Genomic DNA, 576,716 nt, shown 5'->3' on the forward strand with positions numbered 1-576,716 from the left:
ACCCACCCACCCACACACACACACACACAGTCAAAAATCCATATAGAAAACTTGACTTCCCAAAAGTATAACTACTAATAGCCTCCTGTTGACAAAAAAACACTGATAGCACAAACAGTAGTGAATTAACACGTTTTTGTATGTTATATGTATTACCTATTGTGTTATTATACTAAACTAAAGAAAAAATGTGATTAAGAAAATTATAAGAAAGAAAAAATACATTTACAGTATTTATTGGAAAAAGTTTTACATATAAGCGGACCCACATATAGTGTGGTTTCCTTGGGCCAGGCATCTTCTGGCTGTGTTCATGTTGGTTGACAGTGGTTCATTCAAGACAAGCTTTAGATATGTTTATTACCTTGATTGTGGTGATAGTTTCACAATGCAAGCATATGTCCAGACTCATCAAATTGTCTACATTAAATATGTATAGTTTTCTGGTATATAAATTATACCTCAATAAACCTGTTAAACAGAATAAAAAATACTTTTTATGCAAAGAAAAATGGAATATGGTGCACTGGAGAAAGGGTTGGTACAATATAATTTAATCAATCAATTAGCAGGACTAGATACCAACTCCTGTACCTTGTTGGCTTTACTATCACACATTTCCTTTTGCCTACCGAAGTCCTTGGTAAAGTTGTTTACAACATCACAGAATATCAAAGAATCATTATAAGCCTGGCTGGTCCTTTCTAGGCCTCAACAGAAGAAGTCATAGGATTTGAAGAACACACTGGAGTATGTTATGAGGTTTACCAGGAGGTCTCCTGCAGTCTTGTTCTGATGAATGCGGTTCTTAAAGGTTAACATGGATCTTCAAGTGGCAATCATGCCTTTGCACATCTGGAGACACAGGGGACTTTGAGACAATGCAAAGAAAAATGGCATCAAATTATTTCCTAATGGGTAAGATTTTTTAAAAGTTCTCACATGCAATTGAATGAAGCAAACTATTTACATAAACATACATAAAAACATCGTAATGCAATTTATAATGTGCATAATTAAAATTCTTTTATTTTTGCCCAGAAAAATATTGGCCGATAGAGATGGCAGAGGGGTTGCTAAAGGAAGACTGTTGTACTTTTAGCAGTACTTAGGATCATTCTTTTTTTATTTTAAATGATGAATTTGTTTGGGGTATAGACATTGGCAATTTACCAAGGCAATGAGTGAGCACATACTTATTTCTGTAATAATAGCTCATCTGATCTTATAAACATGTTGTTTTCCTCAGAGTTGAGGCTGGGAGCAGGTGTGGACTGGTTTCTGCTGATTGGTTGGGAGCCTCCCATCTGCCCCTTCTCTGAACTCCCACAAGTGATCCGGTGCAACAGGCAATGAGCTCCTGCCTGGGCTGCCACCACTCCTCCGTTAAACTGATTTTTACAAACAATGTGGCTGTCAAATGTCATTAAACAACCTTCTTAGATATAGACCTGGACAGTTCTCAAGGGAACACTTAAGACCAAGAAATGAAGTTGAAAATTTTTATTGCTCATGTCTAACAACAAGATTTCAAATGGCTGTAATAATTAAGATTGTAAGTACTGAGAAGCTGAATGTTGTGCCCAATGATCTAGCAATACACAAGCATCCCAACAGGAAAACCTAAACTCCATTCTCTCATTCAGGTGAAGATGGAAAGATGATGCTAGATGCCATTTCATTCTATAAAAGCTCCATTGTAATTAATATGGCATTTTTTTAAAGGTAATTTTTGAGAGGCATGAGGTCAGTAACCTCCTGTACTTCTACCAAGGTTTGAAGTTGATTTTTGGGAATGTTCAATGATAAAATAAAACAATTCTAAATAGCTTTATTTTTTATCACAAAACAGGCAACAGGATTTAACACCAAATTAGGTATTTATTGTTTCATAGTGTCTTCAGAAGTTACATCCAATGCTGTAACAGTTACTGTCACATAAAAGAATCCTATAGTGGACCAAGTTTATGCATTGTCTCTGCAGATTATGTAGTTTTCAGTGGTGAATCTAGATGCTTGGGAGAATGGTTTATACTGTACTTTCCTTTCAAGGGCTTTAAGTTCAAGTTCAATGTTGGCCAAGAGTTATGGTACAGGGAAAAAGCAATCAACTTCAGCAGGAAAAACATTAATTTTAGTCAAAGCTAAGAATGACAGCTTTTGTAAACTTGTGAAGCAGTTTGAAATTGACTTTGGAAAAAAATCACTTGATGTCTAGGTGGTCCTCAGTGAGCCAGTTACTACTATATTTGTGGCAGCTGCCACCAGCATGTGCCTGATTTTCCTATAAATGGGTTTACATGCAGAGGAACAGGAACACATCTTGTTTCTCCAGGCATTGCATTGACATTCCTACTGTAGGACAACACTACAGTGGTATGGGCAACTGTTTGTTTCTATTTCTGTTTGGTTTTGGAAGATGCAAAAATCAGAGGAATGTCAGATTCTGGAAGTCTGAGACTGGCCTAAATTCCCACTTCCTTTGGAGCCACAGATCCAGTGGAGCAGCATGACAATGGGTGGTGGTGGCCCTTTTCCTATTCCTGAGATGAAAAAGAGGTATAAGAGCAATTTTATTGAAAGTGTATCCTACCAATCCTCTACTTAGAATTGGAACCAATAACATCCAAGAGAAATGACAAATCATCGTCTTAAACAAGGTACTAGCAAATTTTTATAGGCCATTAAACTATACACTTATAGAGTAGGAAGCTAATTTACCAGATTCCGTCTCTCCCTCCCAGTGTTTGAGCCATTTTTAGTTCTCCAGGTAGCTGAAGAAGAGAGGGAGCACATTTACCTTCTGGCCCCTGATGACTGATTAAATTAGAAGACCTGGGATACAGCTTCTGACCTGATCTACATTTTTGTTTAAGAATTACTGTAGACTGATTTCCTGCCACTAGCAATGTATAATGGATTTTATACCACATTTCTCCTTCCTGATCTGAAAATGTTCTTGACTGGCTAACTTATTCTTGTCAACACAGTAAAATATGTTTATCTGAATTAGATCTGATATCAACTTTTATCATGGGTAATAAGCTTGATTTTCTCAATGGCAGAGCTAATATGATCTTTAGAAAAGACTGTATGAGGTCATTTTTTGCTAAAAACAGTACAATTGGTGTCAGGCTCTGAATTAGGCTTTTATGATGCTCTAAGTCACTTTGCTCTGGGAATTATATTTGCAGTAGAGAACAGGTCTTCATTCCTGATGCTTCTGCTACCGAATTTCTGATAATAACCTATATTAAAATTAAATAAAACCTTGCTCCATCTGCTAAAAGAAATGTATAATTCATCTTTACTATAAGTCCATCTTTAAAGGAGTGTGAAATACTGTCATTTTAAAAATCACTGCCAACACTGCAGCCTTGCAGATAGGCAATCAGACAGGAACAATATATCTCATTCATTGTTTTCCAAAATCAAAAAAGAAAAGAAGCAAAGGTTAAAGCAATCTATTGTCTCTAGTTTCGTAGCTTTGAAACAAAAACTGAATGCCTTGGATCAGTATTAATTGAGTTACAAAACATAATTAAATCAATTACAAATCAATTATTATTAGTGCTTTCAATAGGGGAGGACAACAGAAATAAATTCCAAAACAATTCTTGGTCTACAAATATTTTACGTGGTACCGCACTGTGTGATATTTGGTATTACCTTTTGTGCATTTCTCAGGTCAAAGTATTATTATAGCTTCTCTCATTTTACAACCACTGATCAGAGAAAAAGGGAGTCAGAATGTCTTAGATAATCCACTGTACAGAAATCACCAAGTATACCAGGAATGAATGGATGTACTGCACATGACCAATGCCGTTTCCTTAAAAGAGTAGCAGAGAGTCTGCATATGAAAGATTTATGGGTGTCATTTGAATACTCTACTTACTGAAGAATTTATTACTGGCGCCTTGAGATGAGCGTGAGGGAAGAAAGACTGCTCTGAGGTAGGCTCGGTTCATTGTTATTCGTTATGTACCCAGAGCCCTGTAATGAGACAGAAATGCTGAGTGTGGGTATAGGCGGTGGAGATACTTCAAAAATGCAAACAAAAATAAAACAAAATAGTAACAACAAAAACTCCAATGGAGCATGAACGCCACCCTGCAGCTAAAGATAGTTGACAGCCTTGTTGCAAAATTAATAAGAAAATGGTTTGACAGTGCTGGGAAATGCTCATAATTAGTTCTGAAAATAGGGAAATTTTGTAAAAAAGCATCAGGACATTTGTAAATTCCAACACTATCAAGGCTGTACCTTCAATGAGTATTAAGGAAGTGTTTACACAAATTGATTAGCTGAGTGCAGTCAGTATATTGTTAAAATAATATGTCCTTTGATGGTCGGTTACCCTCTAATGCACCCCCACCCCCCAGGGAGCCCCTGGGGACATGGAATTCCTCAGCAGAGACTTTGTCCATAACTTTGTAGGCACCCTGACCCACTAATTACCAAAGGTTCCTGTGGAAACACTCATCCATGTAGGCTTTCATTACCATAATTTTCACTCTTCTGCAGATAAAGAAGAAAATCAGGACAACCTTCTTGAACTCTGAGCAGTTGATCCTGGTAGAGTCCAAGGTTCAGACACATACAGATCATGGGTCTCCACAGGGACCCTCCATGACACTTAGCTTGGGCATGTCCAGGTCTCCATCTTTTTACAATCACCTACTTGTCTGACCTTTTTCTACATTTGCTTCTTTTTTCTTGGGTATTACTCCATGAAACAATGGGTACAGACCCCTGGATTGCCCTGGACCATGTTTACTAACCTTGCTAAGGACCAAGGCTTCCCAATGCCAGGGACACCCCATGCCTGCTCACTATCAATTCCTTTTCAGTTTCTTTAGAATTCCCTGCCCATAAACACACACACACACACACACACACACACACACACACACACACACATGGAATCCTCTTTATTTCCCCAGTATGAATGCCAATTCTAGTCAGAATCTACCTAAGTGAGCTAAGTGAAACGTTCTTGAAAGACAAGGGAAGTTCAGATGCCCCAAGCAAGTTTCCAGAAGTTGTAGAATAGAAATATGCCTAAAGTGAGATGGGCAAATGAGTAAGGAAACGCTTGAGTCTTGTGACTTCATGTGGCTGAGCCTGACCCAGCACCCCAGAGCTTCTCAGAGTCACTAAGCCTGTTACATTCAGAGGTGACAAAGTCCTCAGTGTCATCAAAGCCACTCACCTGCAGAGTTATGTTGGGAAGGCCACATGTGCAATGTGTGGCAATGCCATGTTTCTCTTCTTCCTGTAAAATGTTGGGGCACTGTAGGGCTAATAGATGGTGACTAGTCTAGCCTAGAGAAAGGACCCTGAACAGCACTCGGTATCATTTTCAAAGAGTTTAAATGTGAGTCTGAAGCCAATTTCTTAATGAAAACCAGCCAAACTTCAGCCATATCCAGAAATAACCCTAGAAATCAAACTGTGGTTAATGTTTTTTGACATCAAGTTCCTGTAGCAGAATTAAATTGCTTGGTGCATCTTAAAAGTGTTAATATCTAATTGTGCTTCTTGTAGTAGAAGAAAAATAGAAAGGACAATGAAACGTGTCACACAGAAATGAAAAATGTGACAAGCTGTCCCCAGAAGGTTTTAGCAGAAATCTCAACTGTCTCAGGAGTTGTTTCGTGAAAGAGGTTCCCTGGAAGTGGCAGGTGCCCCTGTGAAAGCCCACACGTGAGGGCCTGTGTGATGGTGAGGGTGTGGAAGTGAAGAATTGGCACATGCGCAACAGCTGTATACAGTAATAGAAAAACAAAGTTATTCCACAGCTGGGGGAAGTATTTAGATTATCGCTAAAATTATTCTAAACCTATTGTCCTCTGTTAAATAATAATTTAAAAAGATAACAACAATGATATACTCATGAGGATAGCTAAACTCCAAAAAATCGACAATGCCAATTACTAGCAATAATGTGAAGCTACAGGAACTCTCCTTCATTGCTGGTGGGACTTTAAAGTCATTCAGCCACTTTGGAAGACAATTTAACATATTTTTACAAAGCTACACAAAGCTTTATCATATTATCAAGCAATCATGCTTATACGTTTTTCTCAGTTGATTTTAAAATTTCTCACCCCATAAAAATCGACACACCAAGGTTTTTTTTCATAATCGCTAAAAACTGGAAGCAATCAAGATGGCCATCAGTAGGTGAATGGATAAACAAACCGCTACATCCAGACAATGGAATGTTATTCAGCAATAAAAACAAAGGTGCTATCAAGCCACACAAAGATGTAAATGAAGCGTTAATGCCAATTGCATTAGATTTCTGATTCTCTCCAAAGGCTCCTATACCGCAAGAGAGAGCACTGAGGACCAGGTCAAGGAAGCCCAGGTGCCTAAAGTAACAGTGACCGTGAAGCCCTCGTGCTGGAATCACTGTTTCATGAGCCTCATTTTGATCGCTCCGGAAATTCATGTGGAGTGCTCTCAAGAATTCTACAGTGTACCTTAGGTGGGGGAATGTGAGCACTCCATGTGAAGTGAATTTATTTCCTCCTCACACCACGAGAGCTTAGTTCTCAGGGACCCTGAAAGGCATGTTAATGACTCACAATGATGCTTCGCTCCCTGACTCTGTCTGCCTCATGTGAGGGGCTGGTAGGATCAGAGGCCCCAGGAGTAAAAGCAAACTGGTTAGAACAAACTTCAATTATGCAGGGTAATGACATGGGAAGAGGGGGGCAGGGCAACAATGAACACTACCCAACACATTATAATCTCCAGGTTATAGATGGAGAAATGGAGGCTCAGAGCGCATGAGCAACTTTCCCAACGTGAGGCAGATCAGTCCGGTCCGAAGTTAAGTCTCCCACCCCTTCTTTTTGGAGACTGGAAGGAGGCTGGCTATCCATCCACACAAAACATCCCGTTTAAAAATTAGTGGTCTAACTTCCCATGGTGGGGGGGGGGGGGGGATAAAAAAGCACCACCTCACACCAAAAAATGGGCCAAGAACCTTAACTATATTTGAAAAAGATTCCCAAGTTTATTTGAAACTATTGCAAACGTTGTCTCAGCGCGCCATCTAGAGGACATCTCTGGAAGTGTCACGCTTTTCCTCCGCCTTGCAGCCTGCTGCATACAGGCCCGCCCGCGCGCTCTTGCTCAGATCTGCGCCAGAATAACACCCCTGCCACGCAGGAGCCTTCCAGTCTGGGGCCGAGACAGAGCTGGGTACTGGACAACCGCCCGACACCCGGCAGGTCTTCATTTCTTGTATTCCTGCTCCTTTAGAATCTATTACCCAAGGCCACATGCCATGGTTTGCCAAGCAAAGCAAAGCTCAAAAGGCAGTTTATGTTGAGGGACCAGGGGGTTCTTTACCGTGTCCCCATGTTGTCACCAGCGCCACCACCACTGGCTTTGCCAAGAGCTCGAGGGCCCCCCTGCCTGTTTGCACTTCTTGCTACAGCGGTAGCTGCCCTCCTCACCTCGATGGCCTCCACCAAGTCATCAGTTTTCTGATGTGTTTGGTTGTGCAGGTGTTGAGAAGGGCACGCGCTGAGGTGACCTGATGGGATTGCTGGTGGTCCCACAAGCAGCAGGTGTAGACCGAGGATGGAGCTACTCAACTCCACGGAGATCACGCAAATGAAAACGTCAGTTCCACTTTCCTCTCCTCTTTCTCTTCGGGGCTTTTCGTCTTTTCCCCTCGGTGCCCCCTTTCCCTTCCCGAACGATTCAGTACTCGGGTTCGTGAGGAGGGTTAGCGTGTGTTTGCTGCGGTGGCATTCAGCGGAGAGGCGGTCTGCAGAGAGGCGCGGCTCAGCGGGGGAGGTGGGCGCTGCTGGGCACCCCGCGGACGCTGGGCAAGGCTCCTGGGCTCCCTGGGAGAGGAGACAGGTCTGTCCCTGCACCCAGGTCCTGGCGTGTTTGCACCTTAACCACCGGACTCCTTCCTGAGGAAGCTGCCTTCCCCTCACCTGTGATCCACAGCAGAGCTCAGTGCCCTTCATCTGCCCCTAAGCCCTGACTTCTCCCTCTAAGCTGTGGCCCCTGACACCGCGTTCTGGGGACCCGGGCCCTGAGAGGTGGCGCCTCTTTCCGAGGTGGAGGGACACAGTGCTGAGGCTGCCTCCTTGGTTCGCTGTGAGCACAACCACCGCGCTCCTTACCTGCACCGGACTCCAAACGACAGGACATTCCCACGGCAGGCGTCCAGTGTGTTCAGCACCCGTGGCTGGATGTTCCAGGTGGGTGTTACTGGAACATTCCACAGGTGTCACCCACTCCCGCCATACACTTCAGTTTTTTCACTTCTTGATTATTTGACCAACGGTTTAACAAAGTGAAAGGACTTCATAAATCTTTGGCTTTTCTTGATTCTATCTGAAGCCTCTAGGGCTTGGACGGCTCCCAAACTGGACAGTTGGATGAAGCACCTGGGGACGTTCCAGCAGCGACCACTGCAGGTTTTGTTGTAACACCAAAGCTGTGCTCCAGGTACCCTAGCACAGATTTCACGGTGCTGTCATTTATTGATACTTTAGGGTTCGGACTCCCTGGAGTCATTGCCAAGTATGAATATAACTACTTTCTACTGCACTGATAACGTATTTTATTATAACACATGAAAGATGTATGGCTCTATCCATATGCAGATACTTTGTCATTAGTCAAATGAATCATTCCCGCAGGTGCCCAGGAGAGGCTAGGGCCACTGACATCTTTATGAGGATTATATAGTCCTGTTTCTCATGCAACTAAAAATAGTTCTTCCTGTTGAAAAATTTTAACAGATATTTTTTTCTGCATAAGGGAAAAAGTAGTGCCTATTAAATCACTTGAATTTGCTTAATGTGACTCTTTGCTTTGAATATGCCTTTTCTCCAGTTATTGGTCAGTAAGCTGGCATGAAAATCCCCCAGTTGGTTAGGCAGCTGATTTTCTGTGCAAGGTCTAACTGATGTCTCAACACACCAAAGAAAAAAGACTATATTGTCTTGTTAAGCATCCTGTAGCATTGCTGTTAGATAGTTGCTTTTTTTTAACCTATCAATCCTAAAAGAAGATCTGTCCAATCTCTCACCTGCCTCTGTTGATGTTTTAACATGAGCAACCTAAAGAATTAGTTTCTATATGTTTAATCAATATCACCATGAGGCACGCTTCTAGGTTGTGCAGTCATTGGGCACAGCTGGCTCGGCCACACAGAATCAGCATTTTAGGATAAGAGTGGACTTTGAACCATGTCCTCCTGGGAGCTCAAAGTCCTTGAAGGACTCCTATCTCCTAGCCCAGAGAGAGCCAGCCAAGAGAATACCCATTGCTCACAGTCAGCCCGTCCTATCCAGGCATGTTTATGACATAGACAGGTCCTTTTCATGGCATATGAATGGCATGGACTAAAAAGTCCAAACTGATAGTGGACTTGAACCTGAGAATGTGTTTTCTTTTTGTCATTGAGCATTATAGAAAGTTTAAAGACTGTCTCTCAGATATAGGCAAAACCTCATGGCTCATTGTAATTGAGTCACGCAGAGTGCTGGAGACTTACATTGATTGACAAGGATCTGTGATATAAATGTGCACAAATGCTTCAATCCCACTTCATTCCTTGGAAATTTAGACCGAAGTGTTAACTAGATGTAAATTATTTAGTACTGGCGTATGTATAATTAACACAAAAGGTGTTCGAGGTCCATGGAGTATCTTCAGTCTGTCAGCCCTGGCCATCAGAAGGAAAAACAATTTATAAAAGAGGGGTTGGGAAGTTATCAGAAAACATCAGAAAGTAAGTAGACAATTGAGAGAAAACACTTATCTTTTCTCTTCTATGGACTGGCTCTTGTCACAGATACTTCTGGAAGAACAGTCTATGAAAGGATGCTGACATTAATCCTTTAAAATATCTCAATATTTTTATTTTTATTTGACAAAGTTCTAGAAGCTTGTTTTATGATAAAAGATATAGTCTCTAGGTGCTGATGTTTTCACTTCATGTTTTGTTTGTCTGTTTGTTTATATGGTTGTTTTGGGTCAGGAGTTCCTTGAGAGGAGGGGAAGGAAGCTGCCCAGTGCTGTCTCTCAGGCTGAAACCACAGTACCAGCTCCAGCCAAAGCCTCCAGCTTGTGCCACATTTCTAGTAAAACGCTCACTTCCAGCTGTGGGACCCTGGACAATGCTTGCCTATGGTGCTCCACGTTCCCGCCTCAGCGCCATCATTTCATCAAAGCCGCTGCTATCCCATCCTCTGCAGAGGAAAACCAGTCCTGGAGATCTCAAAAGAAGTTGCCAGAACTAAGAAAGTTTCTCTTTGGGATCTCATTCACACTCTTCGCCACGGCACATGTGGAAGCCACAGTCAAGATGCCAATGAGAAGGTGGGTCTCCTCTTTTAGCACCCAAGGATGAAACACCATTTCAGGAATCCAGAAATATGTTCTCTCCTGTACTTACTTAGAAAATAAGAATTAAAGTAGAAAATGTTTACTCAAAAAAGAAACACCTTACAGTTCTGACCTCATGTCTTATTGAGCTGTTGCTAAAGTAAAGCTAATTATTCTCTCTAGAATACAGTAGTATCATTTTCACTACAGATAAAAGGATAAAGGTAACAGTGAAAAATCAAGTTCAAACTTGTATTTTTCACAGACTGGCCTTTGCTTTGTTTCACACCAGGGCCCTGTGCCCACCACAGGTGTCTGTGGAATGACAGAGGGCACTGTGCTTCCACGTGGCACACAGTAGGTGCCATGAGTTTTTTGTGAAAAGCCCAAGGCATGAGGACTGTCCTCTTTTCTAAAATAAGTCATGAAAGTTTCCATTTTTCTAACTCTATCAGAATCTCTTGGAGAAAAGTGATTCTCTTTTTCTGTATAAATCACTTAAGCAAAAAAACTTAACCCAATATTGTTAAAATGGTTAAAAGGAAAGACTTTCATTCTTAAGAGCAAATAAATACAGTCAATAAACTTAAAAAAAAAGTCTTAGTGCATATCAGCACAGGCATTTACTTAGAACTTCATAATTTCAAAAACGGTATCTTGCATCTTTTTTGTCTCAATAGGACATTTACTGGTATTTTTTTCCTTCTGTTTAAAGTAATGGTTCAAGCTTGCATAACCCACCCACACCCTGAGGAGCAGAAATATCATAGCTTGTATTAGAGGAGGGAAACAATCTACTGAAGAGAGCTGGGGACTTGCAGAGAGATTTAACGACTTGCCGAGATGGTAGGACAGCCCCCTTGCAAGCAGCCCTGCAATTTGAGGTTTTATGTCCATGATGTCTCTCCAAATAACAGCCTGAAGGTGCACGTTCACAATCTTTCTAGTCATGCAACACTAGGAAGCCAAGGCACACAATCGCCCCTGTGTTATTTCAAACAATATTTATCCCAATCTGTCTCACAGTGATACTTACACACTGATTTGTAAGTGAGCTCACCTAAAGTTGTCTGCCTTGGATCTGTGCACCCACGTTCAGTACCGACTCCCCATGCAAAGGCTTTTGGGGGTTGTGGAGAGAATACAGCTGTTGGAACTCTGAGGTTTACATGGGAATTTGCAATAGAATCCAGTCCTAGGTCATTACCATATGTGAGGTTCAAAGTCAACATTACCGGATCCGGATCCTGCTGTCATCTCCAATTGCGTTGCCCTCAGGGCTATACTCTAAAAGCTGAGGAAAAAGCCGTTTTCAGTATTAAGGTAAAGGGGAGAATTCCAATTGCCTCGTCAGTTTCAGCTTGTTCCCTTTGCAAACTGCCCTGCCTTGCATTCCTATTCACTCGTTTCTGCCTCCATCTCTTAACAATTATTCCTGTTTGCCTGGGGCGTGGGCTTTCAGTCCCTGGAGATTCCAGATACCTGAGGGGTCATGTAACCAGTGACAAGAGCCTCTGTCTTCCTGGACAGGGTGCTGCCAGCCGACACAGTCCCACGGGCTCATCTGTGGTGTCCGCATTCCTCCTGCCACAGCTCTGGGTGGGACCGTGTCACCTTCCTCACTTCCTTCCACCGGGCCTTCCACGGAGGCTCTTCCACCTGGTGCCTCAGGCCACTGAGGTTGCTGGTCTGCAGCTGCACACGCTGCCCCTGATGCGGGTCCGAGCGAAAGCTCCAGGAGGGCAGGGCCTGCGGTGAGGGTGTCACTCTCTCCCTGCAGCGCCCCGACTCCCAGCACTGCCGGGCACACACTGTGAGCACCTACCAGTAACTGCCAGACGAGGGGAAAGCAGGCAGTCCGTGCCTTGTCTGTCTTCTTTCATTCAGTTTACCAGCAAACATTTGGGGGCAGCCTATGCACAGGGTAAGGAATGATGCAGGGACATGGTGGAGGTCAGAAGGAACCTGCAATTCCGTGACGAGGCATCCTGTGAGTGACGCCGACCCAGTATGGTCCTCAGCTATTGGGGCGGTGAGAAGATACAGAGGCCACATTAGCCCAGGACCCACTGGGCTGGAATCAGCTACCGCGAGCAGGCTGCCCCTGACCTGAGTCTTGAGAGGCAGAGGGGAGTTGGACAAACAGACAAGCAGAGATGGGGAATTGGGGGACGGGGGGGTTCATTCCAAACACCAGGTACAGTATTTTTAAAGGCAAAGAAGCTTGAGAGTGTAGAATCTTTTTCAGTAAGTATAAACAATTTTGCATTGCTGGAGTAAAAACTGAGACTTGGGTATGGTGGTAGAAGTGACTGAAGAGATATACGGGGGTATAGATTGTCAATACTTTTAACAATTAGTAGCAGACTGCATTGTGATTTACGTGATTAGTTATTTACCAATTTGTTTTTTAATTATTTATCAATTTATATATTATCTTTCACAAAAAGATTATGGGAAGTCTAGGTATTTAGTGGTGGCAATGTAGCTCAGTCCCAGACTTGGAAAACCACTGGGAGCGTGGCGGCACATAGGACTCACTCCACACACCGGTTTTCCCGTGGGGAACCAGGCCTGTGTTTCTATAATAGCTTAAAAGCTTGCTTTCTGCTAAAGGACCCCCTCCTCCTGGGCTGAAAGAAACAAATGTTCAGCGTGTAACCTTGAAGCAGTTTCTTAGGATCTATTCTGGGCTGATTTTCAAGGACAGGATGTGGCTAGATCATTTATCTTTATTAGCCATGCATGTGTAACATCCTTTTCTCTGTTATATAAAAGTAATAATGATATAAGGCAATAATTGGCACAATGATTCATAACTTTCTTGGATGTAATTGATCTAAAGAGTTAATAAAAGCCTGTTCAGGCGGGGGCAAACTGCGCTTTCTCCTTTAGAGAGTGACCGGTTTTGTCCCCTCTTTTCCACAGGATTCTTACAGTCTGTGTGCATTTATTCATTTCATCCACAACACCATGGACCCTGCTGGTCAGAGGTCCACCACACAAGATTGTGCATTTCTCCAAGGAGCAGGTTTGTAGCGGTTACTCAATGAGCATTTGTTGGGTGGATAGATGATACCTGGATGGTGGATGGATGGATAAATAGGTGACAGATGGATGAATGGATGATGGATGATGGATTGATGGCTGGGCAAATGATAGATGGTGAGTGGGTGGATGATGAATGGATGGGTGTATAAATATGTACATTAAACTGAAAACACACAATTCCCAGCTTTGCAGCTGAGGCTCTCAGTAATGTTCCTGCTCATGCAGCTGCTCTGCTTTTTCTAGTGTGACCCTGCCAGGATTTCTCCAGCCTCAAGCGACTCTTCCCTCTGACCATCCAGCTTTCTCAGCCAAGTGGTGCTGAGGGGCTGGGAAAGGTCACAGAGCCGGAATTTTCCCACAGCCCCAGCAGTGAGGGTGGAGGATTCCTCCCCCAGGGCTGGGCGGGTGCCGTGGGGCAGCATCATTAGATTAGGGTCTGTGCTGTAAACTGAGCAGGGGGGGAGACATGGGAATGCCAGGATCCCTCCATGGACTCTCGCCTTCCCAGGTCCAGACACGAGTCCTGGCCACCGTCAGTAGAATGTACAGGTTCCTCCAGATGCCAGAGACCACCCTATCCTTGAGTACAGGCTCAGTGCCCACCTCAGAGACATCCATTAGCATGATCTGGGGGCTGATTCTATTTTTATTAGCCTTTATATCTCAGCCGCACTGCTGTTTCTTCCCATCCCTTCCTGCCAAACCTAAATTGCCCAAACAAAGGCTGATAAACTCCAGGAAAATTCCTTTCTTCTGAGAACCATTTTTGACCAGCTATTCAGAAATGAGCTAAACCTAGGCTGCCCACTTGCTAAGGCTCTATAAAAACTTACCTGTTCTCCCTCAAGGCAGAGCACTCGAAGGCTCCGGCCTTCTGACTAAAGGATTATACTTCACTACTCATCTTTTTCCACCAAAGGATGCATCTCCCCAAACAGTGCCAGTTAGTGACCACATAAGGAAAATGGAGAGGTGTAGGGCTTTAGTACTCTCTGAACTGACTTGGGAATTCAGCTCAGGTCAGCTTTGGCCCATTGGAAGGGGACATTGAGCCTCATTCAAGCACTGTTTGGAATTTTGGAAGAGAGTCAGAGCATTTATTTCTCACTGGGGCACTATTTTGAGTTTTGGTTACTATTACTTCACTTAACCGACAAGTACAACTACACATCTGATATTCTAGGGAGAAAGTGGGCAAGAAGTATCTCCCTTCATTTTTCCTTTGATCTTTTAGATTCAATATTCAACAACTTTGCTCCATAGAATTGTAATAAGTGCTGGCACTAGGTCTAAAATTATTATAGCACACCAGTGATTTGCTAAGGGACCCCCCAATGGCTGCCTAACTAGCAGTGTGTTTCCAAATCTTATTGCATCAACAAGTCACATCCATTCTCTAGATTTTTCTGGTCCAGCTTTAAATGAGACCCTGCCCAGTCAAATCTTTTCTGATCATTAATAAGGCAAAAATGCAGGTGAACAATAACCAGTCACAACTCCAGCTTATCTATCTGCTGTTGCTATTAAATAAGGGTGTAAATGAGAAAATAGGGTGTATATATGGCCAAGTGTCCCTAGTCTTGTCATGAAAGCTCACATATTTTACTGAAAAACTTCTTTCAAAGAAAGTACAACGGTCTCACTTCCCCTTGAAAAATAGTGAAGGAAAAAAAAAAAAAATCAGCCTACAGCTATGTTCTGAAATAGGGGCAGAATTTAAAGGCTCTTATACACAATGAAGTCACGCTCTTTTGTTGGGAGTCATCCATCTGGAAAAATAGAAACATGATTTAGACCTTTTCTGAACCTCTCCCTTTACCTGTTAACCTCTGGAAAGTGAATTAAAGCTGGTGAAAGGTGCTGAGTTAACTGCTATTGAATCAAGGACCGTGGAGATAGAGGTGTGTCCTGGAACCATGCAGTGATGGGGGTTTGCCAGGGGAACTGAAAACATATCAAAATGACCTTGCCATATGCCAAGCTCTCCTCTGAAATTCAGAGCACACCCACTCACAAATGGTGTTTTTCTGGAAACAATTGTTGAAGTGATAGGAATAGTAGCAAGAATAGTATTCGTAATAAAAACTAACACATTTTAGATCCCTATTTTGTATCAGGCATAGCTCTCATCGCTTCACTTGTGTTAACCATCGTCAAAATTCCTATGTTTAGATTAAAACTCCTATCCAGTTTCTAATCTTGATAAAGATTTAATAATTTCCCCAAAAGATAGACGACGTGATAAAGGCTTTCACAAAGTCTGCCTGAGTTCTTGTTGGGCAAGCAAACAGACTCGGAGGTGTGTGTATCCTGAAATTTCACTCCTGCTGTGTTAATTAGAGTCTCTAAGTCCAAACGCTGTAGGATTTCTTTTCGGATAAAAAAGAATTAGAAGCGCACCCTGTATACATCATTAACTTTGTGATTAATCTCAAAAGAAACACTATGCATTTAAGTCTCCTCTTGCACTGTTGAAGTGGCATGTGTGTGGCCTTTTCGGGGAAACTCGGACCAAAGTGTAGCTGTGTTGTGAGAAGATTTTGAAGCCATCAAGACCCATGAGGTGTCCAGGCGTTTTAAAGCCAGGTTCCTCATATGTGGTGGAAGGGAATAAAAGGTGCCTTTTGTGAATGAGTTTTGCACTTGTCCTTGGCAATAGTGTCAACAAAGATCAGTTGTGATTATATAGATTTGAAAATTGTAATTAAAAAGGGTGACTGCTCAGAAATTAGTATGTAATTTGTGCACACATTAAGCATTTTCTCTTCGATTTAACGTGCTTTTAAAGGTATTGGGCTATCTGCTTTGCAATAAATTCCCTGATGTTGACACTGTCTGCCTTGGAGCTCAGTAGCTAACAGTCCCCCAAATGGGTGCTAGTTCACTCCGCCCACGGGAGGACTCGGGGGTGTGCATGAGCGACGTGAGCTCCCGCTGCCCACGGGAGGACTCGGGGAGTTGCCGGTGCCACGCGAGCGATCCCGTTGTCCCTTGATTTCCCTGGCGGGCGGACTGCTCCATCAGGGATGGTGTGACCCACATGGCCAAGCTACAAGTTAAAGGAAACAAGACCTTCCTGACCAAATTCCTCTTCAATTTTTTTTCAAATGTATTTTATTGATTATATTGTTACAATAGTTCCAATTTTCTCCCCTTTACTCCCCTTCACCCAGCATCTCCCTCCCCCAGCAATACCCTCCCAAGTCCATACCCCTGGTTTGTAAAAAATAACTATCCCTCCCTCTCAGATATTAATTTTTGATGGCAAACTGAAAAATACTCCTTCAGCAACCTCCACACACCCTCAGTCATTCTGAGGCACTGTGCCAAACTAAACAATGAAGAAAGCTGCTTTTTTTTTTTTTTTAAATGACAGAAGCAGTGAAAACAAAGGAATGACAGTCATATGCTAGACATTCTGTATTCCAATTTCTGTATTTTAACACAGTGGAAAAGATATAACATCTTAAGGAAATGGTAAAATTTAAACATGTTGTTCTTTGTCTTTCATTCTGATTTTTAATAATATTCATTCCGCATGACAGAAAGCTCTTCCCTCCTACGCTGTGATCTGCTATCCTGGGCCAGGCTGCTTCCTCTCTCTGAGGCCACACTATGGGGAAGGGGTTTAACACCACCTCTCTATGTGACACAATTACTTTCAGTAGTAATTACATAATGAAACAGATAATCGTGGCAGGAAAAGAACAGTGAAAATTTTCCTCTTATTGAACTTGATATGTGGATACATAATCACACCAGTTAAAAATATAAAGTAAAATAAATATTAAGGTAAAACAGATACTGTTTTTAAATAGGAGTGTAAAAAATGTAAAATGATAGCATACAGATGAGATGATAAGTACAAAGAAATAAAACTTGAGGTACTTCAGTTCTATTATTCTGTGTGACTACCTGAAATTTTTGTTGCTGGTGACTTTTTCAACATTTGGAAAACAATTACCATTTCCTTTCAGTCTCCCTTCATAGGTGAATAGTGCTTTAGAAGACAGATGTCATGAGGAAAAGACACTCCCTGGTGATATGACACACTCATGACGAAGTCTGAGTGAGCAAAGGGCCCGCGCTGATATATCAGCCTCAGCCTAGGACGTGTCCACGTCACTGCAACCTGAAAGTTAACGTGGGCACAGCAGGTGCGTCTCAGATTTTGTTCTCAGTTGTATGTGATTTATTTTTTCCTGAACCATCTTTTTTTCTGGTGTAAAATTTTAAATCAAGCCAATCAGATAATAAAATACTTACAAATAGCGAGAATCAACCCTAAAAATCACATAGTGAAATTCAAGCTTTAAAATTGTCCCTTGAAGACTAGTGCACAGAAATTGTGGGGAAGCCATTTGGGAAGATAGTTTGGAAGCTTCTTAAAAATTAAAACAATAAAATAAAGTAAGGGAAAAGGAAAAACTTAGCATTTGACCCAGAAATCCTACTCCTGGGCAAGTGAATTGTAAGTTTATGTTCAGGTTGCCACCTCTACACAAATTTTTATAGCAGGTTAATTGTAATTGCCCCAAACTAGAAGAAATCAAGATTACCTTCAACAGTTGAGAGAAAGAAGTTGTTATATCCATATGACAGCATATTACTTAGCAATGAAATGGAACCAGCTAACAGTTCACACAACCACATGGACAGATCTTAAACACATTTTGCTAGTGAAAGAAGACCCGCCCCAGAAGCTACCTCTGGTTGTATCATCCTGGTCATATCATGGTCTAGAAGAGGTGAAATCATAGGTATGAAAAAGAGATGAGTGATTGATTGTCTGGGGTTCTCATATAAAAGAAGTTAGGGCTCTTTGGAGACATGGTTGATTGTAATACTGGGGCAGGGAAAATACAAAAATTGGAGCAACTTGGGGTGACGGAAAACAAGGAAGCGCTCATACACAAGAGGCATGTCAGCAGTACACAGCAGTCACACATAAAGGCCTCAACAGTAGCCAAAGGTGAACTATTTGAGTGACAAGAATGCATAGTTGTATTATAACCCAAAATATTAAATAAATACCTGAGTCCATACTGATAAAAAATACATAAACTGGAAAGGACCAGTTTTTCTTACAAAAAACTACCACAGATACTCCTCCAGGTCTCAACTACAACAGCCAGATAAAGCACTTGAGGATGTAGTCAATGTTCCTCCTCTGATCAAATGGCTTTCTACTCACTCAGAGGCAAAAAACAAAATCTACTCGGCCTCAAGGCCATGCATCTTCAACTTGCCTAATTCTTTTTTGTTCCCTCAAACTTACCAGACACTTCCCTACCTCAAGGTCTTTGTACTATCCCCTCTGCCTGAAGACACCCACCACTGCCTGTTCCTTTGTCTCAGATCTTTCCTTTCTTGGAGAGGTATTCCCTATCTTGCCCTGGCTGGTTTAGCTCAGTGGATTGAGCGTCGGCCTGCGAGCTAAGTGTCGCTGGTTCGATCTTCCAGTCAGGGTACATCAGAGAAGGAAAACCCTGACTCCAAAAAACCTCCGCTGCCTTGCGGCATACCTCTTCAGGGGAAAGGCTAAGGGAGTAAACCCCGACAGAAAATCTGGAGCCGGAGTCCCTAAGGCGGTTTGACGTTGTAGTCAACACCGGCAACTCCTGCGGCGCACCTGAACCCAAGCTGTATCGACTCCGTCTTTCCCTTGGACCCTTCAGCTGCGAAGAGAGGTGGGGTCTGCTGCATGGGCAACAGCAGACCCTCCATATTACCCTGCCCAGGCTCTGTAGCTTCAGCGTCATCGCATGATGTCGATTCAACACGGGAGGAGACAGATACCATGTCACTCCCGAGTCGGACTGCACAGCCATTCTCGGCGGTGCAGATAGACTCTTAAGAAGCTACACCATCGTCTCTCGAGACGGATGGCTGCCGACGATTCCCTATCTAAAATTGCCTGGGCCCTCCAACACTGCATAGCAAGTCCCCTTCGGCCTTTCTCCTCAGCGGTCATCATCTTCTCAGACTTCACATCATTTAATTACTTAATTCATTGTCTCCCCTAAACATAATGTAAGCTCCCCCAAAACAAGGTGTTTTGCTTTGTGCATTGCTGTATCCATAGCATTGTGAGCATTTCCAGGCAAAGTTACCACTCAAAATTCTGTGGAACGAATGAGATTTTGCTCTGGGTCTTGTGTTGGCTGCACCCCAAGTGTACATTTAATACTTTAAATCAGTGCTAAATATTCTGTAATTCATTTTCATTTCCTCCTTATGCCATGAATCATTTGCATGTAAAATCCTTCATTGTGGTCTTTGTGGGTTGCTTTTTATGGTTGTTTTTTGTTCTATTAGGGCCAGGGAACAATGCCATATTTTAGACCATTTGTTGAGATTGTATGGTCAATTAAAGAAAATGTTTCAAGTATATTTAAAACCAATGTGGGTGCCCAGTTCAGTGCATGCAACACATACATCATCCAGTTTGCTGTGAAGTTCAAATTCTATTTTTTTAATCGATAGTTTATGACCAAGTAGATTAGTGTCCCAGTATTATGGTGTAATTCAGTTTAGAATACTTCAGCACAGATATGTAGGTGTGTTACAGAGTGAAGAACCCTCTGGCTGCAGTTAGCATTCTGATGAGAAAAGCTGTATTGACTGTGACCACAGCTCTAAGTTTTACCACTGACGAGCATGATGTTACTGAAAATAATGGGTCCAACAGCGGCTTGTTACTTTAGAATAACTGAGGTTAGAAAAGGTCCCTTAGTGTTAAAACTAGTGGTATTCAAGATAAAATCAAGTTTGGATAGAATAATTCAGAGGCACTCCACACCCCTCCATAAGCAAGGTCAATCTAGCAAGGCCCTGGGGTGGTGCCGGCGGCTTAATCCAAAAGCACCATGCCACCCCGGGGTCGGTGGGCAGCTAACAGTGATGAGCAACAAAATCCTGTTCCTGAAACTCTCACAACCACTTTGAATAAACTTTTCATGCCAGATGCAGCTGGACTACCTTAAGCAAGTAAGCAGGAGTGCCTGAGTTTCATTCAACTTACAGAATAGGTTGTGAATGTTTTTTTTTTGGGGGGGGGGGGATGGCGCGGGGGGCAGGGGGTTGTTTGGTGCCTAATAATTTTTGTTCAATAAATACCTCGTAGCCCAGGCCAGGTAAGTGCAGTTGGTTAGAATGTTGTCCCAATACGCCAAGGTCACAGGTTGGATCTCCAGTCAGGGCACATACAAGAATCAACCAATGAATGCATGAATAAGTGAAACAACAAATTGGTGTTTCTCTCTATAAAGACAGCTCAGGTCTGGTTGCAGTGCCAACCATTACTTGGCAGTTTCTCTTTATGGACTGATCAGTTTTTAGGTCACATATTTACAGAGAATTGGTAGGTGGGCACAAGTTCCTGATTGTTACATCTTCTTGTTATAGTTATCAATAAAAAATATTGTTCTTTTGTCACCTTAGGTCTATTTTGGCTGATATATACAACATATGCATTTAATTATGCATGTAACATAGTATTTGTATGTTTTCTTATGCCTTTTAAATTTGTTGTAAAAACATACAAACATGAGATTAAAGAATAATGTAATAAACAGCCATAAAGCTTTATCAAACCTTAAGTTTCCTTCAGATCTTAATTTTTCAAAAGACCAGAAGCCTTTGACACACAGGGGTTTGTTTTTTTAAATGCCAATCTCAAATACAAATGCAATATACACTAAAGTCTAGAAGAAAATATACCAACCCCCCCTTATACTTTGTTTAGACACATTTTAAGAGAATTTGTCACTGGAAACTGTCTGAGTTCATTCGGGATCCTGTAACAAAACCAGACACTGGGTAGCTTATAACAAGAGAAACTTTATTTCGCCTAGTTCTGGAAGCTGGAAGTTCAAGACTAGCATGCCAGCCTGGTCTGGCTGTGGTGAAGGTCTCTTGCGGATTGCAGACTGCAACCTCTGAGTCCTCACAGGGGCTAGGAGCTGTGTGAGGCCTCTTTCCTAAGGACACTGGTGCCATGCAGGAGGGCTCCACACTCAGACCCAAGCACCTCCCAAAGGCCCTAACCTCCTGAAACCATTACACTGGAGGTCAGGATTTAAACATATGTATTTTGGGAAACATAAGTATTCAAACTGTAGTAGGAGTTTAAAAACACAAAGATATTAATTTAAGTAGACATTTTAAGCCTCAAATACAGTTTGATTGATACTATGGGGATAAGTTAATTAAGTGGAAAACTAAAAACTATGCTAAAACTAAAAATTATGCTAAATGGAGCAGAAATGAAAAGATTTGGGGGCAGGCAGACGCAGGCGAAAAAGGTTATATATAGCTTTTCAAAAGTATGTGATTATTCACATCTGTAAACTGAATGCAAATTTCCCTAATTTCTGAAATTGTGATGTAAACAATTGTGATAAATAAATCATATGCCAGAATAGAATTTCAAAATATATTTCATATTTCTAGGATCATTAAAAAATAAACCTCTATAAGCATTACCTTAAAATATTTTTTATCAGAAATATAGTTTTGGTAATTAAAATAAATATTTGATAAATACCAACATATGCTCAGATATGCTATAGTGTAATTTTAACAATTTTTATGATATATTTCATATAAGAATGATAAATTAATTCTTTTTACATTATTTAAAAAACTGACATGAGTTCACAGATTTAACTATCTGCCTGGTGGACTCCAGCGTCCACATCCCATACTGGGAAGCCTCCACATGTACAGACACAAACGCCCTGTGACCCGGTCAAGTTCCCCAGGAGCTGCTGGTGGAGAAGTGAGGGCTGCCCTTCAGCTCAGGGGGCGTACAAGCCACAGTACGGTTTGGGGGGTGGAGGGGATATGGACCAAACCAAAGTTTGCTATACTATTAAGTGATCCACTCCCCATCCTACTTCCTCTAAGAAAAGTTAAGAGTTTTTTTTTAATTTAAAAAATAGTAAGTCTGAAGCTTTCAAAGTTCTCTTTTAGTATTTCCAGCATGCCCCCCCCCCAAAAAAAACAACCAACCAAAAACAAAAATCCCTTAATTATGTTCATTTTCTGGCTTTATGACCAAATATCCTGAAGATAGCGTTTTTCTTCCTTTAAGGTAGCCAAAGTTTTCATTGCTTCCAGTTTATCAACTCCAATCTCTTTGCTTATTATTTCCACAAGGGTATCATTTAGATCCTTGGCCATATTCTTAGCATCTCTAGAAAAAAGAAATAATACCAACAATATTAGAGAAACAGAAATTTTTACCAATGCCCCCCCCCCCCCCCCCAATTCATGACTAATTCCCACTGACGCCCTACCACTATACTTGAGTCCCCCTGCCAGTTCTCGGGAACGGTGTCCCAGCCCCAGTCACCTGTCACTCCCCTGACACCCAGGCCTTCGCACCCTGACCACTGTAACGTGCACAGCCGACTACACTGGTCACAGCTTAAAACCCTTCAGTGCCCATGTCCCGGGAGCAGTCCAAATCTTAAGTGTCTAAAGACCTTCCCATCTGGCTCCTGCTCACCTCTCATTCTCTCTACCATTCTCAAGGCACATAGTGGGACTTGCATTCCAAGAGCAACAGGCTCTCTCTTACGAGTATGTCTAAGGCTTCATATGCGCATGCACACACACACACTAACAGACCCACTTGCTGAGAACTTACAAGTGCTCTGACGCACCCATGCTCTGTTCATGTACAGGAAGGGTGAGGCGCCCTCCTGGGCACCCTGTAGTCCCCTGAATAGCACTTGCTATACCTCAGGCATCTGGTCATGTGCTCCCGCCCAGGGAGTGCACTGTCTGGCAGTGGGAAGCATGTCTCATTTACCTTCATACTGCTCAGCATCTGAACAGAGCCAAAGCACTCACAAGGCACTTGAGTGTTTGCTGAGTGAAAAGAAGGGTTAAATAGGACCCTAGCATGTCAGGAACTGAACCTGACCTGCCCCTTACGGTGAAATGTTAACGTCATTTTAGAACCTGTATTTCTCTTCCTGTACTTAAGAACCTCTCCTCTCCTCTCTACATGTCTGGATTATTATTAACTGACTGGTCCCTTGATCCTTTAATAAATATCACTGCCTGCCTCTGCTACTTGGCACCTGAGCATGACGGTCACTTACCCACACACATAAATATAACCATTCTCATGAATAAGGAGCCTTGCCACCTGCTTGCTGTGAAGCTGGATGTTGTCTTGCACATACTTCACAGGGGCTTCCTCCTCCCCGACAGGAACATCTCTTGAGAAGGAAACCTTCAGGTGAGTTAGGATTCCATGCTTCTGGAAACGGCTGAGCTCTTCTCTGAAATACAGTATCTGATGGGTCACTGGAAGGTTTGTAATTTAAAGTTGAAAAAGTCTGCAATGAGAACTGTACACCCGTGGCTGAGTCGCGCAACACTAGAATTGTAGCGTACCTGAATAAATAATCCCTATTCCGATGTCTGCAGCCAAAAAACAACCATGTCGCCCCAAAGGGTTCATCTGGATGCTGTTCTTGGAGTTTCTCTCTAAGTAAAAAAGCAAGTTGAGATGTTTAACATAAGGACTATACATAACCAGTCTCTCTCTTTGACGGAAATATTGTACCACCAACAAACCCAGAACGGTCTGTAAAATCTACCTTTGCAGCCCCTGAAAGTTCACTCGCTGAATTAACATCCTGCCCTCCACAGGGTGCCTCCACCCCTCCCGCAGACAGTACAGTAAGTGTCTCTATGAGCTGTAGACACCTATGAGCTTTACATGACATCTTTATAACAGGAACAATTCAAAATAGCACACTGTTAAACTTGGGCTAACTTCTACATTCAATATTCCTAGCAATTTTATGATTACAAATTTTTTAAAAATTTATTTTACTGTGGTAAGAATACTTAACAAGAGATCTATCCACTTAGTGAATTTTTAAGTATTGTTGACAGTAGGTACAATTGTATAGCAAATCTCAAGAGCTTATTCATCTTTGTTTAACTGAAACTTTATGTTTGTTAGTAAATCCCCATTTCGCAGTCTTTCCAGCCCCTGGCAAACCACCATTCTACGATTTAATTCTATGACTTTAACTATTTTAGATATTATATACAGTATTCCCTCACTTATTGCGGGTATTACATTCTAGACACTCCCGCAATGTGAAAATCGCAAAATAGGAACTTTACGTTTATTTTAGTGTTTATATATATATTAAGGCTTTATAAACCCTTCCCACACACTTATAAACTGTTCCCAGTCCCTTATTAACCTTATAGCGAAAAATCCGTGTAAATAATTAAATATAATATTTTTAAAAATCCCGTGATACAGCAAGGCCACAATAAGTGAACCATGATCTAGAGAAAGACTACTGTATTTATTTTTAGAGAGAAAAGAAGGGAGAGAGAAAGAGAGGGAGAGAAACATCACTGTGTGGTTGCCTCTCATGCGCCCCCAACTGGAGACCTGGCCTGCAACCCAGGCATGTGCCCTGACTGGGAATCGAACTGACAACACTTCGGTTCGCAGGCCAGTGCTCAAATTTTATGAATAAAACTTAACTCTCAATTAACACAATGGAAAGTGGCACAGGGCTCTGCAAGGCACAATGAGCGGTGCAGACACAGAGATGAGACACACTGAGTGTGCCTGTCACTACACTTTTGCTTTCTTAAAGAAAAAAAAAAATAAAACAAAAACTGTTCATTATTTCACAAATAGGGAGGGAAGCACAACTGCATTTATTTTATATGAAATAGTTTTGTCCTGATACAAAGGTACATCCATTAATATCATTCTGTTGAGAATTATTGATGTTTGGGGCTTAATTTTGAAACTTATGGTGTAACTGGATCTGTTACCACCAATTTTATCTACTTAAGGAATAGATTGAATAGCCTGCACATCATCACAGCACAAAACTCTCCTGCAAATCTGCCCCGAGCTACGCATGCTCCAAACTGCAGTGCAGCAGGGGAAAGGGCTACAGTAAAAGGGGAGCACCAGCACCCAGCTAAACCTCTAGAAGAGAGCATATTTATTTTTCCTGTGGTGATAAATTATGTTATGCTATCACACATTTAATAACTTTTTAAAATAAAAATGTTACAACTAAATTACAATATCCCCAAAACCAGTGAAGAAACGAAAAGGCTCTGCTCTATTCTAGCTCTCTGTTTTATTCCCACCCAGGATCACAAGGGATCCACGGGCTCAGAAGCCAAAGACAGCACATACCTGTGCTGCAGGAAACCAATGAAGGGCGCTATGCCAGTTCCGGGACCCACCATGATGATGGGGACCGAGGGGTCACTTGGTAAGTGAAAAGAATTTGTTGTCCGAGGAGAGATGGATATCTGGAATATTAAAACAATGGTTATAATATGAAATAAAATCTAGACAAAAGCATATAACCAAGATGATCTTTGCTAAAGAAATCAGAAAGCACAAACGGCCCTCAAAGAAACATCTTAAAACTAAATAGCAGCATTACATTTTATTGAAACCGTGAACACAGTTGTCACTACAGAGAAACAAACCAGTATGTTTTACAAATTTTTATTTACCACTCACAGAGAAGGAAAACTCTGACTCCAAAAAACCTTCGCTGCCTTGCGGCATACCTCTTCAGGGGAAAGGCTAAGGGAGTAAACCCCGACAGAAAATCCGGAGCCGGAGTCCCTAAGGCGGTTTGACGTTGTAGTCAACACCGGCAACTCCTGCGGCGCACCTGAAGCCAAGCTGTATTGACTCCGTCTTTCCCTTGGACCCTTCAGCTGCGAAGAGAGGGGGGGTCTGCTGCATGGGCAACAGCAGACCCTCCATATCACCCTGCCCAGGCTCTGTAGCTTCATCGCAAGATGTCGATTCAACACGGGAGGAGACAGATACCGTGTCACTCCCGAGTCGGACTGCACAGCCATTCTCAGCGGTGCAGATAGACTCTTAAGAAGCTACACCATCGTCTCTCGAGACGGACGGCTGCCGCCGCCGACGATTTCCCACTCAAATCAATGTTTTAAAAATGACAGGCACAATTTTTCTGAGGTAAAACACTGACTAGATATAATCACTTTTTCTAGTTCCATGAGTAAGATCTGCTTCTCAGAATGCAACCCATAACACGTATTTTGGAGAAATGCAGACAAAAATGAAGATGTGACTCTTCATTTTTGCACATACAGGAGCAATAAAGATTAACATCAAGATGGGATGAAAAGTTTTAAGTGAAAATTAGGCAACTGAACGGGAAATTAAGGTCTCACTCCCAAGATGCCAGAGGGTCGTGCTATGGGATTCTGGGTGCAAATTACTCGTCTTTGTGCTAAACTAAAAGAATAAGCGATAGAGATAGATAAAATTTTTTCACTAAAGTTTCAAAAGATTTTTTTTCTAAACCATGTGCCAGGGTTCCTTGTAAGGAATCAATTTGTAAATACATTGATACTTCTTTCCATTTCCCTTTGCCACATGCATACGTTACACTGGGTGGCACTGAGAGTTAGGAGAGATAGGAATCTGCTCTATAGTCCACGCTGGTAACTGTATAGATTTCAATCTTCAATTCAAGGAAAAATCAGATGAAGTTCATCAATAGGACTTACTCTTTAAGTGAAGAATTGGCAGAGCTGTGTCAAATCATTGTTCTCATTATGGAATGAGACTGTCATCAGTATCACATTAGCCTATTCACTTGATTCATTCATTTAACAATTTTATTGAAGGTACTCAGCATGACAAGCACTAGGAAGAGAGAATGGGGAAAAACCAAATCCATCTTCAAGGGACTTATGTTCTAGTGGGTGGAAAAGACAAACACATATCCCTGGAATGACGGGTAATTAAGCCTCACGAGCAAAGTTAAGACAGGACACGGTGGGTACGGCAATGACCCACTAACAAAAGCCTGATCTCTATGTTTAGGGACTGCAAGGAGACAGTAGCAGCTGGCTCTTGCTGCAGTAAATTTCAGATGGCTTACAGGACCACACACTGACTTCTGACTCTTCTAAAGGCTGTAACGAGGTTCAGCTCCCTGGTCTCCTTCACTTAGGGTCCAAGCCCAAGGAGCAGGCCTGGCCTGGATGCTCCTGTCCTTATGTCAGGGGGAACGACTGAGGGAGGCAAGCGCACCATGCCATCAGGCCCAGGGCTCCTGCTCTGATGTGGTGTGTACTCTGTCTGCTGAGGATTCACTGGTGAAGGCTAAATGCCAAGGGGAGGGGACGTCTATTGCATTTGGGGGTATGTGGGTAGGAACATGGGGAGATGTGAACAGTTGTACTACCTACCAGTTTGGGGCAGGGCCTGTGGTGGATCATGCCCTTAACATTCTCTACACTTCCTAATAAAATATGTTACTACTAAACACCATGGAACTTAGATAGTTTTAAATTGTATTCTTTTTATCTGCACCTGTGACTTCTGCATATTGGGTTGTCAATAAAAATCTGTTCAAGTGGGGAAGGAAAGGGGGAGAAAAAGGCAAGAGGAAAGAAAGAATATGGGAAAGACATCCCTGCTTAGTGTTTGTGATACATTATGGATATACTTCTTTTTTTTTATTAACTTCCTGGATCATCTGGTATTATATGATCATGTAGTGACATGATACTTTTATGTCAATACCATAATAAAAGGAATTTCCTCAGGTTCTCAATATTTTGTAGCGACGTAATAAATCTAGGAGTATGGAGTGGGGAGGAGAGAAGTGGATGGGGACACACACACACACAGAGACACGCACATACGCAGACACACACACACACACACACACACATACACACAGTAAACCACCTCTCTTTCAGGCAGTAGACTGAAAAAAATGCCAAGTTAAAGGGCGATTTCAAGCAGCAGTCTTCCTGTCAGCCCTCTCAAGTCTCACTATCAGTCTCAATTTCCTCTAAGCACTATGACATTTTCAACTCCAATATCTTATAGCAACCAAACCAGTCATAAGATAACCCTATAAACGACACAGTCATTTCTTCAATACCATGGAGAAAGACGACTTCACAATAAAGCCTTGTTGTTTTACTTGTTTTTTGTTTTTTGCTTTGTTTTAAATCTCAGTCATCCTTATGGGTGGGGAGGAACAACTTTAAATTGCTGCCTATGCATGTGGTCTCAAACGAGATTTTGCTGACTGCTGCATTAAAATGTAAAAGATGTCCCTAAGTCTAGGTATAAATATGTCCACAGTTTGTTTAAAAAAAACCAAATAACATTTTTCTTCTATGTGTTTTAAAAGTGCTCTCCCACAATATCGTCTCACTAAATTAACAGAATATCACTAATTCAGAATCTACACACCAGAGCTCTGAAAAAAGGGGAGAATCAGGGGCAGGTGAAAATCCTGCTACCCAATTGAGGGACATAAAGTCAGTCTTTGGTTGTCAACCAACTGTCATTCCAAAATGACTTACTTGGGGCACAGGATACGGCCTAAACATAAAATGAGGCTGTTTTCAATATTCACTTGACTCTTTCTGTGCCAGTCTACCAGAAATATTAACAAAAAAAGTCTTCGTTCTATGAATATGGCAAGCAAAAGAGAAAAGACTGTATTATATAAAAATCAAGCTTCACACGTTTACACAATGCATGGAGCACTTAATAGAGAGTGAAAGTAATGTTTTCCTGACTTTCCAATAGGGATTTAAAAATTCAGGTACGACATAATAATCCTTTGAATAATCAGATGGTAATGGACAGTGCAGGGAGACTACATGTTTTTTCTCATCAGGCAAAGAACATAATTTCAATGATGCCAAACGGCACACGGTTAGTACCTCTGGAGCCATGGCCTTCCTGCCGTCTGCATGGGACGCATGTGTATTCGGCTGAAGAACGGATTCAACCAAGGTGGCCAGCCAGCCTGTGCACACGCCTCTCCGCGGGACCACCGACGTGGTGTTGGACAAAAACTCCACAACGTTAAAAACAAAGTGAAGCTTCCCTGGGTGAGCTAGACTTGAGCTGCAAGGACACACACATTTTTAAACTCTGTTAGGACTAACACATTCAGGCCAAACCAACTCTTTTTTATTGCAGTGAAAATCCAGGGTGGAGCAAAAGTAGGTTTACAGTTGTGAGTAATGAAACAGAATTTATTCTTGTGTTTTTACTTACTAATTACTGTATTATTTTCTGTAGGAACAACTGTAAACCTACTCTCGCTCCCCCCTGTTTTTCCTTATGGGCTCTAATGTACCTTCCACCTCCTAGAGAGAAGAGCTCTGTTGCTACTTAAAAGCCCCCTCGCCCCTGCCATAATTTCATAATATCACTCAGGGAAGTCTGTAATGACCTGTTTGCCTTCAAGACTAGGCACAGTAGGACTGATGCACTCTCCCCGCCCCCCTCCACCGGGCACACCAATGACGGCCGCAGGAGGAGAGCCTGGAGTCACCGCCCAAAGTGGGAACAGGGCCTGGAGCACGGGAGCCACTGGATGTTCCCCACTCTGTGAACTCCTAACCCAGGTCTGCTTCATTCCTTACTGTGCCTGATAATTCTCCACAAATTGGGTAAGTGTCCACTAAATGAATGTGTAGCTACTAAAGATATGGATGGTGGACTTCCATAACTTTTTGGAAGGAATATGCTACATATCATGTTAATAAATATCAGTACCTTGCACATGAATATGGTCTGGGCTGAAGCTTAGGAAGATGTTCTAGAAAAATAAAATAAAAATAAGCCATTATTAACTTAGCTACTGAAAATAAATGATATTATAAGGGGTAAAACAAACCTCAAGGTATATTTGATTCTTATTTTGAGTATTCAAAATAATTTATGTTTTAGTTTTAAATCATATTTTGAAGCACATGTAAATTCACCATACCTAAGTAAAATACTACTGAATATTTTCCAAATTTTTAAAGTAAAACATACTGCATTACCTTAATGTGAAATCAGTTTCTTCCTCAAGGCTGGTTTCTGAAACTAAATGATGCTACAGAATAAGGCCCATGAGTGGGTCTTAGGGTCTTCTTCCATTAAATTTTGTGTGTGTGTGTGTGTGTGTGTGTGTGTGTGTGTGTGTATGTATATGTGTGTGTGTATGTGTGCAGTTTTCTGGGTGGAGTGTTCAGTTTTCCGATTTTAAATAAGATCATGACCCCCAAAAGATTAAAGGCCGCTATTTTTAAAATTATGGGTACGGAGGTTTGAAATATTTTTCCTCCTTATATTTATATGATAGTAACAAAAAAATGGGAGGCTAGTGATGGGCATTTTTAAATCAAGTTATTCAGTAACCCAGTGATTTCATAATATATAGGTGTTTCAAAATGGGTTAAGAAATCATTACTTGAATACCTAATTGTTTACCAAAAGGCTTTGGATTTTTTCAATATCATGTTTGTAATAATTTTCAATACTATATTTGTAAGAGTAAAGATTTTCAATGTCATATTTGCAAGTTATTTAGCAAAAAATTGTAAAGATCTTTCTAAAATGGCTTGGTTTTAATAAATATAAAAAAAGGTTTCACACATGACAATACTAAGCTTTAGCTATATTAAGTTTTCTTGAAGAAATTGAAAAACAATTCAAATTTTAATGTCTCAATGTCTTGATTAAATTTTTTACATAACTATGTAATAAAAGATACATAAAAGTCTTAAAAGGTAATAGAAAATCCATGAAAAGCAGCATCCTCTTCTATGACTGAGAGCTTCGCAGGACGTTATATAGTGCCCTGCACATGTTCTGAACGTGATCCCAAGCCCTCTATTAGCCTAGAGGACTCAGGAGTGTTCGTATGAATATAGGAAAGCGGAGAAAAACAGCCTTACCTGGTAACACTTTTTACTCTTTTGAGGGGAGGGAAAGAGAAAAGAGAACAAAATACTAAGAAATAAAAAGAAAAAGAAAGCAGGGTCTGGTGTGGAAAGGTAACTGTATACTGTGGGCATCAGTTACTTGCTGGCCTAATAGTAAAAAAGTACAGTACACATTTTCCTGTCACCAGAGACAAATGCAAATTTTAGGGATTTTACTACTTTTCCTTACAGGTAAACAGAGTGGAGATGACAAAATTGCAAGCACAGGGAAGTAATACAAATGTAAAAATCATTACAATTCTTACAGCCACTAAGACTCCACTGAAAGCCCAGCCCCTCTCCTCCCCTGAACCAGTTCCTCAAGAGGTATCTTAAAACCTCCTCTGTTGGAGTCTGAGAACCCCAAGAGACAGTATGAACAAAAACAGTATCAACATACATCAGAATAATTTGTGACGGGTCTCCCCCACCTAATGCCTAGAAGAACCCTAAGTAAGGCCCCTTGTACTGATAAAACAGGAGAGTCCCCCTTTGCTCTTGAAGAATGTTAAATCTGGACTACCATGAAATCTGTTACCTGTACACAAAGCGCACACCTCCATCAATTAAATGTGATGCGCATTATCTTCGGGAAAAAAAAAATTTTTAGTAGAAGGAAAAATAAAGGGAACAAGAAAGCTTGGAAGGGGGAATTCTTTCTGACTTCAGATGTCGAGGCACCCGGAAGACAGACTGTTAAGATGCCGGCCTACTGCTCACAGCTCACTTCGATGTGCTCCTGAATGCCCGCACAGAATTCCCAGGCCAGGCGCTACGCCAGCAGCCCCTGGAGCTCAGGCACCATGACCGTGCCCACTCACCGAGCAGCAGACTGAGCGGAGGCTGGCAGGACGGGAAAGCGAGCAGGAGGTCTAACACGCTGGCACAGGTGTCCCTTACAAAACGGTTGTAATCGGCGGCCCCCTGTCTGCTGCACAGCTCCTGCAGCCTTCGCTGTTCAGCACCGTCGCTGGTGTAGTCCACCAGGGCTCGCAGAAATGCCTGCGGCCAAAGTAAGGGAAGCAGACTTCATTAATCACGGGCTCTGTGGTTACGGCTATTAGACTATTTGTTAGTATCTCCCTGGGGATCATCCCGAGAGTCCGAGAAAAAGCGAGAGAGCCACTGAAAGTGTGGTCAGGAAAAGAGAATTAACTTTGCTATTTGCTTTAATGTCAGCCTGTTAGGAAAACCCACTCCTATGTTGTATTGTTCACCTTTCCTATAGCCTAAACTGACCTTTTTAGTCACAAGTATGATTTCAAATTACATGTCAGGTGTATCTGAGTAAAAGTGATCAAAAAGTCTCAACATTTTGTCTCAGTACGCAATACTGTTCTTGCCTTAGTTGATGATTACAACCTAGACTTCTACATTTACTTGGCAACTGTTAAGTCCTCTTTATGTGATAAGCACTGGGTGGGTGAAACCCTGGGGACAAAATGACACCTACCATGCCCATAAGGATTCTGAGAGCAACAAAGTCAAGGAGTAATTAGTGTGCAAGAAGCTAGTGCCCTCAACAGGGGCACACGCAGGGTGTTAGGGGCTTCCCAGAATGCAAGGCTGAGCTAAAGGCTGGCCACAGGAACAAGGGGAATGAAGAATGGCTGAACAGGTGGCACAGCTCCGTGAGGGCATGCAGACTACGTGCAGTTCAATATGGTGCAGGGAAGTGTGGACATGGGACTGAAGGCTGAAGGCACAGCAAGGGCCAGAACAGCAAACACCCTGCGGTAAGTGGACACCTAAGTCACTCAGATGCATTGAAGAAAGAGGAGAATATGAACAAACAAAGCGAAACAAAGTCCTGAATCACAGATCTCAAAGACTGACCCAGGTCCAAACTCTTGAACAAAGGACCAAACATGTTCATGATTTGGGTTTTCAATGCAATTCCAAGCTTATCTATTCTATACCAAATACAGCTCTTATTACTCAAGGTTATTTAGGATGAAAGCACTTGAGCAAGTTACTTCCATGAAATGCTGCCTGAAATACTAATGGATGCTGCTCCGTTATTCCATGGCTCAGACAGCGTGTGTCCTGGATTCCCTCAACAGGGCAGACCAGATTGTTGCTCTTGTGGGGGTCACGGGCTTCCACTGGCTTAGTTATGAACCCTGCCTCAACGATCCAGAGACTGACACACTACATGGCTTTCTCCAAGTGCCCGACACAGTGCCCAGCACACAGCAAGCACCTGGGAAAGGCTGTAGAATGAATAAACATCCAAGTCTCTGCAGGGATCTACGGTAAGATAAAAAGGTTTACCAGTAACACTTTATATCAATTTCTCGGGTCAACAAAATTTCCTAAATTACAGTAAAAGAGGGCAATTGTAAATCTTTAAATTATTTCTCACTTTAGAATTACAGAAGCTTTATGGTACCTTAGTACTAAGAGAGGGTATACTGCACTGTTTGTAGAGAACAAGCTAGCAAATGTACTCCAAGGAATTTGTTTAAAGAAATACTTCAAACAGGTGTGCAAAGATGAATATAGTATAAGATTGTTCCCCTCAGTTTTTTTTTAATAGTGAAAAATTGGAAGGAACCAAATGTCCATGATTAAATCAACAATTTAATTATGGTGTGGCCATGGCATCTGTTATTTTATCTTCAATATCTTTCCATGTTGGGGTATACAAACTACTGATTTCTTCTTAAGTAAAAAAACACATGTTACAGAATGGAACCCATACTATAGGACCTCATTTATTTTTAATGCAAAACAGAATTCATGCATTAACTCTGAGGGTTTGATTATAAAGGACTTTTGTTTCTTCAATTAGCTATTTTTGAGTCTGTAATTTTTACAATGAGCATATTACTTCTGTAGTAAGAAAACATATATATATATATATATATATATATATATATAAAACGAATCTTTTAAAAATGGAAGAATTAAACCAAAATTTTTAATTTAATTTAATTAAGAAGCTTTCATCACAGTTAATTCTAAATTTGCTCATATTATCCTCTCTCTGAAGTAGCTTGCTTCCCAAAGGTGACAAATGCAATGAACACATTAATGAAACAGAAAAGAAACTGCATCGTGAGAGTGGCCTAATAGTAGCATTGTTTATGCTCACTGGCCATATAAGTTTGGCAAAGCACAGGGTGGGAAGATTTACTCCTTAGCATCCATTTGAGGAACATGGTTAGAATAAATCAGTTACAACTTTTTTAAATTTTAAATATAGCTTCTGTCTGAATACTGACATCTAGTGGATAGTTCAAGCTCCAAATTCACCTACACATCAGTACAGCCTACCAAAATCTTTCAATATTTCCTGATAAATTCTGACTTAACAATAAATAAATCTGTAGTTTTACATAAAAAGGAGCTTAACAACATTAAACAGGTGACAAGTGGGGAGGACCTACACTCATTTCTTGTCAACTGTTAGAGATAAGATGCCAATGTATAGTTGGATAGTACAAGGTCATCTAGTGTCACTTTCATCACTTACTAATGTGCTACATCAAGTTAATGTCCAGCAAAAGGCTAACAAAAAGCCCTATTGAAGAAATCTCACTTCAACAGAAAATATAAAGTTTCAATGTAAATACAGCATAAAAATATCTGTCTATGATAGTTATAAAGATGCCACACACCCTTGGGAACTAATTGAAAACATGCTGTGAAGATAATATTTAAGACTTTAAAGGGCAGATACCAGATCTATTCAATAAATCCAACACAGAGCTAAGTACATATGTAAATAGATTCCCAAAGAAGAAAGAAAAATACCTTTTTAGGAACTGCTCGTATTTCGAGGCACCAGGTAAGAATGAACTGGAGAGGACATCTCTCAGGTATATGCTGGGGCAAGGCTGCTCCTTTTCAAGTAGACAAGAAGGCATTCATGACACAGAAAATAAAGAGTAAATGTTTTGCACTCCTAAAAACACAAGTAACAGTAATACTTTATATCATAGTGTTTTCAAATTGCAGTATGATTAGTGACAGTTTATTCTGTCAAAATATTTTCCTCGAAATAAATACAGCAGAAAAACCCACCTTACAAAAAATAAAAAATAATTATAAATTCAATAGCTATAACAGCCAAATCTATGTATGCCAAATAAAAGGAAGGAAAATTAATGGACTAATGTGGCAGCGGTCTGTAAACATCCTATAGAACTCTCAAAAAGAATTTTAGGCCCTGGCTGGGCAGTTCAGTTGGTTGGAGCACCATCCTAATAAGCCAAGATTGTGGGTTCAATCCCCAGTGATGGCACATACAAGAATCAGCCAATAAATGCATTAAATAAGTTGAACAACAAACCAACATCTCTCTCTGTTCCTCTCACTCTCTCTCTTTCCCCTGCCCCTCTAAAATCAATAAATTAAAAAAAAAAAAATTTTTTTTAAAGTTTCAAGAAAAGAAAAAAATTTTAGAACTACCTGAGCTAAAGTTCAAGACTCTAAGCAAATAAATAAAAAATAACTCCCTTTAATTATAAAAAGCAATTACTTATATTAAATAAGCAATAACTTGCTATAATAAACACAAAAAGGAAAACAATTTTTTAAAAAGGTTGATATAATTAAAGTTTTTCTGGTATGACATTTTAATATGTGAACTTAGAAACAAAATACTGCTAACTTCAGAAAGCAAATAAATCAGCCCCACTAACCAACCTGTTGCTCCAAGACCAGCTAAGTTCCCTTTTAATGTCAGTAAGTGTTCAATAAGCATAAAATCCATCATCATCTCAGTGTAACTGATATAAAGGTTGAGAGTCCAGCAACACCAGCCAGCGCCTATGTTCCTCGGCTGACAAGTGGCCAATCCTCTGGTGCTCAATGGGAGCCCAGGGGGGAAGGCGCATTCACACTTGTCACTTCTGATTTGCTGGCCCAATGACATCTAAAGAAAAAGATCAGAGCCATACCTTTCTTCTTCGTGTCTGTTTTAATTTTCAGGAGGACATGATGTTCCCTTTGGTCTGTGAGCTGCAGTCTTTGGAGAAGGCTTTGCACCTCAGAGTCACTGTTGGGACAGATCACATTGAAGGCGTCTCCAGGCTGATAGGAAAAATCTGTTTTCTAGAGGAAAATCCAAGAAAGAGAAAAATCCCATATGAATTGAAGATTTTAGCTGTAAGCAACAAAATCATAGTTCTAGTACAATCACCATTTTAATATAAATTAGAAACAAAATGATTTTAATTGCAAAAAAGCTAACAAGCCCAATGAACTGAATGAACACTTTATTAGGAGTTATTTTAAAAATGAAATTCCGTAATTATCCGCTGTTTTGCTTTATATCACTGAGTATTTACAGAATGAAAGTTAAGACCTTCTTCACTTTTTATAGAGTAAGGGACCTCGGTAAGAGTGTTTTAGTAATCCACATTAAAAAAAGAAAAACCTTCTTTTGAAAACACACACATACACACAGGCACACATACATTACAAGCAAAAGAAACTAAGGCCGTCTGTATTGGTTTCCAATTTCCTTTCATTACTTCTTTTCTTTGGGGAAGAGCAAGGTGGGAGAGGACACTTTTTTCTTCATGAGTAGAAAATGTTATACCATCTGGCTTGGTACTGGTTGTGAACAAACAGTGTCTAGTTAAAGAGTGTGGTAGACACAGACCAGGAGAGAGCCTGACCACACCCCCCCCCAGTCCTAGCCTGTGAGGGAGACAGATTGGACCCACCAACTGGTCAGCTCTTGCTTCTTTCTGACCAAAGTATAGAACAGAATAAAATGTTTTGATGTACATAGAATATGTAATAATATGGAATATCAAAATGTTCAAAACAAGTATGGAACTATTCAATAGCATATAAGCAAAACCTAGTTTTGATGCCTATCATGTTTTTTTTTCTATTAGGAAATTCAATTAAATCTACATAAACAGCTCTGATGCACCCTGATATTTTCTGAAATTGCAACCCACTGAACTTCTCAGGAGCTTCATCAAAATAAAGGGTTGAACTACACGACTCAGAAGTACTCAAACAGTGAGGTTTCAGGATTATCTATCAGTTTCTTAACCTGAGGTCAATGGATTATTTGGGGAGGGTGCTGAGGATGGACTAGTCGATAAAGTTCACAGATAAGTACAGTGACCCCTGAAACTGTAGGAAATGTTTATATATAGTCATTTCTCTGGAAAGAGGGTCAGTGATTTTTTTCAGATTCTCAAAGGAAAGAACCAGTGCTCTGAAAAATGAACTATTTTATGATTGTCGAGTCTGAGTTCTATTTCCAACGAGTTGGTTGATCTCAGGTAAACAGCTTCTGTCCAGGACTCTTTTCACATGGGAAAGCAGTTCTGATGCCATTACTCTTTCTTGGCTTAATGTGTAAGGCGACACTATTCTCTCAAGCTGCTCATCTTAGGCCCTCCCTGAAGTGAGAATAAAACAGGTGTGAGGTGGGGAGAAGTATGATGGATTAAGAATAAAAGGCCAGATGTCCTGTCAGAGGTATGAATTAGAACACTACTTCTTGACAATGTAACTGTGCTGATAAATAACTTACTGAAATGTCCAATTCTACCAGAAGAGTGGTTTTTATGGCATCATTTGTAGTCAGCTGAACTGCCTTTGAAATTGGAACTTGAAAAATTGGACCCACTGAAGTCACAGATGCTTGGCTTTCCTCCTTGAGAAACAAATGTGACAAAATATTACTAAAGCAATTTTCAATACTTACCATTGCTTTACTGAGTGACTACGTAAGATCTATAGGATCTTATAAAACATCCTGGCTATTTAAGTATTTTTTTTCTAAGGTAAGTGACTACATATGCTTCTTTATCTTTTGAAAAGCTCATCATACTTTAAACTCCTTATCTGTTAAGACATTAGAATTTCTGAGATACTAATACCAGATATGAGCATTTTCAATTAAGTTTCTAAGTCTTCCTAATACGCTATGCAAAATGAAATACCAGGAATGCATATTCTAGGAAGGCACTTCTAAAGGAAATGACAGATGTTTCAGACTGCAAGGTGTCTGTACAGATGATCACAAGAACCCTCAGTCGTGGGCAGTGATGTTCAACAGGGCCTTCTCAATGATGAGAATGTTCCATATCTGCACTAGCCAATAAAGGAGCTGTTAGCCACATGTGCCTACTGAGCACTTGAAATATGGCTAGTGTGAATAAGGTACTGGATTCATTCTTAACAGGAATTTAACTTTAAGTATCCACACATGCTAGTGGTGCCTGTAATAGCACAGGTCCGGGAAACTAAAGAAACCTGATTCTGTACTGTCCCCAGACCTTTTCCAAATGGATGTTCCTAAGTCTCATTAAAAGTAGAAACTGCCCTGGGTGGCGTGGCTCAGTGAATTGAGCACCAGCCTGTGAACCAAAGGATTATTGGTTTGATTCCCAATCAGGGCACATGCCTGGGTTGCGGGCCAGGTCCCCAGTTGGGGGAGTGTGAGAAGCAACCATATATCAATGTTTCTCTCCCTTTCTTTCCGTCTCTCTAAAAAACTAAATTAAATATTTTTTTTAAAAAAAGGAGAAAGTTACTTTTAACAAAATGCTAGTCAATTCACTTTGGGTAAGCGGCTGCACAGGAAGCTGGAAGAAGGTCGGTGCTGAGAGCCTGAATCATAGGTGATATGTAGGGTACTGGGACTTCCTTCCCACCCCCATACATCAGTTTCCCAAGGCCATGATCCCCAAAAGATGCCCTAATAAGAGAAACTTTTCCAATCACTTTCCCTCTAAGTGTGTCCTTTGAACTGATTTATACAAGTTTTCCTTAAATAGTTGAGCTTTTAAAAATCTTCTAACCACATTACTAACAACTCAAGCCTATTTAATGAGATCCACCATAAAAGAAACTCTTAGCAGACCCTCAAGTGACTTGTCAGATTAATCAGGGCTCACTGTGCCACTGTCACTCATTTCCATCCTGTGGTGTGGAGATGCAGGCTTGGCACTAGGTGGTCTGCGCACTCTGCACCCTCCAGTCGAGGCAGATTTACTAGTCACTTGTCCCGACATCTCTTCCTGCCTATGAGTAAACTGCCCGTGCAGCCCACCTTTTCATGCAGAGCCAAGCCCTCTCTTTAGTTCCCACACCTGACTAACATGTATTTCATTGTAATTACCTTACTTAATTCACAAACTAATGCAGTTACAAGTCCAAAAACAGTAACCCAGACTTGTTTATCTGCAAGCTTTAGAAAGACAGTATGGAAAAAAAAAAAAAAATGATGCTAAAAAAATTACTATCACATCAGATGTACTAGAAACAATTCTAATATATTGGAAAGTTGTACTTAAATTGTTTCTCTGTCTAGGTCTTTCTTTATTAAAAAGACAATTTAAAAAAACTACAAAACATGATCAGTGCTCTGAGGGTGTGATTTATGTAAAGAATGCCCATATGAACTCCAATCAGCCACATTATAAGATTGGCTGCACTGAAAATTTACCCTAAGCATGCCATAGGAAATCTCAGCGTACTGTATATTGGCAGCCATGAGGAGAAGTTAGCTATTATTCCACTTAAGCTCAAAAATTTTCAGACAACTTTAACGTCATTTATTTGGTAGGGAAAATGTTTAGGCAAAGGAAAAGACTTATGGATAAAACAGGTCTGTAAGATATTATCAAGAAAAAGAATAATCCCTGAAGTGGAGCATCCAGGATACCAGAAATCCACACTGGAAAAGAGATGTTACTAATATCCTGGTTGCCCACAACTGACTCACAAGAATTTAATTCTCCAAAATAATGGAAAAACTGAGCTCTTAACTATTTACTTCTTCAAAGATAGAAGTAATATAATACAACTGCCTCTACAGTGCGTGGAGGGCAGGCCTCTGTGTTAACTACCCAGCTCTGCCACTGGAGAGCAGAAGCAGCCAGAGGACCTGTAAATAAATGGGCATGGCTGTGTTCCTGTGAATGGATGAGCACTGCTATTTATAACAGAGAGGTGGAAGACCACATTTGGCCAGCGGGCCATAGACTGCTGACCTCTGCTGTAATGTAATTAAAAAAACAAACAAAAAACACACCCATGGTAAGATAATACATAGCATGAAGCAAGGCTGCTTACCTGGCCAAGAGACTCATACAAATGCACCTGCAAATATTCTGGTGGTGAAGCAGGAATATTCAGAGAGGTCTGGGAAAGTGGGGGTATTGAGTGGGTAAACGAGGACTCAAAGTCTGCAATCAAAGCCCTTGATTGACCTCTGTTCATTGCATTTTGTTCTGAAACCTCAAAATCCTTTCTTTCTGAGTTATCTAATCTAAGAAGTTCAACTTGTGATTCAATGTGTGTTAATTCCATCCTCCGGGAACCATTGAGAGTCTCAGTCATCTCTTCTTTTCTTCTGCTTGACATAAAATGCTTGGTGAGGGCAGCCCAGAGCCCGTCAACCCACGGCTCAACCACAAGTTCTAAACTGGATGGTTGTAAAAAAAAAAAAAAAAAAGGGAAGAAAACAAATACCTGAGTTCTTCATTTAAATATATAAATATAGGTAATGGCAGTGTCTGTCCATTATGCAGAATGCTAAGCAGCTGTCAAAAGCACTATTCACAATACAAAAATTACTGACGAATGACTAAGTTAAAAAGCAGAACATTACTATGAGTTCATTAGCACTGAGCTGTAAAATATGAGCATGTATAAAAGTTAAAGAACAGAAATGAAGACATTTTTAAGATTTTATTTAGTTTTAGAGAGGGAAAGGGAGAGAGAAAGAGGGAGAGACATCAGTGTGGCAGAGAAACATGGATCACTTGCCTCTCGCACATCCCCAACAGGGACGTGGCCCACAACCCAGGCATGTGCTCTGACCGGGAATGGAACCTGCAACCTTTTGCTTTGTAGGACGATACCCAACCCACTGAGCCATGCCAGGCAGGGCAGAAATGAAGATATTGCATTGGCCTAAAAGTCTGTTTGGTTTTTTCCCCAAAAGGTGTCTCTAGTAGTGCTTAGCTGTCTTTAACTCATCTGAAACAATTTTGTTAGATGGTATTGTGACAGCTGTCATATCAGCATGCATTTAAAAAATTATCAAAATTGCTGAATTTTTGTGTCACCATTTTAATATTGAAGATGGAAGAAAATGCACAACGTTTTTGGTACATTATGCTTTATTATTTCAAGAAAAGGAAAACTGCAACTGCAACACAGAAGATTTGTGCAGTGTATGGAGAAGGTGCTGCGACTGAGCGCATGTATCAACAGTGGCTTGTGAGGTTCTGTGCTGGAGATTTCTCACTGGAGAATGAGCCACAGTTGGATTCACCAGCTGAAGTTGATAGTGACCAAATCAAGGCATTAACTGAGAACAATCAAGAGATACCACATGGGCGATAGCTGACATAATCAAAATATCCAAACCAATAAGTTATTGGTGAAAATGAAAAATGTGTCTTTTACTTTATGGAAAAAACTAAACAAACACTTCGGCCAATCCAATATTTTGGTAGTAGGTAACAGGAATGTTATTCCTCTTAATTAATTTCCTAAAATTGAGTTGGTAATCATTTAAAAAAGTTTTAATTTTAAACAAGCATGCTAAATTCTGATTAGGCTAAAAGAACTTACCCAAAATCCAAGTGTCCTCTAATATTACAAATGATAATTACATGAATAGAATCAGTATTTCACTTTGCCTAGACAACTTATTGATTTTTTTTTCCCCTACATATTCAGGTATCACCAAGAAATTAGTGAAATAAATGCAAACTCTTTTCACTACGTAATTGTTCAAACCTTCTATCAGTTCTGAACAAGTTTTCTGGTAAAATTTCCAGGGAGGGAAAAACCTATGATCTTTTAGATAAGTTGAATTAATCCTAAGTACATTTGAAATGTGTTGGCCTACTTCCTCCTAACAAAGTGTAATTACTCCACAGTAACATTCCCCACATTCCCTGAATAGAGAGATTGTGAGTGAACAGATAAGATTGTGTCAGCTTTGGAAATAACATCTTTGTCATCTTTAATCACAACTGAAAGGAGGTACCAATTAAATTCCAATTCATAAAACTAAATGACTATTACGAAAAGGCACATTTTAGACTCTATTATTATGACTCTGGCTGTAATTTCATTGTATCCATTAGGCTCTCAGTTTGGTACATCTAACTCTCAGGAGCCTTTGGAAAAGTAAGTATATAAAATTATGGGTTCAGTAATGACAGTTACATTGAAAAAAACTAGTCTCACAACTCAGAAATATGAAGATAATAATCACTGAGAGAGAACTAATGTTCACTGAGTGCTTACTATATGGAAAGCAATGTTCTAAGAGGACACCCTGTATTAATTCCTTTGATCCTCCCAAGAACCTTACATAAATATTATTATCATCGATTTCACAAAGGGAGACACAGAAGCACAAAAAGTTTAAGTATTTTGACCAAAGTTTCAGTCAGTAAGTAAGGGATCAAAGATTTAAATCCAGGTATTTGAACTCCAGTCTGCATTCTTAACATCTTTAATATGGTGGTACATTAAATCAGGATGTCTTCTTGAATATATTTCACTTTTAGAAAAGAGAAAATTCAAATAAGGTAGCTAAGTTGAAAATTTAGGACATGCAGCTAAAATATACATTCAAAAATTTGAACACATGATCCAATAAGTGAACAGGGAATCCGAAAGCCTTTGAAGAGAAGTAAAATATGGGCAGAGTGATCGACCGAATGGACTACATAAGGAGTTGGCAATTAAATAGCTCATACAAGACAATAAACATTCAACATCAATGAGGTTTTGGAAGAAAAGAGAAAAAGTCCAATATAAAGGGACAAAACTAAAAGGTGACATGCAAGAAAATGTGGTGAAGCTTTGTCACCATCAAGAAGGGCACGTGCACTGAAGATGTGGAGGACCACAGCGTGACAGCTGCAGGCAATGACGGACACAAAGGGGGGTTAAGAGGAATAAAATAGCTGGGTTGGCCAAAAAGTCCATGTTTTTTCTGTAAGATGATTCTAGTAGTGCTTAGTTGTCTTTAACTTCATTCTAAACAACTTTGACAGACTGTCATATTAACACGAATTTAAAAAAACTTACCAAATCGGTTAATTTTTGTGCAACCATTTTAATCCTGAAGATGGATGATGCACTACAGTGTCAGTGTATTTGCTTTATTATTTCAAGAAAGGTAAAAAGGCACCTGAAGCACACACACAAAAATTCTGTGCAGTGAACAGAGAAGGTGCTACGACTGAAAGTGTCAAAAGTAGTTTCAGTTTTTGGACACTATTGACATTTTTGCCAAATAATTCTTTGCTGTGGGGCTGTCTTATGCATTGGAAGATGTTTAGCAACACCCCTGGCCTCTACCCACTAGAAGCCAATAGCGGGAGATAGCTGACATACTCAAAATATCCAAATCAATAGTTATTGGTGAAAATGAAAAATGTGTGTTTTATTTTATGGAAAAAAATGTGACAGACAGTTTGGCCAACCCAATACATCCAACACTCATGCAAGGTGGTAATATGTAGAAAAGCAAGATACTAGCTGAATTTGTCTTTATTTAAAAACACAGATCCAGTGAGAACTCATTTAATGCATGCACCTCATAGAAAAAAACAAGTTTGTGTCCCGTTTGGCTAAAATAATTAAAGGTTAAATGGCAGAATAAGTTGTAGGAAAACCACCATCTATAAGATCCTTTAACAATGACTAAGAAGATGTGAAGGGCGGCAATAGGGTGGAATACTGAACTGTAAAGGAAAGAATAAATAAAAGTAAAGAATATAAAAGTTGCACTTCTGGTGGGAATTACAATGTAAGGAAGAGCATGCCAAGGAATTCAGCCTGCTCTGAAGGCCCGAATCTGTGTTCCCTCTTAGTGACACATGGCCTGCTGGGCGCCCTCCCTGTGAGAGGACCCCGCCCCATCATGGCCCTGTGTGCACCACAGAGAAAGGGACACATACAGGACATCAAAGCTCCTAATGAAAATGAGGATTTTTACAAATTCCTACACATTTTCGATAAAGGTAACTGTGCTGGAACACCTTTTATAATTTCTTCTGTTAGCAGACACTGAGAAGGATGAGGCATTTAAAAAACTCCCTACCTTTCATCACATATAAACAGGCTTCCTGGAAATGACAGAGAAGTGCATCGCTCTTACCCCACACAGTCATCTGCATGGCCAGTGTCATAGAAGTGCCCGGCACCAAGCTCCTGAAGTCGTTTATCAATTATCTTCCCCCCATTACAGAAGTATGTGTATTCTGAATCACCCAGACCTAAAAAGCCCAAATAGGTTATCAGTGCACAATAAGCTTTAATTTAAAGAAGACATATGCAGGCAAATAAAATATTTAAAACAATACCATTTGTGCTCTTTTTGATGGAGCAAGAAATAATGTATAGAATTGCATTTTATTTTTTGAGTAATACTAAGCATGAAATAATTTTTTCTGTTTTATAATGTGTACGTACCAGACACATTGAAGCAACAAATATTTTTTGGCTACTGTTAACAGAAAAAATTATCACATTCTTATTTCCATGAATCTACAATTTCTAATCAGTTACTTATCAGTATAATCCAAACTGGCTGGGTACCCTCCCACCAGAATCTCTCTCAAAGATAAACAATACAGATCGCAAGCCAGGAAAATGGGCCCTGAAATTCCTGTCTGGTGTCATATCTTTTGCTGAGCTGGTCTATCTGATCTTTTATCTTAATATTTTATTCTACACTTCACAGAAGCCTAGACCAGTGTTTCTTAACCTGGGAGCTTTTAAAAATGCTGATGCTAGGGCCCTATCTCAGAACAATTAAGTCAGAATCACTAAAGGTAGTAATGGAATTCAAAAGCTTCTCCAGTTGATCCCAACGTGAGGCCAGGCTTGAAAGCCACCACCCATACGAAGTCACTGTGCAGAATGCATGGTCGACATCAGAGAGGGAACCCAGGGCAGTACCTCCTCTTCCTAGCGGCTCTTCTCCTGGTGCTTTTTTGTTTTTCCTTTTTAACGGGAACAGATCCATTTCTTGATAATCAAAGCACATTTGTTTGGGCTTCTCCTAGTCCTTCGTGTTTAATTTCTAAGCATTCCTACATATGCCTTCAATGAATGCCAGTGAGTACCTGTGGGCCCTACTTGAATTTCTCTGAGGCAACTGTTGTTTACCCTGCAGATAAGTGTTGGGAGGTACACAGGGTGACTGGACATGAGCACGCACAAGGACACCGTCCAGGCAATGGTGAGTTCCTATTACATGTACCTGTGTCAAATCTGCACTTGACTTAATAGAGCAGCGGTTCTCAACCTATGGGTCGCAACCCCTTTGGGGGTCGGACGACCCTTTCACAGGGGTCACGTAAGACCATTGGAAAACACATATATAATTACATATTGTTTTTGTGATTAATCACTATGCTTTAATCATGTTCAATTTGTAACAATGAAAATACATACTGCATATCAGATATTTACATTACGATTCATAACAGTAGCAAAATTACAGTTATGAAGTAGCAACAAAAATAATTTTATGGTTGGGGGTCACAATAACATGAGGAACTATATTAAAGGGTCGTGGCTTTAGGAAGGTTGAGAACCACTGTAATAGAGCAATTCACTCTCAATGTATGCAACTGCACATTGTAATTATATTAACAGAGAAAACTAATAAGTCATTTGTATAAATTATATATGTTTGGTCTTGGGTATAGTTTCTATACCCTCCCCTGGGAAACATCTTCCTTCCTGATGTGGGGTTGTACATTCCAACATGGTCAGTGACCTTGGCAATCCCATCAACATGCACAGTGAGTACAGAGTGAGAGGACAAGGCTACTTCCATGTTCCCAGATTAATGCATACAGTTGATTGGAATGAGGGTGTAGGGATGTTTATTTGAAAACCACTATCCTAGAAGAATGGGTCTTAGGGAAGATATCAGATCCACCTGGGGCCTTTTTTAAAAAACAGTAAAACGCAGGGTTGCTCCTTCAGGAATTCTGCGTTAGTAGGTTTGTGGTGGTGCTAGCCACTAATGGTCTGAAAATGTTTCATGGTTGAATCTGATGTGCACTTGTGGTTAAGAATGCTACTCAAGGTGCTCTGCAGAGGCGGTGCTGTGGGTGAAGCCTTCATAGAACAAAGCACATAATTTACAATTAAATATCACACATATATTTATCTAAAAAAACAACAACAAGGACAAAACCCACACAATTATGTACAGGATGGGGCAAAAGTAGGTTTATAGTTGTAAATATGCAAAACAGAGTTTATTCTTGAATTTAATTATTGCATTATTTTCCATAGGAGCAACTGTAAACCTACTTTTGCACCCCCCCACCCTGTATTATGGTTTTAAAAGATACATTCGGCTATCACAATTAAAGCTAGTAATAACAGTACAGGAAGAGAAGAAAATATAGTACATACCTAACAATCCATACCGTAGGTGAGCGAAGAAATCAGCTGGCAGAGTCTGGTCCTGTATTTCTTTCACAAACTTGCGGGCTGTGTCAGGTGGGTCTCCATTGCCAGTGGTAGAAACTACCACAACCAGAGGAGCTGTTTCAGTTTTTAGGTCATACTACAAAACAAAAATGTCATGTCAGGGATCTACTGCTATGCGTAGTTCTGACTTAACATAATCAGTTTAGTTTCCTGTCTTGAACCAGTCATCACACTGCACATGGCATCAAGGCAGAGAGGTACGCAGAACATTTCCACCTGGGAAGGTAAATTGTTACTCTTCTGCTATCAGGGAACTTGGCTACCATTCCCTTAGGGTTCCAGAGAGCTGAGAACATCAGGAGTGGTAAATTGAGATCATCAGTGTTTCCAAATCTTAAAATCAAGCTTCTTTATTCTTATTTTCACCCAAATGGAAATAGTTCAAATAGAGCACTTCGTTATTTCTACTTATGATTCCATGAGCTCCATTGCTCATGAATATCATCTAGTTTGGCTCATGCTGATGTGATAGATAAGGATTTGAGCTAACACTTTACCAGGAGATACCATGCTTACAGGGTACTTCTCAAGTTTTGTATTAAACTCTATGCAGTGTGTTAAAGTAACTTCACCTTGAAAATGACTTCCATGATCTAGGAAGTCGAGAGCTCTGTTTAAACTTGGATCAAGAACTGGAGAAACCACTGAGTGCGGAGAGGAAACAGTGTTACTAACACGGTATTGAAAAACTACAAACTATTCACCTAACTTTGAAAGAGCTGCTGACCTTTGAAATGGCGAGGTCACCCAAGGGGCCAAGTCAGTTATATAATGACCCTCTTTTTGTAACAGATTCAGACTGTATTCCAACATGTGGCACCCACAATGTAAATTTACTTTGAAGTTACTATAGAATTACAGAACCTGCCACCTGGTGGTGTCCTCCAGGACTCCCCTTTTTGGGTGACTCCATGAGGAGTCCCCTTGGCCCTGGGGTACAGAACAAGTTAGTTCTCCTTATATGAGCCAAGTTTCTAATTCAGCTGTGCTGCTCACAGTTCAGTCTTTTGAACTAAAGATGTGGGAAAAGCCCAGAGGAGGTTGTGAACTTGAGTGGGAGTGTACTAGCAGGGTAGATTTTGAAGTACTGAACTGAATGTGACTGCTTAGTGGCTTAGACATCAGCTTATGCTTGAGTGAAAGCCCCTGCTAGTTCCTAAAACCTGATTTACAAAGAACAGTAAAATATGGAGGTCTCAACAGAACTGTAAGAAGCACATAGATCTGTTAAGATCTTAGGGATCCTAAGGGACAGACTTCTGCAGAGACTGAATGAATGCATAAGCAAGTAGTCCTGGACCCAAAAAAACTGTGTCTTCTCCAGGTCCTTATGTAACAGAACCCCTGGGCTCTCTGATTTGAACAGAACCCACAGGCTGTTTTGTTAGGGGCCCGATTGCCCACCGCCAGAATCATAATTCTCAATACCAGAGTTTAGTGAAAAGAAAAAGAATTGTTTATTTAATAGTTATATAGATTTAAATTATTTGCAGATTTCTTCCGTTAAGTGTTATGTTCTTTAAAAAACACCCACAAACACATAATTCAGCCTCCCCTTACCAAACCAGGCTAGTTTTAGAAAAGTTAGAGATACCGTTTCCCTACTTCCTAGACACAGTTCAGCTTTACCGGTAGCTGCCAATCATTCAATTCTGATTGGGGAGGCCTTGTCTGTGTTATGGTGTCCTTCAGCTTTTAATCCAGAACTGTGTGGATTTCCCAGCCTCCTTATAAACTGCATGGAGTTCTCCCTTCTCAAAGCCGCATGGTGTACCCAGTTAAAATGCCCGCCACTTATTTTTAAATCCCTGACTGCGTCCTGTGACGCAGTGGGCATGGTACCCAGTTCTGACCATTCACAGAACCTCACGCAGGCTCTGTGTGCTCTTTCTATACCATCCACGGTCCAAGACCTCTCCCATCTTCTTGAGGCCTTGGATGCATCAAAGCTATTTGCATAACAAAGACACTAGCCACTAGCCACAGGCATGTGAAGGCATCCTGAAAGCTGCTTTCTTTTCCCCATCCCCCAGCCTGCAGGCTCTGGGAACCCCCAGACACCCCCGTTCTGTAACACTTACACTTCTACTTTAAATCCTATTTCACAAAAGAATTAAGTGCCCCTTCACTTGGAGGAACTTTGACACAAATGGCAAGGTTTTCGGGGGCCCTGGGGTTCATGAAGCAGAAAGCACACATATGCACACAAACACATACATCTCATTTGTTCTCACAGCCACTCAGTGAGATCAACAAGGCAAAGACTGCTACCTTCCTGCTGCTGGAATAATTATGTGTTTCAGTTTTTGCGACAGTTCGGTCTAATTCAAATGGATACATAAATGTAAAAAAAAGAAAAACTGGCAGGACTCTTAAAACAATGAATAAATTTCTGAGTATTAAAAAAAAGATTATGGTGACATTTAAAGTCCCATTTTGCTGTTTAACATCATTCCCAAACAAAACATTTTCAAAGCATAAAACGGTAAAAACCACAGGAATAACAGCTTTTACCTTATCTGACTCACTAATACAGTGAAGATCTGCAGAAAATCCATGTGCAACTGCCTTTCCAAATATTTCTTCTGCTATGGCCTTTGCCTGTCCTTGCTGTGTAGCATAGAGTAGCAAAAACCTTCTCATCACCTCCCAGGATATGCCTGTTACAGCTGCAACACTGACTCTGAAAAATGAAAAAGGGGGAAAGGAGTTTCCTTCTAATGAAGTAGTAACAACCTGCAGGTATTGACTCTCCCTCATATTCTTCAAAAAACAAAAAGCAAAAAATAAAAAAATAAAAAATGACTCCAACAATATCCACACAAAACATGAAATACCCTTCTCTGAATTTGTTTGTTAGCATTAATTCCCAAGAAGTCATAAAAAGAGAATTTATCAAATCAGGAGGAATAGAGAAATGAAGCTCTAGTTCCACGATTCAGAAACCATTCTGGGGTCCGACTACCTGGGCTTCAGTCCAGGCTGGCTCTCCCACAACCACATAAGTGTAGGCAAATCTCCCAAGGATCTGTGCCTCAGCACTCTCACCCTTAAAGTGGGGAGGCTCAGACATGCCTCTGACAAGAGACTGTCAGAAACAAAGCATCTGAGCAATGGCTGAGACACGGCAGTGCTCAATAAATCTAAGATAATGTTTTTGCTCGCTCTTTTACAAAAAGTAAAAATGCCATTAAAATTGTAGGAGTCTTCCCTGACTGCTGTGGCTCAGTGGATAGAGCGTCGTCGGCCTGCGAGCCAAGTGTCGCTGGTTTGATTCCCAGTCAGGGCACAGTACTAGGTTGCACGTCAGGTCCCCAGTTGGGGGCGCAGGTGAGAGGCAACCACACAGTGATGTTTCTCTCCCTCTTTCTCCTTTCCCCTCTCTCTGAAAATAAATAAATAAACAAACAAAATAAAATTCTTTAAAAAAAATTGTAGGAGTCTTGGGGAGTACTTGATTCTAATGCTAAATACACTAGAAATAAACTTTCATTATTTAATTCAATATCAAGTATATATGTAAGGGCAGTGTATATATACTTTAATATTTATAGATGGTGAAAGAAACAAGGAAATAGTGACTCCCAAACCAGTAGAAAGATAGTCATCACCAGACAAAGGGAAAATGGGAGAAGGGAGTTGACAAATTAACATATTTACAAATCACAAAGGGGGCATCCTGAAGGGGGAAAGATAGTCATCACAAGACAAAGGGAAAATGGGAAAAAGTAGTTGACAGTAGTAGCATATTTACAAATCACAATAGGGGCATTTAGATAATCGCATTAGACTGTAACTCCGGAGTAGCCAGTAATGGAGAAACGGGGGAGGAGAGGGTAGGGGGAGCTAACCGCATTACTATAAAACCAGTTTTGTATACTTGGTGCGCACATTCTCCTGGCTGAGGTTGCGCCAGACTCTGTAGACTCCTGAATAAACACCTCGTTTTGCTGCTCAAGTCCTGTGTCCTGGTTTTTATAGTGAGCATTTCTCACAATGGAGAGTAAATATTTATAATCCACTCAATCGCCTTACTAGCACACACATTTTTCCTGAAGAGAAACCAGTAATAAAATAAAGGACACTCAGACTTCTCTTCATACTCATTCAGTGTCTACAACTGAGGGACTATCAATATGTATGGAAAAACTTAAACTGAAACCCAAATCAAAATCTTGGCTTTTGGTATGTGAGCCACCAACAGTTTTATGATCCTCTGGCCAGTTACATCTTAGAACAAATTAAGCAACAAAGAAATTAAAAAGTAAAAGAATCTGTTAGGGAACATATTAATAATCGTGGGATATGCTTAGGGAACAGAACAGCGCCTGGCATACAGTGGGTGGTCAGTAAGTAAACTAACAGAATAAAGGAACGTGCAAATATGTAAAGACACTACACATTTGGGGCCCACTGAAAACTCTGAAAGTGCAGGGACAGAAACGCCACCAATAGCTAACCATCCGGAACACGTTAAGAGCCCCGCACATGTGTAGGCGCTTCAGAGAACGAACCGAACCCCTTCGCCCTGTAACCACCTTATAAAGCAGGTACTGAACCCCACGTTTCTCCGAATCGGTTCCCCTGGCACCTGCAGAAAATTCACAGGCAGAGAAGCGGTGGGGCAGGACAACCCAGACGGCCAGGTCCGCGCTCCGAACACACCTGAGTCTCCAGCGCCAGTTCCAAACATCCCCCACCCATCCCGGGTCCTCACGCCCCACTGTGCCCTTTACCTCCGACTAGAAAAGAGTTCAGAACAAAGATACCGGCGGAACCAGCTCCGCTCGCACAAACGCCGGACCCGCGCTCGCAGGAGGCGGCGGGGAGACCGTCGGGCCCCCAACGCAGCCTGTCTTTGGCCCGCAGCTCAGCGGGAACGGGCTCCAGATCCACTAGCGCGCGCACACCCGGGTCAGGATATGTACAGGTCGCGGCGATCTGTGCCCTCGCCCCGCTCCGGAGCCACCTCCCCCTCGGCTCGTGCTGGGCGTGCGGGCCAAACAAAGGTGCAACAGACACAGAACACTCACCCGCGGGGACCCAGTAGGGGACACCCGGGTAGAACGTGGTACCAGGGTCTTTGCTTCAGCGCCTGCGCACACTGTCAAGACACGCGTGCTAGGCGCCCAAGATCATTGCCAATAGAAACTTCGCAGGGGAGCTGGACCAATCACAGCGCGCCGGACGAAGGCGCGGCCTCCTGTCCGCGCGCGTGCGCCGTGTTGCTCGGCCCGGCGGCGGCGGCGAGCACGGGGGTCCACGAGGCTGCGGTGCCTCCAGATGCTGCTTGGAACTTCGGACGGCTGAGCCCGGTAGGTATCCGCTCTAGCTCAGACAGAGCTCGGGTTTTGGGGCCCGTAGCGTCGCTAAAGCAGCAGTGCTGCCCTGGCCTGCTCACCTCTCCTCAGGCCGCCGCGCCCGGCCAGTGCTTGAGCGCAAGTCTCCGGCCCCGGGTTTTGGGGCGCCTGGCCCCTGGGGTGGTTTCATTCCAAGAAGGACGCGATATCCGGGGCGCCGCATCCCTTTTGTCCTGCACATTTATTTTGCTAACTCTCACAGCGGGGTATTTGGGTCTGCGCGGGCTGCGCACCTTACCCCCTCTTTGACCTGCGTTTTACTTTTTTTAAAAAAAATATTCATTTATTTTTTAGCCTTTTGCGTAGCTTGACTCTTATCTTCCTCAGTCATAGTTACGAGGGGAAACCAAAACCTTTGGGCCTTTTAAGCACTTTTTAAAATATCTTTGCTTTACGTTGACCTATAGAAATTTTGGCTACTTGACCTGTTTCCTTTTTGAGTACAGTTGATCTTTGAACAACGCGAGCGTTAGGGGCATTGACACTTCCTCCCCTCCAACGCCCCGTGGAAAATGTGGTATAACTTTTGACTCCCCCGAAACTTAACTGTAGTGGACCCTCTGCAACCGGAGATTCCCATCCTCCAATGGAAAAACAGATGTAACTAAATGCAGTTCCATCAACTAACTTACAGGACTCGGGTTTGTGTCTACACTGCCTGAATCCCAGTTCTGCCACTCAGCTGTGTAAACTGGATAAAATCACTTCTTTGTGCTTCAGTGTCCTCACCTGTGAAATGATGATAAAAGTGCTTTGTTTATTGATTTTGTATAGTATATGTAAAGCACAATAGTGCAAATGATAGCGATTATTACTGTTAGGGGCCAGGCACTTCTCTGAGCTTTAAAATACAGTGGTTCTGCTTTTCTTGGTACTTATGTTTGTGTGGGAGATGTTTATTAACCACTTATTTTGGGTACTCAACCTTAGTTTCATAAGTATTGATGTTGTTGAATGAGTCATATTCCCAATATATTTGACCATGTTTTTTATTCTTATATTTAGTTATAAATGAAGAGTTGAGAATCTGATGGCATGGCTTTAATTACCTTGCGGAGGAATCTTTGTCATTTATCTGATTTTCGGATACATGGAGCTCTGGTTGCTCTGAAAAATCAACCTGTAAATCATGTTCACGGGCCAGTCAAGGAACGGTGCCCATGGTTCTGTTCACTACAAACTGGGCCTTTCAAGGTCAGGTTCCATCATGCTTGTTGTAAAAAGTTCCATTCAGAAAATGGAAATGACCTTCATCCAGTTGGTGAGCCAGTGTTCTCTCAAGCACATGACTGGGACAATTTTGAACAAAATCTCAAAAAGATGGACGAACAGATATTTTACAGGAGACTGAACAACTTCACTTCGTCAGAGGAAGTGCTAAGTTTTATAAGCACACTGCAAACTCTGCCTGATACTATGGCAGCAGGAGCCTTACAACGGATTTGTGAAGTGGGAAAAAAAGATGATGATCAAAGGCTGCCAAAGGAAATACTAGAGAATCCTGTCTTTCAAGCTTTATGTGTTCAGTTTGAACAGGAACCCTCCAATCTGTCAAACACTGGTTTGGTGACTGCTTTGCAAGCTCTAACTCTGTTGTCTGTGGATCCCCAAAGTAGCTTGTTATTGAACTTGGTAGCAGAATGCCAGCATCGTCTCAAAAGGGGTAGCCTGGAAGTCCACAGTCTTTGTGTTCTTGCAGAAAGTCTGCTGAAACTACAAGGTCCAGATTGTGAGACACTAGACCTGATTATATATCAACTGCAAGGTGAAAAGTTGGAAGAATTTACCCCGGAGGATATCGTGGCCCTTTATAGAATACTGCAGACATGTACTGAAAAAGTGAACCAATACCAGACATTTCTAAATAAGATAAACAGCTTTTCTCTGTCAGTAGTTTCCAGCCTGAGTCCTAAATTGATAAGCCAAATGCTCACTGCCCTGATGGTTCTCGATCAAACTCAGGCACTTCCTCTGGTTATAAAATTGGGTAAATATGTTGTGAGGCATATCCCTCGTTTCACTAATGAAGAGCTTGGGAAAGTCTTAGATGCTTTTGTATACTTTGGGCACCATGATAGATTTGTTATAAAAGCCCTGGAGCAGCATGTAGCGTTACTCCGTCTCACTTTGGACCCTGAGATTGTCAGCAAAGTCATGGGGTACTGCAGTAGAAAACAGATCCTTTCAAAACCCATCCTAAATGCAGTGGCAGAAGCTTTTGTTTGCCATTCAGAAAAATTTTCACCTAGTCAGATTTCTGAGTTGATTGAACCATTCGGAAAACTCAATTATTTGCCACCAAATGCCTCTGCTTTATTTAGAAAGCTAGAAGATATAGTATTCAATCATTTCAGTTCTTTTCCTCCCAAAACACTATTGAAACTTCTCCATTCGTGTTCACTTATTGAATGTCATCCAGTCAACTTTATGGCACAAATATTCAGCCCTTATTTTCTTCAGCAGCTGCAAGGTGAGTTGGTTATAACTTCTGAGGGTGGAAAAACCTTTGAACTTGTGATGTTTTCAAGTCACACAGGTTCCTTTTACATTGAGCAATGTTTTTTCTTCCATAATAAACTAAAGAAGACACCTGAAGCTGCAGATGGTAGTGTAAATGCAGAGTTAAACAATGCTAGAACAAGGAAAATGGGTTCATTTGGAGGATCGCTTGTTTGTAATGAATGAATAAATAGATGAAATCTAGAATATTTACCCTGTTCCCAGTGGCCAGCACTCAGGAGACATTCAACCATTGTTCAAAAAAATCAGTGTCCCTTCTCTGTTGGGCAGCATTAAAACAAAAAAAAGAAGCTAGAACATTGCATTGAGTGAGAAAACAGTTTCAGGTAAACAGACTGCTGCCCCAGCTGAGAAAGTATTCTTGGGGGGGCTGTGGTGACAGCAAAGTTAACAGTCCAAAACATGTTAGAATCTTTGTGAGAGCAACTGTAGAACTTTTGTTGTTGAGAGGATAGTATGCATCTTAATTAAAGGCCACCAAGTGTATCAAAAATCTTAATGTCCAAGAAGCTTCTACTAATTCAACTAACATATGTTGTCCCCCTTAATTATATATTTTCTAATTAGGAGCTTCAGTTCTTGGAGGTTAAAATGAGGTTACGTTGATGGCAAGCAGGAAGGCATAATTCCTTCTAATGTGTTCTTTTCATAGTGTCATTTAAGAGTACCTTATTGGAGTGAGTAAATGAATGCCACATAACCTTGATACTCTTTTATTGCGTATATAAAAATTTAAATTTTAACTATGACCGGGATGCTTTTTATTTCAGGTGAGGAATCGTATTTGGACAGACTGAGCCTGGCACGACTGACCCAGCTTTTGTTAACCTCCATCCTAGAATGCCCTTTCTATAAGGTAGAGAAGCCTGAGCTGTGTTGCTTTATTTCTCTGCGGGGGGCAGTTTTCTTTTATTCTGTGCCCCCAACACCCTGACATTTTTTTCAGTTCCTTCTCCTTTGATCTGCCTCAACCTCTTTAAAAAGCAGAACTTCCATTTACTTGGTGTTGGTGGCTACCAGATAGCCATGTCTTTGATAAATTGACCCTACTCCTGTTTTCATACCCTTGAAGGACCCATTTCCTGCTGTGTAAGATTTCTGGGAAGGTTTTATCAAGTGCTGTGGGATTTGACTCCAATAACGTGGAGAGCCACACTGAGGGCTTTAGCCCCTTAGTTGTTGGGATTTTAGTGTAATCTGGACTGAGCACTTACTAAATCATTCCGAGTACCTTGTTAAGCCAGAGCTCTCATCTGATGGAATTCAGTGGAGGTTGAGTTTGTGTGTCCCATCAAGTACTCTGAAGATTCATTTGCATAATGTTAATTTGCACTTGGTTTAAAATCATAAGCAGCATTTTCAGGTGTACTCATCTCCGCCTGGCCCTTTGTACCTGGGTGAACCACATTTAAGAGTAGCTCATTTGGGAATAAGGTAAAGGAATGGAAAGATACCATTATTAGTACCAAGCATAAAAATAATAGTTACCCCCAACCTCCTTCTACCCCTGAAGGAGAACAGTGTTAACAGCAGTTTTTATGTCCAAATGTACACAAATACATAAACACTATGTACTCTGTCTCTTTTATGAAATGGGACAAAGTACGATTTGCTTTTATGTCCAGTACATCATGGACAGTTCTCAGGGCGCTACATAAAGATAAAACACATTCTTTTTAAGAATGGCATCATAGTTCCTGGTGTTTATCCTACCTCTCCACTGTTGCTGGACTTTCACGTTTTTTCAAATGTTCATCACTATCAGCAGTGCTGTCATAAACATCCTTGTATAGCCTTTCATACTGAAGCCTTTGTGCTTTTAATCTAGAGACCAAACTCCTAAAAGTGGAATTACTGGACTGATTTTCAATAAACCCTGACAGACTTCTCCCTGATAGTTGCGGACATCACATTTCCCCCCGCAATGAATGGCGATGGCCACGCCTCCCCCACTTCTATTGCAGTGTATCTTTACCCCTTTAATTTTTCATTCGACTCTGAGAAGGAGTACCAGGTCACATTTTTAAATTGTATTTTAATGAGCAATAATGTAGTAGAGCATATTTTCAAATGCTTATTGGTCAGTTACAGTTGCTGTCAACTGTCTTTTTACCTCCTAACTCATATTTCTGTTGGGTTGTTTATCTTTTTCCCCTAGAACTCATTGGAAAGCAAATTTTAGCTGTCATGCATATTCCTTTTGGTTTTCAGTTTTCAATTTTTTTTTTTTTTGGTTTAGTGTTTATGATGCCTCTTTGCTCTACAGAAATTTTAAATTTCTCTGTAGTCGAATATGGCTGTCATGACATTGTTCCCTCCTTCCTTTCATCCCTCCCTCTCTCTCTCTCTGTGAGGTGATCAGTGACTACTTTTAAAACACATTTAGGGCAGGGCAGTGGAGAGCAATGAGGGGGAAATTGGAACAACTGTAATAGAACAACAATAAAAAAATAAAAGCATATTTAAAAGATATTTTGAACTATTAACAAGAATATTTTACATTGTGATTTTGAAAAAAAATATTTGCCCTAAATCCTGGAAAAGTATCATTCATGTCTATAAAGTAATTTGATCAGATTTATACTAATGTAGCCTTCATTTTATTAACTGGTTGGTTTTGTTATCTTTTTTTTTCTTATTTGCATATATAATTTTTAGGGTCCAAAACTTCTTCCTAAATATCGAGTGAAATCATTTCTTACTCCATGCTGTTCCCTGGAGACACCTGTGGATTTTCGGCTCTATAAATCTGTGATGATGGGGCTAATTGACCTTTTAGGAGCAAGAGTGTACTTTGCTTCAAAAGTGTTAACACCCTATTATTACACAATAGGTGAGTAATAGGGAGTTTTGTTGTTGTTTACTAAACCTCAGCCTGTATTCTTATTTGGAATATTTGGGACTTAGTAGCCGTAGCAGGTCTGGAAATACAAAATGGACCCGACCCTTCCCTAAAGGTGTATTGGAACAAGGGTGTGAGTAGGGCTTAGAGTCCAGGTTGTCTGGGGTTGAGTTCCCATGTGTTAGCCATGTAGTAGCAGAATGACTTTGGGCAGAATTTCTAACCTTTTCTGCCTTCTTCTTTCTATAAAATGAGAGAATCGTGACCTCAAAGACTTAAGGACTATATGAAATAATGTGGACTAATACCTGGAGCACAGTAAGCGCTTAGTAGTTGTTAGCTGCTGCTGTACTCTAGGCCAGTGCCTAGTACTCCAGTACACATGGCTATTTACATTTAAAATAATTAAAATGTAAAAAAAAAAAATCTAAGTTCAGTTCCTAAGTCGCATTATCCACATTTCCAAGTGTTCAGTAGCCACAGGTGGCTCATGGCTGCCGTATTGGACAACATAGGTATAAACCCATCCATCATCATGAAAGTTCTCCTGGACAGCACTGATGAGAGAGTCGAAGTCCTCCTGCCCTTACAATTTTTAAAATTGATGAGTGAAAGAAAATCAGCTCAAAGAGGATGATGTTTTCTACCTTCCAAGTGGTCATATCCCACTCCCTTCCTTTATGGGTCCTTTTGCAAAAGGAATGGCTGACATCAGAGGATAGGAAGGAGTCTGTCCGTGCTCTGGGACCACATGTCAGGATGCAGGATGCTTTACCTGCCCTGGTGGCTCTCGGAGCTCCAGTGATGGAAGGTTCAGTGTGTGTAGGTGTCTAACGAGGCTTAACATAGAGGATTTTCTTCACCCTCTGGATTGAAGGATTCAGTTATGTGCACTGTTCTTGTTATACCCCATATAACTCCTTGTTTTTGCGTAGTTGAGCCTTCTTAGTTTCAGGCTGACTTGGTTGATCATAGACCCGGTTAAATTGGAATTCTCACCATTGTCTGGTGTGGTCATTACTTTGCAGCCTTCAGCCAGTTGGTAAATGCAATGTGGAAGAATTCAAAAGAGAACGAGGAGGAAAGGAAGATAGTGTTTGTGAGGGTATCACACGAAGAATTTTTCCTTTCTTCTCTCACCAGATGTTGAAATTAAATTAGATGAAGAAGGATTTGTATTACCATTTACATTTGATGAAGATGTACATAAAAGGTAAAGAAAACTGTTGTGGTTAATGTTACAAGACTTGTTGAGACTAATAAACAATGATTGTTTTCTTAAGAAAATGAAAAAAATGAACACTGTGGAAATTAAAACACTACTTTGCAGCATACCAGTTTTAAAAATTACTTGTAACAGTTTATGAACCTCAATATTAATAAAAGTGAATGCTTTCTCAATAGATTAAAGGATAACACATTCATTATTCATCTGAAAATAGCACTGGCAAAAAGGAGTAAGCAAACCCCTAATAAACTCTGGCAATTAAAAATATATAAATATTTTGGGTTGTCTTAAAAATTGACTTTCGTTCTCTTTGATTTTTTTTCAGAGTAGCACTATGTATCGATGGTCCAAAAAGATTTTGTTTGAATAGCAAACACTTACTGGGAAAGGAAGCTATTAAACAAAGACACCTGCACTTACTTGGTTATCAAGTTATTCAGGTATGCTTTCATCTTATTTTTTTCTCAAAAGCAACTTCTGGTTCAGATTTGCTTTTTCCAGGTTACTAAGTGGTGTGCCAGCCCAAAGGACTAAGAATCTTACATCTAATTTAAATGCCAACGTTGTTATTAAGCTTAACTCTCTTTTATTTTATTTATTATTATTTTAAGGTCACGGGCATTTTTAAAATTTCTATTTAATGTATTGGGGTGACATTGGTTAATAAAATTTAGATTTCAAATGTATGATTCTAATACATCATCTGTATATTTTATTGGTGTTCAATTACAATATTGGAATATTTGTTTTAAGATCCCCCCTGATTTAATGAAAAATGGACAGGATAGCCCATTAAAACCAGTATCTTCATCACCACTTAATGTTTAGGGCCTGACTTGTTTTTATGTCATAAATCACATAAGAAGGTCTTACGTGAGGAGCCACAGAAAGTAGTCATGGAGCTTCCCCCAGTTCTGTAAGCTATCCACCACTCTGCCCTCTGCTTCCCTGCCTGGTTACTTTTTTCCACTCCATATGTACTTGGCCAGATTAATTTTCCTAAAACTAACTGTGCCAGTGTGTATTCAGAAGCCCTTATTGTTTATTGCTTATAGGATAAAGTCAAAGATCCTGGACGTCTCAATGTTCCAGGCCCTCCGTAGTCTGCTGCCAGCCAGTCGCTCTGCTCTGAGCTCACTGATTGCTTCCCTTTCCTCCGCCCCCTTGGATTCCCTCTGGCCCTTCTCACTTTGTCCAGCTGCTTCCACCACCTCATTAGTCTCTACCACTCTGAGTATCTGATTGTGGTCATTCATCAGCTCCCAGGTCAAGATCACCTTTAACCCTAATCTGATAATCCCAGGGCTCCAATTTTCTTTGCATGCTCTGCTTTGTATTTACTGAGCCCCCACTCTGCACCGGGTGCTGTTGTAGGCACTGCATTTACAGGATGAATAAGCTAGTGTGATCTTTACCCTCAAGGAGTTTACATTCTGCCATGGCGGAGGACAGGAGAGAGAGGTAACCAAAAAAAAACAAGGGAATTTCAGATTGTGAAGGAGTATGATGAATTTTATCTTCCTCCCTTTACAGATACCCTATTATGAGATTGAAATGCTAAAATCAAGGCTTGACTTGGTGGAATATTTACAAAGGAAACTATTTTCTCAAAATGCTGCTGTTCGTTGGTAACAAGAAGGAATATGGTCTTCAGAACTCATACCATGAAAGAACTTACATTTTCACGGGACTCAGTATAAGAAAAAGAATATAATTTGTGAAGTAGCTCTTTCTTTATGGACTGGTGATCTGGAAAGGGTCTGTAGTTTTCCTTATACCATGTATACAATTATGGGTGATAAATTTAAAAATAATTTAAATTTTTATTTAATAATAGTATCATAAATACTTTTATACAATAAACAGAATCAAGTATAATAAAAGTATGTAATGAGTAAGTTGTTACTTTAAAATATTTTTTCTTATAAGAGTTATCTGCTAACTGAAAATAGTCTCTTCAGAGACCTTTGTTTCCTCTTCTAACAAATATAAGGAAGAAAATTTACCATGTCTTTTTATATTTTTCTAGAGAAAGTAATATATGGTAAGGAGGAGGGGTGAGAAAAACAGACTAGAGTCCTTTGGGTATAAATATAGGATTATGTAGAAATAACCCTTTAGTTAATAAGAAAATATATTAGTATGGGAACTTTATTATTTTTTTAGTAACAGTATAAAGATATGAAAAAAACATTTAGGGTTAGGTGGGGTTTTTGGGGAAGAGGCCCTTTGAGAGCTCTGAAGTTGGAGACTGGGATTCTTCCAGCAGCTAGTTCTGCAACCTTGAGCAAGGAAGCAGCAGCTATCTATCCCTCACTCACTGTGCTGAGCGCAGGCCATGTATTGAGCCTCACAGTGGCGAGTCTTGGGCTTCTGATTAAATTGTTGCTTCAACCAGCGCAGAGAGGATGAATGTCCTCCCTAGCATTTCATGCCTCACAAGTGCTGAATGAGATTTAAAGCTGGTCTGGAGAAGCAACAGACTTGAGTGGCAAGAATCTAGTCTGCTTTGAGTTCCAGCTTCACCAGTTGGGCCTGTTTCCTCAGGGTACTCTTAAATAATAATGGAGCTGTAAATAGTTTCCAGGGACAACCACGAACAAAGTGCCACAAACTGGGTGGCTTAAAACAACATATTTATTTTATCCAAGTTATGGTGACTAGAAGTCCATAATCAAGGTGTCTCCAGAGCCATCTGCCTCTGAAGCCTTTAGAGGACAGTCCTTCCTTGCCTCTTCCAGGTTTGGTGGCCCCAGGTGTTCCTTGGTTTGTGGCAGCATCACTCCAATTGCCTCCATGTTCACGTGGCCATCTCCCCTTTGTGCGTTTGTGTGTACCCGTGTCTTAACCAGCCATATGGGATTAGAACCCGCCCTAATGACCTCATCTTACGTTAATTAAACCTGCAAAGACCCTATGTCCAGAGAAGATCACAGGTACTGGAGGTTAGGACTTTTAATATAGCTTTTTGAGGAGGGGTGGGTGTACATAATTCAACCTGTAACAGGTTGAAATGAAAATTATTTAGTAAATATAAAACCATTAGAAAACTGCCTAACACAGAGTAAGCACAGACTATGTTAGCTAGTACTAATTGGTCTGAATTTTCACCCATCATGCTATATACTTCGCCTAACCTTTTTGAGTCAGTTTATCTTTAGTAAACGGAGACTAGGTGAGCTCTGAGATCATTCTTTAAAGTTTATGCCTCTGGTAACAGAGAAAGGAGACATGGAAGCAAATGGAGATTTAATAGGACAGAGGTGCCGTGGATTCTGATGTGTCCCGGTGCCCAGGTGACCTGGCCATTCTCTCCCCATACTCTAGACCAGCCTCAATGCACTGTGCCTCTCCCCAGGGCTCAGCTCATCCTTGAGTGTGACACAGCCCTGAACTGTGAAGTAGACATCTTGCAGTTTAAAGAGAGGAGAGAGCCTTGACTAAATAGCCACACAGAGGTAATGGCCATCTTAAAATTCTACAAATGATAAAGAAAAGCACAGTCTAATGCTCTTCCTCCACCTTTTCAATTTCTCTAACTCCCTCTCATCCATCACAACCTTTTTTCCTATTGCTGTAATTGGAATCAGACACTCCTCCCTCCACACTTCTGGTTACATCCTCTTTTGAGCCTTTGCCCCACCTGGCTCTCCCCTACCCACTTTCTTCATCCAACAAGCATTCACAAAAGAGCTCTGACAATGCTTGGCACCCAATAAATGCTAGAGATCCAGAGGGAAGCAGACAGGAGCCCTTGCCTTGAGGGGTTGTGGGTCAAGGGAGATAGATAAATCAGCAGATGATGACAGTGATGACCAGCTCCTGAAGCATGAGTGAGGCTAGGAATGCAGAAGACCAGGCCTGCAAGGGGAGTATGGAAGGCTTCTTGACGTGACTTGTGAGCTGAATTTTAGGAAGAGAGAAGGAGTGTCTGGGTGATAGGAGAGCATTTCAGGAATCAATGGCCAGAGCACCCAGCATAAAGGACACAGGGTAGTCACAGAAAAGGAAGCGAGACCTAAATGGCACTAATCCTGAAAATGTTCATGTATATATTATAAGAAGTAACTTAGGCTAATAAATAAGATTGCTGATTTCTCACATTAGAGTGGGCTTGCCAAGGTCTGTCACATTATAAAGCCATGTCCTTATAAACTGAATTCTCAGGTTGTTAAATTTTAATGTCTGCTTATACAAGCAAAAGTGATGTGTTTGTACTTGTTCAAATTACACATACAGTCTGATAGCTCACGATAACATATATTAATGTTTTCAAATAAGGTTTAATCTTGGTGTATTTTTTTCCCAAAAGTGAAAGCAAAGGAACGTAAAGCAGAGAAAGAAATATTGGTGAAAAAAATTGTTTTACTTGGAAGCATAACCCCTGAAGAATAGTGATATATATTCTTCAGGCCTGCCACTAAGGGGCAGCAAAGGCTAGAAAGTGAATGGCGGGGGTGGGGAGTGTGTGTGTGGGGAGTGTGTGTGTGTGTGTGTGTGTGTGTGTGTGTGTGTGAGAGAGAGAGACAGAGACAGACAGACAGACAGACAGACATGGGGAGCAGGAGTTGAACCAGGCCTAGACAGAAGAGATCAATGGTGAGATGAAGAGTTGCTTGCTGGAGTGGGAGTTCCTTGACCAGGATCCTACCTTCCGAATCTATGTACGCCTGGGTGTATACGGAGACTTGGTAAACATCTGTTAGATGAAAGAAAGAATAGGAAGGGACAGAATTCAGCATATTTGATAGACTTCTGGGAAAATAAGAGTCATAGGGAGGGGGTATTGGTTCTGTGGTGGCGAAGGGAGTGAATTAGCCTCCAAAGGCTGAGATTTGCTGGATACATACCCAGACCCATTCGGAGTCTAAACACTTAGTGTAAGAGTGAATGACACGCACCTTGCACACTGTTGGCCAGTACCTGGGAAACAATAAATGCTCAGTAAGCCTTGTGGGCTATTATTATTGTTACATGTGTTGCATTCTCAACTAAACATCATTACAGCTCGTGGTGAGTGCATGTCGGGAATGCCCTATAAGGAGGAACACACCTGACTCATGGGTATGACTCCCGGGGGTTCCACATGAACCTGTGGCAACTGCTTTGTTAATAAGCCTCAAGGACATGAGGCCGAGAGACCTTGAAATCATAGAGCCAAACTTCTCAGTCTGTTTGTCAAATACCTTTATGGTTACAGTAGCATAGACTCATTACACCTGAGGGCAATTGAACGACCACATGTAAATATTTAAAATAATAAGTGTAGTAGATTGAAAGGCAGGAAATCCTGTCAATAAGAATGGGCCATCCCTCTAATGCCTACAGAATCGGAGCCCCATGGGCCATTTTGACACAGAAGTAGCCTCCATATTTCCAACTCCATGCAGAGCTTCATAGGAGGGGGTTTTGGATACACCATCGTCCGGGACCAGAGCTGGCTCCTCAGGCCAGGCCTAACATTAACCCCTTTACACACAAATTTCCTCTGCTGTGAGTCTCTCCAACCCAGTTCATCCAATTAGGCTCCAGTCTACCCTTCCCCCTCTCTGGTTGGCTGTCTCTGGGTTCCTCTGCTGAGCCCTCTCCCTTGCTGCAACAGTCAATATGCCTACCTGTTTGTTCTCCTGTTGAGCTCCATCATAAGAAACCTTGCCTGAATATACTAGGAATTCCACCTCAGAACAAACAACCACCTACCAGCCCCTCCCACCGTTTCTGCCAGATAGTGCACACTATTTGTGGCTTGAACTGATATTTTGGGTTCTGTTGCTTGCAAGAAACGATACCTCTTAATCATGTTACTGTCACTTTAATTATGGAACGCTCTGAATACACATAAGAGGAGAAACAATAGTATAATGAATTCATGTGAGTCCTTTATTCGGCATGAAAAGTTACTGAAATTTTCCAGTCATGTTTCATTAATTATTTTCCTTTTTCTTTTTGTTTCCTTTTTTATTGGACTGTTCATAAAAACATCTAAACTATCATACACTTTTATCCTAAATACTTCAGTATGCATCCATAGCCAATACATTTTTTCTTTTTAACTATTCTATCATTATTTCAATTAACACAATTAATAGTTATTCCCTATAATCATTTCCTGAGTTCCCTATGCTGTCTGAAAAATAATTTGGGAGGGATTGGAACCCAGAATTTTATTGATGATTTGGCAGTAGGTGTAGGAAGATAAGTGAACAAAGTTCCCAGTTCAAGAAAATTATAACAGAGTTGGTAGTAAGGAAGCTTAGTGGATGATTAAAATAAATCAAAAATAATTTTTAGCTGTCCATAAATGCAACCCTCCCTCATGTAGTTTTTCTTTCTGTTCCTTTTGGAGAAATTAGATCAATTGCCCTGTAAAATGTCTCACATTATTGATTTGGTGTCAGCTAACTTCTACTTTCATTATCTTCTGTTAAACTGAAAGATCCAAAGGCTTGCTTAGATTCAGCTTAAAAAAATTGACAAAGATGCTTTGGAAGGTGGTACTGTGTATTTGCTTTCATACCATAATGTCTGGTTGTCCCCTCTTAGTGATATTTATTACATTTGATCAGTGGGTTCCATATTACCAGCATGATCCATCTACTGTATAATCTCCATCAGCCTTTCACCTAATGGTTTTAGCACCTGCTGATGATTGTTGCCTAGATCCATTGTTCTATTGTGTTAAAAAAGTATTTCCTAATTCTACCATTTCTTATATTTTAATTACCTTGTATTTGGCTATAAAGAAGAAATTTCTCCTATCGACTACGTGTATATTCTAAATAATGTTTCCACAGAAGGAAACACGATGTTTCTTTTCTTGTATTAATTTTAAGAATAGAGTTGGTTGGTGCTCTGGTCAATTTTTTTTTTCCTTAGGATATTTGTGAACTCATGAAATTTTATATACTTGATGTGCTTCAGTCCTCTACTGGTGTCTTTTTGATGCTTAAATGTGATACCCTTCAGATGGGCCCCTTTGTCCTTTAGACCTCATCAGATAAGTTTTTAAACACTTCTTGGCAGAACAGGATGTTCCAGACTCATTTTATCATTTCCTCCTGTCCCAGACCTGGGTCAGACTCCTCTAAGGAATCCCCGTGCCTGCGGGGCGGTGGTGCTCATTGCTAAAGTTGTCGGAATTGGGGAATTTTTATTTTCGGTGTCATTTAGAATGGCGTTCATTCTTATTCCAAAATCAACAAGGTGAACAAAACCAAAATTTAATTACATGTGTATGTCTTGATTTATAAATTTGAAGCTTAAAGGGTTTAACCATAAGGACTCCATCAATTGAAAGAGACAGCCTACAGGAAAAACCTGATGACCAGCAAGATTTCTAAATCAGCTGACATCCATGCCTTCCTTTTTGCCAGGAAGGAGGCCTACGATAAGGTAAAGGCTTGTCTAATCTTACCATGGACCACTGCCCATGCCCACGATCTGATTAAACAGGTTTGGAGGACAGGCAGCAGTTCCCTTCTTCCAGGAGCCAGGGTCATACTATTATTCTCACTGACAATCAGCACCAATAGAAGATTCAGAAACCAGTTGCAGGCAGATTATCTGGGCTTGCAGGAGCATCATTGATAACTCTGAGTTATTGATGCCCTTTAGATTTGTTGGATTCACAAAACAGGCTGTTTTCCTTCTACTTATAAATATGTTTGTTTATACATCCATTCTTCTTAACCATCAGCTCAGTGAATTTTGGGCGAGGGAACAGAGCTACTGAACCAGCATTCACATGGAGAGACAGCAATAACTAGGTTCACAGAGGGTCGCTAGAACTCAAACCCTTAGCAGCTGAGTTTTGCCATATTTTTAAAAATCATGCTCATTTAATTCATGGAAGCTTTACACTTGCCCTGGCCAAAGCCACACGTGACCACCTAGCACCTGAAATGTGGCTAGTGCCACATATCGAGATGATGTTTTGAAGCTACTGAGTTAAATAAATATATTATTACAATTCATATACCTGTGTCTTACCTTCTTAGTGAGGTTAACAGAAAGTTCTCAATTACCTGTGTGGCTCTCACTACGTTCCTGTTGGGTGGCACTGCTCTCTAGACTTAAAATTGCTCTTTAAGTTATTCGTCTTGTTCCACATTTATTCCCTGTCTTATACCAGCCTGTAAGCTCAACATGGACACAGGCAGCATGGTTCAAGGCTGCGTCTCCAGCGCTGGCACTTAGTAAGTGCGCGCTCATCAGCTGCCCAACGAATGGTCTCTGAGTGAACGGACTCCCCAGGCGTGGGATCAGGCAAGCAGGTTGGAAAGTACTGATCGCATGGGCGTCTCTCATCTAGGACCCGAAGCAGCCACTTTAGCATCTGGGGCTCTGCACGCGGACTCACAACCAAGTAAGGACTGAGGGTGAGGCCAATGGGCGATGGGCGAGGAGCGACCCCGCCCCCGGATCGCCCCGCCCCTTCACCCAACCTGACAGCCTAGGGCTGCGGTTGCCAGGCGACAGCCAAACTCCGGCGCTGCGCGGGGCAGTCTGCGGTGGGCAGCCTGGGACAGGGCTCCCAGCTGGCGGGCCCCAGCAGGACCGCTTCAGGGGCTCTGGACTCGGGCGGCATGGAGGACGACGACGAGGAGGAGATCACCGCCGCCACGCTGCGGGGCAGGCGCAGGCCGCCGCCTGTTTCGGCGCAGTCGGCCTTCAGCTACGTGCCGCCGCGGCGCCAGGATCCCAAGGAGCACAGCTACTACTACCGCCAGGGCCAGGTGCGCCGCGGGGGGGCCTCAAGGCGGGGTGCGGCGGTGAGGGACCCGGGAGGGGGCAGGAGAGGGGAGGTCAGGACCGGATGGGAGGGAACGGGCCCTGCGGGGGAAGAGGCCTGGGGGCGGTGCTGCAGTTCAGGGGTAGGACTTTGGGGGCGGGTCTGCACAGGAGGGGCGGGGCCATGCTGGTGGTTCGGGAGTACAGCCGCCAGAGCCAGCGGAGTAAGGTAGACCACCCCCTCCCCAGAGAGGGTGGGCAGGGGTGGAGCACGGGGTGGGTTCTGTTCAGCTGGGACCGGGCTTGGGGAATGGCGTGCAGAGTAGGATTAGGGAGTTGTTCAGCAGGGGGTTCTTCAGAGAAGAACGGGCGGGCCGCTCAGCTTCCAATACTATTACCAACGCCGCCACCGCCACCACCACCGGGAACAGCCAGGAGACTCTCCGCGCCCAGGATCTGGAGGAGGGTCCCCGGTCGCCGGGGCTGCGCCGCCGGGCAGGAGCATGACCCTCTCTGGGGGCTGTCTGCCGCTGGCCCGGGGTAGTCAGGGAACAGCCACTGCCTGAAAGTCCTCCCGCAGCGACTGCCCTGCCGGTTCAGGGCATGGAAACCCTCCTGCAAACCGAAGACAAGGAGGCAGAGCTGAACAGACGCCCACCTGCAGAGAGAGCGAGTCTGGGAGCACTCTTCAGATTCAGCCCTGGTACCACCCGGCCCATATGTGCCAGGGGAAGAACCTGCGAGTCTGCGAAGACCACTGTACAGCTAATGGAGGAAGAGAAGTCAAAGAAAATGAAACAAATTAGAACTTGTTGGGAGTCCTCTATTCCTTTCTTTTGGCTGTTTTTCCTAAATGTCTCCAGTATCTTGCAGCTCAAGGTGCAGGGACATCATTATTAAAAAGGCACATTGATTGAGGACACTCATCCTGCAGCGATAATGAGTGGCCCAGAGACGGCTAATCAATGCCTTCCCTCAGAATGTACAATGCATTCCCACAAAATATTCCTCTTTTGGCTCCTTCCTACCCACAATCCATGGAGCGCAAAAGAATCACCATTCAGATCAGCACACATTTGAGTACCTGCCACTTGTGAAATTTTAAGCGAACTCACATTGTCGGGACCTTAGCCTTACAAAGAGAACCAACAGTTTCTAGTTTAGACTATTGTTATGGTTGAATTGCGTCCCTCTAAAATTCTTGTTAGAGTCCTAATCCCCAGCTCCTCAGAATGTGACCTTATTTGGAGACAGGCAATCAAAGTAATTGAGGTCATTAGGATGGACCTAATTCAGTATGACTTGTGTCCCTATAAAAAGGGGGAAATCTGGACAGAGAGGGGCATAGAAGGAGGATGATGTGGATAGATGCGGAGAAGACGGCCTTCAACAGGGAAAGAGGCATGGAACAGATGTACCCTCACAGCCTCAGAAGGAACCAACCCTGCCACACCTTCATGTCAGAGTTCTGGCCACCAGAACTGTGACAATAAATTTCTATTGTTAAGCCACCCCAGTCTAGGTACTTTGTTTTGGCAGCCTGAGCAAATTAACACATAAATTTCAGCCAGGAGGATCTCTTACATCTGTTAGCACCTCTCTGCTTGGCTTTGAGCAATGTGAAAGGACAAAAGGACAAGACAAGAAAGAGGACATGTGCAGTGTATCTGTCTTTGCAACCCTGTTTACTGACTCTCCTAGGTTCGACTGTCCACCAGGTAATGAGACAGGAGAACAATAATTCTTAACCTCACTGTCACCATGGACCCCATATTTTTTCCTCCTATGAGTAATATGTCTTGAAAGAATTCCTACCTGCAAAGATTTCATTTGTTAAATCAATTTTACATTTTAAGTATGTAAAACCTACATCATTGCTCATTAATTCATGAATCATGCATAGCATTAATGTACAGCATGAAATAAGTAGCCTAAAAGCAAGGAGTCTTGATGTTTTAAGTTGGTCTACATTGTTTTGTTGAGAGACTATAAATTGTCTTATTGAAAGACATTTATAATACATCATTTTATGTGTATCTCTGAGAGGTCTTATTAATTACCCCCTTGAGGCTATTGGGAAATAAGATGAAAGACTAAATAGATGGGGTCCAAGATACATATTTATCAAGAATAAAAACCATATTGCAGGAAACTACGACCCCCTTTGTGCAAATGGGCTGGGGGACATGAAGCTCAGAATTGGGCAGATTTACCCACCCACCCACCACAGCTATGGGCCTCAGAAAAGGCCAAGCCAAAACCCCACACCCTTGTGGGCTGGGCACTACAAGGAAAAGGGGCAGAGTTGAGTCTGGTAGGCCCAGTTTATTTTCCCTAACTTCACCAATCTGATATGTGGCTCCGCCTTTCTGGGAAAGAATCAACTAATGAGCAGAAAGACACCTGAGGTTTTAGGTGACCAGGGCTCTGTACTTTGAAGGACATTAGGAGTGGTCAAGAAGTGTGCCCTTTAATGCAGGCGTCAGCCTCTGGGCCACATACTGCCTGCTGCCTATTTCAATAAAGTTTTATTAGAACAGAGCCACAGGTGCATTGGTTTAGTACTGTCTATAGCTACCACACAGGATTGAGTAGTATTGGCAGAGACCTGAAAGCCTAAAATAGTGACTATCTGTCCCTTTCCAGAAAATGTTTGCCAACCCCTGCTTTGATGTGGGTGGGTCTTAGGACAAAGTAGTGCAAAGTAGATTTTAAGAAAAAAAAATCAGTGCAGCTTTGATAGCAGGGTCACAGGCAAATTCAAGTCCTGAGGCCCTTAGTGTCACATGAAGAAAATGATGCAACAGAAATATTAACACCTAAGTAAAATCCTCTTGGGGATTATCTGAACTGGCACTTAATCAGCTGCAGGACTCCAGAAACCGATTCTGTGGCCTTGAGGTCATTTGGTTGAAAGAGGGTGAACAGTATCACAGGTTTGTGGAGTGCTCAGCTGCCCCTAAATTGGTGGCAAATAATTCCAGGAGGCCCCACTCAAAGCTGAGGAAAAACATTGCAGAATGAGCTCTTAAGCCAATTAGCATGCAACACACTTAGTGATAAGTTAGTAGCACGAAGGAATCTGGGTAGAATTATTGGCTTCATGTTACTAACTGTGTGGAATGCCCGGGTCACAAACACTTAGTCTCTGCCCATCTACGGAACAGAGATCAGAGTACTGAGTGCATGGAGTTCTTATGAGAACAAATTTAATTAATGGAATAGTGTGGCATAAAGTAAGCCCAGTGTAAGTACAGAACTATTGTAATTATTGTTTGTTTTTGTTAGTGATGATTAGAGCTTTCTTTCACTGAGGTTGGTTCTAGGGGCCAGTGTCTTATCCCCCAACTTCTTCCACTGTCTGAAATTAACACAAGTGAGGCAAATAATCGGAGTGTCAATCAGGTGGCTTCTAACCCCCTCAGGCATAGAGAGCCCAAAGGTAAAGCTCTGTCAATGCACTGCACGTATTTAAAGCCCCAGTAATGCCCCAGTCTTAAGGCAGATTTGTGATCTCAAGCTACCAACTACAATGCCATCAACCCCTGTCCTGCTCCCTAGGGGGCGCTAGCTGCATGGGCTTTTCCTATAAAATGTTCCAGGGGCAGCAAAGCAAATTCAGTCCAATGGTGTTTTTAAATCGCTTTTTTCCCCTGCCTCTTGCAACATTTCTGCTCCTGAAATGGAAAAGCTTAAGTCAAAGGAGAGTGGCCTTTTATGAGAGGTTCGATTAAATTTCTCAATCTAAAGCTATATTAAAAAAAAAAAAAAAAAAAAAAGTCCTGGAGTGGTTTTAGAATATGCTTTCCTTCATGCTAAGGTGAATTGTGGATAACTGTTTTGAGTGAAGCTTTACTTAGAAAGCCCCAATTCAGCTTCAGTGGGATTAGCTGACTTTCCTTCTAGGAGTGTGGTGGGGACACAGAGGCCAGGGGCTGACACTTTCTTTCCCCTCCTGATGACCGAATTTCCCTTTCCAAATGCAGCCAAGCGCTTTGTAAATATAACAATGCATGTTGACTGCTCAGAGGTGCAAAGGGAATCTCTGGAGGGCCTGTGCCGGTATCCAGTATACAGGAGGTGTGCGATAAGAGCTCCCCAGCCGCTTCTGTGTGGAGCCTCTTCTCCCTTGGGCACCAAGCACATCTGCCACACACACTTGGCCACCCCTAGGGGCTGTGGAGGACAGGTAAGCTCCAGTTCTGTTTTTGCTTTACCTGTTAAAATGTAGGAAAGTTTTTCTCTGGTTCCTCCAGACTCTTGAACCCACATGGCTTCCATTCAAAATGTGTTAGCAAATAAAATCATGACTGCCCCCAACATACACTTTCTCCCCTTATTTCCTGCCCCCCCCTTTGCACCTATTAGTACCTATTCTGTTAAGTATTTTACTTAGTTATCTTGTTGTTTTTTCCCCACTAAAATATAAGCTCACGAGGCAGGAGTTATTTTTATCCTCAGCAAACCTAACAGTGCCTGTCTCACGGCTGGTGCTTTATGAATACCAGCTGCACTAATGAATAAGGAATGAGTAAATGATATGCAAAAATTTTAAAGCAAAGAGACAAGTCTGACTTACAGGATTACTCTTTTAGACTAAATAAAGATTTCTTTGTGAATTATCTGCTGTGTGGTTACCCTTGGCCTTGCTCTCCTCAGGGATCAAAGTTAGGAGTTGACTGAGGTATTTCTCTCATGTCTGGGTTAGCTGTATTTTCTGTTTAGTGACCAATTTAAGACAGGGGCAGCAGGGTTGAATGTCTTCCTCCTGGGCAGGTAGACCCTAGGAAGGGAGAGGAAGGAGTGAGGAAAGAGGCCATGTGGATTTTTTTGATGGAAGTCCTTCCTCATGCAGGAAACACCCAGAGTGGGGAATAAATGTCCCTACCAGTCATAACCACACATGTGAGCATGTGGTGCACATCTTTCCACTGTATGTATATAAATGTGGTGGTATGTGTCTAATTTTGTTTTATGAGAACATGTTCACACATGGAAGATCACACAACCATGCACAATATATATGAAGGGACTCCAAAAAAAACCCAGAATTATCTTCTGGAGGGCAGGTCCCTTGTAGTACAGGCTTCCCCCACTTAGATGAGTGTTCTAGGAACCCACCTGTATCAGTGTACCAGCTGGTGTTGTTGAGAGAAGCTGCATTCTGCTTCAGTGAATTATTTTTAAGACTCTTTCAATGCATTTGCCCATTTCATGATGGTTGATTTACGAGTGCGCCTGCCCATACTACACTGAGTGTTCAGCAGTTTTTGACCAAAAAACGGCATGATCCTTGTGCCCCACCCTCCTTATTCACCTTATCTCACCCCAAGTGACTTTTTGTTTGTTTCCTCGGATGAGAAGTGTCCTCAAAGGGAAATTTTTGCTGATGTGGAAGAGGTGAAACATGATACAGCAGAAGCACTAAACGGCATCAAAATCGATGAGTTCAAAAACTGTTTTGAGCAATGGGGAAAAAAAAATTTCAATAGTATTGCATCAAATGGAGAATACTTTGAAGGTGACTGAATTTTAAGCATGTAAGAATAAATACACAAATTTAGATAAATAAATAAATTGTTATTTTGGTCCCCCTCATAAATATTTACAGTTTGCTCTTCTCCTTTAATAATATATCTTAGACATTTTTTCAAATTATCCCCTTTTAAAAAGGAGTATACAAGAAAAGAAACAGTATTTCTCCCAGTATAGTTGACCAAGAGGAAAATGTAAGATTAGATTCGAGTGTCAGCTCCCTCGGGTGGCCCTTTCTTCCTGTGATGTGAATTGCAGGGGACAGAGGTCATGTGGGAGGGGCGCTGTTATTAACAGAGGAGGAAAGAAAACTGGCTCCAGCATCATGGAGTTTCCTCTTGGCAACAATTGGGGTAGCCAGACTGATGCAGAACTCTGACTCAGAGCACGCCCCCAATAAGAAGCAGACACAAGATGCGAGGGAGGAGTTTGTTGACTCCAACTCAAAGGTAAAGTCAACACATCCCAGTGCTCTGCTTTGGGCAGCCACTGCCAACAACAGATGGATTTAAAGTAGTAAAAATGAGGCCTTACCAAGACTGCTGACAATGTGGTTCTCATGAAATTGATAAAATATTCAGATGATTGGAACAGTTATAAAAATTTCCAAAACTTGTGATTTTAATGCAGCAGAGAGGAAACATGATCTTTGCCACAGACTAACCAAAGGGAATGGTCTTTTTTAAAAAATTGAACTTTATATCCTTGACAAACTACACTCCTTCTCAGATATAGAATTTTGAATGATTTTAAAATTAATGAAAATATCCTCATCAAACTTCATATACTGCTAGACTGCCAAGAAGTGCTGGGTTTATCAGAAGTATAATGAGGCCCTTAAGAATCAGAGAAAATGCTTTGAATCACATTGGCAACTTTCAGGTTTAAAAGTAGGTCATGTAGCTCTAGAGAGGCAGTCGGTAACTGGGATCCTCAAGATGAAAAAGAGGGAACAGTGCTGTGGCCCGTGAAGAGAGTGAATGAGCAGAGCCCAGTCATAGGCTAATTACTGTCTCGGGCAAGGTGGGCTATTAGGCCATGGAAACAAACAGACCGGAACCCTGAGTCCTAACCAGTGGTGTGTGGGAGCCTGTTCATAGTGACGACAAATAGCCAATTTTTAACATCTCTTCTGAACTCTGCATTTGGTAAGAAGCCTAAATCTGGCCATGATGGGAGTATTTACACCACAGAAATCAGAAAAGACTTACAGGTCTTTTTACTTCAGCGTTCAGGTAGTTAACACAAGCCCACCGCTGTATGTAAGCATATAAGCACAACATAGCACAAGTGTGTTTCTCCCGTGTAGCCCAACACTCTGTTTCTCTTCCTGGCAGTGCTCCTTCCTGCAGTAACTGGGGAAACCTGGTTTCTCCCTTTTAGTAGCTCCACTATTGCCAAACCTGGGGATCTTTGGGACTTCGCCATCTTTCACAGGATCCTCTGAATTTGCTACCCAACTAGCAACAGGAGAGAGCATGGAGGACTGCAGGAGGCATTTTGAGAGAAGGTGGTGTTCATCGGTTTCCCCCACATCCCCTGGCCAGAGCTGGTCACCTGGCCGCAGATGAATGGTGATGTCCTGTTTATTCTGGAGGAGGAAATGTATTTGGTTAGCAGATATCATTGCCCCTGCCCAATGACCATGGAACAACATATTGATTTTCTTTCTCTTGTTTCCTTCTTCCTCACAGAATTTAACTGGTTAAATGTACAGTGGGAGTTCATTTATGTTTAAAATAATCTGAAAGGGAGGAGAAAATAAAAGACTTGGGTCTCAGTGTGTTCAAAATCTTACCCCAGTTATTTGGGAGGAGCAGAGGCTCCAAGGTTGGGAGAACAAACTGGGCGTAATAAAAGCCCATGACCCCAGACATATCACCTGTGCTCCCAGGTGCCAGTGAGAAGATGCATCTGGCTTTGCAGCTGGAGGATTTGAGGCAGCTGGCACTTGGTTGGAGGAACATAAATGACTTACAAGGTGAAGATTTAAGATCAGATAATACATGGATTTTTTCCCTTTTATTAAGTACCAAATAAGGCAGATTTGATGTCTGTATGGAGGAAAAGTTGGGATGAAAAACTGGAGATATTACAGATAATAGTTCTGTAGATCATTTTCTAGTACATCAGAGCTGTGTGTATGTTGGATGTGTATATGTATATTGTACCTATGGACATATAATATATAGCAAATATATATGTGTGTGTGTGTGTAGGTGTATATATATAGATATGAGTTACAATTGCTTTAGCTACTACATATGATTGAAGAAAATATTTCCTTCTCTCTAGGAGGGATTTGCATGTAGACAGACTAGCCATAGCAACTTAAAGAATAACCTCTGGTTATATTGCCCTAGTATCCAGGTAGTATTAATTTTTCAAAGCAGTGCCAGGTAATTGTAGAAAATTTGAGATATACAAGAAGAGTAGAAATTATTTTTATTATGTGTTATTATGATTTTAAGGTTTGATGAAGTCAGAGTGAGAGGAGCATGCCTGTGAAGGAGGGATCAATAAAACATGGAGGGCAAAGGCCCATAGAAACGTCCTTGCCCCACTGCCTCCCAGCAGCCTGCTGTGGCTGGTGGGGGCCTGGCCTCCCTGCTCTGGCCACTGGTTTTGCTTATGGGGTGACCTCAGTGCAATGGGAACACTATATGTCTCCATCGGGGAGAGGTGGCTTCCGAGCTCCATGATGCATCAGTGGCTCGGCCCGCAAATAAACCCACAGCCTTTTTTCTCTTGTTATTCCAAGACAGGGATCATTTCCCTCTATGACTGTGTTTTTAAGAAGAACCCAGGATATAATCAGAAACTGCACCGAGATGACAGAGAACATGCAAAAAGCCTGGGACTTCATGTTAATGAGGAGGTAATACCAAAGATATTAATAGGCATTGATAGATTAACTCTGTGTGCATTTATTTATTATTGGATCTAGTTTGTGTCTGTGCCTCTCCTTTGTGCTGCTCATCTCTGTTATTTTTTAAGGCGTTTACTTTTATTATGTATTTATCTTTAGAGAGAGAGGAAGGGAGGGAGAAAGAGAGGGAAATGGGTGGTTGCCTCTCCCATGCCCCCAACTGGGGACCTGTCCTGCAACCCAGGCATGTGCCCTGACTGGGAATTGAACTGGCGACCCTTTAGTTCGCAGGCCAGCGCTCAGTCCACTGAGCTACAGGAGCCAGGGCTGCTCTCCTTTGTTTTCTTGTGACAAAAAGCTAAGACTACGCTCTGTTCTGACATGTTACTGTGTTTTGATGACTGTTGTTTTGTTCTATAGAATTTTAACAATTTAATGGAAGCAAAATGAAGAAGTCGTTTAACAGATAAAATACGATTTTGTTTAACCTCTGAGTCCAGGCTGTCACAATTCTTCTAGGGACACTGGGCTTCAGGGATGATAGCACACAGGCAAGGGGCTGGGAGACGAGGATGGGTTTGGGGAGGCAGTGTTGCTGGGGAAGACGAGGGCGTCACTAGGGGGGGTGTGCCCCTGGGAAAGAAAGAAGTTGGGAAAAGAGAAAAGAAAGGCAGGCAGGAGCAGGGCAGAGAGAAAGAAGGGGAAGGAGGAAGATCATGAACCTGAAGTCACGGGAAACCTGGAGCCCGGTGCAAAAACTTTGCCTTTCCTCTGAAGGACTTGAGGACTCCAGAGGGCTGTGAACAGAGGGGCAGGGGCAGACATAATTAAGCGGTCCCCCTGGCATCAGTGTGGAGTAGCCTCCAAGAAGCCCAGGTGGAGAGACAACGCAGGTGCGCAGGTGCTCAGGCAGAATCCACTTCCAGAGCCCAGGCTGAGGGAGTGGTGAGCTGCGCTGATGAAGTGGGCGTGCACCTGCCTGAGTGTTCTGACTCCCTGGACAGGAATGGGAGAGGCCCGTCGGGGTGCTGACATCGTCTGTCTACGGCAGGCGCATCCACCAGCCAGTGGAGCCTCTGAACCCGGACCACCGCCGCGCCAACCATGTGAAGGCCGACTTCTACAGGAAGAATGACAGCCCTAGCATCAAGGAGCTTGGCTTTGGGCACATTTCTCCAGCCTGACGCTCTCCCTGTGGCCGGAAGGGTGTGCTGGCAAGGGAAGTTCACTGAGGGGTGGCACACAGGCCTTATTTCCCTTTCATGGACTCTAGGAGTCGGCCTTGATGTGGACTCTTAGGCCTTGACATTGGGAAGGAGGGCACAGTGGCCTCCTTACCTCAGGCTGCCTGGGTGAAGAATCTGGCCAAACACCTGTAAATACTTAGGATGATCATCTAGTGTGACCATTTCCATGTGAAATTATTTCAGAGGAAATGATGCTGGAGACGGATCCACTGTGAGCACCTGAATAAAATGAAAACTTTGTTCTCACTTGATAGTGGTTGGGTCAATGTTTGCCCATGGTGTTCATGAGTATTCCTGGGGGAGGCACTCATGGGGGCAGTGGGCAGTTACTTTCCTTAATGGTTGCGGAAACCACTACCTACTGCTTCTTACATTTCCCTTTCTCCAAAAGGAGATATAATGAAATTGCCTTTTGGCACAACTGAATTCTTGATACCACAACAATTTTCCCCCAAGAGGTCTGAGACAGCAAGAACAGAATTTTGCACACTTCAGGTCAAAAGTTCTAGAAGGGTTGGGGGGCCTTGGTGGCCAGCAATGCCCATGTCACTCTTCAGGGGAGAAGCAGTCACAGGTCACGGGGGGAGAATGGACGTTAGTATTCAACAGACGTGGGTACAATTCTAGCTTCACATTCTCTAGCGGTGTGGTGTAGGGGAAATGATTTCACCTACCTGCACCCACATGAGCTCATTGTCAGGGCAGGGCTTCCAAAGCTTGAACTGCTGTGGGAATCTTAAGCCACTGCAGTCGGTCAGAATAGGAATCACCAGGGCTGTAATTGTCACTCTGAACTCCTTTCTTTTTGGAAGCAGCTGCTTTTAACCTAAGTTGGAAATGGTTGTTTTTCAGATAATTTGGAACATATTCAAGTATTAAGATATTGGCTGTATTGTTAAATGAATGGGTCCTTTGGAAAAAATCATCCCTCACCTATTGTGATTAAATTCTCCATGGCTTAGCCGTTAATGGGCAGGTGATCTAATTAACTTCAATGTTGATTCCTCAATTGCTGATTTTATTATTTCGATTCCCTAAAGACACATGACATTAAATTGCGGTAATTTGAAGTCTGAGTGACTCCTAAATATTTCTTTATTCTTTTGAAAAAAAATTTATTTCACTGTAGGTCCTTTTATTTATTTTTCCCAAACAAATAGCAGAAGTCTGTTTGAAATGCCTTTGGGTGCATTAAACCATATTTATAATAACATAATAGAAAATATATAAAGTTAGGATTATGGAAATTTTTAAAAATTACTTTCTTCAGTTTTAATTACCATGAAAGACAAGGCATCTCCAAGAAATGACTTCATCTGAAAGTAACTGCCATAAATGAATGGCCAACTAAATTATTTTCAGTTAAATTAAGTCAGATACTGCCCCCTTAACTTTCTACTACTTTTAAAAAGCAAGAATTGAATGGGACAAGGTTTCAAAAGATCTGTTTTCTTTAAAAAAAAATTAATTAATTTTGTTTTTTAAGCATATTTTATTGATTATGTTGTTGCAGTAGTTCCAATTTTTCCCCCTTTGCTCCCCTCTACCCAGTACCCCCCTTCCCTCCAGCAATCCCACCCCCCCTTAGTTCATGTCAATGGGTTGTACATATAAGTTCTTCGGCTTCACCCTTTCCTATATTATTATTAACATCCCCCTGTCTATTTTGTACCAACCGATTATGCTTCTTAGTCCCTGCACCATTTCTCCATTTCTCCCCCTCCCCCATCCCAGCTGACAATCCTCCAAATGATCCCCATACCTATGATTCTGTTCCTATTCTGGTTTGCTTAATTGGATTTTATTTTTTAGATTCAGTTGTTGATAGTTGTGAGTTTGTTGCCATTTTAATGTTCATAGTTTTGATCTTCTTTTTCTTAAGGAAGTCCCTTTGACATTTCATATAATAATGGCTTGGTGATGATGAACTCCTTTAGCTTCATCTTGTCTGGGAAGCACTTCATCTGCCCTTCCATTCCAAATGACAGCTTTGCTGGATAGAGTAATCCTGGTTGCAGGCTGCCTTTCATCATATTGAATACTGCTTGCCAGTGTCTTCTGCCTGCAAAGTGTCCTCTGAGAAATCAGCTGATAGTCCTATAGGCAACCCCCTGTGGGCAATTCTCCGTCTCTCTCTTGCTACCCCAGGACTTTGTCTTTATCTTTCACCTTTGGCATCTCAGTCATGATGCATTCTGGTGTGGTCCCCTCTGGGTCCATCTCACCCGGAACCCTCCATGCTTCCTGGACCTGTATGTACATCTCCTTTGCAAAATTTGGGAAGTTTTCCTCATTTTTTTCAATTCTTGCTTCCTTGGTCTGTACTGGTTGACCATTTTTTTCTTCCTTACATTGAAAATCATTGATTTGAACCCCAGTTTCTTTCCCTTCACCATTGGTTTTGTGTGGATTTTCCTTCGTTTCACTTAGCATAGCCTTCACTTCTTCTCTTATGCATTTGCCATACTCAAGCATATCCGTCAAGCCTGTGAGCATCTTTATCACCAGTATTTTGAATTCTGTGTCTGTTAGGTTGTCTATCTCCTCATCTGTTAAGTTGGCTATCTCCTCATCGCTTAGTTCTCCCACTGGAACCTTGATCCGTGTCCCCATTTGGGCCATACCTCTCTGTCTCCTCATTCTGACAGGCTCCTGTGTTTGTTTGCCTCTGCATCCCAGGTAGAGCTGTCACTCCTGTTACGTTGTAAGGGGCAGAGCCTTAGGGATTCGTCAGTACAGGGCAACTTGTTTCACCACGTTGTGGCACTGTATGTGGGGGAGGGGTCTGAGAGGAAACAATGCAGCTTCCCCAGCACTTGCCCCTTTTCCAGGCACCTCTCCCACTTCCACACTGGACTGGGACCCCTCTACCTGGTGCCCTGGCCATCGTGCCCAGAATGGGTGGGTCTGCAGACGTTCTAGGACTGTTGGGGCCCTTTAAACAAGCAGACTGCTGAGGCTGGCAGTTTCTGCCTCTGCCCCAAACCCCCACTGGTCTGCACAGTCAGAAGCAATGAGGCTTGATTTTCCCTGGTGCTGGGACAGTGAGCTGCGAGGTTGGGTGAGGAGCTTGGAATGCTCCCCAGGTGTCCCTCCTGACTTTTTAAAACATGTGACTGCACTTTCTGCTGGCCTGCCACTGCTGCCGCCACCACACTGAGTCTGCTTCGCCCTGGCTCTGTCCCTCCTACCTGTCTGGATGAGTATTTCTTCTTTATATCTTTTTTCTTCTTTATATCTTTGTTTGTTGGACTTCCATGCAGTTTGGCTTTCTGGAACTTCTGGTTGTTTCTAGTTTTGAGGTAGTTGTATTCCTTCTTAGTTGTGGAGGGAGATGCAGCGTGTCTGTCTAGGCCTCCATCTTGTCCAGAAGTCAAAAAGATCTCAGTTTTCATAGACATAAATGTCTGTTTCTCCCCATCTTGACTTTTACAACTTAAAGCCAATCCATGAATTGAATGACCATTAGTCATCTTATCAAAGAGAAACATTAAAATTTTTTGTTTTAGTTATCACATCTTCACCTTTAGTCAGTGTTTCTTGGAAAGCAATGTTCATTATCTTTAGTAAAGAGAATAATGTGCACACTTTGCAACAATGCAGACATTTCTAAACAGATGTATTAAAACCGCTGCAGTTTTAAGGGCACTGGACTCAGGCATTTTTAGGAAAGAGGGCTTCCTAATAGGTTAGAGGAGGGCTTTGAGGAGACTCTTACCTTCTACTGATGGCGCAAGGCCAATGGGCTGATGGGAGTGAAATGCAAGTCCTCTTGCTTGCATGATTTGCTCACAGGAAGGTTTGTGGTTGCCAGAGATGAAGGTACTCTGACCCGGAGCCACTTTCAGATTTCAGAGAATTGGCAGATTTTCACTTTAGTCTGCTCTTAGTCACCAATCACCTGGGAAACTTGGAACAAATGCCTGGACCTCTCTGCACCTGTTCATAAAATGCAGGGCATCTCAGGCTGGGCTGGGGATCAGAATCACCTGGAGACCTTGGTACCTGAAACACCACGGGCAGTGTGCAGGGGCACTGTCAGGATTTCTGACCTGGCAAGCCTGGGTTGGAACCTGAGATTCTGCATTTATAACATGTTCCCAGGTGATGCAGATGCTGCTAGTGGGAGACCACAGTTTGAGGGACCCATGTGTACACAGACCTTTGCAAGGTAGACTCTGATAATCACTTTGATTCTTTTAAAGTCTATTGTTTGTTAAGACTGCTGATACAGGTTTAGGGAAAAGCAATTCTCCTTAGAGTCCTTTTCACCAAATTCAGCACATGGTGGGGAGCACATTTAAGAGCACTTTGTGAATCACCCAGCTGTGAGTATCCACTAAGGGCAGGTGACATAAATTGCCCTGGGAGGGTGCTGTAGGTTCTAAGGGAGGAAGACCCAAAAGGTGAAGCTGCCAGTCATTGTCATAGTGATTCACAAAACCAGATGGAAATCACTGAAACCCTAGGGCATCCTAGTCCACATTTGGATTAGTGACAAGACATGCCCTTATACTCTTTCTTTCAATCACCGTTTTGGAGAATGAGGCGTATCAAGGTCAAGGCTGAATTGCAGATACAGAATCAACAAATTCCTGGTTGAGGCAGACAACTGAGTAAGTTATGCTGCATTCCCATTTCCTCTGGTGACAAAGGCCAGTTATTAGTTTCCATACACGCTCAGCTTGTATTAGAATAACTGTGTGAGTCCAGGTCCCCGCATGGCTGCCCTGTCTGTGCTGCGAATGCGCTGGCAGGTTGAGCCCCATTTCTGCCAGATGGGTTCAGTCATTAGCTCATTTAACCAGACCTGGTCCCATGAACTACCCACAAGGAAAATACTCCTCAGAGAATCTGAGAGGTGTGTCCAAAGTCACACACAGCTAGTAACGCATCAGAGTCAGCAATCAAACCGAGGTCTCAGGCTTCAAGTCCCAGTTCCCAGGAATGGGCTGCTTCCTAATAGATCGTGGGGTTACCTGACCAGGCTGGCAAGGGGCGGTTTGCTTTTAAATGTTACACTACATACAATTGCACAGAGGTTGACTTCTTTATGTGAAGAAAAAAGCCAAACCTTTAGAGCTGAATTTACTCCAAATGAATTTGCCAAGTCTTCTATCTTCAAGGCTCCGTGTGTTCTTATGCCACCTTAGCCATCAAAGGCAGCTTGTGGGACTTGGCAAAGTCTTGTGGTTTGTTCAGCTGTTGTGATTGCTAACTTACATAGTCAGCTCCAAGGCACTCTTATGCAGCCTGTGTCTGATAGCTAATGAAAGGGTTATGGTGGCAGAGATGAGTGTTTGGACAGAGGGGTGGTGTTGTTAGTAGAGAATCCTTTTACTATGAAAATATTTTCCCTGAAAATGCTCTCTAGAAGTGCCAAAATGAAAAGCAGATCCCATGACACAAGGAGCGGCAAGTTTCCTTTCTTCCCAGGGAGCTGCACAATCAGGTATCTGCATTACAGCATCTGACCTGATCCGAATGACTCAAGGGCACCTCAGTCTTGGCTTCTGGAGAGTGCTTTCCGAAGCAGGGAGAATAAATGGAAAACAAACCTCCATTCTGAAGCAAACCAGAGAAAGAAGAAGGGTATGTGTGTGGTGGGGTGGTAGCGGGAGGGGGAGAGAAGATAAGACACTATAAACCAAAGTACATAAAACTTTTAATGAATTAACCTTACAAAAGACAATGGCATCAAAACATCAGATGTGTCTGGTACAAAACTGGTCCTAGGTTGTGAGAACTAATTCTGGTGATGGATGACCATGTGCAGCTGGCACGACATAACAGAGCAAGGTAACAGAGTCATGGATCCCAACCGGGGCCCGTGGGCAGCCACTGGCAATGGGAGACATGGGCGAACACAGCCAAATTCCAGGTGGGGTGACAGAATCAACTTAGTCACAAATACTGTGTGTTTTAATATCAGACTAGCAGATGCAGTTGGCGAGCTACCATATTTTCCAGAAAAGAACATGCACCAGAAGATAATATACACCCCCTAGTTTTATTGCCTTAAGAATTTTTGTTTGTTTCACCTCCCTCATCCATGTCAGTTCTTTGAATCCTTTTCTCTTCTACATCACACACTCCTTCTCTTCCTTCAAAGTAAGCACAGTGCGAGTGGCAGAGCGATCTTGGCACACCAGATGGTATGCCACCAGGTCACAGGAACGAGTCTGCAGAGGCTCCAGAGGACAGAACAGTTCACGCACATTAAAAACAAGGGACAAAAGTTGCAGTCAGAAAGTGCATTGTACCTTCCTAAAAACACAGTCTTCTTGCCAAAATGAAGATGGCTCTTCAGGAAGCCAAGTTGCTCTGGGAAAGGGACCTTGACATTTCTGTGTTCACAAAGTATGTCTTCAGGTCCCCCTTTCCCTTCACATTGATGATTCCTCGACATGTGCATGTGTACCCCAGGGTCTGCAGAATGAGGCTTGTCTCCTCTGTGACCTAGAAGCACATTGACACATGAAAAAGTGTTTAGCGAGGATATTACCATAATCCTTTTGAAAGTTCATTTGCCTACAAGCATAAAGAGCCAATAAATGTTTGTGTTCTTTGATCCATTAGTTCTACTCCTGAGAAATTAGTAGAAGAGAGGCTAATCCATGAGAAGAAAAACATTTAAGGACAATGTTTAATTCAGTGGTGTGATAGTGAAGAACTGGAAATACCTACAATTTAAGCAATCTTCAGGGTTAAGTAAACTTTGATGCAATCATGATCAATATAATAGATGAGATGATGGAATAATGTGAAATCATTTCACCCCCTCAAAAATATTAAGCCTGGTACCGGCTCTGATTTCCACCATGGGAAGATTAAGAATGCACATATAAGAGACCTGAAAACAAAAGCAAATCAAAATATGCTGGACTGGTGGGATTTTAGATGATGTTCATAAGTTGTCATGAAAGTCATTTCAGGAAATAATAAGTGTTAAAAATAGACTTTAATAAAAATGAGAGAAGACACCCTGAGAAGATGCAGTCAGCTCCTGAAAATGACCACAAGTGTCTGGTTTAATGCAGAAAAATAAAATAACCTAAAACTAAAGACACTGGAAATTTGCACTGGCCTCAGCATGGGCACGAAGCTGTCAGGTCTTGAAATGCTAAAAGGAGTGAGCCCCTCTCTCACAGCCTGTAAAAGTGACAAGACTAGCCACTTGTCATGTTCAGTTCCTGCTGGGTCAGAGGGCAGTGACACCTGCTGGGAAGAACAACTTCTCTCTCCAAGGGGCCATGCATGTGGGAGCCCACATCTGGGGAAGGAGACCTAGGCCTGCCTGGTTTGGGCTGCTTGAGGGCTGTCCTGCAAGAGACCTTTGCTTGAGCAGAGAATGGCAGACATGCACAGGCTTGACTAAGTATGAGGTCTCAGCTTCTGAGGTAAGGGAAGACCCACCTGTGGGAAACGTGGCTCCCCAAGCAGGTCCGCCAGGACATACCTGGGTTTTGAGCACAGATAGAGGGAATTGTTTTCTCAGAACCCCCTGGTAATGCTGTGGTGGGTTTGGAACCATGTACAAAAGCAGAGGAGGAGAGATTTCCTTCCACCTTATCAGAGGAAATGGACATGACACCTGTGGGGCCCCAGCCACCTCGGTATGTGGGTGACACACTCATGTGCTAGCAGGCTTGTGGACAACACAGCAATGCCACTGCACCATTTTGCCTGTAGCAGGGGCACTGTCAGGGATGGTACAGTGGTGGGGACAATGGTGGCAGCAATGAGCCAGCCTCCTTGGGCTTGGTGGCTGGAGAGGCCTCGGGGGCAGATTGTCCTGGGGCAGAGGCAGAAGTACATCAGAACTATAGGAGAGCTGTGTTTACAAGACCACGGGACACACGGGACCTCCCAGGCTGAAGTGATCTCTAAGGCAGGCTGTGGGAAAGAGCGAGAAGCACCACTCTGTCTTCCTGCAACATGACTCAGTGGCAGCCTCTGGCTCCGGGGCAATGTGTGCATCCTTGGGGCCCTACAACAGAGCAAGAAGGAAAAGGGGAAACAGATGTTTATGCCAAGTCCCCGGGGAACACAGGTATAGCTTGGGGATGAAGCCAGAAGCACAGAAGAGACTTCAGACCCTGGATAAGAACCAAAAGAACATGTACATGCTCAAGAAACTGAGATGACAATACGTTCTCATGACCAGAGTTCTCAGGGGCAATTAGAATCAGAGAATCCCACAGGCATTTGACTTCTGACCTTCCACACAGAGGACAAACCCATATTCTGGAGCCCGAGAGGTTAATTTTGGAGTTGACATATTTACTGGTTCTGTGTATCACCACCAGCATTCTCAAGCTACCCCGTTGATACTTGTAGCACCAACCACACAATTTTCATAATGCGGGAGGAGGGAACCTTCTACCTGATGAACAGCAGCTATGCTTTCCCTGTGTCTAGGGGAAGTCTGGCTGGGTGCCAGTGGGCTTTCTATGCTGTTTGGGCTTCCAGCGTAGGAAGCACGGTGGGAGCCCATGCTCTTTAGTAAAAACAATCTGTTCTTGAGGCCCAGGAGAAGCTTTTAATGGTCTCTGCATCAATTGTTATTTTTCCTGGCATCTCACTTTTTTTTTCCCCTCCACAGACGTGGAAATAAGAAGCTACTGGAGCTAGAGTAAGCCACATCCTCAGGAGTAGGAAACCCACTCGAGGCAAACCTGCCAACTGCTGGCTGGAATGAATGCACACAGGCCTGCAGAAGCCTGTCCTCTTTCCTTCCTGGGGCTCGGAGTTGCTGCTCTGCACTAAATCACATGCACTATGATGACACCTGATATCCTCTTAGAGACACACAGGAGCCCAAACTCAATTAAACATTGACCTGCAGGGGATTTATGACCTTCAGGAGGGAGTGCTCTCCCTGACCAGCTTCTTTTAAATGGCTTTTGATACTTATCCCAAGTGCTTGAAGAGTGCTTGGAGAGTTGTGAAATATATTAAAACAACCATCCATCTTCTGAATGTTTCAGGTGTGTGGTGAGGACATAGGTTAGTCTACAGGTGGGAAACTGTATCCTTGGTAAGAGCATGCCTCTCTCCCCAAACAGAAGTTCTTGGTGGTGCAGGGTGCTGGAGTCTCCCTGGGCATTGGGAGTGGCTAGTCCTGAGCATGCAGAAAGCCCTAGAGGCTTTGGTGCTATCAGGGCAGGTGAGATTAGGCTGCCAAGGAGGCAGGCCATTCCTTTTGAGGGTGGGCAGCTGGGATGTCTTCACTGCCAGTGACCCCCACTCCAGCCAGCTGTCAGAGGAGCCCCATTTGGCCAATTCATCCGGGAAGGCTGGGGTATTTCCTCCCGCCATGACTGTCTTTCTTCTTTCTCCCTTCTCTTTGTTGGATGTTGCTTACTTTTCAACACCTATTGGCCAATAATCTGACTGGAAGAAGGTGGACACTTAGAAGTAATCTTTGTGCCATTCCATAGAGAAATTAAAGACATACTTTAGAAAGGCCATGGCAATAGAATCGTCCTGGGTGGATGAGGGGGCGCAGCATGACAGGCACCTGGGTGGGCAGAGGCTTAGTGACGGGATCATTGTTGGTGACCCTGGAGCTGGTGGTCTTCTATAGGGTATATAAAGTCTCTACATCTCTGTTACAATTTTAAGAAGCAAGGTTATTTGAGGGCCTTGGCCAAGCTGAGGTACACAGAACCAAGCACACGCAAGTCTCTGAAGAGGGCTATGAACTGATAAAGCCTCTTATTTGTGTCAGGTATTTTCACACAAATTTGTCATTTGGCAGGAGTTTATCTAGCTGAATACAACATAGCTGGGGTGAAATATGGATTCATTGCTTTTTGAGGGCAGGGCAGATACAAAGTTCAGCACAGACGCACACACACAGACACACACACACACACACACACACACACACACACATATCCTTCTCATTGGACGAAGTTAGTCCCTCGATTGTTCTAAGCATCTGGCCAGGTGCCCAAATACTGTAGCGCATGCACTCACCACTGCTTTTCAATTGTCAGGTCTTCCCTTTCTCTCCCTTGGGTGGCTTACAGACCTTTCCAGTCGTTTCTAGATCACCAAATTCCATTCTAGTCCAATTCAGCAACAGCATGTTCTATCACCCTCAATTCCTTCTCTCTCTTCTGCAGACCCCTGCCTTCCTCCTCCCAATTCAGCCCCCAGGGAAGAGAAGGCTGGGCTCAGGTGTGGTTTTGCTTACAGAATCCTCCTCCCTGGCCAAGCCCTTTTCACTGTGTGGGGCCGGGGAGAGGAAGGGGCGAGAAGGCGTCCCTCTTCGCCTTGTTGTTGTGATTACTTACTTTCCCAACTGCTCTGACCTTTCAATTTTTATTGTTAACAGTTAATGCAGAAACAAAGAAACATTTCCCTGATAAAAAGACTTAAGTGAATTGTAAGTTTTTACAAGGTTTTTTTTTTCAACTTTGAAATAAATTTCAAGGTTCTTTCCTTTAATATTTATTATTGTATATATAGTATAATAATTATTATATTATTCCTGGTTCCCTAGGGAACAGACATGGCCCATAATGATGGTGCAGGTTGAGCTACCTGTATTTTATCCAGGACTCCAGTGCTGTCCATCCTGCTGGCCACGTTTACAGTGTTGCCCCAAATATCATATTGAGGCTTCTGAGCTCCAATCACACCAGCTATCACAGGTCCATGGTTCATACCTGGGACACATGAGAACTGGGTTAAGAATCACATTATAGTAACTGTCTTAAACACAAAAAATTTTATAGGACCATCTCGAATCATCTTTATTAAACAAACATTACTCCACATAACTCTAATGCAAAGAAAAATAATGCCTCTGATTTTATAATCTAAAAATATTAAAATATTTATGTTTGTATGAACCCCCTCTGGACCTTGATTTATGCCTATATGTCCATTTTTTGTTATTCCAAAATATCACAAAATTGGTTATGCTTTAAAAAACTAAGCATTAAAACTTTTTTCTATGTTGCTATATAGTCTTAGGCAAGAGATAATTATAGTTTTTCAATAGTTTTGCACTTAATTTTGAAATATACATACTTTTATTTTAAAGAGCAGCTCTTTATCGGCCACGCTGCTGCTGTTGGACTTTTGGGTTTGCTCCAATGTTTTGCTAAAACCGCCACCACTCTATTGCATTTTCTCCTTGCGATGCACTGTTCTATGTGCTTTTCATGTGTAAACTTCAAATTCTCACTACAGCCTGTGGGGTGGGTACTGTTATCACCACGTCCAATTTTCAGGCGAGGAGGCAGAGGGAGGTGCCATCAGATGCACAGTAGGTAGCAGAGGCAGAACACAAACGCAGGCAGTTGGCTTCACAGCCTTTGCACATAAAACTCTGCTTTTCTATCTCTGCCACAAGCTTTCTGTGCATATGGCTTCTGCCCACCTTTAGAGTTGTTGTTCTTTGGTGACAGCCCCCCCTGGTGAGTTTTATCAGATTACAGAGGAACCTGTTGTGCTTTTGATTCTCAAACCACCTGCCCAGAAGACAAGATGGTAGGAGTGACGGGACTGAGGGGGCTCCCCAGGAGCCTCATGCCTGGAGGGGATTCCAGGGCACATGCTCACCTGTAGTGAGCAAAAGTGACACTCAGACAGTGTCTGGAAAAGCTCTGGAAGCTCCATCAGGTTTTGCTGCTTGGGATTTTGGGTCTCATGAAGCTGGGTTTTACAGCTCTGGACCCACCAGAGAGAGGACAATCCAACCTCTGGGGCCCAAGCCTCCCCACAAACTGAGGTTCCCCAACAGTCACTGGGGAAATTCATGAGTCACTTCCCCTTTAGTCCCACTGGCCAAACTCTTGCCAAGGCATGATGATGGATTTCTTGGATTCCCGGGGTTCACAGGCATTATGCTTTATGTCTATACACACATACACACATATAAGTATACATTACTTCCCCAGATAATTAGGCACCCCAGGCCATCATGAAGGTGATGGTTGCTCTAAGTGCTCCCTCTAAGTTAGTAATTGCAATGATAAAACCATGCTTATTGTATGCATACACCTGTGGTCAGAGTGTGCTTTGACTCCAGATGAAATATGGAGATGGCATCTGCCATTAGGAGCTAAAGCTTCAAAAGTCTGATTAACTCTATAGTTAGGGAGAGGCCAGGCTCTTCACCACCCCCAGTGCATCAGTTCGGATGAATCCTTGTCCCAAGAATTCAAACACACAGACACATAGTTGTTACGGGGAGAGGTGGGAGGAGTGACATAGACATACAAATAGAGACACTGAGTTGACTGACCATTTCCCCTACATTTCCTCCTGGATCTAGGACCTTCGCCCTATGGCAGGTGCCAAATGTATTAATAATGAGGGTGTTTCTGAGAGATCTCATTTCCCGCTGCTGACTGCTTAGTTATATATAATAGCTTGTTACATATCTGAAGCTTCCTCTTTGCAATGGAAAGGTAGGCAGGAAACATGCTACAAACAGGATTCCACCCAGTCTTTGAAGGTTCACAGCAGGTGAGAAAGAAAGTCTCCTTTGCTTTTGTGGAGTACTCAATAAAACTCACACCTCTACCTCAGACATCACAAAAATTCCTTCCAGCTCTGTTGCAAGGGTCAGAGTGCCCAGGCATCAGCTGCTGGCTGCTGACTGGTGATCTCAGCCTCCTCTGCCATCAGCTTTTCTTTCGGCTGTTCTGAGTCCTGCTGGGTCAGTGCCTTGGGGTGGGGCTAGAGAGCCTGGGTGGACTGTTGCTGGCAAAGGGATGATCTACTTATCTGCAAGTGTGTGCTCAACTTGTGGTTTCCATTAACTGACTGATTCTGCCCCTTACAGAAAAGAGCCCTGGGAGCAAATTTGGCTCTTACTATCTGTATCATCACTTTTGGGTGTGTGGGGTGGGGTGCAATATTACTCTTCCAATTTCCTACCGTGAACTGCCACTGGATGGTGCCATGCACGGAGGTAGAGCAAGGAAGCTGTCCCTGGGAGAGGCCAAGGGTTTGGAAAAAGGCAAACTCAAAGGCCAAGAGAAAACTGAGAGTAGGCTTCTTTAGAAATCTGAAAGAGCTGGCATGTGGAGGGGAGGAGTGTGTGGTGTGTGTGCAATGTATTATTACTTACTCAATAGTCAGTGTGAAGGAAGCACTCAGTAAATACCTATCAAAGGCGGTCCATTCTATTGCTCATGGGAATTCGGGAAACATTGCTCTAAGGTTCAGACCAAATATGCTGTTTTGATATAGCACATATGACTAGCAAATAATTGTCCCTGTTCCCCCTCTCAGTGAAGGGAAATGTGATTTTGGTCCATATGTGTTTGACAATAGAGGGGGTCATTCTGCAATGTGATGCATTTTTTCTTTCTTTTCTCTTTTCATTTCATTTAATTTTTTGCAAGGAGGGTAGTATGAAAGTTTGAGGAGCCCATTTTCCAAGCTGTCAAAACAATACAGAATCTCCAGGGTCACAGAGACACCTTCCTTGAGTTGGATGGTTCAGCAGGGTGATGAGGCAGTCCATTTCACCTCTGCATGCGGCAGAGCCCGGATAAAGGTCCACCATGCATGGAGCTGAGAAATGTGTCCAGACATTGAGAGTTAAGAGGACATACAGAGAAGAAAGTCCCATTTTCTCAAGAAATGTAAAACATTTCTGGGTTGAAAAAATGAGAATATATGCAGAGCAAAGGAAGAAATAGCTATAAATATCAGGATTTTTTAAATAGTTGAAATCTTTGGAAGAGAAATGAATAGCCATTCACATGAACTGTGTTAAAAGATCTACTCTTATGTGGACTTGCTTTCAGAAGAAGCAAAATGCGTTGCCAAGAAAAACATACAATGGTCAAAGAAGCTCTTACAAATCCTGGATGGCTGGAAGTAACTGCAAACCTCACAAGGCAGCTGTGTGCTAACCTCAGTTCTGAAAACACACATTGTTTTGGGGCAAACATTTGTAAAAGGCAAATAATCATAGGATAGACTAAAGAATCAACTTAAAGTAACAAAAGAACTTACTAGAAACTTATTTTTTATTTTAAAGAAAGGTGGATTTTCTCTTAAATTTGAACATCCCATCTGAAAAGCTATTGCTATTTCAGAACCAAGGACACACATTTGGTGTTCTTGTAGGTTGTGACTGCGGGAGTGCGTGACTATTCTAACAATTATAAGATGCACTTAACATTTTTAGAAAATGCTTGTACTACTCTGAAGTCTGGATGCATCTTCTAGCTTAAGGCGGGTCCTAGTTTTATAGGCAGCAGTCTATGAAATCATTAAGTGGCTCACAGTTGCTGGGTTACATCTGGTGGCTTCCATGAGCTCCTCAGGGTGGCTAAGGCTGTGCATGGCATGGCTTGTCCCTGGCTGGAGGGGAGGGGACAGTGGGACTGAAATCCAGTTCATGGTACAATTGCTAAACCTGGGTCCAACCAAAGTGGGTATTTTTGTTGTTGTTGTTCTAATTTGTGCCAAAGCCCTGAGAAATTCACAACTTCCCTGAGCACCTAGCACCTGCAATCCTGTCCTGCTGCTCTAAGGACACATTTGTTATTGCCCTATTTCAACACAGAGATTCATCAACATTTTCTGAGAATTTGTTCCTGATTCCACGCCTTTTCCCCTGCTGAAAGCCAGGTCTCTGCACAACGTACCCACTCGCAACTTGAAGTCATTGAAGGAGTGCTTATTGATGGCGTCCAGTTTCGCCACCAGCGCAAAGGCAAACTCCACCATGGTGCCGATGTGCATGTACTGCCTCTCAGGCTCCTGAGGAAAAAGGAACAGAGGAAGATGGGGTTAGGGCTTCACAAGCTGGGGAGTATTCCCTCCAGTCACAGACCTGGGCTCCACTCACAAAGGCTCCACCACACTGCAGACACTATTTGTGAGACTTAAATTTCACCTTCGAATTCATTTTTGTAGCCATGAGGAGACATGAAACACTAGAAGACACTACATTGTTTTAACCCAGACATCGCCAACAGAAGGTGCCTTTGGGGAGGGGTTGGCTCCTGGTTCTCCATTTGCCCCTCACACCGAGTCATTCCCCTTCTGCTGGGCTCTAGCACAGGGAAGCTGACTTGTAGGAACTGCCTCTTCCATGTCCCCTGGTTTTCTGTTGGACTGACCCATGGGAGGGCCAGGGCAGAATAGAAGGTGGGCAGAGAGAGAGGTCTAGGGACTCAGTCCTCCTCTTCCTCACTTCATACCTGCTACAGTTTTCCCTGGGTCTGAAAACACCACTCCCTTCTTTTGTCCTTTTAAGGGACTGGGTATTAGGGGCTGAAATGTGTCCCTCCACCAAACTCATATGTTGAAGTCATAAACCCTTAGTTCCCCAGAATGTGACCATATTTAGAGACAGGGTCTTTAGAGGTAATTATGAGTAATTCAGTCATTTATTTGACAAATCTAGTATGACAGGTGTCCTTATAAGAAGAGAAAATTAGGACACAAACACAGAGAAAAGACCATGTGAGGACACATGGAGAAGGCGGCCATCTACAAGCCAAGGAGAGAGGCCTCAGAATAAACAGACCCTGCTGACACCCTCACCTTAGACTTCTGGTCACCAGAATGGTGAGAAAAGAAATTTCTGTTGTTTAAGTCACCAGTCTGTGTTCATTATGGTAGCCCAAGCAAACAAACACAAGGGGTAACAATTTTTCCTCTACTTGTCCCTGGGTGGTTTATTATTTTTTGAGGAATAGAGTTATCATAGGTATAAAGCTGAAAAAGAAGGAAAGTCCTAGGTTTCCAATGGAGGTAGGTAGAGATTTCAATTTCTGTTTACTCTTAATTAATTTGTTTATTATTCTTAATACTAGTTTATAGTTGCCATTAATTTGTAACTCCTATATTTATATTTAATTTTGAAGTTCATCTTTTTAAAATGTCTATTTTGGGTTATATTTTAGAAATAGATTATTAATGTATTTATATAATTCATAAAGTGTTTTAATTTACATATCCTTTAGGTGCCTGCTCCCCCAGTAGTTAATGGTTGGGTGCCTGGTAAAATGTAGTTCCAGTGCTGTGGCAGGCTTATGGGACAGACATCCATCTTAGCCCTGAAATCAAAGCGGCCTTTCTCTTAAGTCTGTCTCCTTCACTCATTTGTGAATTCCACAAGGAAAGAGATGATCTTCTCTAGTATGTGTCTGCACAACATGACACAGTGTTCGTACACAAGCGCTTGGTACATACTTATGGAATGGCTACTTGTAGGTGGACCATCAGGTAGCAGAGGAAATGACTAGGAGGATCAGAGAGAATCGTCAAGCTTTGGAGGGAGAACAAACTCAACAGATGCTGATCTGGGGAGCATATGCCCAGGAGGGTCATTCCTGAGCCCACTGAATTGGGTGAGGACTCCAAGAGAAGAAAAGAAAATGAAACATTATTGGGGTAGACTGGGAAGCGCCCTCAGTTGGGACAGGCATCAGTAAGGGACACTGGAAATGCTTGAGAGAAGAGGATCAGAAATGGAACACCTGGCGTCGAGGGTGGCATGTCATGACTTCTGGAATGAGTGTTTCATCTCACAGCATCCAAAGAGGAGGCACCTGGTGACCTTGGGGGAGCATTCTACGGGAAGGAAGACACAACCAACTCTAAGGATGCCAACAGTGATGACTGAGAAGAAAAACAGGGACCATAAACAGAACCTGCTTATTCAAGATGAGAGGGAGATGATGAAAACCAAGGTAAAAGCTAAGGGGAAAAGGAAAAATGACTAGAGGATTATTCATCACATCCACACAGTATTTTAATAACATGAGCAAAAAGGGAGAACATTAATGCAGGGTTTCCTAGCCTTGGCACTGGTGACATTCAGAAGGCAGAATTCTTTGTTCTGGGGATTCTTCTGTGTCTTCTAGGATGTTGAGCAGCATCCCTGGCCTCCACCCTCTAGACACCAGTAGCATCCACCTTTCCAGTTGTGACCACTACAAATGTCTCCAGACACTGCCAACAGTTTCCTCGGGGGGGGGGGGGGCAGGGGGGACAAAACTGCCCCCTGCTGAGACCATAGCACTAAATAAAATAATTATAAACAGAGAAGATGAATTAACTTTCTGGTTCAGAAAGATTTCTTCCTTTCCTTTGGTGAATGATGTACATCTACAAAAAGACAAATGAAGTCCTACTGTTGCCATAAATCCATAACTTAAAATTGTGGAAGAAAAACCAAACAATTAAAACAATTGGAACTATAAAACAGACTGCCAGCTAACTTTGGTAGAAACACAAAATCATTTCTTAAGAACTATTTTCCATCAGGGCCTGCTAATATTTCTTGTCTCATGACTTACAAGAAGATGATTTGAAGGTTTATGCAGTCATCTGGAAAACATCTTGCTCCTTTAATGATGGACAAACTGTTAAATCAACAGGCAAAATCCTATGCAATAGAAATCACTGCCATCCTAGCAAGGAGAACCCATTGGCCTCTGGAGAGATGGATTGCTTCGTCTAGGACCGAGGCCTAGCAGAACAGTCTCACTCCATGATAAATTATCACCCGATCTGTTTTCCTGCAGTGGGACTTAAAATGGAGGTTTGACGTGACCTCAGTAATAAATGAAGAGATTGAGTTCTAGGAGTGAGGTTTAAATCCAATGTCAATAACTCATTTGGGCTTAGTAAACCCTAGAAAAAAATTATACTCAGACTCTGGAAGAGCTCAGTTTATTTCAAAAAGTCCCTACAATTGAGCTTTTGATAAATACTTAATGGCAGTATAAAGCAGCGCTTTCTCCCATGACCCAAATAATTTGATAGATATCTTCAAAAGTTTTAATGATTTCCAGGCACACAGTGAGACAACAAATTTGTTTTCGTGGAACACATTTTGTGGAGCTGTGTGTCTTGGAAGTTGCACCAGCAAGGAAAACTGCTTAAAGTAAAGGCCTGTGTACTGAGGTTATCTTCTGATTCAAGGGACTGCTGGTAAAAACCGAGGTAATGTATTAGGCTAAAATTAACATGTGCCTCCTCTCCTGTCCTCTCTTCTCTTTCCTTCTTTCCTTCTTCCATCCATTAACTATTCACAGAGCACCCACTATGCAGGCGTTCATCTGACTGAAGATTCAGAACTTCTGTCTAAGGAGCACCCTGTTCTCTGCCTGGGCTCCAGGGGGCGATCTGATCAGACCTCACAGTTCTTCCAGGGGTGCTGATGACCACAGCACAGCACCAACATCAGCCCCACGTGGTGGCCCTGAGCACCTGGGATTCAGGCACCTGTCAGAGAACAGGACCAGACTCACCACTTCCTGGTGTCTATTGAAACTCAGAGGCACAGGATAACATTTGTGGAAAACAGCCTGATCCCTACACCATCATGGATCCCTCTATATTTACTCAACTTGAATTAAGTTGGACTCTTACTGTGCTCCACCAGATCTCACTCTACAGAGAACATATTTTATTAAAATATCCATTATTGGATGTACTAGCAAACATCCCCACCCCAACACTGTAAACAATTTTCCACAAGGAAGTTACCGTGCACATGGCTTACTACAGACTCGTTGTCATTGTTATTACTTGGGTCAGGACCCAGTGGAGCAACCAACTCCAACTTGACCTAGCCTGGTTTTCAATATACTAATGAATGAGTGGTTTGATCTCACCTTATGAACACTGAAACACTGTACTGGTGTTGCCTGCAGGACATTTCAGAACACTTAATAGCAACAGTGGATGCATACGTGTACGTTGCATATATGTAGGCAGATATGCGTGCATGTATGCAGGCATGTATTTAATCCTCATCATGATGCCCCTGCAGGAATTTCTATCTTTCTCCTGCTGTACAGATGGGAAAGGAAAATCTAGCGAGGCCAATAATTTGTGTAAGGGGCACGACCAGGCTTTGCAGCCAGATCATGTGACTCCAGGGTCCTTAGTCAGAACAACGTTCCCTCCCTCCCCGGGGAGGCATATAGAACACGGTCAGGACCTTTCTGTTTGCATTTTATGTAGCATTCTCATCTTTCTTCCCATCTTATCTTTCCTTTCACTTTATTCATTTAAAAATATCTCTGCATTGCATTCCTTTTGGTAAACTTTGTGAGGGAGATATTTAAATGAAATATGCACAAACATATAGACAAATTGATAAGCAGTTTTTCTTGATATTCTTGCTGTTAAATGGTGATAGGTGGGTTGGATGATGGGTCTAATGGGTCGTCAGCTGATGGAGAACTATAATTAAGACTTGTTGACTGATGATTCTGGAGCTAGCCACCACCTATGTGTATGGCTGAAATTCTGCTTGATGTCTTAGTGCAAACTCAAAGTTGTATATCTAAAACTACAGTATTTAATCTCTCACAAGGAAGCTCTTATCCTTGACTCTTGTACTTATACTAATGGAGTCATTAATTTCAAATCCCTAAATTGGAACCCTGAAATTCAGATGGCCTGGCCTTCCCTTTTGCCCCCTCCATCCCAGTCTCCCAGTATCTAGATCCATCTCCCTTAGACACGTATCTCCCATGCACCTTTCCTTTATTTTCCTGGGAGCATCCTTTACATTCAGACCACTACTTGCCTGAAAGTTAGAAGTTGACTAAATAATTGCCAGCACTTTGAGTCATACAAAGTTGGGTTCAGCTTCAGGTTGTACAGTCATTAGCTGTGTGGTCTTGGCTGAGTCACTGAACTTCTCTGGGCCTCAGTTTCCTTTTATGTGAAATGGGACAGGAACTATCTATATCATAGTGTTGTGGTTAAAATGAAGTGAATTATTATAAGCAACACATTCAGTCTGTGTCCCTGGGGCTCAGGATTTATTTAGTTTCCTTCGTGATAGTTTAGAGAAGTACATCACTCTGTCTGATGTGAAAAGCATCTGTCAGCATTAAATTGTCTTATGTGCTAGGTTAATACTTTTCCCCCTTTTCCACACACTGGGCATCCTACACAGATGTATGGCTTTGATCTAAGTGTCTGACATTTTAAGTGTCTTTGAGATTCTCAGTAGTGAAGAGTAAGTGGTTCATTCTCTTTCCATTTTCAGTTTCTTATTAGTAGCCTGAAAGTAAGAGGAAATTTCTCTCTACTTATGACACATCGTAATAGCTTTGTGTTTGTACAAAAATATGCAGCACTGGGATACTGCTTTTCATTTCAGCAGAGACCAAAACTATTTTCTACTTGTCCAGTAAAGGGGACTGTGATTATTGGTTTTAATGTATTAGCTACTATGAAACTGGAAGCAGAATAGATTGGAATGGCTCCTCACTTCTTCCATGGTCAACTTGGCAGAGTGTCTCTCTGATATGGTTTGAATATTTGTGTCCCTCCATATTCATATGTGGAAGCATAATCCCTAGTGTGATGATGGTATTAGGAGGTGGGGCCTTTGGAAGGTGATTAGTCGTGGGGGTGGAGCCCTCACCAGTGGGGATTAGGGTCCTTATAAGAAGAGATTGGAGGGCACTTACTTCTTCTCTCTGCTTTCCACTATGTGAAGACACAGCAAAAAGATGGCTGTCTGCAAACCAGAAAGTGAATCCTCACTGGACACCAGATCTGCTGGTGCCTAGATCTTGGTCTTCTTAGCCTCCATAACCATGAGAAATAATTGTTTTTCACTTGTGACTGAGTCTAAGGTATCTTTGTTATAGCGCCTGAGCAGACTAAGGCAACTCTAATGTTCCCAGACACTCTCCATGTTCACCCAGCACTGAAATTACTATTTGCACATGTGGCCTTCACAGATACAGTGCAGCTACAGAGGGGCATTCATCGGCAATACCTGGAGTTTGCCACAGCGGGGAAAGAAAATGCCTGCTAGGTGACCTGCTAGCTAAATAAAGTCCCAGGCAGCTAGCTGGGCCAGATGGCTAACTTGGGTAGAGATGGAGTTGTTAACCTGAGCCAGTGAACGTAAATGGTAAATGGAAAATGTCTACTGTTTATTGCTTTGCAGTGGCTCAGTTTTGTTGATACACTGGGTAAGGGAGTATAGGAGTGCCATGGGAGGGCCACATGGAGCCTGGGATCTGATTTGGGAGGTGAAGGGAACAGAATAAAAAGCTAGCACCCTAGTCATGGTGTTGTCCTTCTGGGGAGAACACAGCAGAACAAGGTGAAGTAGGAGGTGGTGCTTCATAACTCCCTGAGCTGGCTGTCAAACGTGTTTGGATATAGTCAATAAAAACATAAACTAATAAATTCATTTACAAATAACTTTAAAATAATTCCTAAAATAAAAAAATTAAATGACAGAATTATAAAGGGAGCAGTAATACAAATGCTTTAAAATTTTAACAAGCTGTAAGGCTCCTACCTTGACAAGGAATAAAAACTCCCTGCTGCTACCTTATGCTTCTTTGCCTCTTCCCTCCTTTATTTTTCTGGCACCACAAGTTACCTCCTTCCAAAGTGTCACTGGCAATGGGCATCACTCTATTTGCAATTATGAATAAAAGCTAGAGGTATGGCTTATTATATAGCAATAACACAATCAAAGCAAGGGTTTGAATGAAAATTTTCATCTCTATACAGTACTTTGATTTTGACTTAAGTTCTTAGTAAAATTTGTTTGGGAAAGCTCACAACCTCTTACATAATTCCTGATACCAGGGAGAATCCAAATATTTGATTAGGACATGAAGAATGGACTTTCTCTGCAATGGAGCCGGCAGAGAAGATGAGGTTCCAGAGTGCAACAGAGGGAAGAGGCAATATGGAGAGGTGAAGAGTGTGGTAAAATGGGGAGAACATGCCAAGCCCATGGAGCAGCTGTTTCTGTGCTCCACTAGAGACTATTGTCATCAGAAATGAAGATCTGGCTGATAATCTATCAATATTCAGAAGCTGGAAATGATAGTTTTTAAATAGAATGTCCTTTTTCTAAAAAACACTCTTGAAGTCAAGAAAAACATACTTGTAAGCACAAGTGTGCTATCATGGCCTGAAGTTTAAAGGCCATAGCAAAGATCAAGCAGGGGCTGCATGCGCGGGGCTTGGAAGAGAGTGACATCTTGACCGTAAACCAAAGAGCCAGTGAGGGGCAAGTTCCCCATTTCTCCCCACCGCTGACCTCATCATAGAACATCTACTGACCAGGTGTACGTCCATGGAATTATGAGAGTGGGCTTAGAATGCAAGACCATTTTCAATTTAATATTTCATTTCCTGACAAATGAAATAGCAATCAGTCATTCCACATAATGCAACCAACATTAATCATGTTGTCTTTAAGCTTAAAATTAAAACACACTGTTTCATTTAAAAAACACAAATGACACAAAACAGATGCAGGCATAGATGCCCTGCTCCGAGTAGGCGCCACCAGGCTACTGCACGTTTATTCTCCCAGTGGACGTGTACGCTGCTACCACAAGGAAAAATGTGGAGACATTACAAATACAGGAGACATTTCAAAAGGCTTTTATCCAGATAACTTTGCCTCTTTGGGGATTTAAGGAAAACAAATTGATCCTTGAGAAACCCAATGTATTTTGCAAATTAAATGTCATCTTTTGCCAAATCTGGCTAAACAATAAATAGAAAATTTTTCATTTTAAAAATTAAGTAGAATACTTTTATAACTAGAGAAGCAAGTGGGTGTGATATAAAATGCAAAAGCGACTTGTTTCTTGTAAAAATAACTAATATCCACATTTATATTTATCAAGCATGTCATTTCCTCCTTTTAGAAGACTTTCACTGAATTTCAAATTATTCTAGGATGACCTTACCAAGATTCTAATTAAATGTTCTAGATAAAAATAGCGCATTTGAATAAAACTCTATGCATGGACATGATGACATACCATATTTCATCAATGCCCCAAAACCCTATTGGAAGTGACAATGGTATCAACACAAGAAATAGTGTATAAACCATAACTGTATTATTATTGCTATTAGCATTTTTATTACCACTCTGTCCATGGAGTTTACTGAGTGTTTTGCATGTTAATGGAGTCTTCCTAACAGCCTTATGAAGTGGATATGATCCTTACTTTATATATAAGAACACTGAGGTGCAGAAAGCTTAGGTATTATAGTGAGTAATGAACAGTCTCACTTGAAAGTTAGACTCTTTCCACTCTACCATGAATGTAACTAGTTATAGTCACTGATGAGAAGTCAGGAATCCACGCAAGGGTAGCTAAGAAGGCAAGTGTTGATGAGGGCAGAAGGGATGGGGTACCCGTGAAAGAACAGCTTTGCTAAGGCAAAGGGGCAGCAGTGAGTGAACGATGTAGATACAAACTCGTGGGTGCAGATGTGAACTTGATGGGGCAGGGCTGGTGAAGGAGAGGAGGAGCTGAAGCAGCCTGAGCTCCAGACTCTCAGAGGGGAGTCCTGCACCTAGAGTGCCCAGGTCTGTACACCCTCTTTGTCACTGCTTGTTCTCTCTATGACCTTGGGCAAGTTACTGCATTGTTGTGCCTCAGTTTCTCCATCTGTAAAATGGACTGGGGAGGGGTCTCCTAGGCTTGTTAAATGTCAAGCTTCAGGAAGCATTTAGTAAGCATTCAAAATGTCAGGGGTTAAAAAAAGAGAGAGGGAGGGTCTGAATTGGTAGTAACAGGGCTGTAAAGCAGAGTGAAGGAAGTGAAACATTGTCTTGAAGTGGGACGGGGGGCGGGCACACAATCATGCAGTAAATGAACAGGTGTAGTCTCTAAACCCAAGGCCCCCTGCTGGGAATTTTGGGGAACACCATATAAAATGTGGCACTCGCTGTAATCTGGATGGTGGATGAAAAACACATTTACACAAAAGCTGAAAATGATCTATGCAGCACCTGGGAGAAGGCAATAGGATCTAGAAACTAAGCTCCTTAGGTTAGGGTGTAGGAAAGGTTTCTGGGAAATTCAGAGCCATGGCACTGCTGACGGGTGAGATCTTAAAGTAGGATATGTTCAGTGCATAACAGAGTCACCCAGGGAGACTAGTGGAAAGGGGATGTCCAGCCTCACCCTCAAGAGACACATCAGGTTTGGCGGTTTCTTTCCTGGAGCCCAACACAGGTGCTCCCCACTTGGAAAGGGTACCAGGTAGAATGTGGTGTGGGTATGCACAAAAGCACAGTGCATGTCTGAGGGCTGGTGTAGGGAGAGAGAGGGTGGGACTGGACAGAGGGTTGGGGGCCGCAGCCAGATGGCAGGCCCTGTTTCAGGAGTGGGGAGGATAAGAAGAAAATGAGGGTGGTGTTAGAAAGATGGATGTGCATGTAAAGGTAATGTGACAGCCAAGCTTGGCTCAGTGGTCAGGATGGCAGATGATGATTTTGGCAGCGGTCAAATACACAGAGGGGATAGGTTGAGTCTTAGGTGACATCCCTGATAGCAAGGAGGGGATTGGGAAAGAACAGGGACTGTTTCCCACAGAGTGGGACCACAGGCAAGAGTCAGCCAAGTGAAAAACCTGGGAGCTGAGAAGTGGACTTCTGGGCAAAGGAAACTGCCAGCTCTGTCACAGCTACAGACAGGATGAAGAGACTGGATGCTCAGAGGCAGAGTAAGCACCGGGAAGACAGGAGAACACATTAGTGTGTTAAGGGCAGTGGAGGATGGGCCAGCCCCACAAGCTGAATGCTGAGTGGCTCTTCATGTGGTGGTGTCCCTGAGGATCTGTGCTCAGAGGCCCTGCCTAGGGACGGGTAAGTGGCTTTCAGAGAGCTAAGATCTGGAGTGGATGTGATCAGGTTAAGAGCCCTAAATGGTCCACAACAGGATATCAGCTAAAAGGACCTCAGAATTAGGGCTGGAAGTAGGGTGAAGAGAGTGAGGCATCCACTTTGGACATAAAACTTAAGGTAGCACCAAGAAGCTCATCAGTCATGAGAAATAATCCCAAAATGTAATTATTTAAAAATCAAAATTAATGCACAAAAATCCAGAATGAACTAAAATATTGAAATTTGAAATGAAGATGGACAAGGATGTGGACTCACTTCCCCCAAAATCATATCCTGAAGCCCTAACACTCTCCCCCCAGGATCTCTTTCTCTCTCTCTGCCATGTGAGGACAGAGGAAGAAGGAGACCATATGCAAGCCAAGAAGAGAGCACTTACCATTAACTGTGCCCTGCAGGACCTTGATCTGGTTTATTTTATTGCTTGTTTCTTTTCCTTTTTCTTATTAATCAAGTAATGCATACCCATTAAAAATAATAATCTAGCATACTTGCCAATGATACATTGGAAAAGGGCTTAAGCTCCAAAATATATAAAGAACTCATATGACTCAACACCAGGAAGGCAAACAATCCAATTAAATATGGGCAAAGGACCTGAATAGACATTTCTCCAAGGAGGACATACAGATGGCCTGCAGATATATGAAAAATTATTCAATATTACTAGCCATCAGAGAGATGCAACTTAAAACCACAATGAGATACCACCTCACACCTGCCAGAATAGCTGTCAATTAAAAAATCAACTAACAAGTGCTGGTGAGGATGTGGAGAAAAGGAAACCCTAGTGCACTGTTGGTGGGAATGAAGACGTGCAACCACTGTGAAAACAGTATGGAGTTTATTACAAAAGTAAAAATGGAACTGCCTTTTCACACAGTGATTCCACTTCTGGGAATATATCCAATGAATCTTGAAACACCAATTCAAAAGAATATATACACTGCTATGTTCATAGCAGTGTTATTTACAATAGCCAAGATTTGGAAACAGCCTAAGTGTCCATCAGTAGATGAGGGGATAAAAAAGCTATGGTACATTTATACAATGGAATACTACACAGCAGTAAAAAAGAAGGAATTCTTACCTTTTGCGACAGCATGGATGGAACTGGAGACTATTATGCTAAATGAAATGAGCCAGGCAATGAAAGACAAATACCATATGATCTCACTTAAAACTGGGATCTAAGGAACAAAATAAACTAACAAGCAAAATAGAAGTAGAGCACTGAAACAAGGAGCAGACTGATAGCTGTAAGAGGGCAGGAGGGAGGTTGGGACTGATTGAAAGAAGGACAAAGCATATATATACATCATCCATGGATATGAATAACGGTATGGGGACTGAGTGGGGGGAGGGGGACAAAGGAGGAAAACTGAAACAACTGTAATAGCATAAACAAAAAGTTTTAAAAAAGCAATAATCTGAAAGCAAGCACCCGAGGAGAAGACCAAACAGAGTACATATCACCTAATTCACCTGGAAAAAATGCTAGTGTAAATCTTGAGTTGTGCATTTCACATTCTGTTCTCTGCCCATGAATAAGAAGAGGGAAAAGAGGACCCTGTGCTGATGTTCCTGGAGGAGGGAGCTCTGTTTTAGCACACTGCTATCCTTCTGTCCTTCTCTCACTCCATCTGTGGGAGGTGGGTGTGGGAGAGGAAGCTGAGCTTTGGGGGGCTCCACCTGCCTTCAGCAAGCTGTGCTCTGGTAATGCCTAGTCCTCTGTGCTGCACCCGTGACCTCTGTCCCACAGCAACCCTGTGCTGGGGCCCGCCAGGGAGCCCACTGCCCTATGGGGAAAGGGGTTCTTGTTTATGGTCCCACAAGTTATATAAAGGTATCTACACAGAGAGAGAGAAAAATAAAACACAACATAATGGAAAACCCCCTCAAAAATCCTAGGTGATTGAAGACACTCAGTTTTGTCCAAGTCACCTTTTCAACCACATTTCTATTTGATCAGCTTGTTTTTTGACAGCATGTTTTTAACCAAAAGATCAAGAGTCATCCTGTAGTGTGTCACCTTTACATAAACAGCTCTACTATTCTACATTTTGCATACCTCTCTGGTTTCAAGCAGCTAGTAAACTGGTTGGATTTTTTTTTTCCCCTGTCCACCAGAGAAAGTTCAGTGAAGTCTCCTGAATTCTCATTTTTTCTCGTAAGACCTTAACCACTGAGATTTAGGCGTGTACACAGCATAGTCTATGGTCATTGCATGACCGTTTTGGCTCCATGGATGACTTGTGGGTGGAGCTGAGGCTCATGTGTGCCCTTGTGTGGCCCACACACCTGTACCTGGGCATGCTCCTGGCTGGGCACGGCACTCAGACCCGTCGCTGCCATGTATGTGCTGCCAATGGTCTTGATTTTTTCAACTCCACTGAATTTTGGCTTGGATAGCAGCTACGAGGCAACGACAACCATTAATTATTCCAGCAATTTTCACAAGAATTTTTAAAATGTGCAATTCCTGACTATTTAGGCTGGGGCACCGATCTCTCTTCCCTCAGACTGTCAAATTAAAAATGTCAACATCCAATACAACAAAAGTTATCTGGCGTGACTGAATGAAAATTATACCTATTTTTGTCAGATCAGCAAAAAATACATTTTTTGGTATGCTGCAGAATTTTAGTGATTAGTTTATGTGTGTCATGAGATGAAAAACATTGACAACCACTCAGTTACTCAGTTGAGTGCTGAACCAAGGTCAAGCACTTTCTAGAGACATCTTCAAATTCTCATTCATAGTAATAGTAACATGAGATTTTTCAATCACTGCTTACTTATCCTTTGACCTTGGGCTTTGTTGGGAAAGAACGCTCTATGAATTTTACAAAGACTTGGAAGGAAATGCAGTATAATGATTTACTTCCAATTAACATGAATTACCTTTCAAATTTTGCTAGTGAAGGAACCAGGATACATTAATATGCATGTGACAGAGACTCTACCTAAGGGAACAAAAGAAGGAAATTCTGGAAGGCTGTGTATCTGCTCAGGAGAACAATGGGATCAACCAAAGATTGGGACATCTTCCTGACCCTTCCTTCATACTCCTGCTTTCAAAGGAGTTTCCTTCAAGATTACATGTCATAGAATTTAAGACAGGTGCGCAAATCCTCATACCACATATCCAAGAGTCAACCCAATCTGAAAGAGTGCTGTCACTCACCTACTGGGATTAGGGAACATTTATTTTACTGAGGAGCAGCTGGAGGAAATATGCCACCATTTTTTCACTATGAACTCAGCATAACAGTGGAAATCTCTAGTTATCATTAGTTTACCACTGAGTCTTGAGTTCTTGAGTCAACCTTATGATGATGAAGATGGTAATGAGAAATATATAGGTTCGTCAAGACATTTAGAAGTTGGCCTGAAACCATCCTATTACATAACTTCACCACTGTATTTCAAAGTTCCATGAATCATGATAAACTTATGTTCATGTTTTTCTATATTTTGCTTCATGTTTGCAAGAATGATGTCGCAGCAACATTCTTAAAACCAGAGGTGTGTTTGTTCTTAGCAGAAAACAAAACACATTATTCTTTATGTAGGCAGAATACTGAAAAATGACATCCATTTCAAGTTCTAAAATATATACTTTGCCTCTTCTAAAATATATTATCCCAGGTACATATTGCTCTTTCAATAATAAAGCATGTCATCCATGCACTGTTCAAGTTGATATTTGACAGAGATTTTGGATTATGTCAGATAGGCCAATAATCTACTATGATAAATAGATTCATCACATTTTTTATAGAAAATAGATAAGTATTTTCCTTGGAGCTCAAGTCTTTCAAAAAATTAATGAGCACACTGGGTAGGTATTTTATTGAAGAGATTTTTGGTAGTTGTTCCTAGCAATCATAGCATCTCACAAATAAAATACATTAGTCTCTCCAAACTTTTCAGGGACCTAAATAGAGCAAAAGGCTTTAACTCCAGCCATGAGATATTACGCCAAAGGACAAGTTTTAAGATACACAATAATGAACAACTTTATATGCACTGGCCATGGAAATGCCCAGCTGTGGGACTGGGGTTGTTACCCTTGCCCTTCAAGGATTACTGTCAACTACTTACATCATCAAAGTCAGCGATGATCTCATTCAGGAGCCGCAGGCACTCCAAGCCCTCCTTGTTGACATCTGATTCTGTGTAGAATTCTTTGAAATCCGGAATGGAGGCAAACATAACACAGACACAGTCATAGGACTGATGGTATAACTCCTGCCCAGGAGAAAAGGAAGAGCTTAGCACCATGTTCCTAATGCAAGCGTTTCTTTTCACTAGAATTGGTAAAGAAGCCACGCAGTGCCCCACATCATCTGTCCCTCCCATTGCCAGGCCCATTCCAGACACTGGCCATTGATCACAGGTGAAGGCTTCTAATGAGCCGATGCAGGCTCAGAATCCTCAACCTGTTGCTGCAAACAACTAATATGAAGCACCCTTCCAGTTAAAGCTCTCTGACACCTCTACCTTAGGTCTCTCTTACAAGAGACCACAGACTTCTGCCTTAGGAAAAGTGTTCTTTAAGCAACTAAAGGGAAACAAAATGATTTCTCAAACCATTACATTGTCCTAAAATGACTCCTCGTGGCTCCATTCTTTGGATTGAGGTCTTTATGCACTTCCTTTTTTAGTGTCTCCTGAAAGGAGCAGATGACTCATCAAGTTACTTCTTAGTTACACCAGAAGAAACCAGCAACAACTCAGGCTACATATGATATTGCATTAGACACCAACAATATTTAATGCAGATATGTTTGTTTTTAAATAGAGGTTCATAGTTCTTTGTCCATGGACATGAATAAAATGCAAAGTCTTGTACACACAATTCCAAGGTGTTTCCATAATTTCCCCAACATACAGTTAAACCTACAAGCTCAGTAAAAGTTTCAGAAAGGAAGGGTTGTTATGTGGGCATGGAACTAATCCTATAAATGAGGATTTGCCCTCTCCATGGTGCTGGTTCATCAGGGCATTCAGCTGGCCCAACAAAGACAGGATGGCCAGGTGCCATGGGTGGTGCAGTGCATCATGGGAAATTCTCCCTTCCTCCTCCAGGCAATGTGAGGACAGTTCTGGAAAACAAGATGAGCACCCTCTGAATGAGGAAAGAATGCCAGCAGCTGGTGCTTCCTTGGTGCTTGGCAGGGTGAGGAAATCTACTCTGCATGAGTGCTATCCGTGAGCTCTGTCCTCCGGGGTACCCAGGTGAATCCCTTGGCAGAGAGTGAGCACTTCAACAGCACCATAACTCCAAGGTGGCCTCTCAGAAGAACCTTTCTTCTCCCACTGAGGTTTTGTAACAAACACATCAGGGCCATGGCGACCCATAGAAAGTCACAACTACTTCCTGGAAAAGCTAGACTCATGTCATCTTCCTGTTCTCAGGGCCAACAACCTCATAATGCCATCTGCTGCTGCCTCATGATTCTGTACAAAGTACATGAATAACAGAATCAATGTTTCCCTTTTCTGAGCTGCTCTCAACATGGCTAACCTGGCTCATTGTGCAGACCTGTACTTTCTCTCTCTGCAAAGTTGTTTTTGTGAACATTCATATGTGGGAAAGACAACCCGTGGATATGTGATCACCAAGCTTAGCTTCCAGTAATGCTGATTAAACCTGGGAGTCAGAGTAACAGGGGGAGATAACTCTCTGGGAGCCTGTTCTAGTTAAAAATACCAGTTTTATAAAAATGGTACCACTTCTACTCACTTTCCTGCTCTTAAGGAAAAGGGATACATCTAGAAAGGCAGAAGATTGGGCCTCCCCACTGACCAAGTGAAACTCATCCATTCCCTGGGGTGGGCTCCAAGCATGTGCATCTTTTCAAAAGTTACATGGGTGATCCAGCTGTGCAGCTTTGAGTACGAAAATGGAAGGTCAGGGTTGTTGGATGATACACCAAGGTTCCCGGCTGGCTCCACTAGTCTCTGGAGTCCTGGGCTGACACTCTGCAGACTGTGCGTGCTGGGAGGTTGGGCTGCAAACTGCTCACCCACTCTCCCACAGATTGGTCACTTGGTACCTTTGGTGAAACACCAAGGGTGAGCATGAATTACCGGCCCGTTGTCCCCGATTCAGGATTTTCCTAAGACTGTACTTGGGAATCAGGGAAACTTCACAAATGTGAAGGTTCACAAAATCTTTAGAGTCAGTGAAACTCACAGAGCTAAGAACCATACCCTAAATTCACAAGAGGTTCCCTCTGTCTTTGGACTGAGCTTGGGGGCAGAGAGGATCACAAGCTGACTGGTCAATAAGTTGAGCCTGTCTTGTATTTCCAGAGTATTTGGAGGAGGGATTAGGGCAGATGGGCAGACGTTAAGGAAATTTTGGATTTCAGGGTCTAGAATGGATAACCCCTGTCCAACACATAGCTGCCCAAAAGTGTCACTGAGCTTTAGACTTGGAAGTGAGCTTAGATGTCATTTTAACATTCACTCACATGTAATTATTCTGCTCAAGTAATGGAAAAATAAACACAAAGTCAGTTATATTTCTGTGCCTACTACTCCTGTCAGTTTATCGAGTGGAATTAATTCTTCCTGAACCCTGGACAAAAAGTTGGATAATACGAGTCCTCTTGTTAATAATTAAAGTGCCCAGTCCAGTGAGTAGTCCAAACTCAGAACCTGGCTGGATGGCAGCTTTTCCTTTGCCTGGGGTGAGACTGTTGTTGTGGGCTGTCTGCAGGTAGGGGAGGTGGCATGGTTGGCTTCTATCCCTCTCGCTCCACTTCTCATGCTTCTACTCCGAGCCTCCAGCTCCCTAGTCAGGCTTTCCATACCATCCAGGGGAGGAGAATGTGAATGAAATTTCTGTTGGAGGAAAGTACTCCCTGGGTACTAGAGCCCGGTGGACATTTTCACGGGTTATTTGAAGGCTTCTGATCACCTGTCCCATCACCGAACATCCTTCCCGAGGTGTCCTGACGTGAGTGATACACGTCCTTTCAACCTGTTACTACTTTCTCTGCCCCAGGCTCTCTGGCTGTTTTTCTAGCTTCTCTGCTGGGGCACCTTCACCCCTCCAGGCAGCTTTTTCAAACAGCATCTAAAATGACCCCACGCCAATTGGCTCTCTCTTGCTTGTTCCCTGGCAACATGCAGCACCCTTTGCCCTTCAAAGCCCTGACAGTCCCCTTACATCCATGCCCGCAGCTCCCACCTCTGCCAGCCCCACACTTCAGTGAGCTTCTGCCCTCTGCACGTCCCACCTGTCATGAGCCCGTCTGTCATCTGTGTCCCTCAGATGGAGGTGCTTCTATAGGACAACTCAGGAATTCAAGTCATAGGGGACACATCCCAAGCTGAGCAGTTCCAGTCAGTTCACAAGGCTAGAGGAGAAGGGGGGATGTCCCTCAAGACAAATGCACTTCTCACTGCATCTGCCTCAAATCTCTCCTCCAACATCCATGCTCCCTGCTGATTCCTATGAAAGGTGAAGAGTCGTCTGACTCTCACATGTGTAAATTCTACACACTATTCAGGATTCACTTTGCAATATGGGAGCTGCTGTCTGATGTGTCACAGACTGAAGTTCACTTTAGCATCCTGTTACACACACGTGCACACACACACACACACCCTCTGAGGGCCTTCTGTGGCTTCATACCAGGTGTTAGGGACAGGGAGAGGGACAGCTCAGGGTCCAGTTGGTGAAAGCAAATGAACATAAAAACCAGGTGTGATGTGCTGGGAGCTTCTCACCTAAGCTGCAGGGAGCTTGGTATGTCCTAGAAAATGTTCAGAACTGCCACTTTGGTCCCCTAACTCTCAGACCAGGGCTCCCTTGCTGAGTCAGGCTATCGCCAAGAGCTGTTCCCATTTTTCACATTTCTCCCCAGCTGGCCCATGAGCTAACCGGTTGGCACCAGTTGTCAGCTAACGACTGATTTATCCAGGGGAGTGAAGGATTAGGAAGCACAAAAACAACCTGGTGAGATGCTGGCCTGGCTCTATCAGGGACACGGTGGTTGGAAGGGCTCACAGTTAGCCGAGAAGGGAGGTACTGTTCTGTGTGCCAGGTGCATCCCCCGTAGTATCCTCAGTAGCATCTGTGTCTTGTTTTGATCAAGTGTCAGTTCTCCTAGAATGAGGATGCCTGGCTCAAAATCACACATAGTCCTTTCCACCAGGGGACTTGGCAAAAGATCCATTGGGTGACAAAATGAGCTCCATTCAACTAGCGATGAAAGCCAGCTTTGACCGCTGTTCAAGAGCCTCTCAGAAACATTCTTGTGACAACACCGCAGTCTGAAGAGCAGGCTTTGTAAACCAGTGCGCTCCATCTGCGAGCACACTGCTCTGTGCTCGAGCCCGAGCGGCCTGCGGGCTGGGATCCGGCCAGGGCAGTCCACAGCTGATAAACAAGCTTGCACAAGTTTTAGGTAAGATACAGGCCGCCCCTCACCCTCCACGTCCTGCAAACCTTGGTTTAGATGCAAGCGGCAGCTCTCTGCCCACATGCTGGAGCACAGGCATGGGGTATAGTTTCTCTCTGAAATAAAAGCTTTTCAGAACTGTCATCGATATTAAATCATTCTTTACTCCCTATTTCAAGAGGGAAAATAATTTCCCCTGCACATCCCTATAGGAGGTAGGAGAATCAAAGTGACACTCAAGAAGGCTCTCTGTTAGTGTGGGTGCCGGCCTAGGTTGCATGTTTCCAAGGATTGTTCCAGAAAGCCACGGGGCAGTCACCTTTGCCACAGGGCTGAACACTGGGCTCCTGTCCACGCTCTAAAATCACCAGGGTCTCTGCATGAAGAAGTGGAGAGTACTCGTCCCACCTTACCAAGAAGTAGCTGAGAACAGGATGCTGCAGGATGAGGGGCAGAGTGATGGCATTCGGTTCCCTTCTCTACTCTTCTCAGGCCCAGAAAACTGGGGAAAAAAGACTTCCTTGAAAGCTGTTGATAAATTCCAGGCACTGGGAGTGGGGCCGGGGAAGGGGAGGAGGGCAGTGATTCTGAAGTTCTGCATGAAGTTTGGGCTGTTTGCTGAAAAGGTAACCAAAACTGAGTGTTTACTGCATTGCATGCCAGACCCTGCTCCAAGAGCACTGATGAATTACTGCTTTAAAAATTATTCATAGCCTCTAAGAGAATGGACCCTGAGGTCCCCACAACTAGAAGTGCCACGCCTGGGACAAGAGCTTTGCTGTCAAACACCAAACAGGCACAGGTAGAAGAAAGCTGGCCTGGGGCCCAGGAAGGGCATGTCTAGCTGGTGCTGCAGGCTTCGTTCACCTTCAGAAGCCCTGCTCTCGGGTGCAGGGACCTCTCTTGGTCCCCAGCATTGGCCATGCTCTGCCATCCCTGGTTTGGGTCTGGAATTAGGTGGAAATAATCCTGCTCAAAGAATAACAAGAACTTTCTCCAGGGAGCCTTAGGGAGAGAGAGAGAGAGAGCATGCACAGGAAGCACCTATTTGACCCTGACACTGTGGAGGGGCACTAGCAACCTTGACCCTATGTCTACACTGTTCAATAGCACAGACACCATGACCACCTAGCTGTGGAAGACCAAACACTGTCAGCCTGCCTGGCCTGGCATTGTGAGGTTAGGATGACACATCACTGGGTCAGGGGATGGAGTGGTCTGTCCGGGATCAATTCAGGACAGGAGAAGTTAAGCACTGAGCCTGTTGGGACATTAAAAGGATGGAGCAAGTGTTTGCTATGCACTCAAAAGAGTCTCTTAATGATAACCTTGTTGTGAGTTCTGGGAAAAACAAACAAATAGGTAAAAACCCCAAGCCTTCCCTTCCTGAGACTCACAGTGGGAGATCTGAGAACCTTCAGGTAACACTTAGTGATTCTGTTTCTTGTCCCAAACCTTTATCTAATCATCAGCTAGCAGAATCACCTGCACTAGCTGCAACTAGGGAGCAAAACCTACCCCAGCGAGGTGCAGAATTTTTGAGTCTGCAGCGTGGGCTGCCCCGATGGTAGACGCCCTCTGGGCCTCCCTGTAAGTTCCCGAGTCTTACAGTAGCTACTTGAGTAGCCTCCCCTACTGAAAAATAAAATTTAATCTAATTCCAAAGAAGTGACAGTAAAATATAAAAAGTCAGACCCAAGGGGAGTTCTGTGTTGTCTGAACAAATACAGAGGGCCTTGCAGCCCACACCCATGCAGGAGGAAGTGCTCATTTCAAGGATTGTCCCATCGGTCTGATGCCCACAATTCAGATTCAACAGGTATTGCTCTACCCTCACTAGCAATGTCAGGTCCATAGCTGGAGAGTGCAAATCTAATGGTGCACGGGGGTCATGGGACCCTGAGCAAAAGCCCATGCCCCCTGATATGGCTGTTACGGAACTTGTAGCCTTTGTGGAGTAAAAGTTTGGGAAACTCTGAGACTGAGCTCCCATTCATTTCCCTGCAGGGCTGCAGGCTGCCTGATCAGGGGGATGTTTCCTGAATGAAGAAATAAACCATCGTCACCTTTATCTGACAAACAAGGAAATAAGGCACAGAGCTGGTTTCATCTAAGTGTGCTGATTCCAACTTTATGAAAAGTTTCCAAACAACCCACACAGGGGTTAGTGCCAGAGCCAGGATTCAAACCCACTTCATCTTTCCGCAGGAAGCCTACCTGGGTGGTGATGGTCGTATGTGTGTTTTTAATTCTTAAAATAGCAGCACTAATGAGGGGACTTGGAGGGCAATGTTACCCCAGTCTCAGGAGCATCTAATGGTTGCCCTGGTGGCATGAGGGTCGTAAATGATGGGTCTATGTCAGCTACAAGCACTCAAGCTTAGGCACTGCCCTCCCTGTCAGGTATGTGCTACCTGCATGATGTGGGACTCTATGTCCTGATCTGATCTGTTCAATGTCCACCTCACCTGGAGGGGTGTTCAGTGTGACTCACTGTGTAAGTATTCCCTACTCTTCCTAATGCAGCTGCAAAGTAAGGCACCATTCTTCTTTGGAAAATGAGGAGACCAGGGCTCTGCCCTGGGAAGCAACCGGTTCAGGTTCACCTGATAGAAAGTGTTGGCCTAAGATTTGAGCCCACACTCTTCAGCTCTAGGTTTTATCTCCTTCTCCCTGCTTTCCTTATATTTCTGAAGGGGCCACAGAGATCAGGTACTTGCTTAGAATAAGTCAGCAAATAGGAAAGAAGAGAGAGAACCCACAGATTCTGCAGGTCTGGTCCAGGGAGAGTCGGGAGGGGTGAAGGGAATGTGTAAGGTCTGTAAGGCTAAACCCTGGGGACTTCCAAGTCTTGAAGTAGGACCTGTTCTGGCATCTGGTTGCATAGACATGGCCCTGTGGAGCCTGGAATGTTCTCTCCCTCAGCATCCCCAGACTCCATCTCCCTGCTGGTTTCTAGCACTTTCTTTTCGGGTTCAGAAGTCACTTCCTCACAAAGGTGGCCTTTCTGGACTGCCACGTTTACTGTACACTGCCAGTGCCCTTAAAGACAACAGGATCCTGCCCCTTCCTGTGGACTGGGAGCTTCAAGAGGAACAAGGCCACCTCTGTCCCAGTCATTTCTGTATCCAGGCCCAATAACAGCCTGACCAGAGGGCAGGGGCAACATTACATACGTGATACATTTATAAACTGAACTGGTGCCTAGACATACAGACAGAAGGGTGCTCTTACATTGCTAATGAAAACTGTTGGTTCCTTCTTAACAGAGGTAGTGATTTCATCATCTATAACCAATAGATAAATTGGTTGCTTAATAACCTACTGAATGTAGAAAACACCAGGAGAAATAGGAAAGTGAATGGTCTGTGGTCAGTTGTACCTACTGCAGGACTCTGGACTGACTCACATGCCCAGCACGCTTCCAGGAAGAACAGTGTCCAGTGTCTCACCCACCACTTGCCACTTCTTAATGTCAAATTTACATATGCTTCAGAAAAACACTGTGCAAGCCTCTCCTGGGGCTGCTGTGTACTCTAGCATCATCACGATTGAGTTCATCCGTCTATAGCTTTTCTGATCCCTCCTCTACTCCCAATCTCATTAAACATCTCCTAAGAGCAGGACTGCACCTCACACACCTTTGAAACTCCACTGTACTCAACACAGGCCTTTGCACATCGTGGGTGCTCAAACAGCTCTTTCTTTAATTAATACAGTTCCACCGGAGATATAGCTATTGCCTCTTGTAATTCAGAAATATTAAAGAAATTTCATGAAATTTCATTTCATAAGTCATTTCAACACTGAAACAACACCCTAGCATTTCCAATGCTAGTTAAATATCCATTCCTTTAGATTTTCCATAAAATTGCCATTTCCATTTATTTAAATGGATGAACTCAAGACTTTGATTTGCTACTGTGTGGATAACTTCCAAATTCTATCTCATATCTTTCAAGTTCTAAGACCCTCAAAAGGTTCTCAGGAGAGTCATGAGAAATGAAAGAGTGCATGTGTGAAAAGTTTGGTTTAATTTTGCCTCCAGATTTGGGTCTCTAGTGCATGCTGGTACTAAAAGCATCCTCCTACACTAGGGACAGGGTGGTGGCCACTTTTGTGATATACCTACTTCGAACCCCAGTGCCTCATGTTGCACCTCCTGAACTTGACATTATTGGGGAAAATGAGAAATAATGACTCGGCTCCATGCTAAGATGCTCAGTGGTGATTCTAGCTCAACTGACACCTATACAGCTCATCAATATCCTCTCAAAAGTGGATTTGAAAACTTAGGTGTTTGAAGTACCACAGGTTATCTAGTGACTTCCTGGAGCATCCAGGCCTCACCCAGACTACAGTTCAGTCACCAGCCATCAGCCCTGCCTCATCTCACCTCATTCTTCAGGCTCCTGGCCAGGAAGTGCTCGGCCACATGAGCAGGAAGCACATTCTCCAACAGCACGCGGTTCAGGTTCTCCATGGTTTCTATCTCCTCCCGCTCTTTATTGAATTTGTTCTTCCATAAGAAGTCTAACCTACAGTAATATTCATTCTGTTACAAGAGGACACAGAGGTAAAGAAACAATAGGCATCTTGTCCTGCCAGAGAGTGGAGGTTTTAAAGAGAAAATAAAAAGAATGAAACAAAACCAAATAAAGAACCCCCAAACAGAACTGTCACCTTCCCTGCAAAGCCTGCTGTTCCCTGAAAATGCCTCTCACTCAACTGCTAACACAGATTTGCAAAAACCAAGTGCAGGAATGAACCAGCCTCAGGAACAGAGAAAGCAGTTATGTTGGAGGCTTGCAAGAAAAAAAGACACAAAAGCTTCTTGTTTAGTTACGTTAATGACAGATGGCTTGAATTATATTTTGAAAAGAAGCATAATAGAATATAAATAATGAATAAATGAAAAATGGAAAACATATTAGTAGAGAGAATGCATTATTTGATGATTTGCATTTAAAAAATAATGGTGTTCTTTTGTGGAAGTTTGCCTTTAATATTAAAAAATCAGTTTCCCCCACCACAAATTATATAATTAAGTATTCATTGAAAAATATGCATTCTTATTTGGTATTTCATTGTACTGAGAGAATGACATTATACTTAGACAAAAGTTCATTTTGCTATCATTTAATTAAGATGGTGCCTGGTAATAAAAACATGTGCAAATGCTTTATAATGTATTAAAACAACATTTTTAGAAAATCAGTTATTAACATTGTAGAAATAGAGAGACCTGTTTACAGTCAATGGGTCTCTCATTTTGGCATCATTTTGTGACAGCTATGAATGTAAATAATTTAATATAATGAAATAGATTTGAGTGGATTCTTCTATAACAAGAGGGCCTAATAGAGAGGGTTAGTTCAGCACAGATAGTAATTTATTGACAAATAAATGCAAAGAACTAGATGCAGGTGTCTGTTTGTTTTATGGTTTGGTTAATTATACCAGTGACAGTAAAAAACCAAACCAAACCAAACCAAAATCAAAACAACACATACACATACACACAAACAGCCTCTCAGGAACAAATGACAATTTTAAATCCACATTATGATTCCAAAGAGCAATGATCATTCATCTATTAGGCTTGATCAAACTATGTTTGAGGCACTAAAAATCTGCTACTCCTTCTCCGGTGTGGCATTTATTTTTGCCTCACATAGCCATAATTTTTTTTTTTAAAGATTGCAAGCAATATTTTTAAGTTTGTTTATATGAACTATTTACATTAATACCAAATTTCCCACATTCTATATTTATGGCAATCATGCTGGGCACTTACTAGAAATGGCCTTTTGCTTAGAGAATAGGTTATTTATTTGGGTCTTTTTGGGGATAAACCAGTGATGTAGCTGGTTTTAAACTAAAATGACAGTGCAATCTATGGTGGCGGTGTTGAGAAGGCATGGCTATATATATGCTCAAGGTCAGACAGAAAAGGAACGTGCAGGGAATGCAGCGAAACCAAGGAGCTAGCAGGGCAGGCAGCAAGCTCAATTCCTGCAGGATTACAAGGTTTCCAGAAACCATACAAAGAGGCTGCTCAGGTTTTCCAAGTCATCGCTCTTGCATCAAAGGCAAGCATTTTACAAGTCTTTTAATAAAAGGCACCGGAACACTTGGGGACCAGCTACATTGGACTGAAAGTGACATTTTGCCAAAGCTTCACATATCACCTCCCCAGCAATGCTCTCTGCTGTAGAATCCTTTCCCTGAGGTGTAGATACATTAGAAATTCAAGTGGAGGCCCCCCCAAAGGAAGACAAATGTTTCAATCCCAAACCCGTTGTCATGGATTTAATGGTGACCCCCAAAAGACAGTTCAATTTCTAATCTCCAGTATCTGTGACTATGACCTGCACTGGAAATGGTGTCTGCAGATGTAATTAACATCAGGATCTCAGGATGAGGTCATCCTGGATTTAGGGTGGGCTGTGAATCCAGTGCCTGGTGTCCTTATAAGAGAAGGGAGAGGGAGACACAGACAAGGGGCATGGCCATGTGAAGAGACCCAGCAGAGAACAAGGGGTAAGCCACTGCCTCCTTGACTCTGTATGTCACTTCAAATAAAACAGCAGCTCTGCTGTGAACCTCTATTCTTCACATCACCACCCACCTCTCATATTCTGTCTGAGGCTACTCTCAAGTTCTCAGGGCCCCAGATCCAACTCATAGACATGAAATTTTGCTCTTCATTCACTTGGGCATTGGTGGGAGAAAACAGGGAGCCTAGAAGAGGCATCCAAGTCCTATGGGGACCCCACCGACCCTCACTGCTGTGTTTCACATTGCAGCACAGCCTCCGGGCAGTTTTGTGCTTTGGCTAGTTCTGAAAGCAAGTTGAGAAACTAGAGGGCTTCATATCTTTCTATTGTACATGGACAGGGAAGTGGTCCCTGGCTGGGCTGCAGGAAGCATGTGATCAGCCTTTGCTTGGATTCTGAACTCTCACATACAGTGACATCAACCTCACTCTCAGGCAACTAGATTGCTACCATGTGGTTCCCTATCTTAAATGAGCCCACCTAGAATGCAGACCCTGATGGCAGTGTGCTGTTTAAACCTGGGAGAAATACAGGGAATCTTCCCTTTCAAAAAAGGCCCTTGGATTGGCCAGCCTTTCCATCACAAACTGGATTTCAGTACAGAGAGCAATACTGTACCTCTTGTCCAGGCTATGTGTTATGTTTCCATCAAGGTTTCTTAGAAACCTATAGCAATATTTATTACACTAATTTGCTCAGAAAGCAAACACATCACCATCATTTAAAAAAACATGGTCATGGGACAGAGGAGCTATTAGGACAAATGACAACAAAAAATAAGTTGCAAAATGGCTGTACTGTGGTTTACAAAATAATTCAGGAAATAAATAACTCTGTGGACATGAATACATAAGAAACTTAATAACCTTATTTCAAATATTGGATGTTTGTTTATATATACTTGTCTTTCTGGAAGAGTGTGCAGAAACACTACATCTTAGATTTCACAATTCTTGTTAGCCCAGAAGACTTGGGACCTTAGCAAATCATTCTCTTAATGATCTTGGATTGATTGAAGGTCAGTCTCCTCCTGGCTCACCTTGGTGTATCCTTGGTGCCAGTTGTTAAAGGTTGACTGTGAACATGATTACTTTTGTGGGGAATAATGACTTTCTGGGCCTCTAGATGTATGTGTTACTTTTACATTAGTGACCAAAAAGGAATGACTTCCTATGAGGTAGGCATCAATGCGACTGTGTTAAATTAATGCTCAATCATAATACTAATACCTTTAATTATGTTAAATCAATTAGAAAGTAACAGATCAATGGCTAGTCACTGAATTCAACCACATTTATGTAGTGAGATGGAATGTTTATCACCTCTATGATCAATAAAAATGTGGGACAATTCAATTTGATTCTAGGTTCTTAAAATGTAGCAATCTGAGTGACCATTCTAACAGGACAAAGTACAGGACAAAACTCCCTCCATATAAAATAGAGAAAAAACCCAACAACAGGCAACTTCACAGAGGGGATGGACCAACTGTTTCCTGAGGGATGCTTGTCTAGGTCATATTCTGCAAGGAAGCCCAGTTCTCTCACATCTAAATTACAGGCTTTCCTGAGGGAGGACATGCCTTTTCTCTATGATTGAGAGCAGACAGCCAGTCGATAGTGAAGAAAACCAGGTAGGAGAAGAAGCACATGAAACCAAAAAGAAAGAGCAACAGTGTAACAGGCTTATAGAAGCATGCAAGTTGTCAAAAATGCAAGCCAAAAAATGAGCAGAACCATGCAGATGCCAGAGACAGAGGCCAGGGAGGGCTGAAGGAAGAGAGGGATCTCCAAAGCCCTGCAGCAGGACAATAGCTCAGCTCCAGGGAAAGTGCTGAGGACTGCGCTGTGAGCTCCTCAGGCAGGCTGCCGCTAGCACTGCTGGGGAGACAGAAGATGGCAGTGTTCCCAGGCTGCCGGGCTGGCGGTCACAGGCCTGGTTTCTGCCCCAGCTATTAGCAGCTTCCTACTGTTTAGTAGTTGAGAGATGTACATATAATTCCAATGGATTTGCATCATAGTTAGTTATTTCCAAATTAATCACTACTTGGCTTCCTATTATCCACCACATAACTCAAGGCAAACTTTGGTTGAGGCAGAGTCACCAGGCATGAGATGAGTCTAGTCATTGGGTGAGTGTCTCATGCTCAGGCAGAGGAAGAGGAGTGTTTTTAAAAATTCTGCACCCACAGGCTCTGCTGGGAGACCAGTAGGGAGTGAGGGGGCCAAAGGGAGGAAGAGTAGTATCATTTGCATCATAAAGTAAAATTTTTGAACAAAGGACTGCATTTCTAGGAATGATTACAAGTGACAGCAAAGGTATTCATACCCACTTCAAAGAAAAAGAAGCATGTTATACATTCTGAAAAGCAAATGACCCCAGGCAAGGGCAAGTTTTTTTCAAATAGTGTCAGCTATTGAGAAAACACTTTTTTAGGCTTATGAAACCTGCAGAATGCATTTTGAGATTTAATAGGAAATCAATTGAGTCACATCTTTACCATTCACAAAGTTTGCCACAAGCAGAAAAAAATGAGATCTCTCACTTTTATATGTATCTAAGCCCACACACCCTGTGTTACCCACTTTATCCTACATGCTAAAAAGATTCTGATGTTTCAGCATTTGTTTGCATGAAAATAACTATGATGCACATCCTTAAAGTATTATTAATATGACACTTAGAGAAGTTACATAAAAAACCAGACTCCTTACCTGTCTACCCAGAACAAGCAGTGTGATGAAGAATATAAAGAGAGACACTGATCCCATGGTCTTCAGGTCTTTCCAGATGCCTGGTCTATTAAAAAAACAAACAGATGAAAACAATACAAAACAACATACACACAGAATGTGGAATTTGAATTTGTGTGTGTATCAGCCACCTTCAGAAACTCTAGTGCATGTCTACATTCTACTCCAGCCAAACACACATACACACACACCACTTTAAATATTATCTTAAAACCCAGATTACATCAAAACAAAACAAACTTATTTTGAGAGCTCAATAAAAAAGTTCTTCCAAATTGATATAAATTTCTTACTTTATACCAAGTTCTAACAAACATAAGAGGAAGAAATCTTAATCATATTTTTATAGTTCTGGGATTAATGTGGATAATTTGATATATAACATCTTTAAATTTCCAGTTATTATTCTCAGAAACAGTAAGCTGTAAATTAATAATCATGTGCAGTATAAAAATGAAGTAGAGAACTTCATTTCTACAAGCTACTCCAACCTATGACTAATACACTCTCATATAACTTTCTCAATGGCACCCACTCTTATTCCCCCTTTCATATGATTTCATATCACAAAAGCATAACAAAGATGGAAGCCCTTAATCCACTGGCCCACTTCCCCCAGGTCCAGGTAGACATAAGTAAATTATCCCTGCCTACGTTTCTTACCATGCTGGCTGGGCCCTCTGTCCTCACCACTACATTCCAGGCAGTGACCATCCACATATCCAAGTTGGCATGTGTGGTTGTCAATTACATGTGTCAACTTGAGTGGGCCACAGGGTACCCAGCTATTTAATCAAATGGTACTCTGGGTGTTTCTGTGAGGAAATCTTTTGGTTAAGTTCAACATTTAAGTTGGTAGGCTGAGTAAAGCGATTGTCTTCCATAATGTAGGTGGGCCTCATCCAGTCAGCTGAAGGCTTAAACAGTAGAAAAGGCTGACCTCCTTTTGAGTAAGAAAGAATGCTCTCTTGCCTGACCTCCTGCCTTTGAACTGGAACGTGATTCCTCCTGATCCTACAGCAGCTCCTGGCCTTCAGACTCAAACCAGGACACTGGCTTTGCAGATTTGGGACTTGCCAACCCCCATAATCACATGAGCTTATTACTTGTGATAATCATATCTGTGTCTCCTATTGGTTTTGTTTTTCCTAAAAACTGTGACAAATACAGCATGCAAGGATCAATCTACTGCCACCCCGAGGAGAGTCCTGCATAAGCTGACAAATAATGATTTCCCACATATTTCTGTAAGACAAAAAAAAAAAAGTTGATTTTGTATGAAGACGGTGTCACATAAGCATCCTAAGTTGTATTTAATCAAGTATAAGTATCATGTAATTACTTTCTGCTTGTGAATTGAAGTTGCTTTGAGATTTTCCTGATTCTTCAAGGAAGGTTCAAGTGCTGATGAGAGAGGAATTGATCCACAGTGCTTAAGAGCTCAGGTGGGCTTTGAAGTAAGATGATCCAGGTTGGAATCTTGGCTCCACCCTTGATAGTGAGCTGTGGGACCTGGGATTGGTTAATCCCACTTTCCTCATCAGTCAAAGGGGGTACCAACACCTACTTGATGCACTGTTTTCATCACTAAATCACATACTATTTATACACCTGGCACAGAGCCTGACCCATAGGAAGCCCTTCATAAATGGCACTCATGACTTTTAGTATTAACTACAGAGTGATGAGAGAGGGAAATGGAGCTAGGAAGGCAGAGATAAAGATACACAAATTCTGATTGGTAAATATCATCAACAGAAGAAAGATCCATGTGCAAAGGAAAAGTGGATTCCTGCAGAAATGAGGACACAGTTGCCCAGTCCCTAAGGTTTCAGAGCTTAGGACTGCAGAGAACTCTCCAAAACATGGTTATACTTGCATTCAGGGCCCTTTCCTTCCTTCCATGACAGCTGTGGCTGGAAGAATCTGAGCTCATCAGCCATAAGGAGGTCTCCAGTTTCTCTCTGAGAATGAAGCAAGCTCAAAAGTGCCCTTTTCCTGTCTCACTAGTATTGATTTTAAGAAATGAAGTTCCTTTCTGAGCCTGTGGCAGCCGTGTCTAAGCACCGTTGAAGTGACTCAGGGAGCAGATGTTTATAAACAATGTTGACTTCAATGAATGTTCAACTCATTTTTTCTGAATTGATATATTGACATGATCTTGACTGGTTAGTAAAAGTGGTACAACACAGCCAACAGCCTAAGAAGCAGGTGCAGGCTGAGTTTTTAATTTTCATGTTGCTTCATGGACATGATTACTTTATAATGCCATGGGGCTGAGAAAGCAGCGATACCATCCCCCTCTTCCACCCACCACCCCTATAAGCCCCAAACTAAAGTGAAATGTTGACTCCCTGATCAGAATCATGCAGTAGCATCATCAGCACAACCAATGAGAACTCAGGTCCCTTTGGCATTCCCAGGAAAGGGATCAGATGTCTCAAACATGCAGAGCCACTCAGGTTACTCTTCCTGCTGGAGACTGCTGAGGAGGATTCCCTTAATGCAGTTCACGACCTGACTGGGTTTGCAGTTAATCACACAGAAAAGGTATGGAAGAACCTATGGGAACAATCCTTTTCCAGAACTCACATTAATGCATTTGAACACTGGTTTAGGGGTGGAAGTGTCCTGCTCTACCCATCTCCCACATCTTTTGCCTTAGTGGGGAATAGTGGTGGCTGGAGGTGGAGACTTGGAGGAAGCAAGACAAGGGAGGGCTCTCATGCTGGACTGGGCAGTGGGTTTGAAAGTATAGGCCCAAATGGACCTCAGATATAAGAAGGCACAACCCAGCCCCTAGAACAGACCCATGTACCAACACATGGATGCCTTTTTCACTTCTGAAATTCTCTGTACTAGGACGGACTGCATCTTGCTTTCATGGGTTTCATTTAGATGTCTTTAAAGCTTCTTCTATTCATCTAGCCAAAAAGAGTTGCCTACTCCTACTGGAGCCCTTCTCTCCCATGAAGGCCCCTTATGGACACATGCGCTCAGGGCTTCTGCAGTTTGAATGATGACTTTCTCCACCTACAGACCCATTCCTGGGTCGCCTTTCTCTTTGTGTGCATGTGGGAGAGGTGGAGGAGCACTGGAACAGATGGAATAAAAGTGCAGGATGTCCCCCTGGCAGGTGTAGTCAGTTATGTGGGTCATCGTATTAGCTTCCCAGGGCTACCAAAACAAGATCCCACACACAGGGTGGCTTAAAACAATAGGAATTTATTGTCTCACAGTCTAGAGGCCAGAAGTCTGAAACCAAGGTGTTGGCGGGGAGATGTTCCCCCATGAAACTTACAGAAAAATTCATCCTTGCCTCACTCCAATCTCTGTCTTCATCATTCCATGACCTCTTCCCAGTGAGTCACTGTCTTCACATGGCCATCTTCTTATAAGGACACCTCATCTTAACTAATGACACCTACAATAACCCTGTTTCCAAATAAAGTCACGTTCTGAGGTATGGGGGTTAGGACTTCAACACATGTTCAACCCATAAAAGTAGTGTTCGCCATTTATATAAAAAATGACAGCTAGTTAGGTATGAGGTCTCTCTCTCTCTTTCTCCCCTTTAAGTTTTAAGAGCAAAATCCACTTTGGAATTGCACCTGTGAGGGTTGTACTGTCACTGAGTTATAAGGTAGGGGAGACCGAGCTGATATAACTGAGAAAGCTTCTAACTCTGATTCTTGGTGACAGGCCCAGCCAAATATGACCAAATACGCTTTTTATAATGCTTTAAATTGGACTCTGGAGATGTAGATATCCAAATGTGCCTGTAGCCACACACTAATTTAGAGATGGCCCTCACCCTCATGCTGCTAATGGGGCTTCATTCTGGCCTTCACGTTTTGAGAGTCCAAAAGAACAGAGGAACCTGACAAATTGGGTGACAGATAATGAGGGATTACTTGGCGAACCAGTTTCTAACCTAAAGGCAAATAGTTCTGGTGAAGTAAAAGTGACATTTTCATTCTCTAAGGAGAGACAGCAGTTCAGTCACATGGACACAAATATAATCTTTTAATATCTTTATTTTTTCTAGGTGATATGAGCCAATATTTTTAAAGAAGAAAGTACCTCAAGAAATCAAGTTATCTGTTGTTTTGGTAACAGTAGATAAACTGAGGTAAATGTGTGATATATATTTCTATATGTCACATATTCTTTATCTGTTCATACATTGACAGAATCTTTGGTTGTTTCCATGTCATGGATGTTGTGACTAATGTGAAATGAACATGGGAGTGCAGATAGCTCTTTGAGATCCTTATTCCAAATTTCTATAGAAATATACCAGTAGTGGGTTTACTGGATCATATGGTAGTTCTGTGTTTAATTTTTTTGAGGGACTTCCATATTGTTTTTCGCAATGGCTAAAGCATTTTACACCCTCATCAACAGTGCACAAGGATTCCCTTTTATCCATATCCTTGTCAACACTGCTTATCTCAGGTCTTTTTGATGATAGCCATTCTAAAAGGTATGAGGTGGTATCTCACTGTGGTTTGATTTGCATCTCTCTGATTGGTTACATTGAGCATATTTCCATGTACATGTGGACCATTTTGTATGTCTTCTTTGAAAAAATGCTCCACACTTCTTTCTCCCTCTAGTGGTAGAATTCTTAAGCTTGTACACCTCCTCTTCTTAACAATGCACCAGATCAAATGTTGACAGCCTCCTTTTTGTTCTCCCAAACAAAACCTGTTATTGTTCCAGTCCCCATATTTGGGCCAGCTTTCTGTGCCTGCTCACTAGCTGTCTGCCAAAGCTCACCTTCCCCATGGCCTCTGGGAGTGCACACTGGGGGCTGGTCACAGAGCAGGGGTGGAGGGACCCATGGGTGAGCAGTTCCCAGTGGCTTGTGGGCCGGCTGCTTGACCGAGGCCTCAGTGTAGTTAGTGGAATCCCTTTAAGTGCCCTAGGACAGTCCTGTCTGCCACTCTTCCAGCCTCTTCCTGACCCCCAGCCATGAAGCTCCCCATTCATGTATCCTACATGGGTCAAGAGAGACATGAGCCTCTTTGATAGTGTCCTGCATAGTTGGGGAAGCTTTGTGCTCACTTGCACACTCTTGTTTTCCCCTTCAGGAGACACCATGGGTGAGGAGATTTCTCTTGACCCTAAGCTGTGCTGTCATGGGGGAGGAGTGATGTGGGTAGAGTCAAACTCTTCCTATTACCTATTCCAATGCATTCAAACTCATATTTTTTTCTTTCCGTAGTGTGCTAGAACTTTTCCTCTAGGAATCTCCTCCCAGAATAGGGGCTGGACCCCACAGCACCAACAAAGGTACTTCTGTCTGTGGATGGGCATGAAATTATTATATTGAGGCAGGGCGCAGAGCAAACATGAGAGATGTCTTATTTTTCCATGAAGCTGTGCTTTCTCCTGTACTTTTGAATCTCCATAGTTCTTCGAAATCTTTCCAATATTGGAGTCAACTCTGGGCTAGGTAATGTAGCTACCAGCCAGCATGTCCCCTCATTTTCTGGGTATGCTGTACACACTTAACTAAGATTCCCTCCCAATCTCCTTAGGCTTTCAGGTGAACTACTGTTTTTTTGTAGAACATTTTTGTGACCTTCTTGACAACAGAGGCTATATTTTATTCATTTCTGTGTACTCAGACTCTGGCAATCAGGCCAGGCACATAGAGAATGTTCAGTACAAGTGTGTTGGAAAAACCAGTCAATGAGTGGACAAATAATCATGCTGATTTGAAACCTAAGGGGTTTAATTTCCAGATACTCTTTTCTCCCCGTGGCTGGACACAGATTCACTGGGATTCTACGTAATCTGCTAGAGAAGGTGGCCCAACATCATCCAAAGGTAAATGGCTCAAAACCTCATGCCTTTTCAGAGTGGTATTCATAAATGCCAAGAAGAACATTCTGGGGCTGCACGCAGACTAACATAATAAGGGACATCCACAGCTTTAGCAACACAGATTTAAAAGCTGGTGATAAGAAGTTTGTATTCTGTACAGTCTATGGGCACAGGCTCTGGGAAATTTACCTCCTTCCTCCCTTCATTCTAAAGTTAAACAAAACAGCCTAAAAACTGAGTTTCTTCCTGCAGGTGGGTCCAAATGACAGGACATTTTCTTTTTTAGGTTAGATAACAAAATAGCTCACTAATGGTTGCTTTTTATAGAAGAAAAGAAAGCTTTAGTAGTCCTTGGATGACTTGCATTTTTTGTTAAATTTGGCGTCTCAGATTACCTGCCTCCAGCCCCACTGCTAGAGCATCAGCCACAGAGAAACATGTGTGTCCCTTCCTTTCTGAAGATGGCACGGGGTGGGGGAATTCAGAAGGGGAAGACAAACTGACATAGGAAATTTGAAAATAATAAATTTTCAGTATTAACTTGGATATGTTACGGGTTTGGTTTGCAAAACGGCTCTTAGTCCACTGAACCACACCAGTCATGGCTTGTTATGGGTTTGAATGCAACTTGGAAATCCATTTTTAATTTAGAAGAGGAGACTACAAAGAAATTTCACCTGGCTGGTCCGGCTCAGTGGATTGAACATGGGCCTGTGAATCAAAGGGTCACTGGTTCATATCCCAGTCAGGGCACAGGGCTGGGTCCCAACTGGGTACGTGCAAGAGGCAACTACCCATTGATGTTTCTCTCTCTTTCTCCCCCCTTTCCTCTCTCTCTAAAAATAAATAAATAAAATCTTTTAAAAAAAAGAAATAAATTTCAGGTGCTCTGGAATACTTCTGACTGTTCACTCCAGAGATAGACGGTACTGCCCCCCTGCCTTTCTCCTGAATAATTAATTCTGCAGTTCTTCCTCAGGACTTTCAGTGAGCTCATCATCAATTGATCCCAAGTTGAGGCATTATTAAAATATTCACAATATCTTGAATTCTAGCTGCTGGTTTTCCATGAGACACCAGAAAAACAACAAAAGCAGAACAATTCCACATTAAAGGTGTTAAAGTGATAGCTCTCTGTGGTCTGTGTTTGCTTGAGCATCTCTGTCACTGCCCTTTATACCAAGCTGCTGCTGACCCAGAAGTTAAAAATGTGTAGACGTTTCTACCAGCAATAATCCAGTGCTTCTGAATGATGCTGGGCACAAGGATGATCGCTGTCCACAAAGTGTCTATTTTATGAGGCTCAAGTGCTTAAACAGAGCTGGTTAGTCTACTGGGCTCCTGGTTATCCCCTCTTCTATTCAAGTTCTCCATTCCTAACACATCTTTAAATTAAAGGCATATTTCTGGGACCACATGAAATGATAACAACTCATCCCTTGAGACTTTTCAGTTCTGCAAGAAAAAACCTGCCTGGAATAATCTGACAATGTCTTGCAGACTCTGAAACAAGCATTTGTCTTTGAAACAAAAACAGCTTCCAGTAGTATTAATGGTTATTGACATCACCATCACCACAAAGAACACTCAGTGTCCTCAAAGTCACTGGCTGAGGGCTTCCGGAGACAGTGTCATGGACAGGAACCAGAACCCTTATTCACTGATACAGTAAAATATCTTGTCCTTACAGACAAGATGAAGGGCTATTATAAATGCTGAAGAATTGAGAAACATCTTATTCCAGACCTTCTAAATACCAGAAACTTCTCAGCTTCCGTCACCATGAGATAACTTAGCAGAATCACATAACAGCAGGTAATGTTAAGTATTGGGATGTTGCTGGCCTCCATTTCAACAGATTTATTTTTCAAATTTTTATATGACTTATAATCAATAACTGAAATGTAAATCAAAATGATTAAAACATCTTTTATAGATGTATATTCCTTTGCAAAGAAAAAGAAACTGCAATTACAATTTCATTGTCAAGTCATTAAGACAAAATTAGAGTTGAAACTATTGAATTCAACTAAACTACTACACTAGAGTTGAAATAAATATTTGTCATGTTTATTTCACACTTTGTATTTTATTTTTTGCATTTCACTTATTTATGTATTTATTTACTTATTTATTTCTTATTTATTTATTTAATCATTTTACCCATCAATTCCACCCCCACTCCTTCAGCAAACAACGGCTTGCTCTCTGTATCTATGGGTCTGTCTCTATTTGGTTTTGCTTATTCATTTGTTTTGTTTTTTACATACTACATATGTGTAAAGTCATATGATATTTGTCTTTATCTGACTTGTTTCACTTAGCATAATATGCTGTAGGTCTATTTGTGTTATCATGAATGCCAAGACCTCAAATTTTTAATGGCATACACTCTCAAAGTAGTCTTCTGTTTCCCTCCTGAAAAGTTGGCTTTCCACATTTGTGAATCTGCAAGAATGCATTTGATGTCATTTTCTGAATTATTCATTGATATGGAGGTTTTAGTGCATACTTCTGTTTTCTTTGCAAACCCTATTGGTAAAATATGCCCCGTTGGCTTGTGCCATCTTGTTGGCTTGTCCATTATCAACATCAAATTTGGTCTGAAAAAGTCCCCTGAAACATGGTCATGGTGAACTCACATACAGGACAACAACATTGTCCTAACTGTGTATGCAGAAGATGGCTAGGCAATGCCTTACAAACAGAGATGCCCTCTCCAAACTTTCTCTTGACATTTAAGGATAGTAACAAAATTGATACCAATCCTGAAAAGACAGACCTCCAAGGAGCCCCTTTCTTCAGAAAAGCAGGTGAGGTGAACATTTTATTACAGTTAGTACTTAGGTTCTTCTGATTATCAGGAGCACAGCCTGCTTTTAATTCATTCATTCAAGATGTTTACTGAGCACCCACCTACAAGTTGCCAGGTGCAGTTTAGGTACTGTGGACACCACAGTGGTACTTGGTTCAGATCTGTTTACTCCTCGATTCTAGAGTGTCTGTTAAAGTCCTCAGTGCATGCACCATAGAAAAGGGGTGGGCAGACATCAGAAGCAACAGATTTATCCATGGGGGGTATTCTTTGCCTTTCCAGGGTGGAAGGGCTTCTCAGTCCTCAGGCATACCCAGGGGTGAAAGCCAGAAGCTTGTGGTAGGTCTACTGAGAATATTCAGTGCTGATGAAGCAGCAGTCCAGAGGCCGAGGTGGGCAGCAAGGACGCTGGCTGCCACACAGGCAAGCATGTGTCTCAGAAAGAGAACCAGGGTAAAGATGAGGACACCAGGAATGAAAGGGAGGGGGGCAAAGGTACAGTGACCAGAAATGGGTCAGAAAAGGAAAAGGACCAAGCATGTGACTTCAATGACACAGACTCAATTGATCAGAAAAGGAGGTGCTGCCTGGCACCCCTTAAGCCAGTTCCCTCCCTGAAGGGCATCTCTGGTTTGGGACTCAGGGATGGCTACTCTCAAGGCGCCATCTTGGATCAGTGTTTTTTTTTTTTTTTAAGGATCCTAGTCCTAGTTTCATATCTGAAAGAACTGTGTCAGCATCAACAAACCAGACAAAGGATGAGGAAATCTTTATCTGTCATTTGATGGGGGAATCTCTTGAATCTCATCAGAGAAAGAAAACATTGAAATGGATGGGTTTTGTCTCTGGCATGAGTTGCAGGGTTTTATCAAACACACACAGAGGCTGAGAGATCAGGATTGAATTCTAAACTTCCACTCTTACGAGTTCATCATATGAGGTTAGTTTTAAATTAACAGAGAATATCTGATATTATGTCAGCAATATTTAATATTTTGGTGGAGGAACGGTCTGGGAGAATTGTGGCAGCTCATGCAGGAATCGGGGCCAGAAGTGCCAGACACGGAAGGTCAAGATTAGGAACAGGGAAATAGGTGCCTCTCCCCGAATCCCCCACCCCCGCCATACTGGCTTACTGTCGGAAGTGGAGACAAGTCCCCAGGGCTTCTAATGTCAGCCCCCCAGCCCAACCCCCAGCTTCAAGGCTGTTATAAAGACCAAAGCAAGAGAACAAACACAAAAGAGCTTGAATAAAACCAAAGGGCTCTGAAAGTAAAAGTGCCTTTTCTTCAGCCAAATCTCTGCTCTACTGCTGCTGGGGTTCTAATCACGGGTGGTCTCTCTCAGATCCCCAGAAGTAAATCTCTCCCATCGGAAACTTGCTAATCTAATTCCTTCTTTTGCAGCTGCTGTGTATCACATTCAGGGGCTTTAAATTTAATAAAGGGAAATTTAGTAGTGTTGGGAGCTGCGCATAAAAATCAGTGATGCTGCATTTACTTAGGGATTTGATACAGGCTTTCTGGATACAGTACAGAAATATTAAAGCATGTTTGGTGGGCGATTTTGAGAATTTATTGGAAAATTAACTTCTGATTTCATTCTCATCTTGACTAAGGAATCATAAAATTTCCTTAATAAAATTATATATTTTTGCAACTCCACTACCCTAGGCTTGATTGCAGATTATTAGAATTTCATGGTGTGGAGGATGATGAAAATTAAATTAGGTGAAGAGAATGCCTTGCAGTTGCGTTTCTGAAAGTATTCTTATTGGTAAGAAATGTTTACACAGTGTTGCCGGCACAGGGCCTCCAAAGGAGAAGTACATGGCCTTGCGCTGTCCACACACACCATCTTTCCGGGGTAACACATCTATGCAAATATTTGAGGCATTTATTTTACATTAAAAGAAATATAGAGATATTATGGAGGATTATGCAACGTACCCTTACAAGAAATGTGAAGGAGACTGGTGGCTCCAGAAATAAACCTAACCCTTGATATAAAACGTGGTGCAATTAAAATGTGAGACAGAGGATATCATAATGATTAAAACATTGTTTTCAAGCAGAGAATAAATATTCATTATAAGCTCATGAAGTAATTTGATCACAGAAACCCCTTTATAAAAACGAGTGAGTGGCCCTGAGAGGACCATTTTCTCAGCATCTAGTCCTCAGGCTGAGAGAGTAAACACAGTCATATCTTTTCTTGGAAGTCAGTTTCTTCATAGAACAGAAAATTGCCACCGTGATAGCAGTACTCCCTCCATACAAGGGTATTTTTAGGAACATTCCCATAAGAAATTTAGCACTATAACTTGTGACTATATCTACATAGTTTCCAGTAGTTTTATGTATATTGATACAGTTGCTCTGGACTTGGGAGGGGCATTTAGCAATATCTGGGAGAATTTTTGGTTTCATGACTTTGGTTTCATGCCATTGAGTCTGGCATTGAGTAGGTAAAGGCCAAGAATGCTGCAAAATACCCTACAATGTGCAGGAGAGCCCCCATAACAGAAAATTATTCAGCTACTCCCAACAGAAAATTATTGATATTTAGGAAAATATCAATAATGCTAAGGGTGAGAAACCCTACCTTATTCCTATCAGTATAGTACAGATTATAACCAAATCATCTCTCTAAATCACTTCATATCTTTTAAGTATTTATGATAATACATATTCTGTATAATCTATATGCCAAGGTTGCAGGTTCAATCCCCGGTCAGGGCATGTAGAAGAATCAACCAATGAATGCATAAATAAGTGGAACAATAAATTGATGTTTCTCTCCCTTCCTCCCCCCCCCCCCCTCTCTCTCAAATCAATAAATACAAATTTATAAAAACACATCATTTTTCTGAAGCATTGCTTCAAAGAAACTCTCACAAAGTAATTTTCAATCACAATGTTATGGTTAATTTGCATTTACTCAACACACTCATGTTATCAACAGTCCATGAAGGAACTAAAGTACGGAGAAAAAAAGAGGAAGCAGGTTACCTGTCAAATAAGACCTGGCTGTAGTTATCCAGAACATGAGCGTGGGTGTGGAGAAAGATGATATTGTAGCCCACCAACGCTGCCATCATGATCAACATTTTCAACTCGTAATTCACCCGCAGGAAAACAGAGCAGGATATCAATCCCAGAATGCAGCTGTATATAAAGTACTGGAAGAGGAAAATATGTCAGATCAATACTTAGGATCTCTTCTGAGAAATGCTGAAATGAGAATTAAGATTGGGGACCACCACCGAGCTCAATGGTCAACTCACAAACGCTATGAAAGCAAATGCCCTTTTCTCCTCTTCGAAGCAGTGGTAAATGCCTGCACGCATTTGATTCAGAAAATAATTACTTATTACATGGCTTGCTGACCCAGCTTAGAATGTTTAATAAAAATAATCATGCTTATTACCAAGTAGAAGTAATTCTTTAAAAAATCTATATTGAAGACATGTAATTATAAGCCACTGTCATTTACTTTTTAAAAATGAAAACACGTTTATGTATGTAAAATAATTATAACACGTAGACTCCTTTTTGGCTTTTCAATTCTTCAATTCATTAAGAGAGTAGGAATCATTACAGGTAATTCTATTAAAAATAAGAGAGGGTAGGCATTTTATTAAAAGAGGCACTGTGTCTCAGAGAGACTATCTAAAACATAAAGGATTTTTAAAACTAAAATCTTTGACCAGGGTGAGTCACAGATACCCTGGAAGTGGACAGCCACCGGAAGAACTGGGAGGAACCAAGTGTGAGGGACAAGGAGGCACCCTGCCGTCTGTTTACTCCGTAGGAAGCAGCTCAGATGAGCTTGCATTAGCACTGTCCTCACTGTTGACCATACTGGACATCACTGAGTCAGGATGCCCCTGGGGTCCAACTTGTTTCTTTCATTAGCTGACTTACGTTTGACCGGAGACCTAGCTTGCCTGTGTCACAGTGTCTTTATCTGTAAAATGGGGGTAACCATGTAGGTCACTAGAAGAACAAGTAGAGCTTGAAACCCAGAGCCATGGAAACAGCTGCCATTCTCACGAAGACTTTTTTTTTTGCTAATGTGATGTTTTTATGGACAAGAAGTTATGTTACTATATTAGCATTCCTGGAACAGAAACAGCACTAAAATGTTAACAATTTTAATAAAACATGGGTCTGATTGATATATGATAAACCCTGTTTTTAAAAATAGCCCACTTTATAAGCTACTCCATTTCAGTTTCGTTGTATGAACTAAAACATCTGGCTCTTATTTTTGTTTCCCCAGCTCAGGTCATCCACAGTAAGCTACCTGGAGGGCTACTGATATTAGCTCATCAGTCCTGCTCTTGTGGAAGAAAGAAAAGTTGAGAAATGAGCTTCAGCGGTCATCCAGCACGTTTCCATCTCTGTATAGATTCTGCTGTTATGATTATAAATTAGGCTCTTTGTAAGGTTTGGCTTTAAAAGGATTCTGCTGCTAAAATTATGTAGAAAACCATTATTAAAATGGAAGTTATTGACCAGTTTAGCCTAATCGGATGAAAAGCAGAATAAGGAGCCACTTATATGAACGTGTGTATGAATGTGTGCATGTGTATTATTTTTGCAGGGGAGGGGGACAGATGGGATTGTAAAGGTTTTCTGTAATACCCCTAAGTTTGAAATACATGACAGTCAATATCTATACAAACCTGCCTATGGTTTCACATTTTAAAATTCATTCTTCGACTTTTAAAAAGCTTTTATATTTCAGGAATAGCTATAAAAATACACATGTTAATAGGAAGTAGGCTTTGATTCCACTTTCTATTAAAAACACCTTGTTAGAACTTTTGAAGGCCATGCACAGATATTCTGGGAATTAATTAAAGGCAGGTTAGGACCTGAAGATAGTGACAGAGAGATGTGGGAATGAGGGGGAATAACTCTGGAAGGCCAGCAGGGAGCTCTGAAGATCAGCCTTCACTAGTGTGTAAGGTAGCCCACAGGGAGAGAGCGGGCTGGTCAGGAGTTCTGGCTGCAGGATCCTGAGCTGACTTCTATTAGTGTATAATTCCTAGTAACCCTATTTATATATAGTTTAGATAAGTTAATATAACTATTAGTTAATAGTTGTATTATTATTTATTACTATTTAAATTATTAATTATTAATATTTTATTACTAAATATAATTTAGTAATACTAGTTAATATCTAACCTCCTTTGCTTTTTACTATCTCCCTACCCCCTTCCTTCTGGTAACCATCAGACTGTCATCTGTGTCTATGAGTTTATGTTTATTAAATAAATAAATATTAGTTAATATTAAGTTTTAACTTTAATATTAATATTAAGTGAATATTAGTTAATATAGTTATGAGCACTTTTGCTATAGTTCATCAATAAAATTAACTTGCATTTTAATAACAAGGGAATAGCCACTGGCATCTTGGATAATTTACTTAATTCTCCTTTGACCTCAGTTTCTTCATCTAGAAAATGGAAATTCCAATAATACCTATCCCACAGGGCATTTTATGCTATAAATGTCTGGTAGTATACAGAGTGCCTACATGGCAAAGATTCTCTACAATTGATTTGTTGGGTGTTTTAAAGTTACTTTTTTTTTTCTGCTACAGAAATTACACATCTGATGTTAAAAATTAGGAAATATACAAAGTACACATATAATAATAAGGGTCTTCTATTATTCCCAACATCCAACTTGAGCCTATTAATTATTTTGTCTATATTTTTCCAGCCCCCTTTGTTATTGGTATTGGTATGATTATTTCAGAAAATTGAGATTATACTATTCTGGTTGTTTTTAAATGACACTTTTCAATTAATAACTTACCATACATATATATTTCTGGGTCATTAAAATTTTCTACAACACCTTTTGTAATGATGGAGAGAACTAAATAGCAGACTTTATTTAAACAAATTTATTTTGACTTTTAGGTTGCTTGTTCTCTTTTACTTTCTCATTTATTGTTGATGTTATGTGAACACTCATTTTCAAAATAAGTATGGCAGGATAAAAAGTATGTCTGTGTTTATAACGTTTGATGACTATTATAAGTTACCATTAAGAAGTCATATCACTCTGTGCCACCCACAGCAGTGGAGGTGGCACTCCCCGCTCCCTTGTTAGCCTCAGACATGAGGGCCTAAGATGGGGCTCGAGAGGAATGAGGTATACTTTGAGCACATCTACAGAGTGGCTTTCCTAATGTTCCTAAAAATATATTAAGGGGGAAGCTGGGGTGTTACGAGTTCCTTTGGGGCTCATAAACTTGTGAGTTAATAAAGCAGTTTCTGTACAGACAGTACACGAGCAGGCGGGGTTTCCTTGGCAAAGCTCACCATAATACTCTTCCTGAGGACTTATTATTAGAACTGTAGTGGCCTGCTGACTAAGTGTGGCCTAGATTTTAAAGAGTCTAATGCGTGTTTTTTCCAGGATCTTTTAAGGGTGAGTAAATATTACCTTTCCCCATCTTGAGATTCTAATGCATTGCTTCTTTTGAAGATAAGATATCATACAGAGTTACCTAAATAAAATTCAGAATGACTACTTTCTTGCCTTTAGTGGTGCCAAGCATGGTGAGTTGTTCTACCCAAATATATTGGATAGAGAGATCTGAAAAAAATAAATAAATGCTTTGCTAGCTGCTTTTCTTTCCTATGAAAATGTATCTTTAAATTGTTAAAGTGCCCTATGAGTTCACACAAGGATAGCTTGGAGGCCCTCTCCCTCTACTGTCCTAGGGAATGCCATCCATTCAAGGAGGAGGAGCCAAGTCACACAGTGAAAATCTTTCTCCAAAGGCGGCGGCTCCACATTGCGCAGTGATATCACAGCCAATACATCATCATGAGACCCATCTCTCATCATTCACATAACTAATATAGAAAAGACGGTGTCTAATACTCATGGAGGTTTATTGCCTAAAATGAAGGCCAGGACCCCTTGCATAAGGGACAAAGCTTATGTCACCCTCTCTTCGTGAGCCCACAGGGACATTCCTGTGGATGCTGGATGATTTGCCTCTGCAAAAGCCCTGGCCTTCCAAGAACACCAGACTCCCCTCCTCTCTGTAAGCAGAGCTGTGAACTTCCCAGCAAACTAAAATGGCAAAATGGGAAAGAAATATCAAAGCCAAGTATCAAAAGCACAAGGCAGCAAAAGAAGAATGAGGAAAGGAAATCTTTATTGCCATTGCTAATGCAGTTTAAAAATCAGGTAGGACTTTTTAAAAGTACACATATTAAATTACCTGTTTCAGTCCCCATAATATTCATTTCACACCCTCAAAACAGACAGAAGCTAAATATTAATAATTTATGCTACTTTTAGATGATTATTCATAAAATAAAAAGGAGAGCATCGAAATACTTTTTTTTCCCACAAACAATTCATGGAAGAAAAAGTTATTAAGCAGTAAATAATGGATTTACCTCTTTTCTCTTAAGACACTGATGTGTTAGTCAATTTTGAAATGTCCCTCTAGGCCCTTTGGACATTGGTTAAAATGAGTCAATTAGTAAGGATTATTTAAGGATATAATCACGGGACAGTATTTATAGCACACGGAGGTACATTCCTGTCATCACAGTGTCAGGGAGCCAACACTAATTCACTAGAACAACTTGCAAAATGTATAAGAAATGAACTCAGAAATTCAGTGACACGGAACTGAATGTCAAATGCTGGAATACATGCTATAAAACGCAGCAGTTAAGAAAATAAAGGCAAGTCACCTGTGAGCGCATCAAAACAACATTGTGACTTTGTACATGAGCCTCCTGGGTGCCAGTCAGCCGAAAATTCTCTTTATGAAAGGCTGTAAGTTTTTAAGTGGCTGCGACCTACCCAAGTATTGGCCCCAAAGAAGAAAAGTGAAGTCTCGGACAGGTGTGAAAGTGGAGGCCGTAACATTAAATAAGAGAAAAATAATAAAAGCCCCTCGGGAAAACAGTTAAAGCCACGATGATGAGTGAAATGGTCTTACCGGGAGGAAAAACAAGTTTTGCGCACGCAGAATCTCTGCCTGATTATTTGAGACAGAAAGACTTGTATTTGATGTATTGGTAGATGGAAGGATTGTTTCCTCTGAGTCACTCAGGAAAAACTGCAAAGAAAATGTTTATTTGGTCAATGAGTTAGTACAAAGGAGAATGAGAAGTGCCTGTGTTCCTTTGGCACAGTGCGCAGGACTATGTGGGCAACCCAGCAACTCTGCTTCAGGAGCTAGTAGCTTCATCTGCTTTTGAAACTTTGAGAACTTCTACTGAAGAAGTATTTATTGTTGTGCTATACACTTAAGAATGAATTACAGAACCACAAGACTGATGTTAAAGAACACACAAGCACCTCTGTTAAATATTAAATTAAAAGTGTACAAAGCCCAGGGTAGAGGGCTGGGTCAGAATTACATTTGAGGATGACATCACCACACACACACACACACACACACACACACACACTGAATTCTCTGCCCTGACATCAGAGCCTTCAGAATGTATTTGCAGTATCTTCACCATCTTGGTTCACCACACACACATACACACACACACACACACACACACACACACACACACACTCAATTCTCTGCCCTGACATCAGAGCCTTCAGAATGTATTTGCAGTATCTTCACCATCTTGGTTCAAACATTAAATGAGTCAATGGAGGTTTATGAGTCTTTGATTTTAAGAAAAAAAAATTTTATGGGCAAAATGCAATAACTGGTATCAATATCTCATCTATTATTTGTGGGTCCTTGGCAGCTCTGGATCACAGGACATTAAAATTCAGAAGCTATATGCTCTAAGCACTGTTGGAAAAAGGGTTCTAATGTTCTTTTTTATAAAAGGTAATCCTAAGAAAATAAAAATAATTAGTACTTTGGCAATGGTCACTAATATCAACACCCAGGAAGACAATGTCAACTTGTGAGCGAGGTAGGATAAATCTGGTTACTCTCTGTGTGTCTTTCTCTGTCTCCCTGTCTCTATATGTCTGCCTCTTCCTGTTTCTCTCTGTTTGTCTCTGTCTCTCTCTTTTCAGTGAATCTGTAGTACAGCCTGTTTAAGTGACAAAGGATTAGTCACTTTCTTTACCATGGCTGAGGGACAGAGGAATGCTTGGAAAAGCAGACCAGAGAATTAATTGGACCAGTTTTCCTTAACAGGAAGAAATTCATCTCAACCATAAAACTAGGTGGTGTTTTCTGCATAGGGCTAGTCATATGTAATATATTCAAGGTTTAAAAAGTAAAACTTAACTGTACAGTTTTTCTGGGTGCTTGTGTTTGCTTTCCTCCTTTTGTTTATTTCCTTTGATGGCAGAGCTCTTCCCAAATATGTCTAATTTACTTAGGTAGATAGAAGCAAACGATTTACTCTCTTTTTATTTTCTCTTCAGATTCCAAAAATGACATTGGTACAGTGTTTATACCCATTATCTCATGTGATAAATTCAAAACACTGATTTGAAAAATCAAAGAAATCAAAGAAATGTAGTAGATTTATTTATTCTCTACTAAAGAATATGTCAGAAATGTCATACCCATTGTTGAACTATAAGTGTGCTAATTCTTTGAAAAACAAAAGTTATATCAGAAAAAAATTGAACTGCATAATAGCTTGATAAACATTGGGTTCCAAAATGATACAAATTTAGATTTAATAGATCCCAAATAAAATGGATTTAAATACTAAAGAATCAAGAACTGACAAATAGAAGGAGACATTTTAGCTTGTACATTACTAGTCTTAAGCACCTGGCATTTTAAAATTATTAACAAAAACATCTTGGTTATGTCACCTTATAGAGAAGAAAATAAATTCTTTCTATATGATGAGTAGAAGCATGTCCTGTGAAAATTTTGTCTTGCAATGAGGCTGTACAATAAATTTGAAAAACAAGGGATTACTTCAATCACTACACCCAACAATGCTTCCTTAACCCCCTTCTGCTAACTCTCTCTAGTATTTATTAACTACCTCCCAAATCAGGAAACTCTTCATTCCTTCTATATGGCATCATACTATAATTTTAAATCTATTTCCCCCATGCTGTCTTCTTAGTCACTTTAAAATAACAAACTCATGTCATCCCTTACATAGCAAGGCAAATATCTGAGTTATTTAATCTCTCATTTCCCTTCCTTCCAAGCTAAATTGCCACAAGTTTCTCCACAAAATGAATTTATAATAATCATAATTATTTGGGGAATTCCTCCCTAGACCAATTTAACTTTCTACAAACTTTGCCACAGTTGGGAAAATTATATATGGACAAGATATCGTAATAAAGTGCTAATGAACACTGCATAGTTCTACCTTTACTTCCATATTTTACATTTATCAGGAAATCTAAAACATCTCAGAATTATGTTATTCAAGTAAGATTATATTATGAGCGTGCAACTTAGTGCTGCTTTATGCTTGATGACATCACTGTATTCGTCATTTGGTTGAAATTAGGAAATTATGGCCAACTCCTTTTCTGTATGGTTCATAAAGCTGTGTCAGTGATTATATTTTCTGGGAAGTTTCTCACAAGAGATTGTAAAATGATGTGGGAAGTCACATGATGACACAGTCAAAATGTCAGAAAAAAAATGGTGGAGGATTTGATTTTCTCGCACATGATTCTAAACAGTCAACTGGAAATGAAAATGGAACAAAACACGCAGGTCATTGGCAGTTTGATAAAACTCCATATTTGATAAAAAGCTGGATAACCATTTACCTCCACGTTTTATTGGGACGTTTGATGTCACATGGGTGCACATCAGGTGTTTAAAATGTCTGGTTAAAGCCTCGCAATTCATTTTAGATAAAACTGATCTGATGTTTTGGCATTTTTATATATCACTGTGTATTGAGATTTTAAAAGCCAGTCCATCTGACACACTGTTCCTGTTATACCGTAGATGTCATATCCCTGACTATGAATGAGTCACCTGGGAGCCCACGTCCCTTGTATGACACCACCATGATGTTCAGTTCTGATTAGCCAGTGTCCGAATCTACATCAGCACCCATGGTGACGTGGATGGCCCAGGGGTAGTCACAGCACCTTACAGTGTGGCTGAGGGCACAGGACCCTGTGTCTGCCTCATGTAGTCATAACTCGAGGATGTGGATCCGAGTAGCTGGAGACATTCTCTGTAAATGCTCAGATGTGATCAAAGCTGGCACCCTCATGAACAAACCCTCCCCCTTCGGTGATTAGAAAGACATTGTAAGGAAGCTCAATAGTTCTTCCCTAGTAAGGGAAAATTATTTCCTCTCTGCACCAACTGTTGGCTTTCATACAGTTTTACGATGATTCTTTGAAATAAATATAAGAGGAGCAACCAGTGGAAGAGAACCGCTAGTTTCAGGGCACCAGGTATCAAGGAAAATGCCATTTCTCCTGCACTGGTGGGGCAGACACCTGCTTCAGTGTTTCCAATTTCCTCTCCCTCTCCACCGCAGGCCGAGGAAAGGTAGCCTCGCTTACCCTTCACCTCACAGCCTGGACTGCCACAGAAGGGCACTCAGGATGTGGAGCAAAGCCTTTTATCTTCTTTCTTTCTCAAAGATCATCCATCACAGTTTTAGCATGCTTTGCATAGAGTTCTCTACCTTACTTGGCAATAAATTTCTTTCTTTTTGAAGAAAAAAAGCAGCCCTGGAAGACGTCCTGCTGGTACTGAAGAGGTATTTCTTTTCTCCAAAGGGATCATAATTACTGTAAAAAAAGTCTCTTAAATGCTCAGCTCATAAGACATTTAGACAGTGACAGGACTGTCCGTCAATTATTACTAAATACTCTATGTGAAATAAAATTAGCTTCCAAGTCAGATTTGTTTCCCACTTGGATTCTTTCATTTAAAAAGTAGGTGATAAATCCTGGTCTCATAAGGACAAACCAGATATTACAAACATAAACAGTTTCTTTCTCAAAGGGTTATATGTTTACCTGTTCATTCATTCATTCTATCAAGTAGCCACCCCTTATATGAAAGGCACTTTCCTGGGACCCAAGGAAAAAATGGAGAAAAAAGGACCTTACTCTTAAGTGTGTGACGTCGTGTTAAATGTCTTGTTCTTGTAACTTATACATGCTGCCAATAGAGAAGGTCACCTTTCGGGAAGTGTGTTTTTTTGGCTCTGTGCCTGCACAGGTGAGGGAACACACTCTTGAGAGATAAGAATACTTAATTATAAGGGGATTGTGTGGGCAACAGAACACAGTGTGTCTGTCAGAATCACTCAGAGCTTGAGGTAGCACACCCTGTGGTCCTTATGTGTTTCTGTCCCAGCCCCTTCACTGTGGAGTTTACCTCTGACCCAGTTGCCTCCTGCAGCTTTAATTTCCCAAACACCTCTTTGAGCTTGTTGGTTGCTCTGCTGGATCCGGGAGCAGCGGGACTAATGTACACATGCATGTCACCAAACGGGACATAAAAAATGCATTTTAGGAAACAATCAGGTTTCTACAGGCTCTCACCCCTTCCTGCCCTTTGCCTCTCTGTCCTTCTTCCTCCTCGGTGATGTTTTCATACCCTTGCAATAACCATAACATTGCCTACGCAGAAAGGTTAAGTATCCTAATGGCAACTAATACACCTGCAGTTCAGCCCAGCAGGCCTCGCTGTCCCTTCCCCTTGCCTCCTCTCTGCACACTTCTACTGTGGCCCTCAGACCCTTAATAACTGGCTTACCTGCTGCCCACCTCCTAGACTCCACTGTGAATGCCTGGAAGGCAGAGAACTGTCTTTGAGTTCTGAGCTTCTGGTGATGTCCTAGACACATATCTGTACCCAATAAATATGCTTTTGGTTGAGTGAATGCTGTCTCATTTATGAAAATTATGTGTTATCACTTAACATATAAAATTTATCTTCTTAACTTGATGTTTTGCTTCTGGAGGGTAGGGGCTGTACCTCGTGATACCTTGTAGTTCCAATACCTAGTAAAGCAGCCAACATTTCAAATATCATTATGCTTTATGATTGATGATGGTGATGTCAGAATAATGATAAGGATGTGTCTCAATGTGCACTGATTACCTACCTGCCTATTTTTAAGAATATACCAGTAATGATAATAAAATATCAATATAGTAAGAGAGACCATTGGTTAAATATTTAAAAAATGCCTAATGTCATCCTCAGTGTGATAGAAGCATCAGATCATTTACCCTAAAAACCACCTTGGCAGAGAAGTGTCAGTTCTCATTTTTGAGAACTAAAAATTCAACCTGCGGAAGTTTAACAAAAACTCTCCAAAATCACATAGCTGCTAAGGTGGGAGCTGATGTTTGTATCAGGACTTTTATACTCTAGGGCAGGACGCCTCAGCCAGTGCACTGTCCTTAATTTGGTGGTTCTGTTACCCCTCAGAGATCATCCCGCTAATAATCAGTGACATTTCTGTAGCCAAGAGCCACAAAGAGCAAGACGGTGGGAAACCACTGGGAGAAGCCGCCTCTCTCAGGCGGCTCCCACAGAAAGGATCCTTTTTCTTAGAGAGGCTGCTATCGCAGCAATGCATGTTGAATTTAATAGACAGTGAGGCCGCGAAAGGAGCTACAGGCAAGGTTTCAAAATTCCACTAAGACAAGCATTAGGACAAAGAAGTCCCTGCCTGGTGGGAGCCGTGACTCACCATGTTGAACACGGCCATGGTTAAAATGATAGCCGTGGTGATGACTGTGAGGGAGATTCGTGGCCAGGGCCGGTTCGCAATGATGCCCGAGGACTTCAAAAGCCACAGGAGAGAGACAGAGGCCTTTTTGCTGCATTGCTAGGAAGAGAAGAAAAAATATGCATTGTTATTTTGTATATTCTCTCAAGCTTCTTAATGATACTTAAAACTATAAGATGTACCAATATTATTAAGAGATTAAACAAGGAGGCTCTGTCCTTTGTGTAGGGGGCAGGGGCAGTTCTCATACCAGGTTACTAACTTTGTTGAATTATGTTGGCATCATTGTTACAAAGTAAAGACAAATTAATTAAATTTTTATGATAAATGTAATTTGTGCTTGTATGTCCTTTAAAATAGACCTGGAAATTATGTTTTTTAAAAAAATCTGGTAAAGAAAAATGATGTCAGTTAATTAAACCATTCTGAGGGATGTGTTGGGTCTGCTTTATTCTTAAAAATATAAGCATTGCAATATGTTAAATGCCAATATAATAATTAAATGAGATTCTATAATACAAAATGAGAGGTGGATACGTGAGTTTAAAGATCCAGCCCAGTGGTCCAGCATCCAACCCCCACAGCCGTGAGACTCTCTACAAGTTAGTTACCTTCCCTTATTCTCTCAGGTCCTTCTGATTTCTCCTAAAACCTGTCTGGGAGCACGAACTGCCCTGGACTCCAGGGGCTGCCAGGAGCTGACTCGCTGGCCGGTGGCAGGAGGTGCACATGGTGGGGCTCTGGGGGGCATTTTTCCCACCAACAACATCGGAGAAGCCAGATTTGTGCCTGGGCTTCTAGGCTTTCCCACAAGAGCAGGGTTTGGGTGGGGGTTGGTGGTGGCATTAAATATATCACCCAATGAGATGCCCTTTAATGCTCTGAGTATGCAGTACCTGAGAGGGGGTCACAGAGCTGGAGGACACCCACCTGAGGGTGCTTATATCATTATCATTTAATGCTTGCTACTTCTAATAATATTAATACCACAGATCCCTATCAGATTTATACTCTGGAGGAGAAGCTAAAATAAAGTGTAAAAAGCAGAGATTCAAATAAAACATTGTAGTCATCTGTTAGAAGATGATAGTATTTGGGTTGATTTTGGTAAATTAAGATATGTATTTGCATCCTAATTGACTAGGATTAGTGTTTTCGTTTAAGAGAAAGTTGTTAAAATTGATGATTTTGGGTCTGTACACAGAAGTTGTCAATAGATATAATAATGAATATGTTAAGGGCAGAAAATACAAAACTTTACTACTTTAGAAGAAATTTAAAGCTAGTTCGGCTTCCATATCACAGTCAATTAGGTAAAATATTCTCTAGTTATTGCACAGACTTATTAAAATTATGAAATTTAAAAATTACTTGGTGTAAAATTTTAGAATAACATGTGTCGATAATCTTGCCAAATAAGCTATCTAATAGGAATATGTTATACTCTGAGCAGAGATTAGTCACTTCCTGAAACAGACGTGGGCAGACACATGTAAATTTTTTCCTGCTCCTGCAATGTGCTGGACAAAATTACAAATCGGTGGCCCAGGCAACTACTCTCTGTGCCTCCTGAACATGTGGAAGGGCGTCTGGAAAAACTTACATGTTCCTGTTTTCCCCCAGAAAGAAAACACTTGGAGGACCTCACTAAAGACGCGTGGGTTTGGCATGCACTAGGTTCAGTTTAATGAATTCAGGATGTAATAGCTGCAATTCCTTCTCCTCTTTGGTCCTCATGTTTGCCTTCAAGTAACTTATGCAAATGTTTTTAAACTTATGAGGACTATTCATTGCTCTCAAGGCCAGGGAGACGGCAGCTTCCCCAGTCTTCTCATTCCTGTCACTAAGTTCAGGCAAAGTGACAGATGTGCTGAAATATGAAGGTTGGTAAACATTGCTGGTGGCAAAGAAAAAGAAAGAGAAGATAAGAGATGAATACCCTGAACTATGGTGACATTTGGGGAAGAAGACGAGGGAGACAAAGGTGTTAGGGGAGGAGAAGAAACCAATCATGGGGGAAAGAGGAGAAAAAAGACTAAGATCTTAAAATAGAAGGGATGGAAGGAAAATGGAAACACTGATTCGATTAGAAGCTATCAACAAAAATTACAACTTGGACCTTGACATGGTAATTTACTTCAGTCTATTCTGTTTGGGGTCCAATATTCAAATTCATTCCTAGATGAAAAAATAAGTTTAAAAAAATTTACATTATCCTAATGAAACATAAATAACAATACATCCAAGAACATTTTAGCATTTATTTAGAATATGCTATTTTCATGGAAATGACCCCAGGTTTGTCACTCCAGCTGATCTTGAGTTTAGTTACTGGCATATTTTTACCCGGATCTTTTCATCCCTTTCCTGATCTTCAGTGGGCCTCATGTCCTGTGATTGCCTCTTCCTTACAGTGAGCTCACCATGGACCTTCTAGAAATGGTCCTGGGTGTTAATGTCACATCCACCCACTGACAAATACAAGATTGGTACCAAGTGTAGTGGGAAATGTAAAAAGAGAGAGAATATAAATTTGTATGAAAACCTTATCATGGAGATTGCACTGGGGAAATTGAGCAGTGTGGTTTGCTAGGAAGGCTGTGGGATGAATGTCAATGTTCCTCATTTGGTACAGGAAAAAATTCTCCACATAAAATATAATAAAATGCTGATGCACTATATATGGATTTAAAAAAAAAAAAGAAAAAAATACCTCCACCAAAAATATTTCCTTCCTTTATTTTATTTTAGTCTTATTTTTTTTAACACTTCGCATTGAAAACAACTGGTAGTCTCTCATTTTAAAATTCCTTATAATTTAATGCAATAATTATAAAAGAGATAGCTTTTGCAATTTTATTAGTGTCCATTTTAGAAATAAAATGAAATACCTTAAAATAAGTAGATGCTTATAGTAAGTGAAGTTTTAATAAAATAAAAACATTCAGAAAACCTATAAATGTCATAGTGACCAAGCAACAAGCTTTTATTACTGGAAAAACAAAGCTCATCTTAAAATATTGCCTGAAAAATATGGTGAAGTTTATCACGTAAACATGCACTTTGGTGTATTTGCCTAAAGAAACACCATTCTTGGCATTTTAGTTGGCCAAGGGTTGTATTTTTGAATGGCAGCATTAACCACTTGTTACATTTAATATCACAGAGACTTCCATGTGTGCTTAGATTATTTAACTGTACTTGAATTTCCTACAGAATGACTTCTTTATTTCAGTCAATTATATTTTACAAAATTGACCTGTTGCTTTCATATCCCCTGGGTGAGCCACATTCCCCTATCATTCATCCATCACGTGGCATTCACATCACAGCCTGTCCACATCACATTATCTTTGCTGAAATGCTTGTCTCTGGCCACAGGAAGAGCTGGTTAAGAACTGCAACCATATCATACAGGTACTGTATTCCCACAGGTAGCACAGTGTTTGGGAGATAGTAGAAACTCAGTAGATGCTTACTCATTACATTCACTGTCTTAAGATTAACCCTAAAAGGAATTACCAAGGGTCAGAAACAAAGAATAAGCTTGGTGCTAGAGGAACTGAAGCTGTGTGTTTGACCAGACGTGTCCTGGGATATAGGCTACACAACTGGGGTTGGGATTCTGATGCCCACAGGGGAAGAAGATGTTGCCTTGGGTCTACAAGAGGTGGGTAGCTGGGACCAAGATCCCTGAATAAAACCAGAAGCCTCAAAAGGCTGCTCCCTCCATGTAAAGGATTCTAAAAGAACTGCATGCACTAGCTCAGGGAAGTAATAATAAACTTCAAATGATAAATTCAGACTCTAAATATGGGTGTTGGGTTTGAATTTACATGATCTGCTTCATAATGAGAATTTCAAGTTGAAGGGTTATTAATCAATTAAAAAACCATAACAAGTCCTTGGGGCTTTGGCAGAAGGAAAAACAACACTGCTTATAAAATGATACTCTATATCACAGGGGGCAGGGCATGTCCCAGCTATGGGGACATAATCCTCACTGAACATGACCTCAATCAAAAGAACTACAAACTACCTAAGACAATGGACCTTACAAGGAAGACTCAACAGACATAACAGATAGTAGAAATAGCACAAGATCTGTAGATATTATATTAATTTGAAATACCCTATAAAATAAGATCAAAGTAATAAAGATGAGTTAGTATCCATAATAAATGGGCAGTTAAAAGAAAATAAGAGATGTATTTTAAAAATGAGTCACGGAGACTCTCTGGAGATTAAAATGTGGATATTGAAATTAAAAAATCAAGAGTTATTCTCAAGAGGATAAGACAGCTGTGAGACAATAACCCATAAAACAGCACAGAAAGATAAAGAAATAAAAAACATAAAAGAGACATTGAGACACAGAAAGTACAATAAAAAGATTCAACACACTTGTAATGAAAGTCTGAGAAAAATAGGACAGAAAGACCAGGAAAGAAGCAAAGTACAAGGAGATTTAGGCAAACATTTTGTGGACTTGGAGCAGAACATGAGCTCTATGGTCAAGGCGACAAACTGAGTCACCAACAGGAAACATGAAAGAAAACCTACACCTTAACACAAGGAATCTATTACCAACAAATCCTATAAAAACAACCAGAAAGAAAAGACAACTTAATTATCTACCAAGGAACAACAATTAGACTGTAGATTTCTCCTGCACATATTAATGTCCAGGGAAATATAGACTCATGTTAAAAAAGTTATCATAAGCTATTATTTAGTGTGGAAAAACAGATAATTTTCTTTTTAAAAAATTTTTAAAAAGATTTTAGTTATTTATTTTTAGAGATTGGAAAAGGGAGGGAGAAAAAGATGGAGAGAAACATTAATGTGAGAGAAAAACATCAATCAGTTGTCTCTCACATGCCCCCAACCTGGGACCTAGCCTGCAACCCAGGCCTGTGCCCGGACTGGGAATTGAACCAGTGACCTTTACGTTTGCGATGACATCCAACCCATTGAGCTAAACCAACCAGACTATTTTCTTATACAAAAGGTGAGTGGGTATTCTGTGCACAGGCTCTCAGTGAAAGGGTTACAAAATAAATAATCCTTTGTGAATATGGATACTGAGTAGTCCTGGAGGAAGAAATGCAATTCTTAAAAAAAAAAAAAAGGTGAGAAATTGATAAACAACAGGAATAAATAAAAATGAGTAATAAAAGGAGTTTAAATTTAGAAAAATTTAAACAACATTCTTTATCTTTCTGTTTTGTTTTATGGGTCATTTTCTGAGCTCTTACCACTCCTTCAGTGTTACTACTGAGTTTTTAATTTTAAGGTGAATGATGGAAAAGAACGATGAGATTTAGAGTTTGGTCCCTGTATTCTTCAACAAGAAGATGGAGACTTTGTCATGTGCACATATACATGTCTTAAATTAATCACTAAAAGAAAATAGGATACATAATTTCCAAGTCACTAGAGGGAATAAAGGAGAATAAATAAACCACATTGCTCCAAGAGAAGGCAGGAAAAGAGAAAAAATAAGTAGAAACAAAGAAGAAACACGATAGATTAAAACAATATGCAAGATAAGGTTGTAGCGGTAATTATAATACACACAAATGTATGACACTTGTCAAGTTAAAGAGAGGTTTTTGGATCAGAGAAAATAGCATAAAGCTGAATGTTGTTTATCAGAGACACACCTAAAACCTACATAAGGACAATGAAAAGCTGAATAAAAAGACAGAAAAGGGGACACAGGGAAAACACTAACCAAGAGAAAGCTGGTAGTTAATTGACGTTAGAGAAAATAGACTTCAAGGAGAAACATTTGCACGGGGCAGAAAGCTCTCCTCCCAGCCGGTGTGTGACCGACTTTCCTTCCCCAGGACATGACTCCTTGTTTGAGCGCTCACCTCCGCCTGTGACAAGGCTGGTGAGCTGGCCTCAGGTAATCTCCACCACACAAAGCAGGAGGCTATCACAGCGAGAGAAAAATGACTTCTGACATTTTCTAGCATTTTCATTGGATTTATCTGGAATAGTTGTTTTAAAAGATGCTCTTTGAGTTTCTTTTGGGAGTATTTTTGGTTAGGGTCACTGTATTGTATTTGTTAGAGATGTAAGTCTGCTTCAGGTAGTTTAGAGAGTTAAATCTTGCAGTAAACATACATTTATTATTATTATTACTACCATAACAATTATTTTTACATCTTATTGCTGATTATAATGAACATGTGACTTGAATCTCTTATTCCACATCTTAGTTTCTTAGATAAAGTGGATTGTTTTGATTATCAAATAAAATAATATATATGAAAACACTTCAAAGGGCTCTTATGTATGTGAAAACATTTTGCAAAGTTAATAATATTAGTGTTACCAGAATATTTTAGAGTCTAAATCCACTTACAAGTTAACTTTTTTTTCATCTTACCAAATGTATTTTAAGATGGGGTTACACTTGCCCCAGAATCAGTTTTAAATCAAATGGGCTAATAGCTGAAAAATGTATATTAGGAAATTAGACCAGAGGAGAACACAAATGAGGTTCCATGTGAAGTGACCTTGACTTACCAATGTGATTTTCACCAATGAATGCTCATCAGCCACCACAAGGCACCCTCAGTGCCATGCTGGGCAGTGGCCGTGAATGTGGACACATCCCTGCCTATTCCTGGGCATTCATCTACTGGTGACTCTTTCCACACACAGCCTGGCATCGTGGAACCTGTCTCCAGTTAATTATAAGAATTCTCAGGATTAATTTCAATTCTGGCTCCAATACCTGCTTGCTCTACACTACAGGGCAAGTTTGTAGCACTGCAAGCTTCTGTTTCATTAGCTCTAAAATGCACATTCCCTCCAAGGATTCATGTGAGGACAAATGAGCAAGGGCATATAAAATGCCTAGCAGAGTAAGTCATAATTTTTTTAAGGGATTTTAAAAAAATAACTTATTTATTTATTTGTTTGTTTACTTATTTTATTTTTAGAGAGAGGGGAAAGGAAAAAGAGAGGGAGAGAAACATCTCTGTGTGGTTGCCTCTCACTCGCACCCCCAACTGGGGACCTGACATGCAACCTAGTCATGTGCCCTGACTGGGAATCGAACCAGTGACACTTGGCTCACAGGCTGACACTGTAAGTCATAATTTTTAATATAATATAATATAATATGATATGATATAATATAATATAATATGATACATAACTTGTTATTTGTAAACTGCAGTGTGGTAGGATACAGAGCTATTAATGGGGATCTTGCCCATCATAAGCAGGTTAGACTGATTTTAAAGGATCTTAACCAAGGGCAGGAAACCTTTGCAGGCCTTATAGTTATCACACTCATCAGTCTGCTCCAAAGTCTCCATTCGCATCCTCAAGAGATCTGCTTACGTCCCCTTTTGCATTAATTTTCATGGGCAGAAACTTCTTCTAAATGACTGGAAATAGAAACTCACTGAAGCACATGGCACTTCTGAGTCCTGGGTTCCTAGTCCACAAGACGTGTGACTGGACAAGGTGAAGTTATCTCTGTTCCCGCTCTTGGGTTTACAGTTCTGAACTGCTAACCAGCCTCTTCTGTAGAAAGTAAGTACCTCATGAAGGCACCAATGCCAAGGTGCCTAATGAAATATTACAAGAGAGGACAGACACCAGGATGATAGGCCAGGATGTCCTCTGGCCATGGACTTGCCAGAGCTCAGAGCAGGGATGCGGTGACTGTGAGCTGAATTCAGAGTGGCCAACACAAAAGAAGTTAAGGGTGTGAGAGGACAGCAGAGGAATGTTTTCTGAGCACTGGTGCCAGGAGGTTTTGCATTTGGGTGCAACCCAACATTCCTTCAAACTAACTGATAATAAACATTTATTTTGTGTTTCGAGTGCCTGATGTACTACAAAGAGCAAAGCAGGACTGAAGCAAACTCACTAAGGATCTTTCTACCTAAAAAAAAAAAAAAATACAGATAAGAATATAAAATGGGAAGGTCAATCCTCAGTCACTAGGAAAGCTGGTGGTGGGAAAGGTGGGCTCTAACAGAGTTGGTTAAGGAAGGTCAGAAGTTTATTTTCAACTGAGGAGTCAGCCAGAAGCATGTTGGAGTCAAGGAATCATGGCGCACGTAAGAAGGAATTTCAAGGCAGCAAGATGGGGGCCACTGACTCACCACTGCTCACTCTTTCACACATTCCTTTACACACAGAAGCAGGAATTAACACGGGCTCCCAGGGTATGCCAACTCTGCCTGAGAACAATGGCATTGGCAGACAAGGGAGGTGCTCTACGGAACCTGCTGAGGGGAGGAAGGAACACAGACCTCACAAAAACGCTATGGAGTCCAGCACCAGTGACTTAGTATGTGCCTATTGGACATATTTCTGTGGCCAGCTTTCTGCTGGGTTCACTGGGAGAGAGGAAGCAATGTAGGAAGCAATTCCTATTATATATAAAGGGAGAAAACAGTCACACACACAAAAGTGACTTGTCAAATGAGCTGGCATGTCATCAAGTGCCAAGTTATGTGGCACAGACCATAAATCCCATGGAGCTCAAAGAAGGACCCATCACAAGGGCTGGGGCAGTTTCTGAAAAGGTTTCCCGGAAGGCAAGTGAGCTCACCCATGTGGGCAAGAACTGAGAAGAGGGCAACGTGGGGCCAGGGCAGGAGTAGCAATGCTGTGTCAGCCCACAGGGGAGTGGGTGGGGTGGGTTAGGGGCAGCATGGGCTTCTCATAGGAATAATGACAATAATATATAAATCCATGACAGTTTTCCCCCAGAATATGCCACTGAACAAATACCTCTGTGATTTTTTATCAACAGGAAAACATTGCATTTCATTAGTACTCTCGTTTTTGCTCGTTTTGTTGTTTCTACACCTTTAAAAAAAAATCAAACCCAACTGTACAATGACGTAGAAATTTTATTTACTTGTGTGGCATGTTTTATGTAACAAAGGTAAGGCTCTTGGCAGAATAATATCAGCCAGGCTTACCTTTTCTCAACCTCCTTTCTATAACAGCATTTTACCTTAATTCTTCATTTACATTGATACTTAATATCAATATTAGTATCAATACTGCTCTTGGCACTTGAGTTTTCAGGAGGTTAACATATGTTACTAGAAAGTGAGTCTGGGGTATTAAGTACTTTTTCAGAAAGTATTTAATCCATAATTAAATGCAAAGCTTAATAAAACCTCATACAAGTTGGCAGGTTTTCAGGAGGGGAAGAAATGAGCAGTTCCATGACCACCATGGAGTATTTGTGATATACATAGTTTTTGACTGAATGTGGAGGGTAGAATAAAAAACATACTTAAGCATACTTAAAGCCTTAGATTGGATGTGTATTAATATGTTTGATGTTGACAGTTTTAAAAAATCCTTACAGAATTGCTTAAAAAGAAACAAAACAAAACATCTCTTATTGGAATGAGAATTTCTTCTTGAATTTTAACAGAATTACATCTGGATCAAAGATCCCAGCTGGCCACTGGGGGGAGACTCATTCATGGAACCTACTGATTCAAGTTTAGAAAGAGCTTCAAGCTGTCTTTAAGTTTAGTCTTCCTGACCATTTTGCCAAAATACGAGCTTCTGGTGTGTGGGTGTCAGAATCTTGAAGTGCCCCCGGGAAGAAGCAAGCACCGTGCATGTGGGACCTCAGTCACCCTGAAAGACGCAGAGCCCTGAAAAATTCTACAGTAAGGCTGGATTATACTGAGGCTGAGAGGGGACACATTGCACAAGGGCAGAGCATTCCCACACAGGCAGTAAAGTTGCCCTGGAGATTTGTTTTCCAGCGTCCGCTCTGTGTTCCTTTTCTACAGAAACTTAGTGGAAAGAAAAAAGTCAACTTGAAACCCTAAATAGGTACCATGATCCCCCACCCCACAACTGGGTTGCTTGGACTAGAAAATGAGAAATATAACCACTTAGGCACAATGATAAGCTGCTTTAGAAGGAACTTTGGATTTCCAACAGGACCACAGATGATAATTTCTGTTCTAAAACCCTGAGAAATGGGCTTCAAAATCCTTTTGGAGGCCAAAGACAGAGGGTGGAGCCCGAGTACTTTCCACCCAAGGAAAAGCTGAGCATGGGAAATCAGGCTTCTTTGCATACTAAGCATTTTAAAAGTTGACAAGGATTCCCATGGGTCAATATTTACCCAATCCTCTCTTATCTATAGTCTACAGTGTCTTCAGGGGTGTTTTAAGAAATGCCGTGTGCATTCCAGGAAATTAGAAACCACAATCCCACTTGGGGAAGAGTTTCCAATCCAATTTAAATAATCTACGATACAGCAAACAAAACCCACTACTGTTTGCAAAGGTATAAGGCAGAGAAGGCTGGCGGTGGAGGCAGAGACATGCTTTGGGATCTTAGCATTTAGGGGGCAGCAGATTTCAACACGGACTAGAATGCAGTGGACCCCTGGGGCTCTGGTGCTCTTGCTCTCAGAGCCCTAAGAGGCCATTCTGCGCTGCACTGATTTGCTGGTAGTAACAGTATGTCTTTTAAAAAGCAAAATGGCATTATGATGAAGAAACAGATGAAAAGTGTGCAGAATGAGAAAGGTGCTCTCATGGAAGCCTCGGTGCATCCTTATTGATGCAGCACAGCTGTGAGAAGTGACCAGGAGGCCCTCGAACTCTGGGTCTGCCTCCTGGCATGCGTCAGCCACGCGGGCTTGTCAAAGTCTCATTGGAAGAAGCAATCATGGTTTATGAAATATAAAATTTCCTTAACCTCAGACATCACATAAAATGCATTCAATGACAGATATTTTAAAAACTGTTCCTATTTATCTTGTATAACAAATTATTTGTGACATTAAAATTTTGGTTAACAAAAATCATGAATGTGTTCCCAGAGGCTGCCCATGAACTCTTCTCAAAACCTGGCTCATGTGCAATAAACAAAATGAAACATCGACTCTCTTTTGTGACTTCTATCCCATTGCTGGCCTCTTCGGAATGTTCTTAATGCTTTAGACTCAAGAACACCCACAGATTTACTTCTTATATCCAGAGCTAGTATTAAACCACAAGAGCTTACAATGATTGGCTTAAATTTAAACACTAAAACAAATATTTGTACATTTGCTATTTTGATGTTCTAAGATTTTATATCTGGAAAATGGATATAAAAGACCTATTTATTTTGAAATAATTCTCCTGTACAATAAAACCCTCCTATTTATACTTGTAGTTGCAGTTATTAAATACTCTGAAAATATAGAGGAAATGGTAAAAAATGTTGACAGAAACAAATAGACATAATTACAATTTTATGATGTGACATCCAACATCTCAATTAATCTTCATATTAGTGTCTGGTTGTGCATGAGCTGCCTCAGTTTGTATCCTGGGCAAGTGACACGAGAGACACATGTTTCCTTACTGGGATCTGTACCTCTCGAAATGGTAAGTCAACAAGCTTGTTTTAAGAAATCAGTTTTCATTTAATGAGCGCAGTTTTGAAAGAGGTCCCATATTTGAAATACCTACCAAAAGCTGTCCAGCAAAACAGAGGAAAAGGATAAAGGCAAGCAGGAGAAACGCAGCTCCAAAGGAGATCCCGAGAACGGATGTTCTACCAAGAAACAAACAAATAAAAATAGGTTAGTGTGGGGAAAGCCTCTGTTATCCTGGAAAGCCAACAGTAATATTTTCAGCTTAACTAGAACTTAATTAAATAAGAACGTCAATCCTCACTAATTTTTTGAGAGACAAGGTGAAGAAAAAACAAAACAAAAAATATGTCCATTGAAAAGTGTGTTCACAGTTGTTGTGTCTGATTGACTTGTTATGATGACTCATTAAAACTGCCCTATAAACAGCAGTTTTTTATTTTAAAAAATTACCCTTTCAGGACTTACCTATGCCACCAGCGCGTCCCCTCTCAGTGCCCTCTTTCCTGCTGCTGATGTTTTGACAGTTGTTGCCTCCAGAGCAGCCTCACCTGATGTCCTTAAAGACCTCAAGCCCCACACTTACTCCTGTTCACTTAGGGAGCACAGAGTCTTCACCCTCCCCACTACAGTCCAACCAGATTCAACTCTCTTCAGCATAAATGCATCTACAGGTTTCCTGAGATTCCCCCAAGATTTCACGGGCCATGGCCTTTACATGAGTTGATGAACACACAAGCTTTCTATGATCATGAGAAAAACGTGCCCACTAAGTTACAGATTGTGCTACCGATGGGTTACAAGTATTTATAAGAACTATATGCATTTCTGAGAGATCCTTTAAATAATTAAAAAATTAAAGCCTCTTAAGACTTCATTTAATCCAAGGATAAAAGGGTTTCGGGGGTATCAGAAGAGCTGAATAATGAATAATCTAAAATGAAATTCAAATGAAACATTGAGGGAAGGTCAGGTGTGTCTGAGGCTAAAGTGGATGAACCTCGTGCAGATGACATTGGCTAGAGATATTGAAGCTACAGTGAGAAGAGTAGCAACACCCTGCCTGAATGTCAAAAGATAGAATGGAAGATCCAGCAACAAACTGAAATTACCAGCAAGTGCACAGCTGTGATCCTCGTGAGGGGGAAACAAAGCAAGAAATCAGTGAACTGAGTAACACCACCCTCCTTCAATGCCATCATGGTGGGAAGGTCCCATGCAGCCCACACACTCGGATTCCTACTCTAAGAGAGGATTACACACCAGGCAAAATCTACAAAAACTTGACTTCAAATCAATACTTGTTGTGACTCAGTGATGTGCTGGGCACTGAATTACCTCCTAGACTGATTCACAGTGCTTTCAAATGCCTGGCCGGCTAATGTCATTTGTTCTCATATATGAGTAATAATAAGTCGCTGCTCACGGATGAACACCTCACGCGCAGAGGCTGCGCGCAACAAGGAGGCGGTCCAGAAAAGATCGAGGCGGAAGCAGCGTCAACAGCAGCAACAACAGCCATCTGCCTTCACCTGTAACAAGTGCGGCAGGGATTGTCACTCCCGAGCCGGACTGCACAGCCATTCTCGGCGGTGCAGATAGACTCTCAAGAAGCTACGCCATCGTCTCTTGAGACGGACGGCTGCCGATGAATAAGTCGCTGCTAGGAGGGTGGTTATACACCAGATACACCTAGATTGTCAACTTGTCTCATGCACCAGGCCTATGTTAGGCTGTAATAATACAAAGATGAGTAAGATGTCACCCATATTTTGGCTGCTTATAGTCTAATAGAGATAAGCACTGTATGTTTCCTTACCTTCTAGAATATTCTTCCTTAAGATATCAATACAGTCCTTAGACCCTGGTCAGAGGCCAAAAAGGCCCCGCTACCAGCACTTGCCCCAGCCTCATCATCTCCCCAACACACACACTCGGAGCCTCCTGCTTAGCCAGACAGTGTGGAGGGAGGGGAGAGTGAGGTGGTCCACACCTCAGAGGTATGGAGGGCTCTTGCTATCCTGTCACTGAAGAGGGACACAGTAAGTCATCTTCTAAGTTTTTGTTTGCCATCTTCTCATCTATTTTATTCTTCTTTTAAAAAATATATTTTCTACTCTTAGCTTTTATTTATTTATTATTATTATTATTTAGATTGTATTTATTTATTTTCAGAGTGGGGTTAAGGGAGGGAGAAAGAGAGGGAAACATCAATGTGTGGTTGCCTCTCACATGCCCCCAGCTGGGGACCTGGTGTGCAACCCAGGCATGTGCCCTGCCTGGGAATTGAACCAGTGATACTTGGTTCGTAGGCCAACGCTCAGTCCACTGAGCCACAGCAGCCAGGCTCATTTTATTCTTACAAAATAATCTCTGATGGGTTTTGTTTGACCCTGTGTTCACCTGCTTCCTCTTGAATGTCAAGGTAAGGTCAACCTTATAAGGCTGAGTTCAGAAACATTATTTCTTTTCCTTAGGTCTGAAACTCTTTAATAACAAATGAGTAATCTCTTATTGAAAGTTTGGAAAATCTCAACTGTAAAGCCATGGGATGAGGTAATGGCAATGACATGATGATACAATGACACAAGCTAACACAGAGCATTCACTACATGCCAAGCACTGGTCTGAAGCCTTTGTATGTATAGTTCATCTACTCCTCATGAAAATCTTGGAGAGTAGTTCATATTTTCACCTCATTTTACCAAAGAGAAATGGAAAGCCAGAGAAACTGAGAGACTTGCCCAAAGCTACATCTCTGTTAAGTGGTGTGGTTGACATTTACATCCAGAAATGTATTCCTTACTTAGGGTTAGAAGTGGATATGCCACATTTCTGCCATGTTTGCTAGTTCTATTTCTTAACTCAACCTTATAATTTTCCTAGAATGTTATCCATTTTATTTAATGTTCAAATGTAAAATATTCTATAATATTCTCTTAAAATTTTAAAAGTCTCCATATTTTAAGTAATTCCTTCTTGTACTTAATGTTATTTTTATAATTTTTATCTTTAAATCAGGCTTTTGAAACTTTGCATGGTTTTGATTTTCTCAAAGGTTTTGGGTTATTACTAAAGTCTGTGCTTTCTGATAGTTTTCTGTATTATTAGTTTCTGATAACTTAAAAAATTTCTTCCTTCTTTACTCATATTGTTTTTTTAAAAAATATGCATTATTAATTGTGCTTACAGTTGTCCCAATTTCTTTTCCCTTTGTTCCCCTCCACCCAGCGACACCCCTCCTTCCAGTTGTCCCCCCCACCTTAGTCCATGCCCATTGTTTGTGCATATAGTTCTTCTCAACATCTTCCTGTCTACTCCACTCCCTCCTACTATGCTTCTTAATTCCTGTATCATCTCCCTCCCTTTTCCCCCTTCCCCCTCCCTGCCGACCTTCCCCCATAAGATTCCCCATCTCTATCATTCTTTTCCCACTCTCATTGCCTACTTAGTTTGCCTTTGTTTCGGTTCCCTAGCTTCTTTTGTTGGTTGTTGTGAAACAGTTTTCATTTTAATGTTCATAGTTTTCATCCTCTTTCTCCTAAACAAGTCCCTTTAACATTTCATATAACAGTGGTTTGGATCTGATGAACTCCTTCAGTTTTAGTTTGTCCTGGAAGCACGTTCTCTGCCCTTATATTCTGAATGACAGCTTTGCTAGATAGAGTAATTGTGGTTGTAGGTGTTTTCTTTTCATTACTTTGAATATTTCTTGCCAGTCCCTTCTTGCACAGAGTTTCTTTTGAGATATCAGCTGATAGTCTTATTGGGACCCCTTTGTACATAATTCTCTTCTTCTCTCTTGCTGCTTTTAAGATTCTCTCTTGAGCCTTAATTTTTGACATTTTGATTCTAATGTGTCTTGGTGTGGTTCTCCTTGGGTCCAGATTTTTTGAAACTCTCTGTGCATCCGGGACCTGTAAGTCTATTTCCTTCCCAAAGTTAGGGAAGTTCTGCTTCATTATTTTTTCACATAATTTTTCCATTTCTAGTTTGTCTTCATCTTCTGGCATACCTGTGATTCGGATGTTGGCCCACTTATGGCTATCCGATAAGTTTCTGAGCCTCTTCTCATTTTTATCACTTTTCGTTTCCTCTTTCTGCACTGGTTGACTGTTTTTTCCCTCCCTATGTTCTGATTGCTTGATTTGATCCCTGGTTTTCTTTCCCTCATCACTAGTTTCATATGTGTTTTTGTTCATTTCAGCAGGACTAGCCTTCATTCCTTCCCCATCTTGTTTAAGATCTGCTGTTATGTCTCTAAGCATTTTTATAACCAAAGCTCTGATCTAAGCCTTACAAAGATTATCTATCTGCTGGTTCATTAGATTAGATATTTGCTGTCTTGTCAGCTGCATCACTGGGATCTCTATCATGATCTGTGCCATCCTGACAGTTTTGTATTTACCTTTGCTTCCTGGGTAGGACTGTCACACCTCCTATGCTATAGGGGGTGGAGGCTTGTGCACTCGTCACAACTGGGTGATCCTTCTCACCATGCTGTGGCATTTTCTATGGGGGTGGGGATCCAAGTTGGGTTCCTGTCATTCACTCTCTGCTGAGAGACCGGGAGCCTTCTCTTCCATCCTCACCCACTCTGGGCCTCACAGTCCAAGGTAATGGAGGTCTGCTTTCCCCAGCTTTGGAATAGCAAGCTGACAGTCCTGGTCTGCAGCTGAGGGTGTTCCCCAGGCACTTCTTGCCTCCCCTTAAATATGGGTGTCTGTGCTTACTGCTGTCCTGCTGCCATCACCACTGCTGCTGCTGACAGGACAGCTTGATCTTTCTGCCCCGGCTTTGCCCCTCCTACCTGTCTGGATAAGCACCACTTCTTTATAACTTCATACATTGGACTTCCATTTATTTTCTGGAACTTCTGGTTATTTCTGGTGTTGCAGTAGTTGTATTCCTTCTTAGTTGTGGAGGGAGATGCAACATGTCTGTCTATGCTTCCATCTTGGCTGGAAGTCTCCTGTTCTTTTTCTTGATTGTTACTTATTGCCAATATTTTATATTGCCCAATAAATGCATTTAAGCACATAAATATTCCAACAATTACTGCTTTAGCCAAATCCCACACCTTTGATTTGTAGCTACTCACTGTCATTCTTTTCTAAAAGGCCTATAATTGCAATTTTCATTTCCTTTTAATATAAGGGTAATTCAGAAGTCTAATTTATAAATCTACAAAGAGATTATTTTTGGTCTGCTCTTGTTATTTCTAATTTCAACAGATTTGATCAGAGATTGTGGTTATTATTTATATTTTGACATTTCATTTTTCTTCTAAACTGTGATAAATATGTTCTACTTGTATGATGGTTTGTGGTTTTCTGAAAATCACATGTATTTTTTTTTCTGGGAACAAAGCATGTTCTCCAAATATCTGTTTACAGAGCCTGAAGAGTTAGTCAGATTCCACAATGGGCTGACTTATTAACTCAATTTTAGAATGTATTTAGATTTCCAAATAGGATAGTGAATTTGTCAATATATCTGAACATTTTAATAGTTCCTCTTTATTTTCCTCAAAATGATGCTAGTGTGCACAAAGATGTAGGGCTGTTAAAACTTTCTTAGTGATTATACCAGAATAGGTCTTTTTGCATTGAATGCCTTGCATTTGAATTCTGTATTGTCAGAAATTTATTTTACTGAAATTTTTTTCTATAAATTATTTCCCAGAATAGATATCTTCCATCTTTATTTCCAAACTTTCTCTTTTCATTTTAGCTTGCTCTCCTATACATACAACAGAGGTGGCCTTTGGTTTGTGGCCTCAATCTTCGAGCTTCTTTCCATGAACAGAAAATTTTTATTCATTAACAATTATGAAATTTATTAATATTTGACCCATTCCTTCCACCTTATTTTCTTAAAATGTTTGGTAGAGTTCACACAGAAATCATCTGGATGTGAAACTTTTTGTATGTGTGTGTGTGTAGATTTAAAAAATCAAATTTGATATAATCACACCCATTTAAATTTTGTATTCTATTATGTATCAGGTTTGATAGGCTGTCTTTTCAATAATTTTTTCCATTTCATCTGACTTTTACATCTCCTTGGCTTGAGTAAGTTATAATACTCCATATTTATCCTGTTAATTTTTGTAGACTATGTAGTAGATCCCCGTTTATTCCTTATATTATTAGATTGGGTGCTTTGTGATTATCTATTTTTCTCTCTTGATCAGTTTTGCTAATGTTTTAGAAATATTTACACTTTTTCAAAAAGTCAACTTTTGTCTTTACTATTTTCTGTATTGGTTGATTTCTACTTTACTGATTTTTTCCCCTTCTTTAGTAAGACTTCCCTTCTACTTTCTTGATTTGCTCATCTTTTCCTGGCTTCCTAAGTTGGAAACAGGTTTTTTTGTTTTGACCATTTCATTTTCTAATATGAGCATTTGAAATATACAAATTCTTCTCTGAATGGCTGCTTTAAGTTACAGCCCACATATTATGATGTTATATTTTGATATAAAAACACTTTCTAATTTCTCTTGTGATTTCTTATTTGACTAGGTTATCCAAAACTATATAATTTTACCATGAAAAGATTAAAGTAAATATTGAAAAGATAAAAATATCTTCCAATTTGTTGAGCTACTTTTATGGCCTAGTATATGTGATAGTTTGGCCAATGTTCCAAAAATACATGTGTGCTGTGGTTACTTCTATTGAACACTACACTAGAGGAGCTAGCCAGGGAAAGTAGGCAGGAAAATGAAATAAAGGCATCAGATTAGAAAGGAATAAGTTAAAGTATCTCTATTTGTAGATGATATGATCTTGCATTTAGGGCATGTTGTCACAATCTGAGATTCAGACCTAGACTGGCTCAAACTCTCGCTGATGTGCTCAACCTGAGCCTGTCTGGTGTTGCAGTCCACAGAGCATGGATCCTCTTGTTCAGAGGGATATAATCTTCATCTCAAGGAACAAGAACTACTATGAAGCAAAGAAATGGTTGGTCAAAAGCTCTTAATTATAACCATTTATCCTGCCTGTTCTATCAAAAGCATGTTCAAGCCCATTAAGTGTACCATGATGTTTATGTAACATAATCAATTTTAATCAATGTTCTGGTTGCAAAGCTGTTTCTTTTTAACACAAAGCATAATTGATTTATGTACTTACTGAAAAGCAAACTTGACTCATCCCTGTCATGAAGCAAAAAAAAAAAAAAATACAACTTTTTAGTGAGGAGTTTTGACTTAGGTACTTTAATGAAGTGTATTGGTACAGTAAATGGAAAAGGCTGATTCAGGACTAGGTCCTCTCTCCTTTCTGGTTTTTCACAGTGAGTTTATTGCTTAAAGATGGTCCTGACAAGGATTAAGAAACATGTTTACTGAGAAAGAAACAAGCAGAAATACACCCCCACCCTCCCCCCCCAAAAGTTTAAATGTTACATTAGGTATAAACCATTTCAATCGGTAAATAATGAGGTCTTTCTCTGGAGTTCTATTTAGTGTGATGATGGTCATGGCCCTTTTCCCTCTGTGCCCTCATGTCTCCTCCCCCAGGTAGTGATGCGGATCCCTCATCATGCTCTGTGCACACCAGTTATGTGGCATTTAGCAAGGAAGATGGGAACTGAGAGAAGAAAACTTTTAAGTGTAAGTATGAAATAATAAAAAATCCCTCCCTTTATCTCTCTCTTTTTGAAGCGATAGGGGACATAACTTCAAACTAAGGGGAATTTGGTTAAAAAAAAACAAAAAAATAAAAAGAAATACTACAAAAAACAAAAAGCAGACTAGCAGGTGTAAAGGAGAAAAGGCATTTAAATATGCTTTGCCACTACAGATTAGAGTAGCCTTTTTCTATAATAGACTTAATAGTTGTGAGGTTTTCTGGCCACTTGAAGGTCCTGTGATATCGGAAAGAGAAAAGGAATTATGAGCACACACATGTCTTTGATGTCCAGACCTGAGTCCTTGATTCCACCCCCTCTCCAGCCTTTTCCTACTACAGGAGTCTCCCTCTCAGTAAACAGCAAACCCATTTTCCCAGTTGTCCAGGGCAGCCCCTGCTGCCCTGCAAGACAAACGCCACAGAACTTAACTTTCTCTTACTGTTCATATCTCATCCAGGAGCAAGACCTGTGTACATCACTCATCATAATATATCCAGAATTTGACCACTTTTTATTGCCTGTACTGCTAACTCTAGGGCAGGCCATCATCTCACCTGGCCTTCTTATTTCCACCCCCACCCTCCTCCAGAGCAGCAAGAATAACACTTTTAAGTTTAACCAGATCACGTCTTCAGCTAAGAATCTTCCAGGACTTCCCATCACGCTCAGCATGAAATCCATGTTCTTCTAGTAGCCCCTGAGGGACAACATGACCTGTCCCTCACACTGCTCTGATCCCATCTTCCAGCACTCTCTCCTGGCTTGCTCTGCTTCCTGCCACCCTGACCCCTTGCTGGTCCCTGAACATAGCCATGACTTCTACCATCAAGAATGTTCTTCTGCCAGATGTCCACATAATTTTCACTTCAATTCATTCAGGCTTCTGCTTCAGTGCCACATAATCAGTGTTGCCTTTCCCATACCGCCCTCATCTCAAATACCATCTTCCATCACTCTGCAGTGTCTTAATCTGTTTTATTTTTCTTAAAGCTTAGCACCACTGGATTATCAAATATATATGCATTTTTTTACAACATGATTGTTGTGTTTCCTAACAGAATGTGTTATATGACAATGGGGCTTTTGGGGTTACTTTTCTTTTCCCAGCATCTCTAACTAGGCTTGGTATAATGTAGTTTATTAAATAATGGTTGAATGATCCCAGAAATGATTGATTAAATACATGTATAAACTTCTATTTCTATTACCAATGCTCAGAATATAACCCTAGATACAAAGTAAAGATATGCTGGCCTGTTTCATTGAGAAAAATGCTCAGCTCCCTTTAACAGCTATTCCGTCGTCGGCAGCCGTCCGTCTCGAGAGACGATGGCGTAGCTTCCCGAGAGTCTATCTGCACCACCGAGAATGGCTGTGCAGTCCGACTCGGGAGTGACAATCCCTGCCGCACTTGTTACAGGTGAAGGCAGATGGCTGTTGTTGCTGCTGTTGACGCTGCTTCCGCCTCGATCTTTTCTGGACCGCCTCCTCGTTGCGTGCAGCCTCCGCGCGTGACGTACCTTGCCTGACCGCGAGCCTCCAGGCTAGGCGGTCGTCTGCTTGAACTTCCCATGTGTTGAGATTGATGGAGCATTGTGTCATGTCCTTTTTGCAGATGTCTTTGAACCGCAGTTTTGGGCGCCCTGTCATCCTCTTGCCTTCTGCTAGCCCGCCGTAGAGGAGGTCTTTGGGGATACGGCCTGCATCCATTCTTTTGACATGGCCGAGCCACCTGAGGCGTCTCTCGCTAAGAACTGCATGCAAACTGCTCATATTGGCTCGCTTCAGCACCTCGGTGTTGGGGACCTTATCCTGCCAGGTGACATGCAGGACGCGTCGCAGGCACCTCATGTGGAAGCTGTTGAGTTTCCTTTCGTGCCTTGCGTAGGTGGTCCACGTCTCGCTGCCATAGAGGAGAGTGCTGAGTACGCAGGCTTGGTAGATGTGCAGTATGGTTTTCTCAGTGAGGCTGGAATTGTTCCACGCTCGCCGGTTCAGTCTGGCCATAACTGTGGCTGCCCTGGCGATTCTCCGGTTGACCTCCAAGTCGACTGACAGAGAGCTCGAGATGGTGGACCCGAGGTAAGTGAAGTCGTTGACAACCTCCAGGGTGTATCCGTCGATGGTGATGCATGGGGGAGTCCCCGTGCCTTGAGCCATAACATTCGTCTTCGTCAGGCTGATGGCTAGTCCGAACTCTTTGCATGCGTGGGAAAGACAAGTGACTAGCTGCTGGAGTCCCTCTTCGGAGTGTGATGTCAAAGCTGCGTCGTCGGTGAAGAGCATCTCACGGATGAGCACCTCTTTGACTTTGGTCTTGGCTCGTAGACGGGCCAGGTTGTAGAGCTTGCCATCGGATCTGGTGTGAATGAAGACACCCTCGCTGCAGTCCTTAAAGGCGTATTGGAGGAGCATGGAGAAGAAGATTCCGAACAGCGTAGGCGCGAGGACGCAGCCCTGCTTTACTCCGCTGCTGACTGGGAAGGCCTCAGAGGTTGCGCCGTTGTAGGACACCGTGCTGTGCATGTTGTCGTGAAAGGACATGACCACAGCAAGCAGATGTGGTGGACAGCCAATCTTCCGTAGCAAGCTGAAGAGTCCGCTTCGACTGACCAGATCAAACGCCTTCGTGAGGTCAATAAAGGCGAGGTAGAGTGGTTTATGCTGCTCGTGACACTTCTCCTGCAGCTGGCGTAGGGAGAAGATCATGTCCACTGTTGAGCGGCCAGCTCTGAAGCCACACTGGGACTCTGGGTAGACGCGGGAAGCAAGGGTCTGCAGGCGGGCAAGAGCGACCCGGGCGAATACTTTGCCGACGACGCTGAGGAGAGAGATGCCCCGGTAGTTGTTGCAGTCGCTGCGGTCTCCTTTGTTCTTGTACATGGTGATAATGTTGGCGTCTCTCATATCCTGGGGGATGTAACCCTCCTTCCAGCAGAGACAGAGTAGATGGTGGAGCGGCTGTAGCAGGACTGGTTTCCCGCTCTTTAGGATTTCTGGAGGGATTCCGTCGCTTCCTGGTGCTTTCCCGCAAGCAAGGCGGTCGATGGCTTTGCCGAGCTCTGCCGCAGTAGGTGGGGTGTCTAGCTCCTCCATGACTGGTATGTCTGGGATGGCTTTAAGAGCAGTGTCTGTTACGGTGTTCTTCGTTGCGTACAGCTCGAGGTAGTGCTCGGTCCACCGCCGCATTTGCTGTTCCTGGTCAGTGATGACCTCACCTGTCTTGGACTTAAGGGGGGCGATCTTGGAGGGGATTGGGCCTGTTGCCTTCTTGATACCCTCATACATTCCTCGTGCGTTGCCTATATCGGTGGCTTCCTGAATGCTTCTGCACAGGTTTAGCCAATAGGTGTTGGCACAGTGGCGGGCGGTCTTCTGGACTTTGTTCCTGGCAGCCCGTAGAGCTTGAAGTGTACTGGGAGTGGGCGTGACCTTGTAAGCCAGTAGGGCTTTCCTCTTAGCCTCGATCACGGGTTCCATTTCTTCCCAGTGAGCCTCGTACCAGTCAGCGTTCTTCCGCTCTTTCTTCCCGTAAGCAATAATGGCGGAGTTGTATATGGCGTCGCGGAGACGTGGCCAATTGGATTCGATAATGTCATCTGCCGCCACTCCCTCGCCGAGTGCATCTTCCATCTTGTTGATGAATTGCTGGGTCTTAACTGGGTTGCTGGCACAACTGGTGTTGATGCGTGGGCGACCCTTTATCTTGGAGTGGTGCAACCTCTTCGGCATTATGCGCACCTTGCTTACCACGAGGGCATGGTCCGTGTCGCAGTCTGCACTGTGGTAGCTGCGGGTGAGGAGGGTGCTGCCAATATCCGTTCTTCTGGTGATGACGAGGTCAAGCTGGTGCCAATGACGGGAGCGGGGGTGCCTCCATGACACCTGGTGGATCTCTTTGCACTTGAAGAATGTGTTTGTCACGCACAGGCCGTGGTGACACGAAAGCTCAAGCAGTCGCTGACCATTCTCATTGATCTTTCCTCTCCCAAAGTTTCCAAGGCAGGTGGGCCAGGCCATGTGGTCGGCTCCTACTCTTGCGTTGAAGTCTCCAAGGAGATAGAGAGCGTTATTTCTGGGGATCTTGGATAACGCTTCGTCCAGTGCATGATAGAACTGTTCTTTCTCTTCGATGGTGGCGCAGAGGGTTGGGGCGTACGCGCTAAGAATGCTGACTGGGCCGAAAGTTGTTGACAATCGGAGGGTAAGTAATCTCTCTGTGCCTCCTGTGGGTGGCTCTGTGGAGTTAACAAGCGTGTTCTTCACAGCGAACCCAACACCGTGCTGTCTTGGTTGGTCCGGAGACTTCCCTTGCCAGTAGAAGGTGTAGTTGGTTTCTCTGATAGTTCCGTTGTTGGCCAACCGGTCTCCTGTAGAGCCGCAATGTCGATGTTTAGTCGTGCCAGTTCCCTATCGATGACAGCGGTTTTCCTGGCACCCTTGATCCACGGAGGGTCTGCAGTAAGTCCGGGGCATATGGTCCTGATGTTCCAGCTAGCGAGGCGAAGAGCCGGAGGCTTCTTTCTTGTTGTTTGCTTGGAATTAACTGGTGCGGGTGTTTTGTGGCCCACTTTTCGAGAGGCGCCTCTCTGATCCCCACGCACCCAGTGGGGCAGGCGAGCCATGGCGAGACGGTAGCTGTCCAGTGAGGTGCGATGACCTCTCCCACCGTCAGAGGAGACCCCTGGCACTCGTTTCCTTCGCCAATCGGATGATCTTATAACCGGTATCTGTCTCCTCCCGTGTTGAGTCGACATCTTGCGATGACGCTGGAGTGTCCTCTCAAGTGAAACTGAAGCTACAGAGCCTGGGCAGGGTGATATGGAGGGTCTGCTGTTGCCCATGCAGCAGACCCCCCCTCTCTTCGCAGCTGAAGGGTCCAAGGGAAAGACAAAGTCAATACAGCTTGGCTTCAGGTGCGCCGCAGGAGTTGCCGGTGTTGACTACAACGTCAAACCGCCTTAGGGACTCCGACTCCGGATTTTCTGTCGGGGTTTACTCCCTTAGCCTTTCCCCTGAAGAGGTATGCCGCAAGGCAGCGGAGGTTTTTTGGAGTCAGAGTTTTCCTTCTCTGATTTTAGAGATGTCCTTCCTCTTTCCTCCTTTACAGTCTTGAGGGCAGCATTTACAGGCTAAAATAGAAAACTGGCAGTGTAACCTTCTAAGCAGATACTACCAATAGATACAGCTATTACTCTTCACATATTACTGTGCCAGTGACATACGACTAACTGTAACAAAAATCAGATTTAATTTCTGGAAAGAAAACATGAATTCCACTTTTCCACTTTATTCCATGATAGAATTTTTAGATACAAACCCTGTTATACAGATTAAAAACTACATATTCCAGCCTCTTATGCAGCTAGGTTCCAGCATGTGACTAAGATCTCAGATATGGGTCATAAACTACACAGTCATGAGGTAGCTTCTGGGAGGTTTCCCCAACAGATGGAAGTTATGAATGCTTTTTGCCCTCTGCTTCTGGGTCTGTTCCTTTATCTTGTTGCTCAGAAAGTGAATGCAGACATCTTAGAGAATGAAGATAAGGAGCACAGTCAAGGGAAAGAAGAGTGGTGTGCTGGAGGAAGCTAAGGAATCTGAGGGACAGAGTGCCCCATCCTGCACCTTTGGTCTTTGACTATGAAGAAGGAACTGTCTTCTAACTTACATTCAAGCTAATCATTGTGAGGCATTTCCTTACTTTCAGATGACCTGAACCCAAAGCTGAATGTTGTTCATGTCAGTAAAATCTATATGGTCCATGTAAACCTTGGACAGTGAGAATTATCTTACTTCTTTCTTTTTCTCTTTTCTTTTTCCTTCCTCCCTTCCTTCCTCCTTCCCTTCCTTCCTTCCTTCCTTCCTTCCTTCCTTCCTTCCTTCCTTCCTTCCTTCCTTCCTTCCCCTTTCTGTTTTTCCCTAAGATTCTCATCTACTGCATCAAGGTACACAGGGAGGAACTCATATACTTTCATGGTAGCCAATGTTTGGGCCCACCAGTTTGCTTGCCTGTCAAAGCAAACTACCTCCACAATAGTTATTCTCCACAATTTGTATTTAGGAAACCAAGTCTGTTTTCAATAAGCATGCATGATTCTATCATGAAACTTTCTCCTATTTGTTTTTCCTTTTCAGAGATAAAAACAAAATAAAAGTATCTCTTTTGAAATGGATATTATAGAATTAATAAGTATTGAGTATTAAAATGAGCAATGAAATGAGTATTAAAGAATCTAAGCAGAAATAAAAGTTCTAAGATATTTAGGATAATTTGGCTATTAATTTTCCTTAAGTAAAATATCGTTATTCTTAATTTAACTTGAACTAATTAAAACACATATTTAACTAAACTTTATTGGAAAAAATAATCTTTATTTTAACAAATGTGCATGCCTGGTGTACCATTATTTAGTTTGGCAGACAATATGAATGAAACTATTAAAAAGTGCAAAAATAATTTATGCTTGATCATGTTTGGTCTTTGAAGGTAGTTTCTGATAAAGCTATAGCATAAGGCACACAGAAGTGAGAGAACAACTCCAAAAAGAGGATCCAAGTAATAAGAGCAGCTATTAAAGTTCTGAGACTACAGCCTGATTTAAAAACCATGAGTCAAATAGGGATGATGTAAGACCCTCTTTCAAGAAAACACTTCCCCGTACTGGTCCTTTCAAGGTCACAAGTTCCTCTACAACTAGTTAGTCATTCATTGATTCATTTACTCACTCATGTATTCATTTCTCTCATGTTTAAAAAATATAATGAGGCAGTTTACCAAAAAGAAAACAAACAGAATGAAACAAAACTATAATTCAACACATTTTTAAAAAGTCAGTGTATGTCAGCAGAAGTGAGAAGTACCTTTATTCTAATGAAAATGTTTCATAGAATATAACAAAATTATTATTTAAAATAGCTGAGTTCATAAGCTAGGAAGAGAAGGCACTAGGTACACAGAGAGAACTGACAAGCAAAACAGTGATATGCATTGAAGCTAAATGGAACCAGAGGCTGAGAAATGGCATGAGTATAAGATTTAATGTTTACACAAGGTACGCTATACTCCCAGGCATATTATCACTGGGAAATTGGAATTGAGTTTTTGAATAAAATCAAGAGCCATAAAATGCTGTCCATCAGAAAACAGAAAATATCAAAACTCTACCAGCCTGGTAATTTTCAGGGAAGCTGACTCTCTGTGTAGGGCTACGAGTAGAAAGAGTGATCTTTGAAAACCAAGATACGTACATCCTGCTGCCTGCTAAGGGGTTAATCAAATTTACACGACCTATTTAGTTCATACCTTGACCTAAGAATTTAACAAAACTAGTGAACCCCAGAAGTACCTGGCAGAGAAACGCTGAAAACGATATCATAGTGATGCCTTCACAACTCAGAACACATGAGCTTGCCATGGACTAAAACCCTTGGTGTTGATGAACTCACTGTTAAAATCACATAAAACACAAGGAGACATACCACCACGAGAGAGTCAACAGATAGACTAAATGGCAGAACTCACATATTTAAAATGCATAAATAACAGAATGAAGCAAGTTTTATTTTTATACAATACATATAGAATCTGCTAATAATGGAAAAGAAAAAATGACATCCATAAGCAAAATGTAGAATTTTAAAATTTCAGATTTTAAAAAGGACCAAATAAACTTTTTATATATAAAAAAGTAATCACTGAAGTTACAAACTCAGTGTAGGTGAGGAATACACCAGAATGAAGCATAAAGAAATAGATAAATGGGACGTTTGAGAAAAAACTACAAGATCTGGAGCATAAACAGAACAGCACTGTATACAACTAATAAAAGTTCCAGGAGGAAAGATCAGATTAAGGCTAGGAGAAGAAATAGGTAAGGCGATGAGGCAGATAATTGTTAAGAATGAACTAAAAATATGAATTCTCAGATGGAAAAAAATCACAACTAGTCACTTAGGTTGTTGGCAGCCGTCCGTCTCGAGAGACGATGGTGTAGCTTCTTAAGAGTCTATCTGCACCACCGAGAATGGTTGTGCAGTCCGACTCGGGAGTGACACGGTATCTGTCTCCTCCCGTGTTAAATCGACATCTTGCGATGACGCTGGAGTGTCCTCTCCAGTGAAGCTGAAGCTACAGAGCCTGGGCAGGATGATATGGAGGGTCTGCTGTTGCCCATGCAGCAGACCCCCCCTCTCTTCACAGCTGAAGGATCCAAGGGAAAGACGGAGTCAATACAGCTTGGCTTCAGGTGCGCTGCAGGAGTTGCCGGTGTTGACTACAACGTCAAACCGCCTTAGGGACTCCGGCTCCGGATTTTCTGTCGGGGTTTACTCCCTTAGCCTTTCCCCTGAAGAGGTATGCCGCAAGGCAGTGGAGGTTTTTTGGAATCAGAGTTTTCCTTCTCTGATGTGCCCTGACTGGAAGATCGAACCAGCGACACTTAGCTCGCAGGCCGATGCTCAATCCACTGAGCCAAACCAGCCAGGGTGAGTCACTTAGGTAAAGAAGAACAAATATATATCTAGAAATCTAGCAAAAAAAAAAAGAAAAAAGAAAAGCACCTGGGGAAGACAGATAAGACAGATAACCTAGCAAGAATTATAAAAAGATTGACAGAAAATTTTTCATTAAGAACACTAGAAGCTTAACTGCAAAGTAATAATATCATCATAATATTAAGAGAAAATAAGAGCTAATTTGGTATTTTATAACCAGTTAAACTATTATTCAAGTACAAATGTTAAATAAAACAGATAAAGATATTTTAATACAAATAAAAAGTAGGAGATGTTGCTATTCACAGACCCTCAATAAAGGAACTAATAAATAATATACATCAGTAACAAGGAAAATAAAGAAAGAAATTATTTGAAAAAGCATTGATGAACAAAACGTTGGTAAAAATATGGGTAAATCTAAATAAAAATTGAATAGAATTACCATCTGAAATTAAAATGCTGAGAAATAATTATACATAATGATTAACTTTAGAATTTATTAAATTAAAAATATCTGTTAAAATTTTACTGGCAGTCATTAAAAGAAGAATATGTGGAATGTAGAAACATAAGAGGTAAAGTGGGTCTATATACATCAATAAAAAAATCAAAATACAAATAAAATAAACCACATTAATATAGAGAAAGATATCAGGTTGAATAAATTAAAAAATAAATAAAAATAGATGCTATTTATAGGAAGCATACCCAAACAATAATGGCCCCAAGAGCATAGAAACACATCTACAGTAAATATAACATTAGATTAACATTTGTGAAATATGGATTTTATGCACATCCATGTTTATCATTTTTATGCTCTGTACTTTTCTGTATGTTTTAAAGTATTTCATAGCAAGAATATTTTTAAAAAGAAAAGTGAGGATGTCAACATCAAAGATAAGTGAAGAAAAAAGACTAATATAATATAACATAACATAATATAAAGCTGGTACAGGAAGTGCGGTTCTCAACCTCTGAAGAAACTGAAGACTAAAGACATCAGCCCAACATTAGGAGGAGGCTGGAGACCAACAGTCAACCACATGGGCAGTACATGATTGAGCTTCGATAAAAATTCTGGACACTAAAGGCTTGGGCAGGCTTCCCTGGTTGACAATACTTGGTGGGCACTGCCACACATAGTGGGTGGGAGAAAGTCACCTCCCCAATGCTCCCCTGAGAGAGAACAGCCAGAAGCTCTGCATTTGGACCCCTATGTGTATCTTCCTTTGGCTAATTTTAATGTGCCCCTTCCCTGTGATAAATCATTCAACAAGTTCTTTCACACACACACAAATGCAGATCTCAACTCTCTTAGAAGAGCCCGCAGGCCTTCCTCTGAACTTTCTAACTACCAACGCCAAGAGGGAAATGCGGCCAGCACAGATTTCACAATGTTCATGCTCGAAATCTAACTTACTGCTCAAGAAAAACACAAAAACTGGTGATGATGCCTGAGAGAATGAACTGTCATAAATAAACAACATATTTATGGGTCCTCATAAATTAACAATGCAACAGAAGGGACAAGAAACAAAAAGGAAAGACAGAACAGAGATCTCCTTGATGTTCTTTTCAAAATATAATGCCATTAAGTGTTCTTCTTGTTCCCTGGAAGCTGGTCTCTTTTGATATTACTTTCCTCTCTCCCAACTCTTCCCGGTGGGTGATAAACTGTCTTAATTATGATCTAGAAAATATAAAAATACTCACCCAATAGGAAGATAGAGAAAAATGAAGAAATTTATCTACTTAAGAGTAATACCAAGGATCCCTTTACCCTGTACAATTCATATAACTTTCTAATGCCCAGTCTATAAGCCTTGTGCATGCCAGGATGATTGTTTCTCTCCTGTATCATGTGGCACCGGCCTGGCACTTAGAGCTTAATTTGTTAACCTTCTTAAAAATAAAAAAAAACTGGTAAGTTAACATTGGTAAATTTCATTGAAGTCTTAGAAGAGCTCAAATTTGCATATACAATTTAATGCAAATTTATGGGATAACAGGAACTCTAGTGAGAACCCCTTCCTAAAAGGGGTCAAATAGCTTTGGATTATACATATATGAATAATAATTTGATTTGTTCTAGTTATATAAAGCCTTTGAATTGGCTTAGTGCCCAGAAGAATATCGTTTGGAGTATGGGGGAAGGACAGACCATTTATTTCTAGTTTGCTCTGCATTTCATGAGACAAAAATGTAACCCAGCCTTAGAAATTCAAGTTTCCCACAAATGCTGGCTGTGCCCCTGAAGTTAAATGCAAATGCTCCAAATTATGCTACATTAAAAATGGTTGCTTTGGCCTCTACAAAGTAGATGATAAGAGGAGAGAAAATTTATCTTAAAATTCACTTCTGTATCCCTAATTAGCAAGAGACAGTTTTGTTTTCCTTTTCTTTTAGACTGTAGAATGAGAAAAATCTGTTTAAAGAAAGTCAATTGGCTTACACTGCACTCATTAAAAAGGTGAGAGAAAGACAAGCCAGGAATCACCAGGTGACTAGATTTTCTCCAATAGTTGGAACCAGGAGGCGTCCACCCCAAAGTGTGGATGTGTGAAATTCAGTTCACCCAGTTTCTCCTATCTGTACCAGGTTTGTCCTGGGAAAGACAAGTTGGACAGTGAACTGTAACAGTCAGAAATAGGGGCAGAGAGTGGACTTTATGAAGAAGAATGTAAAATCAGAATGCATGGGTGGGCAAAGTGTGGCCAGAGCAGGTTTTGTCCTTTCGATATACAATGATGTTATTTGTATATTAGAAACAACATCTGGCAATTTTGCCCTTTTTGGTAAAGTTTACTGGGCTACATTTTTCAGACAGGACATCGAAGTAATATGGAAATCAAAGGTAGGTTATGTTTATTTTTCTAAAACTCTGTAAGGTGAATCCACATGTCCACTTTGAAAAGCCAATGTTTCTCTAACTGAACATGACACACAGGGGCCATTTAACTTCACAGATCCTGAGGTACCACCCCTTCCACCCTCACTGCGACATGTTGCACAACCCTTCTTTTAGAAATGACCATCTTCTCACACCCTCAAGTATACCTGGGCCAGCGGGAAGGTGCCCCAGGTGAGAACCCCAGAGGAGAACACATGCACTTACTTCGGCGATACGAGGATCTGCACGATAAAGATGCAGAAGAATATGAGGCACGCACAGGTCACGTAGTACTTGAAGGCCGGCAGGGCAGTGGCTCGGTACTAAGTGGAGAAGGGGGAAACCGTGAATGGCAGTCCAGAGAGAGAAGGGCTGAAGCAGCCATCTGGGAGCCTAATTCTACCCGGCTCATGCATCACACTCGTAAATTGTGGACTGTGGCACAAACGAGCTGAGGCCAACGGCCGTTCATCTCCGGCAATGAGTGCTTCCTCCCTCCAAATGAGCTGTAACTTCCAAGGACTGCTTCCCTTATACGTTGAACTGTTCAGAAACCCATTTAAAGGTAATTGCATCATTCCAGCAAGGAGAGAGAGCACCAGACCACAAAGACAAGAGAGTGAATGATGGGACCAGTGAATGCTGTGGGTGCCCTGGATTCCCTGTGGGCCTGTTGTCTACAGTTATTTGGGGAGAGCAATTAATTTTTCACATAATATTTTACTTTTGAATTTTACTGATAAGATGCAATTTTCTCATTCCATTTACTTGTTCTGGTCTTTTATTTTATTATTTATCTTAATGTTACTTAGAGGTAGTGAATACATTCACAAGATAAAGACCAGCAGGCTTTGTCTAGGTCTGCATTCACGTCTGAGCCTGGCTGATGGGCATTCTTTTCACTTGTCCAGTTCAATCAGAAGTGGCCACACAGCTTTCCATCGCACCCAGGACCATAAACTGACCAGTGTAGCTGCCCACCTGGGACTGTCCCTGCCTGAGTTATGCAGGAAGAAAGACAGTCACTGCTGCAGCTGCTTCTCAAAGGGGAGTTTTATAACAAAATTAAAGGAAATAAAGTTTCTGTAGCAATGCTATTGCAACCTTCTGACAGTATTGGCAGGCTGCATTAGCTATATCTGCACAGATTGTTCCCCAAGTTATGGGAAGTTATAGTACGTATTGCTTGGGTTTTAGCCACTGGGGTTTTGGTGTGGGATGCTGGATCTCTGGGTGGTGAATTGATGCTTCTCTCCTTCAATGCCTTGCTGCTGTGTATCCTTCCTGCAGGGCTGAAGAGCAGGAGATAGATGAACAAAAAGCGAGCTTAAATCACAGTGTTCTCTAAAACTCAACTCAAACTGGCCTCTGCAAATATGTACACATGGACAGTGTAAGCAAAAGCTATGTTTTCAAATGACAATCACCTTCTATTTACTAGAATATATTTCTGGTGAATTTTGTGACTTAAAAGCCGGATAACTTACATGTTGATGAAGAAGCTATATTAGCAAAATTGCAGAAATGTGATTACATTCTATGCATTCAATTACACCCTTATCTTCTACCTTCTTCTGGGCTTTGTGCAGAGCTGTGACTTGGAGAATTAATAAAAGAAATGCACTTCTATCAGGAAGGGCATACTTTACCATTTACACAATAAGTATGTGTTAAAGTTATTCAAGGATAAAATGGTCAGAATAATAGTAATAAGTTACATGAAATATCAATTTGGTAAACCATCTATAGTCAATATGTTGACTTAAAAGCAGACAGTTGGTCTTCTTGACCATAGTAGAAAAGAAAGTTTTGGTATAACTGCATAATCCAACCCTAATAAATTTTGGAAGAAATTTTATATTTGATTTTTCCGTTCAATATCCATAAAAAATAAACTGAATTTTCTTAACAGAATTTTAATATGATACCTTTGTTCAAACTAAGGCTGTAATTATATGGTTGTATAATAAAAATTACCTTTAACTTATTCCTTTTCTAGATCGACACAAAAAGCAAATAAAATAAAGCTAACCTAGAACAGTTGTCCTTTCTGTAATAATTACTTAATTCATTTTAGCAAATCCATGTTAAACTTGACATGTAAAAATTAAATGTCTGCTTAATATATGTGCCTGAAGTAGCTCTTACTTTATGAGTCATAATGTGTAATTATTTAGATGCAACAAAACTTAAAGGTTTGGAGTTTCTAATTTTTCCAAATAGGGAGGTCTCATATTTTTGTCAGAAAGTTGAAATAATTTGTCCAAAGTCAGTGTAAATTTATCAGGAAGAATTTTTTTTGGATTTTGCTCTTTTCTTTGCACTTCCAGTTTCATAATGTTCCAGATATTATTTAGCACCAGCACTATTGAGAGTGATGACTAGCCAGGGACAGAAGCTTAGTTGCAAGAATTATGGCAAAACAATATATGCATGAAAGAATCATAGAAAAAGGTAAAAAGAGTTAGAGCCATTTTAAATGTCACAAGAAAAAAAAAAAAGAACACAAGTATAATTTCATGAAGGAATTGGAAAAACTAAAATTTTAGAAAAAATGATTGATCCTAAATAAAAACATAGCTTACCTCCTTTTCTAGAATTTTATTGTAGAAAAGCAATGAGATTCTCTGAATGTCTTCAGACTTGAGCCATTGCCTAGAATTAAAAAGGGCAGACATCATAAAACCAAACCTCCAACCAAACATCTGGAACTACTTTTTAAAAATGACTTGCATTCTTCTTTCTTTATTGTTAATCATCCAAAATTGAATATTTTTTAAAAAATGTATAATGCCAAATCACTGGATATGGAATCTGCAAATGTAATATTCCTATTCACACAATGCCCTCCTTGGAAAATATGATATTACAAACCAACTGTCATACCAAGTTGAAACTCAGCTAATTTCAATTAAGTAACTAGGGAGCCAAGTACATCTGTTCCCTGATGTTTTACTGGAATCACACGGTAGCGTCACGTTCCGAAGGATCTGGTTCATAGAGAAGCACCATTTTATGATCTTATAGCAAGCAACACATCACAGAACATCAAACCCATTTAGAGTCCATTCTAGTTCTAGGCGAGGAGATTTTGATTCTTTAACACTTACTGAAAATATTTTCGTTGTCATGTTTTTTAACCTTTCTAAATAATTTTTAAAATTACAATTAATGTACAACATTTTATTTGTTTCAGGTGTGCAACCCAGTGATTAGATGCTTATATAACTAAGAAGTGGTCTCCCTGATAATTCTAGTACCAAGTTGACACCTTGCATAGTTACTACAATGTCATCAACTATGGTCCCTCTGCTGTGCTTTCCATCCCTGTGACTGGTCTGTAACTGCCTCTTTGTGCTTTTCTGAACCCTTTCACCTTTCTCACCCGGTCCCCAAGCCCCCTCCCCTCTGGCAACCATCACAATGTACCCTCTGTGAGCCTTTTTCTGTTCTGCTTGCTCATTTATTCTGTTTTTTAGATTACACATACAAATGAAATCTTTGTCATGTTTTTTTTTTTAAATTTCTATAAAGTAAAAATAGTCTTTGAATACAGTTTTCAAAAAATCAGTTGGAAATAATAAGGAGCAAGCAGGTCATATCACTAACACTGTATTAACATACATACACAAATAAGTACATGCATATCTCTCAGATGGTAAAAAATATGGGATTGACTTATAAAACCTGTTTTAAGGAAGTCATTGAAATAGAGAAAGAGGAGTTAGAAGATGGCCGCGGAGTAGGAGCAGCGTTCTCAGCTCACTCCTGTTAAGGAGACAATCCAGGAGGAACAAACTCGGGGAGGAATGACTGACACCTTCACAAAAGAACTCAAGACAAGGTGGGCAGAGTGACTCTCAATCAACTAACCAGAGAAAAAGATCCACCAAAAAGTAGCTGAAATACGACCAGACAGATTAAAGAAATATCATCAAGGACAACACAGACGGAAATCCAGGAGGGCGGAGGAGTAAGTGGAAGCTACACTAACCCCCTCCCAGGACGAGCCAGTGCTGACTTAGCCCCAGTACAGCAGACAGACCATCCCCCTCCAAGTGGTGTCATACTAAGGGGAAATAAAAGCCCTGCCTACAGGAATTAAGTTGCCACACCCACGGTCATTAAGCCTGACGGCTGATCACAGATTGAGTATAGTAACAACTAAAGAAGAGAGACAAAGGGAGTAGATCCCTGGAAGTCTCCAACAGGCTGCCTAGGGCCAGTCTGGTACATGATCTGACGCTACCAGAGGCAGACCCAGGAAGAACTGATCATTCTAAGAAGCACCAACAAACAAAAGGAATCACAAAAATGGGGAGACAGAGAAACAACCCCCCATCAAAAGGAAAGGTAGAATCCCCAGAAAGAGTGCTAAATGAAATAGAGGGGAGCAACATATCAGATACAGAATTTAAAACATGGATTATGGAGAAGCTAAATGAGCTCAGCGGAAACTACAAAGAACTCCAGAAAAACTACAGTGAACTCCAGAAGAACTATAAGGAACTTACTGAGAATTATACCAGCATCAAAAAGGACATGGAAGCTATCAATAAGAGCCAGGAGGAAATGAAGAATACAATCTCTGAATTGAAGAACACAGTAGAAGGAATTAAAAGCAGGCTAGAGGAAGCAGAAGATCGGATCAGCGAGCTGGAGGACAACGTACACAAAAACTCCCAGACAATGCAACAAAATGAAAAAAGACTGAACAAGACTGAAGAGGTTCTAAGACAGCTGCAGGACAACATGAAACGTAACAATATCCGTATCATTGGAATTCCAGAAGGAGAAGAAGAAGAGCAAGGGATAGAAAACCTCTTTGAAAAACTAATGACAGAAAACTTCCCTCACATGAGGAGAGAAAGAGTCATGCAAATCCAGGAGGCACAGAGGGTCCCAATGAAGATGAACCCCAACAGGCCCACCTCAAGACACATCATAATTAAAATGGCAACATCCAAAGACAAAGAGAGAATCCTAAAAGCAGCAAGAGGGAAACAACTAATAACATACAAGGGAGCTCCAATAAGGCTATCCTCAGATTTCTCAGCAGAAACACTACAAGCAAGAAGGGAATGGCAAAAAATATTCCAAGCAATGAAAAACAAAGGCCTACAACCAAGAATACTCTACCCAGCAAGGCTCTCATTCAAAATGGAAGGCGAAATAAGGAGTTTCTCAGACAAAGGAAGACTAAAAGAATACATCTCCACCAAACCAGCAATGCAAGAGATGCTAAAGGGTCTGCTCTAAAAAGATAAAGAAACAGAGAGAAACAGAGAAGAACACGAGTACAAAGGGGGAAAATGACAATGAATAAGTACTTATCAGTAATAACCTTAAACGTAAATGGATTAAACGCTCCAATTAAAAGACATAGGGTAGCTGAATGGATTAGAAAGAATGACCCACATATATGCTGTCTACAAGAGACCCACCTTAGAACAAAAGATCTACACAGACTGAAAGTAAAGGGATGGAAAAATGTATTCCAAGCAAATGGACATGAAAAAAAAGCCGGGGTAGCAATACTTATATCAGACAAAACAGATTTCACAGCAAAGTCCATAAAAAGAGACAAAGAAGGGCATTTCATAATACTTAAGGGAAAAATCCATCAAGAAGATATAACCCTTATAAATATATATGCACCCAACTTAGGAGCACCCAAATATGTAAGGAAAATTTTGAAAGACTCCAAGAAAGATATAGGCAGCAACACACTCATTGTAGGGGACTTTAACACCCCATTGTCAACAATGGACAGATCTTCAAAGCAAAGAAACACCAAAGATATTGAGGCACTGAACAACACTTTAGATCAAATGGACTTAGTCGATATATATAGAAGTTTACACCCCAAAGAAGCAAAATATACATATTTCTCAAGTGCACATGGAACATTTTCAAAGATAGACCACATGATAGGTCACAAAACAAGCCTCAATAAATTCAAGAAAATTGAAATTATATCAAGCATCTTCTCAGATCACAATGCCTTAAAATTGGAAATCAACCTCAAGGAAAAAACTCAAAAACATTCAAACTCATGGAGAATGAATAACATGCTATTAAATAATGAATGGGTTAACAATGACATCAAGGAAGAAATCAAAAAGTTCCTGGAAACCAATGATAATGAACACACAACAACCCAAAACCTATGGGATACAGCGAAAGCAGTCTTAAGAGGAAAGTTCATAGCAATACAAGCCTACCTAAAAAAGCTAGAAGAATCTCTAGTTAAAAATTTAACCCTACAGCTACAAGAACTAGAGGAAGAACAACAAGCAAAACCCAGATCAAGTAGAAGGAAGGAAATCATCAAGATCAGAGCAGAATTAAATGACATAGAGTCTAAAGAAACAATTCAAAAGATCAACAAGAGTAGGAGCTGGTTCTTTGAAAAGATAAACAAAATTGACAAGCCTTTAGCCAGGCTCATCAAGAAAAAAAGAGAGAGGACCCAAATAAATAAAATCAGAAATGAAAGAGGAGAAATCACAACTGATACCACAGAAATACAAAGAATTATAAGAAATTATTATGAACAACTGTATGGCAAGAAATTTGACAACCTAGAAGAAATGGACAGATTCCTGGAAAACTATAGTCTGCCCAAACTGAACCAAGAAGAAGCAGAAAGTCTGAATAGACCAATAACAGCTAGCGAAATTGAAGCAGTAATCAAAAAACTCCCAGCACACAAAAGCCCAGGACCAGATGGCTTCACAAGTGAATTCTACAAAACATTTAGGAAAGAACTAACTCCTATCCTCCTCAGACTATTCCAAAAGATACAAGAAGAGGGAAGACTCCCAAACTCGTTCTATGAAGCCAGTATAACCCTAATTCCAAAACCAGGTCAAGACACAACAAAGAAAGAAAACTACAGACCAATATCGCTGATGAACATAGATGCTAAAATCCTCAACAAAATATTGGCAAACCGGATCCAGCAACACATTAGAAAGATCATACACCACGATCAAGTGGGATTCATCCCAGGGATGCAAGGATGGTTTAATATTCGCAAATCAATAAACGTGATACACCACATAAACAAAATGAAAGACAAAAACCACATGATCATATCAATAGATGCGGAAAAAGCATTTGATAAAGTACAACACCCATTTATGATAAAAACTCTCAGCAAAATGGGAATAGAGGGAGCATACCTCAACATAATAAAGGCCATATATGAGAAACCTGAAGCCAACATCATACTCAATGGGCAAAAACTGAGAGCATTCCCCCTGAGATCAGGAACAAGACAAGGATGTCCGCTCTCTCCACTGCTATTCAACATAGTCTTGGAAGTTCTAGCCACAGCAATCAGACAAGAAAGAGAAATAAAAGGCATCCAAATTGGAAAAGAGGAAGTAAAACTGTCATTATTTGCAGATGACATGATAGTGTACATAGAAAATCCATTAGACTCCACAAAAAAACTACTCAATCTAATAAGTGAATTTGGCAAAATAGCAGGATACAAAGTCAATATTAAGAAATCGAAGGCATTTTTATACACCAACAATAAAAACTCAGAGATAGAAACTGAAAGAAAAATCCCATTTACCATAGCAACAAGAAAAATAAAATACCTAGGAATAAACTTAACCAAAGAGGTAAAAGACCTGTACACAGAAAACTACATAACACTGAAGAAAGAAATTAAAGAAGATACAAATAAATGGAAGCGTATACCATGCTCATGGATGGGAAGAATCAACATCATTAAAATGTCCATACTACCCAAAGCAATTTATAGATTCAATGCAATCCCTATTAAAATACCAGCAACATATCTCACAGACCTAGAACAAATACTTCAAAAATTTATATGGAACCAAAAAAGAGCCCGAATAGCCACAGCAATTTTGAGGCAGAACACAGTAGGAGGAATCACAATACCCGATATCAAACTATACTACAAGGCCACGGTAATCAAAACAGTCTGGTACTGGCATAAAAACAGACATATAGATCAATGGAACAGAATAGAGAGCCCAGAAATAAGCCCAGGTTCATATGGTCAACTAATATTTGACAAAGGGGGAAAGAACATCAAATGGAGTGAAAAGAGCCTCTTCAACAAATGGTGTTGGGAGAACTGGACAGGGACATGCAAAAAAATGAAACTAGACCACCAGCTCACACCATACACCAGAATAAACTCAAAATGGATCAAAGACTTAAATGTAAGCCGTGACACCATAAAAGTCCTAGAGGAAAAAATAGGCAGAAAAATTTCAGATATCCCACGTAGCAACATTTTCACTGATATAACTCCAAAGGCAAGGGAAATAAAGGAAAGAATAAACAAATGGGACTACATCAAACTAAAAAGTTTCTGCTCAGCTAAAGAAAACATCAGCAAGATGCAAAGGAAACCAACCATATGGGAAAATATATTCGCCAATGACATCTCAGACAAGGGATTGATCTCCAAAATATACAAAGAACTCATACGACTCAACACCAAGAAGACAGACAACCCAATTAAAAAATGGGCAAAGGACCTGAACAAACACTTCTCCAAAGAAGACATACAGAGGGTCCATAGACATATGAAAGTATGCTCAACATCACTAGCCATCAGAGAGATGCAAATTAAAACCACAATGAGATACCACCTCACACCAGTCAAAATGGCAATCATCAACAAATCAACAAACAACTTGTGCTGGAGAGGATGCGGAGAAACGGGAACCCTGGTGCATTGCTGGTGGGAATGCAGATTGGTGCAGCCACTGTGGAAAACAGTTTGGAATTTCCTTAAAAAACTAAAAATGGAACTGCCTTTTGAACCAGCAATTCCATTGCTAGGATTATATCCAAAAAATCCCGAAACACCAATTCAAAAGAACCTATGCACTCCAATGTTCATAGCAGCACTATTTACAATAGCCAAGTGCTGGAAACAACCTAAATGCCCATCTGTAGATGAGTGGATCAAAAAACTGTGATACATCTACACAATGGAATTCTATGTAGCAGAAAGAAAGAAGGAACTTCTACCATTTGCAACAACATGGATGGAACTAGAGAAAATTATGCTTAGTGAAATAAGCCAGGCAACAAAAGAAAAATACCTTATGCTGTCACCTATTACAGGAAACTAATGAACAACACAAACAAATGAGCAAAATTGAACCAGAGGTATGTAAACAAGAAGTAGACTAACAGTAAAAAGGGGGGCGGGGGGGAGGAAAAGAAAGGTGTAAGGGGATGGGTCAAGTTAAAAAATATATATATATATGAATGACCCACAGACAGGTGCAACTGAGTGGGGACTAAATGTGGGGGAGGGGAGGGACAGGGTGCAGGGAAACAAGAGGGCTAAAAAAGTGAGACAACTGTAATGGAAAAACAAACCAAAATCTCTTAGTGGGGGAAAAATGAAAATATGAAGAATGGAAATGCCAGTTCAGTGAATATTAGGACAAAGATTTTCCTTCACGTTGTATATTTTTCTCCCTATTTGATCCCTCCAGAGTTTGGCATTCTAAACAAGTAAGTAATGACATAAGTTCCTTTGCATAGAACTAATAAGACCAGTTGTCAACAGAGGTTCTTTTTTTTTTTTTTTTTTTTTTGACCAAGTCTTTGACTGGAATGTCAAGCCCAAAGGAAACATACTTGGGCTCAGATTGTTGCCAGAAAGCCCTGAGGAACTGGGAATGACTTTCAAAGGTAATAAAAGCCCGTGAGATAAAAGGCCTGGTACCATGGTTGGTTGTGCGGTCCACAGCAATCTTTCCAGGGAAGGAACGAAGGTTGTTTTCCTGAAAGATGGCTAGAAGGGACCTTAAGGCACAAGGAAAGACCAGAAAGACTTGGAAAAAACAGGTGTGTACGGGCAAGGATGAATGCCAGATATGTGGCACAGCTTCTGTGCCCTGAAGAACAGACTGAAGGTCACCCCAAATATTCCTTGGGTAAGTTCCAGCAAAGCAGAACTAAAGATCATAAGTGATCATTTGCTGCTCTTGTTATGTCTATGCAAACGAACAGGATAAATTAAAAATGGACTTAATGTAGTCCCTTTAAAGACAAGGAGGGTAACCTTAGGGAGAAGAATTATTATTCAAGGAAAATCACAATGATCAGTAGTATAGTATAAAACAGGGCAACTAACCGTCTTAAAAGTTTCTTCTCCAGATTTAGAGACTTGTTTGCGGGTTATGTTACATAAATTAACACGTGTTTTTTGTTTTCAAAGGACATAAGCCTATGATCGCATTACCTGAGTGATTATCTGTACGCATAAGCCTCACTTAATCCTCTCTGCAGCGCTGCCTCCTGAGACTCAACGGTTTGGCTGAACTAAATGGCTGGGTTGGGGAAGAATGGGGTGGTCTGTGGACTTCACTTTAAAACGGGTTTCTCTTTTCTATCCTAATGGCTTGGACAGAAAAGGCCCAGAGGTCTGAGAGGGGGAAATACCTAAACTATTTACCTCAGCCCAAACTAAGTATAATGGGCAAAAGGGTTTTGGACAGGCGAGTTGTGCCTAGCACACCTTCTTACAAAGAAGCCTTTTTTTTTTTTTTTTTTTTTTCTTTCCCTAATATGGAACATTGAAAAATTAATCCCTGCCTTCTGTCATCTAGTAGTTATGGATTGAATGATGTCTTTTAACCCTTTTCGCCAAATCTGTTGCCCCCAGAACACAACAAGGACACCAGCCTGTTAAACCAAGCACGCCGATGACCGGAGACAGCCAACTGACCTGGAGTCTGCACGATCCTTCCCCATGTGGGAAGGCCACCCTCCCCTCCACACCCCCACTCTTATTAGGGTTTTCTGGACCCAAGGGTAGGTAGGACGACGACCATGTCCAGCTTGAAGCAGCTAGAGGAGCTTGAGACCTTCGCCCATTGTCCTTTACAAGATTACAAAGGGTCCTAATATTTGAGAGGGGGGGGATAGTGAATTTCTATGAACCAGGGGTATGGACTTGGGGGGGATTGCTGGGGGAGGGGGGTGGTGGGTGGAGGGGAGCAAGGGGGAGAAAATTGGAACTGTTGTAACAATATAATCAATAAAAAACATTATAAAAAAAAATAAAAAAATAAAAAGAAAAAAAAAAAAAAAAAAAGAAATAGAGAAAGAGCTTAAGGGCAAGACTTTTCACTGGAATGCTGTATACAATCAGAAGCTAAACAGCAGCACCAGACATATAACTAAGCAAGCTGGGTGCACAGTGCCTGACAGAATCATGCTTTTGGCAATAAAATTAACAGCATTTTCTGAAATAAAGTTAAGTAAGAAAAAAATTGAAACCTGTGCATCAAAAAAAAAAATCTAAAAATAAATATCAATGGTGACCAACTGGTTTAGGTCATTAACTGATGAATTTATATTTCTATTTTCCTAACTTTTCTTAAATATTTTTATAATTAAAAAATACATTAACCTGAATTATAATGTATATGTATGTATATAGGTATATTTCTACAAGTGTATATAATCTTATGTTTACATCTATATATAGGGGAGAGAACATATGTATATTAAGACATTAGGGATAAAATAATATTTTACATAAAATTCCAAAAAATGTTGTATCTATTCAAACAAAAATCAATTCACATGAATTTATTAATATAGTACTTTCTAATCCATTGATCATCTCTCTATGTATTTGGACTCTTTGAGATATATTCAGGAAGTAAAGGGTGAAGGCCTTTGAGGACCCAGGAGATAAGGCCAAGTGAACTGTTACATTTTACCTGGTAATCAACCACTTACTGATTTCAGATTTGGGACCCTAAGTGTACACAATGTCTCACATTAGGACTAACAACAAGTTAACCCAGGAAACCAGCACGTCTGAGGAGGGCCATCTCCATGTCCTCCCAGACAGCCCTGTGCACAGAACATCTGAGAGCTGGGAAGGCTCTCACAGCACATGGGCCAGGAGAAGCTTGAATGTCCCAGAAGGCTCAACTACACACAGTGCACTTTCAACAGAGGCACATAAGTCAGGGTAATGTGTTCTAGAATAACCACCATTAAAGGAGAGCTATAACAATACTTTTTGATTCAAAGGTATGTTCTTTAGATTCAGGGGAATAAATATTTTTGGTATTTCTTATTGTACTACCTGCAGAAATGTGTAATTTTTCTATTTTATGAGACCAGTTAGAGGGATAAAATATTGGTTAATATACAAAAAAGGACACAAAATAAAATTTAAGATAAATTTTAACTATACTCAGTTTCAGAACTGTGTATTTATCAAACTATGATTCCTGTATACAGGTAGCTCATTAAAGTGAGGTTTTTTTTCTTTATTGAGAAAGAAAAATCTAATTTAAAAATGTTCCTGGGGTAATATAAGCTTGAAAATAAAATAAAAGTGAAATTTATAGAGTAGAAATAAAACTGGCTCTTCATTAAGTTGCAGGGACCCATACTTCCAGTTTAGGTTTTACTTATCTGTCTGTCTGTGTCCTGCAGGTAGACAGGAAGTGATCAAGACCAGGTTTCTCTTTCCTTGTGACCCTAACACCTAACATTGAGTTTTTAAAGCCACAAATACAGGATTGGTGCTTGGGGGAAATGACTTAATTCAAACCACATGTTGCCTTTAGAGCATACAAGGGGCTTTAGGCAGGTGTTAATTTAATGTAGCAGTATATCTGAACTGCAACTGTAGCCTGACTAAGACACTTTATTGTGTATATATGCAATTACACATACATACACACCCCACAGACACACATATACACTCATGTAATTCTTTCATAAGCCCTATATGTATTCTAAAATAAACACATAAAATGAACAATCTAGAAGGGGCACACGTTTTGCAAAGATGTGCAATTTAAGTTTGGAGGCAGAGTCCTATGTAAAAATCACTTACATTTTTTAAGAGTAAACTTCCATGATAAAAATTAAATAGTCAGGTTTCTATAAGGGTGGAAACCTTTCCATTGAGGCTTTTCATTTGGCCCTACTGATGTTTACACTATAATTTAATTCAACAAAAATTTATTGAGTGAACAAGCACCTAACATAGTTTCAAAGGCTGATGAATGTAATCATTCTGTCCAGGCCATGAATGCCACTACTTTCTTTATTTTTTTTCTCTGCATTTCAGGGGCCATTTGAAACTGTAACAGCAATTCATAGACTAAATAGACATTCATAAAATGCATAGACTTCATAGAGTGAATAATATTTTGCCCTGCCCCCCCCCAAAAAAACTGGTCTTCTTCCCATTACTCCCATGAATTCAGATTCTAATGCACAAGACTCCTCCTGAAATTTATAACACAGATATCTCCACATTCTCTGATTTTGCATTCTGTAATAAATGCATTCTGAATGGACAGTATTACATGACACAACTTGAAGGTTTTCCCATAATGCAGTTCCTACTGATCTTTAATACTGTCTCGTGGACACATTTTGCTATGATTTTTCTTTCCATGTTTACATCTTTGGCTGCTTATTAGTAATTTACTTGGAGAGTATTTATTAGGTAGGAAATAACAATCTTTTCAAATAACAGTTTGAAATAAGAGATGAAGGATAATTTAAGATAAAAAAGTACTCACTTTTGTGCATTAATTCCATCAATTGCTTGAATCATCCTTTCGTTCAACTCTTCTTCAAATCTTTTCTTTTGTGACTTGGTTCTACATAAAAAAAAAAAAAGAAAAGAAAATGTAGTGGATAAGAATCTTATTACTAAAATAAATATTAAGCCCATTTTTCTATGATGCCAACACTTCTATTTAATTTGGTTAATCAGGTAAAAAGAAAAAAAAGAAAAGAAAGAAACAAGTCTATGAACAGCCTTTTCTTTCTTAACAGCAGCCACTCTGTGGATCAAGAGAATTGACTAGAGTTTTTGGTGCAGTAAAATACGCTTTACCATTCACTTAGAGTGAAATTTTTCTAGGTAATCAAAAGCAATACTGAAGGATAGTTACTTACTGTTTGAGATAAAAGACCTTTTTGTCTTAAGAGACACATTAGCCCTTCACTGGTTACCTTCATAAACTTTATTTTATGACAGAACACACTGGCTCTGGAAATTCCTCTGCAAAAATTTGGTGTGGTTGACAAAATAGTTATTCCTTGTTCATGTTTTCACTGGCTTGTTTTCAAGAATTTGAAGAACTACAGTCTTTTTGTAGGCATATCAAAGCTTAATTGTATGTATTCAAATGTTCCTCAATGGTTGAAAGCACTATTCACAGGAAGCCCCACTGATATTTGCAGACTACTCAGTAAGAGAAGCAAAAAATCTTCAGCTATAATATGCCCTGTAAATAAATTATGACAAAAACACAGTAAGTTCCACAAGGTTAATTTGATGATTAGCCTTAACATGTAAAGGAGAAAACCGAAATAATAACTGTTTCTAAAAGTTAGACACCTGCAAAGAATGAAAGCACAGGCTGGCTTTCGCCAAACTGGCCCCAACTAGCCTGTACCCAAGGCTAGGTGTCGGCAGGTCACTTAGTCCAACGTGCAGTGAGCATGCGGCTTCTCTGTGTTCTGGTTATTTAAATTACCAATGGATTGGACTTTCTATTCTGGAATAAAAAATCCGTTTCCTGAGTTTAAAACTGCCTCTAGATAGAGACAAGAAGATCATTGCATATGCAATGCCATAGTTTTGTATACTTAATCTCATGGAATAATCACTAATGAGATGATGTGCATTGAAATTTCATCAGCTTCTCTGAATTTGTGACTTCAAATCCTATCTTCTGTAAACAGGCCAAAGGCAGTCTTGGTTCAAAAATAGAATGATATTAAGTGATTGAGATATAGATATAGAGCCAACTGAATTAAGAGGTGATAACATGCCAAATTCCAAGCTGCTTATAGAAGGAAATTTTTTTTTTTTATTCTTCTTTAAAAATAAAAAGGTCAGGAACTTTAGCAATCATCTAGTCTGGGTCATCCTCATTCACAGGTGAGAAGCTACCTACATGTTAGATCCTATTTTGTTTTTATTAGCTCTTGACTGGACTTGAGTTTCTTGCCTTCAGTTTGCTGGCTTTCTTTATCTCGAAGTCTCTCCAAGTCTAAGCAGGAACAGTTGTAAATACCTTGAGCTCACAGAAAAAAAAAAAAAAATCCTTCAGTGTTGTGCCTGGGCTAACGTTGGCATCGCCTTTGTGAATCTGTTTTGGGGATTAGCTTGGACAGTGCTTGGACAGCGGTCAATGCAGTAAATACGGCATGGGAAGTAGCCAATGAATGCATATGATTTTGCAGCTTTGTATTCACTTAATTATCTGAACAACAATGATTAACCTATAGACAGTAGTGTTCTCTCTAATTTTGTGACTTCTGCTATGGAAACAATAGATACCCTTGGGTTTGATAACCTACCCACTAGGAGTCTTAACTTGCCAACCAGGGCTTTGCTCCTCAGACTTGCAGAGTTTCTGACCTTCCTGTCCTTATTTCTGCCTCTTGGCCCCACCACTGGCCTCCCCATTACTTACTGTCCCCAACACCTCTTTCTTTCCAATTTCTCTCCGTTGTTTCTCCTGAGCTCCTTCCCTAACCTGTCCCACTTCCATACCTGGGCTTTTATAGCTAAGGGGACAGGGAAGAGGTTGTGCATTAGCTCAGATGATGCTTCAGCAGTCTAGGACACAGACTTGGCCAGGCTGGAAGCTCAGAAAGGTTTTATGACGTAGGCCATGTGACAAAGCCAGGGCACGTAAGGGAAGCCCAGGTGAGGCCCTCCATGAGGCCTTGGGACCATTAAAGATCACCCACCCTAGAGGAGAGTGGAATAGACAAATAGACATGGAGGAGGCTCTTAGGAAGGCAGGCAGGACAGGAGAACAGTCAGGGCACAAATCCTGGCCTTGCCTCTGCCAGCTGTGTTACTCTGGGTACCTCAGTTTTCTTCCCTTCTAAAAGGATAACGGCCATCATGTCTACCTTGGAGGAATACTAAAGATGAAACTGGATTTTCCATATGCCTACTACAGATACAAAAGACAGCTTATGATTACTGTCTTCCAAACAGCAGCCATCCCGGGGGACACTGCCCACATAATACTGGTGCTCCACTGGGCATTCCCAGCTGTTATTTCAGAAAACAGATTCCTGAAGCACAATTTCAGAGAGGGGAAGACAGATAATAGAAGAGATATTAAGAATAAAGTGAAAGGATATTCACGAAATTTCTGTGCACTGTTGCTCGCAGACGTGCTAATGTCTAATTGGCTGGAAAAGCCACACCTTCTCAAGTTATGTTACGGGGTCCATGATATTCCTAAAATTAGCTGCAGTTTTCTTTAATATGGTATTTGTCACTTCGAACATAATGCCTCAAAAGCTCTAGAACCCAGTTATTCTTATAACAGAAGGCTAGGAGAGTTACATCTCAATGTTAAAATTTCAAATTGTGTAGAAAATATAAATTATGGCTCATTACAACAAAGTCCCCTAGAGGGATTGATGTGCATTCTTTGCCATGTTTTGCAGGTAATGATCTACCTAATTGTGTTTACTTTTTACTTGAATATCATGTATTTTCTACAAGAATAATTCCACCTCTCTGTGGGGAAAGAATGGCGGGCTTGAGTTTTGGGCCTTCCATTAATTATCTTAATTACTTCAATAAGAAATACTTAATTCCCAAACCAATACTATTCCAACCTGACTCCCAAAACTAGAGGAACATGGGAAGAAAAGGCGTTAGTGCCTGGGATTCCTCTGTGGATGGTGATAGGGGACCTGAAGACATTTGTGGGGAGTTCTTTTCTTTTTTGAGAGGTTGAGCAGCCCTTCTTTTTACTACAGAAAGCCTAGACTTATCTTCCTTTTATCTCTAAGATAAACAGAAAAAAATGTAATTTTTAAGGAACCTACTCATTTTAAGAAAATTCAAATTTTTACTACATATTAATATTAAGAAGAGTCATTTTAAGAAAACGATGCCAACTTTTACAGTGATTACCAGGTGGTGTTTTCTTTTTCCCTGTCTTAATTCTAATAACACAACACTAATAATCCTATTTTTAGAAGCTTGAAAGCAATTTAATAGGGCTTTTCACAAGTAGCCTTCAAAATTACTGTAATTGACAATAATTACTTTCAGAAATAAATAAATAATAAGCCTTTAAAAATTAGAAAGTGGAACATATTCCATACCTTAAGGTGCGATTTTGAAAATTATGCTGACCCATTGGTACATCCTATTAAAAAAGAAAAGGCTATTAGTTGCCAAAAACATACTTTAAAAATAATGTTGCAATGATAACTATGTAAAACATATATATATATATATATATATATATATTTTATCACAGAAAGTATCTGTTAGGTAACATATAATTACCCAGGTGGAGAAAAAGAGCTTAAGTATAATGTAAAACAAGATTTAAAACTCAGTTTATATTTAGAATCTTGGTGTCATCTATAAACTCTGGATGTTGGAAGTACCAGAATGGTTGTCTGGATTTTTAAAATTTACAGCCTCCTGATATTTGAAGATACGATTTCAAAGAACTGCTAACAGAAAATTGTTATTACAGTTACTGTAGAAAGCTTACAATCATGTGAAATTGTAGTTCAGTATCAGACAAATATTTAAAAAGTGCTTTAAAACACAAACATAACCACAAAATCTATAGTTAATCCTTATCAATAAACTGGGTTGTTAAAAAATGGTACCATTGGTTAAGAATGCATATCAGGGGAACCACTTTGTAAAGTATATGATTGTCTAACCACTATGCTGTATACCTCAAACTAATACTGAATAAGATTGAATGTAAACTGTAATTGAAAATTAAAGATAACTCTTTTGCCATGACCTGAAATAATATATATAAAAAAAAAGAGAATGTGAAATTGTGAATTATTGATCAAAAAGAAAAAAATCAACATATGAGTGCTGGTAGTTCCTGAAAACAGAAGGAGAGGAAAATACTGGTCAGGGTTCATCAGTGGGGGCCCCAGTGTCAAATGTTCAATAGTAGATTAAAAAAAAAACTCACACACAAGATTCACTTTTATACATTTATAGTGGAAATTAAAATAAAAGTTGCAACAAAACTGTTCTAAAGAAACTTTTCTTTGTTGCTCTAACCCCAAGGTTAGGTTAAGAAGTGAATTAAGGAAATGCATTTACCTAGGAAAAGGTAAAGCATTTTAACAAATAACTGAGCTCCAAGTTTTAGTACATAAAGTAAAATTATTTATTATTCACCAGCTCTATCAGTCTTGAATCAAAAGTCAACAGAGCTTTCCCTGACTGGTGTAGTTAAGTTGGCTGGGTGTCATCTTGCAAACTGAAAGGTCATTAGTTTGATTCCCAGTCAGGGTACATGCCTGGGTTGTGGGCCAGGTTCCTGTTTGGGGGCATGTGAGAAGCAACTGATCAATGTTTATTTCTCACACAGTCTTTAAAAAAAAAGGACTCTGGAGCTCTGCATAAGGGGATTGGATAAAAGAAATAACTTCTGGCACTGACAACTGTTCAAACCTGGAATATATTAATAAGAATGACGATGGGATCATTCTGAAAGTGAGTGACAGACATTACTAAGTAACGGTCACATGGGCTTCATGTGTTACACAAACACTTTGACTTTTCTTAAGATGTTTTATCTTGCTCCTAAGGCAGTCCCTAGGTTCTTTATCTGTGAATGGTGAAACCAGCCAGTTAAGAAAACTGCGTTTGTTCAAGACGTCCTCTGATTTCATAAACAATATCCTGAAGGTCAAGCAACCACTGGAACTTGTAACGCTCCCTGGAAGGAGGCATCTTTACCAACCTAACAGATTAAAGTCAGGCTAAAATACTTCCTGTGGTCCCACGCTGAGACAATAAGGAAGACAGGCACTGTTACGTCCTGGGGCAACATGGACTGATGAGATATAGACAACTACAAAAATGTCAGCATCTCACCTGGAAAATACCTTTTCACAGGTGTACATAAGAAATAGCATAGAAACAGCAAAATAGAACCAGAGGTTTGTAAACAAGGAACAGACTGACAGTGACCAGGCAGGAGGGGGGAAGGGGAAAAAGGGGGAAAGAGAGGAAGGGTCTAGTCAAGGAACCAGTATAAATGACCTACGGACATAGACGATGGGGTGGGGATTGACTGCGGGAGGGGGGAGGGATGCGCAGGGTAGGGGAGAGCAATGGGGGAGAAAACGGGACAACTGTAATAGAAAAACAATTAAAAAAAACACAAAAACCCACAATGGAAGTCACAAACGTGAGCCACACATATAGTTTAAAATTTTCTACTAGCAACATTTAAAAACTAAGAATATTATATCTCAATTGTACTTAATAAAAATGTAGAACAAAGAAACAAAACGAAACAAAAAAGGAAACAGCACGGAAAATAATGTTCTAATTTTATATATATAATTCTTATTTCCTGAAAACCAACTAACCAACTACTGGTGAACAACAAATCTCAATGAGAAATATGATTAGTAGCCACTAGCATTAACAATAAATATAGCAAAATTATCCAAATTATTATTATTACTTCATAAGAGTGATAACAGCATCGACCTTCATTGACCACTCAATACTAGCATTCTAGGATGTTTTGTTCTCAACAGTTCTAAATGCTAAACAGCCCCAGATGCCCCAGGCCCTCCTCCTTTGATATCTTCTCTTCGTGATAACTTCATCCAGCTTCACGGCTTTAGATATCATCTAAAACCTGACGCATCTCCAGTTTGGGCCTCTTCCCTGGGGTCTAGATTTGCACATCCAACAGCCAACTTCCTAGCTGCACTTAGCTGCCTAAAAGGCATATTGATTTAAAGATTTCCATTAGCAAAGTCTTGATTTTTCCATCTTAAGCCACCTGATTTCTCCCTAGTATTTCTCACCGCAGCTAATGGCATTATCATGCTTCCAGCTGTGCAGCTAACAGCAGTGTGAATTAATCCTTGATCCTCATTTTCACACATATCTGCTGCATCATGGAGTCTGACTTGCTCTATATTCAAATCAGACCCTGAATTTGCTTCTCACTGTTTGCACTACTAAAATCTTAACGTAGGGAATATAGTCAACTAGTAACTACTTATGTTGTCAGGTGGGTATGAGATATATCAGGATGATCATTTATTAAGTTATGTAATGCCTAATTCCTGGGGTGTACACCTGAAACTAATATAATAATGTATGTCAACTGTAATTAAAAATAAAAGTGATTTAAAAATTAATTTTAAAAAACCAGTAAAAATAAAATAAAATATTAGCATAAGTGAGCATCACTCTCATTTGGACACGTGCACTCTTGCTCCATCATTGCAAAGCTCATTATACCATGCCCTTCCCTCACTTAAAACCCTCTAGTGACTTCCCATTATATTTAGAGTGACTTAAGCTCAACTCCTTAGTGCATATCAATCAGCCGGATGACTTTCTTTGCTCATTGTTGATAACACTACAGTCACACCAGCATCCTCTCTGACCCCCGAAGATACCACATTCATTTCCCTCTTAGAACCACTGAATTTGTTGTTATGCCATCTCCTTTCCCAATTTCCTCCTCTCCATTGAAACTTCCCCCGCTCTTCTACACAGAGTGATCACACTAGTCACTCCAACAAACATCACTCCGTTCCATCTTCATCGTAACCTTCAGTAGCACCTAAAATAATTGTGTTCCTTTGTCTCTACTTATGTTCTCTCTCTTCCCAATAGAAGGCAAAGTCCTCTAACATTTGTTTTGGTGGTCTCTCTTGGTGATGGTCTGATGAATCATGGTCTTCTGTCAAGTCACATTTATTTTTTAGTTAAAAAAAGAACAAGGGAAGTTGAGAGGAGAATTATAACTAAGTCAAACAAGAACGCTGAGCCTACCTGTTGGGCTTGGGTATGTCATTGTGACATGCTGGGAGAGGTGGGACACAGGAAGACTAGAAATGCTCACTTTTACCTGACAAACTGGTATGTTTCTTCTCAGTAGCTAATGAGAATCATGTAACAGTCCATTTTCTTTCTTTTTTTTTTTTTTTACCTCAACTACATCCCTAATACAGTTAATTTTACTCAGAGGTTGTTTTAAAATCGAACGATAGCATTGGGATTATTCTAAGTGCTTAATTATACTTATTTTTCTTTCCTCCTGTGGGTCTTTCTTTTTCTATCTGCATTGCAGCCATCTTGTTGAAAATGGCCCTGCTGAAAGGAGCTTTGAGACTTTATTATCTGATGGAAGTTCGATGGATATAAACAAGTAACCACAAAAAGAGGTTGCACATTGCTCCTGACACAGCCGAACACTTGGGTGAAGAAGAAGTCTTAATAATTTTATTCAGACTGCAAGGACGTTATGCCTTCACCGTTCTTTTATTAGATGCTCAGGCTTTCTATTTAATGAGAGCAAAAACAAAACACAAAAAACAAACCTGGATTTTTAAAAAAAGTTCAATTGTTTTCAGTTGCCACTGTCAGTTGTAAATAACAGTCTTGTGCTGAAAAGTTATTATGCAAAGTCAGCCTGGGTGAAAACCCCTAGCAATTCAAGGTTGGCACTCATTCACACCCTAATAGCTGTTTGTAAGGAGCCTCTCCGAGAAGTCGGAGATGGTAAGTTTGCTTCATTACAGACAGAAGTTATTTTTGCAGGCGATGCCTTTTGGTTTGGGGAACAAGCCCTTCATTTGGTGCTAAGATGCTTTGGAACAGGGGGAGGACATACCATAGTGCTGATCTTGCCGTTCTCCGTGGTCATGCTGTCCCTGTGGTGCAGGTGTGCAAAGGGCTTGGCTGCACCCCAGGACTCCAGGTACCGGGTCATGCGCACAGAGGCCCTCATCTTGGGCCCATCAAGGGTGTGGCGAGGTCTGAAGAGGTGCTGGGGACTCCGTCGTTCTCCCTTGGGGTAAGAAGAAAAGCCTTACACCTGGCGTGCCAAAGGTGGACACCTTCCCCTTCTGGCGCCACCCTTCAAGAAGTTTCCCTTGAATAAGCACATTCCTTTAGCATCCCCCCTTCACCTTTATGGCTTCTTGCCCTCATTCCTTCAGTGCTAATGGTATGCAGTGTTACAAGCTGCTTGAGCTGAGTGATTTTTTCCAGACAGCAACACTTAGTTGTGATTTAAAATTAGGAAAAAATAGCTAATTTAATCACCATTTTTATAAAGTAAATTTTTACTGATCTGTTTCAACTTTTCTTGATGGTTGAGTTTCCCTAACGTGACTGGAATAGAGACTGAAGTTGTTCTTTTTGTTTTTTGTTTTAATGCTAATGGTCTTACTTATCCATGATTTGGTGTTCTTTGCGTGAATACAGTGTTTTTTGTACTCACTCTTTGCCTTTTCCCCATGGTACCCCATCACCCCATAGTTTTTCCTGCTGTCACACATCTGTCTGTAGATCCACTGTCAAGTGAACTAAAGCCTGCCTCCCATGGAGAACCTGGGGTTTGAGGGAGGCTGCCATGAGTAGACATCACACATTTGACTCTCTTGATTTTGTGGTATGGGTTTTGACAGTTTGGTAGTGTTTCTTGCTCACATTTGCACCATTTAACAGCTGTGTGATTTCACGAAAGTTACATAACCCCTTCTAGTTTTGCATTCTTAATCTTTAAATAGCAACAATACTCCTCTGGCAGGAATTTGAGAAAGGTTAAAGGAGATGGGAGCCCTAAGGCCCTCATTCTGGTGGATCTGTGGTGTCAACAGAGGACTCAGGTCCTAACCTTCTGTCTGGGTGGGATGGTCGTCCAGGTAACAGAGGGTATTATTGCATGGAAGTTAAATATGTCTGCACACACATGTCCTCACACAAATGTGTAGGTGACATTTAGTTGTTAATCTTTTAGAAATGCCTTCTTTTCCTTTTTCTTATACGTTCATCTTATTTCATCGCATTAAGTTTTTATCATCTGAAGGTCTCAGCAAAATATTTCTCTTTAATTTTCCAACTGCCCGGTTGGGGCCCAGAAGCATCATGGATTACCACATACATTGACTAACATATGCAACCTTGTCATAGAGGGCAAGTATTTCAATTATTTAATAAATAAATTTAAATTCATTATTTAAAACACATTTCATGATTAAAATGCCATATGCATTTAAAGTAACTTTAGAGGCCAAGACTTACACTGATTTTCTACTGAAAAAAATGTACCTATACAGTAATTTGCCCCTTTGCCTTTTTATCACAAAAGCCATAGGCTAATTAAAGACTCTTTACAATACTGACCTTAGGATTGATTACAAAGTAGGTTTTCACCAGATGCTGCTTTAAATATGGGTCCCTGATGTCACCGTCTCCTTCCTCCACTTTATAAGCTCCATTCAAGTGTTCCAGAGTGACAGAAGAGATGTGAACACGCCTGAAATTCCATTTTAAAACCATAATCAAGATACATAAGGGCATCCACGAAGGAAGATTTTCTGCTTTACTTGTTATTTCAGAAGTCATTTCTTCTCCTCCCCCCAGTGAAGGGAAGGCTGTATGCTCTTGGTAAAATGGACTGTGATCTTTAGAAAGATACTTCTAACGTCAGGAGCTACTGCTGTTTGGAGCATCTCAGCAATCACAGAAACCCGCTTCGTGAGTGTGGTGAATAACTGTTTGATCATAAAATATTTTTGTGTATGAGTATATTTGTTGAAATGCATGCCAGAGGCATTTTAGAAAGTGTGCTGATCGGTATAAAAGTATGGGTTTTCTCTCTCAATGTTTGCTCTCATGTTTCTCCAAATTATAGCACTTACATTGAAATTCTCTTATCTGAAATGACTAACCAAAGATGGATGCCACAGTTTTCTTATTTTAATAGTACTGGTTTCAGGGGTCACCAATAATAGAGAAATGCCATAACTGCACTGCAGGATAAAACATCTTCAACTTGTGTCTCTATTCATAAATTGGAAAATAAGTAACAGTTTGTAATTTAGGATCTGATATCAATAGTCTTTGACCATAGGTCATGGGGGTGGTGGAATTGGAACTTGACAGGTCATGTTTATCTGATTAATGAAAGAGGCTGTAGGGCATAAATAACATAGAAATCATCCAACACTGAGCTGTAAGTTATTAACCTGCTGACTAACCATGTAGCCAACTTAAAGAGAGAAATTCAATGTGCAGCCTTACCCTGGGACGCCTCCAGCTTCCATGTGATTGGCCAAGGTAACATCATGTGACCACACATCATACTGCCACTTCTGCAGACCAATCACACCACAGAGGACATTCCCGGAGTGCACTCCCACACGCATGTTGATATCAACTCCAGTAGCATCCCTCACTTTCCTAAAGAGAAGGAAACTTACATCATCATCCAGAAACAGCCTCTCCTTCCTTTAACTCTTGGCCAATTTTCAAGGCATTTTATTATTCAGAATTTCTCGGACTATTAGAAATATTATCACAACTTCCCCTATAGCAGAAGCTTACCGCTGTGAGTCAAGATAAAAGGTTTTTCTTTCTGGTTACTCCCAGACTAGACATAAGCTCCAATGTTTGGGCTAGAAAAGCCCATCAGGCTGCATTTCAACTATAGCTTTACTTTTTCAATTGATGAGCATCAAGCTCCTTTCATGTGCTGACACCTCCTCTGAATTTTCATACTAGAATCATAGCACATTGCCTAATATTGTTGGGAAGAATTTCAGATGCCATTTGCAATTCTAGTGCTTAGCCTAATGTATGTCCCCAATGTAGAGAAAATACAGCTTATTTGTGAGCTTAATACTGACTTTTGCCTGAATAGCAATTTAAAAAAATAACCATGAGATTAAATATTTTTAATTGTGTACAACCTTTAACAACAAAAAAACTTTATAAAAAGCATAATAATGCATACAGTGTCATAAAAAAGAAATTAATTTAAAAATAATTTATTATTTTTACTCATTTCTTAATTGGGGTGACTGGTTAATAAAAGTATATAGGTTCCAGGTATATAATTCTGTAATACATCATCTCTATATTGTATTATGTGCTCAAAGTCAAATCTCCTCCCATCACCATTATACTCCCTTTACCCTCGTCTCCCTCCTCCTACCCCACTTTCCCGCTGCTAATCACCATACTGTTGTCTGGGTCTATGAGATGGGTTTTTTTTTTCCCCTTAATTTCTTCATCTTTTTCATCCAGCCCCCCAACCCCCCTTCCCTTTAACGGCTGTTAAAAAATACCTTAGGATCCTATCTCCCAACTCAATAACAGAGACAAATGAAGAACTTTCTTTAAGGGAAAATGACAATGCTTGGCAATGCTTATTTATTTCTGCCAGCTAAGTGCACTTATCAATTAAAATATTATTGTAGAAGAAGTATGCAGGAAGTGTCTCCAGTTACCTGGGGAGAATCAGCCCCAGAGGCTATGCGAAGGGAAACAATGACCCTGATTGCGACACAGCCCGGAGGAAGGGTTACCATGTGTGGGCTCCAGTAAATGAAACTTAAATGGCTCACAACGACATAGGTATAGGTGTCATGCTTAGATGAGAAAATGACATCATTTAAGCATGCTAAACATGATCAAAAGAAACAGAACTACAATGTAAAAATAAAAGGCCTCCTGAAAAAGGAATATAGAAAGTTATTACCTTCTCTTCCTTTCCTTTCTCTTCCCTTCCTTGCCCTTCCCCTGTCTCTATCTTCCTTTCATGGTTTTTTCCCCCCAAAAGACAACAAACATTATGCACGTCATCCAAACCCTTCATCCCTGCAGGCAGGATGGGCCACAACCTCTACTCACACCTCTGCCCTCGACACTGCCCTCCAGCGGCAGTGAGTGCTATGGCAGCCCAGGCCCTGTATGGTGCTCACCTTGGGACCTTTGCTCATAATGGTTCCTCTCTCTGCTCCCCACTCCCCTGAGTCCCTTTTCCCTGACAGGGCGTGGGTGTCACATGGCCAGTTTGCCTTGCTCTTCCATCTATGGATTAGGCATGACCTTGTCCTCATCCAGAAAGGCTTTCTGGTCTCTCTTTCTAGGTTGATGAGGAACCCCTTCTTCATGCTCCAACCTCCCGGAGTGCAGGTAGCACTCCCATTTGTGTCCATATCTGCCCTTAGTGTCGTCCCCATGAAGACACAGACCTTGTCCCAGCGGTCTGTGTTCCCATCAGTGGGCTCTGGGCCTGGGGCAACGCAGACACTCGATACAAGTTTATTAATTGACCCAAGTCATTTCAGAAGGGTTTACTTTGTTTCTGTCTTTGGGAGATGAATAATTTGTCAAAAAACTTGTAATTGTTCTTAAAATTTTATATTGTTGAGAGAGAACAGTTCCAACCATGTGGTATTTCTGTACCAAAATATGGTCAGCAGAGAGCCGAGGGAGGATAGAAAGGGGACACAAGGCACTCTGCAGTGGCCGTTCTGACAGAACTGACTGGTTAATAATTTGACCCTTTAAAACTATCTCCATGTCCTGTGTGTCTTTTGTAGGAAAATGAATTGATCCAGGGTTCAAATGAATTCACTGACAAAGTGTTTTAATGCATGTGAATGCAATCTATGTGACCTATAGAAAAATGTTGAAATAATTGTTTAAAGCTTACAACCATAATAGACAAACTTTGTAGTTGAAGAGGAACTTTAATGACTTACAATATCAGGGTCCTGCATCATATCACTTTGTTAATTAAGAATAGTTTACAATCTCATGACAGGAAAAATAAAATCTCTCTAAGCATTGGGAGCTTCCCAAAACTGCAGCTGAAGTCCTTCTGTAGTGGTGCGTTAGTGAATAGGGAACTAGGCACAGAGGGGAAAACACAGGCAAACATTCGTAAACCCATGTTACTTGTTCCTATGAAGAAAAACCTGAGATAATCTGGCAAAATTCTGAGTGCCAAGTGTGCGCTTTCTCTTCACCATCCTAAAAAGTTAAAATTATTTTATTCATTCCCACCTTACTGTTTAATGAATGGGAATGAAATACTTGCCCTTGCATGTGAGAAAGAACAAAGAATTTTTGAAATTTGCTGAGATGCCCTTGCTTTCTCTGCCCTTTATTGGGGCATGCAACAAAACAACTTATTAACGGTCACTTTGTCAGCTGTATATGAGCCAAATAGGTTATTTATAACAGAGGAGGAATGTGGAGGCCATGATCAATGAGTAGAAGATAATGGGACACATGCTCAGTAAGATTTGAAGCTAAGTTAAGTTAGAAGCAAGAGTTCTGAAAAGTTTCCCCAAATCTGCTAACATTAATGAGATTCTGGACACGTAAGATATTACTGATGTATCTGTGATGAATGGATAAATTGAATTGATATATACCATGCAATGAAAAATGATTTCACCATAAAATAAAATGAATTACTGACACATGCCCCAGAGTGCATGAATCTTGAAAATGTACTATGTGAAATAAGCTGTACACGAAAGGACAAATGTAATGTATGATTCTGCTTCTAGGAAAGAACTAGAATAGGCAAGGTCATAGAGACAAAAAGTAGAATTGAAGTTACCAAAGGCTGGGAAGAGAAGGGTATGGAGAGTTATTGCTTAATGGAGTTTTTCTTTGGGATGATAACAAGCTTTGGAAGTAGAGAGTAGTGATGATTGCACATTTTGAGAGTACTTAACACTATTGAATTTTACACAGAAAAATGAAAGGGCAATATTTATGTTATGTATATTTTACCGTAATGAAAACAATGTAACAGAAAAAAATGATATTACTGATGAACTGGTGACCTGCCAGTGGATCAGAATCAAGGATTCTTTCTCCTAAAAGCTCTTCAACTTGCTAGAATAATGTAAATATAACAGAACTGGAAAACGGTTGATTCAGAAACAAATCAATCTTTAGTAAAAGGATGAATTGTTTAATCCAAAATGTAAGTGATGCACATAAGTAAATCTATCCTTCATAAAATCTCCCCCATATTTACGTATAAGAGAAATCCAGAGAGACTGCTTTCCTCCAACAGAACCCATTACACCTCGTGTTTGAAAGCAACACTGAGGTTGCCCCAGGCATGGGTTATAAACTTGAGAAAACCTATTAGTCCCACTGATTAGATTCACTTTCATCTAGATCCATACTGTTAGGAAGAGTTAATGACTTTTGAAATAAATACAAAATATTTTTCATGTATCAAAGAAGATACATGATTTATTTATGGGAAAAAGCAAGGACAGTTATTTCCCACACACTTCTGTGTGGTAGCTGAGGCCACACTGACTAACTCCTACCCCATCACAATTCTTTGTTTGATTTCACATGATTCATTTGCCACCCATTCCTGGATCTGCCCAGTGGTCTATAGCAGTTGCTACTGAGCTAGTGGATCTGGAACACTTAGGCCTCTGGGACTCAGTTGAGGCTGTGGATGCTCCATTATTTTTCCCTGGATGACATCTTTTAGTTCATTTGAGCTCATGGCCAACATACATGAGGAGCTCAACCCAGTGACAGCCTGACTTGCTGCTTCCTTGTGTAAAACCACACCTACTCTAACCCTGAGACAAGGGAACAGAACATTGGCCACTGAATTCTTATCCTGTTTAGAGTAAAACTATGTGGAAGACAAGGTAAAAATCACTTGATTAAAACATCCAGTAAACTAAAACCTTTCAATCATATAATAAACAAAGACCTTTTATCATTTACAAGATTATTCTGGCTTTTACAAAGGGCATTGCTAAAGATAGATGCATTATGGTGCTGGAATTAAAATTAACTTTGTACCTGATATTTTTACCCTGTAATTTGTCAACTCTAATGAAAACATTTTTTCTACATAAGCAAATATTTCCCAGAATTACAATGAAAGAAACTACAGATACAATACAGAAAACATATACTATGACTATAAACTGAAACTAACTTCTCAGAGCTGAGGATTTTTTACTAGATGAAGTAATTTTCAGTTGTGTTTTATATTAATTGCTTCCTGTTGATAAAACTACTTTCCTTCTTACAGTTTGTATGTAGCCATCCTGTCTGTCAGAAATCACAAGAGATCCTAAAAGTGCAGACATTTTAAGATTAAAAAAGATATCTAAAGTTGTTTAAAAATCACTTTAAAAAAACTAAAACTGTCCTTTTCTGTAGATTTATAACTCAGTTTTGCAAAAATCTAGAGCCAGTAATAATAACACAAAACACTTAGAAAAGTCTTGCTTTGGATCAAGCTACTCACATGCCAACAAATGGGTCTCTGCACATTAATAGTTAAATGTATAATAATATATTTAATGCCAGTGACAGATAAATAGAAATAGTGGCAAGTGAGAACTGCAACTAAAACTTACTAAACTGTTAAAGAAGATCTTATTAAGCATTACACCTACTTTATGGCTTCACACATATCCAGTCCCATTTTCACACAATTCTTGGCATGGTTAGGGAGCGATATCGGCAGTCCAGACACACAGTAGTAGCAATCTCCTAAAATTTTTATTCTCATACATTCATTCTCCTAAAAGAAGAAAAAAGTCACACAGTTTCAGTTGTATTACGCAGTTATATGATCATTTAAATTTAAAGAATATCATCAAGAGCTAGTTCTACAGACACAATGAGTAGGGTGCATGGGGAGAGAAATGACAAGTTGGGTCTCCCTTGACCACCCACCAAGAAGGAGCCACCCTCACCCACATGTTCATTTGACAAAGTAGGAGAGTAAGAGGAAGGGGATGAAAAGGAAAGTCGAGAATGTTCTGGAATGATTTCTACTTGATACTAGCAGAGGATTATACAGACAGAATCACTCTCCTTAGTCTGAACATCCCCAAACATTGACAGTGAAATGAAACATTCTATGCAGAGAAGAATCTTCTAGGGCAAAAAACGATGACCAGGACTCCACAGGAATTAGAAACTATGTCATCCCCTACTGTGCTCACTGTCCTCTACATTTATTTTAAAGATTCTTTCCTGCAGATGTGTAGCTTCTGATAAACATCTACACCATATAATAAGGTACCATTTGTCATTGTCAAGTTATTTAAAACAATTCTGACCTTAGGTTAAATGAGTTAACTATAAAATTAGACTAACTCATTATTTTTCTTGGCTAGGTTATATTTATAATATTGAGACTGACTTTATTCAAATGCATCAATCCTGAATCCACTTCTAACCTTTTCAATTGGTTTATAGACTCTTCCATTAAAATAAAAAATCCAAAATCAAAATCAAAACCAAAGATATACCAAACACAGATTTTTCCTTCTGAATACTAACACAGCCTTATGCATTAACTGAACAAATTTGAAATAATAAAATTAATATAAATTTTTTTTTGTTCTTAATCATGTCGTAGGTTTACAGAAGATTTTGTGTATTTCTGTCTTTGTCTGGAGAGGGTGTGTACCCTCACGTTTATTTACAGCACTCTAGATGATGTGCCAGATGTGCCAGTAATTCCTGATAATAGTGTCATAAGTAATAAAAAGGCAAACAAGTACTTTTTGATAAGGCTTCCCTCTCATATTTCCTAAATAGATTCTCTGTATTTTGAATGTAGAATCTAGAAAACTGCAATATTAATATCAGTGAATTCTTGGATTGGCACTATTACTGAAGATGAGTTCACTGTATATGCATGGGTTTATTTCTGGGCCCTCTATTCTGTTCCAGTGGTCTATATGCCTGTTTTTATGTTAGTGTCATACTGTGTTGATTGCTTTAGCTTTGTAATATATTTAAAAATCAACAAAATAGAAACAGAGGCATGGATATATGGAACAGACTGACAGCTGTCAGATGGGAGGGGCCTTGGGGGCTGGATGAAAGAAGGGAAAGACAGACAACAGTGTAAACAGTGTGGTGATAGCCAGAGGGAAAGGGGGGTGCAGGTGTGCAAGGTGGGGCAAAGGGGCAATAGGGATGGAAAGAGACTTTGCTTGGGGTGTAGGTACACTGTGCAATATGCAGGTGATGTTTTATTGAGTTGTACACTTGGAACCTATATGATTTCATGAATCAATGCCACCCCAATAAATTCAATTTAAAAAGTATGCTGCCTTCAGCTCTGTTTTTCTTGCTCAAAATTACTTTGGCTATATGTGGTCTTTTGTGGTTCTTTATCAATGTTAGGATTGTCTTTCTATTTCTGTAAAATATACCATTTGGATTTTGATAAGGATTGCATAGAATTTGTAAATGGCTTTGGGTGGTATGGACATTTTAACAATATTACTTTTCCAACCCATTACCATGGGATGTCTTTTCAGATTTCTCTCCTCAGTGTTTTATGGTTTTCAGTGCAGAAGTTATTCACCTACTTTGTTAAATTTGTCTCTAAGCATTTTATTCTTTTTGATGCTAATGTAAATGAGATTGTTTCTTGATTTCTTCTTCATATACTTCATTGTTAGTGTATACAAATACAACTGACTTTTGTAGGTAGATTTTGTAACCTGCAATGTTACTGGATCCATTTATTTGTTCTAATGAATTTTTGTGGATTCTTTAGGGTTTTCTACATATATGGTAATGTCATTTCCAAACAGAGATAATTTTATTTCTACCTTTCTAATTTTGATATTTTCTATTTTCTTGCCTAATTGTTTTGTCTAGGACTTCTAGTACTATGCAGTACCCTATTGAACAGAATTGGTGAGAGAAGGTCTTCCTGTCTTGTTCCTAGTCTTAGAGGAACAAATTTTGGTTTTTCACCATAGAGTATGATATTAGCTGTGGATTTTTCATATATAACTTTATTGCATTGAGGTAAGTTCCCTCTATAGCTTATTATTTGAGAGTTTTGATCATGAAAAGGTGATTAATTTTGTCAAATGTCTTTTCTGAATATATTGAGAAAATCTCATAATGTTTATCTTTCATTTGGTTAATGTGGCATATCACATTGATTTGCAGATGTTGAGCCATCCTTGTATTACAGGAGTAAATCCCACTTGGTTGTGCTGTATGATTCTTTTAATGATCTGTTGAATTTGGTACACTAAGTGAAATAAGCCCTACATAGGAGGAAAAAAACTATATGATACTACTTAAATGATTAATCTAAAATAGTAAAATTCATAGGAGCAGAGAGTACATTATTAGTGGTTGTCAGCTCTGAGGGGAGGGATAAATAGTCAGGCATTAGTCCAAAAGGACCAAGTTTCAATTATACAAGATGAATTAAGTCCTAGAGATCTACTGCACAGCATAGTGTCTAGTTAACAGCACTGTGTCATATACCAAAAAATGTACTAAAAAAGTAAATCTTATGTTAAGTGTTTTAATAACAAAATAATAATAACCATAAAGAGGGTAAAAGGAAACTTTTGAAGGTGATGTATATGTTTATGTCATAGATTGTAGCGATGATTTCACCAGGGAATGCTTACCTCTAAGCTCGTTAAGTTGCACATATTAAATATATACAGTTTTTTGTATAGCAATTATGCCTCAATAAAACTGGTTTAAAAAATAATGGCAAATGAACAATGATTTCACATTCCTCAGCCTAAAGTTATGTGCTTTGCACAGTATTCACTCAATGGACTGAGCTATCTGTTCGCTTACAACATTCTCTAACTCCACGTTATTAAATATGAGGCATGAACTGAGGCCCAAAGCATGCTGCCTCTGTGATTAACAAATTTGGGCTGGACTCTGATATTGCCTGCACATTCATTTGTTATGATCAGAGAGGAACAGGAAGTCACACTGGACGACCTTTGTTATAGGTAATAAATTGTGTCCTCCCAAATTCATATGTTGAAGCCCTAAGCCCTGGTACCCATGAAGGCAAACTGAGGTGGCAACAAAATCCTTGCAGATGTAATTAGTTAAGATGAGGTCATGTAAGAGTAGGGTGGGGCCCTAATTTAGTATGACTGGTGTTCTTATTAAAAGGGGAGATTTGGACACTCAGACATGAGCACAGGAGAATGCCATGTGAACACTGGAACTCTGTTGCCACCTGCCAAGTTGGGATATTTCTTTATAATGTGACCAGGGTGTCCCAAAAAATGACTTTATATTAATTCAAATATTCAAGACATTATGTTTCAACCATTCTTTTTCTAAAAAGTGAGCACCCAGAAAACTCAACCTGTTCTCGTAGTTTGTTATAGGAAAGAATCACAGCTATCCTTTCACTGATTTTTGAAATCCCCCATGGGAGCTCTCATGGTCAGATGGGCAGCAGATGCAATTCATGGGGAGCTTGATCTGAGAGTGTCTGAAAACATCTGCAAGCCAGAGTTATTCCTAAGAGTTGAGTTGGAATGTTTTATGTTGTTTAACAGTGAAACGAATCTTTCAGTAACTAAATTTAGTACCAGCACTTCCGTATTTAAATAACATATTTTAATAAGCATAATGAAGTACTTGTTATTGGGAACAATTCAAAAGAGAGAATTAGGCTAACTGGAAATGTTTTATAAGAAGCAAAAGACTTCTGTGGGAGAAGAGGTGGGCAGGGTGGGGGGTGAGCAATGGGGGAAAAAGTGGGATAACTGTTACAGAAAAAAACAACAAGTAAATTTAAAAAAAAGAAGCAAAGGGCTAACAAGTAAAAAAAAAAAAATTCTAATCAATATTCCCACCAGAAACCCTAACAGTTCCAATAAAAAAGTAAGGTCTTGTGTGGTACAGATCACTTGTCATCATTTTGTTTTTGTGAAATTTTCTATAAATGAACATATAAATGGCAAATACTGAACTTAATTTGTTCTTAAGTGACACAAGGGTCAATGGATAAAAATGAAACAGTAGTAAATAAAGGGTTTAGGGAGAAGGCATGCATCCTACTTTAGGGGTCCTTCTAGGATGCTTACTAACAATATTAATACATGATAGTTATAACTGGATGAAAGGATTCCATGTTTTCAAATCCTTGACATCAAAATGCCTAAATAAGGGCCTTAGAAGAGCACAGCGCACAGAGATGTGCAAACTAAATCTCATCATTTAAAATGTATTTATATATGTGTGCTTAATTATATATAAGCAGCTGTTTAAAAGCTGATGAAAACATGCTAATTCGATGCTATGGCATTTCTCTGACTTCGGTTTGAGACTTACCAGAGCTCAATGGCAAAAAAATTCAACAAATTTACAAACACCATTCCTAAAGGATGCTTTTTATAAAAAAGTAAAAAGTTAATAACGGGTAAGAAAAAAGTAAGCCGAAAATTTATATATCTTCAGAATAAAAGGGAATCACTAATACTCACCTTTGCAATTTGATCAAACTTTCCAAAAAGTTCGTTTAGCATGTGGACCAGTTCTCCTGGGGAGCAGTCGCTGGCCAGCCGGGTGAATCCGACAATGTCGGCGTATAGGATACTGTGGGAATGAACAAAGGGAGGCAGGGTTTGCAAGTGTACATCCTTTCAGAAGGTAACGGTAGTGTTTTCTATTAAAAAGATATATATTTTTTACATTTTATATTTTCATAAGACAAGTGTCATTTCTCTGGAAAGGGAATACATAAAGATTTTGCTAAATGTTCCCATTAAATATTTTTATGTTAAATTTTTATAATTAAAGTGAGAGAAAAAAAGTCTCATGATATGATTTTGTCATTCTAGTCTATTCTTACTGAGCACCTTTCTCTCTCAAGGCCAGCCCCCTTCTCTTTCTCTGGTTGATGTGGTATTGATCCTGACATTTCATTATACTGCCATAATCCTGGTATCAAATGAGTATGTTTCTGTTTGTTACTTGAATTTGTATTGTAAGATTTTCTAAAGTAGAAGCAGCAAAATAATAAAAGCTAAATCCTGTTTTTATTGATTCAAAAAAAAAAAAAAAAAGAAACTGGGATAATAATCTTCTTCAAAGAAAGTCTACTTAACAAAAGATTCTGGATTACTTACTACCTGCCAGGATGAAGCAGACAGGGTACATCTTCTTAAAGCTCAGAATTTAGGTGGGTAATGAAATAAACAAATAAAGACAGCAAAAATGTCCAATTACAATGATTGTAAGTTCTATAACAGAAAACAACAGACTGCTATAAGAAAGAACAGTGTGGGGTTGGGGTAGGGGCAGGGATGAAGAAGGGGTGGTGATTAGATGATTAGGATTCCAGGAAAGTCACTCTTAGGAAATGACAGTGCAGCCTCCCTTCATGGGATGTCCTTGCTAGCAGGACAAATCAAAACAAGCCTGTAGGGGAAGGAGGCTGATTCAGCTCTGATCGTGCTGACTTTGATGGTGGTGTCTGTGCAACACCGAAGAAAAAGACACCCATTAGGTAGATAATATGGACACTAGGGCTGAGTTCTGTGTCTTAGCACCATGTGAAGGGTAATTAAATCCTGGGAGAGAACTGGAGAGAGCAGAAAAGAGAGGAGAGAGCCCTGAACACACCCTAATATTATAGGAGAGGCTAGATTTAGGGAAGAATAAACAAGCAAGGAGACTGTAGAAAGAAAACAAAAGGGATAGGAGGTCAGAGACTGAGGGATGGGGCAATTCTGTTAAGTGCAAGGCCAAGGCCAAGGGGCCAAGCGACCTGAGCTGTCACTGAGATAAGGCTGTAAAAGTATGTCAAACACAGATTTGGGAATGAGACAGTTGGTGAGTAGCAAGAATGAGTTCTGTGACATGGGAGAGGTTAAAGCCAGAGAGTGGCAATTTGAGGGGACAGAGAAAAAAAAAAGATAAGTAAGAGGGTGTGAAAAAAAATCTCTAGAATCTGAGCTATGAAAGGCAGGAAGGTCATTTTAGAGTTAGATGGTGGCGTTGGATGAAGAGGCGTGTCTATTTTCAGAAATGTGATGGGTCTGTGAATGTTTCGGCACTAGTGGGAGGGATTCAGAGGAAGGCCATGAAGATTCAGGAGGCAACTGGTGGTTGTTATCTTTACAGCTATAAATTCTTGTTTCCTCTGCCTCCTCTCCCTTCACTCATTATTATTATTGTTGTTATTACCATTCAGTGATAAAGAGAATAAACATTTTGTTGAATGAATGGCCAAAGCTAAACTAAAAATTAGCAACTGATCTTTTTGGTACTATCTATGAGTTCTCATTTAAGAAAAGAAAAACAACCAAATCTTCAGGTATTGACTAGACTATCTGTGCTACCTGTGACTTGCCTGCTTCTTTGCTTGTACCTGTCCTGTTGGAGGAATAAAAAGCCACATGTCTTCATATTTTTTTTAATATAACTGCTACTCCATGTCATTTAAGGTTTTACATTTTTAGGTTTTAAGTATTTAAGTTACTTTAGAATTTCAAGTATATTTTATGAACTTACATTTAATTCAATACTGCAAACATATTCTAGACAATATGTGAGGAAAATTAAGGCCATTGAAGCTGCTTCACCAATCCTTTGCCTTAGACAGTGTGACAGTCAGCTTCCAAGAGGGCCCCAGGGATCCTCACCCCTTGCCACTCACACCCTGCACTGTCCCCTCCCACACTGAAGGGGACTGACCTGTGTAAACAATAGGATACCCCAGAAATTACCAACTAATGAACACCAGGCTAAGCTGCTCCTAAATTCCCATCCACAGAAACTGGGAGACAATATTTAATGTTGTAAGTCAAGTCATTACACAGAAACGGATAACTAATAGCATGAGAAGCCTGAAGTTGATGGTGTCTTTAGTCATTTTTATAGGTCTTTTGTTCCTGCGTTGTGCCATAGCTACTTACAGATATTCTGTGATCCTGGTTAGATAGAGGTGCATGTATCTCCACATGTTCTGAATACCAGATATGACTTAAAAGTATTCCCTGAAACGGGAGGGGCATCGCTGAGTCTCAGAAAGTTAAGGTTGGGAAAGGCTTTTTCTAGTATAATATACCTTGTCAGACATTGTGAGGTTTTTTTTTCTCTTTAGTTATGTAGGTAAAATACTTAAAAACCCGAAGAGAGGCCATTGTTTTAAATAATTTTACTCCTTAACACATGTAAATGTTCTTTAATTTTTCTCTATCCTCTCCTCCCAAACAGCCAAACTTTTATTTTAAAAAATTACCCTTGATTCTTCATTTAACCACTTGTGCTCTTGCAGTTCTTACTTAATTTATAACCATTTTTCTACCACCTTCTTCTCAGCAGGCATTTCTTAGTGAATATTAGCTCTGTGCATGATTGGGCCATGAATATCATTACATCTATGCACCGTTTCTAAAATCTGGTGTCAAAATGAGATTTGTTTTAGAAATGTATTTATTTTGCAATTAAATTTGTTTCTTAGAAATAAACTTCAAAAACCTTGACCTGAAGCAACCAGACTGGAAGGCAGCATCATTTATTGAAGAGTCAGGACTTGGGGGAGAACAGGTTGATCCCAATTCCAGTCAAGGCTCAACAAATTTTAGTTGTTTTCAATTATTATTATAAAACTACTGAACAGGAACATGGGTACTCTTACAGCTAAAGTATTAACATCAAAACATAATGAATGAGGCGAGATACACACATGAGAACAAGATGCCCCACACCTTTCTCCTTCCTGACCACAATTTCATGCTGATACCATGTTAGTTTTCCAGGTACTGTGGTCCCAGGAATGTCTCCGTGAGAAGGAGATATGACAGTGCCAGACTTTGAAAAGCAATACACTTGACTATAAATTAATTAAGGTGCACATCAGTCCTTTGTGATATCGGTCACTGATTGGCCATCTCCCAGAAACCCTTCAATCTTGATGAACAGCAGATCACCCAGATTCCCTAGAAAGTGCTGGCTTCTCTGAAGCCTGCCTGCAAGCCCATCTTGAGAAATCGTCATTGTCCTGAGAGCCCACTGACCTTCCCTCCTATCTTACTACAAGGCTGTGTCCTGGGCTCAAGGGACCATGAGATCACACCATGCAGTTCCCAGAATAAGGACCCCCCACCCCCCGCCCACCTCTCCCCCTTTCCATGGTTAGCCACAGAAATCAGTGCTATGAGGAAACACTCAGCAGAGGATCCTATTTTCCTAACAGGAAGGCCCTGAGAGGCAGCACACCAGTGGGTGAAGTGGTGGCTACTCAACGTGCAAAGGTTTAACAAGTGCAAAGGACACATGCCATTGCAAGATGGGGGCTTCCAGTTAGAAGTGTCCTCCCTTCACGAACAGGCTCCCGGACTTGCTGAGGAAGAAGAACAGAGCAGTGTACCTGACATTGGTGTGTCGCTTGACATACAGGTTGTGGAAGTTGTTGGTGTTTTCCATTTGGCCGGCTTTGGGGCCCTGCAGCCGCTGGATGATCTCAGCTTTCATTTCCATGGCTATGTGAGCTGGCAGCAGGGACAGCAGCAACCGCTCCTGAAATAGGTGTGGAAGAAAGGCCAAGATTTCTAATAAGGAAGGGGACATCCAAGGAATATTTGAAATCATCACAGAGTTGTAGCATGGCCAATTTGAGGACTATCTCCAACTAGTTAAAAATATAGATTCTAGAACTACATAGTGAAAAAAATATTAAATTTTCTAAGGTCGGAATGTGTTCTTTAGTGTGGGGAAAAAAAAGAAGGCAAAGTTATTTCCCCAAAGATATTACTTATCCATTTGGATTTTAAAGTAGTAAAGCATTTAGAATGCCAGAAGCCAGTGGTTAGCTTAAAATAAAACACCCTCATTTTTGCTTGCTCACTCATATGAGAGATAAGGTACGAGCTTTATTGTCCTTTAGAAAGCCAACCAACATTCCATATTTCTTAAATAAAAGAAATATTTTCAACTGTTTCATTTTCTCTGTGATGAACATTCAATCCCCTTTAGTGATTCTAAACTATTATAAAGACAGAGTCAGGAATATTAGCTTCTGTAAAACATCATCTATAAAATAAACTATAGGTGGAAGGCAAAAAACTGATATGAGCTTTATTCATATTTTTGGTTTCTAAATTCAGTAAATTCAGTACATAATAGCATTCAATATTACATTTATTTTAATATGTACTTATTTTAGTTGAGTGTTACTTTTCCATTCTCTTCAAGGAAAATATGCAATATTTATTTGAGAAAAAGTATTGCAGAAGAACAATCTTTAAAAGTTTGTATTCATTCTAGAGTATTTTAAATGTTAATCTACTGTAGAAAATATCATGTTCTTCAGGTATTGTGGATTTAACATGTATTGTGGCATTCAGTGTTGATACATAAGCATTTTAAAAATGAAACATTTTCTCCATCTTTCATATGTTTTTTGAAAGTAGGGGCAGAGGGGAAGCTGGGCTTTGCTCCCAAGTTCATAGGGCAAGGGGCCCACCTTCTGGGCCCACCTCAGCCACTTTGGTGGCTGTTGGGAACTCCTCCTGAGGAAACAGAAGGTGGTCAGGACTGCATCTTGATGAAGATGGTATGACTCTCACCACAGCCCACCCCAGCCTGCTCAAGGGAAAGGTAGGTGCAAAGTCAACAGAAGCCCAAGTATGGGCCTACAGGGGACCTCAATTCTCCATAAACTAGCATAACTGAGTATTGATCATTCATTCACTCATTCATTCATTCATCCATTCATTCATTCACTATGCTATTCTGAAAACATCCATCATTGCCCATTAAACACCTTGATAAGTACTAAGGGTAAATGTAAAGCAAGATGAGACAAAATGTCCCTGGTTCCATGCTGTTCACAGTCCAGAAAAAAGCTGACCTGTAGTGCATGGACTGTCAGATGAGCCTAGAAGGACAGGCCAGTATTTGGAGAAAGCCACATGCCTAGGACTCTGGGAAAACACAAGGGCAAATATAGTTCAAGAGCATCTGCTATGTGCCATGTGCTCCCAGGAGCTCTACTCATGTCAGTTGAATCAAAACGACAACCCTATCTGGTTAGTCTTATTACCAACCTCGCTGCAATAGAGGCAAATGAGGTACTTAGGTAGTGGGCAGGGTGATAGCACTTGTCATAAGTGCTGGTACTGACATGCCAAAGGGAATTTTATTGGTAATTATGAAGTTAAGAAAAACACTTTTTACTTAATAATAACCTTTTTAATTTTTGTTACATTATTGGTATTTCCATTTAAATTAAGAAATAAAATGGAGAATTCAAAAGCATTTAGTAAGTTAAATGTCCACATAGACATCTGGGAAAATGTAAAATCATATTAATTGTATAAAATTATGAGGGCCACATCTTTCATAGTCTAAAATATAACAGAAATGAAATGTACAACAACATTTACACAAAAGATAAAATGGTAATAAAACAGGTTAGAATGTTTTGAGGTCCAAGTATTCAGTGGGAAATGGCAAAATATATCAATTTATATTAGATTGTAATAAGTCCAGAATTTCCATATTTGCAGCAGAAGGAGTGAATGTATGATTAACAAGACAGCAGTGAAAATGGGAAGGAGATCCTTGGTTAATCCAGAACGAATCAATAAACAAGACTCAGAGAAAAACACAAAACAGGTGGGACAAATAGAAAATAAATCATAAAATGACAGCTATTAGTCAACCGTATCAGAAATTATAATAAATGATGTTCAAAACTGCTTCAAACAAATAGAGGAAAACCAGTGAGGGAAGAGTGAAATTGCCATCAACCACAGTCAGGGGACCTCCTGGGTCACATGCTCAGATAGGAACACGGCAGCCCCAGACGCAAAGGGCGGTATATTACTTTGAGAAGCCATCAAATCTCTGTCATTAGCAAAGCAAATAGACACTGAATATAAATGTTAACTTTAAAACAGTGACAAGGAATGTTAGCACGTAGAATATAGCAGATTATAAATCTGGACCTAGGTTATCTATTTATATATTACAGTGGACTCTGTGTGTCTACAGAGATGCCTGATGATCAGTTAAACTAGATTAAAACCAATTTTGTCCTTGTCTGATGGGTGACAGACAGTCCAGGGCTAAGGAAAAATGAAATGCTCAGCTGACGTAGTTCTACATTGCTGTCTTATGACAATAACCAGTGTGTGCATGAAGATTCAGTGCAGTCCTCTGTTGAATTTAAAGAAACCCATAGACTCTCCCAATGTTTACATTCATTTCTAGTCATGCTTCTTGTAGCCAACGTTGGCAGTGTCCGATCCACATTCCCTTTGTCTCCTTGAAGGTCGCCTGCATCCTGTTTCTTTATAAATCTAGTTTCCGGTGTCCTGACCAATAATGAAGTAATGGATGAGAATATCCCCAACTTCTGCACCCATTACCACTGATGGACAGATCTGAGCATGTTCCACACTTTTCTCAGAGGGCCTCCAGCAAGAGTGAGCTCCTGCTGCCATAACTGACCCTTTCAGTAGCTGACCTCCCTCCCTCACTCTCCTGTCTGAAACCACTTCCCAACTAAGTGACTACACTCAGAGCCTTCTCTTAAGGTCTTCTCGTGGAAAATCTAAGAAATTTCTTCTCTCCTCCTCCTAGGTTCTGTATTAAGAATATGCTAAATCCTAAAGCACATAGGGCCTGACTTCCTTGAAAGACAGATTTTATGAACAAAAAAGAAGTATCAAATATAGTAATTCTTTTCCCTGGCTGTAGCTTTATTTAATGACCAAATGTAAATTATGATATTTTAGATCAAAATATAGATGGATGACTGGCTTATTTTAGGTAGCTTGAAAAATATATGTAGAATAAACTAAAATGAGCGAACATTTTCTTTTTTAGAAGTGTTAATGAACCCATGTGGATTTAGACTGGAATAAAGATTTAGGTAATAGCCCACCAGCAAAATAAAAGGACTCAAAGTTCCCCACTATCATGTGCTCCTGGTACCACCAGTGGATGCCAAAACCTTTTTATTAGAGCACACAAACAGAATCTGTGCTTTGGGGTCTGTACATGACCTCTTAGCGATCACAGCATTGGACAAGGAGATAAGCCTCAAATGTGGTGAATCAAAGCACTTTTAAATTTGCCTTTCTTCCCTTACAAAATGCTATATGTTGAAAGAAAAGCCCAATATTATGACACATGATAAATTTCAACTCCATTCATAATCTGACAAGGTTAATATTTCCATGAATATTTCAGCTTTTGTTAAGTTAGCTGCATGCCTTGCCAAATTATCTGAAAGCAACATACAAACCCAAGTGCTTTATATACCAGATATAACCTAACTATATTATCTCTCTGAATACATTGGAGGCTTCCCTTAAGGGGACTTTTGGAAAATCAACTTGTCATTAGACTGATTGATACATACCATTACTTCTTTCTCTTGTTAGGAAAAATTGTAAAACTACAGAGAATTTGGCTGTTCTGGCATATTCAAAGGTTACCTGATAAATAATTTACCCTTGGTCTGAAGGTCCCGTTTCAACAAATCCCTTTATTAAACCACTAATTATTATTCATTAGCAATAAAATTTTCTTAGGATTTGTTCTTTTAAATTTTGCCTTGTGAAAGAGCTACAGAGTTAGTACATTTCAATGTACTATTGATCAAAATTGAGGACATGCTGGGCACAGAAGTGTTTCTAATATAATAAAACAGAGTGGATATTATAACTATATCTTTATGCTATTTTTGTGATTTTTCAGTTGACAGGAAAATCTAATTTAAGCAAAGAAAAACGTCTATTTAAATTTTGAACTAAGTTTAGTAATGCATATCATACCCCATCCCTTCAATAAACCATGCCTGCAATAAATATTTAAATCTGATTTACTTTACAAATGGCAGGATGACAGCAGCATGCTCCTTCCCTAAGAATTTAAACTTTTTTCTTCCTTCAAAATTTCTATTTAGTTCTTATTTTAAATGCAATTCAATTACATTAGAACACCAAACCAACACAATGAACAGAAGGTATACTGTTATAAATGTTTCTCCTCCGAGAAGAAAGTAGCTTCCAGATCCCTGAGCAGCCACTGGGTTACACGTGGTGAGACGGATGATACCCTTCAACAGCATCCTACAGTATAAAAGAACCCGGTGTCCATTCAAAATCAACCCCTGAGAAACACTGCACTTAGAAAACATTTGCCAGGGACATGAAGATATGTATCTCAACACCTTCTCATACCTTCTCCTGCAGCCAGCTTCACGTCTGCAGGTCTCATAGAACGAGCATCTCCCATGGCAACAACCTCCATTACCAGCACATCCCCAAAGTAAAGTTCTAGTAACAGCTGCTATTGTTGCTGTTTCCCATTACAACATTTAGTTTGTTTCTCTCAGGTGCCTCGGAAATCTTGCCTCTCATCACTCAGTCAGAATGCTCTAAGTACTCTTATTATCAGAAAGGTCTTGCTTTATCTTTCTTTGACTTTTATAAAAAAAATTAAGTCATCATATTTATGTACAAGGGAGAGTAGCAGCACCTTGTAGTAGAAACAGCACTGAAATGGGAGAAGATGCAGGTTCCTGCCCATTCTCTGCCCCTATCTAGCAAACCGCTACCAAATCACTCCAGCCTTTGCGTCCCAGTTTGGTTGTCTAAAAACTACTCCTATTGAACGGGGTGAGCTGAAGGTCTCGATGTCTGTATGAGTTCCTATCATTTTACAGAACCACAAGATGCCATTTTTAGATTTTACTTCTTACTCTTTTGGAGTCCAACAATTAGGGACACACAGAGGAAAGAACCCAAATGCTCAGATCTGAACATGGTGCCAAGACTGTAAGAAGGGCTCTGAAAAAGGAGGGACCATTGGGAATTGACAAAGAAGTCAGGGAGGAGACTCAGTTTGTCCCATTCTATGAGAGTGACTCCCATGAGTGGGAGGAGGCTGAAGAAGGAATGGCCAAGCACTGTGGGGCCCTGTAGTCATGGCCAGTGTTGGCATGTGGAGGGTAAGCCAGCTTCTATATTTTGTAGTCTAGGAGAACTGGAATTCTTTGTGCATATTAAAACCAATATGCACTTCAACCAATCACTATTCCCTTTGACAAATGACTGCCCTTTCACAAACCCTGGTCACCTACAATTTTATTTAAATTCATACACTTTTTGCCAAAAAATAAGTGGCTCAGAGAAGGTAAAGTGAAATGGTAGTCACCAGGGAGTCAAGACCAGATGAAACTGTGTCTTTGGACTTGACAGCCACTGATAGCTCTTCCCACACACTCTGATTTATAATGTCAATGAGATGACAGGAATGCTTTTAGAGAGCAAATCATTAATGGAAGGTGAAAGAATGAAATTATCATTCACCTCCAATGACTGCAGTTAAGAGAAGTTAGAGAACCAAGAGCTCATCAAGCCCAATTGTAAGTTATGTCCACAGTCACAGATGTTGTTAAAGTAATATTTCTAAACGTTTTAGGTGGAGCGACTGGCCCTTTTTCTCAACTATGCTTAACTTGGAGATGTGAACCCTAGAGCAAAATTGCTGCTGGGGTGGGTCTCACAGCTCTGTTGTCGGCAGCCGTCAGCCTCTTCCCACCCACCCAGTCCAGGCCCCTGACAAAGGTGCCCCCTAGGTACCACTGGGGCACAATACAAATCACAGCTAATGTCACAAAGCTTTCTCTGAGGAGGGTGTGAACCGAGGAGATTTCTAAAAGAAACTGAATGACATTTCTCTCGTGAACACATGACTGAGTCCTGAAGTGAACATTTACATCTGTTGTGAATGTGACACTGAATAGCTGGCTTGCGGGGAGGGCGTTGATCCAAGGACACTCCAATGCAGAGGTGAAGTTCAAATCTCTGCTTATCTGTCCTGACAAATGAAGTTGCCCCGATGCCATCTTCTGGAGAAGAGCCTTCAAAGACATAACCTCATAGATAATACCTGCTAAATACTGTGCCTGCCCTCAAACACAAATTGTCCCCTTAGGCACTGAGGTAGTTGATAGGGAGAGAGTGACCCATCATTTCTGCATAACATCAACTTTCCAGGGAAAGAATAATAAATGAGAAAAGAGAATCGGCAGAACTGCAGTCATTCTCATTCTGCTAATCAGGCAATGTCTCAAACTATCTCAGACACAGAGTAGAGAGGGGAGCAGCCAATTGCGCAGAAAAATCATCAGGGCACAAAGCTCAAGGGCTGTCACATTCCTAGAATTTTATTAAAAGTAACTCAAATGAGATGACCGTGGTTCTCATGAGAGGATAAAGGTGCCTTTCTGCCATAGTTTGCCAGACTGTTAACTTGTTACACACCTGATCTCTGCTAATATTGTTGACATGCAGTATTTCTAAAGCTTTATCTTAGTCTTCAAAAAATGCTTTCTTAATAATCAGACTGCAGATTTTCTTCCAGGGATTCAGCCATCTAAGTTTCACTAACACATCTGCTTGTGAGAGAATCATGTCAGATATTAGCTAAAAACGTAATTCTTGTTCAGTATCTCATATGGCACCTCTACCTACAAAAACAATTAAATTATGGCTTGGAGCTCCCATAATAGATTCTACTGCAAGTTATATATAATGATGACTCAAGTTTAATCATACACATTATGTAGCAGGAAGCCTTAATTTGGGGTATTTCCTAACTCACTTATTTACTCTCAGCATATAAATTCTTATGACTTGTCAAAATTTTAAGTCCAGAGGAAGCAGACTGGCAGACTGTGGGCTGAGCTCTGATTGGCTTTCAGAGAGCACACAGCCATATGTGTGTGTGCAGGCTGAATGAATCACCTTTAGGTGGCTCATGCACTGAACAGTCTGCAACACTGCTCACCACTCTCTACCATACTGCACTGTACACATATATCTTGTCTGCCTTTCCTCTAAATGATGACTTCTAACCCTTATCACTATTGGCATATGGGGCCAGATCATTCTTTGTTGTTAGAGGCTGTCCTGTGCATTGCTGAATGTTTACCTGCATCTGTTTAAGAGACTTAGACTAGATTTTTGTAACTTCTACCCACTAGATGCCAGTAGAATCTCTATCCCCAGCTGTGACAACCCAAACCACCTCTAGGCATTACCAAATGCTCCCTTGGGGAAGGGTCTCAGCTTTTTGAGAATTACTGCTCTAAATGTGAGAGTCCTCTCTTGGACCTCTAACCTGACTACTTTTTTTCCTGTTACCCCTCCCATTCCCTTATTTCCATCCCTTTCTACCCTGGACTCCATGGCCCATCATTTTAATCACTTTCTTGCCCCCATCCTTCCAGCCTAGAAAAGCATAACTTTCTAGTCCATCCCTTGGAAGAGTATCATGACTTCTGCTCGTATGCCATTGGCTAGAGGTAACAAGGCTATATTCTCCTCTAAGGGATAATGTAGCATGTGTCCAGCTAAAAAGACCCTCTTACTATAGAAGAAAAAGAGAGTAAATATTAGAAAAACAAACAAGCAAACAAACAAGTAAACACACACTGCTCTCTGTCACATGCAGAGAACGCAATGCAGCATTTCCGAAAAGGAAGCCATCACCCTGCTTCCCAGAGCTTCCTGTTCCCTCCTAATCTAAATTCAGTTGAAAGCTGAACATCCTGCAGCTGCCCCAGCAGAAACTTGCTCTCATCCTTGACTGCTCTTTCCCTCTTACTATCCCATGTCCAGTGAAGCAGCAGTTCCTGTCCTTCCCGTTAGGAACTTGCCCCCCCCCCCCCCCCCCCCCGCCTACTGCTATTACCAGGGTCTTGGCTACCTCTGCCAACAATCTGATGATGGATAGCTTCTTAACTGGACTTTCACCTCCTGTCCCCCACCCATCCTTTCTATTCTTCAGCAGAAGTCTTTCTGAAGTAGCCAAATCAAGTCAGTTCCAGCTCCAACTGCTTCTGACAAATCCCAAGCCCACAAGTAGGTTAGAAAATATGCTTTAGCCTCGTGCACTCCATTCACCTCTTTTACTTTGTTCTCTTCCTGCTCCTGAGCCTGTGGCCCAGCTCTTCTGAATCACACCCAGCCCCAGCCCGGCACTGTGCTCACCTCACTGGAAAGCATGGTGCCTGGGGACCTGGACTGTGGGCTACATTATACCGTTCCCGCCATGCCCACCTTCCTTCCCTAAGGCTGCCTCACCAGTTCTTCAAGCAAACTTCTAATGACATACTGCCTCCTCTGTCACTCCCTCCTGACAGCTGCCCTGTATGGCCTTCCCACTCCAGGCCAGATGCTGAGTGCTGTTTTGGCCCCCACTGTTTACCCTCAAATGCTACCCACAACATCTGTTCACTTTTCTGCCCAAGGCTGTAGGTGTCAGTGTGCCCAGGCTATGACTTTTCTATATTATATTATGGATACAAAACACAGAGTCTGGCACAGAGAAGATACCCAATAAACATTTGTCCAATGGTACAGGAAGAAATACATGAATGTGTGACCAATGCCTCATTACACTTTGAATAAGGTTTCCACTGAGCAGCTCATTAAACAGTTTGATTTTTCAATAGAAAATCCTGGCCTTGCTCTGTCACTCATTAAGTGGACAGTAGGTAAATTATGTAACTTCTTTGGCTGCCAGCATCCTCCTTGTAGCCTGAGAGGTATCTGAGTATATTCCCACGTCCAGGTTTCTTTCACACTGTTAGATGCCAGGAGGAAATGGGAAGATATCCTTCAGTGTGGCAACAGAAATGAAATACCTTAAAAAATGGGGGGGGGTAATATTTTAAAATGTGTGATTTTCTCCATTAAGAGAAATGATGGAAGAATACATATAATAAAATATATACATATTATATACATGTGGAATATATATGTCTATTTACATGTATCTATGTACATAGATATAGATATCATTGAATTTTGTCACAGTATGTATTAAGTAGGCATGCATGCATGGATTTCTAGCGCATCTCTGGAGAATGAGGGCCTTTACATTCTTTCATATATTTTTCTTAAAGGTATTCTGATATCTGATCATTATAGAGCTGATGAACTGAGACTTTCTTCTTCATTATTCTACAGGTACAAATCCAAGTGTTCATGTAAATCACACTGGCAAAGGCTTCTCCTGTCTCTGACTTGAGGACCCGGTGTGATGGAAGGCGCACAGCCCAGAATGTGGTGTGGAGGAGGGAAGAAGGAATTAATGAATAAGTTATGAACTGCAGCCCTGCCAAAGTGAAAAGAGGGCAAGTATTCTGCCAGGAGATCAGCATGGGAGTGTATGTCATGGCCATATTGCATTAAAAAATACTTATTGATTAATATAAATAACTACATTAGCATATATAAACTTGGGAATTCTCAACTTTGTCATATCAATAAAAATATCTGTCAAATAGTATGCAGATTTTAAGAGCAATAAATTGATATGTGAAAGGCTGATATTGATAAAATATTGAATTTTATGTAATGACTTTTAAAGAGAATAGCATTTTATTCTCACCAGTGTCTAGGCTCATGCTGACTTGAGCTCAGGCCTGGTTTGAATTAGCAATGTGCTTCAGTTCTTTACTGCTCCAAAACGCATTAATCCCAAAACGAGCAGTTTGGAACACTAATGCATTTTTTTCCCTCCAGATTCTGTGGATTGACTGGGTGGTTCCTTTGCTGGTTTTGCTGTGGGTCAGTCACAAGGATGTGTTCATCTGGAGGGGTGGCCTGGCTGGAAGGCCCAACATGACCCTGGTTACATGTCTGTCTGGCGATTGTTGCTGGCAGGTGACTGTGCCCTGGGTCTCCTCCATGTGGACACTCATCCTCCCTTAGGCTCATCTCAAGGCAGCAGTCCCAAAGGTAAGAGAGGATCTTCAGGGCCTCATGAGGCCTGAGCTCCAGAATTCACAGCACCACTTCCCCATATTCTATTAGTCAAAGTGAGAAACAAGCCCACCCAGACTCAAAGGATGGGAGCAAAATGACTGTTTTCCACTGAATGCAAACAGGATGACAGCAGCTTCCAACATTCAGGGTTCCAAAAGCTTGGTGAATCCAGGGGTCAAAAAACTTCTACAGGACCTCAGGGCCTCTCCGTGAGGGGCCCCGGAGTCCAAGTTCAAGTCAAGTTGCCCCTGTCTTAGATTTCAACTTGACTTTCTATGAACTCACCTGTGTCCAACTCCATGCACAACTTATCTCTCCTCTCATTCTTGTCCAAACACTTGCTCCAGTCTGGACTTACATGGAATAAGACACAGGAGGATAGGCTCTCAGTGAAAAAATGAAGTGAATGCTACTTTGTTTTCTACACTCACATTTTGGCTTCTACCTCAAATCAACACTTGGCAAATAATTCTTAGAAATGCCTTAAAACAAACTAGATAAGCAATAAAAATGAAACAGCTATCTACAAATGAAATTAATCTCTCTCAGATTAAGATTGTTTTACAGATAAATTCATATGAAATTTCTTCAGAAAAGGTGAGGTTTTTAAAACACTTAGCTTTTTTTTTTTTAAACACAACAAAGTAAACAGAAAATGAACAGTATTACAATATATTTTAATAAATAATTTTGAAAAGAAAGAAGAAAATTGACAAAATGGAATTAAAATGTGTTTCATAAGTCACTTAAGTGATCCACTGATATACCTGAGAAGGTTCTGTTGTCCATGTAGTGATTTTACTAAAAATACTTTTCTGGTAGCTGATAAAAACATATATTACTATACTACCCAAACCAAAGTGTTCTTTGCAATGATATACGTAATTATGGTGGAGATGAAGATTTTTAAAAGAAGCACCCAAAGTTTCAATTCAGGTAATAGACCTTAGCCTCTTATGCATCTTGTATTCAAAATTGTGAAATTCACATAAAATAAGATGCCCAAAACTCAGTACTGCAAAATTACAGAATACAAAATCATGTTTTCAAGGACTTTACATTTAAAAAGTGAAAAAGAATTATCCTATTAATTTTCAAAATAATTATTTGAAAAAACAATGATACATACTTGTATTTACAAACATTCTACTGCAGCTGCAGGATAATGAATATATCTTCATAGTGGACATAGTGGGGTGTACTAGATATTTCAGAGGGCACTCCTTGCGAGATCCCAATAAATTATGGAAAAAACCCACCACTACCACAACTGATAGTGGGGGGAAGAGCAGGAGGGTCAACCCAATACCTCGATCACAGTCAATTGGCGACAAATGCACTGAGCCACAGAAACTAACTTTTGGACCCCCTACAAGTAGGAGAGGGAACTAGGGGAGCAATCCTTCCTCCTACCTAATCCTGTATGGGACAAATGAGGAGTTAAGAACCAGGAGTGTCCCCATCCCTGGAGGATGTAAGTTATAAAGGAAGAACACAAAGTTAGGAAGCCCAGAACACAGTCCCCACGGGTCCACAAACATGTTTCAGTGAACAATGAAACATCTTCCAGGATACAGTGTCTGCCCTGGTGTCTGTCCTTCATGATTTCACATATGAGTCTCTCTCTGAGGCCTCTAGCTACTGTCAGGGTCACTGCTTCTTCTATTTCTCCACTTCTTACTTCTTGCCTTTGCTATGGGAACTCGGTCCACACAGTGGGCAGAGGACAGGGGTGCTAAACCTCCACAGTGCACAGGCCAATCCCCACAACAAAGAAGGACCTGGCTCCCAGTGTTAGTACTGCGGAGATTGAGAACGTCTGTCCCACGCATCCTATTTCATTGCCTGTCAGGTACATTGTATGTGGTTGCAATTTGCTTTTTCTTTAAAAACGTGATAGAACAACTGGTTAATAAAATCACATACTTCTTGGCCTGGGAAGCAATCAGAACTCACAAACTTTGGAGAATCATCCCATGTTATAGATATATGCCTACGTGGACTATTTTGTGCTGAACAAAACAAGGTAACTGCCCAAATCTGAGTTATGTGTGCCTGCACAGACCCTCAGGTTGACAGTAGAAATGGAGACAAGCAGGCAGCAGAGGTGGGCTTGCTGAGGCGGGTGTATAACATTGTATTCCTTTACGAGGGCTGCAGTAACAAAACACCACGGACTGGGTGGCTTGAACAACAGAAATGCATTTCCTCCAGCTTCTGGAGGCTGGAAGTCTGAGATCAAAGTGTTAGCAGGGCTGGTTTTTTTCAGAGGTCTCTCTCTCCTTGGCATGGAGATTACTCCTTTCCCCCTGTGCCTTTACATTGCCTTTCCTCTGTGTGCCCTAGTCTCCTTTTATAAGGACACCAGTCAGATTGGATTAGAGCCCACCCTACTGATCTCACTTTAACTTAAATCCCTTTTTTGAAGGCTGTATCTCTAAATATAGTCACATTCTTAAGTACTATCTGTTAGAGCTTCAGCATATGAATTTGGTAGGATACAATTCAGAATCCTTCATGCACAGGGCAGAGAAGAAGAAGGCAGTTGATACACAGGCTTCTGCAGATTTATGAGCTGACATTTTCCTGCTCCGCCTTGCACAGACTTCTCCCCTCTGCCTCTTCATCTCCAAAGCCTCACTTGTTCAAATATCTTCAAGGCTCCTTAAATATTCTCCTAGCTCTTCTCTAACTGCCATGTCCCCACATTGTTGCCTTCTCTGGGGCCCTGTCACCCAGCTGCACCTAAATTATGCAACAGGAGAGGCAGTTGGACAGCTCCAAGGCTCACGTTTGCAAGGAGCCATTTCCTCTGCGGAGCTGTGGGGTTCTGGTGTCTCGTAGCTTCACAGTAAATTAGTGGAGTTACACCATTGGGAGGAACCAGTACATGACTCAGAGCCTCAAGCAGGGCTGGGCGAACTCTTTCTGTGAAGAGCCAGGAAATGAATAGCTCAGGCTTTTTGCACCGTACCATCTCTGTCACAACTACTCACTTCTGCCATCCGAGCCGGAAAGCATCCACAGACAAGGCGTAAATGAATGAGCGTGGCTGTGTGCCAAGACTTTATTGGTGGGAACTGAAACTTTAATTTCACGTAATTTTCATGTGTCATGAAATATTATTTTTCTTTTGATTTTTAAAAGATCATTTAACAATGAAAAAAATTCTTAGCTCTAGAGTCTGTAAAGAACAGAATGGTGGACTAGACTTGACCCTTGGGCTGTAGTTTGATGACTCCTGACGTAGAGAACGTTCTCTGGAAAATCACACTTAAAGGCGTTGTAGATATATTAGAACTGTCATTGAGAACTGACGTAAGAACAATAAAGGATATATCCTGGCACCGTTATTATTATTTCCAAAATCTGTTTCTCATCTGTTATTTAATATGCTAGACTTTACGGTAAAAGCCATCAAATGGGTCTTCTCGGAAAATAATAATTTCCAAGTTATTACTGAGTAGTCAGCTGAGGAGGAGAGTGCAGCAGCAACTCAGAGCACCAGCTGGGATCGTCACAAGTCTGGGAGAAAATCCCAGCTCCTTCACCTCCTCTTGTCTGGTATTGACTTGAGCAAGGGTCTAGCCACATCCTGGGTTTCCATGGCTGGTTGTCATGGAGGTGGCTGTGTGGCATCGTGATTCAGGATGATGGTGGGGCAGCAACATCACTGCACACAAACCAGAAGGTCAACATTCAAGCCTGAATGGGTCACTACTTGGAATAAGACTTCAGGCCACTCCCTAACCTCTCTGGGCCTCATTATACTTGCCCTAGAGTGGAGGGCCTGGACTAAAGCATCCCAGTCTCCTTGTTACTATAGAAGCTGGTGAAGCAATAGTTCTATATCATTCATTTTTAAATAAAGCAAGAAAAAAAAAAAACATCAACTTGAGTTTAGCTGCAAACAAAGTATCTCATTTCCCCACTCAATAACTAATACTCCAGCAGTCAGAATTCAGAACACATGTTGCTTGATTTACAGTGGCAACCGGTAATTTGTATGAAAAAGACTTAATTTAGAAGAATGCACATGTCATCTTTTTTTCATAACCGAATAGGACTTATAATTAGCTTGATTCATATGCTGTCACGGATGTCTCCACTGCACACACTATGAACAATACCAAGTTTCGAAGGTAGCTCTTTGATGGAGAGAACTAGTCCTCAGTTGTGTAATTAATACTAAACATAAATCCTCCTTCACCTTCGTCTTCAATACCCCATGCTCACTCAAGTGGATCATTAAGGAGGAAAACCACTGAATACATACATTTTTACTGAGTTTTGCTCTGCAACATTCTACCTTTGGGAAATTGTCACAATAAATAGTAGTGAAACATGCAAAATAATAAAATGCCTTGACTTTTTCCCCCCATTTTTACTAATACTTCTTAATATATAGAAAATATTAAAATAATACCATTCTATTGGTGTCTTTCAATGTTTGACTTAGAAATCAAGGAGCAATAGGACTAGGTTTAAAATAAGAATGGATATGCCATTAATAGTTGAAAAGTTAAAGTGTTAATTGTTACCTGATTTCTAGTTGCTAAGTTCCTTCCTTGCTTTTCATCTCTCTGACTTATTGACTACTTGATAGTTAAATACTTAAAATCACATAAGGGCCAATTTCATCAGGAAGCAATAAAAAACTAGATCTAATCTTAGAGAAGTTACTATGTGGGATATGAGATAGTAGATATGGGATGAGGGGAGTTCGTTTCAGAATATGTGAGGGTGTGTGCACACACTTCATATACCTTTGAAAAATACACTCTTGGTATATAAAGCAGGTTTTTGTTTTCTATTATAAAGTTAAGTGACAGTAAAATAGTGCAGGTTTTCAATAAAGCCATTCGGTCTATGATGTCTCCTTACCCTGCCTCCAAGTCCTGGGTGCATTTAGATTCAGATGTATTCCTATATGTTTTAGAAAACTAGTAGAGCTGTGATGAATTCTGGGCTACTCCAGAATGAGTAAAGACTGAACAAGTCATACGCATACCACATCTCTCATCACAGGTCACATCTGGAGTCAGTGTGTTAGACACTTGGCTTCTTCCAGGGGAATAAAATAAGAAAGGCTCTGATTGATGAAATTCTCAGTTGTAACACAATGGCATATTTTTAACATTCTACAATTTAAAATTACCTTTGTTTGTTAGCTCATTATTTTCAAATGTGTGTATTAGTCAAGTTTTTCCAGAGAAAACAGAACCAATAGTGTGTGTGTATATCTATCTATCTATCTATCTATCTATCTATCTATCTATCTATCTACCATTATCTATATTTTGAAGAATTGGATCCAATGAATGTGGGGGCTGTCAAGTCTTAATTCTGGAGGACAGACCGGCAAGCTGAAGACCCAGAGAAGAAATTATGTTGCAACTCGAGTGTGAAGGCAATCTTCTGGCAGAACTCCCTTTTGCTTGGGGGCAGCCATCTTTTTTCTTAAGGTCTTCAATTGGCTGCATGAAGCTCACCCACATTATTAATAGTAACCTGCTTTACTAAAAGTCAACTGACTTTTATCTCCACAGCAATATCAAGATTGTGTTTGACCAGACATCTGGGTACCATGTTCTTGCCAAGCTAACACAAAATTAACTAACGCACTATGGTTTTAGACAGCTTAAATATAAAACAAACATATGCAATAAAAAGCATTCAATCTTAGTTCTATGAACTTTTCATTAAAATTGTTTCTGTAAAAATCTAGGTAGATATTGTATATTTAATTTTGCTGTCTTTTGCTCCAGAGAGGTTGCACAATCATTGCAAAATGTCACAGGTGGGTGGCCACAAGCAAAGAGGGAGGTATCAATCTAGAGAACATTTTTTTTATTTATTTATCCTGGCCTTAGTCTTTTCCTCCTTCTTCCATACATCCCTTGACATATACTTTATCGTCCCATCAAACACCATACCTACTTGCCTCAGGAGCTTGGTCTGCGTAGAGGAGTTTGGGTATGAACCAGGTCCTAGTAATGGACTCTGCTGGCTGTGTTACTAGGATTCTGTCCCATGGTATATATAAGTGAGGCACCAGAGGCAAGACAAGTCCAGGAAATGGAATCAGCAAACATGACCCACAGTGGGAGAGGATGGGGCAGGAAGCCAGGCGGGGCAGGGTGAGCCAGGGAGACAGCCGGGTGAGTAAATGCAGACAGCCAGGCTAAAATCCCAATCCCTATACACTATTATGTGACCTTGGACTTCACATATCAGAATCTTAGTTTTATCATCAACAGTATAAAATTTCCACCCATCCTACATGTTTTCACTGAAGTCAGTGATAAAAACGTGAAATGTTTCTGGCACGATGTGGTTACTACAAAAACACATCCTCTCAGGCAGCCTTTAATGTGCAGGCAGCACATTGGTACATGGGGTGGTGGTTCCTTTCTTTCCTGGGACCTGAAAAAAGTGATACAATGCTTTTCTCTAAAAATTATACCACAAATGAAATATAAATAATCCCAAACAGTCATCTAAAAGAGTAATATGCTATAAAATGGCTTGTCAGAACCTGGTGGAGAGCAAAATGGATGTAGAAGGAAAAGAATAGGTGATGGTCTCTGTCTGTCCAGGGACAGGCCAGGTGAGCTCAGGACCACAGTGTGGCCTCTACAGAGGAGATGCAGACAGCCAGGGAGCATGGGTGAGCCAGTCACTACGACTGCCCATCTTATTTGCTCATTTTGGTGTTTGCTCCTGAGGCATAATTAATATACTATTATAACTGGACCTCCAATCCATGGAGCATGAGTTGATCTGCTAATATGAGTATCTTATTTAGTGACAGTGGGATTCCTCAGTGCACATGCGTCTGTTCTCTGCTTCTGATGCTTGGTGCACGTGAGAATCCTCACAGGAGGAACTATATGTTTGGGGTGCTGACAAGTCAGATCCCCAAGCTTCCAAAGTGAGAGGCCAGCCCTGGCAAGGGAGGAGGTTACGACCCCTGCATGGGAAAGTGGTTTGGAGGACATTCACATAGACACCTAGGACATACAGGGGACACCCGAAATCACGTGGTGCATTTCCATACAGCAAAGGAAGGGGAAGAACAAATGGTAGGGCAGTCAGTATGCCTGGGCTCAGAGTGTTTCATTTCAATTGCTTAAAAAGAGAGCCTTTTTTATTTTTATCATCCCTCTTTGAAAGTAAAAGTCTTACTGTAGAGCAGAAATTATTCTTTACAATTGAAGTTGAATTTTGAAAATGAGTTTTCAATTCGGCTGTGAGAAGGGAAAAAACTTGTCTGTTTTTCAGATTGAACAATTTGTGGCTATGTTCTTCAGGCTATTTTTCCCCATTCTTTTGCCATTAAATGTTTTTATTAGAAGCTTTATGAAAAGATTCTTTTCAAATGGTCATCTAACCTCAGTTTTGATGGTTTCCATAAACAGAAACTGCTAGTGTTACCTTGAAAAACCATTTCTATTTCATAGGGCTGTGGCACTTCGGGGTTGGGAGCTTTCAGCTGCAGCTCAGTGGAAAAGACTGGCTATTTCAGACCTCGGAGAGCCATACGTGGCCTCGATAAAGAGTCATCCTTTAGTAACCACCTTCTCGCCCAACTTGCTGAGCTCCTGCAGATGCCTCCCTGACCCCTGCAATTTCCAGTTTAGACTAAAGAGTTCCCAGATCACACAGAATAGAAATCTCCTCCCAAGAGAGATCTGGGATATGCAGAACCACATACAGGGTGTGGTGGGCTCCCTCTTGCCAGAATCCTGACTCAGAGCATTTGGGTCTGCCCTCACCGTGTTCCTTCCACCAGCCTCAGGTAGGGCTTTGTCTTCTGGGAGGTTCCCACTGGACTTCCAGAAGAAACAATTTTTAAGAATCAAGAATAGTAAAGTGATTGGACATAAAGGAGCCCCATCCCAGGCCCTTCCTAAGAACCCTGAAGTCCAACCCTTAATTTGTTCGGCCAACATGGGATTTCGTTGGCCCACCAATGCAGAAACCATGGATGTCTTTGGAGGCTCTCAGTTAAAAGTCACAGTCCTGTGGTCTCCTGGTGGGTACTGTGGCCTCAGACACTAGCCTAGAAGCTCCAAAATGAGGTATTGTGCTGGCAGGATGCTAACGACAGGGAGCGCACCCAGGGACTTGAGCCAACTGTCACATATGAGTGACTGGTGACAGCACCTTTCTGGGGAAAGTGCTTTTCATAGGCCCACAATGCTTCTTGCCATGTGAACAACCCGGGCAATGGGTTGGTGCTGGTGTACAAATCTTCTTTCTTTCCTGCTTGTTGGCTAAAATCTGTATCAGTCTAGAAGTTATGTCCATATCTCTGTCTCCTGTAGTCATTTACTCAATGCCTATTAGTAGTGGCATTAATAACTCTGCTAATGAATGAAGAGATTAACAGATTGACATATTCATAGACTCTAACTCTTATGGATTACTAATTAGGTCTCTAATAACTACTTAGCCCAGTGTGATATATTAATACATTAAAACACTGTTTGGTTATATTTTGCTAATTCAAACTGAATATGCTAATGCGTTGTCTTGTTGCCCTAAATTTCACTGTGGAACTAAAGTAGCAAAGTCCATGTGGAGACCACTGGTCAAACAGAAGAAGGTACGAACAATCTATGATCACTCTCCTGAGTTCTTTCCTTTGCGAAGTTTCTGAAGATGGCAGAGTACTCAGAACATATTTATACTCTGGGCTCCCTTCTAAGAAGCCCTTAACCAACAATCTTCTTTCCAAGGAGATTCCTTTCTCAGACCTGATGGCCAGGAAATGCCTTCTGTTAGGGTGATCTGTGATCCAGGCCATCCATGTAAGTGGGGGCTTGGGGAATACAAGTCCTAACAGAGTGGCTTTTGGAGATAAGGCAACAGCATTCTGGGCAAAGCTTTTCTGGATCTAATGTAAAATGTGTTCCAAATCATGTGAAATGCTACTAAAACAACTATGGTCCCAGGATGAAAAATTAAAAATAGAGCAGAAAGCACTACAGCTGTGGTTCAGGGCTGCCAGCTATCTGGCTGGGCACCAGAAGGCAATAAGGTGTCTGTCTGCTGGTAGGGCTGAGAAGGGAGGGACCTGGCTTCTTGGAGGCTGGCAGCAGCTACGCCATGGGGCAGGGGAGAGGGTGGCAGCAGCTGTTCTCTGCACTTGCAGCAGCTGGAGGAAGGAGTCTCAGCTGCGTTTCTGCCTGTGCCCTTGAAATGGAAGAGATATATTTGTCAACGGCCCCCCCCTTTTTTTTTTTTCCAGAATACTGATTATGGCTAAATTTTGAACATTTGCTTTATTTGGGAACAATTTTATTTCCTAACCCAATGAATTCTATTATCCTTCTAACTCCATCATTGTCTCCCTAAAATCTGCAAAATTTTTCTTTTATTTTTGGTATGTGTGTACTGGACCAACAACTCTTATATTGTCACTTGATTGGTTGTTACTCATGAAAGTGATGAGGTTATGTATGGCAGACTGAATAACGGCCTCCCTAAGGTGTCCACGTCCTAATCCCCAGAACCTTTGAACAGGGTAACTTACTTAGAGAAAGGAACTTTGCAGATGTGATGAAGAAGATAAGGGTGTTAGGATGAGGATACTATCCTTGAATATCCAGTTGGGCCCAGTATTATCATAGGACTCAAACAATGGAGACAAGGTCAAAGAGAGAGAAAAGGAGATGTGATGGTGGAAGCAGAGAGAGGGACTGGAAGATGGTATACTAATGGCTTTGAAGGTCGAGGGGGGCGGTCATGAGCCAAGGTTTGTAGGAAGCCTGTAAAAGTTAGTTTTGAAGTAACTCTTGGCTCCAGATGGAGTCACTCCTGCCCGAGGTGCCATGTCAGCAAGCCAAAACTTAGACTAACTTTCATGTTCCTGTAAATGCTCTGCTTTACCAGAAACACAGTCTATCTAGTTAGCAGTTCCTCAAATGCCAAGCCAGCTCTAGGCTTTGTACTAATGTCCTTGCCCCTTCTTGCCCCAAACAAGATTGACTATGTTGTTCCAGCCAATTAGATATTCCTTATTTTTCTCTCCCTTGTTCTCTATCCTATAACATCTTCCTGACTTCCGCCCTGTTTTGCAGTTCCCTGAATGGAGACTGTCTGCTTTATGGAGTGCTAAAGTTGGTTGGTATCACCCAAATTGTCTTCTTTGGTTATTATTTTTTAACACTAGGAAAGGAAAGGAAACAGATTTGCCTCTACAGACTCAAGAAGGCATGCGAACTGCCAACCCATTTTAGGCTTCTGATCATCAAAACGGTAAGATGATAAATTTGTATTGCTTTGAGCCATAAAGTTTGCAATGATTTCTTATAGCAGCAATAGGAAACTAGTTCCTATGTTTAAAGACATGGACACCGAATCAGTGGACCAGGACTTCTTGGAAAGGAAACTGATGGGGGCAGATAGGAACTTTGTACCAGTGGTGGGGTTGGGCTGTGAAAGGGCCAGCAAACACAAGTGGGATGCAGCTTATGTTGTGGCCGTGAGCACACGAGCATGTGAGCAGGTTTTCTCTGCCAGCAGCATGGTTCTTCAGCCTCCATCCTAGAGCTACATCAGTAAGACGCAGGCTTGGGATACAGAACATGAACTTCAGACCCAGCATAAGTTTCCAGGGGACGTTCTTAGCTTAACATCTACTCATCTTGCCTCTGCTAACACATATTTAAGGTGATTAATTAATCAATTTTACCAAAATAGATAAGAGGACCACACTAGGCTCCCTATGAGGGTACTGTGGTGATTTCTAAGTTGGGCTGGCAATAAAGGCTTTCTCTAGAACAGTGTGTAAAGAAAACATTAAAAATTCTGTTTATGTTTATGTTCTAAAAGTAATAGTTAGAAAGACATCCAGTTCTTTAATCTCTTGGTTGACAGTGGCACCCTCTCCAGGTGACTTCTGACACACTAGTATCCGCTGTTGATAGAGGCACACCAGCTGAAGAGCGGGCTTCCTGAGCAGAGTGCTGGAGCCGGCGCCCTCTCTGGTGTGTTAACTCATAGCCTATCACAACAAGTGATGCCCATGCTCTGGGATGTTCTCTGTGTGCTTAATTCTATAGAGAGGCAGTCTGTATAAAACTTTAGAATGTGATGAACTTCCACATCACACAGTAGTTTTCTGGTTATCCTGGGCACAGTACCAAAAGTCATTAAACTTAAAGATGAGTTTTGTTTCTTTGTTTTGTTTCAGCCAAAATAAATGGAGTCCAAATTTGTTAATCTCTTCTATCATGACAAAGAACTTCTAACATCACACTAGCTAAGAGATTTAAAAATATATATATTTTCTATTGTTAGCTTTTATTATTAAATATTATATTTATTTATTTACAGGGTGAGGAGAAGGGAGGGAGAAAGAGAAGGAAACATCAAAGTGGGGTTGCCTCTCACACGCCCCCAACTGGGGACCTGGCATGCAACACAGGCCCTGACTGGGAATTGAACCAGCGACACTTGGTTTATAGGCCAATGCTCAATCCACTGACCCACAGCAGCCAGGGCCTTAAGAGATATTTTTGAACACACACACACACACACACACACACACACACACACACACACACACACATCTATTTTTTCAAAGTATGATTGTCATTTTCACCATAAGGGAGAAATAATTTTTTATAAGAACACATGCTATGGAGAAACCATTTGAAAAACAGGTATTTAGAAATCTCTCTTGTGATTTTCTTGCCAAAACAATATAAAAACTCTCATAGATGTATACTTATATTCCTTGGAAATTGACTTTTAAAATTCAGTTAAAAGTCTCCCAAATGAAGATTCAATACATCTTGAACCCATGTGCTAAAAAATAAAAATGCAGTACCTTTTATTTGATTTACAAGAACAGATTAACATCATGAAAAAGATAGTTTATAGCTGAATTTCATCAAAAAACCTCTGCCTAAGTCTAGACAGGACTGAAAAATGAGAATTGTGATTTAGAGACCCAATCATATAACATTTTCTCATTCGAATCATTTGGCTACTAAAGCAAGTGTCAGACAAAACTGAACTTAAATGAAGAACTTAAAAGCATTTGACTACAAAGTTTTAACAACAAGTTTCTTAAGCAAAGAAGCATATTCCATCATATTTCTTACCAAAAATACTAAATAAAAGTCTAACGTATTTTTGAACTAATGAAAAGTAAGTGATTTAAAAGATTATTTTCATTGTTGTCTTACCTTAATTCTAATTTGTGTTTTATAACACACATAGATATTAACATATATTTTAAGAATAAAAAATATATGTATCAAGGTACATGGTTGATTTTTTTACCCTTAAGTATGTACAATTAAAACTGCTTTAATGTCCTCTGCCTTACTGCTAACCTCCCTGCCCAAATCACCGTTCATTGGCTCCTAAGTAGCAGGAAAAAAAGTGCGGCTTTGGGATTGGGGACAGTTGTCCCTGCTGGGAATGTTAATGAGGATCTACAGTGCTGAATTCTGTTTAAGAACATGTGGAAGGGTGCCTCCTCACCTTCTCCTGCGGCTGTCCCCTCTTGTGTCCGTGCTGTGGTAGTTAGTTGTACGTGTTGACTTGGCAAGAGTATGGTGACCAGTTGTTTCCCCCGAAACTGCTGGTCTAGCTGTTGCTATAATGGTATTTTTAAAGATGTTGTTAAAATTTACATTTAGCTCTTTCTAAGTAAAGCAGAGTGACCATAATGCAGGTGGGTCTAATCCAATCAGTTGAAGGTCCTGAGAGTAAACATTGAGGATTCCCCCCAAAAGAAAGAATTCTGCCTCCGAATTGCCTCATAGAAATTCTGCTTGAACTTTTAGCCTAAAGATTCAAGACTGAAACATCAACTCTTACCTGAATCTCTAGACTGCTGGCTTGCCCTACAAAGTTTGGAATTTCCAGCCCCTACAATTGCATGAGCCAATTCCTTTAAATAAATCTCTCTTTGTATATATGCATATACCCTATTGGTTGTGTGTTTCCCTGAGGTACCCTGACTAATCCACATGGGAAGGGAGTCAAGCTAGGTTAAAAACCTTTTCTTGGCCATGCTTCTTACTCTTCAGAGAAGGATCTGAGTATGCTCAGCACAGCCCCTCCTTCCCTTTTCCTTGCAGGTACCACACTTCTTTTTTATATGCTTCCCATTGCCCTAAGGTTTCCCAGCAGGGGCGCCTGTAAACTGTTTAGCTCCACCAGGGACTGGAGCTAACGGACCCATAACATATGGGGCCAGATCCAAGCCAAGCATCATCAATAACAAAGGTGGGATTCTGATCTCCATCTGTCTAACTTCTATCTATATAGCAGTTCATTCTGATCTCAGGCAGGTCAATGAGAGGGCTATGTACTGGGTCCCTCATGTCACACAGAGGACATGGGTCACTGGGCGTAGCTAACTATCATAAGGTTGACATAAGCGTTAAATAAACATCAGCGTGGGGTTTCACAGACAATGCTGGGAGAGACCAGTACAGGTTGCTATAATACTTCTGCAGGGTGACTGACTGCTGTTGTTCTTGGGGTGGCTTCCCCGGCAGTGACACCTCAGTTGAGGCTAAGAGTGTCAGCCAGGTTGATGAGGGGTTGGTACAGGGAAACAGAAAGAGAGATGACAGACACAGGCGAGAGAGACAGCTCTGTGCATTTGGGAGCGGCATGTCAGTGGGCTCTGTAGGCAGCAGTGGTGGCCTAATGCTCGAGGGTCACCTACTGAAGTAGGTCTTACCCTACCCCCATTCTCCCTGTAGCTGGTTGTTGCATTGCCACAGCTACCATAGTCTCAGTTGAAAAGTCTAGAGTTGGAGACACAAAAGCAAATTGTAGTTGAAGACAAGAGGCCTGAAAATTAAGTGTTCATACTTATATTAGTAGTTCCACATTTGATGACTGTGCTTAGGCTTATCAGACCCAATGAATTCCATACACCAGTTTGGAAAGCTAGGAGAATGTCAGTGAAGGCTCTCTATGAGTATCTGAAGAGTGTGCATAACCAGGCCACAATTCTAAATATAAAGGTGATTTTCCCAAGTACTCGTAGAAAGTTCTCCTTTTGTGGATGTTGATTAGATGAATGAAACTGCTTCCTGAAAGCTGTATCCCTCCGGGAGAGCTGGCTCATAGCAGAGGCGTTATGTGTCCTTAGAACGCAATGTCCCGCTCCCACAAGTGTCCTCTTACAAGCCATGGATACTTGGGGACTAACTGGCAAGTGTAACTCTTGGAAACCACACAGCCTCAGGTTTCAACATCAACTGCTAGAGGTTTCCAGCACACTAACAAAGAAACGACAATGATTTTGGTATCAATTTTACCAGACTTCTTTCATTGTCATTCCCATGCTGGTGACAAGTGATGACATACCCAACACAGCACGGTAATTTGGGTTTTATAAAATTCTTGAATAGAACACACACATACACTCACACACAAAGAAGATACTTTTGTTTATGTCAAACCTCATCTTAAATTACACTGCGTTGGAGAGAGCTAAATAATTACACATTATTTATCTGGGACTGACTGAATTGAAGAGCGTGAACAGCTACAGAATAAAGAAAACTGCACCTATTCTGACAAGCAAAGTTAATGCCAATGGCACTTTCTGTTTCTTTCATCTCAGAATCTGAGTGATTAGTATGTTTAAATATCTAACTTCCCGAAGATTCTTTGCATGAAATGCATCTTAGTATTTTAAACTGAAGCACCAAGAAAACTCAGTATGATAGTAAATTTTATGTGTCAACTTGGCTAGACCCACAGAGGTCCAACATTATTCTGGATATTTCTGTGAGGGTGTTTATGGATGAGATTTACACTGAAGTAGGTAGATTTTGAGTAAAGCAGAGTACCTTCTATAGTGTGGGTGGGCCTCATCCAATTAGTTGATGGCCTCCATAGAACAAAGGCCAACCTCCCCAAGCAGGAAGAATTCTGCAGCAGCAGCCTTTGGACCCTGAACCGCAACGCTGACTCTCCGCTGGGTCTCCAGCCTGCCAGCCAACCTTGCAGATTTGGAATTCACCAGCCTCCATAATAACCACATGGACCACTCCCTTGAAATAAATCTTTCTAGATGTACACACATTCTATCGGTTCTGTTTCTCTGGAGAACCCTGACTCATATGCTGTGATTAACAAAAACTAATGGTTATGGTTCTGTTCCTTAGCTTTGTGTTCTCAGCAGAAGTGTTTCAGTAAATACAGTTTTCTTCCCTGGTAAAAAGGCAAATGAAATTTGTCCTAGAAAGAATTATGTGAACACAGCAAAGAACAGCACAACCCAAGAATGGAAAAATCTCAAGACGGTTACAGGATCTGCTCATGAGGAAAATCTGGAGACAGAGAGGGAGCAGGTATGCAAATGAGAAGTTTGGGTGAGGAAAGGAAAGATAATGCTGCTACTCTCTGCTTTGCTTCCAGAGGTGCCGAGCAATTCTGGGGTCAGTGCATTTGCTGGGTCCAAATGACAATCACCATGCTGAGAAAAGTTCTTGGCTGACGGGCTTTGGAGTCTGCCTCTGTAAACCTGGAAGAGAGCTTATGTCTAAGATGAAAGGCCCCCACATTCCCCACCAGAAACCCTAGGAAGGTGGGGGTGTTGCTGCCCCTGGAGATTGAACCCTGGAGATCGAACCCTGAACATCACAGGCACTCATTTCCAGTTCATGGTTCCTCCTGTCAGCCTTGAGGGCTGCTGGGCAGCTGCATCACACCACAGTCACAGCTGCCCCCTTTGCAGGGTCTTATGACCTTGCAGGGAAAGCAGTTGTCAGGAATTCTGGCATCTGATTTTCCATAGAGAGAAAAGCAAAGGTCTGGATGAAGCACATCTGAATGGACACTCTGAGCCCTGCCTTGCTGCTTCGTGCTGAGGGGTCATTACAGAGACACGGGCCATGGGCTGGGCCTCTGCTTTGGTCCTTGAGTTAAGAATGTATGACATTAACCTTCTGTGTGAATTAACCCTGAGGAGGAAAAGAATAAGAATAAAAGAGCGTAGTTCAATTGAACATTTTGCTTATTGGTTTAAAGAAAGTACAGTATGTGCATATGTGTGTACACGGCGGGGGCGGGGGGAGATAAAGGGAGCACAGACAGAGAGCAAAGGCACATGAGGTATTCAGAACCACTGCTCAGCATGCTGGGCCTTACTGCTCAATCCTCCAGTTACTTAGTATTCAAAGCAGTCTCCTAGCACACATATCCTCCTTTTATTTTCCCTGGAGGCAAAGCCCCATGATGAGGGAGGGAAGAGTTCAATTAGCCTTACTGATATTCAACTCTCCACCACCCATTCCCATCCAGTCCTACTGTGGGATCCTGGCTTCTCTGCAAGTTCATTGGGTACTGTGTGCCATCACTACATGTTTGAGGTTTGACAGATCCACGAGAGAAGATTGCAGACCCTACAACCACTATATGTGGCCCCAGTGAACTCTGTTATTCCTCCTTCTGAAGGATGTCTATTGCACATCCCTGAGTCACAAGGAACTGCATCACATCTTGTACCATATTGCTTTTGTCATGGGGTGACAAAATACTGCCTTCTGGAGGTCGACATGCTGGTCCTCCAGGTGCTGTGAGGTGGGAAGGGATGCTCAACTGCCTGGCTACTTAGAGCCCAGGTTCACGCTGACACGAGAGACTAAAAATATTGGCAACCATATATAGTCCTTCTGTTCAATATTCTTATTTATTGAATTACTGATATTCCCCAATTGATCCTCTCTGTGTGCTTTATTACTCTGAGTCAATTGCTTGTTTGAAACATGCCTGGATATTTAAAGAGCTTAGAATTGGTATCTAATCAATGCAAAACATTTAAGAAAGTATTCCATAATACAGTAGCTCACATTTGTGGAGTGCTTTCTCTGGGCCAGGTGCTGTTCTAAGTGCCTTCCATATTAATATCACAAATATCCTTAGTGTACAAGACACAGCTCATGGGTGGTGTGGGAAGCCTTTGGCCCCAGCCTGCCCAGCTCCCAAGTAAGAATCAGACACAGGGGGGTGGGGGTTTGCTTCGCTTTTCTACAATTCCTAACCCCTGATAAACATCATCATAAATAGCATGTAGTTACTTCTGGGAAGTGTGCTTTCTTATAGTTCTGTTAACTGGTACTAAAAGCTTTAAAAAATAACAATGTAAGTAACAAAGAAACCAAATCGAATAAGCCAGCATCACTGTAGACTCTCCCCTGGACACCATCCATTTGCAGTTCCTATTGGATTCCTAGGATCCAGCCCTGAGACACAGGTGACATCACTGGGACTCCCACTGAGACAACAGCCAGGGGGCTTTCTGTGGATCTGTTGATCCCCAAAACCAGGGATGTGTCTGTACATAGCTCAGTCTCTGAAGCCTAAGAGGGACCTAGAAGTACTCTTAAAACTTGATGGGAACATGCATGCTTCAGCCATTACTATCTCCCAGCACGTATTTCAGAAATGTACAACTGTCAATAAGCAGTTGAGTGATGAAAACCAAGAGTCATCAACCTCTGGTCCATGGGTTAAATCCTCCTTCCCATCAATTTTTGGATGGCCCATAAACTGAGAACAGTTTTTACATTTGAAAATGCAAAGTGTGTGTGTGTGTGTGTGTGTGTGTGTGTGTGTGTGTGTGTGTGTGTGACAATATGCCTTTTGATGAGGACAGTGGCCTGATTTTGCCTCATGGCCCACAAAGCCTAATTGTTCATGGTCTGGTCCTTTATAAAAAACCTTTCAACTTAGGATAGAGACAAAAAAGCAAGTAAAAAGAAAAAAATAAAAGGAAATTCAAAAAGGAAAGTGGTATAAGGCATTGGCAAGTACTATGAAGCAACAGTTCAGGTCAGGAAATGAAGAATCATGGTAGTGCTGTCACAGAATCATTACCAGGCACTGGCATTGGAGTAGAGACTTAATGGTAGGAAGGCAAAGAGCAAAGGGAATGGTGAATATCAAAGCCCTTTTGTAAAATGCACTCAACCTGAGGAAAAACATAGAATCCTATGTCCTTAGTGTAAGGAAAAGACGTAGTAGAATATAAGAGCGGAGACACAGTGCCAGATCATTCTGGGCCTTATAGACCAAGAATAGATTTCTATTCTACCCCCTGGAGTTAAGGTGAGAAGTAACACCCTCTGATGGACTTTTTAAAGGCTTAATGTGGTTGGTTGCTGTGTGGTGAATAAAATGTAGGAGACAAGAATTTGAGCAAGGGCAGTTTAGCTAATGTTGAATTTCAGGGAAAAGAAAGGGGGGTATGAATGAGGGTGGTTAGTGGGAAGGTGAGTTTGGGTTTGGGTTTAGTGGAAGGCAGAGCTAACACCATCTACTAATGGTCTGGATATGAGCAGTAAGAGAAAAAGCGGAGTCCATTATGATTCCTCCTATGGTTCTGGCTTGAGCAATTGTGTGGATGAGGTATCATTTACTGAGAGGAAAGCTCAACAAAACTCAGTTTGAGAGAAATCAGAGGTTCCCTTTTGGTCATGTTATGTTTCAGATGCTTATTAAAAATTCCAGTGAAAACACGGACTTGGTTGTTGAACTTTGTATTTCAGAGAACAGATCAGAGCTGTACGTGGATGGTTTTAAAGACATGAGAAACGATGAGAACTCCAAGGAAGTGAGTGATAAGAAACAACTTAGAGACCTAAACCCTGGCACATGCCAGCAAGCAGAGGTAACAAGCCAGCAAGGCTTCCTGTAATTCCCCCTCACTCGGAGTACTGCACATTCTAGTTCTTCAGCTCATATTCCTCTACAGATATAAAGTGAATAGCCGAAAAAATACATAGGTCCATTCCCCTCTCTCTCACAGTGTACACACACACACACACACACACACACACACACACACACACACACATTCACACACAGACGCATGAAGGTCTGCCCTAGAAAAGTCCAGCCATTGTTAATATAACGAAAACAGTTTGCATGACATCAATGTAACCTGGAAGCCAAGGAGAGTGGACTGGAATGCAGATGGATGAACAGTGACAACTTCACTCTCCTAGTCAGTGAGGTTGGTAGATGCTTTGCGTGAGCATGTGTACTGTGGCCATCACGTTCAAGATGACTGAGTGAGCAGAGCAATGAATCTACACCAAATATTATGTTAAGCTAGAAAAGTCCTCCACAGAAACTATTTGGATGATTCAGAAGGCCGCAACTACGGGCGACTGGTGACTGGCAGCTTCATCATAACAATGTACCCACTTATGCATCATGTCTCATGCAGAGTTTTTTGGTGAAACATCAAATCACGCAGGTGACTCAGTCCCACTACAGCCCAGATTTGGCACTCTGTGACTTGAGGCTTTTCCCCAAACTAAAATCACTTGAAAAGGAAGAGATTTCAGACTACCCATGAGATACCGTAAAATATGACTGGGCAGCTGATGGCAATCGGGAGAACTATGTTAGGTCCCAAGGTGCCTGCTTTGAAGGGAATTGAGGCATCATTGTCCTATGTACAATGTTTCTTGTATCTTGAAACAAATGTCTATTTTTCATAGTACATGGCTGGATACTTTACGGACAGACTGTATTGTGTGTGTGTGTGTGTGTGTGTGTGTGTGTGTGTAATAGTATATATAATAGCAGTAGTTTAGTAAAGGCTACACTTAAATCCTCCAAACTCAGAAGTTGTTACGCTGACCATGTTTGATGAAGAACACTGAGATTTTGGCTATGCTTGCTCTAAACTGACAGTGTATCTGGAAAAAAATAAAGTATCCACAGAACTCAAATTCCCATGCTTAATTCTACATGAGGTCATAGTACTAACAATTGAAATGATTTTTTATCAATGTTCTATTACACAATATATGTAATTCTAAGAGATCAAAGAGAACATTTTACTCAGTTGCTATCCAAATCAGGATTGAAACAGGAAAATAAGGTTACCTCTGAATTTTATACTTCATAGTTATCATATGTTTGAGAAAAGGACAGAGCAGTTCCTTTAGTGAAGATATATATCTCTAAATTTAAGTGGATCCCACTTGTGTAATTCTGAAGACATAAAAATGATAGCATTTTCTTAGAGAAGTGATTTATAACAGATCACTCAAATTTATTAGACTAATTTTATGTTTAGTAACTTCTAGTAGCTTATCTTCTGAGCCATCATCGTTTGCTTCAGCCATAGTTGTGAGAAAAAGACCTTTATCCAATCCCATTAATTTTCAGTACTTGGCATGAAATCTATTTTGCTTACAATGGTAGAAATAGTTCACTTTGCAAATTGAAAATAATATCGATTTGCTCATCAAAATTCTATTAAATGACACAAGCTGTTCTTAATTTTATCTATAATTAAAATTTTCTAGGTTTTATGACTTGAGACTAGTTTATTGTATGCATTTTATATATTTCAATTCTCACAATAAGTCAGTTTTTCTGAAATTAGGTATATTACTTGAGCAAGATTTTCTTAAATTGTTAGACAACGCTGCCCTTTTCTGGTGCCATAAAACATACCTTGGTGGGGGCTCCTTATCTGAAACCACTGGAATGAAGAATATCGATATTCTTGGGTCACCAGCTGATGATATTCATGGAAAATATATTTCTAGGCTAAATAGTATTTTTTAAATATATCATAGTAGTACTCTTTCTTATAAAAGCAAAAAATTGTTCATTTAAGAAACAGTTTTATACTTATGTTTTGCTCTGAAGAGTTTCTTATAACCAGCATGCATGAATATTTATAACTCACAAAAATAATTAGCTAAAATAGGAGTAATATGCCATGAGAAATGAACACCATGCCCACAGAATACAAATGAAGGTCCACAGAGAGCAAGGAATGAAAAGCATAATGGAAACACCTCAAAAGCAATGCCAGAATTTGAGATGAGGTAAAAAATAAAGAAAACCATCAACAAGTTTTCTTTTGAAGATTTTTGAGAGACTGAAAATATTAGAAAATATAATTAATGTAAATCTATCAGGGTTGAGGGCTCTCATTTTTTATTAAATTTATTGGGGTAATAGTTAATAACACTATAAATTTCAGGGTACAGCTTTGTCATACAACATCTGTACTGTATTGTGTGCTCACCATCCAAAGTCTAGTCTCCTTTCATCACCATGTATTTGCACCATTTTACCCTAGGCATTCTCCCCACCAGCCTTCCCCTCTGCTAACCACCATTCTGTGTTCTGTACCTATGAGTCTGTTATTTTGTTTGTATTTTTTGTTTGTTTGCTCCTCGCTTTTTGTTTTATGTACCACATATGAGTGAAATCAGAGTGTTTTATGTCCTTTTTGTACATATAATGGAATACTACTCAGACATTAAAAAAGGTAAAATATTGCCATCTGCAAAATGGATGGATGGATGGATGCTAAGTAAGCCAGGCAGAGCCTTTATTTTACACACGAGGAAACTGAAGCCCAGTGATCACTGACATCGCTCTTAGCACTATACCCTTGCCCTTGGAAAGGGTCCTCCAAGGGAGAAGGAAGGCAGAGAATCCAATTAACCCTTTGCTTTGTATTTCGAGTCTGACATACTTCAATGCAGAGAGAAAGAGAGAACATCAGGGAACAGCAAAAGGACAGAGTGACCTGCAGCAATTGGGATTGATGTTTCTTGTAGATCTTTAAGGATTTCTAAAATTTTGCCAAACTATGGTGGAGAGGGAAAAGAAGCCACAAATACGAGACCAAATGTCAAGCAACATACAAACTGATCCTAGTGCCTTTATTCTCAATACTTCTTTACCTTCATAGAGTTTTATTGCTTTAATTTTCAAGATGTGTCAGAAGCATTGCGAATTTCCAAAAGTGTGTGTTTGTGGCTAATTTTTCCTGTAACATTTAGGGTAATCCTGAGTGTTTATACAATAGATGGATCTCTTGCAAAGCCATCAATTTACAACTCATGGAAACTAGGAGCCTGGAAGGTTCAGTCCACACAACTTCCACCTAGTGGCTAAGGGCCCCCATGTACTGCACGCTCTGTATCAGGTTGCTCCAGACTCTCATAACACTTTGTCCCCACAACAACCCGCTGGGTAGGTATTGCCACCACTTACATGTAACAAACCACAAAACTGAGGCACAGAGAAGTTAAAACAGCAACCAACCAACTAAAACAGAACACAACACCTTTCTGGGATCAGTCATATTACCTAGCAGAGCTCCTTGTGTTCCAGGTTGTGAGGCACAGCCACCCGTTCCAAAGAGGGCCAGAGCTCTCTGTGCAGTGAGAGAATTCTGGTTAACGTGAAGGTCCTCACCCTTCCTGAAGGCACCACACTTTCCCATAGCAACTTTTTCCAGGAGAGAAGGTTCAGATTAAATGCATCAGGAGTATGAGGTGAGGACAAATGGTCCCAAGAGCAAACAATTCCCAAAAAACTTATGCTTGAGTCTTGCCTGTAGGAAATTGAGTGAAATTCCCCATCAGCATAAGCTTTTGCTAAAACCTCAGTAATTCCCTGCCCTAGATATCTATGGCAATAGCACCCCTGCATAAGACATTTCTATGCAATGTGGTATTTACAATATTTATAAAGAACTCAGTTCCCTTAGATAAAAAATGTTACGTAAATGCAAATACCAATAATGCTGAAATGTAGAATGTGCTTCAGAGGATTCTGACTCTCATAGCTAAAGTGTAATAAGCACTATTTCCCAGGTCCTTAAGCTAAGATTTTATTGCATGAGATAGAAGAAAAATATTAAAGACTCAGTGTACCAAACCGCATAATTCAAGATAGCTTGTCTTTATATAAGCAATGTCTTTTTCTCTCTGCACTGAATTTTGAATTACCACTAAAAGACAGTTTTTCAAACTTAAAACATGATCCATTTGATAAATACAAAACAAACAAATCTCATACACTCTTTAAATGTTTGAAATTGATGTAGTCACCATGACTAAAAGCAATGGGTAAACCATTCCTTTGGTTGCTGTTGCTCTAGAAGTAATCTGTTCTTTTAGTCAAGAGAGCCATCAACTCAATAGCTCCCAAGCTGAACTGACTTGATTTTCAAAATATTAGACTTTTGTTCTTTTTGTTTTAATGAATATTGCTATTTTTATATTAGGCAACAATTATTTAGTCTTAAATCTCAAGCTTTACCAGTTTCATGGCTCATTTTCTCTTTTTGTTTGCATGCATTTTTGTGTATTTTACTGGAAAAAAATCTTCAAATCTTCAAAACTCAAACATGGGTGTGGGCTTCACTTGGAGTCCATGTATGCCTGAAAGTCTTCACTTGGGCCTCATTTATGAATAATAGTTGGACTTGGTGCACAAATCAAGGTGCTAAATAATTTTTAAGACACTTTTAAGATTTTGCTCTACTGTTTTTTAACATCTGGCGTTGTTTATGAGAAATGGAAATCTGACTTTTGCCCCACGGCAGTTAAGGTAGGTTTTTTTTTCTCTTTCTAGAAGCTTTTGAGATTGCTCCCTTTACCCTTAATACTGAAATGTTAACAGCATAAGAAAAAGTCCAATATGGATATTTGGAGTGCCTATAGAATAAATGAAGATACAGGCCACAACTTTTTTTCTTCAGTATTAAGAAATGTCTCTAAAGAATGGCTTAAAAGAAAATGGGGATAAAGATATTACTAAAAGGAAGGTAAAAGTGTGTAGTTAGGAATTTGTTGACTGGTAACATGAAGATTCAGAAGAGGCTTCTTCCTTCCCAAAGCTCTTATACAAACTGGATACTCTCTTACTGGGATGTTCTTGAATCCTCCCAGTTTTCAACATTTCCTTCTACATAATCTTTTAGCTGAAAAAGACCTCCTAGCTTTCAGGGTTGTGTTGGCTCTTCCTTTCTTGGGACATTAAAGATGCAGATGCTGACTTTGCTTTTATTATCACTTAAAAACTTCTAGGTGAAGCCAGTACCTCATCAGAAGAGTCTCAGCTGTCCTGCCCCAATATAAAGTGTCAGCTACTTTCTGTGGACTCTCTTTAGGTTACTTGGAATTCAGAATGTATATTTTATATATGTGTGTGTGTGTTATATGTAATATATATACATACACACATGCATATATAATGTATACAATATAATATATAAAACATACCTATTAAATATATATTTATAAATATATAAACAAATATAGAAATATATTTTTAGTGAGCACATGTTTATATAGTGAGCACACACATATATCTTTAGCAAGTACATATACAGGAATAATAAAAATATGTGGATATATGTGCATACACACACACACACACACACATATATATTAGTGAGCACATGCTTCTGGAGTGATAATAAAAATGTGTAAGATACCCACAGCTCTATTGAGGTAGGTAATGTGTGTCATTACTCCATTGCTATGGAGTGAATGTTTGTGCTCCCCCCAAAAAATTCATATGTTGAAATTCTACCCCTCAATGTGAAAGTAGGAGAAAGTGAGATTTTTTTGAGAAGTGATCAGGTCATGAGGGCTGAACCTTCATGAATGGGGCCAGCGTTCTTGGAGAAGAGACCCCACAGAGCTCCCTTATCCCTTCTTCCATGTAAAGATACAGGGAGAAGTCAGCCATCTGCAACCTGGAAGAGGGTTCTCACAAGAACTTGATCATGCTGGCATCCTGATCTTGAATTTCCAGCCTCCAGAACTCTGAGCAATAAACATCTCCTATTTACAAACCACTCAGTTCATGGCATTTTGTTATACCAGCCCAAATGAATAACACTTTCATTTTACAGATGAAGAAACTGAGGACCCAAAAGGATTCAAAACCAAGCAATGAGGAACCAGAGTCACGCTCATAACAACTGCACAATACTGTTTCTCAACAAACAATTCAAAGAACAGCTGTTAAGGGCACTGCATTATTAATCAAGCCAGGGTGTTACAAGCTTAGTTTTGCTCTGATACTAATCTCGGGAAGATTAATATGACACTATTGTATGACATGAATTTGGAGAGGGCAAGCTGCAGTGAAATCCAAGGTGGTGGTAGTAAGAATGACAAATAAAAACTACACCACAGAACAACTGATTTTATGGGGGACACAAGGGAGAAAGCACAGACAAAGAGGGGAGACTCAGAGCTGAGATGTGGAAGAGAAGGTGGAGTCACTAACAGAAAGGATCACAGATGACTGTAGTCTGAGGAGTAATGGAACTTGAACATTCTGAATTGGTGATGTTAATGAAAATGGGTCTGGAACTCCTGAAATGGTGGAGGGCAGAATCAATGCATTGAGAGCAATTAATCCAGACAGGACAATTGAAAATGTGTGAAAATGTGTGACGTGCTGAAAGCTGACCAACACAAAAATGGAGAAAAGGTGCCTCTCTGTAGAGTCCTGAGAAGCATGTGCGTGTTTTTGTGGATAGAAATATAAGTGTCTATGAAGAATGTGGAGAGAAAAAATATGCCAGAGACCCAGAATCGTTCCAGGCAATGGGAACTGGGAGAGAAGGTTTGGTTTTTCCTTCCCAGAATATTATTTCCCCAAGTAGACAAAAATGTGGGCAGAAACATCAATACTGCAGAAATCTAGGATGAAACATACGTCTAAATTTGAATGGTGAATTTTGATGGCACTTGAATAGTGCAGTCAGAAGTGGGTAAGAAGGAAAAAGAAACAGTTGTAGCTACTTTTTCAAAAAATTTAGTGGTGAGTGAAAAGAAGCAAAAATGAAGACACTCATTATGAGATATCTAAGGTGAGATAACTTTTTTCTTAGTTCATTAATTTTAAAATAAAATAAATTGGAATACTTATTAGCAAGGATGGACATAGATATGCATTATTGCAACCATTTGAATAAATAATAATTATAATATTAAAATGCTGGTGGATATTCTAAAGTGCTTAAAGAAATAGAACAGAGGCTGTATAAATTATATTTAAAAGAGAAAGGAAACATAAAGTATAATGGCATTGCTATAAAAATTTAAGGAACAGCACTATGAGTCAGGAAACAGAATGAGAGACACTAACCATGGAATAATGATTATGACAACAATGCAAATGGTTTAAATGTATCTCTCTAAAAACAAAATGACTATAGGTTTAAAAGAAAAATCAAAATGACAGGGCTAGAAAAAAATCATCAAAATATTTTTTAAAAGATGTGTGTATTTAATGTGCATTTAAACAAAACAATGGACATTTCTGCAAGCACGGACGTCAACAAACATGCCCAGCAGAAAAATGTCACTCAGTGCAGCTTTCGAGCCTTTTGATACCAGACAGTATGAAAAATTAAAGGTAAGAAAAAACATAAAATGTAGTGGGCATGTGATTATTGTACATGGTTTCCGAAAGAAATCATGGTTAGAGTGAACAAAAAATTTCCTGAGTGTCTGGAAATAAGATCAGTATATATCCCAAAAATATCCCTGCATTTATAATACTACTTACAATCAGGTAAAAATCATGTTGAAAAGGCTCTTGGTAAGAACACAAAAACCTATCACAATTTCAGAATAAACATGTTAAAACTGTGTGAGAACTTTGCAGAAAAAATTCTAAAAGCTTTGTTGATTGATTTAATGGTATATTCTCAGAAATAAAGAAATCCAACATTTTTAAATGTGAAGGCTAAAGGGATATATTCAGGAACCTAAAAAAATAATCCCATGGTTTATGTAAAAAGCATAAACAGACCAAAATGTTTAAATCTAATTCTAATTAAATATAAATAAAAAGAAGAGTGGAAGTAACCTTGTAAGATATAAGAACTACTTGCAAAATACAGCAATTACAATCATACCGGAACAAGGACATACAGACAAATGCATGGATAAAATAGAGTTGGCCTAAAACATTATAAAATATATAACAGAGGAAACACCATAGTGTAATAAAACACAGGATAACTCATCAACAACAAAAAAACACATTTGCATCTTAAAATATGATCTTGTCAGCAAGGAAAAAAAACAGCTTGTATCTTACACTGTTTTTTTCTTTAAGTTGGGATACTGGGAAATGTCTGTGTTTTTGAGCTGCATTTTTTTTTTCAAATCTAATCTGAGAATCATGGGGCAGATGTTATGGACAGTTTGGCTCCCTCATAACATGCAAACTCTTTCACCACATCCCTGACAAATGCTGAACCTCCCACTTGAGCACTTGTAGGCTCCTTTCCTTCCAGAAGCCTAAGCACTCCCCTGGGAGAGGGGTTGTGGCAGGAACACCACACCTTGGCCCTGTCATGCAGGGTGTAAGTGATACCGGAGACAGGCATGGCAGCATCTGATTTTCAAATTCCTCATCTCTCTACTCAAAGGGTGTCCCCATGACGAAAGGCTAAAACAGGAGCAAGTAAAGAACTTTCTCTGAAGCTACAGAGAAGGAAGTTCTCTAAATCCATTCTCAGCTGGCGGACTATATTAGCTATTATTTCTTTAGATTTAGAAGGCAACCCAAGTCATTGCTCTGTTTCACCAGTAATGAAAGATATTAATAGAACAGATGAAATGATTAAACTCATCATTCTTTAGAGAAAATACCCACAAATGCCATAAAATTGGTATCTTTTTATTTTTTGCATAATAATATTCTTTTTATCACAATAACATTCTTGATTTGGCCTCTCTAGTCTTTATGCTCATATTATTCGTTTCCCAGTGAAATAAAATAAAATCATGATGTCACTAAAGGCAGAAGACAGTAGCTATAAATGCTAATTTAGAGTGGAAATGATAGGAACATTTTTCATGAAAGCACATGAAAAGCAAACTTTATTTAAAGGCAAGTTTTTAATAATTTACGTTTTAAATTATTCATCAGCAAGCAACTTTGAGAGATCCATCAATTCTCTCTTCCTATGAACGTTGTCACATTTTTTGTTCATTTATATCAACTGATGAAGCACACTGGTCTCTAATAAAAGGATTTCCATGTTTTTCAATAAAACATTCAAAATCCCACTCGTAACTTTTCAGAAAATTCATTTGAAAGTTTTATGTCTGCAGAGCTCAAGTTTTGAGTGTTTCTGGATCTGTCTGCCCCCTTTTAAAAAGTAGAATCTGTTCTTGACATACATCTCTGTACTGACTTACCTTTTGGGACATCCACTCCTAAATATTCCCTTTGAACATTTCTTCCCTCAACTTGTTAACAAAATCCACCAGCAAAGATCTGAATGAGTAATTATGTTAAGTGTTATACTCATCAATGTCAAAATCTAGCACTGCTTTAAAGATCCATTAGCCTGCAAACTGTCATCACAACTGTATCCATGAGCCAAGCATTTTAATAAAGGCTCATTAAAATGTATGTTCTCAGCACATCTGGATCAATTTAACAGGCTGGGTGATTTCAAGTTTGTATTTTATCTTTGACATAAAAATTGTGTCATTCATAACACACACAACAAAATTGTCTGCACACACCCTACTGGAAGGATATTGATCACTTCCATGATAAGGAACCTAAAATAACCCAATTTTGTAAAAATGCTTCAGCCAAAATTATGTTAGAAACTTTTGGAGAGAGGAATATAGGCCTGGGAGGATATGGAGGTGCATGTGCATTTTTGCTCTTTATCTTTGTTTTAGTCTTTGAAGATTTAACATGACCGGTGTTACTTTAGTGAATGACTATATAAAAGAGCCTCATAGTGGGAAGACACATCTGATAGTGTGTAAGTTCATTCAGATCAATCACAGGTATGGAGTATTTAGTGATTAGCTTTAACCCACAGAGAAGTCAGAAGAGACAGGAGAAGACATTTATGAATAGTGCATCATGAAGGTTTGAGTATACTCGGGAGTCCAGGCATCGCCACGAACCATCAGGAGTGCAAAGTGTCAAAGGATAGAGTTGTAGGGTGATTGATAAGTACATATCTAATTAATAGTTGCATTGTGAAGGTTGAACAAAGGGACAGAGAAGGAGAAAGCCAGTACAGGATATATTTATGTATTTTGTCAGTTGATGTTTAAGAGCATGTCTCCTTGCCTACTGCATGCAAGGAAGTGTACTAGGTTCCACAAATATAAAGAAAAATAATAAATTAATAGCTGGCCCTTGTTACCAAAGAATTTACAGCCTAGTTTCAGGGTGGCAGGAAAGGGGCATTGGCTGGCCTGCTAGAGGCATGATGTTCCTGGGAAATGGACCCCAGAGTCACTTAGTGTGGCAGTGAGCTCTAGGGCAGCTACCAGGATGGCTGCTATATTTTGACTCCTGGTTACCTGTGGACAGGAAAGGGCACTGGGAGGAGCCTGGGCTATGACAACAGCAAGGCACCTTCACATGTGGCACCCATGCTAAGTGTGTTTGTGTTTCACTCGAATGCACTTTTCTTTCTCTAATCATTGGATCTTCATAATATTAAAATGGATGGCATTAATTTTATCCAAGTTGGGACTGAAATAAGCTGTTTTGTACCTGTGAGTGAAGCATTTTTAAGGGCACTGCTATTTTGCCATAATGTCTATAGATGCAAAGATGGCCTGTGGAGAAGGGCTGGCAGGAAGTAACAGGAGGAACCCGTGGGCATTTATGTGGCTTGTGTGATGTTTAATTTTGTCTGTGGAGGCACCGTCCTCATGGTCTCAGGGACTGCTCCTTTGTATGAAGGGCATGTAGGTTGCCATTGGCCAATTTTTGTCTCTTTGTATGTGTCAGATCACAGCTTATGGATTTTATTAACTAAGAGAATGTTTCATTCCAGTTTATTTAGTGTTGGTCTGAAAAAAAGTAAAAGTGTTCATTCTAATTCTAGGAACATATTTTCTGAAGCTCTAATGAGAAAAGTACTACATTCTGGGCACTAGACCCAAGGAATTGACTCCCAATATTGATTATAAAATACATTTGTGGTGTAAATATTAATGTAAGGTCTCACTTTTCTTCAAAGTGTCCTTTCCTTCTTTATTTTAAGAAGGATCATTGGCTCCTTTTCAGAAAACTAGTAAAAGTCCTTACAATACCTTCCCTGATGGTTCTGTAAAGTCTCTAGCACAAAAGATGCCACACTGTCCAATTCTCAAGCTATGGAAGGTCGAAGTGTCTCCTGTCTGTCCACTTGGATGCCACAGATTAATGTGACAAGGGGTGACACCTGGTCCTGGATACTCAAAGTCTCTTCACAGAGGTGTGCAGTGTAGAGGAGATCAGTTGCTTGACTTACTGCTTTTGTCAAAGTTGGTACTATAAATGTTAGGTTACATAACTGTCTACTTAGAATTTCAGGTTGCCCTAACTTTGGTGTTATTTTGGAGTAGATTCTGGAGGTGATGGAAAAGAAAGTTAAATATATCTGTCAGAACCAACCTGATCCAGTTACTACTATTGGAGAAAGAAAACTATAAGATATATTCCTATGTCTCTTAATGTGGAATACAGGGTTTGATAATACATAAAGACTAAAGAATTAAATATTAACTAATGAATACTTTTGCTATACATGTTGCAACACAAAAAGCTTTCTAGAAAACAAATGATGAGATTTTCTAAAAATACAAGTGAGAAAACAATGTTTTTGGCCACATCCCAGTGCCTAGAATCATACAAAACACAAACTATGTGCTCAATCAATACTTGTTGATTGAATGGACTGAATTTTCTACCTTCAAAAATTTTTTGATTATTATTCATCAGTCCATACACCAATAAAATCTAGCATCAAAATTTAAAGAATATTTTTGTTCATCATAATACATTTTGATGAAATCTTTTTAAAAGGAATAACAAAATACAGTTTGGCAAATAATAATGAAATATCTTCCACCTGCAAATTCAGGTAACAGCATAGGCATGGTGATGGATGCTCTCAGAAGGGTGAGCGGGGTGTTCACACAGAGACATCCTAACTGTTACTTTTCTAGGGGAAACTGGTTCCTGGTGACCAATACATAACCCCTCAAAAACAAAACTATTCACATGGATATGCTACCATCACCTGAAGTCAAGCATGTCAAATACAGGTCCCCTTGTATTTGGATGGTTTCCCCTCCAGGCATGTCTGTTTCACCTGTTCTCCACAACCCTAGATAACACCATATGGCTCTGCCTCCTACATGTCCTGACATGTCTCTGTTTCTTATTTTTCAATACTTTATCATAACCTGTGTATTTCCCTCATGAATGTTTCCAGGTAGCACCCCCAGCAACCAATGTAGGACAGCCTCTGACACTACAGCAACTGGTGCCCTACTGGCCCTCCCTCCCAACTCCAAGCACCTTCCTCAGACAGGAATCAGATCATCTTATCCCATGGCACAGAGAGAGGGAAGCTCGGATTTCAGAGGAAGCACACTCTTGCCACACACACTACCACAGAGGCGTGGGCTTTCACCAAAAGTCAGTGTCTTAATAAAGCATTATTATTATTATTATTATTATTATTTCAAGTTCCCCAGCCATGTGTTAATGGTCATAGATGTGACTGCTTGTCTGCATGTGGGGGATCCTGGGATCCCTGGGCCATCTCCGCTTTTTGTTTTACAACCATGTCCAGAGCACAGCCCAGGCTGGGCACAGACTGCTCCAGGTTCTGTCTGTGAATGAATGAGCTGCATACTTGATATTAACAGTACTAATATCATTTTAATAGTGCTTAAAAATGTACAAGTAAGATTGAAATGCATTTTACCTGCTGACGTTTTTCAAACTCCAACTTGATCCGTGACTTGATGCAATTGCACGTGTCCTGATATGTTTGTTGTAGAGCAAGTTCCATGAGGTGTTTGTGGTATGCTCCTGCCAGGTTCCCACAGATGAAGATGATCACGTTGGCCAAAATCTAAAGGCATACAAAGAATGAATCAATATGGTGATTGTGTCTAACTCTTGGATGCAGCAATAATAAAACACACAGTAGCAACAATCTTCCAAGAGATGCCTCTGTGGGAAGTTAATTTCATTTGTGTCCAAATGAACATTTTTATTTACTTAATAGAAACAGCTACTTCCTTTAAGGATGCTATTCCCTTCTTGGATTTATGCCCTTTGATAGGTGACTTGGCAATCCCTCCTGGTCTGTAGGCTCAGCCATGTGATTTGCTAATGCTTATGTAATGTGGGTCTGAGTAACCATGTACCAGAGCCAGCCCAAACTAGAAGGCCTGGCATGTTTTGAGTTGTTCTTTTGTGCTTTATCATGAAAAGAACATGATCTGGTTTCCTTATTGGTCCCAGGAAGTTAAGAGATTCATGAAGCAAAGCCACCCCAGACAACCCACAGTGTACTATTGTGTGCCACTGAGATTTTATGGTTGTTACACAGCATTATTGTGATACTAGGTGACTTACACAGGTGGCCCTCACACCAAAATTGTATTTGCTGAATAAGTAATATTTCCCCATTATTTTTTGTTTATGTATGAGTACAGTAGCCTTTGAAAACATGAGACTTGTTACTTTTTTCATGTGGGAAAAAATTCACGTTCGTGTAAAAATGATGACTGCTGACTTCTGCTCTTATGTATTCAAGGCTACACCTAGAGATCTGGCAATAGATGCATGGTCACAGCTGGATAAAAACCTCACTGCCTGTCCTCCACACAACCCTACTTCTCACCAAATAGGTAAGCAAGTAGTGGCTTCAACAAGAAAGGCAGGGCATTGGATTCCAAAAGTTCTGTGCTTTTCTCTAAGGGCCTTCCCCTAACACAGGTCAGTTATCCCACCAGACCCTTGGCATGATGAGTATGAGCAGCTATGACTCAAACTCCAGAGTGGGGGGATTTTTATTCCTAAGCCTTCAAGGGTCCCTATAATGGGACTTCCTGGAGAACCGTACTGTCTGTCCTCTGCACAGCGTAGTCACTTATCTTAGTGAGAGTGGGTTGGATTTCTCTCATTGAGGATGTGGAAGAAGAATCTGGGCACCATGCAGCTTAGCCTCTCCTTGGCCCCTTTCAGTGGGGTCTTCCCGCTTAGGAAGATGGTCATACTCCTCTCCTCTGCACTTGGCTAAGTCATGAACCCTGTGGACAAGGTGACCTTGTGCTGGGGGCCAAAGGAGATGGTGAATTCAGGGGGATAGTGGCAAGTCCATTTGGCCCAGATCCAAGCAACATTTTCTAAATACTTGTAATGGTAATAAAGATAATTTTCTGTTCTCCACCTGCATGATGCTCTTGTCTGCCTTTCCATAGGTCTGAACGCAGGTGGAAAGCAGAGATATTGATTATTAGCCTTCTAAAACCCATTCTGGGGATGGAAGGGTAAAGCAGCACAGAGTTAGAAGTGGAAAGAATGATGGCATGAGCATCTCTCTGAGTAAACACAGATGTCCACAGAAGTGGGGGAAGAGTTGTTCAGACTAGAAGGGGCCTCCACATGATCCCGTCTAACTCCCTTATTCACAGGTGTTGGAGGTGGAGAGTTCCTAGAGCTCACCCACATTCTCACAGCAACCCCCGAAAATATCCTTGTATGCACCCGTATTTCATCTCCCCTCCAGTACTATGGATAATTAAACTATTAAGTGGAGTTATTGCTCTGTGTGTATATGTGTGATATGTGTGTGATATAAGTGTGTGGCATGTGCACATGGGATGTGGATATGTGCATGTGATCAGTGTGTGATATATGCACGATGTGTGTGTATGTGATAGATGGGTAAGACTTGTGTGGTGTGTGGCATAATTAGTACATATGATATATGCATGTGGCACATATATGTGTGATAGGTCTCTGTGTGATGTGAACATGTACATGGTTTGTGTGGTATGTGTGCATATTTGCATGGTTTACACATATTATATGTGTTTTACCTGTCCATATTACACATGTCTCTGTGTGATGTGTTCATGTATGGCAGATGCATGTAATCTGTGTGGGAGACGTGCATGCTTATGATCTGCGTGTGCCCCTGCTCAGAGGGTGGGAGCAATCTTCAGAGTTACCTCCAGACATTCCTTCCCACAGCCACACTGTCTCACATCACCTTTGTGAATGTCAATTATGTAAGCACATGGGAAATCCTGGCCAACATTTTGGCTTTCAACCTGAGGATGGATTCTCCTCTAGCTGACAGCAGAGAATGTGAGTCTCTTGTCCAGTGGCACACTGTTAATTAAGCCCTGCCATTCTTGACTTCTGCAAAATGTCCACCTACTTTGCTAAAAAGTCTTCAAACCTTGTCATGGCTGAATTTGATTTTAAGAACAGTGCACAAAAGATGCAGGCAATGAGAAACATCAGCGCAAACCAGACAGCTCAGAATTAGACAATACTATCTCTTTCTTTATTAAGTGCAGCTGAACCAATAATAAAATAACTGATTATCTATGAAAGCTATTTGTTTTTCTCCTTAAAAAATGTATTCAAAGCAAAAATGTAAACATTTCAGGAAGTCAATTCCTCCAAAATAAGAACCAAACGCAAGCAGCAGAACTGAAGGAGGCCAGCACCTGCCCCGGGCCTTGAGTTGGAATGGGGCACTTCCAGAACAACACTGTTTCTGCCTGACCCAACTTTGCATTGTCACAGAACTTAAGGAAAAGCCTTCTTTTGGTTTATTCTAGACTCTGCATAACTTCAAACAGTATGCAGTTCAAACAGTTCCTGGCTATAGATAATTGGAAAGAATGCATTTACCGATTTCTATTTGTATATACAAACCCATAAGAAATAAACAACTAGAGTTTTAATGCCAAATAAAATATTGTATTTCTCTTCTGATGAAAAAAGTTATCAGTTTAGATAGGTAGCTTTACCTTCAAATACTGTACTCTAAAGTTAACAGAATTAGCCCTGGTGTATTGAAGACCACACAAGTTTACAAATATGACTGATGTCCTAAAGCATTTTTCTTTCCAAAGGTGTATTCATATAATGATTTTCCTTAAAATCTAGGACACCGAGGAAGAAATGTGGTTAAGGTTTTCTTTTCAAATAAAATATCAAAACATTTTACTTTCTAGAATATTGTTAAGAAGAACACACAATAAAAAATATATTTTCACAATGTTGGATTTGTTTTATAACATCATACTGTCTTGATGTCTTCTTTTAACTTCTTGCTTCATTTAGCTCCTCTCACATCTGTCAGAAAACAGGAGAGGCATCTTGGCCTCCCACGGGATGTCTTAAAAGAAAACAAGTTTACCCTGAAGATTCCAACCATGGCTTGAAACCAATCATGGTGCATCAACGGGAATCTGTGCAAGCCGGCCTGCACCACGAAGTCATCACCGGAACCTGGTCACCCCGCCACTCTCCACTTCCCTGTCCCCACTGTATGTAAGTGTGGGGCTATTTGTCAGTGTGTGTTAGTGAGTCTCATGATTCATGCATCCTAAACTGGAGGGTGAGGAGGCCACACCTACCAGCAACATATGATTCTGCTTTTTTCCCAAAGACCACCGCAGCTCTTCCAATCATACCTTGTATTTTTTCATACTTGCAGGAGTCCGGAAGGTAAAACAACCAGGAAGATAAACATATTTTATTGTTTCACTTTATAGGCAAAGAAACAAAAAAGGTCTAAAAATTAAGACGCTCTCCTTCTTGGGAGCATGCCCACACCTTTCCCCTCCCCCGCCTCTTCCCCATCTTTGCCTTTCTCTCTCCTAAGCTGCAAGGGCCATCTTCTACCTCTCAAACTTGTTTCCTGAGCCTATGCTGCCCAGCCGGCTCACTTCTACTATCTCCCTACTTTCTAAATAAATGTTCTCTTATAATTTGAAATAAAATAAAGTAAAAAGTTAAGAGATTTGAGGGCAAGTCCTCAGCCAGTCTGGCTCTCAGGATCATCCCTGTTCTGTCCCACACTGCTCGCATTCACATGGGTCTGGCCAGGTTCCTTCAGTGTGATCAGACTCCCTAATAGGGTGTGGGGAAGGGATTTCTGAAGGATTTCTAAAGAGATGTATGTCACCTTGTAAGAAGCTAACATTATTTTTCTTTATGAAACATCTGTATCTCATGCTATAAAGTGATTCCATCGTTTAAGGTTATTTTAAGTGGCTGTATCTTGGAAACTGCCTGTCCATTGAGCACTTAACAGGTGATGCTCATGACTATGTACGTTCAGAGGAAAGTAAGTCAAGGTCAGGCTGCTCCCAACCAGGTCATGTGGCCAAGGGTAAATGATCTAAGAATTATTTGCCCTGGGAAAAAAACATTAAAGAGTGTGAGTTCAATGACTATGAACATCAGAGCAATTATCGACTGGGTTCATTAGCCACTCTGATCCCCTGTGATTCTGAGATAGTAAGGAATTCCATACTCCTATTTTTAATTTTATGTTACGCTGTGAACTATAATGTCCACAGAACAGGCAGGCAGCACACAGGCAAGCTGAGATCAGGGTGGCTCCTGGAAATGATGAGAACAGCATCACTCAAGGACCTGTTTTCTCTATGAACTAACCGCACCGGCGTGAGCAGGGAGAGAGGACATGGCATTTGAAACAGGTCATTCATTTAAAACAAAGCAGATTATAAATATGCAAAATCACCAATTATAAGTCAAAGGAAAATAAAAGTGAATATGAGAGCTTGATGAAGAGAACTGCAAATGAATATTCAACGAGCTTACTGCATCTCATAAGCATCAAATTTGGCTTAAATAAAACAATGCTTGTGCTTGGGGGTAGAAAATGATGAAGTAGAAGTTCCTTAACTGAGCTCTCAAACATGGCTGCAGAGAAACCCAGTCCAATATCCTTAGCATTTCTCTCAATCCCCTAAGAATTAAATTTGCTAAGTACCCTGGCCTCATGATTTCTAATTATTAGTCATTTATTGATAATACAGACCAGAAACACTGAGCTGTGGCTAATAGCACCCAGGGATCTTCAGGTCATTTGTTAGAATCTTCTCCTAATTGAAAACCTCTCCAAATGAGGAGATGCAAAAGCACAAAGAAAGTGTTATAAACTGAATGTTTATGTCCTCACAAATTTCAAATTTTGAAGCTCAAACTCACAATGTAATGATGTTAAGAGGTGAGGACTTTGGCAGATAATTAGATTTAGATGATGAGATTAGTGTCCCTGTACGGAGAGGAGGAGACCAGAGCTTTCTCTTTCTCTCTTTGAGCCATGTGAGGACACGAGAAGAAGCCACCTACAAGCCAGGAAGAGAGCCCTCATAGAGATTTATAGCTCACTCTATAGTTTCTGCAGAGAATAGTACCTTCACACTGTTGATTCTCTCATCCATTCCACCTTTGACCTCAGGCACAGGGAACAATTTTAGTTTTCAGTGTTTAGCTTCTCTCCACCATGGGCAGAGAGAAGACCTAATAAATGAGCTGTGTGAAAAGTTACAAAGATGAAAAAATATACTCTAGCCAAGTTCTATGATGAAAGAACCATATTAAACCTTAAAATTCTCAACAGGAGACCTCTTAGGTCTTTAAGATAAGTTTAAAAAAAAAAAACAGTTATACCCATAAATCAATGGGGCCAGTTATTTCCTTTTTACTGTTGACATATTCTATAGCCAACAATCCAAAACAATGCCATTAACTTTTCTCTTCCCACTCCCGTCTATTTCAACAGAGCTCTAAGCCCAACTCCTAGTGCACCTGTGATTACAAAGTACTTTTGTTAGACTTAGTCTCTGTCTGGACCCAACACTATCCCAACACTTGCTGACACAGTGCTGTTTGGTTGGGTTAAACAAACCAAACACAGTGTACTGTGCTGCCCATGACTGAGTAAGAGGATACCTATGAAGGTAAACGAACCTAAATGTAGGTAACAAATATAACATGACAACAGAAAGACAAATTTGCTGAGGAGTAGAGAAATAATAACATGAGGACAGCATGGCCAGTCTTGGGCATGAACTTAAACATGATATTAGTAAGTGCTTCACAGAGAAGCAGGAGATTGCACAGTCACGGGAAAACAGTTGTGGACTCTACCTACAGGAGGAAATCAGTGAGTGCTGTGATTCACAAGCTCTACTTTGAATTGGAATGCCCTTCTTAGGGAGGGCAAACATGTTCCATAACATCACATGTGATGAAAAAAGAGAAATAAGCTCTTAAATGCATAAGTAAAACCTTTTGTGAATAGGAAAACAAAAAAAAAGTTTATTATAAACTAAATGTATATCTTTCATTAATGATACTAATTATGGGAGGGGATGCCTGGCAGCAGCTTTCATTTTCATAGAATACAAGGCTGAAATGTACTTAAAAGTACAATCTCCCCAGAGTGTTCTCTTGGGGTACTTCCACGACCTCTTTTCCTTCCCTACCATATAAGATGTGGTTTAATAAATGTCTTATCTTGGTTCACGTTAAACCATCATAAGCAGTATGTGGCATTTCTGCAAAAGAATTATCAATGCCCAATTTTTAAGAAATTAAAGATTTAACCTTTATTTTTAAATAATTTGTTTTTAAAACTCAGTATCATATTGGTGTAGACTAAATTGTGCACCCTTGCCCCAACCTCCACAATTCCATTCCAACCTGCAGACTGTTCTGTAAGAATGCAAAGACAAGTTTTTAAGCCCATAGTCATAAGACTCTGACTTCTGGTCAGTTTCAACAACAGACTATCTATTAGTTTGGCCCACATCACCAAGAAGCATCTTTTGTTCTCCCAAAGGCTATGACTGCAGCATCTTTGCTCTGCAGCATTCAACCATAATCAAAAGGAATGGGTTTTAAAGCCCTGGCTGCTGTGGCTCAGTGGATTGAGCATCGGCCTGTGAGCCAAGTGTCGCCAGTTCGATTCTCGTCAGGGCACATAACTAGGTTGCACGTCAGGTCCCCAGTTGGGGGCGCGAGTGAGAGGCAACCACACAGTGATATTTCTCTCCCTCTCTTTCTCCTTTCCCCTCTCTCTAAAAATGAAAACAAACAAATAAATAAAAATAAAGAAAGCCTATATAATTACTATTCCTATAAAAAAAAAAAAAAAAAGGAATGGGTTTTAGTAAATATGTGTGTTAATCAGCTTAGCCTGCCACACAAAGTGCTGTAGACTGGGCAACTTAAACAATTAACATTTATATGCTCATGGTTCTGGAGGCTGGAAGTCCATGATCAAGGTGGCAGCAGAGGTGGTTTCTCCCAAGGCCTCTTTCCTTGGCTTATGTATGGTAATCTTCTTGTTGTGTCTTCACATGGTGTTTTCTCTATGTGAACTTGTGTGCTCCTGGTGTCTCTCTGTGTGTTCTAATCTCTTTTTCTTGTAGGGACACCAATCAACTCACATTAGAGCTCATCCTAATGGCCTCATTTTAACTTAATCACCTTTTCAAGTGCCCTGTCTTCAATACAGTTGACACTCTGAGGTACCAGAGGTTGGGTATTCAACATATAAATTATTTGGCGGTGGGGTAGCACAATTCAGCCCATAACAACATGATATTGAGTTTTAAAGAAAGATTATAAGTTACCAGAGAATCCACTTAAGGGTTAAAACCTACATTCCTTAGAAATTTAGAGCTGGCAATTCTTTTGCAGAAGTGCCACATACCAATGATGATGGTTTAATATGAACAAAGATGAGACATCATTAAATCACTTCACTCAACAAACCTTAACTGAGCACTCATTTATGACAACTACATTTTATACCCTTGCCTCATGCCATTGAAAGGAATGCAATAAAATAAGCCAACAAGAAAAGTCACAAGGTAAGTGAACAAATGTAGGTGATATGATGCAGGCTTCTCAGGAGCTGGAAAGGTGAGATTTTAGTTTTAGCTGCTGGGCTCTCAGGATGATCACCAAGAACATTCTGTCATTAGGAATCCTCGTCAGGTAGCTGTCTTTATGAGAGTGAAGATGCTTGTGGTCGGAGGAAGACAGCTGATAAACTGAGCATACTTCATCCAACATTACTATAAAGTTCTACTTGCAAAAATGAATCCACTCATGCAGAGGTTCCCAAATTTTCTTGGCTCAAAATGGCCTTATTGTCGCATTAATTTTTTCATAGCACTATTAGGCCAAAAGGAATACCTAAGAGTCCTGATTAATAAATGGTAAGGTCCAAACAACTTAAATATTCTGCCCTAAAAGCTTAGTAGTTTTTTGGGGGGGAAGCTAACGCATATATTGAAATAAAATATAATATTTTAATTCATTCTTTAATGACCAGTGACTAACTATGGGCCTTCAGTACCTATGTGCTTGTTGAGCATTGCATAATGTCACAAATCTTAGATTCCAGTTTGACACTACCATTCACATTTCTCATTCTTGTCTTGATTTCTGCATATACTGGCTTTTATCACAACTACCAAAAACCCATCTTGGCAATGAAAGAAATTCTGTGTCATCTGATGTTAAAATCATGAACAACCCTTGAGTTTGTGGTTTGCATGTTCTCTGGCAGATGTTAAGTGCCACTGCGTTTCCCTTGAGAATTTATAATATCCTGAGGGATGCTGGGTGCCCTGGCACACAGTTTGGAAACCAAGCCACTAATGAAGCACAGTTTCAACAAAATTTATGTATTAATTAATTAAACAGAATAGAAAGTTACTAAAATTATAATGGGCACTTTACCTATTTTCATGTTTGTAAACTCTGAGAACGTATATTTAATTGGATCAAAAATATATGAGACTTGCTTGCAGCTTACACAAAGGTGTTTGTTTCTGCTAAATAAACCCGATCTGAAAGTATTACTGTACGGAGTTTTAGAAAACATATCTCACAGTAGCTATGGGTTTAGCCTTCTGGATTTGTCTTCTATGTGTCATTATCAATCGCAGGAAATTCCTCTCCAAGTCCACTTGTCTTCCTGAGAGGCAAGAAGTAGCAATCTAACATATCCCATGAGTCCAGTTGCAGTCGAGGTCTCACCGCCCCAAAAAGGCATACACAAAAGGGGTAAAAAGTCTCCTAAAATGACAATTTACAAAGGCTTCCAGATGGTGGACATCACACACACTTTTTCAGCTTATAAAGAAAATAAGAGATAAAGCTCCAGCTCTCATTTGGGACCATCATAATCATATTTAAAAACTCTGGTGATTCCAAGTCTAAATGCCATTTCTGTGATAAATTAACATGTTTCCTGATGGTATAAAGCAGTATTTCACTCCAGGAATGAAATAAATCCATCCAAGGCTACTAGAATTCTAGAGAACATATATAAGAAGTTAGAAATATTTACTTCCATTTTCTAATGGACATATTATATAATAAATCTGCCCACTTAAAAAAATCAGGAGTAAAATTATTAGAAGAGCAATCCAGAAGTACGAATTTTTCAGGACTGTAATAAAGAGTAGAAATCCTAGTTGACAATTAATGAAGTTTTTTATTTTGTATCATATGTAAATCTGGCATTAACTAATAAGAGCAATATTTGCTATCATAATGTATTTTAACTATTTGAGAATCATTCTTTTAGAAAATTTTATCTATTCATTTTTTAGGGAGAGGAGAAGAGAGGAAGAAAAAAAGGGAGAGAAACACCAATGTGAGACAGAAACATTGATTGGTTGGCTCGCCCTCATCCCAACCTGGGACTGAACCCATAACCCAGGCATGTGCCCTGACAGGGAATCGAACCAGCGACCCTTTGCCTTGCAGGATGATGCCCAACCAAATGAGTCACACCAGTCAGGACTATCTGAGGAACATTTTCATGTCTTTATGATTTAACAAGACCATTTGGGATATGAAATTAAATATAAGCACCAGAAAAGTTGATTGAATGTTTAAAAGAGAGAGTAGTCTGAGAAATGATCTTTACACTAGAAAGAGGCAAGCAGGATGCAGAGCTTCCCATGGTCCAGGGCCCTGATAGTTGTGTTTCTCTAATCAGAACAATTGAAATGCTGGGCTTGCTACATGGAATACTTTCACACCTCAAGAATTTCTATAGGCAATCACTTCATTGAAAGATGATGATGGGAAAAAGACGTGCCAGGCCGCAGAACCACATGGGAGAATTGGAATGGAGGAAACAGTTATATTTTAGAATATGCACTTAGAAACTGCTTTTTATAGTTGAAATTTGACAAGCAAGTTCTACCATTTGCAAGAAGAACACTTGCTAACTTCCATGCATAACTAAACCACACAGACCTGGACCATGACCTTCGTTAATTAATCATCACCAGGCCATAGGGATTCCAGGCTTTAGTTCATTCCCAACAACTTCTATGTCATCAATCTCTCCCTCATTCTATCAGCCCCAGCAGCAAGTAAGCCTGCTCCTAACCAAGCAGTACTCTCCTGTAACACATACAACCCTTCCTTCTCCATGTCTCATTTTCCCTTCATAAGCAAACCTCAGTCTTGTCTACTTAAGCTCTTTCTACTTTTTTGACCCATGACTACCCATAACCCACTTCAAAGTATATAGTAGTCTCAAGATGCCACTACAACTACTCTTGTCAAGGTTGGTGGTCATTTTTAATTTTGCCAAAACTATCAACTTATTTGTGCACTCACTACCATGACACCTGAGCAACACTTTCTCTGGCTGAGAATCTTGACCTCTCCTGGCAACCTGGGCACCACTCTCCCTGGGGTATGCCTAGATGACTCCACCTTCTGTGACTCAAAAGTTTTACTCTCTAAGCTTCTGTGTATGCCCCACTCCCTTTAAATCCCCCTGATTTCTCCCAAAAAGTGTCATCTGTACTCCTGGCTTTTCAATACCATGTAAATAATATCAATTCCTAAACGTGGACCTTTAACCCAGATTTTCTTTATGAGGTCTGGACTCACAGGAGCTAGAATCCCCACTTCAATGTCTCACAGATGTACCCTATATTGAACCCTTTATATGTTCTACCCCTATTTGAATATTCAACTTCACTTCATGCCCTACCTCCAGCTCAACTCTTTCCCTTCTGTGGCCCCATCTTTCCAGGCTCAAGGCCATTGCCCACCTGGACCACCTGGCTGGTGTATCCATCTAATGCAGGTGTATAATTTTGGCTTTTGAAAACTGATGCCTTAAGCAATTCATCCTCGGGGGCGGGGTGCATCTCACACCCAAGAAGGCAAATACTGGTTCCCAAGGAAAGCAAAAGAAAGAAAGAAGTGGAAAGAAGGAAGGAAGGAAGGAAGGGAGTAAATGTGTTAAATGCATAAAAATCAGATATGCATGTATCAAATAAATAACTATGCCTGTGCAATAAAATTTGGGGGGGTCAGTTAGAGAAAAATACCTAAAAAGGCCCCTTAGGGGAGTAGTAATAATGATAGGGTAAAGAAACATTGCCTTAAGCATTTTACCCCCACGTCACCTGTACTGTCTCCATACTCATGGGTCACCTTCAAATATGGTGGCTTTTTGCTTCAGAGAGAGGTGAGAAGTAGTTTCATACAGCTATTTGGTCCACTCATAATAAATTAAGCTGTTAGCATTCTGCATTTAAATATCATTCTTTTTCACTTTTGTTACAGGAAGTCAGCCTTTCAAGACTGGTAAAGTTTGAATTACTAACAATATCATACTTCAGAGCTTTCCTGACTGAGAGCCACACCCTGCAGAGTGAACACTCCCAGGTGGTCAGACACTGCCTGCGTGGACAGGCTTCCCCAGGAGACAGGTCTTCTGTTTGATTAGATCATTCTTCAAATTAAGATCAATGTATTTATAACCCCACCAGTCACAGATTTAAATATACCCTTCATAACCTGTTTAATCTTTCCCATTTAGTAATTACATAAATTACACCCAATTCTGCAAATGACTTTTGCCATCTTTCACAACTATAATGAATCTAATCAAAACATCGCCATCATATACAAATGTAAATTTCATGCACAAACTGTGCTTTATTTAGGGAACCAAAGACTCATCTTTTTAAAGCATGCTGTCAGCTGTAAGTGCCATACAAACACATCTTCTGATTTGTTTTTAGCAGTTCAAAAGATAAAGCTTGGTCAATGACTTTTCCTCATGAGAGTTCACTGTACCAAGGTTCTGAAACAGGCTGTGCATTAGAATCACTAGCAATTTAAAAAGCTATGTGCCCAGAGCCTATTCTCGGAGAGCCAATAGGTTATTATTTTTTAACATAAATCCCCCAAAGTGAATATGTTGTGCACTACTATTGAAGAAACTAACTCAGATAAAAAGTAGATGACTAAATTTCAATACTGCCAGAACAAATAAACAGTTCAGGTAGAGAAAAGAGCTGAGAATTTAATAATGGATTGTACAATGGCTGATGCTAAGGAGGATGAGCGTCTCCCCATGGAGGTGGGCTTTGCTATTCAAACTAATAATGTGAGGTTATGATGTAATTCTTTAAACCGAATGAAAGAAATCCTTCCACTCATTTAGGAGAGCTGTCACACTTATTGGAAGGAGGTGAAGAGTATAGAAATATGGGTAGAAAATTAACTTGGATAAAGCTAAGGCTTAGTGGTAGGGTATGATGAGGGGAAAGATGGAATGAAATTAGTAAGAGATGAGTTAAGGCCAAACTCAGATACATCTAAACAGTCAAATGAAATTTCAGACAACCCACAATAACAAATGAACTAAGACCAGAGGTAGGGATTGAAGACAACAGGTACCTAGGGTGACATCAATTCTAGGAAGGACAGAGTCCCCTGTACCTTCTAAAGGAATATTTTTAAATGCACTTTCTGAGTGATGGGGCTCTTACCTACTATGTAAGCATGCATTTACTTTCGAAAGCAAATAGCAAACATTCAGTTGTTTCTAAGACAAATGGAAAACAGAAATCAGCAAATTAAAACTAGGTAATAAATTTGACCATTCTGAAGTTATAACTCATTCTCCTCTTCCTTTGTTAGAGCAAGTCACCATCCTAACTCTGACAGTATTTGAATTAACAAATCTGATTATGTTTGGATTAATATTAAGGGATCACACTTCAGAGCCTACAAGTGGAGACTTTACTAATAAAAAAAAAAAAAAGTTGCATTTAAATGACCATTGATCAAATTTAGATTTAAATGCAGAACTATGTATTTTATAAATAATAATATAATTAAATATTAACTTTTATTAAATTAACCAATGCACAGAAAATATAATGTGGATAAATTTTTTCAACTTTCTCCTTCGTTTCCACCCCCACATCACCACTGGACGCAAGAGCACAGAACATTGTAGCAGGGACTGTAGCAGAGTCCATGATAACAAAACATCTGAGGGTACCCTCCTCAAATGGCATCATTCCTATCTAAGCAATTTTACTCAGGTTTACAGGAGCTTTAAAATGACTGCACTGGAGCTTCCTGGCAGTGGAGGTTGCCATAGCACCACATTCAAAAGAGCACTCACCTGTATATTTAAAGGGAAAAACTTCAGTGGTCTGGCAATTTATGCACTTTAGAATTTGTTATTGCCCACAAAATTAATAGCTGCTCTTATTAACCCTGGCATATGATGAGGTGACTGTATTAGACAGTGTGGTGGGGACTTGTAGGATCCAGGACAGGTTAGGTTACATAAGTACTTTAAAGGAGAGACATGTGCTAGTCAAGACCCTTCCCACCCTTTCCCCCTGACACCTCCCACTACAAAGGGTGGAAATTCACAGGTTGGCTTTTCCAAGTTTTTATGTAACTAGGAGTGAAAGCAGATGCCATTGAAATTGGCTTCAGAGGAGGATGATTCCCTGTGCCAGCTTTAATTTCCTAATAAAAAGTAGCAGATACAATTCATGGGAAACTTCCACTTCCCTACTTATTCCACTTGCTCTCAATATAGAGAAAATAGCTGGCTCTTCAGCAGCCTCCTTGTGACTGTGAGCGAAAAGCCAATGGACTCCTGGAAGCATCAGTCCTTATTTCATTCATCTACGGGACCTATGTAAATAGCCTTCTACCTTTGAATTTATTTTTACTTGAGGCAAATAAACTTGCATTTGTTTAATCCCCTGTACTCTGGTTTTCTGCTCCTTACAGCCAAATGTAAGGCTGACTCATATGACTGGGGTATCCCAACTGAGTCAGCAGAGTCTTCCCTGTGTTATGGCATAAGCTTCTGTTACATGTAGCTTTCTGAGTGTATTTGGTATTCAGTAAATGAATTAATTAAGATTACACATAAAAGATATATATGGAATGTATCTTAACTGGCTGGCAAGCCAGTAAAAGAAGAAGTTCAGACCAATCTGAAAACAATTAACCTCCTTATGGAGACAATAATGTCAAAAGAGGTATGAGTTGGAGAGGTGGATTGGGTAAGTATGGGAGCAACTATAAGGGACTTCTAGAAGGTGGCCTTGAGCTAAGCATTAAAAGGTAGGGGTGCGGTTGCGCCATGCGTGAAGGTCTGTAAATTGAGAGGAGGCAAATCCAGCCAAACTGAGAAGACAACCTGGAGTGTAGCAGCTGGAGGAATTAAGACAGAATGTTAAAAACAGGAGACATTTTATTTTTCTCAAGGAATTGACTGTATGGTTATGAGGGTATAGTAAACTCACAAAAGGAAAATGTCAAAGCAGATTTTGCTCAGGTACTATTTTTTCATGGTAATGGGTTGAAGGGTACTCCCCTCTTAAAAAATCCTGGATTAGTGTAAGCACTAAATCCAATGACAAGCATCCTTACGAGAAGAGAAGATGATGAAAGTCATGTGAAGACAAAGGCAGACACTGGTGTCATACAGCCACAGCCAAGGGACACCTGGGGCCACCAGCAGCTAGGAGAGGAAAAAGAAAAAGGACACCTCTCCACCCATAGTTTTCAAAGGGAGCGCTGAGGACACCTCAATTTGAGGGCTCTGGACTTCTGAGTTGGAAGAGAATAAGTCAAGTTTGTTTTAAGTCATCGAGTTTGTAGAGATGTGTTACAGTAGCCCTGAGAAACTGACACACTGGTGCACAATATCATTGCTTCTGAGGAAAGAGGAGGGGACTGTAGCAAGTCAGGAAGCCAGGATGAGAAAGGGAAAAAGAGAGGATGAGCCTGGAACGGAGTAGAGGGAGAAATGAGTGGTCTGGAAGAAATGATGACCATGATGGCTGCTGTGACGTTTCTCTGTTGGGTTATGGTGCTGATTATTTGCTAGTTAAATGGATGCTTTCCCCTCAGCAGAAGGCTGTGCTATTGAGAATGTTCCTTATTCTCAAGCTCATAGCTGAGCCTGTCCTATGGGGCTTTGTTTTGAACAGTAATGTGCCTGAAGGTAAGAGTTTGGGACAGGTAAACTTCCATAGTCCATGCATATATTACCTTCCTACATAAAGCTGAGAACCAGACATTTCCATTGTCCCTTTAACTGAGTTTTGCTCATAACAGAGGCCTAAGGTATACATAAAAGTGAGTCAACTTCTCTCAATTTCCTCCACAGTTATTATTTTACATCTTAATTCATCATGGTATTAGTTTAAAATGAACAATTAATAACAACATTAAATTGGCTTATAAAAACCACTGTCAAAAATAAGCTAGATCAGGAGCTGAGGGGACAGTGGGGATTGGGTTCTATGCAAAGGCTTTGACCATATGGCTCCATCCTTCACCTTGGGAAAGGTGGGGTGGGGCCAGCTGTCCCAGATTTCAATTCCCTCATCATCGGCTAAAGGTTTTGGGACCTGGCTTAGAGGCTTGCATGGTTATCTGTGACTCTAAGATAATTTCAGTACTCATGGACATGACCCAAACAATGATTCTTGGACATCTGACCTTGGACCAGTGGCCTTCACCTCAATCACCATGGTCATAACCTTGAGCTTTCTAATCATACGAACCCACCCACATCAGAAATCTCAAACTTATTGTCTATCTTCCCTTCTAGCACAGCCTTACCTTGACACATCACAGCAGCCTCACTTCTGACTCTGCCTTTTCTACTAATCTATCTCTTGGCTATCTCTGTTCTAGATAGCCAAGAACTTATACAGATGATCGAAACTTCTTCCTTGCCAATCTCCTCATAGCTGCATCTTCTGTGTCCACCCAGTCACAAATCACCTACCAACACTGTCTATCAAGGAGCCCTTAGGCCAATCACACAATTCCTCATGGGTATAAGATTGAATCACTGCAAACTCAGGGTCTCCAATCTCAGCATGCCTTTGACTCTACCAGCAAGTTGTCTAAATAACGCTTAGCTCCCAATTCCATCTCCCTCCAAGACTTTCTAAAATCTGTGCCACTTTCTTCTTCAAATTCCCACTTTGCCTTTGCCTTCATGCTCCCCAACACAATTCTGCTTTTTACTTCAAGGAGAAAACAGAAGCCCTCTTCCATTCCCACAACATATGAACCCCACCCCCACCCCCGGTCTCCAATTATATCCACACCCATGTCTACATGGATTTCTCCAGTCCAAGCTATGCTTCCAATACAAGAGCAACTCTCCACCTTAATCTATAACCCTCTTCTGGGACGCCCTCTAGGGTGACACTGCAGCCACCATCCCTTCAGCTTCTTCCTGTTGATTCTGTCACTCAGGAGGATGCTGGCATTTCTCTAGCTTCTTTCCATTACTCCCCTCTTCATCTCTACCAAGTTTCTTAAAGATACAAGTGAGTTTGAAACTTGGGCATGCAAAGAAGTTTCCTGGAGAAGCTTTTATGGGTCCCTTGATTCCATTCTGCACAGACTAGCAAATCCACATCTCCAGGACCATGACAAAGGAACCTGCTTTTTAACCAACCATCCCGGCACTCCTTGTGATGCCCACTCATTGACAATATGGTTTTCATGCTAACCATCCTCTCATTCATAACAAACCAAGGTTCCTTTATGCACACAATGACTTCAATGATGACCCTCCTCCCAGACTGCCAAGTATCAGAAGCATTCTTAAGTCTTTATATAATTTGATTTTTTGAAGCTTTTGACACTTTTGGTTCCTCTGTCCTATTGGGAAATATCTTTCCATACAGTCCATTATTGATCATTCTCTCCTCCCCAGACCATTCCTAAAGACTCCTCTGCTCCCCTAGCTCCTTACATCTTGATACTCTCCAGGGTCTCCCCTTCAATCTCACAAGATTCACTAAGTGTCCACAGTGGCTCCTGTCGTTCACATAATGCCCTTCTCAATGGATCTGTCTCTCCATTCAGGGTCCAGGAAATTAATCATAGGCAACTGCCCTTCCCCAACCCCCTTTCAGAGTCCAGGAAATCAATCATAGGCAACTATCCAGCATACATCTCTCTACTTGGCAGACCCTCAGGCACACTTGAGAATACAACAAAGGAATTTCCCATCTTCCTTCCCTGAAGTTATCCTCCCCCCATCTTCTCTATGCATTTGGTGTCATCTCCCAATCACCCAAACTAGCAACAGAATACAGCGCCTTGAAGTGTCTTTTTTCCTGCATATTTGATATTCACTAAGCTCTGACAATTACATTTGTTAAATATCTGTTGAATCCTCTCCATTCCCACTTCTTTTGCTCTCTTTTCCAATCACCTCTGGACCCTTTCCACAAACTCCAACTGGCTTCCCTGTCCCTGGTTGTCCCTATTCCAGTGCATCTCGCATAAGCCACTGAAGTGATGCACATGAACACAAGATGCCTGCACCAGCCAGCACAGGTGAGCAACGCTGTGGCAACTGGCACCTCCCAGATCTCAGTGGCTCACATGCTAAATATCCATTTCTCCCTGAAGCTTGAAGTCTACCATTGCTCAGCAGAGGGGAGGGGTTCCAGGCTTACACAGGCTCCCTCTCAATGTGGATGTCCACCATTACTGTGGCAAAGAGAAGACATGGCAGAGAGGCTCCTCCAGGAGATGTCACACAGCTCTGCAAATCACTTGAGCAAGTCACCTGAGCTCAAGGGAGAATAAAAAACAAGCCCACCATATGCCATGGGCACAGACTCAAGTCCCCATTACCTACACCCAGGTGGCCTCTGCTTAACCCTTTTGTAGGCAGCTCTCCACTGCCTACAGCTCTTTCTGTAAGACTTCACTATGCATGAAGAAGGCCAAGGATGCACATCTCAAATTCAAAATTCCAGAAAATTATGATCATTTAGGGATGTGGCCCAGGAATCTGCACTTTAACAGACTTCCAAAGTGGTTATATGTTCTGGTTGTCTATGACCCACAATTTAAGAAACACTAGCTTACAAATTCAAGTGCATGCTTCTCAGAATAGCATAGGATGTCCCCAGTGCTGGAACTCAGCCCCTCTCTGGAATCCCATTTACACTCATGCTCCACCTTGGAGCCACACTGACACTTGAGGTGCAGTCACCCCCCGACTCTGGCCCCAGCTTTTGCACTATGTTTCTGCTCCACACTCTCCTTCACTTCGCTCCTGCTCCCTCCCTTCCTCTTTCTAGTATTTGACCTGTCAAAGCCTAAGTGGCCCCAGGACTCAGCCTAGGTGACACTGAAAGAAAAAGGCTTTTCAGCTCCCATTCCAGTCCTCACTTGGTTAGATGGCCTCTCCCTTCCTCTCTACCACCCTAGCATAGTACATGCCTTCTGCTGAACCTGTTCTGGGACTTGTCCTGGGCAGAATTGTTTCCTCTGAGGATGTTGTTCCTTCGACTTTGCAAATAAAAGCAGGGACTTTTCCACCATCAAGCATAATGCAAGGCACACAGATGTTCCACACATGGTCCTTGAATGAATCAATGAGAAAAAAATGATCCCAGTTCAATGATTCTATTGCACATCTCACCCCATCCTGTTTCACTGCTCTTGAAAGAAAAAAAGACTCGACTTGGGAGGGTTGAGTTCAAGGGACTGCAGGGAGCAGTACTGGGACACCTGATGGGCTACACAGCAGCTCTGAAGTCTCCCAATTACAAAAGAGCCTCAGAGGCCGCAGCCTGGGGGCACCGACTTCTCAAAGAGGGCTCTGTGCAGGTTCTACAGGAAACAGCCTGAACATTTGCTTTGAATCCAGCCCAAACCACTGCCCCAGCCTCACCCTGGCCCCTCTCGCTTTCTCCCTTGCCTTTAGGCAGACACCAGAAATAACAATTGGCAGAGAAAGGGAGAAACAGCAAGTCTAATTTTGTTTCCTTGCCCTTCAGAAAGTTAAAAAAAATGATTAAGATAGAGATTTCTGGATTTTGCTCCCAGTACAACTCCAACCTGAAACAAGTCTTTTGAGCTTGGCTCTTAAGGGAGCTCAAAAAATTGCTCATGGAGCAACTTTTCCTCATTCCCTTGGTTTCATTCCACTCTTCTGGCCTAACTTGGCTGTATAATTTTTTAAGTAGCCCGTCTTAATTCCTGTTTGAAATAGAGGACTGATTTTAAAATATTAATGACTCTAATTCACTAAGTTGAGACCATAACCTCAGGGATACATCATCTATGATACTTAATTCTGTGAATACTAGATAATAATAATAACAGTAATAATAATAATAATAATAATAATAATAATAATAATAAACAACAACAGCAGTTGAAAAACCAGCTGAGGTATATACAGTACTTATATTGGGCCAAGCATTATTTCAAGTACAAGCTATTTATTAATTCATTTAATCATTTTAATGCCTCATTTTACAGAAGGAAATATAGGATAAGAGAGGGGAGGAGACTTAGCCCCAGCTACCCTGGGAACCCAGGTGGTCTAACTGCAGAACTAACCAGCTTACCTACTCTACTCATCTGCCATAGGTGAGAAAATCACAGACAAACTTTTAGGAAGACATTTTAGGTTTTTTCTTGTTCACATGTTCTCAAGGAACTATTAGTTCAGTAAACTAATCATTCAGGTTATTGGATCACTGTTATAAATACCAATTGTGTCATTAATGAGGGAACAAGGAAGCTACACATTAGCATGACCTTGGAGTTTTGAGTTGACTTGGGTTCCAACATCCCATCCATGGGCTAAATCAAATTACTGGGGAACAATTTTTCACATAATTCCTGTTGAGTTCGATTTTTCAGCTGTTACATTTGACTGTTACATTTGTATAGTGAAAACGTCAGGATAGAACAAGAAAAATAAATGTAAAATAGAGTATCCTAGTCTACCATCAGCTGTATGCCCAGTGCCTCATCCAGCTGAAATCCCAGTGCCAGTTTTCATTGAACTATCCTCTTTTCAAAAACAGGAGTATTGTGAAGAACTAAGTGATAGCAACGATGAAGATTTTGAAATTAAAGATGACTCAGTTTGTAAAGGATTTGGTCAGCATAAGTTGAATGATTTGGCATGAGATTTGGGACTATCCAAAAGGCTTCAGAACTCCTAGCATCAAGACTGCACAAGAAAAACTTCCCTGAATAAGGATCGAAGGTATCCTACTTTTGATCAAGAGAAAGTGCTTTTCTGCAGTACTTTCAAAGTGATGGTGGCTTTGTGTATTGCCCTAACTTACATGGTTTAATGAAGGAATTGGGAATTCAAATCTATAATACAACTGAATGGCAACTGTTCATCAATAGCTCAAAGCAGAGCTTGAAGTATGTCCTCCTCCACAATGGCGATTTACTTGGTGCAGTCCCAATTGGCCATTCAGTTTGTTTTTGTGAAGAATATGAAGACATAAAGAGAGTTATTGATCTGTTGAAATATCACAAGCACAATTGGATCATCTGTGTTGGCCTTCAAATGGTCTGTTTCCTTCTTGGTCAGCAATGCGGATACACCAAGTATCCCTGTTTTCTGTGTATGTGGGACAGCAGAGCTCATGAGAAGAATTGGGTGGAGTCAAATTGGCCTCCAAGATCTGACCTCAAACCTGGTGATCCAAACATTCTACATGAGCCACTTGTTGACAGAAAGAACATTATATTCCCACCCCTGCACATAAAACTGGGTCTCGTGAAGCAGTTTGTTAAAGCTTTGCCAACTGAAGAAGACTGTTTCAAGTATCTCATTTTGGCATTTCCTAGCCTGTCATTTGAAAAGATAAAGGCCGGTGTGTTTGACAGTCCACAGATTTGGCAGCTCATTAAAGATGAACATTTCATCGGGACAATGTCAGAACTCCAAAAGAATGCTTGGTTGTCATTCAAAAACTTTGCCAAGGACTTTCTTGGAAATACACGAGCACAGAATTACACCAAAATTGTCCAGAAACTCTTGGAGAGCTTCAAAATGCTTGGTTGTAACATGAGCATCAAGGTGCATTTTCTGCATAGCTATCTTGCTGACTTCCTGAAAAACCTTGGTGCAGTCAGTGATGAGCAAGGTGAACGATTCCTCCAAGATTTGAATGTCATGGAGGCACAGTATCAGGTTAGATGGAATGTACATATGATGGCTGACTATTGTTGGAGCATCAGGCGAGATTGTCCACAGATTGAACACTCCAGGAAAAGCTATAAACATAAATTTTACCTTAATATGTATGTTTGGTAGCAGAACTTTACTACTTGTACACAATTTGACTTACAGTAACAATATGTAGCCTTTATATGAATAAAATAACTAAATAAACAGTATATTCAGGTAATTTTTTCTTTATTTTCCTTTGTATGTACATTTTGTGTAATTTTTGGGACAAAATCATGTATCTTAAAAAGTTGACGTGATAGAGAAAATCTCAGGTCATTTTTGGATTCAGATGCCAGAAGTTAGTCAAAAACAAGTGTTGTCAGATCTAATTCAATAAAAATTGTGTTTCCCAGTGTAGGACTTGTGATTACTATGGAAATATATCTCCTGGCAAGGCTGTTAGTTTGTGTCTCAGTTTATTCATCTGAGAAATAGACATTTAAACAATTACTTTCTACTCTCTTGCAAAAGCAACTAGGACATATAAGTAGCTTGCCAACCAGGAAAGGCTGGAAAGAAGAAAAAATATATTAATTCCTCAGTATGTGAAGGAATATATGATGATAGAATGACACCAACTGAGAATTTTCTGGAGATGTATCCCTCTCTCTCTCAAACACTGAAGGGCAGGAGAGGGGACTTTCCAAGCAGGGCAGAGACCTCCTGCTGGGGAGATCTCTGGAGAAAATGTGCCCACTAGACTCTGAGAACAGTGACAAAGCATTGCTTTTAAAACATCACTCTATAAAATATCTGGCATGCTTACATAATTTGCTAGTATTTAAGTCACTTGTAACTTATGGACACCCAGAACTCAAGAGATGTCAAACACTTATACTTTTGTTGTTGAACATCAGAAAGAAATTTTTATCTCCGACCAGAAAATATGTGAGAGAAAAAAATAACAGATTGCTCTTTCCTTGACAGTTCACACCATTTTCACAAAGCCAAACACTAAAAATACTTCACATAGGTTTGGAAAACACCAACTGAAATGCTTCTAAATAATTCTGAGGCTTAAGAGATTAACACAAACAACATAAATAAAATTTATGGGAAATGGTTCCTTAAAATATAGCCCACTGAAATGCTTCTAAATAATTCTGAGGCTTAGGAGATTAACATAAGCAACATAAAGATTTATGGAAAACAGTTCCTTAAAATATTGACATATAAATATTGAAATAATAAATTATTGAAAAGTAGCAATGACAATGGTAAGGAATGTGCTATTCAACACAAAAAAAATAACACTGATGTTGACCACTTTTTAATATCAGTACTGTTGTTTATTAATTTATTCTTCTGTTCTCTCTATGAGCTGGCACTGGGTGTGGGCAGGTGTTTGGGTGCCGGCTGCCAGTGTGCTCACTGTAAGAGGACAACTATAATTAGATGATGAACAAAACCACTATCCCCTTGTAAACCACTTCGTCTTAAAGGACAAAGAAAACATTAGAAGGGATGGGTAAAAAAGGCAAACCAATTTAGAATGATATACCAATGTCTCAAATAATTGGCTTAGAGAAGAGGTTAGGGCAGGAAAAGATAGCATTTAGCAGGCTCTGTATTCTGTCCTTAGAAACCGGCCTTGAGGCTTTACTCTTCCTTAGACGTCATCTTTCCTCCTGCTATGAAACACGGTTCATGGTGTTGATCAAAGAGGGTACAGGGGCCAGGTTCTTTTTATAAGAGATTTGGTTGTTTCCTTTAATAAATTTTAATAGTTTTTTTAGGTGATATTTCCTGAATATAGAAAATCCCATCCTCCTGGTGAGCTTTTGTTTATTGGGTCATTTATGCATCAAATATTTTATTGAGGACAAGATGGAAAAACATCCTTGTGCAGATTAAGTTGTGTCTGGGGACAAGGACAATGGATGTGTAAACTCATTAATTAAGTCAGTAATTAATTATAGACTACAGAGTGCAAACAAGGGAAGTACTCTAAGAGAGGCCCACACATAAGAGTTCTTATGCTAAGTGAAATAAGCCAGTCAGAGAAAGTCAAGTACCATATGATTTCACTTATACATGGAATCTAATGAGCAATATAAAATAACAAGCAAAATAGAAACACACTCATACATACAGAGAAAAGACTGACAGCTGTCAGAGGGGAGGGGGGATCAGAGGGCTGGCTGGAAAAGGTGAAGGAATAAAGAAAAAAAAACCACATAGACAGCAGCAGTTTGGGGCGAAGCGCGTGGGGGAATGTGGGAGGAGGTAAAAGGAGGATTAATGGTGATGAAAGGAGACTTGACTTGGAGTGGTAAACACACAATACAATATACAGATGATGTATTGTAGAACTGTACACCTGAAAGCTATATAATTTTACTAATCAATGTCACCCCAATAAAGTCATTAATTTTTTAATGGGTATAACAAGAATACCCCCCCCACACACACACACAGAGTTCCTGGCTGCTTATAGGCAAAAGTCAGGACATTGAAGCTAAATATTACCATTATAGAAACTAGAAAGGCCAGGGCTCTTCCCTCATGAGGGCTCTTCCCTCATGTCACTTGAGTTCCTCCACTTACTTGACTTCCAAATGTCCCCCAAACCTTGGAATCCTACATGCTGCCCCTGGCTCTCTCAAGACAAGTTCACATTCTAAAGTCACAGTTCCTGCTCATGAACCAGTTTCACATGTTATACTGAAATAATTTTCATTGAGCTCATGAGATAAAAAAGCTTCTTTTGGCTGACTACTAAAGTGCTCAATATTAGAAAATTTTATATATGAAAAGTAATTTTTGATAACATTCTATACATGTTTGAGAGAGATTGCTGATGGGAAGAGAATTACCTGTAAAATATTTGTTACAGTACTTTATTGGGGAAACAACTTTTATATTGTCACTTTTATATCAGATACTCTCAGTGAATGTTTTGGACATGCAAGCACAAATTTCACTGATGCACATCATAGTTTTTCATGCAAATTTTGCACCTTCTTCAGAGTAATATAAATCAGGAAGTTCTCCACTAATCCTGATAGCAGCACCACAGACTTCCAGCAGCCAGGATGCTCAAAGCATCTCTCTGCCTTGAGATCTCAGTGCCCCACTGCCTTCATCAGGTCCATAGTCCACACAATTCAGGCCAACCCTGCCCCTCCCGGAACCCTGGTCAGCTGTGCAGCTGGATCCCTACGTGTTATGATAAGAGAGGCTTGACTCTAAGTCTAGGCAGACATGGCTGGTCCAATCAAATCTCCTTTGTGTATAAATAACGAGTCTTTGATTTTATCAGTAACAGGCAGGGTCAAGAAGAATGCTGCCCTGGGATGGAATAAATGAATGTTAATCCCCATGAAGGCATTGGGCAGCTGTTTCCACAGATCTGCCTGCCACTCAGAGCCATGCCTGGTGCCCAAACCTACCCAGAACCATCCAGAACAACCTGTACTTTTCACATTCAGATAAAAAAAAAAAAATTGGTGCCAATAACATCTGACTACAGAATGTATGTAATGTAAAATCTTAAGCTATGCATTCTACTTACACAACATAGCAAACCATAAATTACCAGGAGGAATTCTCATTTCCTTAAGCACATCTTTGTAAAGGAAATAAGTTATATATTGTAAAGATAGCTTTGTGTAGGGGGATGTATTTTATTCTACTTTAATTCAAATAAGATTTTCTTTCTTTATTTTTTAGTTTTTTTGTTTTTTTGTTTTTTTTTGCTTAAAACCTTTACCTTTTTCACCCAGCCTCCCAACCCTCTGACAGCTGTCAGTCTTTTCTCTGTATCTATGATGAGTCTGTTACTATTTTATTTGCTTGTTTATTTTTGTTCATTAGATTCCACCTGTAAGTGAAATCATTTGGTATTTGTCTTTCTCTCACTGGCTTAGTTCACTTAGAATAATGCTCTTTAGGTTCATCCATGCTGTCGCAAAAAGTAGGATTTCCTCTTTTAAGGCCACATAGTACTCTACTGTGTAAATGTAGCACAGCTTTTTTATCCACTCATTTACTGAGAGACACTAGGCTGCTTCCAAATCTTGGCTGTTGTAAATAATGATGCACATAATGGTGCATATATTCTTTTGAATTAGTGTTTTGAGTGTCTTCGGATATATTCCAAAAAGTATAATTGCTGGGTCATAAGGCAGTTCCATTGTTAATTTTTTGACAAAACTTCATACTGTTTTCCACAGTGGCTGCACCAATCTGCATTCCCACCAGCAGTGTGGAAGTGTTTCTTTTTCTCTACATCCTCACCAACACTTGTTATTTGTATTCATTGCTGATAGCCATTCTGGCAGGTATGAAGTGATATCTCATTGTAGTTTTAATTATCATGTCTCTGACAATTAGTGACCTTGAACATCTTTTCATATGTCTATTGGCCACCTTTAAATCCTCTTTGAAGAAGTGTCTATTCAGGTCTTTTGCCCATTTTTTAATTGGATTGTTTGTTTCTGGTGTTGAGTTGTATAAGTTTTTTATAAATTTTGGATATTAACCCCTTATTTGATATATCATTGGCAAATATGTTTTCCCATCTAGTGGGCTGTCTTTTCACTTTGTTGATGGTTTCCTTTGCTGTGAAAAATCTTAGTTTGATGCATTCCCATTTGTTTACTTATTTTTTTGTTTCCTTTGCTCAAAGAGATATATCGCTAGAAGAAATGCCTAAGATTTTACTGGCTATGTTTTCTCCTAGGATTTTTATGGTTTCAAGTCTTACATTTAAGTCTTTAATCCACTTTGAATTTATTCTTGTGCATGGTGTAAAATGGTGATTTGCTGTGGTTTTTTGTTTTTTTAAGTACCTCTCCAATTTTCCCAACACCACTTATTGAATAGACTGTCTTTACTCCATTGTATGTTATTGCCTCCTTTGTCAAATATCAATTGACCACGAAGGTGCAGATTTATTTCTGAGCTCTCTAGTCTGTTCCAGTCATCTATATGTCTGTTTTTATTTCAGTACCATGCTGTTTTGATTACTATGACCTTGTAGCATAGTTTGATATCAGGTAGCATGATTCCTCCCACTTTCTTCTTCTTTCTCAAGACTGATGTTTCTATTTGGGGTCTTTTGTGGTTCCACATTAAATTTTTGGAATATTTGTTCTAGTTCTGTGAAATATGTGATTGGTATCTTGATAAAGATTGTGTGCTGTTAATTCTTCCAACTCATGAACATGGCATACTGTATATATTTTCATTTATATGTATGTTCTTCTATTTCTTTCTTTAGTGTCATAATTTTCTGAGTACAGGTCTTTTACATTCTTGGTTAAGTTCATTCCTAGCTATTTTTTGATGCAATTGTAAATGGGATTGTTTTCTTTGTTTCCCTTTCTAATAGCTGATTATTGGTGTATAAAAATGCAACTGATTTTTGGATATTAATTTTGTATCCTGCTAATTTATTGAATTCATATATCAGTTCTAGTAATATTTTGGAGGAATCTTTAGAGTTCTCTACATACAGTATCATGCCATCTTCAAGTAAGATCTTCTTGAAATTGCCTGGTCTCAGATGAAACCTAGAATTTTTGTTCAAATTTATCTCATTCCCAAACCTTCCTGATTCAGGTTGTTTTTCTGTTTTGTATCTATGGTGTAAATCTCTGTTCAGTTTGCTGGTATGAAAGAATTTCATTCCAAATGGAACTAGAGGATATAACATGGCAAGTCTGATACAAGTACTCTCAGGAAAACAAAATGTAGAGACTTGAGAGACTGATTTTATATAAATGCCTGATTTATAGACAACTGATAATATTGGAATTTTTTTTTTTTTTTTTTTTTTTTTTTTTTTTTTTTTTTTTATGACAAGGAGTTGGCCAGGGGTTGCCTCACATCAACCTTGGGAAGTTTTGTTTATGGTTTCCAGAGGCACAAACAAAAAATAACCCAGGTTAGGTTGGTCACACAAAGTAAGCTGAATAGAGCTTTGTATGACTGGGCTGGTTTTGTCTGTTTGGGGAATGTTCAAAGCTGGTCTCTGTTTGTTTTCTTATTTGTTTTTTTAACATTCAACTGTCTACTCTTTGCAATCCATGCCCGTAAGTACAGCCTACCCCACACCCTCAACGGATGCAGCTTGCTACAGTTTCTATGTCCAGAATTGCCAGTCCTCTACTATTCCTGAATAAACTCATCTTTTTGGCAATTTTGAGCTTGCCTCACTTTATCTCTTTATTTAGATCAACACTGACCTGTTGGTTTCTGTGTAATTCCAACTCTGACTTCACAGGATATTATAAAAACAGGCAAGCAAGCTCTTCCTTACTATTTTACTTACTGTAAATTTACTTCTTGTAAATTTTACCATCACTTTTTCCAGTTCCAGGAAGAGGTGAACAAAGTTGGGAACTGCATGCTGTCTGCATGGTAAGTGGGCAAAGGGTGGACACTGCTGGAATGCCGAAATCTTCCCATTGGAAGCCCAGGCTTCTGCACAGATTTGTAATGGGGAATGCATAAACTACACTTATATAAAGCTACCCATATTAATCATAGTGAATGTTCAACACAGCTTGTTACTCTGACCTGGTTTTTCTCTCAAAGCTAGAGTTTACATGTTAAAATTTTCTTTTCTAGGTATACTTTACTAGAAGCAATAGGTTCAGTTCCTGCGCAGACCTAAGAAACAGCCCGGCCTTGCAGTTCTGCTGAATCATGAACACTGACCATAGGGAGTCATACCAGGACCAGCAAGGGCACTGCCTGCATGTCCATAACCCCTTCCCAGATCTCTTTGTTCTGCTTTCTCTCTTCTCCTTCCTCATAAAAATACCTGCCTGCACTAAGATATTAAGTTGTAACCATAATTTAGTATCTCCAAGCTAGCATGTATTCTGTAACAAATTAAAGTATATAATCACACCTGTGTTTCAGTTCTCACCCTATTCAGCTGAATAGGGTGGTCCTGGTTGCAGGTTATATCTTTGTTTGCTGGACTTCCATGCACTTTGATTTTCTGGAACTTATGGTTGTTTCTAGTTTTGAGGTAATTGTATTCCTTCTTAGTTGTGGAGGGAGACGCCGCATGTCTGTCTATGCCTCCATCTTGGCCAGAAGTCCTCCTAGTGAATATTTTAATTGAATTATTATATTCTTCAATTCCTGAAGTTCTGTTTTTTAAGATATTTTCATTTTGTTCATGCATCATTTTCCTGATTTTCCTTAGTTGTCTGTTTTCTCTCGAAGTTCATTGAACTTATTTAAGATGGTCGTTTTTATTTTTGTCTCATAATTATTAGGTCTTCATTTCTTTAAGGTTGTTTCTGTGCTGGCTTAGGGGAGGGGCTCTCATGGGTGAAATAATTTTTTTAACCATTTTAATGTAGCTGGTTTTGGCTTTGCACTTTCCTGGGATATTATGACTTTTTAACTGGTTTCTGGAGTTCTCTTAAAGCGTTTTTAGACAGTATATTGTTAAGTTCGTGTCTCTGTGGAAGAACAAAGTGTGGGGCTTCCTATTTTTCTAAAGGATTGGGCTGGCCTGGCAGAGGGTCCCTGGTTTATTCTTTGGGTGTTCTAGAGGGAACAGGCTATGAGGCAGAAGCCTGTCATTCTTCCAAAGTTGTGTAGTTTTTGTATTTTATGCTGTTTTAGTTTGTAACTAGCCCTATAGAAATAAGGTGATTAAAACAGGGGGAAATGATAGCAGGGCCCAGGTGTTAGAGTTTAGCCTTAATTGATAGGCTTAAGTAATTGAAGCTGTGACTGGATAGACTTTCTTTATCACCAAACCTTTGCTTCTGGAATTTTGCCTAGAGGGTGGCGGCAGGCAGCAGGACCCCAAATTGCTTTTCGGTAGCATAACTACTATTGAATCAAGATTAAAGCATTTCCATCTCCCTAAAAATTATCCTGTGTCTTGTTGTATCATCCTTTCCTCTAGCCCCATAGCCCAAGGCAACCAGTGATCTACTTTCTGTCTCTATAATTTTGCATTTTCTAGAACTTCATGTAGACTTTTATGCTTTGCTTCTTTCACTTAGCGTAATGCTTTTTGAGATTCATTTGTGTTGTTTTGTGTATCAGTATTTTGATCTTTTTTATTGCTGTGGATGTCTGTGACGCGATATTCTAGCGTCTGCATCGTTTAGAGCTGCGACTCAGAACATGGCGCGTTCCTAGAAGCCGCTTTCGGCATCAGTGGGCGGCGGCGCGTGGACTTGCAAGCGTGGGGCGCGGGACCAACCGACGCCACTTCGTGTTGGACAGTGGAAGCTGGAGAGCCGGGATATTCGGACTGAGCCAATTGGTTTCCATGGATCTCAATAGTGCCAGCACTGTTGTTCTTCAAGTCTTAACTCAGGCCACCAGTCAGGATACTGCTGTGTTAAAGCCAGCTGAGGAGCAGTTGAAACAGTGGGAAACACAGCCAGGTTTTTATTCAGTGTTGCTGGTAAGTTGCTTAAAAATAGTTATTATTTTTAATAAAATGAGACACTATTCTATTGTTTTAAAAACCTACTTGTGTTGGTGGTTTACTTAGTGAAACTGATCCAAATGTTTGGCTGCCATTGCACTGCCATTTACTAATTCGAGGCATGGCACTTGGAGGACATTTAAGAGATGTTTATTGTCGGGTGAGTATACCCAAGCAGGGTATTGGTAGTATCTGCTTAGAAGGTTACACTGCCAGTTTTCTATTTTAGCCTGTAAATGCTGCCCTCAAGACTGTAAAGGAGGAAAGAGGAAGGACATCTCTAAAATCAGAGAAGGAAAACTCTGACCCCAAAAAACATCCGCTGCCTTGCGGCATACCTCTTCAGGGGAAAGGCTAAGGGAGTAAACCCCGACAGAAAATCCGGAGCCGGAGTCCCTAAGGCGGTTTGACATTGTAGTCAACACCGGCAACTCCTGCGGCGCACCTGAAGCCAAGCTGTATTGACTTTGTCTTTCCCTTGGACCCTTCAGCTGCGAAGAGAGGGGGGGTCTGCTGCATGGGCAACAGCAGACCCTCCATATCACCCTGCCCAGGCTCTGTAGCTTCAGTTTCACTTGAGAGGACACTCCAGCGTCATCGCAAGATGTCGACTCAACACGGGAGGAGACAGATACCGGTTATAAGCTCATCCGATTGGCGAAGGAAACGAGCGCCAGGGGTCTCCTCTGACGGTGGGAGAGGTCATCGCACCTCACTGGACAGCTACCGTCTCGCCATGGCTCGCCTGCCCCACTGGGTGCGTGGGGATCAGAGAGGCACCTCTCGAAAAGTGGGCCACAAAACACCCGCACCAGTTAATTCCAAGCAAACAACAAGAAAGAAGCCTCCGGCTCTTCGCCTCGCTAGCTGGAACATCAGGACCATGTGCCCCGGACTTACTGCAGACCTTCCGTGGATCAAGGGTGCCAGGAAAACCGCTGTCATCGATAGGGAACTGGCACGACTAAACATCGACATTGCGGCTCTACAGGAGACCCGGTTGGCCGACAACGGAACTATCAGAGAAACCAACTACACCTTCTACTGGCAAGGGAAGTCTCCGGACCAACCAAGACAGCACGGTGTTGGGTTCGCTGTGAAGAACACGCTTGTTAACTCTATAGAGCCACCCACAGGAGGCACAGAGAGATTACTTACCCTCCGATTGTCAACAACTTTCGGCCCAGTCAGCATTCTTAGCGCGTATGCCCCAACCCTCTGCGCCACCACCGAAGAGAAAGAACAGTTCTACCATGCACTGGACGAAGCGTTATCCAAGATTCCCAGAAGTAACGCTCTCTATCTCCTTGGAGACTTCAACGCAAGAGTAGGAGCCGACCACATGGCCTGGCCCACCTGCCTCGGAAACTTTGGGAGAGGAAAGATCAATGAGAATGGTCAGCGACTGCTTGAGCTTTTGTGTCACCACGGCCTGTGCGTGACAAACACATTCTTCAAGTGCAAAGAGATCCACCAGGTGTCATGGAGGCACCCCGCTCCCGTCATTGGCACCAGCTTGACCTCGTCATCACCAGAAGAACGGATATTGGCAGCACCCTCCTCACCCGCAGCTACCACAGTGCAGACTGCGACACGGACCATGCCCTCGTGGTAAGCAAGGTGCGCATAATGCCGAAGAGGTTGCACCACTCCAAGATGAAGGGTCGCCCACGCATCAACACCAGTTGTGCCAGCAACCCAGTTAAGACCCAGCAATTCATCAACAAGATGGAAGATGCACTCGGCGAGGGAGTGGCGGCAGATGACATTATCGAATCCAATTGGCCACGTCTCCGCGACGCCATATACAACTCCGCCATTATTGCTTACGGGAAGAAAGAGCGGAAGAACGCTGACTGGTACGAGGCTCACTGGGAAGAAATGGAACCCGTGATCGAGGCTAAGAGGAAGGCCCTACTGGCTTACAAGGTCACGCCCACTCCCAGTACACTTCAAGCTCTACGGGCTGCCAGGAACAAAGTCCAGAAGACCGCCCGCCACTGTGCCAACACCTATTGGCTAAACCTGTGCAGAAGCATCCAGGAAGCCGCCGATATAGGCAACGCACGAGGAATGTATGAGGGTATCAAGAAGGCAACAGGCCCAATCCCCTCCAAGATCGCCCCCCTTAAGTCCAAGACAGGTGAGGTCATCACTGACCAGGAACAGCAAATGCGGCGGTGGACCGAGCACTACCTCGAGCTGTACGCAACGAAGAACACCGTAACAGACACTGCTCTTAAAGCCATCCCAGACCTACCAGTCATGGAGGAGCTAGACACCCCACCTACTGCGGCAGAGCTCGGCAAAGCCATCGACCGCCTCGCTTGCGGGAAAGCACCAGGAAGCGACGGAATCCCTCCAGAAATCCTAAAGAGCGGGAAACCAGTCCTGCTACAGCCGCTCCACCATCTACTCTGTCTCTGCTGGAAGGAGGGTTACATGCCCCAGGATATGAGAGACGCCAACATTATCACCATGTACAAGAACAAAGGAGACCGCAGCGACTGCAACAACTACCGGGGCATCTCTCTCCTCAGCGTCGTCGGCAAAGTATTCGCCCGGGTCGCTCTTGCCCGCCTGCAGACCCTTGCTTCCCGCGTCTACCCAGAGTCCCAGTGTGGCTTCAGAGCTGGCCGCTCAACAGTGGACATGATCTTTTCCCTACGCCAGCTGCAGGAGAAGTGTCACGAGCAGCATAAACCACTCTACCTCGCCTTTATTGACCTCACGAATGCGTTTGATCTGGTCAGTCGAAGCGGACTCTTCAGCTTGCTACGGAAGATTGGCTGTCCACCACATCTGCTTGCTGTGGTCATGTCCTTTCACGACAACATGCACAGCACGGTGTCCTACAATGGCGCAACCTGTGAGGCCTTCCCAGTCAGCAGCGGAGTAAAGCAGGGCTGCGTCCTCGCGCCTACGCTGTTCGGAATCTTCTTCTCCATGCTCCTCCAATACGCCTTTAAGGACTGCAGCGAGGGTGTCTTCATTCACACCAGATCCGATGGCAAGCTCTACAACCTGGCCCGTCTACGAGCCAAGACCAAAGGCAAAGAGGTGCTCATCCGTGAGATGCTCTTCGCCGACGACGCAGCTTTGACATCACACTCCGAAGAGGGACTCCAGCAGCTAGTCACTTGCCTTTCCCACGCATGCAAGGAGTTCGGACTAGCCATCAGCCTGACGAAGACGAATGTTATGGCTCAAGGCACGGGGACTCCCCCATGCATCACCATCGACGGATACACCCTGGAGGTTGTCAACGACTTCACTTACCTCGGGTCCACCATCTCGAGCTCTCTGTCAGTCGACTTGGAGGTCAACCGGAGAATCGCCAGGGCAGCCACAGTTATGGCCAGACTGAACCGGCGAGCGTGGAACAATTCCAGCCTCACTGAGAAAACCAGACTGCGCATCTACCAAGCCTGCGTACTCAGCACTCTCCTCTATGGCAGCGAGACGTGGACCACCTACGCAAGGCACGAAAGGAAACTCAACAGCTTCCACATGAGGTGCCTGCGACGCGTCCTGCATGTCGCCTGGCAGGATAAGGTCCCCAACACCGAGGTGCTGAAGCGAGCCAATATGAGCAGTTTGCATGCAGTTCTTAGCGAGAGACGCCTCAGGTGGCTCAGCCATGTCAAAAGAATGGATGCAGGCCGTATCCCCAAAGACCTCCTCTACGGCGAGCTAGCAGAAGGCAAGAGGATGACAGGGCGCCCAAAACTGCGGTTCAAAGACATCTGCAAAAAGGACATGACACAATGCTCCATCAATCTCAACACATGGGAAGTTCAAGCAGACGACCGCCTAGCCTGGAGGCTCGCGGTCAGGCAAGGTACGTCACGCGCGGAGGCTGCGCGCAACGAGGAGGCGGTCCAGAAAAGATCGAGGCGGAAGCAGCGTCAGCAGCAGCAACAACAGCCATCTGCCTTCACCTGTACCAAGTGCGGCAGGGATTGTCACTCCCGAATCGGACTGCACAGCCATTCTCGGCGGTGCAGATAGACTCTCAAGAAGCTACGCCATCGTCTCTCGAGACGGACGGCTGCCGACGACGACGACGTTTCAGTTCTCATTGCAGTTGTGAGATAAGCAGGCACCAGCCATAAACCATAGGTGCCCAGGGAAGGGAGAAATGCTAATGCAAATGGAGAGAGAACACCAGAACCAAGGGAGTGAGCTTGGAAAGAAGCTGGGTGATTTCCCTTTCAGTCTCCCTTTCTTTTACTCTCAAGACAAATGGCACATCCATGCGTCCCCTAGGAAATTTCCCCCTCCCAAATTCCCACTAGCTCTGTATAAGAATTGCTGACTTGACCAGAGGTGTTAGGATGGGTTTTTGAGGACAGGAGTCCACCCATCTTCTCATGATGCCAGCACTCAAATAAAACACTTTCCTACTCACCAACACCTGTCTCATGAGCTTGGTTTTCCTTGAGACATGTAGCTGAACCTGGGTTAGGTTACAGTTTCAATAAAATTATGCTTTATTTCCTATAGCTGCTGAAACATTCAATTTGACCCTATTCTTCAATTACTTTACTATTTACTAACAACAAATAGTTTTTAGTATAGAATCTGATATTTTTATTTATCCAAAGATATCAACTTCCATTTGGAAGAAAACACTGCCAGATATTTTTTTTTATAATGTTTAAAAATGAAAGACAAATACCATATGCTCTCACCTATAAACAGCACCTAATGAACAAAAACAAACAAATGAGCAAAATAGAACCAGCAACATGAAAATAAGGAACCAATTTACAGTGACCAGAGGGGAGGGGGGAGGGGAATAACGGGGGAAAGAAGGGAAAGAGGCTAATCAAGGAACAAGTATTAAGGACCCTTGGACATGAACAACAGGGCGGCGATGAACTGTGGGAGCACGGGGTTGGGCAGGGCAGTGGAGAGCAATGGGGGAAAAATTGGGACAACTGTAATTGAACAACAATAAAATTAAAAATGAGAAAAAAATAAAAGTGATTTCCAGATAGATATTTGAATTAAAAGACAAAAATACATTAATAAATATTTACGTGACCCTGTATAAAATACTGAGAATAAGAAGAGCCTTTCTAAACAAGACTAAAATCTAGTGGCAATAAAGGAAAAGAGTCATGTTTGAGTATCTGAAATTTGAAATTAGAAGGTAAAAGCCACTATTAGCAAAGACAAATAGTAGGCTTGGGTAAATGTACTTGCAACGAAAAGAAAAATAATAAAACAGTTTAATAGTCCTCTTATAAATATAACTCTTACAAATTGAAAAGAAAAAAGACAAATAATCCCTTAGAGAAAGATTTTAAAAGCTACTTCAAAGGCAAGGAAACCCAAATGTTAAGTGAACAAGAGCCTCTTCAAAATCTAAAACTTTTTTTTCAAAATGTATCTCCTATTATAATTTTGAAGATGGCAATAAAACAATGAAACTGAATTTCCTTTAAAACTAAAAGAGACCAGACTTAATAACAATTATTTTTCAGTTTAAGTGAATTTGTGTTAAAATACAGAAAAAAAATCAAAATAAAATTATGAAAGCGAACCTAATAAGAAAAGAATACTGCATATACAGATAATTTGGATAAACCAGAAGTACTTAATTAAAACTAACTTTTTAAAGGCCCAGGAGCAAAAACACAATGTACTCTTTTCCGTATATATTAAATGTAACCACATTTATGCTGCGAGGCTCTTGTGGACTAACTCTATGATGTTCACACTATATTGTTCATTCCCTTTGATAGATGAGTGAACTTTACAATCGCAGCCCTGTACAATAATTTTGTAAAATATTTCATCTTTTCTGATGAAAGGCAGGAGGAACTTTGTTAAACTATTAAACTCTCTTCAGAGAGAAAAATCTTGCTTCCTTTATGTAGCCTCAAACGAACAAATTACAGTATTTTTATTCCCAAATTCAAACACAAAATTCCCAATCTTTTAAATATGTCCTTGGAAAGAGAGAATATAAAGATTCTAGAATGAATGACAAGACTATGCAACTATGTCTAAAAACAGAATAAAAAAAAATAGCCCAAGTTTAAAAACAATCTAATTTTGCAGCAGTATGTCTTCAATTTAAACTTCTATCATTTTCTGAGTAAAGGAAATGAAATGGCAGAACTAAATTATTTCTAATATCAATTAATAATCTCTACTATTCTGTCATTTTTTGCAAGTACCCTAAATTTAGCTTTCTTATACCTCTTTTTGCATCATTACTCTTTTGTCCTTTGTACTTAGTTGAAATACAGTGACTCCCAAAATGACTCATTTCCTTTTATCTCATTTTCAATAGCTCCCATCAGCCTTGGTTTTGATTTCAGCAGATCAAGTCTAAATATTCATTTGGACATGAGATGTTAGTGCCTGGCACAGCCAGGCCTATCACTGTCAGCCACACAATCGCTGAGCTACCTCTGTCTGCCACCCATAGTGCAGGGAAGAAGGGAAGAGTCATATGACCAAGGGGACTTTGGAATCCATTATGAAAGGACACACTTTACCTTGGTTGGCATTGTTCTACGTCATTCCATGGTTTCAACATATTTGGGGGCAGAAGGGCCTCCATGGTACTTCCTCCAGGTGAGTGATAAGAAGTGCTGGCAGCCTTAGGTGGTGCTGCATCATATGCCACCCCAAGAAAGCTCATGACAATCCCATGGATGAGCAAGGCTGCAATCTTTATCAGATGCTCAAGCTTCCAGAAGACGACTGAGAAGGAACACCAAGTAAAGTGAGGCAGAATTTAGGGCCCAGAGGAAGTTCATTTTAGGTATAGAAAGTATTTCCTCAATACAAAACTAGATATTCACTTATATTTTGCTTAATTTTGTTGATTTTATTATATTAAACTTGTAATTTCTTTGGCTATTGTTGGATGTTAAAGCTCTGACATAAATTTTCCATTCATTATGTAGCCAATTTCTCACACTATTTACTGAATAACGTTTATTTTCCTCACTGGTTGGTGATGCATCCTTTGTAACATATTAACTTTGTATGTGCCTTAGTGTTTGTTTCCTTGTTCTTGTTTTCTATTCAAGTGGTCGGCAAACTGAAACTCTGGCCCACACATCAAATCAAGTCCACAGCTTGTTTTTTTATAGGTCTTGAGATAAGAGTAATTTTTACATTTCTAAATGACTAGAAAAAACAGACAAGCAGCTGTAGCATTTCATGGCATGGAGAAATCATGTAAGCATCAAATTTAAATAAAGTTTTATTGGAACACAGCATGTTCATTTGTTTATATATTATCTATGGCCACTTTTGTTCTACAACAAACATGAATACTTTGGCTCTCAAAGTCACAAATAAGTATTGTTTGGACCTTTATAGAAAGAGTTTACCAACAACCATAGTAATAGTCCATTCATCTGTCTACCTAGTCAAAACTCATAATTGAAAGAAAAATTTTACAAGGTATTACTTCTTGTTCATTGTTCCTATTAAAACACAAAATTATTTAATCAAATTACTATTATGGGGTGGGAATTCATCTTCTTCCTCTATTCATATGGTGATTCCCTAACTCCCAATGTGCTGTTATTTGGAGATGGAGCCTTTGGAAGATGATAGGATTAAAGGTCAAGAAGGCTGAGTCCTGGTTTAATGGGATTAGTGCCCTTTTAAGAAGAGTTGCTAGAGAGCTCATCTCTCTGCCACCACTCATGAAAAAGCCACATGATGACATAGTCTCCGCAACTGCGAGAAAATAAATTTCTATCAGTTAAACCACCCAGTTAGTGGTATTTTGTTATGGTAGCTGAGTAGACTAATACAATCTCAAAAGAAAAAAAGCCCATTGGAATGTTAATTCAATGTGCTAACATAAATAAATTTGGTAAGGATTAACCTTATTTGTTTTTACCCAATAACATAGTCTGCCAGAAACCCCCATTTATTTGTTGTTTTTTTTTTTGTTGTTGTTGTTTTTGTCTCACAGGAAAGAATTTTAGTTTTCTTCTCCATGTCTCACTTTCTTATTAATTTATTCAGAAAAAAAGTAATTTTATTTTTTTCAAATATTTTAAAGTTTCAAACACCAAATCATATATGCTAATATTTGATCATTGGAAAACGCAGCATTTCCCCTTTATATACAGTGTATATATATATATATTTGGCTTATAAAAATAATAATCACTTAAAATGAAATCTTTTAGGCACTTGAGTGCAGAAAGTGCTAGAGAATAAAATACAAATTTACTGCTATTTATAAGAGACAGAAAAAAAAATGTACATTTAAAAATACTACCAGTAGAATCCTTTCTTCTATTACGTTTTTCTAACGGAATATTCCTGAAATAGGAAAAGGTACATTGGCTTCTTGTATTGCTTCTACTCACTGTTCTTGGTTCTCTTGGGTGTTTCTGATAACAATATAATATTTGAAATAACAATATCGAGACTATAATAATATTTCCCCTTCTCTACCACTTCTAACTTATTTTCTTTCCCAGGACCAGTTTCACTGACAGTATTGTCACAATAATTTAATGAAATGGCTGTCCTGTCACGGCCATTTTAGTGGGAGGGAGAAGGAGCAATCTCAGTCCTAGACACCTCAGAGCTCCAATCCTAACTGATCCTTCCTCTAAATGCTTTTATCTCCTGCTCTATGGGTCTTTCTTGTTCACAGCATATAATGGAACCATATATTTAAATTGATTGTTTTCATTACGAATATTGATTCTACTTCTGTTCTTATTTTAAGAGGAGAGGCCTCATACAGGAAGTCATACAGGCAGGGTTTTGTCAGCAACCATTTTTCAGGCACTTGACCCTGTGTGAGACTCTGGGAATTCTCAGGTGAACCTCATGCCCTCCCCGGAAGGTACAGGCAGCCCCGTAGCAGTGGAACTGTGGGGAGGGTGACTGGGCTGGGGGAAGAGAGACTTCCCTTCTTCCTGTGCTTTACCTATTTTATTTTATTTTTTACTGTCTCCATGTATCACATTTATAATAAATGTCAATGATTTCAACATAAAGTTAAGTAAAAATAAAAGTACAACTAAAATTCTTAAATTAAAAATAAAAACAGTGTTTGTCATTTAAGTACCTCACAATATAACAGAGAAGAAGCCAAACGGAGAGCTCCAACTCTGACATACTGCCAGCCCTACCAAAGACGAGTTACACGCAATTTACTAAATGATCACCGGGAGGAAGGACAACGGCCTGGCAGGAAGCAGGGGGAGCTGAGACTTTCTGAAGCAGGTGAGCTGAGTCCCAAGAGCTGAGATGACATTAGTCACGTGAATGGTGCCACACTGCAGCTGGAAAGGAGGGTTCTATGCCTCAGCAGACAGGCTTTGGCTTCTGACTCCACCTGCCATTATGTCATTCTGGTAAGTTCCTTCACTTCTGAAGCCTTAAATCTTCACCTGTAAACCTGGGGACTAATTGCTCTATTATCATCTCTATCTCCATATCTGTATCTGTCTGTCTATCTACCTATCATCTAGGTAGTGAGGGCAATTTAAAGACAGCCAGTTAGCTGCATGAACACATCCCTTGGGAAAGAGCAACACTCAAGGTCCCTATCAGCTGCTTATGAGGTTAGTTTACTTCCTGTGTGGAAATCAAGCCCTGTAGCAAATGTGACAAAATTTAATTAACTGTGTCTTTTTTCCTGTCAGATTTGTCAGAATTCAGGGATTGACATAGAATTGCCTGACACACATATGCCTGCGTTGAGGAGATGCTGGGAAAAAAAAAAAACAAAAAAAAAACAGTGAGGATCAGGATGTATGAGTGTGAGAAAAGTTGACAAAACGAGCAGGCTTGTCACCTTAAAACTGACTACTTTTCAAAATTATAATTCTGATATAAATTTCCCCATCAATAATTTAACAGCATTGTTTTCCTCATCTCTGAAACTTCATCTATTAAGTTGTTATGGATTAGTCCAAACTTAGAATGTTGCTTTGCCACAAAAAGTAAAATTTCCTTCAAAAAAATCCTATCAGTCTTGAGACTGGAAAAAAATATAAAGGTGGATGCCTTGGGGTGCAAACTTATTCTTGTTCTTTTAAATGAAGCCACTTTGATATGTGCTCGGTGTTACATCAGTTTGGCTTTAATTTGCATTTCCCTGTCAATTAATAACTCTGAGACCCTTTTCTTGTGCTTATGCCATTCTTTGTGAAATGTCTGTTCATATTTTTGTCCTATTTTTAATTAGGTTGTTTTCCCTCATACTATTGAATTACAGAAGTTCTTTATATATTATGAGAAAAAGTCTTTTTGTCAGACCTGTGTTTGTTTCCCTATCTTTGGTTTTCTTATTCATGTTCTAAACAATGTTTTTGATGAGAACATTCTGTTTTTTCAAAGTTATTATTTTCTGTGACTTGCATTAAAAAAAAAAAAAGAACTCATCTACTTTAGTCCCCAACAAAGATGTTCTTTTACATTTCCAACGAGAAACTTTAGAGTTTTAGTTTTTGCATTTAGCTACAATTAGATGATTCATCCGATTTAATTTCTTTATATGGTGAGAGATAGGGCTTTTTAGTTTTTTTCACGTGTATATCCAGGTCTGTTTAGGAACTCCATATGCTCTTATGCTGATTGATTGGTTGGTTTTTACACAATACCACTCTCTTGAACACTAACGCTAACCAAAGGAAGTACTTTAATTTTGACTATCCTAAGTCCTTCACATTAATATAAATTTTATAATACATTTCTACAAAGAGCCTGCTCAATTTACACTTGGGATTAAATGACTTGTTTACATTATAATCATTCTGAGGTTCCCAAGCCATGAACCTAGTATATTGCTTCATTTACTTTAGTCTTTTAAAAATGGTCTTCGTAAACTGCGCAATTTTAAATTTAGAGCTCTCACCTGTCTTTTCTGAAATTTATTGTTAAATATTTTGGTTTTTGACTTAGCTGAAAAAGGAATTAATTTTTACTTATTTACTTTTTTCCCTGCCAGTTATATAAAAATACAACTAATTTTTATATAGTGCTTTGTACTTTTTAACTCTAGTATATTTGCATATTAGTTCTCCTAGAATTCTCAGTGTAAATAATTAGTTCTCTGTGAAGAGACAGTTTTACTTGCTACTTCCTATGTTTTTTGCCTTTTATTTCTTTTTCTTGCCCAATTTCACATATACTACCTGCAGTAAAATATTGAACAGAGGTGCCTTGTTCCAGATCTGAAAAGTCAAGTCTTTAATATTTGACTGTTTAGCAAAATGTTGGCTGTATATTTTTCATCTATGTCCATTAGTGGTTTAAAAGTATTCCTTCTCTTTTAAATTGCTGAGCATTTGTGTCATAGACCGGTAATGAATTTTGCCAAGTGCTTTTTCCATTCATTGCAATGGGTGTTTTCCTTTATTCTGTAAATGTGGTTGAATAAACTGATGAATTTTCAAATGTTAAACAAACCCTACATTCTTGGAATAAACCCAAGGTTGTCAAGATATATTATTCTTTGTATATATTCATGGCTTTGATCACTAAAAGTTTAGTAAAGATTTTTCATGTAAATTCATTAGGAATACAGGTTAGTCATTTTCTTTCTTTCAAATATCTTTATCAGGTTTTGGTATCTGGGTAATGTGGGTCTCAAAATGAGTTGAGAAGTGTTCTTTCCATTTCCATTTTTCAATGGTTTGTGTAAGATTGATGTTATTATTCCCCTAATTATTATCACTTCATCCTAATAGGATTTGTTTCCTATTCTTTAATTCTATCAGTTCTGTTTTCAACTCTTTGAAGCACATACATGTTGGTGACTGTATGTCTTCCTAATGAAGGCACCATCATGTGATTGTGCAATGTTTGGGTCTTGAATATTATATTAATATGACTACTCCAGCCTTATAGTGCTGATTCATATGATGTACCTCCTATATCCTTTTATCTTTAGCCTGTATGTCTTTATATTTAAACTACATCTCTTATAAGTAGCATATAACAGGATCTTGAGTTTTTCTCTATTCTGATAACATTTACCTTTTACATAGTGTATTTACTCCATTCATTTTAATAATTATTAACAATGAGTGGACTTAAGTCTACTGTTTTACTAGTTGTTTTATGTTTGTCCCATCTGTTTTATGTTCTTCTCTTCCTCCTTCCCTCTTTCCTTAGTGTCAACTGACTTTCTGTGTGTGTGCATTCCATTTCAGTGAAACTATTGGCTTCTTAGCTATAACTCTTCGCATTACTATTTGAATGACTGATGTAGTGATGACAACATGCATTCCTAACTTTTCTTCCTAATGTAACATGAGCACCAAGTACCCCTGCATGGGCCTGAGGTCTGTGTATTTATATTCAGTATCGGGCACTCTCTCTCTCTCTCTCTGTGGCTCTCTGTTTCTAATATTTCCCCTCTTCTTATTCCACTGGCTAGAGTTTCACTAAACTCCTTTATTGGTATTGTAATCCAGGAAAACTGCAGAATTCTTCTGAATTTTATCCATCCTTCCTGGAGCCAACTGCGGTTATCCCTAAGGCCAAAGACCCATAAAAACAGAAAATTCATGCAGGTGCTATTCCTTTCTTCTAAGTGCCAATGGCTATTTTGTTTTTCTTTTTGGTGACTCCTCAGTACCTTTAGGTATTTTTTAAAAATATATTTTATGCAGAATTTGTAGTGTTATCTTGGGAATAATGTCTGATAGAAGTTACTCTACCATCAACAAAAGTGTGACTTACCCCATTGTAAAGATTAGAAAACTGAGGCACAGAGGTTAAGTAACTTTCTTAAGGTATACCATTCCAAGGGGATATTGTTATAGCAAAAGACAATGCATTCATCATTTTTATAGGAAATATGTCTGGCTACTTCTAGTTGCCACCGCCTTTATTCCCAACACTCCTACCAGACTACTAGGTCAGAGTACAGGTAGATACACAGTGGCTGTGTACCCTGCCACCTTCCACCATTAGTTTCCAAGGAGCTCTACCCTGCTGAGAGCCTGGAGGAGTAGAAGAAATGGGGAAGAGTGGAGAAGGGCAGGTGCCAAGACTGGCACACTGTCCAAATATGAAACCTGGACAGGAAGGGGAGTCCCCAGAATTGAGATTGTTCACACTGCAGAGTTACGTAAAAGCAGGCTCTGAAAATAACATACCCACATTTCAAAAATAGTGGCTTCAGAAAAATTAGATAAATGAACAACAGGTTTATTGCAGAAATACTCGAACAATGATACAAAACAAAAGACTTGTGGAGGGGAACAATTTCTTTCTAAAATAGTATATGCAGGCATAAAGTAGGAACGTGAAAATACCTCAGTGTAGGAAAACGGTGAAAATAAAGAGCTAAGTGTTATGCTGAGGAGACCTCAATGCTGTATTTATAGAACTTTCTAAATAACAAAGTGCTGGGAGCTGATTCCAGACTTCTCTTTCATTGTGACCGCTGGCACCATACTGCACAAGTTCACACTTCAGAAAGCCACCTCCTGCGGGAATTTCTCAAAGCATGCTCGATACATTAAGTGCCAGGACTTAAATACCAAGTGACCCACATTAGAAGCATTCTCATTTCATATGTTTTTAATCCGTGCATACTATGTATATATAAACTGTCGAGGACGGCAGGAAGTACACAGCAAGGAGCCCATCAGCTCCTTGGATTTTTTTGCGGTAGCTGAGAGAGCGCTGCTGAAAGCACTCAGTCTTTCCAAGAACTGAGGCAGGCCCCTTCAAGAGACACTTGCAAGTGTGTTTGAGTCTGCCCCTGTGCCCTAGTCCTAACAGCTACTTACTTGCGTCCTGCCCTCTTCCTCTTCAGAGGGCCCTGGGGATTAACTTTCCCCTTACTCTGGTCAACCACCAAAATTTAAGTGCTTCTAACTCATCCTTTCTCTGGTGTATTGGAGTCAAAGCTTCCCTTTTCCTCCTGTTTTGGAGGCAAACTATGTCCCTTAATTTTTCTAAGTTTTGTTTTCATGTATTTATTATTTTTATTTTATTGCCTTAATACTGTTATAAGAAAATATAAGCCAAGGAGCATAGCTAGAGGGTACTTAAAACTCAACAAGTCAGTCTTCTGAGAAGTTTCTCCAAGTGTTCTTTGAGACCTGGTGGAGGCAGGAGCCAACACTTTACACGTGTTGGCTCCACCCACAATGTGTCAAATTCATCGTCTTTATCCCTTGAGTGGAAATCAAGGACACCCTCTTCTTTTAGGAAAAGCCTCTATACCAGCTGCATGCTTATGAAAACATATACAAGTGTGTTAATACCAAAATTAATGAAAGGTAAAATTGCCTTGAAATATTCCAAATACAGGATTAATCTAGTTTAATGTGCTCTACAGAACACAGAGTAGGTTCACACACATTCTAAAGACTGTCTTGGGTTTTTGACCATAGATATAATATTAAATTAAAACAGAAAATGCTTATTTACTTTAATATAACATAATAATTCTAATCCCACAGGTCTGCCCCAAACTGTGACCTATTCAGATTTGTTTTCCATGGCCATGCTGAACACGTCAATAATTCCATTTCTCTGGCTAGAAGAGACTGAATAGTGTTGGGAATATGAGACAGTCTACACAAAAAAGAGAGAATAACAACATCCCTATCATGAACTGAAAAAGAGAACAATTTTCTATAAAAATGAATGAGGAAGGATTTCGGTATCCTGAGAGGTGGGAACTTCTTAATGAAGACATACACTGATAAATGCCATGGAATTAAAAAGTTGCATTTTCAGTAAAGATGAAGCTATTCAGGTAAACCACACCTGCATATAAAATCTCCTAAATATAGACTGTCAATTTTAAATAGGTTTGCTAGTTCTATGTGTTAAATGAAATCTGTTTAGTATTTGGGGATGTGTTTAAAATAAATCCCCTATGTAAGAAAGGCCTTAACGATGATGTTGATGATATGTATGTGAATAAAATAGTTCTTTTATGTTTTTACTTAAACTGTATAACCTTTAGCAAGTCATTTAAACTGAGCTTCAGTTTCATGTACTGTAAAACAGAAATGCTGCAGTTGTGTGCATTTAAAATAAAATAGCATGCTAAATAATATTGCTTTGTACAGCGTCTGGCACACAGCAAACTCTCCAAAATGGTACCTATTTTTTTTTTTTTTTTTTACCCAAGAACTTGTGGAATTCTTGGATTCTATTATAAGCTTTTATGCAAAGTATCATGAGAAAATTCCTTATTTTTGGTAAGCCCGTTTCACCTAAACTGTCTAGCATGTCACTGTCCTGTTGATTCCAGATGCAAGCCTAGAAATGCAGATGTAACATGAGCCTTTGTCAGCTGTAATTCATGGGCCTCTCTCTGCTCACTGACCCACAAGGAGAGTCTCTGAAGTGACAAGAACAGAGTTTCCAGCCCCTCCCCCTCCCACAAGGAGGCATCCAGCGAGGCTGCAGATTTAGCACAGAACCATCTGTGGCAGCCCTGTGACAGCTCTGTTACCACCACCCTCCTCCTGGGAGAGTCTGTGTGCAGTACTGTGAGCCAGAAAAAAAAATTGGCTTCATTTCCCTGAGCACTGGAGAAGGGCAGGCAGAGGATGCTCAGCCTGGTAGGCTTCTGGTGGTTTCTAACCCCAGAGTACTGCACCCAGAGGATCAATTCCAGTGTACTGCAGTCTAAATAATACTTCCTTGTTGCTTTAGTAAATAGAAAGAGAATAAAGCCATGTACCAAAAATAGCCAGGCACATACACACAGACACATGCACACAACCTCATGAATGGATCAATATTTCTTAATTGTTAAAAAACAACAATGTTATGTAATTCATTTAAAAGTACTAGTTTTGTTTTCCAATAGAGCGGATTATTGATAGTACATTAGAATTTATTTTTAGCATTGGTTTAAAATAGGGCATTTTGGTAAAGAGGGCCCATAGTTCATATTTTATTGTAAAAATAAAGCTGAAATTTAGTTGGGTATATAGAAGTTAGTCTCATTCCAAAAGAGTAAATATAAAATAAATGGCTGTATGCATAACAACAGAATATCTATTAGTCTGACTCTAGAAATCCTAAAATTTTAGAAATAGTTGAAATAAACAATAACCATCAATTAAATTAATAACAGCAAGACATTAACTGCTAAAAAAATGAATACAAAAGCACTCAACTCTTCTGAAATTCTGCATCATCACATTTGTGAACCAAAGCCATCACATCACTACTGTTTTGAAGCATCTTTCTTATATTTAAATAAATTATACTGATATTTTAAAAACAGTATTGTATGTTTATTTTAAAGCATGAAAAATAAATAATCCAAAAACATGTTTAAAATCACCTATAATCTAAATACTTATTCAAAATAATCGATTTCAGTATTTTGATGTGCATCTTTCTGAAGATTTGTATGCCTTTGTACACAGTTTTCTTTACAAAAGTGGAATTTAGTATTCCTATAATTTTGAAACATGTTTACATAATGTAAATAAATATTTTCCCATATTGTTAACATTCAAAGTTTTTATATTATTTCATTTGAATGTAACCAAATTTATTTAACCCACCCCCATGGTTAGATATTTCCTTCTCTCTGCTTTTTTGCCATTATAAAATATACTGAGATGAACATTCTTGGAAACTAAGTTTTTGTACACATCCATTTTTACTTTTTTAGGATCCATAATAACAAGTGTCATTGCTGGGTCAAAGGGCATTCTATGAGTGAAGATTATTGCTGTATGTTACCAGGTTGTCCTCCAAATGTTGGATCAGATTTAAAGGTCATGGGTCGGGTAGGAGAGTGTCCATTGGCACAGGTTCTTGCAAACCCAGGGTGTTACATGTATTTGAAAGCTTTGCTACTTTGTTGGCAGATGCTTTAAACATTGTGAATATGATATTCCATCTGTTGGCTATTTGTGTGCTTGTATGAGAGAACTACTGCATATCCATAGCCTCTGTGTCCATTTCCTTCAGCCTACCATGTTTTTCTGCATTCATTTGAAAACATGCCTTTATCCATTAAGGAAATCAACTCAGATGCTCAAATGCTTTCCCAGTCTTTTATATGATTCATGCTATTGCTTAAGATAACTTTCATGTGAAGATGAAGACATTTAAAAATCATGTAGTCAAATAAATGTTTTTTCCTTCATGTCTCTCTTTTTAGAACCAATCATCAATTTCCTCTAAAATATGGAAAAGTGGTGATTATCTGTCACTACTGTAAGTACAATCCTCATGACCTCCCTCCAGTTCCCTTCCCCAGAAAGTACATTCAATATTTTTTTGTATCTTAAGTGAACATGTCTGCATGTTTACTACATATTTATAATGTCATGTCACTAATTTAATAAGGAGGATTTTAAAGAGAACAAGGCTCATTTCATTAAATAATGGTCAACATAACATCAAGCCTAAATGTATTCATTTTCTAGGGCTCCCTTAATAACTACTACAGACTGGCTGGTTTAAACAACAGACATTTATTTTGTCACAGTCTTGGAGGCCAGATGTCTGAGATAAAGGTATCAGCAGGGTTGGTTTCCTCTGTGGTCTCTCTCCTTAGCCTGTAGATAACCTTCTCCTTCTGGGCCATCACGTGAATTTTCCTCTGTTTGTGTCTCTTCCCTCATATCATCTTCTTATATAAAGACATGAGTCATATTGGATTAGGGACCACCCACATGACCTCATTTAACTTTAGTTACCTCTTTGAAGACTTAATCTCCAAATACAGTCATATTGTGAGGCACTAGGTGTTAGAATTTCAACATATGAATTCTAGGGGGACATGATTCAGCCCATAACAGTGATTATTAATACAACCCTTAATACTGGAGAACAACCTAAATAAAACTCTAAAGACCTGCAGTCTATAATTAACATGTTTACTTGCTTGCTAAAAAAAGCAAACCATCAACATTCTCCTTAGAATTTAAACAAACTTAGGATCCCATTACATAATACTCAAAATGTCCAAGGGCCGATCAAAAATTCCTCAGCATACTAAGGCCTAGGAGAATCTCAACTAACAAGTAAAAGTAAAATCAGCAGATACTAATCCAGTTATGTCACAGATGTTAGAATCATCAAAGACTTTAGAGTGACTATTATAATCAAGCTCTAACAAATAAGGGCAAATAATTTTTAAATAAATATAACAATAGAATGTCTTAGGAAAGAAATTGATGACACGGCAGAAATTAAAATGGGGACTTTAAAAAACTGAATAACAATAACTTTTTAATTTGAAGTTAAAACTACTATTAATATTTTTTACTTCAGAACTGTATTTATGATTTTAGTTTAATGCTAGTTTTCTAATTGCTGATGTACTTGTATATTTCAAAAACATTTTGTCAAAAATGCTCCAAATCCTGCTTTCTTTTCCATCCAAATCATTTCAGTTTCCTCATTTTCTTATTTAAGAGAGTCATACTCAATTTTCCTCTGAAGAGATATCTCCTCTAAACTTCCTCCTCAGGCTCACCTCTCCTCTCAAAGTCTCTGTTCCTGACACTGACGTCACGGAGACTGGCAGTGGGCCTCAGTGCCCAGAGAAGCTCTGGGATGACTTTTGTGGACAGGCTTCTAAAGAGGAAGTCTGGCAGTGACATAGAGCTAAATAGGTAGTTTATAATGCTTACCTTTACTAATTATGAGAAATGTACATACTTTCTTCTCATCATGTGCTCTTGAGTGAGCTGGGAACTGGCAGTCTATAAGTCAAATGGCCGACTCTCACAGCCCCCACAGCACAGAGTTCTCCAGAAAATTTAGAGATCAATTATAAAATGGAATTTTTTCTCTTTTGGTTAAAAAAAGGCAACAATAAAAAATAGTCATTCTTCTAATTACAGTAAAGAAAATGCTGAACACAAATTACTTTCCATAGATGGAATCTAAGCTTAAGATTCCATAAAAGAAAATGATTCATACAGTATATATCTTCTAAAGTACACATTATTGCATCTTAATTTTTGTAATAAAGCTCTAATGAAATTATCAGCTAAGAATATTTCTGATAGAATCAATAATCAATGCATGAACGCAGAGGGTGTTTCTGGGATCCTGTAAGGCTGAAGGCTGAGGGCATAATGATGAAAGAACATTTACAACAGTCAAGGACAGATATCTGCTGCCCTCCCATGTCACAATTTCTAAGCATAAAATAAATAGCATCAGAGTATTATTCCCACGAAACTGAGTTGACATAATATAATATTTGAATTATGACCAACATATTAAGATTTAAAAGAAAGTTTCCAGAAGCCACATTCTAGAAGAGAGGGTGAAATTCTATAGTGTGAGGGCTAAAAATATTATATATCCCTTTGTGGTCTAATTTTTTTGCTTCCAGTCACAAGAACTTTTTAATGCCTCAGCTTACACAGCTATTTGTTGACTCTCTATTTTCTTTTTCTTCTGCATTTCTCTTTCAGCTCATCCTCATTCTAGCCCACCTCCAATTGCTTCTAAACCTTACAAAGTACTGCTTTACCTGCCTAGCATACTGAATTAGGAGGGAGCCTCCATTCTGTGCTTCCTACTCCTACCGAAGTCTAAGTTGCAGTGGTTACAGCATTAAAAAAATGTTATGTTAAACTATATTTATTAAACACAACCACAGACTATTAAAATATGTTAGCAGGTTATTAAAGTTTCTTATGATGATATTTAACCCACAGTTCAGTTGTTCTGGTAAAAAAGTCAAGGAAACTAGCCAATTTTGATGTACATTTCTCTGTGTTTTCATTGTGCCCCTGAAAAATGCATGGCTGCCAGACATTGTGGTCACAGCCTCTCAATGAATTACCATTTTGATCTGGTTTGGAATTCAACCTTTAGGGAAAAGCTCGAATGAAATATTCAAGCAAAAGCCAGATGGTTATATTTACAGAGATAAAAAGGCTGTATGACCTTAAGCAAGTCACTAAATTCATTTCCCCTTTTATAAAATCAATAATATTGCTTTAGAAAATATCCAAGGCCCTTTACAGTGCCAAAATTATTAATGGTTCTATTAATCTTGGCCTATTGAAAATTCTTCATCTTCAAACCAGAATGAACTTTCCTATGTTTCTATGAATGCAGAGAGAACTAAAACAGCATAGCTAAATTCAACGGAGATTTAATTTTCAATAACCTATCTTGGGTCATTAGCACCAATCTTCTTTGCTTTTCCCAAGGCAGGAAATCAATCTTTATTTTCTCCTTAAATCTGAGAAGTTCACCATTTCAACTATGGGCTCAGTGCCTGGGAAACCAAAGCCACCACTGAGACAGCAGTTCAGGGAAACAATTAAATGAGAATTTAGATTTAAAAAATGGGATCTGAAAAACTAAGCTTCCAATGTTGTCTATTCCAAGAGGCTTGGTGACTAAGGAAAACAGAGCTATTAGGGAGATAGCTAAGTGAAGTAGCCTGAAAACCGAAGAAGCCCCACAGTACACGGGGGCAGGAGTTATAGTGGGTTTGGATGACAGATGTTTGGGAATGTTTCCCAAGTTTTCTCATTGTTTAAAAGTACTTGTCTCTTTAGTACCTATATAATGAAGGCCTAATTATTTGTCATAGACTATATATGTTTTTAATGATATGGTCTAAGTCCTTCTTAAGCATCATCCCCAGAGACAGGTCAAACCATTTGTGGTAGGTGTAGGATTTTTGAGCATGCCTGTACTCATGTGTGTAGTTGTCTTAACCTTCCAGGTGCAGTTCTCTGGTGTTCTCTTTAAGGAAGTCTTCCTTGCCCACCGTAAGCAATCAGAAGCTCTCACTTTATGGCTACATGGCACTCACCATGCTGCATGGGGGTTACTTGTTCCCATGCTTACACATCCACAAGTCCACATGGCCTGCATGATGCACTCTTATTTATAACCTCTTAGTGTAAAATAGCTTATGTCTTAGTAGCACATTACAGTCAAAACCCATCATAATCATTAGTCCATTTGACAACAGCACATGAAAAGATATGGCAGGATTTATTACCCCAATTCAACTTGAAAACATGGGAAGTCCACAGATGCTAACTTAGTCTCATGCCTGGTCCACTGAATCATGGCAGAGAACAATCAGAAAAATATATTCTTCATGGATGCAAAAGGAAGCTATGCAACTAGAAGAAATAAGACCTTTTCTATAACAGGCATCAGTTCAATAGGATTAAGTAAAAGTTCACCTAGATCATGAACTATGCTGTAAACAGAGATGGCGGATGTTCTCTGATTTAATTAGAAAGTCCCCTATTTGGTCTCCAAGAAGGGGAAAATCCCAGCTCTGGCAGAGGCATCAAACACGGGACGGGCCTTTTTGGTAAGGAATCTCACCCTTAGTTGCAAAAACCATGGTCACACATCAACACACGGATCTTGGAATCTGTTTTCAATCCTAATGAAAAGTTCCACCATAAAGCTATCAAACACCTCTGGAAGTGAGACCAGGCACCCAGATGACAATAATTTCCATAGCCTGAGAGAAACAACTAAAAAACAAGAAAGGGCTCTCAATATACTAATTATTGTACCAGCCATAAGGATAACACCATTCACAATCCTTTAACTTTCTTTTAGCTTTATCTGACTTAATAAAGAGTTATGCCTGTGACTAAACTGTATCGAAACCAAGAGTCCAGAGATTCAAAGATCAGCACCTGACTTACATAAAACAGTGAATAAAGTTAACTCTTCTGTGACAAGGCAGAGATGAACTGGTTATAAAATAAATGGTGCTGGGATAAATGCATGTTTAAAAAAAGGAAAACTTTGATATTGAGCTTTCATCACATACTGAATTACGTGCCAAATGGACAAGAAATGAAATACTTTAGAAAATTGGATCACAAAATATTAAAAAGAAAACCCAAACGTTGTTCTTGCTTTAAGTAATAGAATCAACATTTAAGAAAAAAGGTGGCTGAAAGGAGAAAAGGCAGCTCTTCCTTTGGTAAAGATTTACACATCCAAGGTTTTTTAGAGGCAGGTCCCATTCAGACTTTCCTTTGTAGTTCAGTGGTCTGACAGAGTGAATGAAGTCTGAGAGGTACTAACCAATAAGAAAATGAGTATTGACTAAATTTAGAAATGAAACAATTATATAAACATTACATACTTCTGTACAAAGACACCCAACAACACTCAGATTAAAAGAGGAATTAGGAAACATCACAGATAAACATGGCTGGTGAGGCAGAATATATAAACTGCATAAAGAACTCAATTCATCAACAAAGCCATGGCCCTAAAAGGCATGATGTTCCGGGTTTACACAATATGAACCACAAAGAAGTGAACAGTCCTTGAAAACTGTCAGTTGCATTGATAAAGTAAAAAGGACACGAATTCCTGAGGTTTCAGTTTCCTATCCCTTTAGAAAAATAAAAAAAGGAAATGACAAAAATCTATTGCAGACAAATTTGCCATGATTGAAATAACAGAAACCAGGGAAGAGTTTTATGAGACGATCCATTGTTCTTAGGGAATAATTCAGAGGAACATAAGCAGCAACACTAACTACCCTGTAAGTCCAAAGACGGGACAGTAGCAAAACTTTTAAAAATCAAAGTCTTCTTCAATAAAAATGACAAACAATCCCTTCAAACAGTACAAAACTTATTTAAATTGTTACCCAAAAGTAGATAAAACTTATCCATATACCACAGTGACCTCTAGTAAGTTCTATAGCAACAGATGGATGCAGATTGAAAAGAACCTCACAAATTTAAATAATGACTAAGAGATCAAATTGTTCATGTAATCTATTCAAAATTATTTAAAGGTGAAGTATACCAAAAAACTACTGAGATGAATCAACATGTTCTTGAAATTCTAAACCATAATATAAAGTTACTGCAGACTTAAACATTATATTACTTTCTAAGACTCATAACATGATAATACTTGGAAATTCCAAATATTGATACTAAGCAACTTCACTGCCCAAATTCTAGAATATTAGACCAAGTCATGCAGTGAGCATTCCCCTCATTGTACCACTGAGAAATCCGAGGTTCACAAAGTGAAACATTTCTCTCCAGGGAGAGACCAGGGAGAGCGTCCCTCAACCCAGCACCCTTCCTGATACAGCAAGCCTCTGGATTCTGCAAGTTTCACATCTGCAAAGTGAGGTTCATTTCTGAGAAGTCACTGTGAGAAGAAAATGGAGTTTGGGGTGTTCACTGAGTCATAAGAACAGCAGCCCTTTCTCACTACTGGTTGCGGACAGCATCATAAGTGGCTATTTACAACTGCCTTCAGAAGTGCTGAACCAGTGGGGCTCACTCCTTGCTGAACCTCAATCAATTCTCCTTCACTCAAATACACATGTGGCAATGCTTCCCTTCTTCTGGGAGAAAATCCCTTTGTGTTCATTAGAAATATAAGAAATTTCTAGACTCCTTTTTTTCTCTCATTTGAAGAAAGTATAGCTAGGTTTCCCAAAGCATGTTTCCACAAACTGAGGGTATTCACAGGTGTTATATAGAAAGGTTTCAATGGTCAAGTACATTTGGGAAAAGTTAGGATGCTCAGGACTCAGTGAGGCAGGCATTCCCAGAGCTGTTAGTCCTCATTGGTAATGGGATTTTGTATGTAATCATGCATTTGCACACGGGACCTTTTTGCTTGGAAGAGGTGGGTGTGTAAAGACATTTGGAGACTGGTCCATGTTGTTATATATTCAGGTGACCCCTGTACTCATGCTAAGGTAGACCATTGGCCTGAAACTTTTTTATTTTTTTGGTAGCTCAAACAACTATGTGAGAATGACTTTTATATTCTGGAAGAGAAGAAGCTGCTCTTTTAAAAACCTGTGAAACAAACTGAGGTTGGAGAAAATAAATGACTTAGAATAGTTTTAACCAAAGCATTGCTTATTTTTCCTTTAATGTAAAGTAAAGGGGGTGTCATAAAGAATTGAACATAGCCAAAAGAGTCCACAAGTTCTGAGGTTATTTTAGCATATAAGAAAGATAAGCCTGATTTAAAAATTCCTCAATTCTGCATTTATTTCTCTAGCTTTGAAAAGAAACGGAAAGCACTTTTGATAAAAGTCTTAATGAGTTGCCCAGCATTTCATTTACATATGCTTTGAAAGGCTCTTGAATAATATCAAGTAAATTCACAGTTAACTCCCGAATGTCAACAGACCAGCCATCAAGGAACCAGGCAAGAGGAGAGGCAGGACTTCTTATCCAGCACTGGAGTCAGCCCATCTGCTGGCGTGTGGGTTAGTACAGCCCTTCTGTGTTTATTCCAGGATCAGAGTGTCTGGCCTTATTAGGAGCAAGTTCACTCCCTCTGCTTCAGCAATTCCCTCTGTTCACTGGAACAAGGTAAATAAAGTGGTGATTTTCACATATGAATGCCCACTAGGAAATTCACCCTCTCTAAAAGCGGTAGAGACCCTTATTGGATATTGCACTTTTTTGAATTCACCATCATTTGTGGTTTCAGTTCATGCTTACTGAATGTCTCTTGATAATAATCTTACAGGCCCTGGCTGCTGTGGCTCAGTGGATTAAGCGTTGGCCTGCGAGACAAGTGTCACTGGTTCGATTCCCAGTCAGGGCATATGACTAGGTTGCACATCAGGTCCCCAGTTGGGGGTGCGAGTGAGAGGCAACCACTCAGTGATGTTTCTCTCCCTCTCTTTCTCCTTTCCCCTCTCTAAAAATAAATAAATAAATAAACAAACAAACAAATAAATAATTTTAAAAAAGTCTTACATGCTTTTGTGTTTTGTTTTTATACATTATCAAAAACAAAATGAACTTCCCATTTTCTTCAAAGTGATCTATACTGTGGTTTATTTGAGCTTTGTTGAGTGGCAGCCATACATGGAATTCCATGAAATGACTTACAATGTATCTGCCCTCCAAGCCAGAGCCTTCTGCAGGCACTGGGTCAGTGACCATTTCAGGGGCAGGAAAGCAGCTCATCAGAGCAAAGAAACAATGACAGTGATCTGAGAATGACTCATCTTCAGAGGCCACATGATGCCACCATGAAGATGACATTCAGACCTCCCAACATAGAGTAGACCTCCAGCTCTACTACCTGCTAGCTATGTGCTTAGGCATACAGTCACCCTCTCTGTGCCTCCTAAGCAATGAGGAGTAAATGGATTAATGTACACAGACGAATTAAAATAGTGCCAGGTATGCTGGAAAACTCGTGGGTGTGCTATCCTTCTGTTCCCACTTAAATTACAATGAATTCTGAATTCCTTGACTTTCCCTATATGTATGTTACACATATTCTAATACCAGCGCCGCTGCAATGAGAAATGAATCTTAAATTTGTTATTTCCTTAATCTAGACTGTAAATGTGTCCTTATATTGCTATCTAGGTTGGTTCTTGGCTCAGGAAGAAAAATTACCAGATCAACAGATAACCTTATTAAACTGCTTTTAGAAAAAAGTGTTAAATAACTAAAGCTATGGTATTCAGGTGGAAAAAGAACATCTTCTGTAGAATTCATCTTTAAAAAATCTATTTAACTAAATTCATTTTCAAATCAAATAGAAATATGGCCATAAACATCACATATGATCAGAATTAGTCCAAATGTGCAATTTGAAAACAAATAAAAACACGAACAAAACATCTTTTACAAAACACTTTTTCTTTGCTTGTGCTTGGGATAGTATTTAAGATAACAGCAAAGAAGGCTTTGCTTAAATCAATTATAACCCCACACTGTTTGATTATTCACTCAACCAACCAACATTTGTTGGCCATAAAAAATGGGTAAGGGCCTGTGCAGACACAAAGTTGAAAATACAAGGGTCCTCACTCCCCACAGCCTAAGAACATGGAGAGAGTCCGGTGCACTAAGTTGAGAGACACAGAGTACAAGCAAAGTTTAGGTGCTCCCGCAGGCAGCCCTGGATGATGCCCGAAGAAGCTATAAATCTCCCCGTTCTCGTTTACAATGCCCTTGAGCTGTACTTTTCACGCTGACCCAGGAAGCGTGTGCACACGGGATGTGTTGCTTTTTGTCTGGATTATATAAATTCATATAAAAGCTATTCTATTTCATATTTATGGTTTTTAAAAAGCCTCTGTATATTAAGACAGATAGTATAGAAATATTGTCAAGAAGACCACTACGCGGAATCTTCACATTTTGATTTTAAGAATCAAACAAGAGATTTCAAAAAATGTGTGACTTTGAAGCAGGGCCAATAGAAAGGAGTCCTGAGTGCAAAGGGCACACAGGCGGCCGCTCCCTGGACTCAGGATGCTGGAGGTAAAAGCAGGCTCTTTTCTGGGGGTCATCTCTATGTCTCGCCTGCTTATTCTATTTTTATTTACCTTACCTGAGTTCTGTGTCACTGCACTCTGGAGAAGTGTGGGGGATGGAAGATTTCTGTCAATCATAAACGCGGAGAACATTTACAAAATGGCATTCATAAATATTTAGCTAGTGCATATTGGTTCCTATTTAAGCAGCATGGCTTGCTAATTCCTCCTTAACTTTACTGTTTTAAAAAATAAATATCACAGATCACACTTTTCATGAATAGCTTCTCAATATGGTAAGATCAAAGGTTAAATCTGTCCCCAAAATGTCAGGAAAGAGAACAGGAACAATACAATGCATTTAAAACAATCTGCAGGATAGCAATACAAGACTATTAAATATGAGAGATCCAGAATTTCAAAAGATAAAATAAAAATAAGAGGAGATGTAATGAATAAGAATGCCTCATCATTTTTCTTAGTTGAACTATTTGATAATGTCCTATAAGCTAGTTCTGTCAAAAGAAAGAAAAAAAAAAAACCTAATTACTTATTAATGGATTCCTAGAGTGACTAGAGAAAATAGTTTATAAATATGCTGAGAATGTAAGAAAAAGGAACCATTTTATAAAAATTTAAAGCCTTGGGGTTCTTAGATTTCCAGCTAACAGGCTTTGCTATTTGAAACATGTTTTATCAATGTCATCAGTGTGTTTATCCACTATTATTTAAAGTGTACTTTCTCCATCTGTGTGTTTGTGTGTGTGTTCTGGATAGAGATAATCCTAAGAAATTACTTTAAAAAACTTATTAAGTGGAATAGGAAAGACTAACAAATTCTCTGTTCAGTACTGAGCACAAATAATAACACTAAACACTGAATTATCACAGTAAATAAAATGCCACAAGGATCGTGCTGAAGGTGAGCAAGGCAGGCTTGTCCATTATAATCAGATGTCCACACTCCCCAGTTTTTAGTGTTTTTCCAGAGTTAACTTCATTGAATAACAAATAAATAAGGTAAAAGACATACATACTGAAATTATTATAAATCACAATGTAATTGTAAGTTATCATTATTCACTGACATGATCATCCATATGAAAAAATAGAGCAAAAAATAGAATTAAGAGTGTTTACTTAGTTGGCCTGGTAGAAGCTGTGAATATTAAAACCAGGAGTTTTAGAAATTATAATTTTTAAATATTAAAAACCTAGTCACAGAGTTAAGAATATACAAAATATTCAGAAATTAACAAGAAATGTACAAACCCTATATTAAAAAACTATAGGATTTTACTGATTGATGTATAAGGAAAATGGCATATGAATGTGTTGCTAAATGTGCATAATAACATTCCTGGGCATAAAGGCTTAGACTGCACAGAATCAAAATTTGCATCCACCTAATCAAAATTGGCACTTTGGAGAAACTGAGTAACTCAGTAGGGTTGGAGGTAAAAGAGCAAGACATAAAGGTTGATATCTTGGAATCATGGCAACAATATGTACAGTTTGTTCCTGAAACAGAATGAATGCCCAGCACAGTGCCAGGTAGCAGCCAAATACATAACACATGGACTGCCTAAAACCTGTGGCTATTTCCCAAGACATTACAATAGCCATGTATAAAGGCTAAGTAAATCCAGTCATTAAATTATTTATTCATCTTAATAGTTCTACAAAAATAGATATTTACTATTTGCCTACACAACTTTAAAAGTCACATTTCATCTTATATTTGAAAATGCTGTGACAAGTCATTGAGAAAGCAAATAAATAAGTAAATAAATATTAAATAGCACCTAGCTTCAGACGGAGGCCACGTATCTGTTTTTAGGCCGTACTTAATCATAATCTGAACTTCCCTTATGCACTGTTGAAATTCAAAGGGAATAGAAACATCAGTAATGGGAACAAAATGCTCATATATTTTTCAAAACAAAGAATAAAACAAATGAGTTAAATATTAGAAAAAACATTAGTGAATTCAGACAGACCTTTTCCCTCATCATTGTTCTGCATAAGAAACATACTTGAATACCTTTAAATTAGGCCCACTCAGAAGTCTCAAGGCCATAAATCTCAAAAGATAATCTTCAAAATGGCATCCGAATGTGGCATGTGTGTGTAAAGAATGAACACCATGGAAAGAAATGCACACAGTTACTTTGGGATGAAAAAGAAGTAAAGACTTTTTAAGGTAGCATTTTATATACTACAAAGTTTACATCTCTTTACACTAGAAAAGTTTTACCACTCCTTTTAACTGCTTTTAAAAATAAAAACATTTAAAAAGGTAGGAAAAATACTATAATAACACTTGCAAACCTGCCATCCACATCTACAGAAAAAAAGTCAATTGCTAAAAAACACCTCTTATTCTCTTCACAGAGGCAACTGCAATCCAGTCTTCTACACCTTTACCACATCTGAATATTACCATAAACAAAATTCAGCATTGCTCGTATGTTTTAATTGCACAAAATGGCATCCTACCATACACAAAGCATTCAGCAATTTACTATTTTTTACTCAGTTTGATGTTTGGGATGTCCATCTATGCTAGAACATACAGATTCAGTTCATTTTAGTAATCTCTGGTAAGTATTGTCTCTGAATATAGCATAAACTAATTATTCACTTTCCTACCCATAGACAGATATAAACTACTTTCAATTGCTTACTGTAATAAATTATGCTGAAATAAGTATTCTGGACCCTGTCTCCTTGGGGATACTCACTGAAGTCTCACCATGTAGAATAAGCAAGTGACATTTCTGCTTCAAAGGTATGTGTAATTATATCTTCCTACAGTATTTAATTTTTCACTCCCAACAGCAGTGCACCAATTCTCATTCTTTTATATGCAATCTAGTTTCAGCTATATTAGATCCTCAAATGTCCAACTGTGGTGCGATGGAGACTGAGCATATAATGTGTATTCTTCCAATCACTAGGGAGCTTGAGCATCAATTCCTGTTTTCATATCCTTTCCACGTATATATGAATAGAATAGATAAGTTTTATCAGCTGTATTCATTACAAACATCTTTTCTTGGACCTGAGTGTTTCTCCATTTTATTAATGGTGTCTTTGTACAACTGAAAGTTTAAATTTCAATGTTCTAAAATTATCAGTCTTACCCTTTTTAGTTAGTGCCTTTTGAATCTCAGATTCTCTCAAAAGTAGGAGTCATAAGGAAAAAGATTTAAAAATTAAAGCACAAATGTTGGTGAGAATGTAAATTGGTGCAAACACTATGGAAAATGGTATGAAGATTCCTCAAAAAATAAAAAATAGAACTACCACATGATCCAGCAATTCCACTTTTGAAAATATTTCTAAAGGAAACCAAAACACTATGTTGAAGAGATGGCTGCACCTCCATGTTCACTGCAGTATTAATGGCGAAGACGTACAAACAAGTGTCCATTGATGGATGAATAAATTAAAAAGTGACACACACCATACACACATACACTAATATATTATTCATCCATAAAAAAGAAGAAAATCCTGTCATTTGTGACAATGTGTATGGTGTTTGAAAGCATTATGCTAAGTGAAATAAGTCAGACACAGAAAGACAAATACTGTATGATCCCACTCTTATGTAGAATATTGAAAGCCAAATTTATAGAAAATTATATAAGATTTGTGGTTACCAGAGGCAGAGGGTTGGAGAGGGGAAATTGAAAGAGGGTCAGCAAAAGGTACACACTTCCAGTTATAAGTAAGTACTGGAATGATGACTACAGTTAACACTGCTGTGTGGTATACATGAGGGTCACTAGAGAGTACATCCTAAGAGCTCTCATCACAAGATAAAACTTTATTTCTTTCCTTTTTCTTTTTTCTCCATATTTATTTAAGATGATGGATGTTAATTAGCCTTATTATAGTAATGTAGTAATCATTTCACGATGTTTGTAAGTCAAATCATGACTCCATACACCTTAAACATACAAGTACTATATGTCAATATCTTAAAACTTGAAAAAACCTCAAGCACAGAATGTTAGAACCTTCCATGTGACAAAAGTTATCATGGATTAAAGTTAAGGCTTGATATTGGAGCACATGTTTATGACCACAATAATGACTCAAATAATACACACTTATTAAAAATTAGTTTGATGCAAATGTATTCACGTGTTTAGTATTCATGAGTTCATTTTCATTTTTATGTTGTTAACTGTTTATTTTCTAGAACATAATTTCTGCGATGATAGGGGATTTTAACTATTTTATTTTTCTGTTTAACAGTCCCAGGTACACAACAGCTTGTCTATAAGCATGCATTGAATGATGAATGAATTACTACACTTTAAGGAGATACAATAGATGTGTGCAAAAATGTATATATAAAGTTGTTTATTACAGCATCATTTATAATATTAAAATATTGTAAATTATCTAAATGCACAGCTTTAGGAAACTGGTTAAATAAATTGTGTTCTTCATCTGACCTGTCTAGTATAGTAGCACTGGTCACACAGATGATTGTTAAAAGCACATAAAATGTGACTCTTGTGGCCAAGAAATTAAATTTTTATCATATTTAACTTAAATTTAATTTTTAATTACCATGTGTGGCTTGGGCTACCTTTTCGGACAACACAGTTCTAAACTGTGAGACTAATGCAACCCCAAACCTGACTGATTCATTTGAATTTCATCGCTAATTTTATCAGCTAAGAACTGTATGTGTGTGCATGTGTGTGTAAAAACCTGGGAGACCATGAATATCCTGAACTGAATTAGAATTTAAAACTAAGTCCCAATGTGAAAAGATATATGAAAATTGTACAGCTGCGTATACTTACAAGATACAAATGCTGGCTAAACTGATAGGAATGAAATATTTCTGAAATAAATTATACATGCTTGGAAAGTATCTAACACTCCTATTTGAAAAACACCTTTTAAATTAACTTCCTACATATTTAAATTAAAAATGATTTTTGTCAATGCACATATAAAACTATGATTAAATAAATAGCCACAGCATACAAACAGGTATATGAAGTGTATCTTCTCTATTTGAATTTAGGAAAGGAAACAACCTCTACCAATTTAAAAGCAGAGACTTTGCTTGGGGTTATGGGCACACAATGCAATGTGCAGATGATGTTTTATTCAGCTGTACACTTGAAACCTGTATGGTTTTGCAAGCCAATGCCACCCTAATAAATTCAATAAATAGAAAATAAAAGTAGTCTTAACAATTTGCCAAAAATGCACTCTTCTCCTCAAAATGCAAACAAGCTGAATATCAAGTGCTCCTTAAATTTTCATAACTTGTAATAGAAAAAGTACTTGAAAGCAACCATTTAAATATGTAGTAGGCATTCAACAAATATCTGTTGATTGACAAAAGACTGTAACCAAGTGTAAGGCACATCTTCCTCCCCACACAACACGCTTTCAAGGAACAGATCCCTATAGGCAGCAGGATGATCCCACAAAGCCATCACATAACAATGAGTTAGACACAACTTGAAAGATATATTTTTTAGAACAGTTCAAGAACAGAAAGACACAGGGAGTACAGTGCATACCCCTATGTACCTACAAAGAAACCTGGTTTGAAATTTTGGGATGAACTGATCATAAAAGCCCCACTTCCTTCCATCACAGAATCTTGTGGAAGACCAGGTCAGAAAGAAACAGACGGATGGTTTTCAGCCACGGATCCAGTTTCTTCACATTTTGGGGATAGTCACAAACCTCTATGAGATTCTAATAAAAACTGTTGAAACTTCTGAATATAAACAACAATATTTCTGAGAAGATTGCTGAGACCCCATGACATCTATGATGAACCTCTGCTCTAGGTTTTAATAGTCAGCAAGAGTCTGATGCCGGATGGAAGCCTTAAGTAGCTAAACAAGGGTGCATTTGAATCAAGACCCTCTTTTCTGGGATTTTCAAAAACTGAGGATTAAAGTTGGTCAGACTACCCAGCTGACATACTTTCCAGCCTTAAGGGATCAATCTGAAGTCTCTGTGGGCTTATTAGAGACTTGTACATATACTCTTCTGAAAGAACCACAGTATGGAAATGCACATGTGTTAACCAACCCTCACTCAGATCCTTATTTACAGCAAGTAAACATTTGGTGATTGTAATTATATTCAAATATGTATTTCCGTCCCTAAAGAACAACTCCTTCATTAAGAATGGCACGTTGTCTTCATTATAGTTAAATGGAAAAGTACGTTCATGCTTCAGAATATCATTGGAACAGTTTCTTTCATGTAGGGCAAAAGTGTTCAGGTTAATTAATGCTTTTATGTGAAATGTAAGGCAAATCCATTTATTTATTTATTCATTTATAATTTGAAAAAAAAATGTAGATTAAGCATATTTGGAATTTGACTAACCATTTTCTTTTCTATAAATATACTTGCCATAACTCATTTCAGCAATTTTATATTTATTTGTTTGTTGATTTAAGCCTGACCTTTTCAATCGGATGCCTTTCTTCTTTCCAGACACATAATGTTTGAATGCCAACTTCTAAACCCTCCATGTTTCTTAAATAGCTTATGCCATGGCAGGATTTTCGTAACAACACTAGCAAAGACTCATCATTTGTCACACTTCGTCATGTTTTGAGAAAGAAATGGAGGGTCATTCTCATGCTTCTATGTCTAGGCACCACAGTGAATACCTTTGGTAACAGTGCTCTGACCCACTCCAGGGGGCTCCTGGGGCTCCCATGCTCTGGCCAGGAAAGCACAGACATCAGCCCAACAGTGGTGTCTGCGTGCGGTGGAGGGCCTGCCTCGCGAAGCCCTGGTCCACCCCTCAGCTAATGACTGCTCTGCACTCTCTGGCTCTGATTTCATGCTCATCATGCTCCCCTCAGCTATCTGAAGGGATGAGCTGCTTTTCTGAAGGGCCTTCACAACGCCTCTTGTAATGATGTATCCAGGCCCAAATGAGTTCAGTTTTATTTTAGGCCAGATGGAGGTGAGAGGTCAGATAAGCAACTAGCTCCTGCTTTGTATCTTGATCACTTTTCCTTCCCTGTCTTTTCTTTTCCCTTCCTGAAAAGCCCAATAATAAGACCTACGACATTCCTAACCCAGGTTGAGAATTCTGGACAGACACTTACACAATGAGAACATGCCATTAAAAGAAGATGATGAGAGAACTCTATTGCATTTCAATCATAATCCATGATCTTCAAAACTCACTAGAGGGAAAACACTCTGTCTTAAATGTTCTGATGTCTACATAGGATGAATTATTTTGTCAAAACTCATGGACATGAATACTTGCAATGGTGCATACATTGTGCATATGTTTACTTCAATAAAGTTCACCTGAAGTCTTAGAGGAGCACAGGTTAGGGAGCTGCTCAACTCATTGGAAGTGCCCTTCATGATGTGCTTCCCTGACCTTCAAACTAAATCTCAAAGAAGGACTACCCCCAGGAGTGGCCAGATGGCTGGTTAATGGCCTGAGGCTTGACCGGCACTGCACTGGCCATTTTCTTTAGGAGCAGAATGAAGGTGGGCCTTAGAATTTCTTCCCATTAAAAAAGAAGAAGAAATAATCTATGCTAATTAAAGTATTTTAAAACATTATATACTGGTTTTAAATCTTTAATACAAGTGGCTTATTAAAAGAAAAACTACATAAATTTCTTTTAAATTTTTTTAACTTCTGAGAGCTCCTAAAAAATAAGAAGACCAATCTGTTGTGTCCATTTACGGTTCAAAAAAAAAAAAAAAAAAAAAAAACGATAAAATATTATGGAAGAGAACCTATATAGAAACACATCTTTCTACCATCTGATTTAAGTGACCAGATCAAAAAGGGATTTCTAGGGATGGAATAAAGCTAAACTAGAACATTTATAAAATGTTTTATGTTCAAAAAATATTTCTTAGTAAACTAAGGAATATTCCAAGACTTCCAAGCATGTGAGACATAGCACGTCCAACTTCTGTTAAAATTCCTAAAAAATAATATTTGGATAAGTTTATTCCCTTTGAAAGAAAAATGCAAAGGTTTGAAACAAATAGAGACTCACACTCGCTAGTTCTGGCACACGCAAAGACGTTGGAAGGAAGTCTGTCAACCATCAAAATACTGCTTTTCCCTGATGAAAGACTCTGAATCCAGACTTTCCTTACTAGAGGGATTTTTCAAAACAATGTAATTTAAATGTGGGTTAAAGAGAAAAGCTTGTTTTTCTCTGTCTTAAGTCAATTTATTTGAAGTGGTTTACGCCAGTACTTCAGCTGGTTTCATGAGAAATAGCCTTCTGGAAGTCTAATAGGACACTGCATTCATGGGAGCAATTATGACAAATTTATTGCTTCTTCCCACCAATTGCACTACTAAAATCTATTAAAATATCTTTATTAAAATTATAGGATTCTTTTTAAGCCATTGATAGCAACATTTTAATTAAATGGTACAAATTTGTACTAATTTCATTATTTCAGCTAACATGCTGTTCAGGTAATAAAATTAAATCCATACAGCAAACAAAAATAATACATCCCTCACAGACTTAAACTAGAAAAATAGTAGAAGGTAACAGGCATAATTTTAGATATAGAGTACTCATGACTGACTCTCAAAGATACCCGACCTCTATAGGACTCTCCAACTCTTTTTCTATCAGTTATATACTGGACATTTAAAGGTATATACATACTGGACACTGAAAAGTATATACATCATAGTTTTCAAGGGAAGTTTTCTGTTCCCCTGACATTCCTTGAAATAAGCTTCCTCCAAAAATACACTTTTCCAGAGTTAACAAGAACACTGACACTGCTTGTGTTCTGGGACCAGTGTGGGTGACTCTCAGGGATCACTGAACTTCTGGGATATTACTAGTGTCTGGCACATGGTAGACTTTCTTAAACATTTTAAATATTAAAAGATCACATGAATAAGTATGCTCAAAAGAACAAGTATAAAGGACCCACAGACATGGACAACAGGGTGCGGACTGACTACAGGAGTGGGGTGGGGAAGCAGGGCAGGGGAGAGCAACAGGGGAAAAATTGGGACAACTGTAATTGAACAATAAAATAAAAATTAAGATAAATCAAGAAGTTAAACATAAAATAAGAAAATCATAGACATTATTACCTCCAAACACTTTCTGGATCTTTAGATGGAAGCCTGGTCCTACAGAAAGAGAGTGCAATGCAAAATGAGAACTCAGACTTGGATACTTCCTGTCAGTAGAACTTGGTAAAGTCCTTTCAACTCTCTGGACCTCAGTTTTCCAATATTCAAAACTAGGTAATAATATTTATTGTGTACAACCATCAGGAGGATTAAAAGAAGTGTGAAGGTATATCATGGAATCCCTGCAGCCCAACTGTCAGAAATTCAGAGGAGTCTCCCTTCCTTGCTTCCACCTTTGCCAAATGGTATTCTTAGAGGCAGTGACAGAGTGAAATGTGGTATGAGGAAGACTGATCTTTGAGAACAAGCTTTGCAGGTTTGAATTTGATGGTATCTTTAGATAAAAGACAATAAAGACTTACTTCTAGCTGTGATGGGTCAAGAAATAATTCTTGAAGCGGGTGACTCTTGAGATGACTTAGAAAAGATGAACAAAAATTTTGTGGGCAGAGAAAAAACAGAGGGACAGAGAACAAAAAGAATGCCATGGATTATCAACCATAAAGCTCCAGGAGCCCCAGCAAGCATTCTTAAGCACATGTATGTGGCTGAGTTGTGGAGTATGAGCAGAATGGTAGGTGATGATGGTGGCCGGTGACAGCGCAATGGAACATGTGCTGGCTCCTGTAAACAATAGGAGTCACCAGTGTGTGATGTGGGGGAAGGGACTGAGGCTGGGTGTAGAGAGATGAGACACAGAGGTGAGAGTTACAGGGCAACAACACTCCTCCAGGATCACGGAGGGTCAAAAATGGGGTGCATGGCTGACAGGGATGTAGACATGTCAAGGGGATTTATCAATAGGCTTAGTTATCACCTAGTTGACAGAGGCTATATAAGGAAGAAAGGTTAGTTCCAAGTAGCTCATAGTTATGCAAATTTCACTTCAGTGTCACAAATGTGAGCTGGAATCATTGCCATTGAGACCTTCCATGGAACAAGGGTCAAAATCTCGTTTTTCACAGCCATGCTCATCCTGGCACCATGTTTCTTACTAAATGATACTTCTGGGGACAGGGATTTTTGGATCCAGTATAAACTTAGTGGTTAACTTTTTCATTAATAAGTATAAGAATATTTTATAACAAAATTGGACATGTTATTTCTGAAATTAAAAAAAACACTTATTGGTCAATTTCACAGAAACAAAGGTTTGGGTTATAGTTTTAATTGTCAGAAAGTTCATAGTTGTTATTCAAGGGGAAAGTTGGAGAGAGAATTTTAGTGAGAGACATCCACTGCAGGTAGGGATTTTTAATCTGCAGTCTCAGTTTTGGAACTCTAGAACATCAAGGTTGTACCTCAAGTGCTCTATTTCCAAAAAGTTTCTAGACTCCCAAGAAACCAAGTAGAAAGACACAACAGCCAATCATCTGGCCACCAGATGAGGTCATTTCTACACTGAAAGAGGAAAGGTATGAAGGGAAAGAAAATGGAGGTGTTCCGGGTGGAGTTTTGTGAAGCAGGAGCTGACTGAAAATTTGGGTCTGTTCAGGATTCTGTGGATATTAGCCTGAGAGGGGTGTGTCTGTGCATGTCATAAGCTAGACACATGCTCCCCAGCTTCCTTTATGGGACATATACCTCACTGCCTTGCACAATGAGAAATTTGAAGGCAAGACAACCAGGCTACTTTGTAAGGCCCTAAAAATAAGACATAAATGTTGATCACTTAAAAAATCAGAAAATCATAATTTAGTCAAAAGAGTCATAAGCACATGGAAAGCACTCTTCAGATTTCAGAAGCAATAAAGACCCAGCAGCAGGTGAGCATTTGCTTATGAATAAAACCTGTCTTCAGAAAGCAAAGAGGGTCAAATATATGATTACAGAAGAAGACTAGACTGGTGGTGAGCACACAATGGACTATACAGATGTCATATAATTAAGGTGTACACCTCAAATTTGTATACTGTTCTTAAGTGTTACCTCAATAAATTTAATAAAAAATAAAAAGAGAAAGCAAAGAAAATTCCAGAAACCTATGACTGTAAGAGACTTGGGTATAGTAAATTATACTGTTTTCTCAAGATATTGACTGCACCATCCTATGGCAAAATTCCTTTCCGTTTTGTTCCACTGTCTCCAAATGTGGTCAGGTGACCTGTGATGTTCCTTATCAACTCACATAGTTTGGCTTAAGACTTATCAGGGAAAGTGGTATGAGCTATGTCTGAACAAAAGCTCCAAGTGCCCATACGTGACTCTGCCATGTCTCACTTTGCTTTTGCTGTGACCCAGCAATGCTCTAGATGGGAGTGCTCCATCAGTCTGGGATCTAGAGGAAAGAGGATGTACAGAGAATTGTAGCTAACTACCCACAATGGAAATGTATTGTGAGCAAGAAATACAACTCTGCTGAAAGTCACCTAGATTTCAGGCTCATCTGTTATGGCAGCAAAACCTCGCCTGATTCGCAGACATTTGGTCCTGTCCAAAATGTCCATGGAGACATCTGGTCCATGCTGGGCGGTCCTTGAAATGCGGTCCTGTCAAACATGTCCTTGGGTTCAGACAGTCCATAACATTTATTTATTCTTCTGGTTTATAACACTGATACATAAAACATACTATCACATTTTATTGGTTCAGTCACTGTGCTGGGACTGCACTGGCAATAATAAAAAACCCTTCTTGCCTGGGTAGCCTACTTAGTTATGGCACATGGAGTTAGGCAGATGGGTGGGCATGAAACGAATGTCTTCATGGATGTTTTAGACAGGGGCAAATGCTGAATGAGGGCTTATAGCATGGACCAAATGTCTTCAGGGATGTTTCGGACAAACCAAGCATCCCGTAGGGCCTTGCCTATCCTGATTAATATGCCAGGTTCAACGTGTCTGTTGTCCTCTTTAGAAGTTATAAAATGATTCCAACAGGCCAGGGCCCATCACTGTTATGTAATACTGTTGGCTTTATGAGTGCCTTTCTGCCTTTTTTTTTTTTTCAGTATCGTTATCCTCGCCTACAAAATCACCACTTGTAACTGTGCGCCGCTGACTGCAGAGGCAGTGAGAGCTGCTCCTGCCCAGGCTTTCAGTGCACATGAATGCGATCAGCCGCCTCTCTCCCTGGGCAAGCAACAAAGGCAGACAAGGAAACGTGATGGCCGCCTGTTTATTTTTAATTTCACAAAGTTTATTTATATGACAAACAAAGAGGGTTTTAAGCAAGTTTCCAAGAAGATTCTTCAGGGCCTAACATCTGGGCATACAGTCTTGACTGTACTTTCAATATATTCCAATGATTAAAGTGCTTAAGCCTGAAGAAAGATTTCCGATCCACAGCTATTAAGAGGTATTAAAATTACTGGCAAAAGCTAAGACTCTAATAGCTTGTTCTTGAAGGGACAGAATAATTAGGAGCCACTGACGTGAGGCTGAAGCAGAAGCAGTTTATGCAAACAGACATCCAGCCCCAGCGGCACATAGGTTCCTGCTATAGATGCTCTGCCTGCTGAGCAAAACCAAATCCACGGCAAAGCTTCTTTCTGCCACAATTATCTCTATGCAGGGCTTTATTTTCTCACCCCATTTTTAATAATTGGCATATATATGTTTATAAAATATTATATAAATATATTTTACAAAGTAGATTCACTATAAACTAGATGATAGAGATCAATTTATGAAGAAATCATTGATTTAGAAAAACTTCAATTGCTAATATTGAACTTTCGGGGCAAAATTGTCTTTCTAATTTGGAAATACTACTTTGATGCATGCCAGAGGTGATATGTTTATTTAATTTGGTCCTAGAAAAAAATAAATACAGTTTCACAAATGCTGCTCTTTGCTTCCAGGTTCAGCCACAGGGTGGGCATGCTTCAATCAAACCAGTGCACGGATCTTAGAGGGAGAATCTGGGACTTTAAGAAACTCCCTTCTGTGAAATCTATGGCTATGGAGCAATGTGGTGGGGCCATTCCCATAATAAAGAGCATGCATTCCAGAGCATAAGGAAATGGTGGAACCTTGTCCATGAGCTTCCCCAGTGACAGCAGTGAGCAGGTGGGCAAGAGGGCTTTCACCAAGAACCACTGCCTCCAGCAGGAGGTTGGATGTGGGGAGGGCAGGGGAGAAGAGACTATATTCAAAAACTAAAGCAACTTAAAGTAAAAGCAGGCCAACATCAGCTGACACATTTGCTCAGTGCAAAATGCTATGTGTCAGCTATACGGGGAGGACAACTTAAGATCAACCTGGTCAGGATGGGGAGTGCCAGGTGTGTCATTGGTAGTAAGAGGAACAAGAAGGCAAACAAGATCAGAAGCTGTCTAGTTTAGGAGGTTTGTTAGAAACTCCTAGAAAGCACCCCTGCCTGCTTAAGCTGCAGAACCATGGGCAGCTTGCTAACTCTGCTTCTCTCCGGGCACATACTCCTGCCAGCAGGTGCTCTCACACAAGAGAGACACAGATGCAAGGCCCAGACCAGGATCTGACCCAGGAAACCTTCTGGAACTGCCTCAACTGAGTTAGGGCCGCCCCACGCATTCCCCCCCCCAGCCTCCGTGCTCAATTTCAGTAGCACAGACATCACACTGCCATAATTATCTGAGTGTCTGACTTGTTCACTAGATTTGAGTTCAATGGGGACACAGAACAGTTCCTGACCAAATCTGTATTAAAGAGACATTTGATGAGATAATGAATACAATAAGGAAGCCAGTGGCCTCACTTCCAGGTGTGATGAAGCAGCCCTTCCCTGGGGGAGACATCCTTCTACAATGCAGCTTGTCCACGAGTAGCAGCAGTGTGGGACTTTGGCGTTTGAGAGTGTGCAAAAATAGTAAGTGCTGAAAGCAGAGCCCAATCTCATAAGCCCGTGGAGCTTAAGGTTCAGTAGGTAATAGACACTGAACAAATAAGAAAGTAAATGTTTACTTGGAATTATGTAAAGCCCTTCATAGCAAATACACAAAGAGGGTGGGAGAAGAAATAATGGGGGCCTACTTGGGTTGCAGAGGAATCTGATTTCTCTAAGGAGATGACAGTTTGAGCTGGGGACCCGAAGGACAAGGAAGAGCCAGGGACACTCCAGGTGGACAAGGCATGGTGTCTTCTGTGAACTGAAGGGGAAGGTGGCTGAAGCATAGGCATGCAGGGAGAACACCACAGACAACTGAGGGCTTTGCAAAGGAGTTTTTAATTTAGTCCAGTGAGCATGCATGATGCAGTCTGGTCTTACAAGATCACTCCTACCTGGAGAAGAAATTGAGAGAAGGAAAAAAAAACATAGAGCTTCTAGATATGTTCTAACATGACCTGGACTTGGAGCCTAATTGGCTGTGGGCACAGGATGGGAGTCAGCGTGCCTAGACTGGAATCCAGGCCGCGCCACATACATGCCGTCAGACTGTGGGCAAGTCACTCCCTCTCTCCAAGGTTTAGTTTTCACACCAGGAAAAATGAGGGAGGAATATTATTACCAGGATTAAGTAAAATGAAACATGTTAAACATAGTAAGCCCCAAATAAATATGCTTATGTCAATCATTCTATTACTGTCATCATATTTATTCATGCATTATCAAGCCTTCAAGGCCTACTCGGGGTGTGGCACTGTGAAAATGAAGATCTATAAGAAAACGTTAGATGAACTGGATTTCTGCTCTGTCTTGTGTAGGAAAGACCCCAAGGACCAATCAGTACAGGGAAATAACTTACTTAGCATATGTTTAAGACATTTCACACATACTACTGGGGCAGGGCTCTATGGTACTATTATAGATGAAAGATAACAGGGAGAAAGAGGAAGCTTATCTTTAATGGAGGGCTTCCTAAAATAGAAAAAGTGCATTTCTGCCAATGGTCCTTGAAACTGATAATTTGGAAGTGGAAACATCCTCAAGCTTTTGCAATGATCCCCTCTGAAGCAACCAAGGGCACAGACCTCACTTGAGACAGCTGTGGTAGCTCCGATAACACAGCCAGTTTTCAGGCCTTCAGCTACTGTGGCTGAACTATGTGGAGGGTGGGGTTTCTGGGAAAAGCAATTGAACAAAACAGCGAATGTGCGAGGTCGCTTATCAGCTGGGGCAGATTCCACAGGCTGTGGGCTGAGGATTATGATGCCATGCCACCATCAATATGACCTTCAGGGAGAGACAACTGTCCTTCTAAAGGACAGACCAAGCTTCAAGCAAAGAACCCTGGATAACTCAAGGTAAATATAGCATAAAGCACCACTTTCCTAAGCTTTGATTTCTGTGACTGCTGGGGTTGGGTAGAATGATCTAGACACACCCCCAGAACTTCTGCGAGCCTCCAGAATGGAATGAGTACTTACCCCTCTGCTTCACAGGCATACACAGCCTCCCACAACCAGCTCTTTCATTGCCAGGGAGGTGAAACTTGCCCTGATTTTTAAGTAGCCAGCGTACCAATCCACCTGCAGGGAATAGACTCTCTCATAAGCTACTTTTCTTTTCCATGTAGAGATGGGACAGGCAGATAGGCATCACACTAAGTGGACACTGAACTCAGTAGCTGTGGTTCAGAGAAACACTCGACAGTGGTATATGGAAGGGCACCTGAGCTGAGGCATGCATCTGCAGTGGCCAGCTGCTTAGGCAGCCCCCAACCTTCCCCTCCTCCTAGTGCTCACACTCACATGTTACCCTCTCCCCCTGGGTATGGACTTAACCTGAAGACCTGCTTCATGAACCAGAATGTGCCAAAGTGATAAGTCAGATGAAGTTACAAAGAGCTGAGAGTTTGTCTTGCTCTTAATTTCCCTCTTGCTAATAATACTTTCTTGTTTGCCCCTTGCTTGCCCTGCTAGTGGCCATATTGTGAACTGTCCTATGGAGAGGGCGAAGTAGCAAGAAACTGAGTGAGGCCACTGGCCAATAGCTCATGAGAATTGAAGATCATCAGACCAACAGTCCATGAGGAACTGAATCCTGCCAACAACCAGGTGAGTAAGTTTGGCTCCATCCCTAGCGGAGCCTGAGGGTGCCTTCGTCCTACTCAACAACTCAACCACAGCCTTGAAGCAGACCCAGAGTAACAGGGCCCAGCTAAACTGTCCCTGGATCCCTGGCCCATGGAAACTATGACATAGAGAATAAATGTTATTTGGAGTCACTAAGTCAGGGGGTTTGTTCATACAGCTCTAGTTAATTACTACTACAAACACAGAGCCTAGTTCCCCAGAGATGGAAGAATTGAGAGGCAAAGTTAGGAAAGCAAGTGTAAGGTACCTCAGAGACTGGAGACAAAGGAAACCCACCACCCCTTGCCCCTGACCCCAGGGTGGAAGGAAAGGGATTCAGGTGATGTTACCAGAGCCTAGAGGTTTCTGGGCACTACCACACTGGACTGTCCATCAGGAGCTGGCACCACAAAGGAGAAGAAACTTTGAAGTTAAAAAGAAAAGAAGACTCTCCATTCCCACGTTTCTCAAACTCCTGCCAGTGCCAGGTGGCCAGAACCCAGCTGGAAGCCAGCAGACCCCTGAGTCAGTCCCTGTGACAGAGAAAAAGGAGAAGTACAAGGGATGGGCTGCAACAAACAAGCCGTGGCTAGCCCCAGGTGCACACCCATCAGAGACTTGTGTGTTATGTGTGTTACTTGTGTTTCCCCTGGGGTATCTGCCTCAGGCTAGGACATCCATGTTTAACCTAGTTTTCATTTATGTTTCATTACTGCATGGTTCTCCATTCTCACGTCTCCATGTGGAGGGAATTGGAAATACTCTCTATCTCTCTTCCCTTGTCTTACTCACCTCTCTTTGCAGAAGATAATGTGGTAGGTGAGACTGGAGAAGGGACAGGTCTATGTGGCAGGCTGCACACCACCCTTCCCCAAGACATCCACATCTCAATCCTTGTGTGGGGCTCAGCCACGTCCCAGAGAGGTCTGTGTCGCAATCCTCAGAACTGGCAAGTGCAATCTTCCATGGCAAGAGCAATTTTGCTGATGTGATTAAGTTAAGGATCTTGAGATGGGGAGATCATCCTGAATTGTTCAGGAGAGCTGAATTAAACAGGGGTTTTTATAAGAGGGGGACAAGGGATCAGAGAGGACACAAGGAGATGTGATGGTAGAAGCAAGAGGTTGGAATGAGGCAGCAACTGGGCAGCTTCTGGAAGCTGGAAAAGAAAAGGAATTCTTCTCTAGAACCCACAGAAGGAACTGCCCTGCCAACACCTTGACTTCACCCCAGTGAAACTCATTTCATACTTTTGGGCTCCAACACTGTAAAAAAAATTAATCTGTGCTGTCGTAAGCCATCAAATTTGTGGTGAATTTTTATAGCAGCCACAAGAAACCAACACTGCCTCCTCACTTAGCCGGCCTGTGCTGGCTCTGTGAGATCTTCCTCCTATGGGGAACATGGATTTTGGTGGGCTGGCCCTTTGTCATGGGGAAGGGGCCAAACATGGGTGGGGCATGTAAAAGGATGAGGTAAAATACCAGCAAGTTCACTTCCTCAGGTCCAATGGAGATATTTTTATCCCTGTCTCTCCAAGTCATGATTATATCTCTCAGCTAGTTTTGAAAAAGAGGAATCTAATATGATATGTTCTATTGAAACCTTGATTAGTTTCATGTGTGTGAGGGGAACTGATAATGGTGTATGGGTATAAACATTATATATTTCTTCTATTGATGATCTTTTTTATGGAGAGCACTGATGGAAACACCTGTTGAGCAAGAAAGCTGTCATAGCTATACTAATTTCAATAAGGCAGAATTCAGAACAAGAAAAATTATCAAGGATAAAGAGTGATATTATATAATCAAACAGGATCCATTCTGCAAGAATACATATGAATCATAAATGTGTATACACCTTACAACCATGAATCAAAACACATGAGACAAAAACTGACAGACTAAAAGAACAGACAAATCCATTATTATAGTTGGTGACTTCATATCCCTCTTTCAGTAACTGGGAGATCAAGCAGAGAGAAAACCCATAATGGTATAAAGGACCTGAACAGCAGAATCAACCAACCTGACCTGGCTGACATTTATAAAACACTCCATTTCACAATAGAAGAATATAGATTCTTCTCAAAAATACAAGTAAAATTCACCAAAATAGACAACATCTTGAGCCATAAAATCAATCTTCACAAATTTGGAAGTATAGAAATCATATAAAGTATGTTTTCAGGCCATAAAAGAATTACATTAAAAAATAAGTAGCAGGAAAGTAGTAGAAAGATCCCCCAAATATTTTGAAATTAAACAATATGCTTCTAGATAATCCATCAGTTAAAGGAGATGTCTCAAGGGAAATTTTAAAATATTTCAAAATTTCTGAGATGCAGCAAAAGTGGTACGTAGAGGGAAAGTGACAACATTAATTTCATGTTTTAAAAGAATAAAGATCTAGTATCTATAACATAAGCTTTCATTCCAGGACAGTAGAGAAAGAAGGACAAATTAAACATAAAGCCAGCATAAGGAGGGTAATAATAAAATTAGAGCAGGAATCCATAAAATTAAAATCAAGAAAATGATAGAGAAAATGAAGAATATAAAATCTGGTTCTTTGAAAAGATCAGTAAAACTGATAAACTTCTCTCAGTGCTATCTAACAATCAATGGAGGGATTTATAACATTTTTGTTTTATAGGGTTCAGTATCTCAGAATTTAAAAGAATTATGCCTCTCCTGCTTCCCAGTTTGATTACTGAATCCTGATTGAAGCAACACAGTGTAACAAGTAAATGGCTGAATGACATGTAGTCACCAAGCCTACAGATTTGTCCACTGCCCCTGGATGAAGAAGAGCTGAGGACAGCTCCATGGTGGATCCAGAAAGTGGTCCTTAAGATCAGGGGCCTGTGCAGCATCAGTCTGATTCTTGCACATCAGGCCCTTTCTTGCATAACAGTCCTTTGCTTTATCTAGTCACACTCATTTCACATAAAGGTTTTCTGATTTTCCAAGGATTGTTCAAGAACTGATAGTAGTTCTTGAGGTTTTCTTTGCTTCTTTTTCATTAAGAAACAAGTACAGGAGTCAAGAAAAAAGAGAACTCCGAGTGATTTTTGCCTGGGTCTGAGAAAAGAGTGTGTGCTGATGTCTTTCGATTTGGGGCCATACCAGCAATATGTCTCTAAATGAATTTTCTCAGCGCGGTTGCACAACCATTGCTTAACCACACCACCACCGGGAACCTGCTATTATTGTACTTCTCAGTGAGCCATGATCTCTTCCCCTCCCATTATTTTACCGAACTGTTTTTACAGAGATGCCCTGCACTTTGTTTACATAAACATGCATGGGCAGAGCTGGAAGAGGCCTCAGGATCATTTTCTCCAAACCTCCTATTTTACAGATTAGGACATCTGCACAGGGAGGGCAGTGAAGGGCTAGAGTCACAGGTCCACACCCAGATTCCCAGGTCAGCACTCTCCCCTGTGTCCTCTCACTGTCACTGTCAGCAAAGGTGAGCAAATACACATATTTCTGCTTCACACACATAATCGACCACCAAAAATGGCAATGGTCCCCCCTTAGGCTTCTAAAAGAGCCATTATTTCTGCAATACTTTCACTGTCTTTCCTTTAAATTATAATCCAACACATCTAGCTAAGGGACCAGTGTCAAAAACGTAATTCCTTCTCAGTCTGCCATTTAAGAAAGTCATGTAAGATTCTGCTTTCATTATGTGACTTCTGGGAAAACTACGTCTTGTATTTAATGCTTTACAACAGCAGGGGTGGGGGAGGTTGCTTAAAGAATTTCACAGTGGTTAGGGGGGTGGTTGGGGTCTGAAGTCAGACCGCATGGGTTGGATTCCTACACCTGCCACTTGCAAACTAGGTATCTCTGAGCCACCTGCTGCCACCCTCCATGTCATGTCCCTCTCTACAGTAAGACAGCTGTGGGATGATTAAGTGAGACATGTAAAGTGCTTGGAAAAGCAAATGTTAGCTAATTCAATGCCAATTAATTAATAAATGCTCGTCTATTAGTTATTTTCAACCTATTTCCTGAAAATGTATTTCTAAATAAAACACATAACAATAGAGATGTTTCTGTTGATATCAGTTTGCTTTGTTTCATGTGGACACACACCACGTGGTTTTGTTGGGCAGAACTGATCATTCTGTTTTAGTCTAAATGAATCACATACAACTTATGACAAATTAAAATTTTTTAAATTCAGTTCCATAAGCAATTTTATTACATCGTGCTTCTCCCTTCTTGTGCTATGGAACTCACCTTTTGACTTCCATCTATTCAAAATTAACCTTAAGTGATCTGTCACATGTTTTAATTGGACAACATCATTCTCGGTTCTTTATTCTATTTCCATACTGTTCAGTATCTCATGAAAATTGCCCTAGGGCTGCTCTCAGCATCCCTTCTGTCACCAAACTAGCCTTTGTTTAAAATGTAGGACAGGCAGAGGTAGGAATGACTCTGCAAGGTCTATGGGAAGACTTCCTTTCACCTAGACATTCGATTCACTGGGCACACTGGATCTGCCTGCTTTGTCTGAGAGGGATCCTCCAGGTGACATTGCTTTCCCCGGCCACACTGCTCTGTCTTGTCCTCAAGCCCTCATGGAGGATCCATCAAGTACACGAGAATACAGACACCCTCTGTCTCCAGTATCCCCAAGTCTAATGGTCCACTGTGTCTGCCAAGATCACTTTCAATAGGAAAGGGTCTTGTGTTTTCCTGAATATATTTTCATTTTATAAGTCTTGCACTGCATACCATCTGCTAATCTGGGTACTTCTTATGCTGCCAGTCAGCTTAAATTTTATTTTTAGATGCCAGCTTTGGGAAAACCATGAAAATTCTGCAGCAAATTTTTTAGATATTCTACACAAAATAGCTCAATGGTCTTTTCAGACCCCAAGAGAGTGCATTGTGTCAGAAGCTGAAATTGCTGAGAATCACTTGGTGGTTATTTCATGAGAAGAGAAACAAAACAGCTGCCAATGGAAAAGGATCAAATAACTGATGTTTATGTAACTGTGCCATGCACACTGGTCGGGAGGGTTGACTATAAACAGGCAATCATATGTGAAACACCACCCCGGGGGAAATTTTCAGCAAAGACGACAAAACCTGACAGCTGAAAAGCAGATTGCCGAGAAGACCCGAAAGGACAGAATGAAAGTCCTTAAGTGCCTTTTCTCCTAAGAAGATTCTAACCTTTCCTTGATCCTTCTCTCAATTTGGACTAAATGAAAGAGTGAGAAACAGGGGCAGGAGCACAACAGGAGACTCACGAATGGACAATCGTTTAGTAAAATTGCGGTCTTACTTCACCCCTAGCTGTCTGACTTTTTAAAGCAAACCCAACCAGGATGTGCGGCTTGGAGAAGTGCTGACCAGTAGACTCTGGAATCTGCCCATTCTGCCCTCTAGAGACTCTGGGGGGAAAGGTTTAACAGTAGCACCCAAGCTGAAAAACAAATGGTGTGTGTGCCTCGTGTGCCAGTAGCATGGTACCAGAGAATGTAGCTCTTATGTGAAAGTCAAAGCTCCTGCTTGAAATCCAGAAGATGATGGTCAGACACACGAGGGCACCATAGAAATCAGAAATGGAAAAACGATAAAAATCTGGAGTCTTACAGTGAGAACAAGAGCTACTGAGACCAGTTAAGTAAAATTAACCTCATGTCCACTAGTGCTGCGACATCAGTGAGGTGTCTTCTGAGGCCCACAGAACAAGGCAATGGAGACATTTTTCTAAGAGGAAGGGTTGCTTTGGAAGGGGCAAATTAGAAGTTTCTGAAAAAGAGCGAACTCTGTTTAGTTAACAGAACTTTAACATCTGGTACTTAAGGATTTTGTCGGATGATAAATTATTACAGTTAGGGTGAAAATAAGATCTCTCTAGCTTTTATTCTAGAACAGGCCCACAAACCAAATCTGGCCACTGCTTGATGTTGAAATAAAGACTTATTGGAATGGGAATTCATTTGCTAGCATGTTGTTCACAGGAGTTCATGTCCTACAGTGAGCACAGGTGAGTAGCTGCCATTGAGACCAGGTGGCCCCCAAATCTGAAAACTTTTACTCTGTGGTCCTTCCCCCCCAAAAAAGACTGTGAATCCCTGTTTTCGATCAGATACAAGCCCTTCTTTGGGGCTCATGGTCTTACTGATAAGCCTTACTGTCAATCCTACAGTGACTGGAGAGACATGGTATCACTTTAAAGCAACCCGTACATTCTGAATGCAGAATCTGGTAGTAGAGATGGCTTGACTATGGTAAATTATTTAGTGAAGAGTCCTATTATAGGATAACAATCACCACACTTACTAACCTGTTACTAACCCACATTTCTGGATCTCAGTGTCACTTATAGTTCTCCTAGAAGATGCTAAGGTACTTGAGGCTTTTTTATTGTTGTCATTGTTTGAAATCATTCATTTTGGTAGCCCTCAGAAAAGTATTGTAATGTAGCAGTTACTCAAAATATGTCTTCTGGATACATTAATGAATTTTCAAGTGACATTAATTTAATGTTATCTAAATTTACAAAAATAGATTTATTCCAATTATAACCTGATTTGTACAGCTCATAAAATTTAACTTAGGTTATTATTTTAAAAATTTGTCTTGAAAACTACATTTTTACACTCACCTCCCATACCACATAATGGTTTTCTACAGTTTTTCATACTTAACTGTTGATCTCAGGGATACAGTGTTACACTGATTCCCTAAAGGTTTATATGATTCATCCATTAACTGTTATAAAATATCACTATGGGATATTTCATTGGATATAGAGTGGCTCAGGAATAAGCTCTCTGCTAACTTTAAAAGTTGATTATGTGTGTCCCTGGAAAATAACAAAAAATAAGATGGAGAGATATTACACACAGAAAGCCACAAGCTAATGAATGACTGTCATTTATTGAACAGTTAACATGGGCCAAACAGTTGGGAATTATATGCGTCTGATCCCAAATCTAATTCTGTCACTGGTCCTCTTTAACAGATAAGTAAACAGATGGTCAGAGGACCTAATTCACTTGCTAAAATTCTTACAACCAATTCATGCACAACTGGTATTTGAGCTCGAGATTTTCTGATTCCAAATTAAAATTCTTTTCATTACACATCATTCTACCTTTGAAAAGCAGAAACATGTCTTTTAGTTCTAAGGAATTCAGCAAAAAAAAAAATATTTTTACATAAAATCTTAACTCATAGTTTTGCTCAGACAGCATGCAAGTAGGCTTTCTTAGTCCTATGGCTTGAGATTCACAAGATTAGACAAGCACACAGAGACATTCTATGTACACATAAACATCCTCAGGTTCACCTTGAACCAAGGAGCAAAAACAAAGGCCCTTCTACAGGAGCGTCCAGATAGGGCAGAGTCAGGATGGAGAGCCAGGGCCCTAGAGGCGAGAGGGGCATGATACCTGTGCTCCCAGAGCCCAAACACAAGCTCCTGTAACAGAAGCCAGTTCAATTTTTATCTCATTTTTCTGCCCCTGACAAGTAACCCCAGAGTCTTAAATTTATCTCTATATATCCTGTCTTCTTCTATCATCTTTGTGTTTTTCCTCTGATTCCTCGGTAAAGAATTAAAAATCCATGTGAGGATCTGATTTACCTTGAAAATAAGAGAATAATGTAAAGATTCAAGGACACTGGCGTTGCTGTCACTCTTCTGAATTATTTTTAAAGGACACCATAACCTCACCTACTTTACAGTCAGCTGTCATGCTTGGAGACAGTGCAAGAGAGGGAACTGTTCATTATTTCCCTTGTCTGGTGACATCAAAGGCACGATGCCCCCATGTTTGGCCATGAACTTGTGTGCTATTCACTCGGTCCCTCATGGGCTTATTCATGCATGCATCTATTTAACATCATGTACCCTCAGAGCTGGGACAAATACAAATATTTAAAAGCTCTGGACCCTGTCACAGATTCAAGGCCCAGGGACTGTGTGGCAGGAGGACATCCAGACAAGTAGGCATGCTGATATATAATGTGAAATTCCTGTAGAAATTAATAATAATAACAAAGAGCAGGTGCTCTGGTAGCACAGGGAGTGAGGAGAGGGTTCCCACCACCTCAACCCTCATCTCCAGATCAGTGATTACCCACTGGTTCCTGTGGGCCAAGGATACTGACCCCTTCCTTCACTACCTTAGCTCTGCTCCTGGTCTACTCATGTCTGTCTCCTGGCAGAACAAATTAAAAAGAAGAAAGGAGAGTGGGAATACACCAGAATCCAACATAAGACTTTGTAGCATGAGTCCTTCAAACAACACTGAGACTCAGACCTGCCTGCGAAACTCTGAGGAAACTAGACAAACCAACTGCCATGGACTGAACTGTCAAAGCCTTAACATGTGACTATGTGACTGTACCTGGAGTAAGAGAGTAATTAAGGTTAAATGAGGTCACAAGGGTAGAGCTCTGATCCGAGAGGATTAGTGACCTTATAAGAAAGGACTTCACAGTGTGCTCATGTGCACTGTCTCTCCCCAGCCCCCCACGTGAGGACACAAGGAGAAGGCAGCTGTCTCCAACACAGCACAAGACCTCTCACCTGCACCTGGCCATGGTAGCACCCCAGTTTCAGCTTTCCAGTCTCCAAAACTGCAAGAAAATCCATTTCTGTTGTTAAAAACACCCTCTCTATGGAATTTTGTTATGGCAACCTCCGCTTCTAACATATCAACCCATATAATAAAATGCTGTTTCATCTCTTTATCTGTTCTTTCCTTCTCTTCCCATTCTTGGTCAATATCTTGGCCTAGAGTTGGAAGCTCAGACATGGCATAGAAGGTGAAATTTTAAGAAACCAAAGAAATGATAAGACTAAATATTTCCAGATTGACACACAAAGGTAACATTTTTTCTTATTTACCTAGGAATTATCAAGACCACAAAAGAGACTGAAATATCCACATGTAATTTAGATTTTCAACAAAATTAGAAGATCAATAGAACCTCCAGACTCCAAAGAGAGTATGGGAGCTACCAAATGCAAGCAGTGCCCAATGGTAAGAAACCTAGAAAAGACACTGTTGGTGGAGGCTGCAGATATCATAAAGGAAGTGGAGGGGGACCTCTCCAAGCTGACGGTCCACCAGTAGGAGTGGAAGCCAAGTCCCTGGTTTTCAATTGAGGGAATGTTAGCAGGAGGCCTCCTGAGTCCAGTCTGTGCAGGAGGCTGGGCTCCAGAAGGAGTGACTTCACCAGGCATTCTGCAGGCAGCAGTCCCACGTTGAGGCATGGGGGTTTCCCTAGCATCTGCCCTGGCTATGGGGAGACATGATGACTTGAGTGTCATTTTAGTACAGAAATTCACTGCTTCTCACAGGTGCTCAATGAATTCTAATGCAAATAATAAGATAATTGACTAGTAGTAGTAGTAGTAGTAGTAGTAGTAGTATGTACATCATATTGAAAGGGCACTCCAGAAAATAAAAATAAGACTAAAGTATTTATAGGGCATTACATTCCAATAAAGTTGCTGGACTTCAAAAATAAAAGACTCCATTGGGCAGCTGACAGAAAGGTCAATTCTTTTGTCAGGGAGAGAAAAAAGAGGGCTGGCCTTAGGTTACCAAACAATAACCTAAATAATTCCAAAAAGCAGAAAGAGTATAAATAATTTTCTAATCTTAATACAAAAAACTAAGTAACAAAAACAGAAAAGAAAAATCTTATTGCATTTAAATAAAGTAACAGCAAAAGTTTCTCTTGTGTCAAAAAAGAAATTCAAACCAAGGCACCAAAATACCTAGAAAACAGTAACAGTGAGAACATCTGAGAACAGAGAGGTAAAGCAGGTTTCAGAGGAAAATGTATATAGCCTTCAGGATTTATATAAAGAAACAAGAAAGGAAAAAATTAGCAGATTAAACATCTAACCCAATAAAATGGGAATAAAAACAGTAAAAAGAAAAAAACAAAACAGACCCAAGAAAAAACTAATGTAAAATAAAGAAAATAGGCGAAATAAAAAAAACAAAACAAAACAGAAAATCAATAAAAATAACAAATATATCCAAAATTCATTCTTTGGAGAAAGTAAGATAAACAAAACATTAACTAGATGAATTGGGAACTAACAGAGAAGGAACAATCCCAAGAATAAGAAAGCAAGCAGGGACAGAGGTAACTAAAACCATGAAATGACATTACTCAACACCAGGAAATACAACTGAAACATTGGATGAAAGAGACCATATTTATATGAAAATATCTTTGACAAAAAACAAACTCCAGAAGAGAAAGTAAATCTAAACAGACATTTTTTCACAGGAAGAAAAAACGGGGGGTAGAATGGCACCTAATTGAATCGAATTTCTATGCACATTTGAGGTGGAGGGGGCTCATCCCTGAGTGAAGCACTCAGAACCATCCCTGGCCCATGGCCACCGCTGGGCTGCCTGTTTGCTCCTATTATCATCAAAACAGATACAAAATCCTTCTTAATTATTGGTTAAAGGAATCATGCAGCAATTAGATAAAAATACAACATGACCTACTGAGTTAATTCCAGAAATTCAAGAACTGTTCAATATTATAAAATAGGAGAAATCATGCAATCTTGTCCATGGGTGATAAAGCAAAGTCTTTTGATACAGTTCAAGATCCATTCTTAAAAAAAAAAAAAAAGACATAAATAGAAATAGATGATTACTTCCTTCAAATTATACAATTTATTTAATTCAACCTAAAAGCCAGCATATTGCCTAAAGCAGCGGTCCCCAACCTCCCTCCTCCTCATCCCTGGATACCTATTTGCATTACTACCTGAGCTCCACCTCTTGCCTCCACCCTCTTCCCAGGCCTGAGCTCTGCCTCTTGTCTTCCCTGGGCCCCACCCCAGTCCATGGAAAAAAATTGTCTTTAAGGAAACCAGTCAATGGTGCCAAAAGGGTTGGGGACTGCTAGCAAGGACAAACATCCATCCTACTAAATAAGAACCAGACGAGTGTGTCTACTACCAGCACCTGACTGTTAATTTTTTTTTGGAAGTACTCGGCCAAGTAACTGGAAAGAAAAAGTGGTTTTAAAAACCAGAAACTGGAAATTAACTTGAAAATGAGTGATTATATGGTTGGAAATCCTAAGAGGATCAAATGAAATACCACTACAAAAAATTAGAGACTTCACGGAGGGTGGAAGAAGTGCATTCACTGAAACCCTTTTTAAGTCTTTCTCTCAACTTTTCAAAAATATGTGACCATATAACCTATTTAAAAAATAGAGCAAAGAGCCAATTACAGGTAGTTAGTTGTCCTTCTTACCTACAAATGTTCCTTAGGACTCCTTGTTGCTTGGAGTACAAATTATAGTTTTATTTAAAAAGTGGAATTCCTGTGTGTTTCCTCACTTTAAAGTCTTATAGGTTTGCTGATTTTCCTGTGTATGATCACAAATATCTTCCATGGAGGTATCTTCCTAGGCTGTAGACCATAGAGCTCTGTAAGACTTGAGCAGGCATGCAAAAGGGAGCCCCGCTGACTCTCTGGCCTTGGAGAATAGATAGAGCATCTGCATGGAGGAAGAACACTGGAACTGCAGTCCAGCTGTGGGTGCTTATATTTGCAGTGAGGTGAACAGAAGTCCTTAAAAGTTATGTCCACTTGGAACCTGAGAATATGACTTCTTTTTTTTTTTTTTTTTTTTTTTGAATAAGGGTCTTTGCAGGTGTAGTTAAGTTAAGGATGTCATTATGAGATCATCCTGGGTTCAGAGTGGGTTGTAAGGACTATGACCAGTGTCCCTATGAGAGACAGTGCAGAGAAGAAGCAGAGACACAGAGAGAAGCAGGCCACATGGACATGGAGGCACAGACTGGAGTTCTGAAGCCCCAAGCCAGGGAATGCCAAGGTTTGCTGGCAACAACTGAGAGAGACAGGAAAGCATTCTCCTCCAGAGCCTCCAGAGGGGACCAGCTCTGCCAAGACCTTGGTTTTGATTTCTAGGAGGGAATAAATTTCACAACTTAGAAACTGCTGTTGATTTAAGAACCCAGTTTTCATTCATTACAGCAGCCCTAGGAGACCAACACAGTATTTCGGCTGGGGCTGGGGTAGACGTGATGCAAAGACATGGAGCAGTATCAGTGCACATCTCCAAGGCCAGAAAGCCAAGACAGAGGACAGTCAGATCCATCCTGTGACGGTGCCCTGTGGCTGGTGCAAGTGAGGCAAGAAGTGCAACCCCCAAAGTTGGTGAGGGAACAGCACCTCGCTTCTCCAGGGAACAAGATGCCTCAGAGAAAGGGTGGCACAGGAGCCCAAGATGCCCCACTGACAAGTGGCTCTGTTAATGCCTCCTTTTTTATTTCTTCCACTCACTCCTGAGAGAGATGAACTGTGCCTCAAGGGTTTCCAACACTAGGCATTCCATTAGCTTACAGGAGCTCAGATTTTTGAGTATTAGTAAAACTTCCAGAGCCCATTCATTGATGGAATGTGGGCCACACCAGGACAAAGCTCACTGCCTTGAGATTGGGTCAGGTACAGTGCAGGATGGTCAACTACAGTAGTCCCTCCTTATATAGCGGTTCACTTATCATGTCCTCATTGTATCGCGGGATTTTTAAAAATACCATATTTAATTATTTATCACAAATTTTTTGCTATATCATGGGATTTTGTGGTACTGTATACATATGTTGTTAAGGTTACATAGGTTTAAGAGTGAAGAATATGTTTAAGAATATAAGTAGTGTTTATAAAAGTGTGGAAAAGGTTAATAAGGGAGTGGGAAAGGTTAATAAGGGACTAGGAATGGTTTATAAGTGGGTGAGAAGGGTTTATAAAGCCTTAAAATATATATAAATACTAAAATAAATGTAAGATTCCTACTTTGCAGATTTTCACCTATCATGGGGGGTTCTAGAACATAATACCCGCGAAAAGTGAGGGAATACTGAACACCAGACCAGGGCCCGGAGGGACTTACATATCCAATTCTCGCCCTACTCAACTCCATAAGCTGTTTGGAATTCAATTCTGAACATATTCCCCAAAGTACTTTTAATGTTCCACTTCCCTGAGCTTCTGTAAAAGCCATTTACATTTAGAAAATAGTTAATTACCAACATAAAAGTTCTCTGTCTCAAACATTCTCATAGTTTCATTCTAAAAATTGCCAGAACATTTTTGAAGTGATTTGATGTCTTGCAGGAAAACACTAACGATTATTGTTGTTCACTTGCCCAACCAGCTGAACTTTCCTTGGTAGGAGGATGGTGCAAAGTTCCTGCTATTTTGAGAAGAAGGGGTTTACCTGTTGGGCTTGGGGAAGGATAAGGAAGGAAGGAGAGCAGGACTATTAGGTGCATTTAGATTTGCTTTAGGATTTAGCCACATTACAAACTTTCCTGTTTTTACCCCTTCTCCATGCTTATCCCAACTCCTTCCAAATCATAATATTTAGAACAGATAAAGAAGTCTTCAAACAGATAAACAATAACTTGTAAAATAGAAGATGGATTATAATCAATAGCTGGATGCTACACAAAATAAACAGTGGTATAGTCTCTTTTTTCCCTCCTGTGGAAAACATTAATATCTTGCGCTTCTCTAAAGACAAAACAATAGGAACAGAGGTCTAAATTCTTAACAATTAGTCTCTCCCACAGCCAGAAACTGGGCAGCTGGAGACCTGCTGTTTTTCCTTTGAGCTTCTCAGATTAGATCCTAAATGAAATTTAATTCCAGACTCCAATATACAGTTCCTGAATTATACTGGAAAAGAACCAGTTATGTAAGATATCTGTATTACTACTGATTACATGTTTGTCAGAGATGACAGGCTGTATTTTCTATTTTACGTCCAATCTAAAAACTTTCAAATTACATCACAACGGAACGATATGAAAGTATCCACTGTGTAAAAGAATCCTATAAAATTTCTTAAAAGTATGAGTAGTCCTGTAAGAAAATCAATAAGCACTCCTTAGCTTACTTCTCTAATAAACATGGATTCTCATTTAACTGGTGTGCTTCAGTTAATCTATATTCAAATTCCTCCTCTCTCATGGAAAAATAAGGTATATAAAATGACAATTCAGAATGTGCTATAAATACTAAGGAAATAAAAATTAAAAAGAGTCCGTTACAAATACAAAATGCAACTATAATATATAAACAGGAACATCTGAAAATTCCTTGTGAATGGTTCAGTATCCTGCTAACAGCAATGTTGATCTACAGAAGTTGAGCGGATGGAGAATACACAAAATATATATTTAAAATGAAACGAATGCTACACATGCACAGGCTGCCGGCTTGACCAAAGCTAGTGATCAATGGACTCACTGCCTCTGTCCGGGAGGCAACACTCCTGGCCAGGTTCCTAATCTTCTCTAAGGGCTGCATACCGGCCACCCCCAAGAGCTCAAGCAGGAGGCAGCCACCAGCACATCGGGTGGGAGGTTCCACTGTGTTTTCCTAGCCTCTATTTCCCGTTGTCTTACATAATCATAAGCAAAAGTGACTCCTCACTGCTCCTACAGACTTTTACTCAAATGCACGGTATGTGAGTGATAAAAGCACACTTATTGTCTGGTTAATTACAAATTGGTAAGGGCTTTTTGTTCTTATGCTAAATTTATAATAGATAAAGAAAATATTCTTACACAATATAAAAATGCTTTCATTTAAGTTTTCTGGTACTTAAATATTTTCTACACTTTGCTATTAAGGGATTCCAGATTCCCTTAATAATCTCAGATTCCAGAAATCTTTTCTTTGTAAACCAGTTAGAAAAATAAAACAAAACAAAGACAGAAAAGAATAAGAAGCTGTTGAGACTTTACAAAGGAAATCACAGAGAGTAACTGAAAAATATCTTTTTTTCTTCCACAAATAAATTGTTTAAAATGTGTTCCTTCACTTCTTCTTCCTTGCCCCATCCTTCCTCCCTGCCCTTCTCTTTTTTCTTCCCTCCCAAAGAACTCAGTGCTCAGCCATGAGCATAACAAGGAAGCATTTGCATCCACAGGAGATAGGGGAAGCCAGATTTTCTCAACATGACAAAGTGTCTACAGGGGGAAAGTCAAGGGGATAGAGCCCAAACTGGGGAAGTGGGATATGGCTGGGGAAAGGGAACCCTGGACCAAGTGACAAAGCACCAGTGCAGATGGAGGGGGTGGAAAATGAGGTAAGAGACTGGTTACATACAGAGATTAATCAAGTAGGTCAATATATAAGGATCAAGGGAGCTAAGTTTTTTCACTATTAGTCAAGGGAGTCATAATAAAAAGAAAAAAAATGGCATGAAACTTATGGTGGGTTGAAAATGTAAATATCAGTGTGAAGTCTGGTGTTGAATATATATTATATATGTATATAGACACTTTTTATATGGGGACAGCTATGGATATATCATTAACAGCTATGAATATATCGTCCAAACAGAAAATCAATGAGGAAATATTGGACTTAAATGACACATTATACCAAATGGAATATATATATATATATGCAGATGTAAATGTATTGGCCTTGCCTTGTAGTACAAATAAGCCAATGACAAGACACAATGCCCAGATCTTGCCTCCAAATGTTATTCTTCACTAAAAAGAACCAGGGCTCCTTGGAGAGAAGCTGGTCTTAGGGCTGCACAAAGAAAGCACAAGATGAACCTGAAATATCGTGTTGTGCCAGAAAGCAAGGATAGGGACACATCAAAAGGACATGCAAGCCAGCTTGAAGGGATGCCCAGAGAATAAATCTAAAACTATATGGACAATGAAATCAACAGTTGTGGCCCATTGAATAAACTAGGGAAACACAAGACAGTGTTTTCTAAATACCTCTCCACAAATACATATTAATTACAAAGAGGAAAAGAGTAATTTCAAAGTGGAACTGCTTGGTGAACAGCACCATAATTCCAGTGACCACCATAAGTAATGGAACTAAATGGAATCATGCACCCCTGATGCAACGTGACACGGACATACTGTCATGTCTGTGATTCCTGCCAATGATGCATGGCCTCCCTCTCTTCAGGACGAAACATCAGACACCCTAGACTGAAGGACATTTTACAAAAGAACTGATTTGTAACCTTCAAGAGTGATAAGATCATGAAAGCCATAGAAAGATGAAGGAATTGTTCCAGACTGAAAGAGATCAAAGAGATATGAGATCACAGTGCACTGTATAATTCTGATCTGCATATTTTGCTACAAAGGACATTAATCTCAAAACTGAAGGAACCTGAATGGCAGTAATACAACAATGTGAATTTCCAGGTTTTGATAGTCATGTTATGGTTATGCAGGAGACTGGCATTGTAGGAAATACACACTAAGCGTTTGGGTGATGGGACAGCAAACCGGCAGCTTATGTTGAAATGGTTTAAAAAACAAAAACAATCTCTGTACTGGATTGGCAGCTTTATTGGCTGATCTATGATTGTGTCAATGTAAAAGTTAAAAAAAAAAATGTATTAGAGATTATACCAGAAAAACAAAAGATAAAATGGCTATAAGAAATCCTCATACATCAATAATCACCCAAAAAGTAAATAGACTGAATTAACCAATAAAAAGGCACAGAGGAGCCAAATGGATCAAAAAACAAAACCCAACTATATGCTGCCTTTAGGAGACACATTTCAGCTGCAAGGACAAACATCGACTCGAAGTGAAAGAGTGTAAAGTAATTCTAAGAAAATAGTGTCCAGAGAAAAGTGGGTATAGCCTGCTTTTGTCAGTTACTTTTATCTGATGAAATAGACTTCAAGATAAAAAGGGTAACAAGAGACAAAGATGGTCATTTTATAATGATAAAGGGGACAATACATCAAGAAAACATAATACTTCTCAATATATATGCATCCAACTAGGGAGCAAAAAAATATATAAAGCAACTACTAACAGAACAAATGGGAGAAACTGCCCAAGCACAATAACAGTAGGGGACCTAAATAACCCATTGAGAGCTATGGATAGATCATCCAAACAGAAAATCAATAAGGAAATATCAGTCTTCAATGCCATATTGTACCAGATGGACCTAATTGACACTTAAAGACCCTTTCATCCCAGCACTCCAGATTATATATTCTCCAGAGCACATGGAACACTCTAAAGAATATACCATATGTTGGGCCACAAAACTAAAGATTAAACTTTCACATTTAAACATGTTAGAAAATATCACCCATAATTTTCCATTATTAACGAAATTTCCCCGATTAGGTGATACGGAATGAATTCTACTTCAGGACAAATGCTGGTATGAAAAATGTCCTGAGAACAATGAACTGTGTTACTCAAAATGAAAGGGGACTAAGATTTCCTATTAAATCAGTACTTTGGTTAATAAGTACTACATTCTGCCAATGGGCTGCCAATGTTCAAAAAATAAAATGAAACAAAAAATATTTAATATGGATCCACGCTAAATAAAAGACACTCTGTCTTTGATGGTTTAGAAAGCAGGGTGATACTGATCATCACTGATGGGCAACATCTTTCCATCAGACCAACATCCTCTGAACCTTTATACCCCAGCAGTGTAAGTACCTAATCTGTAGCATTCTGACATATATATTTTTATTAAAATAATTCAATAAAGTGTTTTTCTTGCAACACAAATCATGTTATTTTTTGGTTATAGTTCCAGTTTTTCTCTCTATTACTTTGATGCTTACCTAGGAACCTTCCATTTTAAGTCTGGGGGCATATTTTGCCTTTCCCAGTGAAATTATTTCACACAGGATGGAAAACTGACCTTGTGTTCTTTTGTTCCTTTCAATGTTATTCTTATATAAAATACTTTGGAATGAAGAATTTTTATTCTTTTTGCTATTTCAGAGTTATCTTATCTCTGGCTGTCTACTGATAAGTATCTTTCATTGTTAGTTTTAAAAATTGAGTAAATAAAAATTTAAGATTACATTCTTTCTCCATTATTTTTAACCAATGAAAGAAAGTAAAAGTGCACTAAAAAATAACTCAATATAGTTCTTTATGACCTAGGATATGCCAGGTTCTTTGCAAAGAACTTTTTTTTTTTTTTTAATCCCAGTTGATCCTTACTGGCAGATATTATAATCCTCATCTCCCTGATAATTTCCTATAATAGCTGCTCCAGCAGACATTTATTCATGAAGGGGCAGAAGAAACAAATATGAAATATTCAAGGAATGTGTTCTGGGTAATACAATCAGGGAAGCTTCCAGGGGCCATGAGGCATGTTTGAGTGCATGTTGCAATGTGAGGAGGACTTTCCTGCAGTTATTTTCATAATGTCAACTGGCACCCAACTGCCCTGCCCTGCATGGGACCACCTCAGGCTGAGCTTAATGGCCACCCTAAGGGGTGGGTGGAAGAGTGGAATTTATGGAAGAAAGAAAAATGTCCCATAAATATCCTCAAGGGAGGCTCTGACATTCAGAAAAGGGAGGCAAAAGCTGGGGTAGAACTCATGAAACAAAGGAACATTTCTCCCACCTCTTCCCAGTCACAGCAGGGTTGTTTCTTGTTTCAGTAATACACCCACCTCCATTCTTTCATTTGATTAGTTACTAACTGGCATCCATCTGTGTCAAGCCTGCAGATTACAGGCATGTGCCTACTCTGCTCCATCACAGGTAATGCGCGGGAAGAAAAACATGCCTTTTCTCTGCTTCCTGGGAGTGGACGCTTCTTAGTAAGATCTGAACAAGTAAACGTGAAATGAGCCAACTGTGCAAAATCAGGGGCTGTCACCTCCATGGAGGCTCAGTGCCCAGAGGATGTTTGCAAACAGGCTTGTAGGGCTGCTCTTTATGAACATTGTGTTATAAGTGCTAGGATAGGAATCTTGAGAAAAGAGATCAATCCCTAGAAAGCTGTCCAACTAAGATTACTACAGACCCAAGGGTCAACCTCCAGAGTCATCTCATGTATTCAAATAAAAAAATTCCTTCAAGCATGGGACAGACTAGTTTCTCAGACCCCATAGGGCTCAGGTGACCCACGCCTAAAATCCCCTTTTCAGTGACAGTGCTGTTCATCACGACGGCTCAGCCCCAATGCATTTGCACCTGGCTGCATTTCTTGCATTTGACTCCAATAGAGCAAAACAAAACACTTCTTACGGCTAAAAAAGAGATGGTTAGAAATTATTCTAAACCCCTGACCCCTGTGTTTACAGATGCACATAACAGAAGATTAAATCACTTTTCAAATGCTTTTAACTAATTAAATGGTGGCTTCTTTGAAACATCATTTATTAGTAAAGGTAAATTTGTTGTCATCACTTTTTAAATAACATTTTTTAATGTCCATGGTCCTTCCAGAAGATTAAAAATGGAGAAATCTTTTGTCCTCTGTAAAAAGAGGATTTTGGATATCAAGGTAGAGAGAGGGGGAGAGAATTATGAATTTAATTGTAGAAGTTCACTCTAAAAATTAGAGCACTACATTATAATGTATAATGAGGACAGCTTTTAACCATCAAAATCACACCACAATTCAGCAATCAGCAAAATGGAATTGCCGTTTCCAATCTTCACTCTTACTAATTATTAAGCGAATGTTGGTTCCACTGATGGAAGGGGATGTGTATCTAGCTACCCATTAGCAATATTCAGAGTCAAGGTCAGAGAGCAGAACTTGAGCACCTGCCAGGTATGAGTAGTCACACGCTGAGCAGGCACGTGGCACCTCAGGCACCCCCACCAGGATGAGGAAGATCACCCACCTGCCAAACCAGGTGCTCCTTGGCTCCGGGCGTCGCAGACAGGCAGACGCTCAGCACAATGGTGTGGGAGGAGGAGGTGAGCACACTGGCGATGATGGCATCTCTCATGTTGAAGGGAAGCATGGTGTAGACCACGAAGATGATAAAGAGGAAGAATGACACCTGCAGGTGGATAAGAACCATGAGTCACAGAGAATTCCGATTCTCAAGTGCTTCTGCTCTTGTTCCCATTAAAGGCTACATAAAACAACATGAATAGCACTAATTTAAGAATACTGGATCACAAAATCAAACAGCGTTACTGAATTACAATACTGGATTACAATAAAGGACTAACTACTCTATGAGTGAAAAATCATTCTTTTGCAAAAATTGGGAATTTCCAGCTTTGGCATCCAAACTATGGCAAGCCTTAGTTTAGTCTGAGTACTTTATGGGTATGGATGCAAAACTGGTCATCAATGTTCAGGTTTGGTATGTGAGCTTTGGAATGCACATCTGGATCTGTTAAGTTATCTATGACATGGATTCAGGAGACCAGGGAGGATGGATAGGTGCCTTCTGGGAGAGTTAGTGAAAGTATATGGATGCAAAGAGTATAAACATGTATAAAACTGTTTAAAGAAGGCTTAGCTGTTGTGAAAAGTTAAACATAGAATTATCATGTGACCCAGCAATTCCATTCCTAAGTATATACCCTAAAAAACTAAATATAGGTCCTCAAACAAATGCATGTACACACATATTCATAACAGCACTAATCAGAATAGTCAAAGGTGGGAACAACACAAGTATCCAACAACAGATGAATGGGTAAACTGCATGTAGTATATCCACACAATAGGCTACTATTCAGACATAAAAAGAATGTACTGATACATGCTACAATGTGGATGAACTGCAAAAATATTCTGCTATATGATCAAAGCTAGGACAATAGATCCCATATTATAATTCCATTTATATTAAATATCCAAAAATAATAATCTTATAGAGACAGACTGCAGATCGGTGGTTTCCAGGGGCTAGAAAAGGGGATATGGAAAGTGCTTAATAGGTACAGGGAGTCTTTTGGGGGTGATGACAAACATTTTGGAACTACACAGAGGTGATGGCTGCACAGCATTTTGAATGCACTAAATGCCACTAAATTCTTCCCTTTAAAATGACTAATTTATGTTATGTGAATGTCATCTAAAAAAAATCAATATGGAACAATTTAAAGAAAGGTTTGGAATGGAACAGAAAATGGATTAGTAGGCAATGAAACAGGCCATTTTCATTATAAATGAAGCATAAAGAAAAGAACATAGAATGGATAAAAAGGTAATAAATAAAGTAGAAAAAGGACTGTAGTCAGGGACCTCTGGAAGGTGGCATTTGGTGAGCTTCGTGACATAGCTCTTCGCTCAAAAACCAAGAGAGGCTAAGGGAAGAGCTTGCCCACATTCAGAGCGTGATCCGTGTTACTTTAAGGGATTGAACACTAGCACAGCAGAAAAAACATGTGCAACATTGCCCCAGCTGCTCTGAGGGCCAGGGTATGTGTTCATGAGAAGGAGAGGCCAAAAGCTCTGCTTCTAGCGGATGTAGAGAGGGTTATGTAGGTAGATATTAGGCTTGTCTTCCCTCCTGCATACTCACGGGACTCTGTACCACATATTACAATCAAAAAGTAACCAACTAGACAGATTCTGTCAAGAAGGGTTCCTCAGGCTCAGTACTACTGACACTTGTGGCTGCGGAATTCTTGTTGGGCACCTTTCCGTGCAATGTAAGATGTGTAGCAGCATTCCTGGCTTCTGCCCATTAGATACGAGGGAGCCCCCACTCCCTTTAAAGTTGTGACAATTGGAAATCCCTAATATCCAACAACTATAAAGAAAATATTTTTAATTAAGATACTGTTACATCTATCTACACATAGCATTTATGCAAAATCCTTATATCCAAAAGAGGTATTAAATGAATACTTTCAGGGTATCAGAATTCGTAATCAATTACAAAAGGAAACCTCTATTTTATAACTATATTATTTTTTCTAATGTAAAAAGCTTGAACACTTCTTTGAACTTATCAGAAGTTTGAACAGCCTAATTTTGGACAGCCAGAAACCTCTAACATTACTTCAAATAGTATACAATTGTGCGAACATTGTGAGTATGCAGAAGGCTTATCTACCATAACCAAATGGAGAACAGACATTTGGTTTTCCAGATACCATTGCTCCTGCTAAGTGTTCCTTTTTGATGACAAAATGAATTTTTAAAGGCCAATTAAACAAGTCACATTAAATTAAGTTTTAGATTTCAGCGGCAACATTTTGGAAGCTCAGCGGAGTACTATTCCACAGGATGGATGGAGAGGAAGAAAGTCAAGTGCAGTTTCAAGTCCCACAGGGGAATGTTCTTCACTTCTCATTAATCCCAGAGGGTTCTATTTATTTTCCAGCCTGCTTTCCAAAGCAACTTCAAATAGGGCCATATGTAAAACCAAAATGGATTTGGCACATCTAACGAATGTGTGGGTAAAAAGCTCCAAAAAGTTGAATGCAGTCACTTGGGTTTCCACGTTACCATGGGGATATTTCTGTGACTGAGATTCCCTGTGATGAATCTCTGTCCAGAGGATGGAGAGAGAGGAGCCACTGCTCCGATTACTGGGACCCTGCACAGAAACTCAGATTAGCACAATAACTGAAGACGTAGCACTAATCCCAATAAGACAGTTTTAAGTATTTCTCTTTACTCTAGTCCAGTCAGCATTTGTGTTTTGCAAGGCGTATTTATCTTCCCACAGATCTACTCCACAAGTTTTAAATCAACTAAAAGCCTCTCCTTTATGACCTTAAACCCGTTCTTCTTGCAGCATAACTCAATTCTGCCCATGATATATCTCCAATGGCAAACAACCCAGGTGCAAATTTTTGAAATCTCCTGTGACAATTTTTCTTTGCATCCACACTCAAAAATAATGTCTTCTTACTTTCGGATTCCATCCTACTTCCACCAGGCTGGCTCATTACCTTTCCATTTGTTATGATATGCTTCCAACATGAGTTGCATTACCTTACTGCTCCCACCATTCTTCCAGGACAAAAAGAAAAAGCATGCTTCCACATTTTCTCTCACTCCTTGTCCCCGTCCCCCAATAGGGACACCACAGTGTGCATCTTTCCTTGTTTTTGTTTTTGCTCATTCCACTCCATTCTTTATGCTTCTGCTAATCATTAGGACTCTTAAGGAAATATTTCTAGCTTTCTTCCTTCCAGTACATGGCACAGTTGCACTTCAGCTTTTTTTTTTTTTTCATTTAAGTCAAGCCAGATGACTTGCTTTGACAAATGAAACATGAGCTGAGTTGAAGTATGTGTCCATTTTGGAGGGAAATTTTCAAAGCTAGTGTACAACTTGACAATTCCTGTTCCCTCTCTGGCAGTCATGGAAGCATGACATTGGAGCATCTCTGAGCCTTGGTATCAAGTGAGGAGCAGAGTTCCTTGGCTGACCTGCATACACCTGTGGTCATGAGTGAGCCATAGCTCTTTGGGGCAATAAGCCCCTGGGTCCAAAAGCACAGCTCAGATAACACACACACACACACACACACAAAGTTTTGTTGATAAAATAAATAGGATGCTTTCATGCGCATGACCATAGCTTACTTTTACCACTGAACTATATACCATGGGTATCTTTCCAAGTCTATAGATGTGAATATACTATTTATTTTTATCAGCTGCAAAGTATTGCATAGTAATGGGTGAGCCAATTACTCCAGCATTTTCTTACTGATGACCATTCATGGCATGATAGGAACCCCATATCCAGCTGCTGCAGTCATACTCTCACTAATTCCCCTTTCTCCAGCATTCTCCTTTCTCTAAACCAGCAACAAACAACTGCCAGATTTGTGATTCTGAATGCACAGGTCTAGTCAGTTCCTTCCTCAGATGAACATTTCCTCTGGCTTACCCCTGTGCTCTGAAGACTTCCATCAGAGGGTTCTTACAATCACAGAGTCAAGTGGAAATCACATGGCCCAGAGGTAAAGACTCTCTCCAAACTGACTTCTTTTTCCTTCTCTGTCAGTTCTGGAAGAATCCTCTGCTCTAGTCAACCCAGGTCAGTCCCTTGTCTTGAGCATGGGGGTGCTCACCTGTAGGTCTGAAATTTCCTACTATCAGAACATCCTCTATCATTCATCTAGTCCTTGTCACCTGCCTTACTTATTCACAGAAATTATAGCTCTTTATTTGTTAATTTTCTTTCTCCATATGGTAAAGGCCAACGACCTCTTGAGGGCAGACTTGATTCACTTATAGCAAAGACCCCAATGCCTAGGACAGTGCCTGGTGCATAGTAGGTGCTTCATATTTGATGTCTTCATGAAAAACTATTACACATTCCAATATGACTCAAGTCATATCAAGTCTACTAACATCTACTCACTAAGTCACTAAATACATCAATAAAAGCATTTTACCATTCTCCTTGGTCCAATTCACCTTGCCATTAACTATAGCCATGTTGAGTTTCAAATGATCATTTAACTTCTTCACAGAAAGTAGTCACTGCTCTGTGGTTAGCAGAGAATAAGAGTGTTTCTCTGGGATGAAAAGTCTCATCATAATAATGAGGTTCTGAGCTGAACTTTTAGAAGGAGGATCAGAATTGTGCAACTGAACAGAATGCACTGAAGGGATACTCTGATCCGTCCGTTCAGAGGAAGACTGGAAAGAGCAGAGGAAAGGGAGCACCAGATGCTTCAATGACTTCCTGACTTCTTCAGAGTCTGATGTCAAGTGTATGAGCTTCTTATAGCTGCTGTAACAAAGTACCACAAACTAAATGACTTAAGACAACACAAATTTATTCTCTCACAATTCTAGAGGCTAAAAATTTGAAATGTAGGTGTCAGGAGGGTTGGCTCCTTCTGGTGGCTCTGAGAGAGGGTCTGTTACATGCTTCTCTTCTAGTGTATTCTGGTAGCTTCCAGCAATCATGGGCATCCTTTGACCTTTAGCTGCCTCACTCCTTTCTCTGCCTCCATCTTCACATGGCCTTGTTCCCTGTGTATCTGTGCCTTTCCATGACCTCCTGTCTGTGTCTCTCTGTCCAAATGCCCTTCTTAAAAAAGCACGGGTCATTGGATTTAGGACCCATCCTAATTCAGTATGACCTCATCTTCACTAGTTACATCTACAAAGGCCTATTTCCAAATAAGGTCACATTCACAAGGACTGAGGTTAGGAGTTCAACATATTTGGGGGACAATTAATTTAACCCATATTATCAAGTGTATGCTGTAGCTCAAACTAGACCTCAAGTACTTTCTATCTACTTCACACCCCATGTTCCATTCCCCCATCAGAGATGAAGAGTGTGACCACAATATCCAGGTTATTTAGGTTATGAATCCAACAGAATTGAATAAAAGTAATTTTTAAACAGAAAATCATATTGAACAAGGAGAGATGAGGTACAGCTTAAGCAAGGGAAACAGACACAGGCATGAGTGCTAACTTGTCACATATCTGGTCTATTACAATCCCACTCCTGTCTCAGGCCTCTCTCCAAGGTTCACATTTCTTTCAGACTTCGATGACAAATGAAAAAGTTCCCAGACATGCCAACAGTAGTTTTAAAGACAGAGCTTTTGGTTTCTTCTTTCAACTGTCCTAATGAGGCTTTACTCTCTAGTCCACCCTCCTACAATGACGAAACAAGCATAAGCAGCAAGACAATCAGGATAAATTATGTAAATTGCCAGGGTGCTCTTGAGAAATGCACACGTACATCAGAGAAACATCTTCTATTTTTATGCTAATAATGTTAAGGGAAATAACACCCCAGTGAACACATGAGCTTATTTTATAGCCAAAAGCAGAGAGCTACTCAATATTTTTCTCTCCAACAAACCACTGAAAAATCAGAAACATAGTAATTAAAGTAGTGGCTTAATCTTCAAAGATGTAACTTTACTAAAAACTGTAGAAAGTATACCTTTCTAGTATAAAGAGCAGTTCTTTTAACATTATATCTCATTGTTGTTTTAGAATATAACTAGAAATACCAAAATTTAGTAAAATTATTAGAAAAATTTTAGTAAACATATTTGGAAGAAAATAGAATTTTTTACTATATTTAACTGAGCATTCTGAAAGGTAAGTTCTAAATTCAAAATGAAAATGTTTTCTTTGGATGCTATTTCCATCTCAAAGGATTGATGACCAAGAATATGTATAGCATTTACTAATTAGGATAATTTAAGTAACTTTAGCCAAAAATGTGCTTTAACTTTTCAAAAAACAAAATATACAAAATGATATTTACCTCCTCACATAGAGTAGTTATTTTCTTGTCTTGTTCCTTGATCATGCTTCACATAAGAATTACTCTGAGCCACTATTACATTTTTGAGTACAAATATCACAACTGTGTAAAACAGTCTTTCTTTTATTTAATCAGGAACCTTCAGTCATACCAATGTTTAGTGCTAAACATTGGTAAGGCTTTTTTGAGTGTTTCTTTATGATTACCCTCTTTTTCAAGTTTAACTTCTTTCCCTTTCTCCTCTTTCTTTCCTCAGGTAGTCCCAATAGGGAGGTGTATTTATCTCTATATTATCTATATGTCTTTATCTGTACCTATATATGTATTTATATACTCTATCTGCATCTATATCCTTATCCATATCTATCTATACATACATATAAATACAAACATCATATATACATGTAAAATGTATGCACGCACATGTGTGTACAGACTTTGGTGAATCCACTGGAATTTCATCCAACACCAGCTGTGGAATTTGGTTGAGAAGCCACCTCTTCCCAGGTCAAAGGCAGGGGCTTAACCACCAGAACAAATTAAGGGAAAGGATGGACTGTGTCTCTGGATCTATGACTCAGGTAGAATTCAGCAGTTAAGGTCATGGATGCTTCCAGACATTTCTGGAACTTACTCAGGTTCCATTTTCTTTTCAATCACTCTGGCTGCCGTAGGCTTCACAGGAGTTCACATGGGGCTGCAGGCTGAGTCTATCAGCTCAGTTCTAACATCTAATTCCTAATTTCATGCTCATGGACCATAGTGGATTACATGGGCACTGGAGCCAAACTGTTGTTAATATTATTTACCGGAAAGGATTAACAGAGACCTGGTGGCCAAACAGGCATGGAATATGTGGGTGCAATTCTCATCATGGATATTTTATCTCCCCAACCTCCATCCCCTGTCCCTCTAGTAATCTTTCCCATCTCCCTTAATAAAACATCTAGTCCCCACACCTAGGAACTATTCTTAATCCTTTTCTCTTCCTCATTCTCTCCATCCCTAAAGAACATCCTTAATCCATCTAATGCCAGCCCAACTCATATAGTCATCCCTGGATTCCTGCAACAGCATCCTAAGCAGCCTCTCTGCTGACACTAGTGTCCCCTGGCATGAATTTTCCATGCATAAGTCAAAGTGCTCTTTGTTCTAAATTGAGACACAGCTGACATATAACATTGTGTGAGTTTAAGGTGTCCAACATATTGATTTGAAGCATTTATATATTGTTATATGATTATCACTTCTGGGTAAGGGAATGAAAACAGGATATCTAAAGACATGTGCACCTCTGTGTTCATGCAGTATTATTCCCAATAGTTGAGATATGGAAACAACACACACACACACACACACACACACACACACACACACGAATATTGTTTGGCCAAAAGAAAGAAGGAAATCCTGCCATCGTAACAACATGGGTGAATAAAAGCATTATGCTAAGTGAGATAAGTCAGACAGAAAAAGACAAATATTATATGGCATCACTCGTATGTGGAATCTAAAAAAACCAAACTCATTGAAAGAGAGTAGATGGTGGTTACCAGGGGCTAGGGGTGTGGGGTAAGTGGAGAGATGTTGGTCAAAGGGTACAAACTTCCCATTATAAGACGATTAAGTCCTGGGGATCTAATGTACAGCAAGGGGACTACAGTTAACAATATTTTACTATATAACTCAAAGCTGCTTAGGAACAGATCTTAAATGTTCTCACCACAAAAAATTAAATGATAATCATGGGACATGATGGAGGTATTAGCTAATGCTAAGGTGATAACAAAGTAATATTTTAAAACATTAAATTGGATCATGTCATTCATGTTTGTATCCCATTATTGGCTTCCTATAACATTGAGAAAAAAATTCAAAGTCTTTATCATGCTGATTACAGTCCCTCATGATCTGGTCCTGGCTGACATTGTCTCTAATCTCATATCTCACCAATTCACATAACCCTATTCATATTCCTTTCATACTGACCTTCTTGCTATCCCTTGAGTGACCTCAGGACATTGGCACTGGTTATTCTTCTGCCCTAAATATTATTTCTCTCACCTTTCTGTGGCTGGCTTCTTATCATTAAGGGCCCATAACTCAAGCACTACTTCCACAGAGAAGTGAGTCCCACTGATCTCCCATTCATTCTAGCTAGTCACCCTGCTTTAAATTTTTCATAGCATTATTGGAATTAGATGGTTTATTTTTATATTTTTCTAATTTTTTATTTTCTATCTTTCCCCATGTAGGCTCCATGTTGACAAGGACTATGTATGGACCTGAGAATAATATGGCACATAAAAGTTTCACACACTGTTTTCCATGTGATCATTACCCTATTCTTATTATTTCCATTTTACAGATCAGGAACATTTGCTTCAGAGGAGGGAACTAAATTGTCATCAAATACTCTCTTATTCAATATCTGAATAGCTCAAGTAGAACCCTACCTTTCTTACTATGAAAAACATACTTAGAAATTCTTGGAAGTTTACTCTATACTATTTCAAAACATCCTTTATGACCATAATTCAGGATATAAACTCAAGGACACCTTGATGATTCAGTAATTGAAAAGATTTTATTTTTCTTCCCCAGTTATCTTTAGTCAACATATCAACTCCTTCTGTATCAAAGTTAAAAACATTTCTTTAAATATTATATTATTAAGCAAAAGAATACGTATTATGTTCTTTAATGGAAAGCCAGGGCTCCAAAAGACTAATGATGAAACATGAATCACTGGGTACCTTTCATTCTACCTCTGAAAATGTTATTCAGAGTTAGAGAGATTAATGATGAAAATGTTATGCAGAGCTAAAAGTAAAACAATAACTTTCACTGTGCCTTTTTTTAATCTTAAATAAGTAGGAGGTATGTCTTCAATTTTGAAAAGCTTTAGAAAGAGAATAGTAGGATAATGGAGAATAACAGGCAGCTTTCTCTCTTCCGCAGCCCTCTGTCTACTCCAAGTTCTCAGCCCTGCTCTGAGCCATGGGACGGCGGATGTGGTTTCCTTGCTTCCTTTCCATGGTTCTTTCTCTTCCTCCTTATTCTTTATTTATGTGTCACCTTCCTTTCTTCAGTCACTACTCATGTACCCATTTATCCACCAGTGTTTATTTTAACTCTATACCACATATATAAGGCATTTTATTAGCTATTATGGATAATACAACATTCCTGTTCTTAAGACACATGAAATCACTTGGAGTAAAGGTCAATTTCAAACCTTTCCATTTATTTCCCTTACCTCCTTTTTTCCCATCATACTTACATAATGACTGTAGGATCTGTCAACAAGTCTGATTTGTTTAAAGTTAAAAATCTGTAAACTTTCCGCAACAGTTGCCTGAATGTGGGCTACTGTCCTCATTGTGAAAGCATTTAAATTGTGTTCCTTGGGCCTGGAAAAATAACACAGTGTTCCCACATTATCATCCTGTTTCCCAGAGTATCTGTTCAGATTTCTAAAGACTTGTATTTGATGGTTGTCAAATGGACAAAATGAGACCATAAGAAAATTCTTTACATTTTCCTCAGTTTCCTATTGTAGAAAGAAGATACAGTGGAATACAGTATCTAGCCACAATTCTTTCTTGTTTCCTTGCCATTGACAAGAAAATCAGCAGATGGCATTATGTGTCCTTACCCCACTGATTTTGAACTTGGCCATGAAACTGACTTTGAGCCATGCAATGTAGGCTGAAGTGACAAGCATGCTAGTTCAGAGCTGAGGCTATAAGAGGCCTAATTTATTATTCCATCTGCCCTTTTATATATTTGGTATTTCATATTAAGAAAACTATGATCTAGAAAGATATATCTCTTTTTATTGGGTCTGTATTTAAGCAAACTTGAACCCAACCCCAAATCGGGAATCTAGAAAGATATATCTCTTTTTATTGGGTCTGTATTTAAGCAAACTTGAACCCAACCCCAAATTGGGAATCTGCCCTACTCTCTGAGCCCAGGTAGGGTTAACAGAGAAATTCATCCAACCTGTAAATTAGCATGAAATATGAAATGTGTTATTCTTTCTATAAGCCACTTGGATTTGGGGGTTGTTTGCTAGTCAACATTATCAGAGCAGAAACCAGACTAATATAGTAGTTGGTATCAGAAGTGATGTGCTTCTGTAATGAAAACCTAAATTAAGCCATTGCCTTTGGGACTGGCAAGGACTTGTTATAAGGCTCCAGTAAAATGTTATCCCATTGACAAAATGATCAATAAGCATGGCTTCTAAGAGAGCCATTTTCCAAAATGTCCAGACTTCACAAGATATTTGAATTGCATAATAAAGTCTTTAGAAACAACAGTAGAACTGAGAAAAAGTAAATTGTTTCCAGAAATATTTCTCAGTATATAGGAAGAATGTCGCCAGCCTAAAGTGGATACTTTATCACAAAATACATTTCAAATCAGATTCATTGATAAGTATTTTCTTATTTTACAATTGGGAAAAGCCAGGTGATGAAGGTTTTTTAAAGTCATAAAGCAGTATAAAAATAAACTATGATCTTTTGCTAAAGCTAACACATCAATTCACCATAATCCCTGAAGGTTAATGGACCTCCACGAGGTGAACATCTCTCAGTGCATGAGGTCCGAATTATTTAAAATAAAAAGAGCCTTGAGAATCCATCTGCCCTTTTAAAACAGATCGTTCCAACACCAGGGAGTCCTTTCTCTTAAAAATTATTTTTCTCATCAAATGAAAAAAAAGAAAAGTCCACTTAAATGGAAGCAATCAGGCAAAATAATGTTTATTAGAAAATGTCTACTTATGTTTTCTAGTTATATGATGAGGAGAAAATAACATGCACTGTGATAATTTTTTAATCATGTTTTTCAGAAGGTGGTAAATAGCTTTCCACTTTTTGACCTTAGATTTTTACAGAAGTAACGCCATGAACCTTTTCACCTCTCAACGGCCCCCTTGCTGTGTGTCTCCGAATGGCACAAGCCCACCCTTCATGTAAAGAACCTCCATCCCTCCAGCGTGACAAGTGAATATTGAACAGACAATAACACATGACCCATTTAACCTTTCCTACTTCAATTATCTTAAGTTCACTTCCATGAATGTTCAGAGATATATTATACAATACATTACCATTAAACCAGCATTTATTATGAAGTCATGTGTTCCAAAATAAACTGGCACAGCCTTGGGTAGCTAGTTTTATATAACAGACAACAATGTTCTCCTACTGTCAATAAGCTCAGAGATTAGTTATAATAAGGATTTCCTGACAACTCCATTCACAGAATTAATTAAACATCACAGTATACTGATTTCTTTTAAACCAACTGTTCAAATGTTAATTGTTTCATTCTACTCTTAGTTCCACCAGCCCTTAGAGAGCTGGGATAGGGAGACTCTCACTGTTTGTATTCTTGGTATCTAATAACACACATTTGGTATGTCTATGTTTTTAACCTCTAAATTATTGGTTTATATAGAGAAACACCTAAAAATACTCTGCCATATGTTGTGTATGAATGAGCTGCATTTTCAGGGTACATGATCGTATTTTATTTTGTTTGTTTGTTTTGTGTTCCTCCAATTATTTAGGCAAATCCTTTACTGAGGGCCTGACACCATGCTAGGCTGAATCTAAGACTAATGGGCTATGTCAGAAGCAAATACCACCTTATATCTATTTATGTAAGGAAAATATTGTTATATGAAACTATTTGGAAAAGAAGTATCACTACCTCAATAACAGGTAGGCTACATAGAAGAAATCATGTCCTGAAAAATCACTTTGAAGAACATCAGTTGAGAAGTGTAAAAAAAAAAAAAAAAAAAAAAGAAAAGTCCTCAAAAAAATAAAATAAAATGTTATGTAAAAGGGTTCTTATTTATACTCACTGTTTTGGTCTTTATGAATATTCATATCCATATTCTTTTGAAACATTATATTTATTTAATTTGAAAGGCCAGTGCTTCAGATGAGAAAAACGTATGCAGGGAAAATGAGTGAATTATTAATCTAAAAACAAATATTGTTTTGGGACTCCAGTTTACACTTGTGTATTCAACATCTACATAAATCAGTCCCCAGTGGGGCACTATGTTGCTACAATGGCTCTTAACACCAAATACCACAACTTCCAAATGCTTTTGTTTGCTTCTTTTTTTTCTCATTCCAAAAGAGAAAAATCTCAAAAGGGAGAATGCATATACTTGAGCTGTAAAAACGAATGACTTTGGCATCTGCATTGGCTCAGTGAGGCTTTCAATACTTCACTTACACAACTTCTGCCACAGTACTCAACTCCTACCCATCGGCAAGATGGCCACCCAAATTCCTCATGTTTTCATTTATGTGTTAGCAAAAACTGGACAGTCTTAAAAACAGGTCTGTTCCATAAAAATAATTTCATTCTACAACACCAGAGCTACTTTATTGGGCTCATTTTATGATTATATTTTTAACAGAAGTGTCCAAACCACTATCGCCTATTGTAGTAAGAGCTCCCTCATTTACATGGACACCATGGTTTGCACAGGACATGGTCTTTCTAGGTATTATTTTATAGTCTCAGTGTTATTAAGTTTTGAGCTCACATCACCCCTTTATGGCATGTACCATGCCATTTTATTAAATGTGATTCCATCACTGGTATCACAAAAACCAGTAGAAAACTTCACATTTGAACAGGCTTTGCATTACTTTTATGTCATTTCAAAAACAAGAGAGCATTGTACTTATTTCTGGCTGCACAATGTCTATTTTTGAAGTGATAATTCCCATATTATTACCTAAAGATTAATAACTGCATGTAAATTCCTGTTTACATGGGCAATATGTTCCAGAGAGCAAGGCTGACTAAACAAAAATGGGAAAAAAATCAGTCCCTGGATATTTTCACAATTCTATCACATTAAAAATCCATATGGTGAAATAGACTCAATACGTTTTATTTAAAGAAATATTCGATTCTAGAGTCTGTAAAATGTGATATTTGGGTTTAGGTTTGGGTCCATTTTCTTTCTGACTCATAAATATCATTTAATAAATGGGTTCCTTGATCTAAGAGGTACTCAAAGACACATATTTAACACACCTGGAACACCATGAAGATGGAGTTAGGTAAAGGGCATTGAGTCAGCATATCCTAAATGGATATTGTTTCCAGAAGCCTGCCAGGTGTTTCTCTCAATCCCAGAGCCCAAGGCAACTGAGATAGAGGTTCCCATAAAAGCACATTTACATCAGGGTCCAGGCAAAACTTTGGCTAGGCTTGTCTTTCATTACTTTTTCATGACTTGTAAACTCCCATGAAAGGCAAATACAGGGAAAGTAGATGTGAGTTCATGATACTTAAAAAAAAAAAAAACATATTTTTCTTCATGCCGTTTTCTCTCCTTGAATTATCACCTTTTAATAAAATTGATTAGATTACATTTGTTCTTCAAGATGCCTTTATTCCGATGCTGGGAGGCTGCACACACTCCTGTGGCAGTGCCCACATGCACACTGGCACCCATCCCTATACTGAAACACTCTCCATTCCACCATATTCCTCAGGGCACAAGGGGACCATGCCCCCTTTCTCTTCACGTTAATAATCATCAAACAGCCAAGATAACTGAAGTGAGTCATCTGATGGGTAAGGAAACCAAGTCACAGAGATAGGAAGCGCCTTGCCCAGATCCACCCTAACAACAGGTGGCAACATGTGGGTCGAAACTCAGGGGCCCTAGTGCCAGAGTCTGTACCCTAACACTCCTCTTGCCTGACTGTGAGTTCAGCCCCACACCAACATGCAGTTATTGAATTGGCATGATTGAAGGATGAATCCTGCCTTACTTTAAAGTCCACATATATTAATAACCATCACAAAAAGTAATGAGGTACAAGAACACAAATGGTTTCTCGCTGTCTCCTACACCTATTTGCTTTTATGTGTGCATTTGTTGTGATGCACTTTAATTACTAAGTTTTTAAAAAATTTTCAACAAAGACTCTTAACATGAAAAGAGTTGATAATAAAATAGTCATAAGCTTAAAAGTGGTGATAGCACAACCATATACAGTCATGACAAAAAGTATTCCTGATTTTACCACCTCAGAAGACCAGGGGTGAGCATGAAGGCTGCCCCCCACTACCACAAATTATGCCGTTGACTTTCCCACGTTTGGGGAAATGACAAGGGTCAGCACAACCAGAGTGCAATGGATAGATAAGCTTTGCCCTGGGAAAACCACCTTTGTGATCACAGTACCTCCCCTGCCAGGGAAAAACACTAAGCATTTCATTACGTAATTAATTGCACACTTCTCAGACATCTTTAAGATCTCAGAAGAGTTTTAAGAATGGGGAAAAGCACCTATGACAACATCATGAATCTAGGGGAAATCAAGACAAAATACTCTGGGTGAAGATGGGGTTTATTGAGATTTCTGGTTTTTAAGAAATGTGGACTTAAACTCCGTTTTGTAATTACACAGACACATCAGAACCAGGGAGGAGGTTTTTATTTATCTGCCATCAAGGCCCTGTCTCCAGGGTGCTACGTGGCTGTGCCTGTGTACCTCCTCCAGGTGCACCTACCATCTATTGAGCGGTAACCCCCCACTGCCAGCACAGAAAGGGACCCCCTGCTGTGTCTGGGTAAGTTCATCATTTGGTGTGAAACCCACATGTTGCAATGCTGTCACTGGCATGGCCCTGGTCTCTACCCTGCTCTGTGGCTCTTCCTCCCAGTGCAACAATCCAGAGAGCTAGGAGTGCAACCCAAGAGGCTACGGGTCCCAAAGGCCATGGGGACTTCCAGGCCAAGCAAGATTGAAAGTGGACTCAAGGCAGAGTGGATCCCATCTCTCCAATAGTCTGTGCCTCCTGCTCCCAGCACAATTTTTTCTTTTAAAAGAGAATTTCAAGTTGTTTTGTTATTGGAAAAAAGGAAAACATATCTTATTCTCTTTGGTCAAGAGGAGTATAAACACCTGCTCTTACATCACTATTATTCTTCACAGTCTCTTCCTAGCTACTCTGCTTCATAAATAGTATTTTTGAGTTTTTATCCTACTTTGAAACGACTTAATTTCTTCTTACATACAGTCATATTATTAGAAAACATATAATTTTAATTGACATTTATAAAGAACCGTAGGACTTCTGACTGCTGATGATAACCTTGGTCACCTCGCCAAGGTTGTATTTGTTAGGTTTCTCCACCCTAAAAATCACTCTCCCCCCTACTCTGTCCACACTGTCCTCTGACAGGAAGTCATGACATATAGCCCACACTTGAGGGGTGAGAAGTTATGCTACCCTTCCTTAAAGTCAGACTATCTACAGAAATTATATAGAGTCATCTGCATGAGAAATTTCACTATTCTCCCCATGTATTTACACATTAACTTATTTATTTACATAAATGTGGATTTGTGAGTGTTGGTTTATACTGTATTATAAACCAATACCACTTTTATTTTGGTGTTCAAATTATTCCAGCTTTCATTTTTCTTGGAGAAACAACTGTGTATAGAACTGGATCAGGAAATACACATGATAAACTCTGCACCTCCGTGAGTGCTAATTCATGCATAATAATAAACAGAAGCCCCTCAGTGATGGGGTACATCCAACACCAAATAGGCAGGAGACAGTGAAAGGGCTCCCATTTTATATCCTTTCTGAATCTCTGAGAGTGAGTCTTTTGTGAAAAACCACAGAGTTGGGTATTATTTTGTGAACCAATATAAAGATTTTTCTTTTTAAAAGTAGGTTAAACCCATTTGTATTCACTGATATGACTGCAAAGTTACAACTTGGCCAAACAGTTTATATTAATTTTACTGTGTGTATAACATTATATTTTCTGGAGTCATTTGTCTATATAAACATTTTCTTTTGTTTTTGTTTTGTTTTTTCATCATATTCGTTTGTATTTAGAAAAGCTTGTGTTTTTGCTTTAGTGGTAACCACTACATACACACATACACACACACTAAGGCCTTTAGTCCTTATTTTCCTTAGTGTGTGCTATTTGCTTTGTCAGCTTTAAATTACACCCTTTGACTCTTATTTATTCCCTAAGCAACAATCAGGGAGCTCATTTCACTTTTCCTCCCCTCTCTTTCCTCCCAGTTGTGAACCTTTCATTAAATTGTGACATCCACACAAAAATGCACAGTTCCTAACTGAACAGCACAATGGGTTTCAAAAAGCAACTGCAGTTCTGTAATCAGAACCCAGAACAAGAAATAAAACATTTCAAGTATCCCAGAACCCCGTGCTTTTGTGCCACCCCAAACAACTACAAGCACAAAAGTAACCACCATCCTGACTTCAACTGCAAGACACTAGTATTTGCTCTTTTTAAAAACTTGAGGTAAATGAAATCCTACCACATATATACCTTTATATTTGAATTTCTCTGATCAACACTCTATCTGTAGGATTTGTCCATATTGTTGAGGACAATCATTGATGTGTCTCCTTCATTCTCCTTGTTGTCTAACACTCCATTGTCTAAGTATAGCACACTCCATTTAATCATTTTGCTGTTAATGGACATGTAAATTGTTTCCCAATTTAAGCTATTGTCACTTCTATGATCATTCATATACATATCTTTTGATGAATATGTTAATATACTTATGTTAATTACAAACAGAATGAAATTGCTGACTAGTAGAGTATGCATGTGTTGTGTAATAGATACTAAGTTTAAAAAATTGAAGGTAGTTGACAAATTTTCACTACCAACATCAGTGTGTAAGAGTTTTATCTGCTCAATAACCTCGTCAATACTTCCTTATTTAAAAATTGTATCACCTCTATCTTTTCAGAAAATATAACATGTACATATACTGTTTTCCCATATTTGCCTCCACAGTCATTTTACTCTTAAATCTATGGTGTCCATAAAGTTTGGAAACAGATAATATTGTCTTCATTATTATTATTTTACAGAAGAAAGACATCCAAGAAAAAAACTGAATATTCACCTGTGTTTCCAGACTTAATGGGTGCCCTGCAAAATTCAATATATTCAGTGTACATCATCAGTGTTACTGCCTAAGCTTCCCAGCCATCTCTTCTCGGATAAATCTTGTCCTTTTGTATGGTGGCACTCAAAGGTTAACCTGTAGGCTGGTAATCAGTACCATAGAAGATAAGAACCTTACACCAGAATTAAATAAATTATTTCACTAAAAATACTTCAATTGAATCAACTTTTTTTGTTTGTTTATAAGCATTTGTTTTTCCCCCACAAAAGCACATGGTGCACTGAGTTACTTTCTGAAACAAGCTCCTTATCTCCTCATTATGAAACAAGTCTTTAAAGAGCACTACCTCAGTAGATTTCTCAGAAAGGATTCATGAATACTGTATTACTTGAGTTTTTGATTCTTGAAAAACAGTTTTGATGGACAGAATATTTCAAGCCCATATAAAACACATCCTTAAGTTTTTTCAATTGTTGTTTCATTGGTGTCTGCTTTATATGTCAATATAGACAATTCTAATGTCAACCCGTTTTCCTTTCCCATAAATGATGAGTCTTTTTGTATGGAAAACCTGAAGATTTGTTCTTATCTTTAAAATCTAGTAGGCATCTCAGAAACACTGTGGCATTGACCATTCTAGGTCAGTTTTCTCAGTTACTTTGTGGACCCTTCAAAGTACAGAATCAAGTCTTCGTTAATTTCCCCCCAATTCTTGTATTTTAGTTTTTAAACATCAGGTCTGTTTTATTACATTGATTTTGTGGATAGGAACTCTATTTATAAAAATATTGAAGTTCTTTGCCTGTCTTTCATAACTGTTCCTTTCCTAATTCTTTTCACTTCTTTATTTCATCTTGATGCTCTTGCCTGCTATCATCAATATCCTTCATTATATTTTCATGAAATCCCTTCTGCTCTATGCATCTTTGTCTTTTTCTTCAATATTTTTCCTCCTAGATTAACCAGTTCTCATTTTATATCTCCCCATTTTTAATCCATTTTTGTTCTTAATTTTTTAATTTCTAATTTGAAGTTTTAAATATTTCTGAAAATGCTTTAAGAACATAAATTAGCCTGAAATGGTGTATTACATTTGGGGTGGCTATGGTTTGTTTTGAGTAGTTTTATAGTCTCATTTTTAATTTCTTCTTATAGAGCTTTCTACAGATGCTGTGTACCATGTTCTTTTATTTTTCTGAACAAACAATACCATATGTATGTAGACAAGAATGAAAGTATCTTCCTATTCTGATATAATGAAATATGCTTTTTTAAATAAATGGTACCTAGGATGAGAGCAGATTAGGTGCCAACTTTTTAATTCATAATTTATTGTTTCCAGTTTTATTGAGATATAGTTGACACATAACATTATATGTGTAAGGTGTACAACATGCTTATTTTACACACTTTTATGTTGCAAAGTGATTACCACCATAGCGTTAACTAACATCTTCCAACCCTTGTGTACTTTTGTTGGGAATATAAATTGGTGCAGCCCTAAAGAAGACAGTATGGAGGTTCCTCAGACAATTAAAACCAGAACTACTATGTGATCCAGCAATCCCACCTTTGTATATATCTCCAAAGGAAATGAAATCAGGGTCTCTGATATCTGCACTCCCGTGTTCATCGAGCACTACCCACAATGGCCAAGATATGGAAACAATGTAGGTGTTCATCAAAAGATGGATGGTTGAAAGTGATGTGGTATATATAAACAATGAAATACTATTCAGCCATGGGAAAGTAGAAAATCTTGTCTTTTGTGACAACATGAATGAATCTTGAGGACATTATGCTAAGTGAAATAAGTCAGACAGAGAAAAACAAATAGTATATAATTTCGCTTATATGTGGCATCTAAAAATGCTCAACTCAGAGAGTAGAGTGGTGGCTGCTTGGGGAGGGAGGCAGCTGGAAAGATGCTGGTCAAAAGGTACAAACTTCCAGTTGCAAGATGAATAGGTTCTGAGGATCTAATGTAGGGCATGGTGTTTATAGTTATAATATGTACTACATACTTGAAAGCTGCTAAGATAGATCTTAAATATTCTCAAAACAAACAAAAAGGTTCTTATTTTTTATTCTTTTTTCTGTAGAACTTTAATTTCCACTTTTATTCTTCTTTCCTTCCATCATTATGCATCCAGGAAACACACACTCTCTCTCTCCACTCCAAAAACTAGTGTCTTTTCAAGACTGCCACACCTGCTCCTGTGACTTTCAAATTGTTTGCTTTAAATTCTTCTTTAGTCAAGTTAGTCAGTGTTCTGATCCATCAAGGTTCAGACCAAGTGTGAGGGTAAGTGGAATTTTCTCTATCTAGGTGCATATAATTTAAATCTTCTTTTTTTCTCTTTTTTTAGCTATTCCTGGACTTCTTGCCTCTGTTCTCTCCTATCTTCTGTGCAATTTCTTCCTGACTCTTCTCAGGCATGATTTCCACCTCTGGCTGTGCTGGGAGCTGGTATATGAAAGTTTATTTCTTATCGTACAAATTGCATAGGTGTTTGTTAACTTTTGCATTCTAGTTCTGCTTTGGGAATAAACTATAAATGGTCTCTCTACTGATGTGAATGATTTTGGAGGGATGTGTGCAGAAATTTAGATTGTGTGGCCATCTAAATAGGAAGACTGACACCAGAAATTGTCATTTTCTGTTTTTATCCCCAAATGTGGCACATCTTTTGAAGGCTTAATTCATTTCCCAATGATTTGAAATGACACATATATACTTGTGACTATTTTTGTTCTATCCATCTGTCTATTTTTATTCCGGAAACCTAATCTTTTAATTATAATAACTTTCACACACTCTAATACCACAAAAATTCAAGCAACTGTCTCTGGATCTTCTTTATATAACTCCCCTGGTTATTCTTGTTTGTTTATTATCCTTCCATAGTAAGTAAGTGAAGTGACATGCCATTAATTTCCCCATACTTCATGAGATTAAAGATTGCAAGAATTTGACATATATATTTTTTAAGCTACTGAAGTTTCATACATGAGTATATACTACCTCTCAATTCATTAATATCTTTTCCTATGACACTCCTTAAAGTTTTAAGGTTTTCTTCAATTAGATTTTGAACATTTCTTCTCATGTTTATCATAGATATTTTATTGTTAATATGTTAACATAATAACATAGTCCTAGATATACTAGTGTTAATGTGACTAGGGTTATCATCCCATTATGTTCACTAACTTTTTTAACTTGTATATTACAAAGCATTTAAGCACCATATATTAACTTATAACACATTGACATATGTAATTTCTCCATTAGTCCTAATGGTTTTCAATTGTGTCTCTTTGGTTTCTCAGAAGGTTATAATAAAAATAAATAACATTTACTGAGTGCTCACTATTTGCTAACTGCTGTAAAAGAGACACCTCACATGCGTTATCCAATTTATTTTAATAGCAAAGTTGTGAGGTATGTGATATTAATAGTATCAATTGAGAGATTAATAATGAAGTTTAGAGAGGTTGAATAACCTATGTTCACTTAGCTATTATATATATCAAGATCAATGGATAATAGCACAATTAATGGTAATTTTTCTTTATCCTTTCCTTATATGTATACTTTGATTTTCTGCCCGTTCAACTAAAGTTTGGTTAAGCACAACAAAATTAAGAGCATACATCCTTTTTTGTCTTCATCTTAGTGGAAATCTCTCTGATGTTACACCTGTAAGAATTTTCAGTCTGCATTTGAGTTTTTTCTTTTTAAATAAAACTTCAAGAAAATTTTCTTTTAATTTTTATTTTACTGAGTTTCCCCCACCCCTAAGAATTGGAATTGAATTATCTAAACTGTTTTTGATCATATATCAAAATGACCTTGTAATTTTTCCCTATGATCGTCGGCAGCCGTCCGTCTCGAGAGACGATGGCGTAGCTTCTTGAGAGTCTATCTGCACCACCGAGAATGGCTGTGCAGTCCGATTCGGGAGTGACAATCCCTGCCGCACTTGGTACAGGTGAAGGCAGATGGCTGTTGTTGCTGCTGCTGACGCTGCTTCCGCCTCGATCTTTTCTGGACCGCCTCCTCGGTGCGCGCAGCCTCCGCGCGTGACGTACCTTGCCTGACCGCGAGCCTCCAGGCTAGGCGGTCGTCTGCTTGAACTTCCCATGTGTTGAGATTGATGGAGCATTGTGTCATGTCCTTTTTGCAGATGTCTTTGAACCGCAGTTTTGGGCGCCCTGTCATCCTCTTGCCTTCTGCTAGCTCGCCGTAGAGGAGGTCTTTGGGGATACGGCCTGCATCCATTCTTTTGACATGGCCGAGCCACCTGAGGCGTCTCTCGCTAAGAACTGCATGCAAACTGCTCATGTTGGCTCGCTTCAGCACCTCGGTGTTGGGAACCTTATCCTGCCAGGCGACATGCAGGACGCGTCGCAGGCACCTCATGTGGAAGCTGTTGAGTTTCCTTTCGTGCCTTGCGTAGGTGGTCCACGTCTCGCTGCCATAGAGGAGAGTGCTGAGTACGCAGGCTTGGTAGATGCGCAGTCTGGTTTTCTCAGTGAGGCTGGAATTGTTCCACGCTCGCCGGTTCAGTCTGGCCATAACTGTGGCTGCCCTGGCGATTCTCCGGTTGACCTCCAGGTCGACTGACAGAGAGCTCGAGATGGTGGACCCGAGGTAAGTGAAGTCGTTGACAACCTCCAGGGTGTATCCGTCGATGGTGATGCGTGGGGGAGTCCCCGTGCCTTGAGCCATAACATTCGTCTTCGTCAGGCTGATGGCTAGTCCGAACTCCTTGCATGCGTGGGAAAGGCAAGTGACTAGCTGCTGGAGTCCCTCTTCGGAGTGTGATGTCAAAGCTGCGTCGTCGGCGAAGAGCATCTCACGGATGAGCACCTCTTTGACTTTGGTCTTGGCTCGTAGACGGGCCAGGTTGTAGAGCTTGCCATCGGATCTGGTGTGAATGAAGACACCCTCGCTGCAGTCCTTAAAGGCGTATTGGAGGAGCATGGAGAAGAAGATTCCGAACAGCGTAGGCGCGAGGACGCAGCCCTGCTTTACTCCGCTGCTGACTGGGAAGGCCTCAGAGGTTGCGCCGTTGTAGGACACCGTGCTGTGCATGTTGTCGTGAAAGGACATGACCACAGCAAGCAGATGTGGTGGACAGCCAATCTTCCGTAGCAAGCTGAAGAGTCCGCTTCGACTGACCAGATCAAACGCCTTCGTGAGGTCAATAAAGGCGAGGTAGAGTGGTTTATGCTGCTCGTGACACTTCTCCTGCAGCTGGCGTAGGGAGAAGATCATGTCCACTGTTGATCGGCCAGCTCTGAAGCCACACTGGGACTCTGGGTAGACGCGGGAAGCAAGGGTCTGCAGGCGGGCAAGAGCGACCCGGGCGAATACTTTGCCGACGACGCTGAGGAGAGAGATGCCCCGGTAGTTGTTGCAGTCGCTGCGGTCTCCTTTGTTCTTGTACATGGTGATAATGTTGGCGTCTCTCATATCCTGGGGGATGTAACCCTCCTTCCAGCAGAGACAGAGTAGATGGTGGAGCGGCTGTAGCAGGACTGGTTTCCCGCTCTTTAAGATTTCTGGAGGGATTCCGTCGCTTCCTGGTGCTTTCCCGCAAGCGAGGCGGTCGATGGCTTTGCCGAGCTCTGCCGCAGTAGGTGGGGTGTCTAGCTCCTCCATGACTGGTAGGTCTGGGATGGCGTTAAGAGCAGTGTCTGTTACGGTGTTCTTCGTTGCGTACAGCTCGAGGTAGTGCTCGGTCCACCGCCGCATTTGCTGTTCCTGGTCAGTGATGACCTCACCTGTCTTGGACTTAAGGGGGGCGATCTTGGAGGGGATTGGGCCTGTTGCCTTCTTGATACCCTCATACATTCCTCGTGCGTTGCCTATACCGGCGGCTTCCTGAATGCTTCTGCACAGGTTTAGCCAATAGGTGTTGGCACAGTGGCGGGCTGTCTTCTGGACTTTGTTCCTGGCAGCCCGTAGAGCTTGAAGTGTACTGGGAGTGGGCGTGACCTTGTAAGCCAGTAGGGCCTTCCTCTTAGCCTCGATCACGGGTTCCATTTCTTCCCAGTGAGCCTCGTACCAGTCAGCGTTCTTCCGCTCTTTCTTCCCGTAAGCAATAATGGCGGAGTTGTATATGGCGTCGCGGAGACGTGGCCAATTGGATTCGATAATGTCATCTGCCGCCACTCCCTCGCCGAGTGCATCTTCCATCTTGTTGATGAATTGCTGGGTCTTAACTGGGTTGCTGGCACAACTGGTGTTGATGCGTGGGCGACCCTTCATCTTGGAGTGGTGCAACCTCTTCGGCATTATGCGCACCTTGCTTACCACGAGGGCATGGTCCGTGTCGCAGTCTGCACTGTGGTAGCTGCGGGTGAGGAGGGTGCTGCCAATATCCGTTCTTCTGGTGATGACGAGGTCAAGCTGGTGCCAATGACGGGAGCGGGGGTGCCTCCATGACACCTGGTGGATCTCTTTGCACTTGAAGAATGTGTTTGTCACGCACAGGCCGTGGTGACACAAAAGCTCAAGCAGTCGCTGACCATTCTCATTGATCTTTCCTCTCCCAAAGTTTCCAAGGCAGGTGGGCCAGGCCATGTGGTCGGCTCCTACTCTTGCGTTGAAGTCTCCAAGGAGATAGAGAGCGTTACTTCTGGGAATCTTGGATAACGCTTCGTCCAGTGCATGGTAGAACTGTTCTTTCTCTTCGGTGGTGGCGCAGAGGGTTGGGGCATACGCGCTAAGAATGCTGACTGGGCCGAAAGTTGTTGACAATCGGAGGGTAAGTAATCTCTCTGTGCCTCCTGTGGGTGGCTCTATGGAGTTAACAAGCGTGTTCTTCACAGCGAACCCAACACCGTGCTGTCTTGGTTGGTCCGGAGACTTCCCTTGCCAGTAGAAGGTGTAGTTGGTTTCTCTGATAGTTCCGTTGTCGGCCAACCGGGTCTCCTGTAGAGCCGCAATGTCGATGTTTAGTCGTGCCAGTTCCCTATCGATGACAGCGGTTTTCCTGGCACCCTTGATCCACGGAAGGTCTGCAGTAAGTCCGGGGCACATGGTCCTGATGTTCCAGCTAGCGAGGCGAAGAGCCGGAGGCTTCTTTCTTGTTGTTTGCTTGGAATTAACTGGTGCGGGTGTTTTGTGGCCCACTTTTCGAGAGGCGCCTCTCTGATCCCCACGCACCCAGTGGGGCAGGCGAGCCATGGCGAGACAGTAGCTGTCCAGTGAGGTGCGATGACCTCTCCCACCGTCAGAGGAGACCCCTGGCGCTCGTTTCCTTCGCCAATCGGATGAGCTTATAACCGGTATCTGTCTCCTCCCGTGTTGAGTCGACATCTTGCGATGACGCTGGAGTGTCCTCTCAAGTGAAACTGAAGCTACAGAGCCTGGGCAGGGTGATATGGAGGGTCTGCTGTTGCCCATGCAGCAGACCCCCCCTCTCTTCGCAGCTGAAGGGTCCAAGGGAAAGACAAAGTCAATACAGCTTGGCTTCAGGTGCGCCGCAGGAGTTGCCGGTGTTGACTACAATGTCAAACCGCCTTAGGGACTCCGGCTCCGGATTTTCTGTCGGGGTTTACTCCCTTAGCCTTTCCCCTGAAGAGGTATGCCGCAAGGCAGCGGAGGTTTTTTGGGGTCAGAGTTTTCCTTCTCTGATTTTAGAGATGTCCTTCCTCTTTCCTCCTTTACAGTCTTGAGGGCAGCATTTACAGGCTAAAATAGAAAACTGGCAGTGTAACCTTCTAAGCAGATACTACCAATACCCTGCTTGGGTATACTCACCCAACAATAAACATCTCTTAAATGTCCTCCAAGTGCCATGCCTCGAATTAGTAAATGGCAGTGCAATGGCAGCCAAACATTTGGATCAGTTTCACTAAGTAAACCACCAACACAAGTAGGTTTTTAAAACAATAGAATAGTGTCTCATTTTATTAAAAATAATAACTATTTATAAGCAACTTACCAGCAACACTGAATAAAAACCTGGCTGTGTTTCCCACTGTTTCAACTGCTCCTCAGCTGGCTTTAACACAGCAGTATCCTGACTGGTGGCCTGAGTTAAGACTTGAAGAACAACAGTGCTGGCACTATTGAGATCCATGGAAACCAATTGGCTCAGTCCGAATAGCCCGGCTCTCCAGCTTCCACTGTCCAACACGAAGTGGCGTCGGTTGGTCCCGCGCCCCACGCTTGCAAGTCCACGCGCCGCCGCCCACTGATGCCGAAAGCGGCTTCTAGGAACGCGCCATGTTCTGAGTCGCAGCTCTAAACGATGCGGACGCTAGAATATCGCGTCACAGACATCCACAGCAATAAAAAAGATCAAAATACTGATACACAAAACAACACAAATGAATCTCAAAAAGCATTATGCTAAGTGAAAGAAGCAAAGCATAAAAGTCTACATGAAGTTCTAGAAAATGCAAAATTATAGAGACAGAAAGTAGATCACTGGTTGCCTTGGGCTATGGGGCTAGAGGAAAGGATGATACAACAAGACACAGGATAATTTTTAGGGAGATGGAAATGCTTTAATCTTGATTCAATAGTAGTTATGCTACCGAAAAGCAATTTGGGGTCCTGCTGCCTGCCGCCACCCTCTAGGCAAAATTCCAGAAGCAAAGGTTTGGTGATAAAGAAAGTCTATCCAGTCACAGCTTCAATTACTTAAGCCTATCAATTAAGGCTAAACTCTAACACCTGGGCCCTGCTATCATTTCCCCCTGTTTTAATCACCTTATTTCTATAGGGCTAGTTACAAACTAAAACAGCATAAAATACAAAAACTACACAACTTTGGAAGAATGACAGGCTTCTGCCTCATAGCCTGTTCCCTCTAGAACACCCAAAGAATAAACCAGGGACCCTCTGCCAGGCCAGCCCAATCCTTTAGAAAAATAGGAAGCCCCACACTTTGTTCTTCCACAGAGACACGAACTTAACAATATACTGTCTAAAAACGCTTTAAGAGAACTCCAGAAACCAGTTAAAAAGTCATAATATCCCAGGAAAGTGCAAAGCCAAAACCAGCTACATTAAAATGGTTAAAAAATTATTTCACCCATGAGAGCCCCTCCCCTAAGCCAGCACAGAAACAACCTTAAAGAAATGAAGACCTAATAATTATGAGACAAAAATAAAAACGACCATCTTAAATAAGTTCAATGAACTTCGAGAGAAAACAGACAACTAAGGAAAATCAGGAAAATGATGCATGAACAAAATGAAAATATCTTAAAAAACAGAACTTCAGGAATTGAAGAATATAATAATTCAATTAAAATATTCACTAGGAGGACTTCTGGCCAAGATGGAGGCATAGACAGACATGCGGCATCTCCCCCCACAACTAAGAAGGAATACAATTACCTCAAAACTAGAAACAACCATAAGTTCCAGAAAATCAAAGTGCATGGAAGTCCAGCAAACAAAGATATAACCTGCAACCAGGACCACCCTATTCAGCTGCACGTTTACATACTACATACTACATAAAACACTTTTACTTTGAAATAACTGTAGGCTGAGAAAAGGGAATCAAAGTTGCAAAGACACGACCTGAGTTCTGCACGTCCCCTCACAGCGTCCTTACGTGTTCTTGCGCCGACGAGTCGCAAGATTAAGATATTAAACAATATTATTAGATTCCTATCATCAAACCTTCCTTGCACTCCCAGGATAAACCCTACATAGTTGTTTATGCATGATATGTGTGACTTTGGGCAAATGTTTTCACGTCCTTGAGCCTGTTACACTCTTTCATAAAATGGGAATATAAACAGTACCAACTTCATATTGTTGCTGTGAAAATTGAATCATTTATTCAAGAAACTTATTGAGTTTCTGTTTTGTGCCAGGCACAACTCCAGGTTCTGTTATTATAACAATCAACAATACAGAAAAAAAGACTTTATGGCTTACATTTTAGTTAATACTATAACATCTGAATTTAGAATAGTACATGGACCATAGCACCATTTATGCAAGTGCTAGTACCATTAATACCATAGATTTTGTGTACTTTTGGACTAAATTTGCCAATAGTTTTCATAATATTTTGCATCCACTGTCATGAGATTTGTCAGTGGTAGTAGTTTCTGTCATCTTTACCAGGTTAGAATATTAGGCTGATTCAAAAAAATAAATTGGAAAGCATTTTTTTTCCTATTTGCAATAGGTGAAACATTACAGAAACCATTCAGTCCTAGAATACACTTTTCTGATACTAGAGCCCTTTTAAAAATAAGTTCTCTCTTTTTAAATTTCTCAAATTGTTATTATACTCTTTCAGTTGCCTTAATTATGTTTAGATAACATATTTAATTACAAATCCATCAATTTCATTTGGATTTTTATGTTTATCAGCATATATTGGCATTTAGGCTGCTCTGCAATTTCCCACTCTTTGTGTATTGTCAGGCAGTGAAAGAAGATAAAGGGCTGTAGAGAAGGCATAGAGAGAAAAGAAGGTGCTTTTCTATCCTCCTCCATCACCTCTGATGGGAGTTTTGAAACCAATAAAATATAAATAAATCATTAGGAGTATGCATCTATTACTCATCATTTTAAACAGACTGTCTCTTAAGTTCAAGTCAAATGATATCGCTCAACTACCAACATGGAAATAAAACCAGCAAAGCAAAAATGGTGTGACTCTGGTCTGCCCTTGGTCCTCTGCTGTGCTCTGATAATCTGGGCAGAAACAGTATTCCTGTGCTGCCTGCAGAGCTGTAACAGGAACCCACTGAATGACACTCACCTATCTATGTACCTACCTATATCTACCTATCTGTCTCACCTACTTACCTGCCTACCTAATTGCCTACCTACCTACGTCATCTATCTATCTATCCATCTATCTACCTACCTACTTATCTATCATCTATCTATTATCTATCTACCACTATCTACAATATCTCTATTTTTCAGTGCCTCAATGTATAAATGCACTGAAAAAAATAACTTTTAAGTTGTCATCTATATCTTAGTGATTTTATTTCTTCTCTTTTAAAAGCACATTCATTTGTATTTTTTGTACTCAAGTCATAAACTTTATGAAAAATCATAAAAGTCTATGAGACAACCCCTGATAGCTCTACTCTTTCATTTCTAAATTTTAAACATCTCATCTTATTTTAACCTTGGAGTCTGTATTGCATTAACAATAACAACAGTCCTTCATTTTTTCACAGGACTCCCAGAGTCTACCATAGATTACCATTTTGGTAGAAGTGAGAGAAAACTTTTTGATAAATTCAGTCATCTTTTGTGTGATTAGTTCTTTTTCTGCAATGAGTGAAAACTTCCCACTGACTAGCTAAATAACTCATTGAAACTGCCTCTAAATCTATTCTTAAACTGAAGAAATAATAACTATTTCGTGAACTATTTTTATATAAGGAAGTCAAAATCTTCAGATTTATCACACTTAGGAGAACCTGTTACAGAGAAATTTAAAAGGTAAGGTATGATGTTCCAGGTGTACTTAGCATGGGTCTAACTGCACTGGAAATAAAATATTGTGCTATTTAAGATGAATCTTTTTATACCCACAGATGAAGTACATTGTCCTTCACAAGATTTTTAAAAAATCATACATATATTCAGTTTAGGTCATTTCAGTTAAAAGCAACTATCCTTCTTTTCAATGCATTTAGTTAAATTCCTGGGAGCAAAACAGAATTCCAGGTATTAAGGGTTGGTATGGTATTAATTTCTGAAAGCAATTAATTTACTCATCTTCAGAGTGTATGGAGTACACCAGATTCTTCTAAACAAATGAATTTGACACTCCTGACATGGAGATATATGAGCTTCCGGCACATAATGGAAGAGTGGCCCGAGTTCCCACAGAGCAGATGTAATAACACCTTTTATTCTGAGTGCATTCATTTAACATTATGCAGGAGGGATGCCAGGGGCAACTGAGACTAACATATGTGTACGTGTGCCTAAATCTGGCTCACAGACTAGACCAAACTAAAAATGGCTGCCGGGACACAAAATGTGGGTTTACCTGAGTTTTGTTTTATCATGAGGGTAGAGAAGATTGAGAAAGAAAAAGTGAAAAGGAAGTGACAGCAGAGATGAAGCATCTGGACACTTCCCCTAAGGGAGTGTGGGGGCTTCAGCTGGGCCAGCGGGCCAGCACAGGTGCCTTGTCATTGACAGCAGTGTGGGTCTCCCATTCTGGCTCCTGCACATGAACAGTGTCTCCTTGGGCCCTGTGTCTCTCAGAAAAGCACGGTTTACAAGGATGGAGTCAACATTTCCATCCTTTACTTTTTCTCACTGTCTGAAGTTTAGTCAAAGCTACTAGTACAACTATTCAAAATGGAGTCTGTTTCTTTCTTTTTCTCATTCTTAACACTCTCTGCTGAGTTCTGTCACTTGACACCTTGGTAGCTCTCCAGGTAATTCACACTTCACTGGAAACCTATGAGAATGCTTCTCAAGTGCTCACTATGACTTGAAAATGAAGCCTCCGTGCTCAGGTAATTGCCTAAACGTTGTCCTCACCCCCGCTCCCCCCCCCCCCGCCCCCCGCCTCCTGCACCATCTGCCAGGCCTAGAGGAGTCCTTGGACACGGGATCCAGGCCTTGCTCACTGGGATGGGATATGGTGGGGAAATTTGAGCACATGTGAGAGTCTCCCATCTCAGTTTTGAAAAGCAGCGACAATTATAAGAAGAGCAAACTCACAGAGGTGTGTATGGAGGGCTAGAGGCATGGAGTTACGGCAGAGAGATGAGGCGAGGCCAAAGCACCTAGGGACTCACAAAGGGTTGGCAAGAAGCTCAGACTGGATGAGGGCATGGGGAGCGGGAGACAGGCTCCAAGCAAAAGGGTGATTTAATCACACCTGGACTTTAGAAAGATCACCCTGCCCTGGTGAGACTAGGCTGCAGAGGCCTGGTCGGAAGGCAGCCGGAATTCTGTGTGGTATTTCAGTTTGAGAAAGCAGAGGATTCATCTAAGGCAGCCACAGGAAAAACAGAGACAAGGATGCAGATTTATCTGGCATATGGTTTGGGTAAATGGGCAGAATCTTAGAAACAGTTGTGATTTATTACGAGTACAGAGCAGATTCTCAGCTGTGCTGGTTGCTATCTGCACTATACAAACCCCAACTTCGTGACCAAGGATTCAGTGCCTGTCTTGAAACGACATCCCGTGACCAGAACCACTTGTCCAGGGTTGTCTGTTCTGGTGCCACTGAGCAGATCACTGACTGGCTGTTACTGGGGGATAAGGCCCAGTCCTCTCACCCCAGCTTGGAAGGGTGACTCCAGTTCCCAAGTCTTGTGTGGGAACCTCAGGACAGTTGGCCCTCTCTCTCAACCCAGCAGCCTTGGGCCCTTCCCCTGAAGAGTCCATCTAGGAGCCACCCACTAAACTTCCAGCACATTAACCTTGATGCCTGGAGCCCAATCTGCACAGAAAGGGGAACACTGAGCACTGGAGAAGCACAGAGCAGAACACAGGATCAATAGCATGGCCTGGAGATCAGTAACAGTTCTCAACAGGAACTCACAAACAAATCACACACTCCTTAAAAATTAATGTAGTTTTGAGTTCTATTAATAGATTCTTAACTACAGAGAATATAATTAATACACTATAACTTGAGAAAGCAAGTTGAAAATACATATCAAGAGACTAAAAGTGGCCTTCCATAATTAAGGCATAATTCCACAGATATGTACAAAAATACACAGAAAATACACAGGACTTTATGAGAAAAACTAAGGAAACATGCACAAAATAGAATCAAAGGAAAAGGTTAATCACTCAGGAAGGAGTAATTACGAAGTGCAGTACAGCCCTTTGGTTGGGTGGGATCCACCTATCCACGTAACAGAATATTCCGTGTTCAGGAAAGATATGGAAACATATCTTGCTAGGGTCTGGAAGAAACAGCTGGGGAAACCCATTCTGTTCTTTCAGCCTCCACAGTGATGGCCTCCAAGGCTGCCCTTCATAGTTAGTGTCATCTTTTTCAGTAAAAATAGATTCTATTTATGGAGCATGAGCTAAGCTCAGCCCCTCAGCAAATGGGAAATGTGCTTTGATCACCATACAGATAAGACAGAGGACCAACACACAGCACTAACCTTTTGGTTCTTGAATTTGCAGAATCTGACATCAGAGGAATTGGCCTGGAGGGTAACTGACCAAGACCTTAAGTAAGTTTCCACACAAGCAGACTGGGGCCCCTGGAGAGCAAGTTCATCTTAAGAGAACCAGGAGAAACTGCCATGTGCCTGGTGGAGAAACCAGATCCTGTGCCTAGAAGTCCTCTCTGCAGAAGGTGCACTCCTGCTGAAATTGAGCCCAGGGTTGTCTGCTGTGTGACATGGGACATCACACTCAGGTGGCCACTAAGAGTTAATAAGTTCCTCTGGCATTGCATCCTTTCTCTTTTCTTAGGGATTTCTGCGTCCTGTGTGTCTGTATCTACACACCCTGAGTTACTGGCCTCTCCTGATAGTTTTAATGTACTGTCAGGTTCTGTGGTCAGTCATGCTGGTCTCACAAAAAGTGATGTTCCACCTTCCTCTATGTTCTAAAAAGGTTTGAATAAGATTGGCATTTGTCTTTGCAAAAAATGTTTGGTAGAATGCACATAACACAGCTGCCCTCAATTTTCCTCACTTCCATGCTTGGCACCATCCCTATGGGCCCCACACCCTTTCACCCTGGTCAGAGATTTACAACTGACTCTCAAAACCCAGTGCTGCAGAAGGGAAGACAGCTCCTGGTATATGGGACGTCCACATTTCTCCACCTTCCCCTCCACAGCACCTGCCACACTATGTAATGCGTCATCTCCCCCATAACACCTGTACGCCTTCAAGGCAGAGCCCACTTCATACTCAGCAAAATGGACCCTCAACAAGCTCCATTAGTTGTTTATTTGTTTTTTTTAATTTCCTAAATAACCACAATGAGGAACATGGGGAAGAAGTGTGCTACACAGAAAGATGAAGAAAACAGAATGCATTCTTTAGTTATTTTTGTGCTTATAAAAAAAGCACATTCTAAATAACCCCAAGTGGAAATTACTAATCATTAAAGAAAGATAAGAATGACTAATATATAAAGTTAATTTTAATTAAAAGTATAATGTCAGTAACCTAGTAAGTGGCTACAATGTCTTTGGTATATGAAGTAGTGATTTTAGTATCTACTTTAGATCAAAATATCAATTGCCTAGTTTTTAAACTACTATATACCAAAATTATTGAAACATTTTTCTGTATATAACGCATACAATAAAAAAAGAACTAAAAAACAGTAACCCAAAGTAAAAGTAATATTGAGCTAAGTTGCTCCCTTATGAGATTCACCAAAAATCAGTCTTATGTAATTATTTTTATTATTGTCTAGGTCTTCTTACAAACACAAGGATAAATGAGAGAAAATAAGTAATGTGGTATAAAATATCATTTCAAATTGGATTATTTTCATAACCAAGCATGGATATGTGAGATTACACCTTGAATATTGTAGAGTTCTAGTTATTAAAGAGATAAAATTATTGTCGGCAGCCGTCCGTCTCGAGAGACGATGGTGTAGCTTCTTCAGAGTCTATCTGCACCGCCAAGAATGGCTGTGCAGTCCGACTCGGGAGTGACATGGTATCTATCTCCTCCCGTGTTGAATCGACATCTTGCGATGACGCTGAAGCTACAGAGCCTGGGCAGGGTAATATGGAGGGTCTGCTGTTGCCCATGCAGCAGACCCCCCCTCTCTTCGCAGCTGAAGGGTCCAAGGGAAAGACGGAGTCGATACAGCTTGGGTTCAGGTGCGCCGCAGGAGTTGCCGGTGTTGACTACAACGTCAAACCGCCTTAGGGACTCCGGCTCCGGATTTTCTGTCGGGGTTTACTCCCTTAGCCTTTCCCCTGAAGAGGTATGCCGCAAGGCAGCGGAGGTTTTTTGGAGTCAGAGTTTTCCTTCTCTGATGTACCCTGACTGGAAGATCGAACCAGCGACACTTAGCTCGCAGGCCGACGCTCAATCCACTGAGCTAAACCAGCCAGGGCAAGATAAAATTATAGTTTGTTGATAAACCAAGAAAATCCTTCAGTTGCCCTTTGTCAATCCATATGAAGGCATTTCCCTGCACAAGTTTGTACTTCTTGAGCTCCTGCTTAACATAATCTCATTTTACGATTATCTTACCAGCCTTTCAATTGTAGAGGGCTTTTTTTTAATGCAATAGTATCACCCCTTCTTTCAAGATCATGTTCCCAATTATGCCTTTTCTAAACTCGTGTTGCTGAGGTGACATATCTGTTCAGAACCACATAGATTTAAGACACTCAGCCATTTCTCATGCAATCCATCCCCACAGTGTTGCTAAATATATATATGTTATTTATATATCTATATGTGGTAAATATAGATAAATAAATATGTGTACCTCTTTTTTTCTTTTTTTGCTGGATAGAACTTTCAAGGGTGCGTGATAATTTCCTACAAGATACGGTTTTATTCTTTCCATTTGTTTTTTGGTTTTATGTGGTTTTGTTTCAGATGGAGGCAACAAAGTTGACAGAGAATTTTATTGTGTGTATATATATATATATATATATACCTCATTCCTGTCATCTAATCTTAAATTCACGTAATCACACCCACCTACCTCTAAGCAACAGTCCTAGCCCTGTCTGTCCATGCACTGTTTCTTGTTCATCCTACAGGTGGATGTGAATGGAGATAGACAGGAGTCAGCTGGAAGTGAATTGTGAACAGTTAAATATCCCCACCTGAAAATTATTTTATTTAATAACTGATAAAAGAACTTCTGAAAGATATAAACGGTAGCATTAACTGAATGACAGCTTCTTCCAGAAGCTTTTCATATTATACAACTCCTACAAGTTGTAAGGGAAAAAAAAGCTAACATCAATTACGTATATTTTAGTCTATGAAAATGCCTACTTACTCCACAGCAACAATGAACCTCCAATTGCATATCACATTTCCTTTTTCCAAAAGTAAAACTCCTTTCAACTAAAAATGATAAATTTTACCAACTCCGGTATTTAAAATCTTTACTTTGGCATTAAATAAAATGTTAAACTTGTCTTCAAATTTCAGTTAAAAACCCAGAAATCAAGAATAACAGAAAAGCAATCTCCTAGTCCTGCTATACCAGTTACTCTCCACACCTGTCATCTGCCAATCTTAAGTCACCAGGCAGTAGTTCAAGTCTGCTAAACCTGGACCTCAAACAGTGAACACCTCCCACCAAACACACACACACACACACACACTTGGAAAGAGAGAAAGATAAAAGGCAATTCAAGAGTGCATCACATTTAGGATAGTTTAAGTTTTCTATCCTGGGAGAATCCTGGGTATTTGCCATCCAATTGGGAGAATCCTGGGTATTTGCCATCCAATTGTCCTCCTCACTGTTGGGACTGGGGATTCAGGAGGTTTCATCACACAGAGCTGTATATATTCATATTGTGTATGTAAATATAATATTTACATACACATATTATATTTACATACATATTATATATGAAATAGGCTGTGATAATTTAAATTGATAAAAGCATCACTAAAAAGTGATAAATCTGATGGTACACAGTTTGAGTGCTCACCTGTCCCTGGAGATAATGTGTCCCTAGCAACTCTAGATTTTTTATGTGTTCTTAATGAATAAAATCAGATAGTTTCACCTTGAATTTAAACTTAGAACTTTAATTATATAATCCCCTTAATAAATAAAATGTTTTTTTCAATTTTATTATTTTATATTTATAGTAATAAATACATATTTTTAAAAAATGAAAATTCCAATAAGAGGGTAAATAGATGTAAATATCTCTAATACCCACACGTCATTCCTGTTATTATCTGGATATTTAACCTCTCATCTTTTTCTCTAAAACAAAATAAGGAACAAAACTGGGATTGAACTATATATATTATTTTGTAGTAACATCACATTTAAGACATTAATAAACATATTAAAATTTTTATTAATGTACCAATAGATCATTTTAAATCTAGCATTCCTCTAGGTTTCTATAAAGTTTCAGTTACATAGTTTGCATATTTGTGTAATTATATTCTTAAAGTAATTTACTAGATGTGGAACTGATGTGTCAAAGGACATGCACATTTTAAGAATTAAGAAAAATTTCTTCCATAGATATGTAGCACCCTACACTCCACTGGAAGGATATAAACATGCCTGTTTTGTTTTGCATTATTATTATTATTATTTCTGTTTTGAAAATGTCAAGTTGCTGACATGTTGGTTTGAATTTATTATTGATGAGACTGAACTTAAATTTATATATATATTTTATCTGTGATTTTGATATTCATGTCTTTGTCTATTCTCCTTTTGAGGTTTCAATCTTTCCTATTAACCTGAAAAGGCTCTCTATATTTCAAGAAAATTCATCTTTTGTCTTTTAAGTATGTTTCAAGTATTTTCCCCACACTAGAATTGCTTATTGTATGTCTATGGATTCTTCTTAGACTTATAAATGTGTATGTGTGGCCACATCTATCCAAGTTTCAGAGGGAGAAAGGGATGCACTGCCTAGACCTGATAAAAGGTGGACTAAGAACTGACCACTAGATTTAACAATATGGATATTAACAATGACCTTGATGAAGTGACTTTAACAAGAGCAGTTCCTGCCTAATGGGCTGACTCTGTGACCTCTGCTCTCCTCTGGCTGCTCTCCTGCATTACTGACCTCATGCACTTGCAGTGCTGTGGCCTGGGTCCAGGAATATTATGATCAGAGAGCACAGACAACTCTTTCAAGGAGTTTCTTATAAATGGAGAAAGAGGCGCAGAATGATAGTTCATGGGAAATGGGGTCAAGAGTGTTGTTTTGTAATTTGGAAGAAATGGCGTGTCAGTGGCTGAGAAAGGAGATAATTTTTAGGATGCAGGAGAGAAAGTGGGAAAGCATACTCTTGGATAGTTGAAAATATCTGAAAACTGGCCAAGAGGAAGAATCAGCTCACAACAGGAAATCCATCAGCAGTTCAAAGACCATGATGGACAGGGAGGCTCAGGACAGAAGTATGGGGAGGTCAGTATGGTGGGGGGTGGTCTCTTCAAGTTGCTTAACAATTTCCAGTAGAATAGGAGAGAATGCAAGTTTGCCAGCTGAGAGTAGGGTGGGGAGGGAGAGGGAGAAGGCTTGGGACAGTCATCTGAAAGCAGTTTGTTTCCAGGAAGTTATAGGAAAAAGGGTAAGGCTGAAGTCCCCCCACATCACCCTAGCAGGATGCCACAGCCCCTCATTAACTCGAGGTACTTCCTGTATATCACTTCTTCAGGTCAATCAGTACACTGAAACAATTTCACTATTTTCTTGATAAAGGCTTTGCACATTAGTTACTGGAATAAACTCCTAAAAACTTTGTAATTGTGTAGATCTTGTTTATTGGATTATGTCTCCCTAATTCATTTTTGAATTGAGTATTATTAGACTATAAATAAAGCTCAAAAACTGTGCACTTATTTTTAATTGGTCACTTAGAAGATTTCTCGAGCATTAACTGTCACATTTTTAGTTCAGTAGCATATATATAAAATAAAAGTTTGGGAAATTATAATTCATTTAAAATTATATTTTGTCAAGGAGAAGAATAGTTCATACATTAAGAGGGGTGAAAAGTGGATGTTGATGCTTTACAGGAATATCATTCAAGTTCGTAGAACCTGGGCTTCCTCACCTAGAAAAGATACAATCTGCTCTATCAACATTTTAATGATGTCAATACTATGAGTTTTGAATGATAATATTTATAAATTGCCCAGTTATTTGCAAATGGCATAGTTATTATGAAAGTAAAATAACACTGCATGCAGGTTAGTAAGGCCTCTAGAGTAAAAGACAGCTGAACTGCACCTCATAGAATTGCCCTAATGTAAAGAAATTTTCACACCCCCTGACCTTAAGAGAGGGAAGACCCTATTACATTTTTGCATGACAGTCATAAAATGAAATGTTTTCAGTGTTCTGGTTAATAATAACTTAGAACAAAAAGCAAACTGGCCTTTCTAAGATGGAATGCATTCCTTCTTGAAATGTACTGAAGTCTTTATTCATGGAAAAGCTGGAGGGTTCTCTGAAGGATTGCATAAGTAGTGCATTCTCCAATCACAGCCTTCCAGTATATCAGTGCTTTTAGAAAAGTCAAGTCTTACATCATTTCTGAATCAACAGGGAAATACACATACCAACAGGGAAATACACATATCGTTTCTGAATTAACAGGGAAATACACATATCAATGAACCATAACAATTCACTTTAAGTCATGACTCTTAGAACTTAGAATTTCATTAAAGGTAGCCTCCTACAGTGACTGCACCATCTTAGAAATAAACAAGGTGAGTCTTATTGATGGAACAGATTCACCAAGCTGTGAGACAGTAGCTAAAATTAGACATGTGTCGAGGTTGCTGTCTGACCTCATTTTTATACGTGGGCAAATGACCTTCTGATTCCAGCATGTGAACCATAAAGTTTGAGCCAGTCCAGCACACCTGAGAAATCAGGATTTATTTATAGCTCTTGTCACTCTTTCAAATGTAGATCCTCATGCTGAAACTGAAACTATATTTATGAACCAAGTGTATAATATAATAAACTCTTTTAGATTTCAAGGGTGTCACCAATAATATATCATAAATCTAATCAGGGTTTCTGCTAAGTTTTAGTTATCCAAACCCTGATAATTATATAGTATGTTTTTTAAAATGTGAATTTACAAAATAAGAGAAATACTAAATTCTATAAGATCCTATTAATTAAAATAAGGCAGCATTTTTCTCATATAAATGACATTCTTAAACATCAAGTTAAAATTAAAAACACTCTTGGAAGTAAATGGCAGACTGTTCCCAACTGTCCTGTATGCAGCTGTGAACATATAGGAAGCTCAGTCTTTTCTGTAATGCCCCCTCATACATAATAAAAAACCTATCATCCTTTGGTTTATTCTAATGTGTCATCAGTGGAAAATAAACACAGTTTTAGAACAAAATTTATTTCAGGCCAGAAAATCTCCCTTAAAAAAAATCATTATTAGAGTGTGTTATGTCTAATAATCCTATACAAATAGAGGTGTCTTTGTTTGCCTTCAAAGATTAGCCTTACTGCAAAATATTAGATGTTGAAACAATAGTAGCTTATCAAAGATTGACATTTTCTTTCAAATAGTTCAATAAATATTTATTGAGCAACAAAGATACACCATTCAACAAATATTTGAGTGTCTAATATGTTCAAATATATTCTATGTTTATTAATATTACATATACACATTCATAGGTATAAATACATATACATATAAGTACCAGAGAAGGAAAACTCTGACTCCAAAAAACCTCCGCTGCCTTGCGGCATACCTCTTATGGGGAAAGGCTAAGGGAGTAAACCCCGACAGAAAATCCGGAGCCGGAGTCCCTAAGGCGGTTTGATGTTGCAGTCAACACCGGCAACTCCTGCGGCGCACCTGAAGCCAAGCTGTATTGACTCCGTCTTTCCCTTGGACCCTTCAGCTGCGAAGAGAGGGGGGGTCTGCTGCATGGGCAACAGCAGACCCTCCATATCAACCTGCCCAGGCTCTGTAGCTTCAGCTCCACTGGAGAGGACACTCCAGCGTCATCGCAAGATGTCGATTCAACACGGGAGGAGACAGATACCGTGTCACTCCCGAGTCGGACTGCACAGCCATTCTCGGCGGTGCAGATAGACACTTAAAAAGCTACACCATCGTCTCTCGAGATGGACGGCTGCCGACGACATATAAGTACATATGTAAAAAACTAATGGAAAGAGTAGCAATATTTTTTACATGGATGCATATTTCATAATATGCCACTCAAATTGTTTATGCTGGTTAATGACCTCATTAATATCAGTTTATATGTTTGGTTGGTGTTCACTATTTTGGTAGAAACAAGATCATTGTTAATTATTTTAGTATTAGTCACATAGGCCTGTAGTGAGCCTAACTGTCCAAAGAGTGAACCCATCATCAAGACAACCCTACTCACCTGGAGGTGACAGGTTATAACTGCTTATAGGTTATTAATGAAGTAAGTTATGACCACCCCAGGAAGAGATGAACTGGTCCTGGACTTGTGATATTGATAAAGCGAACACCTAGAGTTACAGAAACACCACACCACCATCACTTATATCAGCCAAAGTTTTATATTCATTCATTCAATCAGTCAGTCAGTTAAGAAATTCTTTCCCATTATGTTTAATCTCCCAGGTGTCATATAGGGTAAAAGAGTAAATAAAGCAAACTAAACACCCTTAACTTAACATCTGGGTATATTCAAAAAAAGTAATCACTATCTGACAGGAAATACACATATAATTACCATAACTAAATATTTTGGTGCATTATTTAAATCTCTGGGTGTTAAGATGAAGGTCTCAGTCCCCATACAGGTCATTTAGTTTCACCCAGAGGCTGGTTTCAGTTCTGCAGAATGTGCCTTTAGTACTAAGTAGGCCTCAAACAATGCTTTACAGAAAGGTATTTTATCTGAAAACACAGAAATTCAAGAAAACTGAAGATGAGATAAGATTAAGTCTTTAAAAGCTCTTTAAGATCTGTTCAGAAAGCATCCAGCCATGCAATATGAAAAATAGAGACATTTTTGAAGAATATATATGAAACATTGTATATAGGGCAATGATGCCTCAGTCCTATTCAATGTGCACACCTTGGTACTTCACACAGTTCTTCCAAATACCATCAGCTACCTCCCCATCATATTCTCCTAAATCTCATCTAGAATTTGAAATCTCTTCCCTTTCAAAAGTAATTTTAGCTTTGGGAAAAGCCAGAAGTCACGGGGCACTAAATATGGGCTGTAGGAGGGCTGAGTCACATGGATGATTTGGTGTTTTGCCAAAAAACTCTGCATGAGACATGAAGCATGAGGGGGTGCATTCTCATGATGAAGCTGCCAGTCACCAGTTGCCCATAGCTGTGGCCTTCTGAATCATCTGAATAGTTTCCATGGAAGAATATTAAAGCTTAATGCAAAATCTGATGTAAATTCATTGCTGTACCAGCTCAGTCATTTTGAATATGACAGCCACACAGTACACATGCTAACACAATGGCGTCTACTGCCCCCACTGACTAGTACAGTGAAGTCATCATTGTTCACACATGCCCAACCCAGTCCACTCTCCTTGGCTGCCAGGTTGCATTGATGCTGCGCAAACCATTCTCATTGTATTAACAATGGCTGGGCTTTTTCCGGACAGACCTTGTATACCACTGCCTTCAAAAACAGCTAATGTTGTCTCTGGCACGAGGTTGACACACTATGAGAGCAAGACAGATCTATAGTCAGGAGCTGGACTTTCTGGCACTTATATTGGGTAGCTGGCAGCACACAGGACAGAGAACCTTTGATCAGAGCCTCTGTTTCTAGATTACCCACAATTCAACATCAAAATCTCAGTAAGTAGGATACAACCAAATGTACAGTTGCATATATTTATTTCTTTAAAGTTAAAAGTTCCAGCCCTGGCTGGTGAGGCTCAGTGGATTGAACACCAGCCTGTGAGCCAAAGGGTTTCCAGTTTGATTCCCAGTCAGGGCACATGCCTGAGTTGCAGGCCAGGTCCCCAGCTTGGGGACATGAGAGGCAAGCACACACTGATGTTTCTTTCTCCCTCCTTTCCCCTCTCTCTAAAAATAACTAAATAAAATTTTAAAATAAATAAATGAATAAAGTTAACAGTTCCAGAATCACACAGATGATAAATACTCTAATGCATAGAGTGAGCACATACGAGAAATCAGGCTGGGATTAAGAAAGACAAGTTATGAACTTCTATGTTCAAAAGCTGTGTGATAAAGGAAATTCCTGATATTTTGGAAATGATGAGATTTCTGGAGACAGTCCATTTGATGTCCATCTAGTACATTCCTTATCTAGACATGACCATCGAGAGAACCAGTGCTGAGAACCACTGCTGGGAGTTTGGAACCTGCTGCGGAAGTCTGTGCCATCTGTAGGTTACTGAGTAACTGAACCCATGGGCAGGGGCCCTAGAAGAAGCCTGCCCCAGTGGTAGTGAACAAAACAGGACTACAGTTAATCTGTTCTTCCTGGATCCCTGAGAAGCCTCTCACCCTGTGGGCCTCCTTGTATCCTGACACTGTCTATTCTTCCCTGGCAACTGTCCCTGTTCCCCACTGACCTCACTGCCTACCCCTTCTCCTCTCCCCACCACGTCTAAGTGTGGACTTGGCTATGGGTCAGTTCTTCTGGCTAAACATGTATACATTTCTATCCCCAACCAGATTTCCTCTTTCCTCTGTTAAATATGGAATAGGTTTTACCAGATAAACTGAATCTGGATAAATTTGTTGCAAAGCTAAAATGTTATGATTTTCAAGAATTCTTTCTTGATTTCCTAGCCTCACAGTGTTACTATAAGTGTCAGAGAAAAAGAAAATGTGGTATGTATTTCTCTCCCCAGCTTTATAGAAATATACTTGACACATTGTATAAGTTTAAGGTGCACACATGATGATTTCATACCCTGATATATTGTGAAGTGATTACCACAGTAGTATTAGTTAACACCTCCAACACCTCCTGTAATTACCATTTCATTTTTGTGGTGAGAACATTTAAGATTTACTTTTTTAAGCAACTTTTTAGTATATACTACTATAATCAGCATGTTGTACATTAGATCTCCAGAACTTATTCATCTTATAACTGCAAGTTTGTGCCCTTTGTGGACCCCAAGAATGAATGTACCTGTTGAGAAGGGCTCCTAGTGGCTAAATGGACTCAAATTTATAGGTTTAGTAGCCATTGCTTAAGAAGGGCCTCCCATACAAACCATGCTTCAGGGAGAATGCCTGCCTCCTGCACTGGTCTGCCTGCATGCATTGTGTATTTCTGCCTTCTAAGCCAATCCTCCTAAAAGAATTCCTGGAATCCTATTTCATCCAGAGGAATGAGACTTTCCTTGTCCAATCAGAGCTGCACAGCTATAGTCCCACTGGCATTTTCACCAACCAAGCAGAGCAACCCCATTACGACCAATCAGGATAGTGCTTTTTGGATGAATCAAACCACAAGAATTTGGAATCCTCATTAACATGAGGACAGGCCAATTAGCAACCAGAGGCAGGGACTTCTCTCTCTGTAAGTTAGCTTTCCTCTGGCTCTGGGAGCACACTTTTCCTTTCCACTGAAAACTAAACACTGTATCTCCATGGCTGGAGCTGAAATGCTGAAAATGAATCACCAAAGATGTTTCCCAGGAACAGAGTGGAGAAGAGCAGGTGGAGAGAGCAGGGCTCAGCAGAGCAGAACAAAGCAGAGCTGTCTAGCCTGAGAGGAGCCTCGCCTCAGGACCTCCTCATAGCCAAGCTGCTTCATAATTGAGCTGTAACACTATTGAGCTGTCCCACAACCATATCAAAACTGAGCTATTTGCACTGAATAAAGTTTCCCTCTACACTGTACCCCAAATTGAGAATTCCTGTTAGTGTTGAAATGGTGCTAATGACTGACCACCAGTTGACACCTTTAACCATCTCCCCATTTCCCCTATCTACAGCCCTTGGCAACCACCAATGTACTATGTTTCTATGAGTTCAGCCTTTTTTTTAAAGGTTCCATATATAAGTGACATCGTACAGTATTTATCTTTCTTTGTCTGACTTATTTCACTTAGCCTAATGCCATCAAGGTCCATCCATGTTGTCACAAATGTCAGGATTTCCTTGTTTCATATTGCTGAATACTATTCTATTATTCTATATATGCCACACATAATGTTCCGTATATACCACATCTTCTTTATCCATTCATCCACTGACAGACACTTAGGTTGTTTCCATGTCTTGACTATTGTATATAATGCTGCAATGAACATGGGAGTGCAGATATCTCTTTGAGATAACAATTTCATTTTCTTTGGATAAATAGCCAGAAGTGGGATTGTTGGATTATATAGTAGTTATATTTTTAATTTTTTGAAGAAACTCCATACTGTTTTCCATAATAGTTGTGCCAATTTACAGTCCCACCAACAGCACACAAAACTTCCTTTTCTCCACATCCTCGACAGCACTTGTCTCTTGTCTTTTTGATGACAACCATTCTAACAGATGTGAGATGATATGTCATTGTGATTTTAGTTTGCATTTCCCTGATGCTTCGTCACTTGAGCCTCAGTAACTGTTGGCCACTTCAATGTATTCTTTAAAAAAATTTCTATCCAGGTCCTTTTCCCATTTTTAATGAGACTGTTTTTGGTTTTTGCTATTATGTGAGTTCCTTATATATTTTGGGTATTAATCTTTCATTGGATACAGGATTTGCAGGTGTTTCTGCCCATTCTCTTCATACCAGGCCACAGTTTGTCTACCCCTGTCTAATATTACCACTGGGTTGTGAAAAGTAAAGATCGTGAACTTCAAAAACATGTTCTCACTATTTATGTAATAGAAGGCTTTACTTTAGAAAAATGTATAAATTAGAAGATATATGACTTTCTGCTTGACATCTCCCCTTGGCTGTCTCAAAGTTGCCTCAGACTTAAGATCTTTGAAACATCACTCTTGATTCTTCCCTCAATCTTGGTTGCCACAGTCTTTCCCACTTTGGAAAACAGTGCTGGCTTTCACCATTACAAAAGCCTGTGACTTTGCCTCACCCTTCAACTCTTGCCCAACAACACTTGCTTGTTCTACCTTAAAAATACATCTCAAATCCATCATTCTTCTCCATCGCCACTGTCCAGCCACACGATACTCTCCTCTAGAGTGCTGGGAGGAGCCTCTCATTTTTCAAGGCACTTATCATCACATTCGCCCCTACCCTCCACTCTCCATACCACAGGTGGAGTGACCTGGTAAAAAGGCAATTCAGGTCCTGTTCCTCTCAGTGCTGCATACTCTTTTCTCTTCCCCACCAACTCTATGTTTTTTCTACCCTCTCTGGTGCCTGAGAGGCTGATATCTGTGGATTGCATTAATGGGCTTCTTTTCCATTTAGGTTTCCAGTAAAACTTAACAGTTGTAGGCACAGGCAAGTAAGTGGCAGGGCTCCTCTTGCTGAGTCACCAAAGGCCAGAATCCCTCAAGAAAAAGTCATGGCTCCTTAGAAGACTCTCCTGGAATCCATATGCCCCAGGCCCAGGGCCATTGAATCCTTCTTTCCACTTCAGGCTCAGGTGGTAACAGCTTCCCTGGTGTGCTGGCCTTGGCAGTCTGCCACCCCAGGTTGGAGTCTTTTAAACTTGTCCAGATCCTGTGAACACCACCCTCATTAACTGCTGCTCATTCACCTAGCTTGAGTATGCCATCTATTTCTTGTTGGGCCTTGGTTAACACATTCAACCCTTTACATTCACCAGTCACTTCCCAATGTACTTAGAGTACAATTAAGTTTCTTTCCATGACAACCTGCAGCATCTGACCCTGCCTGTGTCCCCCACCTCATTCAGAAGACCCCAACTCCAGGCTCAAGGTCCTTTCTGTGACAGTCCCCACCCACTTTTATTATCTTCTTTACCTGGAAAGTTTTTCTCCCAACTCCATGACCCAAAATGCCACAACCACAACTCTTAACAAGTCTGGCTTCTTTTCAACCTTTGGGTTTCAGCTTCCATTTCACCTTGTCAAGGAGACCACCTCCCACTATCTACCCTCCATAGTAGATGCTTCCTTCTCTGTGATCCCTCTTATAGCTCCCCTGTTAATCTCCTTCAAAGCAAGCACTACCAATTTTCTCCTTCATTTCATTATTTCTTTATTTTCCTATATGTATGGTCTACCTTCTCACTAAACTGTAAGCACATGAGAGCAGTTAAGTCTATCCTGTTTGTCTGTAGTATCCACACCACAAAGCCCTGTGCCTGTAGTGGTACATACTCAATAAAGCTTTGTTCAATGAGTAAATAAATTAATTAACAGAGTATACAGATAAGTAAACAAGAGCTTCCAGTTTCTGCCTGGAATGCAGTAACCTGTCAAACATAGCTCCCAGCTTATCACTAAGTAAAAGCACGATAACCTACAAACTCATAACTTCCCCTGCACTCATCAGAGAGCTACACATGCTTTTCAATTATCCATGGAATATCATTAAAATATAACATGCTCTAGGATATAAAATAAACCTCAAAAATTGTGAGACACCAAAAAATGGAAGGGAAAAATAAATCAATAAAAGATAAAGCAAGTTATAAATCCATTCATACATATGACCCAAAATGAAAATTAAAATATCTATAACTACTACATTGAATACTCGAATGGAGAAGGTAGACAACATTCATGAACATAGAGAGGATTTCAGCAGCAAGAGAGAAGTCCTAAGAAAGAGAAAAATGGAAACGCTAGAAATAAAAATATAAAAGCAGAGATAGAGGAAGCCTTTGACAGATTCATCAAGGAACTCAACAGAGGTTAGGTAGAAATCAGTGACATTTGAGATAGAGAGAAATTAAATAAACATGAACACAGTGGGGAGAAAAGAGGGAAAAATAAGAGTGCACCCCAGAGGTATGAAACAAGAGCAAACCTCCTCCAGCATGCATGTGATCTGTCTCACAAGTAGAAGAGAGAATGGGACAGAGGAAATCATAGCTGAGAAGTATTCCACAAACAATGAAATATAACAAACAATTGCTCCAAAAACCTCAGAATAAAGGCAAAAAAAAAAAAAAAAAACCTAGACACATTATTTTCCAACTGCTGAAATTCAAAAACAGAAAAACACTTGAAGGCTGCCAGAGAAAGTTTAAACACATTACACAGGGAGAAATCAAGAGAAAAATTGCAGTCAACTCTTCACTAAATAATATGTAAAATTGAACACAATGGATTGACATTTTCAAAATGTTAAAACACAAAACTGTCAAACTAGAATCTATACCCAGAGAAAATGTCTCTCAAAGTGAAAGAGAAATAAAGACTATTTTGAACAAATAAAAACAGAGTGTTAAGTACCAGGAGAGCTACACTATAGAAACTTGGATCTACACAAAGGAGTCTCCTGAAATGACTAAAATAAAGGTAAATGTAAAATATATTTTCCTTCATTAAAAAATCACTCTAAAATATCATTTAGTAAGGGAAATAATAGAAATAAACTGTGGTTTTGTAGCATATGTAAAAAGTAAAATAATTGAAAGTAGTAGCACAAAAAAAATGGGAAGGAAGAATTGGGAGAATACTGCCATACGTGCCCTCAATACATGTGAAGTGGAATAACATTATTTGAAGGCAGTCTGTAATTAAGGGTAACCACTAAAAAAAAATTAAGAGTTACATATAATAAGCTAATGGGGTAGATAAAAATGAATCATAAGAAACAAGCAACTCAAATAAAAAGTAGGCACATAAAGATTTTTTAAATGATGAAAGAAGGAACAAATAGAAAACAGCTAGCAAAATAGTAGTTGGATTGATAGTCCAACCATATCAATAACTATGTCAAAGGCAAATGGTTAAACATACCAATTAAAAGAGACAGGGATAGTCATATTGGACAAAAAGTAATACTAAACATTGTGCTGTTTAGCAGTGCATGCAGCAAAAACTGTTTATCTTTATCAAGTAGATAAATCCAAACTGTAGTTGAAAACTTCAACCCCTCTCTCTTAATAATTTATAAATAAGTAGACAAAAATTAGTAATGATAAAAATACCTAAAATATACTACCAACCAAATTGTCCTAATTTATCTTCAGAGGACATTCCATCTAACAAAGATAGACTACACATGCTTTTCAATTATCCATGGAATATCATTAAAATATAACATGCTCTAGGATATAAAATAAACCTCAAAAATTTTAATGAATTGAAATCATATGAAGTATGTTTTCTGACCATAAAATAAAGTAGAAGTTAATAACAAAGCTACAGAAGATATATATATATATATATATATATATATATATATATATAATTGTGAAACTTGTGAAAATCATTCAGAATAGTATACAAAGAGAGAGAAATGTGACAATAAAAATAGAAAAGATTACTGTTGAAAAAATAATATATATGTAAAACCATATTTACTTTGTGCTTTCAGTATAATTCATAAAAAATGCAGTTTATAAAATAATGGATAAAAATGATTTTAAAAAAACGCAAAACAAAATATAAAAGGAAGCTGAGAAGCATGCAGAAATAAAAAGCGAGTCACAAGAAAAAAAATAAAACATTAAAAGAATCTCTACATTAAATTACAATCAACAACCACTATCTCAAGTCACTTTCAAAGAAATTCTAGAGCAACACCCACTAAAGACTATAACAACACTACCAGGTCTTAACACAGAGACATTAAAACCATTAACTGTAGTGTCACTTATATTGTTTTCCAAGGTCTAGACAAAGCAACAAGATGAAAAGTTATTTAAAAAGTGGATAAAAATTACCCCTGTTTATAGAAGGCCAGTCAAAATAAGTGGACAAAATTAGAATATTGTTAAGTTGGCCAATAAACTATGCACAAAATCAATACCTGTCATATATATAATGACATAAAAACCTGATTAAAATTTCCTCATGCAAATTTCAAGAACAAGATGTGTCTAGAAACAGAATACAAATATATATACAGGGAGTATGTGAACTCAAAGCTTTACTATGGATCAGAAAAAGAAATGAACTTAATAAATAGAAAGTTACACTGTGTTCCTATACAGAAAAGATTATTATTGTGAATCTGTAATTTCCAAATTAATTTGTAACTGTTATGCAATGCCATGAACACTTATAAAAGAATTTAAGAAAATATTTTTCAAGTGATCCAGGAATAATAAACTAAATAAAAAGGCAAAAATAAAGTAAAAATAGGATAATGAGAAATTATTTGAATTGTCAAAAATCCAAACAGGAAAAATAGAACTAAACTAAAGCCAGTACTTAAAATACATACAAGCTCTTTCTTGTAGAAATACCACTTAGGAAATTTTATTCTATGAAGTAATCAGTAAAACAATAAGAGGCTGGAAACCAGATTTAGAGGATCCAAGATGGTGGAGGAGTAAGTGGAAGCTACACTAACGTCCTCCCAGGACCAATCTGGACTTACAACTTAATTGTGGAGAAATCATCTAGAATAACCAACTGAACACTAGCTGGAGAGAAGTCTTATATCTACGGAGAGACAGAAAAGGCCGCTTCATCACAAAGTGACCGGCAAGAAGAATGTCAAATGCCTTGCAACTGGATGTCTTTCCAATAAGAGAGTCTTGCAGATATAAAGACTTGTTTTGGGGTTATGTTGCGTAAATTAACATGTGTTTTCTGTTTTCATAGGGCACAAGCCTACGATCTCATTACCTAAGCAATTATCCATATGTATAGGCCTCACTTAATCCTGTCTGCATTGCTGCCTCCTGAGACTCAACGGTTTGGCTGAACTAAGTGGCCGGGTTAGTGAAGCATGGAGTGGTCTGTGGACTTCACTTTAAAACTGGTTTCTCTTTTCCATCCTAAAGGCTTGGACAGAAAGGGCCCAGAGGTCTGAGAGGGGGAAACCTAAGATATTCCCCTCAGCCCAAACTAAGTATAGTAGGCAAAAGGTTTTGGATAGGTGTGACATGCCCTTTTTTTCCCTAATGTGGGACATTAAAAAATTAATCCCTGCCTTTTGTCATCTAGTGGTTATGGACTGAGTGATGCCTTTTAACCCTGTCACCAAATCTGTTGCCCCCAGGTTACAACAAGGATGCCAGCCTGTTAAACCGAGCATGCCATTGCCTGGGGATAGCCAACTGATATGTAGTTTGCAAGATCCTTCCCCATGTGGGAAGGCCACCCTCCCCTCCACACCCCTACTCTTATTAGGGATTTCTGGACCCAAGGGTAGGTAAGATGACGACCATGTCCAGCTTGAAGCAGCTAGTGGAGCGTGACACCTTTGACCATTGTCCTCTATAAGATTATAAAGGGTCTTAAGTCTGAGAGGAGGAAATTGTTATTTTTTATTTTTATAAAAAATTAATTATTTTTTTTAAAAAGAAGAATATAGGAAAGGGTAAAGCCAAAGAACTTGTATGCATGACCCATGGACATGAACTAAGGTGGGTGGGATTGCTGGGGAAAGGGGGGTACTGGGTGGAGGGGAACAAAGGGGGGAAAGTTGGAACTATTGTAACAACATAATCAATAAAATATACAAGAAAAAGAAAAGAGACTGGAAACCATTCAGATGATCCACAATAAGGGAATATATAGTTATGACATATGACAGAACAATATTTATAATAGAATTGTTATCGACAAACAGCATCAGACCTCAGCCCTTGAGTTTGACTAAAAATTCAGAGCCAAGAACTCAAACACAAGCAAACATTTATGACAATCACAGAGGTAGAAGAAGTGAGCCGGTTGTGCTGTGTGGGCTCAGGAAACAAGTTACAGAGGTCCTTGGAGCTTAGGAGAAGGAAAGCAAGGGTACACACCTTGAGGAAAGAAGGGAGTAAGGAAAGGTGCAGGTATGCTGGAGGCAGAGGGAAAGGAGAGGAAGAAAAAATGGAGAGGAGAGAGACAGGAGAGAGAGTATGAAGCTGGGTCTGTTGTCTTAATGGGTTTTATCTGTTATCCAAAGGCAGGGAATTTATTTAAGGGAGGTTTCAGGGGAGGATCTCAATAGGCTATCCCAGGAATGTCCTTTCAGGTTCATGGTCTCTACTGATTGGTGGTGCTAGGGTAGGGGGCCATTAGTCATCTCAGCTGGTCCTGATGTCACCCATGGCATTGTTGCATCTGGTTTTGCTGTCTTTCTGGGCCTGAAGCTGAAACACAACTGAGGCCTAGATGTTATCTCTACTTTGACTCAAACTCTGTGCTTGTGGAAAACAGCCTTTGTTCCTAAGCTTATTTGATACTAATCAGAACCTCATTGTCCTGAGGGCTTAGTGCTTGAAAGAGCTGAAGTGCAAGGGCTTGTATGGGAGTCCTTTGAGGCTATTCTCCAGACCCCTCGTTCCTCCTTTAAGGAGGTCTACTGTATGACTATTGACATGCCAGGGAGGGGCCAAACTAAATGACCAGCATTTGAAAGGTCAGAGATCTAAATCACATGACCAGGGATATGCTAGGGAAGTAGAGGTCACCTTGAGGGTGAGTCCCCACCCTACAGTACTTGTTTTCCCAGTTTTGCGTATTGCTGGGAACCTGGGCTTTCTGCCCTGGCGATATCCTATACCTAGCCCATCATTCCTACTCTCCTAAGTGACTGCTATGTCAGAACTAAGGATATATGAATTTTATAATTACATTTTTGTAAATATATAAAAACGTGTGTGTGTGAAACACATAGTTTATTCTTGTATTATATATTAATTATTGCATTATTTTCATATGACCCCTGGCTGGTTTGGCTCAGTGGATTGAGCGTCGGCCTGCGAGCTACGTGTCGCTGGTTCGATCTTCCAGTCAGGGCACATCAGAGAAGGAAAACTCTGACTCCAAAAAACCTCCGCTGCCTTGCGGCATACCTCTTCAGGGGAAAGGCTAAGGGAGTAAACCCCGACAGAAAATCCGGAGCCGGAGTCCCTAAGGTGGTTTGACGTTGAAGTCAACACCGGCAACTCCTGCGGCGCACCTGAAGCCAAGCTGTATTGACTCCGTCTTTCCCTTGGACCCTTCAGCTGAGAAGAGAGGGGGCGTCTGCTGCATGGGCAACAGCAGACCCTCCATATCACCCCGCCCAGGCTTTGTAGCTTCAGCTTCACTGGAGAGGACACTCCAGTGTCATCACAAGATGTCGATTCAATACGGGAGGAGACAGATACCGTGTCACTCCCGAGTCGGACTGCACAGCCATTCTCGGCGGTGCAGATAGACTCTTAAGAAGCTACACCATCGTCTCTCAAGACGGACAGCTGCCGACGATGATTTTCATATGAGCAACTGTAAACATACTTTTACTGCACCCTGTATGTATTATGTATAAAGGAGATAAGTAGATCTTATGTACAAAAATTGATATGTTACAAATGGATGGTGGGCTAATTGGTCCTTTTTTTAAATCTCTTTTGGCTGGGTTCCAATTTCTCTGCATAAAAAAGCATAGACTACTTTTTTAATTGGGACATAAATTAATACTATTTGTTAAAATTACCAGAAAATGCAAATTTAGTTCTGAAATTGGCCACTCATTTTGTGGAGACAACAGAAGATAGTCAAGTACTGTGGACTGATTCAGCTCTGGTACTTATTACAAGGCTGTTTAAAATTTAGGTAACCTTTTCTGGACATGAAATATCCAGACATTTTTTTGAAGGTGTTATTTATTTAAGCAGTGGTTTTAGCATTTGGATTACAATGAATTTGTTTAAAACATGAAGAGTTTAAATGGCCTGCAGTCACAAAGTAATTGGGTTCCTGTAATAGAGCCTGAATTCATGGCCCCTGGGTCCTTGATTTTTTGTTTTTGTTTTTGTTTTTTCTAACAGCTAGACCTGGAAGATAAATAGGAGATTTTTAAAAGAGTAACAAGATACAAATCTAAAGCAATAACTTTCTGCCTCCTTTTCTGTTAACCTTTTCAGTTTCAATTAACAATCTTTTGTTACTGATGACATAATATTGTTTTCCAAAAGATGTGAATATTAGAACAACAAAAAAGAAAAATAATAATATGGCGTAAAACTTTTTAAATTAATCCCAAAATCATACTTGCAAATGAATATATACAAATATATACAAATGAATATATTTGATCTGTCAAATTAATATGAAATATGGAAAAATTCTTTAAGAATGCTTTTCCTTCTCTTCTACTGAGCATCTTTTCTCTAGGTATGCCCTGGTCTAGCCAGGCTCCACAACCTCTCTGTCCTCAGACAGAAAGCCTCATAAGGAGTCATTCAGATTTTCATATACCGTTTCCTGTAAGTCTTTCATGCCCTATCCCTATTTAGTTCCGGTATCGTCCTATCCCATCAAAAGTCGATCCTTCCCCAGTATATTCTTCAAAAAGCTGTTGATAGATTTGTTTCTATTTAAGTTCAGGTTTATTTCTGATCAAACTGGGACCATACAAATAGGTATATATTTTATATAGAGCTGACTGATATATTTTACTTTTTTCCTAAAGAACAATCATTATCCTCACCATAATCACCATCACACACAAATCACTCAGGGATAGTTTTATAATATTTAAAGAAAATAGGAAATTAATTCAACTGTTGTTTTTATAGAATTGTGGTTTACAAAACAGTTTTTCTTTTCTTCTTTATTTTCATTAACTGACAATATTTGAGTTAATGCATGTTCATTCTTATTTGGACTTCTCTGTTAGTATAGTTAGAATAGCAGCCAAAATGGAGAACTCAGGACCCCTCCCCTAGCTTCACCAACATTATTTTTCTTTGTAGCATGGATGTTGCTGCTATTTCCTCTGCCATTTTCCCTTCCTTCTTGTAATCCTGTCCTGCCTCTGCAAGCACTGTCTCCAGGAAACAGTCTTAGTGCTTCAACTTAATACAACCCCTTGGCTCCACTGAATCCCCATGGATTTCTGGGAAAGAGAGACTAAAGAATCTTCCTTTATCAAGAAATAGAGATGTATACATACTTAGTCAATCTCTTTTCTAGGCTGCATCTCTCATTCTTCTTGTATCAGGCTCCCAGCATAAGGCCATCCATGTGATGGATGTCGTGTGGCAGTATGGCTTCAAGTTGACATGTGGAGCTCTGGAACTGGACCCAGATGCATCTCCGAGTTTAGATTTGGGCCCCACCGACAAAGAGCTTTGGTCACTGGGAATGGTAACAAACGCTTTGGGCCTCAGTCCTCACAAATGTAAAGTGGGGGATGAGGGCATGGTAATCAATATTTCATAAGGGCAAGTGTGGACCCTGAGAAAAAAGAAACTGTTAAGAAGGGCTCCTGATGCCTAACTGACTTGAAATTTTAAAAATAAGTAAATAATAAAATAAAATAAATCAGAGCCTAGAAGCCATTTCTATACAGAGGCTTGTCATACAAACTGCACTTCACAGAGAAGCATGCATTGAACTACCTGCCTCTGCACTATGTTTCTGCCATCAGATCCATCTCTTATAAAGCAGTTCCTGGAATCCTATTTCACCAAATAGGACTGAGGCTTTCCCCATCCAATTGGAGCTGCACAGCTATATCTCTGTCAGCTTCTTCACCAACCAATCAGAGTACCTCCATTCTGACCAATCAAGACAGTGCCTTTTGGACCAAGCAAACTGCGAGGATTTGGAGTCTTCGCTTGCATGAGGAAAAACCAACCAGGGACCAGGGCCGGGGACTTCTGTCTATATTAGCCAGCTCCCCTCTGGCTCTGGGGGGTGCACTGTCCCCTTCCACCAAAGACTGAAAACTGCATTTCCCTGGCTGAGCTGAAACACTGAAGATATCTCACCAGAGCAGAGAAGAGCAGAGCTGACCAGTGCAGGCCAGACCAGACTGGCACAGAACAGAGCAGACCAGCACAGAGCAGAACAGAACAGACCAGCAAGAAGCAAAGCAGAGAGGAACAGAGCAGTTTAGTTGGAGAGGGGCCTTGTCCCAGGGCTGGCTCACAGGGTGCTGTTTTAATAGCCATGCTGTCATGAGCTCTTCCAAAGCTGTTCTGGATCCTAATTGAGCAGTTTCACATTGAATAGTTTCCTTCTTCACTGCACCCCAAATTGGGGATTCCTGTTGGCATGGAATCGGTGCCAATGACCACCAGTTGACACAAAGCACACAGAACGGGGCTCACCACAGCACACCACCAGGAAATGAATGCTCTCTCCTATGTCTTCATTACAATGCAGTGAACACTGAACAGATCCTCATGCAATTGATAGCCAGCATTAATAGGGATGTGATGACAGCATTAAGATTTAAAAGAATTTTAACAGTCCATATGATGGGTAGGAACCAAAGCATGGCAGAGTATGGAATAGGTATAAATATAAGCACTGTACTTATAGCTAAGTCCAACTATGTAAGCATGATTATTAATTATTTTTAAAATCTCAAATTTATTGACAGCCCAACCCCATCGAGATGTCACAAAGCCCTCTGCTTATTTCCCCTATGACATGCCTCTGGAATCCATCCCTCCTCTCTCAGATTTATTGCACACTGCAGGGCAGGTCCCCATCAGCTCACTGTCCCCTTTGTTACTTGGACCACTGCAGCAGCCTTTCGGCTGTCATCCACTTCACCAGTGAACACAGCCACAGGAACAAAACAAAATGTATTTAATATTTATTTTCTAATCTGACCCATATGTGGGATCAAATAGAGAATTCCACTTAAGAGAATATTACCATTTATACCACAAATGCCCACCTGATAATAAAGAGAATTAAAATAAACTATTAAACTATACCAAGTATAATTTTATCAATTTGTTTCTTTAAAAGGCACTTTAGAATTTTTAGGTACCCTTCTTAAGAACTGCCATCAGTTATTCTTACAGTTCTATAGTGTCATTAATGTCAAACAATTTGATTGTTGTAGTTACCTTTGATAATCTGCATTTTTTTAATAATGAGCAAATTTTTTTCCTATGAGAGATATGAAGTGTCAAATATATTAGCAATTAACTTTGGTAAGTGTGCGTAAAATGGCTATATTGGGAATGCCACTTAATCAAGAAATTAAAACTTGGCGACTGACCTAGTATTATCAATCAGCTGAGAAAAATAATTTGGAGACTGACATGTTTATCACTTTCGTCTGCCAGTATTTTTAAAACATTTCCATTAATTAGTCTAAGAGATTTATGACTCTTTTCCAAGTGTTACCCACTGCTACGTGAAAATAATAAGGTTAGACTTATTAAGATGCAGTGTTTGGGTCCTTATGTTGTTGATTAAAACAGATTAGACATAATCAAATACTCAACAGCATTTTGTAGACAATCCTATCTACTAGTCAACTTGTTCTATTTAAAGGAGAAATAGTGAATGTAGATAAACTGCCATTAAAATGTGCAGATGCCATAAACCAATCAACAGGAAAAGAATCTTTACCAAACTATCCATCCTTATTTTTTTTTTTCAGATTTAATGTGTTTTATTGATTAAATTATTACATTTGTGCCAATTTCCCTTCCCTCTGTTCCCCTCCACCCGGTGGCCCCCCTCCCTCCAGTTGTCCCTCCCTTTTAGATTATGTCCATTAGTTGTGCATACAGTTCCTCCCAACCTCTCTCCATCTATTCCATTCCCTCCTACCTTGATCCCCAATTCCTATATCATCTCCCTCCCTTTCCCCATTCCCCCTCCCTGTTGACCTCCTCCCAATATGCTTCCCGTACCCACAGTTCCTCTTCCACTCTCGTTGCCTATTTAGTTTGCCTTTGTTTCATCTCCCTAGCTTCTGTTTTTTTTTTTTAAACCAGTCCCTTTAACATCTCATATAACAGTGGTTTGGATCTAATGAACTCTTTCAGTTTTATTTTGTCCTGGAAACACTTTCTCTGTCCTTCTATTCTGAATGACAATTTCGCTGGATAGAGTATTCGTGGTTGTAGGTTTTGGATTTTCATTACTTTGAATATTTCTTGCCAGTCTCTTCTTGCCTGTAGGGTTTCCCTTGAGAAGTCAGCTGATAGTCTAATTGGGACCCCTTTGTACATAATTCTTTTCTTCTCTCTTGCTGCTTTTAATATTCTCTCTTTATCTTTAATTTTTGACATTTTGATTATAATGTGTCTTGGAGTGGTTCTCCCTGGGTCCAGTCTCTTGGGAACTCTCCTTGCTTCCTGGACCTGCAGGTCTATTCCCTTCCCCAAGTCTGGGAAGTTCTCCTTTATTATATTTTCACTCAGTTTTTCAAGTTCTAGTTCATCTTCCTCATTCTCTGGCAAACCAATGATTCTTATGTTGGGCCTTTTATAGCTGTCCCAGAGGTTTCTGATCCTTTCATTGTTGCTTCCCATTTCCTCTCGCTGCATTGGTTGACTGCTTGTTCCTTCTCCATATTCCAGTTTGTTGAAATGAACTCTGGATTTTAATTCCTTTCCTTCTGTCTCGTATGCTGTTTTGTTCCTTTCGTTATGAAAGTTTTTCGCTTCTTTCATATCTTTTTCCTGCTCTTTTGTGAATTCTGTAAGCCACCTGATAACAATGGCCCAGAACTGAGCCTCTGACAGGTTTCTTATCTGTTCATCTGTCAGGTTCTCTATCTGCTGCCTGGTGAGTTGTGTTACCGGTATTTCTAAAGTTGCCTGCCTCATTTTGACAGATGCTTTTTGTTTTCTTGGGCTGGCTGTCGGGGGCAGTGCCTGTGTACGCGTCACAAATTAGCGACCGGCGCCTGCTTGTCCGCGACCTATTTCGCAGCCCTGTGGTGCTTTCTTTGGGGGCGGGGGTCCAAGATGGATTCACACAGTTATTCAGCTAGGAGACCGGGATCCGTCCTCCCGCCCCCCTGGGCCTCACTGTTCAAGGCGATGCGGCGGCTGCTCTCCCCAGCTCCGGAGTCGCGCACCGCCAGGGGTTTGGCCACAGCTGGGACTCCTCGCCGGGGTCGCGCACCGCCAGGGGCTTGCGCAGCCGGGACTCCTCGCTGGGGTCGCGCACCGCCAGGGGCTTGCGCAGCCCGGATTCCTCGCTGCCCGCCGCTCCGGGTGTGACCGCAAACAGCACTGCCCACTTTAACTCTTACCTGCCCAAATGGCACCGCTGGTTTATAACTTCATATGTTGGACTTCCGTGTAGTTTTATTTTCTGGAATTTCTAGTTATCCTTTGTTTTGAAGTAGTTGTATTCCTCTATAGTTGTAGAGGGAGACCTAGCGTGTCTGTCTAAGCCTCCATCTTGGCCGGAAGTTCCATCCTTCTTGTTAACAGTTCAAATCATATGTAATAAAATGACCTCACCCCTCACAGCATTTCTTTCTCTGGGACATTTTGACAATGTTCCAAATATTCAAAAATTATTTTTTTAAAGATTTTATTTATTTATTTTTAGAGAGGAGAAGGGAGAGAGAAAGAGAAGGAGAGTAACATCAATGTGTAGTTGTCTCTCACGCACCCCCAACTGAGGACTTGGCTCACAACGCAGGCAAATGCCCTAAGAATTGAATTGGAGATCCTTCGGTTCACAGTCCAGTGCTCAATCCACTGAGCCACACCAGCCAGGGCTATTCAAGAATGATTATTTTCATTTAAAGTGTTTTTATATCATAGATGCTAAAATGTAAGATCTTAATATAAATTATTTTTTAAATTAGCAAGCAACATTTTAAATGTGAATTTACATATAACACCAAAACATTTTTAAGTTGCTTGAAAACTAGCATTCATTACTTAAATAAATTCACAAGGAAGATAAACTCAAAGATTTAAATCCCCACTCCAAAATGATGAGGAATTTTTTTAACCCAAATTTAATTTTTCCAAAAAAAGTCACACACAAAGGAATAATCCAACTAAATTCCCAGCTCTTTTAAAAAAGATGGTTTGATTAACTTAGAAGCTACATCTAATTCTAAGATTTGCCAAAGGCACATATGTGAAAACATAATCATAGCTTCATGGCAGCTTATAAAGCTATGGGAAGGCAAAATATTAAATTGAATTATTGTGCTACTATGAATGCAGCTAAAAAGGTTGCTATTTGATATACAACACAATGCATATTCATAACTGCATATTCAGAACACCCCCTCAAAAACTCGGGCAATGTACATTGAGGCTAAGCTTGCTAGTTGCCCCCAATATCAATTCTTTCCTTCTAATAAAAGCAAAAGAACCTCAATTCCTTGTTGACCTAGCCAAAAGACTACATTATCCACACCTCCCTTCCAGGTAGCTGTGGTCATTTGGCCAAAGAGAGGCAGGCAGCAATGCTGTAAGTTTTCTCCCAGTAAGTAACATTGTTTGTTTGTTTGTTCTTTGAGATTTACTCAGTTATAATTGCCATATTGAATTGTGAGATATGTAAAATGTGTGTCATAGTGATTTGGTGTATATATGAAAGGATTCCCCTCTCTAGTAAATTAACATATCTATTACCTCACAAAATTTATCTTATTTTTGATGAGAAAATTTAAGTTCCATTCTCTTAGTAAATTTCAACTATATAATACAGTGTTATCAACTATAGTCACCATGTTATACATAAGATCCCAGACCTTATCCATCTTATAGATGAAAGTTTGTAACCTTGGCCAACATCTTCCTATACTCCCTCAGCCTCATTCCCTGGCAACCACTGTTTCTTGGAATTTGAGTCCCTCCCTTTCTCCCTTCTTTCCTACTCTCTTTCCTTCCTTTGATCCTTCCTTCCTTCCTTCCTTCCTTCCTTCCTTCCTTTCCACACATAAGTGATACTGTGCATTATTTGTTTTCCTCTATCTGGCTTATCTCACTTAGTATATCCTTAAGGTCCATCCGCATTGTCACAATAGCCAAATGACAAAATGGATTTCCTTCTTTCTCATGGCCGATAATATTCCATTGTGTGTGTATGTATGTCTCTTCTTCATCTATTCATTTTTGTTATCCATCTTCATTATGCATTCATCCATAAATTGACTCTTAGGCTGTTTCCATATCTTGACTACTATGAATAAAACTGATTTCATCTCCTTTGCATATATACTCAGAAATGGGATTGCTGGATCATGGGCTACTTCTATTGTTAACTGTTTTAGGAGCCTCCATACTATTTTCCATAGTGGCTGCACCACCTACATTCCCACCAACAGGGCACAAGGATTCTCTCTTCTCCACATTCTCACCATCACTTCTCTCTTATCCTTTTAATGACAGCCATTCTAACAAATGTTTGGTGATATTTTTGTTGTAATTTTGATCGGCATTTCCCTGATGATTAACTATATTGAGCAGCTTTTCATGTGCCTATTGGCCATATTTATGTCTTCTTTGAAAATTGTCTATTCAAATCCTTTTCCCATTTTTCAATGAGACTTTGAGTTGTATGAGTCCTTTATATATTTTGGATATTAATGACTTTTCTTGCAGTAAGTCTCTCTGCAAAGAAGTAAGAGCATCTCCTTCCTCCTGACCTGAAATGCATGGCCTGAGAAAGTGTGGGAATGGAGGAGCAATGGTCTGCAGGAGCCAGGTCTCTGCCAACATCATGAAGCATCCTTACCAGCTCTGCATTCCTAACTCTCTATGTCTACAAGATATGACAGAGGTAAACCTCCCTCCTATGTAAAAACTGTGTTTGGTATCCTTTTTCCCTCTTAAATGGAGTGGAACTTAATTTCAAATAATAAAGGCGATACTTGAAGAAAGTATCCATCACCTTCCTAGACTTCTCCCATTACCATGTCCAACTCCTTTCAAGCTGGTGTCTCCTCCCCGCCTCCTTCTAAAGAAAAAGAGACAAGGAATATTCTAATACTTACTATGTTATCCATAAGAAATACACACTCATGTTTAGGATGCCATGTCTACATTGGGAAAATGAAATTTTAATCTGAATAAAACATTTAATGTGTAAAAAGAAAAAATAGATCCCAGGTGACCCTATATTTAAGATGTTGTCCCTCTTGATATCTTTATTTTGCTCTTAGAAAATCTGTTAATCATTATTACTTAATTAATATCACACTTCAGGAACATTGTTAAATATAAATTTCTGAAGATTGTAGCTCAAGAGTTCTAAGTTTGATAGTGCTGAATAATTATATTTTAATCTCCAAAAGAGAACTGTATAGATTTATACATGACATGACTTATGTTTATAGTAAAAGAGCCAAGTAAATGTTTCCAGGATTCTCAGCACTGTGTATAGAGTCACTGCTTATTGATTGTGCTAGTTACCATTTTAGAAGACACAAAAAGTCCTGCAGGTGAAATGGAATTACACCTTCATTTTTGTGAAGAAAAAACGACCTCTGAAATTACTGTGGATAGTGCATTCAACTTATTTAACTTGTTAATGTTACATGTTGTTAATGTTACATGCCATATCTAGCATTTTCAATTTATTTTTAATTTACATTCACAAAGAAACACAATAACTACAGCTCATTTTGTTTTGAGGTTAAATCAAGAACATATGCTGATCTCAACTAGGAAGTTGTCAATACTATTCTTAGAAAAAATGTAGCCATTTCAAAATTGCTGCTACTAAAAAACCACATGCTTGGAGGCTAACTATGTCCCAAAAAATAAATCAAAGTCTCTCTAAAATATGAGTTAGGCTTTAAGGTGAGCAACTGGAATAAAAAAATGACAATATATTTTGCATTAGCATATGTGCATCTATGAATATAAACATCAGCTTGACAAACTCTCTGACTCTTCCTGCCCTACTTGGAACAGTTTGGACTGTGGTTCAGCAAATATTCATTCTATTCCTTCTCCCTGTGAAAAGGTGACACTTTCAGCCTCACTGGTGTTGAACTTGGCCATGTGGCTTGCTTTGGCCAATGCACTATTAGTCGGAAATGCCAGGAGCAGTAGGCTTAAGGGTGCTGGCAAATTTGGCTTGGGTCCTTGTGCTGGGATGATCCACCAAGCAAAATGCCCTGAGTAGCTCTTGATTCTTGGGTAATGTGGATGCCTATGTGGGACAGGTCTGAATCCACCTATATAGCCTGGAATTAGGGCCAGCCAATATCAGCCAAACCACAGCCAACCAAAAGACCTGAGTGAGAAAGAGATTCTTCATGATGTCAGTCATTGAGCTTGGGATGATTTGTTTCTCAGTCTCATTGTGGAAATGGCTAATACACTACTCAGAGCGATTAGGCCCACCGCCGTAGTGGCTGTCCTACTTTAGCCACATCAGCATCATAGTGACCCTGCCCTCTACCAGTCACTCTGGCATTAAGTCTAATTCCTTCAATCTGAACACTTCTTTTCAGGCTACCTCAAAATAAATCCACCTAACTCTTGCTCCAATGACCTACACAGTCTTTGCTTTGTGTACCAGTAAATCTTAGGTAAAAGTCTTTGTCATAATATCTAGCCTTCTATGACCATTTTATACTTACTTGATATGGAATTATCCATGTAGTATCACATAAAGCTCCCTGAGAGCAGAGATTATTTATTTTATTAATTTTAGGGAGCAAAAATTGTAGACAGAAAAGTCATTTAACATATGCTGGCTAGAAGATTAGAACTTGTGAAGAAGATATTGCTCTAAGATTGAGAATATCACAGAAGATGTGTCTTATTTTTCCTAAACATATATGGGAGTAAAAAACACAAGAGGATGTCTCCAAAAATATAAATTATGTTTTAGTTGGGTGTATCTGATCATACTTTGTTAATCAATGCTTAATTCCACATTAGTAAATAATCTGAAAATGCAAGTATTTCTTACTCATTATATCATATAACTGTACAAAGTAGTTTATTACTGCCATTAATAATTTAAAGTATAATATGAACTATTCAAAACCACTATAGTTATTGTAAATAAGATGAAGGACCATATTATTTTCTGGTCCAAAACTCATTAATCAAGAACATATTTCATTTTTCTACTGTTTTTCTACCTTTTTACTTATCATAACATAGGCAGCAGCAGCACAACCTCAGAATATTATATGTTATTAAAGTTTGTCCATTACTGTTACTACTGTTACCCTGGAGTTCCTGAGGATGTAATCAGCTGTGTTTGAAACCAGTGGGAACTTAGCATGCAGGTCATCATTCAAAGGAGTACATTCTAGAAGTCATATAGAAAATCCAGAGCTGACATCAAGAAACCTCCTCTTGAAATAAAATGCATATTTTTACTTATTTTTACTTAGTTTGTTTTATATGTTTTTATGAGTCAAATTTTGAGTTTCATTGGCTTTTGAAAACATGGTATTCCTACTGATCACAGGGATGACTTGGTGACTGTGAACATATTGGGTCTTCTTTAATTAGTTGTGCCATATTTCTCAACTTCAGGGCACATCAGAGAAGGAAAACTCTGACTCCAAAAAACCTCCGCTGCCTTGCGGCATACCTCTTCAGGGGAAAGGCTAAGGGAGTAAACCCCGACAGAAAATCCGGAGCCGGAGTCCCTAAGGCGGTTTGACGTTGTAGTCAACACCGGCAACTCCTGCGGCGCACCTGAAGCCAAGCTGTATTGACTCCGTCTTTCCCTTGGACCCTTCAGCTGCGAAGAGAGGGGGGGTCTGCTGCATGGGCAACAGCAGACCCTCCATATCACCCTGCCCAGGCTCTGTAGCTTCAGCTTCACTGGAGAGGACACTCCAGCGTCATTGCAAGATGTCGATTCAACACGGGAGGAGACAGATACCATGTCACTCCCAAGTCGGACTGCACAGCCATTCTCAGCGGTGCAGATAGACTCTTAAGAAGCTACACCATCGTCTCTCGAGACAGACGGCTGCCGACGACGATGACGACGACGACGATTTCTCAACTTCAGGGACAACATCAGCAAGCTTTTGATGTGAATGGACCACAGAAGAACCAGCATTTTTTAGCCAATAAATATTCAGTATTAATCCTGATCTTGGAGGTTGGGGATGGACTGTTGGCACGTTGTTATCCCCTCCCTGTGTCCTGTCTCCTTTATGATATGACTTTGCACCTCTTCCCATGAAAATGTAGGGTCCTTCTCCCACCCATTGAAGTTGGGCTGGCCTTATGTCTTGCGGTGGTCAAGATAAATGGCAGCAGGGATGCTGGGCAAGCTCTGAGGTGATGATCCTGCCCATGCTCTAGGAATTCTATGACTAAGCCTGGAGCAACCTGCTAAAGAAGGACCATCACAAAGAGGAAAGACAAGGCACCACAGCTGAGGGCATCCCAAATCATGCATGCCCCAGCCAACCAGCAGCTGAACAAAGGTGCATGAGGAAGCCAGCCAATAACCAAAAAACTGCGCACTTGAGCCCACAGGGTTGTCTGATGCCACTAAATTCTGGGGTGGTTTGTCACCACTTCCAAAGCAAACTGATATTCCAAGCCTTTGTCCAAAACCTCAAATATAATCTATTTCCTAACATTACAAAGCATCAAAGCAGATTAGTAAGGTGAATTTAAAGTAGAAATATTCATCACCTAATACAGGAAACTAAAGAACAACACAAACAAAGGAACTAAATAGAACAAAGAGCAGAATAGCAGTCAATAGGGGGGAGGGGGGAGGGAGAGAAGGGGGATAAGTAAGGGAGGGGTTTAGTCAAAGAACATGTATAAAAGACTCATGGACATGGACAACGGGGAGGGATATGATTGCGGGAGAGGGGGTGGGTTGGGTGGGGGAGAGAAATTGGGGGAAAAGTGGACAACTGTAATTGAAAAACCAAAAATTTAAAAATAAATAAATAAATAAATAAAATATAAAAAATAAAGTAGAAATATTCTACAAAAATCATTCAACAGTCGTGGCTGTCCAGTTATAGAGAATGTCAGTAAACCCTGGAGCCAGACAAATATAGATTGCTGGGGCCATCCCTAGAGTTTCTAATTCAACTGTTCTGGGGTGAGGCCTGGGAATATGCTTTTCCAACAATTTTTCAGGTTTTCCTAATGTTATTGGTATGGATACCACACACTGAGATCCTTCTTCTACAAGCCGAGTATATTTTAAATAAAAGATTCCCTTAGAGAACACTCATCTTACTAAACTGAAAGAATAAACATATTTCTTTTAAAAACCCAATTTGAGTAGGGAGTCCTATCAGACTTCAACATAAAGAGAAAAGAAATTATATTTATTATTCAGACATGCCAGGCAATATGAACATTTGAATCAAAAACAATAGATTATTCCACCTAGCCCCCCCCCCACTTCTTGAATTATCTACCACCAATGCAACAGCTCATGATTGTATTATATGTAAAACTAAGACTTTTTTCCTACAATGTAAAGAATGTGAGTCACATTTTTTAAAAAAATCAGGAATAAACGGTCTTTCAATATACTATTAATATTTAAATCTTGAAAATCACAGCAAGCTGCGTATTTATTTATTTGAGCCTTATCACAATAAATTGCAGATATTATTCATGTTGCTGATGCCACAATGGCTTATGGAGAGTATTCACTTTCATTTGAATGTCTTCCTCCAGTAAATGAAATATATTTGCATTCTCTGAAGCTCTAAGTTTTATTGGCAGAAATTCCTGAGTTCTCAGGCAAACATAAAAACTATTTTCATCCAGTTTCTTTAAATCTATGCATTTAAGAGCTCATCAGTGTACACTGAACCCTAAAGACATACAGCTCCTCTAGAAAATTTCATTTTGTTCAAATAAATATTATCATTTGCAATTTAGAAAACTGACACTAAAAACATACATTTTTGTGTCCTGTTTTCAGTGCTCTGCACTGAAAATACGTCTAGAGAATAAGTCCAAAGGAAATGCTGTGTTCATGTAATGGGATTCCTCTCCTTTGTACAGAAACCATAAAATATGTTATCCCAAGCTCCTATGTGTTCAAGATGGGGGTACCAGAGAAAATTTTTATTCATCTTAAATTTTATTTCTACTAAAATTTCCTTTTTTGAAGATTTTATTTATTTATTTTTAGAGAGAAGAGAAGGGAGGGAGAGAGAGAGAAAGAGGAACATTGGTGTGAGAGGTAAACATGGATCAGTTGCCTCTCCTATGCACCCTGACAGGGGACTGAACTGCAGCCCAGGAATGTGTCCCGACTGGGAATCAAAATGGCGATCCTTTGCCTTGCAGGACAACACACAACACAGGTCATGGCATCTACTAAAAGTTTCTAAATCTCTTAGATAGCTTATATAGTATAAAATACAATATTCATATATTATTCTTACATTATATAATTATAATAGTATATAATTATACAGCAATAATATTTAAAATATATAACATGTTAATCATTACAGATTGTTGCTTAAAATACATAATTTACAAAACCTATATTTCATATGACATATATTAGATATGACATACTATAATTTATAAAACTTTTATATTATATAAATTTGTGATATGTTTTTTAATTGAATATGTATTTTATAATATCAATCCCATGTAATGAGTGGAGTGATAGATATCACATTTACTGGAGACCTTTCCCTTCCATATCCATAGTTTGAGGACCCTTTTATTGTAGCGTTACATATTACAGTGGAACAACATATAATCATGCATCTCTCCTCTCAGACAAACTTTTAAATATCAATGTCTCTCTTACACACGGCAGGTAAGTTCAGCCTCTCTTCACTGACAGAACATCAAAAGTGATAGCAATGTAAGCAATGTAATAACTCAGTTAACTTTATTCTCTGTATTACTCTCAAATAAAAGTTCATTGTATAATATACCACATGGGAAAGATGGCAGGTATGCTTAAAGTTTTTGTGGCCAAAACAAGAATGAACCCTATTTCAGAGATGGGAATGTAAAATGTTAAAAGTTCCTTGCAATACTTTTGAATGTATACTGTAGAGCATTATAAATACTCTTTTAAACCTGTAATTTCACTTTTTGCAATCTGTCCTAAGAAATGACTATAAAAAGCACAAAAAATACTCAGTGCATAAGGGGGATTTATCACAGCATGATTATAATAATGAGAAAATTTGGAATAATCTAAACAGCTAACAGTCAGGAAAGAGTTTGGTAAATTGTGCAGGAAATTAATTAATGCTTACAAAGAATTTATAATACATGTGAAAAGGCTACTAAACTGAAGATAGAAAATGTTAGTGCTGGGGAAACGTCTGTCAGGACAGGTGCAGAGTCAGCTCTGCAGATTGCAATTATCTGTGAATTTTCTCATTGCATGTGAGTGTGCTATTATAGGTTTATAACAAAATATTTTACAACATAGCATGAACGAAAGCATCTCCTATATAAATCTTCTGCCAGATTCTGTGAAAACAGAGAGGCTGAGCAAAGTTTGGAAGTGATGGATGGAAACCTACAGGGACAAGGCAGCAAAGTAAGAATTGAGCAAAAATTTATACCTAAAATTTCCAAATAACTGAAAACTGTTTCCTTCATCAGGAAATGAAAACTAAATACAGCCAATTGGCTATCTTCAGAGTAGATAGCTATTAGCTTTTCCTCCCTGTTTCTACAGTCAGTTTTTATGCATCTCAACCAGGAAATAAAGAATTTTTTATTTTTTTGTTAGCATAGCTTGAGAGGAGAGCTGAGCTGGCACCTGTTTCTTCTTCTTGTTCAGCTGGTTCATGCCACACTGATGGAAACTGAATACAAAAAACTAAGGCAGAGGAACACTTTTGGTCACCCAAGTATTAAAACAGGTATCAAATACACTAAAAACCCATTTGAAGTGCTCATTTTTAAAAATAGATTTTATTCATTTATTTTTAGAGGGAGGGGGAAGGAGGAAGAAAGAAAGGGAGAGAAGCATCAATGTGTGGTTTCCTCTCTCAAGCCCCCAACTAGGGGCTTGGCTCACAACCCAGGTATGTGCCCTGACTGAAAATCAAACCAGCGACCATTTGGTTCTCAGAACAGTGCTCAATCCATTGAGTCACACCAGCCAGGTATGGAGTGCTCATTTTTAAGAAGAAAAACACATTTCATTTTTAGCCTATTGAGATGGAGGCAGCATTTTAAGATGAAAGACAGCTTGGCTGTCTTTGGATAGAAAGTGTGAATGAGTGGATTTGTTCCAGAAGTTTCTGAACTTCAGAAGATGACAATCCATAATGAATAAATCTGCCCAACACCAGACCTAAGATTGTGGGGCCTTAGAGAAAACCAAGACAGAGACATTGGTGAATGAGGAGAAATCCAGGCTGCAGGGAATGGGGGAAGAAATTCCCTGCACTAGGACCCTGAACAGGGATGGAGGACAGACACTGTGGACTAAATAGAGCTTCGTGTGCAATGTTCTTCTGCATCTTTAATTTTCTCTCACAGAAACACCTTTGAGGCAGGTAGGACATGATTTTTAAACTCCCACTTAAAAGAAATAAATCAAAAGCTATAGCTCTGGGAAACAATGACCAGGAAAACTCCATTCCTATCTCAAGGCCTCAGTGGAAACCAAAGTTCCAGCTGTTTCCAGAAAGGATGCAGAATTTGAGCAAGAGACTGGAGTTGATGTTAGCAGGCAGCTTCAGAAGGGCAACTGTGTCCCCTGACAGAATGAGATGCCTCCTAAAGCTTTACTCTCTGATCTCCAGTCTGTGGGGTTCAGTAAAGTTCTCCACCTCCCCTCTCCCTTCTGTGGGAAATCCCAGGCCCTCCTGGAAAAGCTTCTGAAGCCCCAGCAGGTTCTGCTACTGGTACATCTCCCTCCCCATGCTCTTTAGCTCTTTTCACACCTTCTGAGGCACTTTACTCTGAATTTGCCCTCAAACTACCCCTTTAAGCCAAGTGTAAGTGCAGGAGATTTTTCACAGTCTGATACAAAACAGCACCTTGCACCTTGGCCACAGGAAGCCCCTTGTCTTTATGCTGTGGACTGCCCTCCAGTAAGGCATTCCTCCTGTTCTCAGCCCTGCCCACAGGTCCTCTGGCTGCCCCATTCTGCATTATGTTTAAGAATTAAGACCCACCCCTCATCTCCCAGCTGCAGGTATGCAGGAGTTAATGTTTCTACTAGAAGAAAAACACATCAGAGGAGACTAGACTTTGGGTAGTGAGCACACAATGGTATATACAGATTGTGTATTATAAAGTTGTACACCTGAAATTTACATAATGACATTGTTACTGCAATAGCCAGTGTTACCCCCAATAAATTTAATTAAAAAATAAAAACAAAGAAAAAGCCAAAAAATAAAAATAAAATGAGAGACTGGGATTGGGTCTGGAGGTGATAGACCCTGGAACACACCCTGCACCAGAACAAAATTGGGGAAGGCTTGAAAGTCCATCTCTCATTCCTCCCCCAACTAGTCCAAAGAAATGAAGGAGACTATGAGGAATTATGTGACAAGCGCCTTCACTGTAGGAAGCAGAAATGGTCATGGTCAGTCTAGGGTATAGATAAACCTCCATATGCAGGACAATCCAGGCCAGAGACATCAAGAGCTTGAATTCAGGCAGAAGTAACAATAGCAGACATGGACAGGACAGGAGAGAGACGAGAGTCACTGAAGAACTCAGGAGACTTTTTTTTGCAGCAGTGAAGCTCCTGAAACAAGTGGTAAGGACTGGAGAAGCCTCTAAGGTCTAGGGGAGGACACTGAATACATATGTTCAAATTGATCAAAAAACTGTGGTACATTTACACAATGGAGTACTATGTAGCAGAAAGAAAGAAGGAACTTCCACCATTTGCAACAACATGGATGGAACTTGAGAGAATTATGCTTAGCGAAATAAGCCAGGCAACAAAAGAAAAATACCTTATGCTATCATCTATTACAGGAAACTAATGAACAACATAAACAAATGAGCAAAATTGAACCAGAGGTATGTAAACAAGGAGCAGACTAATAGTAACAAGGGGGGGAGGCAGGAGGGGGAGAAGTGGGTAAGAAGGGGAAGGGTCTCATCAAAGAACATGTATAAATGACCCACGGTCATGGACAACTGAGTGGGGACTGAATGTGAGAGAAGCGGGGGACAGGGTGCAGAGAAGCAAGAAGGGGAAAAAAGTGGGACAACTGTAATGGAAAAACAACCAAAAAATGGGGGAAAAATGAAAATATGAAGAATGGAAATGCCAGTTCAGTGAATATTAGAAAGACAAGGATTTTTCTTCACACTGTATATTTTTCTCCCTATCTGATCCCTCCAGAGTTTGGCATTCTAAACAAGTAATGACATAAGTTTCTTTGCATAAAACTAATAAGACCAGTTGTTAATAGAATTTTTTTTTTTTTTTTTTGACCAAGACGTTGACTGGAATGTCATGCCAAAAAGAGACATGCTTGGGTTCTGGTTGTTACCAAAAAGCCCTGAGGAATTGCGAATGACTTTCGAAGGTAATAAAAGCCCACGAGATAAAAGGCCTGGTACTGTGGTTGGTTGTGCGGTCCACAGCAATCTTTCCAGGGAAGAAATGAAGGTTGTTTTCCTGAAAGATGGCTAGAAGGGACCTTAAGGCACAATGGAAAACCAGAAGGACTTGGAAAAGACAGGTGTGTACAGGCAAGGCTGAATGCCAGGTATGTGGCTCAGCTTCTGTGCCCTGAAGGGCAGACTGAAGGTCACCCTAAATGTTCCTTGCGTAAGTTCCAGCAAAGCAGAACTAAAGATCATAAGTGATCATTTGCTGCTCTTGTTGTGTTTATGCAAATGAACAGGATAAATTAAAAATGAACTTAATGCAGTCCCTTTATTGACAAGGAGGGTAATCTTAGGGAGAAAAATCGTTATTCAAGGAAAATCACAACGGTCAGTCGTAGACTATAAAGTAGTGCAGCTAACCATCTTTAAAGTTTCTTTCATTAAAATATGTTTTCATTTGAAAGTTAAACTATGTCTGTGGTATCATCAAAGATGTTGAATTTACAGGCAAGAAGAATGTCAAATGCCTTGCAACTGGATGTCTTTCTAATAAGACAGTCTTACAGATTTAGAGACTTGTTTGTGAGTTATGTTACATAAATTAACATGTGTTTTCTGTTTTCAAAGGGCATAAGCCTATGATCTCATTACCTGAGTGACTGTCTGTATGTATAGGCCTCACTTAATCCTGTCTGCATCGCTGCCTCCTGAGACTCAATGGTTTGGCTGAACTAAGTGGCTGGGTTCGTGAAGTATGGGGTAGTCTGTGGGCTTCACTTTAAAACTCGTTTCTCTTTTCTATCCTAATGGCTTGGACAGAAAGAGCCCAGTGGTCTGAAGGGGGAAGCTAAAATATTCCCCTTAGCCCAAACTAAGTATAGTGGGCAAAAGGGTTTTGGACAGGTGAAGTGTGCCTGGCACACCTTCCTCCAAAGAAGCCCTTTTTTTCCCTAATGTGGGACATTAAAAAATTAATCCCTGCCTTTTGTCATCTAGTGGTTATGGATTGAATGATGTCTTTTAACCATGTTGCCAAATCTGTTGCCCCCAGATTACAACAAGGATTGAAGCCTGTTAAACCAAGCACACTGTTGTCCAAGGACAGTCAACTGACCTGGAGTCTGCATGATCCTTCTCCATGTGGGAAGGCCACCCTCCCCTCCACACCTCCACTCTTATTAGGGATTTCTGGACCCAAGGGTAGGTAGGACAATGACCATGTCCAGCTTGAAGCAGCTAGAGGAGCTCCAGACCTTCGCCCATTGTCCTTTATAAGATTATAAAGGGTCTTAAGTCTGAGAGGGAGGAATTGTTATTTTTTATTGTTAAAATAATTAATTATTTATTTATTTAAAAAAGAAGAAGAAGAAGAAGAATATATGAAAGGGTGAAGCGGGAGAGCTTGTATGTATGACCTATGGGCATGGACTTGGTGGGGATTGCTGGGGGAGGGGGGTGCTGGGTGGAGGGGAGTAAAGGGGAAAAAATTAGAACTATTGTAACAATATAATCAATAAAATACACTTAAAAAAAAACTAGAAGACGCCATGGCAGGGTAAAGATAGTGTATGTAAACACAACATGCTCTAAAGTGAAAAAACTATATCTACATCTACCTATCTCCTGCCACTAAAAAATCAAGTGAGTAAAAATAAAAGGATGTGAAAAGACATACAAAAAGATGAGCAAAAGCAATAAAGTTTCATCTGGGGTTACAATTTTGGTGTCAGGCATGGTGGAATTCAGGACAAAAATCATTTAAAAGCAGATAAACAGTCACTTTATAATGCTGATGACTACAATGAGCATTCAAAAATCCTTAAATACAAGTGATTCTATTAAAAGATCTATAGAAATCATTTCTAAAGATGTCAATGAGGCATTTAACAAAATCCAACATCATTTCTTTATAAAAATATCCAGTATAAAAGAAATTGATAGATGCTTACTTAACATTAAATGTAATTATGTAAATAAAAATCTGAGCCCAAATGCCAGGATCACACTTAATGAGGAAACACTGTGGAGATACTCCTACTAAAGTGAGAAAAATGACAGATGCCAACTGTTGCCACTACTATTAAGTATGATAATGGATGTATTAGACAATGCAATGAAAAAAGAGAAAGCAATAAGAGGCATAAGAATTGGGGGGCGGGGGACACAAAACATCTTTGTGTGCATATAAAACTAACTGAAAATCTGAAAGTGAATTACAGACTTCTATAAAAAGAGAATTTATTTAAAAGGATGTAAATTTAATCAAGAAAAATCAATAAACCTCATTTATAACTCAAATATAAAAAATAAAAACAGAAGACATGATGGAAAAAAATACTTCATTTATAATGCAAAGGAACTGAATGAATGATGGAGAAAAGCGCAACACCTAGGCAAATACATGCGATATGTACTACACCTTATGAGAAAGTGAAAACACTTCTGAAAGAAAAAAATGGACACATGAATAAAAGGAAAATATATCATCTTCTTGGATCAAAAAACCATCAGTTCTCCATTGGGTTAGTTATAAATTCAATTTAATTACAATAAAAAGAGAAACATTTTTCCCTCCAAGGAGCTGGAAAAATTTATTATAAAGTGAATAATACCACAAAAGATTTGACAGATAGCAAGAAATATTATAAAACCTTCAAAATTAAAACAAAGTGGTCTGGCATACAAAGAGACTGATGGAAGGGAATAGAGTAGAAAAACAGGCCCAAGTAAAAGGGAGATTTAGCAAAAGGAAAGCAGAGACATCTTGTCAATTATTGGCATTGGGTCAAGTGCATAGCCACTTAGAAAAAGCTAAAGCATGTCATACTTTCTGTCAAGACAGATGCCACATAGTCAGTGATCCACATAAAAATGAACTCATAAAGGTGTTTTTATAACCTAGAAGGGGAAACTTCCTAAATAGGCCTCCAAATCTAAAAGAAATAAACTAAAAGACTGATTATTTCAACTACATAAAAAAATAAATAAAAGTAAGCTTTTGCATGTAAAGCACTACAAGAAAAACTTTAAAAAGTACAAAGGACAAAGTGGGAGAAATATTTGCAACTTCTTTCAAAGGCAAATTACTAATAAGCAAAGAACTCCTTAAAAAGAGAATAATCTAATGCAAAATGGGAAAAACGATGAAGAAATAGTTCAGAGAAGAGGAAATTAAAATGTCCTTTGAACACAGATGCACACTCATGACAAAAGGAATGCAAGTTGAAACTGCCCTGTGATATCATTTTTCCATGTGTGGAACAGCACAGTGTGTTGGTTAGCAGGTGACTTATACATGAATGGAGAAACAACATGGTCCAAGCCCACAGCAGAAAGATGTCACATTGCTAGCCAAACTGTGCTTATCCTTTGCACTAAGAGTCCTATTTCTATGCAGCTACCCAAACAATATACTGGCAAAAATGCACAATATCATTCATTATGGCATTATTTCTAATATAAAAAGACTGACAATAACTCCAAGGGCAATCAATATTGGAATAGTTTATAAAGTAAAGTAAATACATGATATGGAATATGAAGAGAGTTCTATATACTGATATAAAGTATTAATTGTATACTATAATTTAAGGGGGAAAAGAGTAATTGCAAAGATTAAAAAACTCAGAAAAAGTGGTTACCAAAAGAGGCTGGAAGGAAACATGGCAAAATCCAAAATCAACAGGGTTCAGGAAGACTTCTGAAATTCCTTTGAGATGGATGGATAGATAGATCAATTGATTTATTTTTATAGTTATAACTTTGGAATTATATATTCAAAAAATCCAATTAAATTTAACAAAACAAGAATCCCTGAAAGTTAAAAAGAAACTTAATTCAGCTATACATCAGCTAGAACATTCCAAGAGACTCAAGAACACAGTATTTCACTTTATGTATTTATTCCTAGAATAAAGAGAATGATAAAGCAAGCTTTAAAACTCATTCAGTGGTCTTACTATTCACTGATTTTTCAAAACCTATAATATATATAAAATATGGATGTGTATGTAACTGAATATTTTTTTTCTGGTTGTTAGGGACACAGATATTAAGTGTAAGAGTAGGAGAGTATATACAGGCAAAAATCAAAGTAAAAATGTTATAATTTTATTTTTTATTTTTATTTTTTATAATTTTAAATTTAAATAAGAAATATCACTGTAAACTCATGGATTCTTTCTTTTCAAAAACACATAGTTTCTAGTTCTGTCCCCTGAAAATACCTGGACGTAACAACAAGAACAATGAGCATTCCTTCATTCCCACTTGGGGGTGCGGGTATAGAAAGCAAAGGAGCTGTAAAAGAATAATGGGTTTATATCAAAGATATAGAAGTATCATGGGGCTATAACTGGCTAAACTACATTTGGGCATCAAAAATAATAATGACTACAACTGATTGAAACACATAAAATACATAACATTGTTTATAATAATATTCAAGAGTATAAATCCAAGAATTCAAGTCATATCCCCAAAAGAGGAAGCAACCCCCAAGTTGGTCACCTCTGTAATAGTGCATAAATTCCTTACTCTGAACATTATCAGTTACAGAGAAAAATGTTAATTTATTCTTCCATTTCTGTTACAATTTCATCTCAGATTAAATAAAAAGCCCTGGTTCATAAGTGAAATTTCTTTACAGGATAACTTCAAGAGAGTTAGAATTAGGAAAACACAAAATAATGACTCCAGCCAGTGTCATCAACAGAAAGGAAAGGACCCAGTAGAGGGATCAGTCTGTCATCCTCTGAATCCACCAATATCAATCTTAGCACCACCAAGACTGGGACAGACAATCACTATGTGTCCTTGATGTGATGTCATAGGAAACAAACGCCACCAGCAACATAGGATTTTTGCCTTCTCTGCCCAAAACCAAAAGTTGAACATAAATCTAATCAAGCTTTACAGATAACTTTCAATTTATAAACAATATTCAGTACAAATACCAAGCCACATCAACAATTTAAAGGTATCAGAAAAAAGAGAAGGAGACCAGTCTACATGAAAAGACATCTACAAAACTCAATAGCCAACTGTAATTTATGTATCTTGTGTGGCCCCTGGTTACAGCAAACCAAATGCAAAAAGAGAAACATGTCTTAGAGAACTGGAGCAACCTGAATACCACTGGTATTATGTGACAACAAACATTGTTAATTTTGTTATGTGTAATTATGGTATATTAGTCAGGGTTCTACCAGGGACAAAGAACCAGTAGGAAGGAAAGAAGGAAGGAAGGAAGGAAGGAAGGAAGGAAGGAAGGAAGGAAGGAAGGAAGGAAGGAAGGAAGGAAGGAAGGAAGGAAGGAAGGATGGAATGAAGGAAGGAAGGAAGGAAAGAGAAAGGGAAGAAAGGAAGGAAGGTTGGATATAAATAAACAGGTAATAGATAGATGATAGAGATAGGTTGATACCACATATATCTGTATATAAGACAGAAGGATTTCAAGAAATTGCTTATGCATTTATGAGGGCTGGCAAGTCTGAAATTCATAGGGCAGGTCGGGAAGATGGGAATGGTCAGGCAGGAGTTAGAGCTGCAGCCTGGACACAGAATTCCTTTTTCTTCCGGCAAGCCTCACTTTTGCTCTTAAGGGCTTCAGCTAATTGGATGAGGCCCACCCAAATTATCAAGGACAATCTCCTTGAAGTCAGTTGGTTGTAGATGTTAAACAACATCCACAAAAAACCTTCAGAGCAACACCTGTGTTAACATTTAAGTGAATTGCTATGTACTGACTTAGCCAAGTCGACCCATAAAACTAACGATCACAAATGTCAGAGTGGTTTTTTTCAGGTTGTCAGATACATTGATTTTAAGTGTTAGAGTATAAGTGTATACAGATGTGTAGGTGGTGAACTGATGGTGTCTTAAATATATTTTATTAAAGATAAAGGGGAATACAAGAAGCAAAAAGAAAAAAATTGGGGTAACTGATATATGAGGGTTTATCATACTATTCTCTTCATTTCTAAGTATATTTAAATTTTTTCAAAATGCAGATTTTTAAGACAAATGCTGAGATGGAATGGATAGCCCATTGCAACATGAGAAAACATCATCAATAAAAACCATCTAAATCAGCAGAAGCTTAGTGAAAACTTTATTTTGTATTACTTGTACCATAAAGATTGGGATAAACAGATGCTATAAGCCTTTTATATCTTTTTATTTTTCTCAGTGGGTTCTTCTGATGTCTACTGGTTACATACATTCGGTGGTGTCGTGAGCCAGATCCCACAAGCTATAAAAATATTCAGGAATTTTGCATGCTGGTGGCAGCTTGAAATCAACCATGAATGACTATTTACATCATGGATTTAAGGATGGGAAACTGAGGACTCGGCATGTTATTTCCCATGATCAAGTTCTCACAACTTGTATCCAGTGACATTACAAGTGACCCCATTATGTGACTTGCAAGCCTATGATCTTACCTGTGACTCCACACTCCTCCCTGTAGTGTGCATTAATGCCGTTGGTCCGTGGAGCCCCACCTGTCCTCCTTGGAGTGCCTGGGGCAGCTGGGGGACAAGTCTTGAAGCCTGGTTTCATAGCAACCACACCCCTTTTCCTTAGCTCTGTGGTGGCCTGAGAGGGTTGAGGGAGATCATGGGAGAGGCTGAGCACCCCAAGCCAAGCCTCAGGACATGATGTGGGCTCCTATGGAACATGGGCATTTTATAAAAGCCCTGTCCTGGTATATCATTATGACACTCCTGGCCTGAGTTCTTGCAGCCCTCTGCTTGTTGGAGGTCAGCATGCATCCAGAGCTGGTACCTGCAAAGTGAACTGTGCCTGACCCCAATGGCCACTATAGAAGGTCAATCTCCTGCCTAAATGCCATTCAAGGGATAGAAACAGCGCCTTGTGAAGGCGGAGCAGCTCTGAAATGACTAAGAGGCCAGAGCCAATGGGTTTCCCAGGATACACCCTGAGGAAGTGGCAGTTGCTTTATCTGAATTTGGAGCCCCTCCCCATCACAGAAGCATCCCCCACTAACTGCCCACACCTGGTGTGTTGTCCTTGTGCTCTTCGTTACAGGGTTGTTTTCAGGGGCCTACAAGAGAACACAGGGACAGCATCAGCCAGTCGGCACTTGCAGTCAATCCGTTGCCAAAGGCACCAGCTGCTGAAAAGCAGGGACATTCTGAGTTAAGGACTTTTGTTTTGGAATGTTAATCCTGGAATTCCTTAATCCTTCTCATGGACCTGTTTTTCTAGTTCTCTAATATCACAGGTTGTTGATATTTAAAAGATGGGCTGAAACTGAGTGGGACTAAAATACAACTCACAGAAATATCAAGGCCAAGGCACAGATTATTTCAATAACCAAATATGAAAATGGAAAAGGCAACGGAAAAGTCATAAACTTGAAACCAGCAGTTGCAATGTCATCTCCATAGGTTATTCCATTAATGTTGTTACTACTTCTCCCAAAGTAAGATACAGTCCCTCCCTCTTAGGGGAGTTCTATATACTGAATCAGCCAATACTGAACCATTAAATGTAGGGCTAGGTTCAACTGACCCAGCATATAACCTTGTTTTGTTGTGCTTCTGTTAGAGACACTTCATTCACTATATATTGTTAATTCATTAACACTGAACTTCAAGCCAGCAGTACTGGAACGCATGCCTGAAGAATGCTTACCTACCTAATACACTGCCTCCTTGCTCTTAGAACACTAGACAGTGCTTCAGCATGATGCTTGGGAGCAATTTTAAGCAGTGAAATCAACAAAAATTTAAAAATCATGGCAGGAAACAGACCATGAAAGGGACACCTGTTTACAGCGTGGGAGCTGAAAAACGTCACCTTGCTTCCCCTCAGCTGGGAAGGTGCATTCTAGGCAACTCAGATTGGATGCCGCTCTGCTCATGTCCACAAATGACCTTGAATATTGATTTTTGGATTACAAGTTAATATTAACACGCAGGTAACATTGCAAACATGTAATCGACAAATCATGGGGATCAACTGTATAGGCATCCCATGCTGACTCTACTAAAAAAACAGTAAGAACGCTGAGCTTCCCAAGGACATCTAAAGCCTTTTTTCTGCAGAAATTCATCATTACTGATCACTTTATTACCTGTTGGGGGAAAAAACAACTTGCCAATCTGAGGATATTGTTCATATCTGACAGTCGCCAGTGCTGAAGTCTGTGCTATTTAATTATGTTGGGCATACATATCTCAGTGTTACCAGTGAAGCTGGAGCTACGACTGGCTACCAAGACTGGGTGGCAAAGGCCCCATCACTGACCACACATGCGCAATATTCTCTACTCAAAATGAGAAAGAAATCTTAGCTGTGCTTTCAAGTCAACATCTTCTCCAGCTATTCCTAGGGCCCTTTTTATTCAATTGGAACTAATTAGAAATCTTTTGGACCCTTACAGAAATGTGTATTTATTTAATTAAGTAGCAGCTTATAGGCAACGAGAATATTTCCAATGCTTAGAAATGAGGTGTCTGATGCCCTGTACTATCTCTGCTGACCATGTCCTGATGACCAGAAACCCCAGATCTGATGAAGATCCTGACTGTGTTATATGATAAAAGAACAGGGTCTTATATTGGGAGTTCAATAATGAGCAAAGGGGAATCCAGAGAGACAGTGTCAAAGAAAAGCAAGCTTATGTTTTCCTCCAACTGAAGGAAAAATTGTTCTTATTCCAAAAATACTCTTCCCTTGGCCACACTCTATACAGGAGACCTTAAAAAGGTTCACTTGAGAGTATGGGAAAGACATTGATTCTGATCTTCCAGTATCTCCAAGCAACGTAGCCCAATACTTTTACCTAACATAACCAGCCAAAAACAAAATCCTGTTTGTGCATCCGTGATATTCCTCAAACTCTGTTGAAGCCTGAATAAAATAGCAAGGAGAGCTCATCACCCTCTTTGTTCTGATCTGACCTTTAACACACACACAACTGAATAATTTTTCCAGGTAACCTAACACCAGAAAGAAGGTATTTTGGTGAGCAGACAGGAGTGCTCTCTGAACAGCAATGAAATCATAAACCGGCATTCAGGGTGAAAGTGAATTGATTCCCCATAATCAGATCATCCTGCAAAATCAGATTCTGGACCCTCAGAACCCTACTACAAGACAGGCACCCACTGGCTGAAACCAGTGGCTCTTCAAAAACACAATACGTGGGACACACCTTTGCAGGACCCCACTTACAGCCTGTGGTCTCTGTGCCCTCCCCCACATGCCATATTAAGCTTATAGAGGCCACACCAGAGACCAGCAGACCAATGCCCTCCAAATTATAAAGACGTGTTTCTACTTTGAGTTCACAAGACAGTTTATAAGCTTGTGCTCACATCCTTAAGAGTGTGCAGCATCCATATTATCTCCTACTTAGCCTTGATAGCTTTGCATTTAAAATAATGAAAGCAGTAAGTATTAACTGTCATGTCTAGATTCTGAGTTTCATCTTCTTCAAAGATGTATGCAGCATGAAGCTGACACAGAATACAAAGCAGTAAGTGCTGACCACATCCCTTTGGGCACCACACTAGAGTTTCTGCAGGCCTTACAAGAAGATACGCAAAAGACAACAGAAGGAAGAGAGTGGCAGGATTTTAATCAATCTACAATTATTTTTTTAAATTCTTCTATGCTAATGTTATAGTGGTTAATTGTAACAAAATATGTCAAAAATGCAATCATGTTATACTCAGCATTCCTACTACATAAAGTGTGAAGGATCAGATGCCTTCATTTCAATCCTTCATTTCTCTAACAACATTTTGTTGATATGTTTTGGGTTTTGGGGGAGAATAGTTGGGAATCAAGGAAAGCAATTGATAGTCAATTATAATTACAATTAACTTTATAGAATGTAAGGAATATGGCCATTAATTAATCCTTCAAGTATTCCAAGTAAATGTACTGATATCACCTTTTAGCTTTTAAATTATTATATTATTTTAACATCTGGATTGGGGTTCATTCATTGTTAAATACAGATCCCAATGACTGAATCTTACCATCATTCAGGATTACATTCCCTGACATTTATAGAATACTATACAATTTTTTTAAGTTTTAAAAATAGAATATTTCTTATTAAAACTACTGATGATAACACGCATGAGGTCAAAGAAGAGGTTATTATTTCACTATAGTGAACAACAATCACAACAACCAGTAGGGAGGGAGCAGATGGAGAAATGCCTGAGAGGCGGGGTAAGGTCAGGTTGTGAAAGCTGGGCTGGGGACCCACAGCACAGAAAGGCAAATCCAGGTCAAAGGCAAAGTGATATTTAGCAGAGTTGATGTTCTTCTTAATTTTTTAGTTTTACTGTAAAATGAAAAACACTAAAACCTGAATTTTTAAAAGTACAACATCCCATGAACACATCTCACACACTGACCATTATGCAATACTAGCTTTTGATACTATATTTCACACACACATGTAGACACACACACACACACACACACACACACACACACACACACACACACACACTGAGGAAGTTATAGGTAAATTCTCCACTTTCTCTCTCTCTTTCCCAGAAATAACCAGGAGACTAAAATCAGTACTTTAATCTTCTCATCCATATTTTCATTCTCTTAATATTTGTATCTATAAGTATTCAAAAACATTGATACACATAGTAACAATATACTTTTGCAATTGACTTTTTCATACAAAACTATGCTTTAAAGATTTATCAGTGTTGATATATGTAGATCTATTTTATTCATTTGACTCATTTAGTATTGTACTGAATGAAAATACTGTAATTTATCTAGTCTCCAACTTACTCATCTGCATGCCTCCTTGTGTACATGTGTAAGACTTGTTTTTTGATTATCTGAAGATAAATAAAAATAGAGGTAAATCTTTCTTTTCACATGTCTTTATTACTTCTGTTTCATAATCTTTTTGTTTATTGTTCATGCCGTAAAGAAAACCTCCCCTATACTGATGTTACAAAGACATTTCCCTCTACATTTTTATGAAAATCTTAATGGTTTGCTTTCCTCATTTAGATTTTAATCCACCAACAATTTATATTTTTATATGAAATAAAGTAGAAATTTGATATTTTCATAAAATAGTTGATATTTATTTTGTTCATTTATTTTTTCACTTGCTGAATAGTCCACCCTGCCCCACTATGTTTTAATCCCACCTCTGCCATACAAGATAGGTGACCTCTTGAGTTCTCCCTCTTTCCATCTGTTTATCTATATCTGTGCCCATATGATAAAGTTAGATTTGATTATTTTTCTATTTTATTATAATAAACCCTCATTTATTTCCCTTCTATAGGAAATTCAGTTCATCTGTCTACAAAAATATTTTTTATTTCATTGCTTCACAATTTTTGCATCTGTGTTTTAATGTTTCTAAAAATATTTGGTTTTTAGTTATATCTCCCATTAGGAAATAAAAATAGCAATAAAAATAATTTTTGCACATCAAGAGCACTAAAGAAAATATAGGGTGGCGACCTAGGCATTTTGCATGTGTCTATGTTTTTCATGTTCAAAGAAAAAAAAATATGTATATTTATATATATTCTTTTAAAAAACAGGCTGAACAGAAATTGAATTTCAAACAACTCAGCAATCCATTTGTCAATGTTCTTATAAAGCTTAGTAAGTAATAAAACTATGCTGAAGGAATCATCTTTTTAGACTTGATAAAAACAGAAATATTGCCATTCTTTTATAACAGCTCCATAATTTTATTCTCCTTAAAGACCCCCCTTTCTTTTAGCCATTATAAAGGCAAGGCGGGGTCAGGGCCAAGAGCTGATGACACAGCACATCTGAATGGAAGGAAGGAAGAAGCAGTGTCAGTGAGTTCCAGCTGGAGACCTGCTACATGTTTCTGGCAAGTCACAAAATCTCTTTTTGCATCTCACGTTCTTTTTGTTTGTTTGCTTGTTTTCCCATGTTTAAAATGGGAATCATACCTCCAATGAGGATACTGTATCAATAATTTGAAATGGAGTATGTGAAAATTATTTGCATGCTATAAAACCTCATACACTATTTTTACACCTTTTTTGAAATACGATTGAGTTGTAAGAATCTGTTATTGTTATTCTAAGTATAGACTTCTGTCAGGTATGTGTTTTGTAACTATTTTTCCCAGTCTGTGGTTTGCATTTTCACTCTCATAACAGTGTCTTTGAACTGTAAAAAATTTTAATTTGATCAAATTGATCAGGTTGTTTCCTTAGTAGTTCATATTTTTGGTGTGTTCTCCTCCATTAATAGCTTTCTAACTCAAGAATGCCAAAATATTTTCTCATATTTTCTTCAGTAAGTTTAATAATTTTGGAATTATTTTTAAGTCTTTGATCCACTTGGAGTTAATTTTTGTATATTGCATGAGCTAAGGGTGCAAGTTTATTTTCTGCACACAGCTATGTAATATTTTCATCAGCTATTTTTGAAAAGCTTATACTTTCCCACTGAATTGACTTGGAACATAGTTGAAAATTAATTCACCATATACATGTGGGACTGTTTCTAGACAGTCTATTGTATTGAATTGGTTTAAATGTCTATTTTTATTCAAATTCCATACTATGTTGATTATTGTAGTTTTATCATAAATCCTGAAATCCAGTAAAATAATATCTCCATGTTTTGCTTTCTCGGATTATTTTGGCTGTTCTAGGTATTTTACAAGTCCATACACATTTTAGAGTCTGCTTGTTACTCTATAAAAAAGCTGGAATTTTTATTGCAATTGAGTTGCATCTACAGAGGATGAACCTGGGGAAAACTGACAACCATACTAAGTCTTTGGGTCCATGAACAAAGTCTACCTCTCCAGTTACTTAATCCTTAATTTCTCTCAGGAATGTTTTCTATTTTTCTGTGTAGAAGAGTTACACACATTTATTCAAATTTACTCAAGTATTTTATGTTTTGATGTAATAGTAAATGGCACTTTTTCCATTACTGATTGGAAGATTCTAATATATAGGAATACAGCTTTTTTCTGTATCCCAACCTTCTAAACTGAAAACTCAGTAAACCCACTAGTTGTAGTAGCATGTTTTAGGTTTCATGGGATTTTCAACATAGACCACAACTATTCAATACAAAAACAATACAAGCCTCATGTATAATATTAAAGTTTCTAGCAGCCACATTAAAAGTAGGTAAAATTGATTTTAGTAATATGTCATATGTAGTATTGCCCATCTTTCCAAAATATAATTTTATCATGTAATGAGTTAAAAATTATGAATGAAATTGTTACTTTTTTCATACTTTGTCTTTAAAAGTCCATGTTTACACTTGGAGCACATCTCCATTAAAAATAGCCACATTTTAAGTGTTCAGTACCTCATACGGCTAGTGGTTACTATAATGGACAGTCTACACACAGATTAAGTCAGCTTAAATTCTTATTTTCTAGTCTGTGTGTCTTTGTTTCTTCTTCTTGCCTTTTGTACTTGCTAGGAAATTCAGTACAATCTAGAAAAGAAGTGATAGTGATCATCCTTACCCTACTCCCGATCACAGGTCTTTCACTATTAAGTATGATGCTGTACTTTTTTTCTGCAATTGAACTTTATCAGTTTGAGGTAGTTTCTTCTTATTTCTAGATTGCTGAGAGATTCTATCATGAATAAGCATTTATTTTGTCAAATGCCTCTTCTGCATCTACTAATATGATGACAGGCAGTGCATTTATTGACATAATCTGCTAATGTGATGAATCACATTTGTTGATTTTTGAATGTTAAACCAGCTTGGCATTCTTGAGATAAACTCCATTTGGTCACCATATATATACTGGTCTGTAGTTTCTTTCCTTGTAATGCCTTTGGCTTTGATGTCATATTAATGGTAGCCTCATAGCAAAAATTAGGAAATGTTTTCTATTTTATGAGAGAATTTGTGTAGTATTGGGATTATTTTACCCTTAAGTTTTGGTAGAACTTACCAGGGAAGACATTTGGGCCTGGAGATGTTTTTTGTGGGAAGATACTTCACAACATAGTCAAATTATTTCACACATATAGAGCTTTTCAGTTTCTATATTTCTTCTTTTTCTGGTTTTATTTATTTATTTTTCCATTCGCTAATGACATTCAATATTATATTTCTTCTTGGATGAGTTTTGCTAGTTTGCTTTTCAAGAAATTCATTGGCATAAAGCCATTCATAATATTGGGTTGGCCAAAGAGTTTGTTCAGTTCTTAAGTAAAAATAAAAGACATTTTTCATTTTCACCAATAACTTTATCAAACAATCTATTAACCATTTTGTTCCACTACCTTCTACCATCTTTCAGGCAACTTCATAACTCTATCTTCCCAAAAGTTTTTATCTTTTTGAGCAAAGAACTATTCTAGGTGCCTTTTGCAGTCTTTCAGGGAATTGAACACTTTTTCATTAAGACAATTTCGTAAAGACCAAAATAAATGGAAATCCGAAGATTCAATGTCTGGTGAATATGGCAGAAGAGTCAGAACTTCCCAGCTAAGCTGTAATAGTTTTTGCCTGGTCATCAGAGAAACATGCAGTCTTGTGTTATCCTAATGGAAGATTATGCATTTTCTGTTAACTAATTCTGGACGCTTTTCATCAAGTGCTGCTTTCAGTTGGTATAATTGGAAGCAGTACTTGTTGAGAATAATTGAGTGGTTGTCCAGAAGGAGCTCATAATAAAGGACTCCCTTCCAGTCCCACCATATACACAATATAACCCTCTTTGGATGAAGCCCAGCCTTTAGTGTGGTTGGTGGTAGTTCATTTCACTTGCCTCATGATCATCTCTTCCATTCCACATTGCTGTAAAATATCCACTTTTCATGGCTTGTCACAAGTTTTTTTCAAACTGGAACGGGAACATTTTCATTACATTTAAGAAGGGGATTGCATGCAGAAATATGGTCAAGAAGGTTTATTTTTTATTTAACTTATGTGGAACTCAAACACTGAAGCAATTAACATAACCAAGCTGGTGGAAATGATTTTCAATGCTAGATTTGAATATTTTGAGAATGTTGGCTATCTCCCGCTTGGTATAATGTTAATTGTTCTCAACCAATGTCTCGATTTGGTCGCTATCAACTTCAACAGCTCTACCCAACCATGGAGCATTGTCCAGTAAGGAATTACCAGCACGAAACTTCACAAACCACTGTTGATACATTCAGTCAGTCACGGCACCTTCTCCATACACTGCACAAATTGTTTTCTGTGTTTCAGTTGCAGTTTTATCTTTCTTGAAGTAATAAAGCATAATATGCCAAAAATATTGTTTTTGTCTATCATATTAAAAGGGCTACACAAAAATTCACCAATTTTGATAAGTTATTTTAATGCACACTGATATGACAGCTGTCACCATACAATCTAACAAAATTGTTTCAAATGAGGTTAGACAACTAAATGCTACTAGAGCCACCTTACAAGACACCAAATGAACTTTCTGGCCACCAAATATTTTCTTATCCTTTTAAAGTCTGGAGGATCTATAGTGTCAACCCCTCTCACAATTGTAATATTGATCATTTTATTTTCTACCTTTATTTCTGATCAGGCTGGCTAGAATTATATCAATTTTGTTGATCTCAAAGACAGTTTGTATTTCATTGATTATCTTCAGTTTTCTGTTTATAATTTCACTGTTTTTTTCCTTTTAATTTCCTTCTAATTTGCACTCATTTTTCTGGTTTCTTAAGGCATATGTTGATTTGAGCCCTTACCTCATTTTAGTACATTTAATGCTGTAAACTTCTCTCTAAGCACCATTTTTAGGTGCACCCCACAAATAGTGATCCAGCATGCTTTCATTTCATTAGTTCAATGCATTTTCTAATGCCTCTTATAATTTCTTTTGGACTCCTGGATTATTTAGAAATGGGTGATTTAGTTTCCAGTTATTGATTGATTTATCAAATTACTTTGTTATTAATTTCTAATTTAAGTCCATTATGATCAAAGACCATATTCTATACAACAGTAATCCTTTTAAATTTCGTGATATTTTTATAGTCAAGAATATGGTCTATCTTGGTAAATATTCCATGCGCATTTGAAAGAACACATATTCTGTGTTGTTGGGTGAAGTCCCCAATTAGATCAACCTGTTTAACAGTATTTCTTAAATCTCCTATAGCCTAACTAATTTTCTTTCTTATTGTCCCATCTGTTATTGAGACCAGGGTGTTGAATCTCATATTTGGAACTATTAGATCTCCATAATGAACCAATTCCCTTTGCATTGGAAAATGTCCCTCTTTGTCACTGCAGGCCCTGCACAAGGAATTATTCCATCAGCTATTTCCTGGAGGCTCTTCCTTGACTGTGGTAAGTTTCTCTCGGGGTAGAGACTGGATGGAATCATTACAAATCCCTGAGCTTGTGTCTCTCTCTCTTTCTGTGGTTTTCTCCACTCTCCTTACACCTTTGCCTTTCCAAACTCTGAACTCTGTTTTTTCAACTCTGTGAAATTGCTGGGTGAGGATGATATTAGTGGCTGCTGAGAAAAGGAAATCTGAAATACTGAATAATAGAGACGCTCTGTGAAGTGTTGCTTAGCAACTCGTAATAGGAAATAATTTAAACTCTGGATTTATTTTTTTCCTCCAAACTTGCTGCTCCAGCCTGGAATATAGAATCCACTCCCCTTCATGGCAGAAGCTCGTGTGCACACTTGCATGGATACACACACAGTCCCAACCTGACAGCAACAGGCTGTGTTATTTACCAGTTCTCAGTAAGTATGTTTCTTTGGATATGAAAACAGCACTCAAGATGCAAGGCCGAAGTTGCTGAAATTCTATTACAAACACAACTTTCATAAAATCATCTGGCAAGCACCAGGGACACCAAATGCAGGAAGCCCTAAAACAACCACCATTAAAAATGGCTCCGTTTAAACTGTGTCAATAACAGATGTTTTGGAAGCCCACAGAGCATTTTTCTCTCTTGCAAAATAAAATTTTAACTTTTTCAGGAAAACACCATAAATTTCAGATCATAGTCATGGCTTCTTCTTTCAGTTTCAGGTTGACCTCTTCAGAGGTGCATCCAGATGCCCTGAGAGCGGCACACACAGGACCAGCATCCCCCCGATGGCGGCTGGTGCCAGAACACAGGCGCGCTACTGCACAGACATCAAGCAAGGTATTGGACAAAGCCAGAGAGAAGCTGGTGCTGGGCTGGGCTGCACCCTGAATGGGCATCCTGGTGAATGGCTTAGAGTTTGATGGGGTTTTCCTAGGAGGAGGAAATGGCTGATTACAGGTATGCAGGAGCTGAGACAGAATCAGATGACAACACCAGCAGAAAGAAAGGAAATTATAAGGAATCTGTTTATAAGCAATTTATGTTAATTTCAATACAAAAGCAATCATTGGTTCCTAATAATATTGCCTGATATAATATCGGCAGCCGTCCGTCTCAAGAGACGATGGTGTAGCTTCTTAAGAGTCTATCTGCACCGCCGAGAATGGCTGTGCAGTCCGACTCGGGAGTGACACGGTATCTGTCTCCTCCCGTGTTGAATCGACATCTTGCGATGATGCTGGAGCGTCCTCTCCAGTGAAGCTGAAGCTACAGAGCCTGGGCAGGGTGATATGGAGGGTCTGCTGTTGCCCATGCAGCAGACCCCCCTCTCTTCGCAGCTGAAGGGTCCAAGGGAAAGACGGAGTCAATACAGCTTGGCTTCAGGTGCGCCGCAGGAGTTGCCGGTGTTGACTACAATGTCAAACCGCCTTAGGGACTCCGGCTCCGGATTTTCTGTCGGGTTTACTCCCTTAGCCTTTCCCCTGAAGAGGTATGCCGCAAGGCAGCGGAGGTTTTTTGGAATCAGAGTTTTCCTTCTCTGATGTGCCCTGACTGGAAGATCGAACCAGCGACACTTAGCTCGCAGGCCGACGCTCAATCCAGTTAGCCAAACCAGCCAGGGATGCCTGATATAATATATACACATATATTTATTCCTCAGATCAAATATGTCCCCTTTCTCTTAGTGAATCATCTGAGGAATGAAAATACCTCCAACTCAGAGTATGTGCTGCTGACAATTAAAACCAACAACATGATTGATTTTTGTCATCTCTGAAGTAACAGCTACCTCTCCATGAAGTATTTCCGAATAACAACTAAACCAAAGTCAGTTCAGACTGAACAATCTAGAATTCCTAAATATCTCCCTTCCTCAACACACAATAATCTGCCAAGTCAAAACAGGAAACACAGGAAACATCACACAGCTGTCAACTACCATACAATGGGCATAGAGAGATGATGAGTAATGATCATGGTGCCAAAATGCCATATTCAAATTCTGGCTCCCTTCTGAGCTGTTGTGACTTTGGAGAACTTGCTTTACCTCTCTGGGCTTCAGTTTTCTCACCTGAGAAATCGCAAGTACTGTAGTACTTACTTCATGGGGTAGTACAGAACAAACAAGTTATGTATGTAAAGTAATTGAATAATGCCTGGTGCAGAATGGTGGAAGTGTTTTCTGTCATTATTATGGTGGAAAAGGCAAGCAGACAAATACACTACGTGTACAGTCTTGCAGTGTTTCCACAAGTATCTGTGGTGCGATCCCTATGTATGCGACACTGTGCTGTACACTGGGAAAAGAGCAGCAAATAAAAATGCCCCCAGGGCCACCCCATCTTTCAAATGCACCATGATGTGGAGGTGAGTTTGGGGAGGACGTCCAAAGTGCAGAGGTGAGAATAGCTGTGCCTATTCCAGGAGCAGATGACAGTTTAATTACAATGTCCATCTCAGTACCAGGACCTATGCTTCTCTAAAGAAAAGCACAGGAGGAGAGAAGGAAGAAGCAGAGAGATTGTTCCAGAAACACCAACAGAACTATCTGTTCTAGCAAGGTCAGGACTGGAAGGCCCAGTGAGGGTCGTGGTAAATTTCCAGTTCACTGCACAGCCAGTATAACTTTCACACACTCTGGCTGGGAGTTCAGAGGAGGGGGAACACAGAAACATCACCTCCACTCTGAACAGCAGAAATGTGTGGGGGGGTCTCAAAATAACGACACTTCAGGCCGGTCTGTGCTGTTGTACTTCCTTAAAATTTACATTTTGTCAGTGTGTTCCTTGCCCTTAAATGCAACAAGATTAAAAAACCCTCACATTTGTTGGAATAATTTTTTATATTGCTTTTTTTTTCTGAGTTGTGTGTGCTTCTTCGTATTAACTCTAAAATGCCCTCTGAGAAATCACCCTGAATGCAGACAGAGATGCATTCTTTCTTTTCTTTTTCCTTTTCTTCAGAGATGGTTTCTTAGATATTCAGGGACAGGCTGGATTTTTCTCCTTTCAGCCACGCGCTACTAGGTTCCTCACATATACATTCTTGAACTGCATTCCAGGTGACTGCACTAAAGGAAAAGCAAACTAATTCTGTACCATTTCAAAGCCTGTGAGAGCCTTTATTTTCTTACATTTCACCCACTTTCAATAAGAAACTGATGTTTGCACACTTGTGTCCTATTTTGGTAAGAACACACACACAGGCACAGGCTGAATGTCTGGCATACTTTTAGGAAATAGGACAAAGAAAGTCTCTTCTTCCTGGAACAAAATGTTAGCCTTTCAAGTAGGTAATTTGACAAATCTATACAATAACTTAGCATGGTCTCCCCATCAAGAGTAAAATGTGGTTGTCAGTAATGAAAGTGTTTATTTAACTCTACTCACTGAGCTCTTAGTATGAGGGACGCAGAAAACTGGAGTCAAACGCAGATACGACTGAGCCCTCTTGTCCTCATCTGGCCTACCCAGCAGCTCTTGGTATATAAACACCAGCCCATCTAGGCAATTGCCCTCCTGCCCTGCCACCTTCTAAAGAGTATTCCCATCTCAGAGTGCGGGTCATAAGTCAGTAGTTAACAACTGAGATTAAATGAATTTGTCTTGTTAAAAATTAATTAAATAAAACAGCATCTAAAAGCACAGGCTTCACCAGGTGAACCAAAGACATTACAAAGATGTACAGTATCAGGCAAGAAAGACTTATTTGATGTCCTTAGTATAGGGACCCAAAGAAGCATTTCCATTATTCAGACAGCAGAGATAAATGAAATTCTCTAATGCACAAACATTCATTCATGCTGCTCTGTTTGTTTACATGGCAATGCAATTCTTGGGTTATTTTGTCTATATATTCATGATGGTGGGTTTATTTCAACAGGAGAATTGCACACAAGAACATCCCTAATGCCTGATGGACACTAGTTTATAAAAGTGTGAACACTTCCGTGGCATACAATTAAATCCAAGGTGGATATGCAGTGTAGGTGAAGACTGACATCAAGAGCAGTTATCAAAATCTAACAAGGGGGAGTGAATATCAGAGCTACAAGCCACAAGGTGCAACCGGCTTACTGCAGGACAGCATCCACTTAGGAAACAGTGTGTCTTCCTTCCTGTGAAATGATATCTGTCATGAGTTGAATTGTGTTCCTCAAAAGAAACACTTAAGTCCTAACCCCCAGCACCTGTGAACATGACCTTATTTGGAAATAAGGTCTTTGCAGGAGTAATCTATTTAAGATGAGAACATTGGTACTCCCTAAATCCAGTATGATGGATGTCCTTATAAGAAGACAAGAGACGCACTAACAGGAATGGCATGTGATGATGGCGACAGAGATCGGAGTGACATGTCTACAAGCCAAGGACTGCAGGAAACCACAAGAAGCTGGAAGAGGCAAGGAAGAATCCTCCCTACAGACTTCAGAGGGAGTGTGGTTCTGCCCACACCTTGATTTCAGAGTTATGGCCCAAGCATGAGGCACTATTTGTCAAACTTAGTTAATCCTCTTCTAATAGGACTTACTTATGAGGAAAGCCCCACAGTCTAGAGCTCCAGGCAGGGATCGTTGCTATGTTGTGTAACTACACTGGGCGTGTGTAGAAGAGAGAAGGCTGCACCCCATACACATTGGCACTGATTCCTTTTAAAAAATTAAAATTATGTCATTTACTTGATCTAGCAGTACAGAGAAAGCAAATACCTCATATACCCCTGTACCAGTTCTGAGCTCAAAATAGACCAAGTATTTTCAAACCATTCAGAAAAATAAGAAAAAATACAGTGACAGCACCACCCTCTTTGCCTCTCTATCATTTCATCAATGGGAAAGGTATAGCACAAACTAAGGGTGTGTTGGCAAATCAGTTCAAGCAAGAAGCAAGCAGACAGGGCTTCATCCCAAGTACCGATGCCACCACTAAACAGCTGGAGGCAAAAACTCTGCAATTTACCACCCGACTTCACTCAGAAAGTTCTTGGAATCATCAACAAATTTTTTTTTTTAATTTCCATCCAAGAGGCAGCTGTGCAGAACAAATGTCAGCTGGGTTGGGGAGCTGGCAGCACAGGGTAAAAGGGACTTCAGGACGGGTTGATCTGTGCCGAATTAAAGTGCCACTGATGGGAAGGCTCCACATGCAGTGAAGGCTGTGAGGGCAAATCCCCTGAAGTCTTCCTTTTCGTTTTCCTTATTTCCCAGTGATTCTTTCTACACAGGGTGGCACATAAACCTCCAAGCCTGCCACCCTTCTACCTGCCTGTACTGCTCATGGCTATACATTGTTGCAAAATGACTCTTTTTTTGCCTGATCAAAACTGACGCAAACGCTCTTAAATTATGCCTTGGTAACTCCATACAATTTCACTTACTGAGGTTTTAGGAACTGGTTCTTTAAAAGGCGTCACTGAGGGGGCCATGTTGTATTACATGGGGTTCTCAGACTTGACACCCTGGCATTGAGGCTGGCTAGTCCTCTGTGGTGGGTACTACACCACGCAACACCTCTGGGCTCTACCTACTAGATGATAGTGGCATCCCCCCAATCCAGGATGTGACAACCAAAAACATTCCCAGAACTGAACAAATGTCCCATGGGTGTGAAGTCACTCCCAGCAGAGAACAACCTGTATCATGAACAGGAGCCTAGGAGCCGACCTCTGGAGTCAGACCCTCTGGGTTCACATCGCTTTTTCCACTCACCAGCAGCTTGGCCATGAGCAATGTACTTCACTGCCCTGTGTCTTTAGTTCTGCAGTTATAGTATGAGTGTGATGGTTCCCACCTCATGGAGTTATATGGAGATAAATGAGGTTATATAAGGAAAGCACTCAGAACAGTGCCGGGCACAGCCCAGATGATACACATGCTGGTTGCTTATAGTCTTTGTTCTGCACTAGAGACATAAACAGTAGGATCTACACTCAAACAACCTGCACAGTGGAGAATTAACCTTACCCAAAGAGGGTTCTAGGCTTTGCCTTGGGCTCCTGGGAAGTCATCCCTAGACCCCTAGAATGCTCTGCCTGACAAAGGTGCCTCTGTTTGCCTAGGAGTTTTTGCCAGAGACAGTCTAAATATGATTTACAATGGAGACTTAGGGCCATGCTGTATCAGTTCTGCCTCCAGAGGGGCTGGAGACTACAGGTATCAGACCAGCTTCCATAAGGCTGGAGACTAAAGTCAGCCATGCAGACAGTACGTGACTGAGCCCCAGTAAAACCTCTGGGCAGAGAAGGGTCAACTGAACTTCCTGGGTAGGCAATACTCATGCACCATGCCACATAACACTGTCCATGAGTGCACAGACAGAGAACAATGAGAGCTCTACATCTGCTAGTTTTCCTGGACTACAAAACTTATAGAAAGTTAGTGCTCACTGAGGTGCTTATCTTTACCAAACTTCTGGCTAATGTGACAGAATGGTTTCATTTTAAATCTGCATACCTGTTTGAATGGGGCAGCTGTGGCCAAGAGGGTGGGGCAGGATTTCAAGCACCAGTGGAATAAGAGGGCCCAAAGTGGCCCTTTTCTGGAAAGATGTGTAAGCAGGCCCACAATGTGAGGTAGACACCACGCCCAAGCCCCCCGTGAAGAAAGAGTGACCTAAAATAGCTGCAACCTGCATGGCTATGGCCTTTGCTGAGCATCAAGCAGACATAGCTGTGTTCCAGAAACTTGCCCAAGCCACAAGCAGGGCTGGCTACCCAACTGCAATGTCAACTAGACTGAGGGTCCACATACAATCTAGTTCTGCTGGGGCCCTGGCAGCATAGTGAAGGCAACCTCAGAGGTGGAATTATGTCTAAGGGCACAGGTAGAATATCCCACTCAACCTGAGCTTGAAAACAGCAATGTCAAAGCGCACAGGAATAACTAATGCTGAGACATTTCACCAACACACTCAATGCCTGAGAGCAATCAATCTTGAGAATATGGAAATAAGAAATAACTATGAAATAAGTATGCTTACTATGCTTAAAGAGATTTTTTAAAGCCAGTGGACAGCATCAATATAACCAAAATGTATGTCATAAAACCAAAAGACAGGCAAAAACAGAACAAGTAGATACAAAAAAAAAAAAAAAAATCCAACAACAACAAATCTGGAGATGACAAAATAAAGTCATCTATTAATAGAGACACTGAGTGAGTAGCCATGAGTGCTTTTCACCGGTGGGCCACTCTTGCAGATACAAAGACATGACAGTAGAAAGACAGTCACTGCCTAGGAGTTTATATTCTTGCAGGGGATGCAGTCAGTAGAAAAAGAGAGAGAGAAAGAAATGTAATACGATATGGGGTGCTGTATGTAAGTCATCACTGGTGCTATGGGAAACAAACAGGCTAAGGGTGTCACCCAGTGGGGTGGCATCTGGAAATCAAAGACTGCTGCTCTGAGACAGAAACCCATGAGGCCAATGAAGGTAACACAGGAGCCACACAACATGTGGAATAGCATTCTAGACAGACGGGAAGTCCTTATCCTGATTAACTGGTTCTCTTAATATAATAATAATCATACAATGAACATTGGACTTCTGGTGAAATTATTGATGATCCAATTATGTTGAAAACAGGTCTGATGTCACTCACACTCTGTTAATCACTTCTGCAGTAGAAGTCCTGGCTAATACACTTAGACAATATAATGTGTAAAAATAGAGTACATTTGGAATTTGAAAGAGCAAAAATGTTAATTACCTGGAGATGATTAATTACCATCTATATAAATAAACTGAAACCCTCAGATAAACTAACAGAGCTAATAAGAGTTCACCATACCAGAGTAATATAAAAAAGAGCAATATCTTTATGCATAGACAGAAAAGGGAATAAGAAAAAAATCCAGCTGGGAGCGGGGAGCAATGGGGGAAAAATGGGACAACTGTAATTGAATAACCAAAAAATAAAATTAAAAAAAAAAAAAGAAAAGAAAAAAATCCATTTTATAAAACTACCAAAAAATTATAGCTACTGAAGAACAAGTCTAGGGAACATTATTACTGATTTCATGAAGAGAAGAAGTCTTTGAAGGACATAAAATAAAACCAAAATTATTGGAGAGACACGCTATGTCATTCTATGGAAAGACTCAATACAAAGGAAAAGAAACACATCTCTGGATGTTTTATATAGTGTTCTTTTATTATTTCCTAATTGTTAAATATCCTTCAAAGCAAGAAATAGAAAATGCCATATAATTTAAAAACTGATCCCAGCTAGAGCTTGAAGTGAACATGATCACTTGATTCTGTAATTAATATAGAAACTAGGCTAAAGAAATTCTAAACAACAGGAAAACAGAAGAACACAGAGGGGATACTTGCTCTTCCAGAAATTAAGGCTTCTTATAAAGCTATATCTTTAAACAAAATTAGCATCAGTGCAAGGAGAGACCAGTGGGGCCATGCCACAGGCCAGCAAACCAATGCTCTTAAGCCATCTGCTTCATCTGTTCTATGTGCACCAGTGTGAAGGTGGGAGGGATTGTGGACCACATGCACCATTTAAGGCAGTCAGGTGAGGCCAGAGGACAGGGCATGTGAAGAAGAGAGGCAGAGCTGAGGCAGGGAAGGAAATGGCCTGAGCATGGAAGTGTGTGCCTGTGCTCCAAGGAGCTTGAAGGTGAGAGTGATAATGAGACTGGGACAGGGGCCTCACTGACACCTGGAGCCTCTTCAGGAAATGGGGGGAGAGGAAAAATGGCACCATGGATTCTGCTGTCCACTAGAGAAGCCTTTTAGAGCCAGAGAGACCAACCTGAGTTCATTAAATTCAGTCCTCTCCCTTTACAGAAGAAACTGAGGTCCAAACATGATAATGTCTTGGCTGAGGTCAAGTGACAACAAAACCCACTGGTAACTTCATCCAGGGATATCCCCACCTAAGGCATGCCATAATGCTCTGTCCCTTGCCCTGACACTTGAACCCTGTTGTCTGTTCCTATCTTGAATCTCTCTTCTCCCTTGGTCTTTACAGCAATTCTCCCTCACTGGTCCTCTGCTCCCACAAATGTCACCTCCTTTATCCATTCCTGGCTCCTGTTCCTCTCCTATCCTGGCTCTTGAGTCCTCACCAAGTCTGTGATGACCCTCTTGGTGCTCCATTCATACTCTCCCTGGATGGCTACAGAACTTCACAGCTTTGATTGCAAGCTCGACGCTAGTAACTTGTACATCCATATCTGCAGCTCAGACTTGTCTGTGCCCTGGACCACACACTGTTTAATCTAGTAGTCAGTGGGACACATCCAGGTGGCAGCGGCCCATTCATCACTCTCCTAAAGACCTAACAGCCTTCAGGTGGAGCCATATTGTGAGCTGAGAGGCTCATCAGGTTCAACACAAAGAACCATGAGTCTCCCAACAGGTACGGAAGCAATCTTACTGACATCATGTTGATACACAATTCAGTATCATAGAAGTCTGTTTGTAAGGAGAAAGGCTCAATGACTGAGAAAGAGATCAATGGCAACTACCAGTCTTGAGAATTATAAGCACAAGCTAAGGCTCCCAACCCAGAACTCTGGATGTTGGAATAGGAAACTCAGGGTACCAGGAGAAGATGGAACTACTGAAATGTGGTGTGAGGTATAAACCTAGACTTATTAATCTAAGACCAGTGACAAGTGAAACCCAGGCCCTCACCCTGGCTGCCAGCAGGCCTGGTGAGTTAAAATGGGCTCTGAATGACTTCACACATGAGGTCACCACAAAGATGACTATTTCAAAAGATTTTCTCCTAAAGGTCTCTTGTTTACAGTTTAGGGCCAAGTTTACAGAATTACATATGTCACAAATCAGAGCACAGAAAGAAAATATAAAAATCATTTGAATACCTTACCTGGTCCCAGGGAGAGACAGTGCCTCCAAAACACATGAACAGGTAGGCCATGGCCACGAGACAGATCCATATCACCACAGAGAAAAGGCGGAGCAGCTTCTTAAACACAGACTCAATGCAGACGAGGATGAATATCGCAAAGAAAATCGCCAGGGCAGTGGGAACCGTTATTAAAAATGCCACATGGTCTTCAGCTTCCTAACAGAAAAAAAAAAAATTGCAAGGTACAATTTAGAAAAACCATGGTAGCAATGATTTATGTTATCAAAATGTTATCAACATTCATCAATGTCAAAATATATTGGGTTTTAAAAACTATTTCAGAAGTAGAAAGTTTAAACTTTTGAAAATATAATTTTCCTGTTAAATAGCCATGCTTTGCTATATAAATATCCTAGTATTCACTATTTAAAGTATGTGAAAAAAGCTATGCTATTGAATTTAAATTTTCCCTGAAAAATGGAGAAATGAATTTTATTAAAAAGTGAATGCAAGAACACATAATATATGGATAAAATAAGACAACCAACTTCACTGCCTTCATCACAGGATTTAAGAAATGGCCTGACCACAGAAAAATGAAGATGTCCAAATAACTCGAAATGTTTTAAGAAAACCTAAAATCTATCTCAGTCTCTAAAGTGATGAGCTTTTATTTTTAATGCATGGCAATTAATATTTCAATGGGATCATAGGTTAAAAGAAAAGGGACAGAAAGTACTAAACATAGAATATGAGAGAGAAGGAAACACTTAGAAGAGTGTGCCATTTTGCTAGTTTCCTTATCCATCTCTCTTGGGCTCAGGTAGCAAAAAGGAAATGGGCATCTATTAATAGTCTCCTATTAATGCATGATCTTAAAATCCACATTTGCTCACTAATCCTCATTTTCCACATATCTTTTTCTAGCCTCTCCCCAAAGGCACACTATTTCAATTCTACCCAATTCAACACAATATAAGAGACATCATGTTTCCTTTGATTATACAAGCACGGGTTTGGGCTTTAGCTTCTGCAAAACTCTATGCTGGAGACTTACTAAGAAAAGCATGCACTATGGAGAGAACTCAGTTCAAGGTCTTTAATCCTCATCCAAAATGTGTAGTTACCAAAACACCCAAAGGAGTTTCTTAAAAAAAAAAAAAGCCATATAGCTGGGACCCTAAGAACTTGGTTTTCGAACATTAAAAGCTACAGTCAAAGCTGAGAGGTATAGAGCAGCTCCTTGCGCCTAGTGAGGCCCTCCTCTTTTCTGGTTGCTCCCAGGTTCATCATCCCATTAGCATTAGGACTTCACAATGGAGATGTTCCCATCCAGATATCAAGCCACCAACCACAGGGAAATGCAGAAGCAGAGCAGATCAGCCAACTAACCACACCAAGTCCAGGAAAACATGGAGGGGGAGGAAAGGAACCCAGGTCTACCCTTGATGACTCCATTTCCCTTTCTTTTACAATTATATGTATATCATGTGATACCTGGGAACATGGCAACAGCAACAACAACCATAGCAAATACTACTAGATATACTTCTTGTCCTAAGCACTCTTACCTATATTAACCTCTTTAATACTTGCAACAATGCCATGATGTGGCACTGTTGTTAGCAATACGCTGCAGGGGAGAAAACCGAGGCACCAAGAATGAAAGTGAGTTGCCATGGGTTGACCAAACTGGTGAGGGAGAAAGAACTAGAGCTCAGCCCAGGGATCTGGCTGGGGGTCTGTTCCAGCCACCACAGCAATACTCTGCCCTCTGGTTGTGCAGAGGATGGTGAGCTATACCAAATGGGCCAGCCCTGGAGTGGCCAAAACAATGTATGTTTCCCAAACCAGCAGGAGGCAAGAGGATTAAATGTTATGTTCTTATTCTCTCCCTCACTGCTATTTCTGTCCATGGTTAAGCACCTAAGTTGTACTCTTACCCACAGACACATGTTACAATCATTACAAAAGGGTGTCAGATATCCACCAGGCTGCCAATGCTCCCCTGAACTCAGACACTGCAAATCAGTGTAATCAGGGACCTTCCGGGTATATCAAATTTGAGATTATGAACGCTACACACATGGAGTCCTGCAAGCGCATTTTCCCTTAAACTTCCCATAATGAACTGAACTGAACTATGGGCAGAAAGCTAACCAGGGAATAACCAGGACAGCTGTTTTCCCAGTATGGCTTTTTCCTTGTTCCATTAACCCAGCAGGGGAGAAACCATAATGGGTTGTATTGGTTCTTATTTCTCCAGAAAGGCTGAAAGTGGTACAAGAATATGCATAACGGTAAAAGGAAAATTAGTAGGTAAAGGAACTGAAAGAGTGTGAGAGACTCCTTCTAGGAAGTGGAGGACACACTGAATTACCTGGAGGCGCTTTTCCTCTTTTAAAAGATCTAGCTGCTGTGAACATGACAAAGACCCACTGACCTACCACCCACCCTGGGTACAGACAGTATAGGATAAGCCTAGATATTGTGCTGGGCTTGCAATATTGTGGCCTTTGCCTCACTTTTTTCTTTGAATGTCAGGGTCTTCATCACTGAGAAGTGACTTGTCTGGGCTGCAGGGTGACCTCTGCATTAGACACAGTGTACACGGTGCCTAGGTCCCATCATATTTTTAGAAACTGCAAAGAAGTGCTTCAATTTCTTAAGAAATTAAAAAAACCAAGCTTATAGGGTCAAAGGTTACATACATCTTCATGCTAACAAACTCGTAAACTATAACAGTGGATGTATTTTTAGGGAGGAAAGAGCATAGGAAAGTGTCTCAGTGTAACGTGATCCTAGGAGGCTGGTGACATACCCCTGCTCACCAGAGGTCTCACATTACCAAGTCAATTCCAAGGACGACCTTCCTTCAGCTTCAAACAGGGTCTGCCACCTCTGTGGGTGAGAGGATTCGCAGACGGCCAAGGCTGCAGATAGTCAGCAGCTGCTCACGAGGCTGGGGCCCTAACCACTGTCAAACCTCAGTCCACGGAGAGACAGGGGCTCTTCTAGAAAGAGAATAACTATCAATGCCATCTTCATTTGCCTCTGAACTCTAACTTAGAGCAAGTTTTGATACAGACTTCTCCACAAAATAGAATCTTTGATAAGGGTGTCAAGGAAAAAACAGTAGGGTATTCATTTAAAAATGTATAAGGTTCTAAGCTACATTTTTTTCCCTAGTCTCACTGTTGTCATCATGCATTTTTCTTAAGGCTATGTAAATTGAATAAAGGAATGCCCTCAGACCTTGAATGACACAGTCCTCCTCCTCCCTCTCCTGTTCCATTCCCAGGAGACTGAAAGATGGATGAAGCCACAAGGCATACCCTATGGCTGTTTGCTTCTGGAGCTAGCTGAGTTTTCAAAATTCAGAGTATAAAACAAACAGAGTTACTTAAGATAAAGTGAGCTAAAACATTCAAAACATTGTCAATCTAAGTAAGTATGTTTATGTACCCCAAAGCCTTCTCTCTTCATGCAAAAAAAAAAAAAAAAAAATTATATATGCTATAATACAAACTAAATGAAATGTACTAAATTGCCTTTATTAGTACCAAAAATGTACTAAAATGCCTTTAAAATATGACTTTAAAATGATAAAAAATTTTCCATAAAACACAAACTAAATGAAATGTACTAAAATGCCTCTAAAAGGGAGATGTCAAGCATGGTATCATCTACTGTAATGATAATGGGTTCCTATCACTCTCTTTGAACATTTTATCCTTTCTTTTTCAATGCATTTTCTGGTAATTTTGGATGGCTTCTAATTGCAAGGCCTATTAAATACCCATCACTTTTATTTATTATATGACAGCTCCTTTATTTCTTAGAGGCTTTTTCATGGAGAAACAGATTATCTGTATTTTCATTCTTCTCCACGTGCACTTTTCTTTTTTTTTGTAAACAGAATTATTTTTCATTTAGATAGTCAAGGCCAGTCTAATGTAAAACAGTGCTTTTCTATAAAAAGATATTTTACAGAAGTCCTTTGAAGTCCCAAGACTGCAGGTAGAAACCAGTTTCCATTATTGCTGTGTCTCGGGGTGAGCTCTGAACCTCTGGTCTCTGCCTTCACGTGAACAGCAATACAGACACTGCATAGGCACTGGGTGATTGTGCCTCATGGCCCCACCATGAATAACAGAGACTATTATTGTGACGACCAGCACTGCCTTTTTTCTTCTTATCTCAGAACTTCCTCACCAATACTAGTCTGACTTTTCATTAATAGATTAATGCCCATTTTCCATTCCAAATAATAATTTACTTTATTACCACAAATTATTTTGAATAATTGTCATTGGGCAAAAGGAGATCAGCCTTTAGCTATGATATATATCAGACTTCAGGTTTGTGCATACATTTATATATGTGTGTGTGTGTGTGTGTGATATAATAGAAAATATATTTTTCACTTTTTTCTACATATGTAGTCATTCTCTAAATATCATGAGGTGTGAGAGGAATAAAAATACTAATTAATAAGTTCTACATAACCATGATGAAATAAATTTTTAAAAAGATCTCAATGAATGGAGAAATAGTCCATGCACACAGATGGGAAAAACATATTGTCAAGGTGTCAGTTATTTCCAAATTAAACTATACTTTCAATGTAATCCCAATAAAAATCCCAGGAAGTTATTTTAAAGCTTATATCAAGAGTCAAAAAGACCCAAAATAACCAACCCAATGTGAAAGACAAAACACTACCTGAGTTTAAGACTTACTAAAAAGCTACAGTAATCAGAATGGGGTTGTGATGGCAGAAGAAGAGACAGATAAATAAATGGAACAGAACAGACTCACACAAATGTAGTCAACAGATATTTGACAAAAGAACAAAGACAATTCAAAGGAGAAAGGACAGTCTTTTCAGCAAAAGATCTTGAAACAACTAAATAGATATTCACATGCCAAAAAAAAGTGAATCCAAGACACATACTTTACACCTTCCCCACAAATTCACTCAAACTGGATCATAGATCTAAATGTAAAATGCAGAAATAATTCCAAAAAATTCTGAAAGCCTTCTTATATGCAAACCTTTGTCAGTTTGTCACGACATTGAAATATTTTTGAAATAAATATATAAATTATATGAGTGTCAAAAATGAACTAGTTTCCACCTGCTTATGGTACAAATGACTTGTTTATGTACACACAAATATATGGCCCATGGTCTGGCCGTATTTACTTATTCTCAGCTCCTATGACACAGGCCAGAATTCTCACTCACATTTTAAGAATATGGATAAAAACATTTAAGTCAGTGCATTTTAAATGGGCAACTATTTTAAATCAGGCATCATACCTTACAGAACCTTCCCTTATATATGAACCAGACTCCAAGTATAAGGTATTCCTGAGGGTGTTGCTACTCTCACAAAAAGGAAGGCAAGGTTTCCAACTCCTTCCCCTCTCATCCGCCAAAACCTCCACTGCTCACCACCTCCCAAAAGTCACAAACAAAGGAGTGTACTAAGGTATGGAGCCTGGGGCACCTGGGAGGAGCAAGGACCATCCTTGTACTGATCACATAAGGGGGTGCCACAGATGCTGAAGGCTAGGAAGCCTAGCAGCATAGAGATCCACAAAATAGCAGGTGGGGCAAAGAGAACCAAAGTGGAGCTCAATTGAGGTACATTCCAGCTATCTTGGAAAACAAAAATAAAGTATTCTTTGGGAAAAGCTTCCCCCCTTGGAACTTCAATATTTCTATCAAATACAATCAAGCATCTTACATCAAAAACCACCAAAAAAAAAAAGGGAAATGAGCAGTCACTAAGAATGATGGCACATTTTTTTGCACGTCCCTGTCCAGCTCTCCTAAAAATCCTAAAACCCTAATTTAAAATAACTTATGCACCCCTATATTCATAGCAGCACTGTTTATAATAGCCAAGTGCTGGAAACAGTCCAAGTGCCCATCTGCAGATGAGTGGATCAAAAAACTATGGTACATTTATACAATGGAATACTATGCAGCAGAGAGAAAGAAGGAACTCCTGCCATTTGTGACAACGTGGGTGGAACTAGAGAGAATTATGCTCAGTGAAATAAGCCAGGCAAAGAAAGAAAAATACCATATGATATCACCTAATACAGGAAACTAAAGAACAACATAAACAAATGAACTAAATAGGGCAAGGAGCAGAATAACAGTCAATGGAGGGGAGGGGGGAGGGAGAGAAGGGGGATAAGTAAGGGAAGGGTTTAGTCAAGGAATGTGTATAAATGACTCATGGACATGGACAATGGGGAGGGATAAGATTGTGGGAGAAGGGGTGGGCTGGGTGCAGGGGGAGCAATGGGGAAAAAATGGGACAATTGTAATTGAAAAACCAAAAAATAAAAAGTAATAAAAAAAGAATGATGGTGCAATGGAAGTAACAAATGGTTTTGATTTCCAAGGAAAGCACATGTCAAAATTGAGAGCCAGAGAACACAGAACAGCTGTACATGACATCTTTAAAGGAATATAAAGAATGATAGCACAACAGGAATCAATCAAGTACAAAAAAAAAATGAATCATGTAAAAATTAAAAGCATAATCATCTAAATAAAAGCTCAACAATTAGGTTAAAGGGAAAAAAACAGTTAAAATATTAGTGAACTGGACAATAAACCAAGAGCTTAAAAACAATGCAAAAATAGATAAGGAAATAAAAATTATAAGAAACCCTAAGATATAAAGGATAAAATTAAAAGGTATAACATATGTCTGATTGGAGTCTCTGAATTAAAAAATGAAGACACTTGACATAAAATATCTGAGGATTGTGCAGCACTAATGAAAATCAATAATCTCCAACTCCAGAATTTCAGTTAGACAAAAAGAAATACAAATATGTTTACATGATGAAAATACAAAATATTAGAGATGAAGTGAAGATCCTAAGAGTATCCAACCAAAAAGTAAGGATCATCCACAGAGGATAATAAAGCATGAGAGAAGAAATCTCAACAGTACAAGAGATAATAGTGAATTAATGAGTAAAAAAATAAGTCAACCTTGTATAAACAACAAACCAGTTATTTTAAAGAGAGAAAAATATTAACACTTATAGACAGTGATAATTATTTAAAGCTGACATTTACCATTTAAAAAAATCTTCTCTACTTGGGCCACAAAGAGGTATCAATAAATTTAAGAAGATCAAAATCATATCACAATATGATTTTGATCTTCTGATCACAGTAAAACGAAATTAGAAATCAATTACAAGAAAAAACTGAATACATGCAAACACGTGGAGGCTAAATAATATGTTACTAAACAATGAATGGGTTAACAATAAATCCAGAAAGAAATCAAAAGATACCTTGAGACAAATGAATATAAAAACACAACCCAAATTCTATGGAACTCAGTGAAAGCATTCTTAAGAGGGAAATTCATAGCAATACAGGACTACCTCAAGAAAAAAGAAAAATCTCAAATAAACAATCTAATCTTACATCTAAAGGAACTAGAAAAAATACAACAAACAAAGCACCAAGTAAGCAAAAGGAATAAAATCATAAAAATCAGAGTGGAAGTAAATGAAATAACCTTTAAAACAATGCAAAAGATTAATAAAACCAAGAGCTGGCTCCTTAAAAAGATAAACAAGATTGATAAATGTTCAGTCAGCCTTATCAAGAAAAACTGAGAGAGGGCCCAAATTTAAAAAGTGAGAAACAAAAGAGAAAAACTGACAACTGCACCACAGAAATATAAAGGATTATAAGAAACTACTATGAACAACAATATGCCAACAAGTTGAACAATCTGGAACTAATGGATAAATTCCCAGAAACATACAATCTTCTGAGATTAATGAAAAAGAAACAGAAAATCTAAACAGACCAATTACAACCAACAAACTTGATTCAGCAATCAAAAAAATTCTCCCAACAAACAAAAGCCCTGAACTGGATGGCTTCACATATAACTTTTATCAAACATTCAAAGGAGAATTAACACCTATCCTTCTTAAACTTTGTCATAAAATTTTAAAAGATGGAAGTCTCCCAAGCTCATTTCATGAGGCCAGAATTATTCTGCTTCCAAAATGTGACAAAAACATTTTTTTTAAAATTATAGACCAATATCCGGGATACAAAAACTCTCAACAAAATATTAGCAACCCAAATTCATCAATACTTTAAGAAGATCATGTACCATGATCTAATGGGATTTATTCCTGGGATGCAAGTTTGGTTCAATATCCACAAATCAATTAACATGATAAAACCACATAAATCAAATGCAGGATAAAAAAATCATATGATCATATCAATAAATGCAAAAAACACATTTGACAAAATCTAGCTCTGATTTATAATAAAAATTATCAGCAATATGGAAATAGAGGGAATGTACTTCAATATAATAAACCCACAGCTAACATTAAACTCATTAGGGAAAAGCTAAAAGTGTTTCCCTTAAGATCAGAATTAAGACAGGGATGTCCACTTTCACCACCCTATTCAACATAGTGCTGGAAGTCCTAGCTACAGCAATCAGACAAGAAGAAGAAATAAAAGGCATTCAACTAGAAAAGGAAGAAGTAAAACTCATTATTTGTAGATGACATGATTCTATATAGAGAGAACCCTAAAGATTTCGCCAAAAACTACTAGAACTGATAAATAAATTTAGCCAAATAGCAGGATGCAAAATAAGTATTTAGAAATTGATTTCATTTTTATACAACAATAATGAACTATCAGAAAGAGAACTGAAGAAAACAATCCCATTTACAGCTACATCAAAGTGAATACATTACCTAAAAAAAAATTTAACCAAGGAGATAAAAAACCTGTACCTGGAAAATTAAAAGACAATTAAAGAAAGAAATTGAAGAAGATAATAACAAAGGGAAATATGTACTGTTCTCATGGATAGAAATAATTAATATCATTAAAATGTCCATACTACCCAAAGCAATCTATATATTCAATGCAATCCATTTCAAAATACTAATGGATATATTTCACAAAACTAGACATAATCCAAAAATTGGTATGAAACCATAAGACCCAGAATAGCCACAGCGATCTTGAGAAAGAAGAACAAAGACAGTATTAATCAAAACAGCCTGATACTGGCATAAAAACAGACACATAGATCAATGGAACAAAATAGCCCAAAAATAAACCCATCCCTATGTGGACAATTAATATATGAAAAAGTGGCAAGAATATACAATGGAGGAAAGATAAGTCTATTCAATAAATCACATTGGGAAAACTGAACAGAAAAATGCAAATAAATAAATAAATAACAAAACACTAAACTAAACCACCTTCTTACACCATATACAAACATAAACTCAAAAGTGATTAAAGACTTAAGTGTAAGAATCAAAGTCATACGACTCTTAGAAGAAATCCTAGGCAGTAAACTATGACACTTTGCTTAGCAATACTTTTTCTGATATATCTCCTCAGGCAAGGAAACAAAAGAAAAAATAAACAAGTGGGATTACATCAAACCAAAATGCTTTGGCACAGCAAAGGAAATCATCAACAAAATGAAAAGACAACCCACTGAATGGGAGAATACATTTGCCAATGATACATCTGATAAGAGGTTAATATCCAAAATTTATAAAGAATGCATACAACTTAACACCAAAACAACAACAACAAAAAAAACCCCACAATCCACTTAAAAAAACAGGCAGAGAAACTAAATAGACACTTCTCCAAAGAGGACATATAGATGGCCAAAAGGCATATAAAAGATGCTCAACAGCATTAATCATCAGAAAAATGCAAATTAAAACCACAATGAGATATCACCTCACACTTGTCAGAATGATTATCATCAATAAATCCACAAATCACAAGTGTTGACAAAGATGTGGGAAAAAGGGAACCCTCTTGCTCTGTTGGTGGGATGACAAATTGGAATAGCCACTATGGTTAAGAGTAGGAGGTTCATCAAAAAATTAAAAATAGAACTACCTTTAATCCAACAACTCCACTTCTGGGTATATATCTGAAAAAACCCAAAATAAAAATTCAAAATGATATATGCACCCCATGTTCATCACGGCATTATTTAGAATAATTAAGCTATGGAAGCAACCCAAGTGTCCATCAACAGGCAAGGGGATAAGAAAGCTGTGGTACATATATATATAATGGAATATTACTTGGCCATAAAAAAGAACAAAATCTTACCATTAGCAACCACATGGATGCACCTACAAGGTATTATGCTATGTGAAGTAAGTCATACAAAGACAAATATCATATGATTTGATTTATGTGTGGAATCTAAAAAACAAAATGAACAAAGAAACAAAATTGAAGCAAACTCATAGATACAGAGAACATATTGATGGTTCCCAGAAGGGGGCAGAATTTGGGGGGTGCCACGTGAAAAAGATGAAGGGATTAAGAAATACAAATTGGTAGTTACAGGATAGTCACAGGGATGTAAAGTACAGCATAGGGAATATAGTCAATAATATTATAATAACTGTGTACAGTGCCAGGTGGGTACTAGAAATATTGGGTGGAATCACTTTGTAAATTATATAATTGTCTAACCACCATGCTGTACACCTGAAACCAATATAAAATAATATTTAATGTCAACTCTAATTTAAAAATAAAAAATTTTAAAGAAATCTTCTCTAAAAAAACTTTAAAGAAATAATTCTGAAATGACTATGTGATATGAAAAAAGGTGAACAAATATAACGGTAAACACCTTGGTACACTCAAATACACACTGTCTACTTGAAAGAATGATAATAAGTGTCTAATTTCTAGGCTTAAAAAGACAAAATTGAAATATTTAATAATAACACTAATAGAGACAGGAAAAGAAAAACTAGAAATAAAGTATTTCAAAGTTATTTAATGAACTAGGTGTCAAGAGTGGCCAATTTTAAATTTTTATTACGAAAAATGTTCAAGGGTGACCACTGAAAGAATACAAATAAAATACATAAATTCCAAATGATCGAGGGGTGGGGGGTGGGGACGGGAATGAGAGAAAGAGAAGAAAAAATTCAAGCAAAAAAAGAAAAAGAAAAAGAAACAATAAAAGAGTAAGAAGAAGGAATTGGCACAAATAGATATCAAAAAAGTAAAACTGTACAAACAAGTGCTAATATATCAATTATCACAATGAAATAAGTGGTTTTAACTTGCCAATTAAAATGTAGATTCCCAGACTGGATGATAAAACCAAGCCCAACTATGTGCGACTTAGAAGAGGCAGAATTAAGCAAAAAGACACAGAAAGGTTGAAAATAAAAAGATAAAAACGTGTTATTTTCATATCTTTCAAAATATTCATTAAAAATAACTTTAAGAATAAAAATAATAAAATGCTCCATTCCTAGGCAATTATAATAATTTTAAACATCTATAAACCCAATAAAGTAGCCTCAAAGTGTTTAAAACTAAAATGTACAAAACAAGAGGTAAAAGTAAGTCAATGTACCAAGAGTAGAAGAGTTCGACACCTCCATCCAGCTATTTACAGACCAAGCAAACAAAACAAAAACAAAACAAATAATGCAAAAGATTTGAATGTCATAATTTAGTAAGTCTGACCTAATTGACAAATGCTGAATTCTACAGACAACCTTAGGAAGAACAATATCCTTCCCAAGTGCACATGGAATAATTTTGTTTAATTATGTACCAGGCAATTTGACAAAACACATTTCTAAAAAGAAATATCATAGAGACCCATGTTCTTGGTTCACAATCATTTTAAATTAGAAGTTTATCACATAAGTATAAATTAAAATTAACACACATTTGTTGGATAAAAAGCACAACTCTAACTTTTGGATTGAAAAACAAATCATAACATAAATTTGAAAAGGATAATGAAAACAGTACATATTAATACTGTGCTTAGAGTAAAAATGGATCTCAGAGGGAGACTGGTCATTTTTAAAGTTGTGCTGAATAACCTATGGTCAGTTTGGTTTTGCTGGGAGTTACATTTTTCAGAGGTCCTTTCTCTATATGGCTCTTAGAGTTGAACAGATGAGGAATCTGTGCTAGTTCTTACCTAAGTAGAGCTAGTTCTTACCTAAGATCTCCACAGTCAGATAAGATCATGAGCACAGAGGTCCAAGCAGGCTTCAGCTGGTCCTCATTCTCCCTTGTCCCATATCCTGCTCTTCTGCCCAAATTCTGGCCACTGGTAAACAGTGGCCAAGCAGACTCTTGGCTGCAGAAGCTCAGTAGTTAACAGCTACACAGAAACACAGATCCTCAAAGCCCTTTCCGTTGAGGTCCTCCACCATGGTCACCCTTTGGGTGCCTAGCCATGTTTGTCTTTGCAGATTGCCCTGAAAGCTCCTACTTTTTCATCCAAACCAGTGCTTTATGAAGACTTCTTAGTAATTCTGCAGATAATCATTCTCTATTTGAGAAACAGTGGCTAGCTTATTACCAAACCCCAGAAGGCACTGAACATCAACCATGGAGCACCAAGTCCTTAAGCCATCTGAGATGTCCATAATTAACAGAATGTTATGTAATCCACCACGCTATTAAGTTGGGTGTGCACAGAGGCATCCCATCCACAAGTGGAGGTGGAATGCAAAAATTAAGGGTCAGACAGGTCTGAAGGCACAAGTAAGTTACATAAACCAATGGTACAGAAACTCATAGCTTCTACTCCTGCTACATTTCTTTCTCTCTCTCTCTCTCTCTCTCTCTCTCTCTCTCTCTCTCTCTCTCTCTCTCTCTCTCCTCCCAGCATCCATGTCCTCATACAAAATTCCCTATGCCTGAGAAAATAAAATCCAGATCTGGATTATAGCTGGTTCTGCAAAATACACTAGGACCACGTAAAGAAACAATTAAAGCACCATAACTCTGAGCCCCTTACACGCGTCATCCTCTGGAGAACCAGCAGCTATTTGTGGCAGGCTGATTACAGTTCACCTCTTCCATGCTGGAAGGTGCAGCATTTTGCTCTCACTTGAACTGAACTTACTCTGGATGTGGGTTTTGGTTTCCTTTACACAATGCTTCTGCCCAAACCACCATTGAGATTCACTGGTCTTAGCCTTTTCTTCACCACCCTAAAGCAGCTTCCTTGATCAAAGGTGGAAATGACCTTGTGAAGACTCAGTTATAGGGTATGCCTGTCGACAACACCCCATGGAGCTGGGAGAATGACCTCCAGGATGCAGTAGAGGTTCAGAAACAGCCCACCTTCATGGATAAAAAAACTTACTATAAACTATCAATTCTCAGCAATGAATCAATAGATTCAATATAGATACCAACAAAATCCCAATAGAGTTGTCTCATATGCAGATTGACATAGGTGATTATAAAGTGTAAATGAAAGAACAAAAAAATAACCAAGAAACCTTTAAAGGAGTTGCATGTTTCTTGCCCTGATTAATGTAGTTATTGTAAAGCTTTAGTAATTATACTGTGTGTGCAAGTGTGCAGTGTTGAGGAATAAAAGCAAAACAAAATGTAAGCAATGGCACAGAAGAGACAGCCCATAACAAACCTCTCATACATGGGATTTTGATGTGGGAAATTAATTATTAAAATGGCTCAGCAAAAATTCATTCTCCATGAAGAAAAAAATATGTAACTGGATCTTGATCACTATTTCACACTACATATATATCATACCTATGTGATATATGTATGCATGATAGATGTGTATGATAAAATGAACAAAAAAAGAGAATGATGAACACAAAGCACAATATGAAGTTGACTTCTGCTGTTACATAGGGGGATGGGGATAGCTGCAGAAGACAGACAGAAATACATTATTGGAGATAGACTTATTCTGGACTGTGTTCATGGGTGTTTATTTCAGCATAAATAGGTAAGTGAACCTGATAGAAATTAATAGGCATTGTGCTTGAGAATCAAAAATTAATCAAATTAATCATATGACAGATCCCATTTTGTGTACCTAAAGTCAATTCTGAAGAACATATGTTATGTGTATTTAAATTAATTGGAAGTCAATGATAGGAAAAAATTAGACATTAGATCTCCCATATGTTTGCACTATGTTAATATTTCTTCATTATATCTTTCATTTGCAGTTATCTGATTGATCTCTTTTAGTCTCTGAATTTTAAACATCAATACCTTTATATTGGTTCTAGTAATGAACTAGCCTAAAATTTTGTCTAATTCAGACCACTAGTAGCTTTAAATCTTAATTATTTTATCCTCTATTTGTATAGCTTTAAAAATAATACAGGACATTTAAAACACAATAATTCAGTCTTGGCTGGGGTGGGGGATAAGCACATAGGAATGGAAGCCAGCACCTTGATCTCTGACTAATCCTAGCTTTAATAAACCAACTTAATTGTGTCTGGTGAATACTAGAAAATGTTGGTGAAACATTTGGTGGAGGTTCTAATAATAAGATTGTGTAGTCAGGAGTTCCATTACAATAGTGTTGATCCACTATTTTCTGTAGGGCAGTGACCCTAGAGACTTGACTTATTCATGGGACTCTTTCAGACAATAATAACCATCTTTAGAAATCTCAGGAATTTCAATGATCTAAAAACAAGTTATTACACTTTAATTCTATATGTTTCCAATGCAATAAATTGTTCCTATAACATATTTAATTGTGCTAATAACTGAAAAATGCCACTCAGGAACCAAGTTCTTTAAGTAACTTGGTTCGACTTGGAGATACGACTGTCCATATGCATCCTTAATAGTCATGTCCCAGGTCTGTATTCTCTTTCCCTCTTGTATCGGCATCTTCGCTCATTCTAGGACCCTGGGCAATTTCATAAAACTTGTTGGCAAAGCTGTTCCCAATGGTTTTTCAGGTTGAGGCTTGCATTACTGTGTTCATCACTCTGTCACCTGAGTCTGGCTCCTGGGGATGGAAGTGTTAACCCAAGTAAAAAAAAGTAATAAAGAGAATTATTTATAACATTGCCAGCAACAATTGGACTAATGAAGTCTTTATCTGAACATCTCCTCAGCCCCTTTCCTTGTGATTTTTATTATATCCTGGTACAAAAGGGGCATTAAAACAACATTAGTGGAGTTTTAATTTGGTCAAATGGACCAAACACATGAGCTTACTCAACTCTTTCACTCCTTTCAAGTGCACCTGGTGGTTGCAAACCAGAATTGCCAGGGTGTGTCACTTCCTCATTTGATCCTGAGGAATCACATGGGAAATGTCTTATGTAACATTATCAACACTAACAAAATTGAAAAATATGAATGTCCATATGAGTGTCAAGTAGGCAGAAATTTTACTGCCGGAGCATGTTAAATTATGTCAAAATGTGACTTTTAATTCAACAGTCTCTGCTTCTGTTCCCTTTTCAATAGCTCAAAGTTATGTGTTCAACATATATCATATAAATAGGAACACATTCCCTGTTCTTCTATACCCAGGTTTAAAAATCCTAGTACTCAATTAGTTTTCAATGAGAAATACAGCTACAGGAGACGTTGATGAAGAATCACCCCTAGGATACAAATATAACAGTAACCTATATTTATGGGGTACAGTAGGTGTCCATCACTAATCTAAATGCTCTTATGACCTGTCTCAATTTCCAACAGGGCTCCCTGATCCTGGTGCTTTTATTAAATTTATTTTACAGGTGAAGTAACTGAGGCTACAGCAAATACATTACTATGTCATAAACACACACTAAGTGGTAAAATTGAGACTTGAATCCAGGTCTATCAACAAAGTTTTGTGCTCTTAACCAGTAGACTACATAATGGAAAAGACAGCTGCTATGGAAAACAAACCTACACCATAAATTATAAATGTTAATTAAGCACCTGCAAACTAGTTAGTGCTATGTTAAATATGGGGAGTGCTACACTTCTTCCCTGAAAGAACTAACAATTAGTAAAGGAGACGAGACAGATTCACAAAGTTATCCTGCACGTCAGATGACAGTAATGTAGCGGTTAAATGATTCTGTAGAGTTCATGAGCTTTGCAGATGTCAGAGGCAGAAACCAATGCAGACAGGGCACTCAGCCAAGGCTGGACTGTGTGAGCTCTAGAACTCAACATTGTGCCCATGCCAATAATAAGTTCTAGAAAGGACGAGTGTACCAGTGAATTATATGCAAACACCTGGCTTTGACACTCCTATCACTAACAGTAACCGATCAAACATACCAGTTAATACAACCATAAACCCCTTTAACTTAGCAATCTATCAGCTCTAGCAGTGTTCTCATCTCTTAAATAGAAACCTTGATTTAAAAACATCAGTAAGTTTAACAAACAGTTCAATTGGAATAGATTTTACATGCCACAGTGTTTATGCGAGGGACTGCTCAGATAACAGAAGCAAAGTCACATAGGGATCCCGTGTTTAATGGGGAATACAGTGGAAATATTCAGCAAAATGAGAATAAATGATGCCCCCTCTCAGTGAGTTCATTGTGAGGAGGCATCTCTACCTAGATTCTTTTAACATTAAAGAGAAGCAAATGTAAATATAACTCCATTACATAGAATGAAGGTTGAGGATGCTCACATCAGCATGAAACTTCAACAAGAAAATTGCTTTTGTTCCAGGGCCAGAAAGGGACATTCTAGACCTGTAGCGAGCTCTAGAAAACTTCACCCAGGAAAAGTCAAATGTGCTGTACCTGGCACCATCACAGCAATGGCATGATCTTGAAAAAATAAGCTAACCCCCTTTGGTCTCATTTTCTTCATCTGTAGAATGAGCGCCCTTCCAGCTCTAATGCTGTGTGGCTATGTGTTCTTTCCCAGCAACAGTGGAAATGCAGCTACAGAAGACCCACTAATTACAGTAGTTACTGAGGGCATATGCTGGGTCAGGCATTATTCTAAGTGCTTCACATGTTTTAATTTGGACCATCACCTTAGCAGGCAGGTACCATTCCATTCACAAACATAAAACTGGGGCACAGAGAGGTTAAACCATTTGTCCAAGATCACAGAGATGGAAAGGGACAGAGCCAAAATGCCATGCAGATAGATGCTCTTAACCACTACAGTCTCTGTCTTTGTTAAATAAAGAAAAAAAGGTACTGTGCATATATTTAATTACGCACTTCAATATCCATAGGATGCTTCCAAAGTCCTTTCTTGTTAGCCCTCTAAATTGCAACCACCTTTCCTGCAGAAAATTACAGTTTTCCTTGTCTTTTGTTTATACCACAGTTAAATTACAAATGAAATGACTTAGTGAATTACTGGCTGTAAATTACAAATATCTTTCAACTAATATTTTCCTGCAGGTATAGAAATGCTCAAAAAGATGTTACAGGACTAGAGACAGTATGCATAGAATTCCTGATTTTTAGGAGATGACAGGCACATTTACCTGCCTTCTTCAGCCTTCCACCTCCCAAGAAGGGTTGAAGGATTGATTTCTTCCCATTGACACCTTTCTACCCACAGAGGGTACTGAAATGTTGTCTGCAATAATTAAGTCAAGTTCATCCTACAATGATTGGGTTTGTTGGTTGACTGGTTGGTTTTGGAAGAATTATGATTCTTTCTCTATATATAGACAAAAGAAACACTCTGATATATCAGCCCATAGAAAAATACCTGATACTGGAAATTTGATTTGTAATAAAAAGTACTTATGCTTATTGTTTTAAAGATTTTGCAAGCTAAATCATGGTAAAGGGAAGAAGGTAGATTATATTCTGATTCAAAATCATATTTATACTTAATAAAAGTATATACTCTTATATGGCTTTCCATATCATACCAAAAAAAACACAAAAACAATTTATTCTAGTGTACCATCTGACCACTTAAAACTTATAGGAACAAAATTTTTCCATTCTAATTGAAATGTTGACTATTTCTAATTATAAAATTTAGCCAAAACAAATCTGACTAAAGCCAGCTGCTATTTTGACAAATACGTGTGTGTGTGTGTGTGTGTATCTATATATTTATATGTATCTATACAGATATATATATACACCTTTCCTAACAATGACAGGCAAATTTTGAGAAAAGCCATCTGCATTTGAGACATAATAAAGGAGAAAGAATTTAATTCTGAGAAAGAATATTCTTGCATTCAGTAATGAAAAGCAGTCCTAGAAAATGAAGTGACATCATAAGACTTAAACTACTTAAAATTGGTCTCATTAAGTCCCTGTTTTCCAAGGCAAGGGGCAAAGTTTATTTTGCTCATCACACCTAGTACTATCATTTAAAATGTCCATGAGAAGCAATGGAAAATATTTTCATATTATTAAAGAGAATATTATAATTCTAGCCATACTATCATGAGTTCTATTAACTTTTTTATGTTTAGATAATTCTTAACAAATATGGGTTAACCCTATTTAATAGCTTTTTATATAGCATGTTACGCAAGATGGTGGAATTTCAATTTAGAATTTATTTTTACAGTACAATAAAAATACTTTGAGGTTTACTTTAATGTCAAAATCAGTGATGCAGAATCATGGATTGACCCTGTATTGAAATTAAGGGAAACTAGTTTCTGAATAATATCACTTAGGGAAAAACAAAATCAAGACAAAGCTTACTTTTTTGTAAAAGATATTTTCAATCACTTCATACAAAGGCAATTACATATAGCAAAAAAATCAGTTTACTGAAATGATACTGAAATGGTTTTGCAATCCAAATGTTCTCAGATCTATGGGTATACATCAAGAAAACTGCCAGACTTTTTCTACTACAAAAACTGATGGAAATCAAATGAAAATCAAAATCCAGCAGATTCATGGGAAAGAAGGAATCTGTCCAAGATTTCAGGCAGCAAACATAGATCTGCTGAGCTCCTGAATTACATCAGAGCCTAGCTATGCTAGTGAAGTGCTGGAAGGTGAACACCTGGGCCAGCCCCAAGCAGCTGTTTCCATCTCCTGAGGAAGAGCTCCAAGAAGCCAGGCCCTAGTCAGCCTGAGAAATGAACTTGCCCCTCTCGTTGAGAGCCCTGCTCTATATTAACACTGCCCCACCTTCCAATGCCCCTACTGCAACCGCTTTGACCATCTGGATGGGGAACATATTTTGGAAAGAGGGACTGCTGTTTATGATATCACTAAAAGCAAAAGATAAATGAATCATCAGGAGCTCAGAATTGTCCCAGCCCCTCCTAAGTTTCCCTTTTGGAAGATGTGCCTATTTGTCCCAGAGTTTCCCACTTCCCACTTGGCTGCAGCCCCAGTTCCCACCTTTCCACCACCCTCCCTGATTCCAGAATGTTTCTGCACAGCCTGTCACCTCGAAGGATTTACATAGTAGTCAGACGATGGACCAGGTATAGCAAAAAGAATAGGATTCATCTGGACAGCAGCCTGGCTACAGCCGCGCCATGGGAAGTACCCATTTTGTGCTTAAAACAATGTAGCTGAATGGCGGCAAAGTGTGAAAATAATTGATCAAAAAAAAGTAGAAATGCCTGTGTAAACTTTGTAAAAAGGAAACTACTCCAGTATTTGCATTAAGTGAAATGGAACATAAAGGAACTGTGTAAAGGAAACACAAATACAAAGATCAAGACAAGTCAGAGGTTTCAGCTCGACTCCACTGAATCTCTGACTGACCCTTTCAGGAACATCTATACGAAGGCAGACAAAAAAAATGAGAAATCCGTGTCATAGCAAACAAAGTGGTGTGTGCAGAAGAGGTACGAACTTCCCACTTGCCTTTAAATATATTAATGGCACTATAAATAGGCCATCACCTGCTCCTCCTTTTCCACTTCGAAGAGAACAAGCCAGAACAGGTTCGCATTACAGATTCAACAGAATCACCAGCAGCTATGTCCTGGCAAAACAGATTTCCAGAGGAAAACTGACATGTCTTCTTCCCTGAAAGTACTGGAACAAAAAGGAGATGCTTTTAGAGAGGCTTCTTGCCAGTGAGACTGAGCAGAAAGAAGTCTCTCTCCAAGTCCTTTTTGGTCCTAAAAGTGAAGAGAAATAAAGAGGCCCTCCAGGGAGCACTGGAGGCTGGGCTGGTTATAAGGGTGTGAGGACTGCCTTAAACTCACACCCAAAACACAGGATCTCTGCCTTAAGTATGATCTCCTACACTCTGTTTTTAATTCTGACCTCACTGTGTTCAGCAGAAGACAGCACCCTTTCAGTACTGTGGAGGAAAGGAAAATTCTACTTTTTAAAAAGACCCCATGATGATAAGTTTTCCAATGCATAACATTTGAGCACCATCTGGCTCAGTATATCAGAAACAAACTGTCAAATAGCAAAGACAGCTATTTTGCACACTGAGTGAAACATGAGCAAACATCCACTTCTTTACTCAGTGGACACAAATGTAGCTTCATATTTTTAGTCTAAGCTAAAAACGTGTGTTTTTATGCTGGAGACATCCACAGATTAACCACTACCCAGAAACATCTCACTGGGTAATCAATGCCTGGCCCAAAATCTGCACAAACATATAGGCGGTGCAAAAGTTTGACCAAACAGAAGGATCAGTGATAGGAAGTTTACCGCCATCTACAGATTTTCTCTCATTGCTCAATGGAGCAAGCCAAGGGTTTCTGCCTGAAAAATACAAATTGACAAAATTGGCATCAGCTGTTAGGTGCATGGTACTTCTGCTGATGAAATCCACTTTAACAACCTACACAAAACAGTACACACAGTTAACTACGGCTCTAGAAACTGGAAAGCATTGACGCTTGTTACTTACACTCGGAAGATGCAGATTCACAACAGGTCAACACCTCATCCCTTTCTGTCTATGGGACTAAATACATACAGACTGTAAAGCAAAGATGTACAATAATGTACTTTTTAAAAACATTTTCCTCTTTATTAACCACTTTCCCAAGGCAGGATTTTTAGAATTAAATAACTTTCATTTTAAACTGAAATACCAGTTCAGGGGCCACGCAGTGGCTTCGCGAAGCCGGGGCTGATTTGGATGGAGACCTATTGGAGCGGATGTGGCAGGCAGCGGAGTGGGTACAGAGCTCAGCGGAGTTTGCCTGCGGGTGCGCAGAGATGGAAAAACGCACGCCCCGCGGTCCACCTGGTGAAAACCAAGGCAACTTTATTTGGGGCAGAACCGTCCAAGGAAACTTTTCTCGTGCCTGCTGCCCTTGCCTGAGCCAGGCCAGGGGGAAGGGCCGCCCCGGGTGGGACGCTGCTCTGCGAGGCGGGCCGGGTCCCTCTCTGCTCCGAGACCTAGAATGAGCCGGAAAGGTCCCGGAGGGAGACCACTTACCAGCTGAAGAGCGAAGAAGACAGCGAGCAGGGCGAGACAGGAGCCCATGACGATGAGCAGCAGGAAGATGATAAGCGGGTGCTGCTGGCTCATGCAGTAGTAGGACTCATACAGCCAGTCCCGGGACCGCTGCAGCCCGTCGCCGCCACCGCCCGCCGCCGCTGCCGCCGCCGCCTCGGCACGGTCCCGCAGGTAGCGGCGGCGCCGCATTGCCTCCTGCCACATCGGGGCGGCTCGCGGGGCGCCGGCTGAGCGAGCCGGACTCGGGCTGCGCCGCCAGCTCACCCGCCGCCGCCCGCGTCCCACCCCCGCGCCGCCTTGGCCGCCGGGCTTCACGCGCCCTGAGCTGAGCGCAGGGGCCTCGGAGCGGGCGGAGCTCGTCGCCCCGGGCTGGGCGCTGACGCACCGGCGAGGGCTAAGCGGCGGCCTCGGGGGGCAGCTCCCGGCGCTGCCGCTGCCGCCACCACGCGGGAGGGGGCGGGTGCGACAGGGGGCCCTCGGCCCGCCTCTCCCCACCCCTCGTGGCGCAGCCGGGCCTCCACCCACCGCCGCCCCCCGACGGCCGAGCTAGAGGAGGCTGGGGCTGGCGAATGGAGAGAAATGCAGGAAGCAGGGCGGCGAGGCGTTGGGGGGCGGGGGGAGCACCGACCGCGCCTCACCCGGGTGTCCCCTCCTTCCGCCCTCCCACCCTCATCCACAGCGCGGTCCACCTCCTCTCCACTACCTTAGAGCACAGATTAGGGGTTCCCACTCCCTGCCCCCCCCCTCCACTTGCCACTGCTCCCAGCGGGCTGCGGGGGCGCCAGGCCTCCTCTCCACTAGCTTCCAGCGCAACAGGGAGGGGTACTCCCATCCTCCAGTGCCCCCAACCTCATGGTGGGATGCGAGAGTGGAGCAGTGCTCCCATACTCTCCTCCACTATCTCTGAGCAGGACAGGAGGAGATCTTCCATCCCTGAGTACCCTCTACTCAGAGAACAGCGGGCACTTCCTCCTTTTCACTATCTGGAGGCACGGAACTGGGGTTCCACTACTCTCGCCCCCCCCCCCACACTTAGTGGGTAGGGGTTTCCCACCCACCTCTTCATCTCCGCGCAGCGGGTGTGGGCTTCCCACACTCCTGTCCGCTCTCACAGAGGGCAGGGGCACATCACTCAGGGACGGAAAGGACTGGGACGCTAGGAGTCCTCTTAGCAGAGAACAGCCCCCGATGAGCAATGAAGCAGTGAGATCGGTGCGACTAAATGCTGTTTCCCTGCCACGTCCACGGGAGGCAGCCTCACTTGCGTCCTGCACTTTTCAGCTTAAGTCACACTTCGGAGGTGCCCAGTGGGCTAAGGTTTTCCGTATTGGAGGTTTAGGGGGCACCCTCTGGCCAGTCACGGTTCCGTGGAGCCCCTTCTGCCTGACTGGAACGGCACCGAGGGCGCGACAAGGGAGCGTGGCTGGGCGCCGAAGGGGAGGGGTGGGGGCTCTGGGATTCACCCCCTCCATGGCACCTTGAGGGACTGGCAGGAAGCTCCAAAGACGCAGTTGGAGCCGCGTGGGGGCAGCGTCCCCTCTTGACAAGCCTGGGAGTGGAAACTGCCGGTTCTTGCCCTGGATCTTATCATTGGTCTTCCAAAGGAGCCCATCCTTCTGGAGGATTTTTCATATTTGAGTGCTGTCTGGCCCAAAGACCAGCAAATCTCATATCTCCCAAAGCCTAAGGAATCCAAGGCACAGTAGTTCAGGGAGGTAGGCAGGTGTGGCTTCTTCCAGTAGACTACCAGCGCTTGGGGCTTTGAGTTCTGGCACGTCATACCTTTCAGAAACCTTCCTGAACTGTCCTGCCGCCTGCCCGGGCTGCTCTGTCCCCCTCCTGAGCATGGAATTGTCATCTGTGTAGCTGTGTGCCGGTGATCAGGACCCCAGCTGCTCAGACAGGGGGTACCGTGAGCCTTCCAAGGAGTACTTTTAGCAGCATATAATGCCTATTCTGCACAGCGGAGAAAGGCACAGCTTTGCCACCCGCGGTGGTGGGGCAAAGCAGGGAGGAGAGAGAAGAGGGGCTTGGCTCGGGAGTGTGTGGAACAGTGGTTACTTGGCCCAGGGTCCTACCCCACCGGGCTCCACCTGGTCCAGGGTCTGCCTTTCTGCTCAAGACCTAGAGAGAAGAAGAAATGGAAGGAGGAAATGGATGGGAGGTCCCCCCAATGTCTTCTTTTGCTCCCACAGCCTGTATCGCCCACCCCCACTCCCCCAGTCCTAGTAGAAGAATGAAACACTCTTTTCTGTTGGGTTACTTGACCCAAGCCCCTACCCTGCCTTGCCTGCCTTGCCTTTCACATCACCCCAGACTGTCAACTGTAATCAGATAATTACAATCTCGGTCTTTCCTGCTGGTCTAAACCTCACCCGCTGGACTCAGTTCCTTCTTTTGTACCAGTGGGTTGTAGGGTTTTGGTGGTTCTAAGAGCAAGCTGCAAAGACAAGTTGCACTTAACAAACACCCAGAACCTGATCTCTCCTAAGGAGACACGGTTGAGTGGAAAGTTCGCCACAGTTTCCCCAGTTCCGCCCAAGGTCTCTCTGCGTCTTTCTGGGTTTTGTAAATCAAGATTAATTTTAAACTGTAATGAAGTTTTTTTTTTTTTTTAATACTTATTTGAGAAAATAGAGCTGCAGTCTAGGAGACACAGATTCAGGCAGCAGCCTAAATTGTGTTTCCCCAGATGGGGAGGCTTCCTTGTGCTGGCTCAGATTTACAATTAGGTCCGTTTTATGTAAATGAGGAAGCCAAATCTGTGCACATCTGATTGGTCAGACTCTCATAGTCCTGATTGGTAGTCAGTATGTGTCCTGATTGGTTGTTATGGGACAATTCTGATTCAGGTGGCGGGTGGGTCACTGTCCATTGGTCAACAGAGGAAACCAGTAAAGCCCTTACAATAGTTTCCAGCTTGGGGTAAATGAGCAGGGCGTAGCGTAGGAAGCCAAGAGTTCGGTCTGAAGTTCTTTCCGGCATATGGAGTGTGGGAGAAGCCACGTTCAGCAAATGGCTGCTAGACTTTTATTATACATGGGTGGACTATCTGGAGTCAGTCTAAGCAAGTTCTTTCTCTTGGTTCACATCAAATGAATCTTTCTTCTTGGGGCCACAATCTGGGCAGAGATGCACATTTCCAGTCCTTTCCTGTCGGAGCAACATACTCATTCATCTCCTCTCCAGTTCCTGCTACTTCTTTACCCCTTGTATTAATAGACCTCTGCTTTCACCTGTCCAAGAGGAAAGATAAAGTAAATAATCTGCAATTTGGGTGTCTTGGAGAAAGAACTGAAAGACTTGTGAGGAAAAAGTAAAGGATTAATTATTTTATCCTTCAATTCTAGCATGGAAGTCAGGTATTTTTAACAACCAGTATCTATATGCACCACACGTTAAAAGGGTTGTAAGACTTTTAGGGAATTTTGTAATTACAGGGGCAAACTATAATTAGACTCTGAAGGGAGGGAATTTTGCACTTAATTCTACGGCATCTTTATCACTTATTCTTTCATTAGTTCATTCAACAACAAAAAATTTTTTTTACTACCATGTGCCAGTTGTTTAGAGAGGAAAAAGTACCTATGGAATTTCCAATGTGCTACTTTGAAAAAGAAGGCTACAAAAAAACAAAACAAACAAAAATCAACATTCATCCCTAACTTCCCCCAATTTAAATTTCATCATCATAGAAAAAGGTTGTGGAAGGGATATAATATAAAAATCAAGGACATGTCAAACTTCCCTAAGGTTTTGTTGGGCTTTCTTGTTTAATTTTAGCTTTGGTGCTTATTTTTATGGGGAACTCTGTTGTTTGCATTATGCTTAATACAAAATAAAATGTGAACCAACACAATCATCATAGTTATTCCATCGGTGTTTTTTTAATTAATTGACCAAGTATGCCTTTTTAAAAGTCCAAAACAGTTTCTATTTGAAAGAAAAAAAATAATAATAACCCCAAAGCAGGATGAAGTAGAATGGAAAATGTCCTTTGGTACAAAGCCATGAGTGTGAAATACAGACTCCTGCAACTAAAGGACCCCCAAGGAGCCATCTGCTTCATTTCCGTATCTGTGCGGTAGCGGGGCTCCTACGCCAAAGATAAGGCATGGAGAGCCAGGATTCTCTCGTAAACTCTTTCCCTGTCAACCTATCTGTGACAGAATGCACAAAGAAGCGACCTGTGGAAGCTTTAACTGAGCCTGAGGAAGTTTGAAGAAAGAGAGGGAGACAGAGAATAATCATTAGGAAGGAGACTTTATTTTCATTTATTTATTTATTTATTTGCAACACTAGAGGGCAGCCCTCCATCCTCAGAACCCAGCAGGCGGCAGGCAGGCATATAGGTCTGTGACTAGTGCTATTGCACAGGGCTTTACACTTGGTTTAAGGGCTCGCTGTCACTATCTTGAAATTCTTAGTACTTTTTGAACAAGAATTCACACATTTTCATTTTGCCCTGTGCCCTGAAAATTAGAGCCGGTCCTGCCAGCTGGTGACACTAAACAGTACTCTGGTCTCTGCCTGCTGCGTGCAGAGCCTCTGGGCTGCAGGCTGGAGGACAAGCAGGCGGGGACCACAGACCACCTCTACCTTACTAATCAGGTCATCTTTCACACATACTGTGACACACCTGATTGATGATAAATCTGGTAAGTAATCATGCTGCAGGACAGGTTTTTGAATCGGTGGCTTGTGCTTTAGAAAGAACTCGTCTTCTAGTTCCTATTCCAAATCCAGTTAGATTAGCTCAGTCCATCAGGGAGGAGTTATGCTCCTCCCAAAGTCGCAGTGCTCTGATTAAATAAAGGCGGGCGGGCAAAGTGTGCCAAGGACAGACACGGACATGTGCCAACCCAAAGCGTATTGTAAGGGCTGTGCACAGAGTATTTCCCTGTGTATTCGTTTTTCTCTCCGGCAAATACATCACTGAAGTTTATATAATAAAGTATGAACAGTATGTCAACAGATTCATTATCATCATGAAATATGTCTTGTGTACCCAGATAACATTTACATTTTTATTGAACCAGACTCTGTGGATACAGAAACCACACAACCATAGCCAGTTTATGGCTCCTAGAAGTCTCATTAACTCTTTGCGCTCACTTAGGAGCTCTTTTGCAGTTCAGTTTTCAGAACATTAGAAAAAAGTTACTAAATGTAACAGTAATATGTTTTTTTCCCATCTGATGCGGAATGATCTCTATGTACCTTTGAAAGATCCTATTAGCTTGACTCATTTGATAAATTACTTCTCAAGTGACAAAATAGGAATAAATATTTCATAAAATCATCTTCTAAATCTGATTTCAGGTGACTTATTGGGATTTATGGTCCTGGAATATGGGAGAAAATGGTACAAGCGTTTTTGAAGCAGACTTTCCAGAAAACCTTGCTGCCATTTTAAAGTTTGCTACTAGTGCCCTGGCTGCTGGGGCTCAGTGGATTGAGCATCGGCCTGCGAGCCAAGTGTCACTGGTTAGATTCCAAGTCAGGGCACATGACTAGGTTGCAGGCCAGGTCCCTCCAGTTGGGGCGTGTGAGAGGCAACCACACAGTGATGTTTCTCTCCCTCTCTTTCTCTTTTCCCCTCTCTCTAAAAATAAATAAATAAACAAATAATATTTTTTTAAAAAAGGTTTAACATTCCTGTTGCCAAATCTGTTGCCCCCAGAATACAGCGAGGATGCCAGCCTATTAAACCAAGCACGCCATTGTCCGGGGACAGCCAACTAACTGACCTGGAGTCTGCATGATCCTTCCGCATGTGGGAAGGCCACCCTCCCCTCCACACCCCTACTCTTATTAGGGATTTCTGGACCCAAGGGTAGGTAGGACAATGACTATGTCCAGCTTGAAGCAGCTAGAGGAGCTCGAGAGCTTCTCCCAGTGTCCTTCATAAGATTATAAAGGGTCTTAAGTCTGAGAGGGAGGAATTGTTATTTTTTATTGTTAAAATAATTAATCATTTATTTATTTAAAAAAGGAAGAAGAATATATGAAAGGGTGAAGTGGGAGAGCTTGTATGTACAACCCATGGGCATGGACTTGGGGGGGGGATTGCTGGGGGAGGCAGGTGCTGGGTGGAGAGGAGCAAAGGGGAAAAAATTGGAACTATTGTAACAATATAATCAATAAAATATACTTAAAAAAACAACAAAAATAAAAGGTTTAACATTTTTTTAAAAAGTTTGCTACTAGTACTTTTTTTAAAAATCCACTGAGACTCTGGAATTCCTTCCATAAAAACTGGGAGGAGGGAGAAGAGGTTAATGACTAATCAGTCTCCAACACTTTTGCAACCTTGTGAAAAATATCGATTTTCCTTCTCTTGCTCAGAGAATGGTATCTAAAACCAATGACTCATGGAGCAGAGGTGTGTGCTCAGAATCTGTTGCTGAGGGAGGTACAGGAAGAGGGCACTTAGTAAGCAAGCTTAAGTGGATAATTCGGATACCTCGACTTTTATTTTTATATTCTTTTAGATGTCTCTTATAATAGTCAATGAAAGGATAAATTAATTACACTGTAAAATTGATAAATAATGTACTTTGAAGAGAGGAAATGGTCCTTATAAAAAACAATGCTAAGACATAGTTCATGTATATTTTTACCCAAGTCTGAATTCATTCAATTCAGATACCTTTAAGATTTTAAGTCACTCTACCACTGTTTGATTCATGATTTTACATTTGAATATGAAAATAAATCAAACTTGTTGCTTGTGTTATTCCACACTGTTGGAATAATTGTCAATATTCTTTTAATTACTTTCTTAAAAGTGCTGGGTTTTTGTTTTATCTCTGATCCCAACTGTAAATTCTCCAAGAAGTCATAAATATCTCTGAGCTTCAGTTTATTTATTTATAATGTAAGAAGAATGGGCCAATAGTTTTAAGAATCTTTCTAACATGTTAATATTACCCTGGGCTGGGGAAAGAGTTGGATTTTAGTCAACATTTTCAGGTCAAGAGGGAGGAAATTTAATTCAATAAAAATAAGTGAACTGTACCCCACCCCCCCAATAAAGAGTTTGTTAGTTTGCGTATGAGCATTTGAGAGCAAGCTCTTTTCCCTTAGGTATAAATGCAAGAAGGAGAATATTTCAGTGGTGTGCCATGGCAACTCACCGGACAGACACAAACTTATTTTTGTGTTGAAGTCTTCCCTCACTAGAAGGTAAATGCATGAAGGGGAGGAGATTTTGTTTCTTTTGCTCGCTGTTACATATCTCTATTCCTGAAATTTGCAAAACACATAGGATGTTTGTTAAATGAATGAATGACTGTGTGACTGAAGATACAAGGTAATGTCATCCTTTTTTTTGAAAAAAAAAAAAAGAGGACAACTGACAAATAATGTCAGTGCATTATTTTAATCAGAACTTGACTTGATAGAAATGTTGTCCGGGTCCTGAGGAGATTACATGTAGACAGGTGTTTGCTATTGGCACTATATTCATATTTCTAAAAATATCACCATATTTTCAAATCCTAAAAAGGCAAACATCCAGGCTCATTTTGTAGTCTCTTTTTACAAAAGCATGATAATTCTATCAATATAGACAAGGATTTCTAAACACTCACTAGTTCTTAAATAGAATGTTTAAACATGAACATATATAGTGACTCCATTTTAATATAAAAACTGGCTGAGGAAAATACTGTCACAGTAACGAATGATATTTCAAATGGAGAATCGATTGGGGCTGCTGGAGGAGACAGAATCTGCTTTGTCTTGCACTGGAGCCCCCTGAGCTGCATGCCCTCAACTCCGCCTCCAGTGCCAGGTGCTGCCTGGGAAAATGCTGGGAGGAGGTTGCTGAGTTCATGGGGCCAATTGCCTTAGATTAAATAACCTCCAAATGGCCAGATACGGTAACGTACCAACTCCATCTAGACAAGCTGTATTTACATTGTTACTTGGAAACGTTGAAGACATTTTCACGCTCAGCAGGCTAAAGGAATAAAGAGGCAATCTTAAACCTAGATCCTCATTATTACATTACAGTCTAATAACTAATACATGAAAAACCTATCTCTCTTCCCTGCTGGGGTAGAGTTGCTCTTCACTTCTAAATGTATTTTCTCTGAGAGCCAACAAATGGAAGGCTCATTTAAAAAAAAAATACTTGGAAAATGTAAAGATGTTCATATTAAACTATTGGGACTAAAATATAGAAAACAGATATTAAGCATGGAGGTTGCTCAATGTTGATTCAAATTGCTTTATAGCAAGCCTCATTAAAGCACCAAGTAGCCAATTTTCTTAAGATCTAAAGTTTGCAATTAAAGTATCCAGTTACAGTAATGTATTTGTTTTTCTTAGATGGAGACAGAAATATGTAGTTATATTTAGTGGTTTTTAATTTGAAAACAATGCATAAAATTTTGTCTGTTCTGGATAAAATTTTACAAATCTAAGTTAGAAGTTTCTTTTTCTAACTTTCCATATTGATGATGTAGAAAAATATCCACTAGGCTTCTTTATCTTCTTTAAATGGTATTTTGGTGGTAAATTTAAGAGATAAAGGAGTTGTGAAGTATGAAATTAGGAATCATAAGTGTGAGCACATAACAAAACCAGATTATTCCAATGACTCATGCATTATCCATCAGACATATTCTTTCATTTGGATTCTTCTTATGAGTAAAATATTCTTGACACAAGTAATATTCAGTGCTTTCCTTTTTGGGGTCTTTTCAATGTTTCAGTGAATTACATCTAATCAAAACTGCAAAATAGAATTTATAAAATAAGTTTTTGTACTTAGTCTGGTACTTAGACTCCTTTCAGGACCCAGAGATTAAGAATGAGCCATGGATACTAAAAAGCCAATTAACATAGGCATTTGCATGAAGAAATGCTGAACAGCCGTGTGAGTGAAATCCTTATCAAATACATTGACACAACCAAAAGCAGGAGCTGATACTGGTTCCACCCAATCTTTTGGCGTAGTGATTGTAAAGTGAATAAATTCTAGGGAAGTTTAACATTTTTATTCAAAATATTTAAAGGATAATCACTTGTGCTTGTTGACCCTCTTTTTGATCATTGGCCCAGATTCATGAGTGAATTCTCATACAAGCACACTTTATTAAATATAAGAGCATTAGGGAAGGAACCTCATCTGCTTAAGCTGTTTAGATCAAGATCAAAATCCATAGTCATGATCCTATTTTATTTACTTATTATTATTTACCATAATACATATGTGTTCCTGTAGTCATTTGAGTGGGCCTGTGTCTTTAACCAGCTGGAAGTTTTTTCTATTTCATAATCGTCTGGTGATTGAAAAACTACCCAGTTCTCAAGAAGGATTATTGAATTAGTGGCAGTCCTCTGATTGCTCTATTTTAAATAGTGATTAATTTAAAAGTAAATTCCAACTATGTGGGAAATAGGTGGGAAAGGAATTTCAATTATCTAATAGTGGGAGACAGAAACTAAAAATAATTAAAGTATAACTAATTTTAAATGATTGATAAGCACATGAGAAATCTAACTTTATTATCAGAAGTATATTTTAGTCTTTGAGGCTACATTTCCAAAATGGCGATGAGAAATTCATATCTGAGTGAAGATGGCACCAATCGCAGGACCTGGCAGTCAGAAACATCAGGCTATGCTGCACAGTTTGCTGTGTGCAGCCTTACTGGTAGAGCTTAACCTGGAAAAGTGACACTTCACTGGGACACAGCACAGTCACACATTTGGTTCTGTGGCACTCTGATGTGAGACAATGTTGCCTCTGTTTTCCTGTAAGTACTTTGAGCTTTATCATCAGCCCCATTCCTGCTGGCTAGGAGGAGAGAAAGATTTGAGTGCAATGTAGTCACCAATCTTTAACTGAAGGGCCTAATACCAATTTTACCGTAGGGGTAATAAAATCAATCTCTTACAAAATTATTGCCATTACAATGGAATCTATCTAATGGTTTTTTTAAATATTTTTACTTTAAAATTATATTTAAACCTGTTTTTATTATTTCCTTAATATATTTTGTATATGAATTTGGGAAATGATAGATGTTCTTTGACAGTATTGAATTATATTTTAAAATAGTAGTCTAAAAGATCTGATTTCTGTAAAGGAAGAATGACTGTATTGGAACAACCCTCTGGAGATAATCAGAAACAATTCTGGATACATACACTTGCATATGTGCATGCACACGTGCACACACACACACACACACAGTATATCCAGGGGAAGCATGAGTTATGGCTGACTTCTCATAAGAAACTGTAAAGGTCAGAGGATAATAGAATAATAGGATGATGTCTTTAAAATGGAAAAAAACACACACACAGTAACTGAGAATTCTACATAAAGCAAAATTCAAACTTGAAATACAAATTTTTAAGACTAAATCTAAAAATATTAACTGTCAGCATATCTGCACTTAAGAAAATGGAAGTTTTTCAAGCTGAAGGAAAATGATATCAGATGAAAATGCCCATCTTAGTTTATCTAAAAGAAATTAATACTTAAGGTGACTACATTAAAATGTGGAGTTTAGAGCACATACTTTATAAAATTTATAACAAAAGCAAAAAGTAGGTAACTAAATAAATTGTGATAGTAGCAAAAAAATAGGTGAGTAGGTTTAATTATCCCTTGGAAGCTTTTGCATTCTATATAAAGTAATACTTATTAGGTTTAAACAGACATTAATAAACCATCATTGCATATTTTAATTTTTAGATAACTACTAAAAATTTGAGGTACACCCAAAAAGCCAACAGATGTATTGAGTTGGAAGTTTAATGGCAGTAGATTAATTCTAATAATGAAAGAAGACAGGAAGAGAGGTACACAGAAATAAAAACCAGATGAGACAAAAAAGAAAATAAATTGCAAAGTAGTAGAACTACACCCAACTACTTCAATAATTGTCTTCAATATACATAAACTAAACATTTCAATTAAAAGGCTAGATTGAAATATCATATATAAAAATAAGGTGCAACTATATGCTGAAGAAAAACATCAGTTTAGATATAAAGTCATAGATGATGAAATGTATAAAGATGGAAAAAATACATATCATAAAAAAATAAGAAAAAAAGGAAGTTGGTGTAATCATTTTAATTTCAAACAAAGTAGAATTCAAGATTAAGAGTATTACCAGGGATAATAAAGAACATTTTTAAATATTAAAAAATTAATTTCATCAAGAACATATACTAAGTAACACCAAATTTAGTTTAAGACTGATCAGAGTCCTAAATGTAAAAGTTAAAACTATGGAGCTGCTATAAGAAATTATAAGAAGATACCTTTAGGGCTTTGATGTAGGTAACAATTTTTAGGTGGCAAATGTTTTTGACATAGAAGTAAAACATTGATAAGTTGGATTATTTTTTTAATTGTGTTCCAAAAGTCACTAGTAAAAAATAGAAAAAGAAACCACAGAATGGGAGAATATACATATATATATTTGACGAAGACTTAGATCTAAAATTTATAAAGAATTCTTATAGCTCAGTAAATTAAAAAAAAAAAACAACCTATCATAAAATGGGCAAAAGACTTGAAAAAATGCTTCACAAAGAAGGTATACAACTGACCAATAAGCACTGAAAAGATGCTTAAGAGTATCAGTCAAGAAGTAAACTAAAATTACATCCATAATAAGATAACATTTCACACCCTTTAATGGCTAAAATCAGAGTCTAACACCAAATGTGAGAGTGGCTGTGGAGAAATTGAAACTCTCATACATGTGAAATGCTATTTTGGGAAATATTTTGGAAATCTCTGATAAATTTAAACTTATACCAACTCTATAATGCAGCAATCCCATTCTTAGATGTTTAGCAATGAGAATGAAAATACCCCAGAAATATCTTGAACAATAATGTTTATAATAGATTTTGCCATAACTAGCAAAACTGGAAACGAGAATAACAGCATGAATGAATCTCAAGAACCATGAGCAAAAGAAGCCAAACACAAAAAGAGTACACCCTGCAGACCCCATATATTGAAGTTCAACAACAAGTAAAGCCTTGATGCCACAAATCAAAGCAATGGTTGCCCAAGAAAATGGGAATCAACTGGAAAGGGTTATAAGAAGACTTTTTGGGGTAATGAAAATGTCCTGTCTTGTTGGGTGTATACATTGACCAAATCTCATTGCATTGCATGCTTAAGATCTGTACATAAAATATGTTGGAATATTTATAAAGAAATAAATTAAAATAAAATTATGCAAAACAAAAAGAAAAGAAATATAATTAATATATCATTTGAAGGATTGCTAAATTTTGGAATGATATATGTTATCTGTTGTAAATTAAATTTTAGGGCATGTATTCATCTTAAAATTTCTTAGTATTATATTGCCTAATGTTTTATAAATATTTGTACTTTGGAAATGGCATAGTGTGGTATTTTAACTTCAGAATGAAACCTCTGGTCTAAAATTGTTATAATATGTGTAGGAAAATAATAGTAAAACCACTCCATTTAATATATGATGTGTAAGAGTAAAAATAAAAATAATTTTCTTTTACCTATGGATACAAAAAGAAAGGGTAAAAAGTAATAGACATAATGCTAAAACACAAAATAGTAAGAATTTTCAGCAATAAAGTTCCTATTAAATGTTCCTCCAATAAATCTATGTGAAAGTAAATATTTAACTTAGTTGAGCTAGGTAATGGCCTAGTGTATGAGTATATTCAAATAATGAAGTCATAAGTCTCTCTAAGAATTTCATGAATCAAGTAATTAGACTTCAAGTCTTATAGATTATCTTCCTAACTTTATGATCTATTATCATTCTTTTGCATACTGTTCCTCATTGCCCAGTTTAGCAAAGTCACTGTCCAGAATCACAGAATCCTGAATATCGGGACTCTTGTTTTTCCAGAGGTTTGCTTCTTGAGAGCCTCAGAAACCTACTTCAGTTAGGAAATAGAGTGGGAGAACACCCTTTTCATATAAACCTCAGGCAGCACCCAGCTCAAAGGAGCAGCCCAGTACATTCAGGGTGCACCCAGAAGCCCATGCTGCCTTCTGATTCTCAAGCAGAATATGAACATATAGTAAACTGGAATAATTATCAACAACTGTCCAATCATGATGCTTTCCTGAGAGACTAACCATACACATGAGGGATCTTCCCCTGCTCATTCTTAAAAGGAGGTACAGGGTTGTCATGGCTCTTCTAGATGGTATTTATATGGTCATTTTCATTAGAGAACTTTTCATAAATGCACAAGTAAGCCTAGGGGTGTGAATACTCTCTGGGTTTATGTACTTATCCCATACCTTGTGTCACAGTTCTTTTTGTGTTTATGTGCCCTTGCATTTCATAATGTCAGTCAAAATCATATATAAACATATCCCTGACCCTTTGCCTTTGAAGAATGTGATTTGTTCATATCATAGAAGCTTGAAATTTGAAAGGCCAAGCAATTGATCTTATAATAGAAATCATATAACTTTTTTAACAGCATGTTCTAGGTTACCTGAATATAACTGTGTGGCTCATTATAATTACTCAGTTCACTTCATGTGACTTAGAGAACTCCAAAGTCAGCATATACGCCACAACCACTAAAATGATCATAATTCATCTTCTTAGAATGGTGTGTCTAGTTTTATAACCTGACAGAAAAAAACACAGAGAACTTAGTGTCCAAGTAAAACAAAAATTTTCCACTACATATTAGAAAATGAACAATCAGTCTCTCTTTATACATTACATAAATAATCATTAATTGTACAATTATTTGGATTTTTCCTTTCTATTTTAAATCTAATAACACTTTTGTATGACAGATAATACACATCTGGAAAAGTTGTATGGACTTAGTATATAAAGTTATGAAGATAAGAAAATTGAATGTGTCAAAAGTAAACTTGCCTTATTAGCATTGTGCTATGAATAATGGTGTCACCCATCAGATATTATTCAAATGCAGGTCATAATTAACTGTCCGAGCACTGGAGAAAGTGGCACTGCAGTGGCAAAGCCCAGCCGCCACTGAATTATTTGTTGACTAATATCAGACCTGGAATTATGGAAAAAAATGATTCATTATATACTCATTGAATGTTGTCTAGGAAGAGAGATGGTGACATCACGTAATTAAGACACGAAGTATGTTCACGATGTAGAGTTCAGTCACTTCAGCTCACTACAGTCATTCCAGTCCATTAAAATGAGCCTCAGTGAACATATGCCAGTTAGATTTTCTACAAGATCCTTGACTAGTGCCCTCCCCAATAGGGCTAACCTGGGTCTTGTCTGAATATGGTTGGGTCAGTATGTTTTTTGTCTGAAGTCTACATAACCATATTTCCTGAGAAGAGTTTGCATAGAACTACTAACAAGTGTGGAAAGAAGAAAATTCTGCAAACATGCAGGGTGATGACAGTATTCAGAACCTAACAGTGATGGGGAGATGGGGAGGGAAAATTCAGGGATTGAGCGATAGAAGTGTGGCAGAGGGATGTGAAGGGGAAATTAAAGCTGTCCATTTATTTCCCCTTTTTTCTCCCTTTCCTGTTCTTCTGTGGCCAAGAAGTTCTTGTCACTTGCCTTATCCCTAAGACACCTTCTGGAAAAATTCCACAGAGATGTAAGGCATTGTCCAGACACCCTGCACAGCCCTCCAAGGACCTCTGGAGGAAGAGTCACATGTCAGCCTGACTTAGGAATTACACATAATACTATTATCAGTAACACCATTTTTGCATGTTGTCTCTGTTGGAGCTGGTTTTGCTCTTTCAGAAAAAGTAGCTTTATAAACAAAGAACAGAAAATAGAAAGAAGGGAAGAGGGAGCAGAGATATCCTGAGAAAGCTGGGCAGGACTGAAAGAGAAGGTGAGAAAAATTAAATGCGACAGTGTTACAGAGAATGTGTGTTCCCAAGAAGGAATGACCCAAGCAAGAGATATGCATGTGAACAGCTCAAGTAAGGAAGAATCTGACCGTTATCTTCTTGTGGGGTGACATGGAGGCTGCAGAGAGCAGAGCAGGAGGTGGTGGAGGTTGGGTGCTGTGATTTTGGAGCGGAGGCAGGTAGTAGTGGCAGACCACAGGCTCTGGAGTTAAGCAAAGATAGACTCCATACTGGCCGCCTGACTGTTTCTGCAGGTTTGGGCAACGCCTTCACCTCTCTGGACGCTGTGGTAAAAGGATGTGCTCAGTCACACCACCTCCCAGGTTGTGATGATTAAATAAGTTAACACGTACATAAAGACTGTTTGCTTCTCTGACTGCCTCTCCTGCCCCTTTCCATCAGAGGGACATAGAGAATTAATTAGACATGCACGAAACTTTGAAATGACTGTTCTAATGCACTCACCACATCCTCTGCAGAGTGAGGAGGACCCAGGCCAGTCTGTCTTGCTCTTGCAGGGTCATTGCCATGAGTATTTAGAACCAAGTGCCACAGGGAGCTCTGTTTCTAAACTTGATGGAACCTGCATCTCAAGGTCACCAAGATAGAAATGTATCACCTTGGAAATGAAAAACAGAGGATACCTGCCTGAAATCCAAAAGACAACTTTTAGCATATTACATTTACAAAATATGTTTATTCCTTTCTAATTTTAATTATCTCAGACGTCTAAGGTAACCCAAATTCTTTCAATGCTTAAGTTATTTTTAAAGTATACTGTCATTTCCTGTTGAAAGGAAATGGTAAAATGCTACTAGAATAAAATGAGAAGGAAATACATTCAAGCTATGTCTACAAGGCAAAGAATGAATACATTTTGTATATTTTCTGATTTAGACACAGAATTGGATGTACTTGCCTGCATAAGTAAGCGACATAAATTAATGTGGTCCCAAGTGTGAAAAGAACTCACTCTGGATCAAAACAAAAGAGGAATTGGATTTAGAAGATCTCAGAAAGCAGGTACAGAAAAATCTTTTAATTAGTTTATCCTTTTATTTTTTCCACTATCTGATGGGGCTTTCGTAGCAGTCTGTGTTTCCGGAGGTTTAGAGATGTAGTGGGCTCTGAGGATACAAGAACTGCGTTGGACGCAGGGATCCTGGGAAATGGGAAATGGCAAAGGCACATCTTTTTGCTTGGTGAGGCTATCACTGACCTTTACATTATGTATGTATACAAAAAGTCAGCACAATTTTTGATATTTGTGCAAGTAGCATTTTTTTTATTCTTTAGAATTTTACTAAAGAATTTAGTAAAGTTTAGTTTTGTACAATAATTTTTTAAATTATTTATAAAATGAGGAATTGTATATCTTAGAAAATTTTAACATTTCACCAGCTATATTTTAATACCTTTCTTACTGATGGATAAACTATTCATATTTTCTACTCCTCCTTTGGCTTATGTTATCTATTTATGCTTTCTGCAAAATGAGAGAGCAGCTTCCCCAGCAGGTGAGTACTCTTGGCACAAGAAACTTCTCCAAAATAGATTGAAGAAGAAACAATTGTCCCTCTGAGGTGGAAGGGATCCCATGCGATTGAACTGCTATAAGAGTGTGTGGCTGGTTTCCCAAAGGGATGGTGATATAGACATAGCTCACTATTAGTCACTACTTCTTGCTGGTTTGACATTCAGCAGTACTTGCATATAAGTCAGCTTTGGTAAAGTTATCAGAGACTTTGCTAAGGAGACATAGTCTGCCTGTCAATCTGTGCACTCTGTGTCTGGGAACTGGCTTAGATCTGAGAACTATCATCTGAAACAACTTCCAGTGGTGAATGAGTTAGCTCAGATTTTTTACAAAAAGAACTTGATGCCACAGGTAATGTGGGGGGAGATGTACAAGCCTGAGCGAGGAGAGTGGGAAGACAGGAAAGTGAGGCGAGGAAAGCAGTGAAGCAATGCCATACAGGTCTGGCCACTGGTAGGAAGAATCAGATCTCGAGTTGTCTGCAGAAGGAAGAAAGTGGTGGTGGTGCTGCTGCTGGAGGGGGAGGTGGGTGAGGGATTTATCAGAGAAGTTTTTTCCCATCTCCCTTTTCTCAATGTTCAAGATTCACTCCATGGGCAGCTAACGGTCCCACAGTCCCAGGCCGTCCTTCAGTCACTGCCCAAGAGGCCAGATCCATGCCTTGTGGTATGGCATTTTGTTGAGGTCTGAAAGTTGGAGAGTGACATAGATTGGATTCAGGGAGGTCAGCAAAGCTGGTGGAGAAGGCAGGCAGCACCGCTGAAAGAAGCAGATAGTCAAGGGATTATGAGGAGTTGGAAAGTTTGGCTCCACATTCCTTTCTGGGAAAGAAGGAAAGTGTGGGGTTCACAGTGGAAAAGAAGGGTACATTTTACTGATAGAACTTAATTCCAGGAGAAAAAAGAAGATATGACACACTAGGTAAAAACGAAAGAAATAAAATGTTAATGATAATAGTACATATAACCAAGATATAAATTTCTTATCTGAAGATCCCTTTCAAGTCAACCATAAAAAGACAAATTATCCAATACAAATGGGACACTGCTATCAGATAAAGGCAGGGCTCACAAAAAAGCTATATATTTAAAAAGGACCACTTGTAGTATTTCATTATTACATAACTAAGTGCTAATTAAAGTAATAATATGGTAGTTTTCAGCAATCATAGAGACAAATATTTTAAACTGATAAAATGCAGTGTTAAATAGGATAAGAAGAAATAGGCACTCATGATTTTTTGGCAGAAGATCACAAATGGAATAGATTTTTGGAAGGACAATTTGATTTAAAATTTACACATATTATTTCTAAAACTATTTCTACAGATAATAAGTACATAAATATTATGTATAAAGATTTTTGTAATAACAGCTTGTGCTATTAAAAAAAAAACTAGAAAGTTTTAAAAACCAGAATAATATGAACAGATAAATATAATCAAGTTAAGAAGTGGGGTAATTTGGAATAATTTTTTATTAAGATTTAAAAACACATTACAAATCAATGGTAAAATAAAAACTAGGGCGTGGTACTGGTACAAGCTTAAAATTAGGAGAAGACATTTAAATATCACAGAGTGCCTGAGATAGATTCATGGACAACGAGGAACAGGATAAAGTTGTCTTATACACTCAAAATCCTTGGAGAACACACAGGAAACTGTTGAGTGCAGTTGGCTTTGCAGAATGGCTGTTGGAACCCTAGGGCAGTGGAATACAAGGGGAAATAGGACTTGAACTCTCACTGCAATAGCTTTCTTTAGTGTTTGAGATTTTTACTATCAGATGGTATTACATTTCTTCAATAAAAAAAAAATAACTAAATCAAAGAATACATGAACATCTTACCCCTCATGGGATTTTTAAGTGTAAAATCAAATGAAAGAAATCACAAAAGAAAATATCAAGACTCTAAATTTAAATGTAGTTAACACGGAAATCATAAAACAAATTAAAAGACAAGTGACAAACTTCAAGAAATACATTCAATATCTGTGGTAAGTAACATCTATGATATTACTGTTTACTACAATTAAATTTGAATGTACTCCACACCCAGCTGCCCAGCAGAAATTAAACTCACTCTTTTTTTTTTAAATGTTTTTTATTGATTATATTGTTACAACAGTTCCAATTTTCTCCCCCTTGTTCCCCTCCCCCCAGCACCCCCCTCCCCCAGCAATCCCCCCCAAGTCCATACCCCTGGTTCGTAAAAATTAACTATCCCCCCCCTCTCAAATATTAGGACCCTTTGTAATCTTGTAAAGGACAATGGGCGAAGGTCTCAAGCTCCTCTAGCTGCTTCAAGCTGGACATGGTCGTCGTCCTACCTACCCTTGGGTCCAGAAAACCCTAATAAGAGTGGGGGTGTGGAGGGGAGGGTGGCCTTCCCACATGGGGAAGGATCGTGCAGACTCCAGGTCAGTTGGCTGCCTCCGGTCAACGGCGTGCTTGGTTCAACAGGCTGGTGTCTTTGTTGTGTTCTGAGGGCAACAGATTTGGCGAAAAGGGTTAAAAGACATCATTCAATCCATAACTACTAGATGACAAAAGGCAGGGATTAATTTTTCAATGTTCCATATTAGGGAAAAAAAGAAAAGTTTCTTTGTAAGAAGGTGTGCTAGGCACATCTCGCCTGTCCAAAACCCTTTTGCCCATTATACTTAGTTTGGGCTGAGGTAGATAGTTTAGGTTTTTCCCCCTCTCAGACCTCTGGGCCTTTTCTGTCCAAGCCATTAGGATAGAAAAGAGAAACCCGTTTTAAAGTGAAGCCCACAGACCACCCCATTCTTCCCCAACCCAGCCATTTAGTTCAGCCAAATCGTTGAGTCTCAGGAGGCAGCGCTGCAGAGAGGATTAAGTGAGGCTTATGCGTACAAATAATCACTCAGGTAATGCGATCATAGGCTTATGTCCTTTGAAAACAAAAAACACGTGTTAATTTATGTAACATAACCCGCAAACAAGTCTCTAAATCTGGAGAAGAAACTTTTAAGACGGTTAGTTGCCCTGTTTTATACTCTACTACTGATCATTGTGATTTTCCTTGAATAATAATTTTTCTCCCTAAGGTTACCCTCCTTGTCTTTAAAGGGACTACATTAAGTCCATTTTTAATTTATCCTGTTTGTTTGCATAAACATAACAAGAGCAGCAAATGATCACTTATGATCTTTAGTTCTGCTTTGCTGGAACTTACCCAAGGAATATTTGGGGTGACCTTCAGTCTGTTCTTCAGGGCACAGAAGCTGTGCCACATATCTGGCATTCATCCTTGCCTGTACACACCTGTTTTTTCCAAGTCTTTCTGGTCTTTCCTTGTGCCTTAAGGTCCCTTCTAGCCATCTTTCAGGAAAACAACCTTCGTTCCTTCCCTGGAAAGATTGCTGTGGACCGCACAACCAACCATGGTACCAGGCCTTTTATCTCACGGGCTTTTATTACCTTTGAAAGTCATTCCCAGTTCCTCACGGCTTTCTGGTAACAATCTGAGCCCAAGTATGCTTCCTTTAGGCTTGACATTCCAGTCAAAGACTTGGTCAAAAAAAAAAAAAAAAAAAAAAAAAAGAACCTCTGTTGACAACTGGTCTTAATAGTTCTATGCAAAGGAACTTATGTCATTATTTACTTGTTTAGAATGCCAAACTCTGGAGGGATCAAATAGGGAGAAAAATATACAACGTGAAGGAAAATCTTGCATGTCTATTTCCTTCACCCAATTTGGGAAGTTTTCCTTCACTATTTTTTTCACATAAGCTTTCAATTTCTTGCTCTTCCTTTTCTCCTTCTGACACCTATATTGTTTGGATGTTGGCATGTTTAAAGTTGTCCCAGAGGTCCCTAAGCCTCTCCTCGTTTTTTCCAATTCGTGTTTCCTCATTCTGTACTGGTTGACTGTTTATTTCTTCCTTATGTTCCAAATCATTGATTTGAACCCCAGTTTCCTTCCCTTAATCATTGGTTTTGTGTGGATTTTCCTTCATTTCATTTAGCATAGTCTTTACTTCTTCCCTGATGTGTTTGCCATATTTAAGCATATCTGTCAAGCCCGTGAACATCTCTATCACAAGTGTTTTGAACTCTGTCTGTTAGGTTGGCTATCTCCTCATCACCTAGTTCTCCCACTGGAACCTTGATCTGTTTCCTCTTTTGAACCATACCTCTGTCTAATCATCTTGACAGGCTCCTGTGTTTGTTTGCCTCTGTGTCCTAGGTAGAGAGGTCACACCTGTTATGTTGTAAGGGGCAGAGCTTTAGGTTTTCATCAGTATGGGTGACTGGTTTCACCACACTGTGGCACTGTGGGGCAGAAGGGGTCTGAGAGGGAACAATGCTGCTTGCTCAGAACTAGCTCCTTTTCCAGGAACTTCTCCCACTTCCGTATGGGACTGGTGCCCCTCTAGCTGTTGCCCTGGCCATGGTTCCCAGAGTGGGTGGGTGTGCAGATGTTCTAGAACCATGGGGGCCCTTTAAACAAGCAGACTCTGCTGAGAGACTGGCAGTTTCTTCCTCCACCCCAACCCCCACTGGTTTGCACAGTCAGAAGCAATGAGGCTTTATTTTCCCTGGCACTGGGACTGTGATCTGTGTGGCCTGGTCTGGTCTGGGAACACTCCCCAGGTGTCCCTCCCTACTTTTAAAACGTGTTACTGCACTTTCCACCAGCTTGACACTGCCGCTGTTGCTGCTGCCACCACACCATGTCTTCTCCACCCTGACTCCACCCCTCCTACCTGTCTGGATGAGTATTTCTTCTTTATATCTTTGTTTGTTGGACTTCCATGCAGCTCAATTTTCTGGAACTTCTGGTTTTTCCAGTTTTGAGGTAGTTATATTCCTTCTTAGTTGTGGAGCATGACACAGCGTGTCTGTCTAAGCCTCCATCTTGGCTGGAAGTCTTCATTGTGGTTTTAATTTGCATTTTTCTAATTATTAGTGATGCTGAGCATCTTTTCATATGTGTATTGGCTATCTGCATGTTTTTTCTGAAGCTATCCTCATTTTAGTTTATTTTTTCTTTTTGTTGTTCTAATTAGATGTTTACTTTTACTTTGTCTTCTAAATTGCTGATTCAACCCTCTGCTTCATTTAATTTATTCTTTATTCTTTGTAATGTATTCTTCATTTCAATTTGTAGTTTTCATTTCTAACTAGTTCTTTTTTATGTTTCCTATCTCTATTTTTATCCTCCTTATTTCTTTACTGAAATTCTGAGATCATTGAGCATCCTTATTTTAACAAGTGTTTTACCTGCCTCTAGTTGATTGTTTGTCTCCACTTTAACTTTTTTAAGAGTTTTATGTTCTTGCACTTGAGTCAATTGTCCCCTTTTTGTCTGCCTCCCTGTGTTTGTTTCTATGTATTAGGTAGAGCTGCTATGTCTCTTCATCTCAATAGTGTAGCCTTATGTAGTAGGTATTCTGTGGGGCCCAGTGGCACAGTCTCCCTACTCATCTGAGCTGAGTACTCCTGAGGTGTTCCTTGTATGGGCTGTGTGTGCCCTCCTATTGCAATCAAGCCTTGATTGCTGTTGACACATCAATGGGAGAAATTGACCCTCAGGCTAATTGGTTGTGAGGACTGGCTGTGACTACAGTGGAGAAGCTTCTTTGAAAGGGCTGATCTTATGAAGCAGGATTTGCTTTAGCAGGGCTCTGGTGCATGCAGAGTCTGACCTTTGAGTGTCATTTGTGGAGGTGGCTGGGTGGTGCTCAGTGTGTTCTAAACCTGACCACCAGGAGTGGTGGTTTTAGACTCTTTTGGAAGGTATAGGCCAAGATCAGCCACTGTCTATGCCCTGTCTGGGGCCACATGGTATGAGCTACAAAGTGATCTTCAAATGGTTGCCACTTATACTGATTTGGAGGTGCCTAGGAGAGGCTAAGTTGGGAACTAAAGCTGGCTGCCACTAGTGCCAGGCCTGGGGCTGCTTAGCAAGAAGTAGGGGGCACACGGAGGCCAGAAGATACTTTTTTGGAGTTTATGAACCTTTGAGAATTAGGAAAGTCTGCAGCATTAGCCAAAGCAAGCCAGTTGTATGGAAAAGCCACTGGAAGCAGCTTCAGTAGGCCCACAAATTGGGTGTGGTGGGGTTTCAGGGAATCACCAGGCAGGCAGATGAAGAATCAGATATGGCTTCCTGCTATGCCTGTACGAGCAAGGCACCACAAAGAAACAATGGCTTCTGCAAGCACTTCAGTCTGGGAGAAAGCTGCCCCTTTAACCATTGCCCCAAAGCCAAAGATTTTAATTCCTCTCCATGTGTCCCTGGTGCTTTTCAAGCTGCTGCCCCAGTTCTAGAGCTCAGAGTGCCTAAGTCTAAATAAATCCACACCTGGATCCTTTAAGAGCAATGTCTGGGACCCCAGAAGCCCTCTGTCACACTCAGCCACAATTCTCACTGGTTTTCATAGCCAGAAGTTATAGGGACTTCCCTTCCTGGCACTGAAACCCTGTTTTGGGGGGACCTGGTATAGAGCTGGGACTCCTTCCTCCCCAGTGGGGACCTCCAAAGCTGTTCCATCCCTTTCAATTTTTAACTGCCACACTTGGGTGTGGAACTAGCCTGTTTTTGTCTCTGCACCTCCTACCAGTCTCGACATGGCTTATGTATACCCTTGGTTATAGGAGTTTTGTTCAGCTAGATTTCTGGAAGTTCTCAATGATGGTTGTTCTGTAGTTTAGTTGTAATTTTGATGTCATTGTGGGGAAAAGTGAGTACAATGTTTGTCTACTCCACCATCTTGACTGGAAGCAAAATTAATTTTCATTCTCAGTTTGGTATCTTATATGTATTCCAAACTTAACATGTCTACACTTAAATCTTGATCTTTCCTCGAAATCTATTTGTGTTCCAGGATTTCTCCTCTCCAGTAACAGACCTATTATCTGACTCAGGACATAAGCATGCAGAATCTGAGGAGCCATGTCCTTCCATACCTCCCTCAGTCAGCCACCTAGTATTTGCATTCCCACTTCAGCATGCAGTCCAAGCCAGAACCTGCTCTCACCTTAGGAACCACATATGGTAGCATCCTCACTGGTGTCAATGCATTTACCCATCACCCTCATACATACCATAGCTTTAAAACCTCCTATGATCTGGCAAATGCCAATTTCTTCTTGCCCCAGAGCCCATGCACAGGCTATTTCCACTACTTAGAAGCTATTCCAGAATTTGACTTCCTGCATTAGAGTCCTTAGCACATAGATGGGTCTCTCTTATCCCCACTACCACGCTCATTGTTAGGTCTTTCATATCACATTGGAAATTTAACAGTTATTTTGAAATTATTCCTTTCATATCCTTCTATACCTCTGCCAAAAAAAGTTATTTTTAAACTGTAGATTTATGATCTATTAGAGAGGTACATTTAAAATCAGTTTAGTGAATGGCGGCAGCCACTTTTAATAAAATTAGAATACATGAAAAGAGAAAAGAAAGTTTGATAGTGCATTACACTTTGTAAAAACAAGTACTATTTTGTAAAACATTAACCTTAGCTTTATATACATAAGTGTGTCTGTGTGTCCATGCAGGTACATATATGTGTGTGTGTGTGTTGAATTGTCATGTAAAATGTGTTTCCAATTCTGTATCAGAGATCAAATACATTTGAAAGATACACCGCTAAGTCGTAGACTCCATCTTTTATTGGATGTTTAACTTTGGACATAACCTTTGACTGTCTCTGCCACAATATCTTCCTTATGGGGTGATTGAGAGGTTCGAATGAGTTAATATTTGTAAGTGCTTGGACAAATGCCTGGTGCCCCTGGGAGTACTGTATGAGTGTCATACAGCATTATATTTATTTGTAATTATGTACTTTTGTTCAACTACTGTATCCTCAGTGACTAATATAGTTTCTGGCACAACCTAGCTTTCGACAATTACTGGTTGAGTAAACAGCAAGGAACCTGTGGCATAAGCCATCCTTCTATACTTATAGGTGTGGGAATGAGGCTTATGGGGATTCAGCACATCTTTGTCAGTGTCAGAAGGGTTCTCAGGGCGTTTTACTGCCAGAAAATCTCTCACCCTTACTGCTTCACCACACTGTGTCTTACTGAAGGCCACTTTGGGCCAGTATCTATTTATGTGTTTGGCAATCTCTAAACATTACATAAGTAACAGGAACCTAAGGCAATGAGTGGGAACATCTTCACTCACAAATGAAATCCATCAACACCCAAACATTTCCTCATCGTTTTTTAGAGAAATGTTTCTTTTGAGGCCAAAGCATTGGCAGCTACATGAGTTGTTCAATGTGCCTGAACTAGACATAACTTAATTCTTTGTTTTATTCCAAAATCTCTTCAACTAACCAAAGAGGGATCTAAGTGAAGATAGTGTGAACTATTAGCACTGTTGAGAATCAGACATTTCTAATTCAGAAGGACACATTAAATTTCTACTCCTCCAAAGACAAGAGTACTGTTCTGATTCCATTATCACTGAAAATAAGTTAATTGTCTATTTCCTGTTTTGACTGTGGTTGACCCAGGAATGATCACTCATATGTAACATCCAGCTTTGTTCCCAGGCCATCTCCAAGGATATTAGACCTTAGAACATGTTATTTGCTTTGCTTCCTTTCTATGTATAGAAATGGCTGGTAGAAGTTGCATGAAGGCTGGTTTAATGTTAGTTATAGGTGAATTAGCCCGTGAAAGCTATAACCTATGGAATAGGCTGCCTCACAGAGTACTAGATGTCCATCACCCAAGGCATTCCCTTGAAGGTCAGAGGATTATTTCTATCAGTAAGGTTTGTGTCGGGGATTTATGCAGAGACCGTGATCCTGAAGTCCCTCACTCCTCACAGTTTTGAATAATGTCATTGTCCTCATCCTTATATAGGCCATCACCTTGCAGGTGTAGGTTTGCAAAGAGAGCCTTAATGGGATGGTCTCTATTTCTTCCCAATGCCGTGTCTTTAATTTGATGCATCAGATGTGTCATTGCATTCTATCTACATCTTGGGTCCAAAGTTCTAGGCTCTCTTTACTCGTGATTATGTGAGAATGTGCCTGTTCATCCTAGTCTAAGGGAATAAAATGCCTATGGACTTCAAAAAATACCAACCTTTCCAGGCACATGGAAACATGAGCTTATAATATGCTTATATACCAGAGTGGCCAGTACCATCTTTTGTGGGGATAATTATTATATCTTAGATTTTTCTTATTATGCTTAGTGAAATAAGCCAGGCAAAGAAAGAAAAATACCATATGTTATCACCTAATACAGGAAACTAAAGAACAACACAAACAAAGGAACTAAATAGAATGAAGAGCAAAATAGCAGTCAATAGTGGAGAGAGGAGAGGGAGAGAAGGGGGATGCGTAAGGGAAGGGTTTAGTCAAAGAACCTGTATAAATGACTCATGGACATGGACAATGGGGAGGGATATGATTGCGGGAGAGGGGGTGGGTTGGGTGGGGGAGAGAAATTGGGGGAGAAGGGGACAACTGTAATTGAAAAACCAAAAATAAAAAAAAAAGAAAAAAAAAGAAAAGAAAAAATAAAGAATAAAGTTGAAGTTGGATTGCACAAAATGTTAAGAGCATTTTAAAAGCTTTTCTGAGGTATGAAGAATATGACTTTGAACATGTGAGTCTGGAAAAAGGATATAATTTTGTGCAGGATGTTGATTTCAAATGAAAAGGTAGAGTTGTTATTTTATGTAGAAGTGGCATTTCTTTCACAGAAAGTCGTGTGTTGTTAGCTTGTTTACTTTTTTCAAGTTTCCTATGCACTGAAAAAGCAAGTAACCTTTTTGGGAAAAAAATTCCATATTTATTTTATTGAATACAGATATATTCCTTAGGCACATTTTATAAAATATATTCAGCAAATGTTTGTTGAATAAATAAATTCACAATGAGAATATTGTTGCCTGTTTTTAATTTTTTGGAAAATGGGAAAGATGGATGGATGATTGACATAAATCCACAAATGTTTCTTAAAATATTTAAACTATTTTAGAATCCATGAGCTAATTTAAATATTATTTGTTCTTTTCAAAAATAATTTTCAGAGAAGAGAATGAAAAAAGGAAAAATAAAACTTTTTCTTCTGAGAGAAAACATTTTAAAGAGAAGAAATATTCAGTCCAGTCTATTTGTATCTACTCAGTTACATTAAAATGTTCTTTTGAATTAAATTAGAAATTACTCAGTACTGTTCCCTTCCTATTGAAAAACACACACATTCTAAAAGACTGGTTGTATGAACATGAACTATGTATTAAATAAGTGAATAGAGAAAATGATGACTATGAGCATCTAAAGAGAAAGGAGTCATTCTTATTGTTTAACTTGAGGTGGTACCCCCTTCAAAACTGACATGGAAATTAGTTTCTGGGTAAGTTAAATTTTAGGAGATGCTAAAGAATTGTCCAAATATGGGTAAAACCACATGAGCATTGGTTGATGTGGTTTATATCTATCAATTTTTAACATCTAAGAAATCAAAACAAAGATTTTTTAAATATGTATTTACACTTAACAAAAAGTTTATTGCACATGTATATAAATAACATTTTATGAAAAGTGTATTTTCCCAAACTGAAATGAAATAATGAGATGAGTGACACTGTTTTACATTTTTTGCAAATGTATTTAATGTCTGGTTTAATGAAAGACAACTGGATTTTTATCTGCTCCTACGTTCAATCTGTTATGACATGTTATTTTGGTTTAAATGCATAAAGACAATCTGGCCCAATGCAGATATACAGCTGAAAATGGGAGGAACATTTGAATGGTCTTCTCTAATGGTTGTGATACTCTTTCTTATTGTACCAAAACTCAACAAGTACTAGTTCTTTGAGGTTTAATTGTAATGCAATGTAAAACCATAACAATGAAATTCAGGTGTCTGCACACTCATGAGAGAATGACAGTAAGAAGGCAGATAACAATTTTGGATTTTTCCAGCTTTATTAAGACATAATTGACATATAACATAATGTAAGTTTAAGGTATACAATGTGTTGATGGGATAAATGTATATATTATGACATGATTACCTCAACATGGTTTGCTAACATATCCATCACCTCGCATAGTTATAATTGTTTCTGTTTTGTTTTTTGTAGTGAGAAACTTTAAGGTCTGTCTTAGAAACTTTCAAATATCCCATACGGTTTTGCTATCTATAGTCACCATGCTGTACATGACATCCCCAGTCCTTATTGTCTTATAACTAGAAGTTTGTATGTTTTGACCACCTTCACTCATTTCCTCACTCCCATTCCCTGCCCCGACAACCAACAATCTACTCTCTGCTTCTTTGAGTTTGTTTGCTTTTTTATACTCTAGATATAAATGAGATCATACAGTATTTGTCTTTCTAAGGTTACCATAGGCTTAGGGGGTCTTCTCAGTGCCTGGCTGCATGAGTCTGGGACAGCAGTGATGTGCTCAGCATGGACCCACTCCCCTTGCCCTTCTCATATGGTCCTTCTCCACCCCTGTAGTCCACAGGGTGTGTCAGTTTCACCCTCTCCCCCAGATCCTGGAATTCTTTCAATGGTATCCTGAGTATGCATAGCTGTTATTTGGTCTTCATGTGAGGGACCTGAAGTTAAAAACGACCTGTGTTATCATCTTACTGATGTTGCACTCTGATTTGGGATTTTATTTTAGAAATGTTTGGACCTTGCAAACTTCCCAGAAGGCTTTTGGAGGCAACAGTTTTCCCATATCGCACTTTGAGAATTGTTGTTTTACCATTGTGGTATAGTTTCTTGGAAGGTTTGTATAGGAAGGAGAAAATTTTAACATAGATAGCTTAACAATCCAAGCAAGCTTTTTTTTGAGATAATAACAAATACAAAAATGGATATCAATATTGATATGGAAAAGTAACAAAATCAGAATAACCAAGGAAACCTTAAAAAAGAAGAATAAATTTAGAGACATATCCTCTTCATTTTAAGGTTTACTATAGATCTATCCTATAATCAAGACAGTATGATTCAAGCATGAGGATAGACAGATCTATGAAGCTAAATAGAGTCCACAAGTAGATCTGCATATATACCCCACTACTTAATATTGGCAAATGTGCCAATGAAAGTCAGTGGAGAAAGGAAAGTCTTTTTAACAAGTGATTCTGGAACAAGTACGTATTTGTATGCAAAAAATTGAACCTTAATCTATGCCTATCATGACAATTGACAGACACAGATAGATTACAAACAAAATTTAAAAGCTAAAATTATAAAGCATCTGTTTTTAAGAAAAGGAAATATCTTTGTAACCTGCATTGTCAAATATTTCTTAGAGATATTGCAAAATCACTAACCTTAACAGAAAAAATATATATATACTGGATTTCATCAAAGATAAAATTTCTTCTTCAAAAAACTTAAAAAATAAAAAAGGCAAATCACTGTGTAGTAGAAATATTCCCAATCTATATATATATGACAAAGACTTGGATCCAATTTATATAAAGAACTTCTACATATCGAAAACAAAAGACAAGTAATTCAATTAAAAAATGTCAGAAGACTTGGATAGATACTTCACAGATGAGGACATAAGACTGGCCAATAAAGGACATGGAATGATGTTTAATACTGTTATCAGGGAAATGCAAATTAAAACCAGAATGAGGTATCATTATGCAGCCACTAGACTGGTTTAAGTTTAAATGACTTCCAACAACAAATGCTGGAGATGATGATAGTGTGCAAAGCTATGTAGCAGTTTCTTATAAAAATTAAATGTACACCTACCTTATTATCCAACAATTCCACTCTAAAATATTTTTCCAGCAGAACTAAAAACATACATCTACACAAATATCTGTGCAACAGCGTTTCCTGCAGTTTTATTCATAATACCAATAATTTTTTTAAAATCCAAATGTCTGTCAACAAGAGAATTGATAAGTTGTGTTGTATTCATAAAATGGAATATTACTCAGAAAGAAAAAAACAGACCATTAAAACACACACAGATGAATATCAAAAATATTATATTGAGAGAAGGAAACCAGACATGAATATGTATTCTATATTCCCATTTTTATGAAGTTCAAGAATTAATTAGTTGGACTATAATTCAGCATGGTAGTCTTGGTGTGGAGAGGAAAATATACTATTAAGATCCATGAACGAACTTTCTAAGGGGAAGGTAGTACTTTATGCCTTGACTGGATGTTGGTTCCATGGGTACCTAGTGTTTTAAAAACCCATCACAGAGTGCACTTAAGATCTGCACATTTTACTATATGTAATTATACCTCAATAAAAGTATAAAAATGCAAACTCTAATTATCACCACAACTGTTAAGCATATTTTCTTGGTTTAGTAAATGAGCCTTTCAGTCAAATATGCATCTTGATGTCATTATAAATATGAAGCATGTTGATTACCAATTCATATTCATTCGGAAACCTAGAGGCAGAAGCAAAACTACCATGTGTGACAGGAAGATGGACGTACCCATCCTTCAGTGTTTCAGTTTTCAATGTCTTGTCTATTAACATGATAATTGCCTTTAATTACTTTGTTCTCCACAGTGTAATCAGACAGGAAACTTTAGATGGAAAATGCATAAATTATTCTAACTTCTGCCAGGAAAAGAATTCAAGACTTTAATCAACAACTTCTGTGCATTTTATTCTTCATGTTAAGAAGTTTTCTTTACATTCATACTTAAATGACAGGCCCTGTCAGGAAGGTACAATCCTTGTTCAGTGCCCACATCAATGGGACCATGTCCCCAGAGCAGAGGACAAATGGCATTCGTGTTCAAAGAGAGTCAACTATGCTAGAGATGCTGTCAAATTCATTTTGCTTTCTCTGTTGTTTTCACATAGTATCTCCTTAAATGTCAACACCATTAACGATACTAACATATATAATTATTTTCAGTTTATAAATCATTATGCACAAAGGAAACATCTGAAAAGAAGATAAGGAAGGTGTCATTGCCCCTTCTATGGATAAATTTGTTGATGTTCATGGCATTTAAGCTCTTTCATCACTATATTAATGAATTTGGGTCATGCTTTATGTCTATTATAAACAAAACTAAACTTGTCTTCTTCCCCAAAGCCTTTCTAAATTGGGCTTTCCTTACTTCTTGCAAAACCTACACAGTCCACTCTCAATTTTTGATGCAGCAAGTTGTCTCTGCATTTATTTTTTAATTATATTGTATTGATTATGCTATTACAGTTGTCCTGATTTTCCCCCTTTGCCCCTCTCCACTCAGCACCCTCCACTCCCTCAGGCAATCCAAACACAATTGTTCATGTCCATGGGTCATTGTATAAGTTCTTCAACTACTCCATTTCCTATACTATACTTTACACCCCCATGGCTATTCTGTAACTACTTATTTGTACTTTTTAATCCGTTCACCTCTTCACTCATCCCCCTACACTCCCCTCCCACCTGGCAACCATCAAAACTCTCTCTGTATCCCTGATTATGTCTCTGTTCTTGTTTGCTTAGTTTGTTTTTTAGATTCAGTTGTTGATGGATACGTATTTTTGCCATTTTATTGTTCATAGTTTGGATCTCCTTTTTCTTAAATAAGGGCCTTTAACATTTCATATAATAATGGTTTGGTGATGATGAATTCCTTTAGTTTTTTTTTTCTTGTCTGGGAAGCTCTTTATCTGCCCTTTGATTTTAAATGATAGCTTTGCTGTGTAGAGCAATCTTGGCTGTAGGTCCCTGCTTTTCATGACTTTGAATATATCTTGCCAATCCCTTCTAGTCTGCAAAGCTTGTTTTGAGAAATCAGCTGACAGTTTTATGGAAACTCCCTTGTAGGTAACTAACTTCTTTTCTCTTGCTGCTTTTAAAGAGTCTCTGCGTTTAAATCCTCCATCTGGCACAGTGATCCTGGCCAGGTACCAGGTGGGAGATCTGGGATGAGCCAAGGTGGATAGCAACAATGCACAGTTTTGGTGGGTCCTGTTTACAGACTAGTCCACATACTCTGCCATGGTGTGGTGGAAATAAAGCAAACTGAGTGCCTTTTTTTCTCATTTCAAAACAGGCCACCTCTCTATTGATTTGCAATTCAGCACTTATTGAGTTAAGGAAACACTGTACAGAAGACATTTTATTTGATTCTGAACTGCATCATTCTAAATGTTATTTGCAAAATCTCTTACACAGAGTAACATTACTGCTGAAATATTTCAAAGGAACCCAGTGCACACCAAGTGCAGGGGGAGAAAGCAGTAATTCAGGTGGTACCAGTTGCGATGCAAAGAATCGTCACCAAGTTAGAGTACAATTTTGGGTGTTGGAAAAGATTTAGCATCAGAAATGTGGGTCTTGGTCTGAAAGTTAAACCTTGAACAGCCCAGATCAATAACTTGGACATGTAACAGCAGCAGACATCAGCTTCCTTGTCTGTACAATGAGGATAATGATATCCTGTCCTGTCTATAACCCATGATAACCTTCCAGCAATTGGAAAATAAACAGAAAACACTTTCTGAAGCTGTAAGAGTTCTGTGCACCCAAAGTGGTGGTTGTCATGGCTATTTGCCACAATTTCTTAGCCTTTCTTTGAGGCTGCTGATGGGTCTGGATTTCTTTTAGACTCATTTCTAGGCTTGCTTTCATGCTCTTAAATACCAGGGCCTTCTCATTATGAATTTATTTAGAGAGCTCCTGCTGACCTGTGCTCTTTTAGGCACTTCTATCACATTTTTTCAAATGTCCCATTTATAAGTGCAAATGCCCATTCTGGCAGGAATGGTGTGTGTTTGCATGTGTATAATTGGAAAAGAGAAAACATATTGTTTCCTTCCCATACAGGAGTTTTAGACACAAGTAAAACCAAAAGAGATGTCTTCGTCCACAAGCTTATAGTCCAAGGGTCTGCTCTGAGGAACATGAGCATCAGAATCAACTCAGTTTCACTCTCCTCCTTAGCAGCTCTGCTGTCCTTGGCACAGGTTTCATTTTCAGAAAAATTGAAGTTCTTCCCTGGTGATCTCATGGTGGCTGATCCCAGCTCCAGAATCACAATCTGTCTTACTCAGGTCAGGCTGCTATAACAAAGTACCACAGACTGCATGGCTTATAAACAATGGAGATTTATTTCTCACAGTTGTGAAGGCTGGAAGTCTGAGATCAGGGCAGCCAGTATGGTAGGGTGAAGACCCTCTTCCAGGCCACAGACTTTTCCTTGTATCCTCATATGGTAGAAAGGTTCAGGATGCTCACTGGAGCCTCCTTTATGAGAGCACTAATCTCAGTCATGAAAACTCTACCCTGGTGACTTAATCACCTCCCAACGGCCCCACCTCCAGTGACCATCACATTGGATTTATGGTTTCAACATATGAATTTTGGAACATATAAACTCAGTCCATCACACTATCTTATTGGCTATTCAACAACAGAGAAAAGATCTCTTTCTGATGACACATGTAAAAGTGTGGCAATTAAGTCTCACTGGCTTGGATGATCTCTACTGGCTTGGGTCCCACACTGTACCCTACACCAGGCATGGTGACCAGGGTCAATGCAGGGCTCTGGTTGTTTCAGGTTTGGGGAACACAATTAGGAAAAAGAGCCTGAATCTGTCTCAAGAAAAACCAGGGTGCTATCAACAGAAGAAGAATTCAGAACATATAAAATCAGCACAGGTCTGTTTCCCAGAGGCCCATAGTTTACTACTGTCTTTTTTTATGTGTAGGCCACCAGGCTGATGTTGACATCCACTGTGGCCCTGTGAGTGTCCCAGATGGAGCAACAGGGTGGCTCCCTTGCCTTATTAGAAGATGCTACATCATTCTCTTCTCCATCTAAAATGAAGCTTATGACTTCTGACAGGGTTAGTTCAATATAGGAATTTCTTTAAAAGTTCTTTTTCTTTAGATATTCAGTAAAAAGCATATTCCTTCAACAAAGGTAGTCAAACAGTAATTTATTTTTCAGACTTTCATGTTTTGATTTTGATGATGTATTAGTTTTCAATGGCTGCTGTAACAAATTACCACCAACTCAGTAGCTTAAAACAACACAGATGTATTATTATCCCACAGTCCTGGAAGTTGGAACTCTGACATGGGTGTCACTGAGCTAAAACCAAGAAGTTGACGTGGTACATTTCCTCTGGAGGCTCTAGGAGAGAATCCACTCCTTTGTCTAGTACAGCTTCTAGAAGCCACCTTCATTTCTTGGTTCATGGACCCTTCCTTCATCTTCAAAGCCAGTAGTGTTACCACCTTGAAATCTCTCCCTCTCACTTTAACAATTCTGCCTTCCTATTGTGAAGACCTTGTGATTGCATTGAGCCCACTTGGATAATTTAGAATAAAGTTCCCATTTCTACATGCTTAACTTAATCATATCTACGAAGTCCCTTTGCCCTGTAAAATAACATGTTCACAAGTGCTGGGCATTCAGACGTGGACTTCTGTGACAAACTATTTTTCTGCCTAACACAATCAGCTTCAGATTCTTGGATTCTATGTATAAATCTAACTTTTCTTTCCATGTATATGTCCTAGCATCACCTACCTTTTTTTTTTGTAAAAGCTATCTTTTAATATCCATATCTTTCTTAGACTTTTGAAAATACATGATTAACTCCCTTTCTCAGTTCCAACTCAGGTCAGGTCTCTTATATTGCCAGCATATTTTACCAAATATAATTTAAATTTGTTTAAACTTACATGCTTTTAATCCTAGGGTGCATAATAATTTGATAGGCTAGAGGCTGACCACAGAAACTATGTGTTGTATAGTAAATTAATACTTTTTCCCTAAAACCAAAATACTGATTCAATTTCATAGGAAAAACTTAATTTTATTTGAAGTTGCTGGGAAGAAGTAAGAATGTAGGAATAGAAGGTTATGAAAGTCACTATACCAATAAATGTGATACTTGTTAATACCTTCATTTTTAGTAGAATTCTCTTGTTGCTAAAAAACACATGGTTATAGATTTGTGTGATTTTTCAGACATTGACTTTACCCTTGACTTAGAAATAATAGGCTAAAGTTTTTTCATGTTCATTTTATTTCTCAATAATGGATGTGCTACACTTATCAAATGCAGCTTCATTTTTCTTTTTCTCTTAGAAGCTCTTCCAAGAATCCCTTTCAGGAAATTCTATTGATTTGATGCTTAGCTTTTATTTCTTACTTAGTACAATGCCTTTCAAAATTTACATATAAAATAAGAATGACATGTTTGCATTATAAAATAAAATCAAACTACCTACCTCTCTGGAGATAAAAGATCCATATAACTGTTTTCTCTTTATCTTATATTGAAGACATTCAAGTTTCTTAGAAAATGTCAATGCTGAAATTTCCATAGCTGCCACGGTCTGAAGAGATTAGAAAGAGAAGAGAAAAAGAGAGTACCCACCATATGTCCAGATAACAAGCTAGGTCCTCCACATGCACTTCTCCTTGCTAGGAACCTTAAAAGGCTTACTGATCATATCTTGTATACATGGCACTTGCTGTGAGACATAAGAGCAGAGTGGGCCCAGCAGTAACAGAATTAAGCAATTAATTCATTATTTGAGCCTCCATCAAGGTGAGAAAATATGTCTTGCTATAATAAAACCTTACAGCATGAGAAGGGAATTGAAGAATTACAAGATCTCTTACAGCATTGTCCTTCTCCTTGCTGGTTTCTCAGTGATTTTGTTATTTAAAGTATTTTTATGAACTGTAGCATACAGCATCTTTCCTACCAATATGGAAAATATTAAAAGAGAAATAAATATATTTGGCTTTGTCACTTTTTCAATTACATTTTTTCCCAAAACTGTTTAGTTAATATGATCTACAAGCACCAAATCAGTGTGTTAAAAATTGCCTCAGCTAAAAGCAGGTATAAGGAGATAGCAAAAATTATGTAGCATTCTACAGACAAATTATGTGATGTGAGGAGGAGGTGTAAAAATTTGCTCTTTTTCCTTTTTTCTTTTTTTTTTTTTTTAGAGAAAACACCCAACAGATGCTTTGAAGCTTTAAAACCCTTTTTCAATTACATGGGGACCAGTTTCTGTAGAAAGGTCGAATTCATAGAGCAGCGTCATAATGAGAGTAACTGTGGCCAGACCCAGGTAGTGCTGCAGGACACCGAGATTTGCACAGGAGACGTAAAATTCTGACTCTAATTTCTTTAAAAAATTTTTTAAATTATTTATTTGTTTGTTTGTTTGTTTGTTTTTGGAGAGAGGGGAAAGGAGAAAGAGAGGGAGAGAAACATCACTGTGTGGTTGCCTCTCACTCGCGCCCCCAACTGGGGACCTGACATGCAACCTAGTTATGTGCCCTGACTGGGAATTGAACCGGCGACACTTGTAATTCTGACTCTAAAGGTGAATACGTTCTAGAATATAGTACAAGTAGTCACACACTTATTCTTATGAAAATGGCTTATCAAGCAATATTTAACCTGGAGTGGCTCAAATATTTTTTTAATGAAACATCGTAATGGATTAACACTTGGACAGGGGTTCTTAATCCTTCAAATATGAAGGTTGCTGTACCACCCTCTACCCACAGTGCTCCCCTTTATCATTGGTGGCTGACATGGTGGGTGAGCCTTGGCTTTATTTAGTATCTAGTAATTCCATCCATTTTTCTGCTCTTCCTCAAACACCCAAGCCTGACCTTTCAAAGAACTGGGGAAAGAATCTTGGTCCTGAGAACTCTTGGCTTCAGTGTAAATGACATGCCAATAACTTCTGTAAGGTAGTCATACTTACTGATGATATTTACCTGTGGGTATTGGGAAATTTGTTAAAATTTTGGAGAATGATTTGCACACTGACAGCATTTTAGTATACTGCTGAGAACCAAGACTAAATGTCTTAATACTTAAGTCTGAATCTAAGATAGTCTATTTTAAAAGTTAAACATATTTGTCATGTTAACTTATTTCTTATTTCCTATAAAGTAGAACAAATTCCTGTCATATTCATGATGTAATTTATACAGAAGAAAATGCCAACATAATAAAAAAATTTTCATGAAATTAATAATAGCAACATATGCAACAAAATATTATAAAGATTGTTGCAATATCTTTCCTAGAGTAATACAAGGGCTTTACTCCATCCTTTCTTATTTAAAAAAAAAACAAACAAAAAACAGATGACATAATGCCTCCATTGGGCAATGTCTTATCTTGGCAGTGGAATTCTGAGTAATTTCCAATAGGCTTGGCTTGTATTCTTCGGCAAGCCTTTCAGGTTCACTGTGGGGGTTAAGATCTCCATTAGAATATTTAGCAATATCTTTTCACTTCCAGACTATTTTCTCTTTCCTTTCCTTTTCTTTCCTTTTCCTTTTTCTATTTTTTTCAATAGTGATGTCAACCATACAACCCTTAACTTTAAGTGATAGAATGTGGCAAAGATAATTACATAGTTGACTGCTTTTGCTAGAGAACAATTATACTTCCCAAGTGTTCTGATGATCATGCTCATATTCTGCCAGAACATAATTTAACTTAGAAGTGAGTCTTTGACAGTGACTCTTGCTTAATATTCAAGAGCTTTAGGGTTTGAATTTACAGTGACCACCACTTACATCTGAAGATTTGAGTGAGAAGCACCACACCTTGTGTATCACTTACTGCCTTTTACTATTAATGTCTCTTGATGAAACATTTTCCCATTTGCTTTTTTGGCTCAGTGCTAAAAATCCCCTGTCCTGACATCCAGGTTATCATTAAACATATCTGACAACTATCCATTCTCTCGTTTATGACTCCTCACATTCCATCTTCAGTTCTAATCACACTGGTTTCTTATTCCATTCAGTGCCCTTCAAATCCTGAAACCCCAGCCTCAGCTCATCTCCTCCTTCCAAAGTCCACTTGGACAGCTGTCATCTGCTCTCCCTCTGCCTGTTCAAATCCTGCAGGTGCTTTCAAAGCCAAGCTAAACATTCTGACCAAATAAGCAAACTTATTACATGTACTCAGTTTCAGAACCACCTTTCCCTTCAGTGGAACCCTTTCGATATCTTTTCTCATGTTATACACCATACTTGCTCATCTTTATCACCGATGTGGCCTCTTCATTCAAACCTGGCTTCTTTTGTATGTGTATTTGTTTCCCCAGGGGAGGATCATCTCACCTACTTCTTTTAAATCTCTCACAGCACCTTGTATAAATCTTTAGTACCTTATAAGTTCATAACATTCTCACTGAATAAATGTTTATAATAAAATGAAAAAAGACTGTCCGACAAATTACATCTTTATTAACCTTTTACAACTCCCATAAATGTAACTTTCTACTGAATTTTTAGTATTAATCTGAAAGTGAGCAAAATAATAAAGATGATATATAAAAAGTACATTATCTAGAAAATTACCTACTGTTAGATACTATAAATACATGTCTCTCTCTTACACAACTTGTACTCAGTGGGGAGAACCAACATCCAGAGTAAAGCAAATCTTTATCCAAATATTGTTACTCAGCAGTACTAATGAAAAGAATAATATCACAGAACTGTGCTTCTTGACCATCTGCATTTGGAAAAGACGAGAATTTTTATTTCCTGTTGATCATGGGCTGATGCTTTTCTAAAGTACAAAACCATGCTCATGAATGCCATGGTAATGTTAAATTGCTATAAAACTTTCCAAATGCTTACTCTCACTTTCTCTACTTATCACATGGGCAGGTAACAACATAGCTGTCATAGGTGCCAACAATCTATGGGCTGTACTTTGAGTAGCAGAATCATGGGCTTCACTATAACAAAAGAGTAGCACCAGAAAAGGAGCTGCTCTGTTTTCTCACAAGTAGGAAAAAGGAAAACTTTAAAAAAACGTATTTGGTTTAAATCAAGCTTTAGTAAAGAAGCACTTGGCAATGAAGGTGGGATAGTTGGGAATCTGTAGAAGATACAGATCCTTAGCAGTAATCAATGCAAGTATTCTGGACAGCAAATTCAATCCACTGTGAATAGTGTTATCAGTGCAAAATAAAATGGATCAAGAAGTCTAGAAGAGTCTGCCAATTTTTCTTGTGACAAGTAGTTTTTTTTTTTTTGTTTGTCTGTTTTTTAACAAGACAGAATATATATAAACCAGATGATGCTGACCACTCAACTGGAGGTAAAAGCCAGATATGTAAGTGCATAACTCTAAACATCCACTAATAATGACTAAAGGGCTTGGTCCTTGGTTTTCTACAGCCTTTCATTTTCTTCTCCACTCTCAGTATGCATGCCATGGCAGAGACTGAGGGCAATGAGATGAAATGATAACTAGGGAACAGAGATGAGCTGAAAGTCAGGGCAGGTCTACAGCAAAGCAAAAAACTAGTGTCCTGGTGTAAGATTATGATGTAAGCAGAAAAATCCAAGCAAGCAAACAATGCTTGCAAATTCACACTGGTTCGGTGGTTTAACCCCATGCAAATGAGCAACCCCCCCCACCCCTACCCCCAAAAGTGAGTTGTCACTGGCCACTAATTCAAAACAATCAATGCACAGAAAGTCTACTGATGGCCCTCCGCAATTCTCCTACATTTGAAGAGAGCAAAAGTATCTTTTATCTTAGCCCCTCACACACAGGAGCCCTTGTCAGAAGCCCTTGATAGTTCTTCATGATGAGTTAGTGCTTTGGAGTAGGTATAATAAGCTTTAGATTCAATGGTGTGGATGTTTATGGGGCATCTTATGTGTGTGTGTGACATTTGCTTTACTAAAGATAAAAACTCAGATGAGTTCCCTTATCTTCCTGGAGCTCACAGACCAATCTGGGAAGTTTATTATGTGTCTTAAAGAGAAAAAGCTTTGAGGTAGAAATTATGATCACTCAGTTATCAGTAAGGAAACCGAGGCTTTGACATAGCAGTATTTTTTTCTGATATATCTCCTCAGGCAAGAGCAATAAAAGAAAAAGTAAACAAATTGCACTAAAAAGTCTTTGCACAGTAAAGGAAATCATCAAAAATTAAAAGACAACCCACTGAATGGGAGAACAAATTCACTAGTACACCTGATTAGGGGTTCATATTCAAAATGTATGAAGATCTTATAAAACTCAATACCAGAAAATCAAACAATCCAACTAAAAAGTGCACAAATGACCTGAATAGACACTTCTCCAAAGAGGAAATACAGATGGTTAATAGACATGAAAAGGTACTCAATGCCACTAATCATCAGAGAAATGAAAATTTCTCAATGAGCTATCACCACACACCTGTCACAATGGCCATCATCAATAAATCAATAAACAACAAGTGCTGGTGAGGATGCAGAGAAAGGGGAACACTTCTGCACCATTAATGGGAATGCATATTGGTGGACCCACTGTGGAAAGCATTATGGAGTTACCTCAAAAAATTAAAAATGGAACTACATTATGACCCAGCAATTCCACTTCTTGAAATTTATCTAAAGAAACCTGAAACACTAATTTGAAAGAATATATGCACCCATATGTTCATTGTAGCAATATTTACAATAGCCAAGATTTGGAAGCAGCCTAAGTGTCCATCAGTAGATGAGTGGGTAAAACAACTATGGGATATTTACACAATGGAATACTACTCAGACATTAAAAAAAATTTTTTTTTTTTTGTTTACCCTTTGCAACAGCATGGATGGAACTAGAGAACATTATGCTAAGTGAAATAAGCCAGTCAGAGAAAGACAAATACCATGTGTGAAATCTAAGGAACAAACTGAACTAACAAGCAAAACAGAGAGCAGGCTGACAGCTCTGGGTCAGGGGGTGGAGGGATTGAGCAATAAAGGACAAAGAACTCATGGACGTGGGCAACAGTGGCAATTGTCAGGGGAGAGGTGGGTGGAGGTGGGAGAGAGTATAAGAAGGATAAATGGAAAATACAGTAAAAATAAACTCAGAAGAAAAAGAAACGGGAGCTTTGGGTAGACGCTGAACTTCCCCAAGTCTTGTGGTTTAGAGGGGATACCAAGTACCATTCAGACTCATCTTTGGCAGACTCTCCCCAGCTTCTGGGGTATACTGCCAAGCAGAAAGCTCTACATTTTCAGTCTACTTTGGGGATTGGCTGGGTTGAAAAATTACCTACTTCCAAAGGCTACCACATCCTATGACTGACCAATGTGGAAGATAAAGGTATGGCCCTCTTTCTCCAACTCAGGACAACCTCAAGGGCCATCCAGTCCTTAGAGCATCCTATATCTCCTGCCAAGTGCCTTGTTAGGACTGCACCTCAGCTCAGCTCGTCTCTCTGTCCTGCCTTCTCCATCTCCCTCACATAGGTGTCAATCCCAAGAACAGACCCTAATTGATGTTCTGTGCACGAAATCTCCATTTCAGAATTGCTTCCAAGAGAACACAACATGCAACACACAGCCAACAAATATTTCTTGCATGAGTAATGAAGTTAGGATTCTCTGCCAAAACCCATACCTTTTCTGCTTTATTCTAGTGTTCCCCATTCTAGTGTTATACAATACAGGCATTTATAAGATCGGAGTTTTAGTTTTATCTTTTACATGGACCGGGGGAGAGAGGTGTTGGTTACAAAGATCCTTTGCTGGAAAAGAAAGCTGCAAGTCCAAGTTCCTCTAGAAAATAGAAAACACGTCTTCCCGTTCCCATTTCTGCTGATGAATATTTGTTACTTGAAGCCTGGCTCTCCAGCTGATATTAAAATTGTGCTGAATAGACGGCCCATGCTGTCAGAAGAGAAACGCTCATCTATTTCATTAACTACCTCATTTGCCTGCTGGTGGAGGAGATAGGCTGAAACAGTTCAGTTACTGGTGGCAGTAAATGACCCCAAGATGTATCCATCAGGAGAGAGTGGCTTCCTGGAGCTGACAGCACATTTTTTTAGGAGCTGGAAACTGGCTATGTAGCCATTTAGATTTAAAGAAGCATCACTTCTAATACGGGGCTTTTTCGTTGACATGACTCCTCTGAACAAAAACACTGGATTTAGAGATATAAAACCTTCACCCAGTACTTACCAAATAGGATGAATGATTAGTGATTCATCATAACATTGTTTCCCAAAAAGCTGTGGCAAATCCTTGTTTTACTCCACTGAAGTGCTGAGTTCTCAAAGGACCAGAGATTTTCCTTCCAGTAAGGTGAAAGTTTGGGGTGATCTCGGACCCACCTGTGCATCCAGAGGACAGAATACCTCCCTGGCAGCAATGAGCTCTGTGGTCTCACCCTTTCCTGAGTTTTTCAGTAAAAGGCTGAAGGAGATTAATTCCCACTCAAACAGAATGGCTTAAGAAGTGCAGTTCTATCAATAGACTATGTTTACCATCTCTGAAGTAAATAATTCTGTTCAATTTTTTGCCTCCTAGATATCATAGTGATTTTTATAGTACTGTCAACATAAAAATGTAGAGGAAAGGCTTTCAGTGTTGAATCTTCTAAAAAAATAATTACGGTTGACTAATTATACAAATTTAAGTAAGGCACAAAATTGTTCCATGCCTTATTTTTTCTCTGCTCTGTGTGTGTAGATTGATACTGGTGTTAATTGCATCCAGGTGTTCTAAACGTTACAGCCCAGTTCTGTCTTATAGCTAGGAAAAGAACGAATAGAAACATATCAAAATGTCAAGGCTGGTTGGGGTAAAATCGATTGAACATTTTCTATTGTTATTGGCTTACACAACACTGTCTTTAGTCCTGGGTGTTCTTTAATGTTGATAGCTGAACAATGTAATCTTGAGATTTCCAAAAATTAGGCTGTGATTTTTCAGCTCTTGATAAGAATACATTTGAATCAGAAAAAAATAAACTGAGCAAGAACTGGCACAGAGAGTCAACAAAACTGGTGCTTTTTTCTGCAGAGCTAATAGAATTGTTTATTTTGAAGATTTATATCCCCTACCTCATCAGTGACAGGCTAGCTAAATCTTCAGGGCACCTGCTATGGGTTGAATTGTGACCCTCAAAAAGATATATCCAAGTCCCAACCGTGGTACCTATGGATGTAATTTCTTTTTTGAAATAGGGTTTTTATGGGTGTAATCAAATTAAGATGAGGTCATTAGAGTGGCTCAAATTCAGTATGACTGGTGTCCTTAAAAGACAGCAAGAGGACACACTGAGAAACAGGGAAGAAGGCCATGGGAAGCGGGAGTGATGCAGCTACTAACCAGGCAACGCCAAGGATAACCAGCAACACTGGAGCTTGGAGAGAGACATGGAACAGATGCTCCCCTAGAGTCTTCTGATTTGGCTCTGATTTTAGACTTCTCATTTCCAGAACTGAGTGAGAATAACTTTCTATTGTATAAACCACCCAGTGTGTGGCACTTCGTTAGGGCAGCTTAGGAGATTAATCCAGCACCTGTCCCTGGTTTTATTGTCAAAACAGCTCAGAGGAAAAACCAGGTCTTTGGTCAAACTTTGATAACTATCCTAGTTTGATCATTTCTAGGGCAATCCAGATAATAACAATGCCTCTCATTTATAGACTACCTTGTGCTGAGAGCTGTATGAATACATTCCCTGCCCTGTTTTATTTAATCCACATGCAATCACAGGGACTATCAGTATTGTCACTTGTGGAGCAGGATTGGGGAGCTGAGGTTCAGAGACATGATCTGGCCCACAGCCATCCTACTAGTTATTGATGACATCCAGACCTATACTGAGACCAAATGACCATATAAGTGTTTTTGCTTTGGGTAAAATGGAGCTAACATTTAGAATTCTGTAAGATTATAAAATAATCATAAAATGGGGGAATGAATTGAACACTTCTAGGGCCAAATTGAATGTAAGAACATGCTACAGGTTTGGATGCAGTGAGTGTCATGTAATGACTGGTTATTAATGTCACTTGTATTATTCTATATTCATTATGGTTGTCTTCTTATTGCTTCTCTGTGTTCCTGAAATTATACTTAAGTGTGCACCTAAAGGATCTGCTTTAATCTGAAGCCCACCACTCCATTTCTGCCCCTTGGGTAGTATCAGTGTAATTAATGCTCTGTGATTAGGCTTTTGCAACCAAACATACAATAAGGAAAGTAATAGATTTTTCTTTGCTGCACAACATGACTAATTTCAGTGAGATTTATTTGCCATTGAACAAATCACTGAAAAATAATGACCAATAAACCTAACTGAAAGCTTATTTCACTTGAAAATAAAGTCAACAGTGCTTAATATACTTGCATTTCAAATGAAGTCATAAATGCTTTTGCTGAGACTACTGCAGTTACTTAATACCCTGTGCCAACACCAAATAAATAAATCTAAGGGTTTAAGACTGGAATTAGGAAAGGGCTTTTTCCTGAGTGAGACATCTGTACAAACGATCCAGGTGACATCAATCAATGAAACAGGTTAACAGTCTCTAGCTCACACTTGAAGCTGGTCTGCCTTGGACCTAGACACTTGCCATTAACTCTGAGATCATGAACAAGTCACTGATTCACTGACCCTCCCTGGGGTCCTCGCTTCCTAATCCCTAAAGCGAGACAATAAAAATATCTTCTTTGTTGGGTTGGTGGGCAGATAGAGTGAGTTAATACGTATGCTTAAGACATTGCCTGGCATGTGGTCAGCAGTAGATGTGTTGATATTATTATTCAGGTATTTTGGCAAATTATTAATTTTTTTTTTCAAATGTCTGTTTTTATAGGCACACTTTTTGTTCTGTATACTCTTTCCCAGAGGGAACTAAAGTGTGAGCTGGGTAAGTCTCTACAGGGAGCCTTGTTGCATCCCTACTTCATTCATACCTATCAGCCTCTCAGGCCCATCCCAGCCCCAGCCTGGAGGGGTGGAAAGGACAGAAGAAGCATGGCTCTGCCCACTCTGACTTTCTCAGGAAGCCAGCTCACCCAGGGCTGGAGGCACATGGCTCCTCTGAAGTCTGTGCTGAATCATTAAAACGAGATCCCTGAGGGCAAAATCCCAGAACTGGGCACCCAAAGATAAAAAAGGGGATTGGCCGGTGCATTCCTTTCAATCAACTGTCTAATGCGAACTATCAGGAAATCTAGGTCTACATGTCCTTAAAGAGTGCTTACTCATTTTCCAATGAGAATATGAAGTGTACATTAAGTCCTTTCTAAAACAGAAAGTGTTACTAGTGTCTCTGATTTATGAGTTAAAAAAGCATTAATTTAGATGATGGGAGTTTATGCTAAAGAAACAGTTCTGGGGAAGGGATTTGTATTTATTGATCACCACCACATGCTGGACATTTTATAGTCCTTAAATTAATTTCCACATCAACCTAGTAGGGGAGCTTTCATACCCATTTTAAGGAAAGGGCACAGATGCTCAGAGTCATCAAATAATTTACTCCACATTACACAGCCAAGTCAGGAGGTCCGGGTGACAGTCGTGAGTGTCATTGGCCCATCCGAGAAGCCCATCCCATCCCACTGTGCAGCTGCAGCCCACGCCTAGGGGCAGCAGGCCTTCTGCATAATCTTGAATTTGCACCAGATTAACAAACAGTCTTTGAGTCTCTGTAGGACCTCCTGGATTCCAAATAGATCCCTCCTTTCAGCAGCTCTGCCGTGTTTGGGGCAGCGCCAATATGCTTGGAGCTGAGTTTCAACATTTTCCCCCTACTGTGCAATCAGAGTTCTCTACACACCTTGTAAGCCTGTTAGGGTTCTCTGTGACTCAGAGATGGGAACAAGTGGATAAAAACCACATATGAGTTTAGCTGGGGTGGGGTGTTCTAAAGCAGTAGGGGGACCTACTCATCGGTTCCAGTTTACCCCTCATTTTAATCCTGCTTTGCCTTTTTAAATGTAAGACAATAAGCAGTTAATACCTTCTGTTTTCTTTTTTGGGAACCAGATTTCCTTAGAACCACTCCCTCCCCCACCCTGTGCAGCCTCCTTCTAAAGCTGGGAGGGTGGGATAGGCCTGCTTTTCTTCCTGTGCGCACGCTGAAATCTGCCCAGCTGTATCATGTTTAAAAGTGTCATTATTCCTTTTTGGCATAATAAGAGCCTTAGACTGAAACAAAATATCTAATTATATTGGAAGGGGAAATATCGACATTCATTTATAAAATATCTTCCTGGTAGTCTCATACACACACATCTGTTTAATGAACTGGAGAGCTCCCAGATTCACTGTCATCATCACAGATATTATGGAGACAACGCATTAGGGTGAGCAGAGTTAGGAGCAGTGGTTATGCAGTGGTTTTTGTTCTGTTAGAACAAAAGTCTTTGAGGGCTCACCCTGGCTTCTGCAGGGGCCAGCGCCCATGAAACACCCAGGAGAGCCAGCAGGGGCCAGAGCAGGACCTCATCAAGTGATTAATTGCCAGGCACTGAAGATATTTTATAGTCCCCCACCCCCACACCCCAGTTTTAGGATCAAATCTGAGGCATCTGAACTTCAGGAAAAGAAAGGCCAAAAGCAGGGCCAAGCTGAGGGAGATGAAAGATTCCAGATGACTGTCAGAGCAAAGTAAGGACTGAGCAAGAATGGTGGGGTGGTCTTAAATCCCCACGCCACTTGAGTTCATGATAAGCCAGGAGCTGTTGGCATATCTTCCAGCTTAGTTTTCAGCCTTCCCAGTGGAAGGAGACACTTCATTCAACATTATTAAACAGTAACTCTCAAGGAAAATTCTGCTTAGCTGCTGAATTGCCTGACATACTTGAAGCCCTAAAGGAACATCTGGGGGTGGCCATGTTGCTGCTTCTAAGTGGGAAGAATAGGACATTATTCAGGGGAATGGTATTTTTTATTTTTCTTCATGGGATAAGAGAAAAAAAGAGGAGTGTTGAGGGTTGTGGAATGGAAGAAATATGTTTAACTAAGTACAGTAATTTCATTATTCGGGGAAGGCCTACTCTGCAGTTGTATTTATTACTGCAGAAAATTTTTTCTATACATTTCAAAGCCTATATTATAGAATCCAAGACAAAAAAATTTAAATTATTATTATTATGAAAGTATTGAGAATATCCTTGCACTTGTACAGTTTTAAAAGTACAAAGTACACCTAAGTTTGGGGTAAAATGAATGGGCTCAGACACTAATGAGCTCTTGAAAACCCATCCAAATGTTCATATACTTTTAAAAAGAAATTTACTGTTAATTCTGAGAATGCACCATTAAATTATTCAACCCAAAATATGGGCCCTGGTGAGACAGTCAGAGTTTCAGGCCTGACCTCTAGTGAGAGAGAAATCTCTTCACAAGATCTATTTTTTTAAATAGCAGAAAAACATCTGTAAAACATCTGTATATTTCTCACAGATGGTTAGCTTCAAGAGGATGGTATCAATAATAGACTTTGTTAAAAGGGCAGGTTACAGTCCACATGTGACCCACAGGCCCTACTCTAAAATCTGACCAAAGTAAAGACCAGCCTTGACCAAGGGCAACCATTTCCTTCTACTCAATGGAAAAGCTAACCCAAAATGGTACCTCTAAAGGAAATCAGCAATAAACAATAGGGGATATTCTTTCTTAATTTATTTTATTTTATTGTTGTTCAATTACAGTTGTTTCAGTTTTTCTCCTATTGCTCTCTCCTGCCCTGCCCCCACATCCCACTCCCACAGTCAATCGCCACCCTGTTGTCAAAAAGGGATTATTTTTAATGGTTGAACCATTTATTGAGATAATTGTGCATTCACAGTATCTACAAGTAACAATACTGAGAGATCCTGTGCACCCTTTACCCAATTTCTCCCAGTGGATATTAACATTGATGCAAACTACCAATCTTACTGAGATTTTCCCAGGTTTACTTGTACTCACTTGTGTGTGTGTGTGTGTGTGTGTGTGTGTGTGTGTTCAGTTCTGTATTCACCCTCACATCTAGTTCTGTGCCCTCAACTTTCTACTTGAAAACCACACACACCTTTCTGCCAACCTCACCCCATCTCTCTCTCCTCCCAACCCTGGCAACAACTCCTATGGTCTGCATTTCTAATTTTTTGTTATTTTAAAATGTTATGTAAATGGAATCGTACTGTATATAACCTCTTAGGGACTGACTCTTCTTTCTCAATATAATTCCCTGGATATTAATCCAGTTGTTTCATGTAAAAATTGGTTGTGCCTATCTGTTGCTAAGTTGTATTCCTGGTATGGATGTACCAAAGTTTGTTCAACATTTTCCTGTTGAAGGTGAACCTCTGGGCTGTTTCTAGTTTGGGGCCATTATAAATAAAGCTGTGATGAACATTTATGTCTACTTTTGGTGTGAACAGTTTTCATTTCTGGGTAAATGCCCATGTATGAAGTCACTGAGTTGTATTGTATCTGCATGTTTAGTTTGACAAGAAGCTGCCAAAATGCTTTCCAGAACGGCTGCGCCATCTTACGTCCCCACCAGCAGTGTGTGGGCGATCCAGTTTCTCCCCATCCTGGCATCATCTAATGTCTCTATGTTTTTTTAAATTTCTGCCATTCTAATAGGTATATGGTAATAGCTCATGGTGGTTTTCATTTACTTTTCTCTGATGGCTAATGATGTTGAGCATATTTCCAGGTGCTCATTTTCCATTCATATGTCCCTTTTGGAAGAATGTCTGTTAGTGTCTTACCCACTTTCTCTTTGAATTGTTTGGTGGTTTTTTTTCACTGTTTAGTCTGAAAGTTCTTTCTATATTCTAGATATAAATCCTTTGCTGTATGTTTTGTTTGCAAATATCCTCTAGTGTACATGTCTTTTTTCCCCCTTCAAATGGTCTCAGAGCATGTTTATAATCTTGATTAGGTCTTTTTATGTATTGTATTTTGGCTTCTGGTCTATGAACTCTTTGCCTAGAGCTCAAAGTTTTTCTCTATGGTTTTTCTAAAAGTTTTATAGTTTTAAGGTTTACATTAAAGCCCATGATTCAGTTTGAGTTACCTTTTGTAGGAGGAATATGGTTTAGCCAAGGTTCCATTCTGTGCCCATGGTGCCTAGTCTTAGAGCACCATTTGTTGAAAAGGCCTCAACCCTCTCCATAGAGCTGCTTTTGTACTTTGGTCATTCAGGTACATTTGTGCGTGTCTAAGTACTGCATTCTGTTCAATTAATCTATGAAAGGAAAAAATTTTTAAATACTTTGAGACTTCCAAAGTCCACTCAATTTTGTTGTTAGTTTGGGGACTTTTGAATAAGCATGCTCTGCAGTTTTATTTTCTCATTAATACTAATTGCAACATGACTTTGGAAAATAAAGACACAAACACACATCACTCTATACATACATATACACATATAAACACACATATATTCAGGTGTTTGATATACACATATAGGCATATATTGTGGAGATATATGTGTATTCTAAAAAAGATAAAACTCTATAGTGTAAGTTACTTAAATAAAATTAAAACTTATCATATCACAAGTAATTATTTAAAGACTTATGATTTGCCATAGTAGAAATAAATTTCCCTATATTTTTCTTAGGTTAACAAAATCTAAGTTAAATGTAATTTATTTTGCCTGTACCTAACATCAATATTGTAATTTTTTATTTTTTACTATCCTAATATGAACAGTTAGCCATTACGGTATAACATTTTCTTAATTATATAATTATAGATATATAAAATGAGCTGAGCACCTATTAATCACATTCTATTTCAAAGCAATGGATTTTTTTCTTTCCTTTTATAAAATCAAGTTGAAATTTACAACCTAATGGCAAGCTGACTATGAGCAGTGGGGGATACAAACCATATTTTGTGCTGAAGATCATAAAAATATTTATGATCAAAAAATATAAGGGCTTAGATACACACATATGCACACGTCTTTAAAGAAAATAAAAATAATTGTCAGTCATGGTACCTACATTTTTTTAAGCCTACAAAGAGAACCAAATTAGTGAAATTCATACTGACCATGTAGAGATTATCTCACTGCACAATTCCCTTAAATGACAGAACATCTTCAAAGTCAAAGAATTCTTAGTAAATTTTTAACTAAGTGTGAAAGATAAATATAACCAATTCAATATCATTAACAAGTCCTAAGAATGAGCTATCTATGTGGGATTCCAAAGAGAGAGCAAAACTTTGAAGTTTATCAGCATGTCTCTGGCATTTCCAGTAGAGCAAACATCCTGATATGAGTGTGTGTGTGTGTGTGTGTGTGTGTGTGTATGTGAGAGAGAGATAGGAAGAAATGAATGCATTAAGTATTTATAGTATTTCTAGCTGATGACATTGTACAGTGCATTTTATAATGTTCCAATGTCATGCTCATGAACTCCCAATTTCTCTAGGTTTTTCCTATAGCATATCTATCGGGGGGGGGGGGGAATGAAAGTAAGCAGCAAAAAAAAGTAAGTGAAAGAGAGTGAATCCTCAAAAACATTGAAAAAGAAGAAACAAACATTTAACAAAATAATCTTGATCTTTCTGAAGACACAAAATATTATGAGTATCATTTTGGGGCCTGAGAAGAAGACAAAGGGCCAACACTCAGTTGCTCTGTTGACTGGGGCAGTGCAGTCCCCAGGAATCTGTGGCACCAGGACTCATTTTTATCCCTTACACCTGAGAGTTTAGAACTGATGCACTTCTGTCTGTTTTGAGGAGCATGTGTTCTACTGTGACAATGCAGTTTGTCAAATAAGAGGTCATTTGCTAAGTCCCAGCATCTAAGTGTCTTGTCAAAGATGAGTTTTGACTTGGGCCTTGAGTACAGATAGAATTTGGATACCAGGGCATCAAAACTGAGCAGATGAGTGGATCAAAAAACTGTGGTACATTTACACAATGGAATACTGTGTAGCAGAAAGAAAGAAGGAACTCCTGCCATTTGCAACAACATGGATGGAACTAGAGAGAATTATGCTTAGTGAAATAAGCCAGGCAAAGAAAGAAAAATACCATATGATATCACCTAATACAGGAAACTAAAGAACAACACAAACAAAGGAACTAAATAGAACAAAGAGTAGAATAGCAGTCAATAGGGGGGAGGGGAGAGGGAGAGAAGGGGGATAAGTAAGGGAAGGGTTTAATTAAAGAGCCTGTATGAAAGACTCATGGACATGGACAACGGGGAGGGATATGATTGCGGGAGAGGGGGTGGGTTGGGTGGGGGAGAGAAATTAGGGGAAAAGGGGACAACTGTAATTGAAAAACAAAAATAAAAAAAAATTTAAATATTAAAAAAAAAGAGAGAGAGAGAGAGAGAGAGATAAGAATTAAAAGGTCTATCCAATATTTCTAAAATAAAATAAAATAAAACCAAAAAAAAAAAAAAAAAAAACTGAGCAGAGGGGCAAATGAGCAAAAGTCATGGGGACTGAAAAAAGCACAAAGTGTCTGGCAGGGAGCACCTGCAAGAGGCTTTTATGACTGGAACTGACAGTTCAGTTTAGGGGCTCTGAGAAAAAGTGTTTTAGGTCACAGGACATGGGATTCCAGAATAGACTCTATTTCCTTGGTAGACCTTTCCTTCTCTCACCTGGGGATCCAGGTGAAGAATAATTTGTTATGCTCTGATCCCAGGGTGCAAGGAGGCCTGTGACTCAGGCTTGCCAGTGTGTTTTAACTCATCGCCTTGACAAGCATGGATTGTCCACAGTGAGCAAAAGACCCCAACAGGGTCAGTTAGAGTTCTTTCATGGGTAGCTTTATCCATATTGGGGACAAGAAATCCTTTTTCTACTGGGATTGCTAAGTCAGAAGCTGGAATATAGGCTGATAGCTGATGCAACTCAGTATCCTGCAATTTTTCCATGAAGTCCCTACAGCTTTAGCTAGGCAGACCCACACGCCAGAGAGAGCCCATTTCCACCCATGAAACAATATGGCCAACAACTTCTGGCTTCCACTCACCCTGCTGCTGCCAATTCCACACTCTAGAGTCCACCACTTACAATTCCTCATTTCCCAACACTGCAAATATTTATCCCACCAGCATTTCATGAAGTGCCTGATGTCTACTAAGCATTGGGCTCTGGTAACGTCATTATTAAGAAATAAAACATGATATTTCCTTAAAGATGTTCGCAGACTACTCAGGATAGACAAGACAACTTACCAAAAGAAACAAGTTGAAACACACTAACAAACCTAGCTTTGCCAAGAGAGATTTTAGATGGCAAACGTGTTCACAGGGTAGCTTATCAAACTGAATGCATTTTATTAAGCTGAATTCAGCTGGTTATGGCCACTTTGAACAAGCATGTACAAGAAGCTCTCTTTTCTTCCTGGGTTATGGGAGATGAACCCGGTATGTGAGGCAACAAATCACAGATGGCAAAATGTGATATGGTTGGGAGAAAGAGGGGCAGAAAACAGGAGCGAAAGAAAGAAAGAGACTTGAGAATAACATATACTTAACGAATGTTTATTGGTTTGTAAAGCTTTACTTGAGTATTATATTTTATAAATTTAGCTTTAATGTGAACTCATCAGAGGCTTCTTCCCTCAGTTGAGGGAAATTTACACTGAGTCCTACAAAATCAGTGGTACCAAGAATCCTGCAATTCCATGTCCTAGTCTCTCAGGCCTGTTTCCCACTGGGCTGCCTTGATTTGATTAGTCCTGCGCTGCACACAGTGATACCTGGTTAACCACCTCATGGAAGGACCCTCTTCTGAAAAGAGGACTGGCAACACACCCTTCACAGTTCTCTCTCTCTCTCTCTCTCTCTCTCTCTCTCTCTCTCGTGTCTTTGGAGGAAGCGTTGTGATAAAGCCCTTATGAAACCAAGTGTAATAACTTTGAAAATGAGCCCCCATTATGCTTCATAATGAAGCCAGATTCATCAGAACAATAATTTGAAGATGATTTTGCTCCATCAGCAGTAACTCAGAGCAGGATACCCTGAGTTCAAGGCAGTGGCTTGAAGATTCCTGGAAGATGAAAACCTGGCAAAGAGAGAGAGAGAGCACACTGCTTTGTGAACTCTCCTGTGGAAATTAACAAAACGAGTTCACATATTTAACAAATTGCCTCTTCTTCCTCCCATTAAAGAAAAGCCAACACCAATATCCCATATTGGTCTTGTATGGATGAAATTAAACATCATCAAGTCTCAGATTCATACTAAATGCAAAACTTTCAGAATAGAATTCTGAAAAATATTTTTTTACATTAAAATAACAACTTTTGTATGGAAAGACATAGGGTCACAATAATTAGCCTGATAAAGAGATTCATAATTTGTTTTAAAAAGCAATTGAAAACAGAATTTTTTTAAAAATTCAAGAAGAGTAGGAATAGAAAATATTTTCTACTCTGGGAAACTGGAAGAGAAATAAGTTGCACCTTATAGCTTTTACTTCTGCAGGTAATGTGCAAGTAAAATATACATGTAGAAAATTACAATGTTTCCCACTATGAAAATATAGTGGAGATCAATAAATTAGATATTTTCTTTTATGACTTTATTTTTAAGTAGGTTCTAAATTTCACCAATGTGTTGATTTAGTGAAATTTTTGCTTTCTTTGAATATACCCTAAATTTACATAGTGAGCAGGAAGGCTTCATGAGAGTCAACTGCGAACCAATTGGAGGTCATGTTTGTACCATTAATGCCTCAGAAAAGGGTCTCTTGCCCTTAGAGAAGAGGAATGTAATGTGTGGTTCAGTTATGGTGGACCTTGTGGACAGACTTTCAACACAAGTCTAGAGCCCAAAGACTGGGAACTAAACTAAGATTTATATTTCCTTGGCGCCTTTGTCTTTCAGTTCTCCTAATCTAATACCCTCATGGGAGACTCTGAATTGGAGCTGAGTCACATGGGGAACAGCAAGGCACTGAGTCCCCATTTGTTGGTGTTAGATGGGGGACAGAAGGCACTAATCTGTAGCCTGGAAATTTAGCTGCTTTTTCTGTATTCAATAGGTGGCTTCTAGTGGCTTCCAGATGCTTCAGTAACAGCAGTAGGAATTTCCCTGATTTTGGCAGAAGTGGCGTATTTGTGCAATTAGAGCAATGCTAACAATTCCTTAATTTACTACAGAAGAGAACAGTTTGGTGACTAAGAGTTGCTCCTGAGAGCATCCCTAGAGCCTGCTTCTCCAGCTTTCCTAATGATTTTGGAACATACGCTTCCTCATACTAAGTCCCTTTTTACTTACACTGACTGGAGTATGTATTACTATCAGCATCTAGACCCTAACCAGAGCATAAGTAAGGAGTTGGCCAGAAATTAATTTCAAAAGACTGAAAGCTTTGCCATTCTTTATACACACACATATTTCTTTGTAAAAAGGAGGCAGATCAGGAGAAGCACAGACCTTGCTTAAAGGCTCTAGGGGCAAATTTTTTCACACATCTCTGGTGAAACACAGCAGTTATGTTCACAGCTGAATAAGAATGGAAATCTCCAGGCTTCTCTATGAATAGCTAGGTGGAGGAGGGGCCACTTCCTCTATTCAGGTTTGCTGCAGCCCTAGAAGAGACTCTCACTTGGAGAAATACTCCTGTCAATGTCATGACCTTGGGATGTTTGTGGACTGCAAGAGGCTGATTTAGAAATACTAGAGTATTTCAGCTAGAAATTGCATATGGAGCTATTAGTAAGGTGTTCTTCACAAATTAGCTCATGGTCGATTTAATGCTTCCTGCTATGAGAGTTGCCCAAAATTAGAATGAATGCCTTTTTGATAAAACACACTTTCTAACTTTTAGAAAGTCTTATGGAAGGGGCCACTTTTTCACATTTGGAATTAATTAATGATGGTAATTACAATTAGCTGAAGCAGTACTGTAGAAAGTATGGTTTAATATAATTTTTTGTTGCATGGAGATCAATTTCAAAGTGCTTAGAAATTTTAAATATATAGGGTTTGTGCCAATCGCCTCTTATATTGTGAAACAGAAAAAGTTGTACTGGGGATGAGGGCAGCAGGCTCCTTATTGTAGATCTGAATCTAATTAGCTGTGTGTGGTCTTGGTATAGTCACTTACCTATGCAAGTTTCAATGTTATTATAGTTATAAGGTCTCTTTCAGTTATAAAGCTCTATTATTTGTTCCATGTATACATTAATTTTTTTTCTTTTATTGATTCTAGAGAGAGGGAAGGGAGGGCAAAAGAGAGAGAAGAAAACATTGATGTGAGAAAGAAACATCTGTTGGTTGCCTCTTGTATGCACCCAGATGGGGACCTGAACCCACAACCCAGGCATGTTCCGTGACATTGAATCAAACCCATGACCTTTTGTTTTGTGGGACGATGTCCAACCAACTGAGCCACACCAGCCAAGGCTGTCACATACATATTTGAAAAGTCTTTGCTTTTTAGATATGCTTCCAAGAGTTTTGATTCCTTAGATGAATAAATAAATAAATAAATAACCCCGTTGAGTTGGAAAATGGGTTTTATAGTGGAAAAGAATTAACACTGGAGCAAGATTTGAGTTCATGACCTAGCTCCCCAATAAACATGTATGTGACCATGAACAGGTTAAATTCCTCAAGCTTCATTTTAAAAACAATAATAGTGATAGCTGTTTCATGGGGTCATTGTGCTGAGTAAATATAACATGTATTGACAGTGTTAAAATTAACATTTATGAGGAAACACCTCAAAAAGGGAAAATACAAGTTACACACTGGGAGAGAAAATTTGCCATACATAATTGAAAAAAATCAGTTCCAAAAATATATAAAAAGTCAAATAAAGAAGAAAAGCAATAAAAGCAGAAAAGAAGCAAAATTATGCAGTTGAACAAGGGGATGATGTAAATCAGCATTTGACAGGAAATAAGAGATGAAGAGATGTTACACATCATGAGTGACCAGGAAAATGTAAATCAAGACCATGATGGGATGTCATATTGCATAGTTTAAAAATCTGAAAATACCAAGTATGTAAGGCAATGTGTTTCTATAATACCTTTTACCTATTGAGAGAGCAAGGTGCACAGTGGTACAAGTATTTTGGAAAACAGTGTGACATTGTCTCTACAGTGCAATGCTCATGTGCCTAAGATCCCAGTCCACACAATTTCACTGCCTACAGGATCACCTGGAATATGTACACAAGAAGACATGTACAAAACTATTCATGGCTGCCCTGTTCACCATGCCAAAGACTGGAAAGATCAACAAAAGAGTGGATGAGTAAACTAGCCACAGCGGAATACATCACAGCAGTCAAAATGAATAAGTCCTAGTTGCACACAACAATATAAAAGAATGTTAGCCATATGATAGGAAGTTAAAAAATTAAGTACCAAAGTTTACATAAAACATACATTTTATAAGGCAAAACAGGTAAAATTATATATATAAACTATAAGAATACATAAAATTGCAAGAAAACTATGGAAAAGTAATTAAGGGAAGATTAAACATAGAATTTAGGATGTGGTTATTCTAGGTGGGAAAATTGGAGGGTTTATAGATGTTAGATAAAGATTATTGTTAAAGCTTTAGATTTTGGGGGGGGTGAAACTGTGGGTGCCTAGTGCATTGTTAAAATAACTACTAAATAAGTAAAATTAAAAGCCAAACATACATAGGAGAACGATGAGAACTGTTGTACTTGGAGTATAAATGAAGGAAATTTATATATAGCCTTGTACAGCACATGCTCGTATCAGGTGTTTGATATTATTATTGTCACCTACCATGAAACTATGACTGCTTCAGACACATCCACATTCTGCCAAACAAGTGAAGTTTTAATTTTGCAAATGGCTTCCTCTCTCTTTTGCTGAAGTATGTCTTTCTTTATTCACATAAATTCGATTCAGTGAGTACAGTCCTTGAGGATTGCTGCCTAACTAAGTGTACATGTTCTGAGGCCCTTCTTAAGGGTTGCATACTCCAAGACATCAGAGACCAATACAGAACATACAGGGACTACTGCAGCCAGCTTTGGATGAGGGAGGAACCCTCTCCTAAAGTCCGACCAACAATGGGTCAAAAATCAGATCAGAACTAACTTCTTCCAGAGACTTATATCACAACCTTTTTAAAAGACGTCATTGTTTGAGACAAAAACTTTATGTTTACAACAAAATTGAGGGGGAAGTACAGATTTTTCCCATACATCCCTGCTTGCACACATGCATAGCCTCCTCCGTTATCAACATCACTCACTAGAATGCTACATATATTTCCAAGGATGAACCTACATTGACACATCACCCTCACTCAAAGTCCTTAGTTCACACCAGTGCACTGCCTCCTTTTAAATCTCCCTTAGAACTAGAGGCACCTTTCTCCTATGTAATTTGGAGATTCATACATTAGTTAATTCAGACCCAATTAGCTCATCTCCAATATTAATGGCTAGTTGGGGGATGTTCCATTTGTACTAAAAGGTGCCCTTAACCAGTGGTCCCCTGAACATTATGTGATCCTCATGACAAAGGATGCCATGTATTCTTTCACTTTCACAAACCCTGGCTGGTTTGGCTCAGTGGATTGAGCATTGGCCTGCGAGCTAAGTGTCGCTGGTTCGATCTTCCAGTCAGGGCACATCAGAGAAGGAAAACTCTGACTCCAAAAAACCTCCGCTGCCTTGCGGCATACCTCTTCAGGGGAAAGGCTAAGGGAGTAAACCCCGACAGAAAATCCGGAGCCGGAGTCCCTAAGGCGGTTTGACGTTGTAGTCAACACCGGCAACTCCTGCGGCGCACCTGAAGCCAAGCTGTATTGACTCCGTCTTTCCCTTGGACCCTTCAGCTGCGAAGAGAGGGGGGGTCTGCTGCATGGGCAACAGCAGACCCTCCATATCGCCCTGCCCAGGCTCTGTAGCTTCAGCTCCACTGGAGAGGACACTCCAGCGTCATCGCAAGATGTCGATTCAACAAGGGAGGAGACAGATACCGTGTCACTCCCGAGTCGGACTGCACAACCATTCTCGGCGGTGCAGATAGACACTTGAGAAGCTACACCATCGTCTCTCGAGACGGACGGCTGCCGACGATTCTTTCACTTTCACAAATAACTGAATGTCTACTTTGTGCCTGCACTTAGGCATTGCACTATCGTCGTCGTCGTCGGCAGCCGTCTGTCTCGAGAGACGATGGCGTAGCTTCTTGAGAGTCTATCTGCACCGCCGAGAATGGCTGTGCAGTCCGATTCGGGAGTGACAACCCCTGCCGCACTTGGTACAGGTGAAGGCAGATGGCCGTTGTTGCTGCTGTTGACGCTGCTTCCGCCTCGATCTTTTCTGGACCGCCTCCTCGTTGCGCGCAGCCTCTGCGCGGGACGTACCTTGCCTGACCGCGAGCCTCCAGGCTAGGCGGTCGTCTGCTTGAACTTCCCATGTGTTGAGATTGATCGAGCATTGTGTCATGTCCTTTTTGCAGATGTCTTTGAACCGCAGTTTTGGGCGCCCTGTCATCCTCTTGCCTTCTGCTAGCTCGCCGTAGAGGAGGTCTTTGGGGATACGGCCTGCATCCATTCTTTTGACATGGCCGAGCCACCTGAGGCGTCTCTCGCTAAGAACTGCATGCAAACTGCTCATATTGGCTCGCTTCAGCACCTCGGTGTTGGGGACCATATCCTGCCAGGCGACATGCAGTATGCGTCGCAGGCACCTCATGTGGAAGCTGTTGAGTTTCCTTTCGTGCCTTGTGTAGGTGGTCCACGTCTCGCTGCCATAGAGGAGAGTGCTGAGTACGCAGGCTTGGTAGATGCGCAGTCTGGTTTTCTCAGTGAGGCTGGAATTGTTCCACGCTCGCCGGTTCAGTCTGGCCATAACTGTGGCTGCCCTGGCGATTCTCCGGTTGACCTCCAAGTCGACTGACAGAGAGCTCGAGATGGTGGACCCGAGGTAAGTGAAGTCGTTGACAACCTCCAGGGTGTATCCGTCGATGGTGATGCATGGAGGAGTCCCCGTGCCTTGAGCCATAACATTCGTCTTCGTCAGGCTGATGGCTAGTCCGAACTCCTTGCATGCGTGGGAAAGGCAAGTGACTAGCTGCTGGAGTCCCTCTTCGGAGTGTGATGTCAAAGCTGCGTCGTCGGCGAAGAGCATCTCACGGATGAGCACCTCTTTGACTTTGGTCTTGGCTCGTAGACGGGCCAGGTTGTAGAGCTTGCCATCGGATCTGGTGTGAATGAAGACACCCTCGCTGCAGTCCTTAAAGGCGTATTGGAGGAGCATGGAGAAGAAGATTCCGAACAGCGTAGGCGCGAGGACGCAGCCCTGCTTTACTCCGCTGCTGACTGGGAAGGCCTCAGAGGTTGCGCCGTTGTAGGACACCATGCTATGCATGTTGTCGTGAAAGGACATGACCACGGCAAGCAGATGTGGTGGACAGCCAATCTTCCGTAGCAAGCTGAAGAGTCCGCTTCGACTGACCAGATCAAACGCCTTCGTGAGGTCGATAAAGGCGAGGTAGAGTGGTTTATGCTGCTCGTGACACTTCTCCTGCAGCTGGCGTAGGGAGAAGATCATGTCCACTGTTGATCGGCGAGCTCTGAAGCCACACTGGGACTCTGGGTAGACGTGGGAAGCAAGGGTCTGCAGGCGGGCAAGAGCGACCCGGGCGAATACTTTGCCGACGACGCTGAGGAGAGAGATGCCCCGGTAGTTGTTGCAGTCACTGCGGTCTCCTTTGTTCTTGTACATGGTGATAATGTTGGCGTCTCTCATATCCTGGGGGATGTAACCCTCCTTCCAGCAGCGACAGAGTAGATGGTGGAGCGGCTGTAGCAGGACTGGTTTCCCGCTCTTTAGGATTTCTGGAGGGATTCCGTCGCTTCCTGGTGCTTTCCCGCAAGCAAGGCGGTCGATGGCTTTGCCGAGCTCTGCCGCAGTAGGTGGGGTGTCTAGCTCCTCCATGACTGGTAGGTCTGGGATGGCTTTAAGAGCAGTGTCTGTTACGCTGCACTATAGGACCTAAGAAATGAACTCTCACCTTCCGAACGTGGCTTACAGTAGAGTGAGGGAGACAAATATGAGGAGTATAAGTTGTAATAAGTGGTCTTGACACTCTTGGTCAGGAGGGTGGTGTAAGCTGTATGTGAGACAAGTTATACTCACCAGCCTCACTTTCCCATGGGGAAGACATGTGACACCCAAGGAGCTACTCGCAGACCTGGTCTCACAGAAGCAGGTTTATGACATCAATTTTTCAACACTTTTCTGCAAACAAGAAAATGTTAGGCATTGACTATGTGGAGAAATCTGCAAGACCGTACAGAATGAAGCCAGTTGGAATCAGTGAACTGATCTGTAGATTGTCATGGCCTAGCATGAGGGGAAGCCATAAATATCTAATTAGATCAAAATACAGAACAGATCTAGTTGGTAAAATTTTACCAGACCACCAACTGAGCTCAGCAAATAATAAAATGCTTTACTATACTTAATTTTATTATACTGAATTAATTGTTATCTTGAGCCTCTTCTTCCACCAATAATCACAACTTAATCTTAGTTTTGGACAAATATAGGCATTTTATGTTTCCTTCTCCAGCCCTCCATAGTATCTTGTCTAAATCACAGCATGCAGGGATTGACAGAAAGGAGAAGAGATAGTATTTGGTCGCAGGTTATCAAGTCTCAGCACTGGCTTTCCCTATATGCACTTCCAGGACTGTCCTCCCTCCACACCAGCAACCCAGGAAGGGCCTACCTTCTTGCCTGTTCCTGGTTGCCAGTCCTTGGCCCAGTGGCAAGGCCTGGCCAAGTGTGCCTTCTTTCAGGATCCAGCTCTGATCCTCTCTTGACTATTTTATGGGTTCCAGTGGTGAGTATGTGAATTTGGGAGCTGATTGAGGAAAAGACAGGACTGTGAAATGAGAGTATTACACAACAAGCTTTACTGAATGACACTTGAACAGGATTGCATGGGAGATGTTTTATCCAGCCAGAGAACTTCCAGAGACAGTTGCAGGAGGCCACTCACTGGCCAGAAAAGAAAGAAGGCGAGGGAACTTCCTGGGGAGAGGTCATGGGGTGGGGGGGTTCATGTCTAGATGATGCTGCTCAGCAGCAAGGTGGGGAGTCTCTGGATCAGAGAGCTTCAAAGGACAGCAGTAATGTGAGTCTTGTGTAGCCACAGGATTTGTCTTACCTACAGCTGGAAGATTCTGGGTGTAGTATCATGGGGTATACAAAACAAGCAGAGTCCAAATGGCTAAGATTCTGCCTATTTAGAGTCTAATGAAAGCATCTGGCTGTATAAATATTTGAGTTTGGTGCCCTCTGGCTTTGAGCTAATGGTCATAGCTGGCTGTGAAGAAATAGCCTTATTTAGGTCAAATGCAGGAGCCATAGCTGGCCAATTATACAAAAACCCCTACACAGCACTAGGTCACTCAACAAGTGCTCAGGCACTCTCAGTACTGTCCCCCATCCCATGCTTTTCAATTGGACACCATGCTGAGCGTCAAGGGGCCTCCCTATGTCTCACCCTCTCCTGGGATCCAGACACTGAGGCATGGGTTTTCTCCAATCTTAGTTCCCCAATTGGCCTATGCATTCTACAAATAGTTTATCAAAATAAATCAGAGAGTTGGCAACAAAGTAAAGATTCCACAGGAAACAAAATATGAGTAAGATCAGAAAACCCCTCAATCAATCTCTGCTCAATACCACAGATGATATCCGATGATTTGTTCTTGGGTATCCAGTCACCTCATGTTGACTTGTTGGATCCAGCTCAATTCCTCCAGCCCCAGAAAAGAATGACATCAGATTTCTTTATGTATATACATGTGATCTATTCTTGTGCAAATATGTATGAATCCTAATTATGTTTTAGAAGTTGTGTTATCTGCAACAACTGTGATAAAGAGAATCTTGAAATTATTGAATAAATCTGTCCTCCAAAATTAAATGTCTAGAGTTTTCATCACTATCAATATTAATATGGAAGAGTAATTTATTTACTCAATAAAAGTTTACTAAATATCTATAATATGTTATACTTAATCCATGAGAGTCTGACATTTTTCTAGTGCATCTTTAGGTAAAATTTTTCAGCCTATCCCAATTGTTTTAATAGTTTTTTTTTTTTTTTTTTTTTTTAGTATATGAAAGTATTTGTTCCCTGTGCTGGGAGGTTATTTTCCACTCAACACTGCTAGTGCTGTGATCTATAATAAACAGATCTCTACTACTTTGTGAGATTTCATTATTCATTCATTTTCCTAGTTTTCTGATAAAGCTTCAAAGAAGAGAATAATGGCCAAGATAACATTCCTAATGTTTTTTCCCATTATTCATTATACACAGAACATGAATTTGTTTTATGATGTACAAAAATACCCATGTACAAGAATATTAGTTTTTATGCAAGGTTTAAAAATAAAAGAAATGTACGTCTATAGTAAAAAAAAAAAAAAAAAAAAAAACAATAACCTATGTGAAATATCTGAGGGTTGAATTTAAATTTAAGAGATTCTCCAAGACACAAAAAAGAAAGAAAACTACAGGCCAATATCACTGATGAACATAGATGCTAAAATCCTCAACAAAATATTGGCAAACAGGATCCAGCAATACATCAAAAAGATCATACACCACAATCAAGTGGGATTCATTCCAGGGATGCAAGGATGGTTTAATATTCGCAAATCAGTAAATATGATACATCACCTAAACAAAATGAAAGACAAAAATCACATGATCATATTAATAGATGCAGAAAAGCATTTGATAAAGTACAACACTCATTTATGATGAAAACACTCAGAAAAGTGGGAAGAGAGGGAGCATACCTTAACATAATTAAGGCTATATATGAGAAACCTGAAGCCAACATCATATGCAATGGACAAAAACTGAAAGCATTCCCCCTGAAATCAGGAACAAGACAAGGCTGCCCACTCTATCCATTCCTATTCAACATAGTGTTGGAAGTCCTCACCACAGCAATCAGACAAAAAATAAAATAAAATAAAATAAAAATAAAAGGCATCCAAATTGGGGAAGAAGAAGTAAAACTATCATTATATGCAGATGACATGATAGTATACATAGAAAATCCTATAAACTCCACTAAAAGACTACTCAATATAATAAGTGAGTTTGGCAAAATAGCAGGGTACAAAATAAATATACAGAAATCTAAGGCATTTCTGTACACCAACAATAAAATATCAGAGACAGAGGCAAAAAAGAAAATACCATTTACTATAGCAACAAGGAAAATAAAGTACCTAGGAATAAACTTAACCAAAGAGATAAAACACCTGTACTCTGAAAATTACATAACATTGAAGAAAGAAATTAAGGAAGATACAAATAAATGGAAACAAATACCATGTTCTTGGATGGGAAGAATCAATATCATCAAAATGGCCATACTACCCTAAGCAATTTACAGATTCAATGCAATCCCTATTAAAATACCAATGACATATTTCACAAACCTAGAACAAATACTCCAAAAATTCATATGGAACCAAAAAAGACCCTGAATAGCAAAAGCAATCTTGAGACAGAAGAACACAGCAGGAGGAAAGACAATACCAGACATCAAACAATACTACAAAGCCACTGTGATCAAAACAGTCTGGTACTGGCATAAGAACAGACATATAGATCAGTGGAATGGAATAGAGAGCCCAGAAATAAATCCAAGAATCTACGGTCAACTAATATTTGATAAAGGAGAAAGGAACATAAAATGAAGTGAGAAGAATCTCTTTAACAAATGGTGCTGGGAGAACTGGACAGGGACATGCAAAAAAATGAAAATAGATCACCAACTTACACCATACACAAGAATAAACTCAAGATGGATCAAAGACTTAAATGCAAGCCGTGACACCATAAAAGTCCTAGAGGAAAACATAGGAAGAAAAATTTTAGATATCCCACGTAACAATATTTTCATGGATACATCTCCTAAGGCAAGAGAAATAAAGGAAAAAATAAACAAATGGGACTACATCAAACTAAAGAGTTTATGCTCAGCAAAAGAAAACATCAGCAAGATGAAAAGAAAACCAACCATATGGGAAAACATATTTGTCAATGATATCTCAGACAGGGGACTGATCTCCAAAATATATAAAGAGCTTATATAACTCAACATCAAGAAAATAGACAACCCAATTAAAAAATGGGCAAAGGACCTGAACAAACACTTCTCCGAAGAGGACATACAGAAGGTCCCTAGACACATGAAAAAATGCTCAACATCACTAGCCATCAGAGAGATGCAAATAAAAACCACAATGAGATACCACTTTACACCAGTCAGAATGGCGATCATCAACAAATCAACAAATAAGAAGGGCTGGCAAGGATGTGGAGAAATGGGAACCCTACTGTACTGTTGGTGGGAATGCAGACTGGTGCAGCCACTATGGAAAACAGTATGGAATTACCTCAAAAAACTAAAAATGGAACTGCCTTTTGAACCAGAGATTCCACTGCTAGGATTATACCAAAAAAAAATCTAAAACCCTAATTCAAAAGAACTTATGCACCCCTATATTCATAGCAGCACTGTTTACAATAGCTAAGTGCTAGAAACAGCCTAAGTGCCCATCTGTAGATGAGTGGATCACAAAACTGTGGTACATTTACAAAATGGAATACTGTGCAGCAGAGAGAAAGAAGGAACTCCTGCCATTTGCGACAACATGCATAGAACCAGAGAGAATTATGCTTAGTGAAATAAGCCAGGCAAAAAAAGCAAAATACCATAGGATAACACCTAATACAGGAAACTAAAGAACAACATGAACAAATGAACTAAATAGGACAAGGAGAAGAATAACAGTCAATGGGGGGGAGAGGGGAGGAAGAGAAGGGGGATAAGTAAGGGAAGAGTTTAGTCAAGGAATATGTATAAATGATTCATGGACATGAACAACGGGGAGGGATATGATTGTGGGAGAAGGGGTGGGCTGGGTTGGGGGGAGCAATTGGGGAAAAATGGGACAACTGTAATTGAAAAACCAAAAAATAAAATTAAAAAAAAAAAGAAAAAAGTCTAGATCACTGATGTGAAGATGTTTTAGATTCTAATTCAGATTTTCAAGACACTCTTTGACAATCCAAGTTCATTTGTGTGACCATTTAATTCATAAACAGTAAGCATAAAACTAGAATGGACCTGGTGATTATTATGCTAAGTGAAATAAGCCACTCAGAGAAAGACAAATACCATATGATCCCACTTACATGTGGAATAGAATGTACAGAATAAACTGATTGATGAAACAGAAACAGTGGAATGAGCACAAGCAACAGGCTGACAGCTGTCAAAGGGGAGAGGGGATGGGGACTGGATGAAAGAAGGTGAAGGGATTAAGCAAAGAGTATATACATGGTCTGTCCAGAAAAAGTCCAGTCATTGTTAATATAATGAGAATAGTTTGCATGACAGCAGTGTAACCTGACAGCTAAGGAGAGGGGAATGGAATGTGTATGCATGAACAATGACAACTTCATAGATGCCTCTGAGGGAGCATGAGTACTTGTGTGGCCATTGCATTCAAAATGACTGTGCTAAGAGCAATGAATCTGCATCAAATTTGCATTAAGTTTGAGTGTTTCTCTGTGGAAACTGGTCAGATGACTCAGAAGACCGCAGCGTGTGGGCAACTGGTGACTGGCAGCTTTACCACGACAACGTGCCCGCTCAGGCATCACGTCTCATGCAGAGTTTTTTTGTGAAACATCAATTCAAGCCCCCCTACAGCCCAGATATGGCACCCTGTGACTTCTGGCTTTTCCCAAAACTAAAATCACCTTTGAAAAGGAAGAGATTTCAGACAGTTGATGAGATTCTGGAAAATATGACCAGACAGCTGATGGTGATTCCAATAAAGGATTTTGCAGGCTCTTGAACAGTAGAAGAGATGCTGGGAGATTTGTGTAAGGTTCCAAGGTACCTACTTTGAAGGGGACTGAAGCATCATTGTCCCATGTACAATATTTCCTGTATCTTGTATCTTTTTCAATAAATGTCTCTGTTTTTCATAGTACATGGCTGGATACTTTCTGGACACATATAGATAACACACAGACTTAAGTGTGGTGATAGCCAGAAGGAACTAGGATTTGGGCTCAGTGGAGGTGGACAAAGAAGGGTGGGAAATGGGGATAGAAAGAAACTTTGCTTGGGGCAGTGAGCTCAAGATGCAGTATGCAGATGATGTTTTATTGAGTGTTACACTTGAGGTTTGTATGATTTTGTGAACCAATGTCACCTCCATAAATGCAATTTAAAAAAAGGAAAAGAAAAAAAGTGGTGTATCCAGCTAAATGAAAAATAAATGGTCTGTACTAGACTATTAGAAAAAAGTTCACACCTTACAAATTCCATCATAAATACCAAAGATGTGATATCACAAATACAACTTTGCAAATTCCAAAAGGATCATGTATTGGAGAAGAAGTGGGAATGGCTTTGTGTGTGGGCTTGTGAGGTTACTCATGGCATTATTACATTCAACAATAGGCCTGGTTTCTTTCAGCAAGCTTCCATCACTTGGCTAAATCTTGTCCTGTCCTCCACCCACCTCAAACCTAGAAAGTCAGTCTATGCATAGAAATGGAACCCAGAAGCCACCAAATTTAGTGGGCTGGGGGTTGAGTAGTGCCTGTTTCAGTGTAGGAGGATGTTGTATAAGAAATGGCAATAGCATTATATACCAGATTTTTAATTCATTACAGTACTAGGTAACAAGATTTTGAACTCTTTCTATGTTTGAGCACTAATCTTTCATTCTGTAATTTAATCTTCACCTTTAACCTAATGTCACCAGCTAGATGTGTCAGAGCCAAGACTTGAACTCAGACCTGTGATTTGTCAGTTCACGGCCACTATTTCCTTTATAGTTAATCATCACAGTTCTCAGAGTTCTTACAGATAATGTGATATTGCCATTGCTCCTGACAAAAATTCAGTATTCTTGTTAGGTCATCACACCTCAGACAGCAATATTGTTTTTAAGTGTTCTGCTTTTAGCTTCTTACGTAAATCTCCGTTCATTCTGATAGTTCTACTCTATTCACTTATTTTTCTAAGTCTGTCTGTTTTCTATATACAACTTGCTCAGACCTTTGAAAGCCTCTCTCTACAGAGGTAAACCTGATGCCATGGATCTTACACAGATTATCCCAGCAACCACATTCATTCTATATTTGTGACTTATCTGTTGCCCAGTTGTAAGAGTTGTGAAAAAAAATCAATGATTTCTCCACCTTTTTTGCATTCTGTCTATATCTTCAATCCTTGAGGGAAACCCATCATTTAAGAAAGGATGATGGGAGCCACTTGCCTATAATAAATGTGTTTTGTCTGTGACCTCTTTATAAATATCTTCTCAATTTACTTTAAGTCACCCACACACTGGGGTACTAAGTGCTATTTTCATCAGTCAGTGTTGAGTTTTGTGATCCAGGATGTTCCAAATTTAATGTCAATGACTTTTCCAAAATATTAGTCTACATGTTCTTGTAACAGCAAGAACAATCAACAACTTGAATACACCACTATATTACCCACTATTTTATACATTAAAATGAGTGCTATTTATGTGAATGAAAAGAAAATTGCTCCTATTTAATTAAGATATTTTCATTTCAATTTGACAAAAAAATGTTATAGGAAGAGGAGAAATTTAAAAATTATACAAGATTTATATTCATCTTGTATGATTTCTATGTAATATTTTAAAGCTTCAATTTTGTAAATATCTTTTTCTGAATATATATCTGTGAGTGCTTATATATTAAGATTTCTCTGTCTCTAAATTATATTTCCATGTGAATGTAAATGTCCATCTATTTACATTTTGGCTAGATAATTCCTTGGGGTGTATATGTGTGTATGTGTAGGGGAAGGGGATGACCTGAGCATTGTAAAATGTTTAACAGCATCCCTGACTTCTACCCACCAGGTTCTAGTAACAAGCTCCAGTTGTGACAATAAAATTGTCTCCAGACACTGACATTGCTAAATGTCCCTTAGGGGACAAAATATCCCCCAGTTCACAACCACTTATATATACATTTTATAAATACAGTTTTTGACTTTGGTGTTTTTCAGGGATATGAAATTATAACTGGAATAAATACTCTATTATCTTCTTTAAGGTAAAAAAAAAAGATAGCATTCCTAAATATAAAGTTACTACATATATATACACAAACTATATTCATAAAGAATGGACACTCCTTGATTTAGGAATAACATTGAGTTAGTTGTTTCTGCTATTTAACAAATTATCCTAAAACTTAGCAGCATAAGCAATTAACTATTATTTCAGTTTCTGTGCCAGGAATTCAGGAGGTGGCATAGCTGGGTAAGCAGTCCTGGCTCTTAGGTCTCTCATAGTCAAGAAGTTACAGTCAAGAGGTCAGCCAGGGCTCTGATCATCTCAAGGTTTGCCTGGGGTTAAAGGCTTCTCTTCTAAGACACTCACGTGGGGTAGGCAAGCTGTGCCTCCTGAGCTGTTTGATGAAGGCCTCAGCACTTACCAAGCCATGACTGAATCTCTTATAGCTGCTTCCATAACAGGGTGCCGGCTTCATCCAGCATGGGTGGTGAGCTGTGAGCAGGAGAGAAAGCACACCAGCAATGGAAGCCACATGCTTTTCTATAATCTGATTTCAGAAGTGATATTCTATCACTCCAGTTATATTCTTTTGAATAAAAGTGAATCCAGGTAACCTGCAGACGCTTCGTGGGAGGGTATTATACTGGAAGCAGGGATCATGGGAAGCGAATGAAGAGGCTGCCTACTGTGGTCTCCTTCACATAAATAGTTGCTTCTTTTCTGAATGCTCATCAGGGCCCAACTCTGCTTTGCTGATAACCAATTCCAGGGCTTGAGACCCTTTTTGAGCCAACTTAACACTCCTGCAGAGGGCCACAATCTAAAGGGCAACTCCATTCACGAATTCCATGGGTCATTTTTGAGTCAAAAACCCCTCCTCCACCTCCACCAATCTTTTATCAGGAAGCCTTCCTGTCAGAACAACCAATGACTCAGAGAAGACACCCACAGTAACCTAGCAGTGGGGGAAACCCTCCTTTTTAGTACTGGGGCAGTCGCCAAGGAAATGGTTCTTAGCTCTCCTACGGAGCTCTGCAGGCCTAGGTGGCAGGGGAAGATCCTTCTGTTGGCACCCTGTTTCCAATCCAAGCTCCACCTCTTATTGTGCCTCTCTGAATTTGTTTGTCTGACCCTCAACTTTTTCCTGGTAGAATGGGACCAATATCACCCACCTCTCAGGACTGTTGTGGAAATGAAAAGAAGAAAACACATAGAAAGTTGCCAGGACATAATAAGATGTTTTAAAAGAAAGTTTTTTCACATTCATCAATTTCTTTAAGGGAGCAGTTGTTAATGATGCCTCACACACAGAGCTCCGTATCTATTAAATTACAACAAAGGACAGTTTATCAGTCCAGCCTGATTTTCACCAGCAGTGAATTTTGAATTATTTTGAGAAAATGATCCGAGTTCAGAAATGTCGGACTTGAAATGAGCTTTTGAATAATGCCTTATTTTAATTTGAGGACTGTCTGTGTGAGTTAGATTTGTTTCCTCATACTTACTAATGAATTTAACTAGGATTCCTGACAGAACCATCCTTTTAGCCAGAGTGTGGGAAGGATTCCTGGAATAGAAAACATGAATTCTGGAAGCAGGCCTTCTACCAATTATACAGGTCATTTGGGGCAGGTGGCTTTATTTTGACTGGCCTCTTTTCCCTAAGTTTATAATGAGTGAGGCAAAGGATGAGGTAATTTCCAAGGCCACATCTGATAAAATTCTGCACTTCTCATCTTGTTGTAAACAGTAATGTCATGGGAAAGTCATCCAGCAAAGCAGACAAGATTTTCTAAAATAAAGCATAACATTTCATGCCATTTAGAAAGGATTGCTAGTCCCTATGCTGAAGCAGATACTTAACGTATTTTGAACAATATGTTTTTGCCACTCTTCGCAAATCACAATGGAAACTTGTAGAAAATCTTGTTTTAGTAGGAATTAGTGACTGTTGGAGGATGCCAGTGACCAGTTTATTTTGAAAACAGGTAAGTAAAGGAGAAGAAACAAACATTTATTTTTTCCCTAAGTGAATGGTGCCACTGGCTAGCCAAATAATGGGTGAAGAGAAGTTTTTATTTATAAAAGTATTCTAGGTAATAAATGAAGAAGGTAGGATAGAATTAGAACATGACCATTTTTTAATTTCAATAATTAGTGGATCCAGTCAATGAGTATCAACTACAGCTAACATTATAAAAAGAGAGGCAGTCAGATTCTGTGAGCCTTATCTGAGAAGGTCCACAGTAACACCACTGAAGCACTTTAGTCTTGAAAATTGAACCTGCATCTTATCAACCTCAACTAGACTCCATTTTCTCTATAAAGAAAATACAGAGGACAAAGCAGCATGTGATAAAAACAAAATCTAGTCTGCGGAAAACTCTAAAAGACAAATTTATCTTACTGCTTTAGCAAATATTTCATAAAGAAAAAAATGATATAGAGAGGAAAACTCTACTGATGGGAAATGATTAAGATATCTTATCAATCACTTATAATATGTGAATGTTTTCTGTGTCCAAATTCAAACTATAAAAAATATATAGAACATGTGAGAAATCTATGAGTCATTTAGAGTTTTGAATACTGACTAGAGTGACTTGCTAAAAGTAGGCCATCAGAGGAAGGAGGTTTTGGGGTGCTGGTGAAATAGGTGAAGGGATTAAGCAAAGAAAAAAAACCCCGTCATAGACCCAGAGACACAAACAACAGTATGGTGGTTATCAGAGGGAAAGGGGGATGATGGGAGGTTGAAGAGGGTAAAAAGGGGACAAATGATGACAGAAGGAGATGACTTTGAGTGATGAACACACAATACAATATACAGATGATGTATTATAGAATTGTACACTTGAAACCTATATAATTTTATTAATCAATATAACCTAATAAATTCAATAAAATATATTAAAATTGTAAGTTTTAAAACATGATGATGTTATAGTTATGATAAAGAAAAGAAGTTCTTATCTTTTAGATACACCCTAACATATTTATGGGTAAAATAACACATTTTCTTCAAAGTGTGAGGGTGAAAGATAATGTAGGGGGAACATAGATGAAGAAATGATGTAATGTGGAGCTAGGGAGTAATATTATGGGGGCATAAATGAAACTAAAATGCCTAGGAGTTAAAGTGGTTGAAAGTAGGTGACAGAAACAGGGAGGTTCATTATATAATTGCATGTCACAGTAACTAGTTTTTAAAAAATTAATAAACATCAGCAATTGAAAACAATTAAATAAAACACTATTTCTTCAAATCTGCTCCACATTTATAAGAGTAACTGAAAACTGATATTATTTGGACATCTCCATATAGTATAAAATGTATTTACTTTATGAAAATTCAACTTTATAGCTAGTAATAAAATGCTAAGTGTCCATACCTTTAATATTTGGCCATAGATATCCACAGTGGTATGTGGGAGCCAGCTCATACAAGCTCACAAGCATTAATTATTAAATTTTTCAGCTGTTAAATGCAGCCATTATTAAAATTAAATTACATAAAATTATAATTTAATCAATTCAATATATATTGAAAGATAGTAAATATGCAAAATTCATTACTTCTTAATTATTTTTACTGTATTTTTTATTCTTTATGCTCCTATAGTCATTAACATCTATTGTATGTACCTATGATATTAATGTTATATAATGGTAGGTAGTGTAGTATTCATCTTCATAATAACATGCTCAGTGATATCACTGGTTGCTTGAAATTAGCCATGGTGTCAGTACTTACTCCATGGACATTGGCCAATTCTACAAACCAGGGCTTTTGCTTTCACCTAAGAGTCAATTGTTAATCATTTACCAGTGCACCATTTACATAAGGAATTATTTATTTGGTTCTAATATGGTTATAATACTGAAAATTAATTAGATAAATACTAGAGAAATGAGAATCTCTATCATTAAGATATCACTAAATGCCTGCACTCTCCCTGATCATCTTGTCTATTGATGTCTTTTAGAACTGATAGTTGTTATCTAATAAATTAGTGCATAATTGGATATGGCTGATACAATTGTGTATTGGCCAGTAGGTTATCACAATTAGACTAATAACACTTAGAGGGGAAAAATATTCATACTTCTGCTAGATCTCCATAGTGTCTGGCACAATAATAAGCACATTCAAGATACTACACAAATAGAATTCATCTATTCATCCTTCAGCAAGCCAAATGTACAGCTACTCTGCTCCTGCAGAGAACAGATTGATGAGTAAATGTATTAACTCAGCTAAGGGGGTCATATGAGGAGACAAACACATAAATGCACAGCTGAAAGAATGGGAGGGTTTAATTATCCTGAATGGATGCCTACCAACCTCATTCCTTGTTTAGAAACTTATATGCCAGGTACTACACTAAATAGTTTATATATATATATATATACATATATATATATATATATTTTTTTTTTTTTTAAATTTACGAACCTTCATGGTAGGCTGAAATAGTTATTACCCTCTTTTTATAGATAAGGAAACTGAGAATTAAAGAAATTAAGTAATTTTTAGTAGGAGGTAAGGCTTACATTTTATCTTAGGTTGTCTGCTTTCAGAAGTTCAGGCTCTTAAGCATTTCATACACTGTCTTAAAGAAAAAAAAATAGACTTACTTTTTGAAAGGCTGGTATAACCTGAATAGCAGAGAGGAAGAAAGGCTATGTTATATAACAGGAAAAGAGGCCTCATCAAAGTAAGACAAGAAAGAAAATGATACATATGAGCTAGTGAGGAGTCTTTCCTGGCAAAGCAGCTGATTCCTCTTTGGGAGGATATGAATATGAGGCTGGCGCAGAGGACTGATTTCCTTGAATGCTTTGAAAGCCAGGCAGGGAAATTTGGCTCTGAAATAGGGAGCCATCAAGGTCTTTGAGCGAGATAGTACTATAAAAATCATAGAATTCAAAGGACATTAGATAATATGCCAGAAGGATTGAAAGATTAAGAGTGGAAACAGACATTGTAGTAATAAAGATCTGAAGCAACATCGAACAGAAATAGAATAATGTTTTCTTTGGAGTTTGGGAATATTTTCTAAATTATTGCTTATAACTAATGATAATGATGAAATCACAAAACAAATTTTCATAATTGGACAAGTAATGACTTTGTTTCCTAGTAATTATAGTCCAGATCTAATATCCTATGTTAAAGCAGATTGACTACTAAAGAGTTTCTGGTGCTCAGCAAAAGGGAGGTGTTCTGAGTACATTTTGAATGAAAGGGTTTATTGTGCAGGGTGTTTGGCATCTTATGTTCCAGGGCACCAAAAAACAGCAACAATCCCACATACAGTTTGTGCAGGAGCTAACTTTAATAGTTAACAGGATTTTCTAGGAGACAACCTGTGTATTTGAAGCTGAATGTCATTGTCAGAAACTCCAGCCTTCGGATTCTGATTCCCTTTCTATTTTATTAGCTGCTGTCTCCCTAGCGGCAACACATCAATCATGCACTCTCCCTTTCCATAATGAACGGCGCTGACAAAGCCCATTCTAACTTGCATCTCATCTACAGTGTCTAAAATTTTTTTGTTTTTGCCCATCTGACAACCCAAGCATGCATAGATTCCAGTATTATCACAGATGCAGCCTCCTTTGCTAACTCACAGATTTGGGAGTGAGAAGGGGTAAAAATGACAACATAAAGAATTACATCTGATCCTGGGTGCAGGTCCTCACTGTTTCAGAAGACTCTAAGGTACAGTTGGTGAAGGAAGAGATTACAAAAAAAGACTAAAAGATATATTCATGAAAATGACTTCAAGGAAAAGAAGAACCTCACCCTAGGGTGAAGGGGGAAGGAGAGTAAAATAGTATTATTTAACCAGGTTGGTATTTATAATGAATGATTATAATTAATCATTAGCCATAATGATGATATTTATTTACAGTCTAACTCTCGAATGCTAATTGATAAGCCAGGATTCAGACTGCAAGCCAAACAGGCTGTTCATTATTTAAAACCTTTATATCCGGCCTTCTGGATACAGACTGAGCAGCAGGCTGTGTGTAATTGGGTTGATGTGGGGCGGGACTTGTCTTGACCATCTGAGTCATATTGAAGGTTTCCAGGAGGGCCCTGGGTCTGGTCGTCTGCCGCGTTGTACTTGAACATAACCGCTGAAAAAAATGGTGGAATAAAGGTTCTTCGAAAGTAAAAAAAAAAATAATAATAATTACATTTGAGCAACTGAATCTTCAACATAAAATGAATTTATAGTAATTGAATGGCAACACCCTTAAGCACAAATAGAAATATTTAACAATAACAAAGTGATTCTAATATTTATTGGATTGTTCTATAAGAATGAAAACCTGGTGAGGGTGGGACTGGGTTTGTCTTGTTCATCATTGGGTCTCTAGAGGGCGCTAAATAGGAGCTGAATAACTATTGCTGAATGGGTAAGTAGTACTTCATTAGTGGGAAAGCTGGTGCTCTTACTGGTTATGAGTGTGGGCTCTGAATCCCTGTGGGGTCTTACACGTGCCCGTGTGTATAAATTCAGGGAGTTATTCGTGTCCCCTGTGCCTCAGTTACAGATACGTAATGCTATTTCCTGTTTCATGAATGTGTTGTGAAGATGAGATGTGTAATTGCATGTGGGACTACTCCAAACTGTGTTCACTCTAGCTTATCTGGGATTAGCACTGGGGCCACAATCATTAGTGTGCTTTGTAGAAGGCAACCAACTTTCTGAGGCCATGAAGCAGCCTTTTCCGTACTGGAAAACTGCTAATTGGAGGCTTTCTGAATGGTCAGCATAGGAGTCCTTGCTAATGTTTCAATTTCCACAAAGCTGGTTCTTGTTCCATTTATAACAGTTGGCCCCTTACTACTTTATTGCCATTTGCGATCCAAATGGCACCCATGATGCCACTGCCTATACCTGGGACTGTGATGACCTTATACTGTGATGGCTACTTTCCATCTTGATGACCGTGACCAACTTTTGATTTAGCCTTGGCCATGCTCCTACACCTTTGCTGTGGCGCTCAGCTGACATTGTCACTCGACACAAAGTAGACTTTTCCCAAGGGTCTCAGTGCTCCCCTTGTTCCATCACCCTGGTTGTGCCAACTCCCCATCTGAGCTTCTTGCCAGCCCGTTTTACACTAATTATGCCGAGATGGCCGTTCCCACGCACTAGGGCTAACATCGGAACTGCAGTGCGCTCTTAGCTGTCCAGTCTAAAATTATGCTCCTCTTAGACTTAAAAAAAGCGGTTCACTCTAATCATAGTTAGTGCAGGCTAGCTGTAATTGTCACTTCAAAATCAGCACTGACAATTTTGACAATAGAGAAAAACATTCTAAGTTTGAGTCTCTCTAACAAGAATGACCCTCATCATTCTGAAGCCATTTACAAGAAACACAGTGCCTCACCTAGGTTACATTTACTACATTTATGGGAGCTTCACTTCCAGGACCAGGAAAACCCACTTTTGTCAATTCTACGTGGAGAGTAGGATTTACCTCAGTCTTGCTATGACTAGTGAAATTGCATCAACTTGCCTCAATGATGTTCTCATAATACGTACTCATAATACGTTCTTCTAATATGTACAGTACCATATCATGTGAATCCAAAAGTTTGAAAAGTGATATTAATATTGGTAGACATTTCTCCCACCAGTATAACTGAACTTGTTAGTACATGAGCCAAATGTAAATTGAAAGGACAAATGTCTTCAGAAACAACAAAAATTATATTATTGAGGCTTAAAACAATTGGTATTCATTAGTTAAAAGAAGAAAATTTTACCCTTTGCAACAGTATGGATGGACCTAGAGAATATTATGCTAAGTGAAATAAGGCAGCGAGAGAAAGACAAATGCCATATGATTTCATTCATATGTGGAATCTAATGAACAAACTGAACTAATAAGCAAAACAGAGATAAACTCATAGATGGAGAACAGATAACAGCTAGTGGGGGTGGAGGGATTGAGCAAAAAGGAAAAAGGACTCATGGACATGGACAACGGTGTGGTGATTGCTGGGGGCAGGGGAGTATAAAGGGACTAAGTGGTAATGGAAAAAATGCAATAAAGATTAGATTTTTAAATATTCTGGGAAATTATGTCTGGTACTCTATTCATATTATACATGGAGTATTTATTAAAATATATTTTATTTCTAAGAGAAAAAAATGACCTAAATTATGCACTCAAAGACTACCTGGTGGGTAAAGACATATTAAGTACTCATTTTTCTATAAATGATATTTAAAAATCCAATTGTAAAGCAAAGATGATGAACAGTAACATTAACAATTTCATCTCCTACAGTTAATAGCTCTAAAAGTTTCACCAAAAATTGAAAAAGCTGTCAAATAAAATGTCAAAAATGTATATTAATTTGAAAATCAATTAAAATATTCATTATTAATTTTTTGTCTTTAGATGTCTATAATTTCAAAAATATTTATGAATAATATGTGCTCTGTTATCTAAAATAAACAGATTGTAATCAATATCTCTAGTCTCACAATACAGAATGTTCTAAAATCTAACACAACAACTAAAACTAAATAAATATATAGTTGGTTGAAGAATTGTTTAAGGAATTTAATTGGAATTCTAGGTGGTTTTAATTTGGATCCTTCTTAAAGATAGAATATAAATAATAATATAATTAACTTACTTTGTGAACTTCATTGATTGTAAGAGGATAAGGGGGGTTGATGATCAAGGAGGAGCTCATTAGAGGATAATATAAGAGTAAAATCATACCAAATTTGGAAAAAATTACTCTAATACACAACAACAGCGATAACTATGATAGAATTTGTATCCATTTCTCATATACAGTCACTCTCAGAAGCACTTTATGGGCCCTGACTTATTTAAGCACAAAAGATTTATTTTTCACAACAGGAAAAGAAAAATACCCAGAAACAAGACAGCACTTTTTTTTCAAAAATTTATTTTTTTATTTAAGTATAGTTGACATACAATTTTATATTGGTTACATAAGTTTTAGGCGTGCAATATAATGACCCAACAATTTTATATCTTACAATGTGATCACCCCACTAATTCTAATAACCATCTGTCTGTGTGAACTTTTAACAATATTATTGAATACATCCTTCTTCCCTTTTTCACCCATCTCCTCACTCCTTTCCTCCAGCAACCATCCTTATATTCTCTATTTCTATGAGTCTGTTTTTATTTTGTTATGTTTGTTTTATTTTGTTTTTAGATTCCACATATAAGTGAAACCATCAGAGGTGGATTTAACAGCGGGCGCACCAGGCACGCGCCCTGGGTCCCAACTTCTGAAGGGCCCCACAAAACCCCAACTTTACACTTTTATGTTCAACGATTAGTTCAAAATTTTGTGATTATTATTATGCTTTTATTAATATTATATATATATTATATTCACATTTTATTGAAAATAAAGCATTAATAGTACATAATATTTTTTATTTATTTAAAAATATGGTTAACATGTATTTTTATTTTCCCTGTCTCTTTTTTTTTTAAGGGGGCCCAATATTTTCTTCTGCGCCCAGGATCTCAACCAACCTCAATCTGCCTCTGGAAACCATATAGTATTTGTCTTTCTCTGCCTAACTTATTTCACTGAGCACAATACCCTATAGATAGTACTTTTAAAAACAGAGATCAGGATTAGGCTAGCAACAAATAGGGCCTTTGGAAATGAAACCCAGGATCCTGTGGTATAAGAGCAGGATTCCTCATGATACAGAATTATTCCATAAATGTTATTTTTTCATTACCATTGTTACATGATGTGATCATGTCTTTGAACTCAGACTTTGGGAGATGGGAGTAAATCAAGATTTCACAGCTTAAAATATTTTGATAGATCTAAAAATTATTCATGGCTTTAGAAAAAAATATTTTTGAGGAAGAAGTAATTTATCTTTAAGGAAAAAAAAAAAGGCTGAGGGGATAGAGATATATAATAAGTACCTCTATCTGTATCTATCTATTTATCTATCAAACATATGCAGCGGAGGTTTTTTTGGAGTCAGAGTTTTCCTTCTCTGATGTGCCCTGACTGGAAGATCGAACCAGCAACACTTAGCTCGCAGGCCAACGCTCAATCCACTGAGCCAAACCAGCCAGGGGTTAAAAAGCAAGTATTCCTCCCTATTTCAGTTCAACTGGGAAATAGAACTGCAAATCCAATGTTCCTCTTGGTTCTTTTTTTAACATTTAAAAAAATCTATCAAAAAGAATATTCTTTGACTAATGCAAAACACTTCAACTAATGGTAGGAGAAAAACAACCTTTCTGATATAAGGGTTTGGGAACATCCTAAAGGCCTGCCGGTTTGGCAGGTAGCAGTAGGATTTCATGTTCTCCATCATCTCAAACCTGGAGGCAAACAGATTTCACTTCTCCAGGGTCATAAGGGAAAGGAAAACAAAGCTCTCATTAGTGGAGTCAATCCCCTAAATCTATCAAGATTCTACAGGTCTATTGCTAGTGCCCACACAAGTACTGTATATTGTTCTCTCAAGAACTTGAGAAATTAGGCACAGAGAGTAAATTAGACTGTGTACGGAGTGCACCCATTTCTGCTTTGAAACTCATACTCTATACCATTGCTGCTTAAATCTGCCATGTCGATTAATTATGCACAGGTTCTACAAGACATATGGCATGCTGATGACTAATCTGTGATTACTTTGTGCTCTGGGGAGGCACTAGTGCATTATGACATACGTGTTGCCATTTTATCATATCAACCAGGACACCTCCGTCTCTGCAGTACATTATTGTAGCCTGATTTCCTCACTGAGTTATTGCCAGGTAACTGTTTATCCTCTGTAGATACACCTGCCTTCCTGTCTCCTCCAGAGAACTCCCTGATTGTACTAGGCTTTTTCAGCAACCTTCCTCAATTAAAACACACTTAACCATTCACTGTATATTGGGGAAAGAACAACATTAAGGGATGTGAAATTATTAGTGACACATAGATCTCAAGCTTCAGTTGTCACCTCTTTAAGAATTAATGTTATTCTGTAAGGAACAACCCTTCACAAGAACAATCATAAGGTTAAAAAGGTAGACAATCAAGAAAAAAGGTATCAGTGCTTGAGATACAAGTGAAAACACATATTGCAAAGGGAAAAAGAATCTCCAAAATAAGATAACAATGGATTATATGTATATGTTATACGAATGTAACATTAGAAACATATACAGTTTATTCTTTTTCTAAGATTTTAAAAAATTATTATATTTTGGTTTTGCCAAGATAATGTTTTACATGGTTTCCCCTTACTGTTTTACCTCAATGAATTTGTTTTTATTATTCACAGAATCAATGGTAATTAGACATTCTTGTTTAATTTAAAAAATTTACTGTCTATGAAATAGGATTTATTCCAAAATCATTAACACCAGAGAAAACAATGAAGATAAATGTTGTTTTCCGTTCGGTAAAGGTTAGGGTTTTAATTTCCCTCTTCAGACATTTTCTGACACCTGTCCAATCTTGTCTATCATTTTGAAAAATTCAGGAGTAAATAAAAGGAAACATTTTCCTGGCACTGGTAAGAATCCTTGTTCAGAGTTTGCTAGGTGCAGAAACCTGTGGTTTGTTCTTCACCTGCTGTCCGAGCAGTGAAGAGCAATAGACAAAATAAAACGTGACTTATTGCATCTGGTATCCAACAGAGAAAGCAGAACTGTCAACATACCCCCAACTTGGTGAAAGGTCAGCCTCAAGATCAAGTTACAGATAGGTATGTAGAGAATAACTTGGTTTCTTAGATAAGGAAAATAGACACAAATAAAGAATGGATTTAAAACATGACCAATCTTAGGGCAGAAATTTGAAGGCTATGCTTACTACTTTTTCAGAGTCTAGGTGGGATCATCTACAAAAAGGAATGGTAAAAATAATCTCTGAAATTTGTACTTAGTGCAGAGTCAAACTGCCCTATTTTTATTCAAAATGAAGAAGTAAAACTGGGATAGTGGAAAACAAAGCCTATAGAATCAGGACAGAAATTCTGTTTTCAGAAAGTGTTATGAAAGTAATTTAAACTCTATCATTTTTCAATATTTTCTCTCCCCTATAACAAGTAAGACAGTTTAAATTCAGTTGTCATTTATAGTTAATCCTCATACATTTCTGAGAAGAAATATTATTCTCACTTTACAGATGAGATATCTGAGGTGTAGCTGGATTTAATCCTTGAGGTCACCCACCAGGACACGCCAGTAAGGATTTAGACCCAGACTTTCCAGACCAGACTCCCTGCTCCAGGAAATTTTCTTGAGAACACCTAGTGTGTATTTTCCAGCAATATATAAAATCAAGGTTTGTAATCTCTAATTCCTTTAAATGGTAAATTCTAGTATTATCTCCAAAGTACATAATTTATTTCCTTTCAGAAGTGTCATATTTTTAATGATTTAGGAGAATTTTTTAAATTTAGAATTCATTGGGCAAGGACCAAATTTAATGGTTCAATTACTAGTTGACAGAATTTTCAGTAGCATGATAAATGCCATGTCTATGATAATGTATCATATGTAATGCAACATGTAATATATATACATACCCTTTGAAAATTATAGTGACATCCTCGTATTAGTCATTAATCATATTAATAACATACTAGGAAAGCATTCTTTTTTATTTAAGAAGATCTATCATATTATCACCTCTATATGCTTACACTTGGAAGTCATTTCTTATACTTACTTTGCTTACTTTTTATTTATTCAGACTGGCCACTAATTTTTTAACACTGTTTATTAAAATTCTTAATGTCATATATATATATATGAAGCATACTTATACTTCACAGAGAAGGAAAACTCTGACTCCAAAAAACCTCTGCTGCCTTGCGGCATACCTCTTCAGGGGAAAGGCTAAGGGAGTAAACCCCGACAGAAAATCCGGAGCCGGAGTCCCTAAGGCGGTTTGACGTTGTAGTCAACACCGGCAACTCCTGCGGCGCACCTGAAGCCAAGCTGTATTGACTCCGTCTTTCCCTTGGACCCTTTAGCTGCGAAGAGAGGGGGGGTCTGCTGCATGGGCAACAGCAGACCCTCCACATCACCCTGTCCAGGCTCTGTAGCTTCAGCTTCACTGGAGAGGACACTCCAGCGTCATCGCAAGATGTCGATTCAACACGGGAGGAGACAGATACCGTGTCACTCCCGAGTCAGACTGCACAGCCATTCTCGGCGGTGCAGATAGACTCTTAAGAAGCTACACCATCGTCTCTCGAGACAGATGGCTGCCGACGACGACTTATACTTCAAAATATATTTTTCTTATTAAAATTAGCTCATGTTAATTAGAGCTATTATAAAAAAACAAAAAATGCAAATAACCAATCATACAAAATCAAATAATGACCTATAAATATATATATACAAAAAGCCCTTCTAATGCATTTGGTAAAAATGATCCCTATACCAAGTCTTTTTCCGTGTTCCTAAATATACATATATTTTTATGATGCATATATTTATTAGGACATGTTAAATTGCTATAATAAATAGACTCCCTTTGTGGCTTAAAAAGGAATAACTATTTCACTCTCACAGAGCAGTCTTAAGGTTGGGTGTTCTGGGTTGTCAGGAGAGTCTGTTCCATACAGTCTTTCAAGGACCCAGACCAGCAAAGTCTTTCTCATTCAATATGTTTTCCAAATTGGTTTTATCTTAGGTATCCTAGCCAAACTCTTATATTGAATTGCAAGGCCTTCATTGACCCAGTAAGAAAGGGAAGAAAGAGAATGAAGGAGACATGTCCTGCTCTTCACTCACTGTTATAGAAGAGCATACATATAGAGGTGGGCAAAAATAGGTTTATAGTTGTAATATAAATAAATAACACAATGATTAATAAATAATAATACAAGAATAACTATGTTTTCTGTATCCACAACTGTAAACCTACTTTTGCTCACCCCTGTACAAGCCTGTTCTCATATTTCATTGAATGAGGTCAAGGTGACAGCCACATTTTGCTGCAAGGGAACCTTGGAAACTGTGGGCTGCATGCCCCATGTGCAACTCTGTTTACTGTTGAAAAGAGGCTCAGAGATTCTGATGGATGTTGAGATACTTCCACCACTGGAGACTTTGGTCTTTTTTTTTTTTCCACTGGTGCGTAATGTTCCATTAACTACAAAAAACAGTTCATTGAATGAAATTGAATTCGTGTAGGGCAAACAGAAAACATTTTATTTTATCAGCACTTTCTTTACCTCTCTCTAGTCTTTCTTATTTCCATTCTCACACTGGCAGGTCATTTTCTAGCTGACAAAGCTCTCAAGTCACATAGTCACAAATCTCAGGCACTAGCAAATGGTCTCTTTTACAATGGTATTTAAGAGACAAGACCAATCTAATACAAAACAAAACTGTCAATGTCATATTATATTTAAGACTTTGATCTTTCTTCTTTTCTTTTTCTTTGATCACATACAACAAAGTTCTGTCCATATTATTAGTCTCAAATAAAAGCTTTTGTCTCTATTGATTCCTTCTGTTAGATTTTTTGACATTATTTTATTGCTTTTTAAAATTTCTTGGCTTGAGAATGTTTTATATACCCTTATACTTATTAATTTTTTTATAAATGCATTCACAACTACAAATTTTCCTCTTAACACCATTTTAATTTTATCTCACTCTTTCAATAAGTTATCATCATTCGCTTATAGTTTCCAGTTTTATCTCTGTTTTTAATCTAACAGTTATTTAGATATCTATTTCCCTCAGATAATTTGTGGGCTATATATATATATATATATTTTGTTTGTTTTCAGTTTCTGATTTTATTGTACTTTGGTCAGTTGCTATGGTGCATACAGTATCATTCTCTGCAACTTATTATGGTCAGTAAACATGGCCTGCATCATATCAGTGACTGTGAAACTTGGAGGTTTCAGATATCTGAAAACTTCTATATTCCACCCTTATACTAAATTTATAATTTGGGCACAGAAATTTAATCCCAGGTATTGCTCAATTTTGGTATATTTTTCATTGTGTTCTTATATTTGTTATTGCTTATAAGAATTCAAATGCTGATTTGATAGCTTTCATATTATTCTATTTTGTCATTTTTGTATCAAAGTTTATACTTACTCTGAAATTTCATGATATGTGTGTAGGTGTTAATATGTTTTTAAGTACTTATTGGTAAACTCTGAGTGTTCTTTGAGGATTCTGTCTAATCTTCAGTGTTGGGAGACCCTTCTCTACTAGTTTTCTAATCCTGTGTTCCTGACATTCCTTCTGTCCCTTCCTACTCAAAGTTGTAGTGGACTAACAATAGACTCTCTACATCTATTCATGATGTTAAAATTTTTTTTTCTTACTTTGTCTCCATCCTGTGGTATTACTTTCTGGAAGAATTTCTCATCCTAGCCTTCTGGTTGGCTAATTTATTCTTCAGTTGTGTCCATTACATTATTCAGTTGATCTTTGAAACGTCAATTTGAATGAACAAGTTTGTAATTTTCATGCTGTTTATATTCTCGCAAGATCCTCTTTCATCTCTTTAAAGGTTCAACATATCAAATTTCTTACAACCTTCAGCCTGGTCAATTGCATTTCAATGGGTAAAAGTCTTTCCCTTAGTTGGGATTGTTAGCTCTTAATTTGCACAGCAATACAGAATTTCTCTCTCTTCTTTGTATCAGAGAAACCCTGTTGTATTCATGTAGGCTCCTTCAGAGAGGGCAGGAAGTCCTGCTATCCCATCTTCTTTTCTATGAGAGTAGAGTCCTCTGGTGTGCGGCCAGCTGTGCCTTGCCTTCTGCCCTTTCATCCTAGGCCCCTTGAACAGTAATTTTCCAGCTTTTGGACCCAAGTCTCCATACCATTCAGATGGTTCTTTTACAGCTGGTTGGCCATGGTGTGAGGCAGGTGTTTGAGCTGTCAACTTATTGACTTTCTGAGCCTCTCCTGCTTTCCTATCCACCACCTCTAATTGTGGCATGTAGTTGATACTTTTCCCACAGTTTCCCATGTTTGGGGTTACGTTTTCTATTTCAAAACAATTCATGTCTGCTTCATATCTGTTTTTATACTGAAGGATTTCATATGGTTTTTAGAGACAATGGATCCTTTCCTGTTTTCCATCATTGTTTATATTTTTAAATAATGTCAATCATTTTTGGAAATGTGGGGTATAAGAGGCTCTATCATGGTGTGGACAGCCCCCTCTCTTTGTGTTTTTAAAGGAAAAGAAGTCTAACAAGTAAAAGAATTGAGGGACAAAAAGAAACTTGGGGAGGAGTTGCTTTGACCTTATTTAGATTGAGGTATTTTGACCTTTGGGACATGACTGTTCACATCAAAAGACAGAATTAAGATTGGCCAAAGAAGATTGAAGGTCTGATATCTCCAATAAATAGCAGGTTCTTGACAAGAATATTCAGGAGCAACTGAAGTGTCTGCTGGCAGAGAAAAATAAATGAGGTATTCCACACCTCTCCATCTCCCGCATCTGAGCAGACAATCACTATATATTTATTTGTTGAATATCCACAGCTCTTCCCATGGTCATATCAGAATCTCACATGATGTAGCCCTGTTATATCACACAAATAGCTTTTAATGGTGGTTTTGTTGTCTCCATCCCCATCAGCTGGAAGAGTAAACAGCGTGACTAGTACCCATCACTCTTGTTAAAAACGCTGTTGTGAAGCCAAACACAGCTGCAAGGGAGGCTGGAAGACATAGCCTCAATGTGTACTATAGATAAGAAAGCACAGGCTCTGTGGACAAACATGGAGCAAGAAACATGCAATAAGGCTGTCCTCAAGAATAAGATGATGTTCATTAGACAATAGTGTCGTGCACAAGAAAATAAAACGTATAAATCTAATTGATTAGATGTAGGAGGAAGTTTATTACCTAGCCTGAGTGCTTAAAAACTAGTTCTCACATTTAAGTCTATTTCAGCTTCTCCAAGGAAAAACTCTCCTGGAAGTCAGCAGGCCCCCAAGCAAGTACAACACAAGGAGACATTAGACATGGGAGTCTATATTCGTTTTTTGTGATTGCCATAAAAAAGTACCACACACTGCACGGCCTAAATCAACAACAAAACATCATACTAAAAAAATTATTTTCTCAGCTCTGAAAGTAAGAAATCCAAAGAAGGGTGTTGCAAGGGTCAGGTTCCTTCTGGAGACTTCAGGGGTGGGTCCTTCCTTGCCTGTTCCAGCCCTGGCAGCCCAGGCATTGTTCCGCTTGTGGCAGCATCACTCCAACCCCTACTGCCATCTTCAGGTGACAGTCTTCCCTGTGTGTCTATATCTGCATATGGTATTTTCCCCTGTGTGTTTTATCTTTAAATTTCCTTCTTCTTATAAGGACGTCAGCCATGGTGGTCTGGGATCCACCTTAATGAACTCATCTTGCTCATATCTATTTACAAATTAGACCATAATCTTAGGTACTAGAGATTAAAACTTCAAAATATCTTTTTTGGGGGATATAGTTCAACCCCTAACAACACTTTTGGGAATGTATCTGAAGTCTTTTCAGCTTGAGTAGATACCAGTGAGCAATCTAGAGTCCATTAGCTAAATGGAAAATAAAGCTACATCAGAGGAACTGTCTCCATCAGCCTGATAGGAACTGTTTTGTCTCCTAGTTTCCATCAGATTGGCCTAATATTCTTTTAAAAGGTCTCCTCATTAACCTACTACTCTGCATCATCAGTAAATGTGAGTTTATGAGGAGCATGTACAAAGCACAATCTCTTTTCCCTTATGAACTTTCTTCCTTCTTTCATTATTCTTATCTAATTGCATCGCTAGGAGACAGATGAGATCTTCAGCATTTGATCCAGTCATGACTGGCCAATTCTGTTTGCTGCCTCAGCAACAGTCTCTAAGTCTGCCAAGTCAAACAGTGGCAGAGACCCATCCACATCTGCGTTCAGAGTTTATGGAAGCCAGGGCATTATGAGGAAGTTGAATAGAGGCCAACAGAGGAATTATCATGGCTTAACAATTCATCTGCAATGTTTAGTTTTTTCCAATGGTCACCATAAGATTTATCATCTCGTAATCCTTAACTCTTTGAAAAATAGCCTCTTTTATCTGAGATTCTTTCTTCAAGCCATGTGCTTGAAAAAGAAGCAACTACATTGTTTTTATAGACCCTGACATGTAGGTTCCTCATTTGACTGAAATGAATTGTTGAGGGAACACAACTAGTCTGGCTTCTGCACCTTTGTGTGACGGATAGAGTAGAACCACCTCTGCCTCCAACAGGCAGGAGCTTTTGAGAGACTTTAATCACACTCTTTTACTTCTGTTTAACTTACTTTTACATTCGTTGTATTTATATATCAAATGATGTTGACTTTCTATTTTTGGTAGTGATATTAATATTAATTGAAAGATACATTTATTAAAGCAAGAAAGTGAACTAAAGATAGTGAAGTAAATAAGATACATAGTAGAGAGTGACAGAGTTTTGGAAAACATGGTACTAGAGAATGATTTATGTAATCTCTTTTTCTAGATCTATTCACATTAAAAACCTTCCTTGAGTTAGTTTTGACAGTTTGTATCTTTCTAGTAATTTGTCCATTTCATCTAGTTAATCCAATTTGTTAGCATTCAGTTGATTGTAGTTTTTCCTTACAAATAATTTTTCTTTTCTGTAGGGTTGGTAATGATGTGCCTCTTTCATCCTTGATTTTAGTATAATCTAACCTTTACCAATTTGTTAATTTTTTCAAAGAGCCAATTTTTTCTTTTATTAATTTTGTTTTTATAGTCTCTATTTCAGTAATTTATTATTTAATTTTCTATCATTTGCTTTAGGTATAGTGTCTCTTCTTTTTCAAATGTCACAAGTGGGATATTCATTATTGATTTGAGACCTTTCTTTATTTTTAAAATATAGAGGTTTCCAGTTGTAAATTTTATTCTAAGAATGACTTTAGTAGCACTTCATACATTTTGGTATGTTGTTTCTTCATTTGCATTTATATTAAAATATTTTCTGATTTATCTTGTGATTTCATTTTTAATCCATTGCTTAACTGTGTGTTGTTTAAATTTCCACGTAATTATGAATTTCCCTAATATCTTTCTGTTACTGATTTCTAATAAAAAGTTGTGTTTGGGGAATATACTTTGCATGACTTCACTCACATAAATGTATTTAGCTTGTTTTATGGCTTAAAATGATCTACCTTGGAGAATTTTCCATGTGCCCTTTTAAAGGGTATATTTTTCTGCATTTGGGTAGAACCTTCCATACATGTTTGATAGGTATGTTTAGTTTATAGTGTTCTATTTCCTTGGTGATTTTCTGCCTAGTTTTTCTAAACACAATAAAAAATGAGGTATTAAAATTTCTAACTATTATTGTTAAATTGCCTTTCATACTTTAATTTTGTCAGTTTTTCTTTCATATATTTTGGTGGCTTTGCTGTTATGTGCTCATGTGTTTACCATGGTCCTGTCTTCCTGTTGGATTTGGATTTTTTATCATTATAAAATATTCTTTTTTTAAATCTTCAGTAACTTTTTTTGTTTGTTTTAATGTTTATATTGTCTGATAGTCTAGATTTCTTGTTGTTGTTCGCACTTTCAAGCTATTTGCATCTTTAAATTAAAGTATGTCTCCTGTAGACAGCATATAGCTGGATCTTACTTTTATATTTAATATAATATTGCAATCTCTGTCTTTTGATTTGATTGTTTCTTTAATTCACATTTAATGTTGTTATTTATATTTCTGGATTTATGTTTGCCATTTTACTTTCTGTTTTCTACATACAAAGTCTTTTTTTGTTACTCTGTTTTTTATTTACTGTTTTATTTGTAACTAGGTGAGTACTTTAGGGCAATAATTTAATTCTTTATTGAATTTTTTACTATTTTGACTTACTTTCATAGAATTGATCTAGGACTTACTTATCAGAATCTACTTCAGATTTATGCTAAGTTCATTCTAGGAAGATCTGTGTGTGTGTTGTGAGTGTGTGTGTATCTTCTTTCCTTTTGTGTGTGTGTTACTATTATAGGTATTATAAGCCTATTATTATAATAGCTACTATATAATTTTCTATATTTTGAAGAAGAAGAGGAAAGAAAAAAGATAAAGAACATATTTGTAGAGATTTTAAAAAAAGGAGCTAAAGATGGCCTCTATATGTATATTAGCCCCATGTTGTTTAATTCTTCATGGACGGTTAGCTGAAAGCCCCTTGATAACAAACTCAAAAGTCACAGTGATAATATTAAAGTATAACTCACTAAATGCTCTTACTATAATAGTATTTTAAAATTCCAGTTATATTATTTTCTGATTCTCTGCACCAATATAGGAAAAGAAGCCTAACATATCTAAAGGTGTTATTGTAATAGGAAATGAAACTTTATACTACTCTGACCTACTATGAAATGGAATTAGAATAAAATGTACTAACAACTGATAAAAAGAACTCACATACTGGCAGTTTCTTTGTAAGCATACTTCAGGCACCAGCAGTTCCAGCTCCTGCTTGTACAAGAAACAGCCTTGACCGTGACTTTTGGTGAGGCAGATCATCCAACTGCAGGAATCCAGCTGGCACTGACCACCTCCAGGATGCTGACATTAAAGATCCATATCAGGACCTGCAAGGACACTGTCAGCATGTCCACAGCCTCTCCCCCTGATCTCTTTGTTCCCCTTGTCCCTCTCCCTCCTTATAAAAACTTTTGCCTGCACTGAGATGTTAGGGTGGGATTTGAGATGAAAGTGGCCTTTCAGGTTGCTGGCACCTGAATAAAACCACTTTCCTTTACATCAGCTCCTGCTTCTCGAATACAGGCTTTCAAAGTGTCAGGCAGCCAGATCTGTGATCCAGTAACATTATTAGTGTTTCACTGTTCTCCTAGATACTCACTCCCTATTTGCTTAGTAATACTTTCATTAAAAGTATGTAAAACAAGCTTCCATGGGCCATTTCAAAATTAACCAATCTAACGTACTGAGAATGCTGAAAATTCTTAGTAGACCCTCCAGGATTTTACAGCATGGAGTAACTATTTCATCTGGAAACATTACAGTTAACTGTTACCAGTCAGAAGCATTAGCTTTCTAAACTATATAAATGTTTCTTATCACTCTGATTACATGTATATTACAAATACAGATATGTGCCTAACAGAAACAAAGTCTTATGTAAGTGCATTTAACAGAGAACCATAACCTTGTGAGACAGCATGTCTGATATGGCTTATTTGAAGAATGAAATATAGGAGTTAACTGTGCAGCAAGCCAGGAGTATCAGGACCAATAGTGTGTGTGAACATCTGGTGGCAGGAAGGAGTCACATCATTTTTGAGGAGCTGAATAAGGACACCAGTGGCAGAAGTTCAGAGGGAAAGTAATAGGACATGATAATGCAGAAGTGTGCAGAGAGCAGACTACCAGGACTTGCAAGCCACTCAGACAGTTTTTTTAAAAATATATTTTATTGATAGTGCTATTACAGTTGTCCCAATTTTCCTCCTTTGCCCCCCTGCACCTGGTACCCCCTTTCGCTCCAGCAACCCCCTTACTTGGTTCATGTCCATGGGTAGTGCATATAAGTTCTTTGGCTTCTCCATTTCCTATACTGCTCTTAACATCCCCCTGTCTATTTTGTACCTACCAATTATGCCTCTTAATACTTGCACATTTCCCCCCATTTTCCCCCATTCCACTCCCCACTGATGACCTGATGACCCTCCAAGTGATCTCCATATCTATGGTTCTGTTCCTGTTCTGATTGTGTTCTTTGTTTGTTTTTTTTGTTTGTTTTAGATTCAGTTGTTGATAGTTGTGAGTTTGTTGTCATTTTAAATTTGATATATTTTACTTTCTTTTTCTTAAATAAGTTCCTTTAACATTACATGTACTAATGGATTGGTGATGATGAACTCCTTTAGTTTTATTTTGTCTGGAAAGTACTTTATCTGCCCTTCAATTCTAAATGATAGCTTTGCTGGATAGAGTAATCTAGGTTGTAGATCTTTGCTTTCACCACTTTGAATACTTCTTGCCAGCCTCTTCTTCACTGCAGAGTTTCTTTTGAGAAATAAGTTGACAGTCTAATGGGAACTCCTTTGTAGGTAATTCTCTCCATTTCCCTTCCTGTTTTTAAGATTTTCTCTTTATCTTTAACCTTTGGCATTTTCATTATGATGTGTCTTGGTGTGTTTCTCTTTGGGTCCATTTTGTTTGGGACTCTCTGTGCTTCCTGGACTTCTTTATCTATTTTCTTGACAAAATTAGAGAAGTTTTCCTGCATTGTTTTTTCAAATAATTTTTCAATTTCTTTCTCTTCTTCTTTTTCTAGCATCTTTATGATTCAGTTGTTGGTATCTTTGGAGATGTCTCAGAGAGTCCTTCTACTATCCTCAAGTTTTTGAATTCTTTTTTCTTCTTGCTGTTCTGGTTGAATGTTTATTTCTTTCTTTTGTTCCAAACATTGATTTGAATCCTGGCTTCCTTCCCTCCACTGCTGGTTACCTGTAGATTTTTCTTTATTTCACATAATGTAACCTTCATTTCTTCCTAGGTCTTTTATTTTGTTGCCATACTCAATGAGTTCTTTGAGTATCTTGATCACCAGTATTTTCAACTCTGCATCTGGTAAGTTGATTATCTCCATTTCATTTAGTTTTTTGTTTTGTTTTTTTCTGGGGTTTTATTCTGTTCCTTCATTTGAGCCATATTTCTTTGTCTCCTCAATTTGGTAGCCTCCCTGTGTTTGTTTCTGTGTATTGTGTAGAGCTACTTTGACTCCCTGTCTTAGTAGCATGGCCTATTGTAGAAAAGGTACCTGTAAATTACATGGGGCAGAGCCTTAGGTAATCACTAGGGTGGGGCTAACCACTTTGTGGCTCTGTGGGGGAGGGGATCTTGGAGAGGAGACAATGTTGCTGCCTGGCTTCTGGAGGTTTGCCTAGTACTCACCCTATTTCCAGTCACTTCCTTTACTCCCGGCACTCTTCCCTCTGTTGCTCTGGTGCTGAATCTCAGAGGGTGAGTTTGCGTATGTCCTAAGTCCACGCAGACCCTTTAAGTGTAGTCTCCTGAAATTCCAGCAGTTTATTCCACTGCCCCAACCCCCACTGTTCTGTACAGCTAAACGTTATGGGGATTTATCTTCCTGGCACTGGAACCCTGGGCTGTGAGATCTGGCCTAGGGCTGGGATCATTCACCCCCAAGGTATCCCTCCCAATTTTTATCCACCACATGTGAATGTGGGACCACCCAATCTACCACCACTGCCTCTCAGTTCCTCATGGCATCTCCTCACCTGTCTTCCCATCTCTGTGTCTCTGCCTCTTCCTACCCATCTGGGTGAATATGGCTTCTTTAAATCCTTGGTTGTCAGACTTCCATACAGCTTGATTTTCTGATGGTTCTGGGTGTTGCTGTGTTGAGGTCTAGCTGTAATTCTTTCTATGGTTGCATAAAGAGGCAAAGCATGTTTACCTACACCTCCATCTTGACTGGAATTCAAACCCACTTGGAGGATTTTAGTTAATATTCCATAGGAGCAATATACAGAACATCAGTGTATTTTGGGCAGAAAGATAACATCTTATTTGCATTTTTAAATGATTATTCTGGTTTTGTGTGGAGAATTACATTGGAAGGAAAGCAGTAAGAGTAAGTTATTACTGCTCTAAAGGACAAAAGGAGAATAATACAAGCTGGGTTTGTGTGAATTCAGGTACAAACTCCATGCAGATGGAAAGTCATTTGGTATTATTCTGCTGACCTTAGAAATTTTCTCAAAGTACTATTAAAAAACCCTAAAGATTGGCATTTTAAAGAGATTACTCAACATTTTCTACACAGTTAGGGCATTAGGGAAATAAATAAGATAAAAAACTATTTCAGTTCAATATAAAAAAGGATTTTCATTTTGGATTATAGAGTAGAATAACCAACTAACAATGGCTGACCATTTTTCTCACACGGGTAACAGACAACATATGTTACAGAATTACATAAATGATTTATTTGTATAATGTCTTTAGAATTATAAATTGTATCATTAATTACATGTATAATTGGAATCCCATAAAAAGAAAAAAGAAAGGAGCAGAAGCAATATTTGAAGACATAAAAGATGAAATTATGCAAAACTATTGAGCGACATTAATCTATGAGTTCAAAGACTCAGAAAAACCAAGGAAAGATGAATGCAAAGAAAACCTCACCTAGGCACATTATACACAAATAGATATAAAAAACAACACTAAATGGAATACCTTAAAAGGAGGCAGGAAAAGAGCCTCGTCACTCCCAGGGGATCAAGAATCAGAATGATAGATGCATTTCCAGCAGAAACAGTGGGAGTCAGGAAACATCTTTAAAGGGTAAGAATAAGGTTCTATGTTTCTGTATTGTGATAAAATAGTCTTAGACTTGAAGGAAAAATAAAGACATGATCAGATAAATTAAAGCTGAGAGATACATCCATCTCTTCTCTGTTCACAGTACCTTCATTTTCCTTTGGCTGCCCTTTGGCAATATACATATTTAATCTTAGTAAGATAGTTGGCTAGTTGCTCTGCCCTCCCTTGGCCTAGGGCTGACTTGTGCCCTGAGCAAATCCAGTATTGAGCTGTATGGAGCAGAAACAAATAAATAAATAAAGTGGGGTGAGGAGTTGGGGGTCCATGGAAAGACAAAAGATTAGAGAAGAAATGTGGAAAGATAAAAGGAAAGAAGAAATGGGGCAGTAAGTGGAGAATTCATGGGAGAAACAAGAATTACACCATATGATAAATATCATCTTTTAAAATACTTTATTCTTCTCTGATAAATCAGCACATTTAGAAATCTGGTTTCAAGGAGACATACATCTTTGTTACATTTAACACATTCTAACATTATTTCTTTGGAGTTATATGGAACTCTAAAGAATCAGTATTTAGGGAAGAAGAAGCAACTCAGTCCAGATGATAGCAAATAATTAAGATTAAGTTTAGAAAATATGCTAATAAATACATTCATGTAAAAAAAAAAAACTGAGACACATCATCACCAGGAGGCCAACACTTTAAGAAATAATAAAGGAGACCCTACAATCTGAAAGCTATACATGACACAGGACAGGATCCCAGGAAGGAATAAAGAGCACTGGAAAGGTACATGTGTATCTTTAAAAAAGAAAAGAAGATTTATTAAAGCTACACTAATAACAAAACAGGTACACCTCATTTTACTGCACTTCACTTTATTTCACTTTGCGGATACTGTGTTTTTTACAAATTGAAGGTTTGTTTCAACCCTCTGTCAAGCAAGTCTATTGACACCATTCTTCTTCCAACAGCTCACTTGGTGTCTCTGCATCATATTTTGGTAATTCTTGCAATATCTCAAACCTTTTAATTATTGTCGTTTGTTATGGTGATCTGTAATCAGTGATCTTTGATGTTAGTATTGTAATTAGTTTTGGAATTCCACAAACTGGACACGTACAAGACAGAGAGTGCAATCAATAAATGTGCACGCTCTAACTGCTCTAACTGCCTGCCATTCTCCACTCTCTAGCCCTCTCCTTAGGCCTCCTTGTTCTCTGAGGCACAACACTATTAAAAGTTGGCTTATTAATAACCCCACAGTGGCCTATAAGTATCCAAGTGAAAGGGAGAGTTGCACACCTCTCACTTTAAATTTTTTAAAAACTAAAAATAATTAAGCTAAGTGATGCAGGCATGTAAAAAGCCAAGATAAGCCAAAGTTAGGTATCTTGCACCCGTTATCAAAGTTGGAAATGCAAAGAAAAATTTCTTGAAGGAAATTAAAAGTACCATTCCTGTGAACTCACAAATGATAAGAAAGCAAAGCAGCCTTATTACTAATAGGGAGAAGGTTTTAGCGGTCTGGATAAAACAAACAAGCCATATCACTCTCTAATCTGGAGCAAAGCCATAACTCTCTGTGCGAGGTGAGGTGTCTGCAGAAGAAAAATTTGAAGCTAGCAGGGGTTGGTTCATAAGTTTTATGGAAAGAAGTCACCTTCATAAAAGTGCAAGGTGAAGCAGCAAGCACTAATGTAAAAGCTGTAGCAAGCTATCCTGAAGATCTAGCTAAGATCATTAATGAAGGTGGCTACACTAAACAACAAATTTTCAGCATGGACAAACAACCTTAGATTGGAAAGAGATGCCATCTAGTACTTTCATAGCTAGAAGTGAAAAGTCATACCTGGTTTCAAAGCTTTAAAGAACAGGCTGACTTTTTTGTTAGGAGCTAATGCAACTCATGACTTTAAGTTGTAGCCAATGTTCATTTACCATTTCCAAAATCCCAGGATCTTTATGCTAAATCAACTCTGCCTGTGCTTGATAAATGGAACAACAAAGTAAATTGAAATACTTCTGGAAAGTATTCACCACTTTTGATGTCATTAGAAACATTTGTGGTTCACAGAAAGAGGTCAAACTATCAACAGTAAAAAGAAGTCTGAAAAAAGATGATCGACAGGGGGGCCTAGGCTTGCAACAAACCACTCTGAGAACCACTGTCTCACATTTTAGGAGATCAGAAGATTGGGATTCTTCAGAGCAATTAACCCCACTAAGGGGAAACACTCCAAACTAGAACTGCATTGGAACACCTCCACCACATATACACAGAAGGAAGTTTTGGGGAAAGCAGGCAACTGTGCCCAGGAGCCCTGCTGGCCACTGCACTATGTGATGGGCATGCCACTGGACAACCAACATGAAATAGTACTTATCCGAAGGCCTTCAGAAAAAATCTGACTTATTTGTTCTCTGAATCCTGATGAGACACAGTTAAACTCCCTGGATATCAGAATTGAAACTTCAGTAATGCTGGGGTCCAGTCATATCCCTGTTGCTGTTAAGATTGCAATTAAGGATATCTATCCAAAAACCCTTGCCCTAGCTTCCCAAGAAAAGTACCTGAGCTTACTTTATTCTCTTTTTTAATATAATCTTTATTGTATTTTTTTCCATTGCCATTTAGTACCTTTATACCACCTTACCCTACCCTGGCTGGTTTGGCTCAGTGGATTGAGCGTCGGCCTGTGAGCTAAGTGTCGCTGGTTCGATCTTCCAGTCAGGGCACATCAGAGAAGGAAAATTCTGACTCCAAAAAACCTCCGCTGCCTTGCGGCATACCTCTTCAGGGGAAAGGCTAAGGGAGTAAACCCCGACAGAAAATCTGGAGCCAGAGTCCCTAAGGCGGTTTGACGTTGTAGCCAACACCGGCAACTCCTGCGGCGCACCTGAAGCCAAGCTGTATTGACTCCGTCTTTCCCTTGGACCCTTCAGCTGCGAAGAGAGGGGGGGTCTGCTGCATGGGCAACAGCAGACCCTCCATATCACCCTGCCCAGGCTCTGTAGCTTCAGCTTCACCGGAGAGGACACTCCAGCGTCATCGCAAGATGTCGATTCAACACGGGAGGAGACAGATACCGTGTCACTCCCGAGTCGGACTGCACAGCCATTCTCGGCGGTGCAGATAGACTCTTAAGAAGCTACACCATCGTCTCTCGAGACGGACGGCTGCCGATACGATACGATACCACCTTACCCCCAGAAATCACCACACTGTTGTCCATATCCATGCGTCCTTTTTCCTTTCTGCTCAATCCCTTCACCTCCTAACCTCCCCCAACCTCTTCACTAGCTGTCATCTGTTCTCCATTTATGAGTCTGTCTCTGTTTTCCTTGTTAGTTCAGTTTGTTTATTAGAGTCCACATATGAGAGAAGTCATAGGGTATTTGTTTTTCTCTGACCAGCTTATTTCACTCAGCATAATGTTCTCCAGGTACATCCATGTTGTTGCAAAGGGTAAAATTTTCTTCTTTTTTATGGCCAAGTACTATTCCAAGTGTACCTGTTCAGAGTTCTAGGCTGTCTTCTCTTCTTTCTTTGTTCCTCATTTTTTTCCATTTCCTTTACAATACATGAGTTCCTCTGAACTTGGTGGGGTAAGGAGATAGGGAACTCACTCCTTTTCTTGTCTAGGCCAGCCTTCCTGCTCTTCTCAAGCTGTTGTACCAAGTCCTGGGCCTTTCCAAGAACTAGGCCTTCTCTAGACCCTTGCACTTAAATCACCATATGCAAGGAGAGAAAGCAGTAGATGAGTCTCTTGGGATGGCCAAGCCCTCCAAGTAAAGATTTGCTAATGTGAGTACTCCAGGTCTACCCCAATTTCTCCCCATACATCTTTGGTATTTTTGCAACAACCAGAAGTGAGACCACCTCTGCTTTGTCTTAATTGTTACTCTGGGCTGTTCTCCAGGTGTCAGCGAAGACACTATAGCTGTGACAACACCTCAATTACATCAGAATGTTCCTGCCAGCTTAAAGGGATGGGGTCACCTCTTGTGAAAAATTGACTCTATGGCCACGGAGAATCATGCCCCTAAGTGACAAGTGCAGTTTGAACTCAGGTGCCAAGGCAGGCCAGGTTTGAGACAGGATGTAACTATTTGGCCTGCACTAGGAGCAGGGCAGCAGACAGCTCAGCATGTCTATCTGAATTTACAGGATTTGCAGAAGAACTGACTCACATGGAATGCACTTGCCCTTCCACCCCCTCACTGACCATTGTAAATGGTATTTCAGCCACTGCAGGGCAGGAGTTCCTCTGGTGGCCAGCTGTAGGGGAACAAGAGTCAACAGAGGAGCAGGCAGGCTACCACAGCTATACTCAGCTGAGCCCTAGTGGGCCATGGGTCAGGAGGAGGGCTACTAAACAAAAACCTATAAAGGTATAATATTTTTAAAAACAACTTTATTGAGACATAATTGACATACAATAACTGCATGTTTTGAAGTATGCCTTTGATAACTTTGACACCCATGAAATCATCACTACACTCAATATAATGAGCATAACTACTGTCCCAGGCTTCCTCACACCCTTTTGTAGTTCCTCTGCCATATCCTTCTTCTCCAGTCCCTGTCCAGTGGTGATCACTGGTCTATTTTCTGTCAGTTTACATTACTGTCTCAGGCCATTCAGGCTGCTAAAGCAAAATACCACAGACAAAGGGGCTTATGCAACAGAAATTTATTCTTCCCAATTTTGGAGGTTAGAGGTCTGAGATCAGGGTGCAAGCATGGCCAGATAAGGGCTCTCTTCTGGGTTGTAGACTTTTCCTCATGTGGCAGAAAGAGGGAGGGAGTGTTCTGGGGTCCCTTTTACAAAGGGACTAATTCCAGTCATGCAGGCTCCACCCTCATGATTTAATCACCTTCAAAGACCCATTTCCTGATACCATCCTATGGGCATTAGGTTTTCAACATATGACTTTTGGGGGGAAGGAGGGTTTGCATTTTCTATAGTTTTATACAAGTTAAATGATAAGTATGCAATTCTTTTGTCAACTTCTTTCATTCAGTATAATTATTGTGAGATTCATCCATGTGCTACATGTATCAAAAATCAATTTTTTAAATTTGTTGAGCAGTATTCTATTACACACATAAAGCACAAGTTGTTTATCTAGTCACTTGTTGGTTAATGTTTTAATGGTTTGCAATTTGGGGTTTTTACAAGCAAAGCTGCTACAAGCATTCATGTATAGGTCTTAATAGGCATGTACTTTTATTTTGTTTGAACAAATACCTGGAAGTGGAATTTCTGAGTCATGTGATAGGTAGATGTTTGACATTTTAAGGAACTGATTAACTGTTTTCCAAATTGGTTGTACCATCTTACATCTCAAACAACAATGTGTTTACATTTCTCAGTCTCCTTAGTTATACTTGGAATAGTATTTCACCATTCTTACTAATAGGTTTATAATGGTATGTTATTATTTCAATTGGCCTTTCCCTAATGACTAATAATGCTGAACTTCTCTTTATGTACTTAATTTACATCTGTATGTATTCCTTGGTGAAGAGTTCATTTGTATTATTTATTTTATTATTGAGGTTTGAGTTTTCTATATAGTTTTTATATAAACCTTTTTTAGATAAGTGATTTGTAAATATTCTCCTGATTCTTATATTTTATTTCTCTTAAAAATGTCTTTCAAAGGCAGAACTTGTTCGTTTATTATTTTATTTTAATGATCATACTTTTGGGGTTGAATCTAAGCAAACTCTTGCTGAACCCAAGGTCACAGAGATTTTCTCTAATATTTTCTTCTAGAAGTTTTAGAGTTTAAGGTTTTACATTTTAGTCTCTGATCTATTTTGAGTTCATTTGTGTACATGTGGTAAGGGATGGATTGAAATCAATTGTTTGGTATATAGATATCAAATTATTTCAGCTACATTATTTTAAGAGGCTTTATATTTTATTTCCATAAAATACATTTTATCTATGTATTTTATGTATATATTATGCATATATATATGGGTCTATTTCTGGACTCCACTCTGTTCCATTGATTTATTCCTTAACATTTACACAAATACCATATCATCCTAAACACCTTATCTTTATCATAAGACTTGAGGTGAGGTTGTTCAAGTCTTCTAGCTTATTCTTCTTTTTAATGTTTATTAGGACTATTCTAGGTCTTTTGTATTTCTATATGGATTTTATACCTACAATAAGTGTGTTGGAATTTTGATAGAGATTATGCTAAATATATAGAATAATGTGGGTGAATAGGCATCTTCAGCATATTGAGTCTTTGTTATATAAGTGAGCCAAAAATAACCTCTGGGCATTGGCCCTTAGATTGTTTATTTCTTCACTGCAGGCTGAGAACTGTTAGCTAAAAAACCCTCCAGCACCAAACTCAAACTTTTATACGGCTCTTTATGTGAAAATAGCTCCAAATAGCAAATAAGCCACAGAGAGCCTCCCTGTATTGTGTATCTAATGAAACTGCACCCCACATCTGTTGGCCATTGATGAGATAGAGCCTTGTGGTTATAAGACCCGAGCACCTAGTACCTTTCAGAGCTCTCCCACCCTGATATTCCGTGCTGCGTTGCTGGGTGACGTTACCTAGACACATTAGCCACCCCTTTGACCCCTCTCTGCTGGCAGTTCCCTCGCTCTCCTTGCATTCTGGATGGTGGTTCCAATAACCTCCAGCTGGTGGATGGGCTCATGGTGAGAGGGACTCCCTTCAGACAATCCTGTCCAAACACACACAATAAAGCTTATGTGTTACTGCCCTCTCATGGTCATTTCTTTTCCCTTGGTCAGCTCCCACCCACGCATAGCTATACCTCTCCTTTTATTTAGGACTTCCGTAACTTTTCTTAAAATTTATTTTTATCTTTTTTTACCCTCACCTGAAAACTTTTTTTTTTTTTTCATTGCTTCTAGAGAGAGAGGAAGGGAGAGAGAGAAACACTGATGTGAGAGAGAAACATCAATTGGTTGCTTCCCGCACATGCCCCAACTTGAGATGGAACCCACAACCTGGGTAGGTGCTCTAATCAGGAATCAAACCCACAGCCTTCGGTTTCAGGATGATGTTTCAACCAACTGAGCCACACTGGCCAGGGCTTAACAACATTTTATAGTTTTTATTGTACAGGTCTTATATTATGTTATTCAATTTTATTTCTCGGTATTTCATATTTTCAACACTACTGTAAATGACAATTTAAAGTTTATTTTAACTTATATTTTTTGTTGCTAGTATATAAAAATACTATTGATTTTTGCGTATTCATTTTCTATCCTGCTACCTTGCTGGACTCACATAGTATTTTGTAGTAACTTTATCACTAGATCCCATAGTATTTTCCATTATTTCTAAATGTTTGATAGATTTTTACCAATGAAGACATTTGAGATGGAATTTTTTTGGTTGAAAGTTTTTAAGGACAAATTCATTTTCTTCAAAAGATATAGGACTATTCAGATTATTTACTTCTTCTCAAGCAAACTGTTGCAGTTTATCTTTCAAGGAAGGAACTTGAAATTGACTCAGGAATCTTACTCTTCAATATATATAAATGAATGTAAATAGATTCTAAAAGTAATTTACTGAATGTTCATAGCATCCAAAAAGACGAAAAACCTCAGATACTCACCAAAAGAGGGTGAGTATCAAAATTAATACATAATAGAATATTATGTAATGGTAAAAATACACTATTAGTAAATGCAACAATATGGAAAGCTCTTAAATACATTAATTGAATAAAAATACCAGATGCACAAAATTACAGTCTCTATGATTCCACTTACATGAAGTAAAAACAAAACAAAATCAATGCAAAAAAAAAACAAGACATCAGAATGAACTGACATTTATAGAAGCCAAAATAATGGTTACCTTTGTGGGAACAGAATTTAAAAATGCACAAGGACATCTTAGCAAGTACAGGAAATTTATTTCTTCACACTTAAAATTTACAGTAGTGTATGTGTGTGTATATATAATGAAAACTTTAGATATTTATGGAAAAAAATTTTAACCAGGAATTGTGTAAAAACAAAAAAATTATTGAGGAAACAAGTCTTCAGATTAAAACACAGGTTATAACAGTAGCCAATCTGACATATTTAGCATAACAAAGAGGCCATTGCTGTATGGGTAGGAGTGATCTCTTCCCTGCAGGTCTAGAATCCCTTCAACAGGCAGAGTCCATTAGGAAGAAAACATGAGCCATGTATATCACTTAGAATGTTCTAGTAACCATATTAAGACTTTTAAATAACAGCTAAAATTAATTATGTATTTTTATTGAATTTATTTGGATGACATTAGTTAATAAAATTATATGGTTTTCAAGTATACAATTCTTTATTTGTTTGTTTTGTTTTTGTTTATTTATTTATTTCTAAGTATGTTTTATTGATTATGTTGTTACAGTAGTCCCAATGTTTTTCCTTTTGCTCCCCTCTGCCCAACACCTCCCTTCCCTCCAGAAGTCCCACCCTCCTTAGTTCATGTCCATGAGTCATGCATATAAGTTCTTTGGCTTCATCGTTTCCTATGTTATTCTTAACTTTCCCCTGTCTATTTGTACCAACCAATTATGCTTCTTAATCCCTGCACCATTTCCCCATTTGTCCCTCTTCCCCCTCCCAGCTGATAACCCATACCTATGATTCTGTTCCTATTCTGGTTTGCTTAGTTGGATTTTGTTTTTATTTTTTAGATTTAGTTGTTGATAGTTGTGAGCTTGTTGTCATTTTAATGTTCATAATTTTGATCTTCATTTTTTTAAGTAAGTCCCTTTAACATTTCATATAATAATAGCTTGGTGATGATGAACTCCTTTAGGTTTACCTTGTCTGGGAAGCACTTTAACTGCCCTTCCATTCTAAATGATAGCTTTGCTGGATACAATAATCTTGGTTGTAAGTCCTTGCTTTTCATCACCTTGAATACTTATTGCCAGTCCCTTCTTGCCTGCGAAGTTTCTTTTGAGAAATCAGCTAACAGTCTTACAGGCACCCTTTGTAGGAAACTCTCCACTTTTCTCTTGCTGCTTTTAAGATTCTCTCTTTTTCTTTCACCTTTGGCATTTTAATTCAGTCTAGCTTGTTTGGGACTCTTTGTGCTTCCTGGACTTGCATGTCTATTTCCTCCCCCAAATTTGGAGTTTTCCTTCATTATTTTCTCACCCAAGCTTTCAATTTCTTGCTCTTCCTCTTCTCCTTCTGGAACCCCTATGGTTTGGATGTTGGCATGTTTAAAGTTGTCCCAGAGGTTCCTAATCCTTTCCTCATTTTTTTCAATTCTTGTTTCCTCATTCTGTACTGGCTGACTATTTTTTTCTTCCTTATGTTCCAAATCATTAATTTGAACCATGGTGTCCTTCCCTTCACCATTGGTTTTGTGTGAATTTTCCTTCATTTCATTTAGCATAGTCTTTACTTCTTACCTTACGTGTCTGCCATACTTAAGCATATCTGTCAAGCCTATGAGCATTTTTATCACCAGTGTTTTGAGCTCTTCATCTGTTAGGTTGGCTATCTCCTCATTTGTTAGGTTGGCTATCTCCTCATTTTTTAGGTTGGCCACCACCTCGTTGCTTAGTTCTCCTACTGGAACCTTGATCCATTCCCTCTTTGGGGCCATACTTCTCTGTCTCCTCCTCTTGACAGGCTCCTGTGTTTGTTTGCCTCTGTGTTAGGTAGAGCTGTCGCTCCTGTTACGTTGTAAAGGGTAGTCTTAGGGATTCGTCAGTACAGGGTGACCCGTTTCACCACATTGTGGTGCTGTTTGTAGAGGAGGGGTCTAAGAGGGAACAATACCACTTTCCCAGCACTCACCCCTTTTCCAGGCACTTCTCCCACTTCCGTATGGGACTGGTGCCTCTCTAGCTATTGCCCTCGCTGTCATTCCCAGAGTAGTTGGGTCTGTGGATGTTCTAGGACTGTGGGGGCCCTTTAAATAAGTGGACTCTGCTGAGAAACTGGCAGTTTCTTCCTCCACCCCTACCCCAACTGGTTTGCACAGTCAAAAACAATGAGGCTTTATTTTCCCTGGCACTAGGACCATGAGCTGCGTGGTCTGGTGTGGTGCTGGGAGTGCTCCCCAGGTATCCCTCCCTAGTTTTTAAACCATGTGACTGCACTTTCACCGGCCTCCTGCCGATGCTTCCAGTGCTGCAACCACCACACTGCGTCCTCTCTGCCCCATCTCTGCCCCTTCTACCTGTCTGGATGAGTATTTCTTTTTTATATCTTCGTTTGTTGGACTTTCCTGCAGCTTGATTTTCTGGAACTTATGGTTGTCTCTAGTTTTGAGGTAGTTGTATTCCTTCTTAGCTGTGGAGGGAGATGTAGCGTGTCTGTCTAGGTCTCCATCTTGGCCAGAAGTCCTCAAGTATACAGTTCTGTAATACTTCATCTATATATTGCACTGTGTGTTTACCACTCAATGTCAAATTGTCTTCTGTCACCATATGTTTGACCCCTTCCACCTTTTACACCTCCCTCCCCTCTTCCCTCTGGTAACCACCATACTGTTGTTTGTGTCTATGAATTTCTGTTTTTCTTGTTTGTTCATTTTATCTTTTCTCATGGCTGAGTAGTACACCATTGTATTTACCTACAAAATTTTTAAAAATTCAACCTAATATACCTAAAATATTTCAATGTGTAATCAAAATTTTAAAATAATGTGATAGCTTATGTTTTTTATTCACACTAAGTCTTTGAAATCTGGTCTCAATTTGGACCACCTACATTTCAAGCACCAAATTGCCTTATGTGACTGCAGTCTTAGACAGAGGACAAAGGAAGTTTCCAACTTTGTGCTTAATTTTCTTTGATGGAAGTGGGAGTGGGGGGGGTAAAAAGAAGCATAGAATTCATATGCATGTCTTTATATTTGCACATTAACACTTTCTTCTTATTGATGTCTAAAATTTCAACATGAGATTCCTTTGTCATGAGCAATTTTTAAGGGTCATACTGATTTTTGATCATTGCTTAGTATGTATTTAGTAAAACCTTCAAGATTTTATTGTGGAAAATTTTGTTTCTGATTGCTAGTTGGGAAATATCTGGTTTTTCTCTCAATTAAAATAATGGGACCACATTTACTCATCTCTTGCACTTGAAGACCTTTCACATTTCCTGTGATTTTTGAAGGATTTCAGAGTCTCTGGGTTCACGTCTGCATCTTGCACTCATGTAGAGAAGTGAGGTAGCTACTTTCCATTTTATCCCACATCAGGACTTTAAGCTTCTCATCCTTGTTTCTTCTGTTCTGCTTTGTTCTTTGATAGAAGAAGAGGGAAAAATAGAACCACTGTTAAATGTTTCTATCTCCTCTCCAGTCATCTGTTAAAATTAAATCATCTACCACAAACTATGCTTTCCATCTCTATTTTCCTCTTATTTTACTCCAAACATAGAGAAAAACTAGGCTTATTGTTTTAATGTGTTTCATAAAGCCTTTTATCATGTTGAAAATTAACTTTCATTGGAGCTAAGCATACATCTGCTAGAGAAGTTGTGTTTGTGTCCTTTCAACATTTTTATTGAGTTTATTGGGGTGACATTGGTCAATAAAATTATATAGGTTTCAAGTGTACAACTCTGTAATACATCATCTGAATGCTGTATTGTTTACCCCCTGAAGCCAAGTCTCCTTCCATCACCATTTACCCGCTTCTACCCGCCCCCACCCCCTTTCCTTCTGATAATCACCATACCGTTGTCTGTATATATGATTTCCTGAATAGTCAGTGACATAAAACTTTAGTATCAACAAGTCTATGCTTAATAATATGGGAAATTTAAAATGGACTTTAAAAATCAAATAGTTTACTTTTTAGTAGCCTGACTTTATAGTCCTGTCTTTAACTTTATTATTATCATTGTTATTATGTTCACTAGATCACACATTGTAATATAGCTCTAACCTGTGCTGACAGTCTGTTCCCAGTCTTGAAAACATTAATCCTTCCACTTTGTTGAGAGGAACTCTGCACAGGCGAAGGCAGGTCTGTTGATGCAGAAGGGGATCAAATTCTAAGCAGTAAAGCCATTCAAAAAACTTTATCTTAAAAGCTGAAGTCAGAAAAAAAAAATTAGAAGAGCCCAATTTTTTTCTTTCTCTAAGAACCACAGAAATCCTGTCCTGCATATAATTACCTCATCAAGCAAGGTTTGTAAAAGCCCATTTTGGATATCTGGATTTCAGAGTTTTAATGTGTCTCTTGTAAAATTACACTATTAAGTCTCTTAAAGCTTTTTATCAGAATTGGTTACCATGGGTACCAATATTCCAATTAATTCTGAAAGGTGGACAAAGCCTCCACTTTTTTTTGTTAGAAGTAAGGGTCTTAAACCATCCTATTTTCTTCTCTTATCCTTTAAAGTAACTATCCCAGTGACTGGTAGATTCCTTAGTCTAAAACAATGGACACACAACGTTTATTGTACCCTTTTGGGACCTGCCCTTAGATGGCTGGAGCAAAGAGGCCTAGGAGAGAGGCTGGCGTGTGCCACAGAGACTGCTCAGCACCTTGGTCTCCATCAGAGATTTGCTGCTGGTAGAAGTCTCTAGCCAGGGAGGAAACTGCATTGAAGAAATATTTGTAGAATCAGCAGAGCTATAGAAGGGGAGTTAAGGAAATATCAGCATCCCTATAAATAGTCTTTTGGGGATAGAATCTTCAGGTTACAAACAATCTTGGTGACTTCTTTCTTGTTCTTTCTTGTACAGATAAGTTTTCATGGATTTGAATATTTGCTGAGATACAAGTCTCTTTTCTTGTGCAAGCTGAATAATAAGCTGCCCAGCTATTAGGAAAGATGGTTTCTCAGTCACTAAGAAGCGGGATAGAAGGGTAAGGAAAAACTTCAAGAGCAATTTCAGTCATCCTCCTTCTGACAGCAGTCACGTCATTTCCTCCATCCCACTCCCTCCAGCATCCCCATGAGAGTAACACTCTCACAGGGAGAATCAATCCATTGATTCCACTGCCACACCCATTGTCTTGTGCCACCAATGGACAGTGGTGATAGGAAAAACAGTGACTTAGATGTGCATAGAAGGGAAGTGCCCCCACAAGTTCCCTTTTAATTGTTTTAAATCTTGACAAATAAAAATATCAATTATAGAACTAAAGAATCAGATCAAACACAGTACTAGCCTAAATAGCCAGAATTTTCTCTTAGCTTATGGTCTCTCTTCAAGTCTTTTCATTGTTTCATGTGAACCATTAGAGGCGTGTAAGACTGCTTTAGTTTGGGAGATGCCATTTTTCTTATACTCTTTTGGGAAATTATTGAAACACTGAAAGGGTTATAGCATTGGTCTATCCTCATTTTAAAAATAAAAATAAATGGTTTTGTAACATATAGAAAGCCTTCATTTTTTTTGGATCATAAACTCATTTTTTAATTTTATCTATTTATTTAATCCTCACTTGAGGACATATTTACTGGTTTTGTTTGTTTGTTTGTTTGTTTGTTTTTTAGAGAGAGAAAGTAAGGGAGAGAGAGATAGAGAAAAAAAATCAACGTGAAAAAGAAACATCCATCAATTGCCTCAGTTGCCTCCCATATGTGCCCCAACCAGGGATTAAACTGCAGCCTTTTGGGGTATGGGACAATGCTTTAACCAACTGAGCTATCTGGCCAAGGCAAGCTCATAACCTCATTTTTATATATAAGTAAAAATTTAGAAAAGTTCCCAAGATTTATAATAAGGAAATTACAAAATAGAAAAATTCTTTAAATTTTGGATCCCAAAATGCTACTGACTGTGGCTTCTTCTCACTCTTGTCTTCTCTGAATGTTCTGTTAATGATTGCCCAACAGTTATAGTGTAAGATGGTTTCATTTCATTTAATTAACAGAGCTGGGTCTTGAGGGAATCTCCCCATTAAATCTGAGAAGTTCCATAAATGGAGAAGTAGTTTACAGGGAGCAGGCCAACATAACCACCCACTGACACTTTTATTGAAATAATTCCACATTGAACAAAAAGCCTCAGGGTAACATTAGAGCAGTTTTAATCATAGCTTCTAATTATGAACAATAAGTCACTTCAACAATTTCTTGTGTCTTAGATATAATAAAAGGAGTAATGAACAGTCCATAATAGTTCTCAGGCTGGCAAAGTTACACAGCCAGAAAGTCTGAATCTGGTAGCTCAATAAAGTACCTTGTAGTATATTCCTCCATCTGGCTTATTATTAAAAATCATTTGCCAAAGACAGGTCTTCCTAAAAGTGTTCAGGTTATTACCCAGCAATTTTCTGGGAAGTTATTAAAGCTCAGGGACAACGTGTTAAGAACATTTGATGTTAGTAACAGACAGTAAGTGTTGGTTTAAGACTATAATGTAAGTTATTGCAAACCACCCCAGGAGTGCCCCTGAAGCTCCTGCGTCTTTGAAGCAAATACTACCAAAAATTTATAATGGCAATACTGATAATGCTGCTATCAATTATGTTAATTTTATTATTTTTCCTTTATTATTTTCCAGACTCTTAATGATAAGTTAATATTCCTTTTATAAAGAGAAAACAATAAATGTTCCATATCAAGAACCCTGAGAGGCACTCAGGCTTTCCCACATCTTTCAAACTGCATTTCCTGGGGATTTGCCCTCCTCTAGGATTTTCAAATCTTCCCACTCTCCAGACCCCTGGCCCTCATGGTCATCCTCACATGGGTCTTTCTGACTCTGAGCTTGTCTAGCTTCCCTCTAGCCTTCAGCACTGGCAGAGAAGTATGTCAAAATAGCATTATCTTACTGTTACTGTAAAATGGAGAAAGCCCTTTTTCTGCTTTGGTTACCTCCCCAGATACACCTCTTCTTCCTTGTTGGGACTTTAGATCCAGAAACATCAAACAGACTTTAGATCCAGAAACATCAAACAGCTTATGGTTCCTTGCACATGGGTTTCATTCTGTGTCTTCTCAATGGGTCTACTCATGTCTGCTCTTCCTGAAACCCCTTCATTCCCTCAGTTATCTCTTACTCATCCTTTAAAACTCTCAGGTCAGGAAATATGCCCTTTGAGAAGCTCTCTTATACTCTCACTGTCCCCACCCCTGTTACCTAAAATGCTACTTCTCTGCATTCCCCTAAATTACTTATACTTCTCCCATCATTTTATTTCATTGTAATGATAATTTCATGTGACTGTCATCCCCACCAATTATGTGGGTTCCTTTGGGGCAGGAAATGTGCCTGTTTGCTTACTTGCACCTGGGGTCTTGATACATGTATGATCAAAAGTTTAAAACTGGACTTCCGGCAAAAATGGAGGTATAAAGAGACATGTTGTATCTCCCTCCACAACTAAGAAGGAATACAACTACCTCAAAACTAGAAACAACCAGAAGTTCCAGAAAATCAAACTATGTGGAAGTCCAACAAAGAAAGATATAAAGAAGAAATACTCATCCAGACAGGAACAATAGCTCTACCTGGGATGAGGAGGCAAACAAACACAGGAACCTGTCAAAATGAGGAGACAGAGAAGTATGGCCCAAAAAGGGGGAATGGATCAAGGTTCCAATGGAGAACTAAGCGATGAGGAGATAGTCAACCTCACAGATGAGGAGATAGACAACCTAACAGATGAAGAACTCAAAACACTGGTGATAAAGATGCTCACAGGCTTGACAGATATGCTTAAGTATGGCAAACGCATAAGAGAAGAAGTGAAGGCTATGCTATGTGAAACGAAGGAAAATCCACACAAAAGCAATGGTGAAGGGAAGGAAACTTGGGTTCAAATCAATGATTTGGAACGTAAGGAAGAAAAAAACAGTCAGCCAGTGCACAGTGAGGAAGCAAGAATTGAAAAAAATGAGGAAAACTTCCAAAATTTTGCAAAGGAGATGGACATACAGGTCCGGGAAGCATGGAGGGTCCTGGGCGAACTGGACCCAGAGGGGACCACACCAGGGTGCATCATGACTGAGATGCCAAAGGTGAAAGATAAAGAGAGAGTCCTGAGGGCAGCAAGAGAGAGGCGGAGAGTTGCCTACAGGAGGATGCCTATAGGACTATCAGCTGATTTCTCAGAGGACACTTTGCAGGCAGAAGACCCTGGCAAGCAATATTCAATGTGATGAAAAGCAACCTACAACCGAGATTACTCTATCCAGCAAAGCTATCATTTGGAATGGAAGGACAGATGAAGTGCTTCCCAGACAAGGTGAAGCTAAAGGACCTCATCACCTCCAAGCCATTATTATATGAAATGTCAAAGGGACTTACTTAAGAAAAAAAGATCAAAACTATGAACACTAAAATGACAACAAACTCACAACTGTCAACAACTGAATCTAAAAAATAAAAACAAAAATCCAACTAAGCAAACCAGAATAGGAACAGAATCATAGGTATGGGGATCATTTGGAGGGTTATTCAGCTGGGAGGGGGGAGGGGGAGAAATGGGGAAATGGTGCAGGGATTAACAAGCATAATCGGTTGGTACAAAATAGACAGGGAGAAGTTAGAATAATATAGGAAAGGGTGAAGCTGAAGAACTTATATGCACGACCCATGGACATGAACTACGGAGGGTGGGATTGCTGGAGGGAAGGGCACTACTGGGCAGAGGAGAGCAAAGGGGAAAAAATTGAAACTACTGTAATGACATAATCAATAAAATATACTTTAAAAAAGGTTTTAAAATGTTTGTTGAGTGAATGAATGAATGTTGATGATAAGCCCACCAGCAGTATTTAAATTTCTCCCTTTCAACAGATTTGGTGATAAATGCTAAAGAAACTTCAAGTATTTTTCAGAATCATGTACCAGAAAAGTAAAGCAGAGCTATTGAAGACTGCACTGTAATGCCTACTTTAATATCTTATTGTAAGACCACTATGCATGGTATTTACCAAAATACAATAACATGGTGTGGAGCTAAGACCTAAGACCGAATGAAATATAACAGCTTAATACCCCACCGCACTGAATACCACAAAGTAATATGACAGTTATTTGTGATAAAACTTGCAGTATCCTCCTATAGCTGCATTGGTCATGATAGTATAGGCAAGGCTGAGTAACAAAATGAGAAATCTCTATAGCATCACAGAGTTTTGCTTTAGCTCTGATTTGGCAAAGATCAAGCAGCCTCCTCCAACTGTAATTCATTTGCCTGGCTTCTCCTGCTCCTTTGTCATCATGAATTTCTTGATTTCCAGCCATGAAAAGGATGCTGGGGAATGGGGAAATGGGGCAATGGTCATGTCTAAAATTGGCCCTCAGTTCCCCCAAGATTCTGTTGTCCAGAAGCCCATCACACAGAACTCCAGCTGAGCTGCCAGGGTAGCTGGGAGTGTGCTTCCAGAAGGAGGAAATAAATGAGAGTGGAAATGCAATCTTGCTTGACTCTGCAGCATAGGGACAGAAAGCCCAGCATGCCAGTTGGGTGCTGGAGCAAAACCCCAGAAGAATTCCATCATGCAATGCATCAGCATTTCCTGTGGCCCATTGACCCTGCTCTGGTCTGCTGATCTCTGCTGATGTGTAGCCTATTCTCAGCATATTACATTGAAGAGGTCATTATTCCTCCTGGAAACTCAATATCTGGCTCACCTAATAAATAAACAGCCCAAAACACAATAAATCTTTAAACCCTAAGTTACATTAGCTATTTATTTTATTCCCCATATTTTAAATAGCATCTCTTCCACTCTGCCATCATAATTACATTTATTGTAAATTGATTATTTTTTTTATCTTCTGTGGGATTAAGATATGAGTTCAACTGAAATTGCTCAAACAATAGCATTTTACTTCTGATGAATGAAATGATTGCCATACACAAATTGCTTATTAGAAATAGGGTTAAAACATTACAGCACAGCAAGTTTCAATGCCACTGACTACAAGACGTCACTTCAAAAAGGCAGCATGTACCCATAATCTGCTCAGTCTTTTCTGACATCCTCTACTCTCTTCTCATATGGCCATATAGATTGTGTGTGTAGGTGGGGGGAAGGGGCAGTTGAGAATATGACTCTAGGTAGCAATTAACCCACACTATAAGAAAATTTATAATCGAGGCAGACTATGGACCTAAATTAGTAGATATAGCTATCATAACTACTTGTAGCTTTTAAAAGCCATTGTTAGAATATTTTAAATGCACCTCAAAGTAGAATTTATATTTGAATGTATTTGAACACTCTTAAGTTTGATAATATAAAATGTTACATGTTTGTATAAACATATATAAATAGGCTCATGCTGCATTAAAACTTTAATAGTCTGCAGAGTCCCCTCACATGTGGCAGAAAACATAGTTTCCAAGACTGCTGAGAGCGAGGCAGCATGAGAAAGGAGCAGCCAGGGACATAACATCTTCACTGATCCTGCCTCCATGTGGACAGCTGCCCTCTGGGAGGCACTCAAGGACACATCCCCAAGTGTGTATCGCCCCGCTGTGGCACTTCTGAGCCTGGTGGATAACCTGCTCATGTCCCTTGCCTCTGGCAGAAGAGACACCTGTAAAGGCAGGGCTGGTGGATCATGAATAAATGCTCATTGATGGGAAGCACTGGCTCTAGCAACTGTGACTTGGGTGAGCTCTGGAGTCGTATGGAAGCTGCTGTTGTTTGTACCTTCTATGTATCTTCAAGGCCATTCCACGCCTTTGAGGCAGAGTCAACTTTACTCCCAGATCCGGAGGGGCACTGGAGAAGAGGCGGATATGCGACCTGCGGTAGCGGGTCGAACAGCGCATTCTTCTAGCTAGCTTTGCTCAGTGAGAGTAGCTCAACAGCCCAGTCAGAGAAAATGAGACTCCTAGACTTCGTGGAACTTTCAGGAAAACAGACTATTCTTATGCTGAGATTGCAAGCAGACAGAATGACATAGAATCATAGACCTGTAGCTTCTAGAAGTTCGCATGTGGGCCTGAGAACCTAGAGCTAAGGGGTGAGACCAGACTAATGGTGGTATGTGAGGCCCAGATCCCTACTTTTCAGATGCTCAACTTCAATTCTTTTTGTCTTTTATTGCTTTGTATTTTCTTTTGGTTTTGGCTCTGATGAGAGTGGGTTAGGTTGCTATCACTTGTAGCTAAAAGAATAAATGAACACTGACTGACTTAACTTCTATAACCTTGCTGAGTAAGAAACAAATAAGAATCATAGGTGTTTAACCTGTATTATGTTAAAAATATTTTGTATTTGAAGAATTTATAACAAGCATCTATAATAAAATGACTGAACCACACTTATTTTTATATAAAACAACAGACTTTCTTATATGTCATGATATTTGATGAATTTTATTGTTTGATTAGATGTTGTATTTGAATTGACAGCTAAAAATCTTGCTTTTTTAGAACGCATTAAATTCCAACATTGGCCAAGTTTTTATGTTTCATCATCAATTTGGAAGGTGAAAAACTAGGCTTTTAAATATAGCCTCTATAAAATATACTATACCTATGTAACCAACTACCAATGCTAAGTAGGAATTCTCTAAATAATATTCCGATGACATGATATACATTCTGTAACCCTCCCTAACATCTCCACCCATACATTGAAGAACAGATCCAGGGTCCTCCTCCAAGTACAGGGGTCCCTAGGAAGTCCATGAGTGAATTACTGAGGGGTTTGTGACCTCCCTGAGATTCTATGCACAGGGGTGTATATTTGTGCATGTGTGTGCATACATACTTACATGCACATTCCAGTGGAGATTGTTCATAAAGTTTTATCATATCTAAGTGTCCAGTTGACTTCTTCAATTCCATGTCCCACATATATCTCAAAGTTATCATTTCCCAAACTCAGATATCCTGGAATGACACCTGGCTCTGCTATTCATTGGCTGCATGATTTTAGGCAAATTGCTTATCTTCATTATGCCTCAGTTTTTTCTTTTGTTACATGGAGGTGGCACTGAGGTTGTAAGGAAGACAATGCATGTGGAGTCCTTACAATAGTCCTGACAGGCAAATCTTAACTGATACACTGGCTATTTCCAGTATTGTTGTTATTCGCTTTCAAGTCCCCAAATGGTCCTTTTCCTGACTTTTCCTCCTCAGCAAACAGCACTGCCAATTTCCCAGGCCCCACATGCAAAACTACCCCTACCCTCTAATGTTTATTATTACTAAGATCTGCCAACTGTCTCTAATATATATCTCCACTATACTAAGTCGTATTCCTCTCCACCTCTCTCTCATCTTGCCTGGATTGCTACAGGCAGGACAGAATGCTTCCTTTCTCTATCCTGTCCAGCAATCGATGAGTGGTGGGTGCTCAAGAAACATATATTGAAGTAAAATAGAGAAGTTTTGCTATCAAATTAATTTTGACCACCAGTTCTCTTTGGAAATTATATCTCCAAGTTGCTCAATATAGCTACTTTTTATTATTGCCCCTTCATGGTGTGGCTCTCCTGGCTCTTGGCCCTCTAATGAAATTACCTCAGATGGAGTCATTATCAAAGCTTTCTTTTTTCTAATCCTTCGATCCAGTGTTGCCAGGGCCTACTGTTTTATTTTTTATAACACATTAAAAATTAGGTAAAAATGCCATTTCCCCCATCAAACTCTTCTTGACCCTCATCAGCCACTTGCTGTTTCTACCTTCCATGGATATGCTACCATTTTGTACTGATCTTCTGGTACTTAAAGACTCCTTCCTTATTTGTTGTCATTTGTGTCTGTTTTCCTGACTCTGATGACTGCTTGTTTCCACCAGTTCATGCTGGTTCTGCTCAACAGATATGAATTCAGAACCTTCTATCAGTTGTAGTTCTGTGAGGGGGTTGGAAAGCAAAATTAGTTATATCCTGCTGGCACTGAGGGAATCACAAGACCAGCAAACAGAGATGATTCATCCTACCTGCATCTCTCCTGACTCCATTCCAAACAGCTGTAGGCTAAGTTTGTTTACAAAAAAGATTCATCTTAGATTTAAAGAGTTTATTTGATAAGTGGTCATAAGTTTGTAATAAAGAAATTGAGAAGAGTATGTGTGTAATCTCTGAACATTAAAGAGTTACTACTTATAAAATGTTTTCAAATTAGAAGCCATCTAAATATTTCTTAGTTCTCTTGGAATAGAACATTCTATACATGTCCCAGTTTAATACAGTCTAGCTTTGAACCTGGAAAAAACAACACACATACACATACACACATACATATACAATGTGTGTATTTTGAGTAACTATGTTTTTTCAGAACTCAGTCCATTTCCTAAAGTATCAAGAAGCTTAGGAGAGGTGGTTATGCTAACAGAAAGTTAAAGAATTCATTTTAAATTTAAATTAATTTTAAACTAAAAATTAAATTTTTTCTGGTATTGACCACAATAATGGCAATAGCAACATGTATCTCCTGAAATATTACAATACATTTTCATGAACTATAAAATATAGCATTGAAACAATATGGATAAGAATTTTTTTACCCTGAATGATAGAAAACTTACTTTTCAAAAAAAGTGTTTTTAGCTTTCTCTATCATGCTCTTTCTTCCTCTTAATTTCATTGAATATTAATTAATCTATTTTTACTCTTCTTTGTTGCTCTACAATAAATCTTCAGTTGCTTCATGTGTGATAGATCCTCGGTGATTGAATTGTGTCTTTTGTTTTATAAAATTTCTGCCAGGACTCAAGAAATCATGACCATGAGGACTAGACTATATAATTTTAAAAATCAGTTTCTATTATCTTTAATTAAGCTTAGGTTGCTTAAAATATAGTTTCTCACCTGAGTGGATCACTGATTGACTGAAGGCTCTGTGAACATCTAAATATTTAAATTAAAAACATCATTTCTCCCATGTTCATACTCTTGAACATGACGGAGATATTGTTTCATGGGTCAGGTCTTCCTATGAACTCCAAGAACATAAACATTAACTTTTCTGAGGTCCCTGCTGTAAAAATGTGGAGGTGAATGACCTTTAGCTTCCAATTAAGAGCATATTTTTAAAGAATGTGGATAGTAATAATTCAGATGAGGCCTAAAGGAGGGAGAAACAGGATAGACAGAGAAGATAAGTAAACAATGTAAATTACATCTGCCTTTATCCAGAGCTGCTGATTCAAGTGCTTTAAAGGTTAAAGTTAAAAATAGCTTCATGGTAGATGGATGAATAAGTATAGATATATAGAACAGATGATAAATGGAAAGACACAGATACAAAACTCTAGCTCAGAATTATCTAATTTTAAAGGCCAAGCCCTAGTAACAAAAACAAGTACTGATAACATGGAACATTCAGGCCAGAGAATTGAGGCTTTGATATTGTTATAGTTTTTGACTGAATACTTTTAGAATTGATTGAACTTTAATATAACTCTTTTTAAGAAGTTGCTAACTTTGTTTAATTAAAAAATAGGAATGAAATGTGGTATATATACACAATGGAACATCATTCAGCCATAAAAGAGAATGAAATCTTGCCATTTGTGACAACATGGATCGACCTGGAAAAACAAGCTCATAGACAGAGGTAAAAGGTGGTGGCAGGGGGAAGCATGTGAAATGGATGAAGGGACCCAAAGGTACAGCTCCCAGTTATAAAATAAGTAACTTGAGGGATGTAATAAGTTAGGGGATATAATATACAGCTTGATGATTATAGTTAATACTACTGTGTTGTATATTTGAAAATTGTTTATAAAGAGTAGATCTTAAAAGTTCTTATTACAAGAAAAAATGTTTTGTAACTATGTACAGTATAGTGATAAACGTTAACTAGACTTACTGTGGTGATCATTTTGCTCTGTAAACAAATACTGAATCAGTATGTTGCACACCTGAAACAAATATAATGTTACATGTCAATAAAAATGAAAACTTAAAAATAACTAGTAAGATAGACACTTCAACACATATAGAATCTGTATATTTAAAATGATAAAATGCTGATGAAAGAAGTCAAAGAAGACCTAAATAAATGTCAAAATATATTTTGTTCATGGATGGGAAGATCCAAGATAGTAAAGATTTCAGTTCTCCCCAAACTGATCTGAAAGTTTAATGCAAATGTAAAATTCCACGAGATGAGGGAAGGATAGTCTTTTCACCAAACAGTACTGGACAAATGGACATCCACAGGTGCCAAGGAAAGATCTGTGGTTCCAATTGCAGAGGGGTTCACACGGTAGTTAGAATGTTATCCTGGTGGTTCCTGGTTTCACTGCTATGCTCCGCTCATCCTCCCCTACAGAGGGAATTACAATCAACAGACACTCTTTCTTCTTCATGGACACCTGTCTACAGCTATTCTCCTGTTTGCTCCTCTTTCTCTGTTGACTCCGAGGCATGTGCAGTCTTATCTATTAGCAAGTCTTGCCATAGACACCATCCATTGCTTTCTGTGTGGACTCAGAGTTGTCCGCCATCTTTCTCCTGCCCCCAACTGCCCCTTCATCTTACATGTTCAAATCTCACATGATGAGAGAGCCCATCCCTCCTCCGCCCTGTTTTCTGAGACCCAATCTACTTTCCTATCCCTTGCCTTTGCTCCACATTTCACTTTCTGACAGTAGCCTCTCTGACCTTCATTGTCTCCACCATTCTCTCAAGCCTCAGACTCTGCAATCTGCCCTTGGGAGAGCTTCAGCAGTGCCTCCTCTCCGTAGTAAATCCAGTGATCTTCTTTTATAAATTATCATCCAATTTGAATCTTACAAGATATTTGACCTCACTTCTGTTTCTTTCCTCCATGCAGATATCCAATTAATCTAGCATTATTTGTTCAAAAGACACTAATTTTCTCATTAAGTTGCTCAGTACCTTTATGAGCAATCAATTAGTCATATAAGCAAAAGTCTATTTCTGGACTTTTTATTCATTTCAGTGATCTTCTTTCCTTATGCTTATGCAACATTGTCTTAGTTATGGTAACCTTTCAGTAACTCATAAAGTCAACAATTATAAATCCTTCAACTTTGTTCTTTTACAAGATTATTTTGACTAAGCCGTATTTCCCTATAAACTTGAGTCAGCTTCAACTTCTAAAGAAAATTCTCTGGTGATTATGATTATGGTTGCCTTGAATCTATAATCAATTGATGGAGGATTGACATCTTTATTATACTGAGTTTTCTTATCCACTGACAAGATGTGTCTGTTTATTTGCTTTTTTGTTCTTAAACTTGAGTTGGCAGCAGCTACCCCATTGCCACCAGACCCTGGGTTGCCTCACCATCCTGTCTGATTACTTCTTCCATCATCACTTTGTAACCAAATGTCTGTATTATAAAATGTGTTTAAAAAAAACTATTTCCATACTGGATTCTGAATGGCCCACACCAGAACCTTCTCTGGTCATCTCTTCCTACAAATATGTAGTCAGATCCTTTCAAATATGGCAGTCCAATATACCTCTCTGCTTAAATACAGGACAGGTAGTGGTGAATCAATACCTAAGTGCGGACTTTACTTTTGCCTTATCCTCAT

The 576,716-nt window shown here is 39.6% G+C and overlaps 4 protein-coding genes and 1 non-coding gene across 7 annotated transcripts; 2 read left to right on the plus strand and 3 right to left on the minus strand.

Annotated features, from left to right (window-relative positions):
* Window positions 1–22,420: 22,420 nt before the first annotated feature.
* On the minus strand, window positions 22,421–49,825 carry MTRR (5-methyltetrahydrofolate-homocysteine methyltransferase reductase). 2 transcript variants are annotated; one of them, XM_090276236.1, is made up of 14 exons: window positions 49,216–49,825; window positions 46,624–46,777; window positions 44,345–44,462; window positions 40,285–40,636; window positions 37,736–37,858; window positions 36,135–36,288; window positions 34,987–35,075; window positions 32,049–32,229; window positions 30,032–30,074; window positions 29,188–29,374; window positions 25,634–25,752; window positions 23,839–23,931; window positions 23,541–23,723; window positions 22,421–22,624 (listed from the first exon to the last, which is right to left on the minus strand). In XM_090276236.1, the coding sequence occupies exons 1-14, from the start codon at window positions 49,459–49,461 to the stop codon at window positions 22,480–22,482; spliced, it is 2,187 nt and encodes a 728-aa protein (XP_090132362.1). In that variant the 5' UTR covers window positions 49,462–49,825; the 3' UTR covers window positions 22,421–22,479. The 2 variants fall into 2 exon arrangements, with proteins under 2 accessions (XP_090132362.1, XP_090132363.1); XM_090276237.1 differs by lacking the exon at window positions 49,216–49,825 and adding an exon at window positions 47,274–47,344.
* Window positions 49,826–51,931: 2,106 nt separating this feature from the next.
* On the plus strand, window positions 51,932–60,513 carry FASTKD3 (FASTK mitochondrial RNA regulator 3). 2 transcript variants are annotated; one of them, XM_090278912.1, is made up of 7 exons: window positions 51,932–52,016; window positions 53,067–54,531; window positions 55,352–55,437; window positions 57,240–57,414; window positions 58,567–58,636; window positions 58,977–59,091; window positions 60,185–60,513. In XM_090278912.1, exons 2-7 carry the CDS (start codon window positions 53,097–53,099, stop codon window positions 60,281–60,283), a joined length of 1,980 nt encoding a protein of 659 aa, XP_090135038.1. In that variant the 5' UTR covers window positions 51,932–52,016; window positions 53,067–53,096; the 3' UTR covers window positions 60,284–60,513. The 2 variants fall into 2 exon arrangements, with proteins under 2 accessions (XP_090135038.1, XP_090135040.1); XM_090278914.1 differs by lacking the exons at window positions 58,977–59,091; window positions 60,185–60,513 and having other exon boundaries at window positions 58,452–58,630.
* Window positions 60,514–67,154: 6,641 nt separating this feature from the next.
* Window positions 67,155–77,278, plus strand: CFAP90 (cilia and flagella associated protein 90). Its single transcript, XM_090278915.1, has 3 exons — window positions 67,155–67,386; window positions 75,678–75,794; window positions 76,790–77,278. The coding sequence occupies exons 1-3, from the start codon at window positions 67,237–67,239 to the stop codon at window positions 76,967–76,969; spliced, it is 447 nt and encodes a 148-aa protein (XP_090135041.1). The 5' UTR covers window positions 67,155–67,236; the 3' UTR covers window positions 76,970–77,278.
* A 5,402-nt stretch (window positions 77,279–82,680) lies between these two features.
* On the minus strand, window positions 82,681–461,046 carry ADCY2 (adenylate cyclase 2). The gene is made up of 25 exons (XM_090276238.1): window positions 460,606–461,046; window positions 439,416–439,613; window positions 344,039–344,200; window positions 252,173–252,322; window positions 210,201–210,349; window positions 206,308–206,419; window positions 201,463–201,590; window positions 196,295–196,453; window positions 195,395–195,527; window positions 193,878–194,054; window positions 189,343–189,386; window positions 185,766–185,846; window positions 174,771–174,840; window positions 172,411–172,508; window positions 153,247–153,331; window positions 141,722–141,859; window positions 136,069–136,188; window positions 131,082–131,251; window positions 119,382–119,466; window positions 114,504–114,662; window positions 105,792–105,938; window positions 103,992–104,099; window positions 91,663–91,777; window positions 87,587–87,711; window positions 82,681–83,491 (listed from the first exon to the last, which is right to left on the minus strand). Exons 1-25 carry the CDS (start codon window positions 460,828–460,830, stop codon window positions 83,339–83,341), a joined length of 3,291 nt encoding a protein of 1,096 aa, XP_090132364.1. The 5' UTR covers window positions 460,831–461,046; the 3' UTR covers window positions 82,681–83,338.
* LOC150008321 (U1 spliceosomal RNA) lies at window positions 358,474–358,641 on the minus strand. The gene has a single exon (XR_016511574.1). It is a non-coding gene; the product is annotated as a U1 spliceosomal RNA (small nuclear RNA).
* Window positions 461,047–576,716: the final 115,670 nt, after the last annotated feature.

Source organism: Furipterus horrens, unplaced genomic scaffold, assembly GCF_987537825.1.
Source record: "Furipterus horrens unplaced genomic scaffold, mFurHor1.1.pri manual_scaffold_5, whole genome shotgun sequence".
Taxonomy (NCBI): domain Eukaryota; kingdom Metazoa; phylum Chordata; class Mammalia; order Chiroptera; family Furipteridae; genus Furipterus; species Furipterus horrens.

What these genes read in the sequence shown, in the direction of transcription:
- MTRR (XM_090276236.1), bottom strand. Translation starts at nt 49,461, where the DNA reads ATGAGGGAGAGTCAATACCTGCAGGTTGTTACTACTTCATTAGAAGGA. An exon ending in TGTATGAGTCTCTTGGCCAG is followed by an intron (nt 37,859 to 40,284) that starts GTAAGCAGCCTT and finishes TTGTTTCTCAAG; the next exon opens with GAGGAAAGCCAAGCATCTGT. An exon ending in TACGAGCAGTTCCTAAAAAG is followed by an intron (nt 32,230 to 34,986) that starts GTATTTTTCTTT and finishes CTTTGGCCGCAG; the next exon opens with GCATTTCTGCGAGCCCTGGT.
- FASTKD3 (XM_090278912.1), top strand. Translation starts at nt 53,097, where the DNA reads ATGGCTTTAATTACCTTGCGGAGGAATCTTTGTCATTTATCTGATTTT. An exon ending in TAGAATGCCCTTTCTATAAG is followed by an intron (nt 55,438 to 57,239) that starts GTAGAGAAGCCT and finishes TATAATTTTTAG; the next exon opens with GGTCCAAAACTTCTTCCTAA. An exon ending in ACCCTATTATTACACAATAG is followed by an intron (nt 57,415 to 58,566) that starts GTGAGTAATAGG and finishes TTCTCTCACCAG; the next exon opens with ATGTTGAAATTAAATTAGAT.
- CFAP90 (XM_090278915.1), top strand. Translation starts at nt 67,237, where the DNA reads ATGGAGGACGACGACGAGGAGGAGATCACCGCCGCCACGCTGCGGGGC. An exon ending in ACTACTACCGCCAGGGCCAG is followed by an intron (nt 67,387 to 75,677) that starts GTGCGCCGCGGG and finishes TGTTATTCCAAG; the next exon opens with ACAGGGATCATTTCCCTCTA. An exon ending in GACTTCATGTTAATGAGGAG is followed by an intron (nt 75,795 to 76,789) that starts GTAATACCAAAG and finishes CTCCCTGGACAG; the next exon opens with GAATGGGAGAGGCCCGTCGG.
- ADCY2 (XM_090276238.1), bottom strand. Translation starts at nt 460,830, where the DNA reads ATGTGGCAGGAGGCAATGCGGCGCCGCCGCTACCTGCGGGACCGTGCC. An exon ending in CTGTCTCTCCCTGGGACCAG is followed by an intron (nt 344,201 to 439,415) that starts GTAAGGTATTCA and finishes ATCCACCTGCAG; the next exon opens with GTGTCATTCTTCCTCTTTAT. An exon ending in AAAACTTGTTTTTCCTCCCG is followed by an intron (nt 131,252 to 136,068) that starts GTAAGACCATTT and finishes TTCCTCTTCCAG; the next exon opens with TACTTTATATACAGCTGCAT.